This window comes from Molothrus aeneus, chromosome 9, assembly GCF_037042795.1.
Source record: "Molothrus aeneus isolate 106 chromosome 9, BPBGC_Maene_1.0, whole genome shotgun sequence".
NCBI lineage: Eukaryota > Metazoa > Chordata > Aves > Passeriformes > Icteridae > Molothrus > Molothrus aeneus.
The window spans coordinates 3,934,785-4,511,500 of NC_089654.1; the positions used below are offsets into that span (position 1 = coordinate 3,934,785).

Sequence of the window (576,716 nt, forward strand, 5' to 3'; positions counted from 1 at the left end):
TCCTTATCTCCTCTGTCTCTCTTTGCCAAAAAAATTCACCTTTTCTAAGTGGTACCTTTTTTCTTGGAAAATACACAGGGCATTCTCATTTTGGAAGTCATCCCTTTTAATGTTATTTCAATGTCTTCCCTATATTTCTCCTCTTCAAGCACAGAGCAAAAGCCCTTCACTTTGTTTTGTGACAAAGCAGTGAGCTTTCCCTGGGTGCTGAGTGGAGTCAGCACATAAATAAACACAACAGGCTCATTAGTGGGGGCTGTCAACTGTCAGTAATGGCTGAGAGTTGCAGCTTTGTATATAATAACCTCCTGTATTAAGCAAGGGTGAGTTAGGATGCAAGGGCTATTCCCTGGGCTGCTTAAAAAGTGCCAGAACATCTTCAGCTTCCAGCTGGAAGAACCACCAGAGAGTAGCAGGAGGAATCTCAGTTTAAACACCTCATTTGAAGGTCAGAACCTCTAACAGCGTAGCAGAAGAACATTGCAGTGTCAGCATTGGTTATGAGCCCAGGGCCTAATGTAGGGCTCAAAACCATGACCTTCTACACCAGAGGCAAGAATGTTACCAACTGAGCCCATCTGACATTAATTAAACCCTCATTAAAAAGGAGGGCTCTTTTCCTGGGCTGAAATGTGATTTCCTCTGCAAGGTTTTGTCATGCATATTTTATTACGAATTTCAGCATGTGGACTAAAGACCCTGTTCTGATCTTCTGGAATCACTGCACATGGCATATGCTTCATGCAGATGGGAAACAAAAAAGGGAGAGCAATATCCATATTCATTTGTTCTGGTGTGTAGGATAGGTGGCTGTGGAATGACATTCAGGAGCAGTGAAAGGGAGAAGTTTAGGATCTATTACCACATGGGAAATATTCCACAGGGCATGAACACACAAACTCTGCAAGATTTAAGTTACATGTGAGACCTCAGGATTATCCAGAGGTTGAAAATCACCTGGCAAGAGAGTCTGGGAAAAGTCCCAAGCCCATTCTGTTTATTCTCATGAGCTCCTTGGGGAAGCACAGTTACTCACAGGGCTGTTTCACCTGCAGTGGAACATTTCCTCCTTTAAACCAGCCAAGGCTTACAGCAAGAACAGGAAAGCAGCAAGGGAAAGTTCAATGTTAACAGTGTCTTCATTTGTATCATCATCTGCATAATTTATCAGAATTACTGGGGCTCCTTCCAATCTGGTGCTGTTTGCGTGCTTTATAGGAGCTGGATGTCTGGGCCAGTCTTAGTTTTGCCATTAATTCGGAATTTAATCCAATTTCTCCATCAGTAAGAGAGGGGGAAGGTCTTGAAAAAAATTCATGTAGTGCTTTAGAGTTACTGCCCAATATTCCAGATTTGCAATGCAGCCCAGAGGAGCATCCTTCCCTCCTGCTTTGGCAGCAGGTGCAGGATTTCAAACATTGACGCAGGGACTCCGACCCAGCTGAGCCGCGGGAATTCCTTCCAGCAGAGGCCAGCACTTCTTCCAGCTCTGCTCAGTGTTTGCTGCTTAGCTGGGAGCAGACTGAGAATGAAGCTCTTATGCCTGTGATATTTTGTTGTCTGAAGCACCTGTCTGAAGTACAGCAGCCCTGAATAAATACAAAATCAAATTTCACTGTCTCAGATAATAATCCCTTTGACAGCACTGACCTCATCAATCTGTCTTTTGCTCAAGTTTTTTTTTAACACGTTGCCCCTCCTAATCACAGCTTTTCAGTTTCAGATATTTTTATATTTTCCTCCCTTTTAACGACACACTTTCAATTCTTTCTTTCTAGTAGGCAATGTACAGCCAAACCTCTGCTCCTGTCTCTTTTTCTGAGAAGACAAGATTCATCACTCAGAATTTCTTGACCCTCTGAGGAAAGAAGCTGATCTTTCTTCCTTGCTCAGTGGGAATCCCTAATGCCAAGACACACTTCACTGGGAAATCAATATAAATAAAAAGCAGTGAAATGTCTTTGTTGTGAAGCAACCCCTTTGCATTGCTCGTGCACAGGGCACATCCCAATCTCCAGCCTAACTGAGCAAGTGGTAATGGTAGCAACACCATTGATCCAGAGTCCATCTTCCTTCCCATCCTCTCCTGCACATTGATTCAGCCCAGTTCCCCCTCTCAGCTTGTCCCCTTTGGTCCATTGATTAATCATCAATATTACTCACCAAAGACAGCTCCAATTAAACAGACATTAGATGACTTCCCCTCACATTTAATAACGCTGAGCTCAATCACACACCCAACACTCTGTCTTCCTCAAAATATTTTAACCAATATCCAGAACATAAATGCTGTAAATTCAGCACCTGCTGCAAACCCCTAAGAAGCTGAATGGTTGGACACTTTGTTAAGCACTGACTTTCCTCATCTTGCACCTCTGTGCTATTGACAATTCATCCCTGAGCTACTGTGACTGAGATGTGTCTATACCTCAGAGCAGCCCACAGGAATTGTCTTAAAATGTAAAGAGCTGCTTCATATAGAGACAGAAATGTGTTCTATTGATCAGAGCAAGGAGAATATCCATGGGAAAATTTAAAATCTGTGAGAGAGCTGGCTGTAAACTGGTAACATCAGCCCATCAGCTGCTGTATCTTGAATAGGACAGCATTAGCTGGCTGAGACTCCTCAGATCACCTTGTTTCATGTGGTGGGCTTCCCCTGGTCCTGTCTTATGGTACTTCTCAAGTCTGAGCCAGATTTACTTGCCTTTCGTCCCCCAGACCCTGTGAGTTTCCTCAGTGGGGTTCTAAGCAGTTCAGCCCGAGGGTGATGTAGTGCTCTGTGAAGGGAGGTCCCATATTACATTTCCATAGAAATAAGTACAATATCTCAAGACTTGACTTTGCACCAATTCATATGTAGATTATAAAATGCCACATTTTACCCTCTGCCCTCAACTGTCAAAGTGAGGTATTTTACCTGTACCTGGGTGTAAACACCAATGGCAGGTGAGGACACTGGAGGAGGAGACATGTTCTGTTCTTGGAGTGTATCTGGTGTTCCACAGACTCACAGGTGGTTCAGGGTAAAACAGTAAAACCAGCACGCCTCTGTAGGTGTTAAAACTGAGCCAGTTTTACTGAAGAGAGAATAGGATTTATCTGTTAAACCATTTCATCAACTGATACTAAAATTCTTGAATAAACTCAGAGAAATAGAAAGAAAAAAATTATAGATGGGAAGCAATAGAGATACTTGTCATTATCATAGTCTGGTGAAACTTTCCTTTCTTGTATGCATTCATCATCCAAAGACTCACTGTTTTTATAAATTTCCTGCCTGGCAAGTTTTCCATCCCCAGATTTCTAAGAGGGTTGAAGCCCTAGAACATATATTTAGTGCCTGCCGACAGGTCCCTAATTATGCTTTGATTAATCACAGCAGTGCCTGCACCTGTCTGTGCAAAACATCTTCATTTCTCCTTTGTGACCCGTGCAGGATCTGGGGCTGAGTGTGGCTGTGCCTGGGGAACACCCAGCTTACTTTGCTTCCTGTCAGATCTGCTCCTGCCCTGGCCACGAGGAATTCTTTCTCTTTTGTGGGAACAGCAGCTTCTTCCTTTGCTGGTGCTTCTGGAGAGGCTGGAAGCTTTGCTCAAGAGTCAAAAAGGGTTATTTGGTTGTATTAACAGCTGATTTTTACACACCATGCCTTGCACAGCAATGGATTCCCATCAGCCCCAGTGCCATCAATGGAAATGTTCACAGGATTTCCTCTGGATATGGGGAAATTTTCTTTTGAAATCCACTAAAAACACCAGAAAACCTCCTAGGTCTGGAATTCCTGCAGCCTTAGAGGGATGTGCAGAACTCTGACTGAGATGGATTTTCAGTTCTGAGCAAATGCAAGAGATGTTCTCCCTCTTGCTTTATTTTGGAAAATTCTTCAGAAGCCATTAGGGCCAAACCAGGCTCTTTTCTAGGATGCAGATCAGGGCGGTTTGCACAGGACTCAGCCCAATGCCCTGAATAAGAAGGAGTTCATAGGGCACTTGAGGAGAGCATGAAACCCCAAACCATCTCCTACTGGGAAGTACAAAGAGCACAGAGAATCCAGTGAACTGACTCTGTTGGGAAGAGACTCAAAGAAGAGGTTATAGTTTTCTGCAGACATCCTTTTTTTCATTTTTCAGAGAAAGATTGAAAAATGAGACACACTTGGAAGCAATCCAGAAGAACTGAGAAAAAAAGTCTTTTTTATGCCACTGAGATGAAAAGGCCCAACTGAAACTGCTGTTAGTGAGGGATGGGAGCACATCAGCTTTCACCTAATGATTGAGGATTTGCTGTTCAATTTCCTAACCAAAATCTGGAGGAAACAAATTTGGTGTAGATCAAACCAATGTAGATCTTAAGTTTTTCACCCTGAAATGAAAACCAGGAAATCACTTAATCCAAACAAAACATTCTCTCTGACCTTGGAATGGAATGTTTTCTGATCAAGGTCCTGTAAAAGTAGCCAGGGAAATGGAAGGTTTTCTTGACCAAACAGGAGGAGCTGTGCCACCTGCCTTTCTGTCCTACATTTTTGAGACCCATTCTCTTCCTGCTCCAGGGAATAAATGTCATTTTGCATACCTGCTCTTAGAAGGACTAGCATGGTCTTGTTGATGCTGACATTTCTAAGAGTGGCTCTGAAGCCCTTCTTTTGACTCACGTGCACCCTAAATATTTCTTTTCCCCTCTCCCATTCAAGAATGCCATAAACAAAAAATTCTTTTTAAACACAAATTCAAATATACATGGAATTACACTCACCAGCTCTGCAGCTGGAAGAGTCCCAGTGCATCATCACCTTCATTTTGCAGGAGTGAAGAGCAATTCTTCCAATAAAACTCACCTCCCAGCATTGCATTTTCTTCCAAACAACACGGGCTCTCATACCTCAGGAAAGTATTTCTGGAGATAGCAAATAGCTCCATCCAACCCCCCACTTCACAAAGAAAACAAAACTTCTTTAGTTGTGGGTTTCCTATTTTGGACAGACAAAGGCACATTGTTCTTTGGAATCTGTAGAGGACAGAGGATGTGCTCTGTTTAACATGAGGCAGGGGTGCCAGGACTGCCCCAGCTGTGTTGGCTGGACTGAAATAAGGGGTCAAATATTATGGAGAAGAGAGTTCACTAAATCTTTTTAGCTTGTGTGTGAGAAGGAAGTGGCAGAAGAATAAAAGATAGTGCTGACAGTGCTGGCCTGGGAGAAAGGGAGGGAGCAGGGAGGGAGGGGAAATTAAGAAAATAATGGAGAAAAGCAGGAAGGGGGAGGGTGGAGGATATAAGAAATAAAGTGCTCAGTTTTGTCCAAGTTGCCCTTGAGCTGGCAGGGGGGTTAGGCTGGATGATGTGCAGAGAGATTTATGTGTGTGGGGTGAGCTTGGGAAGGCAGATTTGTGAGTCAGCACAGAGGGGATGTGGAACGAGGAGCCATGAGACAAAGGAGAGGGAAAGGAGCTCAGCCCAGGCCCTGGGAGGTGTCCAAGGAGGAGGAAGGAGTGATGTCACCAGAAGAGTCAGCAGAGGGCAGAGGGCTCACCTGGAGTCTGACAGCAGGAGTTGGTGCATGGAGGGAGCAGGAGCAAGGAAGTGAATCTGGGGGAAATGCAGTGTTGCAGTTATTACTGATTGGTTTTATAGGGTGTGGATTTGGGTGGGAGTTGGAATTCATGGATGGGTGCCTAGGCTGGAGCATCCCTGAGGAAACCTTGAGCCGAACAGAGCACAAGGGAGGGAGTGAATAAAACCCAGGAGAAGACAGATTAAGGCATCTCCACTCTTGGCTCCACTCAGACTTTCAGCTCTGAGGGGCAGTGCCAGGGCCACCCCCTTCTGATCCTCCTGCTCCTAAGGGAGCAGCACAGGCAACAGTCCTGGAACCTGGGAAAGGAATGGAGGAGACAGGGCTACCCAACCACAGCTTGCCCCAGGCACAGGGATACCCTGATCTATTTGTCTGTTGCTGAGTTTCAGACAAGTTCTAAGAGGGTTTGAGAGCTCAGCCTATGAAGAATTCATCCTGCTTAAGGGATCCTGTGTAAACTTAAGCATCATTCCACAGCACAGTCATAAAATGTTCAGATCTGCACCCTGAGGATCATTTGCAAATGACAATTGTGATTTGTGAATACCAGATAATGTCACTCCCTGATTCACTCCCTGCACCTGCTACAAGCAAACATGTAGAAATAGATTTTTTACTACACCCATCTTCTAAAGAGAAAGATTTGAAGTGCCCCACTTGCCTGACTGAGAAAAGATGGTTTTCAAGAGAACTCAAGGAGTTAAAAGGCAAGCTTTCAGTCAGGAGCATCTTATCCTTCACAGGTTCCACCAGGGAAGGTGTAGATATATATATATGTATTTTAAAAATTTTTTTTTTTTGGTGGAAAGCTAGGGAAGGCAGCTTCTGGGGTATCTCATTGACAAGTCCTGATTTTAAGAGGTGCTGAGTGATGCAGTTGCTTCCCATGGTGTCAGAACAGTGAATGGAAAGGTGGAAGTGGGGACTGGATATCCAGGAGGAGAGACAAAGCCCTGGGGTAGCTCTTCATACCTTTAGGTACCTAAATACCTTTAACCATCTGGCTTGTGTTAATATGGTCCAATAAAATATTAGGCAGATGTAGTAGGTAGGTAATTTAATTTTGGTTACTGTCAGAAATCACAGAAAATCTGATTTCAGATCATGTCTTTTTTAGCTATTTTCAGTGCATCTTTTTTATTTGACTCTTATTTTGAAGCTCCTGATTTTAGGCTGTTATTTTAAACTTCTCTCAGCTGGTGACTCTGATTGCTTTTCAAACCTTCTATTTTCCAACCTTTGTACTCTTATGCATGAATCCTGGCCAAGTTCTTTCCTTCTGTTCACTTCCCAGTGTCTTTGAGCATTAAAGTAAGCAAAATGCAGTTTGGGGCTGCAGGGGCTTGGAAGGCACCAAGATGAGGTTCTTTTGTTTCTTTTTTTAATTGGCTTTTCTATATTGGATGAGCCCATGTGAATTGTTCCCTACACCTCTACCTTGTTCAGCTGAGCACAATTAAAATCCAATGTGCACAGGATTTGTGCCTGCAAAGCAAAGGTGGATGCTGTCACATAACAAGAAGAAATTAAGAAGGGAGCAAATTTTACAGCTCTCCTGTGATCATTGTTCAAAGGAGAATTCTCATGATATGAGGATGAAAATCTAATTGATGGCCTGATTCTCCATGGCTGTGCAGCCACCCTTCCCTTCTCTGCTTCTAATAAATGCTCTCTGCCTTCACCCCCACACAGGCAAGAAAAATCCATGTGACCAGATAGGGAGACCTTTAAGAAAAGACCAATATTTGCATATCTATTATGGCTATACTCAGTGTTATACTTGTTTCATTAAAATTTCTATTTGGATAATATGTAAGGTCAATACTGTCACTGTTCTGGAAAATTCATTTATTTTAAAATTAAAGCTAAGCACAGCAAGTACAATTCTCCTCATGCCTCCCCTGAATAAATCCCCTGAGCTTGACAGGGTCAGTGAGTGGAAGCAGAATTGGGCCCAATGTGTTTAGAGTTGGGGGTCTGTGGGAGAGAAAAACATGTTAATTACATGGATCCCAATTTTCTAGGAAAATCACTTGTTAGAGGTGCTCTGGGCTCCTGCTTTGTGATATTCAAGGGATGGTTATTATTTCAGCTGGGTGCCTACTGAGGTCCATTAGCTTTTATACACCAGTTAAGGTTGTCAATTGATGGGATTGAATCCACACAAAGAAATACCTGGGATTACTTAAAAATATGGTGCTTCCTGAAGGTTTCCAGCTTTTGAACCACAAGCAGTCATTTTCACATAAATTTGTCTGTTGAGAAGGCTGGAGATGGGAATTCTTATCCCAGAAGAGGAAGGGGATCACTGCTTTTGAAGTCAGGTGTCAGTGGGATTCCTGGTCTGGTTTTGGGTCATTAACAGTTTTTAGGGCCTCTGCCTTGTCTGGTTTTAGTATTTCCAGATTTGGGCACTTTTGTGTGGTCATTTTCTGTTTACAGCTATTGTTTAACAATCCTTAAAATGGCATCTGGTTCAGTTCTCAGAAATCAGGGAAGTAGAAGAAATGATCTAGGACAGCTACTCTGGAAGTCACCTTCAAAGCCTTACAATAATATATTAAAAGCAAAACCTATTTTCAACACCCACAAGGGAAATCGTGTATTAAGGTGGATCTGTTTCAATTTTAACATTTCTGGTGTAAAATCATAGCTTTTTAAAGGCTTCATTTTGTATACAGGAAACTTGGCTATATCTATTGAGTCCTACAGAAATCACAGAAATCTGCCTATTAAATAATCATATTTATTAAATAACCAGAAGCTGGATACCTTCACTTTCACCCTTAAGGCTTGAAAGCATCAGATGGTGTCTGTTACCCTTTTCCAAGGTGTGAGTGGTCTTTTCTATGTCAGATGAGCTCAGTGGCTTTAATCCCTGTCCCAGATGTGCACAGCACAAAGAGCAGGATCTCAAGCAATAATCTCCATGTCAGTCTCCACAGACAGAGACAAGACTTCACTCACCCAGGGGAGAAAGGGCCTTTCTTGTCAGCAAAGGTTTTTCCTCTGGCAGAAAAGGAATATTTGCATTAATGCTTACAGTGCATGGTCCATTCTCCAGGTCTATTTCTGAAAATTAATTTCATTTGTAGATGAGAGCCTGGGTGAAGTGAAAGTCTACAACAAAGAAATGCCTAAACCCATGTTTTTCATTCAGGTCCAGATCCTGTGCAGGGTGCTGGTAGGAGATAAAATTACTGTTGTATAGGAGACTGGATCCCAAAGGTGGGATTCATCCCACTGAATTTAAGCATCTAGAAATGAGCTGTAGGTAACTTTCAGAGTTATGAGAAAGAACTGGTTTCTCCAGAGGGTAAATCAGTGGCAGAGGATTCTTTTTCAGTCTGTGGCAACTTTAACTTTTAGACACCCAGAGTTAGGCCACGGGAACCCACATTGCCTTATAGAAACCTTGATGGGAGGGAAAACAGGAACTGAAGAATCTCAAATCCAGAGCTTGATTGCTGGACTGTCTTCCCTTCTTAAATCCCTGATTTATTAATGAAACATGGATGTGCAAGTAGCTTCATGCATGATGTTATTCTGGGGATCCTGGGCATGCAGAAGGTCTGGAATGAGTAACCCATGGTGGCTTTAGCTGCTACACTCAGAAAAGCCACCAGGACAGTGCTCAGCACCCTGGGGATGTTCTGCAGGGAAGACTAGAGCAGCAGAAACTTGCACCCTGCCAGTTTTTCTGTGCTGTAGAAATCAGGGACTGCTCTTCTTCATATGTGGTTGTGCTGGAGATGAGCCTTAGGTCATCACTGTGAAGGCAGGGGACTTGTGAAAATTCAGATCGCTGCTCAGATCTTGTAATCAGAACTCAGGTTATGAAACTCAAGGCCAGAAATGACTGCTTCAATTGTGTTTCAAATGTCATAATTTTAATGCTAAATGCTGGTTGAATGTAGCCAGCAAAAATGCAGAAAATCAAACATTTGCTACTGATCCAGAATCAGGCAAAGTTTCTGTTAGGGATGTGGAATTATTCCTATCAGAAAAAGATTAAATTGGGCAGCATTTCAGCAATCACCAGTGTATATAGGTATCTATCATCTCATTAGGAATGATTAAAGTGGGGTTTTTTTTTAGCTTAGTAAATGCCAAGATCAAAAGAGAAGTCTGAATGATGGTAAAATGAAATCATCACTTTAACATCAGTGAGCAGGAGTTGTTAAAATTGTTATTTCTTTCCAGTGCTTCACCCATGAGTTGAGAAATCCAATATTATCATTGTAGCAAGCAGTGTTATCACAGGGGAATAGAAAGGAACACCTGGACACAGAAAATCCATGGCATTGACTGTGATACTGGCCAGGACTGGGAGGGAGGGGATGAACAAGGCCAAAGGCCAGATCTGAATCCTGATGGGATAAATCAAGCTCAGAAGGGAACTGGGAGAGTCCTGAGGATTCCTAACCCTGGCAGCAAAGGGATTCTCTAAGCTGCACCTTGATCAGCAATTTTAACATTTTTGGTGTAAAATTGTAGCTTTTTTCATAGCTTGATCATTCTTCTGGGCTGGGAGATGAAGAATTTGCTGACTGGGATATAGGGACAACAGCACCACAGAAAGTTCCAGAGGATTTTAATACTAAGCCTTGCTGCAGGGAAAAAAAAAAAAAGTGGCAACATTCATTGGAAGAGGAGATGTGGAAGAAGTGAGGTGTCAGTCACAAGCAGTGTGGTGAGGAAGGTGCAGGGATGTGGGGTGTGAGAAATTGAGCAGCCCAAACTGGAAATGGGGAGCCCTCTCTGTATCTTAAAAAAAAATTGTATCAATTTGTCCCTTTCAGGCAGGGTTGCCTGAACAGTAGTTTTATTTACATTTAGCATTTCACTGTTGGCAAGAAGAGGTTTCACATTAGGCATTTGACCATCAGATTTTGCTGCCATCATTTAAAAAGAAGTGAACATCATTAAAAAAAACCCTCCCAGGTTTGAAATGGACAATAAATATAGGTAAGAGTTTGCACAGAGGAATCAGGCTACCCAGTGCAGATGTACTCAGATGGGTGCCCTGGTCACAGGTACTGGGTTTGTAGCTGGTTCCCAAGTGTGCTGTGGAATTTGAATTTTTCCCTTCACACAGCATGGACAAACTCTCACACTCATTTTACTTCAGGCTCTTTTGCAAAGGCAAATGGCTCTGCTGGAAACTAATCAACATAATTTTTTACTCTTCACAGAGGTCTATTAGCAATCATTGCTGTAGTCTCAGGCTATAAATGGGGACATGAATACTCCTAAATTCAAACCCAGCAATGTTTTGTATTTTTCCATAAAATATTCTTGCCTGGGCTTGTCTCTGGCCAGCCTCTTTTGGGGCTTTTTGTCATTTCTCTTTTTCCCCAGATGCTGTAGCTGGCTGTCAGATGGGGAGATGCTGCTGAGAATATTGAAAAACTCAAATGAGAATGAATAGGAAAACACAAACTCTAATGTCACTGCTCTTACAGAAACCCTTCACAGCCTCTTCCCATAGATGTGCACAGCAAACAAATATTAGTTTTATTAAATGAGACATGGACAGTTTTTATACTGCCTGCCAATGGAGATGACAATAATTATTTTCACCATACAAAGACAGGCACAGATTTTATGGTGTAAAATCCTGCTGGATACAAAGTGCTGCAGATTTATCATGACTAAACTAAGCAAAGCTCTTCTTAGTGCAGACTGTATCTAGTTCTAGCTCTATAGAAGTTTGGTTGTTCCAAAGGTTTCAAAAAGGACTAGTTTGTGTTAAACAAGCAACTCATTTATAGTGGGAGAGTGCAACCTGAAAGTTCCCAGGAGGGAATTCTGTGGAATAAGGGCGTGTGGTCTTACATTCCCAGGTGACTGCAGAAACCACTGCTCAAATTTCTATTTTCTATTGAGTATTTGTGTGGAGAACAGTTTATTTAATTGATAAACACAAATTTGGCTAAAATTTCCCTGTGTCTCCAAGGGAAGTCATTTGGTTTCCATCCCTTGGCTTCTCTGAGAGTTGGGGGATGGAGGCTGTGGTGTCTCCCACGCCTGCAGTCAAACTCCATCACTGCCCATTTGGGTAGGATTTAAACCTAAAATGAGTGTGAAAAATTTAAATTCTCATGTATTACAAGAGCTTGCCCATTTATCTGAATAAAAATGATAAGGACCATTAATTTGTGCATATGTAAATGAGGATGTGGAGAGGCTTTGCTGATCACCAGCAGTAGCATGGGATGTACTCCATGGCAGCCATGCCAGGGATGAAATGTGTTGATTGCCTCCCGGGTTAACCCTGCAGCTTTCATGCCGTGCAGAAGCAGCTTGTTCTGCTCACCATGTGGCTCTGGAGCACAGGCAGGAAAGGTCACAGGAGCAATCAAGATCAGCAGATCCCTCCTCAGGTAGGGACCCCTGTGGCTGCAGGATTAGCTGCTGAGTCTGGCCTGACTTGGAGCACACATTTGCTTTTCAATGTCCTGACTGTGTTAGAGGTGGTTTTTTTAATTCATTAATCTGTGTCTGTATTTCCATGAACATGGACAGTGCTTGCTGCTTCTTGCTGTTTGTCTGGGTTTTGTCCTTGCTGGGTTTTTTGAGAAATGAAAACAGGAGGAATTAAAAGGTTAGATTGTTCTGATAACGTCTCCCTGCAGGAGTGAGGTATAAGCTGACAGGTTGCCTTGAGAGCTTTGCTGATGGCATGACTTTAGGAAGAATTCTCTAAGAAAACTAACTGTAAGCATCTGCAATTATCTGATTTTTAAAAATATACCTGAAGTTTTCTAAAATACTTGCTGGTTTTGAGGCATGAATTTGCTTGCAGTTTAAAGGAGCTGAACATCTGACCCCCTTCCATCACATCTGGAATTTTGTTTCAGGAGCCCTCTGCACCCCTCAGCACCTGCCCAGCCCTGCCCTGGGACAGGGGGCAGGAGTGCATCCCTTCAGTGCTGTCTCCTGGGCAGAGTTTTGCCAGGAACAGTCACTGACCTCCTTGTTTCCTTAGCCCTGGAGATCCCTGCCCTCTCACTGCTGCACCTCCCCAGGGAGGGGGGGATGCTGCTGCCTGCTCTGGAGGAAAAAGAGCATTTAATCTCATCATCTGTCCCAGCTGCCATCCCTGCTAGGCTGCAGAGGAGCTCTGGGAGCTATCCCCAGACAGCAGTGCACAACATGTCCATTCCAGAGCAGCCTGTAAATGAATCCCCAACATTTTCATTAGAGACACTCCTGCTGGACAGTTATGGGCTGTGACTCTTCCACCTTTTTCCACTGGCAGCGAGCTTGTGTAAAATCTGACTGACATTTAAAAATGCCAACAATCTTATTAATTCTTCAGTTCAAGAAGTGTTTCTTGGGGCTTTTTGTCTTCCAATTGGAGGGCAGGAGGGTGATGCAGCCCAGTGGCAGAACCAAGCTATTTACACAATTACTCCTTTAAAATTGTGTTTATCATGGAACTTGTGACTAACTGGGCAACACACCTGTGAAGGCTGAGGCAGCTTCTACGTGTATTTTAATGTGAATTTTCCTGTTCTGGATTGGAAATCCTTCTCTGTGCTTGGTACAAATATTGTTTTGTTGGATGTAAATCTATCCATGTGCTGCACGTGCTGAATCAGAGCCAAGGTTGCTTCACTTCTAAATCTCCAGTGACCATCCAGTAAATAACAGCTCTTGAAATCCTGAGTCTATTAGCAGAAAATACAACTGCAGATCTCTCCAGAAGGAATGACTCATTGCAGTGAGGTTAGCAGGGAAGAGAGGGACAAGGGTTCTGCAGTCAGTTGATTGGGTTTATTAATGCAACAGCTACTACTGCATTAGCAATTCTATTTAGCGTGTAGTGACTGAAAAAATCAGACACCTCCTAGTTCCTGCCATTGGCATGGAGCTGCTTTTTGTTGAAAATGGGAGGAATATATAAAATTATCCCAGGGTAGGAGGTCATGCACACATTAAGGTGACAGCCATGGGTGCTGGCCACTAATTGTGAAGCCACTGTAGGTTAGAGCAAGGTCTTCATTCCTGCTGTTGAGAGCTTTTCTTCTTTGACCTGACTCACTGCAGGGGAATGGGTTTCAATCTGGAATAAATTTTGACCCAAATAATTGAAAGTTAATCTCACTTCATTTTATGTAATGCTTTATGATAATGCAATTGTAGCATTGTTAATGTGGGGCAGAGAGGGCAGCAGTTTACAGAGGCTGACATTTTGCATAAAGAAACAAAAAGAGGTCCTGAGTTTATCTAATCAAACTGATAGCAGCAGTTGAGAAGGTTAACCTTTCTAATAATGACTTCCCCTCTTTTATGATGTATTTTGTGGGGGTGGTCACTTACAGGTATTAATTTGTAACACCCAACAATTACATTCTGTGCAGTGTAGTAAATGTGAGCTGAACAGTTTACTGGGTCAAGCAAAAGCAGAAGAGATCAAACCAAACAGGGTGAAAAAATGAACTATAACAGAATAAGTGAATTGCAGGTCAAGTGCTGCTTGAATGAAGTAATGCTCAGTGAAAGTTTCTGGATACAAAATACTTTCCTTCTTGGGGAGTTATCAGAAAATATGCACTCAGTGAACCAGAAAACTGTGAAATTATTTAATAAAATTAATCCTCTGCTGTGAATAGGAAAAATGTCAGATTTATTTTGCATCTAGATTTCCATCCCAGCAAATATAAATTTATCCCTGGATTCTTTTGTCCCAATACTAACATTTGTTCTCTTGTATTGAGTATAGTCCTATACCCAGTCCATGTTTTCACAGTAAGTGTCGAGTTAGCATAAAAAAATAAGGAAACAATGTGTTTTCAATTGGAATGAAAAACCACAGTACTGATGTGTAGCTTACTCCAGGTGCAAACCCAATAATTTCACTACATATTACACATCTGATACTTCTTTTATTTGTCAGCACAACCTCATGTTCCTTTATCTGGAAGATAAAGACATGAATTTCCCACATCCTTACCAAGGTTTTGTAATGGAGTATTGGCTCTAATTTATATTGGAAACATGAGCTTTTCACACCAGTTGATGCTGTTTTGCCCAGCTCTGTCAGTCTGTCTCCATCTTCTGCTTCCCTTTCAGCCATGGCATTTGTTACTCCAGTCATACCCTTCCCAGAATGAAGGATTCAGGGGTTTTATCTCCACATCTCGTTGTCTTGACCTCCCCTGGTGACCACCTGTAAGAAGGCAGCTTCCTGCTCCCTTTGGCAGCATGTACAATGATGCCTTGTGCAGGCTGCCCTAGAGCAGAGACTGGATGGAGTTCCAGAGTAAAGCAGGGATTTATTCAAAGCATCTCCTCCATGGATCCACCTTGGGCAGCACCAGAGCCCAGCCAGGCCTGCACCCAAGATGAACCAAAATGGCCCCAAAATGCACGGCCGGGCACGGGCTTTGTCACTGGGATCAGTTCTGCTCCATTTGCATCTTGCAGTTCATTGTCCCATTCCAGCTTTAGCCCCTGCAGTCCCACCCTGCTTGTTTTCCTCTCTCCAGCCCACAGTGTTTGTGCTCCTGGGCTGAGATTTGGATCATTTGTCCTTGGTGCCCAGCTGGAGCAGGAATTGTTTTGTCTCCCTGCTCTGTGCACAGAGCTCAGCATCCCCTGATGTGAGCCCAGCCCCACACACTAAAGCAGCACAGAACCTGAACAATATAGAAGCTAAAACCTGAGGCATCAGAAGGATGAGGGGGTTTATGTTCAACTGCAGCTTGTTCTTCCACAGTATTTTCTTTGCCAGCAGCCAGAGCAGTTGCAGCCAGGAGCACATGCACAGACCTTGCCTCCCTGGTGACAGAAGTGGCACTTTTGGTGCCTTGCCCCTTCCTGGCTCAGATGTGCTGCCCTTGTCAGGCAGCGTCACCTCCTCAATGAGCTGCGCACGTGGCGTGGCCTCCCTGCCACTGCTGCCTGCAAAGGGACACCCTCGACTTGGGGACAGGCAGGGCTCAAGGGCTGGCAGCTTCCAGCCCCATTAACTCCTCTCAGAGCCCCATCTGAGCTGAGCTGAGCTGAGCTGAGCTGAGCTGAGCTGTGTGCCTGGCTGGAATCTGAACTCCAGAGGAGCTGCCATGGTCAGCATTGATCCAGTGCTGGAGCAGCCTCTTTGAATAGTTGAGTGCCTCTTTGAATAGTTGAGTTCTCTGTCCCAGCTCAAACAGCTCCTGTTAAAAATCCTCCTTTGAACTCCCCTCTGCTTCATTTTCTCTGGGTTCCAGTCAATGTCAAACCACCCCTTGAATGAACAGAATTAGGACAGAATGGAGAAGGCATGATTTCTCTGCCTGCATAGGAGTAGTTTGGGGCTGAAATCATCAGTGCTCTTTGAAAGATGAGTTATTTCCATGAGGGTGCCTTAGGAGTGCAAAATGTTATTAGAATATGCATTATTATTTTGAATTTCTCCTGTCAGTACTGACATCAGTGACAGGAAAGGGCACTACACTGGAAATGTGATCTGTTCACCTTTCCCCAACATGATGCAGCACAAAGACAGTAATGGTGATTGTTACACTCTGCTTTTACTTGGTAGCTCAGTCCCAAAGGATATTGTATGGCTGGGTGACATTGTGCTGCAGTGTCTGTGCCTGATTTTATTTTGAGTAAGTCATACCTCTTTATACATAGATAATGAGCCCACTGTGCACCTGGCACAGGCTGAACAGTGTCATTTAAAACAGGAGAGTCTGAGCATGCCTGAAAGTGAAGTTCTCTCATAAGTATAAGCTGCAAACCCTTATTCAACATTAAATCAAATCAATGTTAATTTGTGAACTAATTAGCATTTCAGGCTTGGGGTTTTTTTCAGCAGTGTGGTGATTTTGTATATAATGCTGTGTGATTGTACCAAAGTACATAATTATGGAACTGAATACATTGTCTCCTGCTGACATGTTGCAAAAGGAATTTCTTTCAGCAAAGGATGCTTGCTACATCTGAATTAAAATACAGACCCACAGCCAAGTCCCATGCACGGACCCATAGATGAGGCAATATCAGAATTTAGGGTCTTATTGAAAAAACAGGCTGAAAATATATTAACTGAGTTTAGTAATTTCCATTTCTACTGTATTTTAATGAGGGAATGGCAGGATGTCCTTTGGTGTGAGACAGATGATGAGACAGGTATTCTGAGTGGGGAATATGCATCAAAGAAAACAGAGTGCTTTAAGGAGATTTTTTTTTAACTGAAGTCTGACTGCTGGAGTACAGGAACTGTCAGTACTTGCTCAGATCAGTGCTCATTTTCACCAGAATCCTCTTCCTGGCAGCAGCCAGCACCAGGCAGCCAGAGTTGGTGTCAGGAATTTTGTAATGGCTGTCTCTCTTCAGGAAAAACTGATGGAAGTCTTATCTGCATTTACCTTTATTTACCCAGCAACAAGCACTTTAATTTAGATACTATTACCCACACTCTAGTTTGCTTTAAAAACAGTTTTAATAATATTTATGTCCTTTTTGATCTTTGATGACATTGATTTTGTTTAAGTAACATGGTTAAGATAAAAGCCTCTTTCTTACCACAGTGCAGAAAACACAATCTGCCCTGACAGGGAGAACACTGCACCCATCTAATGTAAATTTATGATCTAGTAACACAGCATCACTTATGGCTACAGTTTGTAACCCTGCTTGAAAAAAAACCCAACATATAAACTGTAGAAGATTTTGCACAATTGAAGTCAAGCATAGTTCCCAATAGGATCTCTGAGTCTATCAGCAAAATTTCACATCCCCAGAAAGGAAACTTTTGTCCAGGTGAGAATTTCAGCTCATCTGCTCACAGGAGTCAAACCATGAGTGATTCTTGTGCTGGACTCACTGGTCTCCTCCTGCTGACCTTGCCTTGATGGGGGTGAGTGTGGGGCTGGCAGAGCCTGGTTTTGGGTTTGCCCTTTTGGACAGACAGGTTATTCTTGCACCAGACTGACTCAGACTGAACTGCACAGATTCACACCCTTCTTTATCAACTGAAGAATTAAAACTCAGCTGTGTAGGAATTGAAATGGTCACGTTCAGCTGTCTGGGCTTGCCTCTGGAAGAGGTGACAGTGACCTGTCACCCCCCAAGCTGTTCTGGCTCTCTTTGGAGGCTGTTTTTTCTGGAGTCTGCTTCCTGCCTAGAGCTGGGGCTGGCTGCAATTGGAAAGGCTGGAGACTTAAATTTTCAGTCTGATGTTCCATGAAAGGGAGGCATTTTAGATCTCTCTGTATCCTTAACATCTTGGTCATTCTTCTGAAGGCCTCAGCTAATTTCAGCCAAATCTGACAGGCCATTAAGTTCCCTCAGATCTCATGCAGGTAACAGGCTGAATTGATTCTCAGCCCTGAGGAATAGTTATAGACTGAGATTCCAAAGGTCCTGACTGACTCATCTGAGAGGTGCTGGAAGTCCTGTGTCTGGATATTAGCTTTCTTTGAGTCTTGCCTGTGAGATTGAGTTGCCTAAAGAATCAAAGTAGTTGTGACAGTTCAGCTGACTCATTCTCTTCTGCTCTTCAGTCTAGAAAATCTTGTACCTTCACAGGATTCACCCACCAAATCTACTAATTTGCCTTATGGTAAGATAAACACTCAAAGATATTTATTTATTAAACTTGCTTTTCCCCCAAATCATTCAATGAATTATCTCTGTTAAAATTTAATGAAATTTTGTGAATCTCATCCACCTTTTACAAGCAGTCAAGTTACTTCTGAAAATCTGCATTATTAGATGAAAACTACATGTGAGAATTTGCAGTTTTTACCATGACTTTCTTATATTTATATATTTCAGGCCTTTAAAGGGTTTAATATTTTCCCAGTTGCATTTTATGACAGACTGTACACCGTGCTACCTTTGTCAATCCCCAAACATGCCCATATTTTTAATGCAAAGAGCAGAAAGTTGGACTATTTAGAAAAACACAATTGAGCCCAAGAACCACGATAATTACATCCCTGGTTATTTTGAGACAGAGAAACATTTCAATCTACACTCTGTGTTTATATGCTAAAAATGTTTCTTCGTGTCTGAAGCAGCAAATTTACCTCAGGGAGTTTTATTTTTGGTTGCACACTTAATGCAGAACATTATTTGCATCACAGAAAGATCACATCTTCCCCTTGCCTATTTCAGCTTTTCAACACCAAACCTCAGGATTTCCCATTATTTGTAAAATTGCTTTTGTTTTCAGTTGGGATCAGATGCAGAAATGGGAAGATCAGGGCACATTAGAATTTGTAGCTGGGGGAGAGTTCTGCTCCAAGTGCAGAGTGTTAAACTGTGGAGGGGAGGAGGGGGATGCACAAGACAAAGAAGAGGGTTTAGAGCAGGATTTTTGGAAATCTGGCTAATATTACCCTGCAAAAGAGCAAGAGATGAGGACAGGAAGAGTGAGGTATTAAAGCAAGGAAAGGCAAATATATTCATAATCATGCTGCTCATGATTTTATACTTCTCAAATTTTGAGGTGAGTGATCTTGCCTTTTTGGGAAGAAAGGTGGCACAGGCTTCTCAACCAATTAGGAATCCTCAGGGCATATTCCAGGGAGAAGGTGCAGAGAAAATGTTCATTTTTAGACATTTGTGGAGAAATTGCAAGAATGTTTCAGCTTGTGTGGCCAACACCAATCTGCTTAGGCATTTCCCTGGCATCTCCCTGTTTGCAGTGAATTTATAAATGAATTATTAATTGGATTCTATTGTTATTAGGAGTATCTTTTTTTTTAAAAAATAGGCAAATATTACAAGATCAGAGCAACTCTAGAGACAAGCAACTCTGTTCTAATTTCTAGCAGCAGCTGCAATATCAAAGGGGTTAATTTAGATCATCAAGGTTTCATCTCCTTGCCCTCTAAGATCTGATTCATAAAGCTGAAGAGATTAAGTCAGAAATTTCCAGAGACAAATGGGGGAGAAAATCAAGATATATGAAAAAGGAGGGTGGAAAATTAAGTTTTGTCTCAGTGTATGTGGTTACCAAGCAGGGCTTGAAATTCACTTATATTCTTGTGCAGATAAGGTGGTGAGATGTTTCCCTCATATCCTGGGCCAATTCTCAATATTTAAACAGATCAATGATCCATTTAGTTTCCATCACTGACTAATGCTGGGAAGAAATGCAGAAATCCTTGATGATGCATTAAACAGCTTAAAACTACAGATGAGATTGTTTCCAGCCAGTCTTTGTCTTCTGCTCCTGAAATCCAAACACTAATCAGTCACTATTGTTCTGCTGGCTTAGCTCATGTATTTGTGCCTGAAGTCAACACTAAACTCTTGCTGCTCTTTTCTGATTGCCCTGCCCTGCTCTCAGCATCCCACAGGCTCCAAATTCAGCAGGTTAATTGAACTACCACTGTCTTTAGCTGAACACCATCTTTCTATTAACCTTAATTTAGTTTTGCTCCAAACAAACATTTGAATCTTTATGGGAAAAGAAAACCAAACAAAACCAAACCCATAGAAACAAAAAAACCCTCAAAAACACGCACACACACACACACACAAAACCCCACAAAACCCCAACCAATCAACAACAACAACAAAAAGAGACCCTCCCAAAAAAACCCCAGCCCAAGACTGGTGTAATTCTAAACCATCCAGCTCAGAGAGTAGAAGGTGTGATAGACCACTTAAATTCTCTTCTAAACAGATGTGCCTTGTAGAGATCACTGGATACAGCCATGTTCCCTAAAGCTCTGCAGACCCTTGGAGTCCAGGATGAGGTTTTTGAAACACTAATTTTAAGGAGGGCCACCAGAAGTCTTTGCTGAAGAGAGAAAGAAAATCACCTGTTCCCCCTGTCCTTGGTGGGAAGGATGCAGTGAATGGTGCTGGGATTAAATATCCATTGTGTGGATGTAAATTCCATATAAACCAAGAAGATAATCAAGAAACCAATACTTAGCAGGGATTTCTGTATTTAGGGGCAGAAGTAGAGGTGATCAGAGAAGGAGAGGATTGCACTGATGTTCTTTGATGTGTTTTTACTTGAAATATGAAGGTGGGAGGAGAAAAAGAACATGATGTTGATTTGAGTCAGTTATGAGAAAAGACCAAGCCTTTGCACAACACCTTCATGTCTCAAAAATGTTATATAGGCTCTGAGAAAGGACAAATTTGTAGAGCAAACAGTGGATATTCTTTAAATGCAAAATAGGCTCCTAATTGAGCAACCAAAGCCTGGCTATATTGTGTCTGGATTAAATTTACAGTGGCACCAGCAGACAGATAACCCTCTTTTCTTTGCAAACAGCAGACAGCTCAAAACCCAGTGAGAGCCCTGCCTTTTTAATTTTCTTCTGTAAATGCTGATTTCAGTCCTGTCTGCTTTATATAACAGTTGCAAGTTTAGACACAAACCCAGAAAATGCCAGTGCTCTTTTTTTTATTTCTTGATTATGCATGGAAAAAGTCCCGGCTGTTTCTTCCTTCTTGCCTTTTCCAACACAAAGGACAGCAACGAGCTAAATTTCTGTCTGGAGAATTCTCAGCACAGGTGTGCAGGCAGAGAGATAAATCCCCTGAGCAGTGGAGAGGAGAGCAGTCATTCCCCAGTTTGAAACGTAGGGGTTTGTTAATTCTCACATTATGGACGTGCCTTAAGTCATCAGCTCTGTTGGGTTTATTAGCAGAGAGAAATTCTCTCTGTTATTTTGGTCTGGAAACTGTACTTTCCCTCAAATGATCAGCACAGCTGTGGAGATGGGTGCACATCTCCCTGAAGGGTTGATGAACAGGAATGACAAGCTGTGTGTGAGGGAAGTCTCTTCCCTTCAGCCATGCCTTGGGAAGCACCTTCGGGAGCCAGGAGTGCCCGGCTCTGTCCAGTGGCACAACTGTGCTGTGGACTCCAGCTGTTGTCTGTGGAAATGATGATCTATAATTATGTTTCTTTTCCACCTTCCTAGCATAGGGATGCTCCTTATTCTCTGAGACACCTCTGCAGGAACCCTCAGGTGCAGGGATCTGAATTACCTTCTTCCCATTCTATTTCTTAGATCTTGAAGAAATTAAATAGTAAGAGTGGTCTGTTATGGACTGAGGGAGGAATGCAGACACGGAGAAACCAGGATTAAGTTCTGATAGCATCAAAGTCTGTTATCTTTTTGCATTTGCTTTATTACAGTGTATCTGTGAATCCACATGGTTTCGTAAATTTTCCCTTCCTGATGCATATCTCTTTGTTCCTTGAGAACAACCAGCTGAGGATGTCTGTATTGTTGAATTGACCTCATCAAATTCAGCCCACAGCCTTTAGGAACTTAAAACAGAAAGTCGTGGAGCACCTGCACAGATTCTTGTTTACTTCAGAAAATCTTATAGGTTTAATAACAGATGTTGTACTGGTTTATTTCTGAGCTTTCTGAAACCATCCTTGCAGAGGGAAGACTGTTCAATGTGCTACATTTTGAATTAACAAGTTAATCTATAGCTTCTTGCTGAAAGCGAGGGGAGGCAATTACTGGTGTGCATTAGATCACTTTAATTTCAGGTATACATTCAGATACATCTTCATTGGCCTGAGGAAGGACTGGGGTTTGGACAGAGAGAGGCAACAGTGATTAGCCAAAGCAGCCCATGTTCCTTTTCCTCATGAAGTTTAATCAGTGCCTCTCTTACATGACATGTTTCAAAAGCCCTTCATTACTCTTAAGGGATGCCTGGTTCTGTGGCAGTGCTGTGTTCTCCATGGCTGCTGCTCTGCAGGCTGGACCACTGACATGTCATGTCCAAAAAGGTGTCATTAACAGAAGTCCCAGATTTGGTAGTTTTGATGCCAATATGAAAATGATTGATGATACAAATGATTTAAAAAGAGTTTCCCAATCATCCTCTGGCACAGGTGACCTGCCAGAACCAACCACAGAGCCCTCTCACACAGAGCAGCATTGCCATTTGCTTTTCCCCCCATTTTCTTCCTGGCAGAAATGTTTTGTGCCCAGAGTTATAAATTGGGTACTCTGGATTACTGGGATTTGCCTCACTTTGGGGTGAAATTTGTCAAGGTAGAGCAAAGGCTCCCTCCTACCCCAGGCAAAGCAGAACAGGCTGCTGTAGCTGCATATCCCTCCTGCCTCTCCTCTGTGGTGTCTGCAGAATTTCTCAGTGCTGCAGGGCATTTTCAGCTTCGTGTCTAAATGCTGCTGGAGTTGCCACCTCATTTGCCAGACTGGTGACCAGACCTGCATCCCATTATTCTTCCTGGTCCCTTCCCTCACAGCATCCTCAGAGCTCTGCACTTTCTAATGGCTCCTACTTCTGTCCTCCTTTTTGGTCCCATGGTAAAGTGAGGACAAAGAGAAATTAATGCAGATGAAAATCACTGAAAAAAAATTAGAAGCTGCTAATGTATGTGGTGGAATAATGCAGTGTGAATTTTCAGGCATTACAAACAGGGAGGGCAATTTGTTTTCTCTCATTCTACTGTTTTTGCAGAGCCATGGACTACACTGGTTGCAGGGTAGTAACCTGGTGCTCTGTTAGCACATCCCCCTCCCCAGACCTCATCATCAGCTGTAATTTATCTCACTGTGCCACCCCATTCCTGTAACCCACATACTTGAGGCTGAATTTAGCCATTAATCTACAAATTTCTGGATTTTTTCTGGCAGAGTGAAGAGTCTGTCATAAGAAAATATGAACTATTCAGAAATAGTATTTTGAGATGGAGCAGGTAGAAAGCACCCAGGACTGGGAGAAAACAGCAGCCTTCTCCAGCTCTGTAAGGAATGACCATTCCTTAGTGGCTTAGATTCCTCCAGCACATGTGAATCATTGGTTGCACTGTGGCACAAGCTGAGCACCTGAGCTGAAGGGTGTGTGGAGGTGCCTTAGGAGGGGAGCAGGAGTTTTGGATGTTATGGTTATACCTATCTGCAGGAAATCTTAGTTGTTCTTTGGCCTGGAGCCTCCTTTTCCTGCACACCCAGTAGTTACTGGTGCAGAAATGCAGCGAAAGCCACAAAACTGGGAAACAGGGGAGCTGCTTTGTAGGCAGAGACTGGAAATCCCTGGAGGAAACCAGAGCAGGTATAGAAGAAACAGCCTGCTTGGAAGCACTCTGGCTGCTAATGAGAGGGAAAACAGTGAAGAGGGAGTGTGAAGGGGGATTATTACTGAATCTTTCACACCTTTTGCAGAGCTCCTGCTTCTCTATTCAGATATTTGATGCTATGCTGACTCATGGAATTTGAGGAGTTATTCTTTTCCATGGCATGAAATGAGCAGGTGTGGGGGGTCCTTCCTTTTCTTTTTTAACCAACCAAGCTTTCTCTGCTTGTAGTAAACACCCTCGTTTTAAATTCAGTAGTGTAAGGCATCCATCTCCATCTTTTCCCCCTGCCTGCTCTGAACAGGGAGCTTTTGGATGCTGGAAAAATATCTCACAGATTGCAGCTCACAGTTGGGAACGAGGAGGAGTGATGGGCACCGTGCTATTCTCACATCCCAGTGTGCTTTCTGTAATGTGAGAGGATTATTACTGATGCTCTGCTGGCTCTATTCATTGTTGTGAATGAATTATGCTTTTAAGCTGGGCATTAGCCTGAAAATACCTCCAGTAACTTAAGTGGGGATTATTATTACTGGTTGTGTTTAGGGCTGTTCTTCAGAGCCCCACAAGAGGGGAGCCCATTGTGCCAAGCTCTGTATGTGAGATGCTCCCTATCCCAGTCAGTGTCTCTCTAAAACCATATATTTTGGGTGGGGTTGAGGATAAAGCATTCAAATGGGAATTACACACAGCAGAGACTTTTCTGCCAAAGAATGTAAGGAAGACTGACATCTTCTTCCTCCTGATACTCTGGTTTGTCTGAGGAAAGGACAGCATCTGTCCTCTGCCCTGGTCTGGAATTGTGTTGTGTGGGGAAGAGTCCACCACCAAACATTTTAATGCCTGTCTTTATCTGCTCCTGCTTTGTTTGCTCCCTGTGGACTCCCCTGGATGTGACAGGACTGTGGGCTGAGGGCTGCTGGGACAGCAAAGGCAGGGAGTGCCAGTGCTGTGCAAGTCCAGCTCTGTGTTCTCCTCTTCAGTTCTGTCACGGACTTTTAATGCTGAATTATTGAGCATGGAAATGCATTTCACCATAAAGAGCATTTTAAAGAAGAAAGCAAGGAGTCAGCTTACTCAAGGCATTGCCTTTGGATGGCTTTTGGGGAAAGCTGTTGGGAGGAAACAACGCAGACGAGGCCGTGTGTTCTCTCATTTGCAAAGATTCAGTTGCTGTCTTGTTTCTCCCATCACAAAATTGTCTCTCTGAGTTTTCCAGGTGGATGCATCACAGGGGCTGGAATGTAGGCTGACAGGTAGAAATCAAAAGCAGCATGTCTTAGTGATGCTTCGTCAGCTGTGAATAACAAGAAACATTCGGGGTTTGTTCTGGAAATCCAGATGCCATCCAGTGTCAGCTCTCAGCTGCTGCTGCTCTGGGCAAACCTCCTAATATGTCACAGGCAGAATATTTGCTGTGCCCTGGATTTTGCTCCCACAGACATTTGCCTAATCTGCCTGTGTGGCAGCTCTAAATCAGGTGTCAGCTTCTGTCTGGACTGAAATCTCTATTGCCCCTGAAGCCTGGAGTTCAGGGGACAACACTGAACATGTTCTGGGGATGATTTGTGCTCAGTTCTTAACAACTGAGGTGACTAATTGCATGAAGTCAGAAAGCAAACACAAACTCTCCAGAGCATTGTGTATTTGCATAGTGATGCTGATAAATAACCCAAGAGTGGAGAGGATGAGATCTGCAGCAGCCAGTCAGAGCCTGGGAGTGACCTCCCCACCCCATATATAAGGGATAACCTGTCCCTTTTCCAGGCACACACCCATTTCCAGTACAGTCTGTGAGCAGGGGTCCAAACTCATGTCACTCTATTTGTGTATGTAGGTTTGTACATAATCTGATGTTAGCCTGAATATTTTGGATATAGTGATATATGTGAGAATATAGAGATCTAATAATTAGAAGAAGAGTATTTAGAGGTTTATAAAGTGTGCTGCATACTGCAAACCACACTTGTATCTCTGGGTAATAAACTGGATATTTTGTTTGACAGTGTACTTCATAATGTATTATAGGAGTAATATTTTATCAAGAGTTCAAGTACCAAAAGGAGTGCATTCCCCACAGGACTCTCTTCCCTTAATGTGCTTAAGGTTGTATTCAATATTCAGGAAGCTCCTTGTATTCTAAATCCAAAAGGTACCTCTTCAGAGATGTAAGAAAACAAGTTTTTGTTCCTCATAAATTCCATATCAACAAGCCAGTGGTAAAAAGTTAATTAGAGCACCCTTTCAAACTCCAGGCTTCAGCTGGTAAAAATGAGACAAAAAACCAATGAAATGCACAATAGTGCTGTGCAATTTCTTCAAATAAAGATCATTAAAGTTTCTGACAAGGCTTTGATGCTGAAGCTCTGCCTTGCTCGTAGCAAACACCCACTAAAGCAAATCCTGGACCTGTGTGACAGCCCCTGAACGTTTCCATTAGCATGGCATCATTCTAATGCATTTAGTGTGTGTGTTTAATGCTAAATGCATTAGCACTTAATGTCAGCAGCTCCAGACCCGCTCAAGTCAAGGGGTTAACACAAATTAAGAATTGCAAGAGAGATTTGTCACTCTTTGTAGCTCTGTGTTAGGAGTCCTAATTTCATTACTGAAGCTACTCTGCAAAGAAAGAGTATTATTTTTGTGTAAGGCTCTTTTTTTTTCTTTGGGAATTAGAGAGCAATTGCCCTGCTAGCACTTGCTTTCCCAGTAACACATCCCAAGGAGCCCCACTGTAGCATCATGGAAATATATGCAGGAATAGAGTAAAACCTACAGAATACATTAGCTAAGAAATTTAACTACCCAGTTCAACTATCAGGTTAACATTAAAAAATCAAATTGGGAATGGACATATATGGCTAAAGGTGGGCTCTTTTTTTTTGTTTTTTGTTTTTTTTTTTTTTGTTTTTTTTTTTTTTTTTTTGTTTGTTTTTTTTTGTTTTGGTTTTTTGGGTTTTTTTTTTGTTTTTTTTTTTGTTTATTTTGTCTAAACCCAGACCATTCTGGACTTTAGTAGCATGGGGGAGTGAGGCCAACCTACGAAACACAGCAACCCAGACTACAGCTCCAGGGAGCTTTCCCTCAGCACCAGGTGAGGGTTAAACAGCTTAACCTTTCCATTTGACCTTGCCCCTGCTGGTGTTTGCACAGACACAGGCACAGCCATGCACTGATTCTCACTGGGGAGCAGCCCAGGTGAAAATCAAAATGGGAAGGGGGATCTGGAATAACAGAGGAGCTGGGTTGGAGGCTGGAATGAGCACAGAGGGATGGGCATCAGTTTTGCCATTTTGCTGCTGGCTGTTTAACTGCACAGAGGTGGTTTTATTATTCAGTGTGCACTGAGGAAGATGCACCTGGTCTCTTTTCCAGCACTGCAAAGTGGCAGGGATTTGTTGCCTTAATAGGAATTCCTCCTAGCAGCAGTGTTAAAGTCAATGGGACTGCAAACAGAGAGCAGAGAATATGCCAGACTCGGTAGGGTCAGGATCAAGAGCTGTTATGTTGATTGACCTCAGGAAAAGATTATTTTGAAGGGGTTTTTAAATGATTTTAATTAAAGCGTGTATTTAGATGAGTGGAGTTTATGCTAATTACACTTGTATGTCACCATCCTTCTTGAAAAAGTTTTAGAATTCTTAAAACTTGAGTTTCTCCCAGTGCTTCAGTGAGATGGTGCTGAACTCATCCCCACAGAAAGGCAATGAGGAAAACATTTGCTCAGCCATCAGCAGCGTGTCAGGGCCCAAGGCCACCAGCAGGTCCTGGCTGCCCTGACCAGGGGCTCCCTGCAGGCACCTGGAGCCCAGGGCTCCATTCCAGCTCCTCTCTACTCCTTGCTGAGCTGTGTCACTGGTTGTGTTTAGGGCTGTTCTTCAGAGCCCCACAAGAGGGGAGCCCATTGTGCCAAGCTCTGTTCCCTGCCCCAGTCAGTGTCTCTGTAAAACCATATATTTTGGGTGGGGTTGAGGATAAAGCATTCAAATCTGTCACAGGGTAATGTGGCAGGAATTAAGGTGTTGTGTCCCACTTGGTTCCTGTTCAGAGAGCTTTGCTCTGTTTTCCTTGAGGACAAGTCCTTCTGTTTTGTTCTTTGCTACACCTGGAGTGTCTTGCTCCTGATAGAGGTGTAAGTATACTTTGTGTAGCAAATTTGGCCTTATGGCTTGTGGGCCAGGTCCAGCCTGAGCAATATTTCTGTATGATTTGTTAACTTTTCTCCATGGAAATTGTAGGAAGTTCTGTAAGAGCAGACTTCTCTTCAGCAGCTCCAGCTGAGATCCAGATCTCAGAGGGTCTGATCCTGCTCTTGTCACTCTGTGAAGGGTTGCCTCAAGGTCCCAATAATTTGTTTTCTCCTATCACCACCTCACTCCCCTGCCTCAGAACGTCCTGGCTGCAGCCTTGGTTCACACAAGGACCAGGGACAATGCTGGGTCTTCAGAGGAGTCCAAACATTCATCTCTCTAACTCAAAGCCTAACCCCCGTATTTCCCTTCCCTTTCCATGCATCCTTAACTCTTCAAAGTATTCTTAACATCCTCCCCTTCCCATAAGCTTGCCTTGTTGCTAACATGCCAGCACATCCCTGGGATTATGGCCACAAGAATGATTTGCTCCAGGGAGAGCTGGAGCAGAGCTGTACCCCGAGGGAGGAGCTGGCTGTGGAGCAGCTCATTCCCTGTCCTGCTGCACTGCTCAGCCTGCAGCAGTTTGTTCACATAGCCATAGCCCAGCATCAGCCTCATTAACCCTGCCATGGCCCCAGAGCATGTTGCTATCAGATGAGACAGTCCAACATTTTCTGTGTGTGCAAGAGCTTGAAGTGGTTTTCTTAGTCTGGAAAGCAGCCAGCTGATCAGCTGTTAGTTACATGCTTGACAGCAGTGATAAAACACCTATAAAATAAGGTGTATCAATAATAGAGTCTCAATGGACTATGGGAGGTATGTGAGCATTGAGCATCCCTCTGCTTATCCTTAATTGATTGCAAGGTATCATTTTAAATTGAGGGGAAAATACAGCTACAAATGTATTCATGGGAGGGAATCAGCACCAAGTGTCTACTTGGTGTGCCTTGATTTTAATGTTTCTGGCTTTCATTTCATGAAGGGTTAGATGAGTGGATAAGCAACAGGAGTTATATGATAAGGTTGTCTGTGTTCTGCATTCACATTTGGGTGGTAATTCCAGATGAGAAAGAGTGCCCTGTGACTTGTCCCACACTTTGTCTGGCTTTCAGAGAGTGTTCTGAGACTGATTTAGCTGATTTTGGATGAGGTGGTGATTAACAGGTGCCAACAAACACGGCTCCCCATGAAAATCTGAGTGAGGAAGGAGGATGGATCTCTGGCTCTGCCCCACAAAGGATCAAGAGAATGGACAGGGAGTAGGGATAGCTGGTGATGAGAAGCGAGACAGAAACCTGGAGCTCGTGGGAGTTTGATCCCCATTCTCTAACAAGCCCTGTGGGATGTGGCAGCAATGGGGCATCTCCAGGACAGGCTCTTGCAGCAGGGTGGATGTGAATGTCTGGGCTAGGCAGGTGTGGGCAGGAGTCTGAGCTTTGTTCTCCTCCATTCCCATGGGATCCAGCCCTGCCAATCCCTAGCCCAGCTGTCTGTGCTCTATAAAATGAGACCTTTCCTTCCTCACATCCCTGCTTCAGCACACCTTGAAACTGGAAAGAGTGATAAATTGAGCTCAGGCTGTTCCTTGGGAAGAATTACAGCTGTCTGAACAGCCATGCATGCAGGCTGGGTATTTTCCTCTCTACTTTGCCATTTTGAAGTGACATTTGCTTTATCCAAGCAGTCATATTAAAATCACACATCTCAGTAGCCCTTGTTTATTAGTCTATGCAGTAATTTTCAGACATTTTATTGTGGTTTTGACAGAGTCTTCTTTATATTGTTGAAACTTTAGAAAAAAAAAATTAAAACAACAAAACAACCCCAAAATCCAACCCACCAAAACCTGTTAAAATTCCTGATTACTTATATGCTGTACCAAGTATATAAACAGTCCTCTGTATTTCAGGGGTTTTTAATCTGTGACCTCCCCAGTATAAATCTCAATAGACAAATTTAGATCTCAACACAAAACCAAATTGCTTGCTGTTTATGAAATGCATATATTTGTGTTGTAAATGCAATCCAATAACACCACTATTGTCAGGATCGCTTTCTTTTTGCTTATTGAAATTACATGCACATTTAAAATAGATTTATAACTGCCTATTTCCATACCCAAGCAAAACCTGGCATTTCACTAGCTGTGCCTTTGATAGTCAAGACTTCTGTAGATGTTTTCGTGATTTCTTTCTGGTTAGTGGAAACAGGAGCTGTTTATTTTGATGGGTTTTATTTTTTTGCATCTCCAGCAAAAATTGCATCTACTCAGTTATGTCAGTGCCATAGTTTTGATTAATTAAAAACACATGTAGTTTGAATGGAACCTTGTACATATAGATTAATGGAAACTTTTATTTATTTTTATCATGCTTATAGCAAGTAGAATCTAACTCCAGGTTTAGTTTTGCTTCTAAAACTGAATTTATCGAATGGAAACTCTGTGACTTTGCTGGCACTTGTGCTGTCACTCCTCACTGGAAGTGGGGAGGGTGCCTGGTGTGACAGCTCTTCCAGGGTGCCCCTCTCAGGGGCTGCTGGGTCCTGCTGCTCGCCCCCAGCTCTTCTGGGTGCTGCTGTTTGTCCCAGGGCTAACAGTGGGGACCAAACTTGCTTAGACTCTGCAGAAATTCAGCTCAGCTCGAGACTGACTTGACAAACCTTTATTAATCTGTGACAGAGAGCAAACATAACCCCAGGGACTTGGGATCAAGCAGATGGAAAGGAGTTTAACCCCAAAACACTTCCAGCTAGAGTTCTTCTTTATACAGCATAATCCTCTTATGCCTCCACCTATTTCTTATCTCACTCAGGGGTTGAATATTTTGTTTGTAAATCTTGCAGAGGGGCTTCATTTATATCGCACACTCTGTGTTCAGTGCATGCTGTGTGTCTTTCCATGCTGGGGTTGTGTCCTTCCCTTGCTGCATGTCCTCATCCCTGCAACATCACAGAGCCTTGGACAGACCTTGGTTTGTCCTTGGACAGCTCCCTCTGCTTTTCCTTGCTCAGCAGGCTCAGGAAGTGTTTGGACAATACTCTCAGGCACGTGGTGGTGTTCTTGGGGTTGTCCTGACCAGGGCCAGGAGTTGGACTTGATGATCCTGTGGGTCCCTTCCAGCTCAGGGATGATTTTATGATTAGAGTTTATTCTTTAAGACCTTCATGGGAATGTTCTTACCTGTGCCAGAATTCACCCAAAGAAATGATTGGGGTTTTTTTCTTCCTTGTTTCCAATAACCTGTTTGCAGCATATTCTCCTTGGTGTGCACAGGTCTTTTTGGGGTCGAGGGCTCACTGGTGATCCCAGGTTCATCCAGCATCAGCTGGAATGAATGACTGCTCTGTGCAATCCAACCAAATGGAGGGGATAGGATGTTCTGGCAGAAATGAGCCTGTATCTGTAAATTACCATGCAAACCACATCTGAAAGGTGCTAAAGAAGCACCCCTACAGGAATTACTAATGCATAGAAATAAAATGAAATTTTGGATGCTAAATAACGAAACAAAACCCAAAGACAGATATTAAAGCCATTGTGGAAAGGCTATAAATCAGTTGCAGGCAATAGGTTGGAACAGAGTGTGGAAGTGCTGGAAACACATCTGTCATCAGGGAAGCTGTACAGTCTTGTTTCCTGACTGCACAGGGAGAAGCTTTGATCACAGCTCTCACTGAAGCACTAATTTCCTAAAAGCTGACTTAAAAGCCAGCATAAAGTTTAAAAAAGAATGAGAGTTTATTACTTTGAAATCTTGTTTTAAATGTTGGGTTTTCTTTCTTTCTTAGTAATATGCATTTTAATAAAAGTAACTTATGGCCCCTAGGATTTTGATTCCATAAGTTGATTTCATCCTTTTCTTCTTGCTTACCTGTCAACCTCATTCCATCAACTCTTTAATGTAATATTTCTTTCATTAGTGAGTAGTGACTAACACTGGGGAACTGGAACTGCTGGGGTTGGATTACGTAGTGCTGTAAATCAGGTCAAAACATTACTTGGACACATAAAAGAAATTCTGCTTGTCAGGTGGGTATTTACCCTGATGCTTTAATTCAGGTCAGTGGTAAGCTTTTAAGGTAATCTCTCATTCACTGCACTGGGGTTCTTGGAGTGCACAAAGTGGATTTCTACAGCATGAAATGAAGTCAGAAGAGACACTCCAGGAGTTCACCCAATCTGTCTGCTAATGGACACTTAGCCCACTTAAACCCAGCCTGGGCTAGTCTGAAATAGCTGCCCCAAAATTCAGGGCCCACAGCTGTTGTTAGTTCAGTTACTGCTCTTGGCTTGGTGGTGAACATCAGGCTGGGAAAGAGCAACCTGGTGGGTTAACTAAGCTAGAAACACATGAAACAAAATGAAAAACCACTTGCATTTATAAGGGTTTGTTCACCCCGGGTTTGAATGTTGGTTGGCTCTGATAGTGTGTTGGGATAAGGAAATTAATGTTTGAAATAGTGACCTCCTCCTCCTCAGTAGAAAAATGGAATGACCAGAGATGCTCTGTGGGAGAAGAGCAGTGATGTACAGTGGTGTTAAACAAAACTACTTGGATTGGTCTTTGGAGGTCAGGAAGGGTTTAAGGGAAAAACCAACCCTGTGTGGGTTGGGTTTGTGTCCAGCACTTTTAGATTTGGCTGTGGGGTCCGTGTTTTGCTTTTTGTTTTACCATCCTCAAATGACAAATGATGACAGGTATTAGGATCTATTGTTTTAAGCTGAGATTTCTAAATCTGCAGAAGGAATTATCTCCTGGATATTGTCTCAGACTCAGGACAATGTAACATTCTGGCTGATGTGTTAAGTGTTTCATTTCTTATCAGGATGTCACATCTACTGCAGCAAGCACATATCTTCTGGGTTTGAATCCCTGTGAATCCCTGATAATGCTACAAGGCAATAAGTGCAGGAGAACCTGTGTTAAGACATCTCATTTCTGCCTTTCACTTAGTTAAAGCCAATAATAGGCTGAATAAGGAACAGATGTAAGCTCAGATATGCTGTGTAAGTACTTTCAGTGCTTATTCAGTGGTGCCAGGTGTGTGAATACGGGAAAGCTATGGGAGATCTGAATAATACCCAGGCAGGTCAGCTGCTATCATATCCTGATATCAGATCTCCAGAACAGCACTGGGAGAACAAGAACAGAGCTTTTCTATCCTTGAAGGCTTCAGAATTTCAGTCTTCCAGTGCTGATGCACCATTGGCATTGAAGGGTTTAGAATTTCTTTGTTGTATGTGAAAAGTAGAAAAAACTCATCCAAACTCCCAGAGACTTGGAGTCTCCTCCCACTCCTGTCCCAGAACTGACAGGATATTGGGATAACAGAATTTATCTAGACACAATTACTAATGTGAAAAGATTGTACCACTCAAATACAGATCCATGCCTCAGAACCAGAATTTCTTTCCCACATCTTCCATTAAATGTTTTAATTACAGGCCTGAAGATACAGAGATACAGGCTGGGGGGAGAAATGCATGAAATTTTATTTGGGGAGACTTTTTTTTAAACTTGAATAAAAGGGTCTAGGAAACACTGAGAAAGGGGAACTGCTTTTCCTCTGAAGATTAGAGAAATCAGCATTTTTGAAAGCAATCCATCTTGCCATGCTGTAAAACCCCAGTGCCTTTCAATGGAAAGGACTGGAACTGACAGGGTTGTATTTTAGGATGTGCTGTTCCAATAGTCTGCCTGCTGTTACAGAAGTACAGACATGACCAGTAATGTATCTTGCCCTTCTCTTTTAAAGACAGTTGAGGAGTGAATTTTCTGGGGCATATCTGAAGAATCTAAAATAGAGAAACTGTCACTGTATTGCCCTCTGAAACATCAAACACTCCTGGCCAGGAATTGCTCCTACAGAACCTTGGAATACAGAACCTTTGAAGGCTCCTTCCAACATGACCTATCGCAAATCCCAATTTAAAAAACCCAAAATCACTTGGTAACACTGCCTGGGAGCCCCTTCCCCCTCCCTGACAATTTTCCTTCTGCAGGTATGGACAGCAGAAACTACTGACTCTGTAGGAGCAAAATTTCTGTGCTAACCTGAAAAACTGGCCTTGCTTGTGATATTCAGGATTTCCTCACTTATCATAATTCTAGGTGAGATGTGCAGAACATCTGAACCTCTACTCTGTCTTAACAGATCACTTGTATTTCTGAAAAGATGCTGAAATTCAGAATGCATTGAGCTGACTTTGCCCTGCTCCCCTGAGAACAGACGCAAGGGTTTCATGTGAAGAAGGCCCTTGCTCTGAGTTTGTCTTTAGGGTTTGCATTCCAGTTGGATTGCTGCTAAATAGTCCTTCCTTTTGTTGGTTCAGGCCTGGGAGGGAGCTTGTTGGTAAGTTTAGCAGTAGCTGTGTAAGCTTTATTTTTACTTAGCTGTGTTATTTTGTTCTTATGACTGTTGCAATCTCCTGCCATCTGGGGGCTTCTGGACCTGCTTCAATAAATCCTATTGGCTTTTCCTGTTGCTCTGAGGATTTTTGCAGAGGGAGGGGGAAATGGATGGTTTATGCAGTGGATTCCAGGCTGCTGAAGGAGCCTTAGACATATTTTACTTGTTTGTTCTTACGTAAAATTGTCGTAGTAAGCTGCCACAGATACAGCCAAGGAAGAAATTGGTGACTTTTCTTAATTGACAAGCTGACACAATGTGAAAGGGAGCTGCTAATCCCCTTCCTGCTTTTCCACAGCAGAGCAGTGCTGCTGACTTGTAGGAATGTGTGTGTGCTCTTGGGTGGATCAAACTGCCAGGAACCATCCTTGAAAATACCAAGTGGTGCCTATTGAGAATGTCACCTTCCAGGGGTACCACCAGACACTGCAGTGCAGGGAAGTTTCCAGGAGAGCCTCTTGCCTGCTGTGGTCATGAGCTTCTGGAAAATTCTTGCAGCAGAGGCCTTTCTTGGAGAAGTCACCTTTTTCCACTCAGACGTTGCATTGTGGCTTTTGTAAAGTCCTTGCACTGTTCTTAGGATTGCTTATTTGTAAGTTTCTGTGTGAAGCCCCAATGTTTTACACAGCAATTTTCTCTCCCAAGAGACTGTGAAATGACTCAGCCCAACAGCCCTCTGTGATTCCAGCATCTGTATTAGGAGCTAGAAGATGTATGTGATGCAACATTTCATTTTACTTTTTGTTTTATAGACTTATTTTCACTTGGCACGTTATTCATCCCTCTGCCTCTGTAAACACACCACTGGTGTAGATTTCCTCAGACCAGTTCTTACTCTCTTTGCTCTTTTGCCCTGCTGATGGTCCTGCTCAAGTATTCTGTGACCTTATGGCCACCTTTGGTCTGGCTGGCACATGGTCATTGTATCAGCAATTCTCAGTTTCCAAATTGCCATGTTTAATAATAGCGGTTTTGAGATTCAGCATTGTCAACTTTGACTGTTCCCTTGACCTCCTCATTTTCCTGGGAGGTTACTGGGAATAGCTGTATAATGGGAGAATATATTAAAAGAAATGCAAGTGGCATTTATTACTCCTCTGACGAAGCTTCATTTGTAAATGCTGGTTAATGGGGATGTAGCTGCTGTCCAATGTGCTCTCAGTTAGCTGGTGCACTGCATGCCAAACAGATCTGTGCCTTTCCTGCTGCACTGCAAAATAACTCACATTTCCTCTCAGGAGTGAGAAACAAGCTGTCCTTACCCCCTCAGAGTAAAAATCCATTCAGTATGCAGCTGGATTAGTTGGAGTGGCTGGGTTAAAGAAACCTTTTTGTAAGAAGAAATGACCCTACTAGGTACATAATTAGCTTCTGCTTTTGTTTTTAATGACTTTAATCCCAGGGTTTAGTCTTTTGGGCCTTTTTTTTTTTTTTAATATAGGTATTCCAGGCATTCTCTAAGTGCTCTTGCAACCTCCTGATGTGGTGCTGATGCCCTCTTAGCCACAAGTGACACAGCTTTGGCTTCAGCAGGTCCACAAGAATGATAAACAGCAGCCAGGTGTACTGATTCCTAATGGGAAATATTAACTGAATGGAAGTGATGTTCCACAGTTGATGGCAAGGCCAGATCCCAGATCTGGAGCTCTCTGCTCAGCTTTATCCTTCTCTTTGGAGCAATTAATCATCTAATTGAGCTCTTGTTTCTTGTCTGAAAAAGCTACATTTTGCACAACTCTAAGACAATTTCAGAAATGTTATTAGGAGCATCAGATTTGTGTCACCTTATATTTGGACCTCAAATATTACTTGAACATGTCCCCTTTTTTTTCAGTGGCAGAAAAGCAGGTGATTGCAGAATTGAGCACCCCATGAAGACCTGTCTTCCATCAGTCTGTGTAACTCTTTAAGATCATCCTCTCTTGCTTACCCAGCACCTGCACATGACAAGCAAAGGGATCCCAATCCCTTTGTCCTTTGTGTGTTCATGATCATACTGAGATCATCTACAAACAGGTTTCACTGCACATGTAGGGCCAGAGAATCAATAATTAATCACAACTCAGGAGACACCTGCCAATGATCTATTTATAAATTTAGTGAAATCCTTGGGGATAAAAGAGCTTTATACATGCAAATATTCACTTTTCTTCTATGTAGGGTAAAGCTGTTTCCACCTCAAAGGATGAAAATCCTGGGAGTGTTGGTGGAATTGAGCCCATCTTTTAATGATCCTCTCAGCAGAGTTGCCAGGCTGACATTTGATTATCTCTGAGCAGCGTTGTGCCACGTTACCCCCTCTCCCAAATGGATTGCTTACCCATGCCTTTAGCAACACCCTGGCTGAATTAATTCAATGTCCCTGGAGTGCTTCCAGCAGAGACAATTCACTGGTAACAACTAAGAAAAAGCTTCCCTTGCAGGGTTTTAGCTCAGGATTTTAACTGGCAGGTTGTGCTCTCCCTGGGGTACATCATGGTGGCAGTTGTATCCTGGGCTGCACCCAAAGGGTGTGGAAAGGTCCAGGGAGGGGGCTCTGCCCCTCCACTCTGCTCTGGTGAGAGCCTACTTGGAGTGTTCCATCCACCTCTGGGTGCACAGAATTCACAGAATCCCTGGGTTGGAAGAGACTTTCAAGGTCCTCAAGTCCAACCCAGCCCCAACCCCTCAACTCAACCCTGGCACCCAGTGCCACATCCAGGCTTTGTTAAACACACCCAGGGATGGGGACTCCACCACCTCCCTGGGCAGCCATTCCAGAACTTTATCACCCTTGCTGGAAAAAACTTTTTCCTAATGTCCAACCTAAATTTCCCTTGACATAGCTTGAGACTGTGTGCTCTGGTTCTGCAACTTGGTTGCTGGGCTGATTTTATAAAGGTGGAGCAGCATTCCCACCTTCCAACTGTTGATCCCACCCTGCCCATGGCTCTGGAAGCCAGGGCTGGCTGGTTACTGGTGCTGCACAAAGACTGGGTATGGCTATGGCTGGCCTAAACTCTTGCTTGCATTCAGGTAACTTCAACTCTTTGCTATCACTATCCTAAGCTCTGTCTCTGCTTATAGCTAATATGATCTGAAGGCAGTGCACCTGTTGGGAAAACCTTCATTGTTTCACAAGGAGAGAGCCAGAAAAATAGCTTCTCCTCAGAACACATTTTCCTTCAAGAAGGCTGGGATTAGATCCAGCTTTCAAACTTTATAGATAATGCTCCCATCTGATTTGTCATTTATATCTCTGCCATTTCTATTGGCAGAGCATCAGGTCTGAAAGAGCCTCTGACCCAATAAATGCATGAATTATTTAAGAAGTGAGCTAATTTTCTTCAGGCATTGTAATAGATCAAAAACATGATAGCAGCACAGAGGACTGTTTTCTGAAATTCCATTCAAGTATCCTTTAAACATTTTAAATATATTTGCATTATGGTCAATTAAAAGGAGCTGAAACAATGCTAATAGTGGATTTCTTATTACTAATGCTTTTAAAGTTCCTAGATTTGTGCTTTATGCTTGAGGGTAAAGCCCCACCTCTAACTAATGAGGGCTAAGAAGAAGCTTCCCTGTGGGCAGATTATTCCATAAGTGCTGCATGGCTGCTGGCTTGTCTCCCCAGCTCAGGAAGGGCTAACACCCTGCCAAAGTCTCCTCCAACCCCTTCCCTCAGGGCATTGTTTATTAACTCAGACAGAAACCTCTGAGAATAACACAGAGCAAAGCTGCTCCTTGAACACCACAGCCTTTGTTCCATGCCCTCTGCTTTATCTCCTCTGCAGCTGTAGGGGAAAGCTCTTTAGTGCATGTTCATCTCAGTCTCTCCAGGTTTTGTTTCAGCACCAACCATTCCCTTTCCATCTGGATCTCTAACTGCAGGGCTGGTCTTGGCTGAAGTGGGCAGGATTCTGGACAGACAGCCCCTCCATCTGGGCTAAAACACCAATTTCACTGTTTCTTTTTTAATTATCAGCCATGATAATGAAATGAAGACAATATTGTGGGCATGGAATTGCTTCAGAGATGCTCCAGCAAAAGGAGGGATATGTCTGTGCACCCAAAGCCTTGTTCAGAGCCATTGTCACCCGTGGCTGTGACAAATGCACTTGGTGGCCCAGCACTCCATGCCATGGGAGCAGCGTGGCTGCTCTTCCAACCCACCAATACAATGCTTAGAAACCTATTTTCATACCATTTTTTGAATGTATTATTTGACATGTAGCTTGTCTCCAACTAGGGTTCACATTTATAACAGCTGCTCATTTCTAAAACTATAAAGGAAAAGAGTGCATTCTAATTTAATTAAATAAATAACTTAAATTTTTATAAGGGCTGCTTCAAATCTCTAACTGAAAACTCTTTACAGACTGCATATGATGTAGTTTCAACACAAAGGGGACATTAAACACATTTTTTCTTTTTTTTTTTTATTTTGGAAAGCTTAAAAAAATCAGTAATTGGCTCTTTAGTAGAGCTGAAACTGTTGATTTTTAACTGGATTTCAAAGCATGTTTGAATACAGAGAGCAATTCAAAAATTCTTGTGAGCAGCAGTTTTAGTAGCTGCCATAGCAACAAGTAGAGTATCCAAGCCCTTGCTCCCCTTTGGGGGCTGGAAATTCCTGGAAAGGACAAGATCTACAGACATTTCCAGTGAGTTTTGCAAACACAACTTGCACTGGGACAATCCCTGGGAGGGCAATCCCAATTTTAACCTGGAAATCAGGGAGACATCAGGCATCCAGAGATGGCAGCACTAACTGAGAATAACAGGGCAACTTGGAAAAATTAAATGTTATATGGGTTTTAATGCAATTTGTGTACTTTTCATGGAACGATCTGCATAATTTCTTGTATTTTCTAGTTTAGTTTTAATCTCTTTTATTTGTTCTTGTCGCTTCTGTCTGTGCATTTTGGAAGCCTTCATCTCCATTCTATCATCTGTGCCAAGAATTCAGGAGTTTTATCTTATTAATGCTGTCACTGCCATGTTGCTCTGCCCTTACAATAACGCAGGAAAGACTGAGGGCAGAGCTCTGAACAAGCTGCACATTTGGAAAAGAGGAGAGTTTGAGATGTTCTGCTGCTTCTGGGACCTCTGAACTTCTTCAGGCTCCTGGAAGCCAAACAGAGCTGAATGTCGGAGCTGTCCTTATCTTCACAATAAACCAAATCAGAACTCAAGATCTTAATTAACATTTCTACATTTCTAGTTGCTTTTGTGAGCACAATAGAGCTGATTATTACTGAAAGCCTCCTCAAAGAAGTTAAATTAATCTGATAAATCAATGTGGCCAATGCAGATAAGTCTGGTGGAGTATTTTCAAGCTACACCAGGATCTGTCAAAAAGAGTAATGAATGTATCAGATTTTCAAAAGTACACATTTTGGAGGCAGGGAGGAGTAAGATAAATGACACACACCAACTTCATTAACTTGCATGCTGGGTAACATGAGGCTGCAAATATGAAATTAAACTGGGCCTGCAGAAGCAACTTGAGGACAATAATGGAGAATGCAGAAACTGCTGTGAGTGACAACTCCAGAAAGAGATGGCAAAGAAGGGGAAGGGATGTATGGGAGCAATGGTGTGACATTGGTGCTCCTTCAGATGTATCCAGATTAATAATAATAATAATAATAATAATAATAATAATAATAATAATAATAATAATAATAATAGCCTTGCTGTGAATGAAATTCCCTGCCCTGTCTCATCCAAGCATGTTGAAGATCACTTGGTAGTAAATTCATCACAAACTGAAGAATTGCAAAGGCCTCAGCCTGTGGCTCATGCAGAAGGTTACAAAGTGAGCAAACAGCTCTGCTTCATGCCTGTAGCAAGCACTGCACTTTCCAGGGAAGGTTCTTACCCCGTTAGGGGAAAACTTGGCATCTTATTCTTGTTGAGGATCATCTTTTCACTGTGCCAGGACTCTGCTGATAGGCGGTTTTGGATGCCAGTGATACAGGAGTGGAAATGTAAGATAGAGTAGCTGTGTTTATCAAAAAGTGGAAGTGATGAGTTCTCACTGATAAAAACCACATTATTTCTCTTTCTTATGTATGAAGGCACAGAAGCAAAGAGAGGAGGGTTATGTACACAGAAGTGTCAAAAAAATCCCCAAAAAAGCCTAGCCTGAAATTAAGAGGGAGAAAGAGTGTATATGTAGAGCCAAGAAAAAAGAGGAAATTGTAAGGTATTAGAGGAAAGCTGGAGTTTCCCTCCCAACAAGCTCTGACTTGGGGGTTGCATCCCTGACCTCCACTAGCATCAAATGTCAGGCCAGAGTGGCCTTTTCAATATTCTCATAAGCCTTTCTGACATTAAAGGATGGCAGATAGGCTGGAAGGGACTTAACACAGGAGGTGCCATTTGCTCACAGAGTGCTGGCCCTGTGCGCCATTTGGGGCACTATTCCAGATTCCCCCTGCTGCACCACACATCTTTCAGCTCCTGCCCACAGCTGCCTCCTCCTCCATGGCCTGCAGGAGTGGTTGTGTGATTTATAACAGATAAATGCAGTAGATTTAGATATTTGTTCCGTTTTTATTCTTGGTCGATTTTGTGACCCAACGGACTCCCAGCTTCCAGATGAACTGGGAGCAGGGAGTATCAGAAATCTCACAAGGTTCTCAAGACAACCAGTCCAAAGCATTTGTGTTTGGACCAGATTAACATCCACATAAACCTTTGATAAGGCAGCTCCTACAGTTCCCTTAGGATCCAACCAACTGTGCCTGCTAGCTTTGTGGGATATTCTGGTGATTTAGGATAACAAAAAATATTTCAGAGCAACCTCAGGAACTTTTGCACAGAGCAATCCTCAGACTTGGTTCTGAATGAGAAGAAACTGCACCCTCTGCAAGGCATGCTCATGTTTCTCTCTCTGGAGTTAGGGGACAAGGAATGAGAACAGGTAACTTGTTTACAAGGTTTTCTTCTCTTTTAACTCTCTGAGCAATTTATGTCACCTTTTTTTCATGGGAAATGCTGAGACAGACTTGCCAGCTCGAGTTAAAAGATAAAATAAAACAGATGAAGGGGTTGGAGGGGGGAAAGCGTTCCAGGTTTTCTTTTTTTTTCAATTCTGTACAATGATACAAAAAGTGGGTTATGAACTAAAATATTGAATCACAATTCTTCAGGCAGTTTTATACTTAAATCATAGTCTTGTCAAGTCTGTGTTTGATATGGTTTAATTAATGCTTCCCTTATGTTGTGTTTAATTTTGATGTGTGTGTGATAGATTCTCACAACCTCAGGTGATCAAAACCAGGCATTTGTCAGTGTCAGAGCCTGTGCTGAAGCCTCGGTCAGCTCCGTGCACAGCCTGGATGAGGAAGGTGGCAGTGGGTTATTAGAGGAACATGAAGCAGCTATTAAGAAATCACCTGCAGTAAATGAAGCCAATCCTGTTTTCATTAGGCAGCACAGAAACCAGGATCAAATGAATTTGGCAAGAGAAGTCAAACTGAGTATGACATGCCCCGCAACGGCAGAGGGCTCTTCACAGCCTGTAGCTTTGCATTTGTTAGCAAGGTTTGCTCACTCTTCCAGTGCAAAACCCTCTTTTTCAGCAATCGCCACCTGAAGGTCCTTGTTTTTAGTGACACAATGTTTGCAAACACCTTTATTATTTGAGACAATCCAAAAGGAGGGAAAGGAGACGGAGCATGTAATTGTTCTCTTAGGGCTGGTGGTGGGATATTGTTTGCTGCACAAGTAGTTAGGAAGGAAGCTCAGAAGTCTTGTAGTTGGGATTTGCTCACAGATGGAACTGGCAGTGACAGCAGAGCCTGGGATCAGCTTCAGTCAGCAATGGCTCTTTCTCTGTTTCCCTGGGTAACCTCCTCAATCACTCAGGATGCACCATAGTATGTCACCTTCCGCTCCTGGCTCACTCCTTGTGATGTTTCAAGCACCCTCAATGCTCTTAATTTCCTTAAGTGTTAAGGAAAGTAATACCTGGTATCTGTAAGGTAGTGCTTGTTGGGATAAAGTGCTTTGATAAGCTCTTAATTATAAGGATTCTTATAATTTGTTGACTTCCCAGCAATAGTGGGATGTTTCTACCACGAGGCCTTCTCAGCACCATCGTTTGACATAATTCTGCTGATTTCATTAACTTTCACTGATTTTTTTTTTCTTGCAAGTCGATCACAATGATTGATTGAGTGGAAAAATAGGTTTTATCATCCTTAGTCTCCAAATTGAATAGTTGTAGCAGTTGGATTAGGTTAATCCTGGCAGTATCCTTCTTTGGCTGATTTCCACTGCTGAACGGAGCTGCCTCTTCTGTCCCCCTCTGCTCCCCTGTGAATTAGGGATTAAGAGAAGAGGTGTTTTAGCTTAGCCCTTGATTGACACGTGGTTATGCAAATGGTGAAGGAAACCCTGAGATTCCTGCAATCTAGCTGGAATATTGGAGACATCTTCAACGTGAGAGTGTAATAAAACCAGCAACACTCAGTGAAAGCAAGGGCCACTTACAGGAAATTCATGATCCTGAGCCCATTTTCAACTCCTGAAATCTCTGTAACCTTGAGATCTATGTGCCCTCTGAGCAGCTGGAGGGAAAGGAGTGTGTTTTGAACAGACAGGAGGCAGTAACTTGTGTGATGTGTCTGAATGTTAGATAAACTCTCTCATTTCCACACAGACATGGGAGGTGAAAGACAGAACAAAATGGCTTTGTCGTCTACCACGGGCTGCAAGGGAGACTCAGTGTGTGATTAAATAATGAATAAAATAGCATTGCAAATGATAATGTTATATTGTAAATAATTCCATTTGTTTACCCTACTGTGGCATTGAAGTTCATCTCCCTTGGAGACTTCTCTGACTTTTGATGCTGTTTTGCTTTGCAGATGCTTGATTTTTTTTTCTTGCTTTCCACAAAACCTTCATAAATGTTCAGGAACTGACAAGACTAAGTGAATAATTCACAGCAAACAATTTTTTGGATGAATTTAGCATCTTTATTTCTGTAAAAAATAGCCCTACACATATTCTGTGTTTTCCACTAATTTATTGTTAAATCAGTTTTAAGTATGAATTCCCCTCAAACCACCATCAATCCTTCTATTTTTATGAATAGAATATAAACTCTACTCTGGAAATAGCTGGGTTCAGAAATGAGTTTATTTGTGACTGGAGAAATGTGTATTCCTTTTGTTTCCTGCATGGATGGCTACAGTATTGCTACTGGTACAAATATGTCCCAACATAATATTTGGCAATGTGAATGTCAGTTTTTAAGTTCATTTTTAAAATTCATATTTAAACTACTCAAGTTTGATCTCTCAAATGCTTTAGAAAGCAAACACGAGGCAATCAAAACACATCTATGTTTTTCTCTAGAGAAATCATATGAAGGAATATATTTTAAGGAAGAAATAGTGCAATTACTATTTATATTATTAGCTTGACTTCTACCTTGGAGAGCAGTATTTTTTTTTTGGAGGTGACTGTTGCATAAAAATATGAAATTATTCTTTCAGTGGATGAAGAATGTGGGTATGTATATTGTGCTTCTAGATCCAGACTAATGTTTACCCCTGAATATTAATTCAAAGATTGGAATTAAGTGCATGTAGTGGATGTTCAGTGATGCAATGCATTTTAGTGGGAAGTATCTCAGAAGTCCCTTTCAACTTACTGTAGGTACCTCTGTATGTATCTGTGTGAATCTGAACAATGTAAAGTCAAGTCAAAGTATCTGATCTACCCCAGACAGTGCCACTGGTCTAACAGCAACTGCATCCCTTCACCTGTCTGACAAAATTGGGGTAATGACACCTGTATGAAGTTCCATGAGACCCATGGATGGGAAGTGCTGAAGTAGAAACTTTACAGTATAAAATTCAGACATTTATCTCTGCATAGAGACTCGTGGTATTCCTGGGCATGTATTTGATTAAGTACTGCTGTCATTACTAAAACAGAGACCTGAGGTTTCTGTTCTGGTCTTTTTAGATGCCACCAAAATATGCATATCCTACCTGAGAAATCCAGAAGTTTCCTAAAGTCATAAAAAAGAAGGAAGAAAAAAAATCCCCAAACAGAGATGAAGGATGATGACAAGACAAATCAAACCTCTCTTTCAGGCAGAGACAAAAGTCTGTGAGATATTTGCATTGCTCCTCACCTGGAAGTTCTGTGTTTGGAGGTTTTGAAGGTTTGGGGGAGAACTGAAGTACACCAGTAAAGGTGGGTTTGGTTCCCTCACAGGGATTTTGGGTTGAGTAGATGCTACAGACCGGAGCTGCTCTCAGACACATCTGATGGGCAACCCATCAGGGAGAGACATCCCTGCCCATAGGAGGGGGTGGAATGAGGACATCTCCAAGGTCCCTTCCAGCCCAAACTGTTCTGGGGCTCTGTGATTCTGTGAAGCTGTGCACTTCCTGCAGTTCAGATGCCTTTGGAATTCCTGGCTCCGGAGCCCTTCGCATGGCATGGCAGGTGGTGTTTTGTTTCCAAGCCCAGAAGGATGAGACTTGTGTAAAGAGCTGCTAATTTGCTCTGCTTTGAGCACACAAGCTGAAGCCTCCACACGCACAGAGACCTCAGTATCAATGTCAAGACATGAAGGTAGAAGTAGTTTTTCCCTCGTGTTCCATTCCTGTATGAAACTTTCTGAGTAACAATTAAAGGAGGGCTCTGAGATGAGCTGAATAATGGTGAAACAAAGGCACCCACAGCGTGCTGCCTGCTCCCCTGTTGTCTTAAAGCAGCGTCTGCTGTAGCTGCTGGGTACTGTGGCAGGGAAATCTCCTCCTCATTTCCATTTCAAACTCTGCCTGCTCTGAGATGAGGATAATCAGTCCCTCACTGCAGTTGTGCACTGCAGCATCTTCGCCTCCTGCTCCCTCTCCCGGGGCTCGCTCCTTTGCTGGCCCAGCTGTTTGTGGCTCTCTGCTTCCCAGCTGACTCCGAGGCACTGGAGCTCCGTGGGAGCCACTGCCACTTATGTGGCTTTTCTGCCCACACATCTGCGTTTAAGGAATGGAAATTAATGTCACTTGCATAGAGATTTCTTTCAGTGATCTTTTGCAGGCATCCCCCCCGTACTGTATCTCTTTGTTTGGATGGGATTGCAGAGGAGGATTCGTACATCCATGCTCTTGGTTCACCATCAATGCCCTTTCTAGGAGAGCTGAGAGCATTCCCAAGGCCCAGGGAGTCAGTCGTACCAACAGCAAGCTCTTCAACCCAACTGATTCTCCTGTCCAATCTTTGGCATGTATATTTGCTAAAAGCAGGGAGGAATCTGTACTGGAACTGGAACCAAACCCCCATCTCTCACATCCCACTTGGCATCAGGATCACAAGCCCACAACTGTGGCTTTATTCATTGTTATGTGAACCTGGCAGATCTACCAAACTCTGCTCTCCAAAATCAGGCAAGACATCAGGAAAGAAACTATTGGGGTCTAGACATCAGAGACACCATAACTTAACATCAGAAAGATGCAGGGCCTGCGATTTGACGTGTATTTTTGCCAAGAGTTGTATCCCTCACAGGGATGTGATGGGTGGGAATAGACTGCGGGTTCAGTGCTGTCTTAGAGGTCTGGTTCCTCTTGCCATCCTCACCCAAACTCCAGGAAAGAAAGTGAATGGAAGAAACTCAGTGTTGGAAGGGCAGGCAGGGTACATCTCAATCACATAATCAATGGCATATTTGACAGCTTTATTAATCTTTTATCACCCACAAGTTAAGAGTAACAAAATGTCTGAGGCAGCCATTACCAAACAGCTCAGGGCTTGCATGGAAGAAGCCCATTAAGCAAGAAGAGCTCTCACTCCTGCAATAAATACGTGACACAGGAGAGCAGGTAAGAGATTGGGGCCAGAAAAAGTGGTTTAGTCAAATGTGTCAGGTCACAGTGACAAAAGGTTAATAGCCTGTCACATGGCACATGCCCACAGCCACCCAGTTTTGCAACTATTAACACCTCCCTCTGCCATGAGGTACAATAACCAGAGATGCCTTAATGATCTTACATATGAAGGAATATGTAAAGCAGCTTAAGTCTCATTCTCTAGCTATTACAAGCTTGATCTCCTAGAATTAGACAGAAACTTTAATCGCTGTCTCACTGCTGTGCTTTGTGAGCTCACGCGTGAATTTCTTCCTTGTCAGGGATTAATGTTGCTGTTTGGTGACATCCCATTGAAAGAGTGGACAAGGAAGAGCAAGAAATATATCTGTGTATATATTACACAGACTGTAATTCTCCTTCCTGAGCACTGCCCAGCAGGCCAGGCACCTATTGACAGAGCTGGCTTAGGTCAGAGCTTGCCAGAGAAACACTTAACATCCATCTGAGAACAGCAAGGCAAGCTGGATCTACCGTGGCTATAACCTGTCACTCAAAAGTATTTCTGCCTTCAAAGTCCATTTTCAAGCATCGGGAGCAGACACCTTCCTGCACAGGGGAGGCGGCAGCCAGGAATGAACCTCTGTGGGATAGCCAGGCAGGATCCCAAGGAAGAGCAGGCAGCATGGGAAGGAAGGGCGATGGCACATCCCGCTGGGCCCAGAACGCCTCTTGGTGCCTTCGCTGGACGTGAGGCACCAACCTGCGCTGCCCAGCGCACCTGAGTGCCCCGGGTGCCGCCTGTTGTCTCGGCACGGCTGGGCGGGGATGCCGCGGGCTCAGGTGTCCCGGTTCCCACGGGCGGCTGGTGGCCGCAGCGGGGCCATCGCCTCACGGCCGGGGGGCTGCGCCCACCCCAGCGCTGGAAGGGCTCCCTCAGCCCCCTGCCGCAGGAGGGACGGGCACCAGGCAGAGCCGGCACCGGGCGATGGTGAGAGGCGCTGCCGGGGCCGGTGGGCTTTTAGCGGGAGGGCAGCGGGTTGGAAACCGCGTCCCCTCGGAGGGGGCGAGTGGAGGGGGAAGGAGAAGGAGTCCGGGGCTGGAGCTGCGGGAGGGGGCCCGGAGCTGCGGAGGGGGGTCCCCGCCGGGCGCCGCCCCCTGCCCGCGGCCCGGGCGGGGCGGGGGCTCCCTCTCGCCGCTATTGGGGGGATGCGGTAGCGCGGGGGCTGCGGGGGACCGGCGCTGCCGCCGCGGGCCCGGAGCCGCCTCCGCCCGCGCAGGCTCCGCGCCAGCAGCGCGCCGCAGCCAGCGAGGCACCGGGGCGCGCATCCCGGAGGAGGAGGAGGAGGAGGATGGTGATGAGGATGAGCATGAGCGGGGCGCTGCGGGGAGCGGCGCCGGCTGCAGGTAGGAGGAGGCGCGGGGAACCGCGGGGCTGCGCGGGGGAGCCGCCCGCGGCCGCCCCATTGCCGCCGCCGCCGCCGCCGTGCGCGGAGCGGGTCCCGGCGCCCCGCGGAGCTCGGCGGAGTTGAGCGCAAAGTTTTTCCGCCGGGAGGGAGGCGCTGGCGCGGCGGAGCCGGCGAGGAGGCGGGGAGGGATGCTCGGGCAGCGCGGTGCCGCCTCGCCTGCCGGGCAGCGCTGCGCGGCTGGGACGTGCGAGCGGGGATGCGAGCGGCGGCTCGCCCGCAGGAGCCGCGCTGCTTCGGGGCCGTGCGCGGGGATTTAACACTTCCACAGCCGGGCACCCGCAACTTAGAGCCCTAGTGAGCATCTCCGAGCCGTGCCGGGAATGAACGTGAGACACCGCTTCCTTTCTATTCGTGTGTGTGTGTGTCTGTGTGTGTGAGACTCTCGAGCAGGGTTTTCTCGCCATCCACCTCTGCGTGCCAGCCGGGAAGGGGCAACTTGAACCAGCTGTCCCCTCTTGGTTTAATATTTACAGCCCGAATAAATATTTTGCTGCCCTTCTTCCTTTTTCTCGACGCCTTCTTGCAGTGTAGATGATTAATCAGGGAGGTTAGTGGCCAATTAGGCATAACCTTGTAGAAAAATAATTATGTGAGGATATATGGGGTTTGACTAGTGATGTGATACAGAATACACCCAGATCTTGGTAGCTGCTTCCCAATGTGTGCAAATTCAGTGTGTTCTTGAATATGAATGGAACTAAAAGTGTAATGACAAATATGTTACTTCTAGGGGAAGACTGTTATTTTCCTTGCCAATGAAACATGTAGGAGCTTCAAAGTAAAATGTGCATGTCTGGGGATATAGAGAGGGGTTGTCTTTTTCTGGTCAGTCACTAAATGTTTTTCTCCCTTTTAAATATGGTCTTTCTAGTGGTACTGGTTGCTTTGAATGTTTGGTTTGCAGAATGAATTTAATTTCAGTGCCCTCGGAGTCTCAAGAGAAGAAGTGCACTGCTGTGTCTTCTGAGGCTGGTTGTTTTAACTGATCTTGTTAAATAATGCTACTATTAAATGATGGCAAATTGAAGCAAATGTGTTTTTCATTGCCCACAAGTTGTGTTTCTGAGCTAAATTCCTTTTTATGGCTGGAGAGGCTCTTGCACTGCAGTATTACAATACAGCCATATTAAAAAGGTCCTTGGAGCAAACAACCCTCTAATGCTGCAGCTATGTTTTCAGTGGACTTCAGTAGTTCTGTGGGAAGTGATTTTGTTGGATTTAAAGAATCTGAGCTGAATTGATTGTGCTTTTTTTTAATTGTGGTGTTAAACTGCTTGTAGACGTTCATGTGAGTGGTAAATCTAAACCCAAAATGTAAAGAAGCAAAGCTCCAAGGCTTTATTTGTGATGAATTTTTTTTTAGCAACAGGTTTTTCTGGTTTTTTTGGTGTTTTTTTTCCCTTTTTCTTCCTTCCTTCCTTCTCCCTTCAATTGGCAGAGAGGTGTCCAGCTTTAATGCCTTTCCTTACCCAAGCAGGGTGCAGTGGTAGATGATACCACCATCCTCCTCTGTGTATGGTTTACTCCATCTCTCGTGCTGCAAGGAATGAAGGCAAGTCAGACTAGAGATAAAAGGGAAAGGAGATTCCTGAGGTTGATGGTGTTGGCAAATTGATTGATCAGGGTTTGCTCTGAGGAACCCCACTAGGTTTCAGGTGGTTTCTTTGGGATGTCATGCTGAAAACACAGGTCAGCACCTATCCTTCAGTGATTTCACGCCAAATTCTCTGGTGCGTGCTTGGCAGGTGTGAAAGGCACACGTGGAAATAAGCTTCTTATGTCAATATTTGGTGCTAAAAGATTAATTTTGAGCAGAAGACAAGCAGTTTGATACTTCTCTTTAAACTACAGCTCTTCATTACTGGCTTTTGTTTGTTCTAGTAAACAAACATATAGCTCTTAAAATTGAATTAAGTGTATAAACTGCTTGAACCAGAGATGGGAGACAGACTAATAAATAAAGAATTAAGCTATTGTAGCACTGACTGGCTGATTACAGCTTTGGCCTGATCACTCAAGCAGTGCTCCAAGCAAGCTTTCCATGCCCAACACCCTTTTTCTGGATTGGAGGATGGGAATGCTGGGGGTGACTGTGGGGTGATGGGGGGTGACTGTGGGGTGATGTCTGCTTGACTGACAGACACTTATTGCAGAGTGGCACTGCTGCCCTGTAATTTTGCCTCTGTAATGATTTTCTCCAGAGAGCTGACAGAGAATTAAAATGTTTATGGTCAGGTTTTCAGAAGGGTTCCTCAAGATGCAGAGAGGAGGGTAGGGATGTCCATCCACTTTTAGATCTCACTAATCCCAAGCTTCTGTAGTTCCTGTGGTCATGCTCATTTTTCTTGATTGTCATGGCAGTGGCTGTTTCAGAGCACAGGAGTGGAAATGTTGCCACTCCACACAGGGTGATCCTAAAAAGAAATCAAAGTGGGAAGGAAGGAGTGGCTGAAAGAGACATCTTACTCCAGTCTTTTCTTCAGATTGTTTGTGAAACTAAGGCAATAGATAAACAGTTGTACACTTTTGAAATTCAATTTCAGTGGGAGGACTACACTTTCCATCCTGTGTTTGCTGTAAATGCCATATAATCTTGGCACTACTTATCATAAGGATGCAAACCTCAAAGTTCTCCAGCTCAAGCCCATTTCTCCACTGGATCAAAACCATGGGAGCAGAGGAGCCTGTGGTGGAGGAATGGTGTCATTTCCCATGTGGATGGCAGCTGTGTGCCACAAGAGCTGAGCTGGAGTCAAGGCTGGTACCCAGAATGGCAGCAGGTGAAAAAAATGTGTCAGTGATTTCTGGTGATCAGCTCTGCCCTTATCAAACTCATGTGTGTGCTGCAGATCAGGAACACACCCTGTGCTTCTTTAACCTTCTGATGCTGACCTAAAAATCCCTTTGCACACCCATCTGTGCTCATCAGGTGGGCCTCAGCCATGCTGGTGCCTGGTATTCACCCTCTGAATTTCCTCACTCAATCCCATACCCTTCACTAGGCATGTTTGCTGCAGAAGCAGGATGCTCTTGGAGGTTTCCCATCCCCCTGTTCCATCCACAATTTGTCAAGGGAATTAAGCATGATGTTGCAGCCAGCCCAGTGTGGAGCTGACAAATAGTGACACCTCCTACAAGGAAAAAAGGAGGAGGGTTGGGATATTCAGGAGAAAATCCCAGGAGGGTTGTATTCCCTGTGCTCCCCATTTTTCTGGCTGCAGCCTGTCTACAATTGCTCTCCAGATTTTTAAGGATATCCTTCTGCTTTCAGAGCTCTAAAGAAGGAATAAGTGGTGTGTTTGTGGGTTTATGCTTAACCAGAGATGCAGGAACAGGCTGGAAGCGAAAACAAGCCAATCTCAACACTGCTAAGAGCTCTTGGAAGTGGGAATGAGAAGTATTCTTTTGAGTAACCTGGATAGCAGGTGGAAATGACCCTATACACAGTGTCTATAAAACAGAGTGTTGGATAAAATGGTCCTATTACAGGAAGTGCAGAGGGCAAAAAACCTAAGCAGTCTTGACAATCATTTTGGGATTGTTCTGCAAGAAAATCAAAGGCTTGTCAGTTTTTGCTTTTATGCACATAAATCACCTTTGCTCCTCCTGTTTCATAAAATGCAGTGGGTCAGGACTTTTCTTGCCTCTACACTATTGTGAGTATTTACAGTAGAATACATATAGCACACAACAGGAGATTCATATTTCACAGCACTTTCATTTTTCATCAGTATGCCAACTTAAAGAACCTCCAACTTCCCTTTAAAATAGCATGAAGATTTGCAAGCCAGTTATAAGGAATGAGAATGCATTCTGATATTCCTCTTTTATAACCACAGATTGATGCATTCAACAGCCAACTCCTTTGATTCTTCCAACATTTAAACATGAGTGACTTAGTGAAAAAAAACCACCATATGAATATTTACTCCTGTTTTAATGTAGCAGAGCCCTACTGAAGTCAAAGCAAGTGCAGCTGCTTCCTCAAGCTGAGGATATGGCCCAGAAAAGGACTTTCCTAATTGGCAGGAGGCTGCTTTGGTACCATTCCTTACAGGGCAATATTTTAGGGAAAAAAACAGAGAAAAAAAAATCCTACTAACATCAGAGGGATTTCTCATTTGTAAAGTTAAATGCTCCTCAGTGAGAGGTGAGGGGATTACTCCAGCTCAGAGAGTGTTTTCCCTGACTAATATATCCAAAATGTATGTTGGGATTGCCCAGCACTGATAATTCACACACCTCTGGAGTGGAATCCAGCAGCCATTCCAGGCTGGAAACATTATGCAGGAGGGGTTTAGGGAAGAGAAATGAAGAAAAACTAATCCAATTGAAACTGCAAGGGGAATTTAGGAAGCAGAATGCAATTATCCGAGTTGGATATTGGCCAGGACATGTTAGTTAACGTTTTCACTCTTGTGGGGATTTTCATGGGATCTTTAATGACGATGAATGGTCAGGGCTCTATTTTACGTCTCATTTGAAAGCCTGAGCTTTCACTTCTTCATGAGGATGAAGTGAATGCTTTACCTTCCTTCACAGTGAGTTGCTTTAGTCAATCTGCTTTCCTCCCACAGGGTCAGGGCTCTCTGGGCACACCTGCCCGGCAATTCCACCTGGCCATGGGTTTTCCTCACCCTGAGCTGCTGAGTCAGAAGGAAATCCCAATTCTCAGCATTGCACATCAAAGCCCAATTCCAATTTAAGAGGTCTTCATGTGGAGAAGATTCCCTACAGTTCAACTGGCCGTGGCATTGAATCACAGAATGGTTTGGGTTGGGAAGGATCCTAAAGATCAGCTCATTCCAAAGTCCTGCCATGGGCATGATTCTCTCCTTCCCTAAGCACAGGCTGCCAGGTTTCTTCCCTGTTTTGTGAGGACTAATGGATGGAGGAATCATCTGTCAGTAGTAAATGTGATAAATCTTATTGAACCTGGCATTCCAGGAGAAAGGAGTTGATGCATAAAATATTTTCTTCTCTATAATCACGATTTTCCATTTAGTTATCTGAACTTGAATCGTTTCTGAAGCAAACAAGCAAACAGGCAGTTCTTCTCTGTAAAAATTCAGCGTCTGCTTACAAATGTGTGTTTATATTGGTGCTTTTTGGTATTCAGGCAAGGAAAACAGTAGGATGGCAGTTTGCTTGTCGGGGGGAGAAGGGCCTTCCTCTTCCTTTGGAGGTTCAGGGATGGTGTGTTTGGTATGATTCAGTCAAATATTGTTCTGGGAACTCAGAGGACTGCTCTGTATCCATTGAATTACCTTTTAATCTGTTTATCAACATGCTTGCAGACTATCTTAGAGGTCATGAGGCAGTGGCAGATGCTGGCAGATAAAATTAGATATGCATCCAGACTTTACTGTATAATTTTGTTAACAAAAAGAGCAATGTAGTAGTAGATATTCCCCCCCGCCCCTTTCTTTTTCTACTGGAAAACCTATCCTAAGATTTTGTTTTCCTGCAAGATCCAATATAGGTAGGCTGTGCTTCTAACCCACACATGCCTCTGATACTCATGTGCAACATAAATAATTGAAAGATAACAGGGTTAATACTCTCCTCATAGCAAAGATTTTTGTTTATATAGGAATTTCCCCAAAACTCTCATGGTGACATCAATGTCAATATTCTAAAATGCTCAAAATATTCATAATGTATCAAGTGATGCATTTTGTATCCAAAGATTTTTCTTTCTACATTTTTGTGTCTTTGGGGACAGTTTAGGTTGTTTTATGGTCTGTAGAATGATGGGTAAAGCCAATATCTACATCCACTCGTCCTGAATTTCTGGTTAAAATTAAAGAGCTGAGCACTCTGACCTGCTGTGGTGCATTTCCTACAGAATTTGTGGGATTTCACAGGGGTGAGTGCTGAGGAGAGTCTCACCACTCTGCTACTGTCAGACTTGCTTTGACTTACAGGTGGATCTTAGTTGTGCTCATCTCCTCTCAGAATGTGAACCAAAAGCCCAGCTCTGAGCTTTTCAAGAATGTTCGGAACATGTGGAATGTAATGTTAAGGGTCAAAAGGAATCCTGATCATTGTCCAAAATCCTCAGGGGAAACCACCTTTTTCTCTTATTTTAAAATAACAACATCTTTAGTCCAAGGCTTCTTAGCTAGCTGTGCAAGGCTGGGTTTTGTCCCTCATAAACAAAGTGAATGTGCTTAGGGACTCCCCATGTAAATAAAGTGCCCATTCCATCTGCCTCTTGTAGCTTGACCCACAAAATCAGCACAAATATTTCCACTGCACAGAAGAATTGGATGAATGTATTATGTTGGCCAGGTGTAAAGCTGTGATCTGTGACATTTCATGCCTTGTGTGGGCATTGTGCTGTCATGTGGCACAGGGGGCTGCATTAAAAGAGTCTTTGGGGATAAAGAGAGACAATATGGACAGAAGCTGTTGTTAGGCAAAATAAATTATAGAGTAGCTCATCCAGAGTGAGAAGGATTGGGAGTGATGTAGTTTCAAACATTGTTTTTTCAGTAATTGTGCTGTTTGAATTGTGACCTACTTTAATAACATTCTATCATTTTTAATATTTCTTTATTCATTACATTTTATACACACTCAGGTGGTTTACTGCAAGCTGTGTGGAAATTACAATGAAGGTCAAGTGCTCTCTGTGAGGATAACTTATTACTGAAAATATTAACTGTTGTCATTACTGTTTTCCAACATGAAATTTTATTTGTCTGGTGAATGAAGAGATGATGTTGGGCTTGTGTTAAAGTGTGTGATTACTGTCAGTAGACCAAAGTCCTCCCAGTCACAGTTTTGAGATGTGCATGATCACTGAACAAGTGTCACTTTAAGTTGATTTATTTTTCCCTACACTCTTAAGCTGCTACAGCCCCTTATCAGAAACATCTTTGAGATTAGGATTGGTTTATATAGATTTAACTTTTAGAAGCCTTTAGTAAGCTGAGGCTAAACTGAGATTTGCAGCTTTACTTATTGAAATAACCATGCCTTCACTTGGCTTTGCAGCCCTTCAAATGAGCTTAAATTCATGCTTTAAATTATATTAGTTCAGTATTTTTCAAGTGGAAAAGGGTCTGGCCCACTGGAGGTCTGTGTAGAGGTGGAGTAAAGCCTTAGTTAGGGCTGAGAGCAGGCTCTCCATGGCCAGTGCTGGGGTCAGTTAAATCACAGGGGCTCCATAGTGGTTTTCCATTAAAAAAGACCTTCCAACAGTTGCCCTGTGGTTAGTGGAGGTGTAATTGTGAATTTTCACTGAGAGTTTGGAAAAATGGGGTCAGGACATCACTTTCTCAAATCATAATCCCACTTTGGTAGAGCAAATATATTGCTTTTCTCAGAGCCATGGCAATCCATGGGAGAAAAGGGAAGCCTTGGAGCATCCCTGCTGTCCTTACACAACCTAACATATGTGGGATACCAGTGCATAATTTATTACATATTATTGAAATAGAATCATTTTTGTAAAGGTCAGCTGTCCACAGTGTCTGAAGTGTTTCAGTTTTGATTATGCAGATTTGAGGTTCCTTTAGGAATCAAGTCTGAAATGGGCAGAATGAAGACAGAAGAGTTGCAGTGAATATTCACCCTTTTGGCTGTGGCAGCAGATCAGGGATTGAAGCTTTACCAGCTCTCTGATTGCATTATCAAAATTCTTGCCTGCTGGCTTGATGTGATGGACTTAGAGGTTTCCCTGGTCCAAGGCCAGGGACATCTCAATTTACAAGTCATGTGTATCTAATTTTCCTTCTGAGCTATGTCATTTGAATTCTCTACAGTTGTGTCTTCTAAGTATATTCTGGAAGAAAAATAAAGTAGGTAGGTAAATTTTCTGCTCTGTTAAAGTTTCTGTACTGCTGTTCTGGATTTGGGTTGGACAGGTAAGTTAGGAAGGCAAGAACTGTTTTATAGAAACAAAACCAAGAGATTTTTAGCTGAATATCTGTTTTCTGGGTGAAATCTCCACTAGACAAAGCTTTCATGTCAGCCCAGCATAAGAGAGGAACAGGAGAAGCTTAGTCCAGGAAAGAGAGGTCTTCTAGAAAGACTTCTGATAAAGCCTTATTAAATCCTTCTGGAGAGCTGAATAAGGAATTGTCTTTTCCATTTAATGAAGTGAAGGGTGTCACACAGTGTGAGAGGCAGCAGACACAAGTAGGACACCTCACACAGGTGATGTTCTGAGGAGAGCTCAGTGCCTTGGGATGTTGAGGGTGCTAAAACCAAACAATCTCCTGGAAGAGTTTGTGGTGGAACTGAGGGCTCAGACTGGGGCTGACACTGCTTCTGCCATAGTTGTGCCAGGCTCCCAGATGTGTTCTGGTGAATTATCTCAAGCTGTGGGTGCTCTTGGTGCCTGCCAGAGAGCCAAGGTTGCTGCACATGGAGCCAGCCTCACTCTGCTCCCAGCCAGAAGGGATTTCTTACATGGTGGTGAGAATGCAGCCAAAATCCAGTGTGGAGCAGGTCATCTCTCCCTGCTGTCACCCAGGTTCTCTTGAATTAAAGCTGAGTGTGGGATACAGAAGAAGTTGCTTTTAAGAGACACACAGCAGTGTTGGAGGAGAGGTGTTATCTTCTAACAAGGCACCCAGTGTTGCAAAGGTGTAGAAAACTGAATTGGTTGTGCAGGTGATTTATTTTGCTGTAGTTTTAAGCAGTGACTTTGGTTTAAGGTCTGTTATTTCCCTTACTCAGTGTTAGGTGCTCTACCCTTGGTGTTTGACAGTGTAATGATCTCTCTGCTGGAGCTGCTTTTTCTTATCCAGCACTTGTGTTGGACATGTCTGTATCCATCTGCACCCAGCTCTGAAGCTTGTGAAAGGACCCAGCAGAATTTTAAATGTGTATATTAAAAAAATAAAGAAGTTTAGAAGCCATTAGATTCCATTTAGGTCATATTTGAAGCTTTGTTCCAATCTCACAGCATGGAAGCTCCATTTTTATTGGAAGTGGAGAACCTTGGGTAATTGCTTGACATGAGGAATTAGGGCTTAAAGAAGAACACTAAATATCATGAGACTTGTGATAAAATCTTAAGCACTGTATAAGCCACTGAGGGCTGTCAGGTTGTAATTAGGTTTGATCATAATCAGCTTGAGCCAGATTTGCACAGGTTGCTGAGACATGGAAGGTCATGTGCCCCATTACCAATTCCACATGCAACTCAGAACCCTTCCCTGATGATGGTGAGCTGGGCCGACTGGGCATTTTCTTTATTTCCTTTGCACTTTTGCCTCTTTCCTTCACAGGTTGCTCAGGTTATCTCATGCCCAACCACAGGCCACCAGGAATTCCTCCCCTGTGGAGAAGTTATCTGGGCTGAACATCACTCTTGTTCCTGTTTGCTCAATTCTTTCTAATTCTGGAGATTGAGGAAGCTGTTTTAATTCTAAATGGTTGTCTTTGAAATAGGTTGTGTTTCTGTGGAAATGATTGTCTGTTTTGGTAACTTTTTGTAAGCAAATTTTGAAGAAATACAATATTAATCTTAATATTGAAGTAAGAATGTCACCTTATGCAGGGCCCTAGGGTATGTTTACTAGTGGTAGGACCTGGAATAGAGTTCATTAATAATTCCACTTATTGCAGACTCTGTTGCCTTCAGATTGCCATTTCAAGTGCAAATACACAGTGGAGATTACACGTGGCAACATTTAAAAAGCAAAGTTCAGATGCTGTAATTGTGCAATGGAGTCATTTGGAATTATTTAATAAAAGAAGCATACAAAAAGGTTCCTCACTCTAATTTCATCAATAATGTATTTTACATTTGGCTGGAGACATTTGGCTGGCAGCTTTTCTTTCAGGGTACTGTGGAACAAAGCAGTAACCCACTAAGGTTTCCTCATCGGGGCTGCTAAGAGTGGCAAGGAGATCACAGAGACTTGATTTCAAAAATACAAACTAGGGAATGGAGCAGCATTTTTTAGCTGTCAACAAATAGAAACAGAGATGGGAGAAATTGTGATCTCTGAAGGAAAATGGCATTGTCCACTGAAGCTGGTTAATTTGGTATGTATCCTGATTTATTTTCCCTGTTTACTGAGGAAGCAGTATGGACACACACACTCACTGCTGTGCCAAAGACTTTCACAGGAGCTCTTCCTCTTCTGCCAGGAAGATTTCTCTTCTAGCTGCAAACATAATATTTTACCTTGCAGATGTCAATGCTGGCTCTCTGGTTGTGCTCACCTTTGCTTCCCCAGCAGCTCCCACACCTGATTGTTCTCCCAGCACTGCAGTTGTCTGGCTAACTCACTTTCTGCCTCATTTACTTCCCAATGACTGCTGCACACCATTCCCAAATTCAGGACCTGCCCACCTTTGTGACTGGCTGCTCAGTTTGCTGCAGTGTTCAGTGACTTTTCTTGGGAAATGCTACAGCCATACATCTTTGGAATTGTGGAGCTGTTACCTTCACCAGAAGAAGGGAATGAACACTGGGGAAAAAATATCCCACTGAGAGCACTGTGAGGAACTCCAGCTGGTGGATTCATCAGGGTGGAGCTAGTGCCAGGGGTTGTGTGTGTTGGTACCTCACTGTGTGCTCTCCTAAGAAAAGCAGAAATTCCTGCTTACCTGATCCATCCTGGACATCTCTAACAAACACCAGGCCAAGCCACTTGTGCTGTTGGTGCTTTGCACTTGAAGAAGTGAATGCCAAGGTTTTGGAGAGGTTTATATATTTTTTCACTGAGAAAACACCTTCTTTTGATTAAACCTAAGGCAACTTGAGATCACTGTCTTGGAGTCATAAGCTCTTGTCAGCTTGGTGCTCCCAGAGAAACACATGTTAGGGTGTGAGCTGTGAGTGCTGCTCCCCATCAGTTGTTTTTCTCTGTACAAAATGATATATTCAGTGCTTGGTGGCTCCCAAGGGAGAGTCTTGGAGTGATTCCCTTCTCACAGCTACGTCTGCACCTTTGTGGGCCCTCACTGCTCTGCTTGCTGACTCTTCTGTGGGAAGATGAACAAGAGTGAGTCTGAGGATTTTTAGTTTCTTTTGTTAAGATTCTGCTCAGTCTGAGCTGAGTCTTTTTTAATGGACAGTTGTATGGACTGATTGTGGCTTTTTCCCATGTGGTTGTTTCTAAGGTCTTTCTCCCATCGTATTTAAGGTTCTTTTTAAAACCTTGTGTGGCTGTATCCAGATTTTATTGCAGTTCAGGGACAGCACTGTGTCTGCCCACCTTGTGCACTGTCTTAACCAAAAACCCTCTTTCATGTCTCTTATTGTTTTTATCAATTTCCCCACCTATTTTAAAGGTCTACATCTGATTACAGAGTCCTAGTTTCTTAAATGCTGGGAAGTATTTTTGCTTTGAAGGTCTCTAAGTACCGTACTAACAGCATGGAACAAAAATCCTATATAAACTCAAGTAGGATTTCTATAGTTCCTTAGCTAACTGGGGCAACAAATAAAGTACAATTGGGGCAACTAATAAGGAAAAATAAGGGCTGAGCTGTGGCATTCATGTGCTTTTCTGTATTCTGTGGACATCTGATTTGTAATTGCCATGTTGGTTATTTTGTAGGTGGGATACTATTTTAGAGCTCAGCATTGGAGCAGGAGAGCTGCTTGTGATTCTGTTGGAGGATGGGAGAGGCAACAGAACGAGGCAGAAATCTTATTTTTCTGGTGCTTTTCTCTTGGAGGAGGCTGAATCTGAGAGCCTTGGCACTGCTCCATAGCAGAGGAGCTTGCAGTGATGCTGCAGTTTTGTTGGTGCCACTGCAGACACAAAGGCTAAAACAAATCAAACTGAGCTGAGAGGAGCAGATGGGGCAAGTGAGAAGTTGGGAAATCATTCAAAGTGTTAGACACTGAGCAATTTCAATTTTCCTGAGACAAGTGGGTGCTGTGGCACAACATGGCTCCTTCTGACACTCAAAACACGTGAGACAATTTTGGAATAAAAGCTGCATCAGGTGTTCTGTTTCCAAATTTCCCTGCCTGAGGGGGAGAGTTTGCATTTGGCAAGGATATCTGTAAGAGGGGGGATGGGGTGGTGAAAACAAGATTATCGTGAATCCTTTCAGGTGTTTTGTTGACTACTCTGAGCAGAATGTGTGTAACAAATGAGCAAAGTTCCTCTGTTGGAGGCAAAAATGGAATTTATAGGCTTATCACAAGGCACTGGGGGTCAAAGAAATTGGACAGATACTTCCTTTTTTCTAGGAATGTTGTCTTGATTTTAATGTTCTCCTTGAAGGATACAATTTTCCCCCATAACATAGGAATAAGCAAAATAATAAACCCCTGATACATATACATATACATATATACATAATGTGTTGGAAATTTTGGCATTGTCAGTAATGAATCCACAGAAATTCCTTGGAATGTGTGACCTGTATCCCTCTGTAACACTCTTCTTCTGTTAAGATTCCCCTTTAAGGGGTTTGGTTTCCTTTAGAAGTGTGAAAATTAGATACAAAGAATTCTGGTCTCACCTGATAATTGTTGCCTAAACACGATTTTGCAGTATTTACTGTTTATAATAAAGAAATAGACTGTAGATAATTCCTGCTTTAAAAGCTGCAGGGCACAGAAAAGTTGGGTGTAGGAAAAATGTGTATGATAAGGCATAGTTCCAGCAGAAAGAAAAGGAACTTAAATAGCACTTGGATTTTTTCCATCCACCCTACAAAGAAGAAAATTGGTTTGCAGGAAATATAGGTCATGGCAGAGTTCTGGCATCTTGATGCTGCTGTTTTGTAAGTACACTGGATTGCTGGCAGCACAATTTGGGACTCCCATTAGAGCTGCTCTTTGCTGTCAGCCTTAAAGGCCATTTAATATCCCTTATCTGATCTAATGCACTCCTCACACAGACAAAGAAAATTTAAAAGATGCTGTGAGTTTGGGGGATTTCTGTTTGGGTGTGGGTTTTAAATTTTTTTTTCATTTTTTTTAAAGGAGTTAGTGAAAGCCAATTTGGAGATTCTGCCTGTTGGTGCATCTAAGAGTCAGTGGCTTCAGTAAGAACCCAGGGTTCAAGAATGTTTCATGAATGAGGAGTTGAAGGGAGATACCTTTAAAGATCAATTTATTTTAATTTTTTGATATAAAGATGCAAAAATGAGCAAACAGAAAGGCCTATCAGTTGTGTGTATCTGACTGAAATGCATTGATTCTTATACAAAAATTATTATTGCATGCAGTTGCATGAACAAATGGAAAAGCTGGGTTTAGGACCCCTTGAAAATAATCTATTTCTGTTAGACATGCATATCATTTAGATATATTCCTGTCTACACAGTGTATAATTTTTCAGTGGCTCTTTCAGAGGTAATTGTGGAAGGCAAAATGTGCTATGTGAATATGGTACTTCAAATTGTTGAATGCTTCCATGAGAAAATATATGATTAGTCTGCAAATAATCTCTTCAAAGGCCCTATTTCAATTCTGAACTCTCAGATGGCTTGGGTAGTCTTTGCTCTTGCTTTGGAGGGATTGAGAATGTTAAAACCATTTACATGCATTGTCACAAAATAATTTTATGGGGTTGATCCTGCCTGACACGATGCTTCACACCATGATGGAAAAATTCATAAATGTTTTCTCCCTTTTGATGCTCAAGATGCACTTAAAACCACTCATTTCTCTAAGAGTTATTTTCTCTCTTTATATCCAATTCATGGATTATGGTCAAGTGTTCATTTTTATGGTATTTACAAGAAATCAGTAGAGCCAGCTTGCTCATAACACTCTCCCTCCACCCCCTGCCCAGATTCATCCTCGCAGCATCCTGGAACAAAGAGAGCTGAGATTCTGAGCCTTGCTCTGATCTGATTCAAAAATACATTTCCCTGTAGTAAATTTTTAAGAGTCTGAGTTGTTTGTGGTCAGACTCTAAGGTTATATCCTTTATAATAAAGAAGGAGTGGTGGTTAGTAAGTTTCTGAGCTGTCTAAAAATTTTTCATTTAGGATGAAAGCGTTGTTCCCAGCCATGAGGTGTGGGGAGACCAGCTGGCTGCAAGAGAGCTGTGTAGGATTCAGTCTGATCCTGCAGTTGCTTTAGGTGTTGGTTCTACTGGCTTGGGTAACAGATTTGTTTTATTTGTGTTGTTTTGAGGCTTGGCCTCTGCTCTCCACAAAGAGCTTGGGCAGCACAGGATAAACACCAGTGCTGGTTTATCCCCAGTGCTCCGTGCTGAGGGAAGGTTATGGGAAAGGTTGTGGTGAGAGAGCTCTGAGGAGCAGAGCATGTCACACATCATCACCCTGCAGAGGTGTGGAGATGACACGTTGATTCTGCTACTCAGCCCCCTCTGGGTGTCTGTGACCAGGTGATGACACTGATTTATCACAGAACTTCAGCTGCCTTTCACAAGTTCACAATAATTTATCAGCCTGTGCACCTAAGAGTGAGCAGTTCTTTTTGAACCTTGTTTTGTGTTCAGTGGAATTAATGATTTAAAAGGTGTGCCCACAATACATTAAATAGCTAAGCTGGTTTGGAAATTCAGATTTGATTCAAACCATTTGGTTGCCATACCAAACAGAGCTGTGCTAAACAGTTCAATAATGTCCTGGCTTGAAAAGACAGGTGTCTGCTAAGGAAGGCAGGAGCCAGCTTTGAAATGGAAAATGTAAACCCCCTCTCTCCCAGCTACATTTTTGAACCTAAGACAAATAAATATTGGAATTTAATTTGTTGAGATGTACAAGAAAAGGAGCTCATTATCTGAGTTATTCCGCAATAGAATTAATGCAGCAGAACAACCTTTACTAAAACTTTACTGTGTCCCCTGGTTTCAGGTATTGGTTAGAAATACCTTATTCTGTTTGTCACCAGGGCTTTGTCCCCTGTGACAATGCTGGGATGTGGCTCTAGCAAGGAGAGGCTGCTGCTGGCAGTGGCCACTCCAGTTTGGCTCCTGATCCTTCCAGCTGTGTTCTGTGTGCTCTGAGCTCTCTGAGCTGCACACACCGAGCCCAGCTGGGCTGTGCTGACCTTTCCAGGAGCCCTGGGCTGCCCTGGGGATGCCTCCCTGCCACCCCTCATCACCTGGGATTTTTGACAAGGTTGTATTTCAGTGCTTTTTGGAATTTTCCCCTGACCAGGCCTGCTTTTCTGGGATGAGAAGGAGCTACTGTGGCTGCATGGAGTGTTGGTTTTGGGAATTTCTAACTCACAGAAAGGTGCCTGCAGCTCAGGATATGCACATTTTAAAATGGGTGTTTAGGAATTTAAAATGTCTTTTTTTTTTTCCTTGGTTGTTTTATTTTTGGATTTTTTTTCCCCAAATAAGCCCTGTAATGAGTTGATCCTTTGACTCACCCACAGATAAGACAGTTCCAGTGAAAGAAGCTGTTTTATGGGATTCATTTTGGAAGCTATTCAGGGAAATTACCGTAGGCTTTTTGAGAAAATTAGTGAGAACGTGTAAGGACCACAGAAAGGTTTTTTTCCCTTAGGATTTTAAGTAGGATCTTATGAAGGGAAGGAAAAAACCAAACCCCAAATTCTAATGAAAGAATTTTTTAAATAATGTAACAAAATTATGCAAACTCTGGGTTTAGATGTGGGTAAGTTCTTAGCTGTTCCTCCTAGTGGAAGTTTTATTTTAAATTAGTTAAATTAGTTAAGTTAGTTTATTTTAAATTAGCTTTTAGAAGGGAAAGGAAATTACTTAATCAGTGCTCCAAATGTGTGTGTATATATGGGTGTGTGTGTGTATCCCCTTTGCAAGATGTTAAAGAATTTGGATTTGGGATGATGCTAAAAAATGAATGTACAACTTCTAGGAGTGAAATGATCAAGGCAATGACTCTGTAGGGCTGTGGGAACCCCAGGGGCTCAGCTCATGATGAATAAAATCAGCTGGATTCACCTGAAGTTTTTATCCTGGAGGAAAAAAAAAAAAAGAAGTGAATCAAATCTCTGGGTCTTTCACAGGGACTTTTAAATGTTTTGAATTGGAGAGGGGCATTTCTTGATGCTTGAATTAGGGTAATGTTTTGTGGGTATACATATATGTGATCCAGGGCATGGAGAACTGGGGAAACTACACGTGGATTTCTGCTGAACAAAATGATGTCTTTGACTCTTTCTGACACAGGTTATTAAAGGAAGAAGTCAGATGGTTGGAATAACTTAATCTAATTCTTGTAAATGTGAGCCACACGTGGAGTGTGTGATGCTGAACTGCAGCGAGGGGAATAGAGAAGCAGGTGCTGCTGTGGAGCATCCCAGCAGCATCCCATGGAACTTTACACTAAATACCAAATAACTTGGAAATGTGCCTCCTCTATGCATGGGGCTAATTGATTTCTGAGCCACTTGCTCTGGAGGCTTGTTTGTATTTAAGGTACTCTTTGGAATCCCTCTCTCTGCACTATTCCTTTGTGCAGAACAGACATCAAGGACCTTCAGGTCAGACAGCAGCCATGCTGAAGCCATTCCAGGAATTTTTTGGCACACTTTCACATCAAAGGACAGAATCGTGCCTGTGCTTCTTGCATAGTCTGGGGTGTATTAAGCCCAAGACCATCTTCTTGTGAATACTTCTGTAAATATATTTTTAAATGTTGTTCTTATGGAGTGTAAGCAGTGTCATGGGTGTGGACAGGTCTGTGTGGCTGCACCATCTCCATCAGTGCAGGTGTGTTGGGTGGGTGTCAGTGCTGCTGTTTCCTCATTGGATTCTCATAAGGGAGTTCAAGGATGCTCTGTGAGAAGCTCCCTTCTACTCTGCATCCTTCTCCTTCAGTGTGATGCCTTCAGCGTCCCAAACTCTGCTTGAACCCCTTCCTGCTTCTGTGTGACACAAATATCTGTGTGGCATGTGGGCTTTCTCCTCCCCTCCTCTAGCCTCTTCTCCCTAGTATTATTTTCAGGGTGGGAATAGCACATTAACCTATTTAAAAATAACAACAACAAAAAATAAACCCAAACAAAGAAATCCCCACCTTGAATGACTGAATTTGTCACAATAATTAAGCATGGTAGCTACAGCTCTGGATGAGTTTCACCTGCTAAGAGCTACTGCAGTCAGCACCATATGGTGGCCTTTTTTTTCCCCTTTTTAATAGACTTAGAACAGCAATTTGTTTCACCCGTGAGCCAGCACCACAGCATGCATTGCTTAACAGAAACAACCTAAGACTGGTGAGCTTTTCATTTTAAGTTTCAAGGAGCATTTAGCTGAGCTTCAGAGCCTGCTTTTTCTGGCACTGCCTGTTTGCGTTGTAACTCTTTGATGTATAAAATTAAAGGGCTAAAGGACAGAAGGGCTTGATTTTTCTGACCAGAGAATCCTCAGTCTTAATGTTTGTAAATAATCTCTTAATATTTACCTGGCTCTTCAATTTATTTCCAAGCTCTCACCAATGTCTGTGTGTCACCCTGAGACTGTGGAAAGAAAATTATTGAAGATATGGAAAATATTATTTTATTTGATGGGTGGACTAGAAGTGTTTAGTTATGGGTGTGTCTGTGCTGTGAAACAGGGCCTGGTGCAGGATCCCTGATCCTCTTCCAAAACACAGAACAATGTTACAGCACTGAGGGCCTTATCCCTAACGGTGCCACGAGCGTGTGGCAGTGCTGCTTTAGCCTGTTTTTTCCCCAGATGACCAGAGGTACCCAGTTTTTTAACCACTTGCTGCCCTGTGCCCCGTAAGCTAACAAATGCAAACCCACAAGTTCAGTACCCTCTTGTCTTAAAGCTTTGGTTTTTTGATTGACAGACATAATGAATACAAAAAGAAGATTTTTTTTTTTTGCATATTTTTAGGCTTCCTTAAAACTTGGGCAAGTCATGCAGTACCTTATTATCCTGGAATGACATTTCCAGAATGGAACAAAGACCTGGTAGCACAGCAAGCTGACCTGCAATGCACAGGACTTGTGTTTAATTCCCCTTCCACACCATTCCGGGGGAATTGTTTAGGTTAGGGAGGCAGCAGGATTCCCTGGCTGGAAGGACCATGAGAATACCCCTGGGTGTCACATCCTGAGCTTAGGAGGCTGTGAATAACCCATCCCAGACCCTGCCACCTCCCCAGTCCATGAGGGTCATGCTGAGCCCTCATTCAGATGCAGGAGCTGTGGTCCTGATGTCTTCCATCCTTCCTCCCTGTCCCCTAATTGCTCCTGGGATCTTGCAGCTTGTGATGGCCTTCTAATTCTGGATCAATACTCAGGTTGCTTTTGTTATTTGCTGGTGTTGATAACCTGACTCTGCAAGTCACTCACCTGGTGATAACCAAGCCCTCTGCTTAATTAGGAATATCTGCTTAAAAATAAGATAGGTATCTGGGGGAAATGCAGGTTACAAATGGTTCCAATTAAAACTCATGTAGCAGATTTCCCACATCTGTCCTATTGTGTATCTTTCTTCCCTTCTTGGAAGGCTGAGAATGCAACATTTCTAGAGGGTACAGGTGTTCTGTTCAGAGTTCAAGATCATCTGCAGTGAGATGAGTTTGAACTGTCACACCCCAGCCTTGTTCCTGTCTTGCTTCCTTGTGTACTTTGACTGTGATAAAATGGACTTTTAATTTCACAAAGCTTTAAAAACAACAGGGAATGCTGTGTGGTTTTTCTTTGTAAATTACCCAGCTTATCTGCAAATAAGGTGTGATTTTTTTGTGTGTGTGTGGACAATGCCCCATTTATCCCTCTAGACCCTCCAAAATGTGGGCCTTTCCAATCCCAAAAGCAAACTTCTCTTTAATTTTGCACCAAGAGTACTTGCTCTGCATAGGTGAGATTTTAATCTGATTTTTTGATTGGATTTGGATAGAAAGAGTAATTCCTTGGAGTTCTCTAATGAGATGGGAGAAAGGGGAGCTTAGGGAGGGTACTGCATTGCCCAGGAGCTTTTTGTTGTTCACAGTCTTTTAACTTCATGTGCCTTTGCCACTTTCTCGTGCTCAAGTAATGTTCAAATGGGTTTAGTTTGCAAATTTAAATGAGCTTGCTAATGTTCTCATTTTAGCAATACCATCTAGAAATACTGATTAAAAATGTCACCTAGTGATTTTAATCTGTGAGGAATGGGCAGTTCTGAGAAAAGCAGATCAGTTTTTTTTTTCTCAGTACACCTCCATCACAGCAGAAATGGTCCTGGTAATGTTCCCTGCCTGAAAAGTGTATGTTTGGCTGCTTTTGGGAGAAACAGGAATTTGCATTCTATTTATGAAGCACCAGTAAACTCCAGTTTTTTCAACCACTGGATTTGAAGTTGAAATTTCTGGCTTGAGGGAATCTGGCCCACCTTGCAATTATGGGATGATTCCCTGAGCCAGCCTGCACTGCAGAGCTTCCCAGGGCCCAGCACCTGCAAGCCTGGGAGGTGTTGGAGGGTCACCAAACTTGGGGTCATTTGTCCAAACCCTCTGTTTATCAGAAATTTTCCGCTCAGGTGTTTGAGCCAAGATCTGCTGATACTTGCAACACAAAAGATGTTTTGTGTTTCTTCAGCTTGCAGGTCCCAGAGTCGGTATTTTTTTTTTTTTTTTTTGGCAAATGCTGATATTCTAATTTGTTTTGCAATGCAAAGTCCTTCAGTAATCCAAAAATCACTCTCCAGACAACAAGTAAAGGACAGAACTTCATCTTATGGGAGAACAGTATTGTCCAGTGTCCTGTTATTTAGTAGTCAGAAGGATTGTCCTGCAGTAGGAGATATTTCAGAGAGCAGGGTGGGGACAGATTTACTAGATTCATTTAGAATCATTAAGGTTGGGAAAGACCTTTTAAAATCATCCAGGCCAATTTCTGAAAGTCAGAAGAGATTCCTGTTAGTTCAGAGCACCAGGGACTGGTGGTGCAGGTGGATTCTTCTCCTCTGCAGCAATCAGATGCTGCTATCAATTAGCACAGACCCGAGGGCACCTTGTGCACTTAAATGAAGGAAGGACAAGATTAAAGCACCACTTTATGATTTACAAAATAGGTGAGTTGTGTAGTGACCTTAGAGCACAATCACTGAATATTTTGTTATTCCTAAAAGTCTTTGGGGGAAAAGAAGCTGAAGGATATGAGCACCCAGAATATGGAGACCTTAGACAGGAAAGCAAAATGAAGTAAGAGGGGTAAAAATGAATAAACTTAATTTAATTTCTCACTGAAGTTAGTGTCTTCCATTTAGAAAAGAGATGGAGGAGGGTAAGAATCAGTTAATATATGCCAGCACTAGTATTGAATATGTTCTTTCATACATGAAATTATCCCATAAGTGAGACAAATTGCTTGAATCATTAAAAAAATCCCAAAAATGCTGATGTGGGAAAGACCTTGAGAGATAACTTAGTGTGTTGCCAGGCTCTTAGGTGAGATCAAGTGTACCTGTCTCACCTCCAGAAGCTGACAGTCTGTCTAACCTCTTTTTAAACCTTGAATATTGATTTCTCATCTTCCCTAGACAGCCTGTTCTGGGTCTTCACCACTCTTACTGTTAACAAGACTTTCATTTTTCTAATACCTAATTCTTCTCCCACTTGTCCTTCTGTCAGTTGCAGGAGAAGAACTGATGGATGCCCTCTTCTGTTACTGCCTTGTTGGACACTTGTGGATGATGCTTTGCACCTCCTTGAATTAATCTCAACTTTGCTTTACAGGAAGAAGAAGAAAAAAAAAGAAACGTTGGTTCTTTTTCTGCTGACAGTGCTTCTGAAATCACAGAGTTGTTTGTGGTGGGGGTTTTGTTGGTGGTCTGTTGGTTTTTTTCCCCTCCAATTGACCTTTCCCATATTTTAAGGAGTGGCACTAGAAATGGGATATCTATTGAGGCAGCAAATGTCTTTATAGTGCAGTAGGAAAAGAAGAATAAGCTCCTTGGTCTTAGCATCTCATGCTTCTGTCACACTTCTTTGACATTTCTGGTTTTCCAATAATACTGTATTTTTCACTTGTATTCATTGCAAGTGGCTGAAGTGCAGGTACTTGGCCTTTTATCGCCTCTCACTTTCACCACATGAATTTTAAAATGAAGAATAAAATAGAAAATCAAGTAGGAAGTGGTGCACTCCATCAGGTTTCAGCTCTCAGATATTGTATCCCAGTCTCCAACTTGCTGATTTATTCCTTCTCTGCTGATTTTGCTCCCATTCCCCAGCTCTGTCACCTACAGATGTTCTGTGGTTGTTGCTGTTTAGTCCTGTAAGAGCAGTGGCATCTGCTATTGCTGCTGATGGTGGCTATTTCAGAGATCATTTATCAGGGAAGAGTTGGCGACTTCAGGCCTTGAGCCAGGGACTCTGGTCCTGCTCTTGGCAGAGCTTTACATGAGCCACTGGATTCCAGCCCTTGTGTACTAAAGATTAGAGGCACCTTCTAGATTTAGGGCTGGTCATCACTGCCTGTGCAACATTTGGAAAGGGGAAAAAATGGGTTTATGTATTTTTTTTTTTTAGTATTGTAGTAGAACTGTATCTTATCTATGTATTGATGCTGGCATTGTATGATCAGTGTTTGGATCTAGTAATACTCCACAATCCTCCATTGAGGAGAAAGAAAAACAATTGTTGAAAAATCCATTTCTCCTCCTTGGCAAAAGCTACCAGAGTTGTCAGGCAGCTCAGGTGATTTTCAGGAAGAACTTGAGAACAGATCAAATCCCATAAAGATGAATGTGTTTGCAATATGTAGTTAGAGTGTAGTTATAGAGCAGTGTGTGACTCCTGAGCCTGATGTATTGTTACTCAATGATTTCAATCACAAGGTGATGCCAATGCATTTGTTTAGGCTGCTGGTATTTCAGAGTTAATTTTACACCTGAAATAAGAAAATAAGGAGAGGACTTTAAGAAATGTTTGGAGGTATGGTAGTTATATAAAATTACTTGTGAAACAACACCCATCCCATATTCTGAAAGATGAGTATCTAAAAGGCCTCATTTTATTGGAGAGGGAGCTGATGAGGAAAATTTAGAGGAAGTGCATTTATGATGCACCCTCACATGAGTGCTTACAATGAGGTTTTTCTCAATGCACTCTGTGATAATTATTCACACATCATTTTAAAAATATTTACTGGGTGCCATATAATGCAACTGCTCTTGGTTAATGCTATGTTTGAGAGAATATTTCCTCCCCAGGAGCAAAATTTATTCCCCTCTGTGCTTCAGTTTCCTCTTTTCATTGTGCTGGGTTATTCCCTGACAATATCCCTTCATTGCTCACCCTCTCCTGTGCAGGGCACCCTTGTCCTGTCTCCTGCTCCCCGTGTCATCCCATTCCCAGCCAGGTTTCCTGCTGCACTGCTTCCCACTGCTCTCCCTCCTTCCCCCATGTTTTTCCTAAGGCTGCTGTGCTCGCCTGCTCTGTCTGATTAGCTGGCTCCAGGCTGTGAGTTAAATGTCAGTATAATTTTTTCTTTCTTCCAGTCTTAAAGAAGTGCCATGAAATCGAATTTGAACCAAAAAAAAAAAAAAAAAAAAAAAAAATTCACTTCTGCTGGGAAAGGCTTAACCTGCAGTAGTGCCTCCAAGTAGGCACTAAATCCCCACAAAGTTTGCTTCCATTTGTTGCTAGAATCCATCCTCATCAACAGTTGCATAGTGTAAAAGACTGGGAATAAAAACGGTGTGGTCAGTGAACTAATGCCACTGAGTGTATTCTCTTTTGTTCTCCCAGCCTGGGTCGATTTGCTGCTTTCAGTGTGCTCAGACACTTGCTAGAGGATGCAGTTTCTCTCCTCTCAGGATATGACACTGGCCATGGTGACAACAATAATGAGGGAGTGGTTGTGGGTGCACTTCACTCCTTCCCCAAGCAGCTACTGCTTAGTTTTTATTTATTTAATACAGTATTTTTCAATAAGGAGAGAAAAAAGATAACAATCAGGTTTTTATTAGAGGTTATGAAAAAAAATAAAGAGTTTCTGGCAGTGGCCAGCAGCCAGGAGTGGTGTGTGACCAACTGTGACCGAGAAAATAGGACGAGCAAGACAGTGAAACAAGCTCTGCTCTACAAATCAATCCAGTGATGACAGGCAGGACTGAGGCCAGGGTGCAGGGGTTTTGTTCTGAGCACTGGGAAAAAGGTCAGGAAAGATGAACAGCTTGGCAGCAAGAAAGGGTTTAGGGTTTTGTTTCTGCCCCTTGCTGACCATTCAGCAGCTGGGGTGGAGGTGGAGGCAGGGATGCCTGGTCAGGCAGGATGGTCATCACCAGAATGGGCAGGAGAGTCTGCAGAGCCCTGCCCTGCCCTGAGCAAGGGAATGTCCATGGGCTGGTGGGGATGGGACAGTGGAGAAGGAAGCTGCTCCTCTGGGAATGCAGTGGGCAAAGGCTGCTGTGGTGTTCCAAATGTCAGATTGTATCCAGGTAGGAATGCTTGGCTCCTCCCCCTGGGCGGGGCATCTCCCAATGGGATGATGGAATTGGATCAGCCCTGCAGGGACACTAAATGAACAGAAGAGATCTCCTGGAGGGAGGATTGGTTGTAGAAGAGATAAAGAAAACTGCTCAATTAACAGAAGATAACTGCCCCACCTCTAACAGATGGCGATAGAATACACACCCCACACCCCCATCTTGCAAGCCAGGACATTTTCCACCCCTTATTCTATTACCATCTGCATCACACCCAAATCAATAAACTCCACACAATGAAGCCTTACACGCAGTTCTCTCTTCACACTGGGTTTCCATGTGGTACACAATGGGCTTCTCCATCTTTCTGCAATACCCAAGAGTGCCAGACCTGCAGGGTTCCACCCTGCCTTGTGCTTTTGGCAGCCCCATGGCACATGGGAGAGCTCCTCCCTGGGTGAGGGCCAGGCACCAAGAGCCTTTGAACAAAACTGAATTCTGGTCTGCTTTATAGAAAGGGACAAAGTGCTCTTATTGCATCATTGACCCCTCTCTCTCTCAATTTAAAGCTCTTCTGTATTGCTCTCAACTGTTCACAGATACTTTATATGAAGATAAGGATCCTTGTTTGGTTTTTAGAGAGATTTAAAGTAGCCTTAGGGAAAGCAGTGTGCTGGCAAGGGCAGTTACTGTACAAGGAAAAGACATTGCTACAATAAATACAGCAAACAAACCCAGTTCAGGAGGAGAGAGATGACATTTTGGGAATTAAGTCTTGCCTTACTGTGCTGTGTTCAGGTCAGTATTTTCTGTCGAGTGACATCCAGGAGCCACAGTCTGAGGGGTTCCTTTTCCCTGGAGGGGAAGCTGTGTCCGAGGTGTAAATGGAGATAACACCACAGGTAACCACCCTGGGAGGCTATTATTGGCTTTTTACTCACTTGCCATGGAGTAGCAGATGAAATTAGAATTGGCTGTTGATAAATACATAGGTGATTGTGGCTGGAATTGGGCTGTGCAGGGTGTTCTTCCCTGTGGATTGTGCTAATGACATGATGGAGGGAGAGGCAGAGAGTTTTGATAATTAATGTGTGTTTGATTCCCAAAGGTGAAAAATGGAATAAGTTGGTATTTTACAACTGGCTCCTTTTGCTTTCTTCTTCACTTGAACAGGGTGTCTCTCAGAGCACTAAACCCTTGAGGAGTGGAAAGATCAGGAGGGAAACTGGGTTTTAAAAAGGAATGAAATAATTTATTTGTGCATGGCACATTTTGTTTGCTCTTTTCTCCATGCTCCTAGGAACATTTTGATGAAAATCTAATAAGGAAATAAATTAGAATTTGGTATAAACATGAAAATACACCTACTTCTTACTTGAAATCTAAATATTACTACTAAGCCAAAATGCATCCTTTAAAAAAATAAAAGATAATTTTTAAAAAAGATAAATATTAAAAAAAATACATCTTTAAAAAATAAAATAAATTTCTTGAAATAAATAAAAGAAATTGTGTGCAGGGTCTTAGCTACATCTGCTAATGGCTTTTTTACACTGGTGCATCTGTAAGATCTCTAGGAATCTCACTTCTAAGCTCTCTGCATGTTTCTCCCTAGAATCTGTTGTGTCTTCTTGGCTGGTTTTAAGACCTAAATACACTTAGGAGATACTGAATGAGGGTCTCAAGACTTGTTTATATCTGAGACCTTGAGAAAGACTCTTGAGCATAGGTTTCATGTGTTGACACTTTAATCCTGTCCTATCTGGAGCTCCATGCGGGAAATAATTTAAAAAGAGAAATATGTTTCTATCAGACCAATTTACATTTTCCTCCCTTCTCACAAAAACTCACCCTCTAAGATTTGTGATTATCCATCCTGGGCTGGATAATCCTCTCTCCTTCCTTTCCCCCAAACAGAAAGGGAGACTTGAATGGTTGGCAGCAAACAAGCACATTTGCCTTCAATAAGCAGCTTATGCCTGACAACAAAAGAAAACTTTTGCTTGTTTTAAAATGTCAGTGGGCAGAAGAGCTGCCCTGGGAGAACACATGGCTTTTTAGTGTTCCCTTTGTCACCTGAACACTCTCAGATGAGCTGTGTGCTTTGTGCATCTTGGGGTCAGAAGTTTAGACACCAAAATGGCATTAGGACTGAGGACAGTACTGATGTGTTTACAGACATTACAGTGATTAGCAATTTTTAAAAATATTGTTGTGTCAAGGCAGGTTTTTCAGTCAGATTGTTGAGATCAGCTGAGAAACCAGTGCTGGAGAGAAACCAGCTGAAGAGTGTGGTGAGGGTACAGCAGTGCAGGAGAGAGATGTGCTCCTATTTTTGTTAATGTTGGGTGATAACCTTCGCTGGTGAGTCCTGCCCTCCTCCTTTTTCTTCATTAAGAATTTTACAGCTGGACTGGGCCTTTTGACTTCTGATTTTTCACAGCTATGGCTTCTGCTCATGGTGTGCAGCAAACATGCCTTCGTGCTGAGTAGCTCAATTTTGGCATCTTGCCATTCCAGGCTTTGTGCTGAGCTCCCTGCCTGAAAAAAGGGAATCACTGTGGGGTGGGAGGAATTGTCAACACACTGGGGTTTGTACCTCACAGTCCTACAGCTTGTCTGGCTGTCATGCATAGGAACCTTCACTGTGGATCAGGACTCTGTTGTACCTGTAATTAAATATTGAAAGAAAAGATCTCCCCCCACTGAGGTCCTGGGAAGCTGAGAGATATTTGATGCATTTCTATAGGCATGTGTTAAAAAAAGGGTCAAAATGAAGCACTCTGAGAAGGGGTAATCTCAGCTTGCCCCTTCCACAAAGTCTTTTGTAAGGCATTGCAGTGCAGAACTAAAAAAAGATAAGGAGATTTTGTAGAAGTTGGTGGAAGCTCCTGTGAAGGGCCCAGATCAGGTGCAGATAAAATCTGAAGGTGGCTGTTTGAAACTGCGACCTGTAAGGAGTATTTATTGACCAGAGAGAGGATCAGTTCTCAGTGTAGTGATTGAGAGATGAGAGATAAAGTGGAAAAAAGATCTAGTGAAGGGTTGTTTAGACTGAAGATAAGTCACATTGACAAGTCAGAGATTGAGGACTTTGGTGAGGTTTTGGGGGTTTGTCTGTTCACCACTCACCAACGCACAGACAATTTGCAGTGCTCACATTTCTCTCATTTGGACTCCTCATTTGTCTGTTCATTTACCTTGGGCTTTATGGATTAGCTTGCAAATCATAGCCCATGCTGATATTTATCTTTCTGTTGTGTGTTTGGCTTATCTGTGTATTTTCCAGAACACTCCCTCCTTTCTGTGTTGTTAAGGTCAGTGGCTCTCAGTTCCATCTATCCATCTCATGGTGAGCCCGGGCAGCCAGACATGAAGCTATTTGTTTAACCATTTCAGCATCTCTGACACCCTCTCGCTGGTGATTGAGTCTGCTGAAGGGACACACATCTACCCAGCCACACTTGATTTGTTACAGGTCATTTTTCCCCCCTCTGCATTCAATTCTCCCTTGTCATCACTCAACTGCTTCATCCCTCAGCCTGTGTGTGTCCACCTCTGCTGCTGCCAGCCACAGCAGATGGGAGCAAAGCCGTGTGCCCACCGTGCCACTGCTCTCACCCAGGCCTGGGATGGCGTATGCCAGCTGGCTTTGGAGGTGTCATTTTGTGTGTCCTCCAGTTGCCATTGGTTTGGAGGGTAATTTGGCATGTTGGTTTTGGTCAGAAGAGTGATCTGTTCATCCATGGCGAGCCATCTGTTCCGTGTGCCGTTTGTGGCACAGTGAGGAGTGGGATGGTTGGTGCACCTAACCTGATGCCTTGAGAAAGCTGACCTAGAACAGAGGCTGGACAGTTAAAGAATAAGGTAGGGATTTATTAAAAGACCTCAATGGATCCACCTTGGGCAGCACAAGAGCTCAGCCAAGGCTGCACCCAAGACAAACCAAAATGGCCCCAAAATGCACGAGCGGGCACGGGCTCTGTCCCTGGGATCAGTTCTGCTCCATTTGCACCTTGCAGTTCATTGTCCCATTCCAGCTCTAGCCCATGCAGTCCCACCCTGCTTGTTTTTCTCTCTCCAGCCCACGGGGTTTGTGCTCTTGGGCCTGAGATTTGGATCATTTGTCCTTGGTGCCCAGCTGGAGCAGGAATTGTTTTGTCTCCCTGCTCTGTGCAGAGACCTCACCATCCCCTCATATGAAGCTCAGAACTGCACACTAAAGCAGCACAGAATCTGAAAAATAGATGTGGCTGGCTCGGGGTGTCAGTGACATGCTCTGTCCCAGTGTGTGGGTCAGGGACACTGTCCAGTTGCCTTTTCATTACCTACTCACCATTGTTATTCCAATATCTTTGAGGCTGGGAGCATTGCCTATGGTTTCCAGTTAGTAGATCTGGGTTTCACTGGTGTGCTTTGCATGTGCAGTGCTTTGGATCCTTTTGTGTGTATGCTCCTGGAAATATTTCATTACTTTCTAATTGCTGCTGCATATAAATGTAGTGGTACTTCCAAATGGGAGGTTCAGGCTTCTCAAATGTGAAATTTGGTGCTTGCACCTCAGCAATTTCTTGCTCATCAACATGTTCGAGTTATTCTGCATTTGAATGGGTCAAGCAAGGTATAATTAATGTTCCTATTGTTTCCAGTTGCTAGGAAAAGCAGACTGAGCCAAAAACTGCCTGACTCTATTCTTAAACAACAGGAGTTAGATGAAATATATTCCTAAACAACCAGACTAAATTATGTGTGTACTTTGGCAGACTCCAAGTGAATGACATTGAATCCTTAAAACTGTGACCATTAAATCAAGTCCTGGCTTTGATACCATTAATGAAGAAATAATGTTTTGGCTGTCATACCTTCATAAATTCTGATACTTCCAATTGCCCTCGAGCCCCAAAACACCATTGTTATCTGCAATAACTTGCTCTTTCACAATTTCGCCCGAACTGCATAACGTTGGGTACTTTGTGTCGGGAAAGGACAAGCATTTCTTGTTTGTGCTTTTATTTCCCTTTCTTTGATAGCTGCAGGTCCTGCTGTCTGAGCCCTCAGCTGTGCTTCAAGGTCTTGTGCAGTGACTGTGGTGTGGGTCAATAAGGCTTGGGCTGAGCCTGCAGCCCAAAGTGATGTCTTGGGCACTGAGTTGGATATTGATGTACGACTGCTTCCTTTTCCATCCTCAGGAAGGCCTTTAAAGCTGCTCTTTCTTTTGTTGGCGTTGCCTTTTGTTCCCATTACGTGGAGGACAATCCAGCCTGAGAAAGATAAATTTCACAATTTGTCTTGTCAGGCTGTGAGATGGAGTTTGCCGTTCCGCGGAGGAGCTCGATCCGAGCGCGCGTGGGCGGCCGAGCACGGAGAGACCCCTCATGTCCTGCTGGAGTTTGAGTGCTCTCCTCCCACACAGCAGCCTGAAAATGCACCTCAGGAGCTCACACCTGCTTGTCTGTCTCCTCCTGCCCACCAGCAGGGCTGCCTTGGGATGGAAAAGCACTGCTTGGAAAGTTGTCCATTATTAATGTGCAGTCCCCGCTCAAGGATTCATGGTGTTGCCTTTTGGCTGACCTGATGGAGCTGCTCAGTGCCTTTCCTCCCAGTGCAAAGTCCTGGATTCAACTTTGCTCCTGGGACATTGTATTCCAGCCCTGGCCGACCTTTCCCAGGAAGGAGAGAGAACACAGCTAAAAAATTAATTTCTGGAGAGAGTTGGGAAAATGAATAAGAAATATTTTGCTGGCTGAGAAGAGAAAAATAGCAGTGGTCATGCTAAAAGTAATAGGAATCTTGTTCACATTCCTCACTGTCCTTCACTGCAGCATATAAATGTGTGGTGGAGAAACCCTCTCAATTTAAACTTATGTTATTGTTGACCCATTTTCCCAACAGCTAATGGCTAGGACTGAATACATATTGCTACCATTATAATTGTTACATTTTGCCTTGCTGCACCGGGAATTCTGTGGATATTGTGTGTCTGGCCCAGAGCTCTTTGCTAATCAAACACAAATTAAAACTAACCCAACTGACTGCTGTAAAAATATTGGTACACTTCCCTGGTAGATTTACAGTCTCATGTACTGGGAGGGCTTGAGACCCTCTCTTAAAATACATGGCCATATCTCTATTTTACAGAGGATGAAAATGAGATGCAGTAAAGTCTTTTACTTGCAACCACACAGCAGATGAGAATTGGCTGCTCCTAGTTTGAGGCTAGGAACTCTACCTTTGGTAGAGAGGTGGGCATTAGCCAGATTTACTTCCAGTTTTCTGTATGTAAGAAGTGATTTGTAGTCTTGGTATTGCATTTCTTGCTTCAATAAATAGCTGTTTTCTGAATGCTGTATGTTGGTGTGGTGCCAAAAAAGGCCATTATGGGTTTTACTGCAATACATTCTAGCAAAGAAATACACTAAACCCATTTTTTTTTTCTTTACCTTTAAGAACATCAGCCAAAACCCTGCGGTTCTGAGGCAGGAATAAAGGCAGATAACCCCCATTTTACTGAAAATGCACATTGCATGCTGTCGATTGCCATTTTCCTTGCGCTGTACCCAGCGTGGCATCCTATAGCACAATGTAAACAAAATTATAATCTTATCAAGCAGGCTGCTCCTACAGTGATGACAGCTACTTAGATTGCCAGGAGCAGGGCCAGCAAAACAGAGACCGTTTGAAAGCAGCTGACACATTTTTTTTTTTTTAGCAGTGTGGGTTGAAAACAAATTATAATAAAGATTTCATTACGTGCTATTCAGAAGGGTCAACACAGTCAGTCTCCAGCAGACCTCGGGCCTGGGACACAGATGGGGTCAAGTACCTGGACACAGCAATATTCTGGGTGTTAAAATCAGGCTGGGAGGACTCATGGGGTTTAATTCTTGGTGTTCAGTGCTCTGGGGTTATTGCACCATCCAGCTGATGGGATGGAGTCACACCCTGCTCATTCCAAAGCCAACAAAATGCTTTGGGTTCACTAAGGACACAAGAGAATGTTTTGCTGGGTGTGGAATGTCCATAAGTCACCTCCATGTTGAACTGGTTCCCAAAATACTGCTTTGGTGTGAATTTGCAGCATTATGATTGGAGCTTCTGGTTTTGCTAACTGCAGGAAGACTTGCCTCACCCCTTTCCTGGTGAGGACCTGAAATATAAAATTTCACTCATTTTAGAGGTATTTTGGGGAATAAGGAACTTGTCCTAGGACACAAGATCTTAAGCATATGCCGAAATTTAAAATGCCCCAATAAAAACTTGCTGCCTCATTCCTTATTCAGTGTGTTGACCAGTACATCTTAAAAAAACCTGGAGGCATGGAGTGAAATGCCACTCTAGGGATGGCAACATCAGTTTTAGCATGAGCTCAGGAGAACTGCTCCATCACACATTTGTTTTTAAATATGGCATGAAAGGTTATGGCCCCAGTGCATCTTGTTTCCCTGGCAGAAAGGAAGTATGCTTGAAGTTGGCTACAGAACTCTCTCTCTTGCTTGTAAAATGTTGTTGCTTCTTTATATTTTCAGCTATTCATGAAGGATATTGCATATATAATTAAAACATTAATAAAAATAACAGCAGGAAGAGTTCATCAGCAATTCAAATACAAATATTTGTGAAAATCTGTCTTCTCCAGCATGTTCCTTTCCCCTCTGATTTTTTTATTTTGGGTAAAAATATCATAAGCAATATTGCTTAACCATTTTCACAGCTCCAGGATCTCTGTAGGACAGTAAATTTATTTCTCTATTGAATCAATTTACCATATATTGTGCAAGTTTATTATTGTTGTGCTCTTCAGGAGACATCCCATACATATTCAGGGTAGGGGAGGCTCCTGTCTGGGATTGTGTCCCTATTCCCACTCCAGCACTGGGAGTTCATCCACGGATTTGGGGGCAAACCTCACACTCCTCTCTGTAGCTTGGCACTTCACAGAGAGCACTGGGCATCTTGGTCTTGGTTTTCTTTCTGAAAAACTGCTTTTTGGAGTACTAAACTGAACCCCAGCTGTCTGGGTTGTGCTGGGCTTGAGAAGGTAGCCAGGAGATCCCACCTGCCATTTCCCAGAATTTTGGTGGCACATGTGTGCTCACCTTTCACAGCTGGCATGGAAATTCTCAGTGTGTGGATTCATCTTTGTAAGACCCTTAAAATCCTTGCAGCCTGTGCCTACTTCCTGAGCTCATCATTTAACTTTTTAAAGAAGTACTGTCAGATGAGCTAGACTTTTCTAATTCTGGGTTATTAAATTTCCTCAGGATAGAATCTAAATTGTGCTTTGCCCCTTATTACTCTGATCTGGTCTGTGTCTGTGGCATTTAGTGTATTCCTAAGCAAAACACTTGGACAGTCTGCAGCACTGGTGTGTTGTTTTGGGTAAGGATCACAGCATTCAGCCAACAAATATGTCCAATGCATTGGCTGGAAATAGGTTCCCTTTACAACAGATGGATTAAAAAAAAAGAAGGAAAAAATGTGAAAAATGGCTGATACGGAAAGCACTGCTCACTTCTTTAGTTAAAAGGACCCCTTTATTGGAGCTGGCTTTTCTGCTTTTCTAGTTTACTTTCAGTTTTTTGTTGGTGGATGAGTCCATGGTCCTGGAGAGAAGAGAATCACTTTCTGGAGGGAGTTCCTCCATGGCTTTGCTGTGGTTTCCCTGCATTTCTTGACTAATTTAGCATTTCCCTAAGTGGTATCTTTGGAGTACTCAGCTGTGAGGAGGATCTTTGTTTTAAGAATAGAAAGAGAGGAATTGAAACCCTGGCTGCTGCAGGATACTGAGCTCTAGTGCTGGCAATCCCTGCTTCAGGTTATCTTTTTTCATGTCTGCCTCTTTGAAGGAGCAGGGGACTCTTCACCCCCTTGCATTTCACACCAAGCCACCCAAGGTTTTGCAATGAATCCCATGCTTTTATTGCAGAAATAGCCACTGTTTGCTTCCAGCCCAGGACACCTGGGCTGTCCTGCAGGGCAGGCAGCCTGGCTGTGTGGAACCACCCACCAGAAGCTGATTTAGTCCCTCTCTGAGGAGAGCAGGTCTGCTTTCTGCTGTTCTGTGTGTCGATTGACATTAATCCCCTAATTGAAGCATCCAGTTTTGGGATTAAGCTGATATTTATCAGCAAAAACCTGCCAAAGAAGCACAGATCTTATCCCAATACAGATCTGTGGTAAATGGTGATTTAGACCAATCCTGCCAGCTTTTCCAACACACATCAAACTTTTCCCTATTTGTTGCTTCTTCACATCTCCCTGAATTCACCAAGCTAAGCTGCTGCACACGTTAGTGGAAAACTGCTCCAGTCAGTTCTGTGACATGGAAATGGATTGGCTTGAGCAGGCATGAACTCAGAGTGTGAAAGAAAATAGCCTCTGAAATTCATAATCAGATAAATTGAAGGGTTTTGGGTTGGGATTGGGATTTTTTGGGTGTCTTTGTATTGTTGTCTGTATTGTTTTATCTAATTTTTGCAGGCAAAGCCTAGGACTGCAGTAGGTTAAAAAAATGAATTGAAGCATCCAGTTTTGGGATTAAACTGATATTTATCAGCAAAAACCTGCCAAAGAAGCACAGATTTGTGGTAAATGGTGATTTAGACCAACCCTGCCAGCTTTTCCAACACACATCAAACTTTTCCCTATTTGTTGCTTCTTCACATCTCCCTAAACTCACTGCTGCACATGTTAGTGGAAAACTGCTCCACTCAGTTCTGTGACATGGAAATGGATTGGCTTGAGCAGGCATGGACTCAGAGTGTGAAAGAAAATAGCCTCTGAAATTCACAATCAGATAAATGCCACCAACCAGAAATTCAGTTTGTAACAGCAACATGAGCCATTTTGGGAAGAGAGAGGACAGAAGTTTTTGCTATCAGCAAATGCAACAATTTCTCAAAATTCCCTGAGCTGTTGGTTGATCTGAAGATGATGAGCAGTGCCTTTGCCATTGGGTTTGTGAGTGAATTCAGTTTGTTCCTAAGACCAAGTGGCACCAGGAATTTCAGAGGTGCTGGCAGCCCAGGGGGGAGGCAGCCACCCCTCTTTACTGCAGGGAAAGCAAAATAAGGTTGACATCATTTTATCAGAAGCTACCTGGGTTTATATTCTTAACTCAGTTTCATGTGGTGACAGGGAATGTCAAACTGCTTATCTCTGACAGAACATTTTCTTCAATTCCTTACAAATACCTTTAATTCGGTGTGTGATGCTTCAGTTCTTTTCAAACATGTTGTCTTCATATTTTCTTACAAGTGATTTTTCCCTTTGTTTCCATTTAATTTTCATTATTTTGCTATTCTTCACAGTGTTTCCTTTCTGGCTTCAAAAGGGAGCTAGCTAGGTAAAGTGAATTATATCACAAAATGGAAAAGTAATGTTAGCCAAGCGAGGTATTGCTTTTTTTCCTTCTGGATAGAAGCCATTATCTTGTAGTGCTGCAAGAATTTGAATGCTTCAAAAACATATGTAATTGAATGAAACTCTACAAAATTCCTTAAAAAAAAAGCGACAAACATACTTTGAATTAGAATTGAATATTGTGATGTGTCTCTTGGATGTGGTTAATGTCTTCTGGAGATTTGCTGCTCTAGAACCCCTGTGACAAACAGCAGGATTTGTGCTGGGAAAGGAGTGTCATCCATTCAAAACTGCCTCAAGTTTTGGGTTGGGATTGGAATTTTTTGGGTTTTTTTTTATTGTTGTCTGTATTGTTTTATCTATTTTTTGCAGGCAAAGCCTAAGACTGCTGTAGGTTAAAAAAAAAACAGAAAGGAAGAGAAAGTAAATAAACCTTTGCTTTTTGATTTATTATGTTCATTTCAAAGCTGTTTTGGTATATTCTATTTTGCTGTCTTTTAGATAGTTGGAAAAACAAATTTGGAAATTAGGCAAATATGATTATAAAATGACACACAACTGAGAAATCTAAAATCTGAGGAGCAGGTGAACTGCCTGAAACAACTTACTCTAGAATATTTTTGGCTGATTTCTTAGTCTGACACACTAAGACAATGTCATGTCCTGTGACTGAGTTTTAACTGAGAATGTCTGTCTTTTTTTTTAATATTTAATTTTTTTAATGTTCTGAATGCACTCCAAGGCTTTCCAAACCTGAGTGAGATGGAGTCTTGACCTCAGAGACAACTTTGTAGAGGTAAAGGCAGCATTAAAATCTCCATACAAAGAAAATATTGACTGATTTATGAGGGATCCCTGTATCTTTAAATCATCCTTTCAAAACATGTTTTGTCAGCATAAAATTTCATGGCAGGAGTAGTCAGTTTTAACCCCTTTTAGCTTTTCAAAGCTCAGATAAATCACTTTTGAATTCTATGTGACTCATGAAATACAAGTGTCAGGCAAGTTAGACTCAAATACTGCTTGTGTTATGGGTTGTGGTGATTCTCATTGCTTATGCCCCGGAACAAGAAATGAATAAATGAAAGATAACAGCTCCCAGTTATAGCAGAGGTGAGGAACAGGTGATTCAAATAATTCCCATGTTGGATTTATGTTTTTAGATGAGCAATATTTCATTTTTTGAGGGTTTTTTGAGGGGGAGGAGAAAGAGAGGCAAAATTGAACAGAAATCCCAATAGATGCACTGAAGAAGCAAGAAAACCCCAAAGCAAAGTAGAATCTTCAGCAATTATGAAAGTGATGCGGAAAACTGGATGTGGACCAAAGACCTTGGTGGGATCCCACAGTGCAGGAGTGTTGCCAGAGCAGTGAAATCCCAGGTAATATTGGAATTAGGGAACTGAGAGAAGCTGGGGCAGCTTCACTTGGGGCTTTCCAGAAGCACTGACTCAATATCAGCCTGTCATGGGATTGGCTGTGTTTTTTCCTTTGCAATAGTTACTCCATCACAGCCAGGGTTGTGTTTCATTAAGATTCCAGTATTGTGTTTCATTAAGATTTGCTGTGTAATTAAATTCTTGAGAAGTTGTGCTTCACCCAGTCCTTCTGATACACAGCTGATAGACTTTATCATTTGGGATATGTTTCATATTAGGGAAATGAAATACCAGTGCTTCAAAAGGCTAGAGAGAAAAACACTGAAATTTATTAAACTATTCTATAATTATTGTTAATGAATGGTGGGTTGGGTTTGTTTTATTTTTTTTTTTCTTTTAAATTAGCTGTCCTTAAAGCACAAATGTGCATGAAGAGGTATTGCATGTTTCTGGAGTCTTTTCAGATTCCCAGCTGCCAACCTCTTGTCTCTGCATGAGGATCCTGGATGTCTGAGGGGATGTGGAGTACAAGCTGCTTATTCTATTTCATGGCATTTCTCAAAGATATAAAACATGTTTTCATTCCTGAATTCAATAAAACCCAAATCATTTTAGCTAAAATTGAATTGTTCCCACGTCTGCCGCTGAGCCATGTGGAGAGGGCGCGACCGGCGAAGGCACTGCTGGGTTTCCAGTGGAATTCTTCATCCTGCCTCGCGCTGACTGATGCTCAGCCATCTCCCAGACCTAAGCCCCAGCCTGCAGCTTGTGCTAGGAAACATCTGCTTCATTCTGCTGTGTGCAGAAACACATCCACCAAACTGTTGGAAGGTTTTGGCTGCCGTGCAGCAGGAACTGGGACAGAAATCCCTGTTATGAATGTGTTCCCATCAGCTGCCAGGGCCCATTTGTGGGGTTCTTTGGGAGCAGTGGTTGCCAGAGCCATTAGGGATCATCTAATACGGGATGCAGACACCCATCCTGGCTGCACAGGGAGCAAGCCAGGATCTGGGATGACTCTTCTTTCCAAAACAAATGTGTTCCATCTCATCTCCTTTACCAAAATCACTGTAATCTAATTTTTCTCTTTATTCTGCCTATTTTCTGTGTTTTTTCTTTTCTTTGTATTTTTTCAACCGTTCCCTTTGAAAAAGCCTCATACAAAAGGGAGAGATGGTAGAGAGACAGAGGGAAAGACCTCAGTGGAAATTGAAAATGGGAAAAAACCTAATCAGCTGGATTTCTTTTTCCAGTTTGGGTGAAAATGTATGTAAGGAAACATCCATGGACTTTTCCAAATTAAGAAAGGATGTTTTGTCCAGCGTATTTTCATTTAAATATTTTTATTTGCTTTACTGTGGTGCATAACTCCTGTTCAGCATTGGTAAATTCTACCTAATCATCCCTAAGGGCTCAGGGCTGTGGAATTGAGCCTGAATTTGTTTCATGGGGAGCAGAGCTGGAGAGCTGCATCTCTGGGCCAGTCCTACATTTCTGCTCTTACAGATTTCAGGAGCATGCTAATAGGATTAGGTATTACAAAGCTGTCTTGCATTCAAAATTAATATCAGAGGGAGTGTGCTGTGGAACAGAATTTCTTGCATAGAGTGCTGATAACAGAAGCACAAACTCACCATGAGATTCCACTGCCTCATCACCGTCCCTGCTCTGAGCTATTCCGTAGCTTTGGATTGCTGCTATCCCAAACCCTTCTCCTTTTCACATGGCTCTTTCTCCAGGAGATCTCCTTGGGATGGACCCTCTGGACCACACACAGATCCCCTCATGCTGGGTGTTGTAGGTGTGGCTGTATCCTGGGTTGTGGTGCCTTGGACTGGCTGTGTGAGCAGCACATGCTTAATGTCTGAAAATACCTTTAGCTGGTGGTTTTGCAAAAGGCTGGTTAAGGTTTGTCTCAGGCCAGTATGTTTCCTAAAATGAGCAATATTTTTACTTTGCTGCTTGCCCCCCAACCTCCTTTCTTTTTATTCATTTTGCAAATTTCTACAGCACTGCAACCAGAAATGTAAAATTACCAAGTCAACATATGCTGGGTTAAAAATAGAACGAGCATCAAATTCCTGCTAAGGGATACAAAGCTGAGTTTCAGACAATTGTAAACAGGAATTGACACAAGGTCCAGCCCAGCATCCCCTCTCCAGCCGTGGCCATGGGCTGGGGGAGTATGAGCAGGGCAGGCACATGTGATGCTTCTCCTCTGATGCTTCCCAGGTTCCAGCTGCTTTCTGCTCAGGGACTTTGTGCCAGGAGTCATTTCTGTGTAGATAGTAAGCATGAATAGATTTTCCTTCTGCAAACTTAATCTTCTCTAGCCTTAAGCCAGTGCAGGCTTGTGACATGCACAGCTTCTCTTGTTAGGTACAAAAATCACCTTTGTTTGTTTGTGTTAGACATGGCCCCAGTTTGGTTTAAGGGGTCTTTGTGTCAGCAGTGGAAAATTCCACGAAGAAGCTGTCCCCATCCATGCTGCCCATGCTATCTGTTTCCTTTCCCCCTAATGATTCTTAGCATTTGATCTGCTGTCTGTTTTCCTTTGCCTGTTGGTAGCACTGGGCTGACATTTCCATGGCACTGTCCATTGTAAATCCAGGAATTCACTCCCCTGCAGTTGTGGTTGGCTCAGAGTCCATCATTTCATATGTGAGGTTAGGTTTGTTTTTCCCACATGCATATTTGACATTTATCTCTCTTGAATTTCATCTGCCATCTCATATGTCATATCATTTCATAAGGTCCTTCTGCAGTTCCTCACAGTCAGCCTTTGTCCTCATTACCCTGGATAAATTGATATGAGCAAACCTCCTCCCCCTGCTTTCCAAGAGCATGTTGGAGAGTGTAGATTCCTAATTTTACCAGTGAAGGAGGCAGGATTTCAGTCCTGCAGGTCTCTGCATCTCCCTTGGTTAATTTATTCAGTATTGCTTTGATAAATTCAGTATGCTGGGAAATGAATGTGTGTCCTGTTTGCTCCAATGAGTTTTGTTTACAAGAAACCAGAACAAACTATGGCAAAATGACTACTAACACTTCAGCTTTTGGTGTTCATCATGTGTGCTTGTCTGAGTCCCCGAGTTGGTGAGTGGGAGAGAAGCAGCAGAGAACAGGGATCACAGTAAAAATTTCCTGAACTGTTCACAGTTTAACTCTGTGGATAACATTAAAAAAACAATACAACCTGGAAAAGAAATGGAAGACTCAGAGGTGTCTCCGCTGATGACTGTGATGTAGGTGACTTGGAAGAAATGTGTCACTGGTGTATTGCACTGCTTTTCAAAATGGGCACAGTCAGAGTTGTAGCAAGAAGGCAAAGACCAAAGAGGATTTGATCAGGTACATGAATATACAGACAGGAGGGGGAACATGGTCCTGTGAAGCTCCTTTGCATTCCTCTCCCCTGCAACAGGAGCTTTTATTTCAGCTAACACAAAGCCTTAGTGGTTTTTGGCAGTATTTCAGGCAAATCTTCAGATAGGGATGAACTGTTCTTGAACCAAATCTCCAAAGGATTTGGCAGAAGTGTGCTCTCCTGCAATATGAAATGTAGATTTTTGCTCAGTATTTATATTTGAATAGACATTAATGAATGCCTAAAGAAAATCACTATCTCCACTCTTTCTCTTGCTATTTGATTTCCCTTTGTCTGCTTAATGCTTATGCAGATTGTACTTATTGTACTGGGAAATCCTACCTGGTGTCAGTCTCCCTGCTGGGGCTGGGAGGTGCTGAGGGGGAAGGTGATGCAACAAAACATTTGCTGATCAAGAGTATCAGTTTCAGTCCTGCCTGTCTGATGGTGATGCCAAACTGGAGGAAAATCCATCCCTTAATTTTTTGGGCTTACTCTTAATATTTCCGGTGAGTCTGCTACCAGCACCACAATGTGTGGAGCTGCTGTTTGGGTATCACTAAGAGGAAAAAGTACCACAGAATTCTGGAATGCTTTGGGCTGGCAAGGACCTTAAAGCCTTTAAAACATTCAAATTCCACCCCCTGCCATGGGCAAGGACACCTTCCACTATCCCAGGCTGCTCCAAGCCCTGTCCCTCCTTGCTTTGGTCACTTCCAGGGATGGGACAGCCCCAGCTTCCAGAACCATGTCAGTGAAGCAGCTGCCATCACAGGATAACAAAATACCTGTTACCCTCTTGGCATTGCTGAGTCAGTAGATTTATTGCTCTTCTATGTTCTTTAAGGGTGGTTTTTATACACCACCTGTCAAATTGTAAGTCCTTGGAACACATTAGCCCTGCACAGGGGATGCCCCAAGTTTCCTATAGACTTTGCACATTGCACTGAGTAATGATTCTCTATTAATGAAAAATTGAGTTTGTTTCATTCGCTGTCACGTTTGAAGCACGAGGATATTTTTCCTTCCCTAGGACTGGTTACATTTTAATGCATGTATTCAAAATTCAAGTCCAATCTGAAATGACCTATCAGCTATGATATAGTCAGGGGAAAGCATCAAAACATGATGCATTGAACATATTTTACATTCCTAGCCTAACAGCATCCTTGAGTTGATTTTATGCAATACATATATCCGATATTTGATTTTGATGAGAGGGGCTGTAGATGCAGATGTACTTCTCTATGAATATATTTTGGCACTGGTAGAGCATACATTGCTTTAATTTTGGATGCAGAAATCACACTGATGATTTTTTTAAGCTGTGATTAGGCAAACACAGCTGAAAGGGTCAGGGAAACTGTCCATAATGACTTTTTAGAGTTTAATATGGAAGGAAAAATAAATTATTATAAACCAGGCATGGCATGGTAGATTCCAAAGTATTTCACTAAGTTTAGCAGATGTGGCAGGTTCTCAAGTTGTTAATTAACCTTTTATTAATCTCTTTTTTCAGTTAGACTGTCAGATATGTAAAAATATTTTATTTAAGATTAGCTGTATCTGAGTTGTGTGTCTCAGAAGATATTGCAACTATCCTCATAGGCTGCTATTTAGGGCTGAAGTGATAAACTAAATAACATGCAAAAAGTGGTTAATTAGAAGCTGCCTGTTTGCTTCCAAATTTCTAATCAGATTCATAACTCCTGCTTCAAATGGATGGAATAGCTTTTTCTTTTTTTGTGCAAAAGTAGAAAATAAATATTTATCATATCAAAACCATTCCAATATTTCCCTGAGCACATCAGGATTATAAGACAGAGCTTTGTAGCTGCGTCCCTCAATGGCTTCCTGAGCAGAAAGGAAATATGAAACTATCTCAAAGCAGAAGTTATAAAGAAAATTTCATACATCACACCTTATTAACATGCAGACTTCAAAAGGGATGTTTGAGGATAACTGGAGACATCTGTAAACTCTGGGGCACACTGTGAACCCTGCAATGAGATTATTTTAGCACAAACCACATCTTGTGGCGCTAACAGAGGTTTGATGGAGAATTTTACAACTTTCCAATCCCAAGAAAAATGTCAATTTGAGAATAATTCAGCTTTTTGAGCCCTGGAGATGAGGTTTCAGCAGAAACGAGTCCCCCAATCCACTCAGGAGAAATCAGCTGCCCAGGAACCAGGAATTGACTGGGAACTTTCTCCCCCGTGTCCCCACTCATCCTTTATCTGCAGAATCTCTTGCCACTGCAAACCCAATTACAGTTTAATAAAGATTCACCTCAGTGCCTCGTGGAAAGCTTTGAAAAATGTTTTGCTTAAAGACAGTTCTGTCCACATCTGTCTAGGTGGGGAGCCAGATCTTCTGAAGGTTTTAATGCTGTGTTGCACCCTCTCCTGAAGCAGGATATTGGCTAATCCTGACATTAGTGCTCATCTGGACCAGTCTCTTTACAGCTCCAGGGGCCATGGGGGTCACACTCTTAGTGCCTGTTTTCTTGTGAGGTTGGCTTAGAAAGCTTTTCATTAAAATGAAATGTTTTCTCTTTAGTTTTTGGTCTACTTTTCGCATTGTGTCATTTCAGCCCCAACATATTCAGGATTTTCTCTTCCTTCCACGCATTCCTCTTTTAAAACCCAGCAGGTAGAAAATCACTTTGACTAAAGCTGAGATTCTCACATTAAAAGCTGAGATTGTCCAGCTTTTCAAAGTATGTGATTATATAAAGTATCAAATACTGTGAGAATTGGATTAAAAAACCACGAGGGCCGATATGGAGACAAATGGTAATGAGCAGCAGGAAAAGACAGTGAGCACAAATACAGTAATAGGTAGCAAATGTCAAGAGTTCACCATTCAATTTTATTTCCCTGTTTTTATGAGGTGATTTTTTATTATATATGTCATGGGGAATTTGTGTGTGTGGTTAAGGGAACAGATGAAAAGGTGTATAGAGGAGAGAGGTTAGGGGTCAGGACAGTCAGAGGAATTTGGGATGAAGAGGACTGGGATGTAGTCAGGGCATGAGCACCAGTAACACATAAGGGATCAGGTTGTCAGGCTCTTTGGGGTGCTACAGCATTTCTCCAAATTCATGTTTGCCAGCTCCCTCAGGAATTGCACAGAGTTGATTCTCCGGCCCCAGGTGTGTTGCTTCAGTGTACAATAGGGATGGATCCCTATGTCTTCCTTGCATGGATGCAGAAAAAAACTCATGAATAAAACCATAGGTTTGTGCAGCTTCTCCTTCCCTCCTTGGGGAGCTGGCTGGGGATTTTAGGGATGAGATCTGGTCATGGAGACTGGGGCTCAAGCACAGTAAGATTTTCAGCATATTGCAGCAAAGAGAAGTGTTTTTCCAATTGAGAAGAGTGTCAGGAAAGCAAAGATGTTCCCCAGCATCCTGCTAAGCTGTAGACTCCACCAGTGAAAGGAAAAATGTTTATTCCATAGCTTCAAGTGAGCCATATCCCAGCGTTGGGTTCAGCAGCTGCATTTGCAGCTCGTGCATTCCAGGGCTGTGGGAGCTGTTTCCACCTGGGTATGGACACTGGCCATGCCTCAGTCATGCTCTGGCAGCTGCAGCCAGGTACACTGTGTTCTCTGCTGACTTGGTAATTCAGTTTTGCCCTTTTGGTGTTTTTTTTTAAAGTCCATTCTGCCTTTTCTTTGTTCTTCTCATCACTGCATTCACTAATGAGTGCCAGAGTGTGCTGTACAGCATGGCCTTGAGAGGATGAGTCACAAATGGCAGAGCTCCTGCCATCCACACTGACCCATAAACCCTGCACTGGTTTGAGGATTAAAACCAGATTCTGACAAGATTGTGCTTCTGAAGCTCCTCTTGGCCACGTCTCCTCAGCCTCCTGCCCTCTGTTTGGCAACTTCTGAAGTGCTGCTGCCTTTTGCCTGATTTAGGATTAAAAATGTGTCATTCCTGGCCTTCCCTTATCCTCTGTCCCAGCTTATGTGGAACAGGAATGACCTGTGGCTTGTTTGAAAACAGGCTTTAGGGAGGAGGGTAGCAGAGATGCCCTGCAAAGTGATTGAATGTGCTTGGCAGGGATATTTAGTCTGGATTTCATACACAGAGAGCCTGAGCAGGGAAAGCTCTTTCCTCAGGTTTGAGACAGCACTGGCTACACATTGTGGGTTCACTGACCCCTGCACAGCTGGGGAGGTGCTGGGAGAGTATTCCTGAGCACATCCAGGGCTCTGCAAAGGGCACTTGTGAAATGTGAAGCTCGTCTCTATCCCATCTTGGTGCCTCATGTTCGTTCCTGCTCTTTCAGTGACCTCTTCATCAAATGTGCTCCATTTAAAGATTCACAGTGAGATTGTCTCCACTGCCAGCTTTGCAGCAGCAGCCTGCTCTCCAAGAAACCAAGCTGTGTGCTGTCTGCTCCATCAGTCATTCCCAGCCCGTGCTGACAGGGAGGATTCAGGATGGAGACTTGGCTGCTGACCAGGAGGCTCAAACATGGAATGGGCATGGGGCTGTCCTGTGCTCTGGGCTCTGTGCAAATCCTGGGGGAGAGAAATTTCCTCTGCTTCTTAAGAAGGTCAACATGTAGAATCCCGAGCCAAGCTTTGTTTTAAATTTAATTTTCCCCATTTTGGGGCTATCCTATCTTGAAAATTAGCATTTGCTAACAGCAGCAACATTTGGTTGTTGGGCTTTTTTTTTTCTTTTCATTTTTTATGAGGGCAAAGTTTTGGGATTGACAGCTTTGGCATCCCTTCCCAGAGCTCCTGTTGGGGCAGCGTTGTGTCTTCACCGCCAGCCTCGTGGACATCTTCACCCGAGCCACACCTGTCATCGTGTCTGCTCTCCCCTCTGCTGCAGAATTACACAGCATTTAGGAGCCTTTCAACAGTCTGGGGCCATCCTGCATGGCTTGATGGATGAAAGGCTTGTCCAAGCCCTCAGTGGCTGTTTGGAGAAGTCAGAGTGTGACATGGTGTCAGGCTTTCTCATGCTCTGACACGCCGCGCGTGTCACACGCACCGAGGAGCTGCTGTCCCCTTGCACAGCTTTAAAACATTCTGTTTGCTTTCACACATGGCTCTCTGAAAGAGCAAAAGGTGAAAATGCATCATCATCAACTGATCTTCCTAGCTGGCTGAGAAATATTTCTTCGGCTGTGAGTTTTACAGAGAATTTTGTCAAAGTTCCTGGGTTTGGAATCAGGATCGATAACAGGATTTGGGAGTGAGGAAATCAGAGCAGCCTTTCAGGGTGGGGAACAGGAACTGTCACCCAGCAGCAGTAATTGATGCATTACTGTCTATCATGGGGAGGCAGGCCTTGGATCGGGTAGATTTGAGACTTTGCAGGGAAAAGCCATCAAACAGACAGTTATTCCCATTTTTGCAGACCTGTCTACAAAAGCAAAACCTCTGATGTTAAGATCTGCAGTAATTTTGCAAAATTGTTTCCCCTTCTTAAGTGAAAATGAATTAAGTCATACTGTGAGCAGTATTGTGGTCAGTGCCTCGTAATGGAAAAATAGCAAATAAAAATTACTCCTCCAGCAATGATGGGTTAATGTCTTTTTAGTACCAAACAAAATGTTGATAGTTATTGCTGATGTATTTTTTTAATAATTGACTGGGATGCTTAATAATGCTATGTCTAATTTAGGAATCCAATTTATTGACAAAACCAGGAAGAAATCACCACATTAAACAGACACAAAAATCAGTTTAATGCAATTCATGGGGAGACATTGTAACTTCACAGCAGGCAAAATATAATAAGCACTAATATAACCTTGTAAAATAAGGATTAAGTCAAAACCTCCCAGCCTGTCCAGAGTACAGCATGAGATGGTATGGAGGCTTGGATGCCTTGCTTCAAAGCCTGGGATCTCTGTGTCCACCCAAGAAAGCTCTGGCCTGTTGATCGCTGTTTTACTTTTCACCTTTCACTTGAGTTGCCCTCAGTTCCCTTTTCAAAATGTCTTTCCTCTGTGTACTCTTCAGAGTATTTTGAAAAAACTCTTCCATCGTGGCAGGGCTTCCTTCAATCCTGTTCATCTCCAGCAGCTGAGTCTGTTTAGTGAGTTTATTAATTACCATGTTGGGCTCATTAAAGTGAGCACCTCATTTGGAGAAACCTCCTGGGGACTCCAGCAAATACACACGTACTCATTAGACTGAATGTTTTCCACTTGTAGATCAGCATTTTGATAATAAACACTTCATAATCCTAAGGAAAATGGTGCAAGTTGAAAGTTAGAATTCAGCTGAGGATAGTTTTTTTGAGGGATTTTTCCCCCCATGGGCATCAATATAGCTATTAGCTCTACAGCTATGGGTCATCAAACAACCAGCAAAGTAATTTTTCACATGATTTCTGCACTGTGCTCAAAGAAATTCACCCCTTCTGTCCTGCTGGTTCATGCAGCTCATTATAGGACATTTGGCTTGGCTGTTGGCAAGTCAAAATCTGAAGGGCCATGCAATTAAATGTGGTTCTGAATTTCCTCACCTTCCAGCAAGGGCACAGTAACAGTGTCTGACGTGGTTTAGCACCAGTGGCTGTGCAGTTTAACCCAGCATAGTTGGAAGATCCAAAGTCAGACAAAACTATGGGTTGGGTAACCTATAGCTGGCTTTAAAATTCAGATTAACAGGGTGACAATAAGGTATGGTGGTGCCTTGGCTGTGATGTCTTTGAGGAAGGCTGCATGTGGAAAGATTTTGCAAATCCTTGTGATGCAGTGGCAGGTCAGCTATAAACCTGGGAGCATTTTAAGCTGGTCAGTTAAAATGCCTCTGCTGTGTGTAGGACTGTGCCCATTTTTTGGTCTGTATTAGGTTGGCTCATTTGCAGCAGCTCTGCAGTTGGGCTGCAGCTGCAAGATCCCACTTCCCCCCTGCCTCTGGATGAGCTGTCTGTGACAGCCCCTGAGTGCTGAGGGGCTGTAACAGTTTGGTTCATCCCTTGCAGGGAAATCTACTTCACCCTTCTGCTTAATGCTGGAGAAAACAGTCCCAGATGTTTCTGTCTGAGAGGAGGATGTTTGGCCAGGCTGTTGGAGCTGTAATTTCTTTCCCCCAAGATGAGCAGAGCTGTAAAACTGAGCCCCAGGTTACACCATGGATCAGCCTTCAACCTCTCTCCCTTTAAGTTTTAAAATCCCAAGGAAAGAGCGTAAAAACCAGCTGGGGGACTGGAGGCTGCTGGTGCCCTCCTCTGCTCTTGCAAGAGGAAACACAACACCTCCACTGAGTTTCTCTGGGGGGACTTAAGGCAGAGTTTATTTACTGTGTAACGTGGTAGTTTAGTGGGATTCCTGCCTGCTGCCTAATTAGTTCCACTAATTTATTTGGAATAACACTTCCTCCCTTTCTGTTGAATGGCTGGAAGTGGGTTCTGGGAGCCCATCTATTCCCTCATTTAGCCCTTGCACACTTGCAGGATGCTGTGCTCCCTCTGCCAGGCCCATGCTGGAATAACCATTACCTCTGTGAGGATTTTACCTCAGCAATGCCCAAATTGTTCCCCTTTGGGAACAATTGCTGCAGGCTCTGTGCAGACAGGAGGTGTCCTGAACCATTTGGAAGCTGTGTGCTCCTGAGGAGCTCCAATTTAGGGCAGGCACTGGAGCACAGGGGTTCCTGAGAGCCTGAGTTTTTTGTATATTTTAAGTTTTTTCTGCTGCATATCCTGCTGCCCATTCTCCCTTCCCAGCCTTGCTTATTTATCACCCTTAAAAATGATGCAATTAATTCCATAACATATGCACACTTGTAACTAAAACTCTTTATCTGGAGAGTGATTTGTGCAGAAGCAGACTTTGTACTGAATATTCCTGTGGAAGTGCTGCTTCTCTGCTCTTCTCCATGGACAGCTGGAAAAAAAAAAAAACAAACAAAACCTTTGGGATTTCAGTAGGTGGGGTGCAAGAGAAGGGATCTCACAGGTGCTGCTGCACAGGAGTTGTCTCTTGGCAATGAGGTTAGGACTCAGCACCAGTGGGTCAGGAAGCAAAAATGCCTCATCTGGCCCTAGGAATCAATTCCTTTGTCAGATTCACTTCTTTCACTTCACCTTTGCCAGGTGCATGCTCAGCTGAGAGGATCCACAGGTACCTCAAGCTCACACAACCACGTGGATGCTCTCCAGCCTGTCCCAGCTTCTCCTCAGAATTTCACATCCATTTTAAAACTGAATATCACATCCATTTTAAAACTGTTTCCTAGTCAAGGTGGTATTTTTATCTGGTCCTTTTCTTTTTGGCAAAGGGACTCTCCCCTTGCCCTGGCCTGGGAGCTGGAGGGCACTGCAGGCTGCTCTGCCAGAGCAGACATGAGCTAATCAGGCTGGCACAAAAATGGGCTGTTATTTATGAAGCCAGCCCTTTTCTAACTTTTCCTTTGTTTATGCAGTGTAATTTCAATGTCATAAATACTAAAAGGTTTACTGCTGGGAGAGGAGAACTTCCCTCATTCATCTCTGCAATTAAACTTCTTGTGCCCATGGTGGTTTTTCCTTTTAACTGCCTTTTAGGATGGAATCCAGGATTTTAAGAGGTTTCACTGACTGAATGTATTTAATGAGGTCAAAGAGTTTTTGAGGGAATTTGGAAGACAATTTAGGGGTTTTTTTTGTTTTATTCTCTTTGTAGGTTTGGGCTTCATTTTTCAGCACAGTCCTTGAGTTCCTGAGTGACTTTGAACAATTTTTTTTTCCTGTGTCTTACTTTCACCAAATTTTTAACAGTACAAACCTTATTATTGACTTTACTGTCTTTAAAGTGTCCAGAGCTGCATGTGAGCTACCCTAGAGCTGGGTGCCCTCCCTGTAACCACTCAGCTGCTCCCTTTCTTTCTTGCACAATCTCTGCAGCCTCTGGGCTCGGTCTGGAAATGTGTCACACAGTGACAAATATTCTAAGAAAAGGAGTCCTATCAAAGAACTGGGAAAGTTACTGCACCATAATCTCAAGGTGCTTTTATTCCATGGGCAGAGCTCACAGTAAAGAACTGGGATTCTAAAGAATTGGGATTCTAATTGGGATGGAAAAAACACCCAAGTGAGTTGTCTTTGGGCTCTCAGTTAACTGCATTGTCCCTTTCAGTAGCAGTCACAGATTTTGTGGGTAAATTTTATCTTGAAGAAGAACATAAAGATATTCCATGGTCACTTTAGGGCTGTAATAGTTTGAAGCTGTAAGTATGAAGTTGCAATTGCAGGAGGAGCTGGCATGAATCAACCTAGTCTCATTTCAAACAGCTGTTTAATGAGAGCTTCTTGTAAGATCCCCTGTTAAGAATAGGCCATAATGAGTATGATGAAACCACCTCATCCTTGAAAACAAATTCCTTTTCATGGCTTAATTAAAAGTGCTCCTAGTACTTCTGTGAGCATACATGATAGCTTAGGAAAGGCTCTGGTTTAATTTATATAAAGAAGTCTCAATTAAGAAGCTAAACAGATAATATGTTGCTTTAATATTATATGGTGAAAACTGTTATAATTTCTGAACTTCTGCTATCTCCCAGTCAAATATATTTGTCTTAACAGTTTAACAGCTTTCCCTGAGAGACCAGAGTGACAGCCACGTGCTTGTGTGCTTTTAGTTCTGTCGGATGGAGCAGACTGGAGCGACTGACTGAGGCATGATTTGTGGGTGAATTTTTTGGGAGATCAATTACAGGTGGCTGAGCCCTGTGAACTGTTCAGACCCTTGATATTTTTAGGACCAGGCAGCACTAATTAAAGTTGCCTGTGCAATGAAGTGCAGCGCAGTTTGCCCAAAATTCAGCATTAGTATAATCGGCTGCAGGAGGGGTCTGTGTTAGTGCACAAGAAGCTGCATGAGCAGCAGCTGGGGGGGCCAGAGCAGGTTTGTCACCTCTCAGTGAGCTGTCCTTGCTGCCCCAGTGCAGGAAACATCCAGGTGTGGGAGAACAGCCCTGCTCCACACTGCCAGCAATTCCTGTTCTTTCTGCTCTCGTTTGCCACAGTGAAACATCCCTGTCTCTCTTTGTAGTTTCCTTGTAAGATGCTAATTAAAGGAAGAAATGTTGGTTTGAGAGAAAACTGCCAAAGTGAGTATTGTAAAAAGGCAACGGTTTCTTTGCATTTGTCTGAAATTGCTGTGCCCTTGGGAGAAGCATGAAGATAAGAGTTCCCCATGCAGGGACTTCCCAGCTGTGGTACCTGAGGAGGAGGGGACAGGAAAGCAGATTGGTTTTGTACTGTTTCCTGTGTGGGTGTCTCTCCTGATATACTGAGAAATCAGTGAATAAATTGCACTGAAACACAGCAGAACCTCAAAAAGGGATCTTTTTAAAAAGAAGAGTGAAGTGTTGAAGGAGGGTTGCTGGCTTGAGTGAAGAAGTTTATTGAAGTTATTTCTTTGGGGAATGCTCTGTGTTCTGGCCTGGCCTTGGGCATGGATTGTCTTTTTGGGATGTCGTGGACAGCTGTGCTGAGCAGTCAGCTGGAGAAGAATTCAGAGTTATGGATCCAGCTAGTGAGGAAGAACCTGAAGCTGCCTGTGTAAATGTAGTCCTGCCACAAAGGTATTGTCCTGTTCCTCTTTCCCTTCTGTGTCTTGTAGCTGCAGCGTTCTGATTTCCCAACAGAAGGCACATTTGTAGTTTGGACAAATGTGTTCTGATGTATCACTTGGAGTGTTTTCACATTATCAGATTTTCTGTTCTTAGCAATGACCTGATATCAGTGTGCCAGTGGAGCACAGTGGTTCATCACATGAAAGTGTGGGAGACTCAAATCTAGGATTAAATTGTGACTTGGTCTGTACTGCAAACCCCTGACCCCTGCACTGAGACACAACAGGTAGTGTTAGCAAAAGGATTGTTAAAAATGAAATAATGATAAGGAGTCTTTGTTTTCACAGTGATTTCTGGTTTGTCTCCTGGATGATCAGGCTGACACCTTCATGGCTGACCCTTTGCTTTCCACTGTTTACAGCCCTGATCTTCTATTTTCAATTCCATCAATACTGCAGGCTCTAATTTTTACTGATTTTTGGGTTTTCTTGCAAATGTCAGTCACACTGAACAATTTAGGTGTGATCTGTCTTTCTCAAGCTCTGCTTCACACAGAATTGCCTCCCTGTCTCCTCTCAGTGGGTTGTTGCAGACAGATTTGCTTTCATGCTAGGTGGGAGATCAAACCCTTCAGCAGAAACTGCCCCTGGTAGCATCACTTGAAAGTTTTATTAATTGCTCTTTGATGGTGCCTCGGTTTGCTGTTATTCTGTTGTTTCCCCTAAAAAGAGGTGTATTTGCTGTGCTGAGTGATGTTCATAATTGCCCCCCTACTTTGCCAAAATGCCACTTGTGAGAGGCTGAGAGATTGCAAATGTCAAGCGTGGGACCCATGAGGACAATCTACCAGTCACTGCTGAAATGATTTGAACTAGTGAACTCTTGTTAAAACTGTTAATTGCTTTTTTAAAAACACTTAATGGAAATTGCCACATTTAAGTAGCCCATAAAACCACGATGACACCAGCCTTAATCAGGTGTCACAAAGCACATCCATTATAAGCTACCTGCCCTGAAAACTTTGACAATGGAAATCAGTTGTGACAGCCTGGTGTTTACAGTCCTGCATCTCTCTGGCAGAGGAGAATAATTTATTTGTTTTACTCATGAAGAGACTCCTCTCTGAACTGCACCTTTATGTGCAATAAAGCGTATGGAAGAGAATGACCCCAGGGGACTCAGAAGTCTGTAGGATAAGGTAGTGCTGCCTGGTTTTGAATATTTCATAGTGGGATATGCTAATTTGTTTGGTGACCTTGCTGCAGACCCAGAAAAACCACGGATAGCTCACTGAAAATCACAATGCTGTGTTTTTCCAGGGGTGATTTGTCAATTCCAAAAGCCAAAATGTTGCAGGGAGGAAACTCTGGTGCTGGGCAGTGAAGTCCTGCTTATTTTAGGTGATATAGTTACTTGGAACTGGATTTTAAAGAGTAACACAAACTTATGGGACATACTTTTTAAAAAATGTTAAATGAGTCAGCTATAAATCCCACTGAAAGCTTAGGTGTGCACTTTATTTATGAGGGTAGTGGGAGGTTTCTATTTGCCTCTTCAAGCTGTCAAGTCTGATAGGGAGGGTGCAGTGGGAATAACCACACTTCTTCCCTGGATTGTGTATCCACTGGAAAAGATGTTTGGAAAGCAAAAAAGATGGGAGCAAGCTTTAGGTGAAGGTGTTCATGTGTGAGAGGAACATTTATGTTCTGTGCATCCAGGTCAGACAGCAGCCTGTGGCTGCTCAGAGCTGGGGATGGGGTGTGCTGGGCTCCCTCCTGGCTCCCCATGCAAGGCTGTTCCTCTCCTCAAACCTTCCCAAAAACCAGGTCATTCATGGCTGTGCTCATCAGCAGTCTCAGAAGAGGCCTAAAAACAGAAATGGCCCAGTGGAGTGACACACTTTCAGCCCATTGCCATGGGTCATTTCAGGTCATGGCAGCTCAGCAGGGCCCTGCACCAAACCTTACAAACCTGCTCTGTTGCTCAGGGTGTGTTTGCTGTCCAGCCTCTTGCACCTGCACATATCACACTCACATATTTTATTATACATTAAAAATATATGTATCTATATATATCTGGAACTGCTGTTGACACTAAGAATCCAAGAGAGCTGTGGTAGAAGCAGTATTGCCGGAATGGGATGTTTTAAGGAGGGTGTAGTGACAAACCCTGGTATAAAAATGCTACAGATCACCCATCCCAGTGTTTCACCTTCATGTCATGTGGAGTTTCTTCAGTACTATGATGGTGTTTCTTTTTTTTATGCTCCTGAAAGTTTTATACTGTGGCTCTTGCCGCAAGTTTTTCGAGGTAACTTCAGGATATGACCTTAAATTCCAGTGATCTCCCTGAAAGACTTCACAGAACCTTTCCACTTCTTTTGGGGTGAAAATTCACTTTTTAATTAGTCCAATTTTATTTACTGACTGTGCTGATCTTGAGCAGAGCTTGGGAGGCATAAAGGAGGTACTTTTGCTGCCAGTATCCTGAACTTTCCCAGAGCTGCTGTGAAGCAGCTCTTTGCCCCTTTGAAGCTGTGAAAGCACATAAATAAAAGTAAATATGAAATAGGAAGTAGTAGGTCTTTACTGCACTTGTGTGATATTTTGTAAAACTTTATTTACCTGTGATCCTGACATTTTATACTATTATTACTTTTTAAAATATGAATTCTGAATAGTGCAGACAGATTACCAGCAGAGCTAAAGGTAATTTAAGACAGAAAATGTACAGTGGAACTTGAAAACCCCCTTTTTTTTTCTTTTTGAGGCAACTGTTCTAAAGGAAATGTTCTTAGTCTTCATTCTCCAAAGGGAAATTTTGTCTCTCCCAGTCAGGGCAATAAATAAAAGTGAAAGAACCACCACAAAAACATCCCTGAATTATTAATTTGCCAGAAACAGCTTCTCAGAAGAAAAAGCCTCCTCAGGATAGTACAGGAATGTAAAATACTCATTATTCACCAAACACATAAAGACCTGCACAGATAAGTAATGCAGCTGGGTCCACACACCTGAGATCAGTGGCAGGTGTGAACCAGGTTTTGATTTTTGAAAATAAAATATGTCTAGCTCAAGGTATCCCTTCTTTGTGAGTCAAATGGGGAACACCTCTGTTAAGAAATCAAAGTGCTGTAAGGTGCAATGACATACATACTTTAGTTTTGTATGAACAGGAAAAAGTTCCTATGGCAATGCTTGGCCCAAAGATTAAAAGCTGCAATTAGAAATGTAACAAAAGCCTTATGAGTCCCAGTCCCTGCTTCTGCAGCCACATATCCTTTCACTGTGGGTATCTTTAAAAATTAAGTGTACAGAAGAGAGGTGAAATATTACCAGTGGATCATTTGCTATATCCCAACAGTTCAATCATCAGTGCTGGAAAGTCAATATTATATTAACTTCAAACTAGTCTCTACTGTAGTTCTCCAAAATGATGGAAATTCAGAGGTCCTGGTTTCCTAGCTGTGCATTTGGCCGCTTATGAAATGTCATATAAAAATGATGTTTTGGTAAGAGATCATTCCCACTGTTCTCCCAAAGGCAGCAGTTCTGGGTTACATCAGGTTTGCTTTCAGAATAGAGTTTGCTGCAAATTATGTCATATAAATTAAAATAATATTGACATAAGGTGGCCAGATAAGGAACAGGGCTCGATGATTCCTATTGGAAATTCCTTGAGTATTTCTCAAATTGAATGTCAGCAATAACTTCTGAATGTCTGTCAACAGATGACTTCCCAGAAGGTGTTTGTTTTCCACCCTGACCGCAGTGGAAGATCATTACCTGGGATATAGATTGTTTCATCTGTATTCTTCCTGCTGCTGCCTAATTGGCATCTACAGAGTGTTTTAACACCTGGATTAACAAAGACCTTTGTCTTCCATTTACAGAAGATAAAAAAGGATTGGAGCTTTTTAAACTAAATGTATTTTACAGTATGGTAATAGATGAAACTGCTTCCTATCATATAAAATACAGTCAATTTTTGCTAAAAGCTTCAGGGGCTTCCCTCCAGCCCTCGGTCACATTCTGTTAAGCAGCCTGGGAGTTTGCCAAGGGAGCTGGAAAATCTGAGATTGATCCCCAAACTGCTGGATCCCAAACCAGTGAAATAATTTTGTGGAAATACTTTTAATTTTGTAGCAGATCAGCACATGGCAGGTGTGTATGTGGTGGCTTTGTTTAAATGCTGTGAGTTTTAGTCGATGTAGATCTGTGTGAGTCCCAATCTGCATTTCTGAAGGCTGATATCCTGCTAATGTCTGATTCCAGTATTTGTACAGTTCACAGGAATCCTTCAAGGGTTTATTTGCTCTGTGTTCATCCGGGATGGAGTGAGTGTACCATGTAAAATAATATGTCAGCTCATAAACTGCATGTACAGTGATGAGATGTGAGCTCGTTTCACTTTTATCACAGGACCTTGAATCAGTCTTGTTCTGCTGCCAGGTCCCCAAACGCCTCCTTGCAATGTGCCTGGAATTCACTGCCCTGAAATTGTGTTTTTTTGGTACATCCTTTTGTGTTCTGTCAGGCTCTGGTGCAGGGTTGTTTCACAGGTTGTTTCACAGGTGAGAGCTGGGAGGGACGCAGCCAGCGCACCTGGGCTGCTGCTGCATTTTGGGCTCTTCCTGAGGAGCTCAGGAGTGCCCACTGACACCAGCAAAACACTGCAAGCTGTGCTTCCTGGGACACTCTGGAATATTTGGGCTTCCTCTGCCTTCTCTCATGGTTGCTGCCGTGTGCACATTGATTTTTGTGCTTTTTCTCAGCTCCATCCTCCTCTGTGCCACATGAAGCGCTGCGACGTGTCCTGCTCACTGTGAGCTGTGATGGGACATGGTACCTCAGAATGGAGAGAACCCCAGCAGGGTTCCTTCTCTTCCCACTCACCTGCAGAGCTGTGCAGGCAGAAGGATGGCTTCTTCCAGCCTCTGCCTCAGGGAACTGGTTTTAATGAGCATCATGTGCAGCGTGCCCATTGTGCGTGGAGTCGAGATGTCACAGGAGCATGGACTGCAGAGGTTTAGGGAATTTATGGACTCAGCTCACCCACAGTGGACTTAGTGGGGAACATAATTCCTTTTACTTTTTCTGTTCCAGATCACAAAATGACTGCTTAAATCCCAGCATTCTCTCCCAGCTCTGAACGCCGTCTGTTAATCCTTGTCCTGCTGGTGACAGCTGCAGTGTTGGACAGCAACTGTTGCTGCAAACTTGATTTTTTTTTTCCCATCTTCTCTCACCATCTCTTCATGAACTGATCTGCTGTGGCTATGAATATTTTTGGACTCTCCCATGCCTCTTTTTTTGTTGGCAGAGTAATACTTGTCTCCTCATAGGTTGCTCCTTTGCGAGACGGGATGAATCACGCTCGGAGCGAGCTGTCGTGTTGTCTCGTGCTCTGGAGGAGCTACTTGTTATTTGTGCTCTTCATATCCTCATGACAGCTTGTCAGGGAAGAGAAGTTTTCCTTTATTTTCTTTTCCCTCCATCGTTGTTGACTAATTAGTAGCCAAATAGACAGCATTTGTTTTTGTATTCAAACTGGTGATAATTTAAGGATTGGATGCAATCCAGAGCTCTGGGACCAAATAATGAACTTTGGGGATGGTTAGGTGAGGTTGTGACTTGGAGAGGGAAATTTTCCATCCATGGTGAAGGTTTCTGTATTCTGGACTCAAAACAATCATGATTAGTTCTGAAGTGCCATTTCAACAGTTCATGTTAGACAGTTCAAGATGTCATACTCGATAATCAGGGAGGATTGATCTGAAATTTTGGATCTGACTCTGGTCTCCTTTGTTTTTTTAAATGAGAATCAACCAGGGCATCAGAACTGAAGTCCCTGAGCAGAGATGTTGTCTCCTTAAGATGAGTAGTTGTCATTTAACTCCGTGTGACTTTCTGGGTGACAGATCACCAGTGTACTTTGTGTGTTTATTTGTACCTGGCTCCAAACAGGAAGGCCACTCTCAACCACGGCACCTGTTTATCCAAAGGAATTAAACAGCCACACGTTTGTGTCCTTTGGAGAGTAACCAGGGCCCTGTTTTTTTCAGCCAGTGATTAATTGCACAGAGCAGTAGGTGGCACACAGACATTTCTCATACCTAACAGGTTCTGGAAGGGGGGACTGGTGGAACTGCACATCCTGCACCTCCCCGACACAGCCACGGTGAGAGCAGACCTTGTTGCTGGCAGCTTTCCTGATCCACCTCACCTCATGCGAGGAGACTCCATCACCTTCCCACAGTGGGACCAGATGTCCCAACATGCAGTGTAATATTGCAAAGAAGGGAAAAAAATGAAGTAAAAAGCTCTGAGAACTAATCTCTGTTTTGTCGAACAGTTGGAGAGCTCCTGGCCATGGCATCTCAAACCTGACAAAATTACCCCAAAGTCACTGATTTTACATTCCATTTGGCAGTAGAAAACCTTCCAAAGCATTCAAATTCTGCTTTCCTTCATCAGTTCCATTGGGAGGTGAAATAATCCCAAGTAAGGGATGCCTGTGTTTCACTCAGGCCTGGGAATGATTAGCCATTTTTCTACAAGATTCCTTCTTTAAAGTTTTTCTTGTCTTTCCTCCTCCTGGCTGTGTTTGCAGTGCACTGGCATGTGTCTATCCAATTTGATGAGGACCAACCATCTTTGGGAGGCTGGTTTAGAGTGAGACCTTTGCTGTAAAACTCTCATTAATGGTTGGAGAAAAGTAGTTGGGAATTTCATCTCTGTCCATGGAGCTGATTATCCATCCCAGGCTGCTGCCTTGGGGACAGGCTTAGACCCTGCAGCCTTAATGTGTGTGTGTATCAAGCACAGCTCTCCCAGAAGGTAGCAAGTATGTTTGCTATGCATTATTTATGGAATTCAAAATGCATTCTCTTAAAAATTACTGTGGACTGTGCGCTTGTTTTTTTGCATTGCAGCTGGAAACATGGAGATCTCTGATGTATGTTTGGGATGGGCACTCACACAGCCCAGTGCCTTGCACAGGGCAGGACCATGAAGCCCTTTGAGGTGCTTGAGATAAGCAATTAACCGTTTGTGTGTTGGAGTTTAAGTTTCAGTGATGGAAGATTAAAAAATAGCTGTGCAAAAACATGAGTATGGCATAGCAACCCTACAAAGGCATTTTATTTTCAAACAAACAAACAAAAAATGATACAATGTTTTGTTCATCTTTTTTGTAATGAGATGTACAAAGTTCTTTTTCAGGTGTGATGGTTTTCCAGGCAGGGTGTGTTTATCCTGCTCACTAGGCTTTGTTCAGAGGTGCAAATTTGCCCTTAAAACTGTGTTGTTCTCACAGGGTAATTGGAGCACGTGGAATTGGTGCATGCAGAGAATTCCACCACTCCTCACACCCTTCTCCATGAGTGTTCATCCTCTTTATCATTTGTACACACCAAAAAGACAGAATCAGGCAGATTTTTTAAAAGAATTGATGAAATTATGGCTCATCCAAGCAGAATGTTGTTCCCAGTAAGGATGGACAGGCTCAGTATCTCCCTCACCACTCTCACCTGCACAGATTTAGGTGAATTTTGAAGCCTTGTGGTGCTCTCTGTAGTGAAGAACTATCAGTGCCTGGACTCTCCTGTCTTCTTGATTAGCCTGAAAATGTTGTCTGAGAGCCAAGCTTTAGGCTGTGCTCTGGCTGATGTATGGTTGAGCTCAACCAAAGACAGATTTATATTTGTTCTAGCAAATTTAGGGCTTGTTCCCATGCCTTTTGTAGCTATCAGGAGGAGTTTTGGGTGTTGCTCATTAATGATATGCATCATCTATAAGGCAGGAGGATGAATTATATAAATTACTGGCAATCTCCAGCCAGCATTTCTGTGTGGATTTAAAAGTCTTATTTTCCCCTGGATATTTCAACCCCACCTACCAAGAGGTGTGCCTGGAGTGTGCCAGGGATGGCCTGCATGCAGGCAATGTACACAACAGCTTTCTTATTCCCAGGTAATAAAGAGGAATGCATCAGCACATTGCAGGCATTAAAATGTATGGTTTCTCTGTGGCCTTTAATGAGGGCTTGCAGGAGTTTCAGTGCTCCTCAGAAAATATTGGATTTTTCTCCTACTTTCTTGCAGGGCCCAAAGGGACAGGAGGAATTTGCTGTGTGTGTGTTTTGAGGAGAAAAAAATTTAGGATAATCAGGGTTTTTTTTCACTGGTTTCTCACACACACCCAAACCTGGAGCTGGGTAAGCTCTTTAGCTATGCATCATTGCTGTGCTGGTGCCTGGAAGAGGTTAAAGTCCCTGTGTCCCTGCTTAGCAGCTGGAATTAGCCATAGGTGTGTTTTCCAAAGGCAGCCACTCTGCCTGGGCTTGGTTTGGTTCCCAGGACTGTGTAAGCTTGCACAAATGTTCTTTTAGATATGACAGTAAATCAGCTTTAGTTGTTTATTTTCCTTTTACATTTATTATCTGTAAATGTACTAGCCAGTAGGTTTTCTGGCTGCAGTTAGCACTGAGATAGGAGGATTGAAAAATGTTCCCAGAAGGGACATTTGGGATGGGTAATTGTGATTGTTCACCCTGGAAACCTGACTCTGAGCTTGTCTTTTCCAGTCAAGGAACAGATACACTGTGTGACTTATGTCTTACCAGATCCACTTTGGGATCTCACACAGTCAGACACTTGGGAACTTGTCACAGACTAGGGGAGTATCCACAGAAGGTATTTAGTGACTGATTTCAGGTAATATTCAGGACAGTCATGGATTGCTCTCAGAGATTTTGCAGAAAGAAAAGCAGCTGATGTACTTTAGATATTCCTCACCCATCTGGAGACAAGTCTGGGACTATCACAGGATGGGTCAGGTGGGGAGGGACCACAGTGGGGTCATCTGCTCCCACTTCCCTCCTCAAGCAGGGTCATCCCAGAGCACAGGATTGCATCCAGACAGGAGCTCCACACCCTCTCTGCACAACCAGTTTCATTGCTTGGTCACTGCACAACAAAGAAATCCTTCCTCACATTCAAGTGGAGCTTCCTGTGCACCAGTTTATGCCCCATGCCTCTTGTCCCATTGCTCAGCACCATGGAGAATGTGGATTTTTTTTTTCAGTGTATTTCCCTTTGTTTATGCATCCACATCTAAAGGACTGTGTGGCATGCACACCTTTATAGTTTCTCCCTCTTGCTGGGTAGGGCACCATCACATCTTCCCAAAGAGGTGCTTGGTCAGGCTTAACTCCCCTGAGAAATGGTGACTCTGAGTGCCCTTTGCATCTCACCTGACTGTCACGTTCCCCCTCCAGCAGCACTGTTTGTTTTGGGACATCTGCTCCCCTGTGGGAAGGTGGCAGCAGGAGACAACATGAGATCAGTTAATGATTGTGAGTACGTTCAGGCAATCTGCCAGTCTGAGCACTCAGCCCCTTCTCCTTTTTTTAACTTGTCAGGAATTCAGAGTAAAAATATTGCAGCAAAGAGGCTCATCTAGAAAAGCAGCATGTTAATTACAGGAGGCAGTTTCTTGGCTATCAGTTGCTGTCCTGCACAGAATAGCTTGGAGTTGTACATTTTTACTGTGGGGAGACATTAAAATCTGCAGCTACTGGCTCTGCTTCTTGCTGTTTGTTACTGCTACTGCCATTCAGTGAAATCTCTAACAAAGATTTTTTTGGAGCCTGTGGACTCCAGTTTTCTCCATATTCTTTTCCATATAGACTGGAACCCCAGTTTTCTCCATATTCTCTGTCCATATAAACTGGAACCCCAGTTTTCTCCATATTCTTTTTCCATATAAACTGCAACCCCAGTTTTCTCCATATTCTCTGTCCATAAAGACTGGAACCCCAGTTCTCTCCATATTATCTGTCCGTTTATCCAATTCTTTGACTATCAGATAAAGTTTCCCTCCATCAAGTCAAATTTTCAAACATTAACAGGAGTTTTGTGTCCAAATATCTGCTGGGTTTTAGAAGTAGCTCCAAGTGCCACTGGCTGGAAGTGATGCACTCCTGTCATGGGGTTGATGTTTTGTAATATATAGCAGGGGAGAAATGACAGAATTTCAGAAATTAGGCCAATATTTATGGCTTATATGCCAAGATGTGTTAAAAATATGCAAATCCATAGAAAAGGAGAATTCAGGAGGTTGAAAAATCGAGCCCTTTGTATAAATTATCAGGGTAGCATCAGATCTGTTTGGTGAGTGGCAATCTTTGTGTGACCCAGGGCTCCAAAATTATACAGCACATACCTCACTTCCTGGGCAAGTTTTAATGTCCTGAAATTAAGGATGCAAATAGAAACCATGATGGGGGCAGTGGGGCAAAGGGAGTGATGTTTTAGTCTTCAGTGTCTACTTTGATCAGTTTGCTGCATTTTTTTAAGCCTCAAATTCAATTCAATTAGCAAAATAACAGACCTTCCCTCCCTTCAAGCCAACCATTTCCCAAGTGCTACAAACGGAGGGTTTTACCCTGAAAGATGGAGAAAGACCCTGCAACGACCCCAAAAATACAGTTGTCTGCTCTCAATTATGCTTGAAAAGAGCTCAGGGATTCCAGTGATGGATGACAGTATACAAATCTCAAGTAGCTTTGCTTAGTGTGTTTTGTGATATGATATAGGAGAGATAATTCTTACCCAGTGTCTCTTAAAGGAAATCCTGAGGGTGAATCAATTACCTTTCTTTTCTGAATCAATAGAGAGGGGATGTATTGCAGTTCCTTGGTGCTTTTGCAAGTGCTCGAGCACAAAGGATGGCTGTTGATGATAACCACTGCAAAGAATGCTGTGCCATTTTTTTTTTCCTCTCTCTTCTTTTAAGGACGCTACAACCCCCTCAGTTCACACACTTCATCATTCCCAGTCACAATCTTGTCTCAACTAAGATTTAAGAGCAAGAGGAGGAAGTGAGCTCTCCAAACACACAAAACACAGGCTTGGAGTCCTAATGGCAGCATTTCCCCTTCCCAAGACTCTCCAAACCCTTGGCATTTGTGAATTTTGCCTCGAAGAACATCCAGATTGAGGAGATGGAGTAAGAGTAAATGGGATATGGGCTGACACAGTGGTGCTAGCAAAGGTTAAATCAAGTAGTTGAGGCTCAGCCAGGGATAAAAAGATAAAAAGACAGATTTCCTGTATATCTGAAAGAAAATAACTTTATGTTTTTTGCAAGGTGTTTCTGTATATCCCACCACAGGCTTTCGTTCAAAAAAAGGTAAAATACTGCTATAGTCAGACATCATATTATAAAATTTTCTGATAACTTATTGCCTTCATAAAGTCATTATTATGCTCTCAAAAGGGTATTAATATGTGTATGTAATATGACTTAGCAAGAAAGCTTCCTGAGTGGAACCCATATGGTAACCTGAGAGTAGTGAAATGGTAGGAACACAAAATGCCACGTGGTTTGTGATTCAAGTTCTCATAAAAAATATCTGAAGACAAGTGAGGTCACGTTTCCTTTTTCCCCATTTGCATCTCTCCAAAGATCCAGGTACACCTGAGAGGGCTGCACAGGTCACTCTGGGTATCTGTGCTGCCTGAAGACCATGGGGAGACGGAAAAATGGAAACTGGATGAAAATCCAAACTTACAATTTAAAATGGAATCAGTGATGCTTTTTCTGGGCATCAGAGATGTAATATTCCCTCTACAAAGAGCCTTTTTCTGCCCTGGAATATAGCATTTATCTACAGGTAGTTCAATAATAGAAAGAGTTTAACAAATTAGGTGGAATTCAGGAAAGAAAGATGATTGTGTCTGAAAGGGAATTTTCTGGGTGAATAACAAAATAGTTTTGATATATTTCATTTTGATGGAAGACCAATCAGCTTAAAAGGGGCAACTACCAACAAAAATATTTCAAGGATATTTAAGGTACAGGAAGGGCTTTTTAGAAAAGTTATGTGTGTGTGTAAAGTACTGACAGGGAAATAAATGAACTCTGTCTGGAAAAGCTGGATCCTAGAAATGCTGTGAACACCAAGTAAAGTAGCCACAGATACAACTGCAGCACAGGGGTATTTATGAGTTTGAGCTGAACCATGTTTGAGTGCCAGAGCTGCTTCTGAAGCCCTGAATGGGACCTTAATCACTGAAGGTAAAAAATAAATCTGTGCTGTGACTCCATGCACTTCCAGAGGAGGTGAAATGCATTTCTCCCAAGGTGTTTCTCTCTTCTCCTTTGCTGGGAGGGTTCCCTTTGGAGAGGAGATCCTGCCAGTTTTCTTTTATGTTCCTTTCCACTGAGTTATTCCCCTTGGTTTCTCCTTGCATTCTTGGAGGAGAGAGAAGCAGTTTTCATACCTTCAGGGTGTGAAATCTGGCTCTGCTGTGGTGGATGGAAATTTTTCTTTGACTTAAAGGCGATCAGAATTTCCTCCTCAGAGGCCTCTTTGGAAAACCAGATGATTTAATCTGAAGCATCACACGTTAGGAGGATCATACATAAAAGAACAACATTAACCTCGGTGCCACATGCAGAATCATTTTTGAGAGAAAATGAGCAAGATTTTATAGAGTATTTTCAAGGCCTCCTCAGTAAGAGAAAATATTACAGATGATGAAGAGAAATAAGAATTGCAGATTGAACCACTGAAAACCTCTTTTTTACACTGTCTCTTTAATTAGAAAAAATGAGCCCAACCAAGATGTATATCATCATTGATTTTTATAATAAGCTTTTAAAGCAAACATACGTGGTGTCATGGTGCTATTTTATAACATACACTGCTAACCATTTATTCTGTCGTATAACAGTTCACCAGCAGACATATTTTATTATTTTTTTCTGTGTAATAAAAAAAGATAAAATCAATACCTATTATATGGCATACCTTCAAGGTTAAAAAGTACTAAATCTTGATGCTAACATCTTTCCTTGTATGCATCAATTTAGAGCAATATAAATTCAATACAAATACATTTTCTAGCTATATGATTAAATCTGGATCCAAAGTATAACAAAGGATTTGGACATTTGGAAACTGAACATCAAGAAACTGTGTATTTGTGTTAAACTTAAATTTTGCAGGAAATCTAACTGTGGAAGCTTGAGCAAGCAGGTACAAGGACCAGATATTATTGGAAGGAGGGGTGCTGTGATTTCCCATATTGGGGTGTAGTTTTTGATCCAACAGAAAATCATTTGGCCTAATCAGGTGCCAATTAATGGCTTTATAAGTTCCACACAAAACTGGAGTGCTTTTCCCTGGCCCTGTGGCTGGCAGTCATTTTGCAACAATTACAGAGTACACTCAACTTAATGATGAATGAATTTAATTCAAAAGTGAGAAAGTGAAAATGGAAGTGTCAAAGCCATCAGCACACTCATCTTTGCTGGGCTATAGCTGTGACTTGAGGGCCAGAGTGGGAAGTAATGGGATAATGTTGCAGCCCATTACTGTGCACTTTGTCTCTGCTTGGAGGCAGCATCAAAAGAAGAAACTCCAGCACTTATCTCTGCTTATTATGAGTTATTTCAAGATCTAGAGTGATTGTGGTAGTTGTAAATGAGGAAGGACATGCTGTCTCTGTTTTGTATTTAGCAACTTAAGCTTTTGGCTTTGTGATGCAGAGATGAGCATGTGGCAGGTGTGAAGCCAAGGACGCTTGTTGGTGATGTAAAACACACTGTGTGCACTTTGTATGGATTTCATTCAGAGTTACAGCAGAAACCTTTTCTATTCGTTGCTGCTTTTTCATCACTCAGCAATTAATTGTGTGTTGAGATACTTATGAATATGCAATGCCTGTTTCCTGCCTGGGAGCAGGCTTCTCCTCTCTGCTTTGGAGGCACTTGCATGGAGTTAAGTAAGCAATAGTTGAAACTCCTTGCTCAGAGTGACATCCTTAACATGCAGAATGCAGATGATGCTGGAAATGTTAATGAATGGATTCATATTTATGGGATAAAATTCTGCCCTTGGCTTCTAGATGCTGGTGGGCAGGAGGGTTACCTGGGTGCCATCCCTGTGAGGAACATCACCCCTTGTGCTTATGGGGAATGAAATCAACTCCAGTGCTGAAGACAAAAAGGAACAGCTAACACTGAGTGCCTCTTATCCTAAGAGTCTTCTGTTCCTCTCTGCAGCTGGATAATAGACAGCATAAAATTATTAAATATGAGGTTTTTTTCCCTATTTGGCCTTAGAGCTGCTCTCAGCAAGTTCAGATAACAGCTTTCACCTGGAAACACCCTTTTCTTTGCTTTCAATAACAACCTGAAAAGTTCTTTGATGCACTTACTTGCATGACTTTGTCTTAAAACTGAACTCTTCTCCCAGCTGACTGCAGAACTCCCTGGAGCAGAACAGTCCATGTTTTCCAAAGCATCTGTCAGCTGAAACACCTATTCTGAGAGCTGTGCCTGGGCTTTTGTCAGTCAGATGAATTCATGGTTATTGCATTTTTTTTTCCAATTATTTGGACATTGCAGAAGGATTCTCTGTTGTGAGATGAGAAATTTCCTTGAGAATCTCCATGCCAGTTATCAAATCATTACCAAGTTCTGTGTTCCTTTGAAATATGCACTTACCATTACCTGTATCTCTTTCTACTGACAGAATTTGAAGGAAGAATTCCATGGGCTACCTAATACTTGTACTGTTGCTTTTCTTTTCTTTTTTTTTTTTTTTTGAGGGCAGCTGTTTAGTGAACCAAATTATACATCACAGGCCCCTTCTTTGTACATCATACATTTACTGGCTTTATTTTCAGACAAATGTTTTCCAGATAAAACAGCTTTTTTTTGACCTTTGGTTTAAAACATCTTGAGGTAATTCAGCTCGCTTGCAAATATCGCAGGGAACATTAATAACAAAATACAATTTATGAAGAAATACATGGGTTTGGGGCTTTTAAAAAATAATTTGGTGAAGAAATAAAAGGCTAGCAGATAGATTAATGTCTTACACGCTAAGTGTAAGTTGGAGAGACATTTCACTGGCAAGCTGTAAGCTTCTGGATGCAGAGGATTATAGGGAAATGCTCACACAACCTTAGCAGCATTACAAACAGCAATGCCACAATGAACAGAACAGCCTCATTGCAGCGATCTAAAGCCACTGCTGTTTTCTTTAAGGCAAACATTGTTTTTATGCCCTACAGATAAATCCCATTTTAAGCTTTGATCAAAGCAAATACACTCACTTTGAGGCTTTGGGCAGATGTAAATTGCTTTGTTATACACATGCATTTGCATACATTTGCAAGGAGACACGGTCTACATGTAATGGTGCCTTTTATTTTTGACAGAGCGCTGAAATTCAAATAACCAGTGGTTTTCTGCCATGGAGAAGGCAAAAGTTTCTCTGCAGAGGAAATAAATAACACCAGTGAAGCAGGGCTGAGGTATGCACAGAGCTCTGTCCTTGCCAGAGAAGGGCCAGGCAAGGCCCTGAATATCAAGAATTGTTTTATTTTATCTATTTTGCTGTTCTGTCTGGTGAAAAAATGTAAATGGAATAGTTCCTAGAGAAGACATTTCTCTTGTTTGACCACTTCTGGAGTGGCTGTGCCAGCAGTGTAGGAAACGTGCAGGTTGCCAAAGTGTTGGGTATCTGTCTTTGTTACAGACTTGCATTTGTTTTCTCATATTTCTCTACTTAGTTTTCTGAATTAAATTGGATTAACTTCCACTCTCTCCCAATTAATGCTGTTAACAGTAATAACAACCATAATGTGTGAACATCTGGCATTTTAGTACACAGTAAGCTTTTAGAAATACCAGATATGAATCTATTGAAATCTGTCTCTATAGTGATTTTCCCAGCATTTTGTGGATTAGACAATGATTTCTTCTTTCCTCTCTGCTTTCCTTTCATTATTAAGGTTTGTTAATCCTTTAGATGCCAGGGTTAGATAATTAAATACCCCTTTGTAATTACCGTGGTGCCTGTGGGTTTGAGACCTCCAGCTCATTAGGCAGCGTGCTGTCCTTCTAAGATATTGGAGGGAAACACTTTCATACTCATCAAAGATCTCTGTGGCAAATTAAGGTCAGGGCTGGCTCTGTCAGGCTGAAGGCAAAAGCTTTATTTTTATTTCATTAGTTACCACTGGGGCAGTTCATACCAGAATCAGCTGAACCCAAATATCGAGCAGCCAGTTCTTCAAATCTTCCCTGCTTTCAGTGGCAAACATCTCACCCTTATAAATTACCAGTGATGACTTGGTTATAGTGAACAGAGAGATTTTGTGGGGCTGCTGCACTTTCATTCACTCCTTGGTGAACATTGGCCTTGCACCATCTTTTATTTCTACTCTGTCACGGCTCATGACTGTTTCCCAAAGCTTTTTATTATAGCTGAAGAAAGAATTGAAGCAAACCTCCAGTTATCCCCACCTTGTAATTTTGAGAAATTGCCAGATAAGAAGTCTGAAACTCACACTGCAGTTGTTGCCTCAACAATTTGTGTTGCCTTCACTCCATTTTATGTCCCAGAGATCTGTGTTGACTTTTTGTTGCCTGTTTTGACGTCTTTTCATATCCACCTTCACTTTGTTCAAGTGGTTCTGGTGAATGCAAGACTTGCTCAGGAGGGTTGGGATTGCAATGTGTATGAACTCCCCCTTCAGTCCTTCATTGGGCTTTTGTCCAGTAAAACCTGGTTTGATTTGGTGTCTCTTTGCTAAAATGGGGAGGAAAATAATTCCTTGTTGTAGAAGGATCATAGAATGTTCAAATGCTGAATGATGCAGCCCTGCCTGCTTAATGGGAAACAAGCAAAGGGAGCCAGTGAGCTCTAACATGAAAACCCTTGAGAGAAACTAAGGAAAAATGGATTTGGCTTATTTAGGAAGGAAACCTATTTTTAATCCAGAGAATAGTTAGAAAGGAGAAAAAATTTCTCTCCAAGCAGAAGGATGCAGCAGTAAGGACACAGACAGCAGATTAAATGGGTTAATTTCATGTCCCCATCCTCACCCATCATAGACTGTCCCCTCTGCAGTGCCTGGAAAGAATTGGGGAGGTAGACTGGGATGTGAGCAGATCCAAGGCACCCAGGAAAAGCCTGTGCTGAAGCTTGTTTGGAAATCCTTACAGAGGCACAGTTAATGCTCGTGTGAGGCAGGAGCAGCTTCTGAGCAGCCGAACGCGCTCGGAAGGGAGCCCCAAGATGTTTTTCCCTACTGGAAAATTAATAGGGAGTAGCAGGCTGCTCTTCTGCTGGCTCCAGGCAAGCGAGGGGAGGAAGGGCATCCCAAAGCCTGCCATCACAAGCCTACCAGCACGGAGGGGGAAGGGTGTCAGCACCAATCTGCCAGATGGAGCATGTTAAAGGGCAGCCTGCTGAGCAGGGCAGGCAACAAGCCTGAAAAGCCAAGCGTGCCGAGGAGCGCTCCATCTCCCCTAGGAAAAAACAGAGCTGTAGCCAGTGTCTGCAATTGCATCACTCTGATTCACTGAGGCAGAGCTGAGGCTGCAGGTAGAGCTTTGATTTGTTGGGTTGTGTTGGTAAATGAGTGCATCTGGTTGTGGCTCCCTGGCTGTGGGGCTGGGCACGGGGCTGACACTGGAATTCTCATCCACCAAGGTGGAGCTGAGATGTCCCACAGGGCAGAGCACTCCAGCAGCCAGGAATGAGGGCTGCAGTGGCTGGGCAGCACCTGAAGAGTGAAGCAAATGCCATTGGGCAAAGCTGGATCCTGCTCTAAATCCCAAGAAGAACGTTATAGTCTCGTCATCATTTTGTGTCTCTGTGATTTTTATTTTTCCCACCTCTGACTCCAAAACAGAGAACCAAATGCCAGCTCTGTGTCAGCTCTGTTTGAAGTGTGCTGTGCCTCATGTGGTCAGTTCTGATCCTGGACATGATCTACCAATTTCTGTTTCCAAGGATTTTAACTCTACAGGTATGATGGCTTTTGCTGATGTGGAAGCTGAAGGCCATAACTTAACATTGTAATTTGCAAAGTTTTCAGTTTAGAGTGCTCTAGTGCATGGAGCTATGAAGCAGGTTTTCATAAATCTTCTCTTTTTACCTCATCTGGTGGTTTCTTTTTGATGTTCTCCTGCCAGCAATTTTCCACTTTGCTGGACAAATGAATGCATGTAGGTAGAACATCCACGGCAGCTGAAAGGTTAATAGAAGGAATTGCAGTGACATCAAAGGAAGTTTTATTAAGTGAAGCTTTCATTTTCTCCATTATGCACTCTTTGTATGAATAAACTTTAATTCTCTCTAAAGCACATGAGCACAGACTAAACAGGAGCAGAAAGCAGGAGAGTACAGCAAAGAATATTAATTTGTTGTTTTTCTATAGTTCCTTGCAGCTGAAGGTCACAATGATGCATTACAGCTCAAACCTCTCTGCTCTTACATGTGTGTTAAATATTACCAGTTTCTTATTATAAATAAATAAGAAACTGAAGCAGAGAGTTGCATATTTAAAGAAGAGAGTGAATGTCTAAGGCAGTCCTAGGAGGAGGGAATGTTGGAAATTTCAATTGCCAGTTTTGGCCTTTCTCTAAATAAGAATCTTTCCTTTTTAAGGCCATTTCTGTGAAGATACTGGGCCCAGGCTCTGTCAGCACTAAAGAGAAAAGTAATAATCATCCCACAGGTTCATGATTGCACCTGACACACTGAATTTATGTGAGAAAACTTCTACCGCTGGCAAATACTCATTCCATGCCTGCATGCCAATTATGGGATAAGTACCTTTTGTGAAGAAGAGAAAAGCTTATTGTTTTAAGGGGTTTCCAGAAAATTATACACCTGAAAGAGGTCACTTTCCATTATTGCACTTGAACAATTCCAGTTCTCTTAAAAAAAGAAAAAAAAAAACCTGGAAAAAAGAAATTAAGATCCTGTAATTTTCTAAATTACAAAAAGATTTCTTTTCTCTTTCTTGTGTTCTTTCCAGCAGGGTTAGCTGCTGTGTTATCAGTGCTGCAGGAGCTGAGGGCTGGGAAATGCAGGGGCAGGTTTCAATTTTGGGTGAAGCTGTGCAGCACTCACACCTTTTCTTCTTCAGGTACAGTGTGGGGCTTGTCTTGGACACCTGTGGGGGTCAGAGTTACTCAGGGATGGGAAGATGAAGAGCAGGGTAAGGATAAAGAAAAACCAGGCAAGATTTCTAAATGTTGAGAGAGTGACCCCTTCTTCAAGGGTTGGAGATTGTTGAGAGCTCTGAGGAAATGTTATAGGAAGGACAAAGCAGGAGCTCTGCCTGTGTTACAAGATTTTTTGTGTGTGTGTTTAAAGAAACACACTTGAGTCTCTTGTCAGTAGCTTTTTTGAGGGATTTAATCTTTTTTTGGTGTAGAATAATACAAAAATAGAAAATTATGATTGATACATACAGTTTTAAACAAAAAATAGCCATTTTTTTCTATAAACATTTACAGTTAACAGTAGATAATATATCCATTTCCAACCCAGATGAAGTAGTATTTTTGCATAGTTTTGGGAGGAAAACCCCCAATTTTCTCCTCTATCCAGTGACAGCAAGCAGTGCTTCAGTAACGGGATTTCCTGCAAATGCAGATTTTGTAAAGCTATACTGGTTCTTTATTGGTCAGGTTCCTTTCAACCCTCTGTGTTATGGCAGCTCCCACCACAGATCAGATCCATAACTTGCCCTATATGTGATTTATACTCATATATCTTTCCTTTTTTAAAAAATCTCTGGAAAAACTCTCTGGAAATCCAAAGTGTCAGTATAAGTGTATGTATAGGGATGTTACTTCTCTTTAGCTAGAGCAGTAGCATTAAAAACAGGTGATGTAGGGATTAAAAGAAGAGGAGACAAAAAAAAAAAATAAAATTAAAAGGAGACAAAACCACAAGGTTCCAAAATCCCATTGAAAATCAATAAAGCTTTAGCACAGGAGTTATTTATATCCTTTTGTAAATGTTATCCACCTTTTCTGGGTGCAAAGTGCAGATTCCCAGTGGAAGGCCAGCTGAGCACAGCAAGGCTAGAGGAGGAGGATGGGAAGAAGATAACAAGGCCACTGGGGAAGGACACAAGGCAGTGGAAATTGTCTCAGGCACAGCAGAGTGGTGGGTAAAGAGGCATGAAAGAGGAGGTGTGAGAAGGGTTGGCACAGAGGAGGGAATGAGAGGGCTTAGGGGGAAAGGAAGACGTGTCAGTGCTGGCTGGGGAGGAGAAGCTGAGCTGCCCTTTGCCACCAGCAGGGCCTCAGGAATAAGGAATAATCACCACCTCGTGGTTCTGCTCACACTGTTGTGTTTCACCTCTTTTGAAACAGCAAGATTTCAGTGTGGCTGCTCTCTGCACTTCCCAAAGGTGTCTTGTGTGAATGGCAGAGCTTTCCTTCCAAGTGGAAGGCAGCCCAGTGAGCCCTTCTGGGAAGAGCTGCACAGGTCACTGTGGTGCGCAGGTCAGCTCACGGCAGGAGCTGCTCGGGGCATCCTGAGCCAAAGGATCTCAAGGATCATCAGCCAAGGCTGTGCAGCACTTGCCAGGCTTTGCTGGCATTCCTCCCACCTACATTCAGGTTATATTTTCACTTGGAGGAAGGTGGAATCAGGGAGGAGACCTTATCAGTGTCTATCAGTATCTGAAGGGAGGGTGCCAGGAGCAGGGACCAGGTTCTGCCCTGTGGTGCTGAGCAATGGGACAAGAGGCAACGGGCAGAAATGGATGCACAGGAAGCTCCACAGGGACATGAGGAAAAACTTCTTTGTTGTGCAGTGTCTGAGCACTGTAACCCTCCAGAGAGGGTGGGGAGTCCTTCTGACTGGAGATATTCCAGATCTGTCTGTGCTGTGTTTTCCAGGATGATGCTTCTTGAGGAGGGAGGTGGGACCAGATAACCCCACTGTGGTCCTGTGGAGGTACAGATAAATTGGCAGAAATTGCCTGCTCTTCTTTTATTTTATAAAAAGTACTTTATATATACACTTTTTTAATCCTTCAGAGTAAACAATTCAGCCAGGGATTTTATTCTTGCATTAAATCCCCCCCGCCATTGTGGAATTTCATTTTACTGTAATTGGTGAATTGTTTTAGGGTGGCACAGAGTTTCATGGTCAAAATGGAAATGAGAAAGAAAGGAGAACATAATTGAGAATTTGGCAATTTTACGTATCAGTTCCCTTATGATAATTGGCCTGCAAGATGAAATATTTAAAAACACAATCAAACCCTGCCTGTGTACATGAGGCCATGTTTGTGTATCTGTGTGTTAGCACTGCACCATGTATTAGTTGCTTGGAACTAATTAGTTGCTAGCTACTCACAGCATCTGTATTTCAGATCCCATGGGACTTTAAGGAATGTGACCTTATTTTAATGCTTTTCTGTGCTTTGAGAATTCCCCCTTTGTATCTGCTCCTAGGACGTGTTTTGTTGCTTTAATAACAATAATGCTTAGCACTCGTTTTAGATTTAGATCCCAAGGACATCTACAAAAGTAGACAAACATTATCTCTGTGATAAAATCACATTCCTACTTTAGAGCTGGCCACATAAAACCACAGCAGGCTGGTGATGGTGCAGGGATTACAATAAATTGTGCTGGAAGAGCCAAAGGTGGGACTTTGACAGAATTCACAGAATGACTGGGTTGGAAGAGACCTTCAAGATCATGAAGTCCAACCCAGCCCCAACACCTCAGTTAAACCCTGCACCCAGTGCCACATCCAGGCTTTGTTAAACACACCCAGGGATGGGGACTCCACCACCTCCCCAGGCAGCCATTCCAGAACTTTATCACCTTTCTGTGAAAAACTTTTTCCTGATGTCCAGCCTATATTTCCCTTCATGCAGCTTGAGACTGTGCAGCTCCAGGAGCTTCTCCACACACACCCATGGGGGATCTGCCCTGAAATAAAGGGCTGTTGTGATAAGGGAGTGCTGTGATCACTCAAAAAAATCATTGGGAAAGGAGCAATTTGGAGAAAATCCATGTACACGCCGTGGGGACTTGTGACAGAGCTGGTGGTACCTGTCTAACAAAGAGAGAGATGAGAAAGTGGCTCTGCTTCTAAACAAGGACCACTGAGTCCTTAAAAATTGTATCATTTCAAAACTGGGGTTTTTTTCTGCTTTCCCTGTTGCACCTCTCCCTGCAGGGCTGGGGAGGCACTGGAGCTCACCAGGACAGATTTATTCCCAGCATAAAGAGCAATGCTGATGTTCTCAGGGCCAAGGCAAGTTTGACTGAAATGGTTCATTTGACTCTGTCCAGAGTTTGGTGTAATGCTTGGTGTGTAATTCTTAAAAATGCTGAAGTTTGCCAAATCACTACTTAGCTTGTATTTTTTGAGAATATTGTGTTAGTAAATGAGGGAAGATTTTTCTTCTTTTTTTTTATTCAGAGTTAGACCCCACATTAAAACTGGAGCTGGTTCAGTGGCTATTTTCTCTCTAGAAAGGCCAAATTTTATAGGATGCTCCACTCTGGGATCTTGCCACTTGTGTTGATGGCACTTCTGGTAGGAAGGAGGTGGCTGGACTTTGTGTCCTGGCTCATGCTCCAGTTTGCACTGGCCAAAATCCAGTATGAGTAATTATATTCTGTATGCCTTAATTCCCCCAGTAATTCCAATTAGAGTTAGTATTGTTCTTGGTGCCTGATCCTCAAATGTTGCATGGTGTTGCTGTGTGATTAAACTGTTGTGACATTCCATCCCAGAGGTAGGTAAAATGATCTTGGCTTCACAAATTGTAGAGCATTTCCTTGGAGGAAATGGGCAAAATAAGTGTAAAAGATTATTAGTGTTTATCTGAGAAATATTTATGAGAGGGTTTTCTGCTTGTTTGTTAGTCTTTTTTATTATTTTACACTAAAGCAAGGAGTGTTTGGAACTCAAGACATGATGAAGAAAGTATAATTAGGCTGGTTGCTCAAGGTGTTTTAAAGGTTTTAAACCAAATTAAGATAACGTACCTTAATTGCATTTGCATAATGGACAGAGTTGAAATCAGGACCCTTTTCTTAATGTCTGTGACTTCTTCAGCAAATGCATGCGAGAGCCAACCTTCTACCTGTGGCAAAAAAAGCAAATTAAAGCTAAACCCGGGTGGGGATGACGTGAGCAGAGTTCAGATGCAGATGTGGCTGTGCTCAGTGTGCAGGGAGGCAGCCAGCCCTGCTCAGAGTGGTCACATTTGGGATTTACCCAGCCCTTGATCTCTGAGATACTGAAATATTCCACCCCACTGCACACTCAAATCAGGCCCGACTTGCAGAAGATAAGCCCTGCTGCAGAATGCATCCATGGCTGGTTTTTCCCACCCCACTATTCACCTGGCCCCAGGATGTCACACCTAAGCTGGATTTAAAAAAAGCTTTGATGACTGAGAAGCATAAATAATATTACAACAGTCTCCTGGAGTCAGAGGAGTCACTGAACAAGGGCAAATCTCGTGTGTGCTTGTTCCTGAGCAGGGAAGTAACCCTGGGGAGCTGAGAGTACATGAAAGTTACCCTCATGTGCTGTCCCAAATCTGCAGAATTGGCTGCATTTTCAGCCTGCAAACCCAACTTGTTCCTGGAAGTAATGTAGGTCCTCAGGGGGAAAAAACAATCTTCCTTGCTCCAGAAATTGTCCTTGGTATCAGATGTCAGTAGCTCCCCCTCCAGCAATCCCAGCAAGGCTGAGACAATCGACAGCCATGCATGAGCACATTAAAATATCACAGAAAAAAAGCTGTTAACAAGAAAATTTGTGGGTGCTGGGTGATATTTTAGTGGAAAAGGTTGCATTCTCAGGCTGATAGCACAACTGTTCACTTGAGCTGGTGGCTTTTGGTGTTCGTAAAATTCTTTAAGAGCAGTGTTTTGGGCAAAGTATGTTTTCTACCTCTTTTATAATTTCCAAAGCTCTGTAAAACATGCCTGAACTGCAGTTTCTCAGCTTTAAATAATTCAGCACTGAAACCAGTAGTCCTTCCCTTGGCAAAGCTCTTAATTGAAGGAAGATTTTTTTTGCTTCAGCAGGTCAGACTCGAGTGAAATAAAACTTGGGACACTTGATAGGAAAGAAACTTTTTGAAAACACCCAACACTTCAGCACTATAGATAGCACTATAGACTATTATAGTGTAACACTAATAACAGATAGCACTAATAACTATTAATAACAAACAAATGTCTTTCCAAGAAGGGCAAAATCACAATAGCTCATGTAGCATTTGGATATATCTGTCCCTTCAAACGTCCAGTGTGTTCTGAAGATGAGCAGAAGGCACAAATGTCGTGCTGGGTTTTGCCAAGAGCAGGTTCCTGGTGCAGTAATATTTAATAATATTTTATTATAAAGGGTTTTTACTGAGTGAGGCACTAGAATCCAACCAGCAGTGCTGGGCATGTCCCACAGCTGCTCACAATGAAGAGATTATCTGCAGAATTGAGGGGTTTGCTGTTTGGGGGATACCTGTCAGAGCCTGGTTGTGTTTTTGTTGTCCTGAGTGCTGGCCATGGCTGCTGGAGCTGCAGTGTCACCTGCTGTGCCCCAGCTGTGCTGAGGGGGAGCTGGGCACTCAGCTCTCAGACCTTGGTTCCTGGCTGTGCCTCTGACTGACTGCTTGCTCTCACAGATGGGATTTTCCCTTCAGGCATTTTGCTGCTCACTCTGTGCTCATCCAGGGTCAGCAGTTCCTCAGTCCCATGATACTCTTTGTGCAGCAGGACTGAGGGGATGAGAGCAGGGAGCTCTGGGCTGGAAGTGAATCTTTGGAATTGCTTGTTTTAACATGTCAGAATAAGTCCTTATAGGATGAATTCCCTTTTGACATTTCAGCTGCACTCTCAAAATGCATTTTTGCTGAACATATATGAGATTTAAATTTCATTTTACTTAGATTCTAGCTCCTGTCTTTGTTTGAAGAGGAGGGACCCTTTTTAGATAAAGAGGGCTTTGTTTTGTACCTGGTTTTGATTTTTGGTCTGCTCCCCAGAGCCTTTTTTGCATGTGGTCTTTAGTAAATCACATTGTGTGAGTTCTGCAGCTGCACATGGTCAGAGGATGTTACCCCAGGAAAGATTAACATGGAGCATTGTCTGTTCTAATGGACAGTTGTGAAAACTTCATTTTCACAAGTGACTTATGCAAAGGGCAGGCTGTGATTTGCTGCTGGGTAAGTAATCTCAAATATTGATTCTTAAAATGTCTGTATGTTTCTTAAAGAAAATAATCATTACTGTAGTTGTGAGGAGAGCTGTAAAATGCAAGATTTCATCTTGGGTAATTCTGTAGGTGCTGAACATGCTCAGTCAAGAGCTCTAAAGTAGAAAACAATATATGATAGTGAATCTATTTCAGAAGGCATCTTTAAAAAACCACCCTGCTGCATTATTCTTTCCACTGATAACTATTTCTGGTACATATCTCATTTGCCTCATTTAAGCCATCTGCTTTCTTTCCAAGTTTAGTATAATTATATTAGTTATCCATCAGACTTGGAAAGTTTAAACACTGCCTTGGAAGTGTGTGAAGACAGTTGAAGTAATTGTTGTCTTTTGGCTTTGAATTCCACAGTTTCTAAGTATTGTGTGTCAAAATAGCTGCTCTAAGAAAAAGCCACAACTACCACCTTGAAAAGTAAATGAAGTTAATAATGGTATAGATAATAATCTGGCTTCTGTAGGCTGCAGATGTGAATTGTCAGAGGAGAAAGAACATAAAGCAGTATATCATCAATAGGACTTGATCTTAGATGATTTTTTTGCATAATTTGCATAGTAGTGAAAGACAATTATGCTCTTAGACTCCATTGTAAGCTCATATGAATCACCTTCAAAATAATTTATAGTACATGTATGGAAAAAAAAAAAAAACCTGTATAGTTCCACTGATGTTTCATCTTGGCTGTGTCAGCCTGACCTTCAGTCACTGTCAATTGTTCCATTCAAAGCAATCAATGAGAGCATCGTTAGCAGCAGTCAGTGCTCACTTATGACAAATCAGTGCAAGGTGATTAAATTGTCGGTGCAAATGGACGGGATTGCAGCCCACGGCAGCAACACTGGAACCTGGCCTGGAGACTCTCTGCTTCCAGAAACAAGTGTGTGGAAAGGGTGGTAAACTACTCAGAGATGAGTAGATGGCTTGTTGAAAAATCAGCGTGTGAAATTTGAATGACAGAGAGCAGCAACAGCAGCCCACGCTCAGTCACAGTGACATCTTTAATTTCTGCTCCAGAGGAAATCCAGATCTGCTTCATGCCAATAATTCTCATGCTCTCCTGCTGCAGCTCAGTTATTCCAGGGAGTTGCTTGTCCTTCTTGAGGCTGTAGCCCAGGTTTGAGCAGTGCACTGGGAGGAACCTGTCCCTGCTGTCACCTGTCCTGGGAGGGGGACGTGAGCAGGCGACACTGCTGGGCAGTGCTGAAAGGCTTGGGCAGGGTCTGTGGTTCCCAGGTAGCTTCCCTGAACTGTCACCAGCCTGAATCCAGATGGAAAACAGGACTGGAAACGATCCAACTTGACAGATGCACCCGTGATGGGCAGTGCTGAATGCAGTCTTGGTGTTTTTTCTGGCTTCTAGGAGGTGACAGCGACCATAGTTATGGTTCTCTTTCCCCACAGTATTTCCTCTCAGGACCAAAGAGCTACTGCACTTCCAGGTTGCAGGTGTCGTGCTGTTTTTCCTGGATCACACCTGGCTTGTTCACAGTTCTCAGTGGCAAATTCTGTTTCCCTTTAGGACACTCAATCTTTTCTATTTAGCTATTAACAAGAGGCTTCCTTGTCTCCTCTCCCTGTTGATCTCTTAGGTCTTCTGCTTTCTGTGGGAAGCCCAGGTCACTCAAAGGGTAACAGACTAGTCCCAACAACCATCAGAAACAGAGGTATTTTTTATCTGCTGACAAAGTAAAACCACTTTTAGCAAGTGCTGTGTGCTGCTTACATGCTCCTTGAAAGGTCAAGGGAGTGGGAAGAGAAAGGAGAGTGAGTGGTGTTGATTTTTGTGCACGTGTAAGGTAGAGTGATAACTGTAATTGTGTGTGGAGGCAAACACTGGGGGCTGGAGATTTCATTTAAAACCTTCTTTGGTTTTGATTGCGCTGTCGTAGGCAGGTCTGGATCTGGTTGAGGATTTATTTTGGTTCCTCCTTGCGAGCAAATACTATTTCTGGAGTTTGTCTTGATCAGGATGTGTGCCAAGCCTCCTACTGTTCTGCTGTGGAGTATTGCTTATCCATGGGAAGGGTCAGGGGTGACACTGAACCTTCCTGCACTTGTAAAAGGTGCCAGCCACCACCACTGCCATTTTGTTAATTAAAAGCTGAAATAACAATAGCCCCCTTCCAAAACTTAGAGGTGTCCAACACTAGCAGAAGTGTGGATTCTGTGCAAAGTAGGGATTTCTAAGGGATTGATGCACCAAATTAAAGAATTGCAGCACTGATGGTCTGAGACTGTGGTTTGGGGTCAACCAGAGGAAACAGCAGCACTAAAACCCAGGGGGTTGTGGTAAAAGAGCCAAGAGAAAACACTGAGTTACCCACTGCCTGGCAGAAGAGCAATCAGGTGGTGCCTTGAGTCCCACTGCTTCTATGCCATAGAAACTGGGATTGAAAATGAATAGGATGTGTAAAGGGCACTTGGACTTCCTCATAAGATCAACTTTCATGCTGGAATTCCTCCTGAGATGATTTGGTTCCAAAAGGATAACACTGCTTTTGGCACTAGCAAGTGACAAGTGCAAGCTCCTCTGGTGCCAGCTGATCTGTCCCAGCAGCCCCTCATTTCTCCTTCTGCAAGCTCTGACAAATTTCCATGAGTTGCTTCTCCACAGTGCCACAGATCCATCTCGAGTTCCTGGGCTTCAGTTCAAGTCTTCTGCCTGTGCTTTTGCAGCCTTGGAGAACAAACTCCCAGTGACCCTGCCAGCTCCCTGTCTCCCAGGGATTTAACTGAAATGCAGGTGTCCACCTCTGGGCAGTACCAGCTTTATTGTTGTGATAAACAAGCTCAATAAGTTTGGTAAAAGCTGTTGTCACTCCCACTCTTCCTTTGTATCTGCCCAGCTCTTTCCAAGCCATACAAAGACTTAGAATCATTTCCCCTCTATTTCTGAGGACTGTGGAAAACAAAAATCAACAGGAGCATCCAGCTGTGTTACAAACTACAGCCCCTGTCAGAGAGATGACCATTATACAGGTCACACATGTTCAGCCTGAATCTTTGCAGTGAATTTTACCACAGAGGGACAAACCCCTGGGTCAGAGACAGCCTCGCACACCAGATCTGATGGAGCCAGGAATTAATATGCCAACACTTGATTCCTTCCCTTTAACTGCTTGAAGCAAAACCAAACACCCCCCACCCCCCAGCCCCAGGTCTCCCCAGCAGGCATCCTTTCCTTTTCCCTTTTCTTTGCCATGTTTCACTCCAATTACACCGCAAATGTGCTTTCCCTTTGAAGTTCCCTCCATGCTTGGCCCTCTATTGACTGCTCCCCACCGTTGTGTATCGTCAGCACATCTGACAAATTCACAGCTGGTTTCTCCCCTGTAGTTGCTGCTGATTAGAAAATAAAAGGGGCTTTATTGAACCTTCCCCCTGTCCTCACCTGCTTCCCTGCTCTCACAGTATTCTCAGCCTTTCTCTTGGAGGAGGTCTCAGCCTTGATTTCTCTTTTAATAGGTTTGGGTCATTTCATGCCCAAAAAGAGTGGGGAACAGACACCTTTGGGATTACAGCCCAGTTTGTGTGCATGCACCCTAAAGTGCACACCCATGCACCCCATCACTTGGGTGGGGTAAGGGAATGTCCCCTTATTTTGAGCCTGTCCCTCAGGGTGCTGGAGATCCTGAAAGGAACAGGGGATCTTGCTGTGTGATAGAGAGCTGGAATGAGAAAGGCATCTGGAATTAGGGGAATATGCTCCTTTTTTGCTTTGGGAATAATCAGGCTAATTCCAATTTTGAGGAAGGTGCTGTGTCCTAGAGGAGGTGAGTGCTGGCAGACAACACATTTATCACGGGCAACAGAAATGCCTTCATGTCTGAAAGGGCTCCCTCTCTCAGGGTGAGAGTAAAATCCTCTGATTTACTCATTTTAGGTATTGTTTGGGTTTTCCTTCCTTTGCTGAAAGCGTCCACAAGGGGCCAGTCTGCTGATTATTTGGGATGCAAACACATGCAGGGGAACTGGAATGAGCCCCTCCAAACTCTGGAATGGCCTCTCAGGACAGCGTCTGCTCCTTGGCCGAGGCACTCTGGAGTGAAAGGTTCTCCAAAGGATTTTTTAAAGCCTCTGGTCTCCTATCCCGTGTAGTGCTTTCCTTATTGTGCAGCCACTTTGTGGTTTTAATTAATTTTATGATTACACAGCAGACATGCTTCTATAGCGTCTATTGCTGTGGCAGCTAGACACTTTAATTACGGAGATTAAAACACAAATCAAGGACAATACTGAGTCGTTATGATGATAATTACCAGATTCGAGTATTTGTAGAAAACTGGCCACTCAGCCACTGAGGTTTATGCTCAAACACGTGCCACTTGGTGGCTTCTGGACACCTGTGTTCAGTGCCAGGTTGGACAGGGGAGGGAGACCTTCTGTCCCCCTTCTGAAGTATTCCAGTTGTTGGAAGAATTGAGAAAAAAAAACACTTTTAATCTGGTTGGTGGCAAATTGGTTCATCCAGGTTCAATACCTCAATCAATTATTTTGTTATTTATTTGGAAATCATTTTTATTTGATCCCAAAGGAAACATATTCTCATTTCTTGTCAAAATAAAAATGCTGGAGGAAAGACTTTTAGTATTTACTCGAAAGAACCTTGGAAATTCATTTCATATTTAAAAATCTGAAATATTAATCTAAGAATCTTTACTGGTTTAGATCAGAAGCTGTTTGGTGGGTTGAAACAGATTCATGTGTTTAATACAAATTTGGAATTATTCTGGTTCATCTCTAGCTGCACTTCAGATTTTGGGGGTGGGGAGGAAGAATACTTGAAATAATCTGGCTTTAAAATCACCATATAATTTAAGCTTGCAGATCCAGCCCAGAAAGCTTTCATAAGGCTTAAGAATACTTGCCAGCCACAAAATATGGTTAAATTCTTTGTCTTCATTTTTTTTTTAATTTCACAGAAAGAAATCTGTAATTTAAGAGTCTCTGCATATTGCTCTTGTGAGCTTGTAAATACCTTCTTCCTTGATACATGACTGCATGATTTCTTTCCACTGAATTTTCTGCTTGCTTGTCTGTGTGATCACTTACTCTTTAAACAGAAAGAACAGAATATATCTCCCCTTAATTCCTGGCCCAGAGGTCTGTAACAAATCTGTTGTTATCTGGCAGTTTGGAGCTGTCAGGATGCTCTGCAGTGGTCACTGGGAGGTGGAAATTCTGCTGCTTGGAATGCAAAGGACCCCAAAGGATGCTTTGGTCCTACACTCCCTGATTTTGCCACCCAGCATCCTCCTGCATCATTGCCAAGCCCCACTTGTCTCATGCTGTCACTCTGGCAGGGCACTGAGAGTCTTGATCATATTAGGAACACAGCAGGTTAAACTTGGACAGGGAAACTCACAAGGTCTCTCCAGAAGGATTCCTGACTGTTGAAAACCCTCCAAGTCACCTCATGCAGCGTTGGGAGTCACCAGGACTTTGTCACCTGTGGTGCAGGAAAGGAGAACTTTTTTTTTTTTTTTTTTTTGAGAGAGAGAATGCTCCATTGAATCCTTGCTTTAACTAGGCAGAAATAAGGGGTTGCCAGCAGGAGCTGATGTAAACCTGCAGAGTGATAAATACACCAAACCCCAGCCATGGTGGATGCAGCCGTGCGTCGCTCGTCTCCCCGGAGAGCTGCAGGATGCTCGTGCCAAGGTGGAAGGGAGCAGCAGCCTGGGCACTGCCTTCCCTTTTCTGTCATGATGTAAACTCACACCCCTTCCTAAAGGCACTCCTGATGTGAGGCAAAGCTCAAGCAAAGCACAGAAAGTGCTTCCCAGCCACATTCCCTCCCCCTGCCTGTTTCCCACATGTGGAAGGAAGCCAGGTCTCTTGCTCTGTTTTTTGTCCCCATGGATCCTCTTAGAGGACCAAACTCTTTCCCATGGGGAGCTTTCCTACATATTTTTAGGAGTGGGTTTTTCCTTGCAAATGAAAGAAGACTTTAAGACTCAGTACCAAACTGAATTTTGATCTTGTGGTTTCTCCTGGGGAGTGGGTGCTGCCTGCTTAGGGCAGGTGAAGCAAGAGCTCTTCAGGCTTTATTTCATATGGATTATTTCATCTGCAGGTATCTCCAGCTAACAGAATTACAGAGCAGAGAGCATGTGGTGTAAATTAGAGCAGAGTACAGGCACAGAGAAGTGCATGAATTAAAATAATAAATAACTGGAAGCTGAAGAGCTTGCAAAGTTGGGACAAAAGACAAACCCATTTTTCATATTAGGTTTCATCAAGTATGGTATCACTAAGGCAAAGAGATAAAATGCCATTTGATAGAACCCAGGATGAAACACTGTGCTATGGGTAGAGTGGTGGGAAGCATCACCTGTTTCCCTGGCCCCCTTGCTGACAAATGTAGAGCAAGAGGCAGCTGAGAATTTTCCAAAATGCTCAAAGATGGCTTGAGCTCATTCTAATGATCAAGTGACCTCTTGTCAGTGGAGCAGAAGTGGCTTTGTGCAAGCTTTTAACCTACAGTAGAACCAAAATTCAAATTCAAATTCAGCTTGGTTTCAGTTTTCAGAGAAAAAGATCAGTGTCCCAGTGCCTGGACAGTTCCTGGCTTCTGTGTGTTCATGTGCTGCAATTCTTGCCCATTCTCAGTGAGGAGTGAGCCACCTGCTTCTAACATGTCATGGTCCAGAACAGAGGGTTATATGGTTTTGTTTTGAAAGGGGAATAATTTTGAACCAGACCATGTTAAAGAAAGAGGGATGCTGTGGATGTCTAGGAGGCATCTAGGAGTCTTCTTGGAGAATAAATCATCTGGAGGAATATCAGTGCAACCAGACCACAGAAGCCCTGGAGCAGCAGATCCACACACCAGGCTCAAAACAAAGTCAATGTACAGAACAAGGTTTCAGCAGATGGGCTGGGGAAGGATTAACAAGGCTTTCCAAAATAATGTACCAGAAACAACTTTATTCCTTACATGAATTTTCCACAACACGCTGTCTCCTGTATTGGCTGTGTGGAGCTGTTGGCATCCCAGCATCCAATGTTCTGGCACTTCTGGCACACACCAATGTTTTCCATTTGCTAAGAGAACATCCAGGAGCTGGTAATAAACAGCTCCTGAGGGACTGTTCCTTAGGTTGTCCATGCATTATCTTCATTCCTAAATGTGATGGCTCACTAATCATACTGGTGGCATTAAACAAATTAAGAATGGAAAAGCCAATAAAATGTTGCATTCTCCTGAACTTAATAGAGGCTTTGTCAAACACTTTAGTGGTGCAAGGATTTCATCCTGATTATTTAAACATTTAGAACATCTGAACTGCAGTTTAAAATTGTGTTAGTTAAATGCTTAACTAATCCAGATATTTAAGATCAGCAGGTGTACGTGTGTGCATACACACACTTCTGTGGATATACAGTGTGTAAATGCCTGGCATGGGAGTATCTCCTTCCTCCTCAGGTGGGAGACTCCTCACACTCTTCCCTGCTCCAGTGTGGGGTGTCTCCCATGGGACACATGAACTGCTCCAGGGTGGGTCCTTCCCTGGGGCTGCAGTTCTTCCCAAACTGCTCCAGGGTGGGTCATTCCAGTGGCTGCTGTCCTTCAGGATCAGGCTGCTCCACCGAGGGTCCCCTCAGGGTCACAAGTCCTGCCAGCAAACTCCAGCATGGGCTCCTCTCTCCATGGGACCACATCTCTCCTGCCAGGAACCTTCCCCATGGGGTCAGAGCCTCCCTTGGGCATGCCCCTGCTCTGCTGTGGGGTTCCCCATGAGATGCAGGTGGTTCTCAGCTCCACCAGGAGCTCCATGGACTGCTGGGTCACATCCTGCTTGTCCCTGATCTTCCACATGGGCTGCAGGAGAATCTCCTGCCCCTCCTTCCCAATGACCTGGGATCTGCAGGGCTGTTTCCCTCACATTCTCACTCTTCTTCACAGCTCTTGTACAGCAGCATTTCCCCTTCTTTATGATGTTATCCCAGATGCATTCCCAGCATTGCTGATGGACTCACCTGAGTGGGTCCATCCTGGAGCCTGCGGGAATTGTCTCTCTTGGACATGAGGGAAATTTCTGGCAGTTTCTCACAGAAACCACCTGTGTATCCCCCCCACTACCAAACCCTTGCCAAGCAAACCCCAAACACTTTGTTACTGCTCCAGACTTGCTTGTCAGACCACTTTGGACAAGTTAATTCAGAGCATTAGCAGTGCTTTTTTCATTAAAAGTCTTGTTAATTTGGCAGGCAGTAGCCATTAGAGTACAGTGTGAAAACAGCAGCATTGTGTCTCAAGTGTTAGGGAATTTCTGGGTGTTTTGACATCCCCAACTCAGCCTTAATTCTTGGTCCCCCTATTCTGATGGGTTTTGTGTGCCCACAGCTGGACCTGCCCCCTCAGTTGATAGGGAACCCCACCTGCCATCCCCAGGAGCTGCCAGAATGCCCCTTCATGCTGCCTTTCTCTAGTGCCATGGCACACAAAGTCAACTAATTCTGAGCCTTACCTTCCTCCAATATATTTTTTTTTGTTTTTTTTTAAGAATGCCCAGTCTGACATTTGCTGCTAAGGTTTGACTCCAGAAAATCAATCCTGCCACTGATGCAGTGCCGCATGTACAGGGAGAAGGAAGGTAAATCCTGCAGTCCAGATGTACATCCTGCCTGAGCTGACATCTGTGATCCAACAGACATGGCATATGCCTCTATTTCATCCTGCTCCCCTCAGCCCTTTGCCAGTGTGAGTCCTAATTTCACTAAAAGTGTGTCATTTCTTCAGTGTTTTGGGGGTTCGAATCTAGGACAAGAGTATCAGCAGAGAGCAGCAGGTACAAATATTCAGCCTGTATATCTTATCAGATATTCAAGAATGCAGTAAGAAATGTCAGAGAGAGCTTTCTATGAAATATTTAATTAACAGCAACAGCTACAGAAATGAAAAACAACATCCAGGCAATTACAGTGTTCAATAAAGCAGCTCTCAGAGGATGGAGCAGCCACGGATTAGTGACTGACTGGCATTTAAATATGTTATCAACCAGTTAGGGAGACCAGAGTAAATTTGCTCCCCTGGGGATCAAGCCAGTAGAAGTATTATAACTATATTATTGTTTCTCAGGGCAATCAATTGAATTATATGGTGCACTAGTCTGGGTGTTTGGCTGTTGCTCCAGCAGCTGGTTACGTGATTTGTTTCACAGAATCACAGGATGGGAAAGGTTGGAAGGGCCCACAGTGGATGTTCATTCCACTGGACATTAATCCAGTGCTCTGGGTGAGGGACCCCTGTCAGTTTGCAAACAGCCTTTTCTTGTTTCAAATCAACAAAATGTACATTTCATTTCTGGATTTTAAATGCAGAGTGTGCTGGAAACCCTGTAATTTATAAAAGGAGTGGAATATGCTAATCTTTGGATGCTAAATTAGAGCACAATGAAGAATTTATGTTATTGTTACCTCCAGGGCCAAATATATGCCAAGAAGGCATAATTAGTATAGCCCTTGAAGTGCCCTGTTATGATCATGTGAAAGTGTGGATGGTTTCACTGATTGGGAGGTTTTGGTATTATAGATTTTTCATTAAAAAAAAAAAAAAAAAAGGAAGCCCTGGAATAAATAACTGTGCTTTTACTATGATGGGTGAGATAAAATCCCATGAACTGAAGCCATACCTCATAGTGAGCTAATGCAATCCCTTTACAAATATGTGCAAACTTGGAGATGCCAATCCCCATTTTGTGGTGAAAATGTGCAGGAAAATCAGCATCCACAGAGTCCACTCCAGAGGATACAGGAACATCTGCAGGGCAAGTTCTCTTTGCTGCTGCAGCTCTTTGTCCATTGCTTTTCCTGCACTCTTGGCAGAGATAGGCAAAGGAAGGATGGGAGGGATGCAAAAGGAACTTGTAGGGAGGTGGCAGTTTTTAAAGTTGGGCCTAATAAATGGGTTTGTATTGATCTGTGTTTGATGCTGAATGATTAGCCAAGTAAATTAAAATGAATCAGCATCCCTTCAATAAATAACTGGTCCAAATCAGTATGAGCCAAAGAAATTATGTGGTAAGAATTCACATTCCTTTGCTGTTGTTGATTCATTCTTGTTGTTTTTTTTTCCCCATTACATTGCTACAGATTCATTTCCCCTCTCCAATCCCTTTTCTCTCAGTTTCTGTTCCAAAGTTGAGAGCATCCTTTGCTCTGAGGACACTGGGGGCCAACATATCCCTGATAAATGCTGATTGCATTTAAAACAGCTAAATTGGGTGGGATGCTCTGACCCACCTGGCAGGAGAACAGCTAAAGGAGGGTCCTGCTGCTCCCTCTGACCAGCTCATCCTGAAGGATCAGGGGGTGTCCTGTGCTGCCTTGTCCTGCAGGTGCCAAGATAGAAAATACATTATTGAGTAAGAAATCCTTCACTAAAAATGGGCTATGTGCCACATTCTGTACACCTGAGAAATGGCTAAGGAAGAAAAAAACAATGGGACCAGCTGCCCAGAGATGTTGCTGCTGGAATGAAATTCTGGGTGAGATAAAGTGCAGAGTGAAGAAAATGCATTTTTCATCTCTGCTCCATTGCACCGAGTGCTGAGGTGTTCTAGGGGTCCCCAAGCACCCCTGAGCAGTCTCTGGTAATTCCACATTGCAGCGAGGAGAGAGGGGCAGTGCTCAGGCAGGGGAGAAAATCCAGGAAACTCATGGAAATCTCTGTTTGTGCCCTGCTTAGTCTGCACAGTTCCCATTAGAAAGGGCTCTGTGGGTCCACTCCAGTGTCTTGCAAAGACACCTCAGAGAAAATTTGTCAAGGTGGAACCAATTCTTGCTGTGGGAGTTATTAAGTGACCCTCTAAAGTTAAATATTCAGTATCAGGCTGCCTGAAGCTCACAGGGTTTTCCTTGTTGCCCCTGTAACACAGGGAATTGAGGGAAGCAGAACAACAAGTAAGATGTTCTGAACAACAGAAGTCTGAAGTTAATTAGTGCTCAGAAAGTGGTTTGAAGATGAAAAGCACTGCTGCTAAGTGTTATTAATAGTGGAGCAACCCTGCTGTTAATTATAAATAACAATAATGCTATGGAGCATGCTACATGCAAAGATCTCATAATGCTTTTGAAATATGAATCACTGATTTATTCTGATATTTGAAATGGGAGGAATGAAGCATGGGAGGCATAGAACAATGTTTGATTAAAGTGTTTAATACACAAGTAGAAGAGTCCAAGGCTGCAATTCAGATCCCAGGCTTGCATTTTACAGGTGTAACTCCTGAGGGCTGTTCTGGGCTGTGCAACACTGGAAAACACAGTCCAGCCTCTGCCTTCTCTGATTGTGCAGAATATTACCCTTGAACTGTAAAAATCTGTACAGCTGCACATCTGATTTATCTTCTCTGATGTTAGGAAGGGTTCAGAATCCTGGAAGGATTCAGAAGCTGTATAAGATAGACAAAGTGATCCAGCTCTGATGCAGCATTTCCCCTGGAAGCATCCCCGGGATCCCAGTCCTGCTAAAATAAACCCATTGAGTGTTTCTCCTCCTTGCCACTGCATTCTTTCAGCCTGGAGTGATGCTGGGCTGATCTCTCACGGGAAGGTTTCCCAACTCAGAGCCTGGTACTTATTCCTAGATTTCTCAAAAATTAAATCTGCAGATGAAGTGACTCAATCAGAGCTGAGCAACAGAGACCGAATTTCAATGAGAGAGGCTAAGCACACCCAAGGACTCTCTTCATTTTAGGCATTGGCAATGGGGGTGTAAGATGAACCAGCTCCTGGCATAAACAGAGCATCTCATCTGGACCTTGCATTCTCTCTCTGGTTAATAGACATTCGCTGCTGTGGTTAATAGACATTTGCTGCTGTATTAGTTTGGCTCTGTTTTTAAAAGGGGTTTTTGAGTTCTCCAGCTAATTTCTGTGAAGGAGGGTTCATTTGCGTGCTGCTGCTGTCACAAGCTGTAATCTCCAGTTGCAGTGCTGGTGTGCTGTTCTGTGCTTCCTCAGGGCAGCTCTGGAGCTCTTCTACTCTAACCCGGGAGTGCCTCTGCTCCACTTCTTACTGAGGACTATTGTGTACTGTGATCATCTGCTAATAGAGGAGATTAGCTGAACCACAGCAGTCTCCAAGCAAGAGATACGACACTCTTTTTTCCCCTTTCTCGTTTTTGGTTACTGTTATACGCTTGTCTTTTTATACTGGCAATAATCACTTTGTGTTGTTCTTTTATTGCCATTCCTCCTCCAAGACTTCCAACTTCAGAGTCCTAAAGCGCTTCCTTGTTTCATCTTCAAGGCTATTCAGAGTGTTTAATGGGCTTACAAGCAATCAAGGCTTCTATCTTCCTTGAATGGAGCTTTTGTTGGAGTCAATCTGCTGGCACAACTGGGATCACAGGTGTGTGCAACCTTTCGAGCAGTGGTTCTTGTTCTCCAGACCAAATTTACCCAGATGTTATTTCGAGAGCAATCACAATTATTAACGTATAGTTCAGCAAACTGTTGACAGAATACAAAGCATAAAACACCTTGCGCTGAAATTCCAAACCCAATTAAATGGGCTAATTCACCTACTGTTTAATTGGCTGGAAGCCATGTGAGTAATTACGCCACTGACATCTCCCAAAATTATATTCTTAATTGTTACATTTATTTGCATCACAATGAAATACCCACACCTCAGCTGAGCTCAGCTCAGCTCCCCTCCCAGCACCAGCGCCACGGTGAAAGGCAAGAGGCAGTTTTGCATTTCACAGGGTTGCCTTGCGAAAACCTCAATTGGCAAAGCAGCAAGGCAGGGCCGCTGGGAGCCGGGGCAGGAAAATGCAAACTTGGTCTGTTTATTCCTGAACATATGTAGCTTGTTATTGTAGGACGTGGTGGCTTTTATTGTAGCACGCTGCAGAGACGCCTCTCTTTCTTTCTTTCTTTCTCTTTTTTTTTTTTTCCCTTCTCTGTTATTGTTCACTAAAATGCATGAACGTGGCAGGGTGATGCTGTGTTGGTTGTGCTTGCAAACTGCAATAGAATATCACACTCCAGAGATGCAGTGTTTCTATTTGCTGTCATAAATTTATTTCGTATTTTCTTCCCCTTCATAAAATATCCCCCTACTTCTTTATACAAATAATGTCATTCCAAGGAAAATGTATGCAGAACCACTTTACAGAAACCCTCTATAAGCACTGTTTGGTCTTGCTGTGTAGATCTACTCTCTAATTGCTTTGAATTTACTTTATTGCAAGGCTGGGGATTGCTTTGAAGTGATTATGAAAGAATAAGCAGGCTTCTGCAAAGGGAATTTAGGAAAGAAAAAGCTTTTAAGAAATCCTATTTTGAAGTTCCAGTTCCAGAGGGTCCCTGGTTACTGAAATGTAATGCCAGTGCATTCCCTTCCCTTCTCTGCCTTTAACAGTGAACTCTTCATCATTAATAAGACTTACACTGGCATGAAAATTGTTTCTTGAGATCATTTTCCAGCCGTGTCATTTTGTTGTAGGGGGCCACAATATCTCTGTGTTTATTGGCTTTTTGAAAGTCCTTTATATGCATTCAGGAATATTTTCATCCCTCTCACAAGAGCTTTACCCAGTTCTAACCCTTTTCCAAAATACAATGGGCACATGATGGGTTTGCTGGCTGCATGATATCTTCTTTCTGAAGTACATGGCTTAAATGCAAAGTTCATTCCAGTGTCTGTTTGACCAAAAGAAATAGAATGCTGAAAATAAGGACTTAGATGGAGCAGGTTAATATTATTAAAAAAAAAAAAAAAAAGTGGAATAATAAAAAAAGGAAATAGGGATTTGGGCTAGAATTTGTTATGTTTGTGGGCAGTCTGGAGATGCAGTAAATGCTGCAGAATCTGATGGCTTTCTAGGAAAGAAAAGGGGAGAGTTGTATTTTTCAATATATATATATTATATATATATGGTTAGAGATTTGTATAAAAGTCAAAACCAGATGCATCCATCTTTCTGTCTCTCCCAGCATGAACATTAGAGGATGATGAAGAAGGAAGGGAAATCAGACCCATGTTGTTTTCTTCAGGCCTTAGGAACAGCATGGTTCCCAGACAGCATTCCCTGTTAGAAACTCTCTGCTGCATTCATTTATGAATTGTTTATTTATCACCAAACTCAGAATTTCCACCCATGCATAGAAGACATGGTGGTTTTCTGATGCAAAACTAATAACATCTGCTCTTAATTAAACATTAATTGTAGCAAATGGCTACCTATCAGGTTTTTATCCCCTGTCAATCTGAACATTTTCTGGAAGGGGGATTCTCACCCTGCCCCAATTGGGGCCCCCTTGAACCCCAACACTCCCAAAAGCATCACCCTTACAGGCATGCCCAGGGCTGTCTGGTTCAGATTTGGGTTCTGGACTCTTGGAAAATGAATCCTCCACATTATTTACAGGAATGAGGCAAAATGAAGATAAACCCCCTGACTTGTGGAGCTTCACAGTGAGTGGGAATGTGCTTGGGCAGAACTGATTTGATGCTGATTTGCTCCTCCTGTGCTGGCCCCAAATTAATAATAGTCAAGTTGAGATCCTTTTTTTTTTGTCAAAAATTGTCTTTAAGATGGTTGTTTGGGAAACATATCAGGGAAAAAACTGGGTGTGCTAGTGAAAAAGGAGCAGGCATGGCTGACAGTCCCACAGCAGATAACCAAAGCGAATAAAGCTGCAGGCACAGGAGGAAGGGAGAAATTTCTGTAGTACATAAGCATTAAATTTGTGATAAGTCATAATTTCTCTGGGAAAAAGGTGTTCCTATTCAGGCAGCCTATGGAAAAGTTTAAATGTGTTGTAAGTGGTTTATAAGCAGCACAGCAGCTCCTGCCACGGTGGGTGAAATTTGGCTGCTCTTGTACCTTTGGGGCTGTTCCCCCCAGGGTGAACTCTCCTTGACTGGTTCCATATCGATTTTTTCCCCTTCACAAAGACCAGGCACCTTTTCCCCTCTCATTTACAGTCCATCACCACACAAGTCAATCAAATGGTCTTACCTATAACTCATTTCAAACACCTACTAACTTCAAAACCACCAGTTCAAAGAACTTTGGTTTATTTGCTGCTTTTGCAGCAGTTACAGCCTAAATAATTAGCTAATACCTTTTAAATATGTGTTTTAAAGATTATGGTTTAAATCCCCCAAACTGTGTCATCGTTTGGAAACAAGCCTCCTTAAAATTGCAGAGCCAGCAGAAAGCACAGGAAAGCTCCAGATGGTCCAGTAGTTTGTGGTTTATTTACAGTAAACCAGATCCTTCCCCTCATCCTTTTATCTCAGAAAATTCAGGCAGTTAGCAAGAGGTGAGGGGCATTTTTGGAGCTCTGTGTCGAGTTCTTTTACAAACCTACAAGTGAAAAAGCCAATTTTGGTGGAGGGATGTTGGAAAGACACCTCTGAATTTTTTATTTTTTTTTTTCCCTTGATTGTTTGTTTTCAGGATCCTGACAAAGCATTTTATTATTTTACAGTCGGTGACTTTGAAGGTAGAACTGCAAAGGAGATTTGACTGAAATATTTGGGGTATTTGCAGCACTCACATCTCCAGCTCTGCTTTCTCATCTTTCCCAAATTGCCACCATTTTCATGGATCACAGATGTTGCCCTAAATCAGAAGAAAGCCCTGATGTCCATCTATGCTGAGATCTGTAGATAACATCTTTTTGGGTCGCCCAGTAAATTTTTTGTCAACTGTGTTTTCCTTGTATTCTTGTTTGTGCTCCAGCTGGGCCTTCTGTGCCTTGTACAGAGAAGCAAACCCTGCCAGCACATTACATTATTTATAAGGCAGAGATGCTATCAGATCTCACTCAGGTTGGAAGAGACTCTGCTTTCAAATAATTATAGAATTTACATTTATGTGTTGCCTCTCAGGGAGACCTTAAAGGGCTGTGTGAGTGTCAGAACAGGGCTGGGGTTGTTAGTTCACTGCTGAATAGAAACAGTGGGGTCAGAGGGGGATCAGGGAGTGAATCCCCCACTGGTGTCTGGCTGCTGAGGGTGTGAGGAGAGTTTAGGAGGAAGATATAATTGTTGAAATTGGAATTTCAGTGAGGCTGAAGTTGTAAAGGGCACTGGGCTGATATGTGACATGGTTTTATTTATTTATGTATTTTATTTTTATTTTTAGAGGAGTTATTAATTGCTGCACAGTTCCTTGTGCAAAGCAAATTGGGACTTTAGGTCCAGTGCCTGAGGCACTGCTGTGCTTTTGGCAGAGGAGAGGGCTGGACATGGCCTGGGGTGAATTCAGGGGTTCCCCCAGGAATAAATCACAGCCACCCATGGCTGGGCTGCCTCACATCCCATCTATTAATGGAGTTTTCCAGTTTTAGCCATGAATTGGCACAATTCTGGCTTCTCAGCAGGGACAGGCACAAGCTGCAGTTTCCTCCAAAGTTCATTTGATTGGAATGTTTGTAACATATGCCTGTCTCTAGGAATGTGTTTGTTGGAAGGAGGGTGTTCTGGAAGGATGCAAAAGATCCATATTTTAAGTGCAAAGCCTAGTGAAGAACTTAATTTTAGTGCATTTGCAAGTGGAAGAAGAGCTCTGCTCATTCTTGCCTTGGCACAATGCAACACATCAGTTAGGCAGTTTGGAAAAGTAGATTAACTTTGTGGAGAGGTCCCAAGGGACACCCTTTGTTCTTTGCAAAATCAATTTTATAAAGGAAGCTTTACAGAAAAGAAAATGGGTAGGGGGAAAGGCCCTGGAATGGCTGGAAAGGGATGTCAAAACAGGTTTGATTTGAGATAAACTGAATTCCTGCTGGAAAGGTTGTTGTTTCACTGTCCTGCACTTGGAATATCTGAGCAGGGGTGTCTACACCTGATGTGGTTGAAATACATTTGGGATCTGCTTTTTGGGGACTGATAGAAAATGTTCCCATTTAAGATCATGAGGGACCTTTGTGTTTGGTGCAGAACAAAAAAATAGAAGGGACAGTGTGAGAACATAATAGAGTCTGGGGGCTTCAGGCTGAGAAGATGCAATTTTGAAATCTGGCTGAATGAGCCGTGGTATTTTTATTGGTATTTTATATTGATTTATAACTAGCAGCTTTTAAAAGCATACAGAACTCCCAAACTCTGAAAATTAATATTGTACTGATGGACCTGCTTGAACAAACATACTAAAAAATGTGCTCTCTGTCATGGCAAGCTGAAAAAGCAGATGGCAGTCGGAAGCTGAGCAGCATACAGAAGTTTGAAATTTTAAATTAAATCAATTTGAAGCTTTGTTTGTGCCTAAGGCAAGCTTTCCCCTCAGATGAAGGAGAGTGGCTAGCTGAACTTTTTTACATGGGCTCTGGTTTGGAAAAGGCTGCTGGAAGATTTTAAATCCTCTGTGATTTACAGCACTGTATTAGTCTGGTTTAACAGTGGAGTAGAAATACCTCATTCAGGTTGGTCCCAGACAGGAAGCCTTTCCAAAATTGCAAACTCCTGTAATGAGATGGGTACAGAAGAGGGGCTCCTGCTTTTCCACAGCGTGCCATAAATATTCAGATTGTGTCATATGTTTCCTGTGCTCTGAAGAGATGTAAAAAAGATAACTGTAGCTAAGAAAGAATCCTGAAGCAGACATACACAGGTGGTGGTGTTCTGCTACAGTAAATCAACTTACACCTTGATTTAAACATCATGAACCATCAAGAACTTTCCTGAGAGCTCACAGAACATCGTGGAGTAGAGGAGGGAGGATGCTCTGTGGGCAAAATGTTGTTCTCTCTATCTGAGTGTTCATTAGTAAGATGGAATAGGCTGGCTGCACCCTGAGGGTCTTATTTTTACTTACTCAATACTCTCCCAGGTTTTAATGAGGGCTTTACCTGAATAAAAACTCCATTTTATGCCAGGCCAGTAAGAGATTGCTGTGTCCTGCAGAATGAGCCTTTTCCTGCTGTCTCCTAGTTTTCTGATAACTGTGTCTTTGTAGTTAACCAGCTTTGTGTGGGTACCCTGGGAGGAGGTCTCAGGCTTCTGCTTCTTGGCTACCAATTGCCATGTGAGCTCTTTGGTGAAAGGTGACTTTATTTCTGCTGCTTTGTTTGTTGGCCTCTCTTTTCAGAAATCATCCTGTTCAATTGCAGATGTACTCATGTGTTGCCTTGTGCTCTACAGACCTGCTGCTGGTAGTTTGTGTGATTCCTACTTTACTAAAACCACATTGCCAGGGATTTTGGAAGTCCCTGAACCCTCAGTCTTTCTGTGAGGCAGAGGGTGTGCAGCTGGTTTTGAGAGGATGCAGAATGCACAGAAGGGAAATACTCATTTCAGCAAAGCACAAGAGTCAAGAGGCATTAAAAGGAAATCAGTTTAATGACTTTGAATTTTGCAGAAAGAAAAAAAAAATAATAGCAGTATTCTCAAATGATGGCTGAATTCTCAGCCAGCCTTTTAAATACATGAGCCAGTCTGTTCCTGGCTCCTTCATTAGGGAACTGCTCATCCATTTGGTCAGGATGAGTGGTTTGTGCTGCAGTGAACATTCACCTGGAATCCATTGACAGTACAAACTATACATTTGTTTGGGAAAGTACGTGTTGAAATAAGTAGAACTGCAGCAAACTCAACTGCACTGAAGTCCCAGCACTAATGGCTGCAGTTCAGGGTAAAGGAGAGGGGCGTGATGCCCAAACCTTCTGCTCCAGCACATCCTGGGGGGAAAAATCCAGGATGGCAGCGTGGCTCTGGGATAAAGACAAGGCTGAGCTGTGCAAAGAAAGGAGCAGAGTGGTTCCCCCATCAGACACCCAGGCTGGACAGTGGGGTTGGGGCTCAGTGGTGTCACTGGCAGCGCCATGCTGGTGACCCCAGATCTGGGCACAGTGACACACAGAGCCCCTTCCTCCAGTGCTGTTCCTTGGTGGTGGCAGATTTACCCTGCCAGGCCTGCACACCCACAGGTCACCTCTGCCATTAGCATCTTTCTAGTGCTTAAGCACTGTTTTTTCCTGCTGCACAGCTCCATTTGCATCCTGCAGGGTGGAGCAGTGGGCGCAGCGCTCAGCGTGTTCAATCCATGCTTCCCTGATCACTGATTATTATCCCTGCTGCATGCCCAGGGCCCCACTGCAGCCAGGCACTTGGCACCACTGCCAGCTGCACTAACCACCAACCAGCTGGCAAGGGACAGGGAAAGGGAGCTGAGGGAGGGAGAGAGACCACACACACACAAAAAAAGTCTTTTAAAACCAAGTACATCCTTTTGGGCAGTCTACCTCCAGAGAGAGCAGTGTGGCTTTTTAGTAACAATAAAGAAATACAGCTTGTGGAGGAAAGAGAAGCTGGATCTGTTTGGCTTTCACTTCGTCAATAAATTCCAGTGACTCCATTTGGCTTTAGCACCTATTGTATTTTGGTTGCTCCCAGACAAAGGGAGGAACGATGCATCTGACTCCATGTTCTCAGAAGGCTAATTTATTATTTTATTATATTAAAGAATGCTAAACTAAACTACACTAAAGAATACAGAAAGGATACTTACAGAAGGCTAAAAAGATAATAATAAAAACTTGTGACTCTTTCTAGAGTCTTGGCACAGCTTGGCCCCAATTGGCCATTGAGCCAAAACAATTCACAGCAGAATCCAAAGAAACAATCACCTGTGGGTAAACAATCTCCACACACATTCCAAAGGAGCAAAACACAGGAGAAGCAAATCAGATAATTATTGTTTTCATTTTTTCTCTGAGGCTTCTCTGTTTCCCAGGAGAAAAATCCTGGGCAAAGGGATTTTTCCAGGAAATGTGAATGCCACAAGCACCCTTAGTGTTTTTGAGGGGTTTTTATAGAAATGAAAATTAAAAATGGCCAGAGAAAGAAATTTGTCCTCTTGCTACTTTTCTTCTACTCTCTTGCTCTCTCTCAATCTGCTTTGCAATATGAAAAGCTGCTGCATGTTGATGTGTGCAATAGGCTCCATAAAGCTGTGGGATATCCTGAGCTGTGGGAGAGCTGGCAAAGCCACAGGCTGGGGAATTAGGGAATTTCTCCTGCTGTTCAACCTTTTTGGCCAACTTCACCGTATTTTCCTTCTGCAGTTCTATAAGATTTTTAAAAATCATTCTTCCTGGAAACCATGGAAGGACAAGGCTGGACAAAACACTGAAGTCTGTTGTCTTCAGCGCTGGGCATCCCAGGGAGGGTTTGGACTGAGAGGCATGTCCTGAATTAGTGGGATTTGCTCTTTTTGCAGGGAGCAGTGTAAGGCTGAGGCCTGAATATGAAGCAGATATATGGGACGTGGAGTTCAAATATTCACCAAAAAATGGATGTGAAGTCATAGACTCCTGAGCCATGTTCTGGGTCTGCCTTTCAGTATGTGCTGGGGGGAGTTTAAAGGAGGTACTGGGGTATCCTCTCAGATACCATTTGTAAGCTACCTAGACATGGACTCCTTTCCTTGATAAACCACCAGCAGCAGCTCCCAATCCAGCTGGGAGCCATTGATTTGTTCAAGCAGAGCAGTACATGGGCACTGACTGTGAGTGTACAAACTGAATTCCAGTGAGAGGAGCCCAGCTGATGTAAAATTACCCCTCGATCTGTAAATCTCACCTCAGCTGGAGATCTACACCCTTTAGTTGGAGCACTGGCTTTTCCATAGGCATTTACACCCATTTTGGATTTAGGTCTATATGCAGATCTTTGCTTTAGGTGTATCTGGAATGTGAAGAGTCAGAATTAGCTCTGGCACTGCTGCTGCTGCTGCTGGGTGTTTGTGTGATGGATTAACCTGGCTAATGTAGCTCCACTGCAATGCTGTCTCACAGCCTTTACGGGTATAAACACACTTATAAATGTGGCAGCCAACTGCATAAATCTTCAGACGTGTTTGCATCTGGCTACCCTTGGATATCCAGATCTAATTATCTTCAGATAATTGAAAATAATATATCAATATGCTGCAATATGAATAAAAAAGGACAGGAGTTTTGGAAGCCTCAGACCCATCTGCTGTGTAGTGATAGATGCACGTGCTCCATGTTGGGTGAGCTTTGCATCCCTGGGGAATGATGCATTGAGTTTCCCATGGAACAGCTCCCCTGGCCCAAAAAATGGTGGCTATGTCTTCTCTCTTTTGTGTGTCAGGAATATGTGATTTTGTTGTCAGCACATTTTTTGTAATGAAAAGCAAATGGTATCCAATATGTCTTGGAGAAAACGTGCAAACAACAGCAAAATTACATGTTGTTAGGAAAAAAAAAAAAAGATCTGTAACTTGTTTGCTGTCAATAGAGCTCTTAATGACAGGGTTGGAGGGAAGTGCACCCAGTGATCACTGCCTGTGTGCAGTCATACATGTGGGGCTGCAATCCATGTGTGTGTTTAAAAACTATACCATGAAAAGTTAAATTTCAGATCTTGGATCTGCATCTGCAACGTTTCATGGAGTTGAGAGTGTGTATGGATGTGGAGACTGAGGGTTTGGGTCTGTAAAAGATGGGAGAATTGAGAATCCCTGGCTCAAGTCTCCAGACAGAGGCCACAGACAGTTCCCTGAATTACTGCTCTGCAACCTGCTGGAATTTTAAGTTCAGATATGGGGAGTAATGTCCTAAATCATAAGTCTGAACAGGGAAAAAGTCAAACAAAAAAACACATCAGTGTATTAATGTGTGTGTGTCTGTGTAGAATAGGTCCAGGAAGAGCTTTCCCTGATTTTTTGCAGTATTCCATGAACTTTGTTTGAAAAAATAGCTACTGCATAGAATTTCTCCTCAGCCTGGAGTTGGTTTTAAGTGCCCATGTTATTCAGTGTAACTTGGAAAATGGATTTTGTTTCAAAAGCTGTCTCATTCTATGAAAGATTACAAATGGTTTGCTATTCCTGATGCCAGTAGAATTGATTGTTCTTGCTTTGAAAGCAGCTAGAAGACATCTGGGGGAAAATCTCAGTATTTCTGAAACCCACAGCAGCATTCCCATTGCCTTCACAAATGTCTGATTCTTCCCAAATATGAAAACTTCCTGCTCAAGTGAACATATTTTACATGAAGATCTAATAATGATAAACCATGTTCATGAAGTGAATTTTTTCAAGGAGTAAATAAAAAGGGGAATGTATACTTTAAAGGAAGCTTGTAGACCTTGATTGAATGACTGTCCATAAATATTTGATGCCAATATGTGTCCTGCTCTTGCACAGACTCTTTAAGAGTTTTTCTTCTCTGATCTTTTCTTGACTCTTCTGTTCTCCTTTTTTCTCCCCATCTGCTCATCTCTGTTCCAGATGTGTAAATGTACTTCTCAAAAGTGGAGCTTCCTTTAAAAATAGGGATAGTTTAAAAAAAGTAGTAATTAAGAATCTGTAGGCTGGTTGTAAGAACATGTTTTTAATAGAAGCTCTTAAGCTGTGTATCTGCCCTCTACCACATGATACTGATACTGCTCAGTCAAGCCAAGTTTTGGATAATTACCCCAAAATTGTCCATGTCCCACACACATCTACAAGTCCCTTGAGGTTTTATTGATTTTGTGTTGATAAAAATACTGAGGCTGTGAAGATTTCTCTCCTCATCCCTGCTGGAAGCCAACACATCACCCCCATGATAAATTCCACTGGGAGGGTCCAGTCCAGCTCATCCCCACTTTCACTGTGGCACAAAGGTGGCTCCTGTCAGCAAGGAGGTGCTGTGCTCACCTTGGCTTCTCTGCACTAAGACTTCACTGGTTCTCTCTCAAATAACTGGAATTTTCTATGCAGTGTTACCTTGAGAGGCGAAAAACAGGAAATGAACAATTTCCTAATTGTAGTTAATTTTTTTGTTTTTACTACTAATGTTTTTTTAACTGTAGTTAATTTTTTAAAAAATATTTTTAAAATATTTTTTTCTACTGCTGTAGAACAACAGTGAGAGGAAAACAACTGGGATGTAGTTTCTGCCTCACAGCCCCAGTTAAGCCAAAAGAGATGCACACCTAATAGCCTGTTCCCCAGAACCAGCAAGAGGGAATCTGGATACAGAGTACTTTTCTATAGTATTTTCATTTTGTATTTATTTAAATAGCTTTTTGGCATCAAAGTCTTGCCATTGCATAAATTCCAGGGGAAGTCAGGGCTTTTTGGTGAGAGCAGCTCACGTTGAAGTGTTTAATGTTTTTAGCAAGACGTTGTTACAGTTGGTGGCCTTCCCAATCAAGAATGACATTAACGAGGGAACTGGTCTTAAGGATGAGTGCCATTTCCCAGTGAACTGAGTGACATCCGTGCTCGTTCTCATTTGAAATGTACAAATGCAAAAATGTGAAAATTAATTCAGAATATCTTTGTGATAATTTTCGAATAATTAAAAACTCTGTCATAGGCACTCTTTCATTTCTCGATTCCACCCCTATGACCACTTTCTTTTCCATGGTAAATTGTAGAGCGACCTTAATCTGTGATACTGAAAGAATAGACTTTTAAATCAAAATAAGCGTAAGGGGGGGGGGAAAAGGGAGCATATTAATTGCTCCTTCTTCCTACACAGTTTTTTTCCTTCTCTTTCCTTCAGGCATTCCTTGCATAAAAATATCCATTCACCAACTGTTCACCAACTGTTCCTCTGCTCATTGCCCTACCTTAGATTTCATTTTAAGACACCAGTGAATAGTTGCTCTTCAGCCTCACTGTCTTTGAAGTTTTCTGCAGGTTTTTAAAGGTAGCAATTGGAGGATTTACCAAACAGTGACAGTGAGTTAATGAGCACTTCCTGCAAGGGGCTGAGGTGTTGTTAAACTTGGGCTTTTAGGAAACTGGAACTGGAAACATCGCCCCAATGAAGCGAAGTGCCGGCAGCATTCCTGACTCCAGCATCCCTCAGTGGCTCAATTCCTCTCAGTCCTTCCCTTCAACTTCTGACACTTCCCAGCCACAGCCTTCATGATCATAAGATCACATGGTGACTTTTTTGGCTGTCGTATTCACCTCGTGGTTTTCAGTGGGGTTTCTCTTGTCACAGAAATCCCAGAATGGTTTGGGTTGAAAGGGATCTTAAAGATCATTTCATTCCAACACTCCAGACCAGGGTCTCCATCCAGCTTGGCCCCATCCAATCCTGTCAAGGGTAAAGAGACAGAAGAGGGGGTTTTGGGATTTGTGTGGGGTTCTGGCTGCAGCAGGATCTCTGGGAAACCTGGATTGTGTTGGAGCTGCAGCAGTGGCCAGGGCTTGAGGCGGGAGTGCTACAGGACACAAGGCAGGGACTGGGGGTAGAAGGTGGCAACTCAAAGTGGGAGCAAACTCCAAATACCACCCCATGCCCTGTTATTTATATCCTGTAGCTTTCCCTGTAGCTATTTACATTGTTTTCCCCTTTGGAAATAGAGGAGCAGATTGAAAACCCAGGGTGTATCTATAACTATTAAAGTAGATGTTCAGCCTCTAACAATGAACTGCTGCAACTGCCTACTGAATTATGCACAAACACACCAATTCCTTGAAGACTGTGGACACACATAATAAATACCTCCTGTTACCAGCCAGGGGGGTTGACTCTGTAGTTTCTTTTCCCATTTCCACATGGTGGGCCAGGTGGTCTCTCCTGGAAGATAGCTGAGATGAACAAGGCGTTTGGGAGGCAGCATTAAGTTATGTTTGCAGAGCTTTCTCTTGAACTTCTAGGGAAAATAGTTATAAAAAGTGAAATATACACTATACACAAACCCTTTTTTTCTTTTTTCTTGAGTCCTAGCCTAAAGAACTATGAAGTTATGCAAAGTTTTAGAACTGTGCTTGGAAAAGGAGGGGAAGAGGAGCAGATACTGGCTGAAATGCCTGCTGCATCACTCCTTTTTTTCCTGCCCTTTCATTTTTAGGGGCTCCATCACCATTTAGATGCCTGTGACAGCTTGTCTTCTGAGAACAATATAGGCAGAGGAATCGAGTTAGACCTAAGGTCCATCTATTCCAGTATCTTGTCTCTGACAATATTCATTACTGTCTCTTTTTGAGGGAAAGTGTAAGAGCCATGCAGGAGTGAGATATGGAATAATGTGATTCCTTGCCTGGTCTCCTTGGATCTATAATACTTAGAGGCTGACCTCCCCCCTGAAGCACAGGGGGTTTTGTCCCTTCACTGTCATTAATTATGACAGTGCTGGACATAAGAGTGGATGTACTCGTTCTTCCTGTGGATTTTCTCCTCTTCCATCTCTTGGGACACATGATCTTGCATCTTGTTTGTCTCAGCAGAGCAGGACCTGCTCCTTACAAACCAGGGAATTACAGAGGCATTGCAAGAGGACAAAGTGCCCTCTCCTCATTATTCTTTATGTTTGATTATAAAGGACCCAGGTTTTATGATGGAGCCCAGAAGAACTTGCAGAGCAGGTGTTTGAACATTTTGTTGTGGCTTTTAGCTCTGTGGATTAGTTTGGCCCTTTTCAATGTCTTTCCTTATCTCCCTAATGTAGAGGCTTTTATAGAGCCCCTCAAAGGAATATTAATATGCTCCACACAGAGATTATTTTATTGCAGTATGAAATCCCTTGCACCTCTATTTTTTTATCCATTGTTTTTAAAGCCTCAATATACAGTGGTAATTTTGGAAAGTACTTAAAAGAATAGGTGGGATTTGCTCATAAATCAGTTGTGCTTTGATCTGTCTATTTGCTTCCTTAAGACTCTCTAAAAGGTGATAACAATTCCATATTTTTTATTTCCCCAGCATCTTGCTTTCACCAGTGGCATAGGTGTGTAAGAATCCTCAGTTTTTAATAGGCTCAGGTTTCTCTTCCAGTGTTTGCTTCCACCTTTTGATTAGTGATGCTTTGATGTGTCTGTGCTGAGGTTTTGGATGCACCCTCTTCTCTCCAAGTGACTCACTGCACTCACTCAAATCCTCCCTGATAAAGTGTGTAAGCAGCAAATGCAGACTCTGTAATGAAATACAGGAAATATTGCTGTAATATTTGAGATGCTTCAATTTGGAGAGCAAGCAGACAGGGTATGGAGTTTTGGTTTTATTTATTGTGTTGCTCTTTTTGCTCGTGCCGTAAGCCTGTAACAATAAACTGTACTGTGCCACTTTGATTTAGAAGAAGCTTTACTTCAGGAGTGTAACTGCCCTTTAGTTACCATCAGTTCATTCCCAGCACATGGGAAACCATTCCCATATTTTTTCCCTTTGTCCTTGTTGGTGCTTTCCTGTGTGACATTCTCTCCACTCGTATGATCTCTGACCTCAGTGATGCACAAGTCGCTTCTGAGTCAAACTACAGATGAACCCTGCTCTCAACAGCTGCAGAAAATATTACTTGCTGCAAGAGCTGTTTGATGCTGTACTCCCCCGGGAAAGACGTTTGTTTTCCAAAACAAGGGAAAAAACCTTGCTGTGAACAAAAGAGATAAAATATTAAGTATCATTTTGCCACCGACAAAGAATAAAAATAATTTAAGCCCGGCCATGAACGGCTTCAGCAGAGCATAGACTATTTTCAGGTGGAGTGTGTGCTCTGCAATTCAAAGCACAGCTGAACGTTCAGGCTTTTTTTCATTTCAAAATGCATCAAATGTATTTTTATTTATTTTCTTAACCAAAAAACCATGCTTAACAGTACATTTTCTAAGGCTGTTGTTGGCTTTTAATGGTGAGTCAATTTGTCCTTTATCAGAATAGCAACACATGGCTGAACCAACATAAACTCCGTCGACTGTCTCAGGCACGTGGTTGGGCTGCTGGCGTTTGAGTTGAATTGCAGGGAGGTGATAAGGATGCAGCCACCGTTTCATCCAGGTTTCCATTACGGAGCTGGATTGCAGCAACATCCCTCCTCGCCTTCACTATTCCCTTGTAGCCTAAAAGTAAAATAAAATCCCGTTTCAACTCCGGCTGCCTGGATCCTCGCGGGCGAGCGGCGTCCTTACCGATAACCTCGGCAAAACCGAGCGTGTCCTTTGGAGATAGAAACCCTCCACACTGGTGCTTTAATTATTGCTTTCCACTTGTTACTGAACGTTTCTGCTCCCCTCCTTGCAGCCCATCCAGTTTCTGAGTTGCATCACGTACGGCTCACAAGCCGATGATGGGTCCTGCCATTCCCATGGCGTCTCCCAGGTCTAGCCGCAGACGCGGTGCGAACATCCCCCCAGGGAACGTAAGATGCTCCGGATTCATCGCCGAGCTCTGGGATGCCATCTGCAGTTCCCAACACTCCCTGCCCTTTCAGGGCAGCCACACTTCCAGCAGGGAAAGTTAATTGTAGCTGTCTCCAACTTTTCTTTCCGGAGTCGGGAATTCGTTACCGTGGCCCACAGGGTTCAGCGTTTTGGCTCGGAGCTCTTTTGATAAATCAGTTACGGACTCTTTTCAGTAGTTGTTTGCAAAGTAAGAAAGTTTGGTGCCAAATGGGGAGAAGATTTCAGAGCTGATACGTGACAAGATAGATGAGGGCCCAATGCAAATATGGATTATGCTTTCTCTGGCTGTCGATGTTGCCTTGAAATTGTGATTCTTCCTGACTTTTGATTGTTTAGAGGCTGCATTGATGTGAAATTCACTTGATTAGATTTCACTGCAGCTTGCATGTTTTGAAAGTTTTATTTTGAGCCAACACTCATGTGCAGAGTACCTCTTGAGTTATCTGCCATCAACTTCTTTGTGGTCAGTCCAGAAAGAGACCTGCCAGGTCACCACACTGATTTATTTACAGTGGTAGGGCATCACTTTAGCTACTTTTTGGGTTTGCTTCTCATTTCCTTCCCAATTCTGTTAATACTCACTTTCATGAGTACAACACAAAACCAGACAGTCATCTTAATGACAGTGAAACTCTAACAGTGATACACTTGCAGAGCAAGGTGATTTGAGTACAGTAGGGTAGGCAATTACTGCTGCATTAACATATCCACATCACATTAATGATGGAGTGCCAGGCTCTGGTTTACTTTTGTCTTGCGTGCAGGAAGGGATCATTAGAGTCCCATGAATAATAGAAACCAGAGAAGGGAAAAAAAAACCTATTAGGGTGTTTTATCTATCTTTCTGCAGTTGTGTTCTTTTTTCTGACAAAATGTCTGCGTTAGTATTCCTGAATAACTCTCAGTGGGAAATGTGATCTGAGCGCTGTTGGGATCAGTGGCAGGACTCCCACTGCTTTCAGCGGTGGTTGAATCAGGACTTTAAGAACTTGGAACACGTCTTGGTAGGTGGCTCCTTCCAGGCAGGTTTTTAATCTTTAAATCAGTAGGAGATGGGCAGGTCTCCCTGTTCACTGTAGCTATGGAGCATTTGCAGGACTTCAGTAGCTGCTGGGTTTAGGCAGATGGAAGGCAGATGCAATGCAAGTGATTCCATGCACACTGACTATTGATAATTCAATATTCTTTCACCTTCAGAAAGTACTTTTTGGTCTATTCTGGTAAAAAATGTATTTATTTAAAAACGCCTTTCTGCATGGATTACAGCTTTATTCCAGGGCTGTGGTTTTAGTTTTCACTTGTGGAGCCCAGGCATCATGGAGAGAAAAGGGTCCAGGATGCAGACAATCTTCCTGTGTGCTGCTGTTTTGTCAGCAACATCCAGAGGTTGTGAAAAAGTATCATAATTTCTGCAAAACATATAGGAAAAGTTATTGAAAATTGGATGATTCCTATTTTTCATCTATTTAACCTTTGAGGAAAGTGTGCGTTTTTGTCATTGGTTTTGCTCTTTGGACCCGTGGGTCCAGGCCAGGACACAGAGCACAGTACAGAAACCTGCTCCTTTCAGATAGCTCAGGAAGGCTGGAATGAATAGGAATGATTTTCATCAGAAAAACCTGTTCACTGCAGGGGACAACATTGGTATGTCCATCCTGCATGGAAAAAGCCACCTGTGAATGCTGAGGCACGTAAGAGCTGCAGGAGATATCTGTGGCATAGAGATCTGGAGAACTTTTCTTCTTGCCAATAGCTCCTGTGTACAGCAATTATCCACCTACTCAGAGAAAGGTATGGTTTATAAAATTGGCAATATAGGGAAGAGCAGGTAACCTGAGAGAGGGGACAAGAGATGATTTCTTTGGTTGACTCTTCAGCCCTCACTGATTAGAGATTTCTGCAAGTCTGACATGGTAGTTCAACTGCAAATCAACCAAGTGATGAAAACATCCCCTGACTTTGAAAATATCTCAGAGGCTGAGTGGTTTCTGGTTCTGCCATCCCAGGTGGCAATTCCACCTTCCCCACAATGTACAGGGGTGGGGGTGTGGTAGGAGTTTTTACCAAGGTGATAAATTATGGACAGATGCACAAACAGGATCTTTACGCTTGTCAGATGTAAAACGTTATGGGCTATAATATTGCTATTAGGCTTTTTGGCTGAGATCAAGTGCAGTGTCAGCTTTGGTTTATGTATCTTCCAAAGCAGCCTCACAACAGACTCAGAGGTTGTGGAAAGGTTCTCTTGGGTTGGTTTTTTGCTTTGTTCTTTTAATGGTTTTATCTGGAAATGCAGTTATTGAAGTGAGTGTAGTTTATCCTTCATATGCTAATGAATTGGCATTTACAAACAAGAAACATAAGTGTCAGTAACCTGATCAGGAACTGTAAAATAATTCCTATTTATCTCATCTACTCATATCTCAAAGAAGGCCTGGGGGTTCCAGACAGCAATAACATAAATACCAATTTAAGAGGTCTGGTCAATAAAGTGCTCTGCACATACACTCCAAATGTAATTAGTTACTCCATTCTGTTCCCATTGCGTTACCTATGGATTACCTCTATGGATTAAGCCTTCCAGAAATGTTTCTTTCCTGGTGTTTTCCCCTTGCTATAAATCAGGGAGATCAGGAGGCGGATCTCACCTTTGGATTTGCCTTCTGTGAGGGTGGTGAGGCCCTGGCATGGGGTGCCTGGAGAACCTGTGGCTGCCCCATCCTTGAAATTGTCCAAGGCTGGTCTGGACAGGGCTGGGAGAGTGGAAGGTGTCCCTGCCCATGGCAGGGGGGGAATGAGATGATCTTTAAGGTCCCTTCCAACCCAAAAGATCCCATGATTCCATAATTATATGAAATGTACTTTTTCTTTTTGGCATTAGTAATGGAAATTCCCCTTGGGAAAAAGAGAAGGGGATTTTAGTGCACATGAGTACTTCCTTGAGCACTCAGGAGAGAGACCTGGATGTCCCATTTGGATATCATAAAACAATTGGAGTCCTATCAAGGTTACTTTGGAACTCTTACTCCATTTAAGCAATGCAGGAACCAATTTTTAGTTGTGTTTCTTGCAGGTCAGAGCTGCAGGTTTTCCACTTGGGATGGAGAGTGCCCACCTGACTTTGTAGTTTGCTGATGGGGAGCATTCACCCTCTCCTTTTACAGTGCTGACAAACTTGGGGCTAATTATCAACAGGGGTCCATCTTACATTTCTTCTCAAAGCAGATTTTAAGGCCTGAAATCTGTTGAATTGAGAAGCTGAATCTTGAAGGAGTGGGAAACAAAAGAAGAGATGAAAAGGATCTGCAGCATAGGTTTGATTTAGCAGAAATAGGTCATTCAAGTTTTGTTTGCTTACCTTGGCAGACAGGTATGAGCCAAAAATACATTGCAAAAATAATGAGCTGAAAAACAATACTCCACTGAGGGGGGTGGGTAGATAAGATGGCAATGACAGTCCCCCTTTTCTGAGCTTGGATACTGGGGGGTTCTGGTGTAATGTCTGCTGGAATGTTCCCTGCCTGTGGCAGGGGAGTTGGAAATAGGAAATCTTTAAGGTTCCTTCCAACCCAAACCATTCTGTGATTCTGTGATTCCACTGCATAAGTTTAATGTTCAGAAATGGAAAGTTGACAAACTTGGTGTTAGTGTGCTGGCCCAAATCTTCTAGGCCATCTTAACTAATTTTCATTTTATTTTTGCCAAATAAAAGTTGGCAAACCATATCCTGTTGAGACCTGTATTTGCATTAGAACAGAAATATTTTGTGAAATTGGTTGAACTTGCCATTATTTAGTTTAAGAAAAATCTAGGGAAAGATGCTATGATGTCTAAATAGCTCATTTCAAAGTTTTTAGAACAGAAGCTCTTGATTTTCATGCGCAGTCATTCCTTCATTTAGAATTCATTTACTTTCATTAGAAGAGTTTTCTAATTTTATGCAAGTGAATGACTCAGATAGGGAGCATTTTGCTGATTGTACAAAACCCTCTTTCATGCAGAATTTTCCTGAAAATTTCAGTCTGGGTGTGCTTGTGGTGTCTGCTCTCATACCTCTGCTCTGTCCACCCACTCTTTAAATGCCTAAAACTTGAGGACTTCCACTTGATTTTTTTTTAGACTGTTTCTAAACCAAACGGCTCCACAATGGAGCAATTAGTCCTGGTGTTATTGAAATGCCTCTGCTTGCTTGCTTTCATTTTCCTTCATGTCACCCTAAATATTAGGATGGTTTACAGGCTGGTTTCAAAACAGAGAAACAAAGATGGTAATTTTTTAATTGGTGTGATGAACCTCGTGGTTTTGCTTAGATGGAAGATGCTTAGGAGGGGAGCTGTGATGGATGGTGTAGTCCAGATGGTGGAAATAGCTTCCAAAGGGTTGGAAAATAGTGTGGAAACATTGGATTTTTAGAGAGAATGATTTCTGATCCAGACAGTGCATGAGTAATATCATTCCATCCTCAGCTGTGCTTTGTCCTTTCCTTCTCTGAAGCCTTTGAGCCCCAAATCCAGGAGGCCTTTGCATGGCAGTCCCGCTCTACCTAAAGCAACACAAAGCCTCTTGTATTATTTTTCCCTTTAAGGGCAGCTTTTCCCCTGTACGACCTTCCCAGAGATCCTTTCATTCCCCAGCAGGTTTTAAAAAGTTAATCAGTGCCTTGTACAGCTCTCAGTGGTAGAAAGTGCTACAACACAGGCTATTTGTTCCTAAATCTCCACTCGACATAAACAGCAGCCAGTAATGTACATCCCCATCCACACACACCCACACACACACCTCCTTTGGCTGACCTGGTTATTCCTGTGCTCCCCTCAGCCTGCCAGGGCTGTTCAGTTTAAGCAGCTGCACGCACTAAATAATAGAAACATTTAATGTTTTGCTGCTCGAGTGGTGCCCAGAGCAGTTTGGAGCAGCGTGGTCCCAGCGGATGGCAGCTGTGCCGTGCCTGGATGCCAGCCCTGCTTCCTTCCAGCCATTCCAGGGCTTTGGCTGCCACAACTGCAGCGAGGTGCAAGTGAGGGAAGGAACATGTGCTATTTTCTGAACACTCTGAGTGCAAACAGGAGCGGGTGTGTGTGTGTGTGTGTGAGTGTGTTTACACTTCATGCAAATTTAGATGTTCCTATAGTGGCACAAACCTCTTGGTGCTGCCGGAGAAGCTTTCAGAAGTTGTTTTGCTCTGTTGTTGAATTTAATTTCAATGTTTTCCTGTGTCACAGAATGTGTTCTCTGCCTTCCTGCTGGGGAAGACCTTCCCGTGCAGCGCTGGCTGGCTGCGGGCATCCCAGGGGAAGGCAGAGCTGCAGATCAGCCGTGCATCCTCTGACAGATTTTATAAAGAGAGCACAAAGCCCTGGTCCCTCCATCCCCCTCTCTCTCTCCTTCCCCTCGCCTTGGACAGTGCATTTTCCAAACAGAGATGCTTTCCCTTGATTTATCTCTAAGCCTAAATGCCCACGTGGTCGAGTTCTTAAAAAATCTGAAATATCCAACCAAAGAACGTGGCAAACCCCTGTGGATTCCTGGCCAGTGATCCAGCCATTCCGAACAACCTTCATTTAATGCACCCCTCAGCCTTTCCTGGACAGATCCAGCCCCTTGGGAAGGGGTTCAGGGTGGCTCAGGTGTTCTCCAGAGCCCTGCAGAGCAGGGGGTCCCTCTTTATCTGCTTGTCTGCTCCCACGACTTTACTGGAAATGGGGGAGCAGCCCTGCAGAGGGGTTCTTGGCCCCAGGAGAGCTGCCACCCTCTGTGGGATGGGTTGTGTGGTTCCATGGATTTGGAGAGGCTGCAGGAGGCAGAAGCAGTGAATTGCTGCAGGTGAGAGGGGTGTGGAGGAGGGGATGCTCCCAAAGAACTCCTGGTACAAAGTGCTGCTGCCAAATGAGGCCAACACTGAACTGCTTCAGCCAAACCCAGTGGATGAGAGCCCCAGCTCGGCAGGGGCTCCCTCTAAATGAAGTGTTCTCTGCTCTTTGTCCAGACAGAAAATTGGAAAATGTCAGCTCTGTTTTCTGATCAAAATTCATTGTCTGCCAGCTTTCCTGAAAGCCATTGGTAATGCCTGGCTCCAGCCTGCATCGACGGGAGTTCTAAAGTACAGCACATGGCAGAGAGGAGTGGTAAAATAGGGGCTGCTCTCCTCTTGTAGGGGCTCTTACTCTCCCTGCCTCCCCTGTGGGTGCCTGGTGTGAGTGTGGCAGCTTCTCTAGATAAAGAATGTAGTTTCCCCCAAAAGAAGAGGAATTTATTATTTTTGCTACATGGGAACCTGACATCTGACAAGTATTTCCTTCTCCCAAGCTCTGTTCTCCTTTTCTGTACATAAATATAGTGCTTGTGCCCTTCCAAACGTCCCAGCTCTCCTGAAAACTCCCGTGTTGTAGCCATCAGATTGGCCCATGCATTTTTAATGCAGTCTTATTGACTGGATTCAGGAAGCATAAGGATAAAACAAATCGCTGTACTACGAAGGAAAAAGCCATTTGGCCAAGTGCATCTGCTCACCTTTGATTTATTTCAGCAACTTTCTCCTATATTTTCAGTCTATTCCCTCCCCTTAAAAATAATCTATTAGTCTTCTAGTATTTTGGCATTTGCATCTGCAGTCTGCTTCTCAGCCTATTCCATATTCACATTCCTTTGATATATACATGTGAAATAATGACCCAGAGCTGAAAAACTAGCTAAACCTGGTTTCTGATACAATCCCCCTGGTATTTAATTGTACTTTCTTTGGCATCTAAAATGATGGTTTGTGTGATTGCTATCTAAATGTACAGTAGTGTATCCTGGAGGAGCTAATTGTTGTGTCCGAGCCGGGAGTGTGAAACCAGGCTGAACAAAGCCCCTCCAGATAAATGAGCTGTGTGCTGTTTGCTCAGCACTGTGGCTAACCTCAGCCTTGCAAGTGCTGCCTTGGATAAATGCTGCTGAGGGAATGTAGAAATCCATTCAAACTGGAAGGTAAAATTCCAATTCCAAACCTTGGCTGGCTCCCGAAGCCGTCCAGGCTGTTCCTTCAGCCATCAGGTTGAGGTGTGCAAACTTCCAGCTGGGTGGGAGGAAGGAGCCTCAGAAGAGGGTTTTGTGTGGGTTTGCTGGGTTTGTAAGTAAGTGTTAATCTCCTCTGCCATCTTCAAGCAGGATTCATTAGAACGTGGTGGAGCATGGTCCTGAGAGCAGCAGCATGGAGGAGCCATCCAGGGGCACTTCTGGATAAGCCCAAACTTCTGGGATGCCCTTTGGGGTATGGACTGGTGTGTTAGCTTTCCACACATTGCTGTGAGGTACTTATGGCCAGTCCACACCTTCCAGGAGCAAAAATACCAGAGTCACAAAATGCCACATTGGAAGGGATCTCAAGGATCACCTGGTCCAACTCTTCTTGGCAAAAGCAGAGTGTGGACAAGCTCAGCACCAGCTGAATCTTAAAGTGTCCAATTTTGGGGAATCCACCACTTCACTGGAGATATTGTTCCAATGTTTATTCCAATGATACATAATGATTATTCTCATTGTGAATTTTTTTCCTCTTGTGTCCAAGTGGAATCTCCCCAGGAGTAATTTGTACCCATTACCCCTTGTCTCATGAAAAGGGAGTCTCCCTCTCTGTAGCCATCCTTTAAATACCTGAACATGGTGATGAGGTCTCTCCTCAGCCTTCTTTTCTCATGGCTGAACAAACCCAGGTCTCTCAGCCTTTCCTCATATGACAGCTTCCCAGTCCTGGGATCATCTTTGTGGCCCTTCTCTGGACCTCTCCAGCCCATCTACTTTTTTTTTTTCATAACGGGAACCAAAACTGAGCACAGTATTCCAGCGTGTCCTAACAAGCAGTGGGATCATGACCTTTTACCTCTGCTGGGGATGCCCTTGCTGGTACAACCCCCCTGTTGGCTCTCTTGGCCACAGCAGCACCCTGGTCACTCACACTGACTTGTCCAAATATCAGCAAAAATTAGCTGAAAAGGAAAAAATAGAGGAAAGAATGATCATATGGAAGTCCAAATGCTCCGACAGCCCTGGTCTTTCCAGTCCCATCCCAATGTCCCTGGAGCAAACAAACCCAAAGCTCCCTGTCTGTCTCTTCCCTAAACCACGCATGCTGTGGTGCTTTTCTGCATTGTGCTGCTGCTGGGAGCTTGTGAGGCTGGTGCTCCACATCCTGATATAAATTGTTATCAGCAGCATAATAAAGAGTGATACACAGCGCCACGCCGGCCCTCGCGCGCCGCGAGCTTTTATGCTGCTTGTTTAAATCCAGCTACAATATTGCTGCAACTTCACAAGATACTGCTGCTTTTTAGCCTAATGGGAATGATATGGTTTGTTCCCAGCTGCCTTCAGAGCAGAGCTGTGCTGGGGGATTGAACAACTGAACTTGCAGCCTCACAAGGGTGGTGCTGACCTGGGGACTTGGAGCGGATCCTTCAAGGGGAGCAGGCAGGACTGGCAGGGAAAGTCACCTAAAGATGGTTGCAGGGGGAGGGTATCATCATACTGTTGCAATTTGCACTGTGGGAAAGGATAGCTTGTGAAAAGACAGAAAAAAGATTCAGTGGAATGTAAATCCTCCTGCATTAGGATGCATTTCCCCTAAAGCATCCCTTAACCAAATGGGCTGTGAGGTTCCCTTTGTCTCAGGCAGTGTTTTCTGTTTAAGTGATGGATGTTTAATTCTGTGATGTGTCCTTAAGAAAAAAAATAGTGTGTCTGTGTTCAGCATTGACCTAAAGCCAATAGAGAGAAAGGTTTTGCAGATTTTTGTGTCCAGTATCTTCAGGAAATAATGCTCCTTAAAATATATTTTATAATAACCTTAAGTGGAGAAAATTGAAAAACATCATTCATACTTTGATGTCCTAAAGTATGAAATCAGAACTGCTTACTAGCAACTAAATTCCATCCCTTGACCATAGAAAGAGGCAAGATTTAGGAACATGCTAAGATCAAATAAAAGGGGGTCAGCTTTGTGGAGCAGTGGCTGTGGGATTCACTGGCACATGGGAGTCATGAGTGCAGCTCTGAGCTTGGTGTTTCCCTTACAAGCTGACATTCCCACTGAGGGCTGCAGGGCTGTTTGCAGCACAGCCCTTGAAAAAGGCTCTGCACCAGCTGCATGGGGAGCTCAGTGGTCAGAAAATGTCCCTAGGACATGGGACACCTCAGTTCCAACCCCTCAAACTACAGCTGCCTCTGAGAGTTTGGCTACAGTGCTTCTGTAAAGCAGAAGTAAAAGCACTCCTGTGTCTCAGTATGGCATTCTGAGCACTACAGACACCCCAGACTGGAGTTTCAAAGGTGTTTAAATGCCTGATGATTCAGTTAACAATTTGGAAAATCACTCAGGTGCCCAACTTGTTGGCTTTGTTCAGGGTTTAGTCAGCCAGTATTGGCTGATAGACACAGATAAATAGACCTGGAGAGATTTTCACTTCATGGCACAATTCTTAGAGGAGAATTTTAAGGCTCTTCATCTGCCATGGGAAAAGGAAAGTTTGGGAAATAGCTGCAAAGCATGGTTATACCCCTACTGCAGGTTATGATTATTCCTTGTGAAAATCCACATGGAAATGTTGCTCTGCAGAGCCCTGCTTAGGAATCCAAACACTGACAAGTTCACCACAGACTGCAGGAAATTTGATACAGAAAATCTCTGGCCTGACCTTTGAATGACCCCAATCCTGAAATATTTAGTTTGTTGTACACAGTCTGCTTTAATTCATTTCAGAAGAAAACCTGTGTACCCCAGAGCAGAGAACCTGGCCAGGTGTGAAGGGCTGCAGCTGATGTGTGCCATCACCTCTCCAGCTGAACTCCCAAAGTCTGGGGTTGCATCTTCCTTCCCAAACCAACTGCTTGGGAGGCTGGCTGTGAAGAATTTGAGATTATGTCTCTTTGTGTGTATGTACAGGAAGATTTTTCTGAACCAGGCAGAACTGAGATGGTACCAAGGGTGCTCTAAAGCCTTATGGACGTGGAAGATTTGGCTACAGCTTTATCATGATACTACTACTAATATATATATGTATGTACTACTAATATATATATATATATATATATATATATATATGTATGTGCTAGTAATATATATATGTACTTTATGCTGAGGAAATATGTTCATCTTTTACCAGTCTGTTAACATTCAGGGTGTGGTGAGTTTGCCTTCAGCTTCTTTAGGAGGGAGTAGAGGAGGCTTTTTTGGTAACTGTGTTTTGTTGGACTCATAATACCTTGCTGGTTATTGGCTATAGGCAATAATCTGGTCTTTATTTGGAATATGTTGCCCAGAGAAGCTTTGGCTGCCCCATCCCTGGAGGTGTCCCAGGTTGGATGGGGCTTGGAGCAACCTGGGATGGTGGAAGGTGTCCCTGCCCATGGCAGGGGTGGGAATGAGATGATCTTGAAGGTCCTGCTCTATGAGTCCATGATTTATACCCCCAAGTCTTGCTTGAATTCCTTCTCCAAAGATATCTGGAGGAAGATAGTACAGTTCTCTTCCTGGGGAGAGAGGTGGATTGAGCTCCTAACTGAACACCTCACCTGATCAAGGCTTCTAAGATGGGAGCATAATTGGCAAATTTCACCTACAGATTGTGGAGAGGAATAGAGTCCCCAAGGATTCAATTCTTTCTCCTCTGAGCAGGAGCAACTGAGCTCCCAGCTTCCAGGCCTCCTTCAAGTTCTCTAGGTCAGGAGGCAGGAGCTGAGGCCATGGATTTGGAGGGAATGGCCATTTTTGACTTTAACAAAATCTGCCTGTGCTTCCCTAATGCCTTCTCTGAGTGCTGTAGCACTGAGGGCATGGTCCATCAGGTTTTAGCAGGCTGTAAAGGATTCTCAGCATCCCTGGGTGCATTTTTATGTACCTTAATCAGCCCTGTACCTGTGTTTTTATTGCTGCAGGATCCTGCTGCTGGAGCAGTGATTTACTTTGTGTTTTATGCAGCACCCTTTACACCTGCTTGTGTCTCTGAGGAAACAAACCTACAGAGGGGTGGCCAGAGCACAGCACTGACCCTGCCCCCCAAAAACCTGGAGAAGCAAGGAATGGGCCACCCCTGTCCTGACTCCCAGGTGTTATTGCAGTCATGCTCCTCCTGGATTGATGCAAATGGATGCAGAGAAGATGAGTGACTCATCTGATTCCCATCAGAGCTGGGTAAGGACTTGCAGGCCTGTTCTATACCCCAGAGCATCCCTCCTCAGAGCCTGCCCTCTGCAGAAGTATTAATGCATCCCCTTTTCTTTATGGCTTTAATTATTGTGTGCACTGGGCACGGTGAGAAGTGGATGTCTTTGTGTAAAGCAGCTAATTAATGTTTGGAACTTCGTCTTCTGTTTGTTGTAGGGGTTTGCAGGAAACTCCTCTCAGCTACAATAGAGTTTGTGAAATATGTACTGTAGATCCCAAATGTTAGAGACAAAAAGATGAGGTGCTGCTAAGGGCCATCAATGCACATTGACTCCTTTTGGCCCCACATACATCAAAAAAATGAAGTGAAACCCTTTGCTGGAGAACTGATTGCAGCTGAGGCACCTTCTTTAATCTCCCATGTGCAGGATGCCTTGTGAGCCAGGAAGGCTATCAAGATACAGTATTAGTTAACATTTGCTTTTTAGATAATGTGCACAGTTTATTTTGGCTAGAGTTCATTGAATATGAAATTTTTGTAATTAAGATACTTAAACCTGCAATATTTTGTTTTCTGCAGTATTTTTTTTTCCAAATTGGCATAATTTCTGCAGCATTTATTACCCAGTAAACAACTACTGCAAGAAAGAGCAATTTCTCCCACTGCATTTTTTTTAATCTGTTTTTAACCTTTCTGGTTTTGTGCCTTGTTAGGCAGCTTTTTCTTTTCACGAATGTGTTTGAGCAATCACAGAATAAAAATAAAGTAGAGGAGATATTAAAGTCCCTATTCCTAAGGTAATTAAATATCAGTCTTCTATTAATTTGTTTTAACATGCACATCTGAATGAATTCATCTCTGAACACCCCACAAAACAATGTAAATCAGTGAGTCATCACAGGTATGATGTTTCTCTTTTGTCCTTCAGAAGAAGCCAGACTCTTAAGACATTATGTTTTACATATTTAGAGGTATTATAGGCTTCTTTCAGAGATGTTATCAGCCTCCTGAAAAAGAAATAAGAGAACAGATGTGAAAAAATGTCCTTGGTGTAGATGGTGAGCCAAAAGAATTCATAGTTCTTGGATGTTCTTTTTATTTTTAATGGTACATAAAAAGAATTTACTGAAAAAACTTGGTTGTGCTTTATATCTTTCTGTCATGGATCCTTAGGATGAAGCTCTAAAACCAAACTGAAATTTTATTAAATTGATGAACATCAAAACCCTGTAGCTCTCTATAATCTCAACAGATTTTCACGTGAGAAAACATTGTTAAAATAAGTCAAAACAAAAGGGAGAAAACTGCTCCCTTTCTGGTTGTGTTGGGAGGGGTTAAGAGGGATAAAATCACTTTTCAGAGTGATTGCTGGGAAAAAATGAGATTCTTCAGAGCACTCAGGCTCTGGTAGGGGAGGGAATATGCAGATTGTTGTGGCACTGTGAGTTTATTATTTATGGAGGGACATCCAGATGAGCGCAGGAGGAGTGTGAAATTGAAGAACAAATTAGGGGTAAAAGGTTATTTATTTTCCAGCTAAATCCTCTTTCTTTTGAATATTATTAGTAATTCAATTTTTAGCTAGGAAGCAGCCCAGCCTGAATGCAGTGCACGAGGTGAGTGGGGTCCCATCTCCTCCCCTGTGCCTGTGTGTCAGGATTTACAGCCCAGGAGAACAACTCACTCGTGAAAATACAGATTTTTCCTCAACTGCTCCAGTTAATTCTCTGTTGTCCAAAGCATAACTGTGAGGAGTGTTGAAACCATGCCAGCCTCCCTGTATGTCACAAAAGAGATTGCTTAAATCACTCTGCCAGGTAGCCCCTGCTTCCCCTGGGCTGGGAAATAGCTCCAGCTCCTGGTCCCTCAGAGGAATTCATTTGCAGGTGGTGTCTGCACCCAAAATTTGGTGTGGTGATGACTTTTTCTCACAGTTTAGTCCTTACATTTAGCTGTGAGGTAGGTAAATGGTGGGGGTAAGGCTCTTCTCCCAGTCAACAAGAGACAGGACAAGAGGAAAATGCCTCAAGATGGGGTGGTTTAGATTGGAGATTTGGGGAAATTTCTTCACCCAAGGGATTGTCAAGCATTGCAACAGTCCCTATCTCTGGAGGGATTTAAAGCACAGGTAGATGTAGCACTTCGGGACATGGTGGTGACCTTGCAGTGCTGGGGGAGCAGTTGGACTCAAGGAGCTTGGAAATGTTTTCCAGCCCTAAAGATAAATGTGGTCAGCCCAGCAGGCCCCAGCAGAGCATTTGCTTCTGTCACAGTACCTGGAGGTCCTGGAGCAGGTGACAGCCTGGGGGAAGGTGCATGTGGGACCTCAGTGTCACCTGCTAGGTGTGCCTGGCTGCAGGGGAGAGGAGCCCCTGTGCTGAAGCACAGCCTGGCTCAGCAGTGGTGCTGGCTGCAGGAACAGGGCATCGATCCAATGCTCAGCATCCTCAGTGCTAATTAGCAGCAGGGATTGCTGGAGGGCAGGAGGGTGCCCAGGACTCCAGGGGTGTAGTTTGCCCTTCCAGAGCAATAAATCCATATTGGTTAAACTGCCTTTGTTAAGTGTTTGTGGAATCAAAAGCTGTGCCTGTGAATTTGTGTGAAGTGAGGTCTGTGTTAGCACTTCATCACAGAGAGGGGCAGCCCTGCTTAAGGAGATGCTGTGGATACTAAAGCTCTGAGAATCTGGGATTGTATCCTTGTACAAGGAGGGCAGGACATGAGGAACAGGCCTTGCCAGGGATGCAAAGCACTGCAGGGAATGGTGAGGATGGGCTGTGAGTTTATTCCAAATAATGACAAAATTTGTGTGAGGCTCCACAAATGTAAATCTAAGCTGCCCACTAAAAGGATATAGCAATTATTCCTCTACTGTTGGAATGACAGCTAACAAGACAATAAACAACTGGAGAATATACATGGCTTTAAATGACCATCATCTCTTACACTCAGAAAATAATGTAATCTCCTCACAGCTTCCATATCCCTGAAGTATGTGCGAGTCATTAGCTGTTATGATGTACATAACCATCCTTTCATTTTGAGGCCTTTTCTTTATTCATTTTCTTCATTGCACAACACAAAAGATCTCAAACTACATGCTGGTTTAGGCCAAACAAAAATTGCTACTAAGAATAAAAGAAAATCTATCATTTTGTTTGCTGCTTAGGAAAGCAGCTAATACAAATCCTCGATGCCTCTGCCAGGTAATTCTGTAATTCTGTCCTTTATGCTCCTATTTTGCCCATAATTTCACAATCCCATTCAATTCTTTTTAATCTGTATTAGATGTGTTTACATTAAATCCATTACAGGCTCTTAAGGAGTTTGCTGGGGTTTTCCACACTTCATGAAACAGAGGTAGCAGTGCCTGTGCTCCATCTAAAAGTGGGATGAGCCAAGAGTCAGAGGCAGGAGAAGGTGGGTGGGTTGTTAGCTAATGGGTTAATAATGACACCAGGCTGGGCTGTGTCCTGTTCAGAGCCTTTGTAGCTCCATCTGGGAAATTGTACAAGATGGGTTTGCTCAGCCACAAACACACCCAGCACAATGGAGCTGAAAATGAAAACCCAGGATGAAAGAAGCAATGTATTAGTTCACAGACAGCTGCAGTACAAAGCTTCCAGGAAACAGAGTTTTGGAGAATTGTGAAAGTTTTAGGAGGTAAAGTGGGATGGCTGGAAGTGATTTATGAACAATCAGAGATGCTGTGCCTCAAAGAGGGACTTCTCAGAAACTGAGGCTAAAAGCATATGTTGAAAGTCCAGAGCAGAGAAAGAGGAATACAGAGCTGAGTTAAATGTGAAAGAACAAAGATAAGCTGGAGTTGGAGTCAGCAAAAAAAGAAGAAAAAGAAACTAGAAACTTCCTTAGAAATAATCTATAAAGGAGAAGGAAGTTCAAGGTGGAGAGCAGGCCTATAACAAATTACGAGAGGGGTCTATTTAATAGGAATTCAAATGGCTGTGGTGCTAAAAAACTTTCTGAACATTTCTATAGTGAAAAGAAAGATTAGTTTCTGGCTCCAGAGAATTAGTATTGATCGTCATTTGCTTTTGATGGGGCCATATTTTGCCCAGTAGTTGTGAAGGGGTGTAATGTGTGTTACCTCTGGCATCCAAAAATATCCCAGAGGTAATAAATGTGGATGGAAGTGATGAAGGTGAGGAGGAGCACAGTGAGAGCCCTCAGATCTTAGCAGCTGAGGAAGGCCAGTGGAGTTCCAGGGCCCAAGGAGTTAAACTGCTGACTCAGCCCTGGAAGAGCTGATGGGCATGTCTAACATTTAGAGGTGCAAATGTTACAAGCCTTGATCTAATTAGCACCTTCTGAAGCAGGAGCTGGGGCAAGCCATGGGATGTCTGCCTAGCTGAAGTGATGGAGAGTGTCTAGAAGGGTGCCAAAAGTGTGACAATATGCCCAGCTTGGCATTAAGTGAGATTTTTCAGCAGAAGGATGTAAGACAGCATCCTTGGGCTGGCTCCTCTGGCAGCAGGATGTGCCTATGGCAGCCACACACCCTCCACGGACTCTTTTATTTCCCCTCTTGCTTCTTCTTTAATGTAGAAAGAAATCCTTTTCTGCCATTTGAAAGAAAACTTTAAAGGTAGACACAGTGATGTTGGTCTTCTGCAGAGGAATGAACTTCACCTGCAGGGATTTAATTAGCAGACTCTAGGTAAACAAAATGGACAAATTACAGTAAAGGGGAGCTGATAAAATTGGAGGAATCGTGGGTTACCTGGTGGAAAGCTAATAGACTATCAGTTTGAAAACAGTATGTAAAGTGATTCTGGCAGTTCCATTTGAAAAGTATCTTCTATCATCAGTGAAATAAATGAAGCTAAAATCAGTGGTGTTAGAAGGCTAATGAAACCAAGTGCAGCAAGGAATGCAACTTTACAAAGAGCAAATCTCACTAAGAAAGTGTTCTGTGCCTTCAAACAGAATCACTGCCTCTTTTGGCAGCAGGTAATGTAATTAATGTCATAAATTTGGATTTTTCCAAAGCATTTGGTATCGCATTTCAAGAAATCTATTTGACAAATTAGTTTAGCGAGGGCTGCAGTGTGAAGCACAGCCGGGAGACCGCACAGCAGAAGCTGAATGATGGATAGCCAAGGATTGCAGGCAGGAGAGGCACCTAATGGGGTTTTCTGGAAAGGTGCTAGGTCCAGTTTTAGTTAACCTCTTCATTAATGAGCTGGGAGAGAGAGTGTAAGTGTGCAAATTAATGATCTCGGTTGGAGAAGATCCGCAGATAATAAAGGAGGGGGAAATAAGGAACGTGGGCAAAAAGATAACAAACTGCCTTCACCTTGAAAATAGAAATGCAGGTGTTCCTAGTGCTCAGCAGAGCTGTGTGGGAGCACAGCTGGCGCTGGAGGAACAGACTGAGAGAGCAATAGAAAGGACAATTTAGATGTAAGTTGGCAATGAAGTATGAAAATATGAAAAATAAATATAAAATTGTGGTGTATGTGGCAGCATTTCATCATGGTGAAGAGGACGTGGCAGCGTGACTCACATCTCTCAGGACATTGGGTAGTCAGATGGGAGGAAGTATTAAAATGTACACTGTGAAAAATATTCTTATATTGGCAGGTGGATGGTTGAAGTGATATACTGGTGTTTTAGCTGTATCCTGTACTTCTCTAAAGTCAAGAAACAAGTAGTTTTAGCCTGGATTTGCTAAGCCATAAAAGCCACACAAAATGCAGACTGGGAGGTAAATCACAAAGATGACAACAGGGATGAAAAGGAGGAGGAACAAGTGCAAAGCCTGATGCTTGGTACATGCAGTTTCCAGTTCTTGTGAGTGAATTTTTCTCTTCATAGAGAGTTAATTCATATGTGATCTGCACTTTCTGAGGCACTTCCCAGTTGATGAGCACTGTGATGTGACATCTGAAAGATTTGGGAATAAGGAAAAAAGCCCTACAAACAACAATAGGGAAAAATTAAAAAAAAAGGAGATCTAACGCAGAGTAACAATATTCTGGGGTTATCTCAGTCAGCTTGCAAACCCTCTTTGTGTGATAGCAGAGGGTGCAGAGATTCCTGTGAAACAGGTGCCTCATTAAATTAGGCTTATGTTTGGAAGGCTTGAGAGGGATTTTTTTGGAAGGAGTAGAGATAAATGGATATAACAGTCCTGGGCAATTGTTAGTTCAGAGCAACCATCAAAGCCCCCAAAATGTTATTTTTGGTTGCAGATGGCTACTGAGAGAGAGCTGAGTGAGCTGCTCTGGTTGTGTGCTGAGGGGCTGGGTGGTGAGGAGCACATGGGATGGAGAGACACCAGCTCACCCTCTCCCTTTTCTACAGAAAATTGTGTTTATCCAGGTACTCCATTAAGTGGCACGATGTTTGAGCAGGGAGGGAGCTTGCAATTCAGCTGTCATCACTGATAAGAACACCAACAAACCAGCAGAAGTGGATCCCACCATAGGCTTTTTAACCACAGGAGTGAAGATTAAAGAATTCAACCTGTGCTTTCTCTGGGAAGGCAGATAACTGTCCTTGGAGAGTTGCTGCAGTGTAAGGTTACCAAGATTTTCCTTAAGGATAAGTTACCCTTCTAGTACCTGAAGGGAGACTACAGGAAAGATGGAGAGGGACTTTTTTACAAGAGTCTGGAGTGACAGAACAAGGGGGAATGGCTTCAGACTGAGAGAGCAGGTTTGGATTAAATATGAGGAAAAAATTCTTCCCTGTGAAGGTGGGCAGGCCCTGGCATAGGGTGCCCAGAGAAGCTGTGGCTGCCCTTGGATCCCTGGAAGTGTCCAAGGCCAGGTTGGACAGGGTTTGGAATAGCCTGGGGTAGTGGAAGGTGTCCCTGCCCATGGCAGGCGGTTGGAACAGTCTGAGCTTTGAGGCCCTTTCCAACCCAGTCCATTCTGGGATTCTGGGATTCTATGATTCTATGATTCTATGATTCTGTGACTCCAATCAAATTCATACATAAACTCTCCTTACTGGTTTCAATCTAATGCCTGCAACTTAGACTTTATGAGAATTTAGACTTTTTGAAGTTGCATTTAGTATTTCCCTCAATTTGGCAAACAACACAGGTTCTGCTTCAGTCTGTAAGTGCTGGTGAATTGTTCACTCTTCATAATTTATGACGTGCAAATTGCTCCTTAGGTCTCCCAGCATTGTTCCTGTCCCTTCCTTGGAGTTTTCTGTGAATTTGAGTGGCTTTTTAGGACAGGACATGTGGCATGCAGTAATTTCCAAGCAATCTGAGGCATTTCTCAGTGACCCAGGCTTGTCACAACTGTACTTTGCTGTGTTTCTCATGGTCCCCACCATGTCTTGGGCATTTTCACATAACAAGGAAAGCCCTGAACTCATGTTGTATTCACAGGAAGAGTTTTACATTTTACTCTTCATTTTCAGGAAGAGTTTATGCTGGTGGCAGGCAGGGCTGAGGCTGGTCCCACATTTCCCCTTGCAGGAACTCCTCATTCTGCTGCTGCCACTCTTTCCTGGGGACACCCGGAAAGCCCTGCTGCCTCTTCCTGCTCACACATCCATGGTGCTCCTCTGGCACCTGCACCTCGGGCTATCCCTGAGGAACAGCATCCATCATGGGGTGCATTCCAGCAGGACTTTCTCCAGCAGCTCTCTGCCACTTCTCCCATTTTCACTCCTTTCTTACAGAGCAGGAAAAGCCTTTTCAAAACATGATGGAAGGGAGCTGCGATGGCACTAGTGAGAGATAACATTTTGGAATGGCTCCTGGGAAGAGGACAGTTCTCAGGTTGCTGTTGTTAATTGCTGCCCCAAGATGTGCAGGATGTCTCTGTTTCTGCCTGTGCAACTGAGGAACGAGTCTGGACTCTTCACTTGTCGGTCTTGAAGTTGTTTATTAATTCTTATCTATAAAATTTTCTTTCTGCCCAGCCGAGATCTGCTCAGCAGGGCAGCCACAGGCACTCTGACCACCCCCGAGGCGGTGTTGTCTTTTTATACTACAAACTACGTATAACATATTTACAATTAATTCCCAATACCTATCACCTATGTTAGACAGTGCTCTTCTATTCTAAATATAACATATTTACAATTAATTTCCAATATCTATCAGCTATGTTAGACAGTGAGCTTCTATTCTAAATATAACATATTTACACTTAATTCCCAATACCTATCACCTATGTTAGACAGTGCACTTCTATTCTAAACCAATCCCAAACATCACTGCAGAAAATGGAGAAGAAGAAGAAGAAGAAGAAGAAGAAGAAGACGAAGAAAGGCTAGACACGCCCAAGTTCCTCCATCTTGTCCCCATAACCCCCATACCAAAAATCCTAAAATCTACATTTTCACCCTGTGATAATTTTATTATTATACTATTTAAACTTCTGTGACTTTCAGGTCCTCATACAAAGCTGGTAACTTGCTCCAGGGGTCACAATCAAACCCACAGGTGCTCTGGGCTGTGTGCCAGGGTCTCCAAGCCCCCTGGTGGGGTCCTTGGCAACTCTGGACACCCGGAGGGATGCACTGAGTTCTGACAGACAGTGGGAACTCACAGGAGGATAAGTGATATTTGCTTCCTCAGCATTATTTCCATGGCTGCTGGGGGGAATTTGCACGAGGCAGGTGCAGTTTCCCTGCCCTGGAATGCAGAGTGCTGAGGTGCATTTGCTGTAGCTCCTTGTTTGATCTTTTTTCTTTTCAAGTCCAACCTGCTGCTGCACTCACTTGTCATAATCCACTCTCTCGTGTAGCCATTCACAGGGGCTGGTTTTGTCCTGCCATTTACAGCCCTCTCTGTAGGCACCATTAGTGTGTGAATGCAGAAACAGCCCTTTCAGGATGCATCATTATTAGGTTCAGTGTGTGATAAACCTTTACCCAGCAGATGCATTAGGGAATTCTTTGTTGCATATGAATCACTTACCTGAGCAACTGTTGCAAAATACTTTTTAAATTAAAGGACATGAATGGAAGTTTTTGCAGTGCCTTTCTCCATAAATTAGATGGTTTTGTACATGTGTGCTACTGAGCAGGAAACCAAAGGAAATATTTATGAGTGGTAGTAATAGTTAATTCTTTTAAAAGCACTATAAACCCACATGCTCCAGGTCACATGGCAAACCTCAGCTGACATAAAATCAGAAGGATCAGTCTATTATGGACAAGATATTCCATATGAGATGGGGAGTTTGTGCATCCTCCAGAGTGTCTGAATCTGTCTGCTTTTGCTGTGGCAAAGCAGCTCTTGTCTCCTGAACGTGCACTTGTCTCATTATTCCTATTTAGTGAAGGCCATAAAGTGTTGGAATTTATGTCCTGGAGAAGAGAAGGCTTTGGGGTGACCTCATTGCAGCCTTCTAGTGTCTGAAGGGAGCTGGCAAGAAAGGTGGAGAGCTGATTTACAAGGGCCTGGAGTGACAGGACAAGGGGGAATGGCTTCACACTGAGAGAGAGTAGGTTTGGGTTGGGGATTAGGAAGAAGTTTTTCCCTGTGAGGGTGGTGAGGCACAGGGTGCCCAGAGCAGCTGTGGCTGCCCCTGGATCCCTGGCAGTGTCCAAGGCCAGGTTGGACAGGGCTTGGAGCAGCCTGGGACAGTGGAAATTGTCCCTGTCCCTGGCAGGAGGTTGGAACAAGGTGATCTTTAAGGTCCCTTCCCACCCAGCCCATTCTATGATTCTGTTCCATTATTCTGTGACTGTTCTCATCAGGTTTGCCATTCAGCTGAGCACGCTGTGGTGGGGACAAGAAGTGTCACCTCTGCTCCAGCCAGTGTCACTCAGGCCATCCCAAGCTGTCCCAGAGAGCTGCCTGTGACCAGCCTATTCTTGCTGGGAAATCACAGATGCCTTGGCCCTGGGAGCTGGAATCTTTGCAGTTGGATGCTCTTTGTACTACTAAACTGAAGATTCTGTGAAATCAATTGGGAGGGGGAAGAAAAAAAATCAATGCCTGGTTTTTCAGGATGAAAAGGCAAGATAGCTGCACAATTAAGCACTGGAACACATTTTCCACACTCTTGCTGTCATGTTCTCCTGATTCCGTGTCTTGGCTGTTCATCAGAAATAATTAAACTCTCTCCCATGGGCAACAATTACTTGCTTAAAATATTTGAGTAAAAAAGAATGCATTTATAATTACCTACCCTTTTTGAAGGTGAAAATGGAGATTATCTTTTGATGAAATAAATGTATGTGGGGAGACTTGCTAAGGAGCAGAGCACTGCATCCTGTGGCAGTGGGGAGGGTGTTTGGCATGGGATGCAAAGTGCTCCATGGTGTATCCCAAACTCTGGTGTGTGTTAGCTCAGCTTGAAAGAACTGAATGAAAAACCTGAAAAGGTTTTGATTTCAGAGTTAGGCCCAAGTCTGAGCCCCTGCCCATGAGTAAGAGGTGTTTATTCTGGCAAATCTGCATATGGACTTGACATTTTTAAGCAGCAGGAATGAAGCAGGAAACATATCCAATTTGTACCTATCAAATATGGCCCTTTTATTTAGTCACACCATGTCTTCCCTTTTCATGCTAAGAGTTGTCTTTATTCCTTTTGACTCTTACTCTCAAGGGACTTGGTGCTTTGAAAGTGTTTTATGTTTCAGAGCAGCCTTTTTCCCCCTCAGATTTGTTTACTGATCCATCCTTGGTAAGACCTTTTAGTGAATGTGATAGGAAGGTTATTAAAAATAAAATATTCATCAGGAAATCAGCCATAAACATGTGGGCTGGTTAAAATTCAGTTGTTAATTCTTTCAACCTTGACATCATTTTGCCTTTTTACTTAATATCTGTGTATACAAATTTCTGAGCTAATTTATTTTATCAACTTATGCTTATTTCAGTTGTTCCTACGACTCGCTCTTGCCTGCAATGTCAAATAACATGACAATGTTAAAAATGACAATGACAAATGGAGGGTTGTGACAGATTGGCTGAATTTGAATGTCTCTTACTGAGAAAAATGTTTCAGGAGTGCCATTAATTGCTTTCACAGCAGTGAGATATGTTTGTGCATCTTGTCTGTCACTTGGTGCCTGTTCCTGCTCTTCCCATGTGGAGGGGTGACAACTCCTTCCTCTCCATTGCCTGGAACAATGGTGCAGGGCAGGGAGTGCGGGAGAGAGATATGGGAGGGAAAGCAGAGAAAGTTGGTGCTGGGCAGAGGTGGGAGCTGGATTTAGCTGGATAAATAAATGAGAGTGGGAATGGAAGGTACTGGAAAGGCATCTCCAGGAAGCAGGGTGACAGCAGTGGCAGTGAGTGACTCCCCTGGGAGCTCTGCTGGGTCACACCATTTCCATTGCACCATTCCCACTGAAGCCATTGGTAATGCTCATTCTGGTGATTTTGTTCTTCATTTTCTACTTCAGTTCTCTTACTTCCTCCCACAGGCTCTTCCTCTTCTCCTTTCAGCATCCTTCTGTTTTCTCCCACTGCTATTCCTGCTGCAGCTCTGGTGCTCACACTGGTGGGGTTGCTCACTCAGACCTTCAATCCTGACATGGGAGGGAATTAGTTATCCCCTCCAACACTGTTTCCCATTTCCCCTCTGGATTCAGGCAAGGTAGAACCTTGCTCCATCTGCTCCATTTTCAGGTGGTTTATTCGTGGATTTTGGGCCTTTTTAATGAGAACAAACTCCTTTGGACATCTTGCTTTACAAATCAGCCACCAGTCATCTGTCAGTTCACAGGATGTGTGAGAATTGTAAAAGGTCAAGTAGGAACCTGAAACATCAGAGAGCTCCCAGCCTCCAGGGTGTCCTCAAATCCTGGGCGCTGCTGGCACGCAAGGGAAGGGCAGGTGCTGGGCACAGGGACAGGCTGTACCTCCAAAGGTTCCTTGGAGAGTCCCCCTGGTCCTCACTGCTGGAGGTGGGGAGGAAAAGAGCCACCACTGAACCCATCAGTGTGAGGAGCACTGCTAGGAGAGGAATGATCTCGGCATTTAATTTGAAGTTTCATTTTCAGAGCCATTCAGACCACCTCCTCCGGGGGACCAACTTATCTGGGAGCCTGAGGAACATCTTTAATCTTGGTAATGTTTATTTTATTAAAAAAGAAATAAGAGGTGACCCTGAAAGGGCGGGAGTAACACATAGGATATTCATTTCTGAGCCTCTCCTGGAGCACTGTTCTTCAGAAACAGGAATTTCCCAATTTGGTTTCTGACCCATGTGTGTCCCTTATCCTTCTGCAAGGTTTCAGCGTGCTTAGGAATGAGAATAGAATTATTTCTTTTTATTGCATGCGGGTTCTCTCTGACTTCTTCTCTTCAAATTTCCAGGTTAAATAACCAGGAGATTTCAAAGGGAAGGTTTGGAAATACATGCACTCAATTGCTCAGCCATCAGTCTTAGTTGAAACCATGATTATGCTTTAGAGCAGAGATTGATTTTCTTCCTCGACCGCGTTGTCTTTGGGCAGAGGAGAAGATGCTCACGAGCCTGCGTGAACTCCTGCTCTCACCTTCAATGGAGGTGAGCTCTTTTTAAGTGCCACAGACACTTGTTGGGTCAGGAAAATCTATGCAGAGGCCTAAAGAGCCAAGGCTTGGAGTAAAATCTCCTTTTTGATAAATCCACCTCTCCTCTCTCTTTTCCTCCAAAAGGTCAAAGCTAATGATTTCCCCTATGGTTGGCTCAATGGGAAGTAAAGTGCAAAGAATCAGAGTTTGGTTACTGCTACTTTGTATATCAATATGGGGAATAAACCTAAATAGGTTTCCTTGCAGGCTGGCACCTGGGGAATAGAAATCAAGGAGCAATTTGCTAGTCTTGGTGTATTTGTGAATGTGCATTTCTTCTTGATGGCAAATGTTAAATCAGCCTCAGAGTCAGTCACTCACCATAAACCTTCCCTATCCTAATATGCACAGAGATGTACTTGTATCCCAGAAGAGAATGGGTTTTGAATTAGCCTTAACCAGGCAGTGTCTCAGTTTTGCTCATGATCTGCAAAAAAGAGAGAGAGAACAGCTCTCAGGGAGGTGGATATTATGAAATTTGATAGACAATGAGCGATTGAAATGTGAGGTTAGTAATGGATTTGCTTTCCCACTTACCTGTAATAAAAGTATGGGGAAAGCAAAGATTTTCTTGTTCCTTTTAACTTAAATGGGGGCATTTCTCATTTATCTCTTCTGGCTGTAAAAAATTGTTTGGGTTTTTCTTTTCCCCATTAAAATATAAATCTGTATTTCTTCTTTTCACGTGCTTCCTTCTGAAAGAGGCTGTTTTAAAACCTAACAATTCAGGGATGGGAATATGCTAACAGCTAACATCATTTTTTCTGATTTGTATGGGGTTTTTTTTCCCATCCAAACTATTTTTGATCCCAGTTGGGGATAGTAATTCTTAAAATTTGGGTGTTTTAGCTGATTTGAATGAGGTTATCCGAGAAAATTTAATTCACAGCATCTGCACCTTGGAAAATGTATGGACGGGGGATGTTTGTCTCTTAAAAGAGTGAAGCCACGTTTTTTTGGCTGAAAAAAAACCTCAGGGCTTTCCTTCTGGTACAGAAGAAGGTTGTCTTTGTTTCTCATATCAAAGTGTGATCCTGTCGTTGAGCCTGTAAAATGCCCAGTGCCTCCCCCTCCTCCCCTGGATCCTGTAATGCATTGATTCATCAAAATCAATCGCACTTTCATGAATTAGTCATCGGCTTCCTCGCTGCATCTGGACAAATTATGTCCCTCTTCCTGCACGCCGATATCTCAGCTCTGGTCTCTGAAGCAAATGATGCTGACTGCCTTGTTAATAGGCTGGGCTGCCCCTGATACAGAGCTGGCTGACAGCAAATAAACAGTTATTGTGGGGATTTTGTTTGATCACCTGCATGGATCACCCCGGACGTCTCTGGCGGAGGGACTTGTTGCCTTCCAGTAGAGAGAGGAATTTTCCCAGGCAAAAAATGTTCCAGGATGGATTAAATGCCAGTGTTACCACAGTGGGCAGCACAGATGGGCCTGTCCATGTGGCAGGTTGGCCCATGGGAGCCACATCCCTGCAAGGCTCATGCCAGACTCTTGGGTACCTCTTGCTCAAACAATTGGAACGGCGGTCCGTGACAAGCTCCACAGGGTCTGGTTTGTTACCTGTGCCCACCAATGCTCTTTATGAGCCGTACCAGGTCATAAGGAGAAGCAGGAGTGCAGGATGTGCCCCATGGAGCATCCCATGGAGGGGACACAGCCTGGCTGCCCTGGGCTGGGAGTTTGAGGCAGGACCTCTCCATCCCCGTCTCCCTCACAGCACCGTAAGCGCCAGAGCATCCCACCACATCCTGTACTGGGACAATGGGATGTTTTATCCCATTCCTGTGAGGATCCCCCGCTGATTAGGGCACGTTCTCTCCAGTAGTGGTTTCTGGGCCCAAGCTGAGCTCTGCGTGCAGCTCTGTCCAAGCAGAGGAAACTGCAGCCATCGCAAACTCATCTGGCAACGAGCGCGGCACGGGCTGCGGGCATCCGGCCTGGCTCCTGTTGTCTCATGCTTTTGAGCATGAAATGTAATCATCATTACCTTATTGCTCTCTTATCTCCCCTGGGTGCTGAGCCTTCCCTCCCAGCCTCTTGGCTGGGGAATCACTGCTCACAAAATTCCTCTTGCCGCTTTAAAATCCAGCTAGAGTGTTTGACTTGCTGGCCTTTCGTGATAGGAAATTCCTCGGGCTGGTGCTGTGTGAACAAGTATTTCCTTTTATTCCTTCCAAATTTACTGGCAATTATTGACTGACCCCTTTGCTCCTGCGTGATGGGATGGTAGGAAAAGAGAGGGATTGATCCATCTTCAGTACATTGCCCTGCAGAGTTAACGATATTTTATTTTCCTGTATTACGGGAGAAAGAAAGAGATCCTTTTTCATTACAAGTCTGATCAATTCCTAAGTTTTTTCAGGGCATTCAAGTTCCTGAACTTTACTGATAGTAAAGAATAAGGGGAAAAGGCATAAAGTTCTTCTTGAAATAAATCGTTGTAGGGGATAAAGAGAAATCAACGGTTTTTCATTTTTGTGTATTGCTTTGTGCCTAAACAAATTAGAATCAAAATTGTCCACTGAGGAAAATGCAGGCCTCTGCTCTCTCCACTGCATAAGATCTTCAGGCAACATTTATGGAGTTTGAAAATAATGTTTCTGGTAATAAATGGTAGAAATATTCTGTTTTCTGCATCAGCAGATATGAGGATTAAAGGATTTGACCATATTAAACAATTTTGCACAGCTTTGGCTCCCAGGGCTTGCAGGCTGCATTATCAGAGTTCATCTCACGGCATTTCCAGACCTGATTTAAGAAGAGAATATGTCCCTGCTTTGCAAGTTGTCACTCCCTAATTTAGGCCATCCCTGACAGAATTAAAAAACCAAAGATAAAGAGATTATTTTCCTTCTCTTGGAAGTGGGCTGGCTTCCTAAGGCTCCCCCCACCCCAATCAGCCATTTGAAATGATGGAGATAATTGAATTGTATTGTTTCTCCATATTCCCTGGAGCTCTGCTTACACTGGACTATCACATTGCTATGGAAACTTGAAAACGATAGTGGCTGATCTTTGTTTGGGTGAACAAGAAGGTTTCCTCTGCCATTTGTCATCACACTCAAGCTGGACCTGGAGTAGAGCAGCCTGCCCCATGCTGTCTCTGAGGCAGCTATCTCCCACTCAATAATTGTTATTTTTTTATTCTGATTTTAAACCCTCAGACAAGTTTGTTGGTGTTTTAGCAATCCAGCACAAAGATGCAGCACAGATACCAGACTAAGGGTGAGGTAAATACTTCTGGGTTAAATAAGGTGTGAAATAAATCCTGAGCATCCTCCTGCCTTCAGGGTTTGTATTAGTCCGAGGAAGTTAAAAGTCACTGCTGTGCTCCAAAAGGGAATGTTCCAGCTTTCATCTGCCAAAAGCAGGATGGCTCAGGTATGGGTTTAACTCAATGAGAGACTTCTGAGAGCCCTAGAGGCTGATTTAACTTTAGATTTTTATTTTCATTGTGAAATAATTCAATTTTAGGTGAAAAATAAGGCTATTAATAATGCTACCCATTAAGCTATCCATGGGTAGCTCTGTTTTGGATCATTCTTTCTCATCTTCTAGTTTCTTTTGCACAGAATCACAGGGTTGGGAGGGACCTTAAAGGCCATCCAGTCCCACCCCTGCCATGGCAGGGACACCTTCCACTATCCCAGGGTGCTCCAAGCCCTGTCCAACCTGGCCTTGGACTCTTCCAGGGATCCAGAGGCAGCCACAGCTTCTCTGGGCAATCTGTGCCAGGGCTTCACCACTTTCACAGGAAAGAGTTTCTTCCCAATATCCCAGCTAACCCTGCCCTCTGTCAGTTTGAAGTCATTCCCCTTTTCCCTGTCACTCCAAGTCCTTGTCCAAAGTCCCTGCCCAGCTCTCTTGGAGCTTCTTGAGGCACTGAAAGGGTCTCTGAGGTGTCCCCAGAGTCTTCTCTTCTCCAGTCTGACAGTCCCCAGCTCTCCCAGCCTGGCTCCTGAGCAGAGGGGCTCAGCACTGATCATTTTCATGGCCTTCCAGCTAATTCGTGTCCTTTTCCAGACAAAAAAAAAAAATAAAAAAGACAAAACACCAGTATTTTCAGTCAAAGAGGAACTTTTTTGTTTTTTTTTTATTTTCTAGTGAACTATAGTTTCTACTGCAGCATTAAAATTCTCTCCCAGTGCTACATGTCACAAGCCATATTTTACAAAGCTTCTTTACCTTTATCAAAGAAAACTCTTCCAACTTTGAAGGTCCTGAATGCAGATATCTGCACACGTTGACTTGTGCTGTCAGCACAGGATTAATCAAGGCTGTCACACATCCAGCCATAAAACCTTTAATATTTTTAAAAGGTTTGAAGCTGCTCTATTTATCACATGCATCAGTGAGAACAAACTGTTAAACTGCTGTATCAGTAGGAAATAGTTTTAGTTGTTGCAGAGTAAGGCAGAGCTGAGCCCCAAATGCCAGCCACTTAGGGAGAAAAACCCTTTAGATTATTAGAGAGATGCTGCTCTTTGAATCTTACACAAATACTTCCCCTCCCATACACACATATGCCAATCATAGTGTATTTGGTGGAATTTGCACACAGAGCCTGGTGAAAACATTAATAGCTTGCTCTAAATAGGCAATAAAAAGGGTAGTGTGGCCTTTCCTCTGCTGGTAAATACCTCATTTCTCTCCAAGAAATCCCATTGTTGACTTTGCCCCTACAAGACAATCATTTTGATGCACAGCTCCTGAAATTGTGCACGTGGCATCAGAAATTGCCTGGTGTTTGCAGCCTCTGCCCCACCCAAGCACAATGCAGAAGTTTGTAATTTTATTTTAATATTTTTCTGAAGTAGCCACATTTTCAGATTCTCTCAGATTTCAACCCAGAGGTGGAAAAACTTTGTCAGAATTTTCATATTGTATTTGGGTAATCACAAACCCCCAACCAACAGTTTTGGTTTTCAAACCTAATTTGAAATTCTCAAGGCTTCGAAGTTCAATTGGAAGTGCCACCAAGACAGATGTTGCTTTCCCCTGAATTCTGCACTTTTAGCTTTGTTGGAGATTTGAAAAGAGAGAGAAATGGTGGGGAAAGAATGGTGGGGAAAGAGAAATAGTGGGGAAGAAATAAAAGTTAATGGCTCCTGTTCATCTTTGAAACAGGTTTGAGCGTGGAGGAAGTTTGGGTAAGTTCAGTTTTCCTTGTGTATATTCCTTTTTACACATACATGTGCATGTCCATGCTTAGAAACGGGTAGCACTCAGTAAGATACATGGAAAATGCTGCTTATCCACAGGCATTGATTATCTGTCCAGGGAATAACCATGCTGAGATCACATATGGATCTGGATGGCCCTTATCACACACACTATCCCTGTCCAAACCTGCTCCTGCTGGAACAATGGGCTTTGTTCTGCTCAGCTTAAGGTGTTTGGGAAGGCACAGGCAGAATCTGACGGTGTTGGGGCCATACCAGATTTTCCAAATCTCCAGGAGGAATTATGGTTGTACTGATAGAAATGGCAAAGTGTGCGCACTGAGACTCAGCAACAGACTGTGCTTTGCTGTCCTTTTTGTGATTTTCAGTGTTGAGTGGGTTGTGAGGGGGAGATCCTGAGGGATCATCCCTGGATTGATGCTGGAGCATTTCCTTCCTTATGGCTGTTCCACCCCGTGCAAGCCGAGCGCCCACCTGATTGTGCGTGGCTCCAACACTTGCTTCTCCCCTCTCCCATCTGCCTTCCTCACAGCTGAAGCATTGCAAAGGCTAAGTTATCAAAAAGGTGTCCCAATAATGATGGCAATTACATGATTAATTAGGCATGGAAGTGCAGTTGCTTAAAAATTTACAACAGTTGGAGCTTAATAGCAAAGAAACCATTGTGCAGCTGAGTAGCCCCCCCTCAAAATGATCAGGTGAATCTGAGGGCAGGTGAGTCCATTTAAGTCTGGAATTGCAGAGTCACTGTAATTAGTTCCTTAATTGTGTGCCCAAACTTGTTTGATAAACTTAGTGTGCATGTATAATTAATGATGATTTATTGAAAAGCGCTCTTACTGTAAATGCTTTCCTTATCATTTCCTAAAAATCAAATTGTTGAAGGAAAGATTGGAATCTGAAATAATGTGTAGGGATAGAATTGGAATTTCTTCTTGTGTTTTTGCTAGCTTAGAACTGATAAGCCTGAAAATTATCTGTGTGCAGACTCATATGTAGGAATGGAATTAATGAGTAAAGTATTTGAGTAAAAGTTGAGCTGAGCACTCTCTGCTTTTTAAATACGAAGAGTAGTAGTGGGCTATGGCAACATGAACTGAGTTTGCATTTCCTCAGGGGCGAGTGCATGGTGCAGTTACAAGGGACCCTTGGAGTGAGCATCCATGTTCCAGTGGTACCTGCATTCCATACTCCTGCTACTCATGTTCCTTCTTTTCAGTGTTTCTTTTTCCTGTGATGGGCAAATCCAATTTCTTGGATGTTTCAGACAGGTTTGGGAAGCAAATGATGGAAGAAAATTCATCATCGATTTCCTCAGGTTCCCTAATAATCTTTGCACTATTACCTTTTTCCTTCCTATTTTTTACTTAGCACAGATCTGTCACTGCTCCTTTTTCATCTCTCTCTTTCCAGGCTTTGGTTTCCTGCCTTGCTTTTCTTGATGAGCTCAATGCTGCTTGCCCTGATCTTCCGTTCATCTTTGTTTTCCCTGACGCGCGCGGATCCCAGATTCGTTCTGGCATCCAGATCCTTCCTCATTTCCTTTCTATCTTTTAACAGTCTTCTCTCATCTCTTCAGATATGACTTCCAAGCTGTCTGGCAGCTTCTTCTCCCAGCTACCTCATAGCACAAGGGAAAACAACGTGTGCTGCATGGTCCAGTAGGGGAAAGCAGAGCAGATTTATGTACAAGAGGTTGCCTGAGTTTTTGGGTTTCAAATGGGGGTTTAAATGAAAATGGATTTCATTGCTTGAAAATACACACAATCAATGAAATACTGTAATCATCTGAAAAGTACCATTCTATGAATTTAAATTAAAATATGTCATGTGTAGGCTACTTGCTGCCTATTATTCTAATATTCTAATTCAATTTTCTGCCTCTTATTCCTACCAATGTTATTTTAAAGGCTGATTTTCTAGATACAAGCTGTGGAAGGAAAATTAAGATGTAAATTATGACAACAGTGAATCTGGAAGATGACTTAGGTCCTAATTTTTCTAATATCCTATAATATTTGGGTAAACAGATCAAGAACCTCACTGGTTTCAGAGCAATTTCATGAAGCAACACATATATAGCAAGACTGGTGCTTTAACCACTACTAGAATCCAAATCAGTGTGAAAAAGTAAAAATCAATTAATTGTCTCCCTTTTTTTCTGGCTGTACTGGGGCAAGCTGCAATAACTCTTTCCTTTTAGCCCAATTAGGCCCTGCAGAGCGTAGGGATTTGGGGACAGTGGTTGACTGGGTACATAAAAATTAGTGCAAAATGTACCAGCAATAATCCCTCACATCTCCAGAGCACTTCACAGACATTAATGAATTGTCACAGCAATGGTGTAGCACAGACCAGCGTCTTGGTCCTCATTACAGAGATCGAAAAAGTGGGTAATGAGAATAAATCACTTTTCCTGGGCCCCCAAACAGCTGACAGAAGGGGAGGATCTGTAAAGGAGGAATTTCTGGCTAAAAGCACAGAAAGGCTGAGATTTTTACTGTCTCTTGTATAAAATACCAGAGGTGGGTAAATACCATCCCTTTCCCCCAAGCTTCCCCTTCCTTTGGCAGGTTTTATTGCACCTTGCTCTCAGGGCTGTTTCTACAGTGCCTGTGTGCAGTAGGTTGGGGTTGAGTGTAAAGGTCAAAAATTGTATCTGGGAAAATGGTATTTTTTTGAATTTCCCAGCCTGATGAGTCATTCATTGCTATGACATATCGTGTCTGCTTTGGTTAGTCATGTCAGATTAGAGGCAGTGAGCGAGAGTGATCCTGCCTGTTCCAGGCTGGCTGATTTCCTGAAAAAACTTAAATTGAGAGCGACACTAAAATGCAAAAGAGTGATCTGAGGGAATGCAGTTACTTTGCTTCAGATCTTATTTCTTCTCTATGTTGGATTGACATGAATGTTTTTCTTCATAACCTGCAATTCACAACCAGCTGAGTTCTCTGAGATTATGCACTTTACAAAAGTGACACTATTTTATTGAATTAAGTAAACAATTTGTCACTGCTGAAACTCAGTGTTAGTAATTTATTACAAATTACATCATTATTTTACAATCCAGGACAAGTGAGTTGGATGAAACACATGAGGCTAATTCTGAATTTAAGGATAATGGATGAAGCCTTTGTTAGATTAAAATATGATGTATTATCTTAAGCCATTTAGTTGGGCCTGGGCTGAAATTTTAATATTTCTGTAATAACCCAACTCTTAATTTATAACAAAAACAAGCATACGTTTGCATAAGTACCTCCAGTGAGTGTGGGGCATCATTTTCTGATGGTCAAATCCATGAAGAAGTTTTTAATTCTGTGCTCTTCACAGAGTCTAGAATTCAAAAAAAAAAAGTGGATGTGGCACTGAGGGATGTGGTTTAGTGGTGTCCTTGGCACCCAGTGTTGGCATCAGTGTGGTTGTAAAGTTGTGACCATAATCTCTGCCTTGCTGTAGTTGCTCATTATCTGAAAATCTGCATTTTGGAGTTTTAATGTTAGAAAACTGTAAGATCTTTGTGGGAAAGGAAATATTTTTTTCTAACCATAGAAAGAAAAGGTAGGAGTTTTGAAAATGTTACCAGGTGATCAAAAAGCTGAAGCCTGGAATATTTTCATTGACTGAAAAGGAAAGTAAATTTTTAGAAAGAAAGAAGTCAACTGAGGGAAAGGCTTTCTTTCAAGAAAGTTGGATAAGAATTTATATGTATGTCTAAATAATAAGTAAATTGAAATCAGAGATAAGTAGTTTACAAAGTCAGCGTAAGTTATGATGACGACTATTTCCAGAACTGGTTGATAAATTAATTGAAAATTACTTTTCTTTTTAAAGTGCTGTTTTAACAAATCTCTTGATTTTCTGGTTTCAGAAAACTGCATTCTGGATTTCCAAATATTCCATTTTCTTGCTTGGTGAGGAGTTTGTACATCAGATTAGCAATTAATCTGGGATGCGTTTGAATAGAGGGCTGATGGTGGCAGTGCCTGTTGTCACTCACCAAACCTGAGGGACATCCTCCAGGTCACTTTGAGGTTTCTGCCCCTTGTAGTACCACTAGCAGCTCAAGGAAAAACAATTCATGAACTCTTCTATTTGAGATATTGCCTGAAGTTGCTTTTGAAAATGGTTGTTAGTCACCTCTGTCACGTCAATGCATTTCAAAATCGTATTTCCTGTCCAATTTCTCACTTTGTCAGACTGCAGTAATTAATGTTTAGTGTGCAGAATTTAAGCCAGAAAGGAATTGCTGTGCAAATTGTGCATGAGGGCACAGGGGAATAAATTTAGCAGCCTTCTAGCTGTAAATATTTTATCACTTTCTGTGTGAGATGATGACCATGATTGGCAAAGGGAGCTGGAGATGGGGCTGGAGATGAGAGTGTGGCTCTCTGCTGAGGGTGTCTGTGCTCTGAGGTGCAGCAGGGGCTCTGCTGAGCACATCTGGCCACTGGGCTCATTTATATTCCCCATATTTCCTTCAAAAATGAAGGGCAACTTCTGACAGATCACTGGGTAAGGGAAGAAGATTCTCTCTGGAAAGAGCCAGTGCTGGTCCTGGCATGGGTTTTTCCTTTCTCTCCCTTTCCTAGGGGAGCTGGAAGCGATGCCTTGGTTTGCAGAGCACGGGGAGGAGGTTTGGGCAGTTGTATGGAAGCCTCAGGATGAGCAGAGGGCAGCCAAGCCTCCACCCCTCACCTCATCTGTCAGCAGAGGATCCTCTGTGTGTGCTGTCAGGAACACATCTGAGTGAACATGATGAGGAAACAACCCTCTGAAAGTCATTCTTCTGAAAATTTCCCTGCTCTGCAAAGCAGACAAGGAGCAGATGCAGAAATTGTCACCCAGGGCTCCACCAGGCCCCAGAGCTTCAGGTGCTTTCAGTCAGGTGCTTGGTCTGTCTTATGGCACAGGAGAGGAATCCAAAGCCTGTGCTGTACATGGGGTGCAAATTCTCTGCTGGGTGTTGGGGAGGATGAAACAGGAAAGCCTTATAAATATGATTGTCTGGCAAAAGATTTTGAGAATATGGAAACTATAAGCGAGATTGAAATGAAAGCAAGCTTTGAGATCCCTCAGTTACTGAACAACTGGAAAACAATGGTGTGGCTGGACTGAAGGTGATCCCCTTTTGATGAAACAAATCCTTCTGCTTGCAGACAGGCCCAAGGGTCAGAGCAGACCCTACTAGCTTGGCAGAAGGGGCCCAAAGAGGAGTTTTTAGGGTTTAAAATGTAACACAGGATGGTAATGTAATGATTCTTATAGGCTGTATGTAAATGCTATAGGATTTGTATCTTGTACTAGATTGGTTAGAGAGAATTAAAATATTCAACACAGAAGATTTATTGTATTGTGATGGGAACCTCACTCTCTTATGCTTTTACTCTCTTACCCTCTCATCCTCCCAGACAAGGAGCAGATGCAGATATTGTCATCCAGCCCTGGGCTCACACCAGGTCCCAGAGCTTCAGGTGCTTTCAGTCGGGTGCTTGGTGTGTCTTATGGCACAGGAGAGGAATCCAAAGCCTGTGCTGTACGTGGGGTGCAAATTCTCTGCTGGGTAACTGCAGTGTTATTTAGGGAGCTGGATAAAAGCTGAGGATTATGTATCTGGATTTCAGCGTGCTTACAGTGGGAGCTCTAGTTCAGATAAATCTCTAATTAAAGCCCAAGGATGAAAGCACTCCTCCAGGAAGGTATTACACTGTTAATTCTGTTCCTTGCTCAGTTGCATGAGAGAGATGATAGATTGAGCTTGCAGATAGTTGATACTTGTGGCATATGGGTTGTTTGTTTTTTGCAGCTGAGCAGCGTGGCAGCTCTGGGCTTGCTGCTGTGCCGAGTGTTATAGATTGCATTCACGATTCCTCCATCATTCCCCATTTGCATGGACATTTTAGTGCCTCTGGACCTTTGCAGAATTATCTCCCAGGATTATTAATCAAGTCCCAAAACATTAACACATCCAATCAAGTTAATTGAAAGAGATAGGTTTTATTAAAAAGAAATCTAGCGAGGCCTGTAGCCTATATAATAAGAATGTTCTATAGAATCTGATGCAAAAGGAAAACCTCTTATGTGTGATACAAAGCAACTGGAGCAAAAATAGCTGCTACAACAGAGATCTTGCTGTGTTTGGCTAACCTGTGGCTTTACAGCAAATAGCAAGGAATTTCTTGAAAAGTTTAATTTTCCCCTCATTTAAAGCATAAGTTCTGTGTACAATACAAAGTTATGTAATACCATCCATAGGGCATGTTCCTAGCAGTTTGCAGGGGCTTCACTTGTTATTTATACACTTTGTGTATCTCCAGCATGAAGGGATGGCTGGGGTGGCTGCATTAATGAAACAGAACATCCATCCCAGCAGCTCAGGGAAAGCCAGCAAATTTATTCACCATCCATTTGCCAGCTGAAGTGTGGGTAATACAACGACATCTATTTGTGCTGTGATTCCAGCAGTGGCGAAGGCAGTGCCCTCATTGTCCCCCCTGATTGTGTGCTGATTCAATTCACAGCTCTGCTTTCCTGTGCACCAACAGCCCCAGGCAATGTGTCCCAACCTCTAATGGAGATAAAAGGGCTGGGACAGTGATAAGTCCTGAACCACACGCTTGGTGGGCATGTTTGGTTGAGGGGAGCAGATTAAATCTAATCCCCAGTGAATGCCTGAAATATATATATCTATATATAGTGTAGGCATAGAAGCCTCAGTACCAGATTTGATCTAATTATTTACTTCTGCTATGTGAATTTACTTGGTAATGTGGATGTAGCAGTGAGACTACAGTGAAGTTGTTGAGTTGGTGGCTGTGGGTGTAGTAACTAATCTGTTGTCACCTGAAGTTTCCCTCCACGTCTGCAATTGTATATTGGACTGAACTGGTGAATAACATGTGCCCCTGTATCTCATTTCCTTTCTTGAAGTCTCACCAAAGATGCCACAGTTTTGCCACTGTATAGCTCAAGACGATTGTGTGGAAGGTGGAGAGAAAGTAGAGGAAATGTGTGTTACTGGTCCAGACTTGTTATTACATTCTACCAAGGAGACCCTGAGAAGACCCTGATCAAAACCTGTCTTGTTCCAAAACCACTGTAAGTTACATGAAATGATGTAAAGCACCAGTGTAGAAAACATCCTAAACTCCTTCTGCACCATCTTGCATTACTAATGCCAAAGAACATTACATTACATTTTGACCCTTGTGCTGTTTCCTGTTCAAGTATGATTACTTAATTCTCTGATTTCTCATCTAGTAATGCCCTGCTGCAGTGAATACTAAGAAATACTACATCTAAAGCTTTTTTTTTTCTTGTTTTGACCACTTATTTATGACCATTCTTTTACCTTTTAAACTTCACACTCAGAAATCTAAATCTGGGACCCAAATGAGCGGCAACTATACCCTTAAAAAGAAAAAAGAAAGCTCCAAACCTTTATTAAAGTTACCCTGGCATTGCTGTGTCAGCATTTGTGTGATTAACCTGCCATACAAATGTGGGTGCTACAAAATGAACCTGCTCCAAGGCAGCTTTGATTTGCATGCTCAACACTTTCCAAGTGTTGCATTCATAAATCAGTAAGGTTTTTTTTCGTGTGTGTCTCTTCTGGGTAAGTGTTTTTCCTTCAATCTCCCCTCTGTCCTGCAGCCCAAACTGTATATCATGGCCAGAGGAGACCTGACCAGCATGTAGATTTAAAGACTGATTTGAAGTCTTAGCTACAACCTATTGTTCAAGCTTTCTAAAATAAATTTATGTAATATTAATGGCTTGTGGAAAAAAATAGTTTTAAAAAAAACCAAAAAAGGAGAAAGTGACCTGCCAATACATTATCAGGAAATGCAGCATTAGAGCAGGTACTTGTTTCTGCCCATTGCAGCATGTGGCATCTGAGTTCATATAAGCAGAACCATTAGCAGAATATACCTAAATCCCCTTTTATTTGCAATTTTGCATTTATTTCAGAGGAGCTGAGCTGTTGCTGTTTCAAACAAACATTGTCCCAGGTCTTTCCCTTCCAGATCATTCTGTTTTCTTGGGAGTGCCCTGCTGGGGTGCAGGGTTTCTCAGCAAACAATCCTGGTTGTTTGTGATGGGGAGCATGCTGGCTCTGCCCAAACACTCTTGATGCCAAATTCATTTAAATTGCATGAAGTTAATTGACTCTTTGTTGTGGAGTGGGATTTCACCCCTCCCTTATCACAGTGCAATGTCCTCATTTGATTATACTGATTAATAGATTTTCAGTTCCTGCAGATCAACTTTCTAAGCAGAGTGGTGGCACCTTAAAAAGTGGAAGGAGCTATTTTGGGAGAGGCTGATCTGAAGCAACAGTGCATTTTCCTATAATTTATCCATATTACAAGTATAAGAACCATTGTGTGCAAGTATAGGAACCATGGGATAGGAACACTGGGACAGCAACTTGGGTCCAGATTCCTTAATAGAGATTTCTGGACTGACAAGATCAAGTTCCAGGCCAAAAGGTCTGGAAAACAATATTTTGTAGGGTTTGTGTCCTGTACAGACTGCAAACTTTAAAGGTGGCTTTAAATGTGAGACATTTGAATCAGAATCTTCTCTTTAGCTCCTAAGGAAAGATGCTGAGCTTTGGGAATTGGCTGGCATTTGATAGCTACAGGTCTGATTCTCTTCAGGCTCTTCTGAAGGGGAGGAGACAGAGAATGCATCACATTATGTGTGTATCTATCTATATCTATCTATCTATTTACATATATATATATACTTTCTTACTTAGAGCATTGTTTCAGAGCAGACAGGAGACAACACACTAGGTAAGGTGGCCTAATTAGGCTAGAAACAGGAAAAAGGAGAATATGAATTTTTTTTTTTTTTTGTCTTTCACAGTTTTCCTTTGCTTTTTTACCTTGATTTTTCACAATGGGCATTGCCCCAGCATGACCTGCAGCTCTGCATATAAACACAGAAAGTGCTACATGGGAAATACTAAAGCAGGGCCAATATTTAGTGTACCAAAGATACAGATTTACTTTGTTGGATTTTTGTGTGTGTGTGTGTGTGGTTGTTCTTCTAATATTGCTGACTTGTCTCTAGGCAAGAAAGCAATTCTCTCTTTGCCTCAGAAACATGTGGTATAACCTCATGTCTCACTGGCAGGGGATTTAAAACAACCACTATAATTTACATGATAATTGTGTCACATTTTTTTACTTCCCATGCAAGTTCCTCCTCCTTTGAGATTGTTCTGTCCTTTAGCAAATAGTGCACTTACTGTTGGCTCTGCAGGGAGCTCTTGGCAATCTTGAGTCAGAAATATAATGGAAAAATGGCTCACCTGATGATTTCAAGGGGATTACAGATTTAGGGAAAATAATCTGGTGGATGGGAAAGGGAGGAGAATTCCACCAAGCACGGCTGGAGCAGAACAAGAATTGAACTCTGTCATTGTTGGCTTGCCTGTCTTTCAGCACATCTTTTCTTCACAGTGCTGCAGAGAGCAAGGAGGCTGGAGGGATATTTAGGATTGCCTGAGAGGGAAGGAGGCTGGAGGGATGTTTGGGATACACCTGGTCTGAAGGTGCACAGACAAACTGAGGTGTCACCTGTGCTCTCAGCAGGCTGCCAGCACTTTTCACATCCCAAGTCCACCTTGCTCCAGGCTTTAGGGGGAATTGCCAGGCTAAAGGGGAGCTCTCCCAACTTGGCCTGAATGGGCTTTTTCCCAAGTTGAGCCCTGAGAAAATGCCCCATGTCAATAGCTGAGCACTTGTCCTGGCTTCAGAGATCAATCACTCTGCCCTGTCCTGGCTGCACTCTTTGCCATCCAGCTTGTCCCCTTTGAAATACAAATGATAGGAATTAGGATATTAGCAGGAGAGCACAGGATGTAATTGTATGTTGACTGAAATGTTTCTGATGGATGGACCTGGTGAGGTGACACCTCTTATTTATGGAGAGGAGAGCACAGGTAGTTGATAGATTTGACAAGAGCACAGTGGCAAAACAAAATAACACTGAGGCAGAATGAGAATATATTTGCTAATGGCCTCCCTCGCAGCTGTATACACTGATTTAATCTCTCCAAAACACTCTGTTGTTTATGAGGCCTGTGGGTACAATTTTATGCCTGACTGAAGAGGTTGCTAATAGCTGCCATATTTGTGTTTAAGGACCTGCAAAGGATTAAGCTAAGTATTTTAAAGCAATGAGCCATAATAAAGTAATAATATATTGAAAATAATAAACAGTCTTTTTTTTTCAATAATTGGCTGCAAAACTGGTGAACTTTAAATGACAAAACTACTAATTATAAATGCAATTGCTAATCATATATTCATTGGGGAATGCAAATTAAAACCATGGCATAAAGTCTCTAAGGCAGAGACAATAAGGCACAGAACAGCAGGCACCTTTAAAAAAACATGAAACCCTCCAAAAACTTCATAAGGGAAGCCAAAAACATTCCTGTAGGAACAAGTTGTGGTGATTACTCAGGGTTGCTTTGACCAGGACAAAGCTGAATTTTCTGTTCCCAGTGCCCAGGTGTGAGTCCCACGTGGGGACATTTTGTGTCTCAGTCAGAATTAAATCATCTGCAATCCACAATCGGTACTGGAGGTTTCCTTTTCCCACTTTTGAAGGCTGATACTCTTTCATCCCAGTAACCTCTTCCCTTCTCTAGGAGCTGCAGTTCTTGTGGTTGCCATCCTTCAAAGCACAACAGCACAATCAGGGTTTTCTCTCTTCTTGAATGTCTTTTTAATAGGACAGGTCTGGCAGAGAGGATCTGAATAGATGATGAGATGAGGAGGTTCCTGAAAGCCTCAATGCTGAGTTATTTTGTGCTTTTCTTACCAAAATGTGTCTGGTTGGAGCTTACCAGGGTCTAGATCCCCAGACTCACTGCCTCCTTCCCGCCTTGGTGTGGGGCAGATTAGGAGGTTCTGGAGGAAATCCCTTTTCAGACTGACAATTTCTGAGTCTGAAAAGTGTCATGTTACTGAATCCAGTGTGAATCCAGTGTAACTGCATGCAGGTGCACAGAAACAGAGGTACAGAAGCTCTAAGAGAGGCTGTGGCAGCAGAGACCCTGCTAAGGGCACAGAACATTCCTGGAGCTGAGAGAACTGGCTCACACAGAGCCTGCACTGCTGCTCATATAATTAACATTTCACACACAGCCTACTGATAAAATCTTAGCCTGAACCTACCCCTCAGTGCTGAAGTGTAATTTAAGTTTTGCAGGTCAGGAAGTGACTGCAAGGTCTGTGAACCAAGAATTCATGAAGATGCTGAGGATAAGCTGTGATCACCAGCCAGATGTTCAAGGGCAGGAGCCTTTCTCAGGCCACTTCTAAGCCAGAAGTCATCATCTCTGTCCCTGTGCCACCTGCCCAGCCCCAGCCTGATAACAGAGCTGATAACAGCCAATGCTGTTGATTGCAGTTCAGTGCTCGGCATGAAATGAGTTTGCTGGCCCTGTGTCTGAGAAAATCCTGCCTCTCCCTAGATCTGTGTGTGGATATTTCCATGGAAATCCCAGCAATGGCTGGAATTCTGGGGCTTTGGGGCAGGGAGTCTCACCAGGATTTCAGGTGATGTTAAAAGGAGACAGATCGACCTTTCCCAGTGCTGTTCCTTGTTGAAGGCAGTGCTGGCTCAGCAGCACCCAAAATCCCTGCTGGATTCTCTGTGGGACTTGCACAGCTGAAGGCATTGCAGGGCCCTGTGTCTGACAGGATGAAAAATCTGGAGGCATTTCTGGATCTGAGTCTCCACTAGGAATATTTGGCTTCCAGCAGAAGCTGTATACATGGCTGCACAGACACATTTTCCTTCCTTGATGAAGGTATAAAATATATATGTCTATTAATTTGCTCTTAGGAGCCCTCAGGTTTCCATTAATGACTTGTGTCCCTCAAGAACCTGGCAAAGCCAAGTTTTATATAGAGATGCCAAGTAATAGTCTAAGGATAAGCCAGCACCCCACATGGTTGATCATGGGGATGGATATTAACAGTCCAAGGGTCTTGGCAGGCAATGGAGTCAGTGGCTCCTCCTGTGCAGCCCCAAGTGCAGCTTCTCCCAGTCCAGCAGCCAAGGAAGACACATCTACCTGTAGTGAAAAGTTCTTGGTGTTACAGGGTGTTGACAGTGTTAAAAAATGGATCAGATACTTAGACACTTGTGTATGAATTTTGGGTCCTTGCCTTAAATATCTACATCAGAAATCCTTCAGAAGAAAAACTAAAATTAAAAATTTCCAGGCAAGACATAGTTGGAAGCGATAATTTTTACTAATGCTTCCTATAGATTGTACTTTGATATCATTTTTTTATTTCTTAGGAATCACCAGTCTGGGTTACTTATGCCTTTGTAGCTAAAAAGTATTGAAACCCCATCTGGTTTAAATGAAGGTTGGACAACCCTTAGAAGACAGGAATCAGGACAGATGCAGAGGTAGCAGTTGAGCTTCCAGCACAATTTAAGGCAGATTTTGTGAGGTGATGGTGGGAATCTGTCTGGAAGATGTTTCCAGTGTGGCCCCATGTACCTGAGCAGGACTGTGCAGAGCAGAGGCCTCTGGCTCATCCCATCCCCAGGGAAGCAGGACAGGAGCAGATGGAGCTGAGGGGGTGCTGGCAGCCAGCAACACAGAGCTGCAGAAAGTTAATTTTTCAGTGACCACAGGAGAAACACAATTTTTTTGGTTTTTGTTAATTTGTTAGCGTTACAATTTAGCCTTCAGAGAAGCCATCCAGGGATGTGGATTTGTTTGGCTACAAAGCTCATTAGTGTAGCTCCAGTGCACTCCATTGCTAGAGAATTTCCAAAAAAAAACAAAGCAAGTGAAGAAAAAGAAACAGTAAATCCACGAACATTGTAACTCATTAAAAGACAATTTATGGACAGTGGAGGGGTTGAAGGCATTGAATAAATTATTGTAATTGAAATTATTCAGGCCTGTTTAAATTATGGAAGATGTTAGGAGGTTGTTGTCTCAAGCCATCGTGCATAGTTTATGTGCAGTGGTCTCCTGAGCCCCTCTGAGGTCTCTTACACTGAGCTAAACTCTTGGTTGCATCTTTGTAAACATTTCCTGTCTGTCCACAAGAACATCCTCTTGCGAGAAGGGTTTGTCTTAAAGTGACACGCTGGAGGAATCAGTGCAGGGTTCAGTGGCTGGGGCTCTCCAGACCAACTGGAGGAGGGGGTCTGTTGTCATTTCATTGCAGGGGCTCCATACTGGTGTCTCCTTGTCACAAAAGTTTCACACCTTCTCGGTGTTTCTCACGGGCAGCTCCTCGGAGCACTGACTCTTTCTTCTTCACCAAGCACCCAAATGACTCCAGTTCCCTTCTCAAGGCCACCCCACTCTTTTATAGCATCTTCTTCTCATTGGTCTCAGATATGGCCTGTTAGATTCAGGCCTGTTCCTAATATTTGATAATTAGCCCAGCTGCCAACTCCTTAGGGGTAAGATTACTTTCTACACTATCTTTATTTTCTTATATTCTATCTCCCTACACTTGCTTGCTGTAGCATCATAACTGTTTCTACTTTCAGACTTTGCATCTGCAGCTAGTTATCTGTTCTTTCTGTTCCTAAGGCCTGCTTTCCAAAAATCTTCTTACCTTTACTATTTCCCACAGTTTTGGGGAGTGGCTGTGCTCACTTGGTTTGCTCAGCCTGGATGAGAGGGGACTGAGGAGAGACCTCACTGGGCTCTGCACAGAGGGGCAGGGGCACTGGACACAGATGGTAGCAACTGTACAGGTAATAAAGACACAGGTGATGAGGACACAGGGGATTAGGACACAATTGTACATAGTTTCCAAGCAAAGCCACTGAGCCAGGTGTGTGTGATCACAACGTCCTGCTGGGAATGGCAGCAGCCTTGTTGAGGGGTCTGTGGCTGCTGCAGGTCCTCAGCCACACCTGGACATCTCCCAGTCCTTCTGGGATTGCTCAACTGGAGCACATTTGAGATGGAGGGGCTTTCCCAGCTCCCCCTTAAATGCTGCCTTGGTTAGAGTATGTCTTGTGCTGCTGCTGGATTTTTTGGGGCTACAATGATGATTTTTTTTTTTTGTCTTTTTCCCCTCATTGAGTTACTGGATAATTTGGATGCTGTGAGTGGGAGCAGCTCTGCAGTGTAAAAAGGTACCTGTTTTTATTTTAATTACCTGCTTTATTGGAGTACAGTGATACAGAAATGCTATGTTGGATAAAACCAGAGCAGGTGTGCAGTTCTGTTGGTTTTGAGGCACTGTGGAAGTATTTGCATATAGACTTACATGAGTCAGCTCTGTGACAAAGCTGTTTTTAGCAGCAGTTCAGCTGCTGTCTGTGTTTTGAGGTCTGAATCCCTGAAGTTTAGCTGATTTCCTCACCCCTGTGGGCAGGGCCAGGGCTGGGGGTCAGTTGGGAGTAATTTTTTGTGGTATAATGCACAGAAGTGTAGGGATGTGCTGCGTGCTGGAAGAGCTGAAGCTCAGAGTTCTGAAAGTAGGATTCAAGTTGCTCTGTGTTTCTGTGGTTTGTACAGCTCTGGTTTTTTCCCTGTTCTGGGTTATTCTCTACATTTTGTGTGCATGAAGTCTTGCACTGTGTATTTCTTGAAGCAGAGCATGTGTTCTTCATGCCATTGCCTTTGGGGGTTAGTGTGGGGAATTTCTCATTGAATGCTGGGTTTTTTGGGTTTTTTTTGTTGCTGCTTTTGCTTTGTGGTGGCTTGGCATCCCCAGACCATGGATGTGGATGTCACCAAACTGTTATGTTTAATTTTGTGGTTTGGGGATGCTTAATAAACTTACAAGCAGAGGTGGTGGGAGTGTCACAGAAAAGATTAGTTTAATAACCACTTGTAGAGAAAACAAAAGCAGCTCCAGTGACATCCCTGGCAATTCCCACCTTGATTATTGCTGGCAGAAGGCAGAGGGATAAAAACAAGGCTGACACTAATGTACAACCAATGCTGATGTCCCTGAGGAAATGTCACCAATTAGCAGGAAAGCTGCTGCAGTTATCAGCTTAGACAAGATTTGGCTGTGTGAAGTAGGAGGTTTTAAGATGAGCCTATGACTCTTTCTCCCAAATGCTTTTTTGTTCACATGTGGGGATTGGTGAGACAGCACAAGTGAACTTCTTGGTTTGCCTCGTGGCCTGGCAAAGCACTTTGCTATTCTGGGAGCAGCTGGGGTTGAGTTAACACTTTGTTTGGTGGAAACAAATCCATTTGTTTTTATATTACGTTATAGAAGTATAAAATGACGTCTAGAAAATCTCACTTTATGGGTAATTATATGTATCTATCTATGTGTATATATATAATGAGATTGAAGGACAAAGTTCAGGACTGGAAAAGTCTTTAAAAGCCAAAATGAAAACCCTGAGCTGTGTGTTAGGGAGGTGGAGGATGGCAGGGGAAGGATGTGAGTTCCTTCACTTTGCATAAGCTGCCCAATACCCCATGTTTAATCTGAAACTGGACAGGGAAGAATAGGAGGGAGGGAAGCTGCCATGCCATCTGTAAAAACTGCCATGATAATTTAAGCAGCATTAAAAACCTTTCCCTGAAGCTGTGCTTTAATAAGATTCTCAGTCAGAAGTCAAACTCTGCTTAGTAATTCATTCTAAACTCTCATAATGCATTTATTAGGGTGGAAATGGCAGAAGTGAAGTGACCACACTTGAGGTTCATGTTCAAAATTAGCAAAATTTACTGTCATTCCTAGTTAAAAAGGGAGGAAAATAAGCACAGTAACAGGCAGTGAATGATATTTTTGTATTAGCAGGCAGCTGAATGGACATTGTTTGAGACATTTTTTGGGCTTCCTTAAAGCAGATGCTCAATGTGAAAAGTTGTGGGTTTTTTTATCTCAAGATAAAGTTATCAAAATGAGAAATGTTCCATTATAATGGAATTTCTTGGAAGACAGGGGTATGTTTTATCATATTATAGCTCTTGCATCATATTAGATGCTACTTATGTGCTTTATTGAAATCCAAACCTCTTGCTTAATGTTTCTTTTCCAACAATACAAAAGGTTATGATTCACAGCCTCTTGCATAATAGATAAATTAATGAGTTTCTGCATATTTTATTGCTTTGTACTTTCCTAAAAGCCACTAATCTATTTTTCTTGATTATTGGTTATGACAAAAACACCATAATTTTTCTCTGAGTTTCACGGCTGCCAAGTTCAGGGCTTTCAAAACTAATTTCTTTAGCTACCTGTTGGACTCAACCTCATTCTTTTCTCCTTCCTTTTTTTCCTGTAAAAACTCTATCCAGCCAAAAACCCAGTGTATTTTCATCTGAGTACAAGAGGATAAATTCTGCTTTGGGGTACTTGTGTGTTCTTCCATTCAAGTAGATTTGGAGTTGTGCATATGAATCTCAGGCTCTTAATTACATTTCTAATAATAGCAACTCCTTGCTATAAATACACAACTCCTTGAAATGATTCCGGTGTGTTGAGGCTGCAGATGCCACTCCTGCATCTCATTAACCTCCCAATTCTCCACTTGAGATAGGGAAATGTTGGGTGATTAGCAGAGGCCAAGGGGAGGAAAAGGTTATTTGTCACTTCTCTAGGGGGAATAAAGCACAAATAACAAACTGAGGCAGCAGCTGACAATGGCTTCAAGCCGTCCTTGTGTCCCCTCTGTCCTGCCCAGGTTTGGGGGAGCAGACCCTGCTGGAAGTCAGGAGAGGTTTCTGAGCTGGGGCCACCTCCTGTGGTGCAATTTTGACTCCAGGTTGTGCTTCAAACTTTATATTTTCTCTTCTCTTCCTTACATTGGTTTGTTTGCTGAAGGAGGGGGAGATTAGATGGAAAAAACGTGAAATTTCTATTTTTGGTGTTATATGGAGTCATTTAGGCTAGATATTTAAACTACCTGGTTTTTAAATTTTTTTTTGGAAAAGTTTAGAGTTTCCCAGGGATCTGTGTGGTTCACAGGCCCATAACAGGCAGTTTTGCACTTTGTGCCTGGAATCTGGTTTTAGTAAGGATCAGTGTCTGCACTGGTCTGAACAGTGCTTTCCGTGAGTGAAAAACTACCATAACATTATAAACTGTGTTTTTGACACTGCTACTTCATTAACTTCCTTCTGTTTTCTTCCTCAATGGCTTTAGTTTGTATCAAAACAGGACAGTGATGTGTAAATAAAAACACCATCTTACCCACGGATGGCAAAAATGTATTTCCACTGTGCAGAAGCAGATATGTGGGCCCTAGATCACTGAATTCCCCACAGCAGCTTAAAATGGGATTTAAGCAATGCACAGGTCATGTGCTGTCCTGTGTCACCCATGGGGAAAAACCCTTGGGTTTGATTAGTAAATATGAGATGGGAAGACAAACTCTTATTTTACCCTGGCAATTATTGATTCTATGGTCTCAGAGTGACAGAGCATTTTCATTTCTATGTCCAGCAACAAATTGTTGTCATGGCAACATCAGCATTGGGCATCACTGGCATGCCACCCTCATCCCAAAGTGAAGCCCAGTAGGTTCTGAAAGTCCTTAGAAATTATTACAGCAATAAATTTTTTAAGTTAATTTGTACTTCTTGTCTCCTTTCCTGTGGGAAGGATAATTTATGTTCCCAGAAGGTAATGCATGAATCTGCTGCATCTTCTGCTGCTGTGCCTGCATGGAGCAAAGTCCAACACTCCCTACAAAAAGAGCTGGAAAAACTTGATTTTTGTTCTCTTTGATGCTTTGCCTACTCCTTCCCTCCTGTTTTCTTTAGGAAGAGGGGAATAAACCCAGCCAGCCTCATCCCTCCCTGCAGTTGCACCCTTGCTAAACTATTTATGAAATCTTCAACCTGTTTCTACTCCTCTTGAAGCCAATACTGCAGTTTGCAAAGCTGAGTTCCTGTGTTTGCAGGGTGCCAGGTCAAGGCACATGTACCATCTCTTCTGTTTGCTGGGTGGAGAGTAGATGCTGTCCATCCTGCTGGATCCTTGTTTCATGTGAAATCTTCATCTCTCCTCACTAGAGAGGAGGTGACCAGGCTTATTCCTAAGGCTGCAGCTCCTTTTTTTTTAACATCTTGCAGTCACTTTTGCTTTTACTGCTGAACTTCCAGGCTGTGCTCTTATAGCACCCAGGCTGTGCTGTGACTGGGTTCTTTCTCTGAATATTTAGAGTCTCCTGCTGCAGAGAGCCTGTAGTCTACATCTAAGAGCTTTATCCCACTGATTGCTGACCTGCTGCCATCTCTGATCCTTCAAGAATGCAAATTTGGCTTCAAAGATTATGCCTTTTTTATTACAGGATGATTTGGGTTGGAAGTGACCTTAAAGATCATCTCATTCCAACCTCCATGCCATGGGCAGGGGCATTTTGCACTGTTCTTCTGACCTCATAAAAGCCTTTCCTTGCTGGGATGGGTGAACAAGCATCATGATTTCTTCCCCAGTGTGCTGCCAAATCCAGCAAGAAAATCCCACACTGGTGCCCCTATTTCTAGTGTTGACTGCCTGGAATTATTTACCATTAATGAGTGAGCAGGTATATTTGAACAACCTTTCCATTTTTTTTTCTTTTCTGCCTTTTTGCAATTTTAAACATAATTAAAAGGAGATAAAGGAAACTTGATTTTTCAGTCAATCTGTGGGTGACCCAGCAAAGCACATCTTTTTAATTTCATGCATCACTGAGATGATACGTCATGCTTTGTACAGCACGACAGCTTGCTACATTGCATAACTCAACATGCTGATGCAACCAGGCATGCAAAATGAACCTGATCCTCAAACCCAGGGAGTTTAAGACAACAAGATCCTCCTCTGCAGCCTGTCTTGTTCAACAAACCTCATTATTCCCCGTCGTCCCTCTGATTCTTCTTCTGTACAAATGACGGGAATGGAGAATTTTGAAAGAGAAGTTTGGGTAATGGCTGTGGGATGTGAATAACTCTAGGCTGGATTGGGGTTGAACTGATGTAGTTTCTCTGTTTTGGGCTGCTCAAAAGAGTGGAGTCTCTGTGGCTTTTGGGCTTCTTTGGGAAAGAGTGGCTGGCTGGTGTTTCCAGAGCTGTGCCAAGCTTGCTTTCAACAGCGGGAAGAGGCTGCAGTGTCCACAGCTCCTGCCACTTCATTTAGCAGCTCTTAGGACTCCTCTAGTCCTGCAGAGAGGTTGTGGGTTCAACAAACATCACCTGAATGTCCCTTTCTCCACTGCCCCACCACACACTGTGTGGCACCAGCTGCCACCTGGCCTTTGTGGTGTGACACAGAGAGGGACATTGCTGCAGCTCTTCTCCTCCTCTGACACCCTGTGATCCACTCAGGTCATCTCATCTGTTCCCATCCAGGGAGGAGAACAGGAATTTTGCTTGGCAAAATGGGGATGCTTTGTGGGATCCCCTGAAGCCACCCTGGAAGCTGCCAGCACCAAATGCTTGCATTCTGTGCCTGAATGTGGCACAATCATGAACTTCAGGGAGAAGAAAAGGCAGATGCTGGGCATGAATATCTCCAGTCCCAGGCTGTGACATGCCACGTGTAAGCCTAAGCATCCAGTGCTTTGCTTGGGGCAAAATTTTTGCTTAATATCTGACATCTGTCAGTGTCTCCCTGTGTGTTCCTGGGTGAAGTAAAACAGATTCTTCAGGCACTTCTCGCATGGCTGCAACAGTGGCAAGCCCTGAGAGGCTGCTCATGATGACCACGCTTAAAAGTGTGGAAAATGGGGAGGATTTTCTGTTCAGCTTCACCCTTCTGCTTGTGCTCATGGTCAGAGCAGCTCAGGGAAGGCCCTGGCCATGGTGGCAAGTGGCATTTGCTTATTTGAGGAGTGACAATCAAACCAAGATTGTGCTTGGTGGCAAAAATAAGGCTCAGCCCTGGTGCTGGGATTATTGTAGTGCTGTGGTTAGATCTTGGTAATAGTGACCATGACAAAATACCTGCAGATGAACATGCCCAGGGTGGGGGTTTGGGTGACCAGATGTGTCCAGGTTCTGCTGTTCTGGAAGGAATAAATAAATCCCTTTGGAGCAGGAGCTCCATCTGTTGTGTAGCACCCAGTGCCATGGAGTTGGGATCTTTTGCCTGTCCCTTTAATTTTCATGTATAATAAAAAAAGGGAGAATGAGCTGCCTGAAAACCATTTCTCACCTTAAGCTCTGTAGCAGCAAATGGGCTTCTCTGCAATAGCAGGAATTAGAGTGTCTGGGAGAGGTACAGCAGGACCATGGCAGTTGAGAGTCCACAGATATTGCTCTTGCTTGAGTTGCTTTGCGTTTTCTCCGAGTGTACAGTGCCCTGTGGCACAATATCCATCCCCACTGCATCTCTAAGTGCTGAAACTTCACATCTTAATTCTGTGTGAGTGGTTTTCTCTCGAGGCTGTGATGCCTCTGCAGAGCAGGAGCCTGATAGCAGCACTGAGAAGGTTACACATTATGCAGGGAAATGTTGATGGTGTATTAAAAAATATCTCCACTAATGGCTTTTTATTTTTGTTGTCTTGCACAATAATTTGAAGCACATCCTCTCTGAGGTTCAGTGAGGAAATGCCTGTTTATTTGAAGCTGATGGAGATACTTGAATGGAGGATAACTGGGATCTAGGGCTCTGGGATAAATTGCTCCACTTGTATTTTCTTTTTCTTTTAATCTGGAATACACATAAGCCACACAGCAATATTATCATCACTTTGCACTTTCCTTAGGAAGTATCTTAATATTCTATAATCCTCTTTGCTACAGAATGGGGACTGAACTAAGATGGAATTATATTTTAATGTAATTCCTCATGAAACAAAAGGGGACCATGTTCAGAAGCTGGCTAGATATATGGCAAATGGGAACTAGACAAGCTGTGTAACATCATGACCAGTTTCTATGGCAACAAAAATGTCAGCTATCCTTTTGGCTGATTCTATTAATCCGTGGTAGAGGCACTGATAGTGACACATTTGGAATTTATTTAAACAAGAAGGTGAAAAGATAACCCCAGCACAGCTTATAAACAAGGGGGAAGTTAAGCCACTGCCATAATGCCAGCTGACATGAGTAGAAGGCAGGAACAGGCAGGGGAGACATTCCAAGGCAGCCACTCAGAATTTTGTCAGAGAAGTGATTAAGCCATTTATTGAGAGGAGTTCCCCACTATTGTCTGATGTTTGACAAAATTTCATCTTCCTTTCCAGGGCTGCCATGCCCCAAAGTGCTGCCCCAAGTGTTCATCCCTGTGCTGTGGGTCCTGTGGCCAGGTAGCCCTAAACTCTCCAAGTGGGGTGAGCTCTGGGCACCTGGGACAGCCTAACCTGGCTGCCTGGTTTGGGGTTTTTCCCCCAAAATAACCACCCAGGCTTCTGTCCTGGTTTTATCCTGGCTGCCTAATGGAGAAAGCTGTAGCACTCAGTGATTAAAATGCATGGTCTGGCCACTGGAAAATGGAAAAAGCAGTTGCAAGGAGGCAAACCACATTCAGTATTCCCTCTATATGGGTCAGATATTTTCCTAGGGACACTCAGAAATGCTTGCACTGTGCTATTTCTGCTGGGTACTTTATCCTTTATTCTCCTCTTATTGAAAGAGCTAAATGTTTTCCCACTTTCCAATGTACCATGACAATACAAACTGTACGGTGATGTCGGAGCACAAAATAAATATGGATGCAGATACTTGTCATTATGATAAAACAACATCTTTTCATCTTTATCTTGGAATTACAGGCTCCTCGGGAAGATGACAGTGTCTTGTTATGGAAAATGAATTTTCGGTAGTAGAAAGATATCTTTTAACTTATTCTTGAATTCTTCCTGTTTGCCAGAGGCATATAGAAAAATTAGCTTCTTTCCCAATTCTTTTGCTGGTTTTATTAAAATTCATAGTAGAAAAAGTGCCATATAAAAGTGCTTGGTGTGTGAGAAAAAGAAGAGCTGGAAAATGCAGAGCTGAATTTATTATAAGATTATTAGCTGGCTGCTGGCTGGGTTTTTATTTTTTAGTTAGTTAAAAAACAAAGCCATCAATATTTTTTGCCCATTTCTTTTTAAGCTTGTAATGTACTGAAGAGACTACAATATGTATTAATGTATTTCTGATTAAAAAAAAAAAAAAAGCCCCATTCCCTAATAGAAAAACTGTCAGAATTTTAACCACAATATAGCTCCTGGAAACAGAGTTCATGTGAACTTTTGAACTTCCTCAGATTCAGAAGAGCTTTGTGGAAGGGGTATAAATTGTCAAATGTATCCCATACTTCTGTTAAATCCCATTCCTCCAACCTCTAGCTCTGCCTCACGCACCCCTGTGTCCACTGGCTTTGTTCAGCAGGTCTTGTGTCAAAATTGCACAAATGTGTGATGCTTCCAGCTTTTGTGAAGTTAAAAAGATAAGCAGTGATAACATATCTGGTATACTGGGGAAGCTGGGTGGTTTGGGACTAGAAACCTATGTACTTATTATCAGCAGTTTACAAAGTTGTGCCTCTTGCTCCCAGGGGTATTTTCCAGTGATCTAGGCAGGTTTTTGGTTTTTTTCCATCTTTTTGATGCAGCAGTAGGGGAAGGGAGGTGATGTCACTTGGTATTACAGAAAATGAAGCAGATGTGTCTTAGACTGAACTTGAGAGCTTGAAATAGCTTTGCTTTGTCCTCAGCCAGGGCAGGTGAGGATGAAGCAGCTCAGTGGAAAACTTCGCTCCCTCCTAAGCCCCCGAGCAGTTTTACCTGGACAGGAGCTTTTTCTGAGGATGGTATTGATCATTTTGCTTCCTTTTCCCATGAGTAACTTCAACAAACAGTACAGTTGGGAAGGTTTTTCTAGTCCTGGTAGCTGTGGAGGGGGGAGTGCCTCGGGTTTTTTCCTCTCTTGGAGTGCTTTCCACTCTGCCCATCTCTTATGCTGGAAACTCTTCCTTGGCACCTCCTCACTGCACCCTTGCCTGAACCCAGGGCTCCCACAGCTTGGGCAGTGTCCTGTCCCCAGGAACAGCACTAATCTGTTTTTTTAGGATAAACATGGCATTATTCCCTGAGGTCTAGAGACCAACACTCTAAACCTCTTAAATAACTAAAATAAATGAAACCTGTTATTCATCCTGGATTAATTTTTACAGCAACACCAGACCTCCTCCTTCAAAGAAGGTGAAGTCCAGTGAGGGGGATGAAGGCACAGGAGTAGAATTTCTTCATTTTTTGTTCTTAAGCAGCACTGACACAGCTGATGTCACAAACATGAGCATCTCCTAACTCAGGTGGAAAGCTGTGCCAGAGACAGTGGTGGGAAGGATGCAGTGCCTCCTTCTGAAGCCACTGACTTGGAAAACTCACACACTCACAAAGGCTGACCTTTTGAGGAGTCACAGACATTAAATACAGGACTTAATCAAAAGTTAATTTCACTGAGCATCTAACCTGAGGGCAGGCTCCAGCTCACTGTACTTTGAAGTCAAATGCCTGGCTGGTCCTCTAGTGATCAAAAGATGTTTTGAGCCCTAGGTATTAGCAAGGGAAATAACTATGGTGCAAAAGCAGATGTATCTAGATCTCAGTCCTTACTGTACAATTTTGAAGGCATTGTTTGGGACCCCTCCTTTAGTGCTTTTAAAAATAAAGACCCTTGGTAATTCTCTTGGTCAATAACCATAATTCTGATGTGGTAGGGAAAAGTAACTGTTTCCATTGCTTGAGTTGCCAAGGTTGGACTGGCTCTGTCTTAGTGCACTTGGGATTCCTTATCTGCCTCACTCCTGCCCTTCAAGGAGATAAGAAATGGTTTTAATTTTTTTTAGGGAATGTTGATGTACGCATATGTGTATGTATATAAAATTTATATATGTATATAATGTAATGTTATAGCTACATAAAGATATATATAATCTTGTAATGATATCTTTTGAGTATCAAGCATTGTTGCAAATCCAGACATTCTTCATCAATGACCTGGCAGTGGTCTGCCAGATGCATGTCCAATGAGCCTGATGTTGGAAAGGAGCTCTGCAACACAGTCTGCCAAAGGACTGAAAATCTGCTCATAAAACAAGTGGTAAACCAGTAAAATCTCATGGGTAGATGGCAGAGTATCATGTTCTTCATGTTCTCTTTTCCTTCCACCTCACAGCATTTTTCTTCCCTTCCTCACATCTACCCAGCTTTAAAAATCAGCATGAAGGAAGCCTTTGCTGTGTCAGGCTGGAGCCCTGGACTCTTCTTGGGTTGTCCTGAGCTTGTAGTGAGGGTGTTTAAATGGGTTTATTATAATCTAAAAATTAGATATCTGTTGCAGTTGCCCTTGTTTAGGCTCTCAGACCAGCACAGGGTGAAATGTATTTACTCAAGAAGTTGATAAAGATGTTTTTCTAACCCAGGCAGGCACAGGTGTGAGGGCCCTGTGCACACAGATGCTTTGTGTGTGTGTGTGTTGGCCAACAAGGAGTTGAATCACAGCAATGTGATAGCTTGCAGCAGCCTGTGCCTCCTTGGAGGAACAAAACCTGTCTTCTCACAGCCAGAAAGGTCTGGTCATCTGGGAAAGCCATTAAATTCAGAGCTGCTACATGCTTTTTCCAAAATATGCTCCCTGTTGAATTTCCTTCTGCTAAAGAGAAGCAAGTCGGCTGTGACCAGTCAATAATTTCTCCAAAACTCCTGCTCTTCCACTGGTGCACAAGATACAGCATTTAATGATCACAAAGCCTTCCTCAGATATGCTGTTTGGAAGTGCCCCTTGGCAGTCAGCAGATTCCTGGGATGGGTGAACACTGGAGGTTTTCTTCCCTCCCAGCACAGCAGAGATTCACCCCGATCAATGTCTTACCTTTGTGTGGTGCTTAAGGAACTACTGAAACACACTGAAACGAGAGAACTCTGCCTTTAATCAGGCTGGGCATGTGCTGAATCCACATAGGAAGTGGGGCAGGATTGGAGCCTGCACTGTGCCAGCTCTGGGGGCTCAGCACGGTGGGAGCAGACGTGCTGATTCACCCTTCCCCGCGCGTGGCGTTAGCGCCCGTCCTCCTCACCAGACTAAAAATGTCTGAGACCACGCAAGACTGTGATACTTCACATTTTTAGGCAATTGCTGTTTTTGTCAAAACTGTCTGTAGCTTCTCTTCCCCGGTGCAATATGGTGAGTAATGAGCTATTGGAGTAATGTCTGTTTGAAACATCCGTAGCCATATGGCAATGTGGGAGGCGAGGATAAAACAGGGATCAGTCACAAGTGTTTACTTTGAAGCACAGATAAAAAGGCAAGTTTTGTGCTGTGACTCAGTTACGTGTTGGATCAGGTACTGGAAACAGTAGTTTTTAATTATTTCTGTGTTTAGTGGACTTTAAAATCCCAAGCACTGAAATTCAGTGTGTGTTAGTCCTCCTGATTGCTCTCTTCAAATCTGCTTTGTGAAACAACCAGACAAACGGGTGCTGCATTTGAGCCAAACCACAGCCACCTAATCCATGCAGTCATTAGGGATTATTTTCAGCTCTTCTATGGGCTGTGTGTGGATAAAATGGGGGAAATGTTGCTGAGGAAGGTTAACAAAACTGCCTGGCTGCACTGGAGGTTTGGGGTTGTTCAGTTTGAGATGCTCTTGCAAGTGCTTGGCTGAAGTTTTCTTGCAAAGAGCTTGAAAACTTGGGCTTCTTCCTGGGGTGAGGCACAGCTGCTCCACAGAAGCAGAGTCCTGGGAGAGTAGGTGGGTTATTTTAGGAACTGAAGTGTTTGTACAAATATCCCTCTGGAGATAAATCCTTATTAGGGATCAGGGAACCTGTACTGTTCACTTTTGCTGAGCTCTGAACCTGCCCTGCCCTCCCTGGGAGTCCTGGACCTCATCTGTCCCCTCCATCATGGGAGTCCCACATTGGAAACCCTCTGGGGGATTAGGGAAAACAACACCTGACAAAGAGGCTTTTGGAATCACAGAATCATGGAGTGGTTTGGGTTGGAAGGGACCTTTAAAGGCCTTCTGGCTCAACTCCTTTTCAGTGAGTAAGGACACACCTTCCAATAGATCCCTGCCCAGCCTGACCTTAAAGATTTCCAGGCATGGGCATCCCCCACCTCTCTGGGTGACTTGTGTCAGCTTTGCCACTTCCAAAAAATCTTATTTATATAAAATCTAAATTAACCCTCCTTCAGTTTAAAACCACAACCCCCTTTCTTATTGCAACAGGCCCTTGAATGGTAGCAAGATAATATTTTGGTTCAACAAAGAAAACATCCCATGGCCTGAGTGCATTTCATGTTTAAAATACCTTAGCAGATGAATTAGATTGATGAGCCCACTGGGTAGGATGAAGGTGAACATGTAGGTGAAGAGAGAAATTTACTGCAGCAATATGGTCTGGCAATTTCCTCTGTGAATATGTTATCAACTGAAGGGATACATGTTGGTTTTTAAAAGGAGATTTTGTGAAAGTGGAACATTTTCTTCCATGGAATCCTGGAATCCCAGAATGGTTTGGGCTGGAAGGAACCTTAAAGCTCATCTGGTTCCAACACCCTGCCATGGGCTGGGACACCTCCTGCTATCCCAGGCTCCTCAAACCTCTTTGCAGAGTTGAAGCTCAGAAGAGGGGGGGGAAAAAACCCCATGAATCTCCAACTTCTCTAATACTGTGTGGGCTTTGATTAGAGAGCACTCTGTGTGCTAATTGAATGTTGTCTTCTATTAGCATAATCTTGGGGTTATGTCTGGTCACTGTTAATGATAAGTGACAGAGATGAGTTTCTGAAACTGTTTCATCAGTTGGGAATTGCACCCTGTAAATGCAAGCCCTGATCATAATATTTCATCTGTGTTGATTTATCCCAGTCTTAGGCTATTTATATCAATTTGCTACTGGAAAACATATGGAGTAGTTTAGGTTGGAAAAGGCCTTTAAAGTCATCAAGTCCAACCATTAAGATCATCTTGCATGTGATCTAATTGCACACATATAATGCAGACATTATACACTGTATAATGTATAAATATATAAAAAATTAAGGCTTTTTGAAACATAACCGGATTCTAAAATCAGTTCTGATATAAAATTACTTTGTAAAGGAAGCATATTGTATATATTCTTATATGTACAACATATACATATGTTTTTATAAACTTTAGAACCATGTTTAATGTGTGTGCTTTAAACTTGTAGGACCATATTGCTGGGAGACATTTGCCTGTAATTGTTCACAGGATAAGTGTTTGTGCTCAAAAATCACAGCAATTATAATTATTGTAAGTAGCTGTGCTTCAAAATGAGCATTTAGGAGAGAAATGGGCTTTTTCCATGTAAGCATCATCTTTATATACACTAAAAAATCCTGGGAGAAGTGGCTTTGTTCTACCAGCACCCAGGTAACTTCAAGAAAAGGAAACAGGAATGAACCCAGCCTCTCCCCATCACTCAGTGCTACACACAAATGTCTTCACAGCTATTTGCACTTGAAATGCTTCATTTGCCAGCTCCAATGTGGCATTTGCAAATGCAGATTAGTGACAGGAGCGCTGTTGGCTGCTGCTTCTTCCTCCTTTCAGATGTGGCTCTTACCGGACATTTCCTGCCCAGACTTGTAGGCAGCAAACATATGGTCTGGTAGATAGTTTATGGAATAACTTTCTGGGAGTACTTTGACTGTTCCAGAAATCTCTCAGGCAAAGATGCCCAGTTTTCAACATAACATTCCTCTGAAATGCCAAAGTTAAGATATTCATTTGCTCACTGGTATTGTTGCATTTCATAACGAGAGCTCAGACGGGGATAAATTGTGGGTTAAATTCACAGATAGAAATCTCTGCCTTTATGAGCTGTTTGTTTGAAATGCAATTGCTTTCAGGGCCTGTATTACATGAAAAATTACTATATCTGATTAACAGATGAATTCCACAGCATCAGTAGCGAGTAACAGTGGGATTGTCCATCAGCCTGAGATTCCAATTTCTGCTTCCACACTGTACAGCACTTCTCTTCTTACCAAATGTATTCAGTGCTTGCCACCACGAGGGGAACTAATTCTTCCTGCTACTTCTGAACTGTGTCAAATGCTCTGGGCATCTGTTTTCCAACAATTTGAGGTTTTCATAGCCTATAGAAATGTATAGCACACTGATTTACTTCTTTTTGTGTTTCCTCTGGCATCTTTTTCATACCCACCCTGGTACATGGGGCCAGGATTCAGTTGATGTCACTGTAGCAGAGCTTGATTTTGCCTGGCACTATGTATTTATATCAATTCTAGATAAGGATCTGGATTCAAGCTGTGCCTGAATATTTTATTTTTTCAATGGAAACACAACTTCAGGTTTCTCTTCCTCTTCCCTTCTGTTCTTTGGAGCTAGATACTTGCTTTTGTAGGAGGATCAGGTGGTGGACCTGAGTGAGGAGCAGGCCCACAATTAATTTTGGAGTTGATCATAGTAAATTGGTGTTCTGCCTGTCAAGTTTTAACCATACCAGTATCTTGATCTGACTGTCTGGCCCTGTGGGTGCAGAGGGGTGGCAGAGTGGTGGGGCTCACCCTTGGCTGCTTACAAATCAAAAGGGAAAATGAGACCATAATTTGGAAAATCCTTTTGGCCCCATGCCTGTTGTCCCAGAGGTCCCAAGCACTCCTGCTCTCTTGGCAGCTGCACTTGCCCAGGTGCCAAACTGAGCAAAACATGCATTTTCTGGTGGCTGCCTTATTAATGGGATTTTTTAAAAATAAGATCTCTTTGCCTGTGTTTCTTGTAATACACCTGGAGCTGGTCCAGGATCACACCTGTGGCAGCCTTTTCTGGCTCACTGCTTGTTTGATCAGCCCACAGCTGATTCCTGTGAAATATTTCCCAAGAAAAACCCTCATGCTCTCTACAACTCCATCATAGGAGGGTGGAGCCAGGTGGGGATCAGTCTCTTCTCACATTTAACAAGTGAGGGAGCAAGAGGAAACAACCCTAATTTGTGCCAGAGGAGGTTTAGATTGGAGAGCCAGGAAAACTTAGTTATCACAGGGAAACCCACTTTTCTGTCACCTTTTTATTTTTTTTTTTTAACATAGTTTTTCAGGGCTCAACAGAGGTGGAATTTTGAGCATTTTCCCTTGCCTAGCATGGCACACACTATTGTGGAGGGTTTTGTTTCTATACCACTCACTTTCCTCTTGTTCACCCAGAGCAGTTATGGTGCCAGTTCCAGGCTGGGCATCCATCCCTCTGTGTCCAGGCCCTGGCACAGCTGATTGGGAAAGGTTTCCCACCTTTCTAAATTAGGCCCTTCCAGTTCCAAATAAAACATTTTCAAGCTTTGCATTTGTTTTTCACCATTTACATCCCAAGAAAAGCAGTGAGGAAAATCAGAACCTATTCAGTGTTGTAAATACAGCAGATTATTTCCCTAATATGTTATCCAGCAGTTACCAGCTAAATAATTCAGCACAATTTCAGGTCTCTATTCAAACTGATGAGCTAAAATAAAAAGTGTTGATTAAGGCAAGCACATACCTCAGTGTTGATTGATTCTGCTGGTTTGTTTAGTTTGGCTTTTTCCAAATAGGGGAGGACTCTGATATGTATAAATACACCACTGTTCTTTTAAGCTACATTTCTTTTGTGTTGTGCTGGTTTTCTTTTTCCTGTCATTTTTGGTATGATCACTTTAAACCCACATTGCAAAACTAGGGTTTTCTATCACGAGCTTTTGTGCTCATGATGGGTTTTATTTTAAATCCTACCTTGCTGCTAGAGTTCAAGCATCACATAAAGCAAACCTGGCTGCAGGACAATGATAAAGCACAAGTGTCAGCTCCTTGTATTTTTCTAAAAGTGTTTTGTAATTGAGAATGAAATGTTTTTACTTTCCCTCTGCTGCTACCCCTGTCAAAGACTGAGGTTTCCAGAAAATGCAGTGTTATCATCACACTTGAGTGACACCTCTGTATTTAACGGGAGCACTCAGTCCCTGTGGAGAGCTTGTGAAAGAGGGCATGGCTTTCACAGAATCCCAAAATTATTTAGGTTGGAAGGGACCTTAAAGCTCATCCAGTCCCACCCCTGCCATGGGCAGGGACACCTTCCACCATCCCAGGCTGCTCCAAGCCCTCTCCAACGTGGCCTTGGGCACTTCCAGGGATGGGGAAATTCACAACTTCTCTGGGCACCCTGTGCCAGGGCCTCCCCACCCTCTCAGGGAAGAATTCCTTCCCAATATTCCCCCTAACCCTGTCCTTTGTTTGAAGCCATCCCCTCTTGCTCTGTGGAGTCTCTTTGGTCACTTGTTCTGTGCTTGCACAAAAGCCATAAATGTGTTCTCATGGCACACAGCACCTGTGAGATGTTTGAAGGTGGCTGTGCTGCCTTTGTGGTGTGTCACTGTGCCAAGTTAGTGGGATTTTTGGGAAAAGAAACTCTTTCCTGTGATTCCTGGATGGCTTCATCATGAGCAGCCAATGTCCTGGGATCATCCCATTAGCAAACCAGTTTGCAGGGATATAATTGCACCTCTTGAACCAGTATTTTTACTCTTCAGATGAGCTGTTCAGGTAACAAAGATGTTTATTTCGTGTGCACTGAGATGCTTATTCCAAGAAGTCCTGAGCAGGTGGAATCCAGGTGTAGTTGTTATTCTATTTGTATGTGGAAATGCCTGGTTGAAGCACCAGGTCATGGTTAGAATTGAACTGTGTGGTGTCATGCCCTCCCTTAACCAGCCTGGTAAATTCCCAAAGAAAAGCTTTTCTAGAGGTAAAAACCCCCCAAACCTCGGGGTTTTTAGATACAATGCAATAAATCCATGGAGAAGATGTAGGCAAAGGTAGAAGGCAGCTTTGAGCACTGTGGCCCAGGACACTGTAATTGTTTCTTTGGGAAGCTCATTTTATGTGGAAAAAGGAAGGAATAACACTGTTCCTTCTGAAATGAGCTGTCACTGGTTCTGTAATTAGCCCAATGTAAATCATTAGACAAGAGTTCATCCTAATTTGGAAAAAAAGTCATGTTTTGGAGGCTCAGTTCCCAGAAAATTGATTGAAAAAATTTAAGACTTGTTACCAAGAATTGAGATAAATAAATTTCATTGGTGTTTGCCTAAATTAGAGAGAAAGTTGTTAATGTAAAAAAGTTGAAGTGTTAGGAAAGCCCCACACATGTTCACTTTAATATTTCTTCATTTTATTTATAGATATAAATTCTTGAAGAATAAAATTATCAGATTTTGGTCAGCGTTTTTGTTGTGGAGGCTCTGTCAGTGGAGCAATTTCTGGCTGGCACCATTTCAATCAAGTTCAGGAAGCTGATTTTTCCTTTTCTGTCAGCACAGATACAGGAAAAAAAAGCTGCTACAAAATGATCCCTTTTAATCCTGTGCCATTTTTATGTGCTGATTAGAATCGGGGTAATTTCAGCCTGTGTTGAAGGAGTTAATCTTCCTGATGGAGATGTGAAAAGTCAGAGCCATCTTAAATCTCAATACCACATGCTGCCTTAGGGATCACACTGTGCTAAAACCCCAGATAAAAAGGCCTGACAAAGATTATTGACGGTTTACCTTTTAATGAGCAGCTTGGATTGATTTTCATTTCCCTCCAGGGCTGCTTGCTTTGCCCTGTTTCCACCCATGATGTCATGATTAACAAAAACAACAACAAAATTAAGGCTTCATATCTGAATAATTGTGGGGAAATAAAGAGTAGCCATGGCTTTTAAGGGGAAGCTGTGCCAAATTCCACTGAAGGTGCAGGAAAAGCCAGGGAGATTCCAGTCAATGGTTGGTGACTGTCCCAGCAGAGGGAATGCACCTTCCACCAAACAACACCTCAATTCTTCAGCTGTTTTATACATTTTAAATACAGATCACTCTGCAGCTCAACAGAAACACAAGAACTCCAAATAAAGAGAAAATGCCTTCAAATATATATATTATTGTTGAAAAAAGCCATGATTTCTCTTTTGTTTGCCAAGCCCCCGCCCCTCTAAAGCCAACACTGAAGAAAACGCCTCTGGCTATGTTCCCATAATTTTGTTCAAATCCTTAAGCTTCAAAAGAGAGCAGCTCTGCCACCACAAAACTATCATCCCAAAAGCTCTTAAGCTCTGACATCATCTATTCTGTTTGAGTCCTTCCATACAGACCTTGCCAGAAAATGGAAATCCCTTTTCCATGTGGGAGAAAGGGCGTGTGGTTTTTTTTTAAAAAAACGAATTCCTGTTCTCATCAGTATTAAAAATAAAAAAAAAGGGGAGAGAGAAGGAAAAGGGTGTTTTTTCCCAGGCTTTGCAGAACAAAAACCCTGTTTTCCAGGAACAGGATGGAGTGAAGGCTTCCAGGCAGGCAGATGGGAAGCCGGCGGCGCAGAGCTCTGCAAAGTGGAAACTTTCCATGGAAGAATCCTGATTTCCAAGGGCAGGGGAGCCTTGTGCCTTCTGAGCCTGGTGGGGATGTGGCTGCAGCCCCCTGGGCAGGGCTGGACACCCTGCCTGTGCTCTGCAGGCAGCTTTGGGAGCCAAGTGACACTCTGTGTGTGTGTGTGTGTGTGGCCACTCGGAGGCTGGAAAATGGGAATGAAGGAGAGAGAGAGAGAGGGGTGTTGCTGATCTGGAGAGTTCCACGGGGTGGGCAATCAGAAATGTGGTGGGTAAGAGCACTTGAAGAGTGGTACTTGTGTGGAGCTGGAGGATGTGGAGCCTCATTGCTCAATGCACTTGGCCTGGTGCACCAGGGAGGCTGCTGGATAGAGGATGGAGAAGGGGAAAACTGCAGGTTAAACCACTTGAACTATCACTAAAATCCTCATCTCAAACTGTGTTGTGTTTTTCTTGTTAGATTTTTTTTTTTCCCTTCTGGGTTTGTTTTTTTTTTTTCCCCTTCAGAAGAAGTTACATTGAATAACTCTGGGTTATCCTCAGCAGTGTAAAATTGCAATTCCTTAAAGCACATCCTTTACCTATCAAATTGGCAGGCTGGAGGAACAGTTATTCTGCTGCAACTTCAAATCACAGCTCCCAAAATTGATCTGGGCTGAGGTATGTCTTTGTGTGTCCACGCTTATTAGCTTCATCTTGTGATTAACTTAATGGGCTATGGAATTTTACTCTATGCAAATGCAACTGCAAAACCAATTATTGAAAAGTGAAAAATGAACTCTAAGAGACAGTCATTAGACTATTAGAATCCCCCAGTTCCTTTGGAAACTGTATTTGGGTAATACGTGGTTTTAATACTGAATTTCAAGCTCAGAAAAAAGCTATTTGGCAATTGCTTTTTTTTTTTTTTTTTTTCCAGGCAGTATGGAAACATTTTGACAGGCTTGCCTGCCTGGGCTACTAAGACCCGCTGGGTTTTACGAGTTGGAAAATTAGTCATAGCTTCAATGAAACGTTGTAGTCCACTTAGTAGCCTATTTTCAGGGTCCTTAGATGTACAAGCATCCGTGAATTCAGTTTGGATGGCTGGTGAGTGTAATCCAAATTAGCTGGGCTGGATCCAGCAGCAAGATACTCCCTGGCTCCATCCTTGCAGGACTAGCTTCCAGTCAAGGTGTTTTGTGTGGGTAGTTGGTGATGAAAACCTCCTCCAGACCTGATGAATTAATTTATGTGCACATGAACGGGCTGTGGCTGCATCTACTGGGGCAGCAAGTACATCACTGCAACTGTTAACTAGAAAATGATGCTGATGACTCCCAAACCCCCAACACAGCTGGATTTTTGGACACATTTTCCTCCTCATCTGCCAAAGGGGGTGATGAGCTTAGAGGCATCCACAGGCCAGTGGCCCCAGGTTTGGTTAAAATCCTTTTGAGAAGGAAGCTGCAGGTGAGGATGTGGTTTGTGGTGGGAGCTGACCTGGAGCTTGCAGGGAGAACACAAATGCTGGCACTTGGTGAGCTGTGTGCTCAGAGCAGAGGTCACCTGGTGGTTAAGAGGATGGAGCTCAGTGGAAAGTCAAAAAAAATTTATGTGAATCTCTTGTGGAGGAAATGTGTCCTCAAATGTGCTGTGTGCCATCCCTCTAGATGATGGGCTACAACTGGCATTTTATTGCTGAGATTCATGTTTGGCCCCTTTATCCCTCTTCCCTTCCACTTCCATCCCAGTTTTGCCTGGTTTTCACCCCCTGTAGTTCCAAGGCTCCCTTGCCAGAAGTTTTTTGTTTGTGGTGCCTCAGAGCCGTCAGAGCTCCCTGTAGGATGGAGGTACCTGTGACACAGCCTGCACCTCCTGCTTGGGGTCAGCAGGTCCTGCACAGGTGCAGGCACCCCCAGAGAGAGTGGGGCCCAGTTCTGGTCTTTGTTCAGCTCACTTTGTGTGCTGTATATCACCCTTGGGACAGGGTGGGAGCCCTCGTGTGAGAATGGGGCACCCCAGGAGCTGTGCAAACAAATCAGGGTCACATCTGACCTTTCATTTTCCACAGTGCCTGGACACACCTCACTGGGTGAGGTGAGAGGGTATCTAAAGGATGCTGGCTGTAATTTAATCAATTGACATTTAGATGTGCAGTAATGAGTGGCTGTGAATGCATTGGGTGGGTGAATACAACATATCCACCAACATATCCATCCTTATTTGTCTTCCTTTTGGTTGTGAATTTCCTGGAAGAGAGTCTGGAAGTATGGATGAACAGGACTGAGATGTGATAAATACAACAGAGAAGCTCAGAGCTGCTGGACCTAGAGTGTCTTATGTTGAACTGTTTTGATTTTATTCCATCAGGTAACTTAAAGCCATTTAAAATATCTTCTATGCAAATGAAGAAGGGAAAAATAAGAATAATCACAGTGCAGATAAAGCTTGTATCAAGAATAAAAGGCACTGATAGGGAAGATGATGAAGCAAAGAGGAGGAATAAATATGAGGTGGAAAGCAGATGTGGAGACTGAAGGGGAGGTGAATAAAAGATAGATGGAAATATTAACACATTTGTCAAATCCTTGAATGTAAAATGTCAGGGCTTCAAGAACTTGTAAAGGTTATTTACTAACTAAGGCCAGAGTGAAATAGTGTGTAACTACATTGATGCAACACAGACATGTGCATGTTCTCTTTGCAGAGTAGGGCTGGTTTGATTGCTTAGTGCCTAAATAAAAAACAATAGTTCTTTGGCTCTTTGTTGCCAGGGAAATGGGAGATGGATGCCATAAGAAACAGATGTAAATTTCTGAGCTTTTAAAAGAAAGAAAGCAGGTTGGAGTGGGAGAAATCACACCAGAAATTACAGTCCTTAAGTATTGAAATCTATACTGGAAAACTTAAGAGATGGAATTAATGTAAATGACTTGGATTGAGGAAACTGTAGAACTGCATTGTTTTAGGTGTGGGAAGGCATTGATAAATTTTCAGAGACCCTTAGGGAATAACATTTATAAACAGGCTCTAGAAAAAAAATTGGCTTTTAAATCTGACTTTGAAATGGAAGACTTAGAGAAAACCCCTGAGAGCCTCAATAAGATATAACATGGGAAACTGGTTTGAGTTGGGATAATTGAATATGCATTCAGAATTGCATAATCACATGAAGTATTGAATGAATTCTTTTTAGGAATCAGTGTCAGAAGCTAGAAGGGAGTCTAAATGTGTTGGGAGTTGGTGAAGCACCTTTAGACCCAGTAGCATTTAGAGGTTAATCCTCCCTGGGCAGCTGAGGAGGGCAGGTGTCTTTAACCTGTAGCTCAGAGATGAGGATTTCCCTTGGAAGACTTGAAACAATTTAAAATTATTGCCTTTGAGAAGGAATTGTAAAAGCTTCCTATGTTAATAACCTGGAAAGGGGAATTTGCAGCAGGATAAAAAATTGTATATATGTATAGTGATCCAGAACTGGGAAACAAAGAGTTGGAGCTGAGGAGGTAAGCAACTTATAAGGCTTTGGGATCCATCCCGTAGATGGAGAGCACAGACCGATAAGCAGGCTGCACAATTCATGGTAAAGCAAGATAAGCCTATGGACAGACAAAGAATGAAATGTAAAAAAATGCAGGAAAAAACCTCCATGGCTGTACAGTGAGGAGATGGGAAAGGAGCAGATGAGCAAGGGAGCTGGATGATGCTGCCTCCACCAGAAATGGTATCAGCAATGCATTACAGCAAACAATAGATTCAAGCACGTGTAGCAGAGTGACATTTAAATCAGCTGAAATAATCTGACACCAGCCAAGGACCAGGAGACCTCTGCAGTCACATTTTGGCTTGTGCTGTTCCTGGCCACAGGCCCAGGCAGTGTGTGGCAGAGGGCAGCCACGTTGTTCTCCTGAGCTCCAGGAGCCCTTTCCATGTCCTGCCTCACACTGATGTGTGCTGTGGTGTTGGATATTCATTAAAATTAACCAATTTGTTGCAATGGCTTTGCCATGGTCCTGCAAAGGCAGAGGGAATCAAGAAGAAATGCTGTAATTACACTGCAGACTCTTAGAATGAGATTTCTGTACTGGCTGAATGTAAATTCATCCCCCAGATGGTTTCTCTCAGATATTTATCCTCTGAGAATATATTAGCTGTTGCTGTTCCTGTGTGGGGAGTGGGATGACTGTTTATAAAGCACCGTGCAGATAAATCAATAACATTTGCAAATCTGATGAACTCGCCTGTGCTGCAGTTGCTGGGACCAGGCTGCTGTGAGGCTTCAGCACCCCTCACCTGCCTCACAGCCTTCTCCCAGGTGCACAAGTGAGGCTTTGTCCTCCCAGTGATATTTCATTTATTTTATTTATTTTTTTTATTTTATTTTTAAATTTTTTTTAAGATTTTATTTTATTGTTTATTTTTTAGTTCTATTTCTTTTGTTTTATATTTTTTGTTTATTTTTTGTTTATTTTTTTGGGGTTTTTGGTTTTTTGTTTTGGTTTTTTGTTTTGGTTTTTTGTTTTGGTTTTTTGGGTTTCTTTTGTTTTTGGGGTTTTTTTGGGGGTCTTTTTTGGTTTTTTTGGGGGTTTTGTTGTTATTTTTTGTTTTATTATTTTTATGGGGTTTTTATTTTTAAATTTTTTTTTAATTTTATTTAATTTTTAATCTTATTTTTCTTTTTCTTTTAAAAATTTTATTTATTTTTAAATTTTTATTTTAATTTTCCATTTTAATTTTTAATTTTTTTCTTTTTTCTTTTATTTTTTTTCATCTTTTTATCTTTTTAAAATAGGTTTGGTTTTTTTTTTTTTAAATTTTATTTTTATTTTTTCTGTGTTCTATTATTCCTTTCCTTTTTGGTGAAGCTGCCTGCCAAGTATGGCACAACTCCAAGCTGTGGCAGGGTGAATTCTTGTGCTCAGCTTCTCACCTCTGTCCCCTCCTGACAGATGCCAGGCAGGCAGAGCCCTGGGCATGCCATGAAGGTGGCAGTGGATTGCCCTCTGCTAAACATCCCTGTGCCCTGTGGCTTCCTTGCCACGTGCCTCAGATCCTGAGCTCCCAAACTCCTTCCCAGATGGGTGATGGGCAGCAGGTGCAATCCTCTCTGCATCCTGCCTGCCTTTCTTGCCAGCTCAAGGGCGTCAGGTGCATCCTTCAGACAGACTGTGCTGCTTCCTGAGGTGCAGTTGTGCTTTTCCAGGTGCTGTGGAACAGCTGCACAGTGAGGGCTGTTCACATCTTTGAACCAAGAGCAGCCCAGGTCAATTTTAAGCTTGTGGGCTAAATTATTAAGCCTGTAAATCTGACTTCTGTAGGCAGAAATCCTGCTCGTTTCTGGGTGTCTGACACTGGATTATTGGGAAAAGGCTGCTGCATCCACACTGATCAATTGACCAGAGGCAGTGTGTGGGTCTGGTGTGACCCACCTTGGATGTGCTGCCTTCAGATCTGAAATCTGAAATCCGCTCCTTGTGGGATGTTTGGGTCTCTGGCTGCATTGCACTGAGCATCAAGAGCACAGCAGCTCTTTGCTAAATCCTTCACAGTGTGCTGGAACACATCTAAAGTGACCCCAGAAGAGCCCCTCTGTAGTTTTCCTTAGTCACACACTTTGAATTTAACAACAGCTCCTAATCTCACCGTGCTGGGGATGTTCAGTGGGTCAGAGCAGTAGTGGCTGTGTGTGTTCTCCTGGTTGCATTTGCTCTATCAGCAGGGAAGAAAAGTCTTTACTCACCAGAAGATCAATGATTAAATTCCAATTTGCAGAGTTTGGAGCTGATCCAGCCTAGAACTTCTCCAATATTTATGGTGTTCAGCTCCAGGATTTTCTAATTTAAGCTTTTCTGTAGTCTAAGGAGAGTTATTGAGTGTTGAAGCAAACTCTCACAATGTTTACCTTGCCCTAAGAGGAATAATCCATGCAATAATATAAATAGTTGTAACCTATGCACGTTGATTAGTGGTATGACAATCTCTGAAGATGTCCCATGTAATTTGGAGTTAATTCCACCTTCATTGCTCCATGGATGCACTTGAGGTACTCTGTGGAGTTTAATTTGGGTTCTTCTGAATGCCAGATGCAGAGAATTAGAGTAATTATAGAGTGTGACTCTGCTTTTAAAGGCTGTTTCCTTTTTAAAGAGCATAAAGAGTATATAAATTGTTTTAAATGTTTTAGTGGGTATTGATGGCCTGAAAGATTATCCAGCTGGAAATAGACTGCAAGATCTCTGTGTTTCTCTATGCAAAGATAACATCACCATGACTGAGTCCTTTCTTGAGGAAAAATAAAACAACCAACAAAAAACCCAAACCTTTCTGTGCCATTGGAAATACCATGTATGGTCTTCTTTGGGAAAAATGCCATCACCTTGATAGAAATCAAATTCATGCAGTCACAGAAATGGTTCAGGTTAGAAGGGACCACTGGAGGTGATCTAGTCTGACCTCCTGCTCAAGCAGGGTCACAAGGCCACATCACTCAGGATTGTGGCTTTCCACATGCATCTGCAAAAGAACCTGTCAATTCTCTTCTGAAAACTGACATTTGTGCCCACAGCATCTCAACAAGTGTTGGTTTTTCTTCATTCTGCTGCCTGCTGTGAAATCTTACTCCACTTGTTCTCAGGTCCCTCCTGAGCAGCAGTGTCAGGAGCAAGGACTTTGTTCTGTGTTAGTGCAGCACTAGGCACAAACAGGCAGGAAAATAGAGCTTTTGCTCTTGAATTAGCACATGAAAAACAGAGAAAGAGGGGAAAAAAAAAAAAAAAAGCCAAGGTACCCAGGTCCATTGGGGTGAACTCTTCAGCCATTCTGCAAGTCAGCTGCCATTTAGACCTGGAGCCACTGCCTGCAGTTTTCTTAAATTATTTAGGTGTGTTGAAGTTTCAAAAGCAAAATAATAAATGGAGGCAAAATACATAAATTACTGATTTCTCTCCTTTTGGTGCAGTTAAGATGAAGGGTTTTAGTCGAGAATAAAGGCAGTGGGCAGGAGTTTTGCTTTCCTACAGCAGTTTAATCAATCCTACAGTTGTCTGTGGTGCCTGTGTTTTTGGCAGTGAGTTTGGGGTGTGCAGAGCCTGTTTGCACCCACTGGCTCCAGAGGGTGAGGAGCAGCTGCCATGGGGACCAGGGGGAATTCCTGCACCAAAGAACTGGCTCTTAGGAGCAGCCTGAGGTTTTCTGCACATTTAATCAGCTCTTCTTGGTTTTAGGTGGGGAACTAAACCAGAAGGAATATTTGTACTCCTAAACCTAAATTGAATTTCCTGTGTGAATGTGAGCCTGACACTTGGGTATGATGTGTTTCATAATTCACCTGGGCAAAACCTGGTCCTGGAGCTGCCTCACACAATGCATGAGCTGTGATGAGATGCAGCATCTCCAACAGGGGATTGCCAGGCACTGCCTGCAATGGGAATTGTGTCTGACAGCTTAATATTTCAGTTGCAACTGGCCATACTTACAGTAAAGAGTATGTAATTATTTTTTTTTTTTTTTAGCCTGATTAGAGCCACAAACATATGGCACAGTAGCAGAAGAAATTATTTTGGGTAGTAATCCTTAAATATTTTTTTGGCAATCAAATGATTAGGCCTTTCCCAAGGGAAACAGAAACTCCCATTAAAGCACTTTGCTGGCAAGGCTTTGTTACTGCTCTGCCACCCAAAGACAAGCCCTACCTCCTCCCATCTTCTACTTGGCTGCATGTCTGGACAGTATATTCAGTGTTAGCAGTGCTTGCTTAGCTTGCTATCACCTGGAGGAAAGTGCAGCAGTGTCTTTTTCTTTGCTAAGTGAAGGGGTTGACAGAATTACTTTGGAGTTGACTTATCTATTTTTTAAAAATTATTATTTTATTTTGCCCCCCCTTGAAAAATGACTGTACCAATGTTTGTCATCAGCAAAGAGGCAATGGTGGATTTTTGGTGTGTCAGTAAAAGTTTTATAGATTTCTTTTGAAGAAACTCTGAGTAGCATGTGGATGTTTATGAATGCAGCTCCTGGACATTGCAGATTAACAGCAGTGTTGTGTTTTTCTGCTCACCCTTGTGCCCAAGGCTCTCTGCTATGCAGTACACAATTTTTCTGCAGAGATGGGAAGTCCCAGTGGGGCATCCCATGATGATCGTGTCTGTTTGTCCCCAAGGCAGGTGACACCTGTGTCACTCCCTCATTAGCACGGGCAACTCTGCCAAAAAGGGCAAGCTGTGGTCCCAGGTTCTGTGTGGTGGCCACTCTTGCTCCCTCTCATAGGATAATTCCTGTGATGGGCACAGCACAGTTTGCTGCACAGGCAGGTTTGTGTCCTGGTGCCGCCTGAAGGGGCTGCTTTATCCCAAAGCAGCAGGGATCTGATCTGAGGTGGAAGAGCCAAATCCAGCGACCCCAAATATCCGTGTCGACATTTACAGGGCTGTGAGTAAATTGCCTCAGCATTGCAGGAGCCTTTGTAGGGGGAAAACAAATCTAGGATGAGTGGTCCTCCAGCCAACCTTATTTTCCTTCCTTGCTGGCACAGAGCACATTCCCAGTGTTTCCAATGTAAAAGGCTTGCTTTGAAGGGGAGACCTCTGACCTTGCTCTGTAATGCACTGAGCCCTGGAAGCTGTGTTTTGCTGAAAGCTTTTGCTTTTGAAGAAGGAAAAGAGCAAACAAAGGTGCCCTGTGGAGTAAAAGCTAAAAAAAAATAAGAAAAGAATTACCTGTCTTTAATGTTTGCTCTTAGAAGTTTTAGAGGAATTTAGGGTCCAAAATTAGGTGTTGAAGTGTTGGTTTGGGGAGAACTGATCCCTTACAGATGTGTGAGTGTTATATCCAGAAACACCTCCTGAGGCTGGTTCTCTGTTGTCCCATCCTGCAGCATTCCCAGCCCTGATCCCTACTCTGAGCTCCTTATTTACATTAATTCTGTGGAAGTTGGAGGCAGTTTCACTTTTCATGCCCCGCCAAAGTCTGGCTGGAAGAGGCAGAGCTGGAGCCACTGCAGGAGCTGCTGTGATGGAGGGAATGAGGGCTTGAGGCCTCTTGGAAGAGCAGGGAAATGAAGCCACATTTTTTCACGTGGTGGGTACATGGTGAAGGCCCCAGGCTTTTCTCCTGAAGGTGCTCTGGTTGTGTCCTTAATCTGTAGTGCTAATGAGGGGAAGAGTACAAAGCACAGGCAGATTAGTTGATTGCATTCCCAGGAGTTAGAAGGCTGTGGAGACAAGCCAGGTATCAAAGTTGCTTTGATTTTTCTAACTCATGAAAATGACAGAAGGATTTGTCTTTGCTGATAATTGACCTCAAGCCTGGATCTCTTTCAGGCAAGGAAGGTGCCTTTTTTTCCTCCTCTTTGAGGATAAAGCAGCCATAGTCAAACCATTTGTTTCTTGACAGGCAGAATGGAAGAGGGGGGTATCAAGGTGGGAAAGCTCCAACATGTATTTGTCCATCTTTTAACTGCTGGTGTTTCTCTTGGAAACCTCCAAAGAAATGCACATGTTCTCATTTTTAATTGGTTCTGTGGAAAGACTAAATGATAAGTTAGATGTTAGCAATGAGAAAGTCATCTCCTCCTCTGAACTGATTTGTTTATCGTGTGATGTGCTGTTACAGAAAATCCATATTGATTTCACACAGTTGTATGCCAGGACTTATTCCGGAGGAGCTTGGGCTCCCCTCAGCTCCTGGGCTTGGCAGAGGGTGCATGCTACCCCACAGATGTGATGCAGTGCTTTGGGAAGATGGATCCCAAATTTAGCCAGCTCTGTGGCACTATTTCACACCTCCTTGGTTCTTAAATAGGAGTTGGGATCAGCTCTTGGAGGCTGTTTTGGGGTAGTTTTCTCCCATGTGTTCAGCAATTTGCTAATCATGTCACTCCTTGGTTCTTGAGGGGGAAGGAGGGGACCTTTATTGGGCAATGTAAAGTAAGACCAGCTCAGAAAAGTACATTTTGGTGTATATGGTATTTATATGGTACCTTCCAGTATGGGGAATAGCAGGACTGCAGAGAACTCTTCTTTGGCCTTTTCCTCATGTTAAGTATCTCGGTTGTTGAGTGGGGGAAAGGGACTTGAGACTGGGCACATGGCGGGGGGAGGACCTCCCAAAGGGCTGCCCAAACCCTTGGATGCAGGAATGGCTGAGTGAGTGCTGAGGATGGTCTGCCAAAGCCAGAGGATGCTTCCTTCCTCTGGCAGCACCAAAATAATGAGCAGCGTTTTCAGAAATGAAGATGTCCAGAGGCTCTACGTGCTTTGCTAGGGAAGTGCCTGTGAACTAATTTAACTCAATTAATGTTGTCTTGCTCCTTCCCCTCTGCTACAAATTGGTGACATTTAATTCTTCTTTAGGCTGTGGGAAACACTCACTGTCTGTGGGCAGGACAGATGGGGAGTCAGAACTGGAAACAGCAGGAGGAGCAGAAGCCCTTTGTCCTTGTCAGGACTGGCCTCTTCCTGAGGGTATCCACTCATCCATGGGAAATGAACCTTGATCTTACCACTGGTCCCAAGAAAACACAAGCTTCTTGCAAGCTAGGAACAAGACACACATTTTAAATAGGAATGATGATGGAAATTAGCACCTCCACCTACCTTAGGGGGTGGCAGTCTCTGTCAGTGACTATTGTCAAGTCCTGTGTCCTGCTGGGTGCAGAGCAGGAGAGGTGTTCCAGCTCAAGTTTTGTCACCTACACAATTTCAGGTGTGGCAGAAGAAATGTTGCTGCCTTACCAACCCAGAATGTCTCCTAGAGTTTTTAGAGTTCTAAAAAAAAAAAAAAAAAAAAACCAAAAAAACCCAAAAATTAATTTCTGGTTGTGTTAGGCAGGTCTCAGCTGGGTCATGACAAAAGAGATGCTGATGGGAATGCTATGGTTCCCTTGTGAATCAGAGCCTGTAAGAGTGGACAGCACAGTGACTCACTGGCACTTGTCACCAAGGCCAGGAGCTGCTGCTTCCTTTGGGATGTGGGTGACAAAGAGCACAAATAAATCAACAAGGCTGCATCTTTCTGACTTGTTTCTAAATGCTTCCTGGTTTTCTTCACTTTTTTGTTAAGGAAGTGAAGCTGCAGCTCACCCCTGGGCAGGAGGCCACTGTGAGGCACCTCCTGTCTGCCCTTCTGACCCTCGGGGCATTTTGGTGGGCATCAGGTTAGTGGGGTGGGAAATGATGGCAGGAGCAGCCTGGTTTAGATTATTAACATGTCTTGAACAAAAGGGGGGAAAAAAGGAGAGACTCTTGCATCATTTACAGCTCCTGAAATATCACTAATTAGTGTCTGAGGAATACAGACTGCGTGGGAAGTTAGACATTCACCAGGCTGTTCATCTGGGAGCCGTCTGAGGAGCAGCTCCTGCACGCCGGACATCTGCAGGATTAAAAAAATAAAAGAGAAAGGAAAAGACACAGTTCATTAACCACCAACAACATTACCCGGGAAGCAACTGGGGGAGCTGATCACTGCCACTAACTCTCACTCTGTTTACCATCAATTAATATTTAGTCTCCCGAATTTGGAGCTCTTTTGTTGGCGTGCCTTGCGGAGCTGCCCAGAATCCGGGAGTTGTGGCTGGCTGTGGTTTGCATCAGAGAGCCCCAGGAGCTGTGGGCTCGCTGCTAAAGCCTTCAGGGGGCCACTCTATTAAAGAGATAATAGTGCAGATTTGAAAGCTTCAGCTGATTAATTAAATGCAAACACAAGATTGTACTCGCAGGCTCTTTCAAAGGACTCCGAGTCCTTTCCTTAAGTCGGTTCAACCTTGACCTGACTCAGCGCTTGTATAAAAGACTAAAGGTGACCCATAAAGAGAGAAACTGGATTTGCATTGTTTTAAACTTGGGTTTCTGTGTTGTTGGAGAGGAGATTTTTTTTTTTCCCCACTGTGCACACATGCCAGCTCCCTCCCTTAGGAATGTGTGGAAAATGGCATTTTGTGGTTCCTGACGATGCAGGGGGTTTGGGCAGTGCATCAGATGGAGGTGGGATGAGAGAAACTCTCAGCCTGGGCAGTGCAAGAGCTTGACACAAACTGTGGTTTTGGTGATCCAAAAAGGCTAAACCATTAGGTCAGGTTTGCCATGATGTTGAGGGTGGAACACCTCAGAAAAATGGGAATAGCCCCAAAACCAGAAGGGCTGGGCCTGTCTGCTTGGGAAACGCATTTCCACCCTATTCATTTGTGTGGAGGTTAATCTTGGAAAATGCTCCCTTAAAACTACTTGAGTCTCTTCTGGGACCAGTCAGAGCAGAATGTTGTAGGAAATGTTAATATACTTGGGGCTTCTTCAGACAGAGTTTCATTTGTTTTGTTTTACTGTTTAATTCTGGTTGTGCTCCTTACTTGAAAGGGCTGTGCTCCACATTTTGCATTTGCTGAACAACATGACAACCTGTGAAGTATGTGACAACGTAGCTTGAGCAAAATGCAGTGGACATCCTAAATTACTGCTTCAGTTATATTTCTGAAGCTTTTTGAACAACTGAGATTTGATCCTTTCTAACTTGAATTGAACCTTATGAATTGCAGATTACTATTATTTTTTGATCAGAACAGAAAAGGTTTTCATTTTCAGGCCTCGTACGTGTTATTTTAGCAGCTGTTTCCTAATCTCTAGATGTTGTAACCCCTTGGACTGTTTAATTGGGTGTTGCCAGGGAGTGCATGGAATTATAGCATTACCAGTCACTGTACTATGTTACAAAGCTGAGTTCATCACAGTGTCCAATTTTTTTCCTCACTAAGTTTGTCCCTAAAGACTTCTCTTGAAATTTAACACTTGTCCTTGAGAGTGTGCATAGAACAGAAGCAGTAGAAAGGACCAGATGTAGTGTATGGAGCTTCTTTGTTCTCCCCTTCGTGATAAAGCACAAAAATCCTACATAGTTTAACAAAACTCTGGTATCTGGTCCTAATTGCTGTAAGTAAAGCACGTGTGATCTAAATGTTAATCAGACGTCTGCATTTAATGAGGGAAAAAGCAGCTATTATATGAGAAATGTTCAGGAGCAGGAGCTGTTCGTGTTCCAATCAGGTGATTGTGTATTTGAATAGTATTTCCATTTAAATAGCTTTATCGCCCCGCTGATTCCTAAGCACTGAGTCAAAACAAAAACTAACAGCTAAATTGATATTATTACTAAGGAGGAATGAGTAATAGGCAGTAATTCCATACCTGCTGGGAATCCTCAGTGTGCTCATGGACTGTATAGGTGTAAGGGTCTGCACCAGCTCTGTGGAGCTGTTGTGTTTCCAGAGGAGCATCACAGGGATCTAATTCCACCCTACTGAGCCTGTGGCACGATCCCGTTAAATTCTCCCTCTGCTTGTTTTCCTGTTGATTCCCGTGAAATGCTTGGTTGTGCAGTGGGCTCCCTTCCCAGCTCCCAGGGTTTGGAGAAGCCAAGCCTTTCAGGCAGGCAGGTTGAAATCCAGAGAGGTCCTGCAGGACACGAGCTCGTTTCCCCAAATCCCCTTCACAGCCAGAGCCTTTCCTGGGACATCAGCAGGGCTCCATTGCTCTGGCCACCCATATCTCCTAATGCTCCTGAAAGGATTATTTCATAATCTTACCCTGTGAATGCAACAGCTGTAAGCCCAGATAAATGGCATTCCTCTAGGGAAAGTCAGCTGGGACTCGTTTTAAGTATATCCCATTGGAATTGCATCATCTGTGATGTGAAATGGCATTTGGCTGGCTGCGATTGTGGTGGATTCAATGGAAGTGCCACCTTAGGATCCTGTGGTCTCTCTCTGTTTATATAAAACAGGCTGAGGCTGAAACCAAGCCACAAGCTTGTGTGTAATACAGGAGCACTGCCCTTCAAATAATGGCCTTTGGGAGAGTGCCATGAGAAGCACATTTTATTCTAGATCTGGTTACTCCTTTCCACAATGTGCAGCCACCAGGTGAGATTGGATACAGATCCAGTTAGGCCTCAGGAATGTTCAGGACCTCTGGCTCTTTCAGGCTCTGCTTTGCAGCTCCCCAGATGGTAAAAGCCAGCTGAAGTTATACCATGATCAGCATCCAGTCCTGCCTGCTGCCCAGCCTGGGCCAGAGGTTGTCATTCAGCAGCCTTTTCAGCAGGCTTGGTGCTTTGTGCTTGAACCAGAGCACTCCTTGCAGAAATACACCCAGGCTTCTGTGAAATGATGGGGAATCCAGCTGGTCCTGCCTATCAAAAATAAAAATCAGGGACAAAATCTGCTTTTTGTCCCAGATGGGAGCTCCTACTGTGACATCTGGTCTAGTGGGTGGTGTCCCTGCCCATGTAGGTGGGTTGGCACTAGATTTCTCTGAGTTCCTTCCAATCCAAACCATTCTGATCTGATCAGAAGATGTGATACTGAAAGGGATCCGTATCAGTGAGATTCAGAGCATGTGAACTTTGCTCTCTGTGCAGACACCAGTCCTCACTTGCTTTTAGCTGCTGAGGTATTTCACAGGACCTCTCATCACAGCTGCTTAAGAATCTGCTCACATTTTGGTACCTCTACTTGTTAATTCTTTTTCTCTCCCAGCTCCCTCTGGGCCTGCTAAGCAGAGAGCTCCTGTTTGTGTGATACTTCTCTGTTCTTGATGTTTCTGCTCCAATCACCCTCTGCTTTCACAGAACCATGTTCTTAAAAGTTCAGCCCCCCAGTGCATACTTACAAAGTAGTTTAACAGTTTTACCATGTTTTAGGTAGTTAATTAATAGTGGCTAAAGAGTAGGTATTTCTTCTTCAGGCTATTGCAGCTCTTCAGCAGAAGGGTGGCTTGCTTTTAAAAAAACTTTTCTTATTCTCTCGTCAAAAATCATAGAAACTCCAAAGAAAAAGCATCTGTAGAATCCCAGTTGCAGGTGATGCTCTAAGAGGAGGAGTCCTTTGTCTCAAGGTCTCCAAAGACATTAAATCCTAATTCAGTGTTTTCAACCTCAGTTTCCCCCTTACCTCCTAGTGTGTGTAGAACTATAGTAATTGTATGGCAAATAACAAACTTCATATGAATGTTGGTTACTTAAGAAAAAAGATTGTGTTTGAAAATGTGGCTGAAGGTGTCAAAGATGAAGAGAGCACAGCCAGGAATCAATTATAAATGCACATATAAATTCAATGAGAAATAAGAACAGTGATAGGCAAATATCTGTAGTGTTGGGCTATTTTTCTCACTGGCTATTAGAATTTCACTTTGGGCTTGGTAGAGAGAAACATTTGGTTTAAATGCTACAACTTAACACCTGAAAATCAATTCTTATACACAACCTCTTTTAAAATGCTAAATGGAAAATATTTTCCTGACATCTACAAGAGCCACACTTTCAGCAGTAAAGATTGGAAATGTTCACTAGGAATTAAATCAGAGGTGAAGTCTAGAGAACAGATCTGTTTGCAGGTTTGAGATCTGGGATGGATGCTTTGTTATTCTTCTGTTACTAATGATTGCATTAGGAAAGAAAGAAATCGATCTGGGGGCCATACTGGAGAAGTGGAATAAAATGACAGAATGGTTGGCAAAAAACTTCACTGTACAAGAACCTGCAGAGATCCTTTGCACAAGAAGCAAAGAGCAAACAAAGTGTTTGCATGATGACACTGCAGACTTCCCCAGCTGGGGGCTTTCTGCAGCCCTAGCTCAGCTCATCCTTGGGAGCACTTGAAGGTTCCCCTCCAGCGTCAGGCTTAGCAAAAAAACTCCCAGACTGACTCAATAGTGCTGAATTGCATTTAGCTTTATGTTGAAGTGACAATTTTTGCATAGTTTTAATGAGCAGCAGCCCTGGGCCAGAAAACTTCAGGCTGGGATGCTTCTTGCTTGCTGCCCTGGTTTGTTTTCATGCCTCTCACCTGAGAGCACCGTCCTGGAGCGCATTAAACAGCAGGACTGGCATCCATCATGTGGAGTTTATTCTGTCATCTCTCCCCAGGAAGAGAAGTGTGAGCAATGGGGTGTTTTATTTTAATAGCATTGTTGTTTGGTTGGCGTTGTTGTCGTGGGAGTCCCTCCTGAGGCAGAGAGAATTGTTTTTTTGGTTTTTAATGCTTCGGTTGCTGCATCCTGAAGTTGGGGCAGGGAGAATTGAGGCTTGGATGCTGCAGCTGGAGTGGGTGGGTGTGAATTTCCTCCTAAGCTTTGCAGTTGATTCCATGGCCTTATGCTTGCCTTGGAGAACATGTGCCTTCTGCTGGGGTGAGCTCTGGCTCGTGGTGCAGAGAGCTCCTGGAGGATGGCCCGTGGCACGTGCAGTCTGCACAGCCGCCCTGCAGAGCTCACAGCAAGGCTGTGCCCGGGGAGATACTGAGTCACACGTGGATTTGGGGAGGCAGCCACCAGCCCAGCAGTTTGCCTTCATCCCAGACTTCAGGGCAGTCTTTTAAATACCCTGGGCCAAGCTCGTGGCTTGCTGTGATAGGCAGGGACAAAGCTGTCAAAAGATGACAAAACCATTAGTATCTTTGGTCTGGTCATCATCTCACATTAGTGTCCTAAAAGAGCAGCTGGAGGGAAGCTTTTCCCACAGAAATGTGAGAGCCCGTGGCCACAAGAGACCAAGTAAGTTCCTGACATTTTGTGTCAGGAGCAGCCACTGACCACTGGGTGTGGGAATAGCTGATTTATTTCTCTGTGGTGGTTCATTCTCCAGAGCTTGGTCTGGATCCAGCTACACCATCTCCATACCTCTGTTTATCTATCTAAAAAATTGATTTTTGTATACATACCTACCACTGTTGATAGATCTTTCACTATATAAATCTTTCTGTGCTGTGCAGCCATGGTCAAAGGGAACAGTATCCCAAAAAATTGGAAGTGCTGTGGAGGTGAAAGGAAACTACTGGAGAGGTATCCAGGCACAGAAATTAGAAAGGGCAGAGGACAGAGAGAAAGGAAAGGTGGAGGAGCATCTAAGCACATCCTCTTTGGCTCATAGGGAGGCTGCCAGTGGTGGAAAGCCTTGGGAATACATAATTTCAAAGTTTATACTGCTCATCCAAAAAATGAATGTATCTGGGTTTTATAGGATTAAGCAGTAAAGTTCATTGCTGCTCGATATGAAGTGGAGAGGAGGATTTCACATGGGGGAGAAGGAAAAGAATATTAAATGAGAATTATTCAGCAAAAGTCCCAGTTAGCATGATACTTGATCAGGAAATGACTAGACACTTTCCTCTTCTTAGTAAAACCACTCCATAAAGGTAAAATAAAAAGAACAAACTTTGAGATGTGAAAACAAGAGAAATAAAATTTTAAAAGTGTTTTCTTGCTGTTTCTAGACTGCTTGAAGATGATGAACATAGTAATAACACTAAGATTACTGCTGGGCACAAAGTGAACTCTCACTCAGGCACAAAAGCTCCAGCCAACCCAAACGACTGGGTCAGTAGAAATTAAATCAGCAGCAAGCCCCAGATAATATCTGATGTGGGTTTGTGTCAGGATGGATGGGTTCTTTCTTGTTTCCTCGTCATGACTGATTGCAGTCACTGCAGAAATCAATATCTGGGCATGGCTGGGCACTGAAATGGGGGAGGCAGAAACACAGGAGCTTTCTTGGAGGCTTCCCAAATGCCAGCCCCAGTCTTCCCAGGTGCACAGGATCTTCTGCAGGGACTGAACAGAGAAGCTGTAAAGTTCTCAGTGTTGCCTGCTCAGGCAGGCAGTTTATTTCTTTGTATATTCTCATGTCAGAGTCCCAGAAGCTTCATCACAGCACTGGAATTCCTCCCTGGACTTGGTTTGGAGTGTGTGCAAATCCAGCTGGGTGGAGGGAAGAGCTCCTCAGAGAATTTTCAGCCCAAGACTTGCTGCAAAGTTCCTTCTGGTGCTGTAGTGAACAGAGAAAGAACCAGATATTACAATTGCTGGGGGGGAAAAAAGTAACTAAAAGCTTTGAATCTGTTCTTCTCAGGGCAGTAACTGAGATGACATCATAAAATTTTTGCTGTGTATTTTTAGTAAACTTTTCAAATACTTTTAAAATTTGGATCTAAATATTTTAAAAGGCTATGTCAATAACTACATACTTGGTTTTATTTTATTATTTCATTGATCTCTACTTGGAGTTTGATCTGGTGTTTGTGAACAGCAGCAAAAATGTCATATTCATTTAATATTACTAAGTAAAACCCAGTCTAAATAAGTAAAACCCAGCCTCAATCAGGTGACTTATTGTATATTCCTTGATCACTAGCATATCATTTAATGGATTTTCAAATTGGGTTTTAGTTCAGAATTTGTGGATCTGCACATCCCTGAGTTTTACAGGCAGGACTCACACATACAGAAATCTTCCTCACCTGTTGCCCAGGTTTGTCTCTCAAGATCTTGGAGAGTTTTGGGCCTATGTTTCCAACTTCTTTACAGTTCAACAGCTCTTGGGGTGTGCTGGATGTGCCTTAGGCTGAGGATAAGCAGAAGCTTAATTTGTTCCAAATGATTTTCCACTCTTTTTCCTATTGTTTATTATTTATTCTGCTATAATTTATTCACAAGATTAAGTGGGTAAACAACATCACAACTACTTCTAGCTGCACAGTCCAGTGAGCATAATGATGCCAGCTTTAAATGCTGAGCAGTGCTGATTAGAGCTATTACACAAATATTCATTTGTTTGCTTTACCTTTACCACTTTGCTCACATACTTCACAAATTAGGGTATTATCCTTTCTTTCCACCTCCCCTTACTGTTTTTTACCATCAAATGAAGGTAATTTACCATTTTTCCATTTGAATTGAAAAGTTAATTGAACTTAATGGCTCCAGAAAAATCAATAATTTCCTACTGTTATTGATATAATGAAGCACATGGACGAGATCACCCAGTAAAGACACAAACCACTTAAATGAAAAATTCAGCTCCACCTTGAACTGTTTAAATTCTCTGTGTGGACAGTTGAGGGAAGATCCCTGTGTGTGGGGAAGCAACTGTAACTTCAGCACATTGAAGTTATCATAGAATCATTTAGTGTAAAAAAGTCCAACCACAACCCAGCACTGTCACATTCTCCCCTAAACCACGTCCCCAAGTGCCACTTCCACGTGTTTGAACATTTCCAGGGATGGTGACTCCACTGCTTCCCTGGGCAGCCTGCTCCAATGCCTGACCACGTTCTCAGTGAATAATTTCCCCCTAATATCCAATATAAACCTCCCCTGGTGAGAGCTGAGGCTGTTTCCTCTCATCCTGTCACTTTTACCTGGGAGAAGAGACAAACCCCTACTGAGCTACAGCCTCCTGTCAGGGACTTGTGAAGAGTGAGGAGGTCTTTGATCGTGACACAAACTGCACAGGCAGGATTTTGTGGTGTTTAACATACTCTATTTTTCGTGCCTGGTTTTATGGAGGAGCAAGAATCCCACGCTGAAAGGTGGTTGGGGTCAGAAATCATCTCGTGAGAAGCTTCCTCAGCTGCACAGCTCTGCCATAGAAAGGGAGAAATGGGAGCTGCTTTAAATGGAAAACCCTGAGGTTTCTTCCCAAATTTAAAAATACAGATTTATTTGGAAACTGCCATTAGCTCCTGTCCTGGAAAAGGTTGAATGGTTCCTAGGAGAGTATATAGGAAATTCCAAACAAAACACTTCTAAACCTTTAAATCTGGATCAAAATCATTAAATCCCTAAATGACGTAGGAGACATTAATGCCCTTAATTTAGGAATCAGTGTAGTAGAAAGGGAATGGCAAATATGAAGTTAATGACATTTAAATTACTGTTTCATTAGAACACAGCTTTGCCACAGTATTTTACTGAATTTAGGATACCCAGAGATCAATAGCAATTCCCTTTATTTAAGGCTCTGGTGACGTTTACTGTGTAATATTTTTCTTGAAAGGTGTTGCTATTTGTGAAAATGTTTTTGTGAAATATTAGTGGAATTAAATGCATTTTTAATTGCACTTTACAGTAGCATTAATTTGGTACTTGAAACTTCTGCATTAATTTGTGTGATGAATGGATGTGGAGAATACAGGACAGACAGTTTCTGCAGGATATGCAGAATGGAAAAGTGAGACTGAAGCCAGCTCAACACTGTGTGCTAGGGGATGAAGAGGGGGCAAAAGGGGCTGCTTTACCTCAAAAAGTAAGGAAATAATAACTAAAAAATACAGGCTACATTATAATACAGGCTAAATTATAAAAGCTGGAAATTTTTTCATTCTTCTTCCTGAAAATTTTGTTTGGTGCCTTGGTGATGCTTCATGAGCACCATGGTGCCCACATTGCCTTCATTCCACCTGCCAAGACTTTTCTCCCTTGGGTTCTGGAGTCCCCCACCAGTGGGATGAGAGATGCTACATCCCAATATATTTACATCTAGACTGGAAAATAATCTCCATGAAGTATCCCAATTAACCCCCTCAGAGGCACCAAGGGAGGATGGCTGAGTGGAAACACTTTCATTTAGGAGGCCCTGGCTTTTGTTGCAAGTTCTTGGAAGATTCCAAGCAGAATGAATAACTTTATGGAAGCTGCCAGTCCACAAAGCTGCATTTGCAGAAGGAAATGTTGAAATGAGCTGTTGAGAGTATAATAATAATTTATTATTAAATTTACTATATAATTTACTGGCAATAATTTACTGAAGGTTCTGTGCATCCCCCTTAGGATGTGGTAAAGAGCACAGAAAAACCTGGGAGTGTTTTTGAGATTGCAGCTGAGGTGCATCTTGTCCAGTTCTCCCCACAACATTTCAGGCTGACACTTATGGCATGAAAAAAAAAAAAAAACAAAACAAAGGCTTGTTGGAACAAACCACTTTTTAGCACTCTAGAAATTGTGGCTATTACCTTCCCAGCATCCTCTCAGCTAATGGCCTGAAACAGGACCAATATTTGATTTCTGCTTGCTGTATTTACTTTATAAATAGATACTTCATGGGCTTCGTTCTTTACTGAAATTGAATTAGTGGGTTAAATAGACAGAAATATTTCTTACTGTGGTACACTGATCTCTTAGCATCTTGCACTGACCTGATAACAGGCTAGCATGAGAGTAAACTTAATTATTTTTTAAGCTAGAGACTGACAATGGAGAACACTGAATATTTCTGAAACCGAGATCTTCTTTTCTGTCATTAAAAAGCCAGGGAATTCTGAAAGGAGTGTGAGTTCAAGGCACATATCAGTGTGATTATTGAAGGCTTTTCAGAGAGTGGCTTATCACCTCCCCAGCTTATTTACCTGATAAACCAGAGCCTTATGCTTCAAAAGCCCCAGCAGCTCAATCCCAGCGTGGGAGCCACCTCTCAGTGAGGATGAGCCCACTCTGATGGTGCTGGCAAGCAGGACCTCACCAAGGCCTTTTGCTGCAATCTGCACTTCAAAACACCCCTGCAAATGCTCAGTTTTATTAAAAGCAGGAAATGCTTGATGTGCAGGGGGGTTTTGCTTCCCCAGTTCTGCCCCTTGAACTCGATTTCTTTGTGAGAGAAGGTGAAAGGTGAGGGTCTGTGGTTTTGGGAGTGTTGGAGAGGATGCACAGCCCATCCCTGTGAGCTGCTGATCTCTGCCAGCCACTGGGACACGAGATTAAGAGCTAATTCCAGATGGCCTTTACCAACCCCAGTGTGAGCAGCAGTAACTTGCAAAAGCAATAAACAGCCTTTGCATTGGCATTTGCACCCAAAAGCTGCTGCTGTCCCTGGGGAGGTTCTGTCAGGGGTTCCTGCATCCCTGAGCATCCTCTGCCACCATTCCCTGGCTCTCCCTGCCTGTCACCACAGGCCCCTGCTCCAATCTGCACATTAATCTTGATTCTAAAGCATCCTGCAGATGCTGCATGCAAATGTACTGAGTGATTCAAATTGGTTTTCTCTGTTTGTAAATGTAGTGTTCTGTGACTGCTCAGGGGCACTTGGAACATATGCTCCTTGATATCTGACATTTTTCAGAATTCCAAGCAAGGGAGGCTGTTTTTCGTGTGGGCTCATGTGCCCTGTTGTGCTGCGGGTCCTGTGGGAGAGCAGCTTCACATCCATGAGGGAAAGGGTTTCTTTTGGGATGGGGGAAAAAAAAAATAACCTCAGTTACAGCCAAGTCTTTTGTTCAGGAGGTTTGTGTGAAGATTGCATTACTTATCTCCCTGGTTTCAATTGTCTCTGCCTGGTTCTCCCTGGGCTGGTGACACAGAGGGGTGAACCTGGATGTGCTCTCAGCCTCAGGTTGGGGCCAAGAGCCCTGGGGAAGGGGCTGGGGAGCAGGAGGGGCACTGGGAAGCCTTTGCTGCCCCTTTCCTCACCAAACCCCACATTTTCCTGACCTCCAGGTGCTCCTTACTGCTTGTGCTGGGATACTCGAAGGCCGTGCAGTGGCTCAGGTCACTGCTCTGTCAGCAGGACAGGCAGAAACAGCTGGAACTCCTCCTGCTCTCACCTGGCTGTCCTGCCCATCTGCTCCCAGGTGAGGCACCCCTGGAGTACCTGCAGGGCTGATGCTGAGCCCGGTGGTGTTTTCACCTCAGCCCCAATGGGCCCAGCTGCAAACCGGGAGAGAGGAGGAGGAGGAGGGCAGTGATGTGCTGAGGAGAGCTGCATTGGCTCGTTGTTTTCGGGATCTTTTCGGTAAGTTTGGTGGGGTTGCCTCCCATGGCATGCTGGTCTTGAGGCTGTTTTGCATTCCCTCTGATTCCCCCCATGTCCCCTCCTCTCACCGTCCGGGGACAAGGACAACTTAGCCTCAGGCAGGGCCATACCGATACAAAAGGAGCAATTTACGAGAACAATCGGTGATTACAGTAACAAACAGGTAGAACTTCACCTTGGCAGCAACTGGTCCAACTGGTTCTACAACTCTTCCCCCCCCCCCCCCCCAAAAAAAAAAAAAGAAAATTGGCAGATTTTTTATTTGTAACAAGAGGAGTGATGTGCTGCTTGGCCACTTCACTGCAGGGATGCTCCCCGTGGAAAACCAGCCTGGATTCAGCCAGCTTGCATCACCTGTTTTCAAGGCAGCACTGCTTGGTTTCCCTGGCTGAGGCAGCTGAGGGTGCTGAGGGTGCTCCTGCATCTCCTGTGGGGTTCCCGGGTGCAGCCCCACCTGGGGTGTGGGGTTTGCAGGCAGCAGCCCAGGCTGGTGGCCAGGAATCGCTGCGGTGTGTCCAGTGCTGCTGCTGGGCTGGGCCACTGCTCCCCAGGCTCCAGAGACGCTGCCAGGGCTCCAGGGGCACCCAGCCCTGCTCCCGGAGTGCCTGCCTGCAGCACAGGGCGGCAGGCACGCACCTCAGCACTAATTCCTTCCTCTGAAAGGGAATAAGCACTCCAGCAGTTCGCCGGGATAATTAAAATTCATGTTATCCTCCACCAAGCTCAGACAATTCTCTGTTGTCAGCACCTCCAGAGGTCCTGGTTTAGCTCCTTCTGGTTCATTTAATGATGTAACAGTGAGAAGGAGAGATATTCCTTTTATTGTTGATGTGTAAGGTTTAGAATTAAACGTCTCTGCTGGTTGCTGGGTACTTTCTGCTACTGCCAACCCCGTGAACTCTTTAAACATATGCTAATGAGCCTGACTGGCTCCCATTCCTTCTGTATAATCCATGAAGGAAGAAAAGTCAGTCGTGCTTCCTAATGGCCCCTATACGTTGTAGTTAGCACAAAACCACTGTGAAGTGATGGAGATCTAGAGTTTAATGCATGAATTAAGCAGAACCCCTCTGACCACACTCCATTAGAAGAGAAACTGTCTCTAGGGAGACAAAACAAGATTTCTCTTTATATATACATTGCAAGAGTCACCCACTGATCCTCCAGGCTTTTTGAAACATTACTGGCACCCAAGTGATGTGGACAGAATATAATTTATCGATATTGCTACAACTTCCCACCCAAGATGTTGCTGGAATACTGATGTACTGCAGCATAATGAGGTTTTGAAGGGAGTGTGTATGTTATCCACAGCATTGCTTTCTCTCCTGCACCTGACTCCTCAGCCCTGATGGAAATGGGAAAGGAATTCTGTGTATTTTAACAGTCTGTTATTGGTTTTTATTTTTAACATTGCTTTTAAACACCTTTATGCAGTTTTTTTTCTGGCTTGGCCAGCAGTTGTTTTTTTGTGATTTGCTCAGAAAATAGAGGGGGAAAGTTATGCCGTTATCTTGTGATGGATTAATGCAAAGGGATAACAGGGTTAAAACCTGGTGTAGTGGCATTGGGCTGGTGGGGCTCAGCCATGGGACACAAAACTTCTGCTCTTTCAAGGAGAATGTTTTCATCTGGAGCAGCAAGGAATAAGCAGTCCCTGCACAGACTGTCCCCACTCCAGCACTGTGCAGCTGTTCCTTGCAAGGTTATGATTGATTACAGCAGCTTATGCAGTCAATGGGTAGAAATAAGAGACTAAGAGACCTCGTTTCCTGCTTCATGATCCTGCAGCTCCATTCAAAACTCAGCTGCTGGGATCAGCTTCTCACCTGAGGGTTTGATGAGTACAGGGGCTTCTCTGCTGCCTTGACACAACCATCTGATCTCAGCTTTTAAAGCTAATTTATTTCTCATTGTGTGTCTTTCTGTGGACAAGCAGATACCAGATAAGAACCTGGAGCTACTATTGGCATGCAGAAATTGTGTGTTATGGAATGGGTTTGTAGAAATCTTGGGAGTTATTTGGATGACGCCTTCTTGGCATCCCTCCTGTGCATGAGCTTTCAAGAAAGGGTCTGCTCTCACCTGTGCTGTTCAGCAGGGTTTGGTACCAGTACCAAAAACTCTAATGGCTCTTTGGAGTGAAAAACTTCAAAGAGTAAAAGTACAGAGAGGGTAACTGCAGAGAATATTTACTCTTTCCAAGAAATGCAAGTGAGTTAGCTCTGTCACAATGATTTGGGCAGACACATTTCTTACTGTTACTCTTTCAAATTCCCAGCAGTGGGAAATTCCCAGCAATCAAATTCCCAGCAGAGGGAATCAAATTCCCAGCAGAGGGTCCTCCCATTTCCCACAGGACATGTTAGGACATTCCAGCCCTTCTAATAAAGAAATATGAAAGAAATCTCTTAATCTATAGTGAGAGTCCTACTAGATATTGTTTGCCTTCTGTATTCCTAAGGATTTAGGACAAGGTTTCTGCAGAACCATCACCCCAGGAGGGAATTTTGCAGATCCCCACAGCCTGAACCTGCAGATGGTCACAGAGGAAGGATTTTTGTGTACCTCACTTTGGCTGCCCTCTCACTGTCATGCAGTGAATGTGTTTGCTCTGTAAAGCCACAGGCTTTGCTTCAGCTCTGTAACATTGCCACATTTCTGGGTTTTGCTCTGATATTTGTTCTTCGTGCCCTGCTCTCCCCCATGGTGTTTTGGTTTGATGCAAGTTCTTAATGGGAAAGCAATTGCTCAGGGAAATGTGGTGCCTATCAGCTGTCTGATCACAGCTCCCCATCCATGGCATTAAACTGAGGCTGTGTCAGTCTAAAGGCTCCACAAAGAAGATTTGCTTCATAAAATTCATCTTGCATATCATGCCTCTCTTTGTGTGCAGTGTTCAGAAGCTCACTGCTCTGTTCCCATAATCTACCAAATAATAACAGTTAGCACTTACATCTGCAAATCAATACTCAGGCTCTCACTCCTAACTGTAATGAAAGTTTGTTTTTGTGTGAAACAGTAACTTTCATGTCTATAAGATTGTTGCATTCTGTATTTCTGTCAGATTTGACGACAGTCACCTCCTGAAGCTTTAACAAAAGGCAGAAATTCCCCTGGTGCTTCTGGCAATTACACATCAGACTTTGTGGAGGCAGAAGATTACTTGCTGATTCCTGTTTGCTGATTCCATTATGTATGTATGCTCTAGTACATAATGGCTTGTTAATCCCTTAAAACAGCATGGCTAGGAATATTCCTTCAAAACTGTATTTTGGTTCAATTAAAAAAGAACAAACCAACAAACCAGCCATCAAAAATGATGAATTCCATAGAGCCTCTTATAACCACTGGGGTTTTGAAGATGATCTCTATCAGGGAACTTATCATTATGGGAGCTGGACTGTGTGTGATGTGGTGAACTGTTTCCTTTTGAAGATATTAATTTTCCTGCCACCGATTTGAGGCAATGTGCTCGCAGTCAAGCCAGGCAAGAGTAATAGAGCTGATGAAGACAGCTTGGTGTGTTATTGTGCTCTGGAATAATTCTGTTAGGGTCCAGTCTCTCTCTTTCCTGAGATGAATTCCTGTTTTCTCTTGTGTTTCTGATCACTCAGCTGCAAGGCTCATCCAGAGCCCCGTCCCTATGGAGAGCTGTGGGATGGTTTGGCCTTACTAAGGTCAGGTTTTACACCCTCTTTAGGGGATACCTCAGCCTTGCTTGCAAAAAATGCAGTGCTGTATGATGCCATGCTCTGTGAAATGGGATTAGGAGCCGGAAAACAGAATGGCATAAAGGATTTGGCCCTGTCTTGCTTTGTGCTTGGGTGCAAACCTTGCCCTGCCCAGCTGCTCTTCCCCCCTGCACTGCTCTGTGCACAGCTTTGGAGCTACCTCATGGAAAAATGGTCACAACAGTCACTGAGAAGCCCTGCAAGTTCCCTTGGACCCCTTTTGTGTTCCTTGTACCCAGGCTTGTCTCACACGGTGACAGCAGTGAGAGGTCACAGCCTTGCTGTGGGTCTGAGAGGCGGACAGGTCAGCAGAACATCCCTCTGCAATTCCCTCCCTGTTCCTGGGGTGTTCTCCCTAAAACCTTTAATAGACAGTCCTGTCCCTGCAGAGCTCATGATCCAATAGGAAAGATGGAGACTGTGATGGAGAGTGTAACAATATCCATCATTGCATGAGGGGAAAAGAGGTGCAAAGAGATTGAGCACAAGGTCACAGAGGAAGTCCTGTGACAGGACCAAGAACTGAATTGGCTCCTCTGGGGTCTTCGTCCAGTGCTTTAATCACAAAACATGCCTTCACCTTTGTGCTTTTCTGTTATTTAATCAGCTGAGGAGAAGAAAAATGCAAATGGATTTAATTAAAGGAGAGAGCAAATTTCTAATTTCAGGCTGGATTGTTCTATGGTTATGGAAATTTTGGGGAAAGGAGAGAGTAAGCATCTGTAATTTCTCTTTTCTTGACAGATGTATTTTCATTTACACAGCTGTGCAAAAATTATATTTATATATTTTGTGACATCTAATTTTAGCCTTGGAGCAGATCTGATGTTGGGTTACCAAGAGGTATCATTTTCTGGCTTGCAGAATAATCCTCCTTCTGGCAAAAAATCGGTCCTGTTTCTTCCCACAGACATGGTTTCTTCCTTTTAAGTGTCTCTCAGAATTATTTTATACTCAATGAAGCAAATCCTCCAAAGGCTTCATTATTCTGATGGTAGCATCATCTGATTGAATATTTCAATCATAAAGTCCTTTGGAGAATTTTAACAGTTTGCACTCGGGATGTTGGAGGCTTGGATTTCTGTGTGTTCCTGAGGTTTTGAGGAGCTGGTGTAGGAAATTGAGATAATTTCAGATGCACAGAGTTCATTGGGGAGGTAGATGTTTATGTCTGGCTGTTAACTGGAATACAGTAAATCATCCCTTTCTAAAAAAAAAAAAAAACAAACACAACTTCTCTGAGCCCTGGTCAGCAAAGCATTTAAGCACATGCTTAGGTTTAAGCATGTGAGTGTTGTCCAAGTGTGTTTCTACCATGCATTGCCAGTAAATCCAAAGGGCAGTAAAGTGTCACTTGTCAGATCCAGCTGCTGGGGACATCCTGAGGGCAGCCCACAATTCCCAACTCCAGGACAACCTGTAACATTTGCAGTGTGTGCTGCTGAGATTCTCCCCGTGAGCTCTGTCCTGTGATCCCCTTCTCCCAGCTCGGTTTCCTTCCCCTCACATCCCCACATTGCTGGCAAGCCTTGATTCTTTTTCCTTGTTCATTGAAAAAAAAATATTTTTCAATGACTCTGGAAAGAAATCTGGGTTTGTTTTGTTGAATTCCAACAGGGACAGCAGTTTCAGGGCTTTCTGTAGGGCTGTGACAGCTCTTTGTACCTCATTGCCTCCTTCCCCTCCCCTGTCGTCCCCTGGATGAAAGATTCTGGCACCCACCTTGGCAGGAGGAGCTCCTTGGGCTGACGTTGCCACCTCTGAATTGCTGAGGAATCCTCGGTGAGGGTGTTCTGCTTCTTTCAGCCTCACGTGAGGCTTTATGAACTTTAATGAACAGTATGTAATAAATTTGCCGAAGAAATTGGGTTAGCCTGTGATTAACATTCAGAGTGATGCAGATGAGTGTACCAATGATGGGAACATGTGCTCACATCACGATGAAATGCAGATGAGAGGCCCTGGAGCAAGCCCAAGGATGTGGGCCAGCACAGTTTCATCTCTGTCAGCTTTAATCTGATCTCCAGTGCCACTGCTACCGGCCTGCAGGAGGAACCTCAAACCAGACCTCGACACAACTTCAGTTTTCTGTTAGGGGCTATGAAAACATTGCTTTACAACAAAGCTCCATGTGTAGAAACCCGGGTCACTGTCTCTAAAAAAACAGTATTTCTAGCAGTGGGGAAGAGAAGGGGAAATGGTTTGGAGGTGCCTCTTGGTTTGGTTTGGCTTTTATAAACTTTTTACACTGCTTTACTGAGCAGCTGTTTCAGTCACTTGAAACCCAGCTGAGCCCATCGTCCTATGACGGTGTCGTTGTGGGGAGCACAGAGAAAAATCCCCCCCCGACGTCCCTTTTAAATGAAGTGCAAAGTAATGCTGGGAAGGGAAAGAATAAATCAATTTTAAGTGGTAATCTATGAAGTTGGACAGAAAATGATGAGAAATGAAGCAACTGGTCATAGGAAATTGACCTTGAAAATGGTGTTTATCTGGCGGCCGCAGTGGCAGAGCCCCGCTGCTGCTGTGGGCCTGAGAGGGAATTTAAATCAGAGTTTCTTTGCTTTGAATCTCAGTTGGGTTTTGGAGGAGTTTCTTTCAGGACTGTGCTTTCTGACAGTTGTGCCAGGGGTGCAGCTCAGCAGGATTTGTTCCTTTGTGGCAGCCTGGTATTTTGCTCTGTTGCTTGAAAGGCAGCACCAGTTTGGGAGTGGTGGTTGTAGGAGAAGGGTCAGGAGAATCACTGTGGTTGTGTAACAGATACATATGTTAGGGACAGAGATGGTATTTTTACCTGGCTTTTAATTTCCATACAAATAAACTCATTAAAGCGAGCAAAAGGACAAATGAGTAATACATGTCACCTCTGCTATTTTAAACTGTAACACCTACTTACAGCAGAAGGATGGCTATTGCAGTATTATACACATCTTATTTACAGTGAGGGGACAGCAGCATGTGGGAGGTGGAATATATTGAGTTTTCACTGAAACTCCAGCAGAAAACAATTGACAGAGTATTTCTGTGATCTTTGTCTTGTAGGGCAGGTGGTCAGGGGTCTGTCAGATTAAATAAATGCTTTTTGGACAATGTTTTTCTGCCTTTTTTGTGTACATCAGCTGTGTCCATAAGTGATCCTTATGCAACTCACTGAGGTGGGTCACTTGCTGCTCTCAGCACCTGCAGGCTGGGTGTCTCAGGAATTGCCCACGAAAACATGAAGGTACAAGTAGAGTATATACAATAGAGTAGCCAAGTGCTAGACCTTGGAGAATTTATGGTCTTGGTGGCCAGAAAAATAACCTGATATTGACCTCTGAACTTTACTAAAAGACCAGAAATCCTTGTGTCAGTTCTGATGTGATCCACACAGGTGGGCTCTCTGCTCTGCTCACCTTTGTCATCACTGACCTCCTCTGCCAGATCCTCTCTCAGCAGAAGTCAGAGAGCAACCACAGGCAGGACATTTGTGGGGTAAGAGAGACCAGGACAGAACCCTCAAAACTCCCTATATTGTGTCTCGTCATAGACTTTGCTTCACCCCTGAGCTTCTCAGAAGGCTGAGGCATTGCTCATTGACCATTAAATGAGGTGCTCCAGGCAATTCCTGCAGGCAGCAGCTGCTGCTGCTCCTGTGGCAGCACCCACCTGAGCTCTGGGCACCCAAAGGATCATGTTCCTTCATGGGACCTTGCTGAAGATGCTCCACTCCAAGGCCTTTCCCTTGCCTGGGAGCATTCCCTGATCCATTCAGTCTGGGAGAGGGTCTGGGATGAGCACTGGGAGCAGAAAAGGGAAACAAAGGGAGAGAGGGAGGGAGCAGGGCAGTGGGAGGAGAGGAGAGGAGGGAGCCCCACTCCCAGCAGGGGAAAACTTGGATTGATCAAGCACCAGCCATGTTGGGTTGGTGGTGTTATCCCAGTGCCTGTGCTCTGATGGGAAGCTGACAAATAATAAATCTGAGCAATGTTTTCAGACTGTGTGAAAATTGAGGATTTCGAGGCAAGCCTTCTCCAGATATTTAAAATTCAGCAAGCTTTTTTTGTCCTGGGTCTTGAGATGTTAATAACTTTGACTAATTGTCAACACCACCAATTACTATGACTGATACCTTATCATTTCCCACAATGAGCAATGCTAATTAAAATTGATTGTGCTGCTGTTCTGGCACAGCAGCAAGTTTCCTTTCCATTTTTTGTTTAAACATGAGCTTATTGTGCCTATTTGGTGAATTAAATAAGGAAAGCTCATTATTCTGATGTTTATTTTTGAGCAGGGGTTCTAAGCCACATTGGAAGCCTGTTACAAGTGTCAAAGAAATAGAGTGTGAATAAATTGCATTTTTTGGAGTACCAAAACATACACCTAATAATAATATTTAGCACTTTTATACCACAGTGCTTTTTACATGATCACATTTCTGCACAAACGTAACCACTTCTATTATCTCTGTAAGGTGGGCAAACACTGTTATTGCTGTTTCACAGACACTGCAGCAGATATGCCAGAGCTTTGATTCCCTAATAGCAGAGCACTTCAAGCTATTCACTTCAATTAGTTACAGATCCCTGTCTTACAGCACTCTGAGCTGCCTAAGTTACAATTTGCAAGACTAGTTGCTTGAATTTTATCCAAACTTGGCCTTTTATTTCTCGCTTATTTTTTTTAAAAGCATGGTTATTTATTTCTCCCAAAGGTAGGATCAGGAATCCTTTGCTGCTTTGTCTGCCCAGTGCTGTAAATGTTGATTCTGCCCATGCAGGGTCCTGTAGGAGGGATGGGGCTGTGCAGATTTGTGTCCTTCTGGTTTGAGTCTTTGCTTCATCAGCTGCATCTCCTGGTGTCAGATCTCCTGTTCTTTACTGGGTAGAAGCTGCTTGCAGGGAGGAGAGATGGCTGAACAACAGCAACTCTGAAACTCCCAATATCCATTTCCTGCTGTACTCTGAACTTTGCTGTGGCTGTACATGAAGTTTTCCATGGGGAGTATTTATGGGATATGTTATCACTGAAGATGTACCTGGGTTTTTTCACTGTTCTGTTGGTATCCTCTACTTAAGTGGCCAATTGCAGTTAATAGCACAAGTCTGTGACCTTATCCTGCTGGAGGTTGATTTAATCTGAACAATTTATTCTTTCCATGATCAATATGAAATGAGTTTATATGTAATGGATATAAATGCATGGAATTGCCTGAGATATTCCTTACTTCCTCCTACTTAGTCCATAAAATGAGTCAATGAATTCATGGTACTTATTAAAAAAAAAAGTCTTTTAAAGAATTCTACATGTTGCACCTTTTCATAAACAAGATCTCCCTTAGGCTTTGACAGAAAGGGAACCCATGTTTGCCTGCTTGGTGCCTTGTATGAGCAGCCATAGGGGAGTGTGCCAATCAAAAAATATTTCATATTTATTGGGAAAAAACCGGAAAAATTGGGCACTTGAAAGCAAGATTAAAATATTTATATTACAGAAACACCACCAGCAAAATTCGTATCCAAAAAGTAAATATTTCATTCCTGAATACTACTTTTTAGTTATTCACAGCTACACAACTTTCCTTTGAGCATTGATTTCTTCTGTTCCTTACAGGAGTTGGGATTTTCCCTGGAAATCTGTAGAGCTGCTTATGCCATGTTCCACGAGTGACCCCAGTGCTCCCTGCTGGGAGCAAGGGCACCTGGCCAGCAAGGCCTTGTCCCTCACAGTGACCAGGTTAATTTGTTTGTGTGGGGAAAATGCTGGAGCAGTGAAAAGCATCACCCAGTGGAGCTGTGGGAGCGTGGGGTTTGCTTGGTGACACAAAGGGGGTCACAGCAGGGGAAGCTGTGAAATACCTCAGTGCCAAGAGTGTCTCCCTGGAGCACAGCAGACCTAAATTCTCCTCTCATCTCTGCTGATGTCTCTCCCTGGACTAGGCTGAAGCTGCTCGTGGTTCCTGCTGTACAAAATCAGAGAGGAATCATGGCTGGATGGCTCCCTTGGCGGAACCAGCTGCATGTGGAGGCAGAAGTGGTTTTTTGCTTTCTTCTCTAGTTTCAAATGTCCCCTGGAGTTTCATTGTGAAAAGTCAGTTATGAAAATTGAGAGTGTGAAGGGGGGGATGTGTCATTTGGGTTGTGATTTGCTGTTAATTAAAGTTTAGTGTGACACATCCTTTATGTCTGGGGATTCCTGAGTCTCATCTCAGTGGCCTGGGTAGAACAGAGGAGCATCTCCATCGAGATCAATGCTCATTATTATTTTCCTCATTATCATCATGATCCTCATCAGTATTTGTTCTACAACGCTGGCTGTGGAACAGAAGCACAGGCAGAGATGACCTTCGCTCCTGTTCCAAACCTTTCATTTTTAACAGATAAGAGACTCAGGGGCTGGGGACAGGAGAGTGACAGTGAACTGGCAGAGAATTAGGTCCAGCTACTCAGGAGTCAAAATCAGCCACCTCAAGCACAGCAAGCATTTGATGGTCTGACCACCTTGTTTTGTTGGCTGACCTCTTGTAAAATCTGCACAAAGGAGCACAGGAAAAGATGTATCCCTTCAAGTTAGAGACTTGGACATTTCTGCTTAAAATGTTGAAAATCAGTTCTTTTGGAAGGTCTGGGACAGAAAAGACTCTTGCCAACCTGACAGCTCATTGCTCCTGGTTTGAGATGGAGGAGGAGGTGTGTGATTTCTGTGAGTCACCTTCTGATAAGCAGCTGATAATCCCCCAAGCATCGCCTCAGTGCTGGTGATTTTCCTTTTTGCTGATGCAAAGTCATCTGGGGGGTCAGGAATTGGATGGCATTGTTAAGGCTCTCACATGGAAATGGTGAGATACAATCAGACTGGACTTGAGGAAAATTATTTTATTTCCACTTAAAAACAGAGTAGGATGGTGAGAAACAAAGACAAAAACTAATACACCTCCTTCCACTTCTTCTCAGACCCAAGTCCAGTTTTTCATGCCCAACTCTTCTACCTCCTCCCTGCCCAGCAATGCAGGATGTTTGGGAATGGGGATTGTGGTCAGGCCATAACAGGCTCTCCACGGGAGTCATGTTAGGTTGAAAGTGTTTTGGTTAATTTTTTTTTTTCCTAAATGCTTATGTAAGGGTTTTGCTGTTTTTCAGAATATCCAAGTACAAATAGATTTCTTTCATAAAAGAGAGGGCAGTGCCAAATTATTACAGGAAACAAACAGTACCCTTATTATTTTCTGAAGAAAAGAAGGTTGTATGGCAAGTTATAGAATCAATGCATCACTAAAAAAAAAAAAATCAAAACATCTTCCTCCCCTTCCTATTTAAGTGTTGAGGATCTGTTCAGCTTCACCCCAATCCTCATTTTTTGCTGATTTAGTGGGTGCTCTGCAGTTCAAGCCCTGCACACCCCTGTGCGCTCTCGAGGTTGCTCCAGGACCCTGCTTTGGGGGGACACTTTGGTTGCACCAACATCGGCTTCACGAGGTGAAATGTGCCCTGTTGACGTGTTTGCTGTGTGTAAGAGGAGGACTGGGGAGCCAGAGGAGGTGAGAAGCTGCTCCCCGTGTGTGAGCACTGTAACCTGGAGGGTTTGTGCAGCCACAGGTGAATGGGCTGTGGCTCTGATTGCCTGGAAATCACCCATGACCAAAGAACTGCAGTGAGGTTTGGCCTCTCCTGGTCCTGAACCCAAGGCTGTCCCTCTTTGGGTGAGGTCTCTGTTGCTCTTTGCAGCCAGCTACGGGCCTAAAGGTTTTTCTGCATCTAAATGATTGGGGAGAGGCTGCACAAAATACTTCCCTCCTGGGAAACCCCTTTTATGGTGATAGGGTTGTTTTACCATTATGGATTTTCCAAACACAGATTTTATTGAAAGCCAGCAGGATTGCCAACGTGAATCTGGGTGTGCTGAGCAGCTGCTGGCACCCAGAGCTGGGTGCTGGGATAACTCTGGGGTTGGTGGAGGGTGATCTGCCCCATTTCCACAGCCCAGCTAATGAGCACAGTCCTTCCAGCATCAGCAGCTCATCAGAACCCATCAGGAACAGCCTCTGCTGACCAGAATGATGGGAGAGCTGTGTTTGGTGCATGACAAATAGCAAGGTGTTGCATATTTTTCATTATTAGCTCTGAATCCATACAATTAGTGGTAGAAAAGAAAATAATATTTATTTGTCTGTGAAGTCTAATGATAAAATAATAGCCAAGGAGAGTATTGATCCCTCCTTTGACCACTCTCTCCAGTGGAAGGTGTCCCTGCCTGTGGCAGGAAGGGCTGGAATTGAAGTTTTGAGGTTCCTTCCAACCTAAACCATTCTGTGATTCTATGATAAAATAGGAATTTTCATTTTTCCACCAGTTTGCATGTACCAGAGTTGGCAGTACATCTCTTGTATGAACATTAACTCCACCATCCTGCTCTCTTCCCTTCCTTCCACCAAAGCTCACCTCTCTTTTTCCCTTCCCGTGGGTGATGAGGAATGTGTGTGCTCAATGGACAGAAAGGACAAGGTGCCTTCTAGTGACACCAGGAAGAAAACGATCCGGGGAGTTACAGACCACTAAGCCTTTCATTTGTACCTCGTAAACTGGTTCAAATGATAAGAAAAAAAAAAAAAAAAGAAAACATTTGGGAGGCTCTGATAAGATCAGGCTTATCCAGTAGAAAGGTAGTGTAGGATATGGCTGGAAGTGATAGGGAAAGCCTAGGCTTGATGACCCAGCAGATCACTTACAGTCTTTCTCTCTTAATCTCTTGGAAGTCTTTGAAGTTGTCAATACGAAAGAAAGAGAGAGGAACTGGCTTATCTCATTTATTTACGATGCTGAAAGGTCTTTGCAAGGCCCCCTGTAGAAAACAGTCAGAAAGACAAGGTGGGTGGGTAAAAGGGAAAAGTAGAGTCAGGAATCAAATCCTGAAGTGAAGATTAGGAATAACTGGGGAATTTTCACCATCACAGAGGGTTAAACCAGGGGTTCCTTCTGTGCTCCTAAGTCCTGTAGGTCTCTGGTTTGAGATGGAGAAGAGAGGGAAGGATAGCCAGGTCTGGGGTAGCAAAAAGCCTCTGAGGTCAGTCAGGTCCAGAGAAGGCAGTGAGGGAGGACAGAACAACCTAAACAGTAAATACATGACATAACCTCCAAAAACTGTGCTGTGTTAATGAGCGGCTTTTGCCCACCCTGTGCTTTCAGTCTGAGTTTGATGTGGTCAAACCAGAAGCCAAAGTCTTTGGTTCTGCAGCCCATGTAGGAAGAGATCTTGGTGGGGCTGCCAGTGGGGAGGAGAAGCTTTTTCCCTGCTCCCCTCCCCAGCAGGGTCTGCAGTGCAGCACCAGCTGTGCTTTTTCAGGAGCACACAAGGGTTAGACAAACACAAATACAGTGTTATCTAAAAGGCCAGCAATGGTACTCAGCATCAGAGCAGTTCTCATTATTGAAGGAGCCCAAATTAAGAGGCTTCACGTAGCATTACTGGGATTTAAGTTAATTTTTTTCCCCTCCATTTAAACTCTGCTTTTGTTTCTTTTCAACAGCCGTGTCTGTCTCTCTGTCCTAAACAGATTTTGAGTAAGGGTTAAGCAAACATAATTTATTTGCATTCCCTGCTGCTCTGTCACAGCTGAGTGTGTTCCCTACACCACTGATTTAAAAGACAGCCCCACCTCTTAACTGATGGAGCCTCCTGCCTCCCTTCCATTCCTTCCCATCCCTCTGCCTTTCCCCACCATTTTTAAGGGAGAAGAACCACTGGATGTCCCTTTGAATTCCAGGGGCTGAAGTCCTGGATGCTGCTAATGAGCAGCGAGAGCCTTTTAAGGAACTGAAACATTGCATTGTTATGATTTGGGAAACAAAAGCTGAATTAGAACTGTAACACTTAACTATGGCATCCCACTTTATTTTCCTCTAATGCAGGCTAAGCTGCCTTACAGCAATCTTTTAAATGTAATGATTGAGACTATTATAGGAAATACTATACAAAGCAACATTTTTTTTTTGCAGCCTAAATAATAAGTAGGGCAAGGTTTTAAATGAGGCTAGAGTAATGAATGCTGTACAATAATTTTGATGATAAATTTCCCCGGAGGATAAAGTGGAAGAACAGAAGCAGGCTGTATTTAATCATGCAAAGTTAAAGGAATGCAGACCAACAAATATTTATAGAAATGTACGGATTCTCTAACCTTTTCTGAGATATTCTTGCCCCTTTTCACCTGAGAGATTTCGAAGAAGTTCAGGTCTTTCAGCACTTAATAATTAGGAGGAGGAATTGATCACATAGGGTCAAGTGTTTCTTTGATGTAAGAGCACAGAAATTCCTGCTTCCTCGCAGGCTGGAGGACTCAAACAATGAGACATTTGTTTTTCACAGCTCTTTCATTCATCACAGTGTCTGAAAAGCTTGCTTTGAGCAGATACACAGCATGGGATGACACATTCTGCAGCTGCTCTTCACCCACTGCGGACCCAAGGAGCTGTGTCCCACCAGAGCGGGGCACTGTGCAGAGATCCCCTTCCTAAGGCAGCAGAGGTGCCTTTGTGCAAGCACAGTGAGGAGAGCTGAGAACTGCATTGCAGAGGTGACACCTGGGCTCCCATGTGCTCAGCAAGCTCCAAATCTCTGCCCATCACCAGGCACAGGTCCACAAAGGCCACCCATCCTCCTCAAAGGTGCTGCTCCTCTGCTCTGGCTTCTTCTGTTGGTCTTGGGGACAAAAGATTGGCTTCAAAAGCTAAGGGACAGTAAAAAAGTCACTAAAGACACCTGGCTTGGCACGTTCCTGGTCGTTCAGAATGGAGGCACCTGCGGAAGGGTTAGACAATCACTCTGTAAAGTTAGATCATCACTCCATAAGGTTGTGTTGCTTTGTGTTTTTTTTTAAATAACTATTAAAATAGGGTGTTTCAGTGGAACTTCAGCTCAACCTCCAACAGCATCCACTCAGCAGAGGCAAAAACCTGCGGGTTTCTGTTCAGCTGATCAATACTTACAGCGTATATTGATTTCCAATTTAGGTGTTAACTTTTTAGCTCTTAGAAGTGCTCTTGATATCAATTTTCACCTTGCCTGGTGTTCATTACATGCTGAACGTTATGGCAGTGAGTGAGCTCGGATCCCATCTGGAGGGACGATTAATTCCAGCCACTTCAGGACTGCAGCCTGCAAAGATTTACTCGCCCTGCACAAGCATCGCGGCAGCACGAAAAATCTGTGTTTAAAGCAGTGACCTGAGAAATGCTTTCACTCCAGCCTGGCGCTTTCTCCTCCACTTTCTCAGCCTGTGTAGTCATCTCTGAAATCATAGAATAAGCTAATAAATAGTGCTGTTTATTATGTTCGTGTTGTTTCGGCGCAATAACTCACAGCCAAAGAGCCCGGGGTGGCGGGCTCAGGTTGCTGCGTGGCTGGGTTTTGTTTAAGCAATAAGACACACATGATAAGCAGCGAGTCCCTGGGTGATTGTGCCTCCAGTAGTGTTAGGAGGCACAAGGTCAAAAGGCTCAGTGACTTTAACTACCTGAGAAGTGCCGCGTAATCCCCGGCAAATGGGCTGTCTGCAATGTCTTATTGCTGTATCAGGGAGGGAATTATTTCTTTTTAAAGGCAGCCACATGAATTCCCTCTGTAATTGGCACAGGGCTGACATCACTGGCTGCCAATCAGAAATCCGCTTTGTCTTGGGTTTTAACACCTTAATTTCAAGTTGGGGTCATCTGAACAAATGGATTTTGTTAAAATGATGTTTTATCCTCTTTGTGCTCCGAGTCCCATCTGCCTGTTTCGCGCTCTGTGTGTGTGCCTGCGTTGAGAATTGCTCTGCAGCGGCTTTTGTGTCATCATCAGGCACAAAACAGTGACTGCAAAGTCCTTGCGGAGTCGGTGACATGGGAGTCCTGGCTTGGCTTGAGGTGCCTGGGACATTATTCAGGCTCAGGAGCTCCAGGGAGCGAGGGGAGGGCAGACAGCCCGGCGAGCACCTAGGGAGGCAGGCTGGGAACTCAATTCTGTAGCCATCAAATCCTTTCAGCTCCTGCTGGCTTTTCCTTTTTATTGGCAAGCATAACACCAAAATAATAAAATCATCCAGATTTACAGTCACTGTTGGTAAAATAAGCACACCTAGGTCAGAGCTTTACCAGCCTGAGCAGATGAGGAGCAGGCTGTTTATTCCAGTGATACTGAGGGGACCACAGGTCCCACGGCTGCCCTTTTTGGAAGGGGTGATGAGGGAGCCCAAAGGGGAAGATTTCCCCCTTGTTTCTCCCCACTTTTAGCCCCAGCAGAAGCAAAGATAAAAGCGCAGCCCACAGGAATTTCCCTGCAGCTCTTTGAGCTGGTTTCACTGTCTTCCAGCTGCTCCTTCAGCAGGGGAGAGGAAATCCTGTGGCCCACCCCAGAGAATGCGTTTCCTTTGGGAAAAGGGGAATAGATGCCAGGGGTCATGACTTCTCTGTGTCAGTCTGTCAGTGGGTGGGACAAGGGCATCTCTGGGGGAAACATGTGAAATCCACAGCCGAGGAAATGCTGTGGAAGTTGCTGTTCAGCTGCACTGGAATTTAGGGACAAAGTGAGAGGAATCCTCACCCTGTTAGAGGGCAAAAATTTGACAAATAGTTTTAAAGGCTTAAAATAAATCTATCTTCATAACCTGACTGCTGTGCTTTTTTCCTTAGGTGTCTTATAGAGGTAATGATACTTCTACAGTGAACTCAATTAACCTTCTGCAGCCTCCCATGTGACAGGGAATCCTAAATCTTCTGTTTTATGAGTGCATGTGCAAAATTTGAAACTACTCTGAACTTAGCATTAATAAATGCCCTTTTCTAATTGGTGCCCATTTGTTTGTTTTTCTTTTCCAGTGAGAAAGACATGGTGGCTGTGAATGGAATGTAGTGTTCATGGTTGGGAAGAGATTTCCACACAGGAGAGAGGTATTGTCATTATTATTGTTATTATTATTATTAAGTATCTGCTTCTTGTGTGTGGATACCTTTGGAGTTTCCATTGTTCAATGATGTTTTAAGATTATCTTCAGGACTTTATTTTTGGTTCTCTGCATTGTTTTGCATAAATGGACATCCACTGCCAATAAGAATGATTTGATTCTCCTCTGTCTGATACACAGTGCATTTTGAGTGTCCTTTAGAAGCACTGTGAAAAAAAAAAAAGGATGGGGTGAAAAACCTGTGTATTTAGGTAGAAAAACCTGTGTATTTAGGCTTCCACAGCTCAGTTCCCCTACAAAACTCCCTTCTGCTCTGTGATACATCCTCGAGGTGCACCCTGCATCAGGACACTCAGTAGTGTTTGCTCCTGAGATCTTTACATGAGCACGTTCTATGCAGAGCAAAATGCTTTATCTGGGAGGGAGGATGTCAGCAATAAATGAGAAAACAAGAGAAATGGATGATGGCACATAATGCAAACCCTATAATGTAATCATTGTTGTTTGATAAAAGAGACACTTGGAGCAACTCTCCATGCCCTGCTAGGTATGTCTGGATTTATTATTCAAAAAGACACAATCAAATCTCTTCATTCCGTTGACAAATGGGAGCTATTCAATTCTGTATCTGCCTCTTATTTATAGCATATAGAGGGGTGATTTATATGCTGGCTGCAGATCTTCCAAAACAGTTTTAATTAGCAGCATTGGCTATTAGAATGAGAGTCCTGTAACTTCCCTGTCATACACATCCCCTTAAAACTGAACAGAAATCTTACTCTTTGCCAGGCAACACTTCTCTTATTTTTTTTTGGTGATGCCAGAAAGACAATGCACATGTGTTTTTAGGAGCTCAGAGGTTGAATTGCTGCTGAGGAGCAGGCAGGGGAGGGTGAGGAAGAAATTTTTCATTGGTGAGCCTTGGGAGGACAGGGCAGTCCTTGGAGCGTTGGCACCATCAGTGGCTTGGGGTTTGAGGACACAGTGAGCACCATGCACACCAAGGCCAGCTCAGGCTGGCAGCACTGGCATTCTGGGGTTCTGCTCTGCCTTTCTGTGCTTGGAGGAGGATGGATGTGAGCTCTCACCTCGCCGTGTCCTGTGGTTGGAGCACTGATCCCTCCTCCCGAGGGAGGCACACGCACTGATGTTTTTGCTTGGAGCTCTGTCTGAAGATGTAAGCAAGAATCCCAGCATTGCCCCAGCTGTTCCCTGCTCCACAGAGCTGCTCTGGCTCGTGGGCTAATTGGTACCCCTGAGGTTCAGAGCAGAGGCAGGCACAGCACGGGGGGCAGCCCGGCAAAGGCGCCGGTTTGAGTCTCTATTATTTTCACGCATCTGATAGGAATGTGATCCCTTTGAGACCTCAGCCTATCTGTCAAACCTGAGATCAGCCAACAGGTTCAAAAGTTATTTGGGGAAGCAATGAGTGACAGAACAATTGCACAGCTCTTGTTTTATTCCTGAGAAACCAGGCTAGAAAAGCGCAGGAAACATAAAGAGTATTTTTTGTGCTTTATGCGGTGTGTGTAGCATGCAGAATGCTCTGTTGTTATGCTTCCACTGATCTTTTTTTGACATAAGCAATGCAGTCATTCTGTCTTTGCATCAAATAAGTCTTTGTACTGCTTGTCACCAGCTCACAGTGTCTCTGTCTGTGAGTAAACTCGGTGTTTGCTACGTCCCCCTGTCACAACTGTGCTGCTGCCTGCAGCTGGGTGCTTCTGCTCCAGCTCTGGGTGCTTTACAGTGATGCTCTGTTGGTGATATTTACTCTGGAGAGTAAGAAAACCTTAGGAAATCTGAAGTTTGAGGTTGAAAATAACATGAAAAGAGAGGACATGAGCACTGGACCTGGTCACAGAGGTTTGGTGTCTTTGCCTCCTCCCTTGGAGGAAGACAAGGAAAGAAGGCACAACTGAGAGAGAAGGTTGGATGAAGTTCATCACTGCTCTGCCAACACTGTATGTCTGTGGTGCTTAGGAGACTGATGGGAAAATGAGGAATTAGGAAATGAGGACATAGAAAAAAAAAATCTTCCTACAAGCAAGCCTGAAATTAATGTGGTCAGAAAGAAGGAATGGAAATGGTTCCTGCAGTTTGCAATGGGGAGAGGATGGGCTCTGCAGCAAGGCATCCACAGGTAATTCACAAATCTGGGAAAAAAACTCACAGTTCTTGGGCTGAATACAAGTCAGATTTTTTTTTTTTTTTTTAATCTACAGAAATTGTGTGTAGGTATTTTATTTCATTCTCTGGGCATGTTGATAAAGTACACTGGTTAAGGAAGCTTTCAAATTATTAACATCTTCAGCCTTGTCTTTGAGCCAAGTGAGCAGTATTTGGTGAGCTGTCTCTGGGCATTACACTAAGTGCTTTTCTACTGCAATTCTAATAGAGTGTAGGGCTGAATTTGATAGTGTTACCTATTAGTGATTAGAGAGTGAAGGGCTTTCAGTGTGTCTGTACTGCAGAGTTTGCTTTGATTGATAAATTGGGCATTATGCATTTCATAATTTTTTAATTCTGCCTTGAAGTAATGAGATTCCCTCTTCAAATTCCTCTTTTCACTAACATTTTGAAAACATTTTGGAGGTATGAATGGGGAAGGAAAAGAGGAGAGAACAGTTTTAGTCATAAACACTTAAACTGTGCATTAGTCAGTGGCACAGGCTGAACTCTGCTGGAGAAAGGTACTTCTAAATTACCCAAATATTAACACTGTAATTATTGAGCATGGATAACAGTTATGAATTTTTTATGGATCAGTCAGGGTAGCAAAGTCATGGCTGCTTTATAGAGAAAGGTATGATGGGAATGTGCAGGAAGATGATTGAGGATTGCCTCTTCACATTTTCATAGGGTCTTTCATAGGGAAAGTAGGGAAAGTGCAACCTCAAAGTACTCAGGGGATATCCCAGTACCCAGTGACTCCAGCAGGAGTCACTGTTTGGATATATATTTATTTCTCTGACTCTGGGGCTGTTCTGGCAAGAGCTCCTGCCCTATTCCTCTCCAGCTTCTCCTCTATCAGTTTTCCAGTTTGTTCCTCCCCAGCTTCTGGCCTTTTCTTCTGCCACATCTATTTTCTCCAGACAAACCCAGTTCTGTTTTACTTCGTTTTTTGGGTTTTTTTTTTTTTTTAGAGAAGGGCTGTAATATAGTTGAAGTGTCTGCCATTAACTTTTGAGATTCAGTGACCTTTGTTAATCAGGAAGGAGGTTTTTTTGAGGTCTACAGGAAGAATTAATCATATGTAAACTGTTTGCTTTAAAAAGTCTCTTACCAAATGTGGGATTTCCCAGGTAGCTTTCAAAAGGTCAGAGGCTGGAGGCAGCAGCTGGAGAGCACTGCAGGAGGACAAACCCTCTCTGAGCAGGTTCAGAGTTAGGGAGAGACCTGTGGTAACACATGGCACTGGGGAGAACCCGTTGTGTTTGAGAGGCTGGACTCAGGCCAGAAATTTGGAGTACCTAAGGAAGCAATACACAGAGTGGCACTGTGCTGTAGCACCGTGCTGACATTTGCCTGCAATATTCTCCTAGTTCAAAAGCAAGTTTTTGTGCTTTCAACAAAATGTTCCTTGGCCCTGCAAGACTGGAAACAATTTTTGGGTGAAAGAAACCATGAGAATTTTGGATAAATTTCCAGTCAGCTGCTGGTACAGTCGCTTCTTCCAGGTATGCAGGGAGTTGGAGGCTCTAAAGGAGAAGTTTGCCTCGTGGACCCAGTTTCTGCCAGCTCTTGGTGTGGCAGTTCCAGGTCCATGGTGGCAGGTGGCTCCAGAGCTGCCCATGTCGACTCCCAAAAAGCAGAGAGGCTTTTCCCCACAGGGGGGCTTTTTGTCCTGGATAAACACATTTGAAAAAGATCAGCTTGAGGGATTTCACAGTGTAACAACCTCCTTTCTCCTCCAGCCTCTGCTGCAGTGATTGTGGGTCCTTCTAACTCTGGGTTAGAAAGGAGTTGATGGAGAAAAGTGCAGCTGTCAAAAGAGAGGGACAGTCAGTGTCATCAATGCCCTAAAGGCTGCAGGGTCTTGGTGTGCAGGGTCCTTGCAAAGGAAAATATTTCTCTGAATTTTAGAGAGCTCTGCCAAATCCTTTAATGTGGTTTTAATGTGTTTTGCTGTACTTAGTAGTGGTTTTTACCTGCTGTGTCTCAGTGAAGCTGATTTTGGAAGATGTCTAAAAATTAGGTACAGTGCAGCAAGGGTTTGGTTTCCTACAGGCAGCTCTGTTGTTCACCCCCCTCAGCTCCTGCAGATGATGCAGTGGAGCTTGCTCTGAACTTGCTTTCAAGGTTTTACCAAGTCTTGGTGAATAATTGCATTTGTTGTTAGAGGGAAGTCCATCTGGAGGTCTGCACTCACTGCAGCTCACCTTGTGACAGAAAGGGGAGCTTGCTGGGCTTCTTTGCCCATACAGGGAAAGCACACAGGTGAAGGGAGGGAGATGCCACCCCCCAGCCACTCATTTGCAGTGTGTGCTGTTCCCCAGGGATGGATTCAGGGCCTGATCCCAGCCCCTCTTCAGAGGGAGCTCGCTGCAGGATGGCTCAGATCCCAGGGGCTTCTCCAGCTCATCCTGCAGCAGTGAGGTGTGGGCACTGCTCTTCTTCCAGTGATTAAAGGACAGAGCTTCCTCTTCAAAGAGTTCATTCCCCAAAACCATTAATGGAAAAGTTATGTGCTAGAAATATTTCCACCCAATCCAGAACACACACAATGTCTGGATATGAATGATTTAAAGACTATGGGAAAGCATAAATGTGTTAAGGTGAATTTACTACTTTGTTCAGCACATAGATTGTGTGAGGGGTCTGCAATATGAATTAAAGAAAGGTTCCAGCCATGAGATATTACGGTTTAATTCAGACATTAGTACAGCCAGGGAGAAGACAGTAATGTATTGCACATCTAAATAGGATTTCCATACTGGATTGCACCTGTGATCTATATGGACAGTGCTGCCTCTGTCAGGAGGAATAATGTGATGGGGATAATAGGCAGCTGTGGAAGGATTTACCTGGAGCAAGCTCTGCTGCTAATAGCTGGCTCATATCCCAAGCTAACCGTGAGAGTTCATGGTTACCATGTCCTGTTGGATGTGAGGGAGGATGTTCTCCTGACCTTCAGCAGCCTCCAGGCATTAATGAATCACTCACATCTGCCCCTTGTTCATGTCAACCAGCAGCACCTTCTGTGGGACAATGTGTTTAAAAACATTTTTTTAAAGGCAATTTGAAATATGGTGTTGTCAGTCATCTGCTGCCACACTTTAGTACTGAGGAGGTGGGGCATTACAGAGCCCACATTATCTTCATTAAATTACTCACTAATTAAATTACTCAATAGTGAGTAATTTAATGAAGATAATGACCAATGCCCCACCACTTTTTATTCGATGCCCCAGCACTTTTTATTCATCCCTTCTCCAATTGACAATGGTACTAGTTTTCCTTGCCTCTAGATATATTTGTAGATGGTACCTAGGCTTTTTAACTTGAGGTCAGGTGTGCCAGTTTCAGTTGAGGCTGGATAAACTTATAAAGGGTAATTTCTTGTTCTGGTTTCTCTAGATCTTTGCTTTTGACCACTTCTGACCTGTGACTTTCCTGGAGCTTTTATTTCTCTTAGAAAACCTGGAGGAAATAGAGGTGACCAAGACACAGCGCTGTGCCTGTGCCATGTGTGTGCTACAAGAGTGCTTCAGCCCTCTGGAGGCTTTGTTCCTCCTGATTCTTTAAATTTTTTTTCCCCCCAGTTCAAGAATTTGCAGCAATGGCTCTGAAGTAATCCCAGAGCTCTGTCTCTTCCCATTTTTAGGCTGAGGAGGCTTTGCAGTGTGTGTTGCAGGGGCTCTGTTGCACATGAGCAGTTCCACCAGGTGTTTGCTGCTCTCTCTGCAAACGGCGTTGCCGGAGCCATGCCGTGAGAGCAGATGGGCCAGGGAAGCACCTTGCTCTCAGTGGGTCTGGAGAATGAACTCATTATCCAGCCAGTGGCCTGGCACACCAGCCTCATTTCCCAGTGGCTGCTGTAGAAAACAAACTCTGGAAAGCAGAGCCTGGCGGGGTGGGAGTGTGGCAGTGCCAACCGCAGCGGTGCTGCTCGGTGGGCAGCTCACTGGGGATGAGGGATAGGGAGGGAACCTGGAAAGGCAGAGAGTTACAAACAGGCATCAAAAAGCCTCAGAAAAATGACAGTAAGTGATGCTTTTGGGAGTTAAAAAATGTCATGTGGAGAGGGGACACATTTCAAGGCTGACTCTGAGATGAAGGTCCCATTCCTTCCTGAAAGGTGGCTGTGCTCAGGTGGGTTGGGCTCTTTCTCCAGGCAGCACTGACAGAAGGAGAGGACACAGTCTCAAACTGCACCAAGGGAAATATAGGTTGGATATTTGGAAAAAGTGTTTTACAGAAAGAGTGATAAAGTTCTGGAACAGCTGCCTGGGGAGGTTTGGAACCACCATCCCTGGGTGTGTTTAACAAAGCCTGGATGTGGCACTGGGTGCCAGGGTTTAGTTGAGGTGTTGGGGCTGGGTTGGACTTGATGATCTTGAAGGTCTCTTCCAATGTGGTCACTCTCTGAATTCTGTGAATTCCTTAGGTCGTACCTCCACCAAGTATTCCCTAAAAAGGCCAGAAAGTACTAACAGAACATGTGTAAAGAGCATGATGTTCAAACATAAAAAAGGAACCAAACCTTCCAGGTTATGTTAGACCACAGAAGTAACTGAACAGCTTTCCATCTTTCTCCTCTTGAATGCCACCTGGGAAACACCTCTGACTGTGCTCACAGGAGTGTGCTCACACTGCTGTGTGCACGAGTCCTCTGAGGCTGCTGCTTTCATTGCTGGTAAAGACTGGAGAAATTTTGGCACTAGTTACTCAGAGGAATATAAAAAATGTCAGAGCTGGCAGCAGTCTTTGAAAGGGAAAGTGCAGAGTGGGAAACTTTTGTTTATTTGCAGCAAAACCGATGAGGAGCGTGGGGGAAATTGTTGTTACCCCAGTAAGTCCTCCTGTGTGAGGAGAAGTGGGAGGGCACACCAGCTTTCAATTAGGCAGAATTTTCTGTTTTTAAAATGGCTAAAGACAACAAAAATAGGTCCCCACAGGCTGCTCTGGGGGTGTTTTGTGTTGAACTGGTGCCTGGCACAGCTGGCACGGCGATGGTGCGTAACCTTTGCAGTAGGTGAAGAGCTGGAGGCAGACAGATGTTCCCGTGTCCTTGGCTGGGATTGTGCAGTCCCTGCCCACACAGATGGTCCTTTGGAGCACCCTGGCAGCCTCTCCCTCCCCATGCCCCTTCCCACCTGTTGGCACTTACAGATCCAACAGAAGAGTGGCTGGGATGTGGGGAGAGCAGGACAAAAAGATGCAGCAGCACTTCTGGCTGTGAAACAAGGCAAGCTGTGTGCAGTGCATAGCAAGGGAGCCAACAATGAGGGCTCACCCCACAGCAGGAGCTTTCTGTCCAGAATCCACTCTGGTAATTCACCAGATTGCAGCATGGATGGAATTACAAGGGATTTTTATTTTTAATGAAAGGGAGCTTCTGTTCTGAGCAAAATTAGGTGATGCTCGATTGGATTTGGTTCTTCTCCTGCGTGCTCAGCTTTATACAGAGAAAAGAAAAAGGGCAGAGAAGAACAAATTGACTCTGGAAATCACCTCCTACAAACTTGGCTTCAATCCTGCCAGTCTTTCCTATAGGAATGATCCTCCCACCCACACAGAGCAGTTGAAGTGGAGAAGCCCCTTTCCAGAGGCAGAGCCTTGTTAGAGCAGTTTCAGAGGGGTTTTCAGGCTGCACTCGTGCTGCATCCCAGGGACACATCTCCCTCCTGCCTGGGACCAGACATTTGCCCCCTTCCCCATCTCCCACCCTTTTCCTCACAGCAGGAAGGAGCAGGAGTGCTGCCTGATCACTTCCAGCATCAGCACAGGGTCAGGGTGGCTTCAGTCCTTTATCCAGAGCTGGAAATAAACCCAGAATAAGCTCAGACCTCAGTGTGACTCGTGTCACTCCATTCTGCAGGTGAGAAGAGCGTCCAGAAGTGAAATATAAAGCTGTGAGAACATCACTCAGCACTTCAGGCTTCCCTGCTTCCCTTAATGGTCTGTAGGGAATCTGTCAGGCTGGGCAGTGAGCTGGCACAGGCTGGCCTGGCATTCCTGACCTCACAACCACCACACTGACTCCCAGCAGTGGGAAAACACAGTCATCATTATTTTTTTTCGAATAAATTGTACCTTGCTGTTATAAAATGGAGCACTGGCTCCAGCTGAATTTGAGCAGGTTTGTTGGAGGGCAGGAGAGCTGTCCAGCAGGGAGTTTGGCAGCTGCTGCAGCATGTGGCCCATCACAGCTGTTTAAGGAATAGCACTGTATCATGCAAAATATTTTGCAGGCAGGCACTTTGCAAACCCTGGAAAGTGTTTTACAGATTCTTCTGCAGAGGAGGTTGCCAGTCAGTAGCATGGTTTATTTATTTTGTTTGGTTTTCTTGGGTTATTAAACATGTTTTATTTATGGAGTGTGCTTTCTAGAGAACTGTCTGCGTGCATGTTCTTAAATAAAGCATCTGAGGGTGCTGGGCTGTTGTTTGTGTGCTCTGGGTGGGTGCTGTTTGTGTGTGTGCGTGGGGCCATGCTGGAGCCCACAGGCAGCTCCATGGGGCCTGCAGGAGCTCTGGAGGTGAGCATGGGAGGGCTCAGTGAGCTGGAGAGAAGCACTGATGTGCAGAGTCTGTGTGTGGCTCCCTGGGAGCCTCACCCCCTGCTCCACCTCAGCCCCTCACCTGCTGCAGTCCTCTCCCAGGCAATCAATTTGAGTGCAGAATCCAGAATCACTAACTCCAGCCATAACCCTTTTGAGCTTAAGCATGGAAGTAACCTCATGTCATGAAAAAGTGTGAATTTGTGTGTGTGTGTGTGAATGTTTGCACCATCTGTTCCCTTTCCTGCAGCTCAGAGTGAGATTTCTGTCCCCTTTGCTCAGCTCACACAGGTACCTGTGGTGCTGGTGTCCTCCACAGCATTGCACAGGTTTTTCCTACTAGAAAACATCAATACATGGGCACAGGTGTACCAGTGCAGTGCAGGTAGAAATTTATTCTGGTAATAAACACCCTCCTGCCTTTATATCCTCTTGTCATCCTCTTAATTAAATTGATATTCCTAAGGTGTATTCAATTTAGGAATTTGGTTTTTTCCCTACTGAGAAGCCCAAGTAGAAGGAATTAGGTGCATAATGGAGTGGCCAGCTGGCAGAGCTGTACTGAAATACAATTTCTGCATTTATAGGTTGGGTTTTGTCCTAGCAATCTGCAGAGCAGACAGTGGGCAAGGAAACCCTGCTTATAAGAGCAATTTCCCATGATTATTAATGTCCTGGAAGCTGAAATCAAACATTGCTAATCCATCACTCACAGTGCTTTGACACTGAGCCATCACAAGGAAGGAAGTGTCATTTAAGTTGTGCTTTGACTGTAATGGGTTTTGAGAAAACTGAGATTATCATCTAGAACAAAAGTCTCCAGTTGGTGTCACAGAATGAATTTAAAACTCTTCCACTCTCTTTGGCCACGTGGGAACTGCTTGTCTCCACACACCCAGCTGATTTCTCTGGAGCAGGGAATTGTGTAGCTGGGGCTATTGCAGTTTATTAAAATGAGCTGTAGATTTTCTGTGGCAGCTTAATTCACAGTTTTCACATCTTGGCATTTCAAATAATTTTAATCAAATAATTAAATTCAAATTATTTTAATAAATTTAATTAATTAATTTTTAGGTTTACAATTTGTTCCAGAAGTAATGCAGTTTGCTGAGATTACACACATTTTCTGCAGTTTTGATTTTACTGCTGTATTCATTTAGCTCAGCAAATTTATAAAACTAATTAAAACAGAAGTACTTTTTTGATTCAAATTGTGAATGAAAAACAAGAATCTAATGTAAAATGACATTTGCAGGGAGATTAAGACCAATTGCAAGTCTGTGGCTGTTTTACCACTCAGTTTTTTAAACTAAAAGCAATTATTTTTATAGCATATTCTTGGAGTGGTTGTATTGTTTTCATGTAGTGGGATGCCAGGGGAGTGGGAGATTAGGACCTGATTCAGCAGTGTGCTGAAACATGCCTGACATTAGCCATGGAGTTGGTCCTCACTGAATTCCTTGGATTTCCTGTTTGCTGAACTGAGATGGAGCCAGACCCCGTTTCGGTCAGCAGGGCTGCGCTGCTCCCCAGCTCTTGCTAAGCCTTGTGTCATCCAGGGAGGGAAAATCATCTGCAATTCCCAGGCCATCAGCATCAGAGGCAGCAGCAGGAGGAGTTTTCCTTGTGCTGGGAGCCCCCCCTTCTGATGGGAGAGCAGGGAACCCGTGGGGTTCCAACTCCTTTGGTGGCACAGCACTGCAGGTTCACACGCCATTTACCCCCTTCCAGGTGACAAATCTGGAGGGGGCAAAAAGAGATGATCACTTAATAAATTTCTTAAGAAGGCAAATGACTCGTGCATCAATCAAGCTGCTTCATTAAAGGGGGAAGTGGGCTGAACAGGGAGGTGGCAAAGGTTAACCCCACACTTGTGACACCAAGCCCTGGGTCACCCCTCCTGAGTCCTCTCCTTGAGTCGCTCTTGCAGCAGTGCCTGTCACCATCCCCAGCTCCTCTGGCAGCACTGGCATTTCTCATGCCACCTTTCACAGCATCAAAAGCAGTCTGAATGTTAGGAGAAATCCAAAATCCTGCTTTGGACTGAGGTGAATGGATTTGCTCTTTTTTCCTGTGCACATCTCGTGAGTTCCCAGTGCCCCCACGCGTCCTGGTCCTGCTGTTCCCCAGCTCCTGGCACCACACCTGCCTCAGGTGAGAAAGTCTGTCAGTCAGAGTCTGTGCAGTGCTCTGAGCCTGTGCCTCTCTCTGGACTCCTGTCCTACACCATCCCTGTGCTTTTTCCTGCTGCTCCAACACCGATCCTTGCCTGCCATCCTCAGTGGCAGCCATGGCTTCTGCCAAGCTGCCCATGTGAAAGGCGTTTTCAGGACCCACCTCCCACTTCTGGGCACCCCTGGGCCACCCTGCACAGTCCAGGGTGTTTGTCTGACTCTGTTTTGGCTGTCTCAAAGACAGCAATTTGGATTTTGGCTGATTTCACAAACCTCTGTGCAGTGAATACGCAGAGAGAGGTTGTGGGGTGCCCTCAGGGTTGGATGAGCCATCCCAGCTGTTGTCACCTTGTTTGTAAATGTGGTGTTGTGCTCTGTGCTTTGGGAGTTTGTTACCAATGATGGGGCTCTCAGCTGCTGTGAGAACAGAAAAAAGCACAGGAAGGTTTTGACCACGCAGACACAAAACTGAATAATTCTTTGGAGCTTTTACAATTGATGAAGATGTGGCAGCAAAGAATTGACACATCCTCCTGACCCCATATGGTTGTTCCCCCTGCAGTTCTCTGCTCACGTGAGCAGCATTCCTCTCTCCTCATTTACTCACACCTTGAGCAGAAACAGGGCAGGCAGGGAAAGGCAGCACCAACACTAACCCACCATATGTTGTTCCTAATGATTGAGAATGGTGTGTGCACAGTGCTCTCCCAACATATTCCAGGGGCCAGGGGCCTGTGGCACTACAGCTGCTGTGCTTTTGTTTCCCCCAGTCCTCTCCGCTTCACCACCAAATTCTGCAGCCAGGAAGTTGAGGATGCTGTTGCTGTGAGACACCTTTGGAAGGCACCTCCTCTGTGAGGGTACAATTGCTGCCACTTACTCCCCTCTGAGCTACACAGCCCAGTGCCAGGGAACATGGTTATGATCAGGGAATTGCATTTTTCCTCCCCTCCAAACCTCCAGCATTCAGTATTTTTGTTCTCATCCCTGTGGCAGAATCCACACAGATTGTGGCTGGTCCCAGTGCTGCTTTGGCACATGGAGAGCAGCAATGGGAAGGGACAGTAGAATCCTGTCATTGCATTATTAGTTCATATTTTTATAAAACATCAGCAATTCAGAGTATAGCTCTTTTAATGTCCCATTCAAGCAGGCAGGAACATTGAAATGTACATTATTTGAAGCTCAGGAGACAGACACTAGCATTTATAGTGGCAGTAGAAATCTTCTTGTGTTCCAAACTCCTCAGGAGAAACATTGATAGCTTTATTCAAAACAATGACACTCAGAATTGCTGAATCATGTTACAGAGCATCTGTCCTGGAGGAAAATCAGTGCTGCCATCCCTGTCCTGTTTCCAACTACTTTAAGGTCCCCTCCAAACCAGTTTGGATTCTGTGATTTTTGGGGAGAGAAGTTGTCACTCAATATGTCAGTGAATTTTTAGCATTAGGTTGGCAGGGATGCTTAATAAAAAGCAATAAGGAGAGTTGGCCATTAAATACTTTATTAATGTGACAGACAGTGTTTATTTGTCATATTTTTTGATACAGTGGAGAACTATCTGGCAGTAGTAAAGCCCTGGGTTTAGGTGACCTTGTGGTGAATCTTGGCCATTTTATTTTCCTGAGTGCTACAGGGAGGCTTGTTTCATTTTTATGGAAGAGCTCTGAGGTCCCTGTATGAGCTCCACAAGAAGTAGCAAGATTCTGCTATTACATTAAATATAAGACCTGCTATGTGTTAAAATGAAGTGGAAGCCTGCATTAAACTGGCACAAGGCAGAAATTAACCTCATATTCTGAAAGAGGCACTGATGCCATGCAGAATATAGTCTATTTGGAGATCACTCTGCTGATATTTTTCTCAGCTCTATCCTTTTTTTGTCTGGAGGGGTGGGGAGGAAAACATGCTCTCGGTGGCCGAGTTCATTTTCTCCTGCTGCTGCTTTTTTCATTGAAGTCATCATAATCCTCCATTTGTGACATCAGAGTTACTGGCTAGCCAGATAATTATGATTTCACAAACTGAAGATTATGACCTTCAAATGAGGAAGGCACAGCGGGGAGGACAGATTCCTAAGCAACAGCCATCAGATATTTGTGAAATATTTGCAAAAATGTCCTTGCAGTTTAAAAAAAATGAGGGAGAGAGGGCAGGAGGGAAACATCCAAAAAATATTATCAGCAGAATGAGTTGCCAGCCAGCATTTTTTTCCCCAAGTTTTCCATTTGGTGCCCATGATTCTCTAACCTGTCTCGTTTAGCCTTAATGAACACGAGACATTTTTTTAGCATGCCATATGTGCTGTGGTCCTTAGGAAAAAAAAATATCCAAATAACTTATTTTTTATGGTCTGACTCTACCCAATCATAATTTACATTTTGCACAGTTTGATGCCCATCTGCAATGTCTTTACTATCAGAAAAGGTAATAAGAAAAGGAGGGAAAAAACCACAGGAACATGTTAAACGACTGATACAAGAAAACCTGGTTGGGAGAAAATCATTTTTGTCCCTATGTAAATAAGCATCTTGGAAAATGTGTTGGATTTGTGGCTCCAGAGGTGGGGTCAGCTCCCCTATCAGCAGTGGCTTGAGAGGAGCCCCAGCAGTTTTTGGGGAGTCCCTGGGAGTGTCTTGCTCTGCCAGGGGGTGGTGATTGTTTCCCCCCAGGGATGGGGAGGATGAAGAGCAGCCATGCATCCTGAAAGTGAGCCAAGCTGTGCCTCAGATGGATCCTTTTTTGTAATTTTGGGACAAGCTATTTAATGACCACCAACTCCCCCCATCCAAAGCTCCTTGCAAATATTCCATCCTGAAAAGGTGAAAAGCCTTGAAAGGACATTGATTCCTCTTCCATCCTCCTCCCTGTCCTTTCAAACACCAGAATCATGTGTTTTGTCCTTGGAGCCTGGCAGGAGGAGGAGGAAAGGAAGGAGTCACCAGAGGGAGGTCCTAAATAGCTCCAGCAGCCCAGTGGAGCTATTTTCAGTGTTTGGCTTTGGGGCTGACAGGGTCTCAGGAATTCCAGGAAGGTGCAGATGGATTTGAGCCTCTCTGATCCTCCTGTTCTGCTGAGCATGGCGTGGGGCCTCTGTCACCATGATATTTTCTGAAAAATCCCTCCGCCAGGATTTTTCTCCTGAGAAGCTGAGAAACCTCAGAAATTATTGTAAACAATAATTATCTGATTGCTTGGAATGTGCTCTGGAGGTTGGTGCATCTTTGATTGGTTCCAAGTGAATTGTTTTTAATTAATGGCCAATCCCAGTCCAGCTGTGTCGGACTCTCTGGTCAGTCATGGGTTTTGATTATTCATTCTTGTCTAACCTTCTGATGGCTCCTTTCTCTTTCTTTAGTATAGTTTTAGTGTATCATTTCTTTTAATATAATATCACAAAATAATAAATCAGCCTTCTGAGAGCTTGGAGTCAATTCTCATCTCTCACCTCCTCCTGGGACCCACAACACACAACAGGCCTCACGCTTGCCGACTGCAACAGACCATCCCAATTAATTAATTAGAGTCAGGAAAGAATCAGCATTCTCCAAACAAACCTCCAACCTCAGCAATCCAAATTAGTCACATCAAGCCACTGGAAAGATGGGATATGCCCAGGCCAGAGGTTTGGCCTCTCTGCAGCCCCACCTTGGCTACCACACAGGAGCAGGGCTCTGGAAGTGTCCCAGTTCCCATTTTTTTACTAAGATCTATTTTTTCCTTTAGTAGCTGAGTCAGAAAATGTCTCCTATCCCTTGTTTGGAATGGTACCAGCTCAGGAATGTTTCATTTGATACCAGGAGCTGATGGGAGCTATTCCAGCCCAACGAGGCCTTCAGTTACTTCCTCTGAGATTGTACAAAGAATTGAAAGTCAGAGCAGCCTTTGTGCCAAGGGTTTATGACTTACAGATTCCTTAAATTCAGCAAGTGACCAAAAAAAAAAAAATAGCAGCATTTCTTATAAATGTGACACAGAGAAGAGAAATTTCTGGTGTTTACAGGAATTCCCAGAGCCCCACTGGGATGTGAGGGGTGATGGGAGGCAGGGAGCTGTGCTGGAGGAGCTCCTGAGGGGAACCTAACAATGTAGAATCACAGAATGGGTTGGGAGGAACATCTAAAGGCCTTCTAGTCCAACCCCTTGCCATGAGCAGGGACATCTTCAGCTGGATCAGGTCACCCAGAGCCTCACCCAGACTGTGAATGTTTCTGGGGATGGGACTTCCACCTCTCTGGGCAACCCGTGCCAGTGTCACCAAAACTTCCTCATCCATAAATTGGCCTGAGTGAGGCTCTCTGTCCAGGTTTCTTGACATTGGGGATAAAATTCAGGACTTCTCCATGGGTAAATAGCTCCTCCATGGTAAAAAGTCACATCAGACTCTGTAAAATAGGGATGGGATATTTTTATGTAGCTCTGAGCTTTAAGGATACTTCCAGTGCAGGTGATGTACTGGGGATATTCCAGAGCAATCACAGCTAATTTAACCTGGAATTCTGGGGCCTGGAATACACCAATGTTGTCATGAGGGCTGCTTTGCAAAGCAGGGAAAGAGAGCTGTATCCATGTGGCCAATTTACAGTCAGAAGTACAAATCCAATCTAAATCCTTCTGTCCCAGCTGAATCTGCAGCAAAGTGCTTCTGATCAAGATACATCCTAAATAACTATTTGTATAAAATATTTAGGGACTAATTCCTCATTACAGATGCTTTGGGAAACACTGTAAACTGCTTGCAGACAACTGAAAAATTAAAATAAAAAAGGAAGGGAATTATTGAATATGTTATTCAGTGCACATGATTTGACCAGCTTTGGGAACTGCAGTGTTGAATCATGAGGCAGAGCATCTGGAGTGAGTAGAGAATTAGTTGAGAATAAAGGAGCAGCAGTACCATGTCAGGTACCACAGGAACAAGTGTTTATATCAAAACAGAATTAATGCCAAGTTGTGGCTTGAAAACCCTGTGTTTTGAGTGAAAACCAAGTGCAGAACTGACTCACTGACATTCCCTGAGCCTCCCTCCTATGGCTGGCCCTGCTCAGAGCAATAGAGGTTAATTTTTTTTCCTAGTTAATAAACAAAAAAAAAAAAAGAAAACTCATTTACTTCTTCAATTTCACTTCTGCTAAACATGAACCTGTGGCAGTGAACTGAAAAAACAAGAGAATAAATAATACAGACAAATACATGGAGGAGTTCAATTATCATTTTCCCCCATTGAAACTGCCTTTTAACAACTACATCTTCTGACTGACAGCTTATTAATACTAATTATATGAGATATATGCAACATAACTAGTGCACTGGTACCTTCAATTATCTTCCCTTGTCTTCATTCCTTCCCCTGTGCTCCCATCCTCCCTTTTCATGCCCCATAACCACTACCTGGAGCTGCAGCTCAGAGCCAAAGCAGCAAAAGCCTCTCATTTCTGACACAGGCAGGAAAGGCCACAAAACCTTGTGTGTGTTTCTGATGCTGTGTGGGAAATTCCAGCCTTGGCAGTGGTGGAAAATGCTTGGAATGCTTGGACTTCTGTGGAAGTCCTGTGAGTTTCCTGTGAAGTTTTAGCAGTTGGACTCAGTGATTTTGGAGGTCAGACCCAGTGGTCCTGGAGGACTTTCCCAGCTTTAGTGATTACATTCCTTGACTCCAAGTTCCATTGGAGGTCCTGTGAAGTTCCCATCCACGCTGGTTCAAGCTGACACACCCTGGTTTATACATAATTTTCACAGCTTTTCCACAGCTCGGAGTAACCCCAGAGCTGATCCTGGGGAATCTCTGCTGGTTGATCCAGGCTGGCTCTGGCTCCCCACTACCAAAACCTCACCACCTGATCTGCAGCAGCTTTTTGGGAGAGCTGAGGCTGGAGCAGCACTGACTGACCCAGGTCCTTGCTCAGACCAAGTCCCCAGCACTGCTTAATGAACTCTCAATTGCTTATGCAAATCAAAGCAGTGGAGACACTTAAAGGTTATTTATAATTCCTGGAAACATTATGAAATCAATCATTCCAGCTTTTACAGCTTTTACAGTGCCATTTAGATATCTAACTTTTTCCATTACATTGCTATAACAGTTTATGTAAGAAGACAAATATATTTTGGTTTTATTTTTTTATATAAGCTTGCTGATTGCTAAAACAACTGTGACAGCTGACATGGAAATCAGGGAGGTTTTGATTAGGCTTTTCTGATATGCAAATGTGTGTAAATGAGTTTTATATATATTTTAATTTTTTTTTAAGTTCTATTTAAAGAGCAGGCAACAGTATCCCATATAAATTAAAGAGTGAGTCTGAGAGGAATGTTCATGTGAGACTGACTTTGAGATCTCCTGAATGGTGCTGGGAGGCAACATAGGGATAAACAGGATCACTAAATACCTTAAGATTTATTTCAATAGTGGGTTTTTGTGGGTTTCATTAGGAATTTTTTACCTGGTGTCCATAAGGAAGCACTGCTGGGGTCCTGGGGAGCTGAAGATGCTGCAGGTGATGAGCAGCACTTGGGGCTTTGAGCTGCCCCACCTGGGCAGGTGCAGTGGGTGTTGCTCAGGCTCTTGGTGGCTGCAGGATTTCCCCCAGCTCACAGCAAATCTCTCATCTGTCCTCTGTAAAAAAAAACCCATAATTTTTACTGGTTTAAATCAAGCATTTGGCTCCTTGGACACAGAAAGCTGGCAGTGGTTCCCTGCAGTCCATCCCAGTCTTGGTATTTTGGATCCAGGAAGCTTCCAAGTGGTTTCCAGAGTGTGGACACCAGACTGAAGAGAGGAATAGTTTAATTCTGGGGTCCTTGTCACCTCTCTTTTCAGGTTCAGCCTCAAAGAGCCAAGCTGAGGTTTCCAAATACCAAGTCTGCTCATTTGGAGCATCTGCCATCTTCTACAAACCCCACAGCTTTGGATCACAGGGTGAACAAAAGCCAGGGTGGAGGAATTGGATCCAAACCTCCCTTTAAAAAGGGAGATGTGACTGGAGATTCTCATGGCTGGTCCAGCCTCAGCCTTGGATCTCCCATTTGTGCTGTGCCCTGCTGGAATTTCTGTTCAGTGTGATGGAGTTTTGTTAATTCACCTGTTTTCTTTCATCTTTTGAAGTAAATTAACAGCTATTTTAGCAGTATCACGGTATATCTGTAACATTTATTTTGAAAAGGAAAAAGGGCTCAGAAGATTACCAAGGTGTCCAGCTGTGATAATATTACCTGCCTTGTAAAGTGCCCTAGGTGACTCTGAAGATGTAAAGCAAATTGAGGATTACATTAACTTCCTCCTGACTTGCTCAAATTATTAATTCAGTATCACCAACTATCAAATAGAGTAGGGTTATTATTTTTTTAAGTATAAATGAATAACTGTGGTACATGGCAAAGTACTGCCTGCAAATAATTAAAACCTGTTTTGATTGTATCTGTAGTACAGGTTGGTATGTCTTTTTGAGTTTTTTTTTTTTAGTGTTTTCTTTATAATACAAGATTATATCAGCCTACATTCAGATTCAGCTTAAATAGGCAGAGGAATGAGTGCTGCATAGCAATGTGATTTTGTAATAGAATAGTTTTACCTTGGAGATTCTCAAGTTTTTTTCAGTCTCTTTGCCTCACTGCAGGGCAGATTTGTTCCATGTTGCTCAGGGAGCAAAAACCCTGTTCACTTCCAGAGCTGGTCAGTGGCAGAAACACATCCCTCTTTCCAAAATATTTTAGTCTAATGCATAATGTGCAGTCTTGGGAAGCTAATTCTCCCATTTTCCAAAGAGACAGTTTGAGTGGTTTATCAGTTTATATACAGAATAAATATACATATATACCAATATACATATACACCACTAATGCCAGGGTTGGAAGGTGCTCTGCTTGGCTTCTCTGCATGCAGGCATTCCTTGGAAGGGACTTGCTGATTTAAACTGCACGATTTTAAGGGGTGCCATTGCTGGGTGAGTGCTTGAGCAGTGTCAGTAATTCTTTTCCTTCAGTCCTGCCTTCTGCCTCTTCCCAGAAACCTGAGTTCCCAGGGGCTGTGGGAAGCATTGCTGGGCTTCTTCCTGGAGGACATGGCAATTGCAGAGATTTAGAACAGGATGCTGACTCACAGCTCACATTAGCAAAGCTGGAGTGGATGGCACAAAACTGTATTTAAATCTTCTTCAGCTCTCATGTTCAGGCTGAAACATTTTTCTCTGGTGGAGACGTGGCCTTATTGATTATTCATTATTTCTTAACCTTGATACACTGGAGCAGGGAGTAGAAAGAAAAGGTGGGGATGGACAGGAGTGACTTTTATCCATCATGGTTTTGGGATGGATCCTCCCCAGTTACAGAGGCTCACTCCAGACACCTCAGGTAGGAAAGGGAAGGAAACATTCACCCCACAGATTAAAGAATCACAATTATCTGTTGGGACATGTGAAAAACACCAATCACTTGTTTTTGAAATGTTAAAAGTTTAATAGTAATAAAATGGTTATAAAAATAGTAATATAATTTGTAATTATAAACAGTAATAAAAATTTGAACAATTCAGATTTGGACAATATGAGACAATAGAAACAAAGAGTTATGGACAGTCCAGGTACCTTTTTCTGTGCAAAATAAGCCCAAAAAAGGACACACATAACAGAGGATTAACCCTTAAAAACAACAGCCTGTTGCATATTCATACACCTCATACATGATGCATAAATTCCATTCAAATACAAGATTCTGTCTGGTCAGTGTCAGCTTCTTCCTCTTAACCCTGATGGTGTCTTCAGGCCTGAGTGAGGCAGGAAGAAGTTTGTTTCTTCTGATAAGAGAGCAATAAATTCTCTTTCTCTGAAAGATTTAGGTGTCCTGTGGCTGCTATCTGCTGCAAGTCCTTTCTTAAAAAAGTATCTTACATAGCATAGTTTCTATTTCAACATTGTGTTATAACCTAAAGCTATATTTAACACACTACTCAAAAAAATTAATACAGCATAACTTTCTAACACAACACATATAATATTCATTTTAATATTTGCAATACGCCAATCCTAAAATACACATTTTTCACAGGGCAGAACCCTGCAGTGTTTAGCCCCAGGATTGATACAGAAATACACTTTGCAGCTCAGGTTCCCTGCTGAGCCAGGCTTGGGTGCTCCCCATTCCCAGGGCAAGGTGTAGGACTCTGCAGTGCCCTGCTGTGATGCTCCCAAACAGTGAGATCGCTCCTTGCATTCCCTTCCCTCTCCATTCCTCAGGAGCAATTTGAAATGTAAGAGCTCTGTAGCATTTCTGTTAATCAATAACCAACTGAGCTATTAATTTTCTACTAATATATTCTTCTTCAGTGTGCAGGGAGTGGAAACTCGTCCATTACCTGTGCTGACCCTACCCAGTGCCCACGAGGGTCAGTGCTGAGGTTTCCCTGGACTTCAGGGGGTGCTCTGGAATGCCCCATTGGAGCTGGTGAGAGATGCAGGAAAAGCAGGGGCTCCAAAACCTCTCTCAGTGCTGTTTTATCACTTCAAGACCTCTGCTCAAGCCCTCATCCCTGCAGCAGGATGTCAGCTGGAAAATTCAACACCTAGGAAATTTTGCAGTAGCAGGGCTCTGATAATGAGTTTTACAAGTAATTAGCTGCAGTACCTCTTTGTTTTATAGAAGTGCAATAGTTGATGAACTTGCTATGCCACAATTAGGAGCTCATTAGCAAACAAAATTCAAGGGTAAAAAATACCTTAAGGGGATGTTTTTAGGAGTATTTCATGAAATCATGAGATCAGAGGAAGATCAGTGAGGAAATGTAAATACCTAGAGATGCTACACACCTCCTGCAGGACCAGGGACAAGGCAGGGACTGGAAGTCAGGACTAAAGCTCACTGAATTTGACAGGTTTTACATTCACTTACAAATTTTAGTTCTTTTCCATGTCATGAGAAATGGCACTGTGGCCCCACTTTATTTTTCCCAGCTAGTAAAATCCATATTTGTTTTCTATTCTGTTATTTAGTTTGAAGGTTTTAGAAAAAAAGATGCATTCCTTCTGCTATGCAAGACATACCTCAGAAAATAGCTTTTTCATTTGTTTTGATCTGTTTTTCAAAATATTTTTCAGTGTCATTGATGAAATAATCCTAACAAAAGTATTCCTGAGCTGCTCACAAAGCAACAGGAGATAAACTCCATGAATCCATGTACTCCATCAAAGAGTGTTTCTGGGAACTTTTTGCTATTGTTTCTGTGCTTATTTGCCATGTCATTTTCTCTGGTTAATTCACCTTGTCTCCAGAAATCCATCCCTCATTCTTTTTGTAATGGATAAAGCAATAGGACAAAGAGAGCTGGTTTTTACCCTTGTCCTGAGAAAAACCTTTCAGAAAATGATAATGGGCTCCTGACAAACTGGAGAGCTGGTTATCATTGGGGAGAATTAATCTCTGCCTCGATTGAGAACACCTATGCCAAATTAGGAGCTACAATATCCATCTGCTTGCTGTTATCTGGCAATATAGATTTATTGTGACATTTTGGAGAAGGAGTAAGAAAACATATGAACAACTGTTGTGGTTCATTAGCCCTTTATTGGTAAAACGTGGTGCTCAGGGCTGGGAGAGGTGCAGGGAAAGACAATCCTTCGGCTGGAATCATTGCATTCATGAGGCTGTGGAGAGCATTCCCAAGGACAAGCTTACAAATGAGCTGCTGCTTTTTGTTCCCTGACTGTGAGGTTGAGGTTGTTGTGGTTTGTTTTTTGGGTTTTTTTGTTTGTTTGTTTGGTTGGTTTGGTGTTTTTTGTTGGTTTTTTTTGGTTGAAAGTGTAGTGATTCAGTTCCAGGAGATGGGAGGAAAGTTTGGGGCACATCCAAAATCCCTCTGGGGAGCAGCTGCTCTGGACACCAGTCACTCATGGCAGTGTCAGGCAGATAAATCCAGCTCACCTTTCCTGCAGATCCTTTGCTACCAGAGCTGGAGAGGGCAGCCAGTGCCTGCTGCTCCTGCAGAGCCAGCCTGGCAGGCCAGGGCGGCATCACCAGGATCCTGTCTCCCCTGGGGTTTCCAGTTTAATTTCCAGTTTAGTCTCTTTCTCCAGCTGTCACCATCAGAAGCCCTTCACTCATGGCAGGTGTCTATGAAGGAAAATCCATCTGTGTTGTCACTTTCTCACAAGTATTTAATTTTAATCCACTCTGGGGGTCTGTTGCACAGGTACAAGCACACAGGCTGTTGATTTATTTGCAGTCAAGGCTCTCAGAGTCAGGATGTTAAAGCCTTCTAAAGCCAGCTCCCTCTTCAGATGGGAGAACCTTTGGAAATGCACTTTAGGTTTATGACACTGGCTTGGCTTAATTTAATTTATGGTTCACTTAACCGATTATTCAAAATACCAGATGTGACAGACAGTAGATTCAGCTGAAATATTACCTCACAGGCACGTTCAACACATAGAACCTGCTCTCCATATGGGAAGGCAGGGAATGTCCCCCATCCCCATCCAAGAGCAATCAATTTGGTTTTGAAAGGAGACTGAGGCTGAGGGGGAGACAGGGTCCCTTATTTCTCCTGTAACCTTTGCAGCAGCTGATGTGAGATGTGAGAGCCTCACCCAGGCTCTGCTGCGTGAGAAAAAATGTGAACTTCTAAAAACGCCGGAGGCAAAGGATTTGTCATGTGTAAAACATTTGTTGCTTAGTGTTTGCTGATGTTAAAGTAATTCTTAGCAACTGTTAGAAGTACAGTAAAGGCAGACAATAAAACAGTGGCAGAAATGTGGAACATCCCAAGGTTTTGAGTGACTCTTGGTGGCTGGGACTGTCTTTGTGAAGCGAGAGGCCAGACACAACAGTGTTGGTAAAAGTGAGCGTAGGTCACAAATACTGGCTGAATTTATCATGGAATCATGGAATGGTTTGGATTAAAAGGAACCTTAAAGCTCATCCAGTTCCATCTCCTGCCATGGACAGGGACACCTTCCCCTATCCCAGGTTGCTCCAAGTCCTCTCCAGTCTGGGCTGGGACACTTCCAGGGACAGGGAAGCCACAACTTCTCTGTGCAACCTTTGCCAGGGCCTCACCACCCTTACAGGGTAGAATTTCTTGCCAAAATCCCATCCAACCCTGCCCTCTGTCACTTTGAAACCATTCCCCCTTGTCCTGCCATTCCACACCCTTGTCCAAATTCCCTCTCCAGCTCTCTTGCAGCCCCTTTGGGCACTGGAAGGTGTCTCCAGAGCTTTCTGTTTCCCAGGCTGAACACCCCCAGCTGTCCCAGCCTGGCTTCATAGGGGATGTGCTCCTGTGGCCATTGAGCTGGGGGAAGGTGCAGGTGCTTTGGGAGCTGACCCTTCCTGGTGGCAATGGCCACCAGATATGACCAGAAGAGTCCCAGCAGCCTCCTGAGGTCTCTCACCCCTTGCATTTATCCTTTGGAGGAGGATGATGTGTTTACTCAAAACAAGAGCAATGGAGACATGATTGGTTGCAGGAGCACCTCTAGTTCAGCAGGCAAGAGCTCTCTCTCCTTTTGGGGAACATCAGATGCCCATCATCCATGCTTTTGAAGTTTACGGCCTGAGGTTCCTTCATGTCAGGGCAGGACCTATCTAGGGCACTCCTCTAGACCTTAACTATTAAAGAAAGATTAAAAATTAAACTTCCAGTAATGCAGGAACCTGAACTTTGAACTCCCCTGTGTCAGTGGAATGTTAATCTGATCTCAGCAGTACCCGATAAAGTCGATCTGTCTTCCCTGCCTAGTTAATTTTTAATCATTTCTATGGATAGAAGGGCTCTGGTGGATGGGACTAAGAGCAGGCTGCCTTATCCCAGCCCTGAATCCCAGCATGGAATGGGGGAACAATGTGAACTAAACTCCTCCCATTATTTATATTCTGTATTCCACCCCATGTTTGTTTACCCGAGCCTGGATATGTAGGTGTGCTCTCCCAGCTGATGCTCAAGGGGGTAATAGTGCAGAAAAAATCTGCTCATGTGCACAAGTTCACAGGATACTGTCAGGCTGTTAATGGGAACAGTATTTCCTAGGTCCACAGCAAATGCTTGTGGCAGTGCTGACTGGGAAAGAGGAATGATCTGTTCAAAAGCAAAACCGCTTTTAACTCTGGTTCTGGGGGGATTCAGTGCTGTATGCAAAGGTGTTTCTCTCAAACTTGATAGAAATATTTCAAATTAACTTTTAAAGCATTCTTTAAAATACAACGTTTTGATTTTGCTGTTGGTGAATTTTGTAATATTCCTGTTGTTCTGCATCAACACCATAAAGCCAGTGAGGGTGTCAAGATTAATGCCCCGTGTCAGCACAGCACTGAATGTGCTGAGTTTTATCATCAGTGGGAAGGGAGGGGATCCAGAGACCTCAGAGCTCATCTCCACTACATGGACAGTCCCAAATTATAGTGCTGGGATAACAGCAAGCCCAGGCTCTTGGTGACACAGGGCCACTTTAGCCAAAACCACTCCAGACCTTCCCTGCTCTCCCAGCCTCTCACTGCTGGAAGGGAACAGGGTGACTCTGTTGGTGCCACTGGGGTTTTTTGTGGGTCCAAGCATTTCCCATAAAAAAACAGCCAAAGTCCTTAAAGGGAAAGGTGTGTTGCTGATGGCTAAAGGATCTCAGCAGAGAAAGTTGGAGTTACAGGGTCCCCAGGTGGCTGCATGTGGGGAAATATTCCCTTAAAAATGGACTTTCCAATATTCCCTTACAAATGGACTTTCCAGAGTGTGAGCTGTCCAGCAGCTGAAGGGCTCTCAGAACCTAACCCCAATTAATTATCTGAGTGTAGGAAAAAGCTGGATCAGCAAGAAAATGTAGACAAGACGAGGCAAGAAGCTTCAGATGCAATACAGGGAACAGATGTGTGCACTTCCATCCCTAGATTATCCCAACATCTGCATAACTCATTTGGGCAGCTGTAACCTGGAATGATGTTGAATTCCCATGTTTTTTCCCAAGGTAGGGTGGTTAGAACCACTCTGTTTGCCTGATCTCAGGTGTGACCCCTCCATGCCTGTCTGTCCAGTGCCCTTTGGGGGAGCTAATTCTGTCTGGCAGCGTTGGAGGTGACAGCTCTGTGGGAATAATTATCAGAAATGCAAATCAACACAAGAACATTTTTTAATACTTCGTGCCTGGAGCTGTGCTAAACTTAGCAGTGATGAATAAACAGCACCAGCATTCCCCTCCTTGAAAGGACAAAGAGCCTCCTGGTATTTGGGATGTCTCTGGTACTCAGTGTAGCCAGCCCTGAGCATTTAATAACATGAGCAGGCCTTCAAAAATTAGAGATTAATAAATGTTGAATGTTTTGATTTCTGAGCCTTGGAGGTGTACTTAGCTAACATCTTCCTCTGCAGCTGAAAGGCTGGGAAATTACTCCTGGTTAATGATGGTGAGATACTCAGGCAATCACCTTATTTCAGGAGAGAGACTTTCAAATAAACTCCAAGAGACTCATGATAAAATAGCAGGAACTGGCAATGTTGAAATATGAGCCTTTACCATTAAACCATTTGCTCTTAATTAGTTTTTATTTGCAATATTGACAGCTAATCTCTTCTCTCTATTTTACCTGTACAACTTCCAGTGACTGGCATAGTACAGTACAGAAGTAGCTGAAGATATAATTTGGTCCTTTCCACATAAGATTTCCAAACCACACAGGATTTTTTAGGAAAATTAAGGTGTGAAAGACACGTGGCCAAAAATTTCCAGACCTGCCCTTGATTTCCCTTGTTTTAGAACGAGAGATTAATGGGATGCAGCCCAGTGGCCTGGCTAAAAAACGTGGTGGGATACAACTGCATGTCTTTCAAGAGCATTCAGTTTTTGGGGAAAGAAATAAATAAAAAAATAGGCAAATAAATAAATAAGTTTTCGTTTCAACAAGGTGACATTTGCTGATGTTCCCTAGTTTAGGAGAGACTCATTTATGCATGTTTAATCTTCACTAATGATGACTCCAGGGCAAGAAATGAAAATAAGTGCAGTTAATAATACGTGTATATATTATTAACACCTTTACTGATGGAGAGGGCCCTTTTCCTGGTAGATAAATGTAGGAGCAATTTGTGGGAGAGCTGAGTGGCTCAGGGCTGTCAGAGCCTCTCTCTAACTTTCCAAAATGTGAAGAGAAGGGGTATTTGGATAGCAAAAAGTCTCAGCAGCTGATCAGCTGCTAAAACCTGTATGAAAAATATTTCTAAATACAATAATCAGCCTAGTTCCTTATGTTTTGGGGTGCTGTGTGACAATTAAATTATATATATTGTTGGCATTGTTACACCCTGATCGTGGCTGGCTTCTCCTCCTGCCACACAAATACTGAGAGGGATGCAACCCTTGAATTCAGTCCTGAATGCTGACAGACAAAACTTATTGTGAATATTAATGTGCTTGCTCTAATCATCCTGCTATTTTTTGGTGTAATTTACTCGATCAGGGAGTTGGAATTCCCTCCTAGCTGTTACAGATTCAAGCATTTATGCAAAATCCTCCAGTCTGGAGATTTACAGTGGATTATCTACAAATATTTGAATACATTAGTGCAGCCCTTTAAATGCATTCCCTTTATTTACATACAGAACAAATAACAAGCAACTTGAATGACAGCACTGTAATTCCATCAAGGAGCTCGTGTCCTGAGAAACCACAGGAATAAACTGTTATGAGGCCCACGGGTTTGGTGGAGCTCTGCCTGGAATTACAGCTCCATAACCTGGATTTCATTCAGTTTTTGTATTATTAACAAAAAAAAAAAACCAAACAAAAAAAAGCCACAATTTTAACAATTTTATAAATAGTGGAGCTGGTGTTGTATTTGGAAAAAGGAAGAGCCAGAGAAAGGTGGGAGTGGCATGATTTCCTCTCACCTCCTTCTACCACAGCTCAGGAAAATGAGGTATTTGCCATATCCATCAGTGTAGCAGCTGATCAGAGAGAAAACACTGGAATCAGGTTGTTGATGGGGTGAGGGAAGTTTTGCTGAGATTTGGGATAGTTTGAAAAGCTCCTTTCCAAATGAGCTGCCTGGATGGAGGACAGCTTACCCTGTACCCATGTTCTTTTTTGGAAGTTTGTATTATTTGCATTGCCTGATGGGGCTGCTGCACTCACATCAGTCCCAGATTTTTGTGGTACATTGTGGGGATTGATGTGGGAAGAGCAACCTGGGCTTGGTTTTTGTTCCAAACATTCCTCTGGGAAAAAAAAAAAAAAAAAAAAAAAAAAAAAAAAAAAAAAAAAAAAAGGAGAATAAAATAATAAAATCAGCCCCAAAGACTTGCTGGCTTTCCTCTGTAGCCAGAGAGAAAGGTTCCTGCTGATCCCAGAGGTAAAGCCCTAACAGTTTCCATGGAATAGTCAATTATCTGTTTCATTGCACAAGCCAATACCTTTTCTCAAAAAGATGTATTAGGGTGTTTAGTCATTCAAGTGATCCATCTGGCTGAGCATTTGGAGATGCTCCTTAACTTCATTTATCTGGCCCAGGAGTGGTGTCCTTGAGGCTTCTGGGCCAGTGTGGGGCTGTGTGTCTGTGTGTGCCCACTCTGCAGGGACAGGGCTGGTGACACCTTCAGCTCCTGGCAGCAGCAGGGCTGGTGCCACCGCACCTCTCTGCCAGGAAAGCCTGATTCCACTCTGGATTTAAAAATTGCTGCTGCAGATCAGGGCTGAGGAGCCACCAGGTGCTCCCAGGGAGAATGCAAAGAGGCCCCCAGGCAGCAGATCCCTGATAAGACACCTTTGTTTTCTCCAGCAGAATCTGCACCTAAATCCTGATGGAGTCTGGCTAAACCCCTGCAGTGTGAGATTGTGCTCTGCCTTTAAATCCCCTCTGCTGGTAAAACACACATTGCAGCTCCAGGATTCACATGTTTGTCCCTGTTTCCTTTGGGTACCACCTCCAGCACAGTTCAGTCCCTGGGGAAGGCTCTTTCCCCACCTTTTGCTCCTGGTTTTGCACCAATCCAGCAATGGGGCACCCCTGGGAGAGGGTGGCCAAGCTCTCCCATAAACCAGGGAATTGGGATTGCAGCCTGTTTGGGTCAGGCATCATCAGCAATCGCTGCTGGGCACGTGGTGAGATGCACCCCAAGGCCTTGGACTGCAGAAGGGGAGGGAAATCCCCCAGGAAAGGTTCTGGCTCCCTGGGAAAAGCCAGAAGGACGCTTGGGGATGAGGCAGGAGCCATCTGAGTGCCAGCTCCAGGCACTGGGAATGTCTGAGACACAGGAGCAGCTCAGGAGGACACTGAATGTCATCTTTACATCCTCAAAGAGCATTTACTGCAACACAAGAAAACAAAATCAACAGTGTAGTATTTTAATTACTAAAATCTTCAGGCAAAATTCTGTGTATTTTTCTTCTGGGCTGTCATCCAGCTTTACAGGACAGGACATTAAAATAATAATTCACCTTTATCTTTAAAAGTAAATTATTAATATTAAATTAAATTAAGCTTTGGTTCCCACTTGCTGCTTTTTGAAACTGAAAATTGCCACTTGGCAATGATTTGTTCTTCCCCTCTCCTCCTCTTTTAAAGGGAGGATTGCAAGAAAGTTTGGGTATGAATGCATTTCTTAGCAAGTGGAGTTATATATTTAATATAATCCCAAACAGATTGTCTACTCAAACACAGTTCATTAAATGAACTGTCTGCAAGTGTGATTTACAGTGCAATGTGGTCCTGGGAATGTCTGTGTGTATTTAATAACTGCACAGTAATAGCTTATTGGCAGGAGTGGTAATTCGATTTTGGAGTTTTATCTTATTTTTGAGTTTCTGGACCGTGAAATCCTGCTGTCTGACACACTTTCCCATTGCTTAATCTCCTGGGATTTGTGTAAAGAACAACAACTTTCCTCCTTACTGAAGACACAGTGCCCTGCTGTGGTTTTTTTATTGCCACTCCCCAGTGCTGCCACTCACAGACCCCCCTGTCACATTTATGGGCTCAGCACTGCTGTAAAAAATGCAGTGACAGACCAAAATACTGACATTTAATGAGCTAAGAGGTCCAGGCAGAGAGAAGATAAAATCTTCCAGCATTGCATAAGTGCAAAAATTTTCAAGGATCATTTTCTTCATAATCTGTTGTGTTCTGTATTTAAGTTTCTGAGCTTTCCCTACTGATTCCAAGTCAAAACTCTCTTATTTAATGTACTTAAGGAACTAAACCAGTAATTCTTAATCCACACAGAGACTTGCAAGTGTGCTCTCCTCCTTGTGGCTTGCAAGTTTGGCAGGTCTACCCCTGAATCAACCAGAATTTTACTTGTTTGTGTTTTCTGAACCTTTGAGAAATGGTTTTAGAACCAAATGTTGACTTTTTTTCTCTGAGCAGTGTCTTTGTATCTGCAATGGGGTTACTGGTCTGGGGGGCTCTCCTGTGCCTGTGGAGAGCTGGGGACACCCCACAACATTTGGGATGTCAAGGAGCACACACTTTAATTCACTTGCCATTATGTTGGTGTCTTTCTGTCCAGTGGAACTCTATTGTCCCCATAAATACATGTCTGAATCAGCAAATCATTGATCAGGACTGGCACTGAAATCTTGCTAGCTTTGCCCCTGAAATCACACTGTTGAAGGTTTTAATTATTTAAAATCACGTATAAATAGTTCTACCTACAGACTGCCTCCTATGCACTTTACTGTTATGATACCTGGAAATTTAGGCCAGAAAGGGAAGAAAATACCAAACTGGTGAGATGAAAAGAACCCAAACTTGTGTGTCTGCAAGAAATGAGGGAGGCACTTCGTGGTGGTTTGGGTAGAATTTGGTGACCTTTCTGTAACTGTTCAAGGATTTTAAAGATTTCCCCCATTTTTTGGTGTTTCATTTTAACTTAAAAGAATTGGTAACAAGAGCCTAAGGGGTTGGTGAGTGTTAAGCTGCTTTTTGTGCTCAAGGAGTTTTATCAGTCTTATCCTCTTTCCTTTACATGGGTGTCTGTTGTATCTTATCTGTACACAATAATAGTATCTAGCAGGCTGGGTAACTATTTGATGCCTATAAATGTGTTATCTGTATGCTCAGAAGTTTTCCATCAGGGAAGTGAATGGAAACTGCAGGAGCTTTGTAAAATTGATGCTGGGTTGGGGGAAGAAGGAACTTGGTTGCATTTCCACTGCCTACGCTGCTACCACACACTGAGTCATCTCTGAGGAGTCCTTGTCCTGTGAACTCTGGTTTTTACCCTTTTAATTGATCCACCAAAGGGTTCAAAAGCATCAAGGCTCTATGGGAGCAGCCCAGGCAGGAGTGGGAATCCTCCAGAGCCACCTGACCTGCAGGGTGGGCAATGTGCAGAGCACAGTGTGTGGTGCTTGTACCTCCTGCCAACAGCTCCAAATGCTGCTGCTCACCAGCTCCTGAAGTGTCTCACAGTTAAAAATTAGAAGGAAGAGAGAAAATTCAGAAATCTGCTCGCCCAAGTGCCAGGAGAACTGCTAGCTTGCTTTGCCTCTTTATCTGTGCCTAATGCAGACAGAGGATTTCAATATGCATGAGCTTCAAATATGTGGAGCAAACACTATCATAAAAAGCACCATCCTGGTACTGCTTTTTCTTATCCTTCCCCTCCACTTCCCCTTCTTTCCCCCTTCCTTTTCCTCTCTTCTCAAAGCCATGTGCATCAGAACACATCTGGTAAAAGCAGCAGGAGCTGCTCTTTGGTTCTGGAGAGGACCAGCTGGCCACAGGAAAGGTGTGCTGTGGAGGGGACTGGTGACACTGAGAACTCCACTCCTCCAAATTAATTTTGGCATCCAAGGAGGAGGGGAAAGGCCATTTGCATGAGGTTTAATTGTACCAGTGCATGCTTAGCTGAGCTGGCTCTTTCATCCTGCCTTTGCACTCTGTCTTCCCAAAGTGTCATCCAGTCCTGACTGAAATAATTTCTTTGATCCTCACCATATTGACTCTGCTGCAAAGCCTGGGTCTGTCTGTGTGCACATGGAGCACACTGAGCACCCAGTCCCAGCTAATATTCAATATTTGTCAGAGAGCCTCTGACTCCCTCCTCAGCCATCCATCCTGCTGCTCTTCCTATTGATCATCCTCTTCTTCTGGCATCCATGCACAGATCTGGTTTGCTTTTTAACCGATCACAAAATGAAACAAATGAAAAACCACCAAAAAAAAAAGAAAGAAAGAAAAGCAAAGCGAAATAAACATGAACTTGTAATTTCTTGCTCATGTACTGCTGATAAATGGGTTTTTCCTCATCCCTTAAAGGCTGCTGTACATAGTCAGGCTGTTGTGCCAAGCCATAACAACCTCCAAATCATTCCTCCCCACTTCTCCCTATCTCACCTGTCTCTAGGTCCCTCAGATGTTCTTATCTTAATGGAATTTTTCCTTGCAGCCCAGGAATTGTTCCAGGGGGCTCTTGCACATGCCAGGCAATGCCTCAGCATGCATATTCCAGCCCTGCATTGTCATATGTTGCTATAAATAGCTCTCACAAAGAGTCCATATTTCTGCAGAGATTCGCCTGTCAGCTCCTAACAATGGGAGTCGTTCACAATGGGAAAATAGAATACCAGCTCCATCAACCTTTGACAGACTAATAGGGGTTATTTGACTTTCAATTTTTCATTATCAGCTTTGGCAGCCACAGTCCTTGTGTTGAAAAATACAAACTGATCCGCACTCCCAACAAGGAGGAACCAACAGCTCCTGGGGCTGTGCCACGAGCCCAGTGATAACACAGGGCAGGGAACCAGCTGCTCACATGCCAGCACTTCAGAGACCTCAGTCCTGCCCTTTCCTGCCCTGTTTTGATGGCTGGAGAAGAGTGGAGTGGTTTTCCTTCAGGCTGGGAATGTTTGGGGCTGGTCAGGCTGGAGAAGAGGAGGTTGTGTGGAGACCTCACAGCACCTTCCAGCATCTGGAAGGGGTACAGGGGAAGGGACTTTGCATCAGAGCTGGAGTGACAAGACAAGGAGTTATGGGAGAAAACTAAAAGAGAGGAAATTTAGGTTAAATATATGGAAGATATATAATAGCTACATGAAGGTGGTGAGGTTGTCCAGGCACAGGGTGCCCAGAGAAGCTGTGGCTGCACCATCCCTGGAAGTGTCCAAGGCCAGGCTTGGAGCAACCTGGGATAGCAGAAAATGTCCCTGCTCATGGCAGGGAGGTGGAATGAGATGATCTTTAGGTCCCTCCCAACTCAAACCATTCTGTGATTCTATTGCTGAAAAATCCCTCACCTGAGTTTGCTAAAAGGATGCTCCCTCTGCCTCGAGGGCTCCAAGTCACCTGTTCAGAACTTTAGCACTGAGGCTCATCACTGTCCCTCTGCTCCCTGGAGTGTCCCTTGTCCTCACTTTGTCACCGTGTCATGCCTTTGTAGAAATTGCTTTTTTTGAGAAGTGACAATGTCACAAGGCAGCTGCTCTGGGCTGTGCAGAAGGTGAATCACTCAATAAACATTCCAAATTTAGCTCAGATTTGCCAGTGGCAAAAAAAATATAATCACACATGAGAATCAGAAATGCAGAGGATGTTACTTTGCCTGTGATGTGAAAAGGTGAATATTTACACCAGGATAACTGTCCTGGAATCAAATCTGGCAGCAATAAAGGACAATGAGCTACTTCAGGTCACTGATGTTAGCACCAAGTAATTAGGCAAGGCCAGCTTTATGGGCCCTTTGCAGGACCCAAACTGGCTGTTTAGAAGGGAAATGGGACATTAACCTTTTTCTTGGGGAAGATGTAGGTGGAGTGTCACACATTTCAGTGAGGTCCCTGGTGTGCACAGGTCAGTGCCAGAGGTGCCCAGCCCCTGCTAAACACTTGGTTGCCCAAGCTGGGTCAGAGTTTGGACATGGGAATATCCCACAAACAAGAGGTTTTGTGCAGGTTTCAGTCATGCAGGTGATAGGGGTTAATGTGGAATCACACAACAGACACAGCTGTCCCTGCAGAAGACACAAAGTGCAGCTGGAAAGTTGCCTGCAAAGGGTCTCCAAGCCCTGCTGAGTATCCACTGCCACAAAAGACAGCACCTCAGGGAAAATGATCTAATAAAGGATTTTCAAGTAGTCAATGTCCTGCTAATTACTTCAGAATCAGTACCAGCAACAGGGAAGAAGTCTTCTAGCATGAACCTCCATATAGTGCAGCAAGAATGGGCTGGCCTGAGGACCTTGATCCATTATCCAAACCTAAATGCTGATGGCTTTGTACCTAAGGGAGGTCCAACACATTTAAATACAAATAACTGCATGACTCTGTTAGTTCAGAACATAGTCTAGCTCTGGCTTACCTTTATAATTACAAAGGCTTACCCTAAAAAATCACAAATTACAGGAAAACCTGCTTTAATGGGAACCACAGTTTAAGGTACTCAAGGACCATCCTCCTCTACAGGCAACAGCTTAGAAATGGAAAATTTCTTTGTTTCCTTCTGACTGTGGCACAGCAGCTGCAGGGATTAATTGAACTCATGAAATCTATTGATTTTCTGTAGCTGTTATTAAAAAAAAAAAAGGCACTTTTGCACCCTGTGAAAGGTATGACTATCACTAAATTGTGTGCAATAAACCAACAAGGCTCCGCTCTGTTGAGAAATCCCGAGTCCCATTAGCCTCCTAATTTTTATTACAGAGCACAGAGACTTTTATTGTGTTACTGAAACTTCTGAGACAGTCCTGCTGTGCCATCAGCCTCCTCTCAAGTGAGGAACCAACGTGATCCCAGCATCTCTTCTGCGGATCAGCAGGAGAGATGCTGGAGGAGCCATGAGGAGGTTCTCACTTCTGCAGCTAAAACCTGTTCAGCATCTCTGCTGCTCCCTTCTGCATCTCCATGTCAATTCCCATGTGGGCACCAGGAGAATGGAATGGAATTCATTTTAGGAGGTTTGAAGTATTCCCCTTGAGATAAGACATTAAGGATTTTAGTGCTGACCTCCCTGCTGATAGTTCAGTGAAAGCAAAGCTGCCTTCACCAAAGTCCTCCCCACTCCCAGAGCTCCCAAGAGCTGCATTTGTTTATGGCATTAAATAAACTGCCTCCACTAATAAAAGGAGTGAAACCAAATGCCAGGGTTCATTCTTAGATTCAGAGCACTGCAAATAGATTGGTACACAAGCATCAGTTTTTATTCTTCAGCACAGTTACATTTATATAAAAACCAAGTTGTATTTTAAGACCAGACCAAAATTCAAAGATGGCAATGCAATATTTTTCATCTGAGAATATCTAAAAATATTTTGCTTATATATGTTGTCATGTGAAGTGGCACATGGTGGTGGTGGTGGCAGCAATCCATATATTGCTTTAAGGCTTTCTTATTTATTTCAGTGATGAGATTATAGATTGTGTCACCTCTGCTAAACAATGGAGTTAAATAAATCCCAGTCCCCCTAACAATTTCTCAAGTTCTTTATTAGCAATGTGCATGATGATGTCCTGTAAGTAAATTCCTTTCTGTCTTTGCACTAACTAGAAGGGATTTTAGAGCACATCTGTTAGATTTGATGTCCCACATCACCACATGCACACCAGTTTCTGTTTGCTGTGTTTTGGGGGAGTTTTTTGTTGAGTAGTTGCTAGATAACTTAGCAGGGAAAGTGCTTTGCAAATTAAGAAGTACAAAATACCTGCCTGGTGATCACTACTTTAAATTAATACTTTAAAATCAGATTCTGCAATGCATGCCCAAGGCAGCAGGAGGGAAGGAGTTCAGAGCCAGTCTGTGTGTTGTATGAAATTCCAGCTTTTTGGCTTGAAGTTTTCTTTGGTTTGGGTCAAAGAGTGCTGGTTTATTTCCTTTAATTCCATGTAAAGATTAGGAAAGGCATATATATATTTATTAGGACTTCAGGCACTTCTCTGAAGACCTGAGCACAGCTCATAGCTCCCATTACACCTAGTGGGAAGTGTGTGAGTAGGTAAAGAGGAGCAAATAGACTTTGCACATGTTCCAGCACTCCTGATGGGGTTTTGTGTGTGTGGCTCCTTCAGAGGAAGCATCAGCCTGTCAGGACTGGCATAACTGGGGTCTGGTTTTGAAAATTCCCTCTCCAAGATGCATTTTTCCTATTCTTCACTGTATTATTGGCTTGCAGTCTCAGAATTTGCCCCTTTTTTAGCCTGGCAAGTTGGGTCATAGCTGGCAAACATGGCAATGGCTCACAGTTGTCCTGATGAGATGGATACCAGAGAGTCAGAGGCTTAATGAGGTGCTCTGGTGCATAATTACCATCACTGATGGGCACTTGCAGTGAGTTTTTCAGCAGGATATGCTGTGTCCTGCACTCTGGCTGGAAATAATACCCACAAAGTTGCACAATTTCTTGGCCAAGAAATTGGTCACAAGCATCAGTTTTTATTCTTGAGCACAGTTACATTTATATCAAAACTGGAAATACTGAACAAGCTATCAGTGAAAACCTTTCAAAATCCACTTTAAATAAGAGCCAGTCTCTTTCCATGGAGTGCCAGTGAGAGCTGCTTCCAGATATGGTGTGGGCTGAATTTTGGGACTGGTTTATTTTTGTGTGATGCTTAACTGAGCCTGTGGAGGTTTGGGCTGAGGGACAAGAGGAGGAGGAGCACTGGGAATAAAGGTTTTCAGGAGCAGGAATGCTGTCCAAATGGTGTGAGTGATGGAAAAATGGATGGAGAGAAGGGCAATTCCTGCATTACCACAGGATCCAGGCTGAGGGAACTTCTCTCAGTGGCAGAATAATCTTTGTCCTCTGTCAGGACTCTGTGCTGGCTTCCTGTACCTTTGCTCCCGAGCTGCCACGCTGTTCCTGTGGTCCTGCATGCCAAAGAGGCTTTCTAATGACACAATTCTTTAATTATCCAGGCTGTGGCTGAGCTGTGGGCGAGAGTGAGCTGTGCTCTTGTCCCTGTCCCCTCCTGGCAGCCTGGGCTGATGGTGGCTCCAGAAGATTCTGCCCAACTCTCCCTTTGCAGCAGTGAGCTGGTTTCAGAAAACACCGGGGCTGGCTCAGGTTTAATTACCATTAAATTAAGGCAGCAGTTACAGCTTTGAATTGCACATTCCAAATGAAGGGAGGGTGGGTGTTAAACTTAATGACCTGAAGGAAACCCTGAAGGTGCAGGAGTGGGGGATTGATCTGGAGACCTGTGGTTTGTGAAGCCAGGAGGGACCAGTGCAGTGACCCCCTCTGACCCCCTGAAGGCCAGCCTGAATTAATCCAGCTGGGCTGGGCCTACCTCAGGAAACATCCCCTTCTGAAAGGCAGGTTCACAGTGTTGAGGAATGCACTTCAACTCTCAATAAATCATTTCCAGCTGTTATTTACTCTGCCTATTAAAATGCAGCATCTCATTTCAAGTCAAAGCTTGCCCAGCTCAATTCCCAGCTCCTGGATGGTATCATAGCTCCATTTATTTCATAAAGGGGCTGCAATTATGGAACTTCAGTGTCCTGTGTAGGGATTAATCAGCTGTCATCAACTTGTGCCCTCTCCTTTCTTCTGATAATCTGAACAGATCAAGCTCCCTAATTTTTTTCACTGACCACATATTTATATTCCTTTAATCATTCTTGTGGCTCTTTGGAGCAAAACCAAACGTGGGCACAGCACTGCTGGTTGCAGCTGTGGTTGTACCAATTCACATTAACAGTGTGATATAATCTTTCTATTCCCATGGGGCTTTATTCTGCTGACACTGTCAGGGAATGCATTAGACCCTTCACTACCATGGCAATGCCTGCTCTTGATTTCCAAGTTTTTTCTGTATTTTAGATTCTTTCTTCCCCAAATAGACCCTTCCAGGCTATAAAAGTGCTGTACTTGCTTTGTTCCTAGGATTCAGTTTATCCTATTTCCTAATTAGGATTTAGGACTCATTCAGTAGCAGTACTGTGGAGCACATAATGCTTGCTTGTGTTGATCTTATCAGGTTGCTTTGAATCAATACCTTCTCCACTTCATTATTTACCATTCTCCTAATCTTTGTCAGTCATTTGACATTTTTATCAAATAATGTTTTCGTATTTTCTTCCAGCTTGTTGATAAAAATGTTGTATAGCTGAGGGTCAATTACTCAGGGTGCTTGCAGGATCTCATTAGAAACACCCACCACTCTGAGATTCCTCTGTGGAGTGACTGAAACACAGTAAAATCAAATGAATTGATTAGTGAAGTGCTATAGGAAACAGTGACAATTAGGGAACTGCCACATTAAACAGTGCTGTGCTGGTAGAATTCAATGTGAACCACGCAGGGCATTGTTTTTTAAAACAAGTTTTACAAACTCAGAGAGAGAAAATAACCTCTGGGTTATTCAGTTGTTCTGGGCTGTGACTTTTTCAGGCAGAGTTTTTATATTGGAAGAAGCTTCAGTATTAACAGTGCTGTGATTTTTAAAAGGTTTTGGTTAAATTTTTTTTTTTCCTTTGAGGGAAGAAGGATTCCCCCTCATGGGCAGAGCTGTACCAGCAATGGGAGGGCTCCTCAGAGAGCTGGGGCATCCTGATCTGGTGCCTCCTGTGCCTGTAGCAGTTTGCGCTGAGCTTCAAGTGTGGTGCCTGAGGGTGGGGAGACACCTTGCTAGAAATGCAGGTTTCTGAGCATTCCACCAATCAGGAATTAAACCAGGACAGGAATCTCAGGATTGTGCAGCTGGGTGGTTCTTGAGTTTTGGGTAACAGGGTGCTCTCCCTTTGAGTGCCAATGTGGAAACAAGAGATTTCCTAAATCATCAACAAGCACAGCTGATGGGCAGGCTCTTGTCAACCTCATTGCATTTACATCAGAAACTTTGCCTATTTCAGTCGTGTAGATTATGGGATGTGATTTTTCACGCTCTGTAATAGCAAGGCAAACCCTACCAAGAAAGCTTTGTTGCCTCAAGACTAATGAGGTTGTAAAACTCTATCCATAAAATCAGAATAATAGTATTCTCCTGCATCACAAGATTGCTGTAAGTACATATGTATATTCTGCATGGCCTAATAATGTGAGAGCAAAACTTCATTTATTCATGTGAAGGACAAGTTTCTGCAGTGCACAAGGTTACAGGTAAAATCCCAAGGTTTTCCACCCTGCCATGTAAATAGAGAGGAACACCAGTATGGTTCATTTTATACAGTGAATAATACAACAGCAATTAATGCTGAAATCTTTATTTGTCTTCCCACGCAGTTATCTGCTATGGTTTCTTTTGTGTGTTCTCATTTGTTTAATTAAATTACATTTGGTCTTTCCAGAGTCCTTTCTGTCCCTACTTGTTGTGGACATTTATTAATAGTGTCACTTGGTTGATAGTCTGTTAATTTTAATCTCGTCTGAATTTGATTAGCTTTGTCTATTTACACTTCAGAGACTTTTCCCTGGATTCAGAAGGACTTGCTCTCTCTTCCCATTGTTGGAGCAAGGCAAGTTGTGTGTGTACACCGGGCAGGTGCTTTAATGGCACTAATTAATCAAGAAGCAGTGCAACAGAGGAAGGAAAGCATTACAAATGAGTGCAGCCCATTCACATGCAGAGCAACCTGACTGACCCACACTGGGAGCTACCTTGGCATCACCCATCAGTGCAGCAGTGAGGCAAACCAGACCCCTGACAAACCATCAGCAGCTGCTCCTTGGCACCCAGCCCTCTGGCTTTAGGTCAGGTGAGGGTTTAAAGCACTTTTAAAGCACTTTTAAAGCACTAATCTCTGGTGCTTTAGGTTTCTGAAATGCTGTGATAGAGCAGTGTAAGCACTTAGAAAACCCCAGTCACTTCTGGACATGTTCAGTGCAGCAGCATCATGTCAGTGTTTAAATGAGTTTTGTCAGCTCTCAGGTGTCTGGTCTTTTTCTCAGGGCAGCAGGTCCTGCTCTCTCACCTTGTTCTGCTTTTAAGTTTCTAGTGCTTAGAGTTGTTGGAGAGAAATTTCAAAACGTGGACTTGAAATACCCAAAGCCCTGTCTGCAAACCAGAAGTATAAATATAAACACTCAAGTGCATTTGTTTTTAAATCCGTGATGTAAAAACACTCTGAGAGGGGCTGAGAAAAGGTTGGAGGGAGCCATGGAGAGCCCTTGTCTCAGGGACATGGCTTGTTTGGGATCTGCTGGGTGCCTCCAGGAGGAACTAGAACCTTGTCAGGGTTGAGGAATGCAGCAGAGCATGGCTGTGCTCAGTTCCTCTGGAATTTGTGGCAGGCAGCATCTCTTGCACAAGATGGGGTGGGTCCCCTATGTAGAATTCATGTTTCTGACACCCAAAATGCTTTGGCTGCAAAGCAACATGGAGAGGACACTTTCTTTAGCTGGTGTTGAAACAATACAGTCACCTCTCCTTTTTTATCCGTTTTTATTACAAATTCTGCGGGCAGGGGACTCAAGGAAGGGCACATCACAAGGGACTGAGCCTCTTCTTCAGGACAGAGCTCAGACACGAGGCACAAGGGTCTCCTTGCTGCTTGTGTTGAGTGCTTTTCTTCCCCTTAATAATTTCAGTTATGTTCAAATTCACTGTGGCTTCACCTTGATCTGTATCGAGAAGTGAAATTCCTCATTCTTATCTCTGGATTTCTCTGTGGAGTTTAGGAGTTCAAGCACCTCACAGCCCAAAGGATTGTTGCCCAATTAATCAAAGTGTTTCTTTATATTGCACCAGTGAAGAGAGTGAGAAGAAAACAGGTCTCTATACCCCTGTCTCTTCAAAGAGATAATGTGTAATTATCAAGAAATGCTGTTGCCAGTTGTTGCCTCCTTTCTCTCCCAGTGGAGGCAAGGGGCAAGGATCACACACAATCACCTTTCCTCATTTTATCTAACAAGGGTGAAATTCTACTGTCAGGCATATTTTCCAGTTTAAGTCGTGATGTACAGCAGATTGTTATGCATGATTATAAAGCCTAATAAATTTCTCACCATCTCATTTTCCCTGGCTGGTGGAAGTCAGGGATTAAATGCCATTCTTATGGGTGCTAAGGTGGTGAGGAGAGCCACACTCACAGCCCACAGCACAGGACTGCATCTGCCCCTTAAACTGTGAGTCAGGAATGTGTCATTTGTGTCTGCTAGCCTGGTGGAGATTTCCCAATTCCCCAATTTCCCTCCCATTTTGGGAGCTCACAAGCTCTGGGTGTTTGGGTCCATAGTGAGCTTGGTTTGTGGGGCTGAGCAGAGAGACTGGGACTTGCTGCTGGCACAGGAGTGGGAAATTAGGAGCCCATGGAATGATCATTCAAGGGAGTTTGGCTTGCTTGAAGTGACCATGGAAGCTGATCTAAATGCAAGATGTTCATTCTGCTCCATGCTCATTCTGATTTCACATCAGCAGCTGATAATCTGTGAGCAATGCAGTGTCTGCCTGGCTTATCTGGAGTATGAGGCACTGCCTGAGGCAGGGACCTGTTACTCCTCCAAAATTAATAGGAGATGAATTCTGAGAGCAAAATGGGCAAATTAAGATGTGTGAGGGCTCCATGAGCTGCTCCTGGAGTGCTGTAATCCACACTGGTGTTGGCTTTCATCACAGGGAACAAAAGCTTTTGTGGTTTCCATACATCACCAATTCTTTCTGCATTCAGGGCTCCACCTGCCCTGTCAGTACTTTGCTTTTTGCAGTGTGTGGTAGGAAATGTTTAATGTAGAGATGATCAGAGTGGGAGCCTGGAAATATTAGTGAGACTGTTACATGATGAGGTTAGAAAGGTAAAATAGTGAGGAAAAAAATACTGTGATCTTTATGTAAGTGTGAACTGTTTCAAAGATACCTGAGAGTTTTTGTCTCCTTTTCTTGGAGTCAGAAAAATTTAATTGAGTATTTCAGACGGTGACCAATAAATTTCTGGACTACTACGTGTTGTTGAATTGCTCATCTTTGCCAACCACAGAGATCCATTATGCTAACAAGGGACAGCTACAGCTGGGATTTTGCTCTACCAAGTTCTCAGCATGGACAAGGAGTTTTTGTGGTTTCTGTGAGAAGCCCAGCCTGGCTCAGCTCGGCACCGTCAGACTGTTTGTCTCAAGGGAGCTGTTGGGGAGACAGACATTTTCCATTATTGCTTTCCTAGTGTTAAATTTGATTTGTTCTCTTACCTAGTTCTTGCTACAGAAACCAATCATGCCCTGATTTACTCCCCTTTCTTTTTGGTTACCCAATCATTTGGAAAGAACACCCCAAATGATCTATTCAGCTTCACACTGGCACAACTCTGCTGAAAGGCTGGAGTCCTTTAAACTGCTCTTTTATCTCCTTCTCCTCTCTCTCATTCTCTTCAGGTTACTTAAAACATCAGCCAGAAAAATACTGCTGCACCAGTGATAACTGGAAATAAAAGTGCTAATTTAAACTCCTGTATCATAGCAAGCATTCATATTCAATATGTGAAGCAAATGCAGTGTAAATGGAGAAATGAGGGGGCAGAGTGGGGCAGTGGCAGAACTGGGGTACAGCTGTTGCAGAAACTGAGTTCTTGGGGTCTGAACAACTGAACTGGAAATGTAGTTGGAGGGAAAATTGTGGGAATGAAATGGAAGCTGTGTTGTAGCAAAATGTACTATTCAGTACATCAGGGAAAAGCCATACCACTAACAAGTCAAACCACCCATATTTCTGGCTAATCCTGACAAGCAGGAGCTGCTATGAGAAGAATTTGAAAGACCTCAGTGGAATAAGGTCACTCTTCCCATGACTTCCATGATTCTTTGTATGCTACATGTGATTTTCTGAAATGCAACTCCTTACCACAATGTACATAGGTCTTAAAATTATCCTCCCTTACCATTTTATGTCTCCATTAGTTCAAATCAGTTTCTGATCACTTTAATTTCTTTCTCTACTAACACAGGATAGTTTTTTTGCTGAGATGTGTTTCCACCTGAACTGCAGATTTTTGAAGGATCCTGCATATGTTAGATTCCACATAGTTAAACTTGTGAATGCTGCTGAAATCACTACAATATTAATTCACAAATATGGATTTTCTGAATGCATTTTGCACAGCCTTTAGCATGGGTCACATTTACACTGAAGGGCACAGGACAGAGCTGAGTAAGTTTTAAGGCAAATCATGAAATGGTAACATCATTTACAAAGGAAGCCTGTTAACTGATAGGTTGGAGAGGGAGAAGCTATTTTGGTTCACTTATCCCTATAGATTTATTGGCAAATGCAATCTAATCATTGCTTGCAGTGCAGTTCCAAAAGGGAGGGGGAAAAGGGGAAAAAAAAGCCATGTTCAGAGCTCAACTTTATTTTAATAGGTTAGGCTGGTGCAAACCTGTGTGATGCTGTTTCAGATGAAAGGACTGAGATCTAAAAATCTCTGTTCTGTCAAACTAGAAAGGACGTGAACTATTATTTTTGACACAGAGGGGAAGTAATCAAATATTTAGGTCTTTTGTTTTCATTAACCAGAACAGGAGGATAAAAAATAGATACCAGAATATTCCTTTTGATTTGCTTCAAGAGTAAGTGAGGCATAGCTATTCATTCTTCTTCATTTTCTCTCAGAGATGAGAATCAGGAGCAGTGCTGTCCTCCCAGTGTGTGCTCCAGTTTGTTGTGGAAGGAGCATTTTCTCTGTCAGCTTAAAGTATCCACACAGAGCACTTTGTCTCTCTCTGTCTCTCTTTTATTTATATGAATGGTTTTGCAGCAGAAATAAGTGCTTAAGTGCTACCTTTTTTTTTTATTTTCCCCCTTGAAGAGAAGATGAACTGCATGTCAGTGTGTACAGACAATGGATGAAAAACAAACAGAATTTGTTTTGGAGGTGTTTTCATTTACGTGTTCTCAGAGCTTGATGTGAAAGTGCCTTTCAAAACACCACAGACACACCAGATTTTGTGCTTTAAATGAAGACTGAAATTCACTGCTTTCCAGGAGAGCCATTCAAAAGGGTGAAACAACAATCCCCATTGATCCCTCCACGGGAGGGGGTTTTATAAGGATACCCTGATCCCCATCTCAGAGGTGGAGACACAGAGACAGGCAGAGATTTTTGCAGGGGAGCATACCAGAGGGCAATGGCAAATCCAGGAGCACAAGCCAGGTCTCCTGAGTCACAAATGAGATGTGGTTAAAGTCTGTGCACAGCAGAGCCTGGGCTCTAATGCAAGGATTTATGCAGGGGCTGCTGGGATGCACATGGCAATATGATAATCGTTGGAATGGACAATTGCCCCACTGGCTGTCATTGAGCAATCCTCCAGCATGGTTTTTCTGCTCAGCAAAGGAGCTGTAAATGAACTCCTTTGTTTTTATTCCTTTTGTTTGAAGACCTTTTTAACTGCAGAAATCATCCTTATGATGTCAGCAGGGAAAGATTAACCCGGTACATTTTTTTTTCTGAAGGTGAAAAAACACGGAAAATTGCCTCAAGAAAATTACAGACTGTGTCCTGTTAAAAAGCCATTAATGCCTAAGGTGTTGGGGAAAAAAGGCATTGAAATTTCAAATATATTGGATGATTTTTTCCCGGCATTTAAAGAAATGAGAGTATGCTGATTATTTTCTCCCTCAGATTGGCTTTTGTAGGTTTGGTCCAATATTTCTCCATTAGGTGAGAATTAAGCATTACAGAAATGTACACTGTTTTCTTGCTGCAAGATATCCTAGACAATTTCTCATGAACAGAGAATTCAGTGGCTTACAAGTCATGTAATTAGGGGATTAAAATGTAAGAGTAAAAGGAATTCTGAGACTCAGGTAACAGCTGGAATGAGCAGGTTTTCTTTGCAGTGTCTGTAGGACATTGTCAGAAATAGGATCCATCTGACTAAAGGTGTAAATCCTGGGGCTAAGGATTTCTCTTTCTGCATGCCAGTGGAGAAGACCTGTTTGATTTAAGTCATGATTACATGGATGTTGCAGGGTAAGAACGTTTCTAATAGATCCAAAGTGTATTTCATACCTGGCTTTGTGATTTGTATCAACACCCTGACTTGCACTCAAAAGCAAATGGGGTTCACTGCAACAAAAGATGGATTTATTAGAAGAGTGACCAGAATAACCTGTTATTGGTTTGGACTATCTAGCAGTGGTTTTAATGTGCTATCCATGGGAAAGCAGGGGAGAAACCTTGGGATAAAGGTATTTTAAGTGTCTGCCACTGATGTTATTTTCTGATAAGCTGCCCTTCATGCTCAGAAATGATGGAATGTTGGCAGTCCTTTGCTTTCTCTTGGACTGAAACAAATAGCACCGAGATAAAAGTTGCTGCATTTGAAACATATTTGAAAACAAAGCTGATGAAGAAGTGATGACATTTTTTTTTTATTAGTTCTGTACCCTGACACCATGAAAAACATGTTTCCCTGTGTGAGGAGAAGCAGCTGCTTGATAACCAGTGGCATGTGAGGACACAGAATCAAATCTGCTGTCCTTTGGGCTGGATTTACCGAGCAACATCTTCGCTGACCTTGTTGACTCCGGAGCGAGAGGACACAACCAGCTGCCAGCAGTTCCCTTCTGTGCCTTCCAAAGCTCCTGCCCCCAGCTGAGGAGCACTGGCTGGTTGTGTGTGTCCTCCCAGCCCTCTGCAAAGGCCAGTGCAGCAGCCCAGCTCACCCTGCCACAGGGCTGGAGCCTGGTGTTGTGCTGGATGAGGCGTGTAAGTGCCACTGCCTCTGTGATTGCTCCTCTGGAGGAGGCAGTCACTTGAACTGCTCTAGCTGCAGCTCATGCCTTTAGGCAGGCTCTGTCTAGACCCATAATTGTTATGTTCTAGTCTTCAAACCCTTCTCTACATGATCTGCAGTAAAAGAAGATGCGGGAGTATAATGATCTACATGTGTACACAGCCAAATTCTTCCTTTAATTGTGTTAGTACAACCCATCCATTGAGTGCACTAAATGCAGGGTGAGCTCTGCCCTGGCACATTTGGATTTGGACTGCTGATTAGCTTGCAATACATATTTCACTTTGCCACCAAGAGGACCTTAACCTCACTTAAAAAGAATAATGACAAAACAGCCCAATTATCAGTTCCCAGAGTCCATTACCGAGGGGGAACCAAAATTACCCTTTCTGTTAAAACAGCCCAGTTCTCTATTACATTTGCATTAAAAAAGGGTCTGAGATTAGGTTGCCTTTGTGTTAGGCACTGTATGAACAAGTAACAAGAAATAGGTCCTGGCCCAAAGAGGTTACAGTGTAAATTAGACAGAAGTGGAGAGAAAGGCAGAGGCTTTCATTCATTTCCTGTGGGGAAATGAAGCACAGAGTGTGTTACACTGCAGAAGTGCACAGAGTTAACTGAGAATGACCTAGCCAAGCCCACATACCTACCTTATACTGCCAAAAGGGGATGCACACAGTGGTCTGGTTATTTTACTCCTGGAACTGGGACTCTGGGACACTTGAGTGATGTGGATGTACACGCCCTCATTTGGGAGTTGTTTGGGTTTCTACCTGGTTGCAGCATTTGAAAAACATTTAAACAGATTAAAACAGACCTGCACTGCTCTTCTATCTCTGTCTCCTTACACAGAAGCACAAAGCCCCAGAACCTGAGGCCTGTGGTGATGGGTTGGGCACCCCTGCACTGCTGTCCCTGGGACACACAGAATTTTGTGTCCCTTGGAGCTGCCCATGGCAGTGGACAGTGGGAATCCTGATTCCCAAGAAAAAGAACTGTTGGGAAGCAAGAGCATTAGAGGTTAAAACATCTTGGTTCCAATGAATCAATATTTTTTCCCCTGAAAAAATGTTTTGTCAGAAATTTGCTGATGAGCATTGTTACAAACCAAGCTCTGACTGTTACCAAGGGAAGTTGCCAGCAGGCAGGCAGTAAAGGGAAGGTGGGAAGAAGGCAAGGATGGCTTTAGCCTTCTCCCTGTGTCCTGTCCCCCTTGCCAGGGCCCTGTCTGGGTCTCCAAAGCAAAACAGAGCTGCTTTCAGCTCCTGGTCCTGCCCTCTGCACCGCTGATCTGCTTTCCACTGAGGCGATGAAGCTAAAAAATAGCAATGTGTGAATAGAACAGCAGCAAAGATTCTTTATTTCTGGCTTTTTTTTTTCTTTCCTACTCACACCCAACCCCTTTTCTCTCCCCTTTTCTCCCCTTTCTGTGTCCTGGCTGAATTTCTGTGTCTTACATCAGCTTTTGTATTGCTGGGGGGATAATACAGCCCTGAAGTAATCACTCATTTCAACACCTTCCTATCTGTGTCTCTAGTTTGAATTCATTTCCCAGCCTGCAAGAATGGATTCTGAATCTTTATAGAATCTCACTCCTTGCTTAAACTACAGTTGTTGTGTCTTTCCTTTTTGACTACCTTCTTTGCCTCAGAAAATCCACACACGGGTAGGATCCTGACTTGTATGAATTTATTGGCAGCCAGGCCAAGGGCTGACCTCACGTGTTTGGTGAAAGACCTTCCCATAACTGCTACAGGAAGAACTGCCCATAAACAAGAGCTCTGAAGAGCCTGGAGCGCAGCCAAATGGGGAAACAAGGTTGTTATTGGCATGATTTTAATCACGATAGACAATTAGCAAAGCTTAATTATATTGAGAAAGAAAATCAGAGCAAGCGGCAGTAATGAATTTTCCTAGTAAATCTCTTGTGCTTCAGAATAAAACCAGCTGACCTATAAATACAATGAAATTAGAGGAGGTGTTTGCCCACATGGCTTAGCTTTGTGCTGCCTGGGCTGTGAGCGAGTCCCTTTTCATCATCTTTCTCTCCTGCACTATTAATTCTGGGAACAGAACTGCAGTTTAGCCATTTAGATGACACCCAGTGTCAATAGGCAGCAAGAGGAAGCTTTTATTTATTTTTTTTCTGTAGCTCAACTTGGTAGTATTAGAAGTTAATAGGCTTAGAGAGCCAAGGATTTTTAAAATACTGCCGTTAGCTAAAATAAATATTATTTAGAACTCACTAAGTGGGTTATTTTTTAATATTGTGAAAGTCGGAATGTTTCCAGAGGATTTTCTGGCTACAATAAAAATACTAAATTGAGTACTATCAGCCTTAGAAGATTTCAAAGAAGATTTCTCTTGTTTGTGTTGGTAACCTATAGACCTGATACTTGCAGAGTGAAAGCATCTGGCTTAACTCAAGAGTGCTATTTAAATCATTAAACCTTTTAATAGCACCATAATAATGGAGCTTATAAAACAAAGCAGCTTCTGGTGAAAGCACAGAAACCCCTGTGGGTAATTTTATGTTGGACATATTTAAATGCCAACTGTGCTTTGTGGAGGTGTGAGCAGCTCTTTCTCCTCTCTTGTAAAGCCCAGGAGACCAAAATGCACCTCAGTGGCCAACAATGGCCAGGTAGGTGCAGAAAAGGCCTGAAGTGACCTTGACAAAATCCAAACTGCTCACAGAGATCTGCAGGGTGGCAGATGAGTGAGGGCAGGGGGTGTCTGTGCTGAGGCTGCTGAAAGCTGAAGGTTTATTTGGGTCTGGGTGGCCTGAATGCATCTCCGACCATTCTGGGGGTGGCAGTGCTGTGCTGGTGTTGGGGGTTTCTCAGTTCTCTCCACTTCCACAGACAAAGGTTTGTATTTTCCAAGTGTTCCTGATGTCTTAAGGTTTAGCTTTTATATTTTTCAGATTCTGCACTGCTTTAGTGTGTAATTCTGAGCTTCATATGAGGGGATGGTGAGGTCTCTGCACAGAGCAGGGAGACAAAACAATTCTTGCTCCAGCTGGGCACCAAGGACAAATGATCCAAATCTCAGCCCAGGAGCACAAACCCCGTGGGCTGGAGAGAGAAAAACAAGCAGGGTGGGACTGCAGGGGCTAAAGCTGGAATGGGACAATGAACTGCAAGGTGCAAATGGAGCAGAACTGATCCCAGGGACAGAGCCCGTGCCCGGCCGTGCATTTTGGGGCCATTTTGGTTCATCTTGGGTGCAGCCCTGGCTGGGCTCTGGTGCTGCCCAAGGTGGATCCATGGAGGAGATCCTTTGAATAAATCCCTGCTTTATTCTTTAGCTCTGTCTGGCCTCTGTTCTAGGGCAGCCTTCTCAAGGCATCATTCCCATGAGCACAGAGCTGTGATTCCAGTGGGATGAACAGAATCAGGGAAATTTGGGGTTCACTCACAGCATCTTCACCTCAAGCTCTCTCTGCTGCTCTCCCATTTGGGAATCACACTTCAGGCTGAGAGCTAAGAGATGTCTGTCACTGCTGTGCACATCCCCACAGCTCTGTGCTCCTCCACAGCCTGAGCCACAGCAGAGTGCTGTGCTGGTCCCTCCTGCACCCAGCATGGATGTGCCTGAACCAGGATCACAATTCCCAGTCTTTTAGGAATTCTCCTCCTGTCACTGTCCCCACGGAAGGTGCCAAGTGCTCAATTTGTTTGAAACCAGAGAAGAAGCAGGAAAAGTATGTTTGTATTTTTCTCTGGAATTCATGAGGAAGTGCTGGTGCTCCCCTGCTTCAAACTGGCTTTTCTGATAAACTCAGATTTCAGTCTCCATAACAAGTTACCTGCAATGAGGCCTGTACAAATTCAGATTGAACTCAGATATTCAAATCCAAGAAATTTCACATCTGGGGCTTCACTGTAGAACTCTTTTCAATTTGGCTTTTTCACTCTTGTCTGCAGCCTAAGCAGAAGGGAGTGGAGATCTGCCTTGTACTGCCCTTGCTAACAGAGATCCTAATTTTGACTGGCAAGTCCGATTTCCCCAAACATAGGAGAAAACCAGAGAAAGCCTCTCTTTCCAAACCATTTCTGAAACCCAATCAACTCACTGGAATAATCTCTAACTCTTCTTGTTAGACACTCCGGTGCCTAAGCAAGGAAACAGAGCAGGATTCTTGTTTTTTGTGGGAAGGCTGTGAGTAGTGACAAACAAGTTCTTGCCTGTGGAAAAATCTTTTACAACTGAAAGAAAAATGTTTTAGCATTTCAAATAGCTAATGCTCTGAGATCAAGTGAAGTTCTTTGCTTTAGGAAGTGAAATGAATCTATTTGACGGGATATTTTATTAATCGGTTTTAAGTTTCAGCAGTTTAGTTTTACATTTCCATGAATATTGTAGTATCATAGGAATTTGTGATAATGTTATTGGGATTATTACATGCAAGCCACTAATAGGAGAGAAGATGTAAAAATTCATTGCCATCATTGAATTTGGAGCAAAGTTAAGTCAGCCTAGTTATGTGTGATTTGTGTGTAGCACTGGCTGGGCTGAAAGCGCTCAAAGCCTTTCATCTGCACTTTGCTGTGTTGTGGTGACAGCAGCATTCCAGCTGTGGAATCATTTCTGCCCTGTCTCACACCACAGCAAATCCTGTGGAGCTGCCCAAGATCCACAGTGGACTGGGGGTTCATTTCTTATAAGCAGTGCATTGTGGATGTTTTCCATCTGTGGTTAAGAATGCAGAGGAAATGTGAAAAGCCTCATTTTTACTGTTTGTTTAAGGCAAAATCAGGCAATTAGTAGAGGGACAGGTTGAAAAGCAAAAAGGGGCTGCTTGTTTCTATCTTTTCTTGCAGTCCTTTGTTCAAGGGCCCGAGTTCTAAAACCTGAATTAATGCTGAAATTATGAAAGCAAGCAAGAAAGAGGAAAATACGTACACAGCTCCCTCCACCATCCTTAGCTGGACTGCTACAGCTTTTCTGACTCCTGGGAAGCTACACCACTATTTCTCCAGCTGAATATTTACACATTGGGATGTGCTAAAAGCCCACAAATATCTAAAGTAACGCCTGATGTAGTTCTCACCTGTCCCTCTGAATTAAGGTATTGCATGGGCAATGATTCTCTTTTTTTCCATGAATTTTCCTTATTGGTATAAAGATGGATTAAGTAATTGCAAAAAACAACCATTTACTCACTGGGACATGAGCACCCCAGTCCTGCTGTCGTGCAAAAGGTTGATTTTTCTTCTGGATCTCCAATGATACAAGCAACTGAAAGCAAAATCTTTATATATCCTGTGTTTTACCCACTAGACTGATCTATCTGCAGTGAGTGTCTGCCTCCAGCTGACTTTGGGGAGTGGGAAACATTTTCCTGCAGCACGGTTTGGCTTTTGAAAATGAGGTGAAGCGAGGAAAATTGTTTGTTTGTTTTTGTAGTAAGACGTCCCCTAAAATATTTATGACCTTTTCTTTGTAGGCTCCAGCCCTTTGTGCTTTGGATTACACACTTAAGAGCTAGGCACTGGTTTTGAATGCCTAAATCAGCCTTTTTATTGGCTTCTTGTCTACAAAATGGAATAACGTGTTCTCTTGTGCAGAGGTTAATAAACTCTTGTGGAAAGCTTGTATTCCATAATGCTGAGTGCCTGGAAGAGTCTGTGAGGGAATGAGCAATCTCTTCCTTCAGAGACAGTCTTGGATGGCCTGCAGTGAAAGCAGGGATTGCAGGGGAAATGCTCCTGCAAAGCTGTTTGGTCAGGAACAGCCCTTCCATGTGGAACCTGCCTGCAACCGTGGCATGAAAATCCATGTCAGGTGGGCTGAGTGGAAATGGTGTGGGCAAAAATGTTTCCAGAGGTCTGGACCTCTTTTCTCTTCTATCTTCTGGCTCCTCTGTGGCCAAGAGACTATGTCAGGTTTTTGTGTAAAGTTTTGGTTTCTTTTCCTTTCCTGTGTGGAAAAGCAAAGTGCAAGGGGATGAGTGCAGGGTACTAACCTGGATTTATAGAAGTGCACAGAGGAGGCAAAAAACCCCTCAGCTACTATTTACACATGTCTAAACCAACCCAAATTCCTGTAGCAGAACCAAATGGAATAACTGAATGATCACTGGGCAAACAGATCAGCATGGATCTCACCCCTGGTGATGGAGAAGGAATTATGTGGATGCAGCTTTAATTCAAAATCAGGGACAAAAATGTCAGAAGTGTTTCTACAAGTTTATAATTGTGAATTTCATGCAAAGCACTACTCCAGTCTGCTGGAGTTTAGAGGTCTTATTTTCAGTAAACCTTCCAATTGGGGGCAGATACACAAATTCTGCTTGTATCTTTAGTAGTTCAGGAAACTACTAAATTAATGCAAAAGCATCCATGCATTTAAAGAAGATCAGTGGTGGGTGAAAGCAAAGGAACATTTTTTTCTTTTCTTCTGTTTTGGTCAATGGCTAGGAACTCTCATTCAGCTAGAGGACCTCACTGTGAGGTACTGTACCTGTAAGTGGCAGACTCCTGTCACATTATGGCTGGCACCCCAGGTTTGCCATTTTGAGGAAAGAAAAGAACCACAGCAAACCAAAGTACAGCAGCAAATGCACATTGTCCTGCTATGCTTTAATGTCTAACAAGGGCTGGGGAAGAGGGGGCCGTGGGTTAATTATGCATTGCACAAAAAAGGAATTTCCTGAGGTTTTTTCCTAATAGCACAGAACTTATTAAATAAATGGAGAAATGCCTGCATTGTACCATTAATTTTCTGCCCTCTTGTTTTCTCTTTAAACAAAGGAGGTTCAATAATATAAATTTGGCATTTTGAGAGAGCGTTTTGTGTCACTAAGCACATGAAACAAGTGTGTGCTGTCCTGGCAGTCAGAGGGCAGAGATGCTGCTCTTGTCACCTTCTGGGAGCAGTTTTGGGTCAGGGCCCACCTGTGGATGCCTTGTGCTGGCTCCTGTCAGTGCCTGTCCCCCTCTGTGGTGTATCCATGGTGTATCCATGGTGTATCCCTGCCTTTCCCTCTCCTCTATGGATGCATTTCCCCATTTTGCTGTCCAAATAAACCTGAGTTAATCCCAGCTGGAGCAGGGATGGTGTGGGCAGGACTCACCGGGGTCACAGCTCCTGCCAGCTGCACAAGTGGGCAACTTTATTTTTAACATATTCCCAGCCTGACTTATCAGTGAAGCACTTTGAGGTAACGACTTCAGCGTGTTTGATGTTTGTTCATTTTGAAAGATGTCATTTTAAGAATTTCTGCAAGTTTCAAAACTGCCCTGTGGGAGATCTGTTCCATGCCAAAATGTCATTTCAGATTCTAAACTACATACTCCCTCATACTTTCTCTTTATAAATGTTTCACAGTACCTGCATTTTTTATCATTGCACTTTTGTGTGACCTGTGAGTTCCTTGTAACTAACCTACAAGGACTGTCTGGGGGAAGTAGTAGAATTATTTTAAATGAGTTTTTTTTCCTCTGTCAGAAGATAAAGCCACCACCCAATTATTTCTTCCTTATGTGTAGATATTTGTATTAATATTTTAAAAAATGCAGTTTTATAGTGTCACTCATAGGTCTGTGTTAAAATTAAATCAAATGTGTCCTGGGAAGTGAATGCTTAGCTTCATTTCTAACAGTTGTTAGAACCAGGCCTTATTTCTTCAGCAGCAGATCAAACTCCTGATATTTTCTGCAAGTCATCAAACTTCATTCCTGGGCCAAAATTATGTGTGAAATCCTGCTTGATGGCTTTCCTGGCAACACTATCACTCAGAGCAACATAAAAGTAACCTGAGATAATATTTACAGTGAGCACCTCTGAAACATCCTCCTCTTCCATGGGAAACACCATCAAGAGGGAATCCTTGAAATGTTCATTCCAATGCTGGCAGCATGGCGAGATGAGCATCAAGGGCAGGTGTGCAGCTCTAGAAATGGAAATGTTGGTTAATAACAGCACAAAAATGGAGTTATTGCAGGTGTAATGGCCATGAATCAGAAGCTCTTTCCAGCTCCCAGCTCTCCAAAGGTGAATGGGGAGCAGCAGCCCTGGGGAAGCCGGGTGGGCACGGGGCTGGGAGAGGGGTTTTGGGCTGTCCTCCTGCAGCACCTGTGGAAGGGGACTCAGCCACACGGCTGGGGCTTTGTTCTGCCACCTGTGATCTCTCCTGTTTAAAGCCCTTCCACTTCCCAACAATAAATATTCATTGAGCTGAGGGGCAGGGGAATGAGAGATGGAATACTTGAATTAGTGAGGGCATGAGCTTAAACCTGGGGCTCTCATATTTCAGTCTCTCTCATATATTTTGATCAGAAAATTTTCATCCTGGATCTATGGAGTCTTTGCAGAAAATGTTTTGGGCAAACTGATTTCTGCACAGCCTCCAACAAGTGCAGTGTTTTTGATGAACCACATTGTGCAGGTTAACATGCACAGCTAAAAACTTGTGGGGAGGGCAAGCCTGAGGGAAATGAGTTATTGCATCAGTCACAAAGGATCACAGGGATGTAAACTCCTCAGTTTTCACTGGGAGTGTCTCTACTGTGCACATGGAAAGTTAAACCTGCTCTTCCCACCCTGTACAGGTCTTGCTTTTGGGATTTTTTTTATTCCCTCCACAAATACCTTTGCCAGGATTTCTTGGTGCACAGAGCCCTGCATTGGATTTTCCCTTTCCACTGAGCTGTGCATGAGGTGGTATAATAAGATCTGATAGTCATATCTTTTTTATACAGCTACAAAGTCATGAACTCCAGGGCAGTATTTGCACCTCACAGCAGGCTTCAATAGAGCACTGTAATACCTCTGGCAGCCCTGGGCTGCTCTGTTAGGAGGAACACTGGGTGCCCCCGACAGTGCTGATTTAAGCTTCACAGTTAACATTATTTTTAAGGACTCAGGACACAGAAAAGCTCTGAGAAAAACTGGTTGCTTCTGTGCTTTCCCCGCAGAGCTGACACTGAGTATCAGATGTCACAGCAAACCTTTCCAGGCAGTGCTGGCTGAAATTGTTCAGAGCTGTCCTGAAAAGCAAACAACTAATGGCTTAAAATAAAAGATAAGAAAAAGAAATTTCTCCATAATTTAGCTGTCAGGAGAAAGGAACTCTGGTCTTAAGACTAAAGAGGTCTTGTGGAAAAATGTGTTATTTTTGTGCTGAACACGTTATTTTTGTGATGCTATTGGAAACTAAAACCCTGTGACATCCACCCTTCCTTTCATTTAGTTCCTTGATGATGAAGATGCGTGACCCTTCCCACCACTCCCTGCCCCCTCCATTTCCCTGGCTCTGCTCTCATAAAGATGTTTTCACTGCCAGTGGATTTCCAGCAGTGGGGAAGGTTAATGAGCAATTGGCACTGATTGCCCTTTTCCAGGCCTGGGAAGGGCAGAGCCCCACGGGGATCAGGGACACCTCCCTGGGCACAGAGAGGCCAAAGAGCAGGAGATCAGCATCCCTCTGCTTGCCAGCAGTGCTCCCTCCCTCCTTCTTCCATCATTTTTTTTCTGCAATGTGAGAAAGAATTAATTGCCCACAGTAGTCACCCCTCAGCTCTTTGTTATGGAGCAAATGTTTGTGGTTAAAGCTTTTTAACGAAGGGAAATCAGTAAATATGTTTGTCAGTACCTTGATGGCAAGACAGTGATCCCAGCCGGCAGAAATACTCTTTCTCAACCAGAAATACTCTGTCCAGCTGCTTGCAAGACTTTATGTGAGGTTGTATCAAAATCAGTGACTGGAAAATGATGAAACTGTCTTGATGATATCCCTCCAGCAGCTACAGGCCTGGAATAACACAAGACAACAAGGCTTGTTCTGAAGTCAGTGACCAATTTTTGTTTAAAAATGGCTCTTTAAACATTGAACAAATTTTGTATGAGACAAAGCACTGAGGAAAATGACAAGTTACTGTTTGTGTTGAAAGATTAATTTAATTTGTATTCAGCTCGAAATTAAAACATTGAGTTAATATACATTTAAAATGTACTGTTACCAGGAACCAGAGGCAGTGTTTTACTGTTTCAGTAGCAAGTGTTTGTAATCTAATTAAGAAATAATAAAAATAAACACAACACAAGAAAGCCAGAGGGAAATGGTCAATGAGAATAGATGAAATTTCAGAGAGTGTTTGCAGTGAACTTACAACAATAAAGGGAAGCTTGGGAAACTTAGGGGAGTTACTTTTCCTACAAACCTATTTATGGCCAAATTCTTCCCATTTCCTGTGGTTTTTTTCTTTTTTTTGTGCTCTTCAAATAAAGCCTGCATAATGCCAACAAACCATAAAGCTTGGAGACCCATGAATTGTGTAAATCAGGACTGTGGTCACAATCAAAAGCTGGGTTTGATTGCTTGGTTTTTAGAACAATAATGAATTTGTTGTGCACAGACCTGCCTATGCAGAAACTGCTGCTGGAGTTGGTGATGTTTGCCCACCCACAGCAGCTGGTGGGGACCTGTCCTGGCTCTGGCTCTGTCTGTCCCTCCAGCACTGCATCCCCATTGCAGCCTTTCCACCCAAGTGCTTTCCTCTCTGTGCTGTTCCCTGCCAGGCTTCCCTCCCTCATCTCCTTTTCTTCCCATCTCATCACCCCATCGTGCTCTTTTTCTTCATTCACAAGTCAGAGATTAGAAAAATGCACTTGTTGCTGTCAAAGCTGTTCCAGGCTCCCTTCCAGCCAAGGACTCCCAACTCTTTGGATGGTAATTCCTCAGGGCACAGTTTCCTGACCTGTTCTACTCAGTATTTATTGGGACAAACTCAGAGTGAGCCTTGGGGTCTCAAAGCCACAACTTCTGTACTTTTTCACAGTGTCTGGGTAACATACCCAAAATTCCTTGATGTAAGCACAAGTTTAGGTGAAGAAAGTCACCTCAGAACCTCTAGTTTTTAATTTAGAGCCATTATTTGAGAATGCAAGTGACATGAAGATGTTCTTTCCAAATACTTGTAGCTTTAAAGGGCTGCAGAGCATCTGAAGTGATAATTAATATACACAAATTACATAACTCCAGAATATGGCTAAGATTTGACAGTGTCTGTGTTCATTGAGAAAATAAATAACTATAAAATATTCCTATAAAGAAATATTTTTTTTTCCTTTTATCTTCTAATCAAGATGTAAATTAATAATCCCTGCTAAAATGTAAACATATTTAAGAACTATTATTCAGAAGTCCTGATGGCTTTTAACTTCATGATTTTTGAAAGTCATTTGAATACATCCCACTCTTCATCAATCATAGCTTCTCTTGTTCTGAGAAGGAACCAAAAAAGTCAGTGGTGAATGAATGCTCTTTAAAAATGGAGAGGAAAGGGCTGAGAAAAGAACAGCATGATTGTACTGCCTTGCCACTGCAGCAGATAATGCACATTGTACTTTCAAAGGGGGAGAAAATAAAAGTTTTGGCAGGCTCCACTAGAATAAGTAATTTAAAAGCTATCACAGAGCTATCTGACCAAAACCACTGGGTTTGATTATGCTTATGGGGGAAAGGAATAAAAACAAGAAAACATTTTGGACAGATTGGGTGGATTCTTCCACAGCTGATTCTGTGGTGAGATGGTCCAACAGGAGCTCATTTTCCTGCAGTGTAAGTTATGTTTATTGTGCATTATCCCCACGCTGGATCATGTAGCTCATATATTTTGCTTTATGGGACAAATCAGATAACAGTTTAAGGCTGAGGGCTAACTGACTGTATATATCCCCAGCTGGTTAAACTGCTGGTTGTCACTGGGCATCTTTCATGGGAGAGGCAATTTCAGGAGGATGAGATTCCATCTAAAAGAAGTACCTCAAGTACATTTTTGCACTTGCTCACATGCAGTATTTATTTCATAGCTATCTATGCAGAAGATAAATGTGAAAGATACAATTATTGAAAACCCCTCAGCTTGCTTGTGCCCTGTGATTCCTTTCAGCTCCAAGGTTTCAAATGATCCTCCCTTACAGAAAAAAATGATAAAAATTAATTTGGTTTTCTATAAAAGCAGTTTTGTCTATCCTTCAATTTCATGTTGCTGGAGAGGATTTCATAGTAAATGTGAAAATGTTTATATTTGATACCCCACAAGCAGCGTGACAATTACCAATTTTTGCTAAATCAATGCCAGCAAAGAGGTAATAGTAGATACTTTATAGTTGCTAAGTTTAAAATAATTCATTGAAATTAAAATATATAAATTGGATATCTTTATGGCTTTCCTTTACATGTTTAATTGGATGTTGAGAAACCAACAAATGTATTTACAGGATAAAAAGATTGGGCTATGAAGAGAAAATTGGCTGAAAGAAGTAATCTTTAATGCATGTCAACAGTGACATAGAAAATGTGAGGTTGTGATGTTATGAGAGTTATGTTGTTGACTCTGTTATACTGATATAAAGTTTATAGATTGTATTAAATTCTAGGCTTAAAATGTTCTCCCTCCTGGCTGTTGATATGTGCAGCATCCTTCCTTTTCTAATTTTCACTTCTTTATATAAAGGGATGAAAATGGGGCAGTGTCTGTTTCAGTTCAGCTGGTCTGGAGACAGCAGGGGTGGATTTCGTGTGCATTCCAGAACAATGGCTACAAACATTCTACCAGGTCTATAATGGCAGAATATTTCATAATTACACCTCACATTCCTTTCAAGTGATTCAGGTGTGCTTTAGAATCATCACAAAATCTCAGACTGGTCTGAGTTGGGAGGGATTTTAAAGCTGACCCAGGTCCAGGCCCCTGCCATGGCAGGGACATCTTCCACTGTCCCTGCCATCCCTGCTTGGATGCTCCAAGCCCTTTCCAGCCTGATCTTTGGCACTTCCAGGGATTCAGGGACAGCCACAGCTTCTCTGTGTTATACCCAGCAGTGTAACAGTGACAAAAGACAATACAAGAAAGAGATAGAAAGGTTTTTAGGTACTTAAGCATACTGAGTTAGACAACTTCCACTTCCAGGGATGCTCAGGCCTGCAAACTGCTCCAAACCAAGGCTGTTCCAAAGCCGCCCAAATCTTAAAAAGAACAAAGAGGCAATGAATTGAAAACCTGACATTTCCTGTTTCTCTGAGAAAATATCTTAAAGTACACCAACACAAACAATCTGTTTTTCTGCTACTTTAAGATGGTATCTGCACTGGTCCATGGGCAGGATTTTGCCCTGTGTCTATCCAGCACTGCAGATATGTTTTCCTCCCAAGCTGATTCCATAACCCTGTGCTACTCTGCTCTCTGTAATTGTACTGATCCATAGCATACTGGGTTTTTTTTCCCATTTGACCTTTGCTTTTCACTGACATTTGCAAAATGTGACTAAGTTGAAACCAGACTAAATAGATGTTAACAGCAAAATCTTTTTGCTGCTGTTTCTATTAAAAAAAAAATCTATTTTCTAGAACTGCAGAATGCGAGGACAAATGCAAAAGTTCTGATATTTGCCATTACCACAGCACATCCAAATGCAATTAAAGGCATTGACCACTTGCTTATTTTTATGTGCTGATTTACACAAATCTATTCAAAGTAATGAGAAGCCCAGCTGGTACAAATCGTTACCAAATGCCTTTCGTAGCCACCTTTAGCCAGAGAACATTTGTTCTACGTTAACTGAGAACAAACTGTTTCAAATCATGCTGCAGTCCCTCAGAAGTATTAGACACACATTTATCAACTGTTTTGAAAGGCAAAATTAATTTACATGCTTCTCCAGCAGCAGATGTGTGTTCTGACATGTCGTGGTACAACCGAGCCCAGCGCCTCAGTGCAGCTCCACAGCTTTTGGGTGGAGGGGACATTTCCTCACTGGGTAAAGCAACCTTGGCAGCAAAAGCTGCTCAACAACCTATTTATTAGTATCTGCACTCCTCCCCTGCTGTTATATTAATATAATGAATTGTTCACAGGTGCTCCAAATGAGGTTTAGATGATCGCTGGGAGCTTTGTTACTCAGACAAGCCAAATCGAAAGGAGCAGATGCAACAGTCCCCCAGCAGAAGTACAAAGTATGACTTAATGAAGGTCATTCTGCACATTTTGGCCTTGGCGACCCTATGAACAATCAGACTGTCATTATTTTACTGTTTCTAGACAGAAAAGTGATTGCTTCTTGCCCACTTGCCTTGATTTTTTTTTAGTTGTCTTTATTACATCATTGGGAGCTCTTAATTGCATTTAATCCTACTCTCTTTTAGCTAAAATGAGATAGTTCCCATATGATTGTTGTTAATCCATGCTCTAAGTCATGCTTGAGCTTTAATGCTCTTTTTTGTAGCGATGGTTAAATCACAATGTGTATTCAAGCGCTGGGCCAGGTGAACAGACAGCAAAATGGACATTCCCAGCTGGATATGCAAAATGGGGAGAAGAGAGGAGTTGAAAATGATACCAGATGCATGGCCTGAACATTTCCTGCAGGTAATAGTGGTGCTGTCCAAATCCTGTGGTTTTCTTCTCTGCCCCCTTGTTTGGTGGCAGATACAAACTAACCCAATGCCATTATCCCCAGAAGGCCTGTGTATGCACTTACCTTTGCAAATGTTGATTCACTCCATTAAAAGTCTTCTCAAAGGCTGTCCAGGAGCTGCAGAACCTGGGAGATGAGGAATTGTCACAGGTGTGTCTTTGGGAAATGGAGGTGTCAGCCTAGCAGAGACCCAGGTCCTTCCCCCTGACTCTGCCACAGATCTCACTGGGATTTTGGAGAAAAGCTCATTTATGCCTATTCCTTATGATGGAAAAAGGGGTGAGGATTTTTTTTCTTAGTAGCGTTTTTAGATGTGTTTAGTTCATGCATTTCTGAGATAAGGCTTTTCCCTTGCTTTATGTCTTACACTGCTCATCATAAAGGGATTGTGGTCTCGGCTGGAGCCTCTCAGTGCTGTAATAATTGCAATAAATGTGAGGGCTACTGCACCCAAAGTGCTCCTTAATGTCCTTCTGTCCCCAAATGGGAATGAGAAGAGGCTCTTTTCCTTTTTTTTTTTTTTTTTAAAGGGAATGCACTAAGGTCACAACGTGCATCAAAGGTCTGTCACTCAGCCCTCCACTAGGCAGGCTCTCTAACATGCACACTTTGATAGTTCAGTGACAGATCTCACCAAGGAGAAAGGACAGCATTTTAACCTTGAGTACACATTGCAGGAGAAAATTGCACAGGGACAGAAAAGCTATGTACAGCTCCTGTGCAATGAGCCGAAGAAAAGGATCTTCATTGGGCTTTCCATCTAGAGGGGCCTTGGCAAGGAGCTGCCAGATGCTGTTGTTTTGTTAAAGGTGGGGGTTACTGTGCACTCATAGTGGCTGCAAGGGGTCAGTGGTGGAATTCCCAAGAGGATACCACTCCTGCCTGCAAATATTACTGAGGAGAGTGAGACTGTAGTGCAAACATGAGCACAATATTGTTAGTTGTCCCCAGAAAACACATCAGCTTTCTCCTTTCTCAGTAGTGACCATCCTTCTTTGCTCCAACAGGACACACTGCATTCAAGATTAGGTATAACCTAACTCTTGGGTGAGTTTTAGTGTGAAAAATGTGTCTATCGGATGCTTTTCTGGCTTGGGCTTTGCCAGACTTTGTTTATATATGTTTACACTGGACTCCTGGGGGCAGGTGTCTCATTTCTATTGGGCTTTGAGGCAGAGGCCACAGAGTGAGCACAGAAGTAATTGTTGGATCCAACCATGAAAACTGCTATTACTTGGTTTCTCTGTGACATCTGTTACATCCTGTTGTGCATGTGATGAGAGGCAGATTTTGTTTCATTTCAGAATCTGTTGGTGAGCATGAATAGTATCTAAAATAGTTGATGGCTCATCAAAACACACATAAAAGCCATTCTTCCCCAGCTCAGCTTCAGCAGGTGTAGCAAATCAGGGCTCTGCAGCAGGAGGGTTCAGTTCCCAGCCTGTGGCAGAGGCAAAGCTGGGAGTAGGTGTGTCAGGCAGACTGCAAAACCCCCTGTTGGACCAGCAAAGGAGGAGCAGCAGAAGTGGGAGGGTGCATTTACGGCTACCTGGCTACGAGTATCAACAACCTGTGTTTAATTTCAGCAGATTTTCCCAGTGTCTGCACATTCTCCCATCCCAGCTGGAGGCAGGGGGGTCGTGTCCCCAGCACAGATATGGACAGCACCAGGCAGGGCTGGAGCATACGTTCCCACAGATTCGGGGTGGCCACGGGGCCGCGGGGCTGGGGGAGCTGCTGCACAATCCCGTTTTCTCATCCTGGCATATGTGCTCCTGGTCACATTCCGGAGCATTTTACAGCTCTCCTCCTTCCTCATCAACAGGCCAGATGGATCTAGTCTTGCCTGCCACCCACTCCTGAGCTGTGCTGTTTATTGACATTTGTTACTCCCAAGGACTTGTATTTGAGCAGAAGGTAAGTATTCAGTTGGCTGCTATAGGTCTTTTGTAATTCATTAGCTATTTAATCAAATTTTGGCTTCTTTTTTTTTCCTTGCTAAAGATCATGTCTATGATTTATTGAAGTCCTGAGTGAAAATATTTAATATCAAAAACTTTGTTTTTTAAACAATATGGATTTTCCCTGCTCTGAAAGCTGACAAACATCTTGGTGTTCTTCAAATTTATTTTTCTGTTGAGGAAACAAGATCATTGTAAAGGAGATATGCATAGGCAGATGTTGATGAGAAATGAAGGCATCAGAAAGGAAGGAGCTATGTGGCTTAACAATACCTCAGATTTCTTTTTATTCTATGTGTAACCTTGATTCCATGTAACTTCTCTGGAACCTGATGCTGCTGGTTTGGGCAGTTTTGTTAGAGGTTGGCACAGAGATTCAGTCTTTAATGCATAGTACACGTGAGAGGCTTCCAAAAGTTGCCACGATGTGTGTTTAGCATCTAAAACTGGAATTTGGCCCTCACGTTGGGATGAAGGGGTGCCAGTGAATTCCCCAATTTGCTGAGTGTTATCCTGATTTGGAGAAATACCACCTTAGCCACAGGAACCACATATCTGAAAAAGTATAATCTCTTCTGTGTATATGCTGTGTAGTCTCAAGCTGGACCTTAAGCATATGACAACTGCCAGTCTTTAAAAAATCTCATTTGTTAACGTTCTTTGGAATTATCCTGGTTTTGTGGCAGTGGATGAGGACTCCATAACCAGGTTGTAAAGATTCTGTCTTGGTTCTGTCATAATTTCGTATTAAATGTGAATAAGAATGCCAGGAATGAAAAAAGACATAGACATTTAGGAACCTAAATTCCAGTGAGTGCCAGTGAATAGTTTTCTAATATAAATAAATAGAATGTATTTGAGATATTCTTTTAAACCTCAGTGTTTTGGCTCAGGCTAACGTTATAAACTCTTTCATGTGAAGGATTGTCTTTTTAGATAAACAGCAAAACCTCTTTAGAAAGGAAGCCCTGATCTAGTTGACACCTATAAATTTATTACAAAATAAAAATACTTCAAACATCCTTCATTTAAATTGTTATTTGAAGATTTATATTATTGCATTGAGTTGCTATGGTGGCACTTGCAATTTCCATTCCTGCCTGGAAAGCGTAAAGAGAAAAAAAAATATGAATAGCAAACATCAGAAAGTAATGATTTGTCATGTTTTGAAATGTATTACAGAAATATCAACTTAGGCAAATATGTTTGGCTGAACTCTGGCATGCTGCCTGGAGCTGAGGCTTCCAGACTTGTGCAGAGCCTCAGTGTGTGCAGAGCCTGGGGATTGGGAGCTCCAGGGTCCATCCTCCCCGCTGGACAAGGGAAAATGGACATCCCAGAGTGGCTTTACCTGGACATCAATTTCATGGTGCTTTTCAGGGGTCCCAGAAGTGCTGAGAGCTTGTATTGGAACTGGCACTTGTTACTGTTGAGATGTATGTGGAGGTAGGTCCTGAGTTCAGCAGCAAGTGAAGCAGCCCCACAGAATTCCTCAGTCCTTGGCCCAAATGTATCCCACAGCCTGAAGGGTGGAGTGGTCAGTGTCAGCTCCACTTTGTCATAGAACCACGGAATGGTTTGGGTTGGGAGGGATTTTAGAGATTATTTACAGCTCCAAAGCCCCTGCCATGGGCAGGGACACCTTCCACTATTCCAGGTTCCTCCAAGCCCTGCCCAGCCTGGCCTTGGACACTTCCACGGATTCAGGGGCAGCCACAGCTTCTCTGGGCAACCTGGGCCAGGGCCTCACCACACTCACAGGAAAGGATTTTTTCCTAATATCCCATCCAACCCTGCCCTCTGGCAGTTTGGAGCCATCCCCCCTCATCCTGTCACCATGTACTCTCATAAAATCAGCAAGCAGCAGTGGCAAAAGAGTCAATAATCAGCAGCTGTCAAAGAGGGATTATATCCATCCTTGGATGGTTCTGAAATAGCAAAAGGGAACATATGCAGTGCTATCCAGAGAATGGTTTGGGTTGGAAGGGACTTTAAAGATCACCTCATTCCAACTCTGCTGCCATGGGCAGCGATGTCCATGAGCTGGACTCAGAGACATAACGAGAGAGTAAAGGAAAGGTCAGAAATGAAGCATTAAAGGCAAAGAAATGTACAGGTTACTATTTAAATAAGAGGTTTTAAAAATGTATTATTATTAAAAGGAAAATGATGAAAAATTGATTTCATACTTTCAGATATAGCTTTATGTAGCAGTGGGCTCAGCTAACTCAAAAGTGGGCTAAGCAACTTCCAGAGGAAGGTGTCAGGAATCCTTTCCAGTGCCTAACAGAAATAACACATTAAAATCTTACTTGAAAATGCCTTTTTCAGCTAGTGCTTATAATACCATGCTGAGGGCACGTTTCAGGATGAGTCTGAGGTTAAAAAAACACCTACTGAGTAACCAGTGGCACTTGCTTCAGCACTTGAGTTTTCCTCAGAGGTCTTCCATCCAATTATTGGCCAGATCCAGTGATATTTAACTTATCAGATCTGACAAGAGCTGAACCCAAGGTAGACTGACTGCCTAAACATTTATTTGTGTCAATGACACGTTTAAAACTCTCTGCTCTGTCTAAATATTTAAAAGGAAATATAAAGAGGAAAATGTAATGTGACATAAGAGGAAATGAAAAACAACCTTACTTGCTGAGGACATTCACTACACACAATTGCTGTCTCCTGAATACCTGTTATTTTGGCAGAAATTGAGGGGAATGCAGCTCTAAATATCGTGTTCATCTGTCTCTTTTTAACAAAAAATGATTTTTACAATGGCAAGTGGATCTTTTGCTGTCAAAATCACGGAATATGACAACAGCCAAGATCTTTAGGAACCTCTGAGACTGAAGTTTCCAATTGTAAAAGCTACATCTAAAAATGATGTACTTATAAATATGTACTTATTGAAAAGAAGCTGCAGTATTGTCCAAATCAGAGAGCTTAAATGTGTCAGCTGCTTGTAAAAGTAGACAAAATCCTAAGAACAAAGTATAATAAGGTTTTTTTTTTACTGAAGAAGTGGAGCATTTAAACTTTTCAACTCCCCTTTTATTCTCTAACCCAGAGTAAAGCCAAATTTTGGAATTCTCTGTGAAGCAGATAACCTCTATTTTCACAGTAGAAATACATTTTCCTTAGTAGGTACCCTTTGCTTTCAGTTTATGTGTATTTAAAGCAGCGTGAGCACTCTGCAAGGTAGTGCAGAACCATGTGGGCTTTCAGGATGTAAGGGATGCTGAACATTTTCTTCACCTGTGAAGTTCTCCTAGAAAGGAGTTTATTAAATTCTGAGGTGTCTCTGTGTGGATCATCAGTGGTGTCTGGGGGGAATGAGAGAACAACAGAACTCAGAATGTGTGCATAAATCATGCTCTTAGCAACATGTTCTCTGTTGGAACCTGACACTTATGTTTGCAAAAGCAAACCCTCTCTAAATTAGTTTGCAGTTAATTGGCTGTGAAAGGAAACACACCTTGCCAAAAAGGATTTGAAATATGAAGCAGTTTGGATTTGTGAAGGAGTTGATCACTATTCTTGGAGAATCACAGACTCTTTCATGGGCATCTGGGAAATAATGTGGTTCATAATCTCCAGTGCTTTCACAAATTCCATTATTTGGCAGGACAGACATCTACTTGCTGCCATCTACTAGAAGATAAATTGATTTTGGAGGGGCAGTCTTGGACTGTTTGTTGGAGCTGCTCATTTGCAGCTGAGGAAAGTGTTTGCAGCAGGGTTAGTTCAGTAATATTTTGAATATGTGAAGGAGAATAATAGGGGCTACCAGATAGAATTACAAGATCTTGTTTCTATTTTTTCTCCCAGGACTCAAAATTGAATGAATGGCCACATATATAACAATAATTAGTGTTTATGTATGTGCTTGCCTGTCTCTGGGGTCCTTCCAAGCATTCCTGGAGAAATTCTGATAGGAGGCTTCTGATATACATGTGGTAGGGATGGACATAAAAGGAGTATAGGTTGACTTATCCAAGATCACAGACTAGTCAGTGACAAAGCTGAGATCTGAACCGAGCTCCTGAATCCCTTTTTGCATGTGTAACTACGAGATTTTGCAAACTTTGTTGAGATGCATGAAAGGAAGCTTTCCCCTGTGACCAAACCACAATACAGTAGAGGGTCTACCTTCAGAAACCAGTGATGAATCTCTGGAACATTCAAGACTTAATTCTATTTTTAAGTATTTCCGTGTGCTGGCTTTTAATAGAGAGATGTCAGTGATATTTTTTGGGATAATGCATTTTCCACCAGATTTCACTATGGGTGCAAGAATTATCATAACCTCTTCCTGATATGTCACTGCCAGAAAATAGAGCAGCTTCCCATTTTTCATGAGGAGCTGCCAAATTTTTTCTATACAGATCTTTTTTGGTTGGCAAGAGCAGTGTTCAGCAACATATTCTGCTCAGTCACCTGAGGTATGTCTGAGGAAGTATCCCAAGAGATCTTTAGTGGAATAAGAGAGCTGAGTTTCTTTGTATTTGAGAAAACTGAGGATGAAACCAAATCATGATTAATTCTCCTGCTGAATGGCAAAAAAGGAGCTCACTGTGTGGCTACAGCAGTAAGGGATGGGCTACCATAGTTACTGATAATGCAGCAGATACTATTTTCAGTCAGTGCCTAATTGCCTTAGAGGAACTTATTAAACTGAAATCACTATTGTGTGAGGAGCTATTCACGTAGAGGATCTCCAGAGTGATCAAGATGATCCTGCTGTGGGCTACAATATAGATCAGTAAATGTGAAAAGGGGTTTTGTGAGAAGGCTGACATCATGAGAGCTCACTTGGCAAGGGATGGGTCTGCACGTTGTGCTGTATTTTAGTAAGATGTTAATAGCAGAAATAATGGCTCTCTTTTAGATATTAAATTCCCCCTCCAAAAATCCCACTTGAATCCAGCAAAGTGTAACATTATGGATCTTTCACTTCCAGATTCTTTCAAAGCACCAACAAAAACTCATTCTCAGACATCCCTCAAAATTTCTTTGTACCATTATTTGGTAGCCCTTTATAATCAGCACAGCTTGAGATACCTTAATTAGTTTCATGAAGGTAAGGCCCATATTCCATCTCAGGAAATGTCCATTTCTCATTAATGCCAGTGGCTGTCACACATGGGCACTCACAAGAGCCCTACAGGGTTTTTGGCCAGTGGTTTGCCATTTTTGCAGGATGATGCTGGTTTTACAGTGTGCATTCTGCCTGAGCATTCCATGTGAGAAACCTACAGGCTTGCAGCTGGGCAGCACTGATGCTGATTAACTTGCCTCTGAAGTGAAACTGGGAAGTTTTTTGATTACTCTTCTCCTAGGGAGTCAGAAACTTTGACTGTGAATTATCAGTGAATTCACTGTCAACAATTATCCTGCAAATTATCTCTTATTTGCAGGTAAACATTTTTGCTCTGTGGGGTGCAGTGGTTTACTAGCAACTGCAGTGCTTATTGAAATTGGATAGTATAACAAATTACTTAGAATCCAGGTCTATCCAGGTCTACAGGTATCAGTGGTGGATATTTTAATGTTGTTTCGAGGCAATTCTTTAAAAAATTTGTACAGTGCTCTTGGTTGGAAGATTGAATTCATCCTTCTCTCCACTGATGTGTATAGGAACACTTAAAAATATTCTGATCATTGTCCTGTTAGAACAAATCTATTCAGGAGCTCAGCTGATCCTACTTTCCCTTTAGTTGTTTTAGCAAGTAACAAGTGACTGAGAGCTGCACAAGTGACTACTGCAAAAACAGTTGAGAATTACACTTCTAGGTTTTGATCTTCAGCTCCTCCAGCTGTTCAGAGGAAATGAAATTTTTGGCCTACAGGTCTTAATATGTAACTCTTAATGGTTTATCACATAATTGGTGATGGCATAGTGCATCATCAGAAAGGAGAATATAGGAATGATGAGTTTAAGCTTTACAGATAAACACAAACGAAAGCTGTCAGTCTTCACACCAAACTTCTTGCTCCTTTGCTTCTTGATTGTGTTTTTCAGTGGAGAGAAGGAACTGTGACCAAATATATGTTCTCATGTGAGAGTTTGTGTTGCAAAGTTATGGCCTAAAAAATATTTTACATTACACCAGAGCAGATTGCTTATGGCAACTCCTGCATAATGAAGGAACACAATGAAGAACTGCAGTGCATATTGCTCTTCAGGTCTGTTCTATTTTCATAGTTGTTTTTTTTTTAAGTAGAAAATTGCATAGTATAATTACAAGTTCATTTGCATTCGTATTACAAGCTGTGAGCTAGTAGTCTTTTATATTTAAAAAGTATTATTAGCAAGTGTGACTTGCATCCATACATTCCAGAAATGAATGGGAATGAAGTTTCATACTACTCAAAGTTTCCTCTCTACTTAGTCAGCTGCCAGCACCCCTCCTGTAAACTCCAGGACCTCAGTGAGGCCAGCAACATGATAAATGCAACTTCATTTTATTGTGCACTGGTCAAAGGGTAAGAACAGCTCAATTACTGTTTTCCCCCAAAAAATTGCCTTTTGGGAACTAAGGGCCACCAATATTTTATTTGGCCTAATACGTATAGACAAGCATGTCTCCTCAAGGATGCTGTCTATTATTTCCTAATGAAAAAAATTACCTTATTTCTCCTTTAGTTCTTTGTCTTCCTAGGTGGTGAAATTCTCATCAATAGGAAATTTTGCTGCAATGAAGTTGACTACTTACTTCTTTTAATTCACATTAGAATAAGTGGGTTCAACTGAGAATCTGACCTTTCATTTCTGTAATAAATTGAAATGCAGAAAACAGGTCTATAGTGAAAAGCTCCATTGAATCAACTACTTCTATAAATGCGGCTTGAATTCTGAATTTTTTATCTTGTAAATGTTAGTACATGACATTATCTTTTATGCTTAATACCTAATGTGCTGCAGAAAGAATGATTGAGGGAGATGAAACTGATAATAGTTGAGAATGTTACCAGATCTGTGCATGTACGTCCAATCAATCTGTTCACTCAGCCTTTCCCTGTGCTCCCTGCCCTGTTAAGTGTGTTGCCACATTGGTTCAGCTCTCCTGCCTGTCAGGTGGAGGTAATATAACCTGTGGACATCTTTCTACCTTGTGAGCATCCTGGTGATCCCTGCCCGGCTGTCATCCCGGGGTGTGCACATCAGCAGCTGGGTACCTGCGTGTCCTCAGAACATCTCGCTGTAATTCCCGATCAGATCCAATCCTCTCTAATGGGCTGAGCCCTCTTCCCTGTCAGCGCAGGGAGACGTGGCCACTCAGCCCCGGGGGGTAAATCAGATCTATCTAGAGGCTGCAAAAAGCTTTTCTTTTAGTCATTTACCTCGGTTAGCGAGAGCAGCGCTGCTTTTATGCATTGATTGGAGATAATACTGGTGAAATGGCAATAACCTGGCAAATGGACTTCTCTCTGTATGTAAATCCTTTCGGGAAGTGCATGACAGCCTCTGTTTTCTATGGGTCTCCGTTTGTAAAGAAGCTGTTATCACAGAATAAGTTTAATGGGTCGTGAATTTTGTGTTGAAAGGAGAGTCTCTCCATGACTTCTGATCCGCCTGCAACAGACCTATTGGCTCGGCAGCGAGTGCATTAGGCTAAATATGCTTCCTCCATTGACTCTGAAGGTAACAGCCCTAAATGCCTCATTAAATTTTCATGGGTGACTGCGAGAAGCCATGAGAAAAGCAGCACACTGGTGGTGGCGGCGGGGCCCCCGGCCCGGCCCCCGCCCCGCGGCCGTGCGGGGGGAGCCGCGATGGCGGGGCCGTGCCCCGGCTCCACGCGCGGGCAGCGGCCACCCCCGCCCCGGCTGCCCCGCTGACCGCCCTCCCTGCGCTCCGGGGAAGCCCTGGAGCCCCCGGGGAGCCCCCGGTACCAATTGCCCCCCGGCCGTGCTTGAGCGCGGTGCTGCGGGCAGGGCGGGGGGGGTCTCCATGCGCTCCGCTCCGCTCGCCCGCGGGGGTGCCCCGGAGGCGATGAGAGGCTCGGGACGCGCCGAGCGCCCCCGCCCCGAGCGGGAACGGCCCCGCCAGCCCCCTCCTCGCCCGTCCCCCTCTCCCTGCCCAGCTGCACAGCGGCGCTGAGACCCCCAGCCCTGGGAGAGGAGGAGGAGGAGGAGGAGGAGGAGACCGACCCCTCATCAGCCGCGTTCCTCTACCGCACACCTCCCTTTTCCCCTCCCTCTGGCCTCAGCGCCGCGCTGGCGGGGCCGGAGAGGGCAGGCGGCGCGGGAAGGCGGCTCTCCCAGCATGGACGGGCCATGTGTATCCTAAGGAATAACAGCAGCTGCTGCGCCCACGATGGGGAGCAGAGGAATGCGAGGAGGAGAGGGCTCGCTGGGGCAGGTGAGAGAGCCGGTCCCTGCTCCCCTGCGCGGCGCGGCGGCAGGTGCGGGTTTGGGGGCTCTGCGGGGCGCGCTGCTCCTCCTGCGAGCGAGGACCCCCTCCCCGCAGCAGCAGGGAAGGGCAGCTTTTCTCCGAAGGAAGTTTATTTTTTGCCCGTTCTTCTCCCCTCCCGCTCGCTCCCGTCCCCCCGAGGCGGGGAAAGGGCTGGAATCCCCTGCGAGTCGCGGGAAGTTGCCGGCTGCGGGGGGAGCGCCGTGCGAGGCTGCCCCACAGCCAGCCGAGCTCTGGGGCAAAGGGCTGGGGGCGCTTTCGCCATCGCCCGCAGCGGGGCAAGTAAAAAAAGAAATTAAAAAAAAATCGAGGAGGGAGTCACAGACGCGATGCGGCTGCGGGATTCCCCCCGGCCACCCCCGCCGTGCCGGGGGTCCCTGGGATGCGCCGCTCTGGAGAGCCTCGGCTGCTGCCGCCCCGCAGCTGGAAGCGCCGATCGGTCGCGGTAGTGCCGCTTGCCGCGGGAAGCGCCCCCCGCTGCCGGGCTGGGAGCCGGCTGAGGGCTGGGAGCCGGCTGAGGGCTGGGAGTCTGCTGAGGGCAAGGAGTCTGCTGAGGGCTGGGAGCCGGCTGAGGGCTGGGAGCCGGCTGAGGGCTGGGAGTCTGCTGAGGGCTGGGAGCCGGCTGAGGGCTGGGAGCCGGCTCGGCTGCGCCGGCGCTGCCCTGCCCGGGAAGGTGCGGCAGGGCCGGGGGACGCCGCGCTGAGGAGCGGCGGGGAAATGGCGCCCGGAGCGGGGCGGAGGGGCCGCTGGACGCGCGGCGAGCGGGGCGAGCTCGCCCTCCCAAGCCGGGGACCCTCTGGGGACCGCCCGCCGGTCCCCGGCCCGCAGCCCCCGGCCCCCAGCCGGGAATCCCCTGCCAGTCCCCGGCGCTGCTCGGCCGTGCGCGGTCCAGGGCAGCGGGTGCAGAGTGACCGCTCGCGTTAGGGGTGCTACGGGTTCATGCGGCTCTCCCGTACAGCCCCCACTTCAGGGGAAAACCCGACACCCCCGCCGTGATCCGAGTGTTCTGGAGGGCTGTCCTCTCGGGGTTGTGCACCGAGTCACCAGGAGCAGGCAGCCGGGAGTGAAAGTTGAGAGCTGCGGTGGGAGGAAGGTGGGCGCAGGAGCTGCTGCCAGGCTGGATCAGGACAGCGGTGACAGAGCCCACCAGGGCCGGCAGGACGAGCACGGGACTGTGAATTCCCCAGAGCCAGCTCTTCCTTTGGTGTTTTCCAGGGTGTTTCACACGCTGGGAGCTCAGGTTCATGACCGGCACATTTGAAGTGCCTCTATGAATGGTGAAGTGGGATGCTGGGACTAGTATCGTAGTAAAGAACAGTAGATAACAAAGCTGGTTTCTGGGCTGGAGAGTCCTGGAGCTTGCAGACGAATGGGAAGTTTTTAATTTCCCGACGAACTTCTGCTTCATTGTACATTTCAAACCGGTTAAGTCAATTTCCAGGTCTTTCCCCGCAGTAGTTTTAAAAGCAAAGTCCTTGCAACTCTTTGCCATTTGTCTAGATTCTGAATGCACGTCTGAAGCATTTAATCATGTTTATTGTTTTCAGCCACTCAAACGGAATAAAAATTACTTATCGTTGACGAAGCTTATCTCGCAAGCTGTTTCGCAGTATGTTTCCATTGCAAGACACAGCGCTGTGTTAAACTACTGATGACTGTATTGTTTATTGTTCTTTCATTCCCCACCCTCACCCCCCCCCCGTAACACCGGTATCAATATGTTCCTTACTGCTCCACTCAAAAATAATGGAGGAGCAAGTTTTCACCAGTTTGGTATTTTCACTCGGAGCTGAGATTTATGTCTTTTATATTTGCTCTTTAGCTGTTTTTCATTCAGTGTGCTAAAGGCAGCTGATGTATTTAAAAAAGAATGAACACATAAAGCTAAAAGGGACTTTGAAACTCCTGAGCTGAAACTGTGCATGGAATTAGTGCTAGATCCACAGCATTATTAATTTGTTTATCCACATACATAACACCTTCCTGAAGCATAAGGTTCCTTGCCCCTTTGTTATTACCATTTCATGTCATTACACAGTTAAAATGCACTATTCACACTGGTCTAGAAATACAGATTTATTTTTTGGAGTGTTTTGATCTTGGACTGTACCTCATAGATGGTTTTGCTGCACTTTAACAGTATCTCAACACAGTGATGGAGGACACCATCATGTTTTCTTGTAGGATTACCTTTGGGACCTCAGTGACTGCACACATCAGTGGTTTCATCTTAGGAGGATTGAAATTGATTTTCTTCTTTTTTTTTTTTTTTTTTTTTTTTTTTTTTTTTTATCTCAGCCAGTGAAAGACCCTGTGTATGTCCTTTGACCCATGGCCTCACACGATGAAGTGAAACCAGTAGTGGAGGATGTAGACTTGAAGTAGCTGCTACTGAAAAGTAGAGGTATCAGAGTGAACCCCTTGTCCTGATCAGCCTGTGTGATTCTTTGGGCAAGGCACAATTTTTAAAATTTGCAAAATTTGTAAAGCTGCTGCATATATGTAACAAAATAAATTTAAAACATGAGCATTATGGTACTTTTTTTCATACTTTTGATGGGTCCTTGCTCAAGCAAAGGAAGATTGACCATTCCCTCTCATCCATAATAGGCCTTTGTATCTAAAGTATTTTTATATTTCAAATTTTTGCAAGGTATTTGTGTTGAATTTAGCCACAGCCAAGCTCAGCAACTAAATATCAGTGAGGTGGGAGAACCTCTATTTTTTACAACCCTCTTTGCATTTTAAAGTGATAGCAAGTACTAGCAAAGAGGAACACGATTTTCTAGATGTTATAGTTCAAATTAACTTTCCCAGTCAATATTTAGTCAAGGTTTTGATGGTTAAAGTTAACTGTCCAAGTCAATGTTTAGTCAAGGTAATGACTTGGTTTTTATAAACACTACCCAAGCATTCTTGCAGAATTAATCAGAGTTGCTTGCTCAGCCAATTACTTAGGAATAAAGCTACGTGATTCCTTGGTCTCTCATATGTCCTGTTCTGTTTGGTGTTATTTCAGCAGTGCTTGCTTTCAGCCCTTTTGTGGCTCCATTCTTACAGCACCAGCTCTGTCTTTAAGGCATTTATTTGGTATTGGGAGGTAAGGGAAGTCCTGCACTAACCTGTTTTTATGGGTAGGAAGATGAGGCGTGGAGATGTCAGCTGCAGACTCCCAGAAAGAAATGCAACATGTAGTGCAAAAACAACATTTATTTATGTCCAAGAGCTCTTCAGGAGTTTGTGCTGAGCAGCTCCTTGTGCAGTGCTCAGGAAGAGATGAGCACTTGGGACAAAGCAATCATTAACAATGTATGGAAACCATTTTGGTGTCTGGGACAAAATTTCTGATGAAATTGAGAATTGTTGGCATTGGTACTTACAGTGAAAGATGGAAGCATGTTGTGATCTGGGAAAGAACTGGAAATCTTTATTGCGATTCTTCATTTCTTGGCATCCCTTTAAATGGGATCTTCATTCTTCCAGGATGGCAGTTCAGTCTCTTAAACTGACATTAGAATCACAGTCTGGACTTCCATTGTACCAGTGGTTTCTTTCTTTCTTTCTTTCTTTCTTTCTTTCTTTCTTTCTTTCTTTCTTTCTTTCTTTCTTTCTTTCTTTCTTTCTTTCTTTCTTTCTTTCTTTCTTTCTTTCTTTTCTTTTCTTTTCTTTTCTTTTCTTTTCTTTTCTTTTCTTTTCTTTTCTTTTCTTTTCTTTTCTTTTCTTTTCTTTTCTTTTCTTTTCTTTTCTTTTCTTTTCTTTTCTTTTCATTGTACCACTTGCAAATGCATTCCCTGCAATTACATGGGTATTAGAGTAGATATTCATTAGGATTTTACTAATCTGAACCTCAAGTGCTGTTCTGCAAATTTGCCAGCCTTTGTAAGGCAGTGCTTGACTTCATCAGCTGCACTGTTTTATTATGAGTATTTTGATACAGTAGAATGAAAAGCATATATTCTAAACCAAGTAATTAATCAGATTGAAACATTTTCATTTTCATACTTTGATTTGTCACAAAGAGAGGCTGCAGTTCTATATTTTTCCCTTAACACTAGTTTTTGCCCAGTCTAGCTGCAGCCAAATGACATTTCATGGTGGTGGTTTAAGAATTTCATCCATGAATCAATCTTCCATTTCTGTTTCAAGGTAGCAAAATTGTCACAGCTTAGAGAAGGTGAGTAAAGCCAGCACTGTGAGCTCCAGGAAAGGTACCTGTATCTATTTATTTAATCTTACACCACTGTCAAACACATTTTTAAGTGTTCCAGGTGGAAGGAGTGTTCTAGATCCTTAACTTTGTTTATTCAAGTGGTTCAGCCACATGCACAAATCCTCTGTCAGAACCCACCAGTGTGAGCCCTGCTGGTGACAGAGGGGTCTGTGGTGGATCTGTCTCAAGGTACTGCCGTCTTGAAGAACCAGACAAGAGCAAGACCTGTCAGCTTTTGTCTCTTCATCAATATCTTGTTTTTGTGGAGTGAGAGTGCAGCTCATTCCCTGGGATGACCCTGCTGCAGGTGCAGGGGCTGCTGTGTCCCCAGCTGTGGGGGAAGCAGCTGCCCCAGCCCCAGCCCTTCAGACAGCTGCATGTCCTGACCAGCTCCATCCACAGCGGAGCAGCAGCCTTGCTGAAGGGCTGCTTGTCACATCTTGCTCTGCCTCAGTCCTCTCTGAGATATGTGAAGCTGTTGACATGAACTTATGGCCCTTGGAGGCGTCAAGATTTCCTTCAGTTACTTATGGGATCAGGGAGAGGATGGCTGTGGGTGAGCTTTGGAAAATGCAGTGTTCCTGAGCAGAAGCCTGCTGGGGGAGCTGGCTCCAGGCACTTTCCAGCCCGTGATCCTTTGCACTTCCTACAGACAGTCATTCCATTTCTCTTGGTTTAATGAGGATGCAGAGGTTACTTTTCTTCAGGGTATTTCATCTTATCTATTTATTTTCTGTCTTGTGTTTTATATTCTTATCTTAAGGATAAGAGTGTTTTCTTAGATTTTAGATGTACAGAAGAAATTCCTCCCTGTGAGGATGGGAAAAAGGGAAGCTGTGGCTGCCCCATCCCTGGAAGTGTCCCAGGCTAGGCTGGACAGGCTTGGAGCAACCTGGGATAGTTGAAGCTGTCCCTGCCATGGCAAAGGGTAAAACTGGATGAGCTTTAAAGTCCCTCTCAACTCAGACCATTCTGTGATTTTATGATATGTACCACATAAAAAAATAGGGCAGTTGCTGTTTTTTTTCTGTATTGAATTTTGTATGTCTCTCTGTGTATATATATATATATATCTGTCTATATGCAAAGATTCATTAGCTGCCCTTTTTACTCCATAAGGATTTCTCAGGTCTCCAGGTATTGCCAAGCATTTACACTGAGAGATTCCCCACCCCTCCCACCCCCAAATAGTGATTGCTCTTGTGGGTAGAGGAGCATCAGTTTCTTGAGAGTCTTTGCAATTCCCTGAGCCTGAAGGCAAATGAATAGAAATTTAGTGGACCACCTAGTTCTTGACTCAAAATTCTCCAAAGAGGAGTCTGACCTAATTTGTATTGTATTGGAACAAATAATCCTATCATGCATGTGTGCTTGCTGTTTTGTTTTCTTTTAGCAGGCATATTGCTGTCTTGCAGAAACCTCAGATTTAGATGTTAGGCAATGTCCCTGTGGTTTTGGGAGGTGCTTTTCCTCAGTGAGTACTTAGTGGAAAATTACATTTAGAGGATACTTGTGAAGAGGAAAACAATCAAGACAGAATACTAAGGCTGCTAGAATAATTCATACCTGAATGTGAATGTACTGTTGTTTAGTACTGAGGATAATCAAGAGTCCTGTAATACAAAGTCTCCTCATTATTACTAAAGATGGAGCTGGAACCTCCCCAAAATGCAGTATAAATATCTGTCATCACACATCCCTGCAATAGGGATTCTGGTGGGGTTTGATGTGGGTGACTGAGGGTTGCTGAGGGTGTTTGTTGGGGCCAGATTGTGTTGAAACTCACTGGAAGCTGATCAGCATCCAGGCACTGAAGTTGTGGCCTCTTAAAGCAATTCCAGGTGTGAAAAACCCTTTTAATGTTATTCTGTAGAGAGTAGCACCCATCAGTCTGTCTGTCCTAAGATATACCCCAAAGCTTGTCGATCCATCTGTGTTCATGGTTTGGGAAAGAGCTGTCTAAACCCGCACAGGTTTATTTTTGGGAAGCTTAGCAAAGCTTTGAGTCTGCAGAATATTGAGATCATAGCAACAGTTACCTGAAAACAATTCTTTGCTCTTGAATTTCTTGAAGAACTTGGATTATTGGGAATCCAGTTGATGCAATACCCATTTCACAGTTTCCCTTTTACAGAAATGTCTTCTACCCTACTGACTGCTGTTACTTAGACAACAGCAGGCATCAATATTGAATGTTTCTTAACCTAAAGGATTATAATTTTTTTTTCAATAACTGAAGTAACTGAGGGGAAAATTGTTAGTGATCTTTTTTTACACCATGAAAAAAAAAGAGCTGAATTTCTGTTCCTTGAGATGCAGCTCAATAAACTATGCTAAAACAGCCAAGAAAAAGAGCACTTGAACTTGTTTAACCTTTCCAGGACCTGTCAGTCTCTGCCTGAGACTGGCCTGAACACCTTTATTGGCATGTGCTTTTTGCCAGATTAACATGGATTAGGTCACTTGAATTCCCCCCTCATAGAGTTCATACCTTTTCTTTAATCCCCTCTCATAGTATCTGTCAGGATTGATGGGGGAAAGAAAAGCTTCTCCTGTATTTGGGATATTCTAAAGAAATAGTTAGCATGAAGAATTTGTTTTAGCTTTTTTTGTTTCCTTGTGTAACCTTTACAAACCAAATATTTCTTAACCTCTCATGTTCTGCTTGTGGCTGTGGTGGGGTGGGAGACTCTGCTCCCTTGGTTTTGAGGTAGGTGATGATGGGCACATTGGTGCTCTAGAGGATTCCTGGCTTAGGAATTTCCAAGTAGCTACATAGTTAAGCCAAGCATAAAAGTAATTAGGAAAAAAACCAAAATACTTCTAAACTTTAATGTAGCAGAGATGATATTGAGGAAATTGTACTGCTCTTCAGTTCATCAACAGTCAATGCAGCAAATATTAATATTTCAATTTTCCCTTTTATTCTTTTATGTAAAAAAATACACAATTTAGTTTTATTGTTAGTGCCTCATGTCAATTTTTTCCTAGCCCTGAGGCTGATCAGCAAATTCAAATCTTTTAATGGCAAGATTAGATGACCTGTTAGGTGTTCATGTCTTAAATTTTAGCAGCTATTCCACAAATATCAGGGGTCTTCCCAGCAGGTGGATTTCCCCCCTGCTTTTTAAACATAATGGAGGTTTTCCCATTCTAGGATTTTAATTTCTGTGAATGTGCATACATTTGGAAATGTGTTTGTTGTGCCACAGCAGCACTGACAGTATCACTTGGAAATGTTGTGGCCCCTGTTTGTGGTTTTAAAACACCTGGTAGTTGTTTGCAATAAAGACTCCACTTTTTAATTGCACTATAATTAATACAAAACAAATCAACAGGAAGTGCTACTTCACACAGTGTGTTAACAGTTAGTTCAAGTTTAAAAACAGTAAAAAAAACCAAACATCAGTGAGTTTAATAAAGATTATTTTATGAATGGGGTTTTTCTTTGTGGCTGCTGAAGTAATCAAATCTCACATTATGGCTTCAGGACAGTTTTCCACTCACCATCCCTGTGTGATAGTTTTTATATATTCTGACCCATTTTTCTTCTTTCTGAAAACAAGAGAAATAAAATGTTTGAGAAGTCCTAAAGAGGATAACAAATTGAATTGACCACTTACTGTTCCTGGCACTCAGATTTTATGGTCCTTACCTCCCTAGTGATGGAGTGAGCAATTCACCAGCACTGCGTGAGAGTTGCAGCTGATGAAATTTGGTAAAGTTCTTTCAAATCAGAGCCACTACACTGATTTCCATCACATGAGGGCTTGTCCCCCGTTGCTATGTTACATTTGTAGCAAATGCTAATTGAATGTGTTGCGTACAGATCCTCAGAGAAAAGTGGGAATTGTTACTGAGTGAATCCCACTGAGCCAGGCTTCAGTTTCTGGATTTCAGTGCGGGATGCTCCCGGAGAAAACATGAGATCTTCTTTATGCTGTCAAACAACACCAGAAAAATAACTCTGCTGAAGCCTCCAAACAGATCTGAGACTTCAGCACTGCTTGAAGAAGAACAGCAAGTGATTTTCATAAGGGAGTTCTGGTTGCAGCTCTTTATTTTCTTCATGGCAGGACTGTTGGTCCAACAAAGTGCCTGTGTGTGGTTGTCCCTTTTGAATGTAGAGTTCCTCATGTTTCATTCTTGCATAACTTGTTCTGTTGGATTCTCAGGTGAGGTGAGGAGATGGCAGAGGGAGGGATCTCCAAGGGATACTTCTGTGCCTCAGCAGTCCTTGTGGAAGCAGCTGAGTTTGTTAACTTAGATACAATTTCTAGTCCTTAGAGCTGAAATTAGGTGATAAGAATGCTGTCCTCAGTCACTGGACTCAGCTGCCTTTTTTCCAGGGAGCAGAAATCCAGGGGAGCAACTCATACACACCTCAAGCTTCAAAATATTGCTCGGGCTGTGCAGAGAAGTAACTCAGTTCTTTATTGCAAAGATCATCTCTAGTTCAGAGAACAGACTGCAAGTGACCCGTGCACACTGTGGGTGGCTGGTTCTGCTAATCACTGTTTTTAGATGGAGCTTTTTGGTGGAGATGGGAGGAAGGACAGTGCTGAGAAGGGAAGTAGCACAGGTAGAGTAATTGGTCTTGTGGATCTGGGAACAGAAGAATAAATTTTCCTGATGAAGACAGGGTTGGTTTTTTTTCTTGGCTGAAAGTGTGTGCATAATTTGCAATGTAGCCAATGAGTAAAAGCAGGGATAACACCAATTTTAATGTCTGTATTGGATTACCTCTATGACTTTGCTCATTCTGAAGGACTAGGACCATCTTTGGCTGCTTCACCGTGATTATTTATTAATTAGTTTATTAAGGAGACTTATTTTCAGGTTAAATGATAGTGAATATATTATCTTATTTTCATAGGTGTGCATATATTTTCCTGAGAAAGACTGACAGTGGGTTTTTCCAAGACAATCAAAGGTTTGATTTGTTACAGATCAGAAACAGACATCCAGAAACCACCCGGAATTGTGCTGATTTAGTGTATGTCTGGTCTTCTCCAAAAAACCTCCACATTCTGGAGATCAGTGTAGGTTCACTGCTGTGCATTCAGACAACACTGGAAAAAAAACAAAGGAACTGAAACAAGGGTGTCTGAAGGATTCCTTCCCACTTGGGGCATTGCAGGTCTTAGGTGAAAATTTTCAACTTGAGAGAAAGTTATAATCAGCAGGAATAGAAGTAGTTCATGATAGCTCTGTAGTTCTAACATTAATGCAGCATGAAAAAGTTCAGCCTAGAGTTCCAAGAGGTGGTTGAGGAGGTTTGGTCACTGCTGGCACACTTCTCTTGGGCTGCATCTTTGTCATTCCACTATCACTGCATGAGATAAAATGCAGACATGACAACATCTTGTGTATTAATCTTGCTGAGTCCGAATTGTTCCAGCAATTGCTTCCTGTAAGGAGTTGGCCACACTGGATGCATTAGGGAGAGCACAGTGCTAAATAGAATGAATTGTGTATTCAGATGTACTTTAGCTTGTACTTTACTTGCAAAAAGTGGAGAAAATCTTGTCTGCCTGTCTTGAAAGTAAAGGGGATAATGTCTGGAGGAACAGTTCCAATGCTTGACAATTAATAATAGCACTTTGAAGAGAAGCTTTTAGCAGAAGGCGAGCACATAGGTTACAGATTAGTACAGAGAACAATGTAATTTTTGTGCTAATATGTTGAGATCAAATAACTCATTAATAGGAGAATAATTTATAAGGATGATGCAAGTAGGAGAATAAAGTTCTTCTAAATATTAATCTACTGCATATATTATTTATTGTTGTAATAAAAGGTTGAGGAGTAGACAAGGGAGACTGAAATGCCTTGCAGTTTCTAGTAGAGTTCACAAAGTGCTTTTTTAAAGGAAATTTCCTTTAAATGAAGAATGCTGGCGTGACCTTTTGGTGAGGTAGTGGTAATAACTTGTAAAGTTTCTAAATGCATCTCTGTGCAGTAATGTGAGAGGGAAACTTCTGAAGCAAGGTTCTCTTCTCAATGCCAGCTCTCTCAGCCTTTCCTCCCAGCAGAGCTGCTCCATCCCTCTCATCACCCTGGTCCTTCCTCTGGACTCACTCCTACAGCACCGCGTCCTTCCTGTGCTGTGGATCACACTTGGGAAGAGAAATTTCCTGAGTTTTGGCACCTCTTAAAAGAGTGTTACGACCCTCCCACCTCAAATCTCACATGCCAAAGGTTGTCTTTTTAAAGACCTATTACATTTTGTGGTTATAGCCTTAGGAGCTGTGTTGCAGTGTGGCCAAAATTTAAAAATTACAATGGGGAAAAGCAGCTCAGGGAAGAGTCAGGGTGCAGAAAAGAAACAGCTGCTGTTACAGGTACAATGTGTTACTACCTACAGCCTCCCTTTTATCCACTGAATAATTTTATATTTAACAGCAACTTGTGAAACAGTCTAATGATGTGTTAATAAACTTGAGTGGGACACATTTTAATTGTCAGTTTTTTCAAAGGTTTTTTATCTGCTGGCCTACTTCTTCAGGAGTGTGAGTAGATGATTAGGTGATGTATTCTATTTTTGAATACTCTTTTTGTAGTACAAAGCCTGGCATGCTTCTGTCATTCAAAAACCTGACATGACTCTGAATCCCCTCCTGTGATAATTCTGATTGATCACTGAGGCTTTTAAGGCACTAACACCACCTGTAGAAGAATTCTTAGCATGTCACAGAAATGTGTCTTGCTTATTTTGGAGAAGTGGAGTTCACACATGTTCACAAAGATTTTTAAAACAGCTCCTTGTGAATTTTTGCAATGACTGTAAATCAGACTAGGTGTAATGGAAATTCAGCCTTCTTTATATTTTGTGAAAGCTTTTTCACCTGTTTCTTGTTCTTGTGTGATGTTCTGGCACCTGTTGATGTTTGAAAGATTATTGCCATATTTCAGAGCATAGTATTGGGTAGAAAATGGCTTTACTGATGTTTTTCCTGGAGTTAGTCAGAGATGCTGTTCCTGTCATTAGATAATCTTCATATATTACTGTTGATGTGCATGTAGGAATGTGTTGTGCTTAATTAACATAAATAAAATGTTGCTTGCCTTTAGTTTTTAGCTGTGGTAAACCAGATGTTTTGGAGCTCTGGTTTAGTGCTTTGCACTGCTGTTGTGTAGCTGTAAATCTCACTGGAATTCTGTCCCCCAGGGTTCCTCTTTTCCTCGTGCCCAAGTGAGCAGTAAAAAAGCCTTTGCCCTGCACAGAAACCTGTAAGGTCTGCACGTGCTTCCAACTTCAGTGTCTTCATCTCTATTGGACTTAGGTAGAAAATGCAGCATTACTTCCTGAAATGGCCATCAGAGCTTCCTAATGAGACACTTGGATTTTTTTCCTCCTTTGACAGAATTAAATGTTACCTATTAACCATAATGCTTAAATTGATGAAGTGTAAAACTAGTGAAATGGGTTACAGGGAAAGGAAGTGAAAATATTATGAACCATATTGCCCTAATTTATGTCTTCTTAGAAAATCCATCTAATGAAATTAAGTATTTGGAATAATTCAGAGTATGATATTCAACAAGAAGTACAGCAGTAATGGTAGGGTGATCTTGCTTTTAATATAGTAAGGAAGATACAACTCCTTTTCTGGGGAGGAGCATCAGTTCCTGGTGTGTTGAGATCCAGGTGCATCATCAAGGCCAGGTTTTCTTCTCCTGTGGACCTGCACTATTCTGTTTAATTGAGTAGCTGTGACAGCAGCTTCTGTGCTTTTTGTGACCTTAAATAGAGGCAGATGAGGTGCCAGCTCTTCGTGTGAGTTCTTAATCACAGTTTCCTGATCCCTCTCCTTTCCTCCTTTTCTGGCTGCAGCTCCTCTCTCATAAATGATTGTCTCCATCCACTCTTAAGCTCCCCCTCCCATAAAGCTGTTTTTACATCTTGACTCCCAGACTGAACCTCCCAAGTCCTCCATTATTAAACAGCTCTCACAAATTCTTCTCTTCTGCTTCTTGTGATACAAGACTTCGTGTCAGAGTCAATCCCTTTTTTCTCTGCTCTGACTCTTCTGTTTTATGCATTCAAGACTCAGCAGCTTGCTGGGTGCCTTGATGGAAAGATGAACCTCTTGCTGTCACTGCCACTGCTCTGTGTAATTTCAGTTCAAAGCAGTAATTAAAGAAATAGTCCATTTTCCAGGACAGTGTTCATAGGAATGTGTATGCACGTTTTAGTTCCTTCTGGAGGCTGCAGGAGGGGTGATAGCATAGAGGGATTTTTGTATAAAGGGATCATCCTGGACAAATGTAAAATCTCATTTTTTAATTTTAAGTAGTTTTGGGCTTGGGATTTTTGGTTTGTGGCTTTCTTTTGGTCTGTTTGTTGGCTTGATTGTTTTGGGGTTTTTTTTGAGGGGGGAGGTGTTGTTGGTTTTTTTTAGTATTAGCAAGAAAACCAGATCTGTGATATGAAGACCAAATCCTACTCCCAGTTTCAAAACTCAGCAAACTGTTCAGATACAAGTTTGTAATGATTATTAAACGTGGTCAAAACACAGTATTTCCCTACAGCTGAAATTTTGGAAGTGATTCAACCCATTCATCCCTCACATCCCGAAAATCACCCCAAAGCATGTAGACATGTAGAAATGTAGCCTGAACATTTAAAAATCTGGCAAAGCTGCAAAGTGATTAAAGGGAGTGAGAAGTGTCAGCCAATCTTATCCACAGGTGGTGCTTCCTACCCTGGCTTTGAGTGCAGAAAATGTAAATAGGTAATTTATTTAAAGGGAATGATTTAGCAATGTTACTATAGCAATGATAGCTACATCATAAATAAACTGCTCAAAAGTTTTGGTGAAATTTTAGGCCTTGAGATCAAAGATGTAAGGGGTAAGTGGAAGAGTGGATTTTGTGCAGATTATGTACTCACTGAGGTACTCTGGGACTGTTGGTTTAGTCAATATAAAATGTGCTTTGTCTGATGACTCCTGTGAGACAGAGCACGAGGGTGATTGATACCAAGAGTTCTCTTGACTCTTGTTAATGGGGGAGAGAAGAACTGAAACTACACTGCTGTTTGGCTTCTTATCTTCCTCATGATAATCATGGTGTGCTTAATGGCTGTACATGTCTGAAGCATTTTCTTTAGGTAAATGAGTTTGGGATGTGGTTTTGGAATTTAGGGAGAGGAAGATTTGTAAATACAACTAATATTACTCTTCTTGGGCCCTTGGTAGAGAATTCAAGACATGCAGATGCCAAGTCAGGGAGTGGAAATGTCATCCTTCAAAGACACATGAAACTCAAGGACTCATAAAAGTGATAAAAGTGTTGTGCACTTTGAGGTACTCGAGTTACAAAGAAAGCTTGTAGTTCATGGAATTATATCCATGAGTCTTTTAATATACTCAGGTTGTTCTTTATTTCCTATGGAGCATTGCAGAATTCGTTTCCCTGGAGGAGACTGAAGTAAGGCTGGAAAAATCCTACCTGATCTTTAATAATCCTTCACACGCATGGTAATGCTGCAGAATTGTACTATCATTGGATAATTTACTCTTAAATCCTTTCATCTCTGTGCTCCCACCTTAATAAAAGATCCTTCAGTGTTCTGGGGAGCCAGGGATTGCACACTTGAAATACCTTGGACTTGTTACCAGTTCAGGCTCACCTGCTTACACTGATTTATTGCGATTTTCTTTTTTTTTCTGAGGGCAAGACTGAAAAATACATTTCTCCCGTTATACTTAATAGATTCAGGAAGTAATTTGCAGATCAGGAAACAATGGATCTCATATGATAAAAGTACTGCCTAGGTAATTCATAAGGAAGATAAACTTGTATTGTTAAGCTTGCACATTTTACTCTTATTTGTAGGCCATGTATTGCTCTCCTGTGCTTTCCACCATTAAGCAGTAACATTATTGCATTAGTGAAAAAGCACGGGTGCTTTGACTGGCTTTCAGAGCCACACACAAAATCAGATAATGCATTTTACTGAATTATGAAGAACTGTGTTATTTGTTTATAACTGCTCACTTAGTTATTGCTCTCAGGGCTCTGTGTTACAATTTAATCACTTCCCTGCATCTCTGCATCTCTCCCAGGCTGGTGGGAGCAGCGAGGGTACAAAGCAGAGTGACTGGCAGCTAAGTGTTTCCATCAGTCAGGATACTGATTTATTTCTGTGAGGAGGAGTGTAAAGGAAATGAGAATGGCTGTTTTTTGTAAGTGATGTGCTGAATAGTCATCAGTTAAACACTGGAGGTCACACATAAACACTGAAATCTTGAGAAAGGAAAAAAACCAAACAACTGGAGTGTGTCTTGTCACCCTCTCACTGCATACAGGCTTTGGGAAGTGTGTGATGCTCAGCATGTCCTGAAAAGGCAGCACAAAGGATGAGTCTGGAATCCTTTCACTTACAGGGTTTTCCTCTCAAAAGAAGGGATATGAAGCATTAAAAGGCAGGGTGTTAGGAGTTCTTTTTTTTTCAGGCTGTACATATTTGTGAAGTAACTATATTCAGGATTCTGGCATTGCAGAATGTTTAAGGTGGACCCAGAGAATTGGAATAGGGCAGGTGATGTAAAAATCTGTGCAAATGGATCACTTTTGGAGATAAAAATATAATTTACCTTTAGCAAAAATAGGAGTAAAAACATTGGTGGAATATTTTATCTGTGCTTTAAAAATATTCATAGGTATGCCTGAGATAGGAACAGATACATTAAAGTTTTCATTGCCTACTTTGAGGCAATAGAAATAATGTAATTTTATGTCCTTCTTGAAGTGCTGGTTTTAATCTGGAAAAAATAATTCTTTTTACATAGTCAAAGCAATAAATATTCTATAGCAAACCTGACAGCATTAGATGATGTTTACAGGAGATAGAAAATTCAACTTAAGTTTTTTGCCAATGGCGTACAATTCCTTCTGTACTCCATCTGAACCCATACAGATATAAAATCCAGAGGAAACCAGCAGACAGTTTTGAAAGAAATTAGGTTTTTCTAAGATTTTAAACCTCTAGAGCCCACTGAAAATCTGTTCTCAACAATTACTGCTTTTGTAGCAAGGAAGATACCTTAGATCTCAGGAGACTGCTTTAGTGGGGTATTCCCTAGAAAGCCCCCTGTAGCCTAGCCTACATTTCATCTTCTTTTTCTAACCTAAATCCTGAGGTTGTCAGACACTTTCATAAAATGCATGCACTAAAATTTGATGAAAAAATGTGGCTACTTAGAGAAAGAACTACTTTAGGAGAAGCTTTTAGTGCTGACAATAGAGAAACTTTTTACTATCTCATGAAAAACTGAAACTCTTGACTGCAGGGAGAGAGAGGGGGACTTGCCTCTTGGTCAGAGGAGGAATCTCTGGGTTTGCTGCTAAATGCACTCAGGGGAAGTGAAGGTATCTGCAGTATAAAATAATCAAATATAAAAGCAGCCCTTGCTATTGCAGAGGCTGGATGGCAAAGAAGAAGCCCCACTTTTTGATTACACTGATTTCTGGATGGTTTATGCGTCCAGATGAATTGATACTTCTTTTGATGGTGCCCATTAAGACACAGATTTGGAGGCCTATTTTGTCTCTTTCACAGGGAAAGTGTATGATATGTTGATAGATGTATGATCATGATAGTTTTGGAAGATGAAGGAGAAGAGAAAATGTGCTGTGGGCAGAATATAGCTACTTCAGCATTTCTTTTCCCTCCTGTCTTTTAGTCCTGAGCTAACAGTCCATTCAGCCTGAATACAGATCTATTCTTAATGTGTTCAACTGCATTATTTAGCCCACCACTGCAAGCCAAATTGTTATCAGTGGAGATGGAATTGCTAAGTTGATTTAATAGGGCTTTGTTAATCTGGAATTTCATTTATATCTTGTCTGGGATGTGTCCGTTGTCGCTTCTTTGTGTTTAGGACAGTGGTTTTGGCCAAAAGGCACAAATTTACACTAAAAGCAGCTCTTTAGCTCCTGGATACCTGCAAGAAGGCTGTCCAGGAGATTCTTGCCTTGTGAGGAGCACTTAAAACTTGCTATTAAGGGCTGTAGTGCCTCTGTTTGCAGCACATCGATCCCTTGGAAGTGGAACCCTGAAGAAGCAGAACTCTGTTGTGCTCCGTGGCTGTGAGTAATTACTGAGAAACACAGAAAAGAAAACCTGAGTGGTTTATTCATAACCTGCTCAAGTGCTGCATTCGTGACTCCTGCACGGTTGGAATGGGAACCACCAGTTGAAAGCACAACCAGCCACTGGCTCTGAAAAGATCTGCAGTGGTTGAAAACACTGAGAGGGAGAGATATCAGATAGTCCCCTGGAAAGAGATTGAGAAGGATTACATGAAAGAGGGAATTTGCAAGCCTGGAATGTGTTTTTCCCCACAGTATCCATTTCCACTTTCTGTGAAATGGCTTTCAATATTTAGGTTATTTCACATTTTGTTATAATCTCTTGGATGGAGATCAGATATGAGGTTTACAGTTTGAAAACAGGTTGAAATGGTTCTTGATGGTGTCAGGAATATTTGCAAGGTTTTAGCAGCTGATACGGTGCAGATGAGTGGATAATACAAATAATAACATTTATTATCTCTATTGCTATCCTGTTCCCCAGAACTGTGGAGGTGGATTGGAGCCCTCCTTGCCTTCATTTTCCCCCATCGTGTTAGGCACTGTATCAAACAGGAAAAAAATCCCAAATTATGCTTCAGAATGCTTGATAGTGGAGACACTTGCAGTTTTCTGATTAGGAAATAGCAGAATGATGTGACTCTGGTTATGAGCTAGTCAGTGGTGTCACTGGTGAAATATCAACATCTTTTACCCCTTTCTCTCTCATTCATTAAATCACGCAACAAATGACATATTCAAAATGAAATTTTAACAACAAATAATTGGCTTTGGAGGAGTCTCTGAGGCCCAGGTTTGGGAGGACATTTGGACCTGCCCCTTTTTTGGCAGCAGTGTGTGGTGATACAGATAGAAATGGAATGAGTACAAGTTATTAGTGATTTAAGAATATTATATGTGATAAAATTACAACCTCTCAGCTGTCCCACCTTCCTCAAGCAGTGCACCCAGTGATCCTTTCCAGGCTGTTTTTCCTGAGGCCTGATCTGATGCAAGTGCAAATAAACTTTTGTCACTGAGCAAAGTAACCCTCTCACCTGAATTGAGTGGGACTTACATGGGCACTTAGACTTTCTGTAACAGATTTTTTGCAGCATCAGGCTTCTGTTTGCAGGATTTGGTAATGCATTTCTTAATTTGTGTTGCCTGTGAAATGTTGAACATTTAAAGCTTTCTGCTCTCTAACAGCTTTCTAGTTTCTCTTTGCTTCTCCATAAAGTCTGTTCTTTCCCAAATTATTCTGTCTCCTCAGAGCAATCTTGAGCTAAAAGTGAGGACAGGTTTGCACCATGAGCAGTGCAGCGTCTTGAAGCTGAGATTTGTGTTAGGGAAAATACAATGTGATGCTTTGGACAAAAGGTAGTTTGCACAGATTGCCATGTTTGTGCCTAATTAATGTGTTTCTTTCCTGTTAGTTTCAAAGGTTTTATTTCTAGTCAGGAGTTAAATGGACCCATTCAGTGTTTATATTTATGCAAATGATCGTTGTGTCACTCAGGTTGCAACATTAAAGAAAAAAAGCCAGATATTTTACATGCCTTTGAGTATTGAAGTGATTGCAATTACCTACATAAAAGGAGTTGCTTTATTAATTAATTAACTTGGAGAAAAATGTGACCCTCTGAAGGAATATCAATAACTGAAACATTAATTATGTAAATAAGATCTGCCTTTACTGCTCATTATTCATTGTTTAACATGAAAATTGCCTTTTAAAATAATGCTTCATTCATATATTTCAATAAATGTCTAGTCTGCCTAGCTTGTCACTTGGATCTAGATTTTGGGTCAAAAACTGTAGTGACATCAATACAGACCTTGGGACATTTCCTTTGAGCCTCCAACACCCAGTTCCTGATTGATGGGCTGACATTTTTTTAGGGACAGGCTCTCTGAGGCAGCAAATGCCGTTTGGGAATGAGTTCTTGCAAAATTCTTGTCTGGAGAAAGAGTGAATGGCTGCATTTCATGGGTGAGGAAGGAGAGGAAAGAAGCAGCAAGATACTTGCAGAGCTTTTGTGACTTTCCCATGGTTTCAGGAGGGAGGCTGCAGGACTAGCCCAGCTCCAAGTGCTGTTGAGTTGTGGAATTGAATTTTTCACCGAGTCAGAGCAGCAGTACCAAGGCAAACAAATACCACAAGGAATACAACGTCAGCCCATGTGGTTGGTGACTGTGATCTTGTGCACTCAGTAAACTTGCTGGTCCCTTTTACATTTGGAGGATGTGACTGAATGCCTCCTGGCAAGTGCTGCAGGTGATTTTGTACAGGTTATTACAGAATCCTTTCCTTGCAAAGAGGAAGAGCTCTGCCTTGTTGTTTTCTAAAGTTTCACTGAGCGTGTTAGCAAATTCTGATGAAGGATTCCTGGAGGTTTTTATTCCTTTTCACATCCCTAAAGACAACACACAAAGGTTTCCAGGGTTACTTTTTGCTCAGGTAGCTGTGAGTGCACCTGTAAGAGGAGAGAGAGGAAGAGCTGTGTTTTATTCTCATAATCTCAAAGGCTGTGCTGCACATAATCTTGAGTGTGCAGACAAAAAATAGTAGCTGTGCAGTTGCAGAAAATCCTTTACACTCCACTCCCTGAAGAGCACCTGCTTATGAGCATAAGACTTTCAGATTCCCTTTTTTTAATGCCTCAGAACTCGCTTTGCCCATAGCAGGAAGGGCTGATGAAGAAATATGTGTGTCCCCCTCCCTTTCCCTTGTAGCGTGATGGATTGTGGAAGTCCTGATTGAAAATTCTAATCACAGCCTTGCAGTCCTTCAGATCACAACCCCTGACAGTTGATTCACTCCTTTTCATGCCTGCTGCCTCTGACTGCTCCTGGTGCCTCGTCTGCATGAGTCTATCATTAGCACACAAAGCATGATGGATTGGCCAGGGTACCTCTGTCCTCAGAACCTGGGAAATGCTTCTCTTTCAGAATCAAAGAACCTGGGTGTGACATCGTCATGAATGAGAGAAGAAAGTAATACAGTGTTGGAGGAGCCTGTTTGCTGCCACTGTTTAGAGGGAAAATGATGCATTATGGGGACTGTAAGTACCTGGCCTGTTTGTTTGGGGCTTGGCTCCTCACTGGGAACGATGCAGAAAATCACAGGTGTGGAGCAGTGCATGAGCTGAGTCTGGCAAGTGCACAACTGTTTGGAAATCAGGGCTGTAAACACTTCAAAATTCTACTTCAGCCTGTTAATGAAATCATCTAAGTTTCAGTGAGATCTGATGGCCAAGATGATTACAAATGATCATTATTTTGATACTGACGGGGTTCGATTCACTTTGGTGGATTCTCTTCTACAGACCCCTTCAACAGGAAACTTTTGCAAATGTTTGCATCTTGCAAATGCTTTTATTCATCTGTGTGACTTGGCATTTAATGTTTCAGTGAACAAGACAGTTAAGTTTTGGCTCCAGTGAAAGATTGATAGGAACAATTTTCGAATGTGGTATCACAACAAAGTGAAAATATGTCATGTTCAAATCCTGAGCTCTGATGCGTCATGTGGTCTTGTAATAAACGAAATAGCACTACCAACCTGACAGATGTGCAAGAAAAAGGTTTTAAATTTATGATGATTAATTTTCAAGATGAACTGCAATGAAAAAAATTGTTAGTAGATACTTAAAGAAGGTAAGGGGAACCAGCTTTCTGAAATGAGAACAGGCAGGTAATGATAAAGCTGCCTTCACTTCTATGTTTTGCTTTCTGAAATTTTAGCAGTGGGAAAATTCATATTCTGGCTGCTGCAGCTGGCATTAACAGCTACTCAGGCAAGTGTGACATCCTATGGAAATTGCACTTCTTGGATTTGTGCTAGTGTTTCGTGCTGGTTGTCTTGGAAGTAGGAGTAACTCAAAGCAGGGTTTCAGTAATTCAAAGCTGAAGGGTTTCCACCTGGTGATTCTTTCAGAGCCATCAAAATAAAAAGGCACTGAACTTCTTGAGAAAACAGAAGTAGCTTGATACTACCTTGAAAGAAAACCACATTTCTGAAACTCAGCATGTTCGTTCATTTTGAGGATTTGCCACTTGAGCAATGACTTTATTTTGCAGTAGGACAGTTAAATGTAAAGCATATTGTTTGGTAATAAACTGATTTAGTTAAACATTTTTAGGTAATTTCAGGCTAAAACCAGCCCCTGATAGCCTTTAGTGAAATCTACTCCTGCCAAATGCAAGAAGATAAATGACTGCCCATCCCTCGCAGTAAACTCCATTATTTCAAGGAACTGTGTCCCAGTGAGGCCAAAACTGAGCCTTCCACTTGGAAATGGAGAAAAACAGCCTCAGAAGGGATGTGGGTTGTACTTTTTTCAGAACAGGAGTTCAGCAAGGGGGAAAAAATCCTGTGTCAGTGTCATGTTATTTTGAAACAAACAAAATGCCTTTAAATGGAGATGTTTTGTTTGTCATTGGCACTATAAGCTTTTATATGGGAATGTTTTAGGTTGACATGTTGCGTGGGAAACCCCAGCAATTGTCTGCCAGCTGTTAATTTCAGGCACTCTGAGAACAGCTGGTCTATAGCATCTCCTCATATCTGATCTTCCTCATCTTCAACAGCGTTTCCTCTTCTCTGTTAAACACACTTGATGGTTCTAGATATTTCCCTTATTATTTGAGGGAAATTATAATTATTATAATTATTTGGGAGAGTAGTTGTGGATCTCAAGGCAGTATTTTATCTGTGGATTGCAATTTAATTTCACTTAATATAAAGTAAAAATTCTAGAAGCCATTTTGGCTGTCTGAAGATAGATCTGAATGCACGTCTCCATTTTTTCCCTGCAGAAATACTTGTCAGAACAAGGTCTCTGCTGGTCCCTATCAGGTCCCTGTCTTACTGTGCCCAGAGGAAAGAAAAACCAAAATGTCTGAAGAGCTTAAGGATCCAAATATAAAATTAGTATAATAAGTATAAAACTGTCAAAACAGATGAGATGTATCAGGAAATGTACAGTATATCGTGTTTGCTGCCTTTAGTGCACTTTGTAATGGCTTTCCTACAAGTTGCTTTGGTCCTGTCTTTATTATCAGGAATTGTTTTTATCCACTGAAATCTTCAAAGAATAGCCAAGATCATGCTGAAATTTAATGTCTTTGCCTCCTACTAACGCTAGTGTCTGTGCTGGAGGGAAAAACTTTATTTAGCAAATGCTTGTGAATGCTCTGTCCCTGCTCTGAAATTGCCAGTAATCCATTGAAAATTCACTTCTACCAAAACCAGAATTTTTCCCAATCTTACTTTGTTTTTGAAATGAGAATACTCTGTGAGACATCCATGGTCAGCACTGATCAGTTGTGCTGTGGCATTTTTACAGCTGGGTAGAATTCAAAGTTTCCTAAGCACAAATATTGGCAAACATCGGAGTGTCATGTCAGTGTGTTCTGAGGTCTGTTAGCACCTGGCATGAAGTGACCTGAGGAATGTATTAGTTGCTTCCAGTGACAATTGAATTGTCTCTTTTTGTGCAGTTTCTGACAAGTTTAGCTCTCCAATAACCCGTGGTTATGTGCCCTCTGAGTTGATGAAGCTTCCTGAGTTTTGGAGGTTAATTCAGGGAGCATTTGAGTTGCCATTGAAGAAGTTCCATTTATGACGGGCTGTGTTTTATTTTAAAGGGTGTAAAGCTTCATTATTGTGTAAGGATTTATATTGTCTGTAGTTACACACAAGATCTAATGGTCTAAAGGCAGGAGAAAAGTAGTTTTGTTTTTTAAAATACTATATTTTTCAGTTCTGTATTTTGTCTGTGTTAACTTCGATTTTCTCATCTGTTTAATTCAGTGAATTTCATTTTTCATTTCATTACATCAGAAAAGATTTCATGAAATGACTATAAAGGCATATCCACATTGCTCTCTATTACCATGGAGAGCTGCATTTCTGGCCTTTGTAGCTGTACCCAAATGCGCTTTAATCCAGGCAGCAGGAGTGGTGCTCGTGTGCCAGCTGTGACAGCTCTGCTTCCAAGGCCACTGTCCAAGCCTGCCCTGCACTGTCAGGGCTCACTTTTCACAGCCTGCTCCTGCCTGGTTTGGGCTCTGACTTAGTTCTAATCACACAGCAGAATTCCTGTTTCCTAGGTCTGGGTGTAAATTAAACAGACAGAGTGGGTTGTTTTGTAATAGTTTTACATTTACTCACGTTCTTTGCTTATGAAAAAAAGGCTTTTTATTTACTGAGAAGGAAATAAGAACTAGAATATTTACTATATTATATTCATCATAAATACCATAAATATATTGTATATATTTACTATATATACAATCACTATAATGCAAGTAAGTAACTTCTTAATAGCAAATACTCATCAAACTGGGTTGATATTTGAGATTACTACTCTGAATCCTGGCAAGAGGTACCTAAATTCCATCCACCACAGTGACTAACATTTTGGCATTTACAGATGGGCCTTTGACTTTACAGTTTGTCAGATGTGACCTATGTGTCCTTGGCTGTAAATACCTGGAATGTGGAGGATGAAGCTGGAATCTATCTGTGCATGCAAATGTTTGCTCTTAAATTTCACTATAAATAATTTTCATACCTCAAGATACTTCCCCATCTGTAATGTGAGTTTCAGTTGGTACTATTGGATTCTATTGGAATTATTTGTTTTAGAGTATTAGAACTAATTTGAATTAAGGATTGTTTAAGAGTTTTGGACCTTATGTAAAATATTGTGATAGGTACTTTGGTGAGATAAACTAAACTGTTAGTGGAGATTTTAGTTTTCCTTTGAGACTGGAGAAATATTTTTCTCCTAAATAGTGAGTCTAGAGTATTTTATGATGGTTTGCCTATAATGAATCTTTCAGTTTGTTGATGGAGCTGCTCAAACACACCCAATAATAAAGAGTGCCAAGAAAGCTGAATTTCCATCCTGCTCTGGAGGGAGTGACCAAATCACTTTTGCAGTAGGTAATTCAGTATTCTGGTTTTCTTTTAATGTGTGTCTAGCAAATGAAAGCAGACTGATCAAATGCACATTGTCAGATTTCACAGGAAGTCAGGATTTTACTTCCCCACGAAAATATGGGTTTCCCTATAGCCCATTTTAAGTCCAGTGCCATACTTTATTAGGTATTAAAAATGTGATCTGTAATAAAATTGAAAAGAATGTCTTGGTATGTTCATGTTTTAAGCAGTAATGGCTGTGGCTTGTCTGAAATGGCCTAGACTTCATTTTAACATCCAGTGACAAAGTGGAAAGGCTGTACAAACGTATGGTACTTTAATTAATGGGGGCAATACTGAGCTTTGAAAGTCCTCTGGAGCTTTTGTCTCTGTTGGAACATTGTGCTGTGAATCTTCCCGAATAGTTAAAGCAAATGAAGTAAAATAGCCTTTGGGCTATTTTGTTACACTGTGTTGTTGGAGGAAAAAAAAATTAATCCTGTGCCATTTTGCATTTGCTGTCTGTGAATCAAACTGTGAAAGCTAATTTAAAAACTTTCACACTCGGCTTGAATGAGGACTGTCAGTGCTTGGAGAATGTCAAATTGAATGCAATTAGCTGGAGTTGGGCTAGCCTAGATAAACCCATCAGCCTCAAAGTGCTCAGCCTTAATGACTGCTCTGATAAACTAACACAGAGGTTACAGGAAAGAATTTAAAGGCGTTGAAGTCCTGCTGAAAACTTGCCCTGAAGAGAAGAGGTCTTTGAAACCAAAATAGTTTGTACACCAAGGGGCAGGGAGGTGGTGAGACCCTGTGGAAAGTTAAATACAGCACAGAGGTGCAGCCAGGCAGGGGAGACAAAACCACCGATGAAGCTGCTCAGGAACTGTAAATATATCAATTATTGAAGTATTTGTTTATTGTTAAGCAGCAAGTTAGCATTTGTGGTCTCTGAAGTCACTGGGTGTCAAAGGATTTGTAGAAGAGGCAGCTGGTACAGCTGTGGTGGAGTGAAATCTTGGAATGTTTCAGGGAATGGTGGCACTGCTGCTGTTCTGGGTTGGGGAAATAATGGGGTTTTGAAGGTCATCTCTTAATTGTATCTGTTCATCAAATGCTGCATCCACCTATAATGGGGACACAGGTCCAAACTTAATGGATAAAGTGTCATACTGTGCCTGGTTCAGTGTGTTCAGAGTAACTTTCAGATGGGATGTGAGCTGACTGCAGGTGCTCAAGAAACAGGGAGTTTAGGAAAAAGACTGGAGGAGAAATAGGTGATGAACAGCTGAAGGTGTGAGAAGAGTTATCTACATCAGCTGCTAATCTGAAATATAATGACTCTTCCCTTGGAAGATGGGATGTTTGCCAGTCAGTGGACTGTGGCTTCTTGGATATTGTTTTTCCATGAGAACATGTCAGGAAATGTGTTTGGAGCTCATTCAGAGCATTGCTTTTTTTCTTTTCTCTCCACTTTTTCTTGGAGAAGACTCCCTGCAGAGTTTTATCTCCAGGTGCTGAGTGAGGTCTTAGCCCAAGTTATTCCCTGAGAATTGTAGTGAGTGACCCCTGATTTTCCTCATGGAGAGAGAGCCCTGATGGTAAATTGAAAAGAACTGAGTCTGTAAATTAGCATTTTACATGCCATCCCTTCTCACATGAGCAACATGAATTGTGCAGACAACAGCAGCATTTTTAGTTAATGAACCCAGCCATGAGCACTGTTCACATTTAACATATTTACAGGGGGTAGCATCCAGTCAAAAAATTCCATTAATTCTTTTTGCATGAATATTGTGTGCTTGAGTGCATGCATTTATGTGTGCATTTGTATGTATGTGTACACTATTAGTGTATGCAGTGTTAAAGCATATAGAGTAATTCAAGAAAAATCACTGAGGAGGTTTCATTAGGCATGTAAATGTATTCAGCAGAAGATTTGAAATAACTCTTTAACGGAAATAAAGGAAAAACTGTGCCATTTGACATGAGAAATCTATTTTGAACTATAGTATATGCACAGTCTGTTTTCTGCTTTCCCTTTCTTGAAATTGTTGCCTGAAATATTATGGTGGCGTGCAAAGGCTTGAAGTTTAATTTTAAATTTATTTTGCCTGAATGCTGCCAAGGTATTTTTACATAGAGAGTAAAATTGCAACTTGGTAATATTTGGCACTCAATTTCTATAGAAATGGCATTCAGGATCCAACTTTGGGCCCATATGTAAAATAATATGAAATCACACACATGTTAATGATGATTTTAAAATATTTTCAGGACTATGTAAATGTAATTTCTGCCTTGATTTTGTTAGTTTTATGGGCAGCAGGGGAGAGAGTTTGTAACAGTCATATATATGTATATTTAAAGCTGTGAATGAATTTTTTTCAATCTGTTAATCCAAATGTTCTTTAATGGCTAAAAATAGAATCAAATTACTTCATATAAAAAAATCTGGGACTTATTTACTGAGCTTCGGGCAGAATTATTCTTCCAATAATATTCTGAATTTTCTTGAAGAGAGTGCTGAAAGGTTGGTGTGCTGCTGAAGGCTGAACTTCCTCACCTGTGATTGCTGATAACCTGATTGTCCTTTCTGACTTCAGTCCTGATAAGAATGCCTGTTTGGTGAAAAAACCCAATATTGTAAAGGCTATTACAATATGAAGTATTTGCCTTGAGGTGTTCAACATCAGTTATCAGTGTAACTTTATCTTCAACCTCTCTGTCATCATCTTGGACAGCACAAAACCTTGAGCTGGGCCTCCTTATGGGGAATGCTGCTTTTCTCAGTGTTGCACCTGCAATCAGCTGGCTCAGGGCTGAGCCTGGTACTTTGCTGTGTTCCAGAGTTGGTGTCACATCTCCAGTGGGATGTAATTCATGGGGAGGACCAGAGGAAATGAGAGAAAGACTTTTTTTCTTGTTGAATGTCACATTTCCCATTATTTTCTGATGTGTTACCACTCATGCAGATCCTTGTACTCATTTAACTGCTTAAGAGTTCCCCATCTGAATAATCAAACACTTTTTTTTTTCCCCTTCCCTGACATGTTAGCCTGGCAGTGGTTTGGTGGTTCCTTTTTCTGGAAGGGCTTCCTTTTGCAGTCTCTAACCTGACCAGCTGGGTTTTCATCCTGCTAGGGTGTGAGGTGGTCATGCACACCTGGTTACATCACAGTGGGGACCCTCTATGGATGTCTATCTGCAAGGAATTAGGATTATTTCCCAAAGGAAATCTTTGGTTTAAAGATGCACCACAAAGTCTCTGTGTGGTTGGTTGGTTTTATTTACTAAAATAGTGCTCAATAATGCAGCATTTAATGAAGTAGTGAATGCTCTGAGCATTCACAGCTCAGGACTGTGTTTTGTCTTTCCAAGCACTTTCTGGCACCCCTTTGACACAGAGACCTGAAAGCCACAGCTAGAATTGAACATCCTGTTTTCCTTCCCTATCCTGTTTTTCCCAAGTCATGTTTGAAAGGGATTCCCTGCTGCCAGACCCAAATCCCACGTTGCTGATGTCACTTTTGCAGGAGTAGGTGCTGAAGGAACGCAGCTTTGGAGCTGAATTCTGGAAGGTGCTGCAGTGTGGTTGTTGTACACCTATGCTGCTGCTTTTTCCTGCATGGAATACTCACACTCACACACACACACAAAAAAGAGAAGTAAATGACTGTTCCAGAGCCAAGCACATCAGTAGAGAGGCTGAATTTATCATTGTCCAGGTGGAATGAAAAGTTGTGTGTGCAGTCGCAGAGTAACTTCTCGTGACACCTGTAGGTACAGACAGTCCCTGCTGGAGGATCAAAGTCGGGGCTGTGTGCTGAGGGCAGCCACTGTCTGTGGTCATTGCTTGCTGAGCAGGAGGAGGAGGAGGAGGAGGAGGGATGATCTCATGCCTTGGGGCAGCAGGACAAGGTCTCGGAGGTTGAACTCTGTGTGCCATTGCTCCTGTGTGTGTCATGCAAGAAGTCAGCCCTGGCACTTCACTCTGGTAAAGTTACCAGGAGCTAAACCCAGAACTCATAAAGGGAAATATCACACAGCTTTAACACATTGTGGTTACCAGGCACCCCTATAATTAAACATCAGCAGTAACCAAATCTCTTTTAAAATGGTCAGAAAGACTGATAAATTTCTTGTCAAGAGTATTAGGTTTAACTCAAATTTTTTTTACATGTTTTGGGCTACTGTAACGTGCATTTCCTTGGTTGGACTACCTGAGCTAAGGGATTAAGTACCATTAATTTCAGCTCCTGTGTAGGTGCCTGTAGCTTCTGTATACCTGTGAGTTCCAAGTATAAAGGGTTTTCACAACCGTGATTTGAAATAAATCTAGAAAATTCTTCTAAGCACTGTTTGCAAAAGAAGCAATATTTTAGAAAATTAAGTGAACTTTTCTTTGCCAGTGTGATGCCATGTCAGTAGTCTCTTGTTGGCTGGTTGGTTGGCTTTTGTTATTTCATTTTTAATTGACTTTATTGCTAGGCACTGTTTTGTCATGTTACTATGCCCAGTGTAATATGAATCATTCTACCTATGTTTTGATAAAAATATATCTGAGAAAGAAACCCATTATGCATCTTTTTTTTTTTTTAAGAAACATCTCTATGCTCTTATTAAAATTAAAGAATATAATGTATCTTAGGCTTCTTAAAATCTAAGTAGGATGAAGAATTCATTGCAGATGATCCTGTGGAAAGGCTTTACAAGAGGAGGGCAATCAAGTAGGGATAATTAGAGTTACTATTTAAATATGCAGAAAGCAAAAAGCTTATCTGGAAGAGCAGAGTGAAGTGTAAGTACAGCATAAGACTCACGTAAGGATGATTTGCAAGCAATAAAATCACACCTCCCTGACTTTGTAAGTACAAACTAATAAGCAGTATTTAATAATGGAGACTGTAATAGTGTGGGATATAAACCCAGTGGAATGTGATTTTACCATTAGATCTTACCTGAAGGGGATGGATTGCTTTAGCACTGACAGAGTGAGGATTACAGGTATTTGGAATGTGTGTGCAGTAAGGGATGAGAGTAATTGCTCAAGATAATCTCTGAGCAGTTCACTCAGAATAATGATAGGGAGTTGGTGGGATTTCTCTTCCCAGGTTTTACTTCTTCCTCTGAATCAGCCTGAAAGTGTGAACACCTCTGATGGGACTCTTGCTGCCCCTGTGATTTGGGAAGGTTTGCTGCAGAACAGAATTAATGTGCTGCTAAGAACAAATCCTCCTTGGCAGAGGAATGGGTCGGATGGTCTTCAAGTTCTTAATCATCCCTGATTTTGTAACTCTGTCATTATTTTCATTCATTAACTTGAGTGGGTAACACAAACATCACACTTCTTCCAAAATTTATATTTTTACTGCCTGCCATTTAGTCTGTTGATCTGAAAAAAAGCCCAAACCAAAATGTTCAAGTGGTGCATAGGCAATAACTTCACTGAATGTGTATTTATCTGAATGGCTTTAATTGGGCATCATCTGCAGCCCCACCATATACTCAGAGCCTGCCTGCTTTCACAAGCTGGGCAAGGCCAGGCCTGCCTGATGCTGGGCTTTGGGAGGCAGGGGCTGCTGGAAAGGCTGGAATTCAGGAGCTGGTTCTTCCCGGGGGCTCAGCTCCAGGGCAGTGGCTGCCAAGGGTGCCCTGCTCAAAGGAGAAAGGAGCTGGGGGCCTGACCACTGGAATTCCTTTGAGCTCCCCTGGCCCTTTCACAAGGCCATGGGTGCTTAACCCATGGTCCTGGCTACCTTCCAAGTGGAGTAATTAAATTCTGCACTCCTGAATTCCCTCTCCTTTTAATGGATTTGGAATTCTTCACCTTTTGGCTTTAAACTCGCCTGGCAAAACAACTGTTTCTCATTACAGCAAGGGCTTTATTCACATCAGGCTATATTAGCCTTGAATGTAATGTACATTGCTTTAAGTGTGCCAGGTGTTTCAGGAGAGCAGTGTACAAGGGAGAACAACATTTTACTTCTAGTTTTAATTGATTTTCTTTGCTGTACTGAAGTGCACCCATTTGATGGTTATTCCTGTTCGCTCTCTCAGTTTACAGGCCTTGTTGAGACTGTAGAATCAAAGGCAATTCATGAAAATATTTTAGATCTTTGCTGCATCCAGGAAACCTTCTGTTTGATTCTCTGTGCAGCTTTCATCTCTTTTGTGTAGTCAGTGAAATCTAGGGCATCACTGGAAATTCAGTTTATACTGTGTATCCAAATGTTCACCTGATCATGGAGACTGCTCAGCACTTCAGAGGAACCAGCTGGTAAACAAGGGAATCTGTGCTACAACTCCCCTAAAATATGGCTTGGTTTCTACTGTGCCAGTAATTTCTGTTCATGTACTGGAGCCTAAATAATTGATTTTTTCAGTGTGTGCCACAGCACAGCATTTTAAAGGCTGCCTTGTCAATGAGTACTGTGATTCTGCAGAAATTTTAATTAATGAATAGGGATGTCCAAAAGGTGTAGGAAGTAACGAGAGTGAATACTTGGTTTAAATCTGGGAAGGTAATTTCTGGACAGGATAAATCTTTGATATGGATAAAATTCAGATTAGTTCACTTCATGGTTCACCTGGCCCTAGTGATACCTACACTTAGAACTTGTGAGCAGTGCTGGCTCACAATCAGAATATGTTTTTCCCTGCCTAAAATGGAATTCTATTAGTCAATTCACATTAGCCAAGTCTGAAGTCTGTGTCTGGTTGGATTTATTTGCACTGGGCTGATGACAGAGCTCTGTTTGGCTTTTTGTTTGACCTGGATATGTGTATCTTCCTTAGTGCTGTCAGTCTGCTCTTAGGCTGCTCAATGAATACTCCTGTTACTGAAAATCCAAGATCTGTAGTCCTTTATTAAATTATAGAGTACATTACTTGCTGCTTTAGTATTTACCTTTGGGCATTAGGACTCTTTTTGCTAGAGAATAACCTGGTACAGGGTTTTGTGGGAGCTTTTGAAACCTCTCTGAAAGAAAAAAAAAATCATCCAAGCACATCTGGGAATCCCTTAAAAAAAAAAAAACAAGTGGTATTAATGAGCACATCTGCATTTTTTTAAATATAGTATATTTTATGTAAATGATTGCACAAAAGTCTTTATAAGTAGGAAGGTCCCACCTGTGTTATGGACTATAAATTCACTTTGTACAGCATTCTGTCCCTTTTCTCTGTGTGAATTCCAGAGGACAGCCCCAAACTGACAGAAAGCCTTTCTGTTGTGGACTTGATTTTGTTGGTAGGCAGAGAGGGCGGGCAGAACCAGCATCCTGTCTTTCATCCTTCTGGGTGAGGATTAATCATGATCACAGCTGCAGAATAATGCAGATCTTAGCTGGGGCTGGCGAGGGGGAAGGGATGGGTATGGGGGGAGCAGAGGACATCTCTGTCTTCCCTCCTGCCCTTTATGGAGGAGTTGGAAGGAGCAGATTCCTACCTCTTTTTTTTTAAACTAGTTAATCTTTCATGCATCTTGTGTTTTTTTCCTTTAATCATAAAGAATGCACTCGATTTACTGGTAACACACACAGAATGTTTGCGTGGCTTCCTTGTTTCCTTGATGATACATCAGGCACTGGGTGCTGCAATTCTGCTGGTTCAGAGGCACACAGATTTACACCGGTGACTTTTACTGTGTCTCTGTAGGCAGCCCTGAAATGCCTTGCAGGTCAACTGTTTTTGAAATGGATGAAAGTGTGCTAATTCCTTCAAGGTAAATCAGAAGGATTATGACATCTAGGAAGAGGAATCTGCCAGACAGTTCTGAAGCAATATAAGCAGGACTGACCCAACAGCATCTCTAAAGCTTCCAATAAAATTGCCTGAGGAGTCTGCCAAGAAGCCAGATGCTGCTGCTGGAAAAATACCTTCTGTAGCTTGGCATTTGTCCTGTGATTGCTTCCAAGAGAGAATAAACTGTAGCATGACAGTGGAAGGTGAATGGTTCCTCACCTCATGCTGCTTGGTGATTTTTTTAAAATATTTCACATATAAGCATTATTTTCTGATTGTGTTACCACTCATGCAGATCCTTGTACTCATTTAACTGCTTAAGAGTTCCCCATCTGAATAATCAAACCCTTATTAAATTTTTTCCACTGACATGTTAGCCTGGCAGTGGTTTGGTGGTTCTTTTTCCTGGAAGTGATTCCTTTTGTAGGGTCTCTAACCTGATCAGCTGGGTTTTCATCCTGTTAGGGTGTGAGGTGGTCATGCACACCTGGTTATGCCACAGTGGGGACCCCGTATGGATGTCTCTGTGTATGGAATTATGATACAGCAAACAACATCTGGCCCACACAGTTCCAAGGGTTAGACAGTCGTGTGGCTTTGCTTCTTCTTTTAGTATGTTTTCCAGTTGTGGGAAGAGCACTGTCTGCTATTATTCAGAAATGCTGCTGATTTTACCTCTAACCAGAAAATGCATGGAAACTTTTTAGGGAGGATGCTTCCTCTCTTTGAAAATGGTTAATACTCCTACTGATAGAAAGCAGAGGCATTTGAGGAGCAGTGTATAACTTAATCAGATACAAATGAGATGAGAACAGATAAGTGATTCCAAGCAAAGTATTTATTTGAAATTTCTCCAGGAAAATCTAGCAGCTGTCCTCAAATACTTCTCTTTGGTGTCATGCAGGAGCCTGCCTGCTGTCCATCCCAGCAATCCTGTGGGATTGCCTTCAGGACTGGTTTGAAAACTGAACTATTCAAATGGAATGGTCAAAAGTAATTCTGCTGCTAAAACTCATCAGAGAATCACAGAATGGCCTGGTTTGGAAGGGACTTTAAAGCTCATTGAATTTGAACCCCTCTGCCATGGGCAGGGACACCTCTCATTATCCCAGGTGGCTCCAAGCCCTGTCCAGCCTGGCCTTGGACACCTCCAGGGATGGAGCAGCCACAGCTTCTCTGGGAACCTGTGCCAGGGCATCCCCACCCTCACAGGAGAGAATTTCTTCCTAATCTCTGCTCTAAACCTACTCTCTGTCAGTTTGAAGCTGCTCCCCCTTGTCCTGTCACTAAATGTCCTTGTGAAAAGTCTTCCTTGTGGGTTCCCTTCAGGTACTGGAAAGCCACACTTAGCTCACTTTACAAATACTGATATTTGTTGGTTGTGAACATGAATGTAGAAGTAATTATTGCCTGTTTGTGTGATTTCATACAGTCCCAGAAGCCTCTTGCTTTTTTCCCTTTGCTGTGCTAGACAATGAACTTTGGTAGGAGTCAGGTGGTTGAGTTTGAGGTAATAAAGCAAAAGTCCATTTCCAGCAAGGTGAATTCCTTTGATCAGTTCTCCTAATACTTAACAGTCAAGGGAACAAGGGCTGAGTGCTGAAAAATAACAGTGAACAAAGATCCTGGCAAAGGGGCTTTTTGTTATTGTTGGCCTTTGGAGGGTTTGCTTTGCTTTGCTTTAGTGTCAGGAAGCTTCAGAGAGTGGAAGGGCACAATGTACAGGTCAACTCTTGTGGCTGAACAAATCTCTAAGGGACCTAGAACAGTTGGTGCAAAATTCACATCCTTTAAGAAGATCAGTGTAAGGCATCTCTCCAAACTTTACTTCATTTTTCAAAGTATAGCTTAAGTTATAGTGCTGTTATTTTATTTAAAAGGAATGAGAAGTTGAGTTTCAGTTCAGTCTCACTTGAAATATTAAGAAAATGATCCAGAAATTGAACAAAAACTAGAGCTGAATCAAGATATTTCTGTGGAGGACAGGAGATGAACAAGATTCCTTCAACTTACTGTGCCAGTTCAAAACATGCTGAGCTGTCCAGGATGCGAGATGTTTAATTCCATAACCTTTTCTTCCAATTAGAAGACACAGATTCTGATTGTGAGGAATTTGCATTCCAATATGAAACCTGGTGTCTGACATTGCTTTTACCTTCTCCCTGGTGATGCTCCTGACTGCACACTTCTCCCTTTCCTCCAGTGTGATGATTGCACCACTGCACTTTAGTAATCATTTAACAGCTCTAATTACAGAATACCGTGATCCCAACTGTGTACTTTGTCCCCTTTGCCTTCTTAGTCCCTGTTTCTTTGGTGCTGAGAGGATCACAAAAGCGCTGTTCTTCCACTTTGCAAAAATAAATTCCAAAGGCCCTGCTTGGGTAATGTACAGATCTGCATTTTCTTGTGGCTTTGGAGTTAATGACACTGAATTTTAGCCGTAGAGGGGTTGGTTTGTCTGCTCTTGTTTACATCAGTCATGCTGGCATAACTTCTCTGACACTAATGCAGATACACCAGCATGAAATTGGTGTAACTCCAACTCCATTAAAATCAATGGAATTAGCCAATATGAGTCAAATGCAAGGCCATTGATTTTGTGCTGGTGTGACTTTATTGACTGGAGTGGAGTGAGGCAGTTTCTGCTGCTGGGGCTCGGGTCACAGCCAGGCTGTGCCTGTGCTTGGAGTGGCTGTGGCTTTGGTTTCTTGTTTGTTCTTGCAAAGCATGATCAGAAATCCCTTCTCTTTTCTGCTCCAGGATCAGCAGTGTGTGGGCATCTGGGAGTAGTGAAGTCTTGGAGTAGAGCAATTCCTATGGGAAAAGCACTAGGTAATTCAGTTTCACTGAGCAATCTCTAGTCTCATCTGAATGATTTCCTCTGTTATCTGCTATGTGGTATCAGAGGAATGATGTGCTCTGATAAACCTGCTCCTTTTTGATGTGATACCCTGCTAAAGCTTACAAAAGCACTCTGAGTGGAGTTTTGAGTCAGAAAGTGCATTTAAAGGAATGATGAGTGCTGTATCTATACCTGCAGCACACTGGGATTGTTCCTGGTTTTCAGCTCTCTGGGCTGGAGTTGCATTCCCTGGGCAGAGGAGATGTAGTTTTTCCTGAATTCAAATCCCATACCTTTAATATTTCAAAAATCCTTTAAAGCAAGTCCATGTCTTCTATTTTGCCTTTGTTGCATGAGTGCTGCCCTGTATAATAGAAAATAGAAACTGGAATATTAAAATGAAATGTTAGTAATTTGCCATTAAAAATGTTGATGAAATCAATTCATTCCTTTGAAAAGCTTCTTTTTAATCCGGTCAGCATTTTCTGTGAGTAGAAAATTCACAGCACTTCTGGTGAATAATTGGTGGAGTGGAGTGCAGCATTCACCACGACGTGGAGTGATTTCCAGGAGGAATTTCAGTAATTATTCCTGCCATCGTTGGAATACTAATAAAAATCTTACTTTAGAAATATTTTATAGGTCAGTTTTTTGCCAAGATGCTCTTCAGTGGTGAATCAGCTTCAGTGGTGCTATTTACCCCATCTGAGGAACTGGGTAACATGCCTGAAAGATGCCCTAGAGACAGAAAAATGAAGCATAGTTTAAACCACAATAACCTTAATAAAATGTGTTATTAGCCTAAGTTACATGTAGGATTTTGTTTAAAAAAGAGCTTCTTGTTTCCAGGAGATAAGAGAAGTATTTTATGAATACAGTCAACTACAGCAATTAAATACTAAGGGAAATGAAATGCTGTGGTTGGAGTACTAGGTATTTTTCTGATATTGGATGAATTAAAAAGGGTTATTTTGCAGTGTTTTTCTGGAAGACACTACAGACATAGTACAGAAAACTGCATAAAGGACATAAAACTGTTCCTTTATCATAATATATAGAAAATCAGGACTGGAGGGAAACACATGCTCATTTTAGAGCAAACAAAACTAAATATGAGATCAGGAGGCAGCTGTGAGTCTTAAAAAGCTTTCTAATTTAGGGAGTGAGTGGGAGATGAAGGGTGCTGGGTTCCAGGGGAGGGTTTGTAGGGGAATAAATGTTTGTGTAGTATCTCAGTTTGTGCATGTCAACAGTAAAACTCCTTTCACCTTTACAGGCTGCAGAAATACCAGTAAAGAAATGGCAGGAAAAGGCAGCGCTCGGCAGGGAGTGCCATAAAGGAGACTCCTTTGGCTTTGTCACTGGAAGCACTGCATTCTGCTGTTCTGGGGGCAAATGGCAAAACACAGGAGAGGGACAGACCCATGAACAATCCAGCAGAGGCTGTTTTCTGTGGCAGGGCAGCCAGAATTTCAGTGCACAGTCCTGTTAAACACTGTACAGAATTTGCTGTAATGAAGTGTCACCGGCAGCTCTCCTGTTTGCTTTTGTTTCCTCCTCATTTTCTCCTCTCTGTCAGTGTCTTAATCTCTCTTTTACCTCAACTTGCTCCTTTTCTGGTCCTTACTTGCAGGCCTTGTTAGCTGCAGTGTTTCAGTGGGTTTTGGATCAGTCCCTTGGGTTCCTGGTTGGCATTAGTGCAGTGCCTGCTGTGACAGATGAATCCTCTGATGTTCGCCAGCCCTGACCATTGGGGAAATGAGCTGATGAGTACAAAACAGTGTGAGCAGCACCAGAGGATTTCCTGGCCCCTCTCCCTGGAGGGTACAAAGAGCACTGGTGGCAAGGATGGGTTTTCCATTGTCTGTTTGTGTGTGGTCCCACTGCTGTTCTCTGTGTTAGGCTTCGAGGGCAGGTGCGAAGTGGATGAGTAACGTTTTCTCCCAGGATTGCAGACCCTTACACTTGAACTGGTTTTAGTTTTCCAGGATCACAGCTTTTTTCACTCCTGTTTTCGCTTACATTTTACCCTTTTAGTATGTTTGGGCTTTGCTTAACACTTGTAAAACCACGGGCATCAACATGATTATGTTGGGAGCTTTGGAGGAGAAAAAATTAATTGCAGGACTCCAGAGGCATAAAAGCAGGAGCTAAGGATGGGAGCACAGCTTTTGTTTTGTCAAAGCAGTGTTCGGGAGGTACCGTCCTCTTGTCAAATCCCACTTTGTGGCTGTGGAGAAGTTAAATACCTAGGGAATGCCAGGGCTTAGTTACAAATCCTTTCTGAGACTGCTTTTCTTTTATATAAGCAGATGGAAACTGGTTTCAGGGGAGGGAACTTCTTAAGTTTTGAAGTCCCAAAGAAAATTAATTAATTCATGTATTTGAAAGCCAGAGGGGAAGTATTATGATCATCTTGTCTGACCTCCTTCATAACTTGGGCCAAGGGAAGTCTCCTAATAACCCCTACATGAGCTCACTGAAGCGTGGTTGAAAAGACAAATGATTTGACAGAAATTGTTGTTTCACAGGCGTGTGGGGGAGGTGAGTGGAGCTTGGGACTAATTTCCCTGTGCATAAAGGGTCCAACCTGTGTTAATCCTAACTGCAAAGTGAATTTACAGAAATATTTCTTTGCTAAGGCTTTAGGTTTTGTGCTGGCGTAGGAGTAATAGAGAACACAGGCTTAAGAACTACTCCTGGAATTAAGAACTGGTTAATTCCAGAACGCGCTGATTGTGTTCCTGCTGTAGCCACTTAATAAGGCCATGGAAAATGTCAGTTTTTTGTTAAAACGAAGAGCTCAGAATCCTCTTTAGGAAAAGCTGAGGCATGCACATAACATTGCAATAGCTGAAGCAGTAGCAAGGCACACAAGGAGATTGTTAGAGTGGATGGATATGTGTAAGACGGTAGATTTTTAAATTTATTTTTTTCTTCGGAAACGCAGCTAACAAAATTTTGTCTTTAGAGCAGGGAGAGAATTGTGGCAGAAGTGATCAAAGCAAATAGCATCTCATTGATAAAACACGTGCTGCAGTCCTTGCCACAGTTGGGAGGCTGTGGTATTTAACAACGGTGACCTAGATTGGAGGAGACAATGAAAGCTGTTGCGGTGAGGAGCAGATTGACTGCCATTCTCATCTGGGTAATAAACGGCTGAAATATGGACAGTGCATGAAAGTTTACTAATGTGGCTTACATAAAGACCTATACTTTTGGAGGAATTGTCTCTGTAGCAAATTCAGTTTGAACTATGGCTGGTGTCTGACAGATGTTTATGTGCTCCTTTACAAAGATACCTATTACTTTATTCAAGGATCTATGAGCCTGCGAGAGTATGACCTGATTAGGTTTGAAAGTAAATCAATATGTGAACCTGTCCAAAAACAGACATGCATTTATTTTAAAAAATATTACTCAGTGGGATAGCCTCGAGGGGATATAGCTTTTCTGGAGAGTTACAGATGAGATAGCAGTCATATGTTGTTACTTTAAAATATTCAGTGCCATTCGGATGCTACTATTTCAGCTGTCCTGTTGGAAATAGCTGACAACAGGAGATGACATTCCTGATGCTTTGTAGCCACAATGGCCTTCTAAGACATTAAAACTTGCTTAACTACGGACCCCAGGGGTATTTGGTATTTATTTTTAATTTATTTTTTTAATAAGTGGACCTATTATAAATATTTCCCTTTTGTGAAGTGGCTTATGTTAGTGCTCCTTGTAGAGTTATGCAGTTAACCTTTGGGTAAATATAAATCCAAATTCTCGAAATATAAACTGTCAATCCAGCTGTGACTCGAGAGATGCTTTAAGTAAGTGCCATTGAGCTGTAAAGGCTGATGCATCCCTACTGTGCTGTAAAACTAAATATTATTAAATTGGGTTGCAGGCAGGGGGAGGGGAAGGAGATGGGGGTTGTGAGGGACATCTGTTCTGCTCAGAGCTCCTCTCCCTGCTCGTGGGGGGATTTGAAGCGTGAGTGAGGAGGGTGAGGGCGTTCCCCCCAGCACTGCTCCAGCAGCTGTGCTTGGGGAGAGGCAGCTCCCTGTCCATGGGCCTGGCCAGAGAGCTCCTGGAAACCTCACCATGGGGCTGTTCCCTCCCTGACCAGCCTTCATTTGCTTTGTCCTTCCCTACTCTTTCCTCAGCTGAGAAGCTTCATCGAGATGCTGTTGGTTTATTCAGGTCTGTTACACCAAGCAGGTGTGTTCAGCAAGCACTGCAACTTTCAATTTGTGCCTTGCTTTATTTTTTTTTTTCCTCCTTTTTTTTTTTTTTTTTTGCCATGCGGTGCTTATTCAGATTCCACAGAGGGGGGAACAGGGAATTTTGTATTTCAAAATCAGTTCAGCAGATTTTGAAAAGCTATCTTTGAATATTCTATAATACACAGACAGATTTGAAGAGCTTATTAAAGAAAGCCCCTGACACACTTCAGCAATATTAAATCACTTCAGACGGTGCATGGCAGTGTAATGTTACTGAAGCATTTTAAAATGTTAAAAGAGCCTGGATTTGAAAGTACTGGTGGCTTCACAGCCCTTACTGTGAAAAGTGATTTCAAGTGTCAAAATTATTCCAGTGTTTGCAGTCTGTTACTTTCTTAAATGACAAAGAAGGGACATTAGTAAATAACTCTAACTGCAGTTAATCTCTGGCCATCTAACCAGCTGATATGCTGGGTTAATATCTTTATTAAATGCTTATTTAATAAGCGGGCAGCTGTTCCAACAGGCCAGATGGACTTCTCTGTAATTGTGCTAATAATGAGAACTTTCTAACAAGAAGAAAGGGCAGTAAGAAGATGCATTTGGTGGGGGAACATCCTGACAAATGGCTTCAGGGACAGTCTGGTCCTCTGCCCTCGACAGACTGGCTGGAGTAAGTGGTTCATCCCTCAAAACAGGAAGGACCAGCAGTGAGAATTGGAGCAATGGGTTCTTTTTGGCTTAGATGTTTATTCTTTGTGTGTTCTTTGCCTCCAGAGCCCTGACATCCCCAGTCCTGCCTCCCTGATCCTGCTCCAGCACATTCCTGCTGTGGGTTCACACCCGGTGCATTTTTGTCCCCAGCAAATACACAGCTTTCTCCCTAAATGTTATCTCTCTAGATGTTATCTTTTTGCACCTATCCCATTTATATTTCATGGGTTTAGTTAACTGTTTTCAGAAATCTTTGCAAGAAAGATTACTAGATGGGTGTTAAAATTACAGCTTTGTTTGTGTGGAGACAGAGTCTTTTATACTGGAAACATTATCATGAGCAAGAGGAGTGGCAAAGTATGATGTTCTCAGCGTGAGCAATGAATACATTCTTCATTTGTCTTTGTTCAAGTAGGAGAATGAAAGCACTGAAAGAGAATTGGAGGAGTAAAAATCTCTACTTACTCTCTGGCAATATGGAATTGGTGCATTTAAAAATTGAGTCCTTGCAGGTTTTTTTGCTTTTGGTGACATTTCCAGCTACTTCCTGCATTGTGGTCTCTGTCCTCCAGCTGCTGGTCCAGAAGTGCTGGTCTTCTCTACCCCCTGAGCAGTGTCTCTAGGCTGTGAAGGCACCTTGGATATGCCAAAACACCTCTAATACAGATGTTTGAGGTAGTCACAGATAATTATGCTTAAGCATCTAAAATCATGGACAACTGGCTCAGTAGATGGAGAACTTCATGTGTTCCTCCCTTGCAATGGTTTGGCTTTTTTATTCTCCTTTCATGTTTTAAACCCAGAAAATGACTGTTCCTTTTTGTTTCCTTCCCTAACAGCACTCGAAAGGAGTGAATGAGATGAACTGTTTGGGTTATAGTGTCTGAAAGGCTAAATTATTCTCTTGGAGAGACGTTCTAAATGAGCCTGACCGAGATCCTGGATCTGTGTGAAGAGGACTAAGGATATAGGATGTCAACTGAGACAGAACTTCAAGTGGCTGTTAAAACCAGCACAAAGAAAGACTCCAAAAAGAAAGGTAGTGACTCATTTCTCTTTATTTGTGTGTGTTTTGTACTTAAATCAACTCCTACATCAGCCACCTTTGGCACATCTGTGGCTCTTCTGTTCTCTGTGTGCTCAGTGAAAGTGGGATTTGTTAAGCTCAGTGGAAGTCTGCTGCAGAAATATGGGGTTTGATTCTCTAACATAAAAAAACATATCCTTTTGAAAGATGAGAAAAAAATTAGCATATTATTTATGGTTCACAAAGAGAAATACTGTTTTTAAAATTACTCAACAAAAGATCACTTTTCTTTTTCTCTGCTGATAAACACATTTTCTTCTAACGGCTTTTTTCCTGCTTTGTTTTAAACCAACCAGAGCTCAAATGCACTTTCTGTTCCTGGAGTTTGAATTTTACTGACACTTTGTGAAGTTAGAGAACTCAGTAGCAATCTGTGGAGAGATTAATTAATCTGGTATAGGAAAATATAAACGAGGAGGAAGAAAACTCAAAATTAAGGAGAAGCTGTGGAGAAATGCATGGTTGGTTAGTTCATATTTGTATTTACAATTTTGCCTCAAACTGTAGAGCAGTTCTTTAGAGTGATAAGTGTGAGAAATGGGACCATATGAATTTGGTGCTTGTGCTTGTTTAAAGACTCTTTGTAGGGATTTTTCTCCTTACATTTTTATTAGTATTTTTATTGCTTATGGTTTTAAGTACTGATGAACTTGGAGCCCAAGACCTTAAATTGTAGTGCTAGTTCTTGCTGCTCTGTGTAGCCATATTTGGTTATTTTTTTAAACATACACATGAAACTGAGATCGAAAACAGATTTAATATGAATTACTCAAATAAAAAAGTAAGGCAAAAAGAAAATAATCATACTAAATAGTTTTAATACTCAACACGGCAAGATCTGAACTTTCATGTGAGCTCTGGAGTTTGTAATTCTGTTTCCTTCTGTGGATGTGTCATTTAGCCATTTACTTATGAGGGTTTTTTTCATTTTCCTAAGACAAAAAACCCCCTCATCTTTGCTTATATATGTATAATGCAATTTTACTCATGTATAATGCAACTTTATAATGTATAATGTAAATTTTACTCATAGTAAACTTGAACTGCTGGGCAGCAATACCATTAACTGCAGCAGTTCTACCAAAACATTTACTAAGGCCTTGTGTTCCCTTTGGCTTTTGTATCAGAAATCTTTATCCTAGAGTTTGTAGAAAACACAGCAATTAAAAAATTTCAAGTGTTTGTTCAGGAAGATAGTTTAAAAACCTTATGACTGCTCTAGGCCTACACTCACAAATCAAAAATGATTCATTTAAGATTAAAAAGCTCCAGTTGGGAAAGGCAAGAAAAGGGCAACTTTGATGTAAATGAGAATGTGATCTAAGATGTTTAAGGCAAATAAAGTGGTTTGGTTGTATGATCATTCAGTTTTTGGGGGCAGGCAGTAAATTAAAAAATGTCATTTCTTTGCAATATGGATAACATCTTTTTGATGTGTGTCTCCTATGTTATTTCTTCTGCTGGAGGCTGAAACTTTTGAAACCAGCAAACAACTCTTTTAGGAACTTGATGTTTATGCTAATAAAATATTCAGCATCCAGCTTGTAAAAACATTTCCATAAATCACAATAGCTGAACACTTCTCTGCCCAAAATCTGATTCTATCCCCCAAATGGAAATTCTGAAAATTACCTTCAGTGCTGAGGGGGAGTATAAAATATGTTGTGTGGCAGTGATGTGAGTGTCTGGAGAGCTGGAAGGGACAGGGAATGGCAGTGGCACATCCCCAGGGTTATTCTGGCTCAGTGCAGCCTGAGTGCATCCATCCCATCAGCCATCCCAGGGCTGGGGCAGGGAGCGCTTCACACAGACAAGGTACACAATGCACACACTGTGCGCTATTCAAATCCCACAGAACCACAGTCAAAAGAAACTTGGTGTGCTCATCTACTTGTCATTGAGTTGTATGCACTTCCCTGTGTTCCAACAAAGGAGCCCTCCTCCCTATAGTGGGAGTGATGGACACGTGAAAAACAGGGATTTTTTTTTCCCTTTTTTTCCCCAGGTTCATTAACTGCGAGCAGTGGCAGGTAGCAAGTGCTAACATGAAGTTTTTTATGTTGCTAATCAATGAGTTTGATTATGCAATGGAACTGAGTATTCCCAGGAAATCAGTCTTTGCTGTATAAACAGAAATTTCAACTCTGGTGTTTTTTATTTTTTCAGCTCTGGTGTTTTTTATTTTTTCAGCTCAGTGTTTTGTTGCACTTCTGGAGGAGCCATGCATCCCCCTCCATCCAGAGCAGGAGCGGGCCTCTTTTGCTGTATTATCCATGTTTTGGTAGTTCTCCTGCCTTCTGCAACTCACAGCATTGCATGGAATGTCTGTCCCACATTCGTATCCCACTCTGGAGGTCTGGGGTGCCTCTGAGGGGATGAGGATTAGTGTGGAGATGGAGCATGGGACTGGGTTCTTTCCTGATCTCAGCCTAAATCTTCTGTGTAGAGTCAGCTAAATCTTTAGTTCTCTTCATCTGCATAAACAGCCAGTAAGGTGGTTTTTATTATTTGGAGCGTTGAAATAAAACAAATCTTAATTCCTAGGATTTGTGAGGTGTATGGATATAATATATATATATATATATATATATATATATATATATATATATATATATATATACACACACTTTATATATACTTTATATATACTTTTTATATATATATATTCTCTCTATATATATCCTTTATATATATGTATATATACACTTTATATATATATATATATATATATATACACACTATATAAAGTATTAAGTGTCAGATAAATGTGAGCAGCTCTTCTTACTGATGTACCATGGCCAAAAAGAAAGCAGTGACTTGTACATTTCTTGTACATTTGTGGTAATGATGCCTACCTTGAGTTAAAGCCACTGTGATGTCATTAGTTAACAATTTAATAACCTGGACAGGTTAGGAAAAAAGTCCAGGAGGAGTCTAATGATATTTAGTGTGAGTGCAAAATCTTGCTGCTGGGATGGACTAACTCCCTGCCAGAAAGGTGGAATGTGTGGTTGAAGTTTCTTTAGGATTTCATATAGCTGATTTTAGGCTCTGTTACATGGACTGCTGACTTTAGGTTTGATTATAGTTGATTATTGATTATAACAGGGAAATAGTTTGATTTGTGCTGCAGATGGGGCAAATTACAATGCTGGTGCAAAGATTTGACCAAATATTTCTTTGATGTGCTGGGCACACACAGAAAACTCTTTCTGTAGGCACATGCAGAGCAGTTCTCTTGGGAACACTTCTGTTTAGGCATGGTTTTTACAGCCATGAGCTTTGTGGTCATGGCCAGCTCTGCAGCGTCTGCACTGCCATCTGAGCTGGTTTGTGAGGCAGTGTCAAGAACTTAAATACAAAACCCTCTCAGAAGCTGCTGTTTGCACAGAATCACAGTTGAGGAGCTCTGATGTTCTGTGGGTAAGTTCAATATTTACACGATCATATCAGACTGTAATTTTGTATGTTAACATTATCACCCTGGATAACCTTTAAAGCAGGCTGTTGAAAAACCAGGTACAAATTTTGCCTTGGATTCAGCCCATATTGATCTGATGGATCCAGGGTTGCGTGGGCTCTAGAAGTGATTTCTGGTCACACTCCTGGAAGAGGGGTTGGAATGTTAACTGACCTGGAAATACCATTATGGGAACAGAAGTGAGCCAGGCACCTCCCTTCCTCTGCAGATTGTCACTTTTTCCTCCCTGGGCTGTGAAGCTCCTTGTCCCTTGAGGAGCAGTGTTTCACCCTGACCTCCAGAGCCCTCCTTCCTCCACTTTATTCCATTTTACAGGCTTACAGTGCACTAGGTGTTATTAGAGGAGATTATATTTCTGCCATCCCCCACCTCCAGCCCTAATCTTCATGCCACTCTTGCTGATATCTGCTGGTAACTTCATTGTAATTATCTTTTTTGCTCACATTTTAAAAGATATCCTGGAGAGGTTTCATGCTGCTCTCTAAGTGGAAATGGTGAAAAATTCTCAGGAGGTTTAGAAAGCTCAATTTGAGGACTTTTTTTGGTGATACAATTTTTGTTTTGGTGAGTTTGCCAGAAGTCATGTGTTCTTTAAGAAGTGTTTAGAGAATTAATGGTATAACTAATGCACTTTAAATGCTGATGTTATTTTGTTTGTTTATGTCATCTGGTTCATTAAGAAGTGGATAAAAATTGTGCGTTTGTGTCATTCAGGATAGGAAATTAGAGGTTTTTTATTAGCCAGAGTTGTTAGAAACATAAACCATGTTAGTCTTGTAGTACATGGGGGAAAAGCCTTGTTGTAAGTGTGTATAGATTATTGAATCAAATTGAAAACATTTACTTGAGCCTATCGGAATTAAAATTGATTTAGAAACCTCTCTGGGGGAAGTGTGTTGCATTGATGTTGAATTCACACTGATAACTGCCTGGGAAAATCCCTTCTTGCAAAATTAGCTGAACAGAAAAATTGAAATGGGAGGTCAGTATAGAAGTGAACCAGGCTACCAGATTCTAGCACAGATCTGTGTGTGGGGAAAAGGCATGGGGACTTTTCTAGAGATTTAATCTCTTCCTCCTGCACTTAAATTCTGTAATTTTTCTATTTGAAGCTTAGGGCTTGTTCTGCAATTCCATCTCTCATTGTATCCCCATTATAAGACGCCTGAGTCAATTTTCAAAATGACAGGGGCTTGTAAAGAATGGAAGCACGTTCAGAGAGGAGCTTGGGCACGTTGGCACTCAGCATGATGGTGGTTGATGCTCAGGTCCCCTTGGGTGAGATTTCCTTGCTTATTGGGTTTCCAGAGCGTGCGGGAAGCACGTGGCATCTGGGAGCAGCTCAGAGCAGGCAGGGCGCCAAGCTGGGGATTGCTGCACCCAGCCAGTAGGAATGGGACATTTAGGGAGGGTGGGACGTGCTCTGCTGGAGCTGGAGGTCTTCTCCTGGCCTGGGGTTGGGCGCTGTGTCCAGGCTGGATGGACATCCAGGTGCCCAGGCCGTGCTCCCGGAGGGAGAGCTGGTTCATGCCAGGTGAGGAGTTCACGCCAGGGGGGTTTGCGTGGCAGGGCTGGCTCGGAGGTGGGAGATGTGAGTCTGATCCTCTTGGGATCACGATGGCAAAAAGCTTAATTGTCCCATTTTATCTCTCCTGAGTGCTGATTAAAAGGAAAGCAGTGGCTGCAGGATCATTCGCGTGCGGATTGGGCCTGTGGCAGAGTCACGTCTATTTCCTGGGTCTTTTAAGCACTAATGAGAGGCTGGGGTCTGTCTAACTATCTAAAGGAAAACCTTTGCATCCCCAGGAGCAGAACTCTTGTCAGACTAAGATCAAACAGGAGCTACCTAGTTAGTTTAAAAGCCTTTGGGGATAGGAAGCCTTTAAACGAGGTTATGTTTTGTCATTGTCAGTTTCCATCAGAGGGGCCTGATGCTACCTCAGTCCTGTTTTGGGCTTCTTATACCTCATTTGAATCCAGTCTTTGCACTAATCATTGCTAAACCCCAGCGTGGAATGGAGGTTTCTGATGGATGTGAAAGTTACAGTTTTGCTGACACACAGAAATCTTGGTGCAGTTTTTGCAGCTGTTTCCAGGTTGGAACTTCAGTTTAAATTGATAACTGCTATGATGGTGGATTACTTTTTCAATGAATTGGATAGCGATGGTGGATTACTTTTTTAATGAATTATCTTCCTTTTAAAAACTTTGTGATCAACTACCAACAATTAAAGCATCATCATCATAATGAGGCATTTCAAGATGTCATATTGGTATAGGTTCATTTAATTTTCTGATTATGTAGCTAAGATTCATGGAATCCAGCAAAATTGAAATTTGATCTAAAGAGTAATGAACAGAGTAGCTTCTTTCATTGACTGGGAGTGGATTTGCTTTGTTTCCTTGCAGTAGCTATGAGTTTTTCAATAATTTATAGATCAAGTAACAGCAACATTAATTGATACACTAATTGTGTCCACATGCCTGCCTTTAACAAATCTCTTTTGTGAAATGATTACTGACAATATTAATTGCACGTCTTTTGTGAGTTGATATAAGTTATGAATTCATTCTCAAGTTGAAAGGGGGTGGGAAAATCATTAATTTTGACATTGTGTAGCTATAATTAACAAGGGTTATCCAATAACCTATCATCAATTAGAGAGCTCATGAATTCTGTTTCAAATACCATGTACCAAAGGGGGTCTGTGGTTGTTAATTGAAGGATTCTTTTGGGGGTGATGGATGTTGTCCCTTATTGCAGATATGATGTTTATTGTTGTATTTAATTGAGGGAAATCTGCCTAAACTAAGGCTGGGGCTGGTGTTACTTTGCTGCTCCTCACCAGAGGAATCAATAATCTGTTGAATATTAAGAACAGCGTTTCTCAAGAGCTTCTGTTACAATTTCTCAATGATTTAACAGTCATCAAAGCATTTCAGTTTAAAGGAGTAATCAGGAGCTCAATGCAATGCATATTCCAGAGAGGATTTGAGCCATGGAACAATCCATAAATACAGGTGGGTGTTGCTGTGCTCCAGTGCTCTGCACTGGCAGACCTGCTGTGAGCATCACCTGTGCATCCTGGGCTGTACCTTCGTTCTTGCTGCATCCCTTATGCTCTAAAACTACCCCTGAGAGTTGATTGAAATGCTGAGAAAGTGGGGCTGAGGCTGATAAGGAAGGAGAATTTCTAAACAGGAGAATCAATTCATTTTCAGCAAATCTTTTTCTCTGCTTGCAGTCATTGAAAAGACTCTCAGCAAAATTGCAAAATTCATGTTAGAACTTTTGTAAATGGAAACTTTTGTTTTAGAGAGTTCAGGGAAGAAAATTCTATTGTGTAATGAATAACTGAGCAGGAGTGACCTAATTCATCCAGATTAGTAGCTAAAATACCTCCAGAGGTTTGGATAAGTAGAAGTTTCCTAATATGGCTTACAGAAAAATATTCTACAGGGACAAGTATGCTGGTGATGATAATGTTTTTGTAGCATTCTTCATCCAAAGATATTTTCTTGCCCAATAAATATTAATGAATAGCATTTCTCTCAGCATGTTGCACTACATGCATTTGGGCATTTGTAATTTTCTGAAACATTTTGCCTTTTTCATCAATATTATTATTACTACTTGCAGAATTTCCCATAAAATGCAATAAAGTGTTGCTCACTTGTATAATACAGATTAGAGATATCAGCTGTGTTGATAACTGCTCCTATTTTGCTGAAGGGATATCAAAGACAAGTAAATTTGGAATATTAGTTTGATCCCAATATTAAATTGCTCACTAATTTTCCCTGAAATAAACAGGTAACATTTAGCATTGGTGTCCACATTATTGCAGTGTTTTTCACATTACTGGGGAAAATTCCTCCAATCTTACATAATTTTATGTAATTTATGGAAAATCATGAGCTTGCTTGACCTATGTACATATGGGGGAAATGCAAGCTGATTTCAGAGGTGGTTAGATCCTTGCATCAAAAGCCAGTGCTGATCTCTCATTTACTTAACAAAGATTACAGCACAAATCAGGGCAGAGTTTGGTGTGTAATCTGAGGATCCTGTTTCTTATTTTGCTCTTTAACCAGCACATTTCACTCTCTCCGTGTTGCCAGCACATTAATTTCATTAATCAGCTTGTGAAGAAAAACCTGTGGAGGAATGCACAAGTTAACAGACACATGCAGGGTTTGGGTTGTGTGTTTAAGCAGCCTGAATTAGAAATGTTTATTTAGATCTGACCATTTCTGGTTAAGAAAAAAATCACCCACAGAATGGGTGCCATTTTGAAATACTGTTACAGAAACCATAAGCCCTTCATTCATGCCTTGTGGTATATAAACACAGCTCTTAAAGAGCTCAAAGAAATATGTAGGGAATTTGGCCAAGTAATAGGCTCAGACTTCCTGTGATAAATATGTCAGGGCAGACATTCACTGTGCTCCTCAGGAGTGAAGAAAAGATGTGCCTGTGACCCTCATGCATGATTCTGTGTATAGGATCAATATGGACATTATTGGTCCTCCAGAATAAAGGTAATATATTATATGTACATAAAATGTATTTGGGTTGTCAAGTGATGGAGTGGATGTTCCTTGTGAGTCCCTTCCAACTCAGCTTATTCTGTGATTCTGTGAATGTGCTAAAGCATCACATTTCTCTTGAGAGTGAATTAGAGATAAACAATGTCCTCAGAAATAGACATCCTATTTGTATTATTTTTATCTAAACATTATTATAGATAATAGCTAGTGTTGGTATAAGGACAGGAAAAAAAGCATTTCTCTGCTTTTACATTTGCTTGGTTTTGCATGTGTGACAATATTTAGTTTGCTTAACTAAGTAATGTGTCTGTGGGGATCTTTTGTATGAAAAATAAAGGGATGTACTCGAATGCCCATTGGCATCTTTCCTTCTGCTTGCAACAAGAGTGGGGGGCAGAGCTGATAGCCCAGGATTGGGATATCCCAGTACTGAGCTAAACCTGAGAGCTGGCAAAGGCCATTTTCAGTCTGGTTCTGGCTGTAAAATCTCGTGTAGAGACGCTCAACTTCTTAAAATATTTCTGCTTTGAGCCTCCTGAACAGCCAGAGCCTCTCCCCAGAGCCTCTCTCCACAGATGAGGATCAGTGGGGTTGAAATCACTTCTGATTTAGACACTGTGTTTATCCTGTTCTCACTGCCCAGGCTGAAACACCAAACCCAATTATCACATATTTGCAAGCAGCAGTTTACCCCCTTTATTTACTCCAGTATTGGCTTTTCCCAATTCCTTTTATTTATGCAGTTGTGCAGTGCAGGAGAACAGTTGCCAGCACAATATCCATTATTATTCTGACAAGAACAGAGTAGCTTTCACTTCCATTTCCCAGAGACAGCATTACTCATTGCTGCAAAACAGCATTAAAAACAGGAGAAGGAGGGTGAATTGTCATTTGGCAGCAGAGTCCCAGCACTGCCTGTCCTTGCTCCCAGTAGATCAAGTTTGAAGTAGTGGTGGGAAGGATGTGTGGTCTCTCTTTGTGATGGGGCAGTCAGGGAAGCAAAAAAAGCTGTTGCTCCATCGACACAAAAGTCATTAGGAGTGGAACCAAAGAAATTGGCATGATTGTGTTTCCAGCATCTTCCACTGCAGGTAACTGAATCTGGTGAGCTGCAGAGTTTGGGGGGGATTTTTCTTCTCCCAGATCCTCCTGCCAGTGGTTTCAGTGGCTGTAGGATATCCTTCAAAGTTGTCCAAAAGCACAGACAGCTCCAGCCTTGACTTCTAAATATTAACATTTTGCAGCAGATTCTTCTACAGGTGACAGGAGCAGCAGCCTCCTCTGGAGCCAACTTTAAAGTCTACCCTGCTTTAACCACCAGCAAATGCTGAACAGCTAATGTGTGATCTATAATTACACCTCTTATGCTCTTAGTTTAGTTAGAGGGAGAATTGTGTAGTGAAAAGGATCATTCAGGGAGTGAAATGAAATTAAGTGCAGTCTTTTGAGGTTAACTATTAATTTCATTTTAAATATAAAATTGCCTTGGAAGTAATAAGAGGGTAATATTCACACGTCACAATAATGTGCTGATAACTAGGTGGAAGGCAAAAACACCAGTAGTAGCTGGATGAACCATTCTTTTTTTTGCAGCCTTTTGTTGCCTGTGTAAGTTTTAAATTGAATTCAAATGTCCAAAGTCACATAAAGTGAATTAAACGCACCAGGGAAATTGGGTGTACTCTGAACTCAGGCATGGCTTAAGTTTAATACTGACATGGTAACCTTGGGTGTTCAGTGTTTGCTGTACTTAATAGTGTAGGATATTTATGGCCTATAGTTCTTTTTAAAAAATGCTCCTATCTGAAACGTCTCTTTAAAAATCATGTTACCAGCCCTTGCTAGTAAAATTGGCTGTGCAAGAACACAGCCTCTGCTGTGGTGAGCGTGTCAGAAGGATGGCAGTGCTCGAGAGACACTGGAGATCAAAATGAAAGCTACCTACAGAATTCTTTATCTCTCTTGCCTATTTTCCTTCCCTGTGCTGGACTATAACTAAAGCAATCCATTATATCTATGCCTCTGTTTAATTGCATTAAAGAAATGCCGGGGCTCTAAGGTTAAGCACTAAAATTCTAAGGAAGCAGAGCCTCAAAGTTGCCTGTGTAAGCCTCATTTAACATCCCTTCAGGATACACATTTTCATACAGTTTTTAATGAGCTGAGCTCATCTTGCTGTTTCCTGGAGACCTTTGTCCTGCTCAGAGAATGGAAGGGCAGTGGTCAGGGAATGTGCTCCATTTGGGGCTCTGCTCTCTGTGCTTGGCACTCAGGATGGAGCTGATGCTTTCTTTGCATCACACCCCAGCCTGAATGTGGATATGTGGCTATTGATGGAATCTAAATCTAAATTCCTTACATCTCAGAGAAATTCCTTTCATATATACCTCTGAAATAAGTTTAAAATTAATAGTGTGAATGACTGGACATCAGTGCAGGCCCTCAGAGGAGTGCAGTCAGGATTTGGGAGGGATTAATTTGGCAGAGGAACAAATGAGAAGAGACTGAGAGATGGTTAAGATATGGATGCTTAACATGATCCCAGGGTTAGAGCAGAGGGGGATGAACAATCTTTAGTGACACTGAGGTTTATTAGAGATTATCTAACTCTAAAATGATGGAAAAGCCCATACTTTGAATGTGCATGTGTTAATGAGGTCCAGGATAATGCTAATTAATAATCATTCTTTTTAGGCCAAGTCATTCCCTACAAGACAAGTGTAGGTGGTTCCACTCAGTGCTAGATATTTACTTCAGTGAAATAAACACAGCCTGGGTGTTCAAAAATAGCTTGAGAGGAGTCCTACCAACTTGAAAGCTCACTTTAATGCTAATTAAAAAGAGGTCGTGTCTGAGGGTTTTTTATGCAGATGTATTTAAGGGAAGCAACAAAGATCCTGGGGTCAGATCTCATGGAAGCAATGAACCTTTATTTTATTGTGTTTAAAAACCTTTAGGATTTTATCTTAATTTCACCGTTCATTTTAAATTATCTCACAACCATTTTCAGAGACATGGTCATTTAAGGAAATAAAGATAAAGCAAATATGTATTTCATATATTTAAAAACCTAGTAAACTCTCTCCAGTAATTTCTTAACTCAGTAATTCCTCATATTCTATTCAATGCATAAACTGCTGGTGTACTGAAAAGATTATAAAGATAAAGGGGAGGTTTGGGTTTGGGTTTTTTTTAATCTTGTGGTGAAACCAATTATTTGGGGTTAAATGTCCGTAGAGCAGTCAGATATTGGATTTTTAGTATGTAAAATTATTGTGTGTTGGTATGAAATACTTTGTGTTTTTGTATTAAGCTCCTCTGTTTTTAAGACAAAATATAATTACAAAAAAAGAATTTTGAGGGGAGATTTATGTCTGTTTGGTAATAAAGCTATCAATGGAAATTTAAAAGTGCAGTAAGCACTTCTATAAACACACTGTGGAAAATATATTTCCTGTTGCCTATTAAGATTGACAGATAAAGATGTCACTTTTAACAAGTAACCTGACATTTGCTACTGGAGTCCGGTTTTGTAGTAAAATGTTCGCAACAGAGGAAATAGGAAGCCTTGAAGTTGTGAAAGGTAACTTGTTTTTCACCATTTACTCACAGTTCAGCATCCAGGGAGGTTCTATCCACATTTAATCTGGTTTTGAATATTTCATAACGAGGAAGCTCATTTGGAACCGTTGGCCAACACAGGAGTGAGAAAGTCAGAGCTACACCTTTGAGTGAAGTTATCAAAGAGGGCTTTTATGTTTTATTAAATTTGTGCCATGAATATGTGAATATATGTTGTTTTCCACTGCTGGATCACAGGGGAATGCTCTGGTTAGAGAGTGAGCTGGGGGTGCATCTCTTCATGTGTTTTTTCAGGAGTGTGAAGTTATCTTCAGAAATGTAACTTGAAGCTCGTGTTTGTTCACTGACCATCAGATGAACTCTGTGAAGGCAGCCTTACATTTTCTGTGCTTTCTTCTTGCTCTGTTCCACACAGGCTATCTCCAGCAGATAAGGCTAAACTATTACAACATCATCTTTTGTTAATGCCCCATAACCTCTGCAGGCCAGATTTTGTAGTTTCTGTCATTTCACACTAATTATATCCAAACACAAGCTGATTTACTTTTTTCTCTCAAAGCAGATGATGTTTGGAGGAGACTGAATTCTCTAAGGTTAGTAATGAAGTTTCCATTTGAAGTAACCCAGTTCAAAGGGGGAAAATTTCCCCTTTAGGTTTAGAGCAAAGGTTCTAAAAGCCTGAGATGTGAAAATAAAGAGGCACTAGCTATAAATACCTTTCAAATTATGTCTCTTTAGACTTGCTGAAATGTGTGGTTAAGCCTCTTTCTAGCTGCTTTAAAATATTCAAGGTTATTGGCCTGCATTAAACTCAAAACCCTTTAGATACCATTTTTTTATCAAGTTATTCAGAACTGACAAGCGGAAAGATTTGAAAATGGGGGTCTGTGAGGAGAAAAAAAAACAACAGACTTGAAAGAGGGAACTGGGTGTTTTCTCCCAAAAAAATAATTTTAGTATTTTTACACTCCAAAGTGAATTATCTTAATTAGTAAATGTATAGCACAAGCAGTTCCCTCTTGCCAGTGCTGTTTCTATAAACTAAGCATCCCTGGAATATGGATATTTAGTCAGCCAGACTCTCATGTCCAGAAAACATTAATATGCTTATGCTGCTTATGACCAAGGCAAAATATTCCAAGTGCATCACCCCTGAAAGTTCTTTTGCCAGCATTTGGAGCAGGGTCTTCATTTGATCTGCTGTGTGTGATGGGCTTTGAGGTCTGAGATTTCATAATCAATATGTTCCTATTCATCAGAATTTCATCTATTTAGATACATTAATTTACACATTTACTCATCTCAAGCCTAATAGTGAGTAGTATGAAGTGAATGCTAAGTCAGAATTGTTGAGGGAAACACTTTTCTTTCATGAAAATTTCAGCTTTGAGTCTGGAATTCAGCCATTAGATGTGAGAGTAGAGTGCAGCTGGAGCAGCCTTGTCCCAGTGAACGCACAGCTGGGCCAGTGCTTGCATTGGCAGTGGTGGAATTGCTCCAAGGGATGGTGTTTCACATACAGCTTTGGAAAGGGAACTGGATCACTCCAGGGCAGTGAATCCCAACACTCACTGTGTGATTGTAGATGCTCTTTGTGCTCCCTTTTTGAAAAAAAACCCTAAGTGGTGTTTGGGATGGGAAGATTGTGCAAAAAGCATTGAATCACTGAGTATCTCCAGCCATTGGATCCTGCAGGTTTTTATTTCTGGTGTCTGACAGAGGTGTGGCTAAAGCTTCATATGACTCTTCTTTAATGTACTTAACCTTTGTACCAGAGGCATTTTTATTCATTTGGTGTCTAAGTACAGCAGGAGATTGGAGCAGCATTGCCAACCTCTGCAAATGCTGTAATCATGGGATTAACCTACTTCAGAGCCCTGGGAGCACGCTCACTTGGTGAGGAGAGCAAGAATGTTTTCATCCCTCTGAGTTCACTGGCAGGTTTTGAAACCAAATTCTGCTCCTTTTATTTGTGTCTCCAAGTGGAAGGTGCAGTGGAAATGATTGTTCCCTCTTCTTCCATTCTGCTTAGAGGAATGAGAGTTTCTTGTACATTTTCTGTGCCTCCATGAGAAGGTTTGTATTTATTTCTGCTGTGCATAGACACAGAGATTTTCCTAGCGCACGGATTGTTGTTTCAGGAAAAGGAATGAATGGCTTGATATATCCCAAAGTAATTTGTCAGTCAGCTTTGGGTTTCCAGCTTACAACAGCTTATGATTATTACAAGCAGAGCCCTTTCAGCATGTTAGGCACAAGAAGTGAGTGCAAAAGGCAGCGCTCATATATGCACTGTGTACAATTTTCATTTTGGAACGGAACCTTTCATTTTCATTTCACAATGAAATCTTTTCCATTCTGAAATGAAAATCCTAAAGATTCCATTCTAAAATCAGCCTGATTCTTCTGTTGGAGACCCACATACAGAAATTTAAGAATGGTCAGGTTTGTAGCCAGCTGTCCATAACCTGATGCTTCTTTCCTGCTTTTAACCTCCTGCAACTGAAACTTCCAGATTTCCTAGAATGATTTTGGGGGTGCTGCTGTCTGTGAAAAGCCTTGTGAACTTGAGAGTATGTCTAGAGGAAGTCACAGGGAGCAACTGTCCAATAAAAGATAAGTTGACCTGAAAATGGAGCCTTCAACAATGCAAGAGTGAGAAAGGAGAAGGAATTGTTGCTATTTTTAATTACTTTTCACTAGCTATGGACCCCAGAACTCAGTGCATGGCACTGCATGTCCACCATGCCTTAAAAAGAGAACAAATTGGCATCTTGTTTCTAGACAAACAATCCCTGCTTTCCTTCCAGTTAATTTTCAGTGAAAAGAAGCAACAGCCAGTTTTCTGGTTCTAACTGCACTCATAATAATAGCAAGTTGGCAGCAATGGTGAAGAAGGGAAAATTCACGCCTTTGCAGCTAAACATTTTGTTCTGAACTGTATTTTAATTACAAAATGTCACTTTGTGATAAATGAAGCTTTCGTCTTCTAGCTGGTTTCAATTAAGTTTTGTTTTAAAAAGGAAGAATAGGTTTTAATAAGGCTCAAAATACATAAAAATATTTCATTTTGACTTTAGTAGAACAAAGAGGATTTTAATGTTGAATCAATATCGAATAACTTGAAGTTATCTTGGCTGTGGGCCTTGGTTTCCTGCTATCCAGGTTGCTCTTTTTACTGGCCAGGGCCACCAGTGGCTCCAGTGGGTGTTGTTTACCTTTCCAGATGCTGAATTACTGCATCCCAGATGCTGGCAGGAAAAGCCAAACCAACCTTGCACTTGGGGTTTCTCTGAGCTTAGAGATTTTATGGAATTAGTCTCACAAACATGGACGCACTTCATGATTAAGGATTTTGACTTAAAGGAAGAAGCTGTTTCCCATAAAGAAAGATGTGGGGCAATAAACATCTTCCTGTAAAATCACATCTCTAATTTGACTTTTGAAGTAGTGGATTGACCAGAGGACAATTTACAGATATATTCTGTCTGGCTCCTGTCTGATATGTGGTGTCGTTCTTTAAGCTCCATGGTGAGGATTCTTCAGGGAGACCTCATGTAATCAAGAAACCTACCACAAAATGTTCACAGCCTTGTGGCAAATTAGGAGGAGAGGATTACTTTTTAGTTTGCCAGAGCTGCCCCACTTAAAGCAGATTTGCTGGGGACTCTGCATTGTAATAATGCAAAAGGTCTGCACGTTGAGTGGGGTGGGCTCAGCCTCTCAGTTGTGTCAAAATAAATCTGCTGAAATAAGTGCAGACAAATTCCAGGAAGTTACTAAACCAAGACAATATTTTACATTACAGTTGTTGTTAGCTGAAACCAGTATGGAGATGTCTTTTCCTAGAATTTACACTTTGAAATGATGTATTCACACACTTTCATTAGTGTGTGAGTGGTCTGGTGACGTAGCCAAGGGCAGGGGACATGGCAGTGATTTCAGGGAATTGGTGGCCCAGCTGCCTGTCCATGGCACAACATTTAGATAAACTAAATTAGGAAAAAAAACAGCACTATCCTCAAAATGAAGGTTTGGGGGTTTTTCCCCCACTCCAGCTAGACAAGAAACCTACAAAATATTGCAGTGTAGACAAAGCTGCAGATTGTCTAAAAGCTTTAAATTCCAGTTACTGCTGGGATCTGGGCAGTGCATCAGCCACATCCAGGCTCTTAAAGGAGCACTCTGTGGAGGGAATGTGATTTTCTCTTTAAGATGCCTGAAATAAAGCTGGCTCTCTAAGAAGGAGAGATTTTAAATATCTTCTCATTGTGAAGGGATTTGAGTCCCCTGGCTGTAAGAATAAACATATGTGACTCCAGGTCTGCTGCTTACAGGGTGGGGAAGGATTCTTGGAAGGAAATAAATTAATGTCAGTGATTTCTCTGGTTATCTTTTAAATGTGAATAAATGCACCTTTCAATGTGAGGTGTCTCTAGTTTTCAGAATGGTCAACACAACGTGTTTTGTAGACGTGGCAGTTTAATGCTGTGAAAATCTTCTGGCAGTAAGACAGATGTGGCAAACCCCTTGTTGGAAGGGCTTTGGAAGAGGAGCAGGTAAGGATTTAACATCCAAGTAGCTGCTAAGCACACAGGCACACGGTTTTCTTTGTTAGTGAAAAAGGCAGGGTGGCTGTGGAATGTGAGGAAAAGGGAATTTCTGTAGCATTTTTATTTTCATAGAAATGGAAGGAAGTTGCTACTGAGGAGAAAGGAAAAGCTGCTTCAGAAATCCAAGTGCTGTTGGAGTTGGAGCTGTGTAAATCCTTCTTGCTCTGAGCTGGTGCAGGTTCTTCACTGTCCTGTTACATGACCATGTTTCCAAAGAGAAACCTTTGTTTCTCTTCTTTTTCCCCCTCAATCTCTGGTAAAGGTGTACATCTTTCTATAAACACGTGGAAGGCTGTAAATATTTCCATCTACGGCAGGTAAAATATGCAGCGCGACACAATTGAAACACAACAATATATCTGAAGCAGTTTTGCCTCACTTCATTTGGCAGCACATTGTCAGGATGTTCTAATGAATCCAGCCTGCAGCAGGAGCTGCTCTCTTCCCAGCTTTCCCTTTATGAGTTAACAAAGAGAGAAAAGTAGGGAAAGTGTGTCAGTGGCATCGGGGAAAATGACAGGCGGCTTCAGGGGCAGGTGTTGGAGCTGCACAGCTCTGGAGGTGCCAGGGAGCCTCCAAACCCACTTTGGACTCTGCTCGTAGGAAATTGAGAATTCTGCCCAAGGCAGATAGAAAGGAAAATTTGGGATTGAACAACTTCCGTCAAATAACTTTGGCAGAAAATGCTCTTTTTTTTTTTTTTTTTTGTCTTTTAAGGCGCACACAGAAATCATGTCAGCCTTGTTTTAGGTTTCTTTTTAATTTTTCTTCCACTTTGTTTTCAGCTGTGTGGCAGATTTAGGCTGTATCATGCTTGAGTTTTAAGGAAGTTCTGACAGTTTCATATTTCTGACTTGTCTCCCTTTGAGGAATGCTGTGATGCTGAATCAAATTAGCCATAATAACTTTCAAAATACCTGAAATTACAGACCTGAAATGGTCTGTAATTTCAGGTATTTCCTTAAATTATTTACAAACATTCTTGCAGCAAATCAAGCACTTTCAGTGATGCATTTTTCCTAAACTGAATGATTGCCTTGAAAACATCTGCTTAAATTTTTCATGTTTATACTGAACATCCCCTGCATGTTGAGAATCCTTTTTAGTCTAAATACACCCAAATGGGAATTTTTTCACCAGTATTGGAACTCTAATCACACCACACTTTGGTTTTCTTCAACTCCTTTTATAGTCTCAATCTCAATCAAAATTTTTCCTTTTCAAATTGGATTTAGTAGGAAATTCCTGAAAAATCTCTGTTCTTCCTCACTTCCCCATCAAAACTTACAGCCCAGAAGTAAGTTGGGAGTGTGGGAATTGCAGTGTTTGCAAATGCACAGGCAGAAGATTTCTCTAATACAGCTGTTAGGCTTTATGGATTTACCTCCATAAATAATTAACCATAATCCTAAATGAAAAACTGTTTAGATTTTTCTTTTCCTTAGGTGGGCTGAAATACGTTACTTCAAGTAAATTGTCTTTCAGTGTCTTCCCAATTTAATTTGTCTCACTTTAATTACTGCACTTTGGTATCATTACAGTCTTTTTTTCCATTTCTGTCTAAATATAATGTTTCTGCAATTCTTTTCCAGAGGCTGCAGGTAAAGAGCAATTCCAGCAGTGCAGAGTAGAAGGTGATGGTGTATAAGCAGTGCCACAAGGATGAGAGACAGATCAGGGCAGTTAATGGAAAAAAACCAAAGCTTAACTTTTATGAATTACAGGAAGAAGCATTTTGTAATCTTGAAACAAAGCTTCATATGTTTATTGAAGTCACAACTTACACACTGGTCAGCCACCAGTCATATCAGTTATTTGTTTCAAGGATGGAAATACATTGTTTTCCTGCAGTGTCAGGAGCCTCACTGAAACTGCAGCATCTATTTTGATTTGCCTTGTCCTTATCTTTTTTTGGGCCTTCCATTGCTGGGATTTTCTCCTTAATTGGTTTAGGGAGATGTTGCTAGAAAAGTGCAAGGGCTGCTTCTCTGACTGCATCTGAGAGGCCTTCTAAAAACCTGGCTTGCTCTCCATGGCCTCAGTTATTCCTTCCTTTATTCAGTCCCTCTCAATCCCACTCACACTTCCATCCTTGCTCACAGCAGTCTGACATTTGCCTGAGAAGAAGTTTCTCTGTGCATATTCTTCCATAACAGACTTCCCACGAAGGTTTCTAGAATTAACCTGTTAGGAAAATAAACCTCCTTTTGCTGCCATAGAATTGGAAATAACCTGAGAGAAAGATCCTTAAAGTAGTTTCTCTTCACTGAACTTGGACTGAGGATAATTTTCAGGCATTGATTGTTTATCAGAGAGGGTTTATGGCAGCTTGAAGGGTGGCTTTAGTCTTCCCTCACCTTTGCATATTGTCTAGGAAACCAAAGGGAGGCTTGGAGGTGTTTAATAATGCTGGGCTCTGTCAGTGGCTCTGTATTTGTGTGGTTATGGAGTTCCAGTGCGTCCACAAATGGTTTGGATCCAATATAGAAAGGAGAATTAGTGACTGTGGAGTTCTGGTGAGGGTTGAGAAATGTCTGTGCCAAGTGCTCCTGTTACTCACACAATGCTGGGTTACTTTTGCCATCAGGTGTGTTAATACTGAATAGAAAACCACTTTTCCTGCTTCCCTTTGCACTTAGAAAAATCAAATACAGAACAATGAGATTGCAGTTGAAGAAGAAGGGAAGATTTGGAGCAAATAACAAGGATATAAAAGCAAATTGCATATATTGCTTTTAAAAGGGGTCAGAGGACTTTGAGCTCTCTTAAAGCCACAATTTAAAAGCCATGACTTGTGCTGTTGGTGTTTTCCCACTCAGTGTGGGTAGTATTTCTAGAACTGTTTTTTGATTTAGTTCCCCTTCTTGCAGTAAATAAAATTCAGAGGAAAATCCCATGTGTGGATGGGCACAGAAACAGCCTTTTTGCACAGAAAGCTTGATCCAAGCAAGGAGTTTTCCAGCAAACCTTTAGTGTACAAAGAGGAAAACATGGTGAACAATAAACAAATAAACATAGGGGGGATTAATATTCAGATACCCCTGTGAAAAACAACACACTGTGATAATATTTTGATAAGCAAAGAACACTCCAATTGATGGTAATAAAGTATGTGTCAACAGCTGCTCCCCTTGCAGGATATAGGCAGGTATTTTTCCATTAATTTATTTCACTGATAAATGAAAATATCCTTCTTCCCTTTCTCCGGAATGGAGAGGGCAGATGAGTAGGTATATTTAAGAAGTATTTTTGAGAACCTGCTATGCAAGAAGCTGGTAATGCTAATGTACTTTCTAAGGTTTCCATTGCTGGACATATTTTGGACATACTGAAACACAAAGTTAGTAGAGATGCTGTACACATCTATAAATACTGCCTATGGAGGTGGATGAGTGTCTTTTTTATCCCACATCTCAAAGTACTGTACAAAGTTTGGAACTAAATAAAGATGAGGAATTCACCAAAATCACATGTGCGCTCTGCCCATTGTGAACGGTGCATTTTGGAATTTTATTTTAGAGCCACTTTTTAAAAATGAAAATGAACCTGCTTCCATCAGTGATGGGCAATGAATGCAAAAATAATAAAGCAATCAGCCACCTCTGAAATGCTGCCACCTCTCAGGAAATGGCAGCAATTTGCCTGTGCTGCAGCGCATCACAGTATCATCCCTCATTTTAATATTTGATTTCCAAGATTCATGTTCCTGATATTTATGACAGATGCAAATCTTGGAAATCCAGAGATGTAAAATTATGGGCTTGACACCCAGAGTCAGGCTTTTGTGCTTCTTAGCTACTAAATAACATCAGTTAAAGGAACAAGGATTGTTCTGTCTGAGCATGAGTCTTCCCACATGTTAGGTGGTGTCTCTGATGATCTGATAAAAAGTTCTGTGGTTTGTCCTGTAAATCAGTGAAGGGCAGATAAACTACACTGATTTTACAAAAGAAAATGCTGTTTTTCTGTATTAAAAGATACCAGCCAAACTCCTGCCTGTAAAGCCTTTTCTCCTCAGCAGAGGCTCCTCTCTCAGGTGTTTGTGAGCGTCAAGCATTTCAAGCAGCTCTACCTGTTCTTGTAGAAGCACTGAGCACTAATGACTCTGAAAGAAACAAGGGTTTCATTGACTTTCCAATCTCTAGCATGAGGTAAAATCTGAATTTTACCTCACTGTCACTCAGCTTCACTTCTGTGAAGGATCCTGAGCTGGATGTGGGGTGACAGTTCCATCAGGATGCTGCTGCTCTGGGTGGTGCCGCTCGGGTTCTGTCACTCAACAGGCACAGGGGAAACTGCAGTTTTCTTTATCAAATATGAGAGAATTAGATGTAATTAATAGAATTTCATTGCAAAGCCATTTTTAGGCGAGCCATTAGATGCTGCTGGTGGAAAGGCTCAGCCTAGTTGTGTTGTTACAGCAGTGCTGCCTGCAAAGTTGAGAGTGCTTTGCTCAAAGCTGGAGTCACTTGTAACTAATTAAAAAAGACAAACTTTTGCTTCTCAAAAATTGTATTAAACTACTCAGAATTAAGAAAGATGTGCCCCTTTTTTTGGCAGACTCACCTAGGGGACATTCACCTGGATTTCACTTTGCTTGTTACAGCTGAATGCTTAATCTGTATTTTTCTGTGCTGTGTTGGTTTGGTTGGGGTTTTTTGGGTTTTTTTTCACCATAAAGAACAGGCTTTTCTCGAGCAGTGGAGCAGTTTGTGTTGTAGAGTAGACATTAAAAGGTTTCAGTTGGGCTGAGCTGGAACTCAGAGTGCAGGGATGGATTAAGATCAGACAAAGCTGTGTGAAGTTGGCTGTCAGCTACGCTCAGGCTTCTGACGGGGGATGTAAATTATGCTCTGCTGCAGCTCTCTTAGTTAGCTGATCTATGGAGTGAAATTGAACCTGACTACCTGGGCTGTTCATCTTTCTTCTTGATGGAGAAAGAGGTGCCAGTGGCACTGAGCAGCGAGTACCAGTGCAGAGGGAAAAGGCTCAGGCTGGGAGAGATCAGGATGTCACTGACAGCCTGTGGGACATGGGAGTGATGGAAGCTCCCTCCCGTCTGCTGCTCTGCAAGGGGAATGTTGTAATTTTAAAAAAGAATAGAGGAAAAAAGATAATAGAATGGATAATTAAATTAAAATGCCTTTGATTAAGAAAAATAAAACAAGGCCATATCATGGTGTAAGCCCAGGTGGTAACTAAGCACAAAAAGAAATTATCCCAGCTGAAACCAGGACAGCCCATAAGACAAAGCTGAGTTGTAGCTTTCTCACAGGTGTGATGGCAATTAATACATGTGTAGTACTTGGTAAAGGAAGTGAATATGAAGTTATTACAGAATATTATTTATACCTTAAATTTGCCTTCATCTTTATTTTTGGGTGCTTTTGATTTTGTGTATGCTGTGAGAATGAGGATATAATTCTATAGACTTTCAGATTTTACTTTTGCTCTCCAGTATGCTGTAAAAGTTATCCTTGAAATGTTTATTCCCAAAGCAGATCTTGAAAATCTGTTGGCTTTGGTTGTTCAAATTATGAACTGACATGGATTTCAGCAAAAAGAGGTTATGAGCAATTTTATGTTAACTGAGTCTTTTAATCTCTTATGTGTATTATTTAACAGCTAATGATGAACATCTAATGGTGTTGCAACTTTTCTCACAGCGGAAACCTTCGCTTGATTCTTTCCACACTTTCTGGCTTTCCCTCTTCATAGAAGTGATGAAAATGATAAAATTAGAAAATTACATTATAAAGGTAGAAAATTAAGCTGACATGATTTTATAGAATTATAGGCTTGAAACTCCTTGGGCAATCACAGAGGTAAGGTCTGGACCATGCCAGAGGTTCACTAAAATGCTCTTAAAACAATTTCAGTGAAGCAGCATATTAGCAATGGGTAGGTGTTCCTGTGGTCCAAATGCAGGACTGAAAGTTCTCTTCAATCTCTGACCTGTAAATTTAGCTGATTTCTTCTTATCTTTTCCCACCATACAGAGAAAAATTAATTGCCTATCCCTTAATGCCAACAGGATCATAGCACGTCTGGAGAATGGAATAAATAAAAAAAGTTGCAAAAGTTCTATAATGCCATCGTGCTGCAAGGGATTAGAGTCAAAAAGATAGCTGATAGAGAATACACGAGAGAAGCTGGAGAAAATTAGGGTGGTTAGTGCAGGGAGTTGGCAAGATAAAACAGATGCTTCCTGCCAATAGATGAAACAAGAAGTGAAACCTGAAGAGCAGTAAAGTTAGGTTACAAAAAAGAGAGCTACCTGCTTCATGGAACTCACTGCTGCAAACTAGAAGTGCTGAAAAATTCCTTATTAACAATGGACACTTACTCTGAATACCTGGATAGCCTTATTATTGTGGTTTGGCTTTCTTCAAGGTACAAAGTCCTGTGCAGTCCCATCCAGAGGAGCCTTCCTGAGTGGGAGTTTTGCACATCTGACTGAATTGAAAGGCAGAAGGTGTGTCAGCCAGTGAGGCAGGGAGTCAGAGATGGGGCAGCTGTCAGTGTTCACATGCTGGGCTTCATTTGAATGTTAAATATTAAAAGGTGCCCTCTCCCTTCCCACACTGTGTGTAAGTTCTCTGTGCTGGAGCTGGGAGGAGCACAGGATAGAAGTTCAGGCGGGGAAGCAGCAGCCTGTGGTTAATGGGATCCTTGGGCTGTGGATGAGAAGCTCATTCTTGTCCTGTGCACTCCTGAGCCTCAGTGTGAGCAGAGGAGCAGCCAGCAGCAGAACAGGGATTGTGTTTTCCAAGTGCTACTTCCCTCTTACAACTTGTTTTAAACCAAAAGATGCCAGTTCCAGCACAGGAGCTTTGCAGTTCTCAGTAAAGTCATTATTCCACCTATTTGAAAATCCAGGGGAGTTCACCTCAGCACTCCTCCGCCTTCCAGCGAGCACGTGTGACTTTTTTTTGAGATGTCTCATTAGCAGGCTCTTCTCCTGTGCCATCATTTTCATTAGGCTGCATTGTTGGAGGGAGCTCTCAGAGGCTGAGCTCTGATTTCAGCGCACACGGGAGAGCACGGAGGGAGCCTCGCGTGGAGCCTGGCACCAGGACCAGAGCCATGGAATGGCTTCCAGGAGTTATCCTCGTTATTCTGTAGCCCCACGGCTTTGTCTCATCTTAGTCCAGAATCATTAGTAACAAGCTGGCCTGAAAATCCTGTTTGTCAGCAAGGGTAAATGGGCCCTGTGAGATTCCTGCTGTTCCTTCATGGGACAGCTGGACAAGTACGGCTTTGGCATTCACAAGAAACCTTTGAGATACAAGAAACAGTAAAATTGTCCTTTTATAGTGTTCAATCTTCAATTTTGCTGTATTATCCAAAATATGAGCTGGTAGAGGATAATGCCCTGCCTGGCCTTGCTGAGAGCAGGTGGTATAAATGAGCTTTCTTAAGGCTGAGGAGTTTTGGAATGACAGCACTAACATAAACAGTGTTAAAGTCTGCTTTGTTCTTCTGATGAGATGGTGCATTTATTTAACTCAGCTTCAAGGTAAAAAAGCTTAATCCCTACAAGCTGTTTTAGCAAAAGCCCCAAATTGGGTAATTCTCGTGTGACAGGCCAGCCTGCTGAGGTTGCTGCCACCCTGGAATTTCTCTGAGCCATAATTAGGAAAAACTGGGTTAATGCTGTTTTGTAGACTGAACTTGAACAGTGCATCTAGTGCTCAGTTTGGGGCTATCAGTTACCCAGCCCCTCTGTAAGCTTGGAAATCATCACTTGAGTGATTGACACAAAATGTACAGTGGGATCTGGATCTGCTGCACTTACTAAATGAAATGCTGATTTGTCTTCCTACATCAGCAATTTAAAACTTTCTGTTTCTTAAGATTATTGGATTGGGAAGAACTTTGAGTCTAGTCACACTGGTAATTATGCATAATATATGTAGTGTTTATCAAGTCTGTTTCTCCAGGTTGCTGCAGGTGTACAGAGCTCTTAGTGCTGCCTGTGTGTAAGTGCAGTGGAAGGTGAGAAGTTAACATCTTAAAAGATCTCTGTTTCCCTTCCACACCTGCCTCTAATTTGCATGGCAATTGAGGAAAAGTGAGTCTAAATGAAAATAAATGTTCTGTTTCTAATTTTTGTCTCTTCCTGGAAGAGGCAGGTAGGAGGAGGCTGGCATCTTTGTCATATAGATAGAGGAAAACCTGGGTTGTAGCTTTGTGTTATTTGAGATGTCCAGGGTTGGTTTGCCTTTGAAATGAGCAAGGAGAAGATGCTGTATTTAGGGCCATTGTTGTAGTAATGTTTTAATGGGGGTTTTGGATGGGTTTGGTGGGACACATGTTCCAGTCTCCAAGGCCCTGCTTGTCCTAGGAAAAAGTTTTGGAGTTTGACCTAGTGATACCTGAGATCCAGGAGGAGGAGTTCACATCCCCAGCTGTTTTACTGGATCAGATCTGAAAGGGAAGGCAGGTGATTTTGGGGTACTCGTGGGTGAGAAGGTGGCTGGTTTTTGGGAGGGGGATCCATGGAGATGAAATCCCTGTGGTGCCCAGGCTGCAGCAGGAGCTGCCCTCCTTCCCTGCCCCGCAGGCAGGACGTGCTGTGGGGGAAAGCTGCTGGCAGAGAGGGAACAGAAGAGGCAACTTAAAGAAGGCTTAAATTAAACTCAATCAGGCACTGAAAACTCAACTCAGCAGCCCTGAGCTGAAGGGACAGATCCTGTGCCTGGTACATGCACTGAGCTCCTATTTCTGTCTGTAGCTTTGGAGAAAACAATGTTGGCATCAGAGATGTGAGCAGAAAGCCGCCGTTTCATCCCTCCTGCATGTAATTTCTGACAGGTTTTCCCCCCCCTCTCTCTTATATCCACTGTTGTTTGGTTTCTTCCCTCTTTGAAGACTTTTCCATTGAATTTTAAATCTCAAGATTTAAACTGTGTGTAGACATAATTGTGTCTCTTCCTATTTACTTAGTCTTGCTACTTGTTATCCGTGCAATATTAGCGATGACACTTTTTCCTAGGCAGGGTTGTCGGTGACATATTTTCATATGAAAAAAGGGGAGAAAAGGAGGAGTATTTTGAATAGAAAACTTGACTTATTTCAATAAAAGTAGGCAGGTGGTATGTTTAATATGTTAACCTCCATTCTATGGATTTGTTTTACAGCCCTTCTGTCTTGAGATGGTAAAAGACTGGAAGGGAATTAAGGAGACCAAAGGAAGTCCCTTGACATTTTTATGTGCTGAAGTAACAGGCAGGCAATCTTGCTTTATACAATGCTGTCTTCCTGGGTAGAACAATTAGTGTTAATGTGGTAATGATAATTGTTTCTGTAAATTATTCTTAATTAACTATTTATGTAATAAGACACTTAAGGATCTGTATTTAACAATTTTGAGGGTTTTTTTCCCCTGCTAATTGGCTTCCCTATATATTTCTTTCCTGAGCTAGTGACTGTTTTCTGTTCATTATTAACTGTGTGACATTCAGGCTTAAAATTTGGTATAGATGATCCTTAATTAACACAAAATGGTGCATAAATGATCAAGAAACAGGTGGGTTCCTTCCTTTAGCTGTGTTCTAATTGCAGAATGCTGCGTTTTCAGGGAAGTTACCAAGCTCTGAGACAGATCCCAGCTTGTGGGGCCACTGTTCCTACCCAGAATCATCACCCCAGACTTTCAGCAGGTGCCTCCCAGATGTTAAACTTTATTATGTGCCAGATGTGGAAGTGCCTCTTTGGGAATCTTCTGTATCCAGCTGAGGAGATAAGAGGAAAGGGGAGAAGTGTTTGAGACAAGAGCTTCAGGGCAGTCAGTTTGTGGTGGTATTTAAGCAAGCAGAGAGTAAAAATGGATGATCTGCTGCCTCATTTGATGCTGCCTGATGTATTTTGTAGGGCTTTTGGAACAAGGTAAGAGAGAGGGAATAGCCTGCTATGCCATGTGCTCTTTAATTAGTTCCTGTTGTTCTGGTTTGGGCTTTCTTCATCTTGAAAATGTCACCTGCTGCCCTGCTCTTTCCTCATGGGCTTTTTTTCACTTCCCTCTGTGTGAAGCATATACCAATATTTTATGTACATAATTGGTCTGAGTTTCTGTATACTGCCTAATATAAAGTGCACATTCTCCTCTTCACTGTGGTTTATGTTTATTGCAGCCACTGCATTGCTTTATGTGCACAGTGTGCTTATGGAATGTGTGGTGCAGGCAGAGAGATGTTATATTCCATTCTTAGCATCATTAGTGCTGTTTTCTTCACCAATTTCCATCAAGCTATAGTTTAATTTAATTCACTTCATTATTTTGCAAAGTAGCTCTTATCTGTTGGATTTCCCTTCTGTTGCTTTAAAAACCAACAATGTCTCAAAACACTGAGAACTTAAATATTTTTAGCTTTATTTTTCTTTTTTTTTTACATGTTCTGAGCATCCTAGGATTTCTGTAATACAGCCAATCAGTTAAAGCCAAATACTGATAGCTTTGCAAGTTAATTAACACCTCAATTCATCAGCACTCACACTCAAATTAATACTGGAGTAAGCATCTCAGAATCTCATCTCCCATTTGCATTTAGTGAAGGTGATTTTGCAATATGTTAATTTTTATTGTGTGCAGAGCCTGTTTGATTTTCAGTGCTATTATTTTTTGACCTATTTAAACTTGGGGCCTAAAACCTTACAGGAATTGGCTTGTTTGAGCTTGTGTGGAGAATATGGACAATTCAGTCCATTGCTAGGATTTATTCTGATTAAACAGCACTGACTCATTATTTGCTTACTCAGTCACTTGGAAAGTAGGTGTTTTTTTACTATTTTGGGTTCTTTTAAAGTGTTTGCAGCTTAGTGCTCTTGATGTAAATAAAAGGAACTATTAGACTAAAGTAGGAAAAATAACTTTAACCTAATCAAGCCCTAGTTGTCTGAATTAGTAACACCTACAATAATTAAGATTCTCTGCGGAAGTAATAAGCTAATTATGTTCAAAATTAAGGAATAATCATCATATTCAATCCATTGCATCTTTAGATTTTTCACTGCATAGGCTTTTCTTTCAAAGGCTGAAAGAAATGGTGGGAAGAAATTTTTACACTGGTGGTGAGCTCCGGTGTATCCGAGAACGAATAATTGGAACTTAGAGGCTCGATATTTTGGGAAGAGTACAGATAATTACTATTTACTGTTGTCTCCTCAGCTGCAGCATGCCAAGAGAAAAGAGCTAATTTCAATGACTCTTTTCTTTGGAGATGCTTACTAAGGGAACACTTCATCACGGGTAGTTTGCTGCTGCAGAAGACTTTATCCAAGTGCTGTGGGAAGGCAGGAGCTTTTTTGGGGTCCTGCTGCTGCAGGGTCAGAGGAGGAGAATCCTTTGAGTCACACAGATCTAATTTTACATCCCTGCAGTGGTGCTGAGGGCTGAATGTGCTGCAAATGCATCAGTATTGCTCTGCTGGCTAAAAATCCCCACTCTGAGGAAGCAGTTATGCCAAATAGCAGCACAGGGATTTGGAGTGTGTTAAAAGAGGAAGGGCTGTGTCTCTCAGGAGCATTGCTGGTGTGGGTTTTGGTTTTTAGGAGTATTCTTCAGGGGTTTTAGCCATGTACTGCACCATTGTGACTTCCTTTGGTGTTCTTGGGGCAGAAGTAGATGAGATCTGAGTTTGTGGGAAGCATGGGAGGTGGGAGAGATTGATTGGCTGCCTGCTGGAGTAGAGACTTTTATCAAAATTTATTGAACAGAATACAGGTAAATGTTTCTTTCTTTTAATCAAGGTTGATTAAATTACAATCAGAAGGATGCCTCTGCTCCCTTAGGCACATCACAACCTTGTTATCATCTCAAATTCATCCAACCTTTCAAGAGGGGGGTTTTATTATCCATTCCTAATCCCCAGGTAATTACTGTAGACCGAGAGATATTTGCAGAGAACATTTTGACTGAGGGAAAGGGGTTCACAAGACATCACAGGCCTCAATTGCAGAGAACATTTTGACTGAGGGAAAGGGGTTCACAAGACATCACAGAATCAATTCTGTGACAGAAATCCCTGCTCCGATTTCCAGCCCCTGGCTCCAGGCACAGCCCCCTGAACCCTCCTGGGCCGTGTGTCCCTTTCCTGGGCACAGAGCAAGTGTTCCTCCTGTTCTTGCAGCACCAGCCCTGCAGGAAAAGGGATGATTGGGATGATTGGCGCCGCTGCCCTTTTGTAAAACAGCTTCATGATTGCACGAGGTAGGAAACGCAGCAGGATCATTAATTCCTCCAGGTTTCCACTTTCTTTCATTGCAGCTGCCTCCAGAAAAAGGTTCCTGTTTCTGAGCTTTCTGTGTTTCAGGAATCAGCAGATTTTGTGGGGAGCTTTTATGACAGTGACAGTAAAACAAAAGCAGGCAGTCAAAGCTAGACTGTTTTATATACTTTGATGTTATTCACTTGCTAATACACTGCTCCCTAAAAACCAGACTATCTGCTCACACCTATTCCAGTTTTAAAGGAAAATGCCTTTGCTACTGCAAACAGAGAAATTAATCATAACTGGCTTGTTCTACAAAACACACTCTCAGCAATGGGAAAGGTCTGATTTTTTTTTTATTTAATTTTTTCCCCCTCAAATAAGGAAACTTAAATTACTTAAGGGACTACTTAGCTTCCACTGGTGCAATTAGATTAACATAGGAGGAATTTTGATTTATTTCCAGAAATGAATATATGTTTCTAGGTCAGTAACTCTATTTAGAACAAAAGATCTGAAGGTTTTTTCCCCAAATAAATCCAAATGTAGTGTTGGCTAGGCTGCTCTCCATTTGAATTTCAGTTTAATCTTCATCTTGTTTTATTCCCTTTTTCTTGAGAAGTGCACAAGTGTTAAAGTTCAGAAGAAATACATGACTTCGGAAAGAGGGGAAGGGATAATAAAATGATGAACTCTGGCTTATGGTACTGGTTCAGGGTGACTGACTTCATCATTTATATGTTCATATAAATAAATAAAACAATATATAATAATATAAATAAACCAGTATATGTTTACTAAGAGTAACATTGAATCCAGAGCAGTAGAACTGAAAGTTAACAGTGAAGCCATGAAAGGTAGCCTGATATTGAATGACTGGGCAACAAAACAGATCCAATTCAATGTTGATAACATAAAATAATCCATATAAAGAAAAAAGAGTAATACATGACTCCCTTTCAGTGAACCAAAACCAGATATCTGCATTTGACCCATTGTATGCAATCTGGAGGAATATATCATATTTATCAATTGAAACAAAATGAACTGTGCATTATTATGTTGCAGTCTGTGTGTATCTGGTTTGGTAAAATTTATCTGTTGACAAACTTTATAACAGAATTGTTAAAACTTGACCCTTGGAGAAATGAAAAATCAAAGAATTGAGCCTCTCTTCAAATATTCAGGATGCCATGTGAGACTGAAAATTAACTAATGTTACTTGTGGAAAAGTAGCCTCTAGCAAACTCTTAAATGTAAATTTTGAGGAAGTTATATGTATCTGTGGTGGTTACAAATAATCTCACCCATTAGATGTTCAGTATAATACAGCTTCTCCTTGATAACTAAGCTGCCCAGGGGGATGTATGGTGGTGTTGGTTAAAACCCCACCTTAACCCCTAAAAATGCCCCAACTTTTCCCCCTCTCCCAAGAATGTCTTGCTCAGTCCTTGAACACCAGATCAGGATCCAGTCTGGGCTCACCTGTGGAACCTGCTGCCTGTCACAGCCACTTTTGGCTGCAGTTGCAGAGATTTATGACTGAGATAATAACCCCACAGTATCTGAGCTTACAGCCTGATAGTTAATTATTCTCTGTGTGCCATGTGCTGCAGTTCACCTGTAGACAGTGGCTGGAAAGCAAAATAATCCCCCACAGCAGAATTGGGCATATCCTGAGGGCTATTCTGTTTCCATCTCAGGAATGAGATGCTCTGCTCTTGTGTTTGAGCTTCTTGGAGGGCTTTAAAACATGACCTGTTGTATCTAAACATGGTTTATCTCCACTGCCAGTAATGCAGTGGAGTCTCAATACTAACCTGGAATACAATTTAGGCTCTTTCTGCAATCATGGTTGATTTTGTGAACCTTTTTCCTTGCTGGTGATGTCAGCAGAATATCTCTACTGAATTACGGTTCTTTAATCAAGGTTGGTGCATTACTATACAAGTCCTTTCATTCACCTTTGTCCTGAAAAACTGACTAATTTTTTTTTTTATTTGCAATGGAATTGATTGAGCTTCTGATACAGAAAATCCAGTTGTGCATCCTGCACCTCTGTCTAGTGTCATGCAAATGTGAAACAGGAGGTGCATGTCCAGCAGGCCTTGCTACTGGAAGCCAAAGAGATTTTCTACACCAGTAACAAAGGAATACAAAATTCAGAATCCTTTCCACCAACTCTGATGCATCTTTTTTAGAGAATCCTGCAGATGTTAGCTTTCAAACATCTGTTTTGCCTGGTGTTTCTTTCCTCAACATCTTGAATCACAGTTGAGCTGGTGCCGCAGCACCAGCTTGGGACCACCAGACTTGCTGGTTTAGCAATTACATCTGGTTTTATTCCAAATTATGGTTTTGTCCAGCTGTCTTTTAAAACCATTCCTATGAGTTGCTAGGATACATTTCTAAAAGTGGAAACTGTGTTTACACCACTTCAGTGTGAAAAATCTTTGAATATCACTTACTTCTTTGCCAAGGCTTCATTACAAGACACTGCTGAAGTTTACCAAGCTCTCCAAATTGTCATACAATCCTTTTTTCTTTGTTTGTGGTAATCAGAGAAATACATGGCTGATTAAATGTTTTGTCTGCTGTTATTGACTCCTTTGCTGAGCAGTGGCATTATTCAGATTGATGTTTAGTCAGCTCAATCCTGACCAAGGCCAGTCCTGCACCTCTGGGTTCCTCTCTGTGCATCCTCCAGCCCTCAGAGCATCTCTGTGGCCTCCCCTGGACTGGCTCCAAGTCCTTCTTATGTTGAGGGCCCCAGAGTTGGGAATCAAATCATCTGAAACAAAATCAAAGCCACACATTTTCCTAAGGAAGGTTGTAGGCAAGGAACTTGAAAATTGTACAAGTGAAGGATGGGCAGCACACACCACCAAAAGGCAGTGGCAGAGTTTGCCCAAGTTCTGCATGATTTTTAAATTTCTGCTTGTCAAAATATGATTCCAAGGATGAAGTCTTCCTCATCTTACAACATCTGCTGTAACTTGTCTTGTCTTGCATTGTTAATTTTTCTAAAATGTGAGGGGTTTTTGACATAACAGTAGTCTCCTTACTATAAAATCTACACAGTAGAAATAGGTTTTAACACCTAAATTTATATTTTGATCAGCCATTTCAGGCTCAGTGTTGATGCTTTTAATATCAAATAGGGTTTTTGTGGGGGGGGCATCATGTAGGAGGGTGACTGAAGAAAGAACTGGTGTTTAAAACTTGAAAGAGTTTTTCTTAAATGATAGTTCTGAGATTAGACTTGTTAGCCACCATTGTGATTCTTTCAAACCAGCCCAACAGGCCTTGAAATAAATGCTGTGGATGTAATCAACAATCAGATTACATTGAATGCCCACAGACTCCACCAGAAAGGTCTAAGGGAAAACAATTACAGATGAAACAAAACATAGCATTTAAATCCCTGCTTGAGAAGCTGCCACACAAAGGAAACACAGATCGTGGTTTAATTACCCAGGTGGAAGAATGTTTAGAAAATTAATATTAGGACCTTGGCAATTGAAAGCATTTAAAAGTGTTAATGTCCCCCCCTTTTCTTCCTTTTGATTAAAAAGGTCACTGGCAGAACATAGCCCTGTGCATACTCCAGCAAACATGGGGAGTGATGGCTGCAGTGATTTTGTGCAGCTCCTGCAGGTGTCAGAGGGCTCCAGAGCTGTGCATAGCTTCTTAAAATGGCCCCCAGAAACACATATTTTTATTTAAAATCTTATAAAAGGAGCTGCATGGTTGGTGAATTTCATCCTCTCATGATTTTTTCAGGTGCAGCCTTTCCAGCTCAGGTGTATCACGGCAACCTGATGGTTTGGTCTTGCACAGAGGCGACCACCAAAAGGTTTAAACTCTCTCTGTTTTTCAGGGGAAGCTTCTAAACTGGTGAAATGTAAAGCCAGTCCTTCCATTCTGTCCTGGAAGAATCTTAAAGACAGGCACACGTTAGCTGTTGCAGGTGACTGAGGAGGAGGAGGAGGATGTGCACATGGCCTCTGTGTCCTTTGCACCTCACTGTGGGCATTGCTGGGTGCTGTCTCTGCATTTTCACTTCCCAGTGTGGTGCTGGAATGGCAGGAAAGAAAACACAGTCAAGACAAGAATTAGGCTCATCATTTTTTCCTCAGGAATGATGGTGCTCTACAATTTCCTTTGTACCTCCTGGCAGTGTATTAAAAGATGAAGTGTGGGCTTAGGCAGCATTTGGATGGGGAGGAAAGTTACAAGATTTTGCTTCTGCCAAGCCTTTTTTAGGATATTTAATAGGGATATGATGGGTGCAGTGTGGAATCTGACATGTGGGTGGTGATAAAAGCAAGGACTGGTAAAAGCAAGAGAAATTCACAGGTAACCTGAATGCTGCAGCAAGGTGAATGCAGTGAAGGAAATGGAGATCCTGAAGACCTTTTCTTTGGTTGCAACAGCACTGAAAACCTCGGAGTTGTTATTTGCTCTTGAATTTATGTGACCAGCTGATCAGAGGTGGGCTCAGCAGGGTCATGAGGTGATTCCCAGAGAAGCTGTGGCTGCCCCATCCCTAGAAGTGTTCAAGGTCAGGGCTTTGGGCAGCCTGGGATGGTGGAAGATGGCAGATGGGTTGATTCCAAAAGTTCATTGATTCTATGAACTTTTCCATCTCCCTGGTACTGCAGGAGCATTGCCTGCAGAGTCATTCCTGGTCTCTCCCTGGGAGGAGTTAGATATTGAGGAGCATGTGGATAATGGCATCCATTGTAAATCCATCCCTCTTCGCTCCTGGAATCTCTTCATTTTGAGGGAAAGACTGTCATGCACTGAGGGACCGGGGAAACCTGGTTTCTTTTGGTTTCATGTTGATCTAAGCTCTAAGGAAAGACAAGGCTCAAGTGAGGCCTCTCCTCAGTACATCCATCCATAGCATGGTTCTCTTCCATTGCACCATCTATTTCCCCCTGCCTGGTAAAGTGCAAAAATCATAATATAGATGAGATTTGACTGAAATTGGCCCGAAGCTTCACATGTTAATCCAGGCACGAGAAGGCAGGATGGGGGTTTCCATTGCTCTGCACATTCCCACATAACACCCAGGGAGTGTCTGGCTGTGTTCCTCTTGTTTCCTTGAGAAGCCAGACTAAAAATAACAGCAAATAGGAAATGAAAACAATTCTGTTACTACATAGTACATTGCAAGGAAAAAGCATTCTCCACGTCTCTGGATTAGCAGAATGTTTGAAGCTGTGATAACCCAGTTGTTAACAACCATAATTTAGATGTGGGTTGTTTTTTTTTTTTTCTTCACATAAATATGACTTATTTGAAGTACGTTGAATTAGAAAACTCATGAATAAATATTTTGACATAATCAGAATTATATGGCTGGAAATTGACCTACTTTGCATGACAGATGCTTGAGAATCCCCCAGCTAATAGCAGACTAACCTGGCACAGCAATGCTCGATCTTATAATATTCTAAGCTGCATACAGACATTAAATTATTAGATTGTTGGGTTTTTTGCACGGAGATTAGACACAGTCAATTTTGTTTGTAAATGAGTAAGTTATAGGCAAGTTATTGAGGAGGCCTTGGGGTGCAGTCCAGAGCAGGATTCCTGCATCATTTGTTCAGTGGTTTCAGCGTGGTCTCGAAAAATCTGTCAGAGGTAGAAATAGCCAGCAAATCTTGATGGTATCAGCAGCCAAATAATGAGAGTATTACACCAAATAGACAGGTCTTTTCAGAAGATAAGCACAACTAACTGCAAGAGGAATAATAATGTTTTAAAAATCTGGTAATATTTTGATGGTGTAATTACAGAATCTACTTTTCCCCCTGCAGCTGCTCCTTATGCCAGGTGTTGATTTCAGCAGACTGATTTTATCTGCGTGTCCTTTCAGTTAATATGACAAGGATTTTCTGTAGGTTAAGTTAACAGAGAACTCTGACCTTGGGAAAAGAGTCTTCTCAGTTTAGGTTTATATGGATTCTTGTAAAAAAATAATCTTCTTTTATTATTTTAACAAACACAGGTGATGAAACATTTTAGGTGCTTATTGCACAGAATAGAGTTTTCAAGCTTCATAAGTTTTTGTTGTTCAGTTCTAGCACAAGTAATAATAGTGATTTTATTTGTAAAGTATCATGCTTTTTATTTTTAGTGGGGGAAAAGTACCTTTTTCATGGCTCAGTTTCAGCAAAGATAACCCTCCTTTTATAAAATACATGCAATGAAAAATAATAACATATTCCATTTTAGTAGCCCCTTTATTCGCTTCCCAGTTGTTTTCTCTGTTTTCAAAGAATCTCTGCAGATGAAGTGGACTTTGTTCAGACTTTTTTTCCTCAAGGTCTTCAGGGGAATGTTTTGCTCTTTTGTAATGAGCCCTTGTTAGCACTAAGGTAGTAAAACCATGTGTATAATATAGGGAGATCTGTTCTCTTCCAGCAGGGCCAGGCTGAGGCACAGCTCCTGTCCTCTATCTTGATTTGCTCCACCTGCTTAAAACTTCCTAGAATTAGGTTGAAGTGTTCCTTTGGCACCCATATGTCTTCCAGAAAGGATGCAGTTCAGTAATCCTTGCAGTGCCCCGCTGCCAGACCCTGCAAGCAGAGACCCCTTCAGGTGCTGCTCAGCTGGGGATGAAGCTCCTCCTCTCAGGGAATGAAGGCATCCTTTTAAAAGAGAATCCTGTTTGCAGGACGCTGATTTGCAGCTGAATTTGGATTCTTTGGAAGCCTCACCCAAGGGCAAGAGACAGAGGTGATTACTTGGCTTAGTCAGTCGCTGCTTTAGGAGCTTCTCTCTGGCTTGCAGTGTTTGGAGGAGGGTTGGTAGTGATTTCTTTCTGGTTGCTCTTCAGGTGACCAGCTCTGAAACACTGGGTTGCTCTGCAGGTGGCTCAGCAAATGTGTTAAAATTTGTAAAAATTTTGGCACTCAGTTTTGGTCTTTTGTCCTGCTTCTTCTCACATACCAGTAGGCTTTTTGGATTCAGACATGGTCACTTGGGTCCTTGTGCCCTTACAACTCAAACCATCTACTCAGTAGCTGAAGAAGTCTCCAAGTTTTCCCATTTGGGGAAAGTTTCCTTTCCTCTTGCTTGACATTGAGTTAGCTGGTGGGGTTTGCTGGTTTGTTTTAACTGTATTTCCTTACTTCCCCAACAATTCACTCTCAGTCTCCTGAGCTCCATCCCAAACACTTTGGCTCCTTGATGCCTGCTCAGTTCCAGGAGCAGAGGAGTTGTCCTGACGTGCTGATCCTCCGTGGCTTTGCACACACCAGAGATGTGTGTGCAAACCCCAATTTCTTACCTCTGGAATCCTGTCTGGCACAGGGGTGTTTTACTCCTTGTCAGCAGTTTGCCCAAGGGTGACTGCCAGCAGTAGTCTTTTCATTCCTGCCTCCTGCTGCCACTTTGACAATAGGAGCGGCAGCAGGAGGCAAAAATGAAAGGACCAGATTGAAAGAAGCACTTTGCCACTGTTGTAATTTTGAAATTGATGGCGTTTTTTAGCCCAAAGTCTCAGGAAAAAAGCTGCTTTCCTCTTTGCCTCCTATTGTTTTTCCAGCAGGGAGAGACATTCTCTGATGTTGCAGAGGCAGTGGGAAGCCAAAATGAAAATAATTTTCTTCCTGAAACATTGGATAACAAAATGTGAACAATTTCAGCAGGGAAAGAGTGGTTTGTTTTTTTTTTTGTTGACTGCCATGTGGTGAATACTGGTATTTCCATTTGACTACAGAAAATAAATAGCAGCTGTTTTTCTTATTGAGTTAATATGATCTTAAGATAATTTCTAGACACCTATTTACCTTGGGGTTTTTTTAGCATGACACTTTCATTCTTTTCCTTTTTCTGCATGAGAATAGGTTTTGTAAGGTGGGTGTATAGTTCACTTTTGAGGCCATGTGTTGCCTTTAGTGCCATGCCCTTGGAGCCAGCTTTATAAGGCAGGAACTTACAGTTCTGCACATTCCAGAGGTGTGTTTTACACCAATATTACCAGAACTACTAATAATCCAGATGTAATTCCCAGGGCCACTAATTCCATTGGAAGAAAGATGAGGATTGTTCTGCAGTTGCACTGACATTTTCTGCTGGAGTCTTTTTTCAGTGGAGTCTGAAGTGGTTCTGGGGTTTAAGTGACATGGGAGGTGGGGCTGGGGAGCTTTAGTGCTTCAAGAGTGACCTTTGCCTTCTGTCCCTGAAGACCAAGTTCTGTGATTTAGGTGAGACTTTATTTTTGCTGGGAAGGTGATGCTTCGTGAAGGCTGCCCCAGAACAGAGGGTGGACAGAGTTAAAGAATAAAGTAATGATTTATTAGGAGGCCTCAATGGATTCACCTTGGGGCAGCACAAGGGCCCAGCCAGGGCTGCACCCAAGATGAACCAAAATGACCCCAAAATGCACGACTAGTCATGAGATCTCTCACTTTGTAAGTTTTGGTCTATTTGCATCTTGCAGTTCATTGTCCCATTCCAGCTTTAGCCCATCCAGTCCCACCCTGCTTGTTTTCCTCTCTCCAGCCCACGGGGTTTGTGCTCCTGGGCTGAGATTTGGATCATTTGTCCTTGGTGCCCAGCTGGAGCAGGAATTGTTTTGTCTCCCTGCTCTGTGCACAGAGCTCACCATCCCCTTATGTGAATCTCAGAATTACACACTAAAGCAGCACAGAATCTGAAAAATATAAAAGCTAAAACCAGAGGCATCAAAGGAAATCAGTGAAGGAACACAAGCCCAGCCCCCAGACTGTGCAGTTTGCAGATGTTCCCAGCCTGGTGTGATGATGTTCTGCAGAGCACTGACATCAGCCCTCAGCAGGATGAAGTTCTGCATTGACACAGGGGATGGCTGGGAGGGGAGAGGGGGCCCTGGCACCATTTCTGTGCCTGCACTCAGCACTGGTGCAGGGAGGACCACGGTGCTGACAGGAGAGGGTGAAGTGTGGATCAATGAATGGCTTTGTCCTCCTGCTTTAGCTGTTACAGGCTATTGCTCTTGTCTTTGGGGACTTCAGTGGCTGTAATTAGTTATCTTGATTGGGAAGATTTTTTTTCTCTTATTGAACGTGTGAGAAATTTGGGAATGTTAATCAGCAGAGCATAACCTTTTCTTAACTTGCTCTTTTTATAGTCCTGGGGAATTAACATTTATCATAGGGCAGCACAGGAAACTGGTATTTGTATGAAGTGAACTGATTCTCCATTCTTTCTCTTTCTTTATACATAATAAAACCTAAACTCTTTGGTAGGCTCATCAACAGAATATATTTTGTAGGCTTTGAAGTGTGAATTGTGAATTTGTGTGTCTCACATGACTTTGGGATGCCACATGTAAGCGTGTGCAGATCTGTGTCCTGGATTAGTGAAAGTCTCATTAAAATTGTTCTTGAAAACTGCATACTTAAAGCCAGATATAGGGAGACACATAAAAACAGCTTGATTGTTTTTTTCATGAGTTCTGAGCTCTTACAGTTTTGTAGGATTAAAGAGGAATCAGGGAGATCCAGCAACTCTGCAGATCTTGTTGCAAGTTCACATGCCAAAATAATTAATTAGATGCTTATCTGTAAATGATCAGTATTCCTTATGTTGGCTGATTTTTCATCTGCTTTAAGGTGCTTCTCAGTGCTGTGGTGGAGCTTGGAAGGAAAAGCAATTCTATCTGACTTTGCTCTGCCCCAACAGGTTCAGATTAGGTTGGGAAATGACACATTCTGGGTTATTTAGCAGCCCCTGTGGACTGGGCTCTCCTTGCTGCTTTGGAAGTCGTGTACAGAGATTTTTGGCAGCAGATGGTATCAGCTGAGTGCCCCATTGGGACTGTTTTGCTCGTTCATGTGAGTACAGCTGTAACAGGTCCTTTGGTTTTCAGAGTACTTGGGCTTTTACAATGCCCCATCCAAATGCAGTGCACATATTAATAAAAATTAAGGATCTCTGTTACATCCTTAGCTGGTTTTAGCTCAGAAACAACTACTTACTTCTGGGCAAGTGGGTAAACAGCTGATGACCCTGTTTTCCCAAGGGCTTTATGTACCTGACATTTTGATGTCTGATTTAAACATTTACCCAAGCTTTAAAACATTAGGTGAACAAAGATTGCTAAACTATCTTCTGTCTCCTGAGAGGAGAGTCCACAAATACCTGTCTTTGCCCTTCCCCTCTGGTTGTCCAGAAAACATTATTTTAATTCTCTAACAGCAGAAAATGGACTGCCAAGTTTCCCTGGTTTCACTTCTGGTCATTCCCTGGGGCTTGCTGAACAAGGTTAGTACCCCAAAATGAAGTTTTATTGCAGGGTCTCATTTCACTTTAAATCAATGTAGAATTTGGAATTTCAGCGGCTTCTACACACAGCCTGAGAAAGGCTCCTTTACAAAATGACTTTCAAAGATTTATGAAGACCTACATGGTGCAGAGGCTGAAAGGAAGTTTAATTACATTCAGCTTTTGGTCATTTCTGTGTCTGAAGATGTGCCCATATTCTGTCATCTCAAAAACCATCTAAGAAAATAAAATTGATCAGTGAGCCTTCTGGCTAAAAGGAAAATGAGTGCTTTGTCATCTGCCCATGGAGCCTGGGTGCTCCATCACTGCCTTCTCCCGGGTGCTCGGCCCAGACTCTCCATCACTGAGATTCGTCCCAAGTTTTAATCAAACATTATTTTATACTGAGGCCTCCCCTATAAATAGCAGAACCCTTCCCTTGACATACTCACATGGACTTCATTGTAGTATAAATAGATAATTTAATCCAGTCCATGCAACCATTTTGCTTTGGAGATGGTAAAATGTGCATCATGTTCCTCTTGGATTAAGTGTTACAATAAAAGCTTGACAAGTGCAGTCACTGTCACCTGATGAACAACATCTCTGCTTATAAACCTGATCAAGGACAGCAAATAATATAGGATCATCTTATTTCCTTGCAGAGGAGACTTGTTTGTAGGAGTGGGGCTGTGTAGGTGCCTTCAAGTACAGTAATTCTCAGGCTAATAATGCCAGAAGCCATAAAATCTCTCAGTTTGAGGTTTTGTGAACGGCAGCGCTGAGCAATCGAGGAGTACTGCTGAGATGATAGCCTGAATGATGATTGAGTTTTCCTGGAGAGCCTTTATCTGTGCTTAAAATTGGAGGTAATGTTTTTAAATTAAACCATAATAGAAGTTCATTGAGCCTTCGGAGTGGTTTCTCTGTCCCCTCTTTACGTGGTTTATCATTTTCTGTAGAAGCATTCTCAGTCTTTTTGTTCAGGACAAATTGTGTTGCTGTCAAAACAGGGCATTAAAAGCACCCCAGAACAACACCTTGCAGACTTTTTTGGGAGATTTCCTATCAACTGATGAAAGGAGAAGTTTGCAGTCAGGGTTGTGCTCATATACTGTGACCAAGCTTTTGTACAGGCACTTACATAGACAGAGGTGCTTATTCCTCACAAAATTGTGACATGCTTTTTAGGGTGGTGTCCCCATAAACAGGTTGTATTTCACTCCATCAGTAGTTTTTTTCAGCTGCTAGGGATTAGCCTTTATCACTGAGATAAAGTGTGAAATCTAAAGTATGTCTAAATTTAAAAGACAGCAGTGCTTGATGTCATGAGCAAATCATGCTGTGACTGTGCTCTGGTCACTTGAGGTGAAGTATTGATCTTGAAATTAAACTCTCAAGTATCTGTCCTTTTTAAAGAAAAAAAAGGGTTTAAAATGGCTAATTGCAAGAAGCTCATTTGAGAAATATTGGTAGAGGAAGAGAATGCTAGTGCTGGCATGAGAAGGTTAAATTTTGAGCACACAGACCGCTGGTGCAATGTAGTTTCTTTTCTAAAATGTTATGTTAAAAAAGGGAAAGGATTTTTTTTTCTGTGGCAGATCTGTGAATGCCCACAAGAGGGTTGGGCAGTCGTGCTCCTAAAGACAGTGAGGAATGACCCAGCAACTCTAAGTTTCCCAGTTCTAGGAGAAAACTGCAAGAATTAGATTAACAGATGCCAGGAGAATCTGAGAAGTTGTGGGGGGTTCTCAGCTTTATAACCCCAAATAAACATTCTGCACTGAACTTTTTTATGGTTATGAAGAAGGAATTGCTGGGTTTGTGGTATCACGATCCATTCCTTTGTGTGATGGATCATTTTGAGCCCTCTGTATTGTTCTTGAGGTTCTGTGAAGGCACTGAGGAAAATGTGCTGTCAAGGAGAGTAATCAGAGTTATCTTCATGATTCCTTTTAGTTCCTGCTGCACTGAAAGGCACATTTAATTGCATGTGACTATTTTCTCTTTTACACCTGCTTATATACTTAGGGACTTTTTTCCTAGGGAAATCTGTAGTTGATTAAAATTGCTGTGAGTTTTCTTGGGATAATTGACACCAAATGAACCTGTGCATCATGTGTGTGTATATGTGCAAATAGATAAGATTATGCATGTATATATACGTGTTTAGGTGCATATATATGCACAGCTAATGGGAAATACCTTTCACTTAACAATTAATTTAGGAGTCTTCAGTCTGTGTGGCATCTTAGAGGTCATTCTGCACCACAGTGTTTTGTATTTTCCGCTGCCTTGATGCCATAAAAACCCATAAAAATGCTAATTGCCCCAGGAAGATGTAAGCTGTTTATAAGTGTGTATGGGATTGTTTTTCAGCCCTGTGATACAGGAGGAGGTGTTATTTCAGGTTTATCATTTGAATGTGTGCATAATTTGAATGGCTACAGCTTTGACAGTTTATTAGTTAGAAAAGAAGTAGAAAAGAAAAGACAGCGCTGTGTCGTTCTTCAGCGAATTGATTGCCAGGAGCATGTTATTGACTTTGCTGATAATATCATTATATATTTTACAGTCGTAAAATCAAGGAATTCAGATTATGCCCTGAGGGCTTCACACATTTAAATAAAGGATATAGCCATTTCCAGGGTTATTGGTTTAGATTAGTGGGTGCTGCAAGGAATGCTGAGTGTGTTGGGGCAGGACAGAAGGAGCAACAGTGCTCTCACTGCAGCGGGGCTTTGCTTTATTTTATTTTTCTATTTATGAAATACAGTCACTTACAGATCCCCTGGGAGGATGAACAACGTTTGCTCTAAACTTTAGCATATTAATACAGTGTTAGCTTGGTGTTCTGTGGGGCTGAGAGCTGAAATCAAGTGTAATCCTTGGCTCGTACCATGAGTGAGGATAAATGAGGGAACACTCACTAAAATACACAGTGCCTGGGAAGCAATCCTGGGGTGAGCTGCAGGCTTCAGAGCAGTGTCAGAGCCACAGAACCTGACACAAACACATCTGTCCCTCTTGGTGGCAGAAGTGCAGCTTCCCAAGGATCCCCAGTGCCTGCTGCTGGGTACAGCCCCAGGAGCACCTCTGGAATTCAGCTCGGGCTGCTCCATCCTGGATCTTCGACAATAACTCCTCTCCCTCTTGGACTGCCTGCCAGCCACCCCTTGGGACTGACTGGACTTGAGGCACGTGGGTTGAGCACTTGGGGTTTGGGTTTGGGGCTGTCTCCAGCTTGCTTGAGGGACTCTCAGTTTAATTAAGGTATAGTGCCTTGAATAAAAATGATTGACTGCATTCCAAACCTTGTTTATGGACTTCCACAGCAGCTTTAGTGAGATGGATAAAGTACCTTAATGCTGATCATGCTGCTCAGCCTCTCTCCACTTCAGATGGCAGCTTGGGAGCACGTTGCATCACCCAGCTCTGGGCATTTATTGTTCTCTTAAAAGAGTGTAAAGGTCCAAGTGCAGTGTCACAGCTCTGCAGCAAAGGTCGTGTTTTCCTTCTCACAGAGATGCAGGGGGTCCAGCTGGAACATGCATGGCTCCAGGATATGTGGTGACATCCACAAAAGTAGATAAAAATGAAATAATTACTCTTACATTTACATTTTAAGGGCCTCTGAGGATTATAAATCTATACACTGCAAACAAAACTTTCCCTGGATCAAGATCAGCACGTTTTCTAATTAAAAGTGATCACCTTTTTAAACTGAACTTGTATGACTTCTTAGTGGGTTTTTAGCTTCTGCTTTTTTTTCTAATTTTTTGGCATGAGAATGAAATTGATTTTAATTTTGATAATCTTGTTCCATTTTGGATTGTAAATGGCTTGTGTTGAGTTGGGAACAAATGCCTGGGTTATTTCTTATGAAAATCCTTCTGCTTATGAAAAACACTATGAAAGCATTTTAGAGTGAACCATTGGAACGCACCCATTGATCTCACATAGTTTTGATACAGACATTTAATTTAAGATCATTTCAGAATGGTGTAAAGGTACTGGTCTGCTGAAGAAGAATTCTGGGGTGATTCCTCCCTGTGCAGGGGGCAGGTGAACAGCTACAATGGGCATCAGCTGCTTACCCAGAGTGATTTGGCATGGCTGCTGTTCTCTAGTCAAGAATTGCTAAAACAAGATTCTAGGAAGTGTGTTGTGGAGACAGGAGTGGTTGTCATTAAACATGGGCTTCTAATTTTGCTGCAGATTGTGGCCTAATAATGATTTCTGATCTCAAGCCTCAGTGTTCCATAAAACCTTCACAGATGACTGTCCCTCTTTGAACCATGGAGATGTTACCTAACCCCAAGATGTGGTTTCACAGTATTGAAATAAAACTCAGCTCTGGCAGTAAGTGCATCCCTGTATCCAGAATAATTTTCCTTCCAGAGTGGTGGCAGGGATGGCTGGAGAGCCAGGCTTGATGGCAGAGCTCCCCTGATAAGAGCAGAAGCTGCAAAGGAGCAAAGCTTGACTCTGCTTCTTACAGGGAAGGAAAGATTCACTTCCCTGGGCGTGTTCCTGGCATGGGCACAGTCTTTGGTTTAGTGGTTTAATATTCTCACTCCCCCTCCCCTGAAGCCTGGGAAGAATTACAGCCTCATAATTCAGGCAGCTCTTATTTATGCAGTTTCAAATACTGAAAGAACCTTGTTCAAGAGCTGTCATTAAAAACTCCACCCTTTTTTGTTTCAATGACGAGATGGCTATGACAGTCTGGACTATCTGCTTTCCAAAGTGTCCAGGGTTCAAATGAAATACCACCCTCCCATAAGTCTCACACACCTCATGGGTGCTGTAAAATCAGCTGCACTGACAGTGCCACGTGGTAATTTCCCAGGCAGGTAGGGAGTTTTCAGCACCAAAATTTGGGAATATGGGTGAATACAGATCAGAGGAGATGCGGGTGTGTGCTGAGCAGTGGTGGCTTGCAGATGGCTGACCCACAATATAGGGCAGCGCGCGTGTGCACTCTGCGTGCTCTGCACGGGACATATGCTCTGGGGTTTCACGGATGAGTTTGTAGTCTCCAGCAATTTGCAGCTTCCACTGTGGTTTCAAATATCTACATCATTTTCAGGCTGATGATTTTTCCCAGTCATTTATCCCAAAAGCACTTCATCCTGCCTAATCTGGGTCATAATTGACATGGGACTCGTGCCGGAGCAGACACGGCCGTAAGTTGTGTTTGAGTGGGCTGTTAATGGCAGGGATTTAGTTACGTGCAGTAAAACACAGCAGAGGTTGAAGCAAGTATAAATGTTAAAATAACAGATGAATGCAGGGTCACAGTCACGACTTGGACCCAGAAAAGACTCTTGAACACTTGACATGCTCCTGCTGTCAGCTCACAGCTGCCTTTGGCTCTAACGAAGGCGTGAAGTTGGAAATTTCGGGTAAGGAAGCTGTTGGAATTGGATCGTGTTTATTGCAAATCAACAGGATGTCTTTGCAAGTATAAAAGACATATGGAAAAGTCCACTGTTATTGTTGTACTTTGTTGTGTCTCCAGATGTTTTCCCTCCTGCCCCACTCCAGAGGCTGAAAGTGGGAAATGGTTTTTCATTGTTTCTAGCTGATGGTGCCAACATCTGCCTTGGCGTTTCCCTGGGGAATGATATTAGCACTGCTGAGAGTTTCTGATTCATCACTTGTGTCTCATTTGCCTTTTTTTTTTCCTTTTAAATACAAGATAATGTCAGAGCATGAAGTTTCAGACCTGCTCAGTTATTTTGAGGGGTGAGAAGAAATCAAGGGAAACACTTGGGTGGCTGCTGAACTATCACAGCAGCACTTCAGAGCCTCCTTATTTTTGAAAAGCTATAAATGAGGCATAAAAACATTGCTCTGAGCTGATGTTTTTCATTGGAAGAAATAGTATTTGTGAGCTCAAACATACTTGAAGATCTCAAAATGCTTAAAATAGCTCTGTTTTCTTAATATACATTTAATCCATCATTAGTTCCCAGTGCTTGACTCTGAGGGGAAGGGAACCAAATGAATATCTTCATTTGGAAGTGCTCTTTGCTAGTCATATATGCTCATAATGGTATTGTAAAGGCTTAATTCCATAGTTTAGAACCTAACTGCTTGATCAGCTTGATAAGTGTGTAAATTAGCAAAGTTGGCCAAAGTGTTGACTGCTAATGAAGGTGCTTTTAATAGAAATGCAAAACAAAATAGAATTTTTCCCCAAAGCTTCTGTACTTCTTCTTATCAGTAAACAGCTGTACAGTATCAGATTATATTAATCTTCATATGCTAATAAAATTTATTATATTAATGATGCTATTTTTTTTAGTTCTTAAATCTGACATTTAAATAGGAATGAGCTCTGGAGAAAGTTTGTGCCAGAATTCTCAAGTGCAGACTAAGACTAGTTCCTGACCTGTGACTCCTTTATACCAGACTCTGGTTTCTGGTTCATTCTTTTACATCAGCTGGAAGAATCTGACCAGAGCCCTTAGGTGGAAATATTGTAAATTTTAGCAATGTCTGTCCATGTTTAGGGAAGGTTTCTTTTGAGAAATCTGTTGGGTCCAAGAAACTGAAAATTGTGTAATATCTCACCATTCTGCCTGCTTCTTTGTGCTTTGGCTGTTGTTTGTTTGGTTGCAGTTATTTACAGCTCACTCCTGGGTTTTTTTTGAGATCCTAGCAAAAAATTCCACAGGCAGCTGCAAAATATATGTTTAATCAATTTTAGGAAGACTGATTCCCTAACTGTGTCTTCCAGCTGAGACACAGTAAAAACTGTTCTGCAGATACTCAGGGAAGGGGGGAAAGTTTTCCTGACAGAGATGTCTGTTTTGTGGGTTGTCGTGGTGTCATAGTCATGTGGTTCAGGTAATTTAAGTATGTTGGTGTCATGGTTTAACCTCAGCTGACAACAAAGCACCATGCAGGCACTCACTCCCCCCTAGATGGAGGGAAGAGAATTGGAAGGGTAAAACTGAGAGAACTTGTGGGTTGAGATAAAAATAGTTTAATACTTTAAATACTACTACTACTACTACTCTTGTAGTGAAAATAAAATAGCAGAAAAAAGAGAGAACTAAAACCCAAGCATTTTTATTAAGAAACATATTTTTTGTCTTTTTTTAAGCTTCTCGGGGTGAGCCTGCGAGAACAGCCTTTGTCAGTTATTTCTGTGCATGTTTATGTGCAAAAAGAATAGAACCAGAAGTTCTAAGGCCACAGTATTCTACAGACAAACACAATTTGGTATTTGGTTTTCCACCTTTCAAGTGTTAATAGTGTAAATATTGCTTAGATGAGTCATTTTGTAAGGAAATAGTGGCATGTTTCTGTTAGTGTTTTGTCTGCAAAACTTAGAATTCTCCTTTGTATTGGGATTAAAACTACTTGTACAGATCACAAGTTTTCACAGAATTCACAGAATAACAAGGTTGGAAGAGACCTTAAAGATCATCAAGTCCAACCCATGCCCTAACACAGCTAAACCCTGCAGTGTCACATCCTGGCTTTTTTTTAACACATCCAGGGATGGTGACTCCACCACCTCCCTGGGCAGCCATTCCAGAACTTCATCACCCTTTCAGTGAAAAACTTTCTTCCTAATATCCGACCTACATTTCCCTTGATGCAGCTTGAGACTTTCAGATCCATGAGCTGTGGTTCAGGTTTATCTCTTACTTCTGTAAAAACTGAATTTGTGTTCTGGAGATTTTGTATGGCAGCAGTTCCACTGCGAATTCCTTTGGGGTAGCGGGTCCAAAAGGTTTTATCGAGTGAACATCTCCTTCTAATTCCACTGAAATATGTGGAGTTAGACCTGTTTTGCCACTTGGTTGTGTTCCTTCACTCGTTCCTCTTTGCCCTGCTGTGGGTATCCTTGTTAGCGTTCAAAAACGCATAATCACATCAGCGATTATACGCGGTGCTTTTTATTTAAGAGCTCTGGGAATCGGGGTGATTTCCACCCAAATCTGATTCCGACCCTACATTCGAGGTGAACGTGTTTTATACTCTATCATTACATAACTTTCATGTTAATTATTAAACTTATATTGTTCTATTGTATACACAGATTTCAGCTAAACATAGCCCCCTTCAAATTTCCAACATAGTTTCTCACGATTCTTCTTATGGTTATATAATAATTATATTTAATTACTAAACAATCACCACCTCTAACAATTATATCTTTTATCATACTGCTTACGCAGGTGCAGTGATCTGAGAAAACACAAAGCCCAATATTTTCAAAGACTATTTTTAACATTTTCCAGGGCTCCACTATCATCCTCATATCCATGTTGTGTTTGCAGGTCAGGATCGCAGCGAAGCCACTTTGATAAAGAGGTTCAAAGGTGATGGTGTCCGCTACAAGGCCAAGCTGATCGGGATCGATGAGGTTTCTGCTGCCCGAGGGGACAAGTTATGCCAGGACTCCATGATGAAGCTCAAGGTGCAGTGGAACTTTTCAATGTTACAGTCAAATTCAGCTTGAACTTCCACTCATTCTCCTTTCATGACACTGAGCCTTAGTCTGGTTAATTATGTATTGAAATCAGTCAATTTTGCATGAACTCCTGCCTGGTATTGCTTATCCTGGTTTAATTTTAATACATTATCTCTGAATTCTGTAGTTACTCCGTGATTGACACCACTGCAATTTGTCCACAAATTACAAACAACACACTGCAAATTGAATAATTTTATTATGCAAAAGGGGAAGTAAATGACTGTGGAGGAAAATGGGATATCAGAGCGTTTTCTATGACATTTCTAATCAACTACAGCACTGCCTCTGGCTGTTACCTCCTGTGAGTGACGGGTGTAGGCAGCCAGATTTGGGGGGAGCTGGTGTCCTCCTGGGAGGAGAACGCCTTGCACCAGCAATGGAAGGGCTGATGTGTTGCAAAATCAGGCAGTGCACTGAGAGGATGGGGCATGAGAATGTAAAGAGGAGTCTCTGGAGTTTTGGGGATGAGATGAAGCCGTGGCAAAGGCCTATTTGGGTGTAAGATTGGAGTGTAGACAGTCTGAAATACCAGTGGTGTTACGGGTGGCTCTCTGGAGCTGACAGACATCCCTCTATGGCCCAGTCTCTCTCAGAGAATGGGAGTTCCTGTAGGAATCATTCTGTCCCTCACCCTGGGACTTGTGGAAGAACTTGAGTCACTGGGAAGGAAGAAAGGAGAGGTTGTGTTTTCCTGAGTGCACTGTTGGCTGTTCACTTCCCATCTCCTCTCTGTATTGCAGGGTTGCAAACCAGGTCCAGCAGCAAACCTTCTGCTGCTTTTTCCCTTTTATTTCCCTTTTATTTTCTCCCAGCCTTATCCCCATGCTAGAGAGCTTATGGATTTTCCATTGCTGGTTTTTCAGGAGGAGAAATCACTAAATGATGTCTGGTGCTCTACCAGCCCACAGGGTTGCAGTCCATCCAGGAGGAATGAGTTACTCATTAGGGAAACAGCATGGGGTGACACTCAGCTTGTGGTTCAACAACCTAAAAGCAAGATCTGGGAGATAATTTACACTCCAATCTTACACCCAAATCACTTTTATGGCAGGCAAAAATTAATCCGCTCCAAAAGTTGCTCTGTTGGTGTGTCACATCAGCCACAATATTCCTGCTTGATTTAAATGTGTGCTGGGTGTTTCTCATCATTTCATAGCTCCTGGCACTGTGGGGAGAGTTGTCACTGTTATGCTGCACAAACCTTTTTGTCTCTCTCCTCCATGGATTAATATTTCCACATCTCCCAGGTGCCTAATACCTGTTTGAAGGTGGAAAGATTGGTCTAAACAGTACTGGGAAATTACTAAAACTGTTAAAGGAAGGGAGTGTTAGAAATTCATTTTTGAGGGCAGAGCATTAATTCATGGGTTCTGGAAACCCAGTGTCCCCTAACATGAATCTTGAGGCCACCCATAAAGTCTTGGGGTGGCTTTAAACATCAGATCCTTGTAATGGCAGCAATGAACATATTAAAACTAAAGTTAATTGTTCTTGAAACATTGGAATTGCCAATGGAGAACCAGGTAAAGTCTAAATATTTTCATTTCATTTATGAGTACAACTGATTATATTTGATCTCAGTTCAGTGTTACTGGTCAGGGCAGGCTCCTGGGAAGGTGGAAACAGAAGGAACTGTTGTCATTCTGCTGTGGGAGAATAATGCATGAGATGGTATCAACAAGTTCTCTTACAAAGTAAAGGTCTGAGATCCTGAAAAAAAAAATTACCCTCAATAGTAGTTTGTCACAGCACAGGTGTAGTTAGATTTTTAGAATAGTTTTCTTCTAGAAAAACCTCAATTTGCTTGTACTAGATGAGTGCAAAGTAAGCTAAATTCATTGACATTTTCTGTCCTCTGCTGCTTGCTGGGTTTTTTTTTCCTATTTAAAAAATAAATAAATAGAAGAGCTTATAGCTAGGAAAAGTGTGCTAGAAATGACCTTCAGCTTCCATGAAAACAAATTTCATGGAGGATTAGCTAGTGCAGAGGTTGGAAGTGGGAGCACATTTGAAATGCTCTCTGGGTAGTATAAAGAGATGTGGTACTTTGAAAAAAAGGAGAAAGCCAGAAGCAAGGAGGGGGCTGTTCCTGGAAAACCTTTAAGTTTTCCTAGAAAAGGGGTGAATTGTCCACAAGTAAATCTGTGGCACCTGGGAGAGTCAGGAAACCAACTAAAACTGCTCTTTGTTTGCACAGGGAATTGTTGCTGCGGCTCGATCGAAAGGAGAACATAAACAAAAAGTCTTCTTAACAGTTTCCTTTGGGGGAATCAAAATCTTTGATGAAAAGACAGGGGTAAGTAAAGTTGATTGTGTGCTGGGACAGAGCTGAATCTTTCCCTGGTTCCTTTAGAAGCATTTCCTTGCTGGGCAGTGCAATCTCACTGGTGCAAACACACATGAAGCATCTCAGAAATTTGATAAAGGGTTATCATCCCTTACATCACTTGCAGAGTGTAGCTTCTGTATTGTCAGTGGTAGAAAAATTACATTTTGTTTGGAATGAGAGGTAAGAGATACTGGAAAATTATGAGGTTGTCTCTATGAAGCAGCAACTTCCCCAGTAGTATCTGGTGGAGGAAGTTGCAGAGACTTTCATGCCTTACAGTTTCTGCCACAGCAATACCATGTTTGATTTTTTTAAATTGCTCTAAAAGAAGAAACCTAAGCAAAACATTACACTACTTGGATATAAAGCAACAACACACAAACTGTTTTAATCATAATTAAGTAGATTTTTACAGCAGTTTAAGCTCTGCCTTGAATTTTAAAAAGGTCTTGACTTAATCTTTTGGAAGATTAACTATTTAACACGGTGCCAGAAATAAAACCCTACCGATGATAGATGAAATTATCTTTGCCAGTTAATTTATATTATTAGAAAATCAATGTCATTGAGCTCACTGATACATAATACGAGTAGTTAGTAATGAAAAGCTCATTTGGGATGTGTTGTGTAAAGTATCCATGCAAAAGCTGTGCTTCAGAGGGCATTGCTGGGGTTACAGAAAATAGGAAATGTCAGAATTAGGACTGTCAGTGCAAATTGCACCCCAACCACAGTTGTTTTCCTGAGATTAAAGCCTTTTATTGGGGAAATAAAAAAGAAGAAAGAGAAAGTCTATTCCTTTTGCACTTGTCTCTGAATGTTTCTCAAACACTGGATTTTTTTGCCTAGAATAAAGAGGGAAAAGAGGACTTGTTTTAGAAACAAAAGGTGTGCTTTATTCCAGCTGCCTCTCCTGCAGCATCCTGCACCCTCTCCTGTCTGCAGAAAGCGAGGTGGGGACATGGGAACAGTCTCCTTCATTTCATAGCTCTGACATCCCACACTCTAAATCTGACATAACTATATCATCCTTATAGTAAACCTGTCACTCACCCACTGAGGCTTAGAATGAAACCCTTAAATCCACCTTGCAGATGTCTGCCCCTGAGCAGCCCGAGTGATGGACAGGACTGTTGAGTTGTCCTTCTTGCAGCAGGGCTGTGGCAGAGCCATGTGGGGAGCTTTCCACAGCAGCTCTTACACGTTGTTGTCAAAGCAGGAGAGTCGTGCTTCCCCTGCCAAGGGTTTGGAGCAGAGGTGCACGGAATCCTCTGCCAGGTCTTCACAGCCACCATCCCTTGGGCTTTTTTCCCAGCTTGGGTCTCTCCTTGTCCCAGAGTTTCACACCCTTGTCCCATTAATTCTTTGTCTTTCTCATCCAGCCTGTCTCTGCTTTGCCAGCCTGCAGTTGTCATCTCATTCCCATTCCTGCTGGAAAATCCCAAAAGCTGGCAGAACTAGGGTTGCTCAGCCCAGGTTTTTGGATGGGAAGAAGCTGTAAAGAGCTGGAAAAAGATTATATTTCACTCACACTGATCTTCCATTTTCCATGTTAAACTTCAGAGTTTATGAAGTTTGGAATTTGGTATTGACTATTATGCAGCAGGGAAGAGTCTGGATAATCTTGTATTTGCTTTCTCCTCCTTTTACAACCCTCCCTGTCCCCCACAATGCTTTTTCCCTTGGTTGCATTTCCATGATTTTGGAATTCCCAAAAGGGTATTTTGGAAAGATTATTTACCTCTCTAGAGTGTCCTTTCTTAACTTCTACCATTGTCTGTTGCTGTCACGTCTGCCCCAGCTTCAGCCCAATGTGATAGAAAAGAATAAAAATATTCAAAAAAAAAAAGTGGGCTTCTTCATGTTGAGTGTCTTGTAGGCTGCCATTGGATTTTAATTTATCACAATAAAAAATCAATTTGTAGCTCAAAACTAGCAAATTTTTTTTTTTAAATTGGCAGTGTCATAGCTGACTTCATACAGATGATTTAGGGGAATTGCTCCGTAATTCGTTACAGATGAAGGGCTCTGCTTGGGTTACTACTGAAAATGATAAGCAGGTTTTTTTCTTCCTCTACTTTATAGCACTCCTTTATATGTTCCAGACATAATATTCCTCAAAAAGTATTGATTTTAATAATGGTATTATTCCAGCCATCAGGAATTCTGCCATTTGAGTAAATTTATCCATGAAGGAGATTGAGTTGAAGGTGGAATATCATTTGAAAAGAATATATCTCACCAAGAAAAATGCAAGAAGGATTTTGCTGTGAGTTTGCACTGTAGATGCAGTCCAATATGGTTCATCTACAGTACTGCAATAGAAATAATAACAATCCTTTCTTATATTCCATCATTCCATGCCAGGGATTACCCTAAAGAGGTCCCTTCATTCCACTTTCCAAGTACTTGTCAGTGTGCTTAGAACATGATAGCAAAAAATTGTATTTAATATGACTAACAGGATGTTCTCCTGTTGTGTGTATGCCAAAAATTGTCATTACACATCGGGTTTGACCCTATTAATCTTATAAATGCACCTTTTTTTTTTAGCTGTCAGACGTTTTCCATCTATCCCATTTGCTTTCTCCAGATTATGTTTGCTAAATATATGCCTTACCTGAGGGATATACATTTTCTTTTAGTTTTTACTGTAAAAAAGACTCTACCATAATTATTGCTGAACACAAGACTTTCTCTACCCAATGCCACTTGAGAGATTTCTTGCTGCATATTACATGAAAATAATTTTTTTTACCATTTGTTCTGTCACATCCATCTTGGTTAGACCTCAATACTGCAATATATTCTTACTTTATTTTATGGGAGCTTTTTTATATTTTCAAAAGCACAATCTTCAGATGGCAAAAATACAAATAATTGCATTGTGTTATTTAATATTCTCCCTTTTGGGGTGGGATGTAGTGATTGGTGATTTGCTAAGAAAGCAACAAATGCCATGACTGTGCATATGGAAGGAAGTGCAGATTTTGTGGAGGCCCAGCATTGTTGTTTAGCTGTTCCTGAGTGTTGTTTTGTTAATCACACACATCAGGCCATCTCCCTGTGATAGCTCAGTGATGCTTCATTAGACCTGGGTGACTAATCTGGGCTCTGTAAAGAGCCTGTAATTGTCTCATTGTTTATTTATGTGGTCATAAATCTCTGTTTACTTGCAGGTTCCTTTCCAAAAATGTATTTGAAACTAATAATTAAATCCTCTGAAATGCTTGGGAAAAGATTTCCTTCCACCTCCGTGCAGTGAGGTGTGTTTTTAAACTCTTGTTGTCTCTAACTGCAAAATGCTGTTGACTTCAATAACAAGCCCCTAAACTGTGAAAAAGAAATGAGATAAAAGCAAGAAATTACTATTTGGCTCTAAGCAACAAATTTTTCCTGTTAAAGTAAATTTTTGTAATTGCATAGATTTGCAATTTGTAATTGCAGATTGCTAGAGGATGCTGTAAAATATAGCTCTCTATGAGGTATTGTATAGATGAATTATTTATCTAGATTCCTCCACTGACCAAAAAGCAGGGGAAATCAGTGTCAGTATCTTGCTTATTTATGGGAAATACCCTAAACAGATGGATTGTAACCCAGTTGATGAGGGTGACAGTCATCTCACCAATTTTTACCTATTTTGTAGCACCCTGAAAGTGAGTTTCATTTGCATTGCCTATTCTCTTTCAGAGATGTTGGCCCCTATCCTTGTTGAAATAAGGCTCTTGGGCCCAGTCTGTGGGATTGTAACATTTCTAAGAATACTCTGGTGGGGTTTTGGTATTTATTGCACAGAAGTATTGCAGTGTGTTACTCATATTTCATGAATTTGATCTGTAGCCATTTTCTTCAGGCTGGCAGTGTGAAATCCAGGAAGGAAAACCATGTGTATAAATACATTTATTTCATTTGGACTATCTATTCTTGTTATCTGTCAGCTCCTCCAACCTCCATTATCTTTGCTAAGGATTTGATGTTATTTTATTATCTTTGAGGGTTTACCTGCCTGAAGTGGTGTTACTCAGTGCCCTCTTACCTGTAGCGTTCTATTAAAAAAATAATTTGTGTCCACAGGAATGGTGATGGTGCTTCTGCTTTAAATCTTAATGACATCCAAATAAATAATACACGTGGTGGGAGGTTATAATCCTGTTGTCCTCAGAGTGTTCTGTTTGACTGAGATCATGTCATGGCTCTGAAATGTTCCAGCCAATATTTTGGATGCCAGCATCTTGCCCATCTTCCTGAACTTCTAAGCTCTCTCGACCTTCCAGTGCAGATTTCTCAAGTTGTTTCTATAAAAGCATTTCCCAGCATATTCTGAGGCTTTATCAGGTTTGTGCTGATAACCCCTGGATTTGCTGCTCTTCCCTATGCAATGTGAGTGATGGTGTTAATTATGCTGATAGATTGCTAACAGGACAGCTAAACTTGGCTGAAAGAGAATTTTAGCAAGATTAAAATTCTCACTGTTGGCAGAAGAGGCCTCGTGTAAAATGTACCAAAGGTACTTCTTGACTTTGCTGGAAATCTGTTGGTTCTGGCATCCCTGACCAGAAATCGAGGTACAGTCATGGGATCTGCAGTTATTCCTTGAAGCACATGTGCTGGAGCAGATGAAATGTCAAACTGTCAAGAGTCTCTTTCACCGAGCGTCTCTGAGGCTTTAAAAATAGAAATAAAAGAAGGAATTAATTTCTCCTGCTCTCTCCTCGCTCCGCAGTGAGCAGGAGAGATGGGGCGAGGAGTTCGCTGAGTTTTGTGTTTGCCACAGGGTGGGATTGACCAGGGGGATGCTGGAGCAGCTCCCAAGGTGGGTTTTGTCCCCTTCATGTCTCTGAAACTTCCCAAAGTTCCCCTCTGTGGCTGATCTCAGGTGCAGCCCCTCTGTGAGCATCTTACCCCAGCAGCTGATCCCACATGAGTCCTCTCAGCTGATCTCCATGACTCTTGTCTCTGGGTTTTACCTGTTTTCCTAGATCCTCTCCTGCAGTTTTCATCTGAGATTTCCTGTGTGCTCTCTGTCCTTGATCTCTTTTTTTTTTTCCTCCCTGCTGTGCTTTTTGCCAGAGTTGTTTCATTTGCAAACATAAATTTGGTTATTGTGTGGAACCAAGTGATGCCAGCTTTGTCTTCCTCTCCAGTCTTGATGTGTCTCTCCAGCCCTCTCCTTGCATGTTCAGCCAACAGCTCAAGCTCAGTGAGGCTAAACCAGGCCATCTAATCCTGACTCCCAGGGGTCTCTCTCTGACCTCCTTTCCAGAGAGTTGAGCAAAATATCAGCATCATCTCGTATTCAGCCCAGTACATTCAGCAGCCTGTTTGGCTGGTGATGTGTTTGCATTGCCACACCCAGGGTACCTGCAGATCTTGCAGAATTCTTCTCACCTGCTCTGAAATACAGCATTTGCTCTCACACTGAGAGTTAAAACCCAGTCCTGCCTCTCTTCATCTCATGTCTCAATTGTTATCCCTTTCTTTGTCCTTGACAAATTTGACTTTTATTTTTGAAATCCATTGTGACTGCCAGGATTGCTGCCTCAGCTTATTCTTTTGATCATGTCACACTTCCCTTTGCATTCCTGGGCTGGATCTGCCTTCTCTCTTTTATCAGCCCATTGCTGAATTGGTTTTTTTCCAGCCTCTTCATGGTTACCTTTATTCTTCATCAGCTTCTGAGAAGTCAATCTATAGTACCAACTTTCACCATTCATTTATTGTTTTCTTAATAAATGACTCCCAGATCCCTTTCTGTCCTACCCATCATCTTTTAGAGGAATTCTTTGCACATATTCATGCTGTACCCCCTTATTTTTTCTTTAAAATAGTCCCATGCTAGAAACTTGTTTTAAACCTGATGATGATGCTGAGGAGCTACTGCATTCCTGCATCCCAGAGAGTCCCAAGGGGCATCTGGCCTTTAGCTCTCAAAGGTTGCAATTTAAATATAGATATATATTATTTAAATTCTATAAATATAAACAATTAAAACTTGCTGGAATTACCTTTTAATTCTTTCTTTCTTTATTTTTTAATCAGTATTGTCTATTTATAGGAACTTCTTTTGTAAGAGTTGTTTGGTCTTGGACCATGCTGAGGACTTGGAAGGGCTGCAGTATTAAAAAATATTGCATACTAACAATAAGGAGCAATAACTGTAAAACAACAAACTCAAATTTTGCACGTAGAGTTGAAAATGGTGACATTTGGGGCCTTTCTTTGTGCATTGTCCACAGCTTCTGCCTGCAGAAGATCCCTCTGAGCTGACTGGGAGTCATGCCCTGCTCCTTGACACTTTCCATCTTTCTGCTTGTAAATATGACCAGTAAAACATGGCATTTACTGTTCTACATGCAATAAATGTGTCTAATTAGAATATGGCAGAGGAGAGGACTTAAAAATCTGTGTATGATTCTTAAAATGTATTTATAGACCCTGGTACTTCAGAAGGGAAACAATAACACATTTCATGGACATGTGGCAGCTAGCAAAATGTAAATGTCAGAAGAACCTACTTCCTTAATTACATCCCTTATTGACTATTGTAATTCACTCATTATTGGCCTTCCAAACTGGGCCCTGGGCAGTTTGGAATGTTCACAGTGCTCCACAGGGATTTTTAATAGCTACAAGCTTCTGGATTTCTCTTCTTTAGATGCTCAGTTTGCTGGATGAGAGTTTTAAAAGCCTTAGGTGTCATGGCAGTGTTGCTGCTGTGGAAAAAAGGAACCCAAAAGGCAAAGTGTGGGTGTGATTGTGCGTATTGTGAAGTCTTGGGAACCTAGAGGCTTGATTTGAGGGCTGAAATTTCACTTCTTCCACCTGGCAAAGGGGAAAGCTCTGATCTAGAGCTGAGTGCAGCCTGCTTGTTGTCAGGATATGCAGAAACTGCCTTGTGAGAGTTCTGACCCTAATGGGCATGAAGATAAAATAAAGCTATTGCAGACACATTATCTAAACTGAAATAATTTGTGCAATTTTGTTGTAGCTGTACTTTTTTCAGTGTGAAAAGGGTAAAAAAGTTGATTGCTTTCAAAAAGGCAGAAAATGAGATTTCATGAGTTTAGTGATAGTCTCATTCGGCCTCCTGATGTTTAATCCAAGCACCCCAGGACTGAGTTAAGAAAGGGAAATGCTGCTTACATGCATTCTGCTTTATGGTATGGAGAATCTCACTGTTACATAGTTATAACAGTGATAAATAACACTTCCAAACAGTAAATATTAGGAATATTAATGTATCCCCAATTACCATTTGGCTTCCATTGCGTATGGGGGCGGGTATTCTGTCTATAGAACTGTTGTAATAAAAATTCCTATGCCAATACTTCTAGTTTTTACTAATTTCAATGTTTGGTATGCTTAACCAAAATTTGGGATGGATTTTGCTAAGTTGTTGAAAGTCAGTGTGTTTGTTGTTCTGGATCCTGTTATATCGTGGAGCTGCACAGCTCTCCCCTATTGTCCCATGACAATAAACTCCAAGTATACAGTTATGTTGGGATTTTTTTTTCCCCTGTGTTCACTACCCTTTTGTGATCCAGATAAATGAATCTCCAGCAGAGCCACATTGCTTTTTCTCCAGCTGCAATTTAGTCTTATAAGAAGAGCACCCAAAATACAGAGTTGCGTGCAAGTCCTGGTGGTTTTAAGCCAGGTTAATGCATCACACAGTAGAAGAAAATTTCAGGCCCATTTTCAGCACACCTGGAATTACAATGGCAGGATTTCAGACTGCTTGGGAAAGGATTTAGCAGGAGAAGTGCTGACATAATAATAGCACAGGCAGCTGAGATGCTCTGAAACCTCCCTGGAGAGCAGTGGGGGACATTCAGCAGGTGCCAGAACAGAAAGTTACATCCCCCTTTGAAATCCACTCTTTTTTTTCCTGGAGATAGCTGGGAAGCTTTACACCCCAGGAGTGCTGGTGATTTTCCCTCCTATTCAGAGCATTTTTATCTGGTGGGCTGCTCTGCAATTCTGTGTTTGCCCTGGTAGGAGCAATAGCACTGTCACTGCTCCTGAATTCCCGTGCTGCCTCGCAGGCTCTCCTGTCCTGGGGGCAGATGAAAGGGGGGCAGGTGTCCTTCACTGTCAAGGATAATTAGAGGGGGAAACTACAGGAGAGGATTGCTTTTAAATGTAGATGGAGTTTGCAGGGTGATTGTGATAGATACTTACTGAAGTAAAGTCATTGGGTGATGTTCTGCCTTCAGGAACACAGGGAAGTCAGCAAGAGCATTGTTCACTCTGGTAGTCCATGGGGATGAGTAAACACCTTTTTTATCCCTCTTAGTTTATGTAATAGGGTCCCTATGGAAGGAGAAGAGGAAAGGCCACTGCCACTGGATGCCAAACACAAATACCTGCTTTCATCCCTCTCTTTCAGTTGAGCAAGCCATAAATTTCACATACCAGTAGATCTTTGCTTAGTACAAGAACAACTGCTCATAAAAGTTGCCTTCCCAAATGAGATCCCTGTGCTGCTGACCTTTCTGGTGGGTGCTGTGTGTGCTCAGCATGTGGCAGCCCATGTGTCAGGGGAGCCCAGGGGCTGGAGCAGCATCTCCCGAGGTGCTCCCAGCACGTGGTTGCAACTGTGGAATTACAGCAGTGCCTCTTGTGTCCTTAAATTGTAGCATCCTACCTCTCTCTGCTGTTAATACTTCCTAATCCTTTGTGGTTCCCATCCTCATTCCACATCGTGGTACTCCCAGTGAAACAGGCAGCAGCATTCCTGCTGGCTTTAAAGGCAGCACTGTGAATAGGTGAGGCAGAACACTAATTAGTTGGAGTGCCCTGACATTTAAAGCAAATAAGAAATCTGGGTATCTAAAAATACTGCATATGGCTCCCAGCCCTGGCTCTGCATAGCTCAAAGTACTTTTTTTTTTTTTTGCTTTTTAGGTAGTCAAAATACAGATTCAAATCCAATTTTTTGATTATGTCCTTGCTTTTAAAAAGGCTGAGTTGGTTTGTAAAAGGTTTTATGTGCAGCCTTCTGTGGTCTTTAATTAGCCAAATGCTTTCCTGTGAGTGACGCAGGAATTTGGGAGTATTTTAAAGTGCAAGGCATGCGTGAGCATAACCTGTGCATGCACAGGGCTCAGTGCTGAGCAGTGCTGGGAGTGCAGGAATGAGTAAGTTCAGGTTTGATGGGGAGAAGAGAAGACAAGATGTGTGCAGGAGCTGCAGAGGGGCGAGAGTGAAAGGAATAAGTAGGAAACAAGGCAGCATCCCCAGCTGTGAAAGGCTTTGCTGCCTGCATTTCAGTAAAAGGCGAGGGCAGCACTGCCGGGGAGCTTTTCTGAAAGGCAGATCCTGTGTGTGACACCCGTGGCCAGGACAGGAAAGCAAGGCAGGGAGAGAGAAAAGACAACAGAGTTGATCTGTGCTCTCAGCTGTGTGGTCAGATCTGAGTGTGGAGAGTTAATCAAAGTTTGCTTTTGGAGATTTCAATTAGCAGCAGAAGACTAAAACCAAACATTCATCCTGCTTTACATGAAAATGAGCAGGGAAGAAACAACTCTGGGCATTACAATGTGCAAGTGGGAGCTGTAGGGATTGCTGTTGGAAGGTGTCAGGGCAGAACTTAAAAACAGTGTCCACTGCCTGAGTTAAAATATAGAACTCCTGGAACACGATGTGCCAAGCCCCTGCCAAGGGCAGCTTCAGGAATTCCTACCTTGGGATAATGCAAGGGCAAAAGAAAAAGAAAATAGAGCAAAAAATCACCTGCAAGTTCTTTATTCTGCTTTAGAATCTCTTTGAGGTTTGCCTTTTACATTTTATTTTATTCTTATCTTAGGGCTCAAGTGCTGCACACACACTTGTCATGTTGCTATGGATGGTTTATATCCGAGGAGAAGTGTCTGCTGTGGGACCTGAACAAATGAAGGATTTATTGATGAATGATCCCATTTATGGGATTGTCTGAAGCTTGCTTATACGTGCAATTGTAACTCAGAGGAAGAGGTTTCCTCTCTTTTTTTCTGTAGGAAAACGGAAAACAAAATGGTTTGGTCTTTATGGCCAGGATTGGTTGTTCATGATGCTGTTTCTGGATAGTAAAGCTCATCACTACAGGATTGTCTTTGGTGACATACAGGTGCCCCAAGTCCATCACCAGCCACTGAAAGCAGTCTATCATTGTCTTCTTGCTTCTGTACCTTGGTTAATTTCTGCTTGTGAAATCACTTCTGTATTTGAACGATACCAAGATGGTGTCATGTGAAATCCTCAACTGTTTTGCATCATTTTCAACTGGCTCATGAACATAACATACTGCTTGTACACAGCTTGTGAATTCATAGAATCCTTTTCTGCTCTCGTTCTTCCCTGTACCTGTGCTTTCTCTCAGCTCCCTTTAAAGTCTTACTAAATTAGGGAGAGTATCTGGGAGATAGATAGATAAAAATAAAATAAATCCCTCTTGTCCTTTTTCCCCTTTTCCAGTAAAGTTTCTTACATTGTGCAAGTGGATTTATGGTCCAAGGAAGTTTCTGTTTGATGACTACCCAGTGCAACTTAAATTTGAGTATGGTTTTTGTGATCTTTTCAAGCTCTGCTTTATAGGGGTTGCATGAGAAATCAAGAGAATCAGTGGCTGCCTCTCACTGAGGAGTTTTTCAAATCACAGGCTACAAGAAGAGGGTGGCTGGTAATGCTTGCTGAATCTGAAGCAGTTAAGATCTGAGACAGCTAAAGCCAAAAAAATTACTTTCAAATCTCCCAGGAGTTGTATGAGAGAATTGCTTGTGCTGTTCATGTAAATCAAAAGCATTTCAGGAGGGTGAGGAATATTGGTGTAAAGGAACAAAAGAATCTTGTAAAAAGTAAGGGCTTCTCAAAGGACATTCACAAGCTCTAAAGATGAACACAGTAAAAATATGGAGCAAACTGTCTCATTACAGAATATTGTGCTCCCTCAAATTCAGGATTTAATCAATGAGTCTCACAGAGTCTATCAGGAAAAAATACAAGGCGTGGTCAAAGGTGCTGCACTTGAGCTGTATGGAAGCTTTGGCTTGAGAGTAGAGGGCAATACTGGGATATTTATGGCTGTTTTGATCCACTGACCATTTTGGTCAGAGGGTGCTGAGGTGGGAGCTCAGGGGGAATACACTCAGATGTGTTACAGCCCTGGGAATCCCACAGTGGCCACTGAGCAGCTGCCATCCCAAAGATTGTTACAACGACTTAGAGGCAAGGGCTGTTCCTTGTACAGCACGCTGAAACAGTGAGATGGCAGCATCAAACAATGCCCTGCAGCCTCTAAGTGCTCCTTGCTGTTGGAATTTGGGGCATGTTGCACTGCTGAGCTGATGGGACCATTGCCTTCAATAGCAAGGATGAGGTCTGCTGCTTCTTGGTTTTGCTGTGCAAATCTTTTGCTTTAACCATCCTGATAGAGCAATGGCTGTGTCAGATGCAGTACAATAAGGAAATGGTACAAGACTCATGGGAAGCCCAGCATCTCAGCTTCATCGTAGCACATCTGTCTTTCCAAAGCTCTCTGAAAATGCTTCCTTGCCCTTTAGGATTTTCTTTGTCCTGGAACAAAATTTGCAAGTGCATATTTAAAAGATAACTTGGGCTTCATAGTAATTGGACAAGGGTTTTGGGTTTTAGCTACTTTCACTCCTGATACAATAAAAAATTGAAAAGCCTTTGAAGTGAAGATGGGAAATTGGCCATATGTGTGTTCCAGTTTTGTTTTGCCCCTTTCCAAATTCATATATCTAATAAATGGATCTTCTGCATGAGCAACTTAGCATTTGCTTCTGAAGACCATGACCAATAACTAAATTCATATCTGGTCTTTGTCAGACATTATTACAAATTATGAGAGCTGGACAGAAGTTTATTACCTTAGTGCTGTTCTCTTTTCACAAATTAGGTTCTCGGAGCACCCAGCCAGCTCAATATCAGAGATCCATTCATCACAATTAGGCTGCTGTGCTGGCAGAGCCATGTCCTGCTGCCTTAATTGACTCTGGGGTTGGGGACAGGGCCACACCAGCTGAGAGCATCACTGGGTGTGTCTGTCACAGAGGCACCCACAAGGGCACTCGCCCCTGCTCTCTTTGGAATTTCCCACTCTGGCTCCCCAGTTGAGATAAAGGCAGCAGCAGGATGCTTTTTTCATCAAGCAAAGGGAATGCTGAGGATTAATTTGGATTTTTTTTGGCCCAAGTAACCTTTTAAGCTCTTTTTTCCCGAGTCCAACCAAACAGGCTCTTACCTGGGGTGCTCCTGGGAAGTACTTGCCTTTATTTAGGATAGAGTGTACAGGCAGAGCTTAGTGTAGCCCTGGACTTGAGCAGGTTCTTATCCTCACACAGGATCTTGCTCACTGACTCTCTCCCTCCTGACTCAGCTGCTAAGCTCAGGAAGTCACATCATCTGGGTTTTTTTGCTTCAGTCTCCTCGGCTGCAGGAAGAGAATAGCTCTTACGAGTTTGTTATTGTTATTAAAAGGAAATTAAATTTACACTTCTCTGGGTGCTGTGCTGTGTCACAGCCAGACGGCTGCCCCCCTGGAGGGACTGAGGCTGCAAGAGCTGGGGCTAAATCTGTTTTGATTCTTCTCTTTATCAGCACCATATTTCATGTGCCCCTTTGTGCTACACAGACCAAGCTTTGATCTGCATATAATCTCAAAGTGAGCTTTTTGTGCCAAGTGTTTTTATTGCAGAGCTTGTGCAACGAGACGCCTTTTAGTAGCTGCCACTTGGAAAAGTCTTTCCTCAGGTTATTGTCTGCAAAATCAGTGTGTGCGGAGGAAGCACGGGGATTAGACAGATTTATTTTCTTCTCATTGTGGAGCCATCCCTACAGGCTGCCATCTGAGAGGGCCCTTCAGGCTTGGGGAACACTCTGGAGGTTACGTTTTCCTTTTCTGCTCCTATTCTTGGGGTGGGGTATTTTTGCAGAAGGAAAGCCCATAATCTGTTGTTCAGCCTACATTCCATGAGTGGCTCTGGCTCAAACAGATTCAGGACTGCACTGTTCATGTTCAGTCTCCTTCAGGGGGAAGGGTTCAGCCCCCACTCCATTTTTTTTTCAGTTTTTTTCAGTTTATGCTCTTTTGTGACCAGGACTGATCATCTTGGCCAGTGCTGGGAAATGCCTCCCAATACTGAAATCTCCATAACTGCAAGAGGTTTCCAGTGGGTTTTGCTTTTCAGGTTTTCATACATGACGTTTCTTTTTGAAAGCTGAATTGCAATGCTGTTTTGTTTCAAAACTCCTTGCTCTTCTTGTAGGAATTCAGTATTGTGATAATTTGCTAAGCCTAAACTCTACAGCTCTCTTCCTTTCCTAGATCAAACCTGATAAAATTTTCCACATGTTGCAGTAAATGTTTATATAACAGATTTTTTTGGGCTATCAAGTGTTTCCTCACACTAAGCACTATCACATTTAAGGCAGATTACAGTGATCTGTCATATATTGTTTGTTCTGTCCCCTCTCCATGGACAAGTGACTGAAGTGTTCATGACAGTGGGGAAGGGCTGTCAGATGGGAAATAAGATGTTTCTCAGTCACCCTGTGCTGTGTCCAGTAGTAATTTGCAGGGAATTTGAAGTTGTTGGCAGCTGTAGCTCAGAAATAACACTGAGCTGTCTCCTCTCTGCTATTTCACATGAAACTGAGAATTTTTGCAGTGGTTGTTTCATTTCCCCATCTGCTCATCCCCTGCCTTATCTCATGAGGCTGATGTCTTGCCACCCCATCTGCCATCCAAATACCAAGTTCCAGAAAAGAACACGAGAAAGTTTGTGATGCAAATGCAATTTATTGATGTGGTTTTCATTTCACTCTGACATTTGAGACTGTTGACTTTTCCTCCAAATTGTGTGTACACAGTCCCACTGAAATGCACTTTTCTCTAGAGGGAGAGGAAGTGAAAGGGTTCACAACTGCTTGAGAGATATCCATGCACCTTAATGGGTACCAGGGGGAAAAAAAAATCTATGTCAGGAAGAGGTTTCGGGTGTTTAGGTGGTGTTTTTTTACCTGTCTACATAAAGGGACTGCTGTCCATCTCTTAAAACTTACAGAAGTTACAAAACTAGATTGTAATCTGCAGTAGAGAATTCAGGTGTTTCATGTCATGGAATGGTTGGGGTTGGAAGGGGCCTCAAAGATCACCTCATTCCAGCCCTGCTGCCATGGGCACCCACAGGACTGTGGGATGTTTATGATAGGAATGAGCAGCTGCACTCCACCTCTGCTAAGTGCATTTTAAGGGAGCAGCAGAGGAGCACTGCAGCACAAACACAGCAATTAAGGAAATGCTTGTGGTGTGTTGTTGTCCCCCATGATCCCTTCAAATATCAGCTGAAACAAACAGGAATTGTAAGAAAATGGTCATGAGGAGCATTGGACCAAGTGCTGCATGTTGAGCCCTGTTGAGGAGCACAGCAGCCTCCTGGGTGCAGTGAAGGAGAACCCTCTGTGCCACCCAGTGTTTTCTTGCAGCAGGGAGGTAAAATTCACCTCTGAGCCACTCACATCTTCTGCAACCCACTGTTTTCCCTGGATGTGTTGCAGTAAGTAATGGTCAATGTCCTGCCACACTTGGGGCTTGCTGAGCTTCTTGATGTAAGGCTTTACCATTCATTTTCCCTGTTGGCTTCAATTGGCTTCAATTTCTGTGATTTTTTTTCCGTAGTCTTCCTAAATAGAAAGGGCCCGGTTTCCTTATGTGCTGCTGGGCAGTCCCAGTTGGAATACAGGGAACTTGCAGCACGGCTGGAACTATGGCCCATGAAGTTATTTTATTATGAATCCATGAAGGACTCTGCAGTTTGGTGGGTAACTGAGATGTTCAGGGAGATTACACAGGCAAAATGTTTTATTGCTTATTCCAGTGTGAATAGGCAGGAATAGGCTTGGTCCTTGTGTATCCCACATCCCAGCATCCGTAGTGGAGCTCCCAGCTGATCCCAGCTCTCTGAAACCAGGCTCAGCTTGCTCCAGGTGAGAGGCTGTGCAACCCCAATCCCTGTGAGACCTGTCCTGGTGGATGTAATACTGTGTGGAACAAACCTCCTGCTTGTGGTGGGGCAGCTTTTCCAGGAGGATTTGCAGCTTGCAGGATATTTTGTTGTTGTTGTTGTTGTTGTTGTTGTGGCTCTTAACACTGTGCCCCAGGCTCCACTAAATAGACAACCTCATTAAAAGAGAAATAGCGATAGTAAAGCAGTGACTTTCTCATGCCATCTAACTCACATTTTTGACATGATTGCTGGACCCTCCGAGTACTTAATTGATTGACTTAATTGATTTAGTGGCACTGGAGGCTACAGCATGGAAATAAAGGGGCAAGATGAGGATAAGGGGTGAAAAAATTTATGATAGGTGCCAAGCAGCCTGAGGGAAATTAGAAATGCTACAGATCTCAGAGGCAGCTAAATCAATTCAGTGTGATGTACAGGGAGCGACCTGGGGGAAGAGGAGAAGCAGGGGGTGGAATGGAGAAAAGGAGAGGAAACAATGGCTGGTGGGAGAGACCAGAGTAAACTTCAGGGGAAGAGGAAAGGCAGCAGGCTTGGTGCAGATGGGTATTTTGGACTTTTGAGTTTAACACCAGGCAAAAACTTCTTAGTATATGAATAAAATATAACAATGCCGTTATGTTTAGCCTAAGGAAAAGAACTCATGCATCACATGAATGTCTTGTTACCCAGTTTGAGACTTTATCTGTGCTTCCATTTAAAATCTCCAACATTTGCAACACTGACTAAAGTCACAGGAGACCTAAAATAATTTGGAGGCTGTGGATTTTGTTAACAACTGAAACTTAAATGTTAAAGTACTTTCTAATCTCTGCAATATGTAATTGACTGTGTTGAACCATAATACAAATTAAGTCTTCTCTATAATTTGTTCTGTCGTGCTGCAGTGCTCCAAAACAATTTGGTACCTCACTTAAGGATTGGTAAATGGTTTGTAGCAGCTCTCAGCACAGAGTAAAAACTTCAAATAATGTGTGACGGAGTCCATGAGTATTGGCATAAAGGAGTGTCAGAAACACTCCTGAGTTGAGAAATAATTATTTTATGTGCTTGTGGCCACTAGTAACAGGATTCTGATCTTGCATTTTACAGTGGTGAATCTCTCCTGACTGCAACAGGAGCCCCATTTCTGCTGTGCAGGAGCAAAAATTCAGATACTCAGTAAATAATGCTTAGAATGGATCATTGGAATATGTAGAAAGGACACATGAGGTGAACTGAGGGCTGTGAAAACACAGGGGTGTTTATATCTACATTTGAGTGCAGATGTGTGTGTGCACCATTGCGTTTCACATGTGTGTTGTAACTCAGTGTCCCTCAGACAAGTGAAAAGCTCTCCCTAAACGCTCCATCCAGTAAAATACAGAAAAGGATAATTGCAGTCACCTTTACTTAATTTCTATTTCTATTGATACGGCGTGTAAAATATCATAACCACTGGAAACATAACGATTTTTGAACAGTGAATGTGGATTCCCAAATAAATTGGAGCATCTCCATCTTCTCTCTTACCTTGTGGGTGATACTCTTCCATGGTAGAACAATCTTCAGATTTAATTCCATGAGGAAGGCATCTGATCACAGTTTAATTTCAGTGCAAAACGCTGCCTGGCAATCAATAAAGCGATGTCAGAGAACTTTGATTTAATAGGAGCCAGAGATAACGTTCCCTGTCATATGCAGAATAGAGAGATGGGAACATTTCATTTCATCCTAACAGATAGCATGTAACTTGGTTTTCAAAAAAACCTAATAAATCAATATCCCTGTATTATCTAAGTAAGATCCCATCATTAATTTTAAACGCTCAACATGTCAGGAGAGTCTGAAGTGCACCTTCAGCTGAGCCCTGTTCTGCCTGCAGTCACTGGCAACACTTAACTCTGCCACGAGCAAGCAATCTTGATACGGGGACATTAAGAGCCATTTACTGTGAAATGAAAATGAAACATGTCCAGTCTTTTGTTTTATATGGAGCCATCCATCTCCTGCAGGCTGCCCCTCCTTTCAGATCCCACTCCCTGCCCTGCAGCAGCCCCGTCACTCGCGCTGCGCACCCTCAGCCTTTTCCCTGCCGCGCACAGGCATCCTCCCTCCTCCTGCTTTTTAAAGCTTTAACTTTCTCTTTTTTAAACTCCAAAAATAACTGCTTGTTTAGAGATTGCCTTGATGCCATGCTGGTTTTCAAGATGTGCTTTTTCTCAAAGCCAGCAGGAATCTGGACCTCCAAAGAATTCTCTGCGAGGCTTTGCCTGCTCTCAGAAATAGCATTATCCCTAGATGATACAAGAGTAGGTCAATATATCAGAAGGTAGAAATTGAAACTAATAGAATGTTTTAGATAAGCTTTACAAGGAAGTGGAAATACTTCTCTATTACTTTGATAATAAAATGCTGTTTAGTGCAAAGTGTGAAAGATTCTGGCACTACAAGAGATGCTTCTAAGAGCTTCAGATTCATGTCCTGACTCTGGACAGAGTTTTGCTCACACAGTTAAAATTAAGTCTTTTTATTATTACAATTCACCAAAGTGGGATTTTAAATAAAATGTGGACTTTAGCATTCAGCATTGATTTCCAGTTGAAAAATTACATTTACATTCATTTTCTGAGGAAAATAAGTGCTTGGAGCTGTGTTACTCCTTGATGTGAAGTCTCTTGCACTGGCTGTTGCTGATTTTTGTGGAGATAAAGCAGGTCTGGTACTGATTCCTAGAGGTATTGGAGATCTCAGCTGGAACTCTGCAGATCAGCCTGGCCTGGGAGTCACCCTTTGTGAAGCTACAGGTTTCTGCAGCCCCTGCTTATTTTTGTACCAAGAAATACTGATTCTATGCCTGGGATGCTGTGCAGGTCGTAGCTAGGTAATACATTTATTATTTAATTATATTTCACTTAAAGATACTTAGAAAAATCATCAGTGGAAGCTTTTAGTCAATCTACAAAAGCAAGTCAGATTTAGATTTTGAGGAAAAAAGAGGCTTAAAGAGTTAAGATATTAATTGGTTTTCATATCAGAATGTGTTGGGATCCAGATAAAGTGGTGAAGGAGAGTAATGCTGCTTTTTAATCAAACATTCTGATGGATATTCTCTACTGTTGTTTGGTTTTTTTTTAGCTACTCCAGCATCACCACGCAGTTCATGAAATTTCCTACATTGCAAAGGATATCACAGACCACCGAGCGTTTGGATACGTGTGTGGAAAGGAGGGAAATCATAGATTTGTGGCAATAAAAACAGCCCAGGCAGTAAGTATCAAATCACTGTCATTTTCTGCCATGTAACTCAGCTGAAAAGCCATTTGTAAGGAGCTGTTCAAGAGGCTGGTCTTGGGTTGTTTATGATTGTGCTAAACTGGTCACAAGTGTCTGTGTGGATCTTAAATAGCAAATTAATGGAACCAGCTTGGGCAGAAGGGAATGTGTTTCATTGTTCCCAATTTTTTAGTATGTGTTTTGTTATAATTAATTATTGTTTACCTTTCTTGCTAAGCTAGACTGGATGAAGAAAAATTTGCTTATGTTCCTATACTCATGAAAACCCACATTGTGTGTAGTCTACTGTAATTTCAGTGGATGAGAAACCACTAATAAATATGCCTTTACATTAATCCAAGTGCCTTTTATATTCATAATGCTTTTTATATTCATAACTATAATTATCATTAATTTTCAAGCATAGTTAGTTCAGCGGGAATTAACCCAGGCCTGGGTGCTGAGATAGAAATTAATTCTATATTAAGTTTCATTGTGGAGGTGCTCTATCAGCAGGATGGGATAAGAGGTGTTTATTTTCCCCTAGAGAAATTCTCCACCCTGTTTTTGCTTCCTTAGGCTGAACCTGTAATCCTGGATTTGCGGGACCTGTTTCAGCTCATCTACGAACTGAAACAAAGGGAAGAAATGGAAAAAAAGGCACAAAAGGACAAACAGTGTGAGCAGGCGGTATACCAGGTACACCAATAAGCTTAGACTACTGCCACCAAAATTTGGGTTTGGAGTTTCTGCCCCAAGTTGCTCCAGAGAGGCTCTGAGCATCCTCAGCACTTGTGACAGCAGTGGGTTTGAGCAGTGCTGGCTTCCCAAGGAGCAGCGTGAGCCCAGCAGCCATCCTGAGCCCAGCCTAGGATTAAACTGAGCTGAAAGCTGTGCCTGGGGTGTGCTGAACCTGGTTAGCAGCTGGAAATGATCCCCTCATTTCCTGCTTAGTGTTTCTTCTCATTCAGAAGGAAAACTTTAATGAAGGGTCGGTGTTGTAAGCCAGGTTTTAAGTGTTGTAAGCCAGGTTTTAAGTGTTGTAAGCTAGGTTTTAAGTGTTGTAAGCCAGGATTTAAGTGTCTCATACTTTAGGGGAGGTTCAATATACTTCTGAATGTGTGTGTTTGAATGAAGTCAAACAAGGTGCAGATTGTTAAACTCGGATGGAACTTGAATAAAGTTACTTTGTACCATAATGTGACTTTATCTGTATCCTAAAGAAAGAAAACTTTGAACTTACCTGCCCATTTTGCTTATTCCTTTGCTGTCCTTTAATTTCTGAATACAGTTCTTTTATCTCTGCTGTTTATGTTCTTTGCTTTTACTGCCTGTCCTCTTACTTTGCTGTAGACAATTTTGGAAGAAGATGTAGAAGATCCTGTATACCAGGTAATTTCTGAAGCTGTATGGCCTTGGAGTTTCAGAAATGACTAGATACACGTTATCTTCCAACACAGCCAAAAACTTGAACAAGATGTTTTGAAATTTACTGAGAGAGGTCTTGTGAGAAACCTTTAAAACCTCCACAGAAAGTAGCATATTTAGAGATGAAGCTGTAAGTAATAACACAATATGTCTGTATAGAATGGAATGTTTCAGTTGGAGTATAGAAATATTAGATGAAATATGTCATGAATGCTGCTTTAAATGTGGCTTGTGTATCCGGATTTTAAGTTTGAAAATGAGATTTGTCATCATTTTTTAATATAAACTCTTAACTGAAAAGGGAGCTACTCTGAGAATTAGGGAAGGTGGCATCTTGTCCTCATAGTTATAAGTTGACATTTTGTTTTCTGTGGAGCCAGAATTAATTCAGAGGGTGAATATTTGGGGAAAAAAACCCCAACAGTAGCATTGATGTTGTAACACACTCCCTTGTTGGTGTTTCAGCTACGATTTAATAATAGATCTGAAATTTAAGTCCTGCTCCATCCAAGAAAAATGTCTGGGAGCAAAGATGATTATCAGAAATGTGTCGATATATTCATGTCCAATACCCTGCTGAGTGTGAAGAAGAAAAAGATGTAATTTCATTCTCATGTTTTTGTGCTGAAGCAAAATATGTGATAGTTTACTTTTTTTTTTCCTGGGGATTCTGTGTTCTTCCACTTAGGCATATCAGTGGGAGTCACACTGAAAGGATCCAATTCAACCATTAGTGAATATTGAACAGTGCCTAAGGTGCAGCAAGGAAGATGATAAGAGTCAGGATGCCCTAAATTACTGTTCAGCTATTATAATGTCAGAAGTTTTGTTCTGTACTCTTCACAATAAAGCAAGAACCTGAAAATGAAAAAGTGTTGTGCCAGCCTTTTGCCACGTGGCCTGTGCCACGCACACCAGCCCATTCTCCCAGCTTGGATTTAGCACTTTTATTCATAGACAATAAGTATATGTGGAAATAATTGCTATTATGTAAAAGAGGCAAAATTCACGTTGCCTTCAGAAAATTAATACTGGGCCACAGGCAGTCTCCCTGGCGAGGAGGAATTAGAGAGTTGCTCTAATGATCATTAAGAGGAGTTTTAGGCCTGTTCATGAAATATGAAACAGCCTATCCTGGTGCTTCCCAACAAACCAGTTGTCCTGCTGCCAGCCTGTGCTTTGAAGTTGTTTCTTTAATGCCTGCCTTTGTTTTGACGTGGAATTCCAAACGGCCTTTTTCCCTTCTGTTTCATCTCTGACTGTCCCTCTCTGGCGCTGCTGCCATAGTACATTGTGTTTGAGGCTGGACACGAGCCCATCCGTGAGCCTGAAACGGAGGAAAACATTTATCAGGTATAAAACCTCTCCCCTCGCTGAAAGTGCATCTCATACATAGCTCATAGCTCGTAGTTTTCATCCATCACCAAAACTGTCTTGGCATTTCATTCTGGTGACATTATCTGCCCAGTCACAATGTGATTTTTCTGTTGTTTGTCATATCGGCTTCTGCGAATTGATATTAACTTTGTCGACTCACAAACTTTTGAGTACACCATATGAGGTGATAAATGGAGATTCTCTTTTTTTTTCTGTTAATTTTTTTGAAATTTTTTACACCTATTCTGAGAAACATGCCGAAGATGTTTCGTTGGCAGGCCGTGCAAGCAATTCCTAGAAATTTCCGTGGTGCTGCTCTTGTTTCTCTTGTCTAACCAAGGAAATAACTGAGCAAAACCTCAGAGCTCTCAAGAGATATCCCCCCCAGACCAGGGAAACTATTTTCAGAGTGCATATGTTATGTTAAAGCCCAAGCTCACATTCTTCACACTGACAAAAAGCTGCATTGAAAGCAATATAAAATAATCTTTTGTCGTTCAATTTATCCTCAAGGGATCGGTACGAGGTTTATTAAAATATAATGTAATTCATTTTGTATCACATACTAGAGGCAAATCTGAGGAATAGACAGAGATCTTTGTGTGCTGTGAGAAAATTGTGATTCGAGGAAATTGTTCAGTGTGCAGGGGAAGGAGTTTCAAGCAGTGATTAAGCATTTCATCCAGCTGGACTAGAGGTTGATCTGCTTATAGGAAAAGATTGTAAGGTAGGCAGGAGCAAGGATAGAACAAAAAGGAAAAGCATTAAGTAATGAGAAAATGTGGGAAGATAATAGAAAAAATGAGATGCTAGTGTAGCTGTAAGCTAAAATAAAAAGCTGATTGGGAAAGAGAAATACAAGTTAAATGTTAGAAAACAACATCTTAGAGATGCCATCAGAAGGTCATTAATATAAGATTAATTTAATTTCTCCCTGCTGCTCCCCTGGCACCATGCACACTCAAAAATGCAGCTTTTTGCATCTCCACACCAAGACATGCAAAGCTCTCACTCAAGGTGAGAGTCTGCCTAAGGCTGAATATTTTCAGCGTTGAAAGTTTGACTATTATCAGCAAATGTTAAAAAATTGCTAGTCTAGTTGTCAGGTTTGTGCTAGAAACAAAAATCCCATGAGAACTAGATTTGAGGGGGGAAAATGGTGATTGTTGTTCATCAAAGTGTGGAGCTTTTAGTGACACTTCAAAGAATTAGAAGGTGGAAGGAGGCAAAATGGGACTGTTGCTCCCAGTGTTTGCAGATCTTCCAGCAGTCATTTGTGGGTAGGGAAGAAGTTGGAACTGTGTTCTGAGGAGTAGCCCAGAGAACTGCAGGACTCCTTGGGCAGTTTCTTTTCCATAAAATGGAAATAGAAGGTGAAAAGCAGGTAGTGAGACCTTGTCTCATCTCAGGGTACTGCTGTTACTGTCCTCTAAGTCACCAGAGAATTGCTCAAGCCTTCATTTGACGGCATCTGGATGTGATGAAGTGTTTCCTCCCACAGTGGTCACAGAAAACACCTGTGATTAATGTGCCATACTCTGGATCTTCACAGTCTAGCATTGTCCTCTGTGTTTACTACCTGAGCACAGCAAATGCTGAACTGGGGAGTGGAGAGTCATTTTTTGGTCTCTCTGTAACTGGTGGATGCTGAGGTGTCCCAGCTGCAGACTGGCCCATAGCCATGAGCTTCCCAGCTCCCACGGGCTGCCTGAGCTCTTGGCCTCCACAAATATGGGCCTCCACACCTCAGATTTTACACTCAGATGCTGGCAGAATTGTTTCTCTTACAAGATCTTGGTAATCTCACAATCGTCAGGCTACTGTTAAAAACAAAATTGAGAAAGATCTTCTTTTATATTTTTTGGTGCTTTTGGTTGATTGGTTGGTTTTTCGTTGGTTTTTTTTTTTCCTTTTAAATTTGATGCATATTTGTGGCAGCTTCTATTATTTACTGTGAAGCCTTTCCCATAGCAGAGATTGTTAAACATATATCTGCTCAATAACCTCACACAGCCTTGCTTCAGCCTCACCAAACCTTTCTGCTGGTGCTGCTCTGGCTTTTCATTTGCTGGCATGCAACAAATTCACTTCTCCCTTGGTGGAAGAGATTCCCAGCCCATGGGGAATTGCAGATAAAAGATACGAGCAGAAAGTGACAATTTCTATTTCTTTTTAGCATAATAGAGGTCACAACTTTCTTTTTAAGCATTCTTTTCTCTGTCTGTCACCTTTCTTTGATATATTACCCCAAAGAGTGTCTGTGTCTGCTTTTCTAATATTGTCTGTGTAAGTTGTTATAATTTGTTAGGTAAGGACTCAATCACTGAGCACATACCAACCCTCAGATTGCTTAATAGCAGCTCCTCTGCTGCCTGGTGTTCTGGAGAGGTGGAGATGGGATTTTGGGAGGTGGTTTGGTGTTTGTGTGGCAGCCCTGGTCTCTGTGGAGAGGAAAGTTCTGCTCCATGAGGAGCTGACAATCTGAGATTGGGGGTTTAGGACTGTGGTGCTTTTACTGCTACACGATGCAAAGACATCCAGATGGTTCACAGCCTGTCACAGAGACAGCACTGACAGCAGAAATAGAGCTGGTACCTCTTACTGGTGCTGCTAATCAAAGGAAAAACAGCAATTCCTTGCAGCCCCCAGAGCAGGCTGAGATGCAAACAAATGTGGGGGTGCACAGCAAGAAAAGACAGCAGGTCAGGCAGCACTGAGTTGGGAGGGAGAAACGGCTTTCAGGAAAGTTCCTCTGTCTTCATATGAGATGCAAGGAGCTCTTCTCTGAGTATTAACTGGAGTAGAAAAAGAGGGGTTGATAGTGCAGGGAAATGCTCAGTCCACAGTCAGGTCTGGATTAGGTGCAAATTGGGATGACTTCACAGAAAGGTTGGAAGGAGGAAGAGGAGAATGGCTGAAAGGGAAAGATTTTGGAGAAAACAGAAAACAATTCACACTAATGAAAGTTTAGAAACAGTTTCTCTTTCCTTATCTCCCCTCCTTTTGTGAAGACCCAGCTTTCCAGTGACTTCCTAAATCAACCATTCCTGCTTCCTGCTCTCACCCTGTCACCTCCAGCTCTCTCTCTTTCCAGACTCCTACTGCCATGGCACTGAATTTTTACCAGTTTCACATATCTAATGTGGTACTGGCTTTGGTGGAAGTGGCCAGAGAAAGCCAAGGATAGGAATAGAAGAAATCTTCCACAAAGTTCATTCAGTTTCTTTGAGAGTTCCTGACAAACTCTTCAATGTGCACCAAGTTAAGAACACACAGTTTCTTGTGAAGGCTGTACAACAGTAGAGAGATGTTTTTATACAGAATATGATACAGAATAATAAATGATAGCATATCTCAGTGAATAAGTAACATTTCTTCAGCTTCTCCTAGACCAGTCTGAGTGTAGTGTCAGAACCTTAAGATACTTATTGTCGTAGAAAACAAAAAGGTCATAATTTTATCATATTTGCAATATCATCTCATTGACCTGTGAGGTTTCATTGTTGTCTGAAATGTAACTCTGAGTGCCTTGTTTGGTGGAAAAGCACCACTGATGAGAACAGGTAACTGTTCTTTTTGCTTTTGCCATTTTCAGTGGACACTCTGTGCTTCCGGGGAGGAAAGGAAATATAATCACAAATTATACAAATTATAAATATGCAAACAAGTGGTCCTTGGGTGAGCACAGCCCAGTACTACAAAGCAGCTGAGTCTGCATGAGCAGGTTATGAATCCCCTGAGTATAAATCATGACTGGTGGCTCAATAAAGGCTCACACAAAGTTTTAAGTGCATTATCCCCTGCCCATCTCTCCTGTGTCAGGTTTCAAGAGGCCTTAATTCATTAGGAAAATTGCAGCATTTTGACCAAATATTTCAGAGAGCAGCCACAAGCCCCCATCACTGCAGTATTAGGACTCTTTTTAAAGATCAAATGAATTGTGAGGAAGAAATCTGACAGAAGGTAAAAACAGCTCTTACCCTCACCTTGGTAACTCTGCTCTGTGTCTCTGGGGAGATGATGAACTCACCTGACCATAACTTCCATTGCACATCTCTAACCCCCAAGTTAAAGGGAAAAACAACCATTTAAGTAGGAAGAAGATCCTAAGCGTGAAGTACACCTGGACTTCATGTAACCAGAATTATCTGAGAATAGAAATCTCCTTTCTGAACTCTGCTGGGCTGTAAAGTTATTCAGATAGGTGTTTTATTTCTTCAGTATTTTCTCCATTAATGGTCCTACTTGGATAAGAAGGGAACCATCCTCGATTTCATTAATACTAAAAATTAGTATTAAATAAACTACTCATTTAGGTACACCCTGTGCATAAATAGCAGTTGCTCTTTGCAGTTTTTCATCCAAGCTGCTTTTGTGGTGACCTCAGTTTTCCTTTCCTGTTGCAGGTTCCTACCAGCCAAAAGAAGGAAGGTGTTTATGATGTGCCAAAAAGTCAACCTGTAAGTGTAAGTATCTCCCCTATTTATATACAGCACAGGAAATGTGGGTTTTAGCTTCTGTGGCTTTTATTATTGTCTGTAACATTTGATACATTCCTCATGGTGTGACTTTTGTCAGTGATACATTATGGGTTAGTGGGGACTGTGATGTCACTTACATCCATCTCATTCATTGCTTGAATCTCCTTTCTGTCTTTTCTCACTCATTTTTAGGCAAGTCACCATTTCTGAATGTGTCATTTGTGGTTAGGAGTTGACAGCAAACCTTCTGCCTGTTAATGCCTGAGGTGCTGCCTGGTTTAGAAAGGTTCCTCTGGTACCCAAATGTGTATTATTTCTGTAGTGCTCTAAGTATACGAGAAACTAAGCTTAATTCAACTCAGTTTTTTTCTGTCCTGTACCTTGCTTGGGCAGGAAAATATTAAAAAAATAGGAGTGATATGCTCTTGTAGCCAAAAAACACCATTCCCAGTCTGTGCATTGGCATTTTGAAATGGTGAAGCATTTATTCCCAAAATATGCAAAGAATGGTAACAAGTGTTTCAGAGAAGTGACAGATGCCTTAGAACAAGGTGTGTGTTTGCTGAAGAGTGGGTTATGCTGTTCTATATAAATCTGTGCTATAAATGCCTCAAGAAATTGTTGGATTGCTTTGGTTACTCAAAAAAAATAGTATTTCTGAGGATCTGTGTGAGAGTGGAGAAAAACCAAGGAAAAGAATTTCAGAATTGTAGTGGGAGAAGCATGGGGAAGATGCCTGTGTTCAAGAGAAGGAGACTTTTTTGCACCAGGATGTGGTGATTTGCACAGCAACCAAGATGTGGAATAAAAAAAGAAAAATGCTATGAAGGATCTGGGTGGGGACCTGGACTGTGACACTTCTGGGCTTTGCACAACCAAACAAACAAACCCTGCCAGAAATATTTCACCATGAGCCAGTAGGAGCAGGGAGGCGTCTTCATGTTGCCTGCAAAAATCTGGTGAAATAACTCACCTTGCATCACTGATTGAGGTATTTGTGGGCATGGAGTAGCAGTTATTTTTCACTTACTTTTCATGTAGTTTTTCGTATAGTTCAGTGGTACAATTTTTCTGCTCTGCTTTTCCTGTGACTCTCTTATTATCCCTTCAGTGGTGCTTCAATTTCACTCAACGTACAGTGTGTAATTTAGGTTGTTGCAGTGTGGCTGGGTGTGCAGTGCTTGCAATCACATCTGCAGACACTCTGGTACTACTCTGTCCTGTAAATAGCAGATATGAGATAGAAGACTCATGGAACCTACTCTGTAATCATCAAATACATTTAATCTGCCATCTCCATAAAGCTGGTTGCACCTCTTTTTTTTTTTTTTTTGCTAGTTCATGGTTAAATTTAAAGGGATTAAAGCTTTTTCTCTAATCAACTTCTGTACATTAATTAATGAAGAAAAGGAGAAGAGGAAGAGCGAGGTAGCTGAGATCCTGTTTCACCTTTTTATATTAGTATGTATTAAAAGAAAAAAAAAAAACAGCAATAGCTCTTAAAATTAGCAATTTAATATTCCACTGCCCATCTGATTTATTGCTCACCCTTCCACACGTGAGACTCTCTGTCATTGAGACTCTTGCTATAATTTTGTTTTCAATTTATAGCTGTCATTATTATATAAACCTCTAAAATTCAATCTGAGGGCAAATAATCAAGCTCATGTACCTGCTTTAAACATGTAAGGACATTTCCTTTATTAGGAGGTCTTGCTTTCAGTAATTTCATAATGGATGAATGAAGTGAGGAACTTTTTTGTGGCTCCTGATGGGTTTCAGGCACCATGAATTCTCTCTGCTGACGATACATTCAGCTCTTAATCAGAATGCAGCAAGTTTTGGTTGGATTTAGGCTGAATTGCCCACAGACCCTTAGCAGAGATGGAGTTTCCATCTTGGAATTGTTTTCCTCTGGTTCCCAGGCAGGTTTAGTCTCTGAACAGAAAAGTGAGGGTTATCGAAGTGGTCATCCAGGTGTCCTCCAGCCTCATCTCTCTGTAGCCAGTGGGGACAATTGGCCACTTCTCTGGTTGGATTGGCCTTGGACCAACCTGCTCCCATGGGAGAATTCCCTGCCTATGGCAGGGGGTTGGGATGAATTGATCTTTAAGGCCCCTTCCTGCCCAAACCATTCGGTGATTCTCTGATGCTGTGAAATTCCTTCCATCTGTGTCCCTCTCGGATGGAAACAAATGTACAACTGCATGTGGTTCTTTTGTGGCTGCAGATGAATTTTAAATGGCCTGCAGCTATGATGGCTTCTAAACATTCAGCTTAGCTGGGGTTGAGATCCAGCACAGTGTAGAGGCTTGAGGGCAGAATCCCCAATTCAGAGGCTGCTTTGAAACTGGGCAGTGTAATTCACACTGATTTTCAGTAAGGTACAGCTTCCTAAGGCACCACAACCACTTGGGCAAATATTTCTCCATGGAGATGGGATCCCACTGAGGCAGAAGGTGTGAAGCATCTCCCTGGTGGTGCCAGGGAGGATCAGGAGAGTTCAAAATTGTGTGTTCATGTACTTAACAATTCTGTGCCATTGTGTGAGGCCGTTTGTCAGCAGGTGTCAAAGTGCTTTATGGCCTGGCTCCTCATGATCTCTGATATCAAATAATGTAAATACGGAGCAAATGAGGCAGAAAGGAATGAGCCTCATCCCGGGATTGGAACAGACCCACTGAACTCAATTATCAGCAGTGGCTGCTTGCCAAGTCACTGCTCTGACATTGGGATGGAAAGATTGCTTACTCAATGTAATTCTGGTGTTTCCCCACCTCTCTGCTGCATCCCTTCCCAGCAAATACTGCTCTCCCATGGTTTTCCTCTGCTGGGTGTGCAGCTGAGCTTCAGACACACACTTTCCCTGGAATTCCCTCCCAGTACCTCTCCCTTCCTCTGTATTAACTCACATTTCTTGAATTCATTCTTATTTTCTGTCTGCTCTGTCCTTGGACCAATTCTCCCATTCCCCATTCACTGAGAGTAGACATCACGACAAAGAAAGCAGGCTTACCCTAAATTCTTTAGTTAAGTGGTGCATGCTCCACTTAGAAATTCTAGTTCTGTGTGTGAAATTAACTGTTCTAAAAAAAGGAAAATGTTTAATGATCTCTTTTTGTCATAATTTCCCTTCGTCTCCCCATTAAACATCCACATCAAGTTCTACCTGTCACGGTGTTTTTAGTAAAAAGAGTCAGACTGTAAAATACCCTTCACAGAGACTGTCAGTCACGTCACAATAAAACCTTCTCTCCCCATCAAAATGTCTAAACTCTCTGCTTAACAATTTCATGAAGGCTTTCAAACAGCTCATCTCTCTGCTGTGTAAAGATCCAAGGCATCAGAGGTGCTGCCTCACAGTGCAGGCAGGCATTGGGCTGGTGCCAGATGTGTGGAATATCAAACCAGGCTGGAGCACAAGGGAGGAATTCCACTGTCTTAGGACATGGTGTGGGAGGAGCAGATGAAGCTGGACCTGAGCACGCTCGGGTTTAGAAGCCACAAGACCTGCCTGGTGGTTCTGGTGTGTCTGGGAAAGCTCAGCTTTGATTCTGGCTGGGATTGCAGTGCCACTCCCACATCTGGCTTCTCCCAGATGTGGCTTGTTGGGGAAGATGAAACAGGAAAGCCTTATAAATATGATTGCCTGGCAAAAGATTTTGAGAATATGAAAACTATAAGCGAGATTGAAATGGAAGCAAGCTTTGAGATCCCTCAGTTACTGAACAACTGGAAAACAATGGTGTGGCTGGACTGAAGGTAATCCCTCTTTTGATGAAACAATTCCTTCTGCTTGCAGACAGGTCCAAGGGTCAGAGCAAACCCTACTAGCTCAGCAGAAGGGGTCCAAAGAGGAGTTTTTAGGGTTTAAAATGTAACACAGGATGGTAATGTAAGGATTCTTATAGGCTGTATGTAAATGTTATAGGATTTGTATCTTGTACTAGATTGGTTAGAGAGAATTAGAATATTCAACACAGAAGAAGATTTATTGTATTGTAATGGGAACCTCACTCTCTTACCCTTTTACTCTCTTACCCTTTTATGCTCTTACCCTTTTACTCTCTTTTTACTCTCTTACCCTTTTACTCTCTTACCTTTTTACGCTCTTACCCTTTTTACTCTCTTACCTTTTTTACTCCCTTACCCCTCTCACTCTTACCCTCTCATCCTCTCTACCTCTCTTCTCTGGGCCCTGCTCCAGCTGTGCCTGGCAGCTCCCAGCAGGCCCCTGCCCCCAGGCCCTCTGCAATAAACCCCAAGTTCCAAAAGGCCCCTGCCCCCAGGCCCTCTGCAATAAACCCCAGGTTCCATGACCTGGCCTCAGAGATCTCTCGTCCCCGCCCATCCCGACTGTCCTGCAGTGGCTTTGCAGAAACAGCTCGCAGGCTGGTGATGTTGACTTCAGCCTCCAGTCAGACTTCCAGGATCAGATTCTCAGAGATGAGAAAGGGAGTGCATAGTCCTGGTCTCTGGCCATCTGTGCTGGGAAAACTGTCCGGTTTTATTTACATTTGCTGAAAGAGACACCTGTGTTCAAATGTCCTGACTTAGTCACACCCAATTAAACCCCATGTGTGAGGTTTAATAACGCAGTGTGGGACGTGCATTTTTAACAGGTACAGGTACTTGCTGCAAAACTGGGAAATGTATTAGTTTGTTGGGACAATGTCTTGTGGCCTGGATTGATGATTTGGTGGGCCTTTGTTTTTTAGGCAGAATCATAGAATGAAAATCATAAAAGGATTTGGATTGGAGGTGACCTTAAAGATCTGTTTCAGCAGGAACAGCTTTCACTAGACCAGGTTGCTCCAAGCCCCATCCAACCAGTTTTTGGTTTTGTTTTTTTTTTTCTTAAGTTATCTTTTCTGGGATATTTTCTGGTTAATTCCTTAATAAAAAGTTCAATGGCAGAGGAAGCAAAATCCAGGTCCTCCTCCCTAATCTTCCCAGTTTATAGCGTCATCAACCTAAAGTGATGAAGTTCTTTCATGTGTTCACCAGCACCCTCTGTGCCTGGGAATTTCATTATCTTGGGAATGTGTAGCCTGGGAGCAGTGTGGGCCTGGCTCCAAGCTGGAGTCACTCTGGTGGTCTCTTGATTTATTAGACTCTGTCAGAGAAAAGTGGTAATTGAAGCATTTTAAATACTATTTCCTATAAGAGTAAATACCCCAAGTATACAGGGAATTCAGAATTAAGTTCCCTGCAAATGAAGAGAAAATAAACAGATGAGTAAGCATCTGTTTTGATCATATGAAGAGTTCCTTAATTTAAGGGAAGCTATCGAGCAACAGTGGAGCAATTCAATTCCCTCAACATGCCTCAGTAATCTGGGATGTCAATTATATCCCACAGTCCCAATTCTTCAGCTGTGCAGGATTGACTAACAGGACATTTAACCAGCACATCCAGGCCTTCCCAGTCACCAAACAAAGGAAACTGGACAGTTGGGAATGCAGTGAAGCTCAAGGCTGCCCTGTAATTGGGTACCTCACACCCAGGACTTGGGTTTATGTCTTCAGGAGAATTCCCTGAAGGAAAATGGTCATGATCACTAATTCAGAATTACCCTGTCAAACTGAAAAGAGGAACTTTAAACAGGAGAATTCCCAGGTCCCATGGATTTTTACCCTGTGCAGTGTCAGATGCCCAAAATGCCTGGATTTGGGGTAAAAATCCATCAGTGGTTTCATGGCAGCTCATGTTGCTGACATAACCTGCACTGGTTGGGAATTGCCTCCACCACTGGAAGTGTTCAAGGCCAGGCTGGATGGGGCTCTGAGCAGCCTGATCTGGTGGAAAAATGTCCCTGCTCATGGCAGGGGTGGAACTGGATGAGCTTTAAGGTCCCTTCCACCCCAAGCCATTCTTGATTCCTCAATGAAATGTTGACAGCAGCCTTAAAATGAAAGGGTTGTGCTCAGCTGTACCTCTGTAAATCTGGGATGGTGACAGCAGTCTGTAACTGGGAAAGTTCATGGCATTTGAGGATCTTTGGGATCTGCAGGAAGCTGAAGATTGCAAAAACATTGACAATTTTTTTCTTGACACACATTCTTCTGTGTATTCTTTTTAATTGGGAAGTAATTGAGCAATTCTTTGTTGAGTTCCCATGCCACTTCATTAATTCAGCAGTAGTTTTACAGGAAAACAATGTCTGTGGGGTGTTTTTGGGATGTCTCAACCTACCAGACGTGGTTTGACTGATGATGGGTTTAGTCATGATGCTCACATGCTCCTTCACTGTGGTTCTAATTGGTTTTTTCAGAATGAATTGTGGTTAATTAGCAAGCTGTTTGCAGCTCGTGGAGCTTGTAGCAATATCAACAGTTGTGGTGTAAGGTGCAAACAACTGGGGCTTTGCTGAGCTGCAAAAACCGTTTGAACCATCAGAAAAGTTATTTATCATAGCCAAATCTTTACATGTTCAACTCAAATAAGATGGGAAATCTTTAGTTTGACCAACCGTTTGACTTGTCATTAGACTTCCGTGTAAAATCCATGTCAGAAGCAGGGAATTGGAGATGCAGAGAGGCTGTGGTGGGTGACTCCTCTTTGGTCTGCTGGGCTGTGTGGTGTAGCATTCACCCTGAGTGCAAGAAACCAAATGTAAACCCCTCTGCTTCCTTAAAGGAGTTGAGTGGATAATACCCAGCTTAAAGGTTAATTACTAATTGCTGCTTATTTACTATATTTAGTATCTTTCTTACTCTTTTTTCTTGTTGAGCTGTGTAGCAGAGTACAAGTTAATTACCATGGGGTTTTTTCATGCTTTTAAGCACCATCTTTGCTCCATTCTCTGAGATTACAAAACCACGTTTTGTGAGATGCTACTTTTATCATCTTGTTTGCAAAAGTACAGCAGTATTAGGCAGGTTTTCTCCTGCCATATGTCAGCGTGGATCCCTTGCTGCTGGTGAAAAACAGACCGAGTAGCAGAAGTTGGGTATTCTGTCTTGATATGTGTATGGGAGTAAAAGAAGAAGGTGCTTCACACTCATGTGAGCACAAGAGCCCTCTTTTAGATTTCCCTTTTGAATTCTGAGCTTCTGCATTGCTTAGAAAAGATGTTTTTCAGAGGACTTGGTGATCAGAGGGAGTACTGGAGTGGATCAGTTTTATGTGGTTTATGAAAGCTGCAGCTCACTTGTCTCTTACCCTTATGGGTATTTTCCAGCTCAGGGTATTCTGTGATTACTATTGCTTGTGCACTCTGGAGTTTTCTCCAGCTTCTGGATAATAAGTTATTTTTTAGTGAATAGTAAAAAGCATCATGAGGAATTCTGCAATAGGCTTGGAGTGGTTTCAAACTGCTCCAGGCTTGCAGTGGTGCTGCTGCTTTAAGGACCAGATTTACATATTCTGTGTTTGAAAGATTTACAGGATACCTCACCTGCCTGTATAGGGAGATGGAGCTTTCATGACAGGATTAATGTCACTGGGCTACAAGGATTAATTGTCCCTCCTCCGCCCCAGCCTGCTCCTGAGGGGCTGGTGAGCTCCTGCTGGCTCAGCTGGAGGGGGTTTCACATCCAACACCTCGCCTTTTGGGAGAATTAAACCAAGCTTTTGCACCACTCTCTGCAGGAATCCTCACCTGGAGAAAGACCAGGAGCTGGAGCATCTCTCCAGGCTTCTGGTGCTGGAGGGTGGGGGGCAAACAAGGCGGCTGTCAGAGCACACAGTGATGAACTGCTGGCCAGAACTCTGAAAAGCATTCTGCTGTCATTTGAAGAGTGTTCTCAAAGTCTCTGGAGTTCTTTGAGCAAATAGACATGGCTTTTCTCACACTTTCCTCCCCTGGAGCTGGGGGAACACGGGGTCAGCTCCAGGAAGGTGCAGGACTGTATCTGTTCCTGATTGTGCACAGTGACATTATGGTACTTTGGTTTTGCCTTTTCCACTCTTTTTTTATTTTCTGTTTTCTTCAGCTCTGTGATGAGATGGGGAGAGGGGGAAAACATTCTAGGCTGTTTGTGAGATTTTTTAAGTGACATGGAATTACTGTCTGGTAACCTGTATGAAGCTTCTCAGTCATCTTAGACTTGATTTTCACAGCCTGCTGTTGTTTGTGTCTGCAGAAATGAAGTCTCCAACACTACACTAAATGTTACCTGAAATTTAGCCTTCTGAAGTGATAATATGTGCTAAGTGTATGAATGGATTCAGATATGTACAGATGTGAGGGCAGTATATCCCCACATATATTTACATACGAACTATAGATTTAAATATAATGTGAATTGACTCATGTAATTTTCAAAATTGCTATGAAGAGAAAATAATTATCTTAATTATGTTTACATTGATGATGTTATAGTTTCCCTAGTTAGAGAAATGTGTGTTTTTTTCTGAAGATACTTGATTTTAGAGCTTTTGTCATCCAAAACTCAATCATTCTTTTTCCCCTGAGGATGTTAAATCCCTTCTTTCACCAAGCCAGGGAAAAGTTCCATTAATGTAAGCAGGATCAGAGCTCACTGGGTATGCTTACTGCTGAATTAATAAATATTTAGGAAAATAAATAGGTGTGTCACAAGTGATAAAATTGCTTTATACACCAGAAGATGAGATTTAGCAGAAATGAAGTGTATGTTTGCCCCACATCCCAGCAGCATTCATACTCACTGTTTTCACTGCCTGATTTCAGATCTGTGCTCACAGCAAGATGGAAAGGGTTTTCATTTCAATGCTGAAGTCAATAATTATGGAGGTTATCATTTTCATGCTCAGAAATTCATGTCATTTTCATAAATCATTCATCTCATTTCATAAATCATGCTTTACAGCTGGAGAATGGAAACTTATTGCTGGACATTGATGAAAATCTTGTTTCAGTCACTCAGGTAAGGTTGTGACACTAAAAAATACTCTAAGGAAATATAGCTGAAATCATCTATAGGAGTAATGCAATTGGAAAATGTTCAGCTTGGGATTAACTTCACTGGAACGTAGCTAATATCAGATGTGAATAATCTTAATGAGGCATAAGGGGTGAAATCAGTTCTGTAGTGACAGTGAAATCACAGAAATAAAAGATAAGTGCTTGGTGTCCAGGATCTCGTGTGCTGCAAGTAGATAAAGGCAGCTCTGTGTCAGAGAAGATGCATTCATTTATTCAGGCTGAAAACTGAAGAAGGAGAAAAAAGACTCCTGAACCATTTGGGACGTTAAAATACACCTCCAAGGGTTGCTGTTTAAAGCTCCTGCCAGTAAATGAAGGTGTTGTGTTCCCACTGAATTTGTGTTTACATTCTCTGATGTGGTTCTGTAGCTCCTGTTGTATATGAGGGTGATATTCTGTAAAAAAATAATTCCTCTGTAAATGTATTTCTTTTTCCTGGGGAATATCGTGAGTGAGGGTTTATTATAACAAAGTGCTGTTGACTTTCCTATCACTCTCTCCAGCTGCCTGTTTAGAAATGTGTCTGCAGAGCTTTCACAGAATTATATCTGTGAAGAATACCCAAAGATCCATCACCTTGAAGCACTCTGAAAAATATTACTATTCCCATTATCCAGGAGTATGGAGGCACTGGGATCTGAGTTACCACCTTTCAGATGCATGTCATATAATCCAGAGTTCAAAACTATACTGACTATCAATTTCCAGTATTCCTGTGAAACCTACATTATTTTTCCACAAAAAAAATAAGAAAAAAGTATAACTTTGCACACAGCTGTGTGTACCATGCCCTTCCCCATCCTCCCTGGCTTGCTCATCTGCTCCCTTTTGCTCATGGAAAGGACACAAATGTTCCTTGGGAGCAAACAGTGAGTAGTTCCTGAGGGGGGCAGGAGAAGGGCAGGTTTGGGGTGCTGCTGAACAAGCAGTTTGGAGAGTGAGAAGAAAGTGGCTCTTGGAGTATTTCAGTGTCACCTGACACCTCTTGAGTCAGGAGTGCCTACAGGAGGCTTGAAGTGATTTCCCAATGAGTGCTGCTGTTGTCATTATTCCCACTTTCCTGGGCATTTTAACAACCCTTGCCTGATGTGTTTGTGCACACTGCAGAAGGGACTTAGGCTGGGTTTGTAGCTTGTTTGGGGTTTTTTTCCAAAAGCTATTCCTGGCAGTATTTTCCTACAGAGTATTAGAATTGGTGTACCCTGAAGAAAAGGTAGCTTTCCCTCTTTTTCCCTTCTGCATTTCCATGCAGATACTTAAAGGGATATCTAAGCCTATAAGAAGAAAATGCATTGTCATAGCACCAAAGCAATGTGATCTTCTTAATATAAAACATGATGGGAGAATATGTGAGATAATTCCTGGGTACATCATGACATGAAGCTGAGAATCAGCAGAGCTGCTCAGACAAATTCCAGTTCTAACTGATTGTGGTGTTGCTTTTATGTGTGGGAATAGAGAGTGGATTGAAAAAAAAAATGTATAAACTATTGATATGTGTAGTCTTACTCCTTAAGGGATATTTTTTAATGGAAGGTTAAAGGCAGGAAAAATTCTTGGGGTGATCTTGGTCTCTTGGAAGGCTGTAAAGCCTGACCTGCCAGTCTGGTTACTGTCCAAAGCATTCAGGGGCTGCTTTTGCAGGACAAGACTCAACTGAATGTCAAACCTGTCTGTGTGACAGCAGGATCCAAGGTTTATGTGCCTAAGATGAGGAGGAGATTCAATGAGCTAAACTAAGATTTGCATTAAGTCTTGTTCATAATGAGAATTGTGCCTTCCCACATCTTGTGGGTGTGATACTGGGAACACCAGTGAGAAAGGTAGTGAGAAGAAAAAGTTCTGGGTTCTCATCAAAGATTTCCAGTATAACCACCCTGATAAAGGTGATGGATGGGGTTTAGGTTTCCTGCAGAGCTCTGAGGGGTCTGTGCTTTAACATCCCTGAACTCCAGCTGAACTCATGTGCAGGTGGGTGGGAGTAAAGTTGCTCTAGAACACGTGAAGGAGCTTTGATTATGCAGCCACTCCAGTTGCTTCTTATAATAAAGTGTGTTTTTTCTTCTGGTCCAGTTAGCCAGGCCTGCATGGGTGACCTGTTTTGAGCTCCCAGTGAAGGGCGTCCCAAGGAAATATTTCTAACAAGAATTAAATGTACAGCCACAAACTTGCGATAACCCAGTTGTGCATCCTCCTTCAAGTCCACTTATCCAGGTCACACCTGTCCCATGGGCAAGGGGAAATCAGGCAGCACTTTAAAAGCCCTTCCCTTCTGTGTCCTGCTGGCACTCCATGTGCTGCTGCCATGCTGTAAGACCTCCAAGTGAGGGTTTAGAAGAGGAGCCAGGGAAAAGGACTGGCCATAAATCGTTCTTGGAGCTCACTGATGTTAAAGGCAGAGCAGTAATGCATCCGGTCCTGTTCTGGATGGTTGTTTCGTGTTTTATTCATTTTTTTTTTCACTTTGGAGAATTTCCTACAGAATTGTTTTTGAGTGAGTGGTTGGCTGTTTGGGTCCATTAGCAATATTAAAATCCCACAGCTTGAGCCTATGTGCTTCCTCCATGTGAGACTTCACAGTTGAAGCCTGCAGGACTTTGGGGAGGTTTATCTTGTTTGCTGTTATCAGATAACTTTACAAGTTGTAGCTACTTAACTCATAATTTCTTCTCCTCAAAAGATAAATGGATTTATTTTTTTTTTCTTTTACAGGCTGTTACCCAACTAGAGCTTTTTGGGGACATGTCCACTCCTCCTGATGTAACCTCTCCCCCAGTGAGTACCCAGGGAAACTGCACTGTGTTTTTCCTGCCTGCCGTTTTCAGCACATTTATTGAGCACATTTACAATTTGTGTCCTCAGCCATTCCAGTGGGGAGGATTTCAAAGTAGTTTTTAGGTTTCAGGAAAATAAAAGTGAAGTAAATTGAACGTGCAGTCCCTGCTTCACAACAATGTGCAAAAATACCTTTGATTTTTATTTTTTTGCTCTGGTGTTAAGTGTCACATAGGGTGCAACCCGAGCTGCAGATCTGCTTCCCTGTGTTTGTCAGGGGGAAATGCTGCACTGCACTCTCACTGCCCTGCAGAAGATGCAGTTACAGCCTCGTATTTCATGTCTCTGGATCCACCAAGCACAGATCCCAGAACTGCTCTTAAAGGAGGGAAGTAAAGACACACAGAGAGAGAGAAAGGGCTGGATGTCTTTTAAGGGCAAAAATAATCACTCAACATGTTTTTCAGCATTATAAGATAACAAAAAAATTTCATATAAGGCTTTAGAGCCTTGCATTAAGCTGTAGGGAAGTGTGAATATATTGAGAAAATTCAGGTGCTGTGAGGTCAGGAGCCTCAGATCTCCAGTATATTCTGGATCATGTCTGGGACTAAATGTTCAAAGCCCTTTCTGCTCATCCTCAGCTTACTCAATTGGATTTGGCTTCTTCTTTAATGTAGACCTATGATTCTGGTCCTGATGGTTAATTAGAAGCAATATTTATTCAGTTTTCCATAAATCCTGTAGATATTTAATTTACCTTAACTGTTAATAATAACTTAAAAGTTAATGCCTTGGTCACTTTCCCTTTTGTCACCTAACATCTAAAATCACAAGTCTGTATGTTCTGGAGAAAGAAATTATGTCAGTATTCTAGTTGTGATGTATTCCAGGCAAATTTCACCTTAATTATTTTCCCTCTGATATAAAGTTTCTTAATTTCTTTTTTTTTCTCCCATCCCCAGCAAATTCCAATACTTTTATTTCTATTCCTTCTTTCCTTCTACATCTTCCCATTCATTCTTCTTTCTCGTTCTTCTCTCCAAACCTGGATTTTTAGAGCTCCAGGTGATGTGACAGCAGAAGCTGCAGCTGATATCTCACCTTTGTGTTTTCTGCCTGTCTCCCTGCAGACTCCTGCTACTCCAGGTGATGCCTTTATCCCATCTTCATCCCAGTCACTCCCTGCTAGTACAGACATGTTTGGTTCTGTACCTTTCAGCACTGCTGCCGTACCCTCAGGTAAGGAATGCACTGGAATTAAAGTCTGGAATCGGATTTGGGGATCAATGCCCAGCTCTGGTTTGCATTTCAGTACTTGGGGCATTGATTTTAGCAGGGTGGAAGTGGGGAAGGCTTTTGAGGTCTGTGCTTCAGGGCAAGGCAAAGCAAGCAGGGAGTACATTAGTTTGAATTTGCCTACAGTTTTTGAAGCAGAAGCCAAAAAAGTCACTGGGAGTTCAAGCATAGTTCAGTCATCTGGATAAGAGAACTTCTAGGTACAGGAGCAAGAGAGGAAACAGCATTTAGTTTAAATTTTGGGGGTTCTGTGGCAGCAGTGAATATCCTCTGTTGTCTCTAGTAAACAGAGGCTGAGAATTTGATTGCACTCCAAGGATATTCCACTTTGTCAAATTCTGGAATGTCCTCTGGACTTCCCTGGGTTCCTCAGAGTGCTCAGAACTCAAAAGCTGGGTGCATTCTGCACAGACACTCTGGTTGGATGGCTGATCTCTCCCAGGGCTCCCAGCCCCACTTAGGACAGGAAAGGAGGATGAGGGGGAGGAGGAGTGCCTTGAATCACTGAGCAGTGACTTTCTAATTGGTTGCTTCCTCTGATGGCACCAGATCAGCCACTGCACCTCAGGCAGGTTGCAGGGGCAGGGAAGTGTTTGGGGATAATGTCAGATGGAACAGTATCCTTCTTCTTCTCTGCTGGGATGGGATCACAATGGGGGTGAGATCATCTGGAGAAACCATCCTGGATATCTGTTGGAACAGAAATGTATCTGAGCTACTGCTCCTTCTATCACTCAGGAGCTGGGTCTCTCAAAATTCAATTCCTTATTTGACTTTTGGGCTTTTCCCTATACAATAGAGCAGCCACCCTTATGTTTGTGATTACAAAACAGCCTAGAAATAAAGCAAAGAGGAGAAGGTACAGGAGGACTGGGGAAACACTCAGGTTGGAAACAGAGTTTTAAAGCTGTAGCAGTATTAAAATTGAGAGAGAAGTTACATTATGCAAAGTATTAGTGGTAAGTATTGAATTTAAATGTGAAACAGCATAACTGTAAAAAGCACAGTACTTGTATCAGTGGAACATAATTATGTTAGGTAGTTTAATTTGTAAAATGTTTTCCAGGAGTTTTAGTTTCAGAGCACTTCGTTGTTGTTGTAAATAAAAAAGCCCCTGATCCTATAATTCCTACAAGTCAAACTCTTGGAAGCTTTAAAGGAGGCTTCAGGTCTGACAGGAAGCAATTATAATTTTGGTTTTAATCATTAATTTCCTCCTCAGCTGGAGGGGTTATGTTAGTCTAATACCTGAAGCAGTTTGTTGTTAATAGGTATTTAGTGCAGCAGAAGCTCAAGATCTTTTTGATGTTCTCAAGTAATTGGGTAATAACCAAGTGTGAGGGTTTTAATCTGGAATCATCTGGGTTGGATTTTTTTATTATTATTAGTAGTAGCAGTGGCATTATGATGCAATTTGAGATGATTGCCTTGCAGAGTCCACCAGGCTGTGGTTCTGAGTGTGAGCACTTGTGTAGTGATGTGGATTCAGTGTTCTCAGTTTTCTCTCCAAGCGTGCTGCAGCTCTGCACGTTTCTGATTTACTGCGTCGCTCTTCCCGCGCGCTCTCCACGGCGCCACTGAAACCTTCCATCCCCTTTGTTCCCCCCCTCCTGCTCTCTTTATTCCCCAAAGGTTATGTTGCCATGGGAGCTGTCCTGCCCTCCTTCTGGGGACAGCAACCGCTTGTTCAGCAGCAGTTGGCCATGGGTGCCCAGCCTCCAGTCGCTCAGGTGATGCAGGGAGGACAGCCCATCGCGTGGGGCCAGCCCGGCATCTTCCCTCCCACCCAGCAGCCGTGGCCATCCGTGGCTGGCCAGTTCCAGCCCACTGCCTTCATGCCAACACAAACTGTTTTGCCTTTACAAGCAGCCATGTTTCAAGGTACCATTGCTCCTATAGCCACCGTCCCACCCACGAGCGATTCCAACAGATCGAGCCCGCAGACAGACAGGCCCAGACAGAAAATGGGAAAAGAAATGTTTAAAGATTTCCAGATGGCTCAGCCTCCACCAGTGCCATCAAGAAAACCAGATCAGCCTTCCCTCAGTTGTACCTCAGAGGCCTTCTCAAGTTACTTTAACAAAGTTGGGATGGCACAGGAAGCAGATGATTGTGATGACTTTGACATCTCTCAGTTAAATTTGACTCCTGTGACTTCCACGACACCATCTACAAATTCACGTGAGTATTTATGTGCTTTCAGCCATCCCTTTCCTCAGACATGACTGCTCCTCAAAGCACTTCTGTCTGTTTTGAAATTCCAGCCCAGATACTGAGAACCTTCATGCATGCTCTGGCTTAAGAAATGTGTTGTGGCCATAAAGTAAAATACCATAGAGGAATTTCAGAGGTCATAGAAATGAACAGCCCAGACAGCTACAGTCTGAAATTTAATTTCTAAAATTAAATGTTGTAATATTTGTTTTGTGATGGGAACATGCAGGCTGGTTGGCAGAAGCCCATGGCATTCAACCCTATAACTGGTTTCACTTATGTCCCATCCATACTTCTCAGAAATTAAGGGATGGGTATTTATTTTAGTAGCTTGACATATTGGACACCTAGGGAAATTCATTGGAGAGCTGTAAAATAAGCTTATGGTGTTCATAGCATGGCAATGGGGATTTTCTCTTTTCAGCAGATTGCTGAAAATACGAATTCAGGAGATTGACCAGGGGTCAGTCAGAGGCCTGTTTCACTTACCTGCCACAGGACAGGTGACTCACACATTCTAATGTAATGTAGTGGTGTCTCCCACCTTCATGAGGACATAGGCCAGATGCAGCCAAACTTAATTGGAAGCTGCCAAATGAAATCAAACACATGGGATTGATAATGACAACCATGCCCAAATTTGCCTCCTGCAGCTCCTTGTTAGAGAATGATCCTTGGGGGTGGTGAAAGTTGAGAGATGTAAAAGCGTGAGCAAATTTTGTGTCTTTTTGAAGAAATCAGCAGAATAATTGTTGCTGTTGCCTTAATCCTTGTTTAGCTCCCACCCCTGCACCCAGACAGAGTTCTCCATCCAAATCATCAGCATCTCATACGAGTGACCCTGCTGCAGATGACCTCTTTGAAGAGGGGTTTGAAAGCCCAAGCAAAAGTGAGGAGCCAGAGGCTGTGAGTAGCAAGAAGGTTTCTAAATTTTCGTCATCTCCTTTAACTAGAAAAGATAAAAGCTGATTAAATGTTGTTCTGTAGTGTCAGAAACAACTTTTCCAGTAGGGCTGGGTGGTGCTTGTGGGGGAGCTGCAGCCAGAATTCCCATCCTGCTTTGGGTTTGACAGCTGATAGCACAGCATTTCTGCTGATGTGCACTAACCCTGCATACAAGGAACCAAACTCAGAGTTCACATGTAGGGCTGTACATGTTAGATGTATCCAATCTCCTCTTTAGCACACCAGCAGTCACTTTTCTCGTGGTAAGGAAGTTTGGGGTAAAACAACAAATATGCTGAGGCTGCAGAGAAAGATGTGAGAGTTTGTGTGTTAAAAGATGATGGTTGGTGTTGTCTTGCACATTCTTGCATCCCAGTTGCTTGCCTAACTACGTTCCTCAGTGTTCTGGCCCTCAGTATGTGATTTCTTTGCCTTTATGGACCAAAGCAAGAAATGTTATCCAAGCAATGACTGTCAAGCACCAGGTGTCTTAGGGAGGGAGGAGCCCGAGTGAGCCAAAGGCAAGAGGGGGTCGGTACAACAAAAAGTGCAAAATAACCCAAGCTTGGACTCTCTCTGTTTCACATGGCTTTCAGGGCCTTTTGCAGTTCTGGTTGGCCTGATCCAGTACCTTCTGAAGTCTGTGGCAGCTCCTGCCTGGGCTCCAGCAGGAACTGGTGAGGTCCTTTGGTGCCTGCAGCAGCTGTAGGAAACCGCTATGGCTTTGGAGAGCGGCGAGGCCTCACTCTCTGGTTTTCATGAGATAGGATGTACTTGTTATGCCCACAGCATGAAAATAACCTCGTGTTGACTTTTCACTTTCTATTGTTGAGAAAAAAAGGTGTTATGTTCTTGTATTCTAGCCTGATGGGTCTCAGGCCTCCTCCAACAGTGATCCCTTTGGTGAGCCAACTGGTGATACTATAAGTCCACAGGTCGGTAGCTAGATAGCACAGGTTGGGGTAGGTATCTGTCCTTTTTTTCTCTACACCTTGAGGTGTTCACTTACTCTTCCACCAGTGCCTGCCATTGCTTTCATGGATGCATGGTTTATTTATTTTTTTTTCCTTTTCATCTCTTCCGTTTTTCCTCTCCATCCTCCGCAGTGTATTCCTCGTGCTTGGTGGTTTGCATGGCTTTTGCCATTCACTGAGTGTTGCAGCTTATGCAAATATGTGTGTTTCAGCTGCCTGCATGCTTGAAAGAAATGTAGACGTATTTTACTTTGTGTTCAAATTCTGAGGGCAAATAGGGAAACTGAGCCATTATTAACAACATATTAGGCAGAGCATTTTTTTTATCAGAGCCACCCTTGCCTTCAGTCAGATGTAACATATTAAATGGAATAAGACATCTTACCCATAGACATAACAATCATTAAATAAAATTATGTAATGATACATGAATGTCTCTACCCTAAATCAATGGGATAATCAGTAGAAGAAGCACGTTTATTATCTGCATGTAAAAAATATTGAAATGGGTTTGTGTATTTTTATCTCCAACTGCAAATTAAAAACATCTGAAAATTATCATCATTCATATTACCATTGGCATACTGATGTTTTAAAAATTATTCATCAGTGTAAGTCATTTAAACCCAGACAGACGGGAAAGAAGATCTGTTCATCCTTTGTGTTACAGAACACGTAGAAAATGTGGCTGCCTGTGAATGCTCTGTGATTTGTTTCAATACAGTGAATATATTTTGCCAAAAAAACATTGAAGCTACGAAGTTTTATGAGTGCTGAGCGTTGTTATTCCATCCAAATACTCTCTAGTGTTGCTGTTTGAAGAATATGTTTCATTATCTTCTCCCCGTCTGCCACTCCTGTTTGGTATTGCCCAAATACGTGATCTGATACGGCTTCTGTGCTCCAGCACAGAGCTCCTGGAGCAAATCCAGAGCAGTGGGAGAACCCTTCCCATTTTTGTACAGAAATTCCACTGGGTTTGCCAGTGACTTACCATCCTCAGTTTTTTAGCTCCAAATTAATAGTTTCATTAGGAGTCAGTTTACTTTGTGCATTAAATATGATTTTAAAAAACCTTACAGTAACTTAGCTTTGATCCACTTGGGAACAATGAGGTTCTCTCTTAACAACATGTGGTGCTGTGAGAGGGCATTTCCCCCTTCTGTAGCTTCACCCATGCTCAGCTCCTGGGGCTGCAGCAAAAGTAGCATTAAGCTTTGTGTCTCCTTGAGTCCAGGAGTGACAGTGTGAGGAGAAAGTCAAGCTGGGATGAGCTGCTCCAGCAAGAACATTCATTTTTTACTCCAGTGAGAGCTGCTGCTGCAGATGGATGGTGCCACTTGATAATTTGGCTGTGCCTTTGCCTGACCTTGGCCAGCACTGACATCCCCAGCTATCCCAGCTTCAGGCCACTCCAAGAGTTCTTCCCTACATCATGAAAGAGGATTTGCCCTTTATCTGAGTCCCACACTCTGGAAACCCACATACATCTATTTATGATGGTTTATCTCAGTCAGGGTGGTTCTGCAATTCAGAGCTACCAGGACACTGTATTACCAGTGGTTGCATATGGTTTTGCTGCATTTTTAGTTAATCCCTGTAGAGCCTCACATCAAATATGTATAATTCCCTGAAATATATGCTGGGAAACGTTAACTAACGTTCCTGATTATTGTATTACATTAATTCCTGAGAGCTGTAGGCAGGAACAGGAAGCTGAACAAAACAAGAAAGCCTCTCTCCAGTGAAGTTCCACTAATATCATTGTGCCTGTGTGCAGAGGCATTCAGCAGCATTGTGTAGGAAATCCACTTCCCAAGGCCAGCCCAGCTAATTCTGAAGCCTGGTGTCGTCAGAGCGACGGGAAGTCTAATCCCCATGGAAAATTATCAATTCAGGACTTACTGGGGAGTTGTGTATTGAGTCTGCATTTGGAGAGATACTTAAATGGGGAGAAACATGTCGTGCAGAAGAATCACAGTCTGCATAAAAGCCACTTTTGTGGCTTAGATGGGAGATTACTTCGCTCTTTAGAACGTGGTTCTTACCCAAGAACTGCACAGTAACAACTCAGCTGAATGGACCTCTCAGGAGAGCATTGTGTGCAGAAATGTCAAATCTGTCTGTTCCCAGATCTCTGAAATCAGCTCTGCCCATACCATGTCTTTATTTATCTTGATGTATTCAGAATATCCACCTGCCTGGTTTTTTGTACCCTGATCTTTCAAGGTACCACAGCAATTTGGTTTCTTGATTCCTTCTGATACTCTAAATTATTATCTAGTTACTATCTTCTTTTCTCTTATTTTTCCTCTCTTCCTTTTGCAATCTTCCACTTCAGCTCTCAAAATCCTCATCCTTCCAGAAGCAGCTGTTTCTGGAAGTAGCCCTTCCAGAAATAGCTATGAGCTCTTAGTAGGTAAATGTGGCATTTTATGGATATATTAAATCTTTGTCCCTTTATGGTTGAAAATAGGAAGCAGAAAGGCCCAGCTTTCACAGGTGAAATGAGATTAATCCTTTGCAGAGCTGCTTATTGTATTTGGTTGTTTCCCCGTTGTTCATGCATGCTGTTGAGGACAGATAGTGATTTTGCAGAAGAGGTGAAAAGAATACAGAATTACTGCCACCTTCAGATTATTTATATTTAATCCCCACTGCTGTCTGTAGATTATGTGGGGAGTATTTGTGGTGAAAGGAGAGAGAGGGAAAGAACTGTTTCTTAGCTGTGATCCTACCAAATGTCTTAAACATTTCTTATTGTTGACATTTTACATTAAAGCAGGGAGTTTGAGCAGAGGAACAAACACAGCTCTATTGAGCTGCTGCCCAGCTCAAAACTTGCACTGGCAATCATTCATGAGAGATTCTCAAAAAACCTTCAAAACATTTGTGGCTAGAGCATATCTCCCTGAAAAAAATTCTTCAGTTGTTCTGAGAAATGTGTGCAGACAATTAGGAGCCCTCAAAACGTGTCACACCCTTCACAATGCCATCAGCACTGTCAGGAGAGCAACAGTTCATTAGAATATTTGTCTATCAGCTTTTGGTGGTGCTTTGGTGGCCCACTGCCATCATCCATCTTGGAGCAAGTGCTGTGCTCGGTGATAAATGTTCCTAAAAATCTTACTCAGCTCTGGGATGGGCTCAAACTAAAAACTAAAAACTAAAACTCATATTTGGGCTGGTTTAGGAAGGGGAGAGAAAAAGCAATTTATGGACAAAGCCTTGGGTTACCTGGGAGCTTAGTGAGCCTCAGGAGGGAATATCAAGCTGATTCTGCATCCTCCTCTTGCTTCTGCCCCTTTTCTGTTGCACCAGGATTCCAAATATGTTCAAAATACTAAAGGCTGCATTTGCAGGACCTGTTCCAGTTTTTCACCCGGCTCAATCAGAACTGGGTAAAGTCCAAAGAGAATTTCCTAATTACAGGTGACCTGTTCTTGCTGTAGGCTCTAAAGCTGTTGTTCTCTAGCTAAAGACACAGTCTGAGCAGGCCTGGGAGCCTGACAGAAGTAGTGTTGTGTCTTTGGAAGGGGATCACAGGTTGGGAAGTCCTGCTTCACTCCAGAGAAACCCTAAAATTAACATTTCAAGTCTCCTGCTCAGTTGGTTCTTCCTATTTCCCAGAAATATGGAGAGGCATGAGCAGAGAAATTCAGGCTGTCCGTTTCCATGTGCCAGCTCATACAAGGGCTTCTCACCTCTTCAGTGCTACCAGCCCACCTGAGGTCACCTTCTACCCTTCATTTCTGCAACTTCTTCCTCTAAACAAGAGACAGTGTTCTTAGTGTTCTTTGTAGCTGTGTTCTTGCTGATTTGCAACCCAACAATTCAATTTAGGGACAAGCTCTCCTCGCTTCCTCCCTGATGAGGTCATTTAAAAGTTCCCTGTCTTCTGCACGACAACTGATTTTAAGAATCTACTTGTGAAAATTTAGCATCTTTGAGACTTCTGAACAATTTGCTTCAAATTGGCCATTAGGTTCGATTGTTATAAAGGAGAATTGACAGATCTGTAGATGGAAGGATGTCTGGATGACAGATCTGTAGATGGAAATAATTGTGTGGCCACTGTTTTGGGAGAGGGGCCCAGAAATAATCAGTTTTTCTTGGCTGCAGTTCATTTTTATATCAGGACTAAGATATGGAGCAGGTTCATCTTTCTGAGTAGTTGTCACTGCATTTTCATTTCATGGATGTACAGCATCCATCTTGCTAATAAAATGACAGAAATTTTTAGAATGCTAATAATTAAACTGGATATTTGAAAGTAGGAGATATTCATTGGTAGGTTTATGTTAAGAACAGAGGCACTCTCTAGGCATAATCTTGAACTAGAAGCTTGCTGTATTTAGGCTGCTAATGGAGGCTGTAAGAAAAATAACCAAATATCAGTAAGTAATAATAAGCAATAAATAAAAACTGGCTGTTAATGGGGCATTAGGAATGACCTGTCTTATCACCAAAGATATTTAATTTCAACCCCGCTTGCCAACTTTACTCTGTCCTATTTTGCCTATGGGTCAGCATGCAAAAAACCAGAGAAGATGCTTCACATTCCCACCCCCTTCACTTGCAACCCCAGCACAAGATGCTCATTTTGTGTGGCTCTCCAGCACACTTATTTCATGAAACTCTTTATCATTTGAGCCTGCCCTTTCTGATCAGTCAGCCAGGAGTGAAAGTGGCTGTAAAGGGCATGGAAATCTGTTCAGGCCTCACCTCCTCAACTGAGAACATCTTGCCTGCAGCTCTGCACAGAGCAGGTGCCTCACAGTGATCAAAGGGCTGCCGGGGTAAAAATTAAAAATAGTTTCTTCCTAACCCACAGTTAGGTTTTGTGAGTGAGTTCACCCCTTCAAGCCCAAGTGGGTGCTGAGTCTTTCAGGAGATGCTCTCCAGTGATTACTTCTGCTGGGGAGCAGGTGTTAATACCTTCAAATGGGATGCAAATTTACTTCTAGCATTTCCATAATGTTATTCTAAAGCATTAGCACCCTTGTTGCCTCACACAGTAGTGGACTGCATCAGAAATGGTGTTTGCTGCTGTCTTGTCCCCCTTAAAATGGGAAGAATAAAGTGATTTGCAGCATGAGGTATTTCTGGAATACAGCAAAAAAAAAGTGCTTCGAGTTCTTCTCTTGGTTTCTCCCTGTGGGTTGATGAAAGCACATCAGAAGTGATTCTGGTCCAGTTCAGCAAGGAGAGCTCTGTAAGATTCGAGGGGTTTATGTGAATTAGAAGCTTTGTCTGCTGTTTTATTTGTTCCTCTCTTTTTGTTCTGACAAAGACCAATCCTTTCCTTCCCTCTGCATCTGTTCCTAATGCAGTGGTAGAAGTAGAAGGCAGAAAATGCTGGTGAGATGCTGTGAGAAGAGTTAATGCCCACCTGCCTTTTCATAACATGCCCTGTGACTTTTGTGTGGATTATGTAAAAAAGGGGAGTTATTTCTGCTTTCAAGACCTTCCAAAATAGTGCCTGTCACTGTGAGAGGAGCTGTCCATGAAGCCAACAGCACTCGACTCTCCTTTTGCCTTTTCCCTGTCCCTTTCTGCTCTCTTTTGCCCTCTTGAGTATCAATATTTTACAGACACCATTTGCATTGTTGGGCTAAAAGCATGCTTGAATTGGCTCAAAATAATACTAGAAAACAAATCTCAGGCATCGACCAAGACCCTTTGACTGGGAAGACTGCACACAATTACTGCAATTAATTTCTCATTTAGGCATCTGAAGGGAGAAATCAACTGAAAGGAAGCAACGAGAGCACACTTTTCATGCAAAATGCTCTGGTCTGCTGGAAGAGAAATTATTCAAATCAGTGAGAAATGCAGGCCTTTGCCACATCAGGTGTTTGCACAGATAAATGTTGGGTACGAATCAAAGAAGTTTCTCACTGTAAAGGCTGTCTCAGGCTTGTTGGAAGTGCTGCTGCTGATGAGGAGCTCCTCTTCCTCCTCTTCCAAGGGTGGGGAGTCCAGTGGCACCTTAGGACACCTGTTACTTCAGCACTTCTGCATATCTGAAGGATATTTGAGGACAGCTCTAACTAGCAGACTCGACATTTTGAAAAGCTCTTTTTTTCCCTGAAGGCATTTGAAAAACTGACATCTTTTGTTCCAAAGGGATGTTCTCCCTGCCTCTCCTTTTCTTCTCCTCCTTCCTTTTCACTTCCCTTTGCAATGACCTTAGGTTCAGCAACTGCCTGAAGAATGGCCTGGTGTGTGTGAGGTTCACACATTAATTAGTACAGATTTTGTCTGAACTAGCTGTGATTCTGCCAGCTTCAAGCCTGCCCGTGAAAATTGGCATAGGTAGACTTAACTCACAGTGTGTGAAAAGCAGTTATTTACTCTCAGTCATCTCCTTTGATTTCCTTCAGTTTTTCAAGGTCACAAAATGTATTTGCTTCTTGCTGGGAATAACTTCAGCAGCATTTATTTAATCATTCCAGAGGGTTTCTCTCACTCACAGTGCTGCTAGCATACTCAGAGCTCCATGTGGGCAGGGGGTGGGGGGACAGTGTCTGCAAGCTCCAGAAATGCAGCACTTTGGGGGAATAAAAGACAACTTTCCTTGGCATGGAGGGAACAGGTTGTATATTGGATTTGTTGTGTGTTCCTGCACTCTAAGGCAGGACAGGGCACTGGGATGGGCAGAGCCTGGAGCACTGGCCAGGCACCCAGAGCACCTGTGGATCCACCTTGGGGCTGTTCTCCTCATCCCCAGCATCACTTTGACAAACAGTGATTAAAATCCTCTGCCATCCCCTGGCAGGGCTGTCTGTGCTGCTCAGTGCCCAGTGATTTGCCAACCTTCTGGGCTTTCTTTGCTCAAAAGTCAGCTCCTGCCAATGCTGCTGTAACACGGGTCGATTCTACTTTGGTTAAATTCAACGTTGTGGCGTGGTATTTGAATATTTATCAAGCTGTGGAGAGTTAATGCAGTGTGGCATTAATTAGCCTTTCTGCCTGTCTTGTTCCTTTTTTAGATGTCATTCTTAGTTTAATAAATTAGTTTCTGGAAATGAAGTAGAGTGGATTCCAGGGTCCACGAATGGCTTGCTACCCACCTTGGCCAAGATGAACACAGTGTTAAGAAAGCACAGGGTGTGTCATCTGTGAAGCAACAGCTGAAGAACATGGCAGCTTTTCCCCCTCCCCACATCCAGGAAATTCCCAAGAAAGTGTCTGTTAACCAGTTGACATGCTTTCCTCCCAGTGTTAACAATTGTACTAATGGTTCCACAGACTCCTAATCAAACTGCACAGGGCTCCTCGTTCTTCATGAGCCACTCATGTTGTTGTTTTAAATCCCATCACAGCTTCATTAGCTCAGCTTTCCGTGGCAGTTTCTGTTTGCAAGTGGTTTTTCTCCAGAGCTGTGCAAAACCCACAGTTATGTTCTGCTGTTGTGCTGCTGGGGGGAAACTCAGCCTTGTACACCGGCTGCAATTCCAGGCTCTGAACTCCCAAACATCCAGCCCTATAAATTATCATTTAATTCCCTCATATGTCCATGCCCAGCGGTGAGGGTCAGTGCATGGCCAGTGCTGGAGGAGGAAATGGATAGAAAACACTCATTTTCTGAAATAATTTCCATTTTCTTCACCACTCAACCAGGGCGCCATGATCGCTCAAGGCGGCACAGAAAGCAAACACTTCCTGTGGGTTTTGGCTCACAAGGTATCGCTGCTCTCGAGCAGATGTTGTAAAAATGTTCTGAAAATGCTGTCTGGAGACATCTCTGCTCATTTTATTTTTGTTATCCCCAGGAAGCAGAACCTCTCTACGCGCAGATTAACAGACCTAAGAAATAGCATTGTTACAGGCTTGTGGTGCTCCAAGACTCAAACGAAACCCAACAACCTGGCGGGCCTTTGGCTTTCATGCTTTTTTCCGATTGATTTTGTCTGACAAAGGAGAGAGTTTGCCCTCCTGGACTGGCTCTACGAGTGTTCCTGATGTGTTCTTTTTGGCAACCAATGGCAGATTCCTATGGCAGCACAAAACAAAAACTCTCCCTGCTTCTCATACCACGAGTGCAGCCCCGTCCCCACAAGTGGTGGGTATCCAGACTAGGAAATCCTACTCCTCGGTCTTCTTTTAAACATTTGTCACCTTCTATGTGCCACCTATAAATAATGAGCATCTGAAATCTATTGGGTGTTAGACATTCCTTTTTTTTTCTCTTCAGCCAAAAGCAGAGTCTGTATGTAGCAGTGGCATTATCATGCAACAGCCTTTGGGGCACGAGTTGGCACTTTTTATGTCACGGTGACATGTTTTTCATCTTCATTTACATCAGGCTGATCCTGACCCTTTTTTTTTTTTCCCTGTGTAGACATATTTAAACAAGAATAACAACAAAATACTGGTGGTCCTTTTTTTTTTTCTTTTTTTTTTTTCCTTTTTTTAAATGTATTTCTTACTCTGTAGTTTTGTATGAGTATGATCTAACAGTGAAACGCCTCCCCCCGGAAATGGTTCCCAACTTGAAACCACAGAACAGAACTCGGTTGTTTATCCATCCTTCACTGAAAATGTTGCCAAATGGACCTTTAAGTTCTAGCACATCATGAGGAAGAAATGCTGCTTTCTGTTGGAATACTCATGTTGTGGGTAGAGAAAGGACATCGAGTCCCACTGAGGAAAGACAAAAGAGTCAGTATTTCCTAGGAAACTCTAAACAAAGTGCAGAAAAGGAATATTTTTATTTCTTCAATATCTTGCTGCTGTAATGCTATGCAGACAAGTGTTTTCTTCTCTGTGTGCCATTTTTGATGAAAAAAAGAAATCATTTGCCAAATAATACTGGTATGCTTCTGGTTTAGGAGTTTGGTTGAAGCGGACTTGACAAATGGGACAAGGACGGCATGGATTTTGGAATAACAAACTGACTCTGTGATCAAAATTGTTCATCTTTATCACTTTTTGTACATCAGAAAAAAAAATCAAATGGGATTTTTATTTTATAACTTGAAAAAAAAATCTTACTGTTAAACTCTTTAAATGTTTAAGGGGAAATGGCTTTAAGGAGTTTGAATGAAAATTGCCATTTTTTTTGTAAATATAAATGTTATGAAAATTCTTTTACTAATGCCATTACACAGTAGAGAAAGGTAGCAAGTTGCAGTGCTTGGGAGGTGTGGCAAACCCAGTTTGTGGTTCTCACATCACATATGTTTTTTCACATGCTTAACAATAATGGGCTGAAGCTCAAGTGCATTTGCCAAAAGCAGTCAGCTTGTCAGCAACTAGTGAAATTAATGGGAACACATGATTTTATGGTCTAGCATTATCACACGGACATAATTCCACTTGCAAGAGATCACTTTCCATTGACATTCCTTTGAACCTCTGCATAGAAGTCATCCAACTGTTTACACGCAGAACAAAAAGAATTTAAAACTTCCTTTTTTTACATTTATGAAGCAAAAAGTGCAGTGTTTGGGTTCATATGTTTAGCACATGATTTTCATAAAGAATCTATATATTTTTGCCCTACAGAGAATTGTTATACAGGTCAAATGTGTTTTCCTGATGTTCCTATGCAGTTACAGTATATTGAATTTAGTGGTTTAACACTAAAAAGGAAAAAAGAAGGAAAAAAAAAAGAAAAAAGGAAAAAAGGTTAAAGAAATCAAAGGATTAATCAGTTTTTAGGGTTATTGTGCAGATTTTGTTTTTAAATTGACACATTAGGATTTACATTTTTGTCATGATTGAAATAGGCCTGGAGTTATAAATGTTTTACTTTCTTTCATCTCTATTATAAGCTAAAAATGGTTTAGAAGGCAGAATAACTGGGGTGGTGATTGTTGGTAGGTGCAACCAAATCTCACAACACAATCCCATTTTTTTATTTTGAATTAGAGAAAATAGAGAAATGTGTGTTGCAGAATGTATGTGAATGAGAAATTAGCTGTGAATAGACCTAATGAACCTGCAGAGAGGAGAATTTATCCCCATCCACGGTCATTTGATGCTTGTTCCTTAGTCATGTGCAAACAGCTTCATAGCAAAGCTTGTTTTCCCATTGGAAGATCAAGTTTTCTAACTGGAGGAGATAATTTAAAACTTGGTGGATCGAGTGTTTCAGGGTTAAAAGCAGAGGTAAAAGTGTTTCTGGAGGACGCTTCTGTCAGAATATTTTCCTGATTTGCACAGTGGTGCTACTTTCTTCCTCAGCGGCTTTTTTTGGGGTTTTGTCCTGCACGTGGAACCACAAACCCAGTTTTGGTTCATCACAGACATTGGAGGTTTAGTGTCATCAGTGCATTTCCAGTTGTGGGGTGAAAGGCAGAGGAAAGAAGAGATTGCTGTCTCAGAGGATCTCATTTGTAGGAAGCAGGTCACTCACAGATAGGTGCCAAGGGAATGAGGCTGGAATTCTGGTGTCTCTGGGCCATCACCACGGACCTTTGTCTTACTTTTGCTCATGAATAAAAACAGATTTCTGGATTGTCTCATCCTGTGATCGTCCTTGTCGTGGCTGGGATGCTGAGCTGAGAGGGCTGCAGGGCCTCTGCACTGTACCAGTATTGTAGATAACTCCAATATCCAGCTTGTGCAATTGTTTAACCCCTCATCCTTCACTAGCACTAAATTCGTCACTTTAAATTTACAAACCAGGGAACCCCACCAGCCATCCTGTTACCATCCCCCCCGTAGGTTCTTGATCTTTACCTGTCATGAAAAGATATTTTGATAGATCGTAGTCATCCAAGTGTCTGATGAAACCTTTCATCTCAATAACGTACTGGGCACCTTCTTTGCAAAAATGTTTACTCCGTGGTTTTCATTCCGTTTTATTTCTGCATTCTGACACTTATTTTTTTAATAAAGATGAGAAAGATAAAATGACTGTTGCAGTACATTTCTAAACCTACTTTAACTTTACCTCAGATAACGACCATTTGTTAACATCTACAGACACGTTATTTTTAACTTTATGTGTAATGCATTCAGCAACAACAACAGAAACCAACAAATTTTTAGAGATTTTCCATTAATTTCTGTAACACACCATGTAATACTGTTATGAATAAAAACATTAAAAAAAGGTGTCTTTTCAGTAAGTTTGTTTCATAACTTGTGCTCCTCTGGGATAATTCTGCCGGACTTAAAATGCAGTGCTTGTGTCTGGCATGGCCTTTATTTTTGACAATGGAAATACCTGGGAAAGGAGAAAATCCTCAATTTGGGGAATAACTAATCTTTAACACCAAGTGTTGCTTATCTTGCAAATGTGTAACTTGTTGATTTTAATTGCTGCCTCCACTTTTTTGGCTTCTTTTTGGGTATTTTAGGATGAGCATCTCAAACCAGCAGGTATTTGTATCACCTCCTGCAAAATCCCACATTCCTGAGACAGCCCATCCTGTGTGATGCTCCCAAAGCTGGTTTATCTTTGTGGCATGAAAAGCTGAAATTAATTTTGCTTACTTTTTTCATTCAAGTGGAATTTGAAATTAAAAGATGTGCATTTAAACATGACAGTTTTGAAAGCAGAACCCCCCCCCAAATTTCCCAGTAATGTGCACAGAACTGATAATAAAGCTCAGCTGAGAAGGAATTTTCCCATTCTCTTCCAAGAGAGTAATGCAGTAAAATTTAAGAGTAAGAAAAATATGTTTTATGTACAGGGAAAGAGAGAGGTGTGGATGTGTGCACATATATTTTATTGTATTTCTACTTTTTGATGTCTCATGCCTTCCTTGAAATGCCCAATAGGTCATGGTGAAGCATTCCTTGCCTTTGTCAGTGAACATTGTTGAAATACTTGGATCCCACCTGAGAATAAAGGTTATTCTGCTGTGGTGAAAGCACTCCAGTGTTAATGGCATTTTGATTTGTGTGTAGGTAACTGTACCCAGGTGTCCTTGGAAGGAAGAATGCAATCTCTGGTTTTCAGCCAGCTACAAAACATCAACTTAAATAAGCCACAGCTAAGAGTGGATTTAAATTAAAATGCATTTTTACAATGAAGGCTAAATCTGGTCTTGTTGATCCTCTTCTTGTACCTTCACGGTGAAGTTGGTTGAAAAATCAGAAAAATTGGCTCATGTTGTACAGCTGTTCTGTAAACTCAGTTTAAAAGTTCAGAATGAACAAGTTTGAGATGTAACCTGGCAATGGTGAGGAAGAGGAATCCCAGGGAGGGGGGGAAGGACCTGTTCTGTATGCTCAGAAGGGGCAAAAATGTGTTCTTACTGTGTTGTAAATCACATTGATACTGCTGTAACTCAGAGTCTCTGTATTCTATATGAGAGTGCCCAGCTCAGACATGCCCACTTCAAGAAATGGTCTCAATTTAACCAATGCTAATTAAGGCCATGATCTCCTGCAGTAATGAGAATTTCATTAGCAAACAGTTTGCAGAATCAGCCTGTGGTTTTACAGCAGTGAGAACGCTGTCAGATCTCTCCTTTCCATGTCAGTGGCTTCTGGGAAAGCAGCTGCTTGTGTAGACTGGGAACATGCAATTTTCACTCCCTCTCACTGGATTAAAGGCTGTGTTTTCTGTGCTTTAATCTCTGCTCAGTGACAGTTGCTGCAACAGAGAAGGTAACCTCTTTCTGGCTGTTTTTTAGGTTGCGAAATATATTTTCATGCACTGTTTCCTTTTTTCTTTCTTTGCTTTCTGAAGAACTCCTTGTCCTGTCAGGTTCATATTTATTGCTTTCCTGGCAAATGCTGTTCCCAGTCAGAAGAATACCATGTCAAAGAAATGAAAGGGGATATCTGTTGGCAGTTTTCCACAGAGGTTTGAACCTGTTCTCTACAATTCCCTCCCTGGGCCAGCGTGGGATGCTCACAGTGCTGAAGGAGCACGGTGGAAGTGCAGGCACAGCTCCTGGCTTCTCCTCCTGCTCCTCTTTGTGCCATCCTGGGGCTCAGCCTCCTGCTCCTGGCTCTGGGTTGGTGTTACTGCTGCAAAAGCCATGATTTGTAAGAGTATTTCTCTCTTGTGCTGAGGTCTTCCACAAATTCTTCTCACACCAATTTGCTTTTTAGGATCAGCCCTGTTAAAAACCTTTATTATGTCGCTTTTAAATACCCCAGGTAAGACTGGCATGGGGAGGAATAAAGGAATGGATTTGGTGGGTTTTTTCTGGTTTTACTTGCTGTGTGAAACTGAATTACACATTTCAGCTCATGACAGTGAGGAATATGGGGAGATATCCTGATAGGATTTCCTGAGTAGCTGTAACATGGCCTGTCTCTTTCTGAAATTATCCTACTGGAGGCAGGAAATATCAGCTCTATTAGTGAAACAGCTCTCCAGCTATTAGTTTTTACAGCTTTAAATAGTCTTATCTCAATGGATGTGTTTGCCCTGTGGCTCATCTATCACCCTAAAATGTTTTATCAGCACCTGAAAAAATCTCAATGAGAAGAATAGCCTCAGATGTTGCCCATTCAAGGGTCTTTTGGATACAGAATTTTTTTTTTTTTTTTAAGGGTCTTTTAAGATCTGATATTATTTGCTGGCTTTTCAACCCTGTTTCATAGCTCCTGTAGCACCACTTCTATAAATACTCCTCACCAGCAAAGAAAGGAAATCACAATAGATTAAAGGAAAATCAGGTTAACAGGCAGCAATCTCTGCCCATTCAGCCTCAGACATTTGTGAAAATAAAGGATTAGGAAGAATTACTGCCAGGTACTAGCTGCAAAAAAAAAACCCTTTTGTGTCATCTTTGTCTTCTCTAACAGTTATTAGAGGTGTAAGAACAGCTCTCAGTGTCAGAAGTGATCTGTATTTGAAAGGAGCAGAAGTCACAATGATGTGAGATGTTGCATTTTTTGTAAATTTTGTACTGTTTATTTGACACACACATGATGAGTACCTTTTTTTTTTTCTTTAAAAAATGCTGTTTCTAGTTTGAAAACAAGTTTGTGTTGTCTTGAGGTCTGATGGAGAGGAGATGGAGACAGGGGATGGGACATGGAGGGGTTTCTTTGTCTTTCCCTCTTCACAGGACTTTGGAGCTTTTAGAGTAGGTGAACCTGTGCCAGATTTGGCCTCTGTCACAGTGAGACATTATTTTTATTGGAACAAAAGCCAGAAGAGGAGAATTAAGTTCAGCAAGGTGAGTTTTTTATGTCCTGGGCCTTCCAGAGACCAGCCTCACACCAGAAAATAACAGTGTTAGTAACAAAAATGGTGATGCAGTGGGGTTGTTGCAAAAATCTGGAAGTATTCTTTGGTTGTAAATTTTACCATATATTTGCCACCTTATTTTCTCACAATTAAAATTGGTGGGAAGCTTCCTTTTACTTTTGAATAAGTTTTTCCACAGAAGGAAACACATTCTGAGTTCTGAAGCAGGGAATAAAACGGTTTTCCCAGAGGAGAAAAAGCAACTTTTTGAAAAGTGCACTGGTAATTCTGTAAACAGCTGCTTGCTGGCTCCAGTCTGATCTTCCTTTCAGCTCTGATGTGTTTCAGTTTTTCTTTTAACAGGAAACTGCCATTTCTGTTTGGTGAAACTGTAGAGGAATTAATTAGAGGGAGCAAAGGCTCCCGAACTTGGGACATGAACTCTGCAATGGATGTGTTGCACTTGCAGGCTCCATTTTCATGGTGGGCATTTTATTTTCAAGTGTGATAAATCCTAATTCAGCAAATTAGAGAATTGGTTTGGGACTCCAGCTCACCAGAAAGCCACAGTCACCAGTGGAGAAGGAGCAGCAATGGAGAAGAGGACAGTGGTGGAGAAGAGGCAACATTCCCCCTGACCCATGGACCCAAGGAAGCAGAAAATGACCTGTGCTTGCTGTCATAAATCTCATGTGTTAGACCTACCTCTAATTAAATCAGGTTGTAAATTATGTGTAAAACCTGACGGTGCTTTTTGGTTCTCTCTGGAAAATGTGTTAAGCTCTAGGAAATTCTGTCTCCTGGGTCCCTGCTCCTGTTTCAGCCTCACTCCTGCTAATTCACCACTCCTTCTGTGTGTTTATTCACCACTGAGATGTGTGTGGTGAGAGGCAGCAAAACAAAGGCAAGCAGCAGAGAGAAGCTTGAAAATTCCACATGCTGGGATCACTGTCATGGTTTGAAGTTATATCTAGAGGGTGCTCTGTGTTTATAATCTTGGTTTATCTTTTACTGATGTTGAAATATTGGATGGGTGCTGTATTTCCCAGCCAGCAAAGGTCTCGTGGATGGAGAGGTCTTTCTGTAAGTGGTGGTTTTTTTTTTTGTTTGTTTTCTTTTTTGTCATGGACAAATGATTAACAACTGAATCAATTGTGCCAGAGGTTGAGCAAGCTGTATCACACAGGCACATCTTGGGTTCAGGCTGGGGCAAAGTCATTTGGAAGAAAAAAAATCAGACACAAAAGGCAAACAGAAAGCTTTGCACAGCCTGAATCATCTCCCCCACCAGTTTGTCCTCAATGTCTAGAGGGCAGTTTATCACTGTGCTCAGTAACTCTGGGTTCAAAAAAGGCTGCCTGAAATACAATTTTTTACTTGGAGTAGATTCCTACAAGGATTCAGTTAATGTGCCCCTCTGTGTTAAATTGTTATCATCAGGCTGCCAAACCAGAAATATGTCCCAGGCAGTTGCTGATTTTGCAGGGATGTGGCTCCACAGGCAGAATAATGTCATTTGTAAGGTAACTGTGACACATTAAGGTGTAGCACTCATCCAGGTAATGGCACTGAGCTTGTTGGGTTGGTTTGTTATTAGTGAATATGAATCACTTTATATATAGCACCCATCATTGCCATGCTGAGCAAATTAAAATGTATTTGCTCTTTGTATCACCACAGCACTCAGAGATGTGTCCCAGGGTGAGAGATTGTGCTGCTAAAAGCCAGAGTTGCACAGAGTCAGGCTCTGTCTTCTCAAAGACCTTGTCCAGTAAGGAGGAGAGTGGGAAAACACAATGATACTCCTCATTTTGTGCAGGGAAACACAGAGAACCTTGCTCTCTCTAAGATGCTCTAGGCTAAGACTAATAGGAAAATGAAAGGAAAGACTCTTGTGTCTCTGGAATCAAAAATCCGTGCCTGGAGGGAGAAGCAGCAGGATGTGAAGGCTCAACAGGCAACCAAAGAAAAACTTCCAGGTTCTGATCTGCCTTTGAAAGCCCAGCTGAGCTGACTGATGGCCACCAGCCCATGGTAAGTTCTCAGCCCAGTCAGGACCATTTAAGAGAGAGAATGACTCAGTGTAGCAGCAAGAAAACACCGAGACATTCTATTTGACACCCTGACAGGTCCTGCTTTCATGGCCTCAAGACTTTGGGGATGTGGAGCAGGGAATCTCTGTGGCATGGCCCAGCCTGGGCTGGGGCTCTTGTCCTCCCCAGCAGCAGGAGAGACAGGGAAGGGCACTCTGAGAGACAAGGCTTTCCCTGAGGCATGAGAATAAGTGCTTATGCCTCGTGTCTGACCTTCCTCTGGAAGACAGACATGAAAAGCAGCCATAAATAAATGATTCTGCACTCTCTTCCTAGAAAGCCGACTTGAGTTTACTTATCACTTCCTTCTTGCCAAGACTCAAATATGTTTCATTTGTTGAAATATTCATTTCCCCCATCCCTTGAAAGGAGCATTTCAAAGGAAGGTGCAGATTGCTCCTCGGCAGAGCTTTGCTGGCCTCGGGAAAGCCGTGTGTGTGCTGACCAGCCACTGCAGCGTTTACCTTGTGAGCCTGCCAGCTGCTGCCTCATCTGCTGTTTACAGGGTGGCAGAGCAGCTCTGCAGTTTCTTTTTTGTGCTTGAACCCTGTTCAGGCCCCCACAGCAGGCAGGGTGGGGGTGTTGGTGGTGTGGGACCTGCAGCAGAACCTCGGAGCAATGAGCGCCCAGCTGCTGCTGCTGCTGCTGCTCTGCGCCGTGCTGGGCACCCACACTGCTTATGGCTTTGGGTGAGTGAGAGCTTCTGGAGGGGATGGCAGGAGAAACCAGCAGGGTCAGCACAGGCCTGGGCGTTGTAGGGGCTGTAATGGCTGTCCTGAGTGATTTCTGCAGCTCTAATGAATGGCAAAAGACGTCAACGTAGGGCAGCAGCGTTTCTGCCTTCAGAGGAGCAGTCCTGGTGATGAATTGGAGCTGACAAATTGCCATGCTCGTGCTGTAACGTGGAATTCGTTGAACATGCAGCCTCCTTCCATGCTGGCTGCCCCACAGAGGGCTGGGCACACGGGTGTTGTTTCCTTCAAGTGCAGAAGTGGTGGGAATGTGGCTGAGAGCTGTTCCTGTCTCTGCTGGTGTAATAGATTTTGCTGTTTCAGAGAACTGCATCTTGTAATCTTTCCAATCAAACTATATTTTTGCACTGTTCTCTGAACTTTGAGCTTTGATTTCATGCCTCAGCAAGCTGATGAGGTTTTGTAATTCCTTTATTCAATGTGATTTTTAATATGCTATAATGGGAACCCCATGCCAGGCACTAAATCATACTTAAAGCTTCAGCTGATGCTGTTCCTTGTCAGGGTGGAAGAATTGGGAACATCGCTGTGGTAGTTTCCTTGTCAAACTGGGTATGAAAAGAAACTAATTGTCAACATTTTACTAAAGCTCCCCACTTGAAGGAGGTGCAACAAGGGAGCATTTGTCTGGGACAAGGATTTAATCAGAAATCCTGAATCCACCAAAAGAGGAGGCAGCATTTTAACTCTGGCATTGTGGAAACCTTGGAGACAGTGAGAGTGGCTGGGGTGAGCAGTAAAGGCTCACACTTGGGGTTCAGGTTCATTACTGGGCTGAAAGGGACTAATGTGTTAATGACTCATGAGCTGAGAGTACAATCTAAGACCAGTGTCTTTGGCCAGCTTGGGGGAAAATGGGCTGCTGGGCAAAGAGAGACTCTTAAGCCAGGTTTTGAGAAATGCTGAGTGCATGCCAGGCCTTTTCTTGAGATTGATGTTCATCATGGAGATATGTGACCTTGGGGCCACGGAGTGAGGGCAGCAGCTGGTGGTGAAGGTTTTACTGCTTGCACAGCTTGAGGTGAAGCCCAGATTGGTGGGCTGTGGGTTTAGTTTCCCATGCAGGCACTGGAGAGTGGATCAGGTTTTTACAGAATCCGTGCCAGTGGAACGAATGCCATCAGGATGAGGACTGAAATCCAGAGGTTGCATACAAAGCGTGATGAGTGTTAGTTCTCCTTGGTGTGTAGTTTCACACAGGCATAGGCTGAGGGGCCAGGCCCTCACAGCTCACAGTTTCACATCCTGAAGCTCTCGTATTGTTGGACACAGTGGCCAGGAGTCCCTGAGCCCCAGTGTGGCCAGGGCCAGGCACGCCCGCTCCGCCAGTGTCCCACCGCAGCCCCGTGACTGCATCCTCTCCTCCTGGTCCTCCTGGAGCAAGTGTGACCCCTGCCAGAAGAAAAGGGTGAGTGTCTGTGCTCTGGGGACCGCTGAGAAACCAGGAGGTGGGACCTCCTTTGAGCCATGTCCCTTTTGTCTGCAGGGTTGGGCAAACTGAGAGGGGCTGATGAGGAAAGCCCTGTAAGGGTGAGACCACGGGCTTTGCTTTCAGGTGGCTTTTAGCTCTTCAGCTCCCACCCCCAGTGATTCCAGTGCTTTGCAGGGTGCCTCACTGTCCTGAGAAGGTGTAAGGCCAGGCTTTGCAGGGACTTTCCAACACAGTCCTGTCTTTCCATCGTCAGTGCAAGGCACCTTCCCCACTAATGGTCCCCCGTGGGACCTGGAGACGCTCGGTGCCTCTCAGGATTAAGATGCTTTTTTCTTGTCTGCCAGGCAGCATTTTCCACCCGAGAAGCCCCATCAAATGAAAGTAATGATCCCAACAGCGTGAAGAGCAAAATCCCCGTTGCTAGAGAGACCTCTGCTAACAAGTTGGAGAAGCTGTTCCCAGGCTTAAGCAGAAATAACCAGTGATGGGAGCTGGGGGGAGAGTGAAGCTTCATATCAAGGAGTTAATCTCAGAAGCTGGGGAAAAAAAGGAGGGACAACATATTGGATGGAGTAATTGACTGCTTCACAGCAGTGTTGTGGGCGGAAAAAAATCCCTAATGATACAGAGGGGCAAGTAAATACACTGACTGAAAATAACAAGGGATGTCGTTACCAGCGCTAATTGAAAGAGAGGAGATGGAACTGGATCCTTCCTTACTCTTGCAAAGTCCTGCACTGCACTGTCAGGCTCATTTAAACAAACTGTCAAAGAAAAGCAAACTTTCCTTCATCCCTCCCAATCCTCAACCCTTCTTCAGTAAAATTAAAACTGTCGCAGATCAGAAACCTTTGAAATGAGGCAAATTACCAGCTTCACACTTGTGTGCTGACACTTTTCTCTTTTAATATGACAGAGCGCGCTTAGATCAGATCCCGGCGACACAAAGTTTGTTTTTCAACCAGAGAAGCGTAAAATTCACCATTTCTGTGCACTTGAGTCAATATTTTTTATTTCATCACAGTACAGGTTTGCCCGCCTGGAACAGCCCTCTCAGTTTGGTGGAGATCCCTGTGATGGCTCTGACAGGGAGGCTGAGCAGTGTGTCACCAACAGCCCTTGCAGGAGCAGAGCTCGCTGTGATGGCTTTGTGTGTGCAGTTACAGGTATGGATTTGGGAGCTGGTGCTGCTCAGGTGTCATTCCTGATGCCACGGTGCTGAACTTTGTGCTTCCACTGGAGTTTACTGGGCCAGAGGGATGCCAGGAGCTGACCTGCCTCCTTCCGGGCTTGTGTTTGTGTCAGTGAGTCTATTGGCCATCTTTAGAACCTCCAAACAGGAAATTGTAACCTGGTTATGTCAGCAAAATCTGTAGCACAAGGGACAGCAACAGGAGCTCAGCACCTGAATGGGGCAAAGGAAAAGCCTCTGCTCTGCATCTTCCAGTGTTTTGGTGAGACTGAGAACACTCAATAATTTTGGACATGGGGAGAGAGACAAAAAATAATACCATATACAAGGCCTGCTGAAACAGCATCTTTGTTCTTTCAAAGAAACAAAAATTACCAAAAACATTCTGTACTTTTTTATGCTTTTAATTATTGGGGGTTTTTCCTAAAATGAGCAAGGAATTTTAAGATTATGACGCTTTTGAGTGAAACTGAGCAGATGGACTTTGGGGATCCATGCAGATAGAGAAGAATTTTTTTTTTTTCCCAGCCAGATTTGAACCATTCAATTCCAGGAATTTTTTGTTTTGCTCCTAGACTCAGTCTCAGGGAGTGTGAACACAGATTGTTTCATGGGTAACTTTCCCCTTCCATCCTAGGGAGATGCATTGCACGGAGGCTGCTCTGCAATGGGGATGACGACTGTGGGGACCAGTCAGATGAGAAAAACTGCAAAAAAGTGTTCAGGAAATGTGACCAGAAGATGGAAGAGTACTGGGGAATAGAGAACCTGGCAAAAGGGTAAGGCTGTGACTTTGGTGAGATGCTCTCTTACTTAAGGCTGAGCATGATCTAATGTGACTTCAGACAAACACTGAGCAGAGGAAAGCTGGAGCAGTTGCTGTGCCCAGGAGTGAGCTGGGATCCAGGAACCTGATCCAAAGCCTGGGGGACATTGAGCTGTTGGAGCAGGTCCAGAGAAGGTCACCAAGTTGGTCAGAGGGATGGAGCAGCTCTGCTAAGAGGAAAGGCTGAGGGAATTGGGGTTGTTCAGCCTGGAGAAGAGAAGGCTGTGGGGTGAGCCATTGCAGCTTTTCACCTGAAGGAGGGAACAAAGACAGAGGGAGGTGATTTACAAGGGCCTGGAGCGACAGGACAAGGGGGAATGGCTTCCATTGCCAGAGGACAGGGTTAGATGGGGGATTGGGAATAAATTCCCACCTGTGAGGGTGGGCAAGCCCTGGCACAGGTGCCCAGAGAAGCTGTGGCTGCCCCTGGATCCCTGGGAGTGTCCAAGGCCAGGCTGGACAGGGCTTGGAACAACCTGGGATAGTGTAGGGTGTCCCTGCCCATGGCAGGGGGTGGGACTAAATGACCTTTAAAGGTCCCTCCTAAACCAAATAATTCCATTAATCCTTGGGTTTGTATTCTTACACCCTGTATGGGTTTGGTGGGGAGGGGAAAAGGTATTCAAATTCTTTTGATTTCTTCCATGACATTGAGAGGTGGGGGAAGTTTTGTGCTTTGTATGAGGGTGGTAGAGTAAACCTGCCTATTAGCAGCTCTGTGGGGATTAAAATCTAAGTCTGAATTGATTCAGCTTTTGCAGGCTAAGATTGTGACAACTTTCTGTAAGATCAGACTGTGTGAAAAGAGGGGGGGTTTTTTCTTACTCTGCAGGGAAAAAATTGCTTTTTACATTAAAAAAAAGAAAAAGGAAAATCATATTGCAAGAAAAAAAATTCTCATTATTCTCTGGAGATATGGCTTCTGCACATGTCATTACTAATGCTTTGTACTTCTGAGTTTAATCAAAATTAAAAATAATGTTGGACAATTATAGGAACATGCTTCTCATCTCTTTGAAGCTACAATTGCTCAGTAATTTGCTTTTAGTGGACTTCCCTTTTTTTCCAGATTGTTCTAAAATTAGAGTTAATTTTTTTACAGCTTCAGTGTCATTATCATGCAAGCCTCTCTCCCCAAAATCAGGAGAGGCAGATCCAACAGAGTCCTGGAGCGCTGATAGTTTTTTTGTGGGGTTTTTTGATGAAGTTTCACCCCACCAGCAGCAATGGGAAAAGCAAGTGATGGGGTTTAATCTCCTCATCTCCACAAACTGCAGTGCTGCACCCTTCCTTAGAGCAGACAGGTTAAGGTTTCTGTCCTTCATCCACTGAAATCAAAGGAAAACTCCCTGTGCTTTCAGGGATTACTTGAGCTGTGGCTTGAGTCCCTCTTTTCTTGTTCCCCAACAATTTTTACTGTGATCTGCTGACCTCTGGTTGCCCCTGAGCCAACCTGGCAAAGATTTTGGCTGATAAACCAGGATGAAGACGTGGGAATTACAGATCAGTCTGGGTTGATGGCTTGGATGGGCAAATCTGTCTTTGAAGGTTCTGAAGGGTGCTGTGGATATTTGGGGATAGTCAGAGTGAGCAGCCTGGTGGGGTGAGGGTCTGGCTGGCTGATCCAGTTTGTTCTGCTCTTCCTGGAGAGTTCCAGCAAAGGCCACAGGGTTTTTACTGCCAGTGCTGGTGGCAGTAACACTGGTGTCATTCACAGCTGGGGGATGAAAATTGCCATTTATATTCATCAGGTGTCAAAATTCAGCTCTGTCTTTTGCTTTCTCATTAGTCAGGTCCTTCTGCAGCACCTGGCTTGGCTGGACAGTGAAAGAGGCCAAGCTTTCTTTTGGGGTTTCAGAATAAAGAAGTGTGAAACAAAGAGCCTGTGGCCAAATAAAACTATCTTTTGTCTCTCTCAGCCAAGACATTCGGTGTTTAGCTCTGAATTGATGGTGCCATAAAAGATTGCTGTTCTGCTTCACCTACAGGTTGAATATCTTCACAAACAGCTTGGAGGGGTTGGTCCTTGATCACAGGTACTATGCTGGGGGATGCTCTCCCCAGTACATCACAGACACCAGGTTCAGGAAGCCCTACAACGTGGAGAGCTACACACCAGAGGTGCGTGCCAGATGTGCCTGCAGATAAACTCACACACACACATTCCAATGGATTTAGTGCCCAAAGATAATTGCTGGATCACTTTGTAAAAAAATCACAAAATTCTTGACACCCAATAGGATCAGGCTGATTTTTACCCTGTTCTAGAACATCCTCATACCGCACACACTCCACAATGTTGAACACACCACAGGCTTTGTGTGGAAAACTTGTTCCTGTCATGCATCAAAGCTGTATTTCAAATATCATATATTTGACCTTAGTGCTTCTGATGGCATGATGTTTTTGAGTGCTGCCCACTTGAAAACCTTTTCTTTTTAGAATTTGTTCTTAAATTGATGTCTGTGTTTAAGATTTCACCTTCTTTGCACAAGATTGACATATTAAGTGAAAGCCTGAGGACCTTGCAGTATGGAGGAGATAGGAGCTTTCCTGCTGCTGTAAATCAAGTATTCTTGAAGTACCTGTGTTAATAATAATAGTGCTTTGCAATTATACAAGGCTTTTCATCTTCAAAGTGCAAGCATTAATTCACGACCATATTTGTGTCTGCATTCCTTCCCCACGCTTCAGGTGTACAATCACTGTGCAGGAAATGAGACGTGTTGTTTTTCCTTTCTGTTTAGACCAAAGGCAAATATGAATTTACAATGACTGAATATGACTCCTACTCAAATTATGAAAGCAGTGTCCTGAAGGAAAAAGCTAAACAGTCAAGCTTCAGCTTCGGTATAAAAATACCAAAAATGTTTGAACTTGGTTACAGCTCAAATGACATGAGGTTCAAGAAGTTCATGCAGAGGATGAAAAGATTTTCTTCAAGTGTAAGCACTGCTCCATTTAATTCCCTCTAAGTGTGTGTGTGTGTGTGTGTGTGTGTGTGTGTGTGTTGGTTTGAGGCTCCTCCTGAGGTCAGCAGCCAGCACTGGGATAAATCAAATCCTTTCCCCAACTGGATTCTGCCATTTGTTCAAGGCTTGACTACCCCCACGATGCCTTCCTTTGTGTCTGCAGCATCCAGGAGCTTTTCCATTCAGCTCTCAGCCAGGATCTGGGCTGCTTGGCCTTTGAAATCAGCCACAACTTTGTTGAGAGGACTCAGTGATGCTTGAGGATCCCTTCCAGCTGTGGAAATTCTCTGATTCTCAGTGTGGTCTGTCCACTGCCCTGCTGGGCATCCACCTTTGAATGCTTGTAGTGAAATATTGAAACTGAAAAGCCTGTTCAACTTGAATCTGTAACTCCTACGACTGCCATCATTTGGTTTTGTTTCTTTTTCATCTGTTATTGCCATAAACAAAGGTAGCTCATATCAGTGGTGTAATACTATCCCCAATCTCTGTCTCCTTTCAGTATAAAGTGTACTCAGGAATGGCAAAGTAGTCCTTGCATTTGCTTCCTGCAAAGTGGAATTCCTCACAACAAGATCAGAGGTTGATGAGAAGCATCTGCAACAGATACCCATAAAGAAACCAAATGTTAAGTTCTGAATTTATTATTTAAGCTGCAGTATTCTATACTGATCCCTCCTTGATGTGCTTGTCCTGCTGGCCCAGACAACTGAACACTAAATCCTTTGAACATAATGGAAGACATTTTCTGTTCCAGATTTTGATGCCAGAAAGGGGAGAGAAAAAAATTATCCATGTTTACATATCTACAAAGAGCCATATAAGTATGTGTGTGAGAGAGAGAGAGTGTTTGAGTTTTCTTTCCTTTCAGTTTTGATAAGTCTGTGAAATATGAATCTGGCTCAGCCAGAGAGTGACCATTTCCCATACAAATAATGATTTCAGATGTCAGAATTTTTCAGGAGGAAGCTTGTGAGAGATGAAGTTTCATTAGGGGTAAAGCAGTCCCGCAGTCCTGCAGGATGCTGAGGTGTCCTTGCATTCTGGATGTGCCACAGCAGAACCTGGGCCCTGCCTTTTCCTGTGCCCCATCATGGCCTGACTCTCAGCAACTTTTACTACTAAAAGTTTTGCTTTTGCAAAAAACAGGAGATTTTTTTAGGAGATGAAAACTAGCAGATTTCCAGTTATAGGATTTCCAGTTGGAAACTGTGAAATCAATAAATCCCGACCGGCGCTGATGGTTTAACTGCAAATAACAAACTCCCGTTGTCCTGAGAATGCCATCCCTCACTCCTCCTGGGTTCTCCTGCCCTTCCTGCAGTCCAGCAAGTTCCTCCACGCCCGTTGTGAGCTGGCTGTTGGTGCTTACAAGCTGAAGCCCCGGGCCCTGATGCTGCACCACGAGTTCCTGCGGCGGCTGCGGCAGCTCCCTGTGGAGTACAGCTACGGGGAGTACCGGGAGCTCCTCAGGGACTTTGGGACACACTTCATCCAGGAGGCCACTCTTGGAGGCATCTATGAGTACACCTTGGTCATGAACAGCCACGAGCTCCACAAGGCAGGTACGTGCAGCTGATGGTGGGGAAGGAGCTTTGGAGGAATGGGAGCCCTCCTGGAGCCAGGTCTCATCAGCTCTTGGAGGTTCATTTCTCACCCAAGGTAGCTCAGCTGCCTTTGGAGGCATAAAATCAGCAGGATGGCTTCTGTTGGAAGCAAAAAGGTTTAATAAAAGGCAAAATAATAAACTCTTTACAGAGAAAAACAGCCAGGTGCAAGAGGCTCTTGCTCTTGGTCAAACACCTCACAAGAGCAATTTCTTTGTTCTCTTCTTTTTTTTGGTAAATTGCCCAGGTGGGACTTTTGGCTCCTGTCCAATTAGCTATCCTTAAGTGTGAGGTGAAGTCCCCCAGGTCCTATGAGATGCCTTTTTCACCTAATTGAGGAGGGAAACTTCTGGGCTTCTTTCCTTTTTAAGGGGACAAAGGATAATTTTGTCACTCCATCAACAGGGGGGCACATTCCTACACTTTGTGGCTGGATTTTGGGTGTGAAAACCTCTGTGCAGGCACACGGGGATGACTCAGGTCTGAGAGGGAGAGGGAGGTGATGGGAGAAGGGCTCAACAACATCTCAAAGAAATCCTGCAGGAAATGTGGGAGTAGAGGCAGTGAATAAAGAGGTTTTCAAAGCATGCTCAGCGTCATGGGCTGGATTTAGTTCACAAAGCCCTGTGGCAAGCATTTTAGACAACAGCATTTTAGAGGCTGACAAGATGTTGAGATGAATGAGAATCATGGATCTTAACAGTTCTGTTAGCTTTGAAAAGCTTCACCCACGATCTTTTTCCACTGCCTTTCAAATGGCAGTCCTGGAACACCTTTAGCCTCGAGAGCTTTTCCAGCATGTTGGAAACAGTAAATAATTTGCTGGGTGACTCTTGTGCCTGACATTGCTCCTGCTCTTTGGCTCTGGCTCCCTTTGTTGTGAGAAATGATGATTGTTGTGTAGGACAGAGTGAGCAGTGTGACATTAATCAATAGCTGCACTCTCAATTATTTATTCATTGGCAGGGGAGTGAGGAACTGCCTCTGCTGTCTCTTTGCAGAGGCATTTACTGGGCTCTGCTTTGTGTAGTACTCTGCTTGTTTGTTCTTCTGCTGTGTGGGAAGTTCCTTACCTTGCAGTCACAGAGAGGGACAAAATTTAGATTCACATTTCAGGTATTCAGGTATTCTAACAGAGTTTCCCAATTTCTCAGCTGGTGCTGTGGGCCCAGCTGGGTTGGTGACTAAAATCCTCCTCTTCCAGCATTTACCTCTCATTTCCACTTGGCTTCTGAGTCCTGTAGAATGCAGATATTTCATTTCATATAGTTCTGTTAAGTATCAAAAAAAACCCCTAAAAAGTAACCTTCTTCATATCTTTCTTTTCTTTTCCTAAAGCAAAAATACTTATAAATCTCATTTTCTTTGTAGGTGGACATAAAACATGAAACAATTGTATTAAAACTTTACAATTTTTGTGTATTTAAGGTTATTCTCTGAGTGATGTCCAGAAATGTGCACAGAGGGGCTTTAACATTGCTGTGAATTTTGGTAAATTCTCTGCGGGGCTTGGAGTAGATTTAGCTGGCTGTAATGCCCTTTTGAAAGAGATTGGAGGTAAGCATGAAACACTTCTGCCATTTCATCTCTTTGTCATAGTGAAAGGAAGGGTTTTGTCATCTTGCCTGCCTGAACTATTCCCCCACTCCCTCACAGCCACTTTTGAGTCTGGGGGCTAACCCCAGCCAGGCTTAACAGAGGGGGAAATACCTCAGAGCTTGGGGTTTTTCCCAAGATTTTCTGTGTGGAGAGTGAATATCTGCTCAGCATCCCAAGGATGATCAACCATCACCCACCTGGCCAGCTCAGTGTCAAATCTCAACCCCCAGCTCTCAGCAGGGCAACCCAGCACGCCTCTCTTTGCATCCTGATGGGGAAAACAGGGAGGTGATGGTGCTGTGGGAGCCTCTGGGGACGTGGGGAGCCGGGGGTGTGCACAGGAGGAAGGTGCACCTGGAAACCCATGGGGCAGAACAGGGAATATTGAGGAGCATGGGGCTGTGGAAGGACCTGTGAGCTTCAAAGCACGGGGAGGGAATTCAGGGGAGGGATGCAGGGTGCAGGATGGAGAATTCCTGCAGGGGAGCAGGAGGGACACAGGACACACTGTGCAGGGAACCAGGTGAGCAGCACCTGTGGCCTTTTTCCTTTGCCCTCTGGGTGGGACGGGTCCTGCCTGGGAGCGATTTTGGTGTCAGTGATGACTGCAGCCCACAAAGGCACAGGGTGGGCACAGCTGGGCTCTTCCCTGAGTGCATTTTTGCAGACAGCACTGCCAGCAAGCAGTTTGTGGAGGATTTCCAGGTGCTGGTCCGTGGAGGAGCGAGTGAAGAAATCACCACCCTGGCCCACAAGGACCTGCCCACGGCCCAGCTCATGCAGCAGTGGGGAGATGCTGTGCAGTACAACCCTGAGATCATAAAGCTGAAGGTACTGCATCCTCCCCTTCCACAAGCCCCAGCTGAGCTCCTTGGAGAACTCTGTGTTTAAATAGCCAGGATTTAGAGAAAAAAAAAGAAAAAAAACCAACAGGAATAACAGACTATGGTGGTGTTTGTGGGTCCCCGGGATGAGGGAAGAGATGAGAATCTTGACTCCATGTTTCAGAAGGTTGATTATTATATTATATTGTATCATATCATTATATCATTATATCATATCATATATCATATTATATTATATTAAAAATGCTATACTAAAACTATACTAAAGAAAAAGAAAGGAGATCTCAGAAGGCCGGAAAGGAAAGAACAATAAAATCTTGTGACTGAACAGAGTCCGACACAGCTGGACCATGATTGGTCATCACGTAAAAACAATCCACATGAAACCAATCAAAGATGCACCTGTTGGTAAACCATCTCCAGACCATATTACACAGCCATCACGTAGTTATTGTTCACATTTCCTTTCTGAGGCCTCTCAGCTTCTCAAAAGAAAAATCCTAGCAAAAGGATTTTCATAAAATATGTCAGTGCCAACAGACCTTATTGTGCAGCTTCTCTAAGTGAGCATTCAGAAATGCAGAGGTGGGGTGCTTTAAAGGGACTGTGGTTGGAAATACACAGAGTAAACAGCTTTAACCCTTTAACTTGGCTGTGCAGATGTCATTTCCTGCTGCCTGCCAGGCAATTCAGATAATCACCTTCTGTTTTACCAATGTATAACTTACCAAAAATTGCATCTGGCATAATATATTTTATAAGGACTTCTATTTTCCTTATTATTTATCTTGATGTTCCTTGATGTTTATTTCTGTGAGCACCAGTGCCCATTCTTTGAGGTGAATTTTCATTGTGCAGCTTAGCTGAACCTTAAAAACAGGAGTTAGGCTTGGAAGAGTCGAGGATTTTTGATCCCTGGAGAGTTTTAGAAATGCAAAAAAGCAAGCAGAAGTGTGCAGCAATTCTGCCTCATCATCTGTAATGTCAAAATGAGTGAATAGTGCAAAGGTGCAAGAGAGCATCCTTTTAAACAGGAGTTTGGACTGCTAGAGCTGGAAGTTGATTTATAGTTGTTTTTCCTTAAAAATTTAAAATTTCATTTTAGGCAAAATTTAATTTTAGGTAAAACCTAAATTTAAAATTTAATTTTAGGCAAAAATCTTTACATTTGTAAAAGGGGTTTGTTTCTCAAGAAAGAAGAATTCTAAAAAGGTGAAGCAAGCAAAAAGCAGTAATTTGGAAATACAGCCAGTGCCCATCTGGCACTTGCTGCAGCCCCTGGGGTGCTGTGGGTTGACCTTCCAGAAATGCCCTGGGAGGTCTCAGGGCAGGAGACAAGAGAAATGCAGCCCTGTGCACGAAATCCCCCTCTCAGAAAAACCTCCCGTGAGGAACTGAGGTGTTCTTTGTCTTGCCTGGCATCACTGACCAGGCTGCCCAGTGAAAAATCTCAGGCAGATGTAATTTGGATTTGGTATCTTCATTTCCATACCAATATCCCTGTGGGGCTGGAAGATCAAAAGTACCAGTGGAGTGTGACTAAATGTCAGGCCAAGAATGCTTAGTTAGGGAAAACTAAAGCAAATCAGTTCATAAATCATCTGCTGGAGGGACTTGGCAGGTCACTCTTAGTGTATTTCCTCATTTGTATGGTCTGAATTCAAAAAGCAAAGTATGGATCACAGATAATTGATGAAGAGTGGATGTGCAGCAGCAGGAAATGAGGATTTTTTTTTTTTTTTTATATTATTGGAACATTCTTTAGTTCTTGTAGTGTGAGCCTGTGTTGGCAGGAGGGTGATCTTTGGTGCTTCCTGTGTGTGGGCTGCATGGCAGCATCCCTGCAGGGAGGATGGGAATTTGGGATGGATCCTCTGATGGCACATGGAATTATCATCCCACAGGCAGCAATGGCTGACTGGCAGTGTTGACACCCCACTTGAACTTTCCCTTGTTCTCAGGAGGAAAAGAAACAAGTGAGCCAAAGTCTCCTTGGTCCTGTACCTTCACTACACTGTGCAAATTCTTTTCTTCTCTCCCTGACCCCATCTGCAGTTGGAGATCAAATCCTCTCCCTTCTGGAAGGCAATGAAACCCTTATCTGGGCTCCATAAGGATAAAAACCTGCCTTGAAATGCAGGAGTGGTGAAGGTGGAAGTGCTGGTGTGAATCCCTGTCACTGGTGCCTCTGGCTGTGCTGGGGGAGATTTTTGTGGACGGTTTTTAGGGGATCTTTTTAAAATCAGAGTAAGAGCTCACTCAGAAAATGTAAGTTTGGGCAAATCTGATCTAAAAATGTCTGTACCAGAAAAATGGATGAGAAAGGATTTAATTAAACTCCTGTGCAGCTGAGCCTGTTTCTTATCCAACAGGTTGGCTGCTGTATTTTGTTACACAGAAAATTTTGTTACTCCTCTGGTGTTGGAAACCAAGGGGAGCATCCCTGGGAGTATTCCTGACATTGTGGCCTGGTTGTTCACAAGGTTTTAGCAAACAGCAATGGGAAACCTGGAGTCTGTGCCACACAGCTTCCATTTCCCCCTCCAGCTGTGCCACCTTGGGATGTTGATGGGAATTAACTGGGAATTAATGCAGTTTCTCCCCTCCCTTTAGGCAGAGCCACTGTATGAGCTGGTGACTCCCTCTGACTTGGCTGATTCCACGAAAATAAAGGAGAATCTGCGCCGGGCTCTGGATGAGTTCCAGCTGGAGAGCAGCTCCTGCCGCTGTGCTCCCTGCCTTGGGAATGGCATCCCCTTCCTGAGAGGTACTGGGGGGCTGCTCCTCTTTCCTGCCCTCTTGACTGAATTCACAGAATTTACAGAATTCACAGAATCACTGGGTTGGAAAAGACCAAGATCATGGAGTCCAACCCAGCCCCAGCACCTCAACTCAACCCTGGCACCCAGTGCCACATCCAGGCTTTGTTAAACACACCCAGGGATGGGGACTGCACCACCTGCCCAGGCAGCCGTTCCAGAAACTTTGTCTTTAATAAGATAAAGAATCTCAGAATTTATTCCAGCCTTTATTTCCCTTGGCACAGCTTGAGACTGTGTCCTCTGGTTCTGTCAGTGCTGCCTGGAGAGAGACCAACCCCTCCTGAGCACAGCCACCTTTCAGGGGGTTGTAGAGAGCGATAAGGAAATTAGTTGGGGATTTGTGGGGAGCTTGTGGCAAGCAAGTTGCTCTTTCGTTTTTCCCATCATTTCTTTATCAGGGAATTACTCTGTGTTTTATAAGTTGCTGTGTTTGTAGATTCCTGGTAAGTAAAGACAGTAAAGTCAAGGGATGCGTCCTTGTCATGGGAGAGACCATTTTCTGTATCAGTTTAAAGAAGGATTTGTTACTTCGCAGTTATGCATTTAAAAAAAAATCCTTGACATCTTTAAGTCTCCTCCTTTTGATTTTAAGATTGCTTCCATCCTCCTGGAGAAGTGACTACTGTCTCAGCATTAATTAGTGTTTGTAAAAGGGTTTTGAAGATGAAAAGCCCCATATAAGCACCACAAGCACAGTGATCACCACCTCCCCCTGTTTCTGATAGAAGCTGTCCTCCTCTGTGAGCAGGCTGTGATTTAAAAAATGAAGGGGAAAAATAAATTGAATGAAAACTGCTCTGCCTAAACAAGAGATATATGATGCGATGAGAGCTTCTAACAAAGGGACCATTTTGTCAAGTGCCTAATTCCAATCTGCATCTGCAAAAGTCCTGATGAGAATTGTTATCATCAAATTGTATCTAATGCAGAAATGATCACTTCAGGTACCAGCAGCTGATTGTAGCACTTCAAGCATTTGTCTCGTGGTGACCTTTGTTTAAATAACTTTATAGGAGCTGAGTCCAGGTTAGTATTTCATTTAGGAGCTCCTCAGCAAAGGTTTTAAATGGCCGTGTATTTTCCAAAGTGGGAACTCTTCTCCAGGTTCCTGACATGGGATGCACATCCCCGGGCAGCCAGAGCAGGGATATTGGGTTTTTCCTCTGCCACAAAGCCAAGTTAGGATATTCCTGTCCTGGTTGCTCATTTTTGATGCTGCAGTTTGTTCTTTATCAGGAGCTTTCTCCACCTGCAGTGCTGCGTCCAGGTCTGAAAACCCAAATACTAAAAGGAGCTGCTGGAGTGAGTCCAGAGGAGGCCACAGGGAAGGCAGGATGAGATGAGATGTTGTGAAGGAATTCCTGGCTGTGAGGGAATGGCACAGGGTCCCCAGAGCAGCTGTGGCTGCCCCTGGATCCCTGGCAGTGTCCAAGGCCAGGCTGGGCAGGTCTTGGAGCAGCCTGGGACAGTGGAAGGTGTCCCTGCCCTGGCAGGGGCTGGGATGGGATGAGCCTCAGGGTCCCTCCCAGCCCAAACCATTCCAGGGTTCTGTGGCCTCTTTTGCAGAAGAGCAGGAGGACTCTGTGGTGCCCTGGCTTGTGGAATTGCAGCAGTGAGGCTGAGGCTGAGCTGCAGGGCAGGAACAAATGCCTGGGGAGGTGAGAGGGGGTGCAGGGCAGTCACAGCTCCCCCGGTTATTGGTATTGATCCCTTCAGCACTGGAGAAAAATGATGCCATTTCCCCCACTGTCCCTTGCTCCCAGAAGATGAAGTGCTGGGGAGAAGTGGGTGCCTGCTGGGAAACGTGGCTCTCTCCAGGTGTGTAATTCTGTGCTGTGCTTGCTTTCAGGAGCAGAGTGCGAGTGCCTGTGTCCCCTGGGCACCAGGGGCACCGCCTGTGAGATCAGCAGGAGCAGAGGTGAGAGGAACAACCCCAGCTGTGCCAGGGTGGCCAGGGGACTGATGCCAGCCCAGTGCACCCAGCTGGGCCCCTGCAAAGGGGACAGATGTATTTCCCCTGCCCGCTTCTGAATTTCTGTGCCCTCTTGAGGGGGTGGGTTTATTTTTGCATGTACGTGCCTTACAATTGGATCAAAATAGGAATTCCTGCCTGATTTACAATCCCTGGAAGGCCTCAGGTCTCCTCCTTAGGAAACAGCTCTGTTTCCTAAGCTTTTCCCTTTGATAAAGCCAGCATGTTGCAAACTGTTCTCCACCAGATATGCTACCATGCATTTTAATCTTAAAATCTTATTATTCTGTTTTGAAGCATTTATTAATGCTTCTTGGTCACTTTATGTCTCCGCTGCCTCCTGACTGATGTTCTTAACTCCTTCTAGTTTAGGATCATCTATGAATTTAATCATTTTGTTTACTTCCTCCAGCTCATTAAGTTATGCTAAATAACACCAGATCCCAGGCACCCAGAGCTCTGGCACCAACCCACAATTTGATGCACTGCATTTATCACTGGCTTTGTTTACAGCCTTACCCAGTACTCATTCTGCATGGCTGTGTCCAAACTGAGCCAGGCTGAAATGCACTTTAAGCCAAGATTTCTCTGAACAAGGGAGTCAATTTTTGGGTGTTTCTAAGGCAGTCCATGGAGCCCTGAATAGTGGAGTCCCTAACACCTTGCTTCAGTCTGTTTTTCACACTCACAGTCACATCCAAGCCTCCCAAAGCTCACATCCATCCATTTGTCAACACTGTATCTTCATTTCTCGCTCCCCTTTCCTCCTTTTATGTGTTGCCTCCGTGATTCTCAGTATTTTGAATTTATGTCACTCACATGCTCAGGGTCCAGAAGAATCAGTGTAATAGGAAAAGCAATGGAGGGAAAGCTGAATAGTCAAGCTGTTGTTCACTGAAGTGCTAACACTGCCCCTACCACCTTGAAATGTGGCTGAGCCCAGTTTAGTTGGTCTGTTTCCCATCTAGGCTCAGTCTAAGACAAAGAGAGAAACACCCTTCAAGCAAATATAAAGCTAATTGCCTATTTTCCCCCACCTTTCACGTCTATCTGAAGTGTAGTTTGAACAAACACCAGAAATGCTGAACAGAGAATTAACACCTCTGAAACAATCCCTCATTGTGAATGACTCTGGTGTATTGTTAGTGATGTGGACAGGGACAGAGTCAAATACAATTCATGGGAGCCGACAGCTCTTCCCATGGAAAGAGCTGCTTGTTTCTGCTGCTCCTCTCCAGCTTTGTTGTTGTTTCTTTTCCAGATGCTGCTGTCAGTGGAGGCTGGGGGTGCTGGGCCAGCTGGTCCCCGTGTTCAGGAGCTCAGAGGACGAGAAGGAGACAGTGCAACAACCCTGCCCCACAGAATGGTGGCTCCTCCTGCTCAGGGCCAGACTCTGAGACTGCTCCTTGCTAGAAGGAATCACACAGAACCGATGGCCAGCCTGCTTGGGAAGGCATCACCTCACTGGCTGAGCCGGCCTTGCTCTGCCCATGGGTCTCACCCAAATCAAATTTCACAAGACACTGGGAGCTGGGAGGGTGTTAGGAACCACACCTCTGGGTGTGCATTGTTCTGTGGGATTGAATGTTCTTGTTGACCAATATTTTGCCTCTTCCCTGTGTTTGTTGCAGTGGGCTAAATGAGACAAGCTTTATCTCTGTCTGTACTTGGTAGCTGCATTTCAAATTGTACTGTCTTGTTGGTGAAGGCTCCTCTGAGACAAGAGGAGACACTTTGATCTCACGTGCAGCAGGCTGTGCACTGATGCACAGATCCTGTGTCGTGTGGAGCAAAACCCAGCACATTAAAGCCTAAATCTCAATGAGCACAGCAGTATCTAACGTGACATTTAGAGCCACTGTGCCTCACTACCCTGCTCTCACAATTCCTTGTACTGTTCCCACCCCTGCCATGGGCAGGAACACCTTCCACTGTCCCAGGCTGCTCCAAGCCCTGTCCAGCCTGGCCCTGGACACTTCCAGGGATCCAGGGCAGCCACAGCTGCTCTGGGACAAATGGAACACTTTGAAAAGCTGCCTGCACATCCCCTGAGGTCCTCTGCCCTTAGTACCTATGTTTGCCTCGGACAAGCTGTGGTTAACAAGTCTGGTCCCATGAAACCCAGTATTCCAGCTACTGCTGGGTGCTGTCATTATAGTGCAAGAGCTCTATTGTCATTACATTGCAAGGGTTCCACATTGCCAGAGTTCCATACCTCCTTGATGTTTCCTGTAGGCAACTCCTCTAGGCACTGCCTCTTCCTCCTCACAGCAGCCAACAGACTCCAGTTCCCCTCCACCAGCCAATCCACTCTTTTATAACACTCTTCTTATTGGCTACACTGCAGCCTGTTAAAGTCAGGCCTGCTCCTAATATTTAATAATTGAGCCAGCTGCAACTCTTTAAGGGATATGATTACTTTCTATACTACCTTTATTTACTTATGTTCTATCCCCCTACAGCTGGGTCTGCCCAGGGTGGGACATCTCACTCAGAGAGAGTTCACTGTGAAAAGAGACAAACTGGTTTGCCTTTCGTTACCATCCCTGGGGCTGTGCATCACAGTCCAGGTCTAACAAGAGGAGCTTTACAGCACTGTGCACCATTTCCTGAGCCTGCATCCTTCCAGGGACTTATCCCCTGAAGCTTTGCTGGTGGTAAATGATTTTTGCAAAGGCATTTGGTTGGGCTTGCTGTGAAATAACCAGCCACAGCTTTGCTCCAGAAGGCAATTCCACCAGTGCAAAGTTGCTCATGAGTGCTGTGAGTCTTCTAACACATCTGCAAGGTCAAACTCTTCTTCTGAGGGGTTTTTAGCAGAGCTGGTGCTGGTGGGCTGGCATCATCCCTTCCTTTCCTTTCAGACTGACGTTGCCTGAATGCAATTCCTGTGAGAGCAGCTCAGGCTCCCTGACACCTGAACAATGGAACATGCATTTAGTTGTAGCCCTCATGCCGCCTCCACACTTATCCACAGGGCTCCTGTGACAGCTGTAAGAAAGGCAGAGCACATTGCATATGTAAAACAAGAGGGCTCCGTGCTCATTATGGCCTTCATCATTTAGCTGCCAACCCAAAACATTTCCCTTTTCCACTGTGTAGCTGCAATATCTTTTGTGTGGTGGAAATTTGCCAAGAGATTCTATTTTGGGTCATGGTCAAAGAGGTCAGTGCTTGTGTGAAGGAGGGTATTCCTCCAGGTTTTTGGCAGGTTTTTGGCAGTAGAAGCTCTGGAGAGGAGGATCCTGAGCATGGTTCACCTCTGAGGACACAAACTGCGGTGTCATTGCCTGCCCTTCTGGAGAATCACCAGTGTAATCTGATTAAGGACATTTCCCAGATGAGTCAAGTGGTTTTTGTAAATTTAACCACCTTTCCTGATCATCAAGCTGGTTAAACACACAGCAGTGGTGCCTCTCTCCACCGCTGTGGCAAGGACAGCCAAGTGCAGCAACCTGACTTGGCAATGTTGTTCCCAAACCAGAAAAACACAGATTTTTTGAAGTGGTGACAGCACCTGAGTTTGTGGCTTGTTTGTTTTTGGGTTTTTTTTGAGGAAGAGAAGAGAGGTTTGACAATCATCAAGATCATCAGGACAGCCTGACTGAAGTATGAGTTCAGCAGTGGCTGAATATTCAGGCTGTAGGCTTAGAAACCTCTCATAAAGGACATAACTTTATCTTGTCCTTGTGATTTTGTGCTTTGATTCACCTAACTAATGATTTATTATAACCTGGAGGGCAATAAAAAATACTATGCTGAAGCTTTTATTGTTTCATTTTGGTTGGCATTAAATTTTGGTACCGTCTTTTACTGGTGTTCCTAATTCTCCCTCCCTGTGTAAGTTCAGATTAATAACCCTGATGTGAGAGCACGTGTTCAGCACCGCTTCTGCTGCTCCTGCCCATTCCTCTGGTTAAGATTCTCCTCTCAGTGGGCTCCCCTGCATCCCATGTTGTGTTTTCACAAGTTTTCATGAGGAGAAGAAGAGGATAAGCATGGAGAGGCTGTTATTTATTTGCACCTCCCTGCTTGAAGACATTGCTGCTGGGATAGCCTGGCTCTGGGAACTCCCAGGAGGGTATTTCAGGTGAGTTGTGATGGCCTCATCCAGCTTTCCCTGCACAAAACCAGCTGGAATCTTGCCACTCTAACATCTCCATCAGCAGTGGGGAGCTGGAGTGCTTTCCAGCCTGGATTCATGTGCTGCCTGTGGTGTCACATCACACAGACACTTCACCTGTGAGGCTGGAACCCCGTCCAGGCTGCGCCTGGGGCTTTGCAAACTCAGCATTGCCAAATTGCTGTATCATGCTGCTGTTCCTCCCACTTTCATGGATGGGTGTAGCTGTTCCTGCCCAGGTTCTCTCCCACACGGAGCTGTTTTGTTGGAAGCTACCCAGAAAGGCCATGCAGAGGTATCAGCAGTCCCCAGATTTCAAACTCCTGGTTTTACCCTGGTGGCTGAAGAGCCCAGTGAGCACCCAACACAGCTGCCAGATTTCAGGTCAAATCATGCCTGCAGGTTTATCTTCCTTTCATATCCCATTTTAATTCCTCCTGTTTCTGTAAATCAAAAAGCTAGAGTTGAATACAACTCTAACTCTATACTATGGTAATTATTACCATTATAAACCAATATTTTTACTTATTTGTGTATTACCATTATAAACCAATATTTTTACTTATTTTAGCACCACAGGTCCCACTGTAGTGGACACGGTAAGGCAGCACCACCAACGCCAGTCCCTCCCCAAACTCACCAGAACATGGAATTTCTTTTGTTTCAGGTTTTTCTGGTGGGATTAAGAGTTTTGTATCTGCCCGTGCATCCCACATTATAAAAGGGGAAGGCAACAATTTTTGAGCTGCTCCTGCCAGGGAATTGTTGCCTGCTCTGAACTGCCAGGCTCAGAGGGACGCAGGAGTTGGGGCAGCTGATGTGACATTGACCCTGAGGTAGGAAACAGCTCTGTCTCAAGCACTGCCCTTATCTCCTCTTCTGTTAGCTGGTTATCTGGAGCCTACACCTTGCAACCTCAGGTGTATTGTCATCAATCATTCCCTATATTCTTCTGCGTGCTGGTTCCTCTCTGCCCTTCCTTTGTTAATAACCCAGTTTGCCTATATCCATAAAAATATCTGATTGTGATACCATTTATCCAAAGCGCCACACATCCATCATGTGCTTATGAGCCAGATAAACAAGGTCTCCTGGGAAATATGCCTCCAGAAATATATAGGATAAATAACTGTATCAAATGTATGTCAGTGTGCAAGAGGGGAAAATCCATTCATTAAAACCCGGGTGGAACCGCAGTGTTTTATTGTACCCTCCAAGCTTTTAGTTTAACTAAGAAACATACATTTTTGCTGCTTATCTCATCTTGCACAACTCTCCTGCTGCCCACTTCAGCATGAGATATATTAGCTTCTTCCACTGCCATTGTAAATGTGTAATTGCTCATAATCTTTTCTTTTTTTTTTTTCCCCTAGACCTTACAGGCAGCTTCTTCCTTTCTTCTCACTTCAGCTTCGCTGCTCCTGGGTTTCAGCATGTGGATGTTTGAGCCCTGGGGTGCAGGGGGAGGAGAGGGGCACTCCCCACCTGCCTTTGGAAGGAAGCCCTTGGGTTTGTGTCTCAGTGCCTTGGGCTGGGAGGTGAGTGATGAGAATGAACAACTGCAGGTAAAAAATGGCTTTTCTGCTTTTGTTTATATGTTTCATGGTGGGATTTTGCATGCAGTTTCTTTAATCACTTGGATTTTTTATTTTTTTTTTTGTGGTTCTTCTGTGATTTACCCTTTTAGAAACAGCTCTAAAAGCTGAGGATGCAGGTTGTTTTCCTGCAGGCCCCATCTTTTCCCAGCCTCCAAGGCATCAGATCTTTCTGTTCATTAATTTCTCCCCTCTGGTCAAAAAAGAAGCATACTTGGTTTTCTGACTGAGGTGACTTTGTACTCATTTACTTGCAGGCATTTTCCTGAGTCCTAAGAAGTCGCTGTAAAGGTAAGAATTGTTTGTGATCCAAACTGGTCCTTGGTGTAAGAGCCCTGTCTCATGTTTCCACATAACCAGGCAGCCCAATGCCAAAGAAAATTCGTTAAATCACCTGTTGTGATCCTACATTTCCCATTTCTTTGGATGCCCAAGTCACACTGATCCATGGGTGCTTCATGCTGCGGCATTTCCTAATGCAGAAGACGCCAAATTCAAACCCTTGGGAGCAAATTCCCCTCTGGGTGAGCAGCTCCTTCACCTGGAATAGCAAGGTTGGCCCAAAAGGCCACAGCTTTGCCCCCCAGCAAAGGGATTTTTCCACAGAACAATCCATCTCAGAGGTTGAGACAGCATGGTTTTGTTGTTTTCAGCCCCTAGTTTCATTTACAAGCAAAAAAAAACAAGTGGTGAAAAAATTGGCCTTTGGCAAACATGCCCACAAAAGAAAATATGGGGCCAGGTCTTCAGGTGCCATAAATCAGCTGCAGTGAAGGGGCAACACTGATTTACATCAGCTGAGTGTCAGCCTGTAAATCCCCACTGACACACAGTTGAAAAACAAGCATTTCCAAGCACCTGAGCAATTTCTTTCACTAAACCACCATTCCTTTCTGCTCCCTCTCTCCATTCAAATGCCTACAGAAGGGCTGCTTTGTGCTTTGAGGTTTTGGTGCTGTTGTTGTTCATAATGCCTGATTCCTTCTCAGGGCTTTTCTCTCCCCCCCCCTTCTCCCCCTGCAATGAAAAGCTCAGTAAAATGAAGTGCCATTGGCCTCCCGTGCATCCCAGGTTTTTGTGGCAGTTCATTAAGAACAGGGAGCTGCAGGCTCTCGCCCTGCTCTCTGGACACAGTTCAATACTGTGTGCATTCTTGTGCTGAGATTTACGTCTCACATTCAAAAAAGCCCCTTAAATCAAGCAGCCTGTTAGCATCTTCTCAGGCTCTGTGTGCCTGGGAGATAAAATGCCTGCGTGCTAATAGTCAATTCATCACTGATCTTACAGAGGAAAAGCCTTTGCTTGTGTGGGAACATCCTCTGCCCAACGGTTGCCTTCGAGCATCTCTATTTATTGCTTTATTTATTTATTTGTTTAAAATTCCTCATCAGCATGGGCTTGCATTCTGCAAGGATGCTTCAGCATCTTTAGGCTGAATCCCTCTCCGTGCAGAGCAGCATATGGCTTTGCTGCAAAGGCAGCCCTGGCCAATATGCTGGACTTACAGATCTGACAGTGCCAACTTACAAAAGTTTTGTGGTACATATGTCAATACCAACTGCATAGATGGTGAGCTCTTCCTGTGTTTCCCAAAGAAAATACATAAACTCCCTGGGAGTCAAGCTCAGTTGTGTAAACACTTGCAGTGGATTTATTTCATGACGTGCTGTTGCCCTGTGGTCACCCAGCAGCTCCACCTCCTTTGGGTGGGTTCTCTGCCATCTCCTGTGCTGCAGCAAGTGGTGCTGGGCACTGGTGGGACAAAACCATCATATCTGGTGGGGCAAAACCATCACATCTGGTGGGGCAAAACCACAGGAGCACTTGGTCAGGTTTCACACGGTGAATCCAGCAGACACAGAAATGCTTCACCGGTCAATGATTCCTTCCAGGGGTTAATTCCATCACATGCCCTGAGTATTTCCAGCCCAGCCCAGGTTCCAAAGCAGCCCGTGCCAGGTTCCTTGTGCTTTCAGCAGGCTCTGCTCTGGAGGTCTCTGCCAGCGCAGGGCTGCCCGCCGTGCTGCGGGGCAGGGTTGGAGCAGTGCCGGCTGCGCCGCGCCGTCCCCGCCTGGCACGGGGACCAGCCCGACCAGCAGCTCCAGCGCCCGTCCGTCTCACCGCCTGGGACACACGCAGAGAAAGGGAAAAACAAACAAAAAAAAAGGGATTTCAGGTCTGCCTGAAGCTTCTCTGGATATGGACTCCCTGCTTTCTGCCAGCCAGGCCCGGGCTGTTGAGATGAAGGCACTTCAAAGCCAGGGGAGATGAATCACCCCAAACTGTAGCCATGATATTTTCTGAAAAATCCTTGCCTTAGGATTTTTTCTCCTGAGAAGCCAAGAGGCCTCAGAAACAAAATGTAAACAATGGTTATCTGCTGCTGTGGAGTGCAACAGGTGCATCTGTGATTGGTCTCATGTGGTTGTTTCTAATTAATGGCCAATCACAGTCCAGCTGGCTCAAACTCTCTGTCTGAGACACAAGCTTCTGTTATCATTTCCATTCCTTTTCTATTCTTAGCTAGCCTTCTGATGAAATCCTTTCTTCTATTCTTTTAGTATAGTTTTAACATAATACATATCTTAAAATAATAAATCAAGCCTTCTGAAACATGGAGTGGACATTCTCATCTCTTCCCTCACCCTGGGACCCCTGCGAACACCACCACACCAAATACCAACAGCACTTTCTTGTCCATCTCATCTGAAACCCTCTGGTTTTCCTTTCCCAAAGTGCAGCTCACAGCTCTCTCAGTATCAGCTTCTTGCCTCTGACCAAGGCAGAGTGACAGAAGTCCCCTAAAGCTGTGGGGATGTTGTGGAAAGTCCCTTTGGAGATGGGTCATTTCAAAGCTTTTTCATTACAGTACAGACTGAGTTGTCAGGAGTGGTCGATACTATGGATTATGGTGGTGCTCCTGAATGATGGGAATGCTTGATGCCTGTCATTTACTGTCGTTTTTTATTTACTCATCTGGCCTTCATGCCTGGCCTGGGCACTTTATTAATCCAGACAGTGCAAATGGATGTGTGTGCTCTTACTTAGTGCTGGCTGGGAAGCTGCGTTTTCCATCTGCTGGAACATCGTGCTTTTAAAAAACAAAATTAGTTTGGTCTTAAATTAGTTTTGCAACTGAAAATTTGAAATTAAAAATTCTCCAGGAGTTTAGAAGTGTGCCTGTCCCCACTGTTGCTAAATTCAAGGAGCACAAGGCTGGCTGGTCCAGTGCTCTGCATTGGTGGCAGGTCCTGGGCTTCCCAAGCAAATTCCTGAGATTTGGAGACAACTTAAAGAACCTGAGCTTTTAAAAAAAAAAAACACTTTGCAGTCATTGAAGCAAAGCTTTGGCATTCAGCCTCACAAACCATCTCCCCAGCTCTGCTCCAACTCCTTGTCTCATTACAGTTTTGATTTCCCACTGGTGAGACCCCAGTGATGAGCCCACGGCTGAAGGTCTGGAGCTCTGCCTGGTGGAACTGCTCTGAAGATGGATTTTTCTGCCAGCTTAATGTGCTGAGATTTAGATTTTTTTTTTTCTTTTTTGTCATCATGAATCAGGGCAAAAATATCCAGAGAGAGCTGCAACTTTTTTTGGAAATGAAAGAGCCTGTTCTGGCCCCAGCTTTTTTTGCTACCCGCTTAACTTTTTAGGATAGTATAGAAAGTGACAAAGAAAACATAAATATAAGCCTGTCACTTTGGAAAAACATATTCTTTCACCCCAAAATAGACACCCTAGTCAAAATGCAACCCAGGAGGGGGTGGGAAATCTGGCAACGTAGCAATTTTTTACTAAAATGGTTTTTTTGGTGGCGAGTTGTGTGAGGAGTTGCTTGACCTGAGCCTTTCCCCTTCCCTCCCCTCCCTGCCTGCTGAGGTTTGTGCTCTCTCCCTTGGAGCAGCCATCCTTAGTGGGATGCCACAAGGCCTCCAGAAGATTTCCTGGATTTAATCCAGCAATTAAATTTATTATTACTATTTCTATTTATAGTAATAACAAATTACAGAATGGTTTGGATCAGACGGGAGCATCTCATTCCCACTCCTCTGCCATGGGCAGGGACACCTTCCACTATCCCAGGCTGCTCCAAGCCCTGTCCAACCTCACCTTGGACACTGCCTGCGGTGGGACAACCTATGCCAGGGCCTCACCACCCACACAGGCAAGATCTTCTTCTTCATATCCAACCTAACTCTGCTCTTTGTCAATTTAAACCCATTCCCCCATCCCCTGAGCTGCTCAGCTCAGGGGCTGTTCAGCATAACCTGTCGGAACTCAGCGCATCCCTCCAGGTGCCCAGAGTTGCCAAGGACCCCACCAGGGGGCTCAGAGACCCTGGCATGCTGCCCAGAGCACCTGTGGGTTTGATTGTGACCCCTGGAGCAAGTTACCAGCTTTGTATGAGTCACAGAAGTTTAAATAGTATAATAATAAAATGATCACAGGGTGAAAATGTAGATTTTAGGATTTTTGGTATGGGGGTTATGGGGACAAGATGGAGGAATCAGGGCGTGTCTAGCCTTTCTTCTTCTTGTTCTCCATGTTCTGCTGTGATGTTGGCACTTTGGGATTGGTTTAGAGTAGAAGTGCACTGTCTAACATAGGTGATAGGTATTGGAAAGTAATTGTAAATATGTTATACATATTTTGTAGTATAAAAAGACAGCACCACCTCAGGGGTGGTCAGAGTGCCTGTGGCTGCCTGGCTGAGCAGACCTCAGCTGGGCAGAAAGAAAATTTTATAGATAAGAATTAATAAACAACCTCAAGACCGAAGACTGAAGAGCTCTGACTCATTCTTCGGACACGTGGGCCAAAACAGAGACACCCTGCACATCTCAGGGCTGCAATTAACAACCAACAACCCGAGATAAGCCAGCCACAAAACACAGAAGGGATTGATGTGTGGATGCCAGGAGCTGTTGGTTTAGCCACGCGGAGAGGGAAATCCACCCCTTTGGGCTCTCACCTGGGCGCTGGGTGTGCTGGCAGGCGGCTCCTCGGTGGCCAGGGCGGCAGTGGCAGGAGCAGCTGTCCCCCAGCAGCGCGGGCTCCCCGTTGTTGTGGCAGGGCCTGCAGCGACAGGGGCTGAATTCCAGCAGGAACTCACCCAGAGCCCTCCTCAGGTGCTGCTCTTTGCTCCCCATGTGGCCGAGGCTGCTCCTGCGCAGGATTTCGTGGATGGGCTGCAGCTGCAGGGATGGAGATGGATGGCATGGGAACAATTTCAGCTGGGCATCGACTGGGATGCTGTGACATTGCTGGATAAATTCAGGACTCGGGGAAAAACTCATTTGTCTTCCTTGACAGCTGCATGTGCATCATGCAAATGTGGTGCTGCCCCAGTGAGGAGCCACCGTTCCAAAACCTTCCTCATCTTGGGGGTTTGTGTGGGATTGGCTTTTCTGGACATGCTTTGGAGTTTCAGCAGGGATTGGATTGATAAATTAAAACACCCCAGTAAGCCCGTTTTTTGGACTGATTTCTTAGTGCTGTCACAGGCCCTGGGATTCTTGCATGCTTTTTGCCTTTTTGAGTAAAATGTTTTGGTAAGAGCTTGGACAGAGGGTATCATCAAAATTTATTGCCATCCTATCCCTTGCAGTGGCCAGATTGTGAAATATCCAGTAAATGCTGAGAATGAGGAATTTTGCCTATATATCTTTTGCCCTTTGATGTTGTGAAATAATACTGTCATCTACAGCTTTGGGAATGTAACTCACTCATCGTATTTTCCAGCAGCAAGATCCAGCTCCTATATGCCAGTCAGCAAAAATAGTCCAGTCTGGGCAGCAATTATAACTTGCCCAACTGAATATTAATTTTCAATGAGTATTAAAGCTAAAAACTTGGGACTGTGTGAGGACACTTATTTACATTTGTCCATCGATGCTCCTGGGCAAATGCTCCCTTGTCTAGGCCAGGAATTTGTTCCAGGGAAGAGCTGGGTGTCAGCTCACTGTGCAAGGCACTGTGAGGGTGATTTGTGGGTAGGATCAGCATCAGCTGGGCTTTGGGAAGAGCTCTTAGGCAAATTTGCACAAGCCTGTTTGACAAACTGAGGGGACTGCAGATAAGAGCTGCTGAAGTGGCCCCTCTGGTTGCAGGGAGCTCTGGAGAGGTCAGTGCATGGTTTACTGGAAAATAGAAAGGTCAGTGCATGGTTTACTGGAAAACTGCAAGAAATCTTGCCCAGAATTAATGGGACTTTGTGCAAAAAGGTGAATAACCTGCAGCTGGAACTGAAAGCACTTCTGTGTTATCAGATCTTTCTGCCACCAGCTGCTGCCCAGGAAGGTTTGCACAGTCCTTCTTGCCCTGCCAATAACACAGATAATTCCCAAATCCATTTTCCCTTCTCCCACTCTCTGTCAGAGCTTTCAGACCTGCTTTCAAATGAAGACAAGAGGGATAGAAATGGCAGCATGTCCCTGCCATGACAGAGATCCTTCCCCCACACTCCACAGCTGAGGAGTTGTGGCCACCCCCTCGTGCCTCTGCCAGCTCAACCCTGGATTATTTGTTTGTAGGATCACTCTTTTCTGTCCCTTTTATCCCCTCTGCTTGCACTCATCTCCTCCCCCTCAGAAGCCCTATAAGATGCTTCACTGATCTTCCCATTTTATGGGGCACCCAGTGAAACAAAAGGGAGAATCGAGCCTCACTGATTTTTATGGCCACAGACCTTCTTTTTAGAGCGTGGAGAAAGACAGGACCCACCTGACAAAGTGGCCAGGAGCTCTCTGCTCAGAGAACTCCTGGAGGGGGGCTGTCTTTGCAGTCCCCTGTGAGTCCCCTGCTTTTACAGGAGGGTGGACAGCATCAGGGAGAATACTAGAGATGAATACAGCTTCAATTCATTGTAAAGCTGTTGGGGAACACATCAGAAACTTAACCTGGCACTAATCCAGCATTAAGCTCCTTGTCTGTCTCCCTGTGGATGCAGTCAGTGGGAGATGTACTCCCCATTGTGAAATGAATAAGAGGTTACCAGATCAGTGGCCCATTACATTTAATCTTGTTCTGTGATGGGATCACAATAAAAATACAAAATGATCTGCTCGACTACACTTTCATTCCTTAGAGTAGCAGAGTTTCTTCAACTGCAGAAAAGCCTTACCTGGAAATCAATAACAGCAGGATTATATTTTAATGACCTGCCCCAGTGACGGTACATTTTGCCATCCCAACTCTTCAGGAGCCCTCCACTGGAACTGGTGTCTCCCCCTCTAATCCGGGGAATAATATCTTCCACAACTGCACTGTGGCTCTCAGCATCTGCAGAGTAGAATTGCACAGGTAATTTTCAGCTGCTGTTCCACACAGGCTGCAGACTCTGCTCAGTGGAGGGGAGATCAATTGTGCTGTCAGGGGGCTGCCTCCCGGGATCGATGGGAGCTCAGTGCTCCCTGCTTGTGGGGTGAGCCCTGCCACCTTATCACAGGCTGACAACTTGAGCATCCCAAATCCTCTAAGCTGATAACACCTGAGGAGCCTGCGCTCCTCCAGCCTTGGTTTCTGGGTAGGACATGGGCAATAGGTCACACTGTCTATAGCTCATTAGGAAATGTACAAATCTGGGCATTCCTACGCTCTTCGAGTACTTTTTAGAGTCAATTTTGACTCAGTCTGTCATTGCTGTGGACTGCAGCCTCCTAGCCACCCCACAGCCTCTGTTTCTCATCCAGATATATTGCTACATTAATTCCTGCTCTTTTAAGAGGCATCAGTACTCCTGGAGATGTGAACCCAAAGTTCCTGTGGTCCCACCTTGCCTGGGGGATGGCACCAGAGCTCCCATCCTCACACCTTGTGTGACCCTGCACGAATCTCTGTGCCCAAGTGACCCAAACAAGTGACCCAAGGAGCCTGAGGAGACCCCAGCCCTGCTGCTGTACCAGTATTCAGGAGTCCTTTCTGTTTGCATTTAGAGTGTGTCAGGGTTACACCCAGATCCAGGTTCTTGCTGACTGTAAGGCCAAGGGAGAGCCCAACACAGGCACTTATCTCCTCCATGCTGATGGCTGCAAACCAGAAAACAGAGAGGTAAATTCAGTGACTCGTGGTGTTCATTTTCCTGCTTCTCTTTTCTATCATTGAAGAAAAGATTCAGTTACTTTCATGGCTTTTATTTTGAAGTCAAAAGCTATTCAGGGCAGAGGACAGTGGAAAACCCCAATATTTTATTGGGGTATATTTGGCCTATCATATATTAGGTGTAAAAAATTGTTTCCTTAGAAAATATTAGAAGAAAGTAAAAATCTTAAGGCTTCAGGCACTGTTTGATCTATATATTTAACAACAAATTTTGGTTTTCTCACAGACTAACTCATAAATAAAGCCAGGAACAGCAGCTGAAATCATTAGATCCTCACTAATTTTCCTAAATTCAGGATCTGAATTTAGGAAATCAGATCATTAGGTGGTCTGATTTAGGAATCAGATCATTACTGGTTAAAAATCAGATCAGTTTAGGAATCTGATCATTAATGGGTTAAGCAGCACCTTAAGGAGTACCTTAGGAAAGGTGTGCTGAGAGCTGCCAGAGCTTTCCTGCCTGCTGCTGCCAGCACCACCACCACATACATCATGAAAATATGTAACTGGAGAGCCATGAAGCAACTGCAGAGGGGAGAAGGGAACTAATGAGGTGGTTTCACCAAGGTAAGCAATGTGCATATTTCATACAGCCTGGTTTTATGCAAGCACTTCAGTGTGCTGCAAATATAAGGCCGTCCTCTAGTAGTTCCAAGTCCATTGATTTCAGTAAATGCAGGTATTGTAAGTAACAGGAAACTTTCATATTGCTCTTTTTTTGTCAAGAGGACCTTAAAGTGTTTTCCAAAGAAGCCTGGTTTGAAAGGAGGCACAGAGGTCAGTGGGGTTTGTGTGTTGTGGTTTGATGGTCTGAAGTTTAAACCTCTGTCCAGGTGCCACCCTGGAGCACTGTCTGCTGAACAGGCTCCCCTCAGCACTGGGGAGCAGGGCCTTGCCTTGCTTGTGTTTGAAATATTGCCCAGACACTCATGGCTCTGGTTTTGTGGGGTTATGGGGTGGTGTGGGTTAAAAGGGACCTTGAAGGCCCATCTAGTCCAGCCTCTCTCCCTCATGGACTCAGGGACATCTTCAGCTACACAAGTTTGTTCAGAGCCCCATACAACCTGGCCTTGAATGTGTCCAGGGATGGGACATCCACCACCCCTCCAGGCAACAGTGTTTCACCAAACTCATTGTAAAACGTGGCTTCTTTAATCTACATTGGCCCTCTTTTGTTGAAAACCATCACCCCTTGTCCTGTCACGACAGGCCCTGATTAAAACCTGTCTTTATAATGTCTTTTAAACACTGGAAGGTTGCAATGAGGTCTCACTGAAGACTGGATAAGAAAAATCCAGGCTGAAAAACAAAAATTCCCTCAGCCTTTTCTCATAGGAGAGGTTCTTCACTCCTCTAATCAGCTTTGTGGCCTCCTCTGGGTTTGTCCCACCAGTTCCATGTCTTTGCTGTGCTGGGCACCCAGAGCTGGATGCAACACTGCTCGTGGGGCCTCACCAGAGGGGCAGAATCCCCTTCCACCGCCTGCACGTGGCCTTGCTGGACCTCATGAGGTTCCCAAGGGCCCAGAGCTTGCCCAGGTCCCCCTGGGATGCCACCTGCAAGCTTGCTCCCTTCTGCCCACCCTACAGGAGAGGCTCACTGGGACACAGATCTGCTCCTTGGCTTGGTGGATCCAAACCCTGCTCAGGAACTCAGCATCCTGAGAAAGGGGCTTCAAACTCGTGAGAGCTGAAACACACTCCAGACCTGAGCTGGGAACTGCATCCCACTGCAAAACTGGGCCCTTGAGAAAGATTAAACATGTAGCACTCAATTACTTGTACTAAACTGTTCAACAGTTGTAAACACAGTGGGTAAAGTTCACTCACCCAAAGCAGCATGCGTGATTGCTTATCTTGGTGCTGGAGTGCCATAAAATTAAACTTGAGGAACACCCTGATTAATTGATTTGCCATGGTTCCTGTTGAGTAATTATGTTCAGCGAGGGGCTGTCGATACCATTCGCCATTGGTCGTGGCAAGATCGGGTCTTGATAAATGAAAAGTGGTTATCACTGTAAAAGGGTGGCCTCAGTAAATATTAGTGCTTGAGGGGGGAGCCCTGATAGGTTTTTTTTTTTTGTTTTATATGATATAATTTGCGATAGTTAAATGTGCTCGAGTGATAAGATTTACTGCTGCATTTTGAATTAATCAGAATATATGAAGACTCTTTCTAATTTACTCCACGCATAATGTTCCTCCCATAAATGTTCTTGTAATGGGTGAACACATTATACTGTTTTCTGCTAAATAATAGAACCATAACAATCTATTTTAAAAACAAGTAATGAAAAATATTGATGGCAGAGCAACGAGGGACCTCGCTCTGACATACGTATTTATTTCACTCATGACCACATCCATATAAGCCCTTGCAGCCTGAAAGCTGGGAATGGGTCTGGCAGCAAAACTGCAGCCCTGAGCTCTGCAGTGAGCTGTGGATACCTAAACACAGGAGGTGATTTCATTTTCAAAATTCAGGTTTCCTAAATGCTCAAAGTCCAAGCCAGATGCTCAATGACCACCTAATCTGTGTCTCATTTAGGAAGGACTCAGCCAAGGGATCTTTTTCCTGAGTTTGTGCTTTGGTCACTGGTCTATAAGAAAATGAATATTCTGTATTCCAGAGCATTTAGCAAGCAGCCTGGTGGGCTGGGTGGGCCCTGAGGATGCAGTGGTTGACCTAAAGCAGCCCTGTGGGAGCCCAGTGATGCATCTGCAGAGCTTCAGACTCGTCTTAGGAAGCTCTGATTTTAAGACTTGAGCACTTGTATCCTGATCCTAACCATTCCTCAGGGAAGGAGGATAATCCTCTTGCAAACACAGCCTCCAAGCATGGCTGTGATCAACATTAGAGAAATCAGGGTTTTTTTGCTAAATGCTTTCAGACAGTGGCATATCAGACACTGCAGGTGGGTCCTTCTGGGTCAGCACTGCGTGACACAGAGCACTGCTGGCTTTGTGAGGCTGGACTTTCTGGCAGAGGCTGGATTAGATGAAAATTACAGAATGGTGCTGCATCAGAATGAAAATTACATCTCTACCGAGGTGCATTTTTGTCTTTTGCTGGACTTCAGTATCCTTCTTTCCTAAGATAAGGCATCTCGTAGCAGTAAATCTCCTTACATACACAGCAAGCACAAGATAAAGCGAAATAATAGCGTCCCTCCACATGCTCTTGATTAATTCTTCCTCTGAAATTGGCAGTCTGCTTCCTGAAGACTTGCTTGCCAAGACCTTGTTCACTTCTATATCACTCACCCTTCAAAGTGAAGGAGTAATTTGAAGAGGCATCATGTTTCCAAACATTGGAGGTTCAGGAACTTGACAAAAATTCTCTCAATCAGTAATTTCTTGTGGAAAATTTGGCATGGTTAATGTGCAATATGGAATGCATAGTTATCCTAATGCTGATGGGACCCAACCATTTCAGACCAGAGGCAGAATCTGGGGCAGAACCATGAAAATTATTGAAATTACTGAAATTACAGCAATTTGCAGCTGTTGTCCAAGCTCACAATTTCCTTCTTCATCAGTGTCTGGCCTGGAGTTACCAAGGCAGTGGTACCCCCAGCACAGCAGAGTGATGGCCCTTGGTGAAAATGGGATTTCTTGCATTGTTGACACCTTTACAAAAGTTGACAACCTGGTTATTGAGCCATATTATTGTTCTATATCCCATGTTTTTGATTAGGAAAAATGTTACATTTTTGACTTGCTAGCAATGGCAATTCTCAGGCTCTCGGTGTCTGCAGTGGGTGTTTTATCTAACTGATATTTAGAGGTAGGGCCCTCCAGCCTCATACACTCCAATTTGTTGAGAACTGGAGCTAACAGGGGTCTGTTAATCTCCAGATGTGACACTAAGCAGAGTGAAGTGGCAGAGCTATTGCTGAGTGCAGTGCAATATTTCCATTTACAGAAAATTGTGGCACTCACTGCAAACAGGCTGAAATGTGAGAGGGCTGATTTGCTGAGCTCTGGGTGGCTCTGCAGCCTTCAAGTTTTCATGGTGAACAAAGATGACAAGAAATAGGAGAAGATTAGCAAGAAATGGAGAAAATGATGCTCAGTTTCCTTCCTTAATGACCAAACCCTCACCCAGGTACTTCTGAAATCAGAGCAGGAACCACATTTGGTGACACTCAAGCTAATCCCAAGCCGCGTGGCCAGTAGTGCCACCAGGCTGGAAATGCCAGGTTTAAAGCAGAAAGCTGAGAACAGAGGATATATTTTGATGTTCTCACCTTTTCTTCTCATCTCCTCCTTATTGATGACAAGGATGTACTCAAAGACCCCCCCCATGGTGCCAGATGTCATGAAGTGGGTGCCGTAGTCGTTGATGAATTTGGCATACATGCCATAGTTGTAGGTGTCTGGGAGCTCCTGCAGGGAGAGCAGCACATCTTCATCCAAAACAATGTTGTCCCTCCTCATCTTGAAGCGGGCTGTCTGCACCTTGGTCACAGCTCTAATGAACCCAACATTCTGCAGGAAAAGGAGAGAGGAGCTGCAGCCAACATGAGTTTAAACACATGAATTTCTAGGCTTTAGGCTTGCGGGGGAAAGCCTGAGTCTCTGGCTGTCAGTGCGCGCATGAAAACATGCCTGATTTAAATGAAATAATGGTAATTCTTTTTTTAAAGTCTGATTTGCTGTGGAGGTGGAGGGCCTTGGGGGGTTGGATAATACAGGGGTTTTATTGATGAGTGAATATGATCAGAGTTGGGCTCCACATGATTCCCCTCCATTCTCCGTTTCTGCAAATTTTTTTTCCAGTCTCCTTTCCATACTGTTTATTCCCTTCTTGCTTTTTTCACAAACTCAATGAATAGCAAAGAATAAGGGTCAAGCCCAGCCCAGCAGAGGGGAGATTTCTTGGCCAGAAAGATGCTGATGGAGAGAGAATTTCCTGGATATACCACCAGCTCCCAGGCTCCAGCTCTGTATTTGCCATTGCTTTGCACAAGTCTCCCCTGCAACACGAGCAGCCCTTTAAATGATTCCTCCAATAACTAATCATCATTTAGCTGCAAACATCATGTGAGTCTGGACAAGGGCACAGTAAATACTATAATGGTACTCATTTCAAACAGCTTTTAAGGGCATTTTAACTCGGAACACCATCAAAGTAATTCTTCTTTATTGTTTTCTGTCAGCAGCCCGGAGAGAAGTGGAGATGGGGCACGGTAAATGTGGGAAATACCAGCACTCATGTTATTAGATTGGAAAGAGGTCATCACTGCCAGTCCATGATGCAAGCCCTCTGTGAGAAGTACACCCTATTATCAGGTGCTATTTTTTTCAGCGTGGTATTTTAACCTCCTGTTAAAAGTAGCCCGTTTCCCCGTCACGAGGCAGCTCGTATTAATTTTAGCAAGATATATTTGCTACTAGAGATCATTCCTTGAGGATAATTGTTTTGATCAGCATCTTGATATTCCCTCCTCCCTCATTGTCACTTTCAAGCATTTTTTTATTTATGTGCTCAGTGTAGCCATGAAACAGGATGGGGTGAGATGACATGTGCCGTGGCACTCCGTAATTCAATTTTATTCCCACTCCCTGTTTGCTGAAACATACCAAGAACAGCAAACAGGATTCCTAACGATCATTTGCAATTACATGAACAAATTAAGGTACAATTACCCTGTGTTAAAAAATGCAATTGAGAGAATAAACTGACATAAGTTACAGCCAGACCATGCGATGCACAGATGATGCAACTGGAGTAGATGCATCACTGATTTGCTTGGATCTTTTTTTTTACCTTTGCATCATATTGTGTGAAATTCTTCAGGGATCCTTTGCCACCTGATAAAGTGAGGCCCAGGTTTAGCATGACATCTAAACCTCCAGGCCCAATTCCAATGGTGAAGCCTGTTGATCTGGATTTATCACTTTTAAGGGCGTCAAGCAGGTCCTTTGAATCGTCGTAAAACTCAAAAGAAAACCCAGAATCAGCATGAGCCTAAAATGAAAGGAGCAGACATTAATTTTTCAGGGGCTTCCCTTCCTTTTTAATCTCTATTTCTTGAAGGAATACCACTGTTAAAGCCCATGATGCTCCTGAAGTCAGCATCAGCACTGACTTCAGTGAGTGTGGAATAAGGAATTAAGTCCTGTGCCATTTCATTTGGAAATATGTGAGAAATGTGGATAAAGCCAAGCATTTTGCTTCTTCCATCTCCAAGCAGGGGAAAGGTCTGTGTTTAGCCACTCAAAGCCAGAGCTGGTAATGGTAGCTATTAAGACAGCCTGACACTTCTCATTATAAAAACCTTCCTTCCAGTTCCTTACAGCTCTGCCAAATCCTAATGATTTGGACCAATTTTTTTTTTTTTACTCTCCAGCCTGCTTCTGGATGAATTTATTTAGGAAAAGAAAAATTCAACATCTATTTACAATGGCAAGGCTAGAAAACAAACATTGTTTTGCCTGTGTTTTAGAGAAGTGACCTTTTCCTTGACAGCTCTACTTTGCCGGCACGTGGAATCGAGCAGCTCTGCTGAGTCTGAGCTCTGTCATTTGCCAGCTCTGTAAAAAGCCAGCCCCAGTGCTCAAACTGGGGACTGAGGGACTCTGCCTGCTGGGAGGGCATGAAAGCTACTTGCATTGAGTAATGTTTCCAAGGAATAATGTATTTTCATTCATTCATGTCAGAAAACACGATTAATGTTTAACAGTGTGGCCAAGGCACCCACTTAGGATGTGGGAGACCCAAACTGAATCCTTTCTCTGCTTGGATCACTGTCCAGCATCAGACATGACCTATGGACTGGAGGTGTTGTGATCCCTGGTGATGGGTTGCAGGATGCCTGTCTCACTCAGAATTCAGATTAATGCCCCTTGTAGACTTAAAATGCCTTCAAATATTGAACCAGCAGCGTTGTTACCATTTTACACATGGCCAGCTCAGTCCCTAGAGAGGCAAAAGGATCCTGCAAGCTCTACAGCTCATTAATAGCAGAATTTAGAGAAAACACCTCTCACTTGGCTCTGCCTGGGCCAGAGGAAGCAGTGGGGATGCCTGGGTGATACAGCATATGCATTCCTTGAGGCACCATAAATCAACATTTACACATCGAGTGCCTGCTGGGGTACCTTAAACAACTGGAGATAGAATGTACCTCATATCTTTGTGGGAAGTTGTTGGAACCCAGGAAATTCCTCTGGCTGCCCTGGAGGACTCGAGACCCTGCCAAGGGGCTCAGAGACCTTGGCACAGAGCCGAAGACCCCTGTGCCTTTGATCTTGACCCATGAAAAAAATTACCAGCCTTGATATGAAGAATTACAAGTCAAGAAAGTTTAAGTAGAATGATAGTTAATTTATCACGGGGTGAAAATGTAGAATTTTGGGGTTTTTAGAACGGGGGTTCAGGAGCAAGATGGAGGAATCTGGGTGTGTCCAGTCCTTTCTCCTTCTTCTTCTTGGCCTTCATCTTCTGCTGTGATGGTGGCACTTTTGGATTGGTTTAGAATGGAAACTCGCTGTCTAACATAGGTGATAGGTATTGGGAAATTATGGTAAATAATGTACATGTAGTTTTTAGTATAAAAGATAACACCAGAGTGCCTCTGTCTGTCCTGCTGGATGGACCTCAGCAGGACAGAAGAAAGAATTTTATAGATAAGAAACAATAAACAACCTTGAGAACAAGAATAGAAGGGTTCTGACTCCTTTGACCGCCGGGCTGGGAAAAGAGACTTTTTAACACATCTTGGGGTCACTCTGACCAGCAGAAATCCCTAGAGGAAGTTTGGCTGTTTTGCTGAGGAATTGCTGCTAAATTTGGCCTCTTGCAGCACTCACCAGGAACTGGTAGAGGTGGAGGTTGTAGGGCTTGCGGAAATACTTCTCATCATCGCCGTAGTGCAGGCGCTCGCAGGCGGCGTCGTAGCGCAGCTCCCGCCACTCCCCGTTGTACACGTACTCACAGAACCCTCCAAAATACCCCGGGTCATAAACGTTCTGCCTCCCTTCCTCCGTCAGGATGTTGTACCTTGGAGAGAGGAATGTGAAAAGTGAATATTATATGGCTCTACGCGGATATTTGCTGCGTGTATTATGTTGTGTTGAATAGTTGGGCTGTATGAACATTTTAATAGTATGGGAAATGCAGTTTTGTAGTTAAAGGGTGACTTTTGTAGTTAAAATAGGAACTATGTATGTGGGATATTTTTTTAAGAAAGGAATGAGGTACTTGCAGCAGATAGCAGCCACAGGACACCCAAATCTTTCAGAGAAAGAGAATTTATTGCTCTCTTGTCAGAAGAAACGAACTTCTTCCTGCCTCACTCAGCCATGAAGACACCGTTGGGATTCAGAGGAAGAAGCTGACACTGACCAGATGAAATCCTTTGTTTGAATGGAATTTATGCATCATGTATGAGATATATGAATATGCAACAGGCTATTGCTTTTAAGGGTTAACCCTCTGTTAATGTGGGGCCTTTTTTGGGCTTATTTTGCCCAGAAAAAGGTACCCAGACATCCATAACTCTTTGTTTCTATTGTCTCGTATTGTCCTAATCCAAACTGTCCAAATTATTATTACTCTAATTATATGACTAGTTTTATAACCATTTTATTACTATTAAACTTTAAAACTTTTAAAAACAAGTGATGGGTGTTTTTCACAAGGAATTTATCCATCACTCCGGTTTTATTGCCTCGGTCTCTGTCACAGGTTCTCCTGATGCTGATACCCCCACCACCAGGTTATCCATCCTCAGGCCTCCTGAGGAACTGGAATAGAGCTTGAAGCTGGGTTGGGTTCGTTATCTCCTTGCTGTCTCCTTCCCAAAGCTACCAGGAGGCAAACAGCCATTTTATTTCCAAGGCATTAGTTTGGGCACATACGCAAGAAATGGAAGAAATGAGTGAAGTTGCCCAGCCCCTCCCAGCAAGCACAGCTATGAAAGTCCCAAAGTCCTGGAATTCCTCCAGGTTCCTCTTGAGCCTAATGCATCTCATTGTCACAAAGTGCTTCCTGGCATTCTCTGCAATTATTTTCTGTCTTAATTTAATCTCTTTCTTTTTAATAATGGTCCCGTTTCTCAGGGTAGTTAACACCCTCCCTAGACATGAAGCCTGTGCTTTGCCAAGTCTGTCACTTATTATTTCCTTATTCCTCCTTCTTCCTGCTCTCCAGCCCTCACAGCTGCTGCCCTCTGAAATCCTTCCTATTACTTAGTATTCCATGTAATTGCATGGCCCAAAGTGAAAGCTTTATTCAAACTAGCAGCAGCACTGCTCTTCTCAACAGGGAACCATCTTTAGGACTAAGATAGCAAATGCCACTGCTTTTGTGTGTTCTGCAGGAGAAACACTTCAGAGAGCAGAATTAAACAGGGTTCTCAGTGGTAATTAATGCATGCCTTGTAAAACTTTTGATGGACCCTCCCAGGCCCTGGGCCAGGGAGACATTTATCTCATGGACTCCAGAGAGTGTTGGATTGAGCTGATTGGAAAGTTACACAATGGCTGGCTCCATTCTCATCCTGCAGCCCATGTTCATAAAATCCTAGAATGGTTTGGGCTGGGAGGGACCTTCAAGATCATCTCATTCCAATTCCTCTGCCACAGACAGGGCCATGTTCTCCAAGGGAAACTGAGCTTGGTTAAAATACAAGGTTTTCAACAGGAGTGTCACAGTCACAATTTGCCTTTCACTTTCATTTTATTCTGGATTTCTCTTTTGCCTGTATTACCTAATCAAAATTTGAAACTGAGCAGGGAAACACTTTTCGTGGATAGGAGTATTTACATATACTTGTGTGGGGCTCAGGCTCTCTGCCTTGAATCTGTGCTCTGAAGTCCTAAATCCTGGAGCTAAATCTCCTTAAGGATGAATGCCAGCAGGGTGCTGCATCTCCAAAGTCTGCTGTTTGCTTTAGTCTCTTACCTTTAACAACTGGAGAAAGCTGTGAGATAACTGGGATCTATTTTTTCAGGAGTATACAAAGGGCATCACAAGTACTGTGGTCAGGTAATAGATCTGAGACTGAGGATTGAAATAAAAGATGGAATGAACCCTCATTGCCACCCATGGTCACATGGGACAGCACCTCCCCTTTGGGTACAGCCCCCTATCAATTCCTGGATCACTGCTATTACTAAGGAAGAGCAATATAAGAAACATAATCCTGTTTTGATTGCGAGAGGAGCAGCTATTGATTAATTACTCACCCTTGGACTATTTTTTCCACCCCTGGGATTGGGAACAGATGTTCACAAGGGTTTTCAATATCTTCATCCTCACAATTATCCTCATCAGACCCATCTCTGCAGTCCCAGTCTCCGTTGCACACGAGATGCCGTTGAATGCAGCGCCCTAAAGTGCACAGATGCAGGCGGTGGCTTATCCCCCCTCCAGAAATCCTGGCTGGCAGCTTGCATTGATTATGCTGTTTTTCACCCACATCTCAAGGCCACAAGAAGTCATGCTGCATGTTAAGCACGGCGTTATGCCATGGGGAATTGGTTTTTCCAAGCTTCTGGGACCTAAACACAGCACAGAGTCCAAGCTGGCCACTCCCGTGGGCTTCTATCAGGTGGGAATCAAGGACAGGTCACCTCACTGCCCTGAATTTATATTTTCTAAAATCACACTCTTGGACAGTTGCTGTAGGAATAGCTTCACCCCTTAGCTTAAGGAAGTCAACTCCATCTTATTAAAGTGCAAGGTTTCCTCTTCCCATTTCAGGAGGCATTTGGGGAGTTTATTGCAGTAATTAATTGCAAGAATGGATATTTGCAGGAAAGGCAATATGGAAGGGCTTTTGCTTCTGGGAGTGGGGAGAAAGCCTTGAGGAGGGGACTAGCACTGTTTAATTTACCCCAGTGATGATGGGGTAATAATGGAGTGATGATAACCTGCTCCAGCTGATGAGCTGGTCACAGAGCTGGCCTGTGGCTCCAAATTTTGATATAATTTTCATTAAATGCTCAGGAAGGAAGTTTGAGCCATTTGTGTAGAAACAAAAACCTGTCAAGGCTAGTCAAACTTTCAGAGAACAGCCGTTTTATATGCTGATCCTCAGAGCTGGAGGTGGCTAAAAATAACTAAATCACCCCAACAGATTGCTGGTTGGATTGATGATTGAACTCTGTCTCTAGCAGGGGAGAACGTGGCGCATTGTGGGAGCGGAGTGTGAGCACGCAGCACAGCAGTTAGAGCAGAATATTCCTACTCCCTTTGTTCCACTGAAACATTCACATTCTCCATGTCACACAGCCTTCTTTTCTACCCAAATCTGAGTGCAGCATGGATGGATTTCTGTAAAAGTGGGGGGGAAAAACACTGAAGAGGGGAAAATCCCTGGTCTTTCTCTTGTACTGGTTCACCGTCCTGCTTCCTGGGGCAGGGGACTGATACCCCCAGTGTCAGAACTCAGCACATCCCTCCAGGTGCCCAGAGTTGCCAAGGACTCCACCGGGGGGCTCAGAGACCCTGGCATGCTGCCCAGAGCACCTGTGGGCTTGATTGTGACCCCTGGAGCAAGTTACCAGCTTTGTATGAGGACCTGAAAGTCACACATGTTTGAATAGTATAATAATAAAATGATCACAGGGTGAAAATGTAGATTTTAGGATTTTTGGTATGGGGGTAATGGGGACAAGATGGAGGAACTTGGGCGTGTCTAGTCCTTCTTCGTCTTCTTCTTCTCCATTTTCGGCAATGATGTTGGCACTTTGGGATTGGTTTAGAGTAGAAGTGCACTGTCTAACACAGGTGATGGGTATTGGGAATTTATTGTAAATATGTTATACGTAGTTTGTAGTCTAAAAAGACAACACCACCTCGGGGGTGGGCAGAGTGCCTGTGGCTGCCCTGCTGAGCAGATCTCAGCTGGGCAGAATAAAAATTTTATAGATAAGAATTAATAAACAACCTCAAGACTGAAAACTGAAGAGTCCAGACTCGTTCTTCAGCCGCGCGGGCCGAAACAGAGACATCTTGGGGCAGCAATTAACAACCCACAACTCTAGGCCCCAGGACCAAAACCTCTCCTGCAGGGGTTTGTGGCTGAGTCGCTCACCTGTTTCCTTGCACTGGAAGTCCTGCCCACACCCTGGTGGCCCTGAGCAGGGCGTCTCAGCTCGGCAGGCCTGCTCATCCCAGAGGTGCCCCGCGCAGCGTCGCCCTCCGAACTCTGCCGGCTGCTCCAGCCGCCGGTACCGGTGCTGCAGAGAGACAGAGCCACGTGTGTCCCTCACAGACACCCCTCCACAGGCCAGAATGCAATCAAAACTATCATTTTAATAGGTATTCCTAATTTATGCGTGTGTGTGGCTTGAAGACTTTGTGTGTGATAAAGGCGGCAGAGAGTTGGGAGTTCAGATTTGCCTGGAGTTCGTCCATGTGAACTTAGAGGGAGCTGGAATGGCTGTTTGAAAAATATCTCTATTTTATACCTTGGAAAAATATGGCACTTTTCCAGCTGCATATGCTTTGTCCTGCAACGCACCAGGCTCAGATGGACACAGACACTAATTACAACACTGATCCTGCAACATTTCTGATGGATTATTAATGAGAATTGCTGCTCTTTAAACTAGGAAGGGGAAAAAAAAAAGAAAGGGAGAAAAGCCATATTATTTACTGATAATATACTGTCTATAAGCACAGGAACAAAAAAGGCAGGAACAAGATAAACTCTGTAGAAAGCAGAATTATGTCAGGTATGTGAAAATAAATTCTCAAACTATGAAGACATATGTGAAATGTTATAAAAATATGAGAACAGGAGCTGATGCATGAAGGCTGCTTCTAATTTCTTTTCGCTGGACTATTTGCATTAAGAATCAGGGGATACTTAATTAAATCTGAGACAGAAAAGGAAGAAAGTCTTGGGCAAGTATTCTGGCCTGATTCTTCCACCATTTCCCTTGATATTGCTTTTCCTGTTCTGCTGCCTTCAATGAATTTATTCCCCAGTTTACACCAGGATAAATAAGAGCCTCTCTAGCAAAGGAGCATTTCCATCATATTTGGATGAGTTTACTGGATGCTTCAGAATGATGAATATGTATAATATATATAATTAATGTGTGTACATCCTCATCACAGACACATCTGAAGATAAATGAATACATTACAGCGGATCCTTACTTTTTTCTCTTGGCAAGGGAAGCACTCAGTCCATCCTGACCACTGGCTCAGCTGACAGTCAACAGGAGATGGAGAATTAACATCTCTGCTGCTTCTTCTAGGGGGGGAAGAAAGAGTGGTCTAAGGTCTTTGAAGCTGTGTTTTGAGAGGGGATGAAGGCTGGAAGGGGGAAAATTATTTCTCTGTGTGTGTGTGTGTTTTTCCACCAGGAAACTGGTTTGTAGGAAATGGGAAGCATCCCAAGATGTCCCATACAAGTATTCACTATCAGAATTGAGCAGGGCCTGCAGGTGCAGTGCCTGGGGATTTTGTCTTGGGATTCCTGCTCTCCCAAGACATCTTTGCCCTTTCCAACAGGTAGATTGCAATTATACAGATATATGTGTGTGACTAACCATCCTGGATAAACACAAGCAATGTCATGAAGGGACAGGTTTTAGAGAAAAGCTAATTTTTTGCCTTTCTTTTCAGAAGCACATCACAATCTCCAGGAGCAGGGATTTTATCACTACTGACCCTGTTTTGATGTCACTTTCTTTACACCCATGTGAGCTCATGGTCAGGATTTTTGCTGGTGTGAAATCAGATCCTGCTTTCCATGGGCTTTGTGGAGGGCTGGGAATTGTTAGAGCACCAACAGTGCTGAGAGAACAAGGTACAAAGGACCTTGACCAAGAAATTTGTTGGTTGAGTATTTCTAAAGCCAAATACACAAATTCTGAGAAAGCAAAAGACACAAATTCTGAGGAGAAGAAAATCACTAAAGAAACATTATGAAAGGAGAAAAGGGCAAAGGTATGGTATTGTAGTGGCTCTTGGGTCAGACTCTCTGCACAGACTCTGAATATCACTACACAACAGCCAGAAAATCCTTCTCCTGCCTCCCAGCCCTGCCATTACAATCTCTAGTTCTGTCTCTACTCTAAAACCTTCATTTGTTTGAGCCATTTCTTTGTCTTGAGGAGCAATCTGTGCCATGCAAACACAACCCTGCATTTGCCACAGCCTTTGAACCATTTGGAGAGTTTATTCTGGGTCAGAACATTATTATTTTTATTATTATTTTGCTGATTAACTAATGAGCAGTCTGTTTTGCTTACAAGACTGCAGTCCAAAGAGAGATGTTGATAATTAGCAGAGGTATATAGCTCATGGGGGATTCATTAGAGGCTGGGCAAGAGAGGTTTACTAAATGAGAGCCACAGCAGCTGAGTAAGGGAGCCTGTGGGTGCAGATCCTGTGTGAGGTGAAAACCCAGGAGCCTGCAGGAGCCCAGGGCTGGAGGACATGCAGCTGTTGGTGCCTTTTTGCTGCCACGGGAGGCTTTGTGGGCTGCATCCTTCAGCACTTCCCAAAGTGCTTAATTGGCTCACCTTCGATTGGATTTTACATTTACCTCTTCATTACTCTGCCTTGTTTGATAAGTTCATCAAACATCAAAAATCTTGTCTTTGTTCATTTTCAAAAGGGATTATCAGAATAAGCCTTCATAATTAAGTGTATCACTGCCACAGTTTTTTTCCTTTCTGCCTTCCCCTTGTCTCCATGTTCCAATTATCACTGATACCTTTTTTTGATCCTCCTAAATCATATTTGCCTTTACAACAAGCTTGAAATTAATAGCTATAGAAAAAAAAACCTCCACCCATTTCCCTATCATGACACTGTAGCTTTAGAAAAAATGTAACTTGTTTATTCTTTTCCTTCAAAGCCCAAGTGACACTTGGATAGGTTCATAATATTGTTCATGGGGAAAAAAAAAAACCTGAGGAATGAGGATCTGGCTTGGACTGAAAACCGGGTTATTCACATGCACTTGTTAGCTTCGTGTTGTCGAGTGTAAAATAATTAGAATGCAAAAGAATATGAAAAATATTAACTCATAAATCATCCTGTATAGAGAATTCATTTCAAGTGCCCAAACCCAGCCTGGTAATTTCGGTAAGGAAGTTTAAGAAGGCTTAATAGTCATCTGTAAAAGGAAAATCATTGTGCAAACAGTTCCTTTAAGAGGGAATTATGATGCCTGACTTGGGCTTTGGACAGCTGCCAATTTTTAATTTTTTTTTTATTTTTTTTTCCTGGTAGCTTTGTGCACATGCCTCAAGTCAGGACAAAACTGATGGGCTGATTGGCATGCTGGTAATTCCTGTATGGAAATGTGGGGAAGGGAACAGACTTACCTGTGGGAAGGCAGTGCCTGGAGCTCCCTGCACGCCTGGGCTGGTGTTAAAGCCAGCGAGCACACAGACAGGATCCAGGCACAGAGCTGAGCCAGGCCCCACCACATTGCTCTGCCATACGTGAAGGTTTGCTGCAGATCGGCTGCAAACCAAAGCTTTTAAGTTTTCAGGACTGCTGGAAGGAGCATGGAGCCCACCAGGCTCCAAAATGCTGCAGTAAATCATTGACAGCAGCACAGATCCAATCACAAAGAATCAGGACACATCCCAGAGGCCTTTGCCCTTTTGGAAACAAATTCCCAGTTTTCTGGCAAGGAAATATATTAAACTGTGCAACTGTTTCCACATTAAAGTCAATCAATCCTATTGCAGCAGTGTGTTTCCTACCCAGCCTGCGCCCTCCTTTTAATTTGAAGGAGGAGGGAACTCATGTTATTTCCCACTGTGACTTCCCTGTGATTTTGATGTGTCTGGTTGCTGACCAGGGAAAAGCTTCCCAGTACAGCAAATTGAAGATTAGCACAAAATTGTGTTATGAGGAACGTGTACCTTCCAGATACACAAAGGAAATGTCAGTTCAGCTTCCTCCCCTTGCCAGCCCCACGAGGCAGTTTGCCACCTCTAAAGCTGATGTGAGTTATCACCTGGCTTCTGGATGGCCCTGCACAGCCACTGCAATGTGAAAATCAAATTCCTTGTTTTCTGAAGTGACCTGGGGGGAGAGAGACACCCCCTACATCTGAAATTGTTGTGGCCATACCTTGTGCAAACCCATCTGCTCGTGGTGGCTCTAATGCTTTTAGCTGGGTGGAATCTTAGTGGATGTGCACAAGTGTAGGAAAGCAATACCACAGAAAGCAACAACACCACAGGTTATTTATTTTTAAGATAATAATCACAAGGTGACAACATTTAGCTCTGTCGTGTTAGAAGAAAATAAAAATGGCCATGGGAAAGACACTTGGTCACAGCCCAAGTTGCCTCATTGTCACCATGATATTTTCTGAAAAATCCCTTTGCCAGGATTTCTTCTCCTGGGAAGCTTCAGCTTCTCCCTGTTTTGCTGCTTTGGAATGTGATTTGGAGATTGTTTATCCAGCCTGTGAATTGTTTTAATGTAATGACCAATCATGGTCCAGCTGTGTCGAGGCTCTGAGGGGTCACAGGTTTTTATTATTCATTCTTGTGAAGCCTTCTGATGTATCCTTTCTCTTTCTTTGGTATAGTTTTAGGGGAGCATTCTTTAACATAATATCATGAACTAATAAATCAGCCTTCTGAGAACTTGGAGTCAGATTCTCATCTCTCACCTCGTCCTGGGGACCCTCACAAACACCACAGCCTCATTGCTGTTTCTTCAAGCTTTCACAGCCTCCAAAATGCCCCTATGGGCCCTGGGCAGGCACAAAAATGCACAAGGAATCTGTATCTTCATTAGGTATCGGTTAAAAAAAGAGTAAGAGACCTATGAGGACTTGTGTGTTCAAACAAGTGCCTCTTTCTCCCTGCTTTTTCTTCTGCATAAGCAGCCTGAGATGCTTTGTGTATAAATGAAGTGCTCCCAGCAGACAACTGGAAGTTTGAACCTCAATAAATTCAAGAGAAAGTGTAATTATTGTAGGAAAGTCTGGTCTTGGGCTATTATGGCTGTTAAATAGACAGTGAATTGTCCTGTGTCCACAAAAGGCTGGGCTGGAAGTGTCATTTTGTGTATTTCCCAAATCAATTGCAAAGCTCATTTCAATGGCTGGTATTGTAAATTATCAAAATGAAAGGACCTCTTAGCAAGTTATTTTCATGTAATTAAAGTTCAGAGTGACCCTGGGGCTTGTCCTTGCTAAACACTAAGAAATGAAGCACAGGGGTAAACTCAGTACAGAAATGAAATGAGCAGTGCCCTTGTGTGACCTTGGGGAATACCTTAATGCAATCCTTTACCTACTAATGCACTGCAGATGGGCTCAGAAAGTCCTTCTCCTCTCTTTGCCTGTGCAAGAAGAACTCCAATAAGGGGTTTAATATTTTTTTAATATACTATTAAACCTAAATTGCTTTAGCCTGGGAGAAGAAGCAGGGAAATGTAACGGGCCTGAGGCGATCCCCCTCGTCACCTCCCCACTGCACATCACAGCCTCTCTGCAGGTGGCTGGAAAGACAGAAGGACATAAAAAGGTTCTGGACATGCTTATAGGTCTGGTGGGGACGCACCACACTGGCTTCCATCCCAGCCTGGGCTGTCCTGTGATACAAATGGCTGTTTTGCACAGCCAAGTGCCTCCTCAGCATCTAAGCAAGGCTGTCGAAGCATTATATCTTCTATTTTTTTTTTTTTCCTGATAGCAACATCAGAAACACCCCCTATATATAATGGAAGTTATTTGTGGCACATCTCCCAGGTAAAAGGCTGGGCTGGTTTGTGCAATCAGGCACAACACCAATTTCTCCCTTATAGGTGAGGTCGTCTGGGGGAGAGATTTAAGCAGCCAGCAAGGCACTCCACATTAGAGGTGAAATTAAAGAACCTTTCTCAGAGGTGATAGCTTCCAAAAGTGAGATATATATGTATATGTATATATAAAAGTGAATGGTTCCATTTAGAACATTTTGAATTTAAGGTGTCTGAAGTGTTTGTGTTGGATCCTTCACTCCAAACCTGAATTAAGCCTATGGACCCCTGGCTTGCAGTGCTGGCTGTGCTGTCCATGGTGATGGAGTGATCCAGGAGGATGAGCCATGGAGTCTCCAGGAGCATGGAAAGAGGGCTGTGAGCAGCAGGGTGGGCAGTGAGCTCACATCCTCACTTGGTGTCTGTTCCCACCACAGAGCTCTCTCCCTGACACTGAAGAACCCTTGGATTAAAAGACACGCAAGTCCTCACTCACAACTCTAAAATCTTTTATCTAAAATCAGGGCAGGTTAACTCAGTGTAAACAAACTCCCTGATAGCAACACAGGATTTTGTTCCACTTCAGCTTCCTCAGCTACATCATCAGCTCCTTCCATTCCCTCAGCCACATCAGCTTTTCCTCCCCAGCTGAACTCCTCCCTGCAGCACTGAGCTCACCTCTCAGTCCCTGAGCCTGCCTGTGCAGAGATGTGGAAAAGCTGACCCAAGGGCCAGCAGGTGAGCACAGCCCTGGTGCTGGACCTGCCAGTGCTCCTGTGGTGCCACTGAACCCAGAATCTCAGAATCTCTGCTGCTCAGAGTGACCCCAAGATGCGTTAGAAAGTCTCTTTTCCCAGCCTGGCGCTCGAAGAAGGAGTCAGAACTCTTCTACTCTTGTTCTCAAGTTTGTTTATTGTTTCTTATCTATAAAATTCTTTCTCCTGTCCTGCCGAGGTCCATCCAGCAGGACAGACAGGGGCACTCTGCCTGCCCCCAGGGCAGTGTTATCTTTTTATACAAAAAACTACATATACAATATTTACAATTACTTCCCAATACCCATCACCTATGTTGACAGTGAGCTTCTACGCTAAACCAATCTAAAAGTGCCAACATCACAGCAGAAGATGAAAGCCAAGAAGAAGAAGGAGAAAGGCTGGACACACACAGATCCCTCCATCTTGCCCCCTGAACCCCCATTCTAAAAACCCCAAAAATCTATTTTTCACCACATGATAAACTCACTATTGTTCTACTTAAAATTTTGTGGCTTGCAATTCTTCATAACAAGGTTGGTAATAGTTTTACCAAGGGGTCAAGGCACAGGGGTCTTGGGCTCTGTGCCAAGGTTGCTGAGGACCCTGGGCAGGGGCTCGAGTCCTCCAGGGCAGCCAGAGGGATTTCCTGGGTTCTGACACCAGAACTGCTCTGATAAGGGATCCTCCACCAGAATAAACACCTGGCTTAGAGCACACAAGGGATTACATTGTGTTGGTAAAAAACGGTACATTGGCTATATTGCTAAAAAAAGGTGCACTTAAGTGTGGGGTCAGGGCCGCACTGCAGAGACAACCGTGTGGCTTGGGCAGAGAAAATACCTGACACTTTGCAAAGCTTTTAAATTCATTTTCGTGGGTCCTACAGTGCTCTGATGGGGCTGATCTTCCAGCTTTTGATGTGGGTTCCTCCCTGGGCTCCTAAACAGCCACAGCAACAGTTGGTTTTTGGAATGCAAGGATCAATAATGCTGCGTTTTCCTAAACCCCTCGTTCCTGCCAGGAGTGAAAGACAGAGCGAGCAGCTCGGTGCTGGAACAGTGATCCTATTTCCCCCTCTGCTGGAAAACCTCGAAATGACCTCCTGGCAGGAAAAGGAGGAGATTCCAGCCATCCTCGCCCCTGCCCATGGCGGGGGGTGGGAATTTTAGCATCCCTTCCAACCCAAACCATTCCAGAATCCTATGAAATGTGCTGGGGGAAGTGTCCTGGCTCTCCTGGGGGCAGAATAAAGCACTAAACCCGAGCCAAATCCTTCCCTAGCACAACGCTGTGCCTGCTTTCCATTTCCCCCCATTTTGGGGGGTTTTGAGGTGGGGTTTTTTTTTCAGAGATATGGACCCTACTGCCTCTTCCCAGTGTTGATGTGGGGCCAGTAGCTGTGACAAAGGAAAACCAACTTGTCAGACCATCCCAGTCTAAAATATCTTGACACTGGGCTAATGTTATCACCAATTATGTCATGGGCAATACCTACATTTTGTTATATTGCAAAAAAGACTGGATTGCCCCAAAATTTGCCTCTTCTTCACCAGTCACACTGCCCCACCTTTCTAAAAAGATGAAATATTAAGAATATTAAGAAATATTAAGAATAAGATGAAATATTAAGAATAATATTAAGAATAATATTAAGAATAAATTTAGAATATTAATAATATTAGGAATATTAAGAAGTTAGAATATTAAGAATAATATTAAGAATATTAGGAATATTAGGAAATTAGGACATTAGAATATTAAGAATTATATTAAGAATAAATTCTGAAGATCTGCTGTTGTTCTTGGCTTCTAGCAGCACCTCTGTAAAATCCAAAAGGGATTAAAAAGTTTAAAAAAAATTCCCAAATCTCTATAACAGACTTATATACCAACTCCACCAGTAAGTAGCTGAAAAGAATAAGAATAATTCGGGGAAGATAAGTCAGGCTGATGCAACTACATAATGTACTGAATGCTTCACTGCAGGGGGAAAAAACACCAAGAAATGAAATTTAAACCTTTTAAACAAGCTGAAGTAGCTTGTTCTGGGGAGGCTGTGCACGTGAGGGAGTGTTTGGGGCTGCTGCTCTCAGTAGTGGTGTTTGGGTTTGTTCCCACTGGGAATAAAGCTGGGAGTTCCCATCCTGGCTTGGTGGCCCTGAGATGCAGACCCCAAGGTTCTGCCTGAAGGAGGGGGTCACTCTGTTTTGCTGGGACACCAAAAAAACAGATTTGGCCTCCCCTGGTGCAGTGTTTGGTGTTCCCACCACCACGGCTGCCCCGTGCCCCCTGTGCAACCCAGTGTGGTTTATGGCAGCCCTGGTGGGGCCAGAACTCACAAAATGCATGTTCTAAAGAAACTTTTGGCATTTCACTTTAAATTTTAGAGTGCATTTAGAGGAATCCACCCTGTCCTTTTCCTCGGGACTGCAGCTCTGAAGTCAGAACCTCCTGATTCTCCAACAGTGCTTTAATTCATGGCCTGTGTTCACACCACTGGGCGGGCCATAAATCCTCCCCAGCTACCTGTACACAAAGCTGGCATTGATTCCCATCGTGCTGGGGCTCCAGCACTGCCTTGGGAGACTTCCCTGCCAGCTTCCAGCTCAGCAGGATCCCCCTTTCTTCTCCAAGACCTCCAGGCTGCAGCAGCAGGGCTTTTCATGTGGTGAAGAACCAGACTCATGCTTCCAGTCATGCCCCTGACAAATAAGCCTTTTTCTTTCCCTCGGTTTCTCTTCCTGTATTTTTCAGCTCTCCTTACATTTGGCTCTGGAAAGCAGGGTCAGTTCCTGAAGGCATTAGGGATGCTCAGGGCAAGGGTTTGTTCAATGCCCACGTGCAGAAGGGGCTAAGACGGGGGGAATGGCTTCAAAGTGAAAGAGGGCAGGTTTATTAGGACAGATATTAGGAAAAAAAATCTACTCTGTAAAATGGTGAGGCCCTGGCACAGGCTGCCCACAGAAGCTGTGGCTGCCCTATCCCTGGAAATGCCCAAGGCCAGGTTGGACAGGGCTTGGAGCAACCTGGGATGGTGGAAGGTGCCCCTGCCATGGCGGAATTTGATGATTTTTAAAGCCTCCTGATGGTTTCTTTTCCAGGTATCTTATTGGGAATGATCTATAGGAGAGGGGCTGAGTGTTGGTGTGTGGGATCAGGCTCAGCTCCTGCCCTCCCAGCCCCATCATCAGCCACCTCTGAATGCCACCAGCACCCAGGCTCTGTGCAGCAGCTGTCCCTGCTCCAAGGAAAACACCAAGCACTCCTGCAGAGAGAGATGAAATAATATTTGACCAGTTACAGAGGGAAAAAGGAAGCCCTGGGGCTCTCAGCTCTCTTCTTGCCAAGCTAACCAGCCCTGCTTTTCCTGGGAGACATGCTCTGTAAAAACATGGGCTCAGTGTTTGGACAGATGCTTTCAGTCTGTTCTCCATGGCAGAAATACCCAGTGATAGGAGAAGCCTTGTTTGCCCTAATTTAACTGGGCTGTCCTGAGGACCCTGAGGGACATCTCTTCATGGAGAGGAGCTGCAGCAAGGATGGCTGGTTTTGCTGGGCTCTGCTGTCCAGAGATGCAGGAAACACTCGGTTCCTTGGGGAATTGTCTGGTTTAATCACTCTGAGGTCTCTGTGGGGAAGAATCACAGAATCACAGAATCACAGAATCACAGAATCTCTAGGTTGGAAGAAACCTTCAAGATCATCGAGTCCAACCCATGTTCTAACACCTCAGCTAGATCATGGCACCAAGTGCCACATCCAGTCTTTTTTTAAACACATCAAGGGATGGTGACTCCACCACCTCCCTGGGTAGATGATTCCAGTATTTGACCACTCTTTCTGTGAAAAACTTCCTCCTTAATTCCAGCCTGTATGTCCCTTGGTGCAGTTTGAGACTGTGTCCTCTTGTTCTGTCTATTGTTGCCCGGAGAAAGAGACTGACCCCAGCTCACCACAGTCACCCTTCAGGAAGTTGAAGAGAGTGATAAGGTCACCTCTGAGTCTCCTTTTCAGGGTGCAGGCTGGGTTGGTGCAGGAGGGTGGGTGTAACCTATGGTGAGGCCTGAAATTTGGGGTGAGAATTACTGCTGGACATCATGGGGCTCCTCATCCCTGCTCAGTGTTGCCAGGTGTGGGAAGGGACCTGAGAACACCCTGTGGGGGTTGGAACTGGACAATCTTTACAGTCCCTTCTTGCCAAACCACTCAGAGATCCCATAAGCTTCCATAGACACGGGCATCACATGGACACAGACAGTGCTGTGAGGGCACCCATGCTGAGAACAAGTGCCATTCTTTCCCTCAAAAAGCAAACCAAACCTGACCTATCCCTTTCCCATCCCTTTCCATGCCAAACCTGACCTGTCCCTTTCCCATCCCTTTCCATGCCAAACCTGACCTGTCCCTTTCCCATCCCTTTCCCTCACCAAACCTGACCTGTCCCTTTCCATGCCAAGCCTGCCGTAGTCTAGGAAGCAGAATAAAGCTCAGCTTAAGCCTGTGATAAGGGTGCCTTTTAGCAGGAGGTTTGTACTGATACTCCGGACTAACCAAAATGAATCTGATCCACAGAATCCCAGAATGGTTTGGACTGCAGTGGCTTTAGAGGGCACAGATGCGGTTGTGCTGCGCTGACATTTGTGGCTCAGCCCAGCCCAGGTGAGGCTCTCCCCGCCCCGGGGGCAGAGCCAGGCTCAGCCCAGGTGTGTTTGGGGCTGGCTCCGCCTGGGCTGGGCTGGGCTGGAGCAGAGCAGCAGCGCAGGAGGGCACACGGAGCATGCCGGGCTGAACCCTGGAGCTGGCCTGGAGCAGCGAGGGATGGACCTGGTAACTGCTGAGGCTCTGGCTCTTGTGCAGCTGGCCTGGGGGAAGGATTCCTGCTTGGGTTTGTGCTGCTGAGCCGTGGCTTGGGGCTGTTCTCTCCATGGAGTTCCTAGAGCTGTTTATCCTGGGAGTGAGGTGTGCTCTCATTGCCGCTCCTGCTCTGTGTGCAGACCACACAAATATTGCTTTGCTGCCCCAAACAGGGGCTCCCAGCGCCTGCTTTCTTCCCCTCTCACTCTGACACTGCAGTCGTGCCTCTTACTGTAACAAAAAGCTGAGTTGTGTTTATTGATTTATTTTGGGAGAAGCCGGCGGGTTAATGAGTCGATGATATCTGCAGTGTGCTCTCCTCAGCCTGCCCGGGGTGCCTGGCTTGGCTCCAGCCGTCCCACACCAGGGCAGAGGGCAGCACAGATTAAACATTTACCCACCACAGCTCCCTCGGGAATCAAGATACAGGATGGAGTAAACCAGAGAAATTCCAGAGGGGAACAGGCAGTGCTTCCTCTCGGCTGTCCGGCGTGCCATGTCTTGAATGGGGTTTATTTGGGGTTTATTTTCCTGTGTTGATTCATTTTAGAAAAAGCAGCTACAGGAAACTAATGAGGATCGGTTCAATTTAGTTAATTAATTGAGAAGAGAAGGCTTTGGGAAAGACCTTATTGCAGCATTTCAGTACCTGAAGGGGCTGCAGGGGAGATAGAAAGGGACTTCTGACAAAGCCCTGGAATGACAGGGTAAGGGGGATGGCTTCAAACTGAAAGAGGGCAGGGCTAGATCAGATATTGGGAAGAAATTCTTCACTTAGAGGGTGGTGAGGCCCTGGCTCAGGTTGCCCAGAGAAGCTGGGGCTGCCCCATCCCTGTAAGTGTCCCAGGCCAGGTTGGACAGGGCTTGGAGCAACCTGGCCATTGTTGAGTGTGTTCATGGCAAGGGGTTGGAACAAGTTGATCTTTAAAGTCCATTGCAATCCAAACTATTCTGGGATTCTGTGGATCAGATTCCTTTTGTTTAGTCCAAGGCATCAGCACAAACCTCCTGCTGGTGCTCCTTCTAAGAGCCACCCTTATCACAGCCTTAAGCTGAGCTTTATTCTGCTTCCTAGACTGATCTTGCTGTCAGAAGAACACTTTATTTTTTGGGAGAAAATATGGAAATTTTCTCTGCCCCCTGACTCTGTAATGCTTCTGTCCCCTGACTCCTTAATGCTCGCAGCTTTCCGGCCAGTGGAAGTTTGTTTCCTTTTTTCCTCTCTCTTCCCCTCTCATCTTTGCAGGGGCTTTTGCCAAATGTAGCATTATTCACAGTCAATTATTTGGCCAGATGTAGCTGTAATGCACATTGTGAGCTTTTGGCAGGCCTTTAAATGTATGAGTTTATTCTCCCTGCTTGTCAGCTGGTCTGATTTTCAGGGGACCCTGGGGCTCCACGTGTGACCTGCCCAGCACCGTGTTTAGGCTGAGCATCTCCCTCAAGGTGTGTGGATCAAACAGGAGAGCTGCTTGGATGGGGTTTTGGGTTGAAGCAGCCCCAGCTCTGATGGAGAATTATCCCTGCAGAGACTGGGAGAACTCACTTGGAGGGTCTGGCTAAGCTGGGCCCTGTGCAAGGAAAAACAGCATTTTCAGGAGATTTTTTGGGGAAGGGATGGATTGCCCAGCTGGGTGTGGGTGTGCAGGAGGTGGCAATTTAACCCCAGCAGTTCTCTGTGTTTGGGGCCATACTTGTCCCTCCTTCCCATGAGCATCCATCAGGCTGCACTCTGGGGGAACCACATCCACTGAGAGTGCATTGAGCACAGATAATCTCCCTCTTAATCAGCCAAATCAGCTGAAGCTGCCGTTTCAAGGCAAGAAGAATAACAATTTGAGGGCGGGAAAGGAAAGCTCACATCCACCCCACTTTAATTAAACTTAGTGCCAAGCTCCTGACTGTCACAGCCCATTTCTGTCACAGCCGGGGCCAGGGAGAGGCCTGACCAAAATCCCCGTGTGTGCCTCACCTGGGGCACACTGAGACAAGCAGGAATTTTTCCTTTCTCTTTTCTTTGTCTCTGAGGGCACTGATGAGGAATTGTTTGCTCCAGTAAAGAAAATCAGTGTGGGGAGGTAAACAGCTCTGAACTCCTCAACCACTGCTGCAGCACGTGCCACAGCTCCTTGCAATTGCATTAGGGCACCTCACTGCTTTATTTCCTGTCTGGCATCACTGGAGGGATTTTTTTTTTTTAATTTTTTCCCCCCAAACCTGATTCATCCTCCGTGTGCCTCTGGAAGCTCCCATTCCCAAGGCTCTCTGCTAGATTAGCCTGTCTGGGCAACTCACACAGCATCAGGCTGCTGACCACTAATATGAAATATAATTGGAGCAATTCAAACCTCTCCCCCAAGGGCTGGTTCTTTACATCATGTACTACCCTGTGAAAGTAATAAAGTCAGTGAAAGGGGTTATTCAAGAGAAATTGTCAGTGTTTAATAAATCGTGCAATTAAATGCAATAAAACCTCAGTATGCTATTCATCTGTTCTGTCTTAACACTTAAGGCTGGAGCTTTTTTCAGAATAACGAAGTTCTGTCCTAGATAATTTTTTCCAATTTCCTCATTAGACAGGTTCTCGTGAAGCCCTGCGCTGAGCTGAGCTGCCAGAGCAGAGCACCTAATGTAATCATGGCATATAAAAAGTTATAGAGCAGTTCAAGGACTTAAGTAGCTCATAAATTTCTCTTCATATTTTCTCCCTAGTTCAGTTCAGGGCTGAATTTAAGCCACGGCACTGCAGGCAAAAATTGTGTTCCCTTTTCTCCAGTGTGGGATGCAGGGGAGTGAGGGACTGAAACAAAATGTTCTCTAAGTGCCCTTTCAAACTGCACTGTCACTGATTTGCTGCTTTTCTTCAAGAACCTGGGGTCTGGTAACTGTGTGGGAGAGGGTCTGAGTGTCATGGCCAGTGTCCATCGCCCACACTGGGAGATGCTCTGTTTGGGTCATGTGTGCTCTGTTTCCTGGAGTGGCATTAAGGGCAAGGGGAGAGGCATCCAAAGAGCCCTGGATGGCCTAAGGGACCCTGAGCTGAACCAGCACCCTGGAGGAAGAGCATTCTGTCCCAGGGGCCATTGGGAGTGCAGCACCAAGGACGATATTTGGTGCTTCTCTTCTCATGGTGGTTTTCTCCAGGGGGATGGGGATGGATTGGGCATCTCTGGATGGAGCAGCACTGGCCTCTCCCCTGTTTGGTGCTTGTGTACTGAAAATAAAGTGCAGCTTTCATGCCCAGCAGGTGTATAAACAGCATTGCAGCACCCCTGCCAGGAAAGCTTTAGCATTCAATTCAGTGTTTGCCAGATCCTCCCGAGGGAAATTCTCCATCCCTGGGTGACACTGGGGAGAAGGAGGCATTTCCCCTGGCCACACTGCTCCTGCTTGCTTTCCATGCTGTGCTGCTGCATTTCCCCCTGTTTTCAGCTCTTTTGTCTTCACCAGAAGTGATTTGTGAGCCTTTGGAGGATCCTTTGAAAGAGCAAATTCTCCTCTGCTGCTTTTAAATTTTCACCAGGATCGGCATGTCCTTGGTGACCAAGGCTGAGTGTGCAGCCTGTTTCTCTCTGAAAACAGGATGATTGTTTAAATTGCCTGTTGCCACCTCTGTAAGCAGCTGCTCTGTGCTCTCCTCTCTCCCCTCACCCAGGAAGGTGTGACTGATTTCAAAGCCCTCCGAGCAAGATTTCAGAATGACTCCAACTCGGCCAACAAGCCAGAGAAGAAACCTTCCAAGGACATCACCCCCAAACCTGGCTCTGCAGGGAACACCACCTCCAGCCCTCTGCCCCTGCCTAAGAGAGAGGTGAAAGTGCCCAAACCTGCCCATGCCACATCCCAGGCCCCTGTGCTCACCCAGCACAGCCCCTTGGCACAGCCTGGGGGTGACAGGGAGCGGATGGGGCACAACAAAGAGCGCACGGGCAGCGCCTTGGAGAAAGGGCTGAGCCCTCCCAAGAGCAGCTCAGAAAAGCCTCTGCTCCCCTGTGCCACTGACCAGCAAGGATCAAGCCAAACAACTCCAGAGGACGCTCAGCTCCCGGATTCTTTCCAGCATGTCCTACAGATCTGGGAAGAGACTTTATCCCGCAAGGAGAAAACAAGTCCAGCCCAGCGGGCGGCCAACTCAGCTCCTGCTGCTTCAGGCAGTGCCAGGATGCCAGCCTCTGGAAGCTCCCCTGTGCTGGACCGGCGTGCCCAGAGGAAGGATGTTCTGCATGGCAGAGGGATTGCCCTTCCTCAGGCTCCCAGAGGACACAGGAGCTCTGATGGAGCAGGTGCTGAGGGTGTGGTGGCATCTGCCTTCTGCCAGGCAGGTTATCGTGCACCCAGAGAGCCACCTCAGCTCCAGAAAGGTATGGAAAGGTGTATTCTTAACACTGAATATAGAGATATATGAGTGTATAGGTGATCTGGAAGTGCAGGGTATGGCAGCAGGAGAGAAAAGCTCCTGAGGGTTGGGACCCTCAAACCAGAGGCCAGGCTGGCCCATTGGAATGCTCTGTGCTTGCTCTGGAGGCCCTGGAGGTAAGAAATGGGTCTCAAACTGCTGCTCCACTTGAATAAGAGAAGGATTCCCCATATCCAATAAATTATTTTAAAAATTCACTCTAAGAAATTGCCCACATTTTCAGAGTAGGATAAAAACTGAGGACAGGAAACTATCTTAGTTTTGCTGTGCCTTGGCCATTTGCAATCCCAAGGTAAATGTGACTTCACACAGGTGTTCAAGGCTGGTCTGCAAAGACAGTTTTATTCTAATTAAAAGAGCTTAAATCTGAATCCCCACCACCACCACCACCTCTACACCCTCCCAGCTTTGCAAAAGGTCATATTTAAGATCTGAGAATACATTTCTTAGAGAAACTGCTGCTGGGAGACTCAGAGGCTGGGAAGCTCCCCTTGCTGACGTGACTGGGTGATGGGGCACTGAAAACCTTAAGGCTTTGTTTACCCTGGAAAGCCACCTCACCAGAACTGAGCACTGCAAACAGCCACAGCCCTAAATCCTGCTGGATTAAACTGTTACCAGCACAGAAAATTGGGCTGGTATTTTGTAATCCAGAGGAAGGGAGCTGTCAAGAGCTGAGACCCCAACATGGTTCATGTGGTAAAAATCTGTAAAAAGGGGCGTTTCCATTTGTTCTGCCATTATGGTACCGTGGTGATGGAGGAGGCAGAGCTGGTTAGAAATGTCAGTATACCAGCTAATGATCCTATGTGAATTTTTGCTTATGTCAGGGCTAATTGCTTCCTGTCCTTGTGCTTCTCTGGAGCAGAATCAGAACCTCCCTTCTGCCAGCCTGGAGCAGGAAAATGGAATTACAGCCCTGGGAGCAAGTGGCCAAGGATTAAACCTCTGCCTTCAGCTGAATCCCTGGGTCCTGCCCCTGGGAAGCCTCCAAGACCCCCAAAAGTTGATCTCAGTGCTTTCCAAAGCACCATGCCTTTGCTCCACAGAGGAAATGAAACAAGTAAGAGATATTTAGTCGTTTTTCCCCCCAACCCAGATCTGTTCTATAGAAAATGAATTAAAATGAGCAGTTTATTGACAGCTGTAATGCCACGATTTCCAGCACACAGAAATCAGACATTGTTACTTGTTTATAGCTTCTTCCTCAAGCATTAATAAGAGCCCAGCAGTTTCAACGGGGCCGATTTTTGCTCTTAATCTGGAGAAGGGATCTGGTTTTCCCGGCTGGAGGCCATCCCATGCTCAGAGACCCGGTTCCCTCCCAAGTGCAGCATGCTGAGAGAAGTTTACAGCTGGCTGTAAAGCAGCAGCAGCAGCAGTGCCTGTGAGCCCAGCTGATCTTTATCGCTCCCCTTCAATGGGAAATGCCTCGACTCTGGAGCACACAACTGTGGGAAGGCACAATAAAATTGTTAGAAAACAGTCTGCTAATCCCCCCCACTTCTGTTTTAAATACAACAGAGGGCAATGTCGGTAAGCGTTCCAACATCAAGAAATGCAAAAGTTCAGTTTCCCATAATAAAACCCTATTGATGTCGCATAATAGAATATTCTGGACCACTTAGTAAGCTGCTAAGTGGTGTTTCTTTATAGATACAGCCTTAATTACAGCCAGATCTTTAGGCACAACTTTTGATGAATTCAAAGGGAGCTGCTTTTGTAAGACGGGCTCTGCTGAAGTCTCTTTGGCTTTACAGTGCCAGTTCTTATTGGTGTGCCCTGGCTTTGATAAGAACGAGAAGGAAAGAGAGTTTTTCATTGAAACTGTTTTCTAGCCTACTTGTCCTTTCTAAATATATATATCTGATGGGGGGGAACTAGTTACATTTATGTGCTATCATCTCCATGCCCTCACAATAATTTCTATCTCTAGAAAGCCTGAGGTTTTAGGCAGGAAATGTGAATTAATAATGACAAATTAACAGAGGCGGGTCCCCCGTTTGTGCTGGCAGTGCTGTGTCACGGCTGCCTTTGTGTGCAGCAGGAAGGGCTGTCCCTGTCACCCCTCCCGTGTGCTCTGGGTGGGCCTGGGCTTGCCTTCCTACTCTAATCCTCTGTGTCTCTGTGTGCAGCTGCTGCAGAAGAGGATTACCTGACCCCTGAAAGGTGAGCATGGGGAGAGGCCAGGTGTGGCTCACAGGTGATGGGGATGCCTTGTGAAGGCTGCCCTAGAGCAGAGGCTGGGCAGAGTTCCAGAGTAAAGCAGGGATTTATTCAAAGCATCTCCTCCATGGATCCACCTTGGGCAGCACCAGAGCCCAGCCAGGGCTGCACCCAAAATGAACCAAAATGGCCCCAAAATGGCACGGCCGGGCACGGGGTCTGTCACTGGGATCAGTTCTGCTCCATTTGCACCTTGCAGTTCATTGTCCCATTCCAGCTTTAGCCCCTGCAGTCCCACCCTGCTTGTTTTTCTCTCTCCAGCCCACGGGGTTTGTGCTCTTGGGGCTGAGATTTGGATCATTTGTCCTTGGTGCCCAGCTGGAGCAGGAATTGTTTTGTCTCCCTGCTCTGTGCACAGAGCTCAGCATCCCCTCATATGAAGCTCAAAACTACACACTGAAGCAGTACAGAATCTGAAAATATAACAGCTGAAACCTGAGGCACCAATGGGAACATCCCCATCCCCATTTCCCATCCAGCCTGGAGGGAATGGCCCATCCTGGAGGCAGCAGCTTGCTCCAGGGGCTGCTCAAGGAAGGGGAAGTGTGCAAGGCCAGGTTGGATGGGATCCTAAGCAACCTGCTCTACTGGAGGGTGTCCCTGCTTGTGGGAGAGGGAAGGTTTGGAACTGGATCATGTTTAAAGTTCCTTCCAACCCAACCCATACTAGGATTCTGTGTGTGATGGACCTACATGGCAAGCTCAAAGCTGGCTGGGAGGGCCCTCTCCTAATGGAGAAAACTTCACCCCTCTTTTCTCTTGTGGGCTCTTAAAGCCTCATGGAGAGCCATATCCATGTCTTTAGGTCTGGTTTAGCTGGTGGGGAGTAGAACTCTGCCATTGCTTTAGTTGCACAGTCATCACCCCTACCCCGTGTGTGTGTTTTGCTTCCTGTTTGCTGTGTACTCAAGTTTTGTGGTTTTAGAACAGAAATGCTTTTGAAAACTGTTGCTGAAACAAAGCCCTGGCATAGCCAGAAGGTGTTGGGGGTTTCTTTGCCAGCAGCAAAGGAATTTGTATTCCTGCATGATTCTGTGATCCTGTGTTTGTGCAGCCAGCAGAACCAGGGCACAGGAGCCACTGCCCTCCTCACCCTTCAGCTGCCTCCACATGCTGACGTGAGCTTCTTGTTGGGTGGTGGTCCAAAATCACTTGAGTTTGTCTGAAACAGCTCAAAAATCTTGCAGACACAATTCTTTTTTGTATGCAGGGAGATCCTGACTTTCCTGGTGTCTGACTTGTCGCGAGTGGCTGTGCAGCAACCTGGGATTTGTACAAGAGCAGCAAAAGCGGGGGGAAATATTCATACACGTGTTTTGTTGTAGGTGTGGAAAGGGGAAATGGATCAGCTGAACCAAAACAAAGAGAGGGGAATTCTTAAAATACTTTCTGTGCCCAAACAACTCCTCCAGCTATCACAGCAAGTTGTTCTTGACATCATGAGGTGCCCCTGCCTGTGATGGCTGGTGTTAACTTTTAACCTGTACTTGTCAGAAGAGAACTGGTCAAAAAATAACCTCCTCCTTGCTGTTCTAGCAATGTAATGCAGCAGGGTTAGCTGTCCTGCTCCAACACTTGTGATATGGTCCTTACAGTAGGTCACTTGTTAAATATTAACTGTGTGATAACAGGGGAAATTAATTAAATAACTCTGGCATAAAAGCAAAATAACAGCAGTTTGGGGACAGGAATTCCCCTCCTCGAAGCCTCACCTGGAATGAAGTCTGGTCTCTTAGAGACCCTGACATAGTCTCTTGTGCTGGCTATTCCTGGGCTGTGTGGGGTGAGGAGCACCCTGTGGGACAGCAGGGCAGTGTCCCCAGAGCTGGGGGGCTGCAGGGGACACCCCTGCCATCAGCACAGCCTCCTGCCTGGCTTCGGGGGCTGTTCCTTCTCTGATTTCACTGCTGTCAAAGTGCACCTTGAGGTTCTTGTTCCTTGTGCTCTGGTTTGGCCTTAGTGCTTTCTCAGTTGAAGCTGAGTGGTGACAGTGAGGTGATTCCAGGAAAAACAGACCCTCCCTGAGGGTTTTTTACAGCTAGAAGGAGGAAGTTCCTTCTAGAATCCTTCCTTCTGCTCTTTCCCCACCTTACCCTGTCCCCCACGTGTGTTACGAGCCGTGTCTTGTGCTTTTGCTGCTTCCTGGTGCATTCCTAAAATGCCAAAAACTCCCTCACTGTGGGCGGAGGGGAAGGACCAATGGATTCGCCCGGGTAATTCAGGAACGCTGGGGTTTTACCCCTCCATCTGCTCCCAAATTGCACTAACATGAATTTCTGGAGGAGGAAAGGGCAAAGGAGAATGGGGAGGTGGGAACTGGGCTGGGGAGCCCAATATTGGGGCTGTGTGGTGCTGGAGCTGCGGCGCTTCCCCTCCTCCTGTGGCTGGCTCGTGCCCCTCACGGTGCTGGCATGGCTTGAGAAGCTCAGGAGCAGCACCTTTAAATGTTCCTTTCCACGAGAACCCACGTGCCCAAGAGTGCAAGCTGGGAATTGTTATCAATTTCAAAGTACCTGGGTAGGCTTGAAAAATGCTGCGCTTCGATTTCCTTGTTTTGAAAAATGCTGCGTTTTGATTTCCTTGTTTTGAAAAATGCTGCGCTTCGATTTCCTTGTGTTGGTTTGGTTTATTTGGTTTCTTTTTTTTTTTTTTTTGGCTTTTTTTTTGTTTTGCTTTGTTTTTTTTTCCTGTTTCTACTTGAAGGATGGCTGTAGGCAGGAGATTCTAACCCTGGTAGGAAGTCTCCTGATGTGCTTTGAGCCCTGTAAATGCAGCCTGGCCTCCCGAAGGACAAGCAGTGGGAAGGTTCAGCTGAGCCCTGCATCTGCCACAGGTCTCCTCTCCCTCTGAGGAATTCCTGATTTCACCTTGCGTTTTTGTAGGCTCACTATCAAAGCTCTTGATTTCCTTGTCCTCAAGATGAATTTTTTTTTTCATACTACTAAAAGGGATGGGGAAAAAAAAATATTCTTTTCTCGCTTTTTCATCTTCTCAGTGCTCAGCTTGAAGAGCAGAATAATTATGAAGAAGCCCCAATGTACCTGAACCAGTCTGGGGACACCACAACCTTGTGTGTCATTGAAGGTACTTTGAAAGGCAGCACTGGGAGGTGAATTACGTGCTAGCTGGGAAAAAAAGCCTTTAAAATAGGAAATAATACAGTTTCTTGTTGAGAAAAGCTGAGTTTTACACCTAAAAGTGCAGTGACTTTAACACGGACTAAAAATTAATATCTGTTCATAAATATCTTTCCTAGCACCTAAGGCAGAGCCTCAAAAACACAAGGTAAGTGTTCTTGAAAACTTCTAATATCTGTATTTCTTACCTGCCAAGATTTCCCTGCATGCTGTCTGTGAAGACTCTCAAAAAATAAATAAGAAATTGCAGAGGGGACACAAAGCCTAATGAGATTCCCAAACATATCAGTGGGAAGAGTCAGTTCCCTTGACTTCCACTGCAGAAATGTAAGGAAGTGATAACACCAACTGCATGGATGTTGGTGGTGGACCAAGTGTTAAGCACCAATATCAAGAATGTGAATTTTTAGAGGAAAAAAAAAAATCCACTGCAATGTTCTGGAATTTCCTGCCAGGGGTGAGGTGGTGCTGGTATTCCCTCTGTGAGGATGCAAAGGCAAGATTGAGCCAGGCTGCTTGGCTTGGCAGCACACTTGGAGAGCTCATCACCTCGTGCCAGGAGATGTCCATGTCCTGGCCATCAGCTCTGGCCATGCTCAAACTCTTTGTGAAATGTCAAACTCCGGTTTCAAGTCCTGGCTTGCAAAGCCATCACACTGCCTGGGAAATAGCACAGCTTTCCAAACATATTTATCTCTGTGTGATTTTCAGAGAGCTTCTCTGGCTTGGCTGGAGCCTCACTTTATGGCAGGCTGGGAAATCTTTATTTAAATTTAAAAAACTTCCTCCTCTGCAAGCTCTCCTTTCTGTAACAGCTTCCATGCTGACCAGTAGCTTCACTGGTCCAACCCCAGCACTGTTTTATTATCCCTGGATAGTTTGTCAATATGTGCATTCCCTGTCCTGCAAAGGAGATGAAATATCCTTTTCTGATGACTATTCCAAACATAAAATACTTCTGGGCTTTCTAAAGAAATATTTCTTTAAATGCTGGTTGACAGTTGAGGCCTTGTATGAAAGCTTGACTGCTGAGAAAAGCACAGTGGCTGAAGGCTTTCCTCTGCTTTATTCTAGAAACAGAAGATTTTCCCCTTTGCCAAATCCAGGTAATTTCCTTTCCTCTCCCTCAAACTTCTTCTAGCCCCACAACTGATTAGGGTTAGGAATTGAATATTGTAACACTCAGTAAATATAAAGAAATTTCATATATTTCATGACCAAGACAGCAGAGATGATGCCTTTCTTTGCCAGCACTTGTGGTTTCTAAGATTGTTTTCATTCTAAAACATATCTGGGGGGGGAGATTGTAAAAAAATTACACTCTCTATTCCTACTGAAACCTGAAAAGTGAAAACAGGGAGAGTTATGAGGCTCTCAAACCAGGGCACCTGGTTCTATGTCCAAGGCAAGGCAAGGTCCATTCTGAATTTCACCCTACAAATGTCACACTTAGAGCTCCTTGTGGTGTGTGTTTATGGTCACTGTCTGAAGGCTGGGTTTTTTGGTGGTGATTGAAGGGTTATGTGATAAAAAGGGGTCACTTTTGTGGGTATTGTTGTGATGCTGGGAAAAAAAGGTATCAAGTCCTGCATCCTGTTGCTGTTTCTTCTTGCCTAAATCTCAATTCAGTGTGGTGAGAGGCACATTGTGTGATCCAGGTGCCACCACAAATGGATCTATTTTGTCCTTTCCAGCTGTGAGAAAACAAAAATATTAATTTGTCTCTCTTCCAAGAGTTATTTGTATTATCCCTGCGTTGCTACTGGCCTTTAGATTGGGATTTGCCCTCACTTTGCTGGTGGTCATTTGGGCATCTCCCTCATTCAGAGGGAAAATGAGCTTCTTGTTTGGGCACTGTCACAGGGCAATGTGTTTGTGGCTTTGCTGAAGTGTCTGTGTGCTGAGATCTCTCTCATTTCTGAACATTTCAGTCCAGAAAGAGCTCTAACAGAGGATGAAAAAGAGGGAAAACCAAGTCATGAAAGAGCAAAACTGGAGGAGAACAAAATGTTCGAGGTATTGTATCCTTGAGGTTAATTTTAATAATTATTATTATAGGACGTCTCTTCTCCTTCTGTCCCCCCTCTGTTTGGGAAACAGTTGAGGAAACATTTTGGGAAACCTGAGCCCTTAATCCCAGGGGGTTTCCACCTTCTCTTTTGCTTGTCCATCACTCAGCTGCTTCAGCCTGAAAGGCTGATGGGGAAGGGTGTGAAACTGTTTTAAGTCCACAGATAATTGATATTCTTATGGATGCATGGATGTGTAATAGAAATATACACATTAGAAAGCTGTTTCTAAGGGCTGCACTGACCAAACCCAACGTTGGACCCCAGACAGGTGGAAATGAGTACATGTCCCCCAAGGCAGATGGCAGAGGTGGGCTGAAGGTTCTGCAAGGGAAGCAGGATGTGACCAGTCCCCAAAATGCAATGTATCCAACCCCACCAGGGCTGGCAAAAGACAGAGCAGAGCACTGTGAGTATCTCCTTGCACCACTGAGCGTTTCCCCAATCCTCAGCCCCATCTGCTGCCCAAATGTCTCTTCCATATGGGAAATAACGATAAATTTGGATGCAACTCTTGAACCAATTTAGTTAAACCGGGGCAAAAGGTTGCCTGAGCGTTTGTATTCTGGTGTGGATCATTTATTTTGGCTGTGCAAGCAGCTTCCTAAGCTGGTTAACCATCTGCACGGCTCCGGCCGAGGTGTTTGTTTTTCTAGCAGATTGCCCTTATCCTGAGAGCTGAAACCCATCTCCTCTGCTCCTCATCATTTATGGGCTCTCAGGAAAGGGGCTGGCCAAGGCTTGGGGTAGAAATGAGCAGGGTGAGAGCCTGAAGCCTCCCTCTGTGCCTCCCTGAGATGGCTCCTTGCTCCATCTCCTCGTGGTGCCAGGCTGACTTTGGGCTCCTTTCTGTCAGGATGCTCTGAGGCAGTGGCCAGAGGTGCTGAAAGGCACCTCAGCTGCACAATTAAACCAAATCACATCCCCTCTGTAAGCACAACTTCAGCTGTAAATGTTCATGGGTCCTGTTCTGTAAAGGCCCTGCGAGCCACTGGTGTCATCTGGGAGCATTTCACAGATGAGAGAGAGAAAAGTGGCACTGTTGGGCTCTGTGGACAGACCAGGAGTGTGAAGGAGAAAGTGTAAATTAACTGTGACTGTGGTTATTTTTTTTTATTATTATTATTATTATTTTAAATCACCTCATAATAATTTTCTGGTTTGGTTGGTGTCTGTTTCTGTAAAAGATCTTCCTGGTTTGCTTGACCTTTGAACAGCTGCAGGTAATTTCTGCTGGGATTTTTTTTTTTTTTTCCCAAAGTACTCCTGGTGAGCCTCCTGCTTCAACAGAGAGGCTGATTTGGAGATTTTGGTCCACCACTGCCTGCTGAATTTGGATGTTTTGCAGAAGTTTTGGTCTTTAGCTGGATCATATTGAGGTAGTGCCTGTGTCCAGCAAGATCTGCTGCATGAATCAGAATGGTTTGGGTTGGAGGGAGCTGAAAGTTCCTCTCCTTGCACCCCCTGCCACCTTCCACTGTCCCAGGTGCTCCAAGCCCTGCCCAGCCTGGCCTGGAGCACTCCCCTTGTTCATTTACAAACATTATCTGCTTTTATTTGTGTGGCTGCATTTCTGCATTGCTCCCACTCTCTCAAGTCAGTTTTAAGGTTCTAACATTGCCACTTAGGAGCTCTCCAGGAATAATCTGTTTCCAACCTCATGAGGTGCAACTCCCAGGCTTGATTCCAGCCCTCAGTGAAATCAGTCTCAGGGGTGCTCATCCTCCTTGGGTCCTTTCCAAGGGGTTGATTTACAGGAGTATTCCAGTGGAATGGTTCATTATTTGGTTCTTAACATTTCCACCAACCATGCCAAGCTTTCCCTCCAATCACTTCTCTGGAGATCCAAGAATAATCTCTTGGATGCTTTTAGGTGAGGAAGATTTGGGTCAGAGCTGCCATAATTGAAAAAATCAACAGACATTTTAAGTTCTTTAAACATAAAATGTTTTTATGACTTTTAAAGCTAAAAACTTTGAAAATTGTTCACTTTAGTTTCTTGAAGTGTCTCAGAGCAAAGAATTTCCTGGAATGGAAAATATATTTGTAGGCTCTTATTTGTTGTGTTACGCTCAACAGTTTTCCTTTCTCTGAGAGGAGTTCCTCAGAAAAGCTCCTAAAACAAAGATTTTTGCCATTTATTTATAATTTATTTCATTTATTTATAATTTATTTCATTTATTTATAATTTATTTCATTTATTTATAATTTATTTCATTTATTCATTTCATGTATTTATTTATAATCTCATTTCCAGGGCACAGCATGGGTTTTGGTGCTCCAAAGCCAAAAGGAACAGCCTTGGGCCAAACCCCTGGGCAGTCTCTGCAGGCCCCAGAGGACATCTATGATGATGTTGAGGAGCTGCAGGACAGACTGTGAGTGTGGCCCTGGGCTCTTGCAGTGCCTGTGCCTTGGAAATGTCATTTAAAATCCCTCCTGCAGAAACCCCCCATGTCACACTTGTGTCTTCCAGCAGCCACGGCTCAGATGCCTCCAGTTCCTTCACTTCAGACAGCAGTAAGTGGGGAAGCTCAAACAGAAGCTGCTTTTAATTTGGGCTGGTCCCTGGGAGATGCTGGGAATGGTTTTGTTTCACTTTCAGCATCTCCAGTGTCTCCTCCTGGCTGGGTTGCTCTGAGTTCCCATTAAAACCAGTGGAGAGTAGTATGCATGTCCAGCATGGAATTCATTTGAGCAGCCCTGAAGAGTAAAATGTAAAAGGTCTGGGTGCAATTTGTCCAGCAAACCTCACCTTACTGCTCCTGAACTTGTCCTAATGGCATGCCTTGGTTTTAAGTTTCAGGAAACAGCTATGAGGAAACATATGAAGATGTTGAGATTGGGGGTGATAACCCAGCAAAACCAGGGTAAGTTACAATTTCTTAGCCTGTATTTTGAAATTCTGGCCATTCAGCCCTGATCTCACATGCCAGGTACTGGCTGGAAGCCTTTTTCTTTTTTTTCCTTGATTCAACTGCAGAAAGTTGTTGTGTGGGTGGGTTTCTTCCCTTCCTCCTCCCTCTTTCCCCTTTGGCTAACACTTTGGGAGCAGAAAGCCATTGCAAAAATTAAATCCCAGAGCAGTGAGGGGGATTTTTCCTCCTGTAACACCCTCCATCCTTTGGAAATGCTGCCTTCCCAAACCTATTCCTGCATCAAGCACTCAGCACAGCCTCACTTGCCTTCTCTTCATTCAAAGTGTTGCTCAGCTGTAGCTGAGAATTGGCTGCACCTTTTTTGTGTGTGCCAAAAGAGGGGATGCTCAAGGAACAAACAGGACAAAATGCTCCCATTTGAGATCACAGAAGGCTGGAGAAGAACCTGATGTGCTGTAACTAACCTGCAACCTGCTCATTTTTTATGTAGCCTCTCAAGATATTTGCTTTCCACGGGGTGTGTTATAAAACCAATGAGTTTTGCAGCCTCTGGTTTGTGCACTGCCTGAGCTCCCCAAATGGATTAGGAGGTGTAAGGTGAATTTTAGTTGTGTTTTGTGTGGTTCCCTACCCTCGTGCAGTAAAAGTTTGCCTTTGTAAGGAACAGAGACAGCCTTTGGGAAAGGCACATGTGGCACAGGATTGCTGGAGTGCATCTGGTGGCTCTCTCCTGAGGAGCAGTGTGGGAGGAATAACAAGGTGTTGCTGAGCATCTGCTTTTCCCTGATGGATGAGAAGCTCGCACTGGCCTGCATCTGCATCCCAGCCCAGCTTCCGTGTGGATGTACAGCCTGTGTGTGACAGAGAGGGAGGGAAAGGGGGAAAGCTGAACCCCCTGGAGGTGGCAGGATGGTTGTTAAAAGAAGGAAGTGTCATTTCTCTGCAAATGGTCCGTGGGAGTGGCGTGGTGGGGGAGCAGCAGCTCCTCCATCCAGAGGGAAGGTGCTCCCACACGGATCAGGCACATCCCCATCCCTGGCAAGCACATCCCTGCCTCTTCTTCACCCCGTGGGTGCACAAATTAAACTCTCCTGCTGACCCTCAAAGGGAGCAGTGCATCTTGCTGGGGCTGCAGAGGAATTTCAAGGCCCTCTGGGACCAAATTCAGAGGTTTCAGAGGTCAGGCTCCTAATCCTCACACCAGCCTTTCTGTGATCCCTCTATTGATCCCACGGGCAGGATTAAGTGTGTTGAGACATATAAAGGGTTTTTAATGGTCCTTGTGCAGGGGTAATGACCCCCAGGGGAGGACCTGGGTTGCCTGCAGATACTTTACAAGAAAATTGCAGTTTAGATTTGCAGCCCTTTGTAAACTTCAGAGAGAAGCCTGTGCCGTGGACCGTCCTCCTCAAGGACACACACAGTGAAAATGTGTGATGGAGGGTGGCTCAGAAGGTGCCCCTGATGTCCCCTTTAAAGGTCACTGCAATGCTTCTGGGTAATGCTGCCCTTTCCTCAGGAGCTTTCACTCCCAAGAAACCTGGATCACCCTCTAGTTATTGGGTCAGAGGAGAACAGCTTCAATTAACACAGAAAAATTTAAAGCTAAGCAAAAATATCATCTTGGACTCAATTATTAAGCACCTTTTGCTGTGCTGGTGCTTATCCCAGCGAGTCTATGATCCACATGATGCTGTCAACACTTAAATTCTTTTGAGCTGAGGTCCAGGGTCTGCTGCCCTTCCTTTCCCTGCCTCAGGATCTCTGGGGCTGCTTCTGCACCTTGTGTCTCTTTGAATTTAAAACCTGCTTCTCTTTTGGACAGAACAGAAAAACAAAAGAGATTTGCAAACCTGTTTAAGATAGAAAAGTTGAAGCTGAACAATTTCAGGCTCAAGGACAACCTCAGGTAAGAAAATGCTGGTGGTCTCACCCCTTCCCACTTCAAACCTGAGCATTCCTCCTGGCAATTATTGGAGAGCAGGAGTTCTGGAAGTAAGGAATACAGATTTTTTGGGGGAAACATAGCTCAAAAGTGCTTCTATCAACTCACTAGGAGCTACTATGGCAGCAGGGGCCAATGGTCCATCTGTGCAGCTTCTCCAAAATCTGTGGCATCAGGAATCTCCTGGAGCTGGTCCCACAGCAGCTTCCAGGTTTTCATACATTTTCTGCTGCCTTTGGCACCTTTCTGGTACCTCAGCATGGCACAAGGTGCCCAGGGGAATGTAGGAAGGTGATACCTGCTGCCTTGACCTGGGAGCCAGGGTCAGGGACAGCCTTGTTGATGTGGGGTTTTATTCCAAGTTCCATTCAGAGCCAAGAGCAAAGGAAGAAGAAGTTTAGCTCACTGTTAAACTGGAGAAGTTTAACAGTGAGTTTTCATTCTAAAGGGGTGGGGAATATTGTATAACTTCCCACAGCGCCTTTTTGGGTATTCTAATATTCAAAACTGTCCATAAGTTTCCAGGGAAATTGCCTTTTCCTCAGGCGTGCAGAACCTGCAGAACCTGTCCTCCATTGCTGCCAGCGAGAGCCTCACCCTGTGCACAGTGCCTGAACTCCAGGAAAACACTGCCTTTGCTTATTTCTTTGGGAATTCCAGGTTAAACATTTCCTCTTTCATGTCAGGAAGGTTTATTTATATTGATAAATATCAATATAGGGAAAGACCCACCAGCTTTTGTGCCATTCTCCTATTTCAAAGAACCCTTAAAGCTCCTGAAATTATCTTAGATATCTAGACATTGTCACCTTTGAATTCCTGGACAGCCCCTGATGCTGGCAGACTTACAGGAAGGAATTACCACTGACTAAATATCCCAACTGTCCAGCAAAGCCCTTGCTGTTGAGAAGGGCAGCAGGAGTTTGGACTGTTCTTTGGGTGCAGTGTAGATCTTTCCTGCCTGATGAACACATGGCTCTTATTGCTGGAAATTCTTATTTAGCAAGGGATATCTTTTTGGGAAATGCTGTTGGTACCATGGAGCCCATGCACCTGGACCTGTCTCTCTCACTTCAGCAGCATCACTGACAAATTTTTGGGGGCTCCTCGTGGCTTTTTGGGCATTGCTGATGTGCAGATTTGTTTTTAAAAGCCTTTTTCTCTATCCACAGACTGGTTTCCATTTCAGTGCCAAATTTAGGTAAGCACATACCTGTACCTGACTCCTGGGGATTTGTCTGTGTGTTTGAAGAGCCAAATGTTTTGTACGATCAGCCTGGTGCACTGTGCCTTTCTGAAAATCATGTGTTGTGGCAGCAGTAGCCTTGAAGACTTGATAGAGATTTGTGTTTCACTTGAGGGTGAGGGTTTTGCTCATTTTTGGGTGGTTTTGCTTTAAAGAAGAGCATTTCTCCTGCAGATCTGGGTAAATCCAGCAAGGTAAGGTGTGAAACACTTACCCATGCAGAACCACTGCTGGCAGTGGTATGTGAGCCCAAGGCACTCTAGCTTTACAAAACCCTTTACAAAGGGTTTTACTCTTTGTAAAGCTCTTTATTCCTGCCTGCTGGAGAGTCAAGTTCCTTTACATAAACAGGGTGGATACAGCCTTAACCTTGAGAATTTGAACATAGGAGTGAACATACCCAAGTCCTTGTGTTGGGAACGCTGCCTGGGCTGGCTGCAGTGCAAACCTGGGGCTTTGCTGCTGCTCCTGCTCCATCCACGGAGCTGGATGGCCAAACCCATGCAGAAAACTGCCCATAAACACAACTAACCAAGCCAAGCATGACTCCTTGTGCTGAACCTTTGCTGGGTGTTTGGGAGCTCCGAGGCTCCTCTTGCATTTCCTTGGCCCCTTTGCGTTGAGCAACAAGCAGCAGCTCAAATTTTCCTCTGCAATAGATTATGTGATGTGATTATTTAACCAGGCTCAGAGGGACATCTCCTAATCATTTTCTGTCCTGCATTTTGGTTGACAGCAGCTGTGTCCCAGGAGGACAACGTGTATGATGATGTCGAGGTGGAGCAGAGAGAGACCAGGTGAGGAGGGTGCCCTGTCCTGGGGTTGTCCTCAACCCAAGGAGATTTTCCTCCTGGCACAAACCTGTGCCAGGTACTGTAACCCACTGAGGGTCATGATCTGGTTGGGATTCAGTCCTCTGGGGACAGTCCAGGTGCCCTCCCTGTGTGTGTTTAATTTGGCAGGATCTGTTACCCAGTTAGCGCCAGAGACGTGAAAAGGAGAGAGCAGCTCCCTGAAACACGTGAAAAATCAGATCTTTTTCCTAAGGAAGGAAAAATCCGTCTCCCAGACCCGATTATCAGCCCCGTCCTGGCAGGCTCCCTGTCAGAAAAATTACTTTTAATAGGAACAGCATGTCCTGGTGTCTTGCTGCCAGATGACTGCGGTGGCTGCGCGTGCTGGTGTAAATCACAGCAAGTGTTTGCATTTCAGTGCCGGGCTGGGGGGAGATGGAGAAAAAATTCAGCTCTGTAGGCACAGGGATCTGGGGAGGGGACACAATCTGCTGGGAAAAACCTGAATTCCTGCCTGTCTGCTCCTCTCAGAGGGAAGGATGACAAGTACAGAGCCCGGATGCCAAAACTTCGGGTGGTGAAAGAGTACAAGGACAAGAGGAAAAGCATCGACGACGTGGAAAGGTCTTGATTTCCATTCTGTGCTCCCATTTTGTCTGACTTTGTACACATCCCTGAGTGCTTTCAGGAGCAGGATGTCCCTGATTGCACAGACATTTTGTGTTGGCTGATGGTCCAGGGTCCTTTCCCTTTGAAGCCAAATTTCAGGAGTCTTTGCAGAAAATATCTCAAGGGTGAAGCAAACCCTTGGATCTGAGCTGAGCACAAGGGGAGGATACCCAAAGGTCTTAACCTGAAGTCTTGTCATGATTTTCCACTGAGCTGAGCCAAAAGTTGTTACTTCCCATGTATTTGGCTCATTTTTGCTATTTTAGTAGATTTAGATTAGATTTTTGGAAGGAATTCCTCCCTGTGAGGGTGGGGAGGCCCTGGCTCAGGTTCTCCAGAGAAGCTGTGGCTGCCCCTGGATCCCTGGAGGAGTCCAAGACAAGGCTGGACAGGATTTGGAGCAACCTGGGATAATGAAAGATGTCCCTGCCCATGGCAGGGGGTGAAACCGTTCTATGATTCTAAGATTCTATGGTTTTGGTAAGAGCCTAGTATTTTAAAGTATTGATTATTTGGGCTGATTGCCTTGACTCTTGCTGTGCCATTTGTGCATAAAAGCAATTTTTTTTTTGTTATTGTTGTTATTGGTGCTGCAAAAATTCACATGGAAGTGGGAGATTTCCTTTCCCTTTTAGATCACAAAAATGTGCATCACAATGACCTTTTTCATTACCTAATACATGGGAATTTGAATGTAAATCAGAGGCCCATTTTTGGGTTCTCCCCACAGAGTTCCTGCATGGGGCTGCTCAAGCACCACTGGTTGTGCTGTGCAGAGTCTCAGGTATAACTTTACAGACCATCAGGGAGTCCATGCAATTTCAACCTTCCCTTAAAGATCGCAGATTCCCAAGGAGGAATCCCTTCACAGCTTAGAATTCCCTAATTTCAGTTCTTGTTTCCCTTCCTCTTTAACTTTAAGTGCATCAAAATGAGCCAGGGATGAACAATTTATTACAAATGGGTGGGCAGGTTTTTTTGTTTGGTGTTTGTTTCCTGTCTTAGTTTTAAAATGAATGCTACAGCTGTAATTTCACGTATCAGAAAGAGTGGCATCCCCATATGCAGGGAATGCCCCACTCCCTTTAAGAGTGGATTATAAGAACTTGTTTTCCACGTTACAGTGCCATATAAATGTCTGCCTGGGGGACTTTCTCCTCTGTGTGCTAAAAATCCCAAAGAAAATCTGGAGAGCTGTGTCAAACCCCACTTCCATAAGACTCAGGATGAGACTTATCTGGGGACCCTTTATTTCTGAGCATAAATAAAACCAGAAGGAGACAAACTGCTGGGGGAGAAGTGAATTGTTGACTTCCATAGAAATGGGGCTGATTTGAAACACTCAATAGAGAGTTTATTTGTTCCCACGCTGCTTACAGACCAAAGAATAAAAAAATTATCCCAAGTGGAGATACAAAATGGCTCAAGTTGTGCCTCACTAAATTTGAGTTGTCTGTTCACCCTTTTCTGAGAAATAGGGATGTGAACTTTGTGTGCTTTGCTATTCCAAGAGTTCCTTGCAGACAAGGCTGGAATTAGGCTCTGGGTTGCAATTTCAGATGTGCCAGGGGTTATTTAATTGCAGCTCAGAAATGCATATGTGTATTGTGTGTGTGTCTCTCTTATTGCAGAAATATCTTCAAATTCAAGAAGAGCAGTGAAGAAAAGAGCAAGAAGATGGACAAAGAAGAGAAGTTCTTTAGAGAGACATTTATGGTATGTGTCTTTTTCTGTCAGGGGAGGAAAGCAGCTCTGTAGCCTGTTTAAACTACCCATGTTGTTGGTCCTCAGCTGTGCTGGGAAAGTTTTCCCCTGACCTGCTGCCTTCTTGCCTAAGCTGGGGTTTCTAGAGGAGAAAGGCAGCTCTGTGGTTTGCTTAAAAGACACCTGGTGGAACCTTCTTGGTCCTCAGCTGATGCCTTAGGATTTAGCTTTTATATTTTTCAAATCCTGTACTGCATCAGTGTATAACTCTAAACTCCATATAAAGCATCAGTTAACTGTCTTCACATTTTGGTCAGACAAAGCAATCCCTCTATGCCTGATTTTCAAGGACACCTTACTGCCTCAGGCCCAGAGAAGTACAGACAAAAGTGAATTGAGGGGGAGCAAACTGGTGCTGAGTTATCTCCTCACATGGGGCACCAATTTGTCAGATTAAGCCCTTTTCTGACCCAGAGATTGGGCAACTGAGAGGTGTTTCAAAAACTTTTATTCCATTTTCAGTCTCATGAGAAGTGTGAGACAATACAGATGTTATAATTCAAGCCATCACAATCAGAAACCAACTATTTCCTAATTACAATATATTATAAGTGGTTTTTGGCCTATCAGCTTTTGCCGCACCATGCTGTAGATGCCTTAAAGCCAATAATCTAAAATTCTAAAATTACCCCTGGTGGGTCCTACTACAGTGCATCTTTCCTAGTTCTATTTCTCAAAAGTATTTAGTCTTATTTGCAAGGCCATCCTTTGAAACTTGCTTCTAGTTCCATTTCTCTCTCAACAATGTCTGTCCTGATCCATGGCATTTCTAAGTTGGCATTTCCAAGTCAGTATTTCTGGTTTACATACAGATGCACACTGTGTGAGCCTTGTCAGGCTTTGAGAATTTTTCTACAAATCCATTTCCCACAATTACCTGAAGCTGTAATTGGAGGATTAATTGATATGTAATTGGACCAAACTTATAATTGTCAGAAAAACTCGTGACCACCATCTGTCTTGGGTGTAGCCTCTGGGAGGCTCCTGACAGCCCAACATGTACCTATTGAAGACCTGCAATAAATACCTGTTGTGGCTCCCAGGACGAGGTGAGATACGAAAATTGACTTTAAGTTCTTAGAAGGTTGATATATTATATTATATTATATTATATTATATTATATTATATTATATTATATTATATTATAAATTATATTATATTATATTATAAATTATATTATATTATATTATATTATATTATATTATAAATTATATTATATTATTAATTATATTATATTTATGTTATTATATACTAAAACTAATACTAAAGGAAGAGAAAGGAGAAATCACAAGGTTAGACAAGAATGAATAATAAAAACCCATGACTGACCAGAGAGTACGACACAGCTGGACTGGGATTAATCATTAATTAAAAACAATTCACATAGAACCATTCAAAGATACACCTGTTGGTAAACAACCTCCAAACCACATTTCAAGCAATCAGATACTTATTGCTTACATTTCTTTTTTGAGGCTTCTCAAGAGAAAAAATTCTAGCAAGGGGATTTTTCATAAAATATCATGGTAACAAATACTCACTTTTATTTCTTCAGATTTCATTTCTTCAGATTTTATTTCTTCAAATTTTATTCTTCAAATTTTATTAATTTTGTCTAGCCTCTGTTTTAGGTAGCCACTTCAAGGCACCAGTCCCACTCCCCTAATCTGGATCTCCATCAGAGGTGTTGCTGTGCCTTTTCTCCCCCTTCTCCCCAAAGCCTCACAACCCACCCTGAAATCTCCACCTCCCTCCCTCCCCAGTGCCCTTCCAGGGCTGCACACCCAGGTACAGAATAACCCGTGCCCGCTCCCTGTCCTGTCCTGCAGTACCACCAGGAGATCCGCGTGCTCGCCAGGGCCCGCGCCGCGCGCTCGGTGCGCAGCCAGCGCCGCGCCGACCTGCCGCTCACAGCTGGGGAACAGCTGGATGTCATCGACACCCACGGCACGGCCCACGGCGCCCAGGGCCACGCCGTCATCTGCCGCAATGCCCAGGGCAGATGTGAGTCTGCAGCCCGGCTCCGGGTGACAAACCACCTCCCAAACCACCTCCCAAACCACCTCCCAAACCACGGCACGTCCTGAGTGCTCGGCCACCTTTGGCCAGGTTTTGCTAGTTCCCTTCCTTTTTGTTAATTCCCTTCACTTTTCCTCCTCCCTCAGATGGGTACGTTCTGGTGGAGCACTTGAACTTCAGGTAATCTCTGATTTTTTTGTTTATTATGATGCATATTTGTCGGAACCCAGGAAATTCCTCTGGTTGCCCCGGAGGACTCGAGCCCTTGGCACAGAGCACAAAACCCCTGTGTCATTGATTCAGCCCTTGGAAAAAACAATTACCAGCTTTTATATGAAGAATTACAAGGCAAGAAAGTTTAGGTAGAATAATAGTTAGTTTGTCACGGCGTGAAAAATAGATTTTTGAGGTTTTTAGAATGGGGGCTCAGGGTCCCAAGATGGAGGAATTTGGGAGTTCCCTGTCCTTCTTCTTCCTGGCCTCCATCTTCTGGGTGATGCTGGCATTTTTGGATTAGTTTAGTGTAGAAACTCACTGTCTAATAGAGGTGATAGGTATTGGGAAGTTATTGTAAATAACATACACATAATTTTTCATATAAAAAAATAACACCAGTGTGCCTCAACCCAACCTGCCAGACTGACCTCAGCGGGTGGGAGAAAGAATTTTATAGATAAGAAATAATAAACAACCTTGAGAATGAGAACAGAAAAATCCTGACTCCTTCAACTTCCAGGCTGGGAAAAAAGAAGTTTGTACTTATCTCAGAGTCACTCTGACCAGCAGAGGTTCCGAGACATATTCTGCACTCTCTCCTGCGTGGGGATAGCTGGAGAAATGTACTTAAAACTTCTGAAGGCAGGGGGAGTTAATGTAAACAGCCAGTATGAAATATTAAATAAGTATTTCCAGTTTTGCTCTGCTGCTGGACAAGTTTCCAGTCCAACTGCAGCTAAAAAAAGCCCTGTCCAGTCATGACTTGTGTAAATTGGAGATTCCTGACTTGCCTTCAGATATGCCATATTAATCCACATCTGCTGCAAACATGGGCCACTCGTGCCTTGCCTTGCCAAAGCACACCCTTAAATTCCCTGCTGCAGCATTTCCTTGCATGCTCATGCATAATTCATAGAAATTAGCCTCCTCTTACCCAGGTGGCCCTTGCTGGGAAAATTCCTATTTTTTTTTCTTTGAGACAGAGAGTACTAACTGCCCTGAGAGCTGCTCTTCCCTGAAGCATCCCTGAAGGTCTCCTGTGCTTCCTGCATCCGTGACAGCCCATGTTGGTCAGCTGTGGGGTGATGATGGGAATGTAAATAAAGCTGGAGTTTTGTACACTGTTTAATGTGCAAGAGATGTTTCCTTGTTTCCTTCTTTTTTTTTTCCTTCTTTTTTTTTCCTGCCATTTAGAGCATGACTTCACTGATTATTAGTTATTTTCAGTATTTCTCACTTTTTGGAGTAACCTGTTCAGGTCAGCTCTGAAATAGCCAATTTATTTCTACATTTTAAGAAAAAGAGTAGTGCAGTTTAGTTGCTCAATCTCATTTCTGTCAGAATTGCAAGTTTCCCCAAAAGATTTGCTCTTTAAAAAGCAAATCATATAAATTGGAACTGGTTTTGGTCTTAAAAGTATTGGGAGCAATAGTGGAAAAGTTGACTCATTTCTTTGCAAAAATAATATGAAAAAAGAGTAAATAAAGCATTCAGTCAAAAATTACTTTATTTTTTTAAGCTAACTTAGGCATCCCAGATATGTAAAAGCTGACTCCTGGCTCCCAAGGACTCGCAGCAACAGGGAATTACCCAACAGTTGCCCCTGTGTTCAGGCTGCTCTCTCTCCACTGTGGGCCTGGAGGATGATTACTTATTTTCAGAAAAATGCTCCTAAATGTAGGAAGAGAAATATAAATTGCTAATGGCTTCTCCTCCACATATTCAGTAGATACCTTTTCAAAAGCAAAATAAAAATGTGGATAAAGTTTTTATATGGCTTTGAAAGAAAATAAACCCTTAAATCTGACTGTGGCATACAACTTTTACCCCTTCCTGGCACATTTTAGGAGCCCATATCAGTTTGCTCATAAATATCCTAAAAATGTAAGATGTTTTAATTAGAAATTATTAAATGTTCCAGGCTTAAGAAAAATAAAAGCGCTGTTTGCCACAGGGCCATTTCAAAGCTGGCATAGGAGACATCAGTAAAAAAAACAGAGCAAATATTTAACATTTACTTTTAAGTCTACACAGGCATTCTTATTTATTTTATCATGTGGTTACTATTAAGTGCATTGGCCTGCATCCATCCTTGCAGCAAAAAAAAATAAATAAAGCACTCCCCTGTAAGCATGCGCAGCTTTGCAGCCCTGCCAGCCCAAATATTTGGATTTTTCTGGTGGAGAGGGAGAGTTTGGGGAGCTGGAGCGTGTGTTTGGCTTTGGCACAGGCTGGGATGTGCTCTGTGCCCTTCACCTCCATCCCTTTGCAGGGAATTGGCCCCAGGGAAGTGCTGGTTTCTTCTCAGGTTTTTTTTCTTTTTTTTCCCATGGTGATTTTAGGATTAAAACCTTGAAGAAAACACCCCCTTCCTCCACTCCTTCCTCATCCTCCGCTCATTCACAACTCATGAAGTCTATTCATCACTCCCTCTGTAAGCACTAGGGGCAAATCCTATATTAGCCACATGTGCAAGCTCTTTTTTGCCTCCCAAGGAAGTTATTTAACAAGTTTGTCTTCTTTTAGACGAAAGGTTTTTTAGGAATTTCCCCCTGTATCCTGTGACAGACGTGATGCAGCCCCAGTCCCAGTGGTTGTGGGGTTGTGCCCAAATCCCTGTGAAATAAAAACTTCTGCAGTGCCAGAGGCAGCTGATTTAATGCAAGGATGCCTTGCAATACCCTTAGAAATGCTTTTTTTCCTCATGGACACATTCCAGTGCATGCAAAGAAGAAAAGAGCTTGCTATGGGCTGACTCCAGATAATACAAAACATGCTTTAGATACAGCAACTTAGATTTCCTCAATTAAACCACAGGTTGGCTATATTTAGGTCAAGAGATTGGTCAGGAAATTAAACTCATCCCTTTTTTTTTTTTTCCTCTTTTATAGTCTTATTGGTACATCCTAACCACATCAAAACTTACAATAATTCTCATGTGAGTGTTAAGCCCTGTTCCTCTCCACGTTTCTCCTCGAAGGGGAAATAATCATGATAACAGCTGCGAGTTGATGAGCCTGAGGGAGAACTGAAATTGTGTAAAAAGGGGATAATTTAGGGACAAATCTGGGGCACTCCCTGCAGCTGTGTGCTTGAACTGGTGTTACATCCTCCTGCATCACAGGCACAGAGGAAACAGGTGCCCAGTTTTGTCCCCAGCACTTTTTCTGCAGTGAAATGTTATTTTTGCGTGATGTCTTTAAAATGCTTCCCTCTCTTTACTCCTTTGCTGTAAGGAGTGAAGATCCGAGTCAGCACATGTGAATACATGGGCCTGGCTCCCGGCATGGATTTTGGGTTGGGGAAGTTGTTTAAATTACTCATGTGGAAATTTTAACTTTCCCCTTTCCCCTTTGCCCCTCACCAAGCCCTGGGGGCATCTGTGGTCCCACAGCTGGGATATGGAAAGATCTCCAGAGGGAAACTCCACCAGCCAACCCCAGCCTGCAGAAAGGGACTGTGCAGAAAGGAAATCCAAAGGATTTGTTGCTTTTATCTCTTTTCATCTCTGAGTTTATTAAAGTGCAAATGTCAACCATGGAGACAGCTATCACATGCAGTGCAGTACACCGAGAAACACTTTCCACACCATAAATGGAAGGAAAAAGGCTTCCTTGTGATTATCTGATGCACAAAGGACAAAACTGAACCAGGGCTCTGTGCCCTTCCATAACAAAAATACTACAGCCATGAATTGGGAAACAAAACCCTCTCCAGGCCCTCCGTTGACAAAATGGAAAATATCAAGAAGGATGGAGTGTTTATAGAGCTCAGGTTTTTTTTTTTCTGAGCTTCATGCTACTGATATGTTTGAAGAGATGCTTATACTCAGAACTTTCTAAAGTTCAGTATCTTTCTCTTAAAATTGTAAATACATAATATTATAAATCATAAATACTCCTTAGAGTATGAATTTAAGAACTGCAGTGGACAAGTCCCGTTTACCTCTCTCATAGAGCTGAGGTTTGTCTGCCCAAAGATGCTGGGCCAAGGACACCACAGAGATCCTGGGATTCAGTTTTGCTTTGTGCTCTAAAAGAAAAAAACAAAAACAAATGCATTGAGGTACAAACCACGTGAATATAACATGATAATACAGAACACATGAACATGCTTTCAGCAACAAGAATAAATATTACCATGGCTACAGGATCTACTTCACAGCTTTGTGAGATGAGGATAAATAAACTATTTCCAAACTTGAAAAAAAAAAAAATTATCAGAGATGAGTCTTACAAATAAACTTTGATTTTTAAATTAAGGCAGCTTCAGCAGGAACTTCAAGGCTTTTGTTGAAAACAGACTTTTTCTAACACCAAAAGGGTACTCGTGCTTTGCAGGTAGAGCTCTAATTCACAGTCTAGTTCTCCTAATTTTGACAATTAAAATGAGCAAAGATCATGAGCAAATCATCAAAGATCATCGAATACCAGGTGTGCTCTCTGCAAAAGTCAGTGTTCCATCAGTAGGTGTCATGTGGGAACTCTGAAACCCAGTTCACCTCTCAGGCATGGGACTGAGGTACCTCTGGCTGAATCATTAACTCCATGGCCGGGAGGCAGACTGGGAATTCAGAATTACAAGAAGCTGTTGCAATTCTTTTTTATAAGCAAATGATGAAAAAGGGATATATAAGGGGAAGGCTAAGGAAGCCAAAGGAAAGCACTAAATGAAAAGCCCATAGCAAAGTAAAGACCTTAAGAAAGGTGACTCTAGTAAGGTCCATCATATACCTGGAACAAAACCAGACCCTAAAACTTTCCAGGAAAGAAACAGCAGGAGCTCGAGCTGGGGGTGGCTTGGCTCATCCAGATGTGCGATTCTTCTTCCCTCTCTCCTCTCAGCTAATAAAAGGGTGAAGCCAAATAATTGCACAACAAATGGTACTTCAAGTATTTAGAAACATGGCCTGCATGTCTCAGAGGGGGGATCCTGCATGAGCTGGGGAAATTGTGCACCTCGTGAAACAAAGCTGCCACTTCCAGCAGCCGCGGCGCGCAGCGAAGGCACGAGTTCATGTCCTGCACTCAGCTCCCTCCTCCTCCTGCAGGGCTGCACGCTGACAGTAAAGAGCAGTGAAATGAAAAGGAGTAGACAGAAGGGTTATTTTGTTCAAACCTCATCAATTCCAACACGAATGCCACTATAATCACACACAGAAACATACACACAGCACACGCTAACCAGCTGGTTCACGTTTTTACAACACTGCCCATGGATTCCCCTGTGCTTGTACACACCTCGTGACATGCTAAACTGGACACACAGCTGAAGATGCATTTCTGACCCGTTGAAGGGGGAAAAAAAAAATATCCTGCTGCCTTTACCTGCTCAGCTCCAGCTCCTGAAAATAAACCTGCCCCAAACCCCATCAGCAGCAGGGCTTTGGCTGGGGGGGTGGAAGGGCAGGATTCTCACAGCTCCTGAAGCCACTTCCCCTCCCATCCCTGGCCAAGCCCATGCCAAGTCTGATGGGGTGAGCTAAGCTACTCATGGGCTTTACCTAAAAGAGGGTGTAAAAATAGCATTCCCTTTGTCCAGGTCCTCTCAGAGGCTGGGATTAGTGAGGGGTGGCAGTGTCCAGGGCACACACCTGCCCTGCTGGAAGAATAAAGCTGAGAGGTCAGTGACAGGGATGCCACCTACATTTTATATATATGCATATATAATATTTACATATATATAGCTTCCAAGAAGAACAGCAAAAGGTATTTTTGAATTAACTCATCCAGGAGCTGGAGGTTTCTCTTGGAGCCTATCTGAACTCTTTATCCTTTGCATTTTGTCTCTCTCCCCCTCTGGCTGAAGCAAAATTTGGGTGAGCTTGCGGCTTGCAAAGCACAGCTGTTCAGTGGCTTCTGAAGAATTGCACTTGGAGTAATTCAAGTTTCTGTAGTTCAAATATTGTCTACCCTGCTTTTCCCGACGCTTGTGCATGTACCAGCATAACTCAAAAAGAGCTGACCACAGTGTAACAGTGTGGAAGTTAAACTCTTCCTCTGGAAAATGTAACTGGAGGTCAGCAGCTCCTCTGCAGCTGGGAAACACAACACAGCCTATTTGAAGGTAAAATAAATAATAAAAAGAAGTGAAAGTCCTCAGAGTGTTCCCAAGTGCAGCACGGATTTGGGCAAGGCTGTGATGGACCAGTCAGTCCAATGTGGCCACTGGGGAGGTGCTTCCACCAGTCCTGCTCCTTCCACTGCCTCTGCTGACCCTGAGCAGGGAAGTGCTTCATCTCTTTGTGTCTCTGCAAATGGAAAGCTGAGTAACTCTGACTGCCCTGCACGCAGGACTGGTTCTGCAGATCCACACAGCAGTTAATGTTTGCACGGGTCAGAGAAGGTGCCAAGTGCCACAAGGGGCTTATTCTACAACCTAGAAATCCCACCTGCCTCCAGGAAGCAAATATTTCCTCCCAAGGGCATTTGCTGCTGCTTAATACTATTAGTTCTGCTGGGTAGGAAATCCCAGAGGACAAGAGTCAATTTGAAAAAAGACACCAGTACATCTACCTGCTCCTGAGCCCCAGACTGGAACACTCCAGCCCCTTGTCAAGGGGGCTAGAGATGCTGCCAGGACTTGGCAAGATGATCAGCTGGGAGTGAAGCTTTGAAAAGCCTTTAACATTTGAAATACATTTCACTCATTGCTGTTTCCTGGATGGAAATTAATGCCTGGCCCTACAGCTGCTCCTGCTCCCCTGCAAAGGGGTTTATCCCCATCACTCCAAACCTTTCAGGGCTCTTTGCTCATCTCAGCCTTGATCCAAAAGCTGCTGAAGGGCTGGGTGTTCCTCAGCTTTGACTCTGGGGTGGGGTTTGTTTTTGCTTTTGTTTTTGTTTTTTTTGCATGTAGGAGTTTGGATTCTCCATCCAAACTCACACCACAGCACTGGGGACACAAATCACCTGGCAGCCACCAGGCACAGCACCAAAGCCATCCTCACCCCAGAGCAGTTATTTAATAATCATAATGTAATAAAAGGCTCGTTACAAAACCTAGGAGCACTACAAATATTTCCAGTATTTCTTACAGTCCAACCACTGCTGTGTTGGATTTAGTGTTCAAGAGAAAAACTGATTTTTTTTCTTTTTTTTTTTCTTTTTTCTTTTTTGGAAGCTTTCTACTTTGTGCGGCTTCTGGAAAAATTGCAACTGTAAAGTACATTAGTGAGGATCCAAGCACAACCTGTAACAAAAGTAAGGCAATTTTGTGGTTCTTTTTTAAAAAAAAGGGACTTCAAACTGAAAAAGTCCATTTAACTGCCAGTAGATGGCAAAAATATCCCGTGTTTGTCTTGATAACCTTAAATGATTAGTAAAAAAGGCTTAATTTGTTGTTCTTTTCCTTGCTTCTCATACAAACTTGCAGTAAGTATAAATTAAAGTGCAACTGTACAAAAAAGAAAACCCTAGGAAAAAACCTCAAGGGGTCATAAGAAGCTATCAAAAAGACAGATTACATTTTTTTTTCAAGTCGAATGACTACATACCTGGGACCAGCAAAAGTTCTTTGCTTTGTTTCTTAAAACAGAACACAAAAGAAAAAAAACAAAACAACAGAACAAAACCAATGCCCCCCCCCCCCAACCAACATATTTTTGGCAAAGCTTTCATAAAGCATTTGTTCCTTGATTAGGCTATTACTTCATAATCAAGTAAATGGAATTAAATACCATGTCAAAGCCAAGCAGATGCCAATGCTGCCCATTAGATTAATCCCGTGTAATAAAAAATAACAACTCTTTTAAACAAAGAAGTCACACATGCATTAGGGTTTACCCTTGAGTAACAAGAATTTAACCTTAAAAATCCCCGCAGTTCATCTCAAAAAATAAAATCCCATCCTTCAGATAGCCAGTAGCAAAGGAACAGTAAAATTCCGGGTTGGGAAATCCCTGCCTGGTCAGCGGAGCAGCGAAGGTCACAGTCCAGTGGGCAGCAGCAGCAGCAGGACAGGAGAGCCCTTGGGCAGGGGCAGTGAGTGTCCAGCAGCAGGGAAGGCAGATGTGGCAGTGATTTTGGGGAGGTGACAACAGGCAGAGTGTCCTAGGGGAAAGGTGAGAGGTGAGTGCTCCGGAGCTGTGCGCTGCTGATGGCTCCTGCCCATCAGGGATGATCCCAACCCTCGGGGAAGCGCTGGGTCCTCAGGGGGGTGATCCAGATCCTGTCCTCTGCTCACCTGAGCCCTGCTTGGGATTCAGCCCCTGGAGCCCGTGGTGAGGCAGGGGAGGGGGAGCAGGCTGGAGGGGGGTGAGAAAAAGGCAATCTGCCTTCAGCTCCGAGCGTGGCGAGCAGCTCAGTGCTGTCCGGAGCCCTTGGGCAAAATAAAGCACCTTAGGGACACTCCTCTGCAAAGAGTGCACAGGGACAAAGACTGCACCTTAGGGACACTCTCCTTCAAAGATTGCACCTTAGGGACACTCCTCTGCAAAGAGTGGCAGGTTTGCACCAGGACCTCTGCACATCCCGCCTTCCCTGCCCATCTTCAGCAGAGGGGAAAAGAGAGGGGAGGGAGGTCATATTGCACTAGTGCAGAAGCATCTAAGCAGCTGCTGCTTTGGGGAGGAAAGTGTGAGAGAGGGTGGCACCTGGGTGTGAACACTGCAGAGCTGCTTCATCACCCTCCACTCCATCTCACAGGGCTCCTGGTCAACCCCTCTGCCCTGGCTCAGCCCAGCCTGCCCCTGCTCTGCACAGCATCAGGAAAACATCAAACCCCCTGCAGGAAGCGTGGCTATGCCTCCATTACCTCAGGATGGACCAGGGGGGAGGTGTTTTCCAAAAACTCAGTGATAATGTTTGTTACTTTACAGCCTTAACATTTCCCAATGGGGTTCACAAGGAAAGAAGAAAAAAGAGTATTGGATACATTTCACAAGGCACAAGGAGAGAAATTAATTTCCTTGGTGCCTTGCTAGAGGGGAGCATGTTTTGGGTCTGGACTTGGCTCTGTGGGGCAGTGAGGGGAGGAGGAGGAGGAAGAACAAGGAAGCAAAAGAAAGGAGGGGGCAGACGAGTGGGCGCAGATCCTCACGGTGTGCAGAGGGGCTGTCAGCGGGCCAGGGCCATGATGAGGCTGGCACACATCTCGAAGAAGTCCATGGTGTGGCTGCCCAGGCGGGGGGGCACCGAGGGGATGGTGCCCACGAAGGAGCCGCTCAGGGAGCCCATCAGAGACTGGCACTCGGTGGCCGCGGCCGCGTCGATGCTCAGGCGAGGCCGGTGCAAGCCCGCGGCCGAGCAGGAGCGCTGGGGCGTGGAGGAGCCAGACCTCTGCTCCATCACCTCGTCTGGAAAAGCCAGAAACAAAAAAAAAGGGAGAAGAGAGGAAAAGCGGGATTAGCTTGGCAGGTGCTGCGCAGGTGTGGTAATGAAATGGGAACAGCAGCAGAGTTTGAGAGGTGTGAAAGGGCTTCTGCTGAAACAACACACGTGGAAGAGCTCCAAAACGCAGAGGATGGTTCTTAAACTTCCAGCCTCGCCCTTCTGCGTGTTCTCCATCTCCTACTCACCATCAATGCTTTTGAAGTCCAGCAGATAGCTGCGGTTGTCCACCTGGTAGAGCTGCAGGCTCATCTTCACGTAGTTGCCGGTGACGGGGTTCTTACGGCGCACCCGCAGGTGGTAGGCGTTCACCACCTGCAAGGGGAAACCTGCCCTCAGCAGGGACACTCCAGGCAGCAGCAGGAACACTTCCTCCCTTATTTTTTCTAAATATGAGCACGACATCATCTGGGAAAAACAGTTTCTCAAAAGGACAGCCACTATAAAATGAAGCAAGCGGCTTCGTTTCCTCCCATCTTTAAATGTTCTTCTTAAGGCTGTGATTCACCAGCTGCTGGCTGGGGAAGCTGCAGTGACCCATCTGCCAGGCACAAAACTGATGTTTGCTCCTCCCTCAGCAGCAGCCATGGCCACATGGACCAAAAAAGTCCACTCGTGGGCCCACACACATGGACAGTGCTTGTGAAATCAGGGCAAGCTGGGCAGAGCAGAGCAGCCTCCCCCATCAGCACAGCCAAACCCAGTGCCTGTGGATCAGCCTCAGGCTGAGTATTTCCCCTCTCTGCTTCCCACCTCACAATCTGCTGCATCTCATTTACAATGAGATCTTTTCTCTGTGCTATATTTATGAAGCAACTGTGTGGATGGGAGAGTTAATTCTGATGAAGAGTCACATCTGAAGCTATTCTTAGGGTGGGAAAGGCTATTGTGAAACCTCCTCGTATGAAATAAGCCGCACTGCCTACACAGAGATGTTGGGCTGAGTTGGTTTTTGAGGCTGTAGCAGAAATACAGCAGGTTTGTTCACTGCCTGTAAAACCTTGCAGCTAAAAAATGTCTGGCTGATGTGGGCAAATGCACCTGGCCATGGTCCATCTCCTGTCTGGTGCAGGGAAATGGGGTTTCTCGAAGCTACTTGGTTTTAAAGATGTAATATTATCAAAAATAAGGAGGAGGCAGGAGGTTTTCAAGAAGTAGAACAGTGAAATGCACACAGTACCACACTAGGGACCTGGAGGGAGGAGGGGAGCCCCTCTGGTGATGAAGATCTGGGCTGAAATTCTCCTTACCTGGCTCCCAATGCTCACATCATGCTGCTGCCAAAGGCCACGAGCCAGGAGAGCTCACCTCAGGGGCTGCACCAGGATTTGGGGAGTCAGGCACAGCAGCAGAGCTCCAGGGCTAACTTAGGGATTTATTATTCCAACTTTGAAAAGGACTGTGCCTAAATGTTGCACAGCCCTGGAGAAATACCTGCAGTGAATACTGTTAGTTAAAACATCTGGATTTAAATCAAGAAGCTGAGCCCTAAACTAAAGAAGCCATAAGTGTCTGAAAACACATCTGGTCTGTGAGCACTGCTGCATCTCCATCAGGCAAAAGCCACCACATCAAAGATACAAATTCTGCACCCAAGGCCCCCTTGCCCCTCATCTGTGCATCCTTTAGGACAATTTGTACTGTACCATTTCTGTCCTGACAGGACCAGGCAGAAATAATGAGAGTTCCTCTGCTCAGGAGCAGTCGAGATGACCTCGCAAGGAATTAGCCACTAAAATTAGAAATGTGAACAGCTCCTCTTATCCCTGCAGCTAAACAAGGCAGAATCATCCTTCCACCTGAAGTCTTGGAGCACCTTATTTCACACCATAAAGAAACACCACAGATAAGCACAAATAAGCACAGCTGGCACCTTAATTCAGTGAGTTTGCCTTAACAAGGAATAGCAGGGATGATTGCAAGGTGGGGGCATTTATCTGATGTTCCTGTCATATTTTCTGGAAAAATCTCTTTGCCCGGGATTATGCTCCTGGGAAGCTGAGAAGCCTCAGAGAAAAATGAAAACAATAATGATCTGATTTGCTTCTCCTGTGTTTTGCTGCTTTGGAATGTGTTTGGACATTGTTTATACCAACAGGTGGTTATTTCATTGGTTTCATGTGAATTGTTTGGACTTCATTGCCAATCACGGTCCAGCTGTGTCAGGACTCTGGAAGGAGTCACGAGTTTTCATTATTATCTTTTTAGCATTCTGTCTGTATCCTTTCTCTATTCTTTAGTATAGTTTAGTATAGTATTCTATAATATAATATTATATATATTTAACATATATAATAATATAGATCAAATATATAATATATAATATATTTATTATATATTTAATATTAATATATAAAACATATACTATGTAATAATATATATATTATATAATAATATTGATATAATATTATATATTTAATACCATAAAATAATGAATTAACCTTCTAAGAACATAGAATTAGATGCATCATTCCTTCCTCCCTTCCCTCGTTGGGACTCCTTGCAAATACAACAATCTGGGAACAGGTGGGGGCCTTTGTCTGGAAACAGGTGGGGGCATTTGTCTGGGAACAGGTGAGGCATTTGTCTGGGAACAGGTGGGGCCTTTGTCTATCTGGAAACAAGTGAAGCTCCCTGATTTTATGGGATAAAGGATGCTGGAAACCCACCCCAGCACTCCCTACCTTCCACTCGAAGTCCAGCTGCTTCATAGCCCGGTACACCTCGGCCATAATGTCGTAGGGCTTGCTCTGGCTGCGGATCCCCAGGTGCCACTTGGCCTTTTTGACAGTCAGGGGCTTTGGCTTGGTGGTGTTGAGGGCGTCCAGGGGGCAGCGGGCCTTGGGGCTGTCGGCAATGAGCGGCGGCATCCGCTCGGGGTGCGGCTTCACGCCCGGCGGGATGTGCAGGGTGCTGTCGTCCATGAAGGAGCCCGTGGGGGGGCTGGAGGCCAGGTAGAACTCGCTGGCCTGGTTCATGATGCGGCGGTTGTCGATGACCAGGTGGTAGGCCACGGCCAGCTGGTCCTGGGGGTCGCCGCTGTACAGGCTGTTCATCACCTCCGACTCGGTGCACTCGAACTTCTCGCACACCTCGCGCACCGCCTCGTCGTCGATGACCGTGGCGTCGTAGGAAGGGTCCTCTGGGAACAGGTAGCTGGGCAGCTCCTCCTTGAACCACTCGTGTTCCCTGGGGAAGGCACAGAGGAGCCTTGATGTGAGAGGGGAGGTGGGGAAAGCACCACCAGACAAGAGTGAACCCCAGCTGATGAACGGGGAGCAAAACCCAGCCCGGTACAGGGACACCGATGGCACTCTGCACACTGGGTTTGAAGTGAGACTCAACACTTCCAAGGTTCCTTTTTTTTTTGACACAGAGCATCAAACCTACCCAATCGCCATGCCCAATACCCAATTCTCACTAATTTCAATGTGGTGAATGATAATTAAGTGTCTAAAACTTACACACTGCCTTGTCTGTAGGCTCTATGTACTGACAGTAATCTCACCACATGTGCAGCCTCTCTAACATGTAATTAAGTCCTCTCATCCTAAGGAATTAAGGAATAAAATAAGGAAGTTTGCATGGGTTTGCTTGAAGGGTAAAATTAAGGCTGTCCATTGAAAACCTGAGAATTCCTGGAAGCCCTAGTAACATTTGTGTTCATGCTTAGCATATAGCTACATGTAATTTACATATTAAATTAGTAACTCTTGGGTTTCTCCTGCTTTTCTTTTGGATATACATTAAGTACAATGATTACCCCCTTTATCTGGTACCCATAGGGACGTGATCTTGAAATATAATAATGAAAAATGGCTGTTGGGTATTATTAAATTCTTGGCATTATTGCATGCTACAGCTTTTGCTAAGTGCTGTTAAGAGATTTTTAAGGCTAGTTTATAATGCAATGAAATAGAATTTTAAGTATTTGTATATAAAATATACATAAAAATCTTCATCCTGTTCATCATCATTCACTTCCAGCCAGCACAGAAGGGGTGCAGGGCTGGTCCTTGAATCACCTGGGACAAAAACCATCTGGATTAGCTCCTGAAAACCACCCTGCCCACCTGCCAACAGGTGACCCCCAGGAAAGCCACCAGAGGCCCCCACAGGCAGCCAGCCCACCCCAGCCCACCTGATGTCCTTGATGGTGGCTCTCTTGAGGGGGTCCACCTGCAGCATGTGCATGAGGAGTGTGGCCACGGAGCGGTTGAGGTATTCAGGGATGTAAAACACTCCCCCACGGATCTTCTTGAACAGGGTGGGGACGTGCTCGTCATCAAAAGGCAGAGTGCCGCACAGGAGGGCATAGAGGATGACACCACAGCTCCAGATGTCCACCTCTGGGCCAGCATAGAGCCTGCATGAGGACAAGGACAGGAGAAAGCTGTCACCACCATCCTCCCCTCAGTCAGGGTGCAGGGTCTGTGTCACCCCATCCTCTCCTCAGTCAGGGTGCAGGTTCTGTGTCACCCCATCCTCTCTTCAGTCAGAGTGCAGGTTCTGTGTCACCTCCATCCTCTCCTCAGGCTCTCTGTCACCTCCATCCTCTCCTCAGGCTCTGTGTCACCCCATCCTCTCCTCAGGCTCTGTGTCACCCCCATCCTCTCCTCAGGCTCTGTGTCACCCCCATCCTCTCCTCAGGCTCTGTGTCACCCCATCCTCTCCTCAGTCAGGGTGTAGATGGGGGGACCCCCTGCCAGCTCCAGCAGGGACAGATCTCCAGCCCACACCAGGGCTGCTCACGTGGCTCCCCCCCAAACCAAATGGGCCCCAGCCAAAAGTGCTCAGGGAAACGAATGGCAGGGCTGGCACTGGCTGCCCACATTCCTGTGTACAACCCTGCCTCCACCAAACTCTCCAAAAAGCCAAACCTCACATTTCCAAGAGCCCTGCCAGGCTGTTTGCTCCTTTGCCCCAGCAATTTGTGTTCATTTAACATGGCAGATCAAGCAGCAACAGATAATTCTATCTCTGAGTGTTTATTTTTGGTGTGCTGGGATCTAAGTGCTCCTGCTTCCTACAAGCTGCCAAATGTGCTCTCTGCCATCACCAACTCAGGACACCCCAAATAATACAGCTTTGCTGCTCCTGCTCATCTCTTTTTGCTACATCTGATGCCTCCCCAGAGATTTTGGGAAGCAACACTCACCCTTGGGCTGTGAGGCCCAACCAAAATACAGAAGTTGAAATGCACCTACAGAAGTGTCTTCATGAAACCTCAGCATGCTGCACTTGCTCCTCCTGAAAAGCATCACTGCAGACCTATCAGTGTGGAGGAAATCACACTGGTCATGCAGGTGACCATTCTCTGAACACCCCCAAAACACTTGGTCTGCTTCTCCAAGGGTGAGAGTTTCCCCACTGAGGCCAGGGACAGCAGCAAAGCCATTTTGGAAAGGCAGAGGCTCAGCTGGATGCCTCCTCAGCCCTGCCTCCATGCCCAACTCCCACAGATCAGAAACCTGATTCTTTCACTGGTAAGAGCACTGCCTGAATAGTTTTTTGGACCTTTAAGCCCACATGAAATGCACTTTTATGGCTCTGAAGCCTGAGCTGTCACACTCTGCTGCTTTTGTGCTCTATCAGGGCAGGCAGCAGGAGCCAGGAGTCAGCTCCCCCCTGCCCCACAGAGCCACCAGCAGGGCAGGGAGGGTGGATGGTGCCTGTCCCCCCCAAATGCAGCTCTGAGAAGAGGCCAGCTTGGCACATTGAGCAGGGCCATGAAACTCAGGCAGCCCTGAACCTGCAGGTGGGAGTGGTGAGGGAGGGATGCAGCTGCAGCCAGCCAAAAAGTGCAACATGTGGGCTTGGTTTTGGTTTTCATTCTTACTTATGTTGTCACTAAGCTGCATTGCCTGGACCCTTGGAACACTCGAGGACTAAATCCTCCTTGCTGATCTATCTTGTCTCCTATACAAATTGAAAAACACGTGTCTGGCCTCCACTGAGATGGAAATACTATTTTTTTGGCATCCCAGTAGTTTCTTGCTTTGTCCCCTTCTTGACAATGAGGGTTTACTTGGTTTCATTTCACACACAGAGCTGTAGTCACAACAGGTTTTTGGATGCTAGTCTAATTCCTAGGATGCTCTGCCAACACTTGCTCTGGTGTAAAGAGGGATAAAATAATCAAAATCACAGCAAACACATTCTGAACAAAATGTTCTATTTAAAAGCCACAGATATAGGCAAAAATACACTGGATTAGGAAAAGTAAAGCTCATGGCAAAGGGAAATCAAAATAAAATAGGAGCAGATAGTGAGATGAGCAGTTTGAAGGATCATTCAGAGGAGGGAAATTTGAAAATCTGTATTTGCCATCTTTGCTAAGGTATTACAGAGAGAATTAGGGCAAAATGTACATTCTATATAATTTCTGTTCCTGACAGCAAAATACAGGAGACAACATTTCTGTATCAACCCGTGGAAGTCCAATTCAGCCTTGTGGGGTGTGCCCAGCACTCCATGTGCTGTACAGATGTTTCATGCTGAGAGATGCAACCACAGAGGAGGTTTGTCAATTCAATGAATCAGCTCAAAACAAAGCTCTGAAGGTTGAACTGACTGCTACAGCCAAAACCCCAAGCTCAAGGAACCAGAAGACAAGTATTTTCTTTGCCAGTGTTGGGAAGGGATTAAAGGTCTTCCTGCTCCTTTTGTTAGTGAATGGTTTTCCTCGTTAACACCGTGTTTTATATTACAGGTGGGCAGGAGAGGAGGGGGTGGCCTGGAAAAGCCTTTCCACCTGGAACCTCAGTATTTGCATCCAAAGAGTCATTTTCACCCTCTTTAATTAGCAATATAAACAGTCAACATCTGGTATTAATAATTCCTCCAAAGTAAACACCTGTAGCAAAACACGGTTTGCTATTACAGCTACTGAGAAGTAAAATAAGCAAGAAAACCTTCAGATCTTTGCCAACAGATTCACCCAAACACAAAATCCAGGTTGGAAGGATTCAGCTGCTTTTACTAGACGTGCAAAGCTGTTTCCAATACCAAGAACAAATTTAAACTCCATGTGCTCACATAGACTCTGGTGAGAAATGGAATGTCTTACCTCCCAGAGATGACTTCAGGGGCTGCATAATTTGGGGAACCACAGCTGGTACGTAGAAATTCACCATCTGACATCATGTTGGACAGTCCTAAAAAAACAAAATGCTTATTACACACTGATGTTTGATCTGAAGGTCCAGACATGCTGTGTGACATGTGTCACACAGAGGAAAGGCAGGGAAGCGGAGTGGGTTATTTGGAAGGGAACTGTTGATATAATTTAGATAGACCTCTCTGAACTGATTTGAAAATTATTACTTTTGTTATTATTGTTGTTGTTGTTTGTTATTTTTGTTGGGTTGGGTTTTTTTCCCACATCCAACCAAGAAATATTCACTCCAGGCTAATTTTGCTCCTCTAAGTTGCAAATCCCAGAGCACAGAGAAGAGACATAATTCATCCCAGAGCACTCACTTCATATGGCAACTGGGGCTGTGAAATGAGTAAATCTTCAGAAGGATTTACATTGCTAGAAAGGACTCACCAGGACAGAGTTGGTAGCCTGGGTATTTTAATGGATTTCAACCCCTAATACCACTTAGAGACTCCTGTTACTGCTGGTTGTAAAATGAACTGAGGCCATGAGCACATGGCCAAACAGAGGGAGAGCATGCACGAAAATAAACACACACAGCCAGCTCACCCTGAATCAGCTGCACCCAGCCTGCCTCAAACACAAAGTAGGTAAATCTGATGTCGGGTGATTACACTAAAACACAGCAGAGATTTACAAATTCTCTGCTCCATTCTCAGTGCCACTACAGGAGCAGCCTGCAGCAGGTAATCCCTGCTGCTGCAGGAAGGGCAGTGTTTGTGACTGTGGGATTTCCAGGTGGCTGGGGCAGCAGGCTCTGCTGCTCCCTGGCCACACTCCAGTGCCTCTGGAATGCTGCTGGGCACATTCACATACCAAAATCAGCTATCTTTGCATTCATGTGTGCATCCAGAAGCACATTCTCTGGCTTCAGGTCCCTGTGCACCACCATGTGCCTGTGGCAGTAATCCACTGCAGACAGGATCTGCTGGAAAAGGCGTCGAGCTTCTGCCTCCTCGACCTGTGGGCACAGCAGAGGGAACAGCGCTGGGGCTTGGTGTGCACTCAGGCAGGGGAAGGTTGCACTTAGCAGAGAGCCAAAAAAGCTTCCAGAGTGCAGAGGGAAAATCTCAGAGTGCCTGAGAGCAGAAGCAGCAAATAAAGCAGATTTCTCACCCTTGTATTCTACAATGTGCCAGCGTTTGAAAATGATACAGCCCCGAGATGAAAGGTGAGACCTCAGTTCAGCTGAGATGTCAACAAGAATTTAAAGGTGGCACCTATCAGACAGTGGCCTGCTGTCCCAGTGGGACTGGTACAGATCCAGGCTGGACAAAACACCACAGAGGACGTTGCTGGGAGCAATTCCTTGTGGACTTCCTCTGGAAGCAACAGGTGAAGCTGGAATATCGTGGTGATTTTAATTAAAGTTGTATGAGCTATATCAGAGAAACTATATTTTCAATTATTATTTTATTGTTGAATTCCAAAAGATTCCCTCCATGAAAAACTGAGTTTATCAGAAAAGATCCAAATCAGCCACTGAAAAGATCTAGATGGGTAACATGTGTGAGAAACGAGAACTGTACATAGGAAAGAAAACTGAGCCAGCTCCATTGACCACTACACTAATCTAACCTAATCTTCAGTACATGTATTGATTTTATAGCACAGAGAGGGAACATGTGATGGGCTGATCCTTCACCTGAACCCTTTTCCTGGATGTCCACTCTGGCCCTTTTTTACCTCCTTGCCCTGCAACTGCTCCATGGGGCAGACACCAGCAATTTTCCTTCTAACCAAAATCTCACATTTCACAGGTGATTTATACCCAGTGGGACTGCTGGCATTTGAAAATGTTGCTCAGATAAGCCACATCCTTGAAAAGCCTTCAAAGAGCCTGACATGGAACCAAGAGGGGGCTCTGGGAGAGGTGAATGACAGGAGTGGAGACCACACCAAGTGGTCTTCCCCCTCCCATGCCATAAATTTGCTGCTGATCGTGGGGGTTTTGAGAGGCAACCTATAGCTAAAAATCACAAAAATAAGCCAGTTTTCCAAATATTTGCCTTAAGCAACACGTTACCTTGGATATTTTGGTTTGAGGGTCAAAAATACACCAGAGAACTCTGCGAAAAATCACACGCAAGTTTTGTGCGAGCCAGTACGAGACACCCCAGATGGGGCTGCTGTGAAGCAACTTCTATTTTGGGCCTTAACCTTAACTGTGCTCCCTTGAGCAGTGATTTTGCTCCTGAACACCCCCCTCTTCCCACACATGTGCTGGGGCTGGCTCGGGACTGGCACTTACACGTCCGTGCTTACAGATGTAATCAAACAATTCCCCCCCGGACACGTATTCCATGACCATGAAGAAGTCTGTTGGTGTGCTGATGACCTGGTACCTTCAAAAACACAAGCAGATTTTAAAAAAAAAAAATACATCATTAGGAACAGGGAAAGGCTTTTAAACAGATTATTAATTCCACATCAACACTTCAAATAAGGATTTGTTTGGATCTTGCATTTCTAACAGCTTTCCACTTCTGAAAAGCTGTCTCTCGTTTCCAGTATACTCTTTCACTTGTCTGTGGAAGGACCTCTTTTCCAGACCTATGATCTTCCTTCAGCCCTTTAAATAATCCTCTGAAATATCTGCCAGGCAATCTTACCACATTTAGGACTGCCCTGACTTTCAAATTTCCATTTTGGGTAAGATCTGCAACAACAGCTTTAGAAATGAAGTCCTGGCTAGCTGAGGGCAAGGAGAGGATCCATCTGGTCTCCCTCATATCAAGATAAAAAAGAGATAAAGAGCTCTAGGCACTAGAGAGAACTTCCTCTGGACAGGTACAGAAACAAAAAGGAGACCCCCTGAAGTTATTTTTCAAATATTAAATCTCTCTAGAATGGGGGGAAATCCTTCTAGAATGGAGGGAAAAACCCAGGGTATCACCTTCAACTTGCAGATTTATTCTCCATTTTCCTTCAAAATGATCCCTGAGTGCTGCAAAGACATTTCAGTGTCCCAGCTGGAACAAACTGCCAGTGATCACTGAGGTCAATGCAGCCCCAGGAATTCACAGCAGCACCAGCTGGGACCTCCCTCTCTTTTATTTCAGATTCATTGATTTGTTGCTGTTGTTTTGGTGTGTTTTTTTCATATGAATTTCATTACTTTTTACAGGACTGTAATTTGAAGCAAAGAGATTTCAGCAATTTTTAAGAGGGTGGCAAGGGAATGTGGGATACTCCCATAAAAATCAACACCATCAACCTCATTTTTCTGAAGAGCTTTGGACCCAGACATCTAAGCTACTGTTAATTGCCCCAATATTTCTTTTATATACATTAAAAATCTTATTGAAAGAGGTTTTTGTGCCCCAGTCTCCTCACATCTTTATCACTGTATTTCATGAATGCAACATGTATCACAGGACACAGATATTGTCAAACTGGATTTAATTTTTACTGCTTTGACAAATGTGTGAACAGGATTTGACTTGCAGGATGCTGGGCACACAGCTGAGGAGTCTTGCTGGCGCTTTTTTCATGAAATAATACCAATCTGTTCTCCAATAAATCCATGGAACTGTGAAGTTACTCTAAAGTCAACAGTTGCTGCACGGTTAGTTATTTAACTGTAGAGAGAATTTGTTTTCCCTTGCCTCTAAGTCCCAGGTATTTGCTATATCTCATGCCAGTTTTAAGGCTGACCTAAATGTCAACTTACCCTTGCAGTTACCATTCAACAGCTTTCTTTTATAGGAATGCCAAAGATATTATCGAGTGCCTCATTAATGTGGGCTGGCTGCACAAGCTGGGGATTGAGCAGGAATCCCAGAGGCTGCAGTGCAGGTGCTGATTTACGACCCCAACTCAGGTTCATCAAAGTGGAGACTTTCAAAACTTATGTCTGAATAATAAATTTTGAAAGAAGAAGAAGAAAAAAATGTTCTTTTAAGCTCTGGCTAATCAGTGCATTAAAACATAAATCCTATTGAGTGGAGGCCAAGGTTGCACTCTCAGAGCCTGACCATGCTGCAGTTCATGGAATCATGGAATGGTTTGGGTTGGAAGGGACATTAAAGACCATCCAATTCCAACCCCTGCCATGGGCAGGGACACCTTCCACTGTCCCAGGTGGTTTAAAGTCCCATCCAAACCTTGCCTTGAACGCTTCCAATGATGGGGAAGCTTCTCTGGGAAATCTGTGCCAGTGGATCGCCTAACAGACAAAAACTTGACCAAACCCAATTTTGAGTGCCCTAATCCATCTCCTGAAGGCCAGCCAGCTGTGTGTGAGAGGTCTCTGTGCAGAGAGGAGCAGCTGCACACGTGGCAGGGAGGGTACTCACAGTTTGATAATGTGAGGGTGCCGGAAGAGTTTCAGGTTTTGGATTTCTCGTTTGATCTTCCCCACCACATCCAGGCTGCGGATTTTCTGCCTGTTCAGTATTTTCACTGCCACTTTGTGCCCTGTCAGCTGGTGCTCACCAACTATTAGAGACAGAGAGAGCATTGCAAAGTCACTAAACAGTGCAGCAGGGTTCACACAAGCAGCTTGGGGCACTGTAAGCAAAAAGCCACTTCTGAAGGGGAAAAAAGCAGAAGATGAGGGTGTGAAATATTTTAAAGTTTTTGTCTCCTCACTGTTTACCCAGTGGAGTCATAGAAGGCAGAAGAGAGGGGACTTATCTGCCAAAAGCACTCCACTAAATAAGAGTGAGTTGCTGGAGGAGGTCATACCCCAAGCTAATTTGCAAGGATTTATAGCATGTAAAAGCTATAATAATCAGAAACAGATATATTTAAATGGCAGAGGAGAATCTCCACCATAACACACTGGTAGACGAAATCCTTCATAAACCCAGCCTTAAAACTAGACCATCACACTTCTTTTTTTTTAAAAATGGTATGGGGATTTTCCTTGCCCAAAATAGGACTGCAGGATTTGCATTACTAAAATGAATTTCTATTTATACTTCCCCCAGCGTGCTTCTTGCTTTGATGACAAGCTGCAGGAACACTGCTGGACTGCAGGAGCAAACTCTGCTTTTAGGAAGGATGCAAACTCCAATATGGGTTTTTTTTAAAAATGCACTTGGTGCATTGAGATGCTGATGTTTATCTCCTGTGTTCAGGGAAAAATCATACCCATAAACTGGGAGGAGCAGCGCCACTGTCACTGGGGGAATTGTAATTAATGATGTGAAACTAATTCAGCGCGGGATCCATTTGTTATCAATAAACAAACCACACACAAAAAAAAAATCTCCCAGGAAGCAAGATTTATATTGAAATAGCAAGATTTATATTGAAACTGAGAGCAGAAAGAGCTTAAAACGTGGTGTTTATACCCAAAAAGGGTTCTCAGAACGAGCTGCCCCTTCTCAGCATTTTCCAACATGATATTCAACAGTGACACACGGATGGTTTCCTAAAGCCTGCACAGAAAAACCTGCTTACAGTAAATATTTGTGCTCTCTAATTACCAGCATCACCCTTCCAGTGCAAGGAGTTAATTATTGCCAGCAAACCTTGTTATTACATTATTAGAGCCTGTAATTTTGGCAGCCCTAATGAGCTGATCAGAAGCACCCGGGGTGAGCAGGAGGTGTGAGAAGGGCAGGGCAGCAGCACTCAGGGCACACCAGGTCACTATTATTAGCCACCAGATAAGACCTGCCAGAGATTCTTTCCTCAAGAAGAGCATCCTAAAAATAAAACACTTTACTGCCCTTGAAAATTAAAGCACCACTTTGCATGTCCATTTTATTCCTCGTAATACTTAAAACTACTAGATGGTGGAATGAAAATAAACTCAGCTTTGCAGCAGAGATGCAATTTAGGGATTAGCTGAGGGCTGGAGGAGGCAGATAATTCCTCAGAGGGCTGTAAATAGTCCAGGGAGGCATTTTCCCTGGTGAATCCTTAGGGAAAGGAGAGCAGGGCAGCGCTGCAGGGAGGTAAAGCAAAGTTTTTTCACTGAACTAGGAGGAAAACCCTGATTTCTACCACCCTTTGTTTCAGGACAACGCTCTCTGGCCTTGCCTCAGCATATGCTTTCAAATTTTTTTATTATACACTAGGGAGAAAAAAAAAAAAGGCCATGCCCAGAATGAATAATGATTGTTTTTAATACTATTGCCAAATAGTTCATCCCCTTTGCCATCTGTGACAAACAATGTGTAACTCTGCAAAGGTTTGCTAGCACAAACACATTAATAATTAAAAATAAACACCCTATTTTGTAATCCATCTTTTGCTTACAGTAAGCATTGGATACAGAGATATTATTGTTTCTGTCCCCAGTGACTTGTTGAGCCTCCTTGAACTCGGTGAGAGAGAGAGAGACAAAGAGGGAACACAATCTCCTGTGTGGTGGGAGACTCTCAAGCCTTTGAGGGCTCTCTGGACTGCAGGAATTCAGACACGGGCAGTATGAAGAGCCCTCCCTCTGCTCACAGAGCCACCGAAGCCCAGGTTCATCCCAGAAGTGAGGGGCAGGTCCCAGGTCTCCCCCAGGCATGGCAGAGGATCCTCACCCCAAGGTGAGGACACCTCCTTCCCTCCCACTGCCTCCCCAGATTCAGAAAGTGGAAAGGGGACTCTTGACATTTGCTTATTTTTATAAAAGGGAGAAAAAAAAAGAGGAGGAATAGTGATTATAGCACCATGAGCACAGATAATAAACAAACCCCTTGACAGCATGGATTTCTGCATCACTTTCTTTATCCTACCAGCTCAGTCAGCACAAGCAGTCAACATCTTTGCAAATGCTTCAGGGCAATGTAGGAGCTCTGTGGAGGGGTGAGGAAACTCCTTCCCTATCAGCTCTGCTGGCCCTTATCTCAGCCCAAAGTGAACAATGAAATCCATCCCAAGCATATATTTAGCAATGCTGTGTTAATTCTGCTTGTGTGTTGTCTCAGCCTCTCCCTGTCCTTCCTCCTCTCAGTCTCCTTTAGTTTATCTTCCCTCTGACACCAAGTTTGTCTTTCAGCAGCAATGCCACAGTGCCTGGGGAAAAAATGGGATCTGATCCCAACTGGAGCCCATGGAGGTGACACAAACACAACCCAAGTCCTCAAGGGACCACAAATCCGTCACTTTTGTGGCAAACAAGCCAGGCAAAGGAGCCACCAAGGATGCCACGGGCAGCATCGCACAGGGAAAATATCTGGGTTACTACTGTGAACCTCACTGTGGTCACAGCAGAGCTTTTGGGGACCCAAAAAGCTTTTGGGGACCCACAGGGTGGGACAAGCCCACAGCAAGCACAATTTGTCTCATCTGTTCCTGCCAATCCCCTGGGAAGGAGATGCCACCTCCTTCCTCCAAGGCTCTGCTAAACTCCCAAATCCAAGACCTCCACAGTTCTATTTCTGCAAATTATTCTGATTTTCTGCAAATTAGATTTTTTTTTTTCCCTGCAAATAATTCTATTTTCTGCAAATTATCTTTGGCCTGGAGGACAGGGAAAATAACAACATTTGGTAAAAATGCTGTGTGGTAACTTCAAGTCTTGACATGACACCTCCTGTCCATCCACCACATCAGCTCCTGCCACCTTCCTCTCTTCTAACAGAGGCTGGGTCCTCATCCCCACTTCCAGATGGAATTTCAGTGTTAGCACCAAAACTCTGCCCTCAGCTGCCAGCCTCTTTGCTCCCCTCCATGCCTTCAGTGGACTTTCTGTAAATGAGATCAAGAAACTGAATGGGCTTAAAACAAAACAGTTTCTTGCAGTGTTCAGCCAGTTTTTAGGAGGATGACCCAGGCAGTCAGGGACTTTTTCTGTCGTGTCTCTGGCTCCTGATGGCTCAAAATGAATCCTCTCCTCCAGCCATGGGTCGAAACCCTGGTTTGTACCCCATGTCACTAAATCCTCCCTTTTATTGCCATTTCTTATGTCTCTAATAACAATAATCCTGAACAACTGTAAATTATGATTTCCTAACTTTGACGAGTAAGGCAACAAAAAGCACCAAAACCTTGTGCAAGGCAGAATTTGAAGAAAACACATCAGCAACAAGAAATGTCACTGATGGCACCTGACTTCTCCCTGAAACAGCAATTATTATACCCAATACAATGCTTGAATCTATCAACAAAAACCCCTACTTTTCTCAGGTGAATACAAGTTTTTCTAAAACTCATTCGATTAAAATGCTGTAATTCTATATAAATGGGAGATTCCATTTCTTCATTTCAGTTCCCAGTCTCAAACACAAACCTCACCTGTCAGTTGTAAGCAAAGTATTAAGGGAAAAAAAACATACAAAGGGTACCACTCACCTATAAAGGATTTTGAGCTAGGAAATCTCTTTTATGTTATTTGAAATATTTCTTTGGAAAACGTCTGTTTTTACCACACTCGGGTAATATGTGGGGTAGGGGGTATTTGTGCTAGTTTAGGGAAAAAAAGGGTATTGTTGGCAAGTTTAAATTGGTCTGCAAGGAAAAAACCTGCCTTTGGAGCAGTTTTGAGGTCTGCTACTACACACGAGTGATTTAAATGGTCCTTACTGTTAGAAGTATTTATTCTGATAATTCTTTAGACAGTAAATTTGTGGTTTGGGATTATACACAGCAATATATTTTTAGGGGCGTGATTAATGGCCACAGGTGGACTTAGCTGCAGTGGTTGTGGTGGTTTCTTTCATCTGCTGTCAATTTGGGTTTATTTTAAAACTGGGGGCAGGCACAGCACCCCCTTTGCTCAGCCACATCCCAGTGGGGTGAGGGGACACTGAGCTGCTCCCCCAGCTCAAGCTAAACCAAATTCCAACGGGGAAACACAGCTTAGACACTGAATTTTGTTGGTTTTCTGGTTTTTTTAGTGTCTTGTTTAAAAACTGAAATTTGCACGTAATGGCAGAATCCACAGGGAAAAAAAGAAATACAAATATTTGCAAACCTCAGAGCCAGGTAAAGCAAAGCCCTCAGGATGTGAGCTGGCTGCTCTGGCATGGCTGGACAAGGAATCCCTGTGTGGAACCCTCATCCTGCAATCCTGGAACAGTTTGGCATGGAAGAGACCTTAAAGTTCATCTCATCCCTCCTCCTGCCATGGGCAGGGACACCTCTGACTACCCCAGGCTGCTCCAAGCCCCATCCAGCCTGGCTCTGAACACTTCCAAGGATGGGGCAGCCACAGCTCCTCTGGGCAACCTGTGCCAGAGCCTCCTCACCTGCTCAGTTTCTCATTTTGAGACAATTTCAAATTTTGAGGCACTCTAATGACGCATAATGCCTCTTATTTGCAGGTAGTTGATAATTAATTCGTTTAAAAATGGAATTTGCAAACCGGAAGCCTTTTTGAGAGAAGCGCTTGATTAAGTTATTACAATGGAATCTTCATGCAACTTGGTCCACGAGGATTAAGGATGACAAAATATATTTATATGAATAAAATACTGATTTCATTGATGATGATAATGCTGAGACTAATAGACTTAATTAATAATTATTTACAACACAATAGAGATAGTTATAACTAGTAGTTATTACTATTACTAGTAGTTTCTGTTGGGAACAATTTCTCCCCAACATTTCATCTAACCCTGCCTTCTGTCAGCACCAAGCCATTCCCTCTGCCCCACCACTCCACGCCCTGCCAGAAGTCCCTCTCCAGCTCTGTTGCAGCCCCTTTAGGCACTGGAAGGTGCTCTCAGGTCTCTCTGGAGCCTTCCCTTCCCCAGGTGCAGGCGCAGCCCGTCCATCCCTGCCCGCCCGGCCCCTCCATCCCGCGGGGCGATGCTCGGAGCGCGGCGGGGCAGCACCACGAACCGCCTCGGTTCTGGCTCCAGGAGCACCCCGGAGCACCTGCGGGCCCTGGCAAGGACGGCAGCGCATTCCCGGCACGGAGGGGCAGGATGCCGGTGCGCCTCCAGCCTGCCCAGCACCTCCCTCCGAGCGCGGCAGCCAAGTTCGGGTGGGTGCTGCTCGCAGCACGGGCTCCGGGGGCTGTGACAGCCCGGAGCACCGAGGGGCCAGCGCTGCATCCCCCACAGCCCCGAGCACCGAGGGGCCAGCGCTGCATCCCCCACAGCCCGGAGCACCGAGGGGCCAGCGCTGCATCCCCCACAGCCCCGAGCACCGAGGGGCCAGCGCTGCATCCCCCACAGCCCGGAGCACCGAGGGGCCAGCGCTGCATCCCCCACAGCCCCGAGCACCGAGGGGCCAGCGCTGCATCTCCCACCGCCCGCCCGCCACCGCCGCATCCCCGCCCGTGCGCCCCGGGCACGGCTCCGCCAGCCGCTCCCCCCGGGATGCCGCCCAGGCAGCGGAGCCCAGGGAAGGCAGCGGAGCCCAAGGAAGGCAGCGGAGCCCAAGGAAGGCAGCGGAGCCCAGGGAAGGCAGCGATGCCGGCGCGGAGGCCGCGGGAGCGGGAGAAGGGAGGCGGCGGCGAGGGGCGCTCCCGGCCCGGCCCGGCCCCGCCCGCGGCCGCGGTACTCAGCTCTTGACTTTGCCGAAGGTGCCGACCCCCAGCGTGTCCCCCAGCACGTAGTGGCCGATCTTCACCCGCCCATCGTGCTTCTGCTTCTCGGCCATGTTCGCCCCCCGCCGCCGGACCACAATGCACAGGGCCGGGCCGGCGGGGCGGGGAGCGGCGCCGAGCGGAGCGCGGCGGGCCCGGCCCGGGGGCGGGGAGCGCCCGGCGCCGCCAGGTGCGGCCGGCGGGGAGGGCACGGACAGCGCCCGCCGCGGGGACACCTGCGGGACACACCCACCGGGGGCGGCACCTGCCGGGGCAACGCCCTCCGCGGGTGGCACCGCTCGGGGCGCGTTCTCCGTGGCCACGCACCTGCCGGGGGTGGCGTAGCATCCTTTAGAGAGGCACCTGCCGGGGGTGACACTCCTCCGGTGACACTGTTCAGAGGGTACATTGTCTATTGCCGTGTACCTGCCGGGGGTGACACTGTTCAGAGGGTACATTGTCTATTGTCATGCACCTGCCGGGGGTGACATGGCATCCTTTCAGAGAGGCACCTGCCGAGGGTGACACTCCTCCGGTGACACTGTTCAGAGGGTATATTCTCTATTGCCATGTACCTGCCGGGGGTGACATCTTCCCCGAGTGACACTGTACTCAAGGTACATTCTCTATTGCCGTGCACCTGCCGGGGGTGACATCCTTTTGGAGAGGCATCTGCTGAGGGGTGACACCCTCCCCGGGTGACACTGTTCAGAGGGTACATTCTCTATTGTCACACACCTGCCTGGGGGTGATGCCCTCCCCGGGTGACACTGTTCAGAGGGTACATTCTCTATTGTCACACACCTGCCTGGGGGTGATGCCCTCCCCGGGTGACACTGTTCAGAAGGTACATTCTCTATTGTCACACACCTGCCTGGGGTGACAGCCCTTGGGAGCAGCATCTGCCACAAGGGACATCATCCTCCGGTGGCACTGTCCTCTGTGTGCACCTTCAATTGCCATGCACCTGCCTGGGGGTGACAGCCTCCTTTGGTGGCACTGTGCTCGGGGTGCACCCTCCCTACGTGCAGTGACACCCTCCCTGGCTAAAACATAAACTCTGTCTGGACCACATGAATTGTTTACATTAAAAAAAAAAAAAAAAAAAAAGTATGTTCATCCCAAAAAACCAGCATGATTGAACACCAAAATCGGCACCTAGCCATTCTGGAAAGCGGTCCTGCCACATTCTAATAGTGTTAATTTGTAGCTCTTTGTTTCTCATTCAGCTGCACGAAGTAGCAGAAGGCAGTCACAAATGCAATCTGTGCTCCAAGGTAATAAAGAGCTGTTTGGGAAGCTGGAACAGTGTGTGTAAACACAGGGTCCCTGATAAAATAATGACCAGCCTATGCAACTGTGCTATCATAAATAATAAAACAGCAGCTTAATTCAAGAAATCCAATAACATAAATAACTAAAATAACAAGCTGGGGGTAGAACAGAAAGGTTGCTGTAACACAAAACCGTTTATAGGATAATGAAACCATCTCTGTTCAACCAGAACAACTGATGTACACGAAGGCATAAGAGAAACAGCATTTACAAACAGCAAACTCTGGGTAAGATACAATGCTACAATCTCCTGGAATGCCTGAGAAAGCTCTGCCTTCTCCAGGCAGCTGCAAAGCTGTCAGCCCATGCAAACCTCTACCCTGCAAGCTCTGGGCAGCTCTGCTCTGCCTTTGGGGTTTGTTTGATCTCCCCTTCCAGTCCTGGCAAGCCCTGGCTCTGCCTGAATGAAACACCACACAAAGAGGTGTGAGCTCGACCGGTGTTGGTTTAATGGTTAAACTAATATGTTTAACAAGAGCTGCTGCATGGAGATGCACTGTTCTGCTGTCCTGCTCGTTTCCTGAAAGCTGAAAATGAGAGATTTTTCACTAAATCTCAGAGCAAGCTGATGCCCTGAGTGTTTCCACCGCCTCTTGACACACACAGGAGCTCTCTATTAGAAACATCAAACTATATTAATCAGTTTTTTAACTGACAGGATATATTTGGGGGGCTCAAGGTTTGCAGGAGACTCACAGAAAGGCTTTGCTTGGCAGCAAGGATGTCCCCAGGTGGGTCAGCGCCTTCCACCCTCTCCACTGCTGCTGGGAGCTGAGAGCAGAGCCTGGGATGCTCCTGGAAAGCAGCACCAGGGCTCAGCCTTGAGAAGGTTTGCTTAATTTCCCTCTGGCTTTTGAGAACCTATATTTATGTGTGTGTATGTGTACCATGGGCTCCTCACTTGCAGACACGGGGGAAGGGAGCTGTGCTGGCAGGCAGGAGCTGGAGGGTCTCAGGAAAAGGCTGGGTGGGGCGTGTTGCTAGGAGATGGAGACTCCAGTCTGGCAAAGTGGCGCTTTTATTTTTGGTGCAGATCACACAAAATGGTATTTGACTGTGAAGCAGGGTAGAAATCTCTTCTCCCTGCTTGCATTCATCTCTGAGGGATCTGTTTTGTGTAGTAGCGTTGCAGCTCATTTAAAACACAAATCAAATGTAGACTGGATGGTGTTCAGTCCAGCTGGAGGCTGGGTGTTTACAATGTCTGAGAATCTTTTCTTTTTCTATTTTCTTTTTCCCTGCTCATTGAGAAATCCCTTGTGTGAGCAGCAGGATATGTGTCTCTCTTTAGGGGAGGGCATCCCCACATGCCTCTGGTTCCTTTGTGGCTGGTTGTCTCTTGTTTTTTCAGTCACTGTGAGTTAGAAGTTGGGTTTTCTGGATTTGGGCTTATTAAATCCATCCTGCCAGGGCTTGTTCTCCCTTCCTTTGGTGCCTGTGTCTCTTGTTATACCAGGAGCCCCCATCCCAGCTGGCTGCATGTCCACCCTCCTCACAGACAGGGACTGTGCCATGGCACAGGGAAAGCTGCCATGGAATACCTGGCCCTTCCCTCTCCCTGGTCTGCTGCCAGGGCTGGATTTACAGGAGAAATTAGGTCTTAGTGCTAAAATGTGAGATTTTTTTGCACCCTTTTGTGGGATGCAGGAGTCCTGGGCGGAACACAGGTGGGTCCCTTGCAGCTCCCACAGAGTCTTTGGCTCGTGCTCACATTGTGCTGGTGGCTCCTCTCAGGCACCAAACTGCTTTCACTGGATATTCAAAGGGAATTTTTTTGGAAATGCAGGGCTAAGCAGCAGGATGCTGAAGGGCTGGGAGGGCACCAAGGAAAAGCTGGGTGCTGCCTTCTGCAACACTTGGCTTTAGTCACCATTTGGTATGGGTCCAGAACCTGCAGAAGGATTTGTAGGTGAACATCTCCAGCTGTGTCCAGCCTCTCCCCTCACACCCTGCCCCTGTCACCACATTTGGGTGCTGTATTTTTCCAGTTCGATGTGACCAAAAAAAAAATGCCAGGGATGCTGTGCATCTGTTAACACAAAAGCTCAACTTCTGGGGCATGCTATCCAACCCTTGTAAGTGTTCTAAATCTGTGGATTTTCAGTAGGATTTGCATTCCCAGTCTGTTTCGGGAGGAGATAGTTAATGAGATAATGCAGCAGTGGGTAAACTGTGACACGTGAAATGGGATTTTTTGAATGTTGGAGAAACTGCATGCATCAGAGGCAGCTTATGCACATCAGATTTGTAACCAAGCAATTCCCATTTATATTATGTAAGTGATGCCATTTATCAAGCCCCATGTAGCAGGCAAGAGCAGATGTTGAACCATTTGCGCTACAGTGTTGGAAATTAACTTTTCTGGGGGGTTATTAAAATTATTGGTTATTCAAACACAATCTTGTGAGTGTAATATAATGGAACAACAAACAGAATTACTCAAAAAATGTAATTGGTGTGGGTCCAGAACCTATTATGGCCACTTGTTGGTGTTGGGTGAAAATCTGTGTGGCAATATGTGATGCTCTGGTGGGGATGCGAGCTGAAAACTCTGTTTTCAGAGAGGGGAAGGAGGGTGGCATTTCTTGCATTGAAAATAGGACATTTTAAGCATGCACATGATAAACAGCCAGTTCATGAGGAGGCTGCTGAGGAGACACTGCCTGCCTTGCAGGCACTGGGTGCACAACACTCTAACCAGCAGCAAGGGAAGGACATTATTTCTGAGAGGATTACTCCTACATGAGAATGAGACTTCTGGATAAGATTTTATTAAGGGCACAAATGAGTAATTGGATTCCTCAGCCCATTAGAATGTAACAGTAATGAATTCCTGCTATCTTTTTATATGCCCTGTGATTAGTGTGATGGTTTGGTTGGGGGTTATTTTTAAAGCAGATAGTTGTGGTTTGGGCTCTGTGATCCTAGAGGTCTTTTCCAACTTAAAAAAATTCTATGATTCTCTATGCACTAATCCCTTTTGTGCAATCATGCAATCAATCTTTTAGGCTTTGTCCACAAATATGAAACCCAATATGAGGTGTGAGGTGAGCTATACGGAAAGGTCAGGGTGTATTCTTTTATTTTCATGCTGGTTTACCCTCCTTTTCTTTACAAGTTGTGGGCAGTCCAGTTCCTACAGAAACTTTGTAGCCTCAGCAGCAAATTCTGGAAGACAACTTTCAGCTGGGTGAAGGCAAAATCAGTGACTGTGAGCTCCTTGTAGCAGCAGTTTTTTCCCAGTGGCTTGCCAAGTTTGTTTTTTTTTAGGGCATAATCTGTGAGATAATCCCAGCTCCTCTGGGAAAGCACTTGCTGCTGAGGAGGAGTTGGAAGTTTATCCTCACCCTTCACTTTGCACCCATGAGCATCTATCCCAGGGACAGACTGAGGAAGAGTTTAGGCCTGTGCAGTAGATCCAGCCTTTTTTGACCTTGATATGAAACGCTGTTTAAAGATATGTGACCTTGCAGCCTCAGTCCACTATTTCCTTGCCCCATCTGAAGCATTTTCTGTATCCACCAGGGAGGAGCAGCATGTTCTCCACGTCCACAATGACCAGGACAAGAATAGGGCTAAAATTAAACCACACACAGATGGCGTGAAACGAAGAAATGCTTGGAGCAAGGCTTACTGGAGTGTCAGGATCTGCTATTTGGATGGGGCTGTGGTGTGCAGATGTTCCTGCCTGGGGTGGAGGGATGCTGTGAGCTCAGTCCCTGCACGTCCAGTGCCTGCTTCCTGTCTCAGCCAGGACCTCAGGATTTGGGTTCAACCCCTCTGGGATGCTGGGAAAGCTGTCAAGGGTTACGTGCAGTTAAGGGTTGGAGTGCCCAAAGTAGGAGAAATGGAGCTGAGCTGAAGTCAAAAAATCCCCATCCAAACCTCCCACTTGGCTGCTGCCAAGCCCTAATCTTTAAGTGGCTTTTATTTTATTTTTGCTTTCAAGCTCCCTACCTGGGAATCTGCCAAAAGTTAGACCTCTCTGATTGACCCAAACTGCTCTGCTTTTAACAGGGCTGAGCTGTGAGGTCACTAAGCCCAGAATAACCCATGGGGCTGATATTCCTCTGCATCTTAGGAGCATCTTCAGTGCCTTGTGCTACCTGCAGCTCAGGACTAAGCTTTACCTGGGGGAAATCAGGAGTTCTAGTTCCCATTTCCAGTTGTGTCAACATATCACCTTCAATCACCATTTTTTAAGCAAACCTGGGTATTATATTATTTTTATTTAGCCCTCAATCTGTCTGTGTTTCAGTTCCCCATCCTCGTAACTCATTCCTCCTCCCCTCCTGTGTCTGAGAGGGCATTTTAGGCTGGAAACTCTCAGACCTGCTCTGAAAAATGTCAGTATTTATGGCAGGGCATTACACTTGGTGGCAGGCTGTGAGTATGATGGGTTGACTGTACCTTTGACAGATTTGTCCCTGCTGTTGTCCCTGGGCCGGGCTGTAGCACATAGTCCTGTTTGTGTGTGTGTGTGTGTTTTTAATAACCGTGCTGTTTTCACTGAAATGCCTCCCTCTCCCTGGCCCTGGCACTCTCAGGGAATCACTCTCGCCCTCTCTCATCACAGTGGCAAACTGAGAAAGGTTTCCTTTAGTCAGCTGGGGGAGAGGAGGAGGATTTATGAATCGGAGAAACACATTCCTGATGCGGAATAGGCACATTCCCCCTGCCCCCCACCCCGCTGCCCCCCGCTCAATAAAAGCACCATTTGTGTGGCAAATAGCCAAGGGTTTTATGAATACAGCTCTTACTTTCCCCAGCTGCTAGGAACCTTTCTCAAATATGAATTAAAATAAAAAGCCTTGCTAGACACTTTTAGCACTCATAATTCTGCTATTTTGGGTCTGCGGTGGGGAGTTCTTGCATCAGAAATCTTGGTTGGAGAGGCTTGAGTGGCTTCTTTCAAATATTATTAAATTGAAAAAAAAATCTGGAAGATGTATGACTTTAAATAATCTCCCACATTATAAGGATCATCGGGAACTCGATGTGATTATGTCCCTAGATTTGATGCTTCTCTCGCTGTTATGGCTGTGAAATTCTGCCTCTGATATTTTATGGAGGCTTCCCCTTCCTTCAGAAGCCATTGGGGTGAGTTCTTGAGGAACTGGTCCAGTTGAGATTAAGCATTTTAATAAATAAACTACTGGAGAAAAAAGGTTGAGAGATTCCATGCATAAGAACATCCTGCAGGTCTTAAGAAAAGCATTTTAGGTTCCATGACGGGAATGAGTTTTGGTAGGAGCTGTGGGAAACCACAGTAGCATTAGCAAGACGGTTGATGAAAAATCAAATTCAAAATCCGTTTCTGACAGCAGAACTTTTCCCCCTCCTCCTGAATATATACTTTTGAGAGAACAGCCTGAATAACTTTGGATATCCACAGTCAGTGACAGGGGAATCACCTTCCAGGAGGGAAGGGGCTCACACTGTGGCCACGGGCTCATCAGGACCTTCCCAAACACTTTGTGCAT

At 43.3% G+C, this 576,716-nt stretch overlaps 5 protein-coding genes across 21 annotated transcripts; 3 read left to right on the plus strand and 2 right to left on the minus strand.

Annotated features, from left to right (window-relative positions):
* Positions 1-47,292: 47,292 nt before the first annotated feature.
* On the plus strand, positions 47,293-462,086 carry DAB1 (DAB adaptor protein 1). Of its 15 annotated transcripts, XR_010784065.1 has the most exons (19): positions 47,667-47,779; positions 248,831-248,902; positions 337,443-337,555; positions 357,786-357,985; positions 405,039-405,178; positions 407,433-407,531; positions 425,711-425,842; positions 426,428-426,547; positions 427,202-427,240; positions 428,564-428,629; positions 433,060-433,119; positions 441,930-441,986; positions 444,758-444,820; positions 445,954-446,062; positions 447,752-448,300; positions 449,112-449,239; positions 450,142-450,240; positions 458,031-458,320; positions 458,695-462,086. XR_010784065.1 is itself a non-coding variant. In XM_066555483.1 (18 exons), the coding sequence occupies exons 4-17, from the start codon at positions 357,919-357,921 to the stop codon at positions 450,223-450,225; spliced, it is 1,713 nt and encodes a 570-aa protein (XP_066411580.1). In that variant the 5' UTR covers positions 47,293-47,391; positions 248,831-248,902; positions 337,443-337,555; positions 357,786-357,918; the 3' UTR covers positions 450,226-450,240; positions 458,031-458,587. The 15 variants fall into 15 exon arrangements, 13 of the variants coding, with proteins under 13 accessions (XP_066411580.1, XP_066411583.1, XP_066411579.1 ...); XM_066555483.1 differs by lacking the exons at positions 47,667-47,779; positions 458,695-462,086 and adding an exon at positions 47,293-47,391 and having other exon boundaries at positions 458,031-458,587; XM_066555482.1 differs by lacking the exon at positions 458,695-462,086 and having other exon boundaries at positions 458,031-458,587.
* A 4,990-nt stretch (positions 462,087-467,076) lies between these two features.
* C8B (complement C8 beta chain) lies at positions 467,077-484,654 on the plus strand. Its single transcript, XM_066555840.1, has 12 exons — positions 467,077-467,147; positions 468,483-468,618; positions 469,667-469,808; positions 470,472-470,613; positions 472,649-472,781; positions 473,408-473,605; positions 474,957-475,197; positions 476,668-476,796; positions 477,506-477,669; positions 480,297-480,450; positions 482,355-482,423; positions 483,739-484,654. The coding sequence occupies exons 1-12, from the start codon at positions 467,077-467,079 to the stop codon at positions 483,888-483,890; spliced, it is 1,731 nt and encodes a 576-aa protein (XP_066411937.1). The 3' UTR covers positions 483,891-484,654.
* A 5,513-nt stretch (positions 484,655-490,167) lies between these two features.
* On the minus strand, positions 490,168-511,708 carry C8A (complement C8 alpha chain). Its single transcript, XM_066555913.1, has 11 exons — positions 511,602-511,708; positions 509,419-509,515; positions 508,346-508,490; positions 506,493-506,637; positions 504,114-504,303; positions 502,069-502,269; positions 500,546-500,786; positions 496,098-496,223; positions 495,320-495,477; positions 493,169-493,391; positions 490,168-490,319 (listed from the first exon to the last, which is right to left on the minus strand). The coding sequence occupies exons 1-11, from the start codon at positions 511,706-511,708 to the stop codon at positions 490,168-490,170; spliced, it is 1,785 nt and encodes a 594-aa protein (XP_066412010.1).
* Positions 511,709-519,896: 8,188 nt separating this feature from the next.
* On the plus strand, positions 519,897-542,949 carry FYB2 (FYN binding protein 2). Its single transcript, XM_066555981.1, has 19 exons — positions 519,897-520,109; positions 523,255-523,960; positions 524,885-525,079; positions 526,152-526,185; positions 529,238-529,326; positions 529,499-529,527; positions 530,454-530,485; positions 531,311-531,395; positions 531,716-531,857; positions 533,706-533,826; positions 533,925-533,968; positions 534,249-534,318; positions 536,153-536,236; positions 537,445-537,473; positions 538,255-538,315; positions 538,844-538,936; positions 540,613-540,697; positions 542,576-542,750; positions 542,912-542,949. The coding sequence occupies exons 1-19, from the start codon at positions 519,897-519,899 to the stop codon at positions 542,947-542,949; spliced, it is 2,325 nt and encodes a 774-aa protein (XP_066412078.1).
* A 3,514-nt stretch (positions 542,950-546,463) lies between these two features.
* PRKAA2 (protein kinase AMP-activated catalytic subunit alpha 2) lies at positions 546,464-563,959 on the minus strand. 3 transcript variants are annotated; one of them, XM_066555509.1, is made up of 9 exons: positions 563,771-563,959; positions 561,724-561,817; positions 560,289-560,433; positions 559,380-559,467; positions 556,452-556,676; positions 554,995-555,499; positions 552,499-552,625; positions 552,021-552,276; positions 546,464-551,032 (listed from the first exon to the last, which is right to left on the minus strand). In XM_066555509.1, exons 1-8 carry the CDS (start codon positions 563,932-563,934, stop codon positions 552,038-552,040), a joined length of 1,587 nt encoding a protein of 528 aa, XP_066411606.1. In that variant the 5' UTR covers positions 563,935-563,959; the 3' UTR covers positions 546,464-551,032; positions 552,021-552,037. The 3 variants fall into 3 exon arrangements, with proteins under 3 accessions (XP_066411606.1, XP_066411605.1, XP_066411608.1); XM_066555508.1 differs by having other exon boundaries at positions 546,464-552,276; XM_066555511.1 differs by lacking the exons at positions 560,289-560,433; positions 563,771-563,959 and having other exon boundaries at positions 546,464-552,276; positions 561,724-561,805.
* Between the last annotated feature and the right edge of the window lie 12,757 nt (positions 563,960-576,716).

Coding starts and splice junctions, on each gene's coding strand:
- C8B (XM_066555840.1), top strand. CDS start 467,077: ATGAGCGCCCAGCTGCTGCTGCTGCTGCTGCTCTGCGCCGTGCTGGGC. Junction 467,148..468,482: donor CACACTGCTTATGGCTTTGG/GTGAGTGAGAGC, acceptor TGTTGGACACAG/TGGCCAGGAGTCCCTGAGCC. Junction 468,619..469,666: donor ACCCCTGCCAGAAGAAAAGG/GTGAGTGTCTGT, acceptor ATTTCATCACAG/TACAGGTTTGCCCGCCTGGA.
- C8A (XM_066555913.1), bottom strand. CDS start 511,708: ATGTGGTGGGGCCTGGCTCAGCTCTGTGCCTGGATCCTGTCTGTGTGC. Junction 500,787..502,068: donor TCACACAATATGATGCAAAG/GTAAAAAAAAAG, acceptor CTTTTCCTGCAG/AATGTTGGGTTCATTAGAGC. Junction 496,224..500,545: donor GGAGGAGATGAGAAGAAAAG/GTGAGAACATCA, acceptor TCTGGTTTGCAG/CCATCAGCATGGAGGAGATA.
- PRKAA2 (XM_066555509.1), bottom strand. CDS start 563,934: ATGCTCTCTCTGTCTCTAATAGTTGGTGAGCACCAGCTGACAGGGCAC. Junction 556,677..559,379: donor CCTGAAGTCATCTCTGGGAG/GTAAGACATTCC, acceptor GTCCTCATGCAG/GCTCTATGCTGGCCCAGAGG. Junction 552,626..554,994: donor AGCTGGACTTCGAGTGGAAG/GTAGGGAGTGCT, acceptor TTCCCCTTGCAG/GTGGTGAACGCCTACCACCT.
- DAB1 (XM_066555483.1), top strand. CDS start 357,919: ATGTCAACTGAGACAGAACTTCAAGTGGCTGTTAAAACCAGCACAAAG. Junction 428,630..433,059: donor CGGAGGAAAACATTTATCAG/GTATAAAACCTC, acceptor TTCCTGTTGCAG/GTTCCTACCAGCCAAAAGAA. Junction 448,301..449,111: donor GACACCATCTACAAATTCAC/GTGAGTATTTAT, acceptor ATCCTTGTTTAG/CTCCCACCCCTGCACCCAGA.
- FYB2 (XM_066555981.1), top strand. CDS start 519,897: ATGATATCTGCAGTGTGCTCTCCTCAGCCTGCCCGGGGTGCCTGGCTT. Junction 525,080..526,151: donor CCACAGAGGAAATGAAACAA/GTAAGAGATATT, acceptor CTCTGTGTGCAG/CTGCTGCAGAAGAGGATTAC. Junction 538,316..538,843: donor GTGGAGCAGAGAGAGACCAG/GTGAGGAGGGTG, acceptor TGCTCCTCTCAG/AGGGAAGGATGACAAGTACA.